At 39.6% G+C, this 503,138-nt stretch overlaps 11 protein-coding genes and 1 non-coding gene across 22 annotated transcripts; 6 read left to right on the plus strand and 6 right to left on the minus strand.

Annotated features, from left to right (window-relative positions):
- Positions 1–7,622: 7,622 nt before the first annotated feature.
- Positions 7,623–47,537, plus strand: LOC130931711 (uncharacterized). The gene is given in 78 exon segments (XM_057860690.1): positions 7,623–7,660; positions 9,370–9,595; positions 9,663–9,806; positions 9,883–10,039; positions 10,124–10,151; positions 10,223–10,328; positions 11,399–11,491; positions 11,581–11,644; positions 11,718–11,816; positions 11,898–12,001; positions 12,080–12,218; positions 12,296–12,414; positions 12,517–12,666; positions 12,744–12,914; positions 12,989–13,346; positions 13,349–13,440; positions 13,518–13,605; positions 13,692–13,809; positions 13,893–14,016; positions 14,094–14,230; positions 14,322–14,577; positions 14,696–14,938; positions 15,015–15,191; positions 15,313–15,458; positions 15,548–15,638; positions 15,723–16,112; positions 16,191–16,317; positions 16,392–16,510; positions 16,592–16,788; positions 16,887–17,070; positions 17,133–17,298; positions 17,412–17,536; positions 17,618–17,926; positions 17,986–18,189; positions 18,274–18,399; positions 18,474–18,644; positions 18,739–18,843; positions 18,913–19,008; positions 19,092–19,223; positions 21,042–21,055; positions 30,236–30,446; positions 30,520–30,663; positions 33,941–34,097; positions 34,188–34,215; positions 34,291–34,408; positions 34,486–34,578; positions 34,677–34,740; positions 34,818–34,916; positions 35,959–36,288; positions 36,377–36,495; positions 36,574–36,723; positions 36,794–36,964; positions 37,039–37,345; positions 37,420–37,490; positions 37,567–37,654; positions 37,723–37,840; positions 37,915–38,038; positions 38,118–38,254; positions 38,371–38,626; positions 38,749–38,991; positions 39,115–39,291; positions 39,381–39,526; positions 39,604–39,694; positions 39,778–40,167; positions 40,254–40,380; positions 40,452–40,570; positions 40,660–40,856; positions 40,930–41,113; positions 41,186–41,351; positions 41,432–41,556; positions 41,659–41,967; positions 42,035–42,238; positions 42,310–42,435; positions 42,517–42,687; positions 42,767–42,871; positions 42,946–43,041; positions 44,126–44,257; positions 47,437–47,537. Coding segments are annotated over 77 exon segments (11,787 nt in total). The 5' UTR covers positions 7,623–7,660; positions 9,370–9,388; the 3' UTR covers positions 47,455–47,537.
- Positions 19,682–19,872, plus strand: LOC130904982 (U2 spliceosomal RNA). The gene has a single exon (XR_009060986.1). It is a non-coding gene; the product is annotated as a U2 spliceosomal RNA (small nuclear RNA).
- Positions 47,538–75,671: 28,134 nt separating the features above from the next.
- On the plus strand, positions 75,672–115,478 carry LOC130931754 (myosin heavy chain, fast skeletal muscle). Its single transcript, XM_057860753.1, has 40 exons — positions 75,672–75,742; positions 75,814–76,039; positions 80,815–80,958; positions 81,036–81,192; positions 83,689–83,716; positions 83,823–83,937; positions 84,016–84,108; positions 84,196–84,259; positions 86,106–86,204; positions 86,282–86,385; positions 86,452–86,590; positions 86,671–86,789; positions 86,866–87,015; positions 88,584–88,754; positions 88,823–89,129; positions 89,200–89,282; positions 89,364–89,451; positions 89,769–89,886; positions 94,715–94,838; positions 94,911–95,047; positions 95,124–95,379; positions 95,481–95,723; positions 95,812–95,988; positions 102,888–103,033; positions 103,121–103,211; positions 103,292–103,681; positions 103,767–103,893; positions 103,959–104,077; positions 104,163–104,359; positions 104,452–104,635; positions 108,483–108,648; positions 108,720–108,844; positions 108,974–109,282; positions 109,344–109,547; positions 109,620–109,745; positions 109,816–109,986; positions 114,776–114,880; positions 114,948–115,043; positions 115,120–115,251; positions 115,331–115,478. The coding sequence occupies exons 2-40, from the start codon at positions 75,833–75,835 to the stop codon at positions 115,349–115,351; spliced, it is 5,832 nt and encodes a 1,943-aa protein (XP_057716736.1). The 5' UTR covers positions 75,672–75,742; positions 75,814–75,832; the 3' UTR covers positions 115,352–115,478.
- Positions 115,479–121,739: 6,261 nt separating this feature from the next.
- LOC130931755 (ADP-ribosylation factor-like protein 8B-A) lies at positions 121,740–124,401 on the plus strand. Its single transcript, XM_057860754.1, has 2 exons — positions 121,740–122,008; positions 122,424–124,401. The coding sequence occupies exons 1-2, from the start codon at positions 121,886–121,888 to the stop codon at positions 122,634–122,636; spliced, it is 336 nt and encodes a 111-aa protein (XP_057716737.1). The 5' UTR covers positions 121,740–121,885; the 3' UTR covers positions 122,637–124,401.
- A 5,995-nt stretch (positions 124,402–130,396) lies between these two features.
- LOC130904694 (uncharacterized) lies at positions 130,397–157,982 on the minus strand. Of its 3 annotated transcripts, none has more exons than XM_057817638.1 (13): positions 157,844–157,982; positions 155,374–155,437; positions 155,161–155,304; positions 154,960–155,089; positions 152,409–152,560; positions 152,193–152,331; positions 146,780–146,946; positions 138,956–139,117; positions 138,746–138,887; positions 138,546–138,676; positions 138,150–138,323; positions 136,382–136,420; positions 130,397–130,915 (listed from the first exon to the last, which is right to left on the minus strand). In XM_057817638.1, the coding sequence occupies exons 2-13, from the start codon at positions 155,392–155,394 to the stop codon at positions 130,487–130,489; spliced, it is 1,830 nt and encodes a 609-aa protein (XP_057673621.1). In that variant the 5' UTR covers positions 155,395–155,437; positions 157,844–157,982; the 3' UTR covers positions 130,397–130,486. The 3 variants fall into 3 exon arrangements, with proteins under 3 accessions (XP_057673621.1, XP_057673620.1, XP_057673619.1); XM_057817637.1 differs by having other exon boundaries at positions 155,374–155,446; XM_057817636.1 differs by lacking the exon at positions 157,844–157,982 and having other exon boundaries at positions 155,374–156,639.
- A 160-nt stretch (positions 157,983–158,142) lies between these two features.
- stxbp2 (syntaxin binding protein 2) lies at positions 158,143–198,666 on the minus strand. The gene is made up of 19 exons (XM_057817639.1): positions 198,509–198,666; positions 197,926–197,975; positions 197,735–197,816; positions 196,712–196,788; positions 191,049–191,124; positions 190,861–190,964; positions 189,930–190,081; positions 189,772–189,856; positions 182,450–182,580; positions 182,254–182,361; positions 179,964–180,021; positions 179,796–179,861; positions 179,349–179,429; positions 171,333–171,474; positions 171,131–171,237; positions 166,250–166,348; positions 162,512–162,600; positions 160,627–160,784; positions 158,143–158,544 (listed from the first exon to the last, which is right to left on the minus strand). The coding sequence occupies exons 1-19, from the start codon at positions 198,543–198,545 to the stop codon at positions 158,462–158,464; spliced, it is 1,785 nt and encodes a 594-aa protein (XP_057673622.1). The 5' UTR covers positions 198,546–198,666; the 3' UTR covers positions 158,143–158,461.
- A 167-nt stretch (positions 198,667–198,833) lies between these two features.
- On the minus strand, positions 198,834–205,626 carry LOC130904696 (protein PET100 homolog, mitochondrial). The gene is made up of 4 exons (XM_057817640.1): positions 205,515–205,626; positions 205,274–205,360; positions 205,145–205,177; positions 198,834–199,405 (listed from the first exon to the last, which is right to left on the minus strand). The coding sequence occupies exons 1-4, from the start codon at positions 205,539–205,541 to the stop codon at positions 199,316–199,318; spliced, it is 237 nt and encodes a 78-aa protein (XP_057673623.1). The 5' UTR covers positions 205,542–205,626; the 3' UTR covers positions 198,834–199,315.
- A 577-nt stretch (positions 205,627–206,203) lies between these two features.
- brd4 (bromodomain containing 4) lies at positions 206,204–294,608 on the plus strand. 4 transcript variants are annotated; one of them, XM_057817635.1, is made up of 19 exons: positions 206,204–206,283; positions 245,274–245,646; positions 248,790–248,927; positions 249,014–249,149; positions 249,226–249,557; positions 251,510–251,893; positions 251,964–252,092; positions 254,363–254,593; positions 254,685–254,911; positions 255,223–255,542; positions 255,613–255,708; positions 258,490–258,864; positions 262,922–263,644; positions 263,713–263,819; positions 271,004–271,154; positions 271,226–271,350; positions 275,687–275,892; positions 280,223–280,493; positions 290,401–294,608. In XM_057817635.1, exons 2-19 carry the CDS (start codon positions 245,398–245,400, stop codon positions 290,467–290,469), a joined length of 4,269 nt encoding a protein of 1,422 aa, XP_057673618.1. In that variant the 5' UTR covers positions 206,204–206,283; positions 245,274–245,397; the 3' UTR covers positions 290,470–294,608. The 4 variants fall into 4 exon arrangements, 3 of the variants coding, with proteins under 3 accessions (XP_057673618.1, XP_057673617.1, XP_057673616.1); XM_057817634.1 differs by lacking the exon at positions 206,204–206,283 and adding an exon at positions 215,352–216,836 and having other exon boundaries at positions 255,223–255,536; XM_057817633.1 differs by lacking the exon at positions 206,204–206,283 and adding an exon at positions 215,355–216,836.
- Positions 294,609–301,577: 6,969 nt separating this feature from the next.
- pbx4 (pre-B-cell leukemia transcription factor 4) lies at positions 301,578–395,876 on the minus strand. Of its 5 annotated transcripts, none has more exons than XM_057860848.1 (11): positions 395,700–395,876; positions 394,947–395,132; positions 375,115–375,228; positions 367,767–367,840; positions 313,181–313,425; positions 312,568–312,758; positions 310,241–310,376; positions 310,019–310,175; positions 307,544–307,614; positions 306,925–307,011; positions 301,578–302,406 (listed from the first exon to the last, which is right to left on the minus strand). In XM_057860848.1, the coding sequence occupies exons 2-11, from the start codon at positions 395,129–395,131 to the stop codon at positions 302,326–302,328; spliced, it is 1,341 nt and encodes a 446-aa protein (XP_057716831.1). In that variant the 5' UTR covers position 395,132; positions 395,700–395,876; the 3' UTR covers positions 301,578–302,325. The 5 variants fall into 5 exon arrangements, with proteins under 5 accessions (XP_057716831.1, XP_057716830.1, XP_057716832.1 ...); XM_057860847.1 differs by having other exon boundaries at positions 395,577–395,876; XM_057860849.1 differs by lacking the exon at positions 375,115–375,228 and having other exon boundaries at positions 395,577–395,873.
- A 26,677-nt stretch (positions 395,877–422,553) lies between these two features.
- LOC130931647 (uncharacterized) lies at positions 422,554–438,495 on the minus strand. The gene is made up of 11 exons (XM_057860573.1): positions 438,406–438,495; positions 438,110–438,146; positions 432,657–432,912; positions 432,509–432,582; positions 432,343–432,415; positions 430,271–430,337; positions 430,150–430,203; positions 430,010–430,081; positions 429,772–429,919; positions 427,698–427,785; positions 422,554–427,385 (listed from the first exon to the last, which is right to left on the minus strand). The coding sequence occupies exons 1-11, from the start codon at positions 438,432–438,434 to the stop codon at positions 427,300–427,302; spliced, it is 984 nt and encodes a 327-aa protein (XP_057716556.1). The 5' UTR covers positions 438,435–438,495; the 3' UTR covers positions 422,554–427,299.
- A 4,111-nt stretch (positions 438,496–442,606) lies between these two features.
- Positions 442,607–484,253, minus strand: atp13a1 (ATPase 13A1). The gene is made up of 25 exons (XM_057816963.1): positions 483,772–484,253; positions 479,805–479,894; positions 477,021–477,284; positions 476,764–476,919; positions 476,630–476,699; positions 475,541–475,647; positions 472,723–472,852; positions 472,565–472,620; positions 472,362–472,488; positions 472,153–472,290; positions 461,335–461,455; positions 461,108–461,265; positions 457,413–457,588; positions 457,228–457,338; positions 456,911–457,036; positions 456,740–456,842; positions 455,292–455,485; positions 453,297–453,393; positions 453,031–453,215; positions 449,280–449,394; positions 447,996–448,192; positions 447,774–447,916; positions 447,591–447,702; positions 444,908–445,051; positions 442,607–444,822 (listed from the first exon to the last, which is right to left on the minus strand). The coding sequence occupies exons 1-25, from the start codon at positions 484,081–484,083 to the stop codon at positions 444,712–444,714; spliced, it is 3,543 nt and encodes a 1,180-aa protein (XP_057672946.1). The 5' UTR covers positions 484,084–484,253; the 3' UTR covers positions 442,607–444,711.
- A 310-nt stretch (positions 484,254–484,563) lies between these two features.
- LOC130931657 (coiled-coil-helix-coiled-coil-helix domain-containing protein 5) lies at positions 484,564–497,108 on the plus strand. Of its 2 annotated transcripts, none has more exons than XM_057860597.1 (4): positions 484,564–484,670; positions 484,867–485,007; positions 485,091–485,242; positions 495,789–496,590. In XM_057860597.1, coding segments are annotated over exons 1-4 (324 nt in total). In that variant the 5' UTR covers positions 484,564–484,668; the 3' UTR covers positions 495,818–496,590. The 2 variants fall into 2 exon arrangements, with proteins under 2 accessions (XP_057716580.1, XP_057716581.1); XM_057860598.1 differs by having other exon boundaries at positions 484,587–484,670; positions 484,871–485,007; positions 495,789–497,108.
- The last annotated feature ends 6,030 nt before the right edge of the window (positions 497,109–503,138 follow it).

Consider the following 503,138-nt stretch of genomic DNA (forward strand, 5'->3'; position numbering starts at 1 on the left):
ATATATATTAAAAAAAGGCATGTCCGATATTTTTTTGACGATTCCGATACTTTGAAAATGATGTGATCGGACCCGATCGATCGATCGATCGGGACATCTTTACCAATAACACTTCATTTGTCAGTGGCATCATACGACCTTCATAAGACCCAATGAACCACCATGAAGCTTTTAACAAATTGGCTGCAAAGCTTCATTGCTTCAAGAAGCTTCATTTGGCCATCACTGCTCCCTTGGGTGAGACAGTCAACCTCTGCTGTCACCTGCTGTCAACACAATTGTTGTCCAACATGCCTCCTAGCATGTATTGCAGCGCTACAGATGTACTGGAAATAACAATCAAAATTCATGTTCTGTGCTAATTATTTCTTCAGTTACTGTTCCAGTTGTTTCATTAATTGCTACCTATGGTATTTGGTAACACTTTATTTGACAGTGGCGCCATAAGACTGTCATTAGACAATCATAATTATGACATGACACTGTCATGAGCATTAATGAATGCTTATGACAAATGTCATTTAGTGTTATCCGGCAAATGATCTCATTTTTGAATGGATGTAAAAGATCCAAGCTGGAAATAAATGAAATTAGTGCCATTATTTGCCGGATGACACTTAATGATATCTGTCATAAGCATTCAGTAATGCCCATGTTAGTGTCTTATGAAGCCGCTGTCAAATTAAGTAACCCAAATATATCAACAAATAAGCCGAACTGGACTATAAGCCGCAGCTGTCCTCACTGTGTTTTGGGATATTTCCACCAAAAGATATTAACCGGTAACACTTTATTCGACAGCGGCATCATATGACTGTCATAACACCAAATGAACCAGCATGACCAACATTCATTGCTTCAAGAAGCTTCATTTGGCCATCACCGCTCCCTTTGGGGAGACAGTGAACCTCTGCTGCTACCTGCTGTCAACACTGTTGTTGTCCAAAATGCCTCCTAGCATGCATTGCAGCGATACAGACGTAAACAATATTCACAATTCATGTTCTGTGCTAAATATTTCTTCACTTACAATTCCAGTTTTTTCATTAATTATTAGTTATGGTATTAGGTAACACTTTATTTGACAGTGGCGCCATAAAATTGTCATTAGAGAATCATAATTATGACATGATACTGTCATGAGCATTAATGAATGCTTATAACAGTTGTCATTTAGTGTTATCTGGTAAATGATCTAACTTTTGAATGGATGTAAAACATCCAAGTTGGACATAAATGGAGTTAGTGACATAGTTTGCCAGATGACACTTAATAACATCTGTCATACTCATTCACTAATGCCCATGATAGGGTCATGTCATAGTTATGACGGTCTTATGACAGTCTTATGGTGCCGCTGTCAAATAAAGTGTTACCTATTAACCCAAATAAATGAACAAATAAGCCGCACAGGATTATAGGCTGCAGGATTCAAAATGAAGGGAAAAAGTAGAGGCCAATAGTCTGAAAATAACGTATTTTTCAGACTATTAGCCGCTACTTTTTCTCGCCGTTTCTACCCTGCGCCTTTTATAAGGAACCGCCTTATTTATGTTTTTTTTTTTTTTTTTTTTTTAATACAAACGAGCTTCATATTTTCTTGTTAAACATTGTTATTTCCAAATTTTGCCATGACTTGAATATGGCTCCATCTGATAATATATTCTGCTACAAAAGAACAATTTTAAATGGATCGGCATCCACTATTTGCTACGACAAGAGAAAGCGATTGATTAGCCGTTTTCAGCTGGCACTTGGAGGACTTTATTGCCACAGTATGCTACAACAAAGCTGTTATATAAGCGCTAGCTGTCAACCGTTTTTAAGAAGATTTTATCCGCTTCAAGATTAGAAGGCAAGGTAAAGTGGATTATATATATTTGCAAATGTAGTGTCTTGTTTTTAAAGTTAGTTTGTGCTTAAGAATTCAGACAACACGTGTTGGTGATTATCTTGTTGATAAATATGTTTTTGATCAATTAAATATTTCAGTGTAACATCTATGTAAATATCCAATGTGATATGGACACCTTCAGCTTATAGTCAGGTGCGGCATATATGTGGATTTATTTTTAAAGTTTTGTGAAATTTGGCCGGTGCGGTTTATAATCAGGTGCGCTTCATAGTCCAGAAATTACGTTTTTTTTTCATTCGTTTACGCACAATTTTTTAAATTTGTCTAATTTTTATTTATGAAACATTTTAACACATATTTTGCTGTGGAATTATTAGTGTGATTATTTTATGTTAGGATTTTTAGTCATAGAGGTCCAATTGACCCATCTTTTTGTGAAGAAAAAATAGGTATTTTGGAGTATTATTTGGGGTGTTCTGCTTGGCTTAATGAAGGTTAATGGCACATGTGTACGATTAGATTAAATATTTTAAAAAACAGTTTCTGACACTTAATTTTTTTTGCCATTGAGGGCGATAGACATCCGATCCATTTTTGACCGGGAGTGGCTCATGAACGTACCATAATTATCGGACTCGAAGGCCCTCCTTTTTTTTTCCTTTTTTAATCCTGCGGCTAATAGTCCAGTGTGGTTTATTTGTTGATTTATTTGGATTAATAGGTAATACTTTATTAGACAGCGGCGTCATAACACTGTCATAAGACTGTCATAATTATGATATGACACTATGATGGGTATTACTGAATGCTTATGTCATTAAGTGTCATCCGGCAAATTATGTCACTAACTCAATTTATGTCCAGCTTGGATCTTTAACATCCATTCAAAAGCGAGATAATTTGCTGGATAACACTAAATGACATCTGTTATAAGCATTCATAAATGCTCATGACAATGTCATGCCATAATTATGACTGTCTAATGACAGTCTTATGGCGCTACTCTCGAATAAAGTGTTGCCAAATACAATCGCTAGCAATTAATGAAATAACTGGAACAGTAACTGAAAAAATAATTAGCACAGAACGCGAATTTTGATTGTTATTTACATCTGCAGCGTTGCAATGCATGCTAGGAGGCATGTTGGATAACAACAGTGTTGACAGCTGGTGGCAGCAGAGGTTGACCGTCTCCCCCAAAGGAGCAATGATGGGCAAATGAAGCTTCTTGAAGCAATGAAGCTTTGCAGCCAATTTGTTCAAAGCTTCATGGTGGTTCATTTAGTATTATGACAGTCGTATGATGCTGCTGCAGGGGTGAAAGTGGGCCGGAACGCACCGGCATACGGTGCTTTGATCCCGAAAATATGACGCCAACTGTCAAAACTCAATGTTTAATAAAAATTTTTAAAACCTGCCACGCTGCCACACACGCATCTCCAATAAGAACAATCTACTAATTTTAGATTTACATATACACAAGTGTTAACAATACAAGCCTAATAAAGAGCTTGCTTAGCGTCATCCGTTTCCACTGATTTTTGTTATTCATTTATTTTACGTAGTTCTCCCCAGCGTCTCTCTCTATCTGACAAGTCGCATTGCCTGTACCCCTTTTCACACATATTACCAGGGAATTTCCCGTATAAGGTAACGCAGGATTTACGCTCGTCATTGCTTTCATGCATGATAAGATTCCGAGAATGAAGCCGGTTGGACGCTTTCACAGACTTGTCCTGTGTTGCCCACTGGTACTCTCTGTGCGTGGAAGGCTGCTGGGCGATATTATAACCTGGACATCACGTCATTTTTGGTCAGAATTGTCACAATGTTGGTCAAATCCTGTCGTGTTTTGTTCCGGAGGGAGCGTTCCCGACGTGTAACTGCAACCAATTAAAGGTCATCAAGAGGTAAGATTGGGCCTAAAAAAAATCCAGCCCGACCCGCCCGAGCCTGATCAATTAACTTGATTTGCAGGCCCGAAAACCCCCCAAAATGTAATGTTTTATTTGTAGGCCCGAGCCCGGAAAAAAAAAAACACGAAATTTTATATTTTATTTTTAGGCCCAAGCCCGAGAAAACCCCCTCAAAAAAACCCTCAAAATTCTATGTATTATTTGTGAGGAGGAGAGGGAAGGGATGCTCCAGTCAGACCTGGACAGATCACTGCTTGCTGCTTGGAAAAACGGACTGGTTGCGTTTTGCGTGATCACATTTGGTGACAATGCCTGTGCATTAAAGCCTGTCTTTTGTAACAAATTCTCTGTTGGCAGAAAAAAAACGCAACTTTTCTTAATGTTTAAATAGTCTACATATTTTTATGATCATTTTAAATGCATTTACACAACAAAATAACGCTGGAAAAGTTTGTAAAATGTAAATAAACAGATGCGGTTTTGCATCGCAGAGGAGAAAGAGTAAAAAAGAGGGCGCATGGCACGCTCTGGCTCTGCAATGACCATACAGCGCCTTGTCTTTTTATCCCAATTTTTTTATTTGATAACAAGTATTCCTTTGTTTAACATCCATACATCGTTTTGGTATACGTATATAACTACATATTGATTTTAAAAACTTAGCGAGAACCCCGGCCCGACCTGAACGTAATGATTGACATTTTAATTTCGTTATGTTTTCAGTTTAATTTAGCCATTTCCGGCTTGCCCTGTTTATAGCCCTGCTTTCACATATACCAGGCGAAAACCAACGCAGGCATGGTGAGAACATGCAAACTCCACACTGGAAGGCCAGAGCCCGGGATTGAACCCTTGATATCAGAACTCTGAGGGGAACGTGCTAACCACTGTGAAACCTGTTGTGTTTAATTGTGTGTTATATTTATAACTGTGCCAAAAGTTCTTGCATGTTGGTGGTTTTAGGAGGTTTAAGCCCCCCCCCACCCCCAAAAAAAAAAAAGTTCTGGCAAGAAATTCTAGCCACTTTCACCCCTGTGCTGCTGTCAAATAAAGTGTAACCGGTTAATATCTTTCGGTGTAAATATCCCATAATACAGTGAGGACAGCTGGGGCTTATAGTCCAGTGCGGCTTATCTATGAACAAATGCATTTTTGTGCCAAATTTGGTGGGTAGCGGCTTATAGTCAGGTGCGCCTAATAGTGCGAAAATTACTGTACGTTCCCAGTCAAAAATGGATTGGACGTCAATAGCAGCCAATAGAGGTTAATTTTTTAAAGAATTTTTCAACACTTGTACATAACAAGAGGCTTAAAACACCATTTCCATTTGACCTTATTGCATGACTCAACCTTATTTGTTCCTACAAATCCAATTCAGTGTTTGAAAATCCTCTCGCCTTAAAATTTTTCAGTGTCCAATTTCCACATTGCATTGTAGACACGTTCCTACTTCATAATCTTGGTCCATCTCGATTGTCAAAGAGTGGAAATCCGAATCGTTTTGTAAGTCTCAGCCCAAATGATTCACTTACATCATTAAACAGATGAGGTGTGAATTTTGAATTTCGATCCAGGAAGTGCTTGCTCATCAGCCAGTATATTGTTGGTTTAACATTTATTTTTACATGAGTAACAGCCATTCTTATCCAAGCTCTTTAGGACAGCTGGATATTCAATTGGGAGCTGCAACGTCGTATAGTTTTACAAGGACAGTAACTCGCCATCTCAACATCATCCAGAATCAAATGCATCCCAAGGATGAAGATCTGCGACATCTGAGCGAAACTTAATATAGGTCCAGTTGGCAAATGTTCCATCATTCCTTAAATGGAATGGTAAAACAGGCATTTGAACATCTATGTGGTTTTAATAGCTAGATGCAGATAAGATGTACAAGTGTTCTGCAACTATATACCAAAACCATTCGGCTTCAAAGTTGCTGGCCACCTAGGGAAGATGCAAAGGCAGCTCAAATTGTATACATGTGTAATGAATATTTCTTGAGTTAGTGGGATTCTAAATTTGCTCCAGTATTTATTAGAGCAAAGGAAGGTTTAAAGACCGCTTGATTGATTCATAGTCGTCGTCATCTATTTGGAGACATTCTTCGGACATTGCTCTCACACCTCGCATTTTATTGGCTTAGCTCAAGCATTTCTGTCCAGGCTTTTAGTAGTATTAAATATCATGTAACTTTCAAATCAAATTATAGTGTTCAAATTTTCATTTACTGGTCATTGTCTTGTGAGGAATAATATTTAAAAGTAGGATTTCAAATTTTGGTAAACACACGTCACATTTGCATCTCAGTAAAAACAAAGATTTTCGGTGTTCAAAAAATGATGTTTTAATCAGTATTTTAATCTGGTATGCGTCGCGGGCACCATTGGTGCTCAGTTTCACCTTCAGACACAAAACGGCTACCGAAGCTCAGGTGTCAGAGGATGTCTCTGATGTTATGACATGACCAAATCGAGTTGGGATCATCTGCTGAGCTTGTCATGTCCCCCCTATATAAATGCAAGCGCTTTGCTTCCACTGTCAACCGACAAGCATCTTACCCAGGTTAGTGCTGTGCGTCTTGAAGCTGTTGATACCGCTTATTGCTTTTTAACGGATTTATCATCCAAAGATTTACAGTAATTTCATTTTTGAATGCTTATGAAAAAAAAGAGTTTTAGGTTGTTAGTTTTAACCTAGCGCAGCTCATTCTATAGTAGCTGTTTATAAAGCTAAGAAATACCAGTGCAATTCATTATCGAATTTACCATGTGAATACCGTCATTTTCGGACTATAAGCTGCTACTTTTTTCTTCACTTTGAATCCTGAGACTTACAGTATTTTTTTGATTTGTTTGACCTAATAGTAGTAATACAGTGATCCCGAGCTATATCGTGCATCAAACTTCGCCCTCTGACTATCCATTAAAAAATATATACAGTACTGAGGGATCACTGTAATAATAATGATAATAATTGGGCAAATTTTGTCGAAAACTCCATTTACTGTATGTCCAGCTCGGATCTTTTACATCCATTCAGAAGTGATCTCACTTTGCCATATGACGTTAAATGACATCTGTCATAAGCATTCATTCATTCTCATGACAGTGTCATGTCATAATTATTAGAAATAATTAGCTCAGAATATGAATTTTGATTGTTATTTATGCTAGGAGGCATGTTGGACTACAACAATGTGCACAGCAAGTGACAGCTGAGGTTGACTGTCCCCCCCCCCAAGGGTGCAGTGATGGCCAAATGAAGCTTCTTGAAGCAATGAAGCTTTGCAGCCACTTGATTTAAGGCTTAATGGTGGTTCATTTGGTCTTATGACAGTTTTAAGACAAATAATATAGTATTATATATAAATTATATATTATATATATATATATATATGTAAATAAAGTGTTACCGGTTAATATCTTTTGGTATAAATATCCCATAAGATCAGGGGTGGGCAAACCGGTCCTCGTGGGCCGCAGTGGGTCCTGGTCTTTGTTCCAACTGACCCAGCACAGATAGTATAACCAATGAGGTTTCAGCAGAAATGAGAAGCACCTGACTGCAATCAACTGATTGCACTTCTAAAACAGCTGATTGGTGAAAATGTGTCGTCTTAATGGGTTGCAACAAAAACCCGCACCCACTGCGGCCCTTTGTGGAATAGTTTGCCCACCCCTGCATAAGATAGTGAGGACTGTTGCGACTTATAGTCCGGTGCGGCTTATCTTTGAACAAATGCAGTTTTCGTGTCAAATTTGGGCGGTTTATAGTCCGAAAATTACGGTACTAATATCGAGTTGTAAATGTTTTTTGATCATTTTGTCTTTATTATTTTTCAGGCTCACCAACAACATAACGAGCCCATTCTTCTTGTTTAAGTGAGGTACGTTGACGAGATATTCAAGTTAACGTTATTATCATTTATAAGAATGTCTTGCTACATAAGAATGGACCGTTTATAGGACGTTCATCGAACTCATTGGCTGCTATTAATGGCTGCAGACGTGCAGTCCATTTTGTCAAAATAGATTGGACATCTAGCGCCGTCAAGGGCATTGAAAGTTGAACATTCATTGCCAGTTTTCCTAGTTTAAATGAACTGGACGTCTATCACTGTCAATTGCAGGCAATGAGTTATATGATATAAAAAAAAAATAATAATAGTAATAACTTTAGAGTGCTTTTGGGGGCCATAACCAGAGTACATTTCTGTTTTTATTCATTTTAAGGTTATTCATTTAGTTTTAATTACAATTTATGAATTTATAATTGTGTTTTTAGTTTTAAAACACATATATAACAAATAGGGCTGTCAAAATTATCGCGTTAACGGGCGTTAATTAATTTTTTAAATTAATCACATTAAAATATTTGACGCAATTAACGCACATGTCCCGCTCAGACAGATTTAAATGTCAGTAGAGTGAAATGCCCACTTGTTAATTGTGTTTTATGGAGTTTTGCCGCCCTCTGCTGGCGCTTGGGTGCGACTGATTGTATAGGCTTCAGCACCCATGAGCGTTGTAAGTAATTATTGACATCAACAATGGCGGGCTACTAGTTTATTTTTTGATTGAAATTTTTACAAATTTTATTAAAACGAAAACATTGAGGGGTTTTAATATAAAATTTCTATAACTTGTACTAACATTTATCTTTTAAGGACTACAAGTCTTTCTATCCATGGATCGCTTTAACAGAATGTTAATAATGTTAATGCCATCTTGTTGATTTATTGTTATAATAAATACAGTACTTATGTACCGTATGTTGAATGTGTATATCCATTTTCTGTCTTATCTTTCCATTCCAACAATTTATTTTACAGAATATATATATAATTTACAGAAAAATATGGCATATATTATAGATGGTTTGAATTGCGATTAATTACGATTAATTAATTTTTAAGCTGTAATTAACTCGATTAAAAATTTTAATCGTTTGACAGCCCTAATAACAAGTAATGATTGATACTAAAAAAAAAAAAAGAAAATAGGTAAGGGTGGTAAATCAATTTTATGAATATGAGTTTTTTATTGGAAAATATTTGAAAAATATGGAATAAAATAATAATCAAAACATACATAAAGGTAATATATAAAATATTAAACCATAATTCAAGATTTTTTTTAAGGGGGGGGGGTTCAGTTTTTTGGGCCAAAATCAAAATCTAGCAATTAGTTATTCTGAAGATTATGAAAAGGAGAAAGAGTTTGTTTCACGCTATTACTTCTTTATTGGGGCTGACTGCACAAATAAGTGGAGGGAAAAGATATTTATGATATGATTAGTCTTAAAAATATATGAAAAAGCCATGAATCACATTTTTGGTGAAAAAAATTGTGTGATTTTGATTTTAGGCCATATTGAACAACCCTAGAAAAAAATAATACAATTATAATTAAGACTTCGACATACGTGGGCATTAGATTTTGGGTTATGTAGGCCACACTAGTATACCAAATGTTAATATATACGGTATGCCAAGTCTTTATAGCAAGTTACATTGTTTTAATTTGACCCAAAATATACACTTATCCAATGAAAAGTTAAGCTATTCAAAAAAATAATGGCAAGTGTTTGTTTCAGTCGGAAAAAAAGTGCCATCATGGGAGACAAGGACATGGACAGCTTTGGGCCGGCGGCCATTTACCTCCGCAAGCCAGAAAAGGAGAGGATCGAGGCTCAGAATACACCTTTCGACGCCAAAACCGCCTACTTTGTCACGGTTCCTGATGAGATGTACCTGAAGGGTAAACTCGTCAGCAAAGAGGGTGGCAAAGCTACCGTTGAAATCCTTGGAAGTCCTGGCAAGGTAGGTGAAAAAAAGTCATAAAATACGAGACAAGTAGTACAGTATTAATTTTTACTGCATCTCACAGACCGTCACCGTCAAAGAGGATGAGATCCACGCCATGAACCCTCCCAAGTTCGACAAGATTGAGGACATGGCCATGATGACCCACTTGAACGAGCCTTGTGTGTTGTATAACCTCAAAGAGCGTTATGCGTCTTGGATGATCTACGTGAGTTTTCAATACATGGGAGTATTTCATCGTCACATGCATTTTCGCTGCTCACGTCTCATCTCTGCTTTTACAGACCTACTCTGGGTTGTTCTGCGTTGTCGTGAATCCCTACAAGTGGCTCCCAGTGTACGACGCGACATGTGTAACAGCATACAGAGGCAAGAAGAGGATTGAGGCACCTCCCCACATCTTCTCCATCTCTGATAACGCCTATCAGTTCATGCTCACTGGTAATATATCCTGAATTTAAACCAACACAATGTAAAAATACAACAATCAGTATCAAACTTATATGATTACTTCTTTTATTTTAGACCGTGAGAACCAGTCTATCCTTATTACGTAAGTATTGAAAACAACAACTTTTCTGGGAACTTTGAGCAACTGTACTGAAATGTCGTTATCCTCCTCAGTGGAGAATCCGGTGCCGGAAAGACTGTCAACACCAAGCGTGTCATCCAGTACTTTGCAACAATTGCAGTTGCTGGAGTCAAAAAGGAAACAACTGGAAAGATGCAGGTAAGACTAAAATGATAATCAGATGGGTATAGATCTACCGTATTGGCCCGAATATAAGACGGTGTTTTTTGCATTGAAATAACACTGAAAAAGAGGGGGTCGTCTTATATTCGCGTTCTAGACATTGCGCCTGACACTGCGCCTGATACGAAAACCCTGAAAACTACGCTGAACGGAAAAGAACGAATTAGAGACCATCGAGGACACGGCGGCAATTCTTGCATGTTTGAAGGGAATAGTTTCCATCGGCGACCAAATCTAGCGTCTAATGACGAGAGTGGAAGAGCAGACAGATTTAGTATAAGGTAGTTTTTTTTAAAACATGACCACTCCTTGAGACGTGCTGATTTCCGCGAATCATCAAACCCCATCGTCATCGAGTTACTACGAACCCACTGAAAGTGCCAACCTCAGAGTAGAAACTAAAATGGTTCTCGGAACTCGAGTTCCTGGTTTCTAGTTCCTACACTGCGAAAGCGGATATTATTGACACACCTGACAGGTTGCTGTGTCAACGAAGGCATCATCTAGCATAGAGTGACGTCCCGTATGTGGTCTCAATCTGTCTGGCAAAAAACTGATTTATGTGCTTTGTGATTGTTCAGACTACAAAAAAAAACCCATCCAGTTTTAATCTGGTTGAGCTAAAAATCGGATTTTTGCTGCCAGTCTGAACAAGGCCTGAGTGTCATTTAGTAAATTATGTCACTTTTGATGCAAGGATCAGATCGGAACAGCTTTGTAGTTCACAAACAATCATGGCAATAACTGCTGTTTTAGTTGGAAAAATCTAAGAATACTTGGTGTTTTGCTGCGTACGGTACTTATTTACCGAAAGAGATTCAACTCATTGGATAGCATTGACGGTGATAGATGTATAATCATTTTCAAATGGGAGGGTAGGCAACCCTCCCAGTTCAAATGGATTGCACGTCTACTATTGATAAACACATTTAAATTCAAATCTGAAAGATGAATGAAGCCACATGATTGGACGTCTATCATCGTCGATGATGGAGCTGAATTAGTCTGCTAAAATCTTTGTTGACATCATAATTATGTCTTTGCAGGGCTCCCTGGAAGATCAGATCATTGCAGCCAACCCCCTGCTGGAGGCTTACGGTAATGCCAAGACTGTGAGAAATGACAACTCCTCTCGTTTCGTAAGTCATCAACATATAGCGGTGTACTTATAAACACTGATGTTAACTCTTAAAATGGCAAACTGACATGTCACGGTTCACACTTTCAGGGTAAATTCATCCGTATCCACTTCGGTTCTTCCGGCAAGCTGGCTTCAGCTGATATTGAAACTTGTGAGTTTTCTATTAACCAAATCAGTCACACACAAAAATTTGGCTCTAAATTGAATTTCTATACGTCCAACAGATCTGCTGGAGAAGTCCCGTGTCACCTTCCAGCTGTCTGCTGAGAGGAGCTACCATATCTTCTATCAGTTGATGACCGGACACAAGCCAGAGCTGCTGGGTATGTCAAGTCAAAAACAACTAAAGCGCCAGTAAAATATGACGGAAAACCGTGTCATGTATTCCCATCATTTGATTCCAGAGGGTCTTCTGATCACCACCAACCCATACGACTACCCAATGATCAGCCAGGGTGAAATCACTGTCAAGAGCATCAATGATGTTGAGGAGTTCATCGCAACAGATGTAAGGATAGGAATCAAACAGCTTATTTGAATTTGATCGATCTCCACCAGAAATTAAACCAACTGATGCGCATTACAGACAGCTATTGACATCCTGGGATTCAGTGCAGAGGAGAAACTTGGCATCTACAAGCTGACTGGTGCTGTGATGCATCACGGCAACATGAAGTTCAAGCAGAAGCAGCGTGAGGAGCAGGCTGAACCTGATGGCACTGAGGGTATGTCTTATAAAGATATGTACATCAAGACCCTGTCCGCGTCTAAAACCAATTCTAAATAACTGTCTTTTCATCAGTGGCTGATAAAATCGCCTACCTCGCTGGTCTGAACTCAGCTGATATGCTGAAAGCTCTGTGCTACCCCAGAGTCAAAGTCGGTAACGAGATGGTGACCAAAGGTCAGACCGTCCCACAGGTCAGTTAAATGTTTAAACTCCAAAATACAAAAGACGATCAATATCAAAATTTCAAAGAACCACGAGAACTGCAAATGTTATATGAGAAATTGCATTTGTAGGTCAACAATGCTGTCTCAGCTTTGTGCAAGTCCATCTATGAGAAAATGTTCTTGTGGATGGTCATCCGCATCAATGAGATGTTGGACACAAAGCAGCCGAGGCAGTTCTTCATCGGTGTGTTGGATATCGCTGGATTTGAGATCTTCGACGTAAGTAACAGAACACTCAAAGTCAGCATGTACGCATTAACACAACAGTGGATTAATTCTATATCTGTTTTGTGTAGTTCAACAGCTTGGAGCAACTGTGCATCAACTTCACCAATGAGAAACTGCAACAGTTCTTCAACCACCACATGTTCGTCCTGGAGCAAGAGGAATACAAGAAAGAGGGCATTGAATGGGAGTTCATTGACTTCGGTATGGACTTGGCTGCCTGCATTGAGCTTATTGAGAAGGTGAGACTAGTCTTTCAAGCGAGATTCGGTTAGATTAACAATCATTCTGACAAATCATTTTCACTCTACTTCAGCCAATGGGCATCTTCTCCATCCTTGAAGAGGAGTGCATGTTCCCTAAGGCCTCTGACACAACCTTCAAGAACAAGCTGCACGATCAGCATCTTGGCAAGACCAAGGCCTTTGAGAAGCCCAAGCCCGCAAAGGGCAAGGCTGAGGCTCACTTCTCTCTGGTTCACTATGCTGGTACTGTGGACTACAACATCACTGGCTGGTTGGACAAGAACAAGGACCCACTGAACGACTCCGTCGTCCAGCTCTACCAGAAGTCTGCAAACAAACTGCTGGCTATGTTGTACGCCGCACATGCTGCCGCTGAAGGTATTAAGCTCATGCTCTTGCTAACAATCCACCATTTGATGAAGATGATTGACGAATACTATGTTTTGGAAAAACAGATAGCGGTGCGAAGAAGGGAGGAAAGAAGAAGGGTGGTTCTTTCCAGACTGTCTCTGCTCTGTTCAGGGTAATGTGGGGGGGACATTTACCGGTTCCATGATTAGAAGTTGCCGTTTGTAAAAACTGCAATATTTCACCTAACAGGAGAACTTGGGCAAACTGATGACCAACTTGAGAAGCACTCATCCTCACTTTGTGCGTTGCTTGATTCCCAACGAATCCAAGACCCCAGGTTTGATGTTTTAACTGATAAGCCATTTTTCTGAATTGCAAACATTCAAAAGACAAAGAAAACTGAACCCATTCTTCTACTCACAGGTCTTATGGAGAACTTCTTGGTCATCCATCAGCTGAGGTGTAACGGTGTGCTGGAGGGCATCAGAATCTGCAGGAAAGGTTTCCCCAGCAGAATCCTCTATGGTGATTTCAAGCAGAGGTCAATTTAATTTTGCAAACTTTTAACTGAGTGACAGTCAGGCTAACGGGAAAAGTAACCAAACGATACATTTCATTCGACAGATACAAGGTACTGAATGCCAGCGTCATCCCTGAGGGTCAGTTTATTGACAACAAGAAGGCTTCAGAGAAACTGCTGGGCTCCATTGATGTGGATCACACTCAGTACAAATTCGGCCACACAAAGGTGAGTCGCTGGGATGACGTCGTATTCAAGCCATATGCATATACTGTAATTTCGACTTTGGTTTGTTTTCCACCAAGGTGTTCTTCAAAGCTGGTCTTCTGGGTACCCTTGAGGAGATGAGAGATGAGAAACTGGCTGAGCTGGTGACCATGACTCAGGCTCTCTGCAGAGGATACGTTATGAGGAAAGAGTTTGTGAAGATGATGGAGAGGAGGTACGCCTAAACTAGTTTCTGAAAAATAAAGGCTGTAAAAAAAGGAAACATATTCCAATAAAACATCAATTGTGTGCCTTTTTTCTTTCAGAGAATCTATCTTCAGCATCCAGTACAACCTGCGTTCCTTCATGAATGTGAAGAACTGGCCATGGCTGAAACTGTACTTCAAGATCAAGCCTCTCCTGAAGAGCGCTGAGACCGAGAAAGAGCTGCAACAGATGAAGGAGAATTATGACAAGATGCAATCGGATCTGGCTACTGCTCTGGGCAAGAAGAAGGAGTTGGAAGAGAAAATGGTTTCCCTGCTGCAGGAGAAGAATGACCTGCAACTGCAAATAGCAGCGGTAAATAAAATGTATAACACTGCTCTAAATGCAATACCTAACTGTACTTTACCATATCTGAATATAAAATGTCGATTCAACAAATACATCACTCGATAAATTCTCGGTTCACATGTAGGAAGGTGAGAACCTCTCAGATGCCGAGGAGAGGTGCGAGGGGCTCATTAAGAGCAAGATCCAGCTCGAGGCCAAACTCAAAGAGGCGACTGAGAGACTGGAAGATGAAGAAGAAATCAACGCTGAGCTCACAGCAAAGAAGAGGAAGCTGGAGGATGAATGCTCAGAGCTGAAGAAGGATATTGATGATATGGAACTCACCTTGGCTAAAGTGGAGAAGGAGAAGCACGCCACTGAAAACAAGGTGAACTTTATTTCTATTTCACTCAAAAAAACAAAGTCATGAAGTCAACTGAACCAACAAAATCAAAATATTTCAGGTGAAAAACCTGACCGAGGAGTTGGCCACTCAAGATGAGTCTATTGCCAAGTTGACAAAGGAGAAGAAAGCCCTCCAAGAAGCCCACCAGCAAACACTGGACGATCTTCAGGCTGAGGAAGACAAAGTCAACACTTTGACCAAGGCCAAGACCAAGCTGGAACAGCAAGTGGATGATGTAAGAACACCACTTCGTTGACATCAAATATTTTCCTGATAACAACTTATCTAGGACAGTACTGTCAATGTTCAGTCATTTCAAGATTATAAATTATAGTAATGAAATCATCGTGTAACAGCTTGAGGGCTCACTGGAGCAAGAGAAGAAGCTCCGCATGGACCTTGAGAGAGGCAAGAGGAAGCTTGAAGGTGATCTGAAACTGGCCCAGGAATCCATCATGGATCTGGAGAATGACAAACAACAATCAGATGAGAAAATCAAGAAGTAAGAGGAAGAAACATATTGGAACCTAGAGATTCCTGCTAGCTTCAGAAACAGACCTTAATATGTATTCTCCCTTTTTTTCCTCAAAGGAAGGACTTTGAGTTAAGCCAGCTGCTCAGCAAGATTGAGGATGAGCAGTCTCTTGGTGCTCAGCTCCAGAAGAAGATCAAGGAACTCCAGGTAAATTATATTAAAACTTATACTCAAAGGTCTCATTGTGTTTCAGGTCATTCACAATTTTGTCAATACTATCATCAAACCTAGGCTCGCATTGAGGAGCTGGAAGAGGAGATCGAGGCTGAAAGGGCCGCCCGCGCCAAGGTGGAGAAGCAGAGATCTGACCTTTCTCGTGAGCTGGAGGAGATCAGCGAGAGGCTGGAGGAAGCCGGCGGAGCAACAGCCGCTCAGATCGAGATGAACAAGAAGCGCGAGGCCGAGTTCCAGAAGCTGCGTCGTGACCTTGAAGAGTCCACCCTGCAGCACGAAGCTACAGCAGCCGCTCTCCGCAAGAAGCAGGCCGACAGCGTTGCCGAGCTGGGCGAGCAGATCGACAACCTCCAGCGTGTCAAGCAGAAGCTGGAGAAGGAGAAGAGCGAGTACAAGATGGAGATTGATGACCTCTCCAGCAACATGGAATCTGTTGCTAAAGCCAAGGTGAGCATTCTTCATGAGCGAGAAAATCGGAATTATCATCTGCTAATTATCGAGAATCTAATGTTTTTTTGTTACTAGGGTAACTTGGAAAAAATGTGCAGGAGTCTGGAAGACTCTCATGCAGAGCTTAAGAGCAAATACGATGAGAACTTCCGCCAGCTTAATGACATGAACGCACAAAGAGCAAGGCTCCAAACTGAGAATGGTAAGTCTGCCAAATAGATCACGTTATAGTATAGTGTCATGGGTCTTGATTGTTGTCGACACTTTGTCTCTTAGGTGAGTTTTCACGCCAGCTTGAGGAGAAAGAAGCTTTGGTTTCCCAGCTGACTAGGGGCAAGCAAGCCTATACTCAGCAGATGGAGGAACTTAAGAGACTTGTTGAGGAAGAAGTCAAGGTATATGAACGTGCATCTTCTCAGAGTTGTGGGAATTGGCTTACTTGACTTTAATCCTCAATTCCTTACTCTGCTTACCAGGCCAAGAACGCCCTGGCCCATGCTGTTCAGTCTGCCCGTCACGACTGCGACCTGCTCAGGGAGCAGTATGAAGAAGAGCAGGAAGCTAAAGCTGAGCTGCAGCGAGGAATGTCCAAGGCCAACAGCGAGGTAGCACAGTGGAGATCCAAATATGAGACTGATGCTATCCAGCGCACTGAAGAGCTGGAGGAGGCCAAGTTAGTAATTTAGACATCACTCTTAGCTCAGTTAATTGTTCTCAGAGTAGCTCATGTTTTGCACATGACTGACGACCAAAATTTCATGCCACTAACAGGAAGAAGCTTGCCCAGCGTCTCCAGGATGCTGAGGAATCCATTGAAGCTGTGAACTCCAAGTGTGCCTCTCTGGAGAAGACCAAGCAGAGGCTGCAGGGTGAGGTGGAGGACCTCATGATCGATGTGGAAAGAGCTAATGCCCTGGCTGCTAACCTTGACAAGAAGCAGAGGAACTTTGACAAGGTAAACAAATTGATCCAAATCAAAGATATTTGTTCATTGCTAAGCCTGAAAAATTGTTGTAGGTCCTGGCAGAATGGAAGCAGAAGTTTGAGGAGGGTCAGGCCGAGTTGGAAGGAGCCCAGAAAGAGGCTCGTACTCTCAGCACTGAAATGTTCAAGATGAAGAACTCTTATGAGGAGGCTCTGGATCAGCTGGAGACCATGAAGAGGGAGAACAAGAACCTGCAGCGTGAGTAATTCCTACTTATAGTGGATGAATCTCACTGGAATTAGAATCTTTAAGGATATATTTATGGCAGTTTTGGACAATCATCATAAAAGGATATGTTTTCTAATATATAGAGGAGATCTCCGACTTGACTGAGCAGATCGGTGAGAGTGGCAAAAGCATCCATGAGCTGGAGAAGGCCAAGAAGACCGTTGAGTCTGAGAAGGCTGAAATTCAGACAGCGCTGGAAGAGGCAGAGGTAAAATTTCATAATACCATGATTTGATGTGATTACAATAACACATTGGATTACATTCAAAATATCAACGTTTTCCTTCAGGGCACACTGGAGCACGAGGAAGCCAAGATCATCCGTGTCCAGCTTGAGCTCAACCAAGTCAAGGGCGAGGTTGACAGGAAGCTGGCCGAGAAGGACGAGGAGATGGAGCAGATCAAGAGGAACAGCCAGAGAATTATTGACTCCATGCAGAGCACTCTTGATGCTGAGGTCAGGAGCAGGAATGACGCCCTGAGGGTCAAGAAGAAGATGGAGGGAGACCTGAATGAGATGGAGATTCAGCTCAGCCACTCCAACAGACAGGCTGCTGAAGCCCAGAAACAATTGAGGAATGTCCAGGGACAACTCAAGGTGAGTTCCTCATCCCTACATGCTATTAGGCAGAGGACTGATGATTTCTTTTTTGTCAGGATGCCCAACTGCACCTTGATGAGGCTGTCAGAGGACAGGAAGACATGAAGGAGCAGGTGGCCATGGTGGAGCGCAGAAACGGCCTGATGCTGGCAGAAATCGAGGAGCTGAGAGCCGGTCTTGACCAAACCGACAGAGCACGCAAAGTGGCCGAGCAGGAGCTGGTCGATGCTAGCGAGCGTGTCGGACTGCTGCACTCTCAGGTTCGTGTTCGGCAATTCAAACCAAATTGTTTCTTTAGCTAGATGCAAAACAGATCTAACATACGACTCATTTTCCCCATACAGAACACCAGCCTTCTCAACACCAAAAAGAAGCTTGAGGCTGACTTTGTCCAGGTTCAAGGTGAAGTTGAAGATTCTGTTCAGGAAGCACGTAATGCTGAGGAGAAAGCCAAAAAGGCTATCACTGATGTGAGCCCAATCACAAACCCAGAGATGCCACAGTGGTTTAAGAACAGACCGAACTAACATTTTTATTTTTTCAGGCTGCCATGATGGCCGAGGAGCTGAAGAAGGAGCAGGATACCAGTGCTCACCTGGAAAGGATGAAGAAGAACCTTGAGGTCACTGTCAAGGACCTTCAGCATCGTCTGGATGAGGCTGAAAGCCTTGCCATGAAGGGTGGCAAGAAGCAGCTCCAGAAACTGGAATCTAGGGTATGAACTTTAAACTTCATCAATCCAGATCTGGCAACTCATAATACTTTTAATTTCTTTGGAGATTAAATGCACCATATGATCTGCCCTGTAGGTGCGTGAGCTTGAGGCTGAAGTTGATGCCGAACAGAGACGTGGAGCAGATGCTATCAAGGGAGTCCGCAAATACGAGAGGAGAGTGAAGGAGCTGACTTACCAGGTACAACTGTGATTTCACGTTCTACCACATTAATGTCTCATTACTGACTATGCAATCATTTACTCGTAGACTGAGGAGGACAAGAAGAACGGAATTAGGCTTCAGGATCTGGTGGATAAACTCCAGTTGAAAGTCAAGGCTTACAAGAGACAAGCTGAGGAGGCTGTAAGTTAAACTGCATCCATCTTAACATTCCAAGTTCACATAACTTGACTTAACTGTGTGAAATTGACCAATTTACACCACAGGAAGAGCAGGCCAACACTCACTTGACCAGGTTCAGGAAGGTCCAGCATGAGATGGAGGAGGCTCAGGAGCGTGCTGACATTGCAGAGTCTCAGGTCAACAAGCTGAGGGCAAAGAGCCGTGATCTTGGAAAGGTAACTTAGTACAACTCTGCATCACATTGTGTCCTTTTTTAATATGAAAGGGAAAAAGGATAATAGATCAATTTACTTACTTCCAAACTGTAAAAATACACTCAAGGTACATTTTTTGACAATTTAATACAGAAAAATAAAATTTAATAAGCTCAATCAATAATATCCATCCATCCATCATCTACCACTTAATCCGGGGTCGGGTTGCGGGGCTAGCAGCTTTAGCAGGGAAGCCCAGACTTCCGTCTCCCCAGCCACTTCAACCAGCTCCTCCGGCGGTATCCCAAAGCGTTCCCAGGCCAGCAGAGAGAAATAATCTCTCCAACGTTTCCTGGGTCGTCCCCGGTTGTCCTCAGGGCCTCCTGCCTGTGGGACATGCCCGGAACATCTCTCCAGGGAGGCATCCAGGAGGCATCCGATCCAGTTGCCTGGGCCACTTCACGGATAACCAAGATTCTCAATCTTCTTGGCCGTTTGGCTAAGATCAAGTTTAGTATCTGTTGTTATCAGATTAATATCTGATATGTACCCTATCCAGGGACCATATAATAAATTGATTTCCGAAACAGGGAGGTAGAATAAGGGCTTGCTCCGTACACTCTACGCATCGACCTGGTATTGCAGTACCTCCAGGAATGGTGCCCGGCCTAGCACAGCCCGAAAAGTGGGTCCCCCTTCCCATGGGGTCACCACTTGTGGAAGGGGCCAAAGTGGTTGGGTGCGTAGGAAGTTGGGCGGCAGCCAGAGGTGGGGGCATTGGCGGTCCGACCCCTTAGCTACAGAAGCTAACTCAATCCATAATAATAAATTCAAATTGATTATCAATATTAACTTATGAGGACAATATGCCAAAGAATTTGACCGAAAAAACAAAACTTAATAGAACAAAAACGACAGTGTCATTGGACACAGTGACAGTTTTTATTTTTGCTGCAGGCAGTATCAGCTCCTTTGCTATGGTGTGGGGTTATTTTGCACTGAGCAACTTGGTAGGCCACCTTATCTGATGCTAACAGTGCTCGCTGGTTTACTGATGTAACACTGACAAAGCGGGACGATTGTTGGCAATATTTGGCACGTTTTCGCTGAAAAAAAAAAATCAAGCGGCTTATCAATGTAATTGGGGTCTAATGTCTTTAACTCATTCACTCCCAGCCATTTTCACCGGAGCAACCCCCTTCACTCCCGGCCGTTTTACTGGATTTTGACTGATTTTGCAAGGCCCACAGAAAATTCTGTGGCGTTGGCCAGCGCTTCAAGGATAGGTGGAAATTGGACTATTTCTTCACTAAAATATGCAACAACTGTGTCCGCCTCATTTGCAAAGAGACAGTCACTGTTTTTAAAGAGTTCATTGTGAGGCGATATTACCAAACAAGACACGCTGACATGTACGACAAGATTACGGGGAAATACGTTGCAAGAAACTGAAGCAACTTGAAGCTAGTTTAATTTCACAGTAGGATTTTGCAAGACCCCAAGAGTCGAAAGAGAACGCCACAGAGGCTAGTTGCGAGATTGTTTAAATTATTAATTTAAAAATATAATAAAGCAAATGTGACGCACAGAATCGCTTGCTAAAATTTGCTTAAATATATTGTTCTACGTAAAGGACGTCAGCCAAGGTCGGCCCCCCACATTTTTACCACACCAAATCTGGCCCCCTTTGCAAAAAGTTTGGACACCCCTGCCTTAGGCCATATGCACCACCCCCAACACCCCACTATTTGAGAAGTACTGCATTAGGGCAATTGCTTTTCAAGCATCTCTTCCCAGTTTGAATTACTTAACTTATCATTTCTCTTCTTCTCTTCCTAGGCTGATTCTGCTGAGTAAGAACACCACCAAGATGCCTTCGAACTGTGTTCATAAAATATGACAAATGTTTAAAGGCTCTTCAATAAAGAATGTATTTATATCACTATCATGAGTAATTGTTTTCCTTTCTTCAAACATTTCACTGTACTTGCAATTGATAATGAACTGATGAATAGTTTAAGGTCTCGCCAAGTGTCAGCTGGGAAAAATTCTAGCTCACTCGAGACCTTCAAGATGGTAATGAGGATACGCGGCGTAGAAAATAGACGGCTGAATGGATGACAGATGTGACAAGACGGAGGTTTCGCCCTGTTGAGCTTGTTGTCCGACAAGTATTCGGCGTCAAGCAACATGGTATAAATAACTTAAGACTTCTTTGAAAAGTATTCTCTAATTTCCTATTTCCCAAGAAAGAACCTTGTTTCAATTCATCTCTAAATGTACATTTTCAAAGTCAGCGCCAATGAAATTTAACGAAGGCAAAAATATGTTTCGTTCTCCAACTTTCTCGTTTTAAGAAAGTTTACAAAAGTCCAAAACCAACACAAACGGACCCTGCAAGGACATATTCATCATTATTCAAGCAGCATTAACAGATGTCAGCGTCTTACAGTATCAAGTGCAGAAAGCGGATTAGGTTCATTTGGCTTGCGTGGAAATTATTTTGGGCCTGATCTCAGATGTGTTGCCAAGTGTTTACTTATCCATTTAGGGACACGCATAACTGGTCACTAAGCATGTATGGGTAAAACGGCATCTTTAATTTTATGACAGAAATGTGAGATGCACATGCAACGGAAGACCAGTGAAGCTTGGGCTTGTTTCCGAAATTAAACATGATACAAAGCGCTTTTGAACATGATGGACAAAAGATGAAGAAACTTATCCACGCTTAATAATATCCTATTATAAACCTAGATTGCTAATCTTCCCAGCATTAAGAGTAATTACAAGCACAGCGTAATCCAATTAATACAAGTATTGCGGATACATTTCAGCCCGAGGTAGAAAATAGTTTTTATGAAAGATGCCAATGAAGTCTTGAGGGAATGCAAGCGCAGCTTTCTTTTCACTTCAGATATCTCAAACATGCAAGTGTCCTGCAACTGAACACCGGTGGAATTTGGATGAGTCTCCAGCTATCCTGTCCTTCAAACTATCACAGATTAATGAGGCCTGATGTTCATGACATGTTGTAATGTCCTTTTAAATCACGAACTACATTTATTGGACGCTTACACAAACAATTTTCCGCTCGGTTCTATCAACGTGTGTCCATTGGACGGCGGTAGTGATATCACTGTCATGCCTACACTTAGAGGCAGCAGTGATCTTACCACTGGATCAGTGGTTGGCAGCTCAAAATGTTGGGAAAAAAAACAATAATAAAATATGTCTGACGCCGCAAAATATCAAATGCCTTATATAGGCCTTACAATGTAGGGAACACATGCTGTGTGTACGAATCTATATTAGCTTTATTAGCCTACTATCAAAATGACTAGTGTAATTTTCGGACTATAAACAGCTACTTTTTTTCCTTCATTTTGAATCTTGCAGCTTATAGTTCAGTGCAGCTTATTTGTTGATTTATTTGGGTTAATAGCGATAGCAATTTCTTCAGTTACTGCTCCAGTTGTTTCATTAATTGCTAGTTATGGTATTTTGGAAACAAATTTGACAGTGGTGTCATAAGACTGTCATAAGACCATCATGGGGGAGACAGTCAACCTCCACTGTCAACACCTTTGTCGTCTAACATGCTTCCTAACATGCGTTGCAGATGTGAATAACAATAACAATTCATGTTCTGTGCTAATTATTTCTTCAGTTACCATTCCAGTTGTTTCATTAACTGCTAATTCTGGTATTTTGGAAAAAAAAAAACAGTGGTGCCATAAGACTGCCATAAAACCATCATAATTAAGACATGACAGTATCATAAGCATTAATGACTGCTTATGACAGGTGTCATTAAATGTCAGCCGGCAAATTATGTCACTAACTTCATTTATGTCCAACTCGGTTCTTTTATGTCCATTCAAAAGTGAGATAATTTGCCGGCTGACACAAAATGACATCCGTCATAAGCATTCATCAATGCTCATGGCAGTGTCATGTCATAATTATGATGGTCTTATGACAGTCTTATGGCACCACTGTCAAATATGTTTCCAAAATATCAGAACTAGCAATTTATGAAACAACTGGAACAGTAACTGAAGAAATAATTAGCACAGAACATGAATTTTGATTGTTATTTACATCTGTGGTGCTGCAATGCATGCTAGGAGGCATGTTAGACGACAACAGTGTTGACAGTAGAGGTTCACTGTCTCCCCCATGATGTCATGATAGTCTTATGACAATCTTATGGCACCACTGTCAAATGTGTTTCCAAAATACCACAACTATCAATTAGTAAAACAACTGGAACAGTAACTGAAGAAATAATTAGCACAGAACATGAATTTTGATTGTTATTTACATCTGCTGCACTGCAATGCATGCTAGGAGGCATGTTAGACGGCAACAGTGTTGACAGTAGAGGTTGACTGTCTCCCCCATGATGTCATGATGGTGTTATGACAGTATTATGGCACTACTGTCAAATATGTTTCCAAAATATCAGAACAAGCAATTTATGAAACAACTGGAACAGTAACTGAAGAAATAATTAGCACAGAACATGAATTTTGATCGTTATTTGCATCTGTAGCGCTGCAATGCATGCTAGGAGGCATGTTAGACGACAACAGTGATGACAGTAGAGGTTGACTGTCTCCCCACAATGATGTCATGATGGTCTTATGACAGTCTTATGGCACCACTGTCAAATATGTTTCCAAAATATCAGAACTAGCAATTAATGAAACAACTGGAACAGTAACTGAGGAAATACTGTATTGGTTGTTTAGTGTTTTTTGCATTGAAATAAGACTGAAAAAGTGGGAGTCGTCTTATATTCGGGGTCTAGACATTATACCCATTCACGACGCTAGATGGCGCCAGATATCATTGAAGTGATGTTCTGTCATGACAGGTCTCAGCTACTCTCAAGTTTAACCAGTTTGCATTATTTTATTGCAATGTTTTTCCTTATTCAGATTTGTTTCAAAACTACAGTTACAGTTAGACCTCACTTTGATGGTTAATGCAGTTATTGCAATTTTGTTGTTTTATCACAATTGATTGGTTTATTTACATTTCAAAAACCGGAAGCCATTCATTTACGAATGTGATTGCACTTTAGTTTACATATTTAAATGTTCAGATATTAAGATTTGAATGATGCAAAATAATATGCTTTTTCCCTCAAATATATTGTTATAATCATTTGTTTCAGATGTACTGTAATTATTTTCTGTATAAAAAATAATTTGGTGTTCAAAAAGTCTTTTTTCAAACTTGAATCTTGAAAAAGAAGGGGTCGTCTTATAATCAGGGCTGTTTTATATTCGAGCCAATACGGTAATTAGCGCAGAACATGAATTTTGATTGTTATTTACATCTGTAGCACTGCAATTCATGCTAGGAGGCATGTTAGATGACAACAGTGTTGACAGTAGAGGTTGACTGTGTCCCCCAAGGGAGCAGTGATGGCCAAATGAAGCTTCTCAGCCAATTGGTTCAAAGCTTCATGGTGGTTCATTTGGTCTTATGACAGTGTTATGATGCCGCTGTCAAATAAAGTATTACCAGTTAATATCTTTTGGTGTAAATACCCCATAATACAGTGAGGACAGCTTTAGCTTAAAGTCCATTGCGGCTTATCTATGAACAAATGCATCTTCGTGTGAAATTTGATGGGTACTGGCTTATAGTCAGATGCGTCTTATAGTCCGAAAATTACGGTAAATTGGCTACAAATACATAATGAGCTTTCATGATTAAATGTTTATTTTCCCTGCAGTGTATCCTATAAAAAAATGACGCACCTCGTGACTACTCTGTTGTACGATGCCGATTCAAGTTTAACTTCATTACAATAATAATGAATTAGAAGAAAATGTATGTCATGTTTGTCCTATAGAAACCATATTAAAACAAAATATATATTTCCCTCCCCCATTTTTGTCCATTTTTAACATTTTTGGAAAAAGCTCCAGAGAGCCGCTAGGGCAGCACTAAAGAGCCGCATGTGGCTCGAGAGCCACGGGTTGCTGACCGCCGCACTAGATGTATGTTTATACATTAATAAATTCGTTATCTTAATTACGCTAGTAAAGAAATGATTTTGTACTTTTCCAATAATTTAATAAAGTATAATACTTACAGTTTAAAGCTATTTATTCCTATGTGGTCATTTTACTCCTATGAGTGTGAAATTTGCTGTTAAAATCCCATCCATTGCATAACTTAAAACAGATTTAATTGCAACTACAGTATTCAAAATAAGAAGAACTAACCCTAACCGTTGCATCCCATTTTTTTAAAACAGTTATAAAAAATCAAATCCAGTCAGTAAGGTCACCTTTGAAATAAGCATTTTAAAGTTTTTATTAAGTTTGATCTGTATAATTTTTTAATTCATGATTTAAATGATTTTTTTCCCACATTTGAACTTGTATGGCTGTTAGAGTTTTGGTGTTTCAGCACTATTAAAGCAGGTGGTGTAACGTTATACTACATTTTTCAAATTCTAAGCACAAATGTCCCCGTCACCAAATAGGCAACAGGACGAAAAGGAAGCATGACCAAATTGAGGGAGAGACTCATGCTGACCGGGCGTTCTAATCCTCTATATAAGAAGGAGTCCAGCCCAACAGCAAGAGCTGATAGGCTTCCATCTCAGGTGAGTGGGTGGACGACGTGCGTGTCAGTTTGACTAGTGAGTGAAATATATAAATAATACTTCACTAACAGCAGGTCAATTTTTGTTTTATTGTACTGTAGAGTTGTCCGACAATATCGTGCAACCGATAAAATCAACACTGGTTTTTCATTAGCGGATTGGGCCCAATATGCATGTTGCCTTCACAGTGAATGTAGAAGTCTTCCGCCTTTGTTTAAGGGCTGGTCACAGCTTACTTATGCTTATTGACCATTACATCGCTCCGAACTAAGATGCTTGGGATTTGTTGTGTGAGCAGACTATTTGGATTCATGGTGCAAATATTAAACAGTACCAGTATTGCAGTGTTTTTCAACCTTTTCTGAGTTACGGCACGTTTTTACATTGGAGAAAATCTCGTGGCACACCACAAACCAAAAATGATTCAAAATTACTTTCTGTACAATATATTTAATTTAGGGCTGTCAAAATTATCGCGTTAACAGGCGGTAATTAATTTTTTTAATTAATCACGTTAAAAAATTTGACGCAATTAACGCCCATGTCCCGCTCAGACGGATTTAAATGACAGTAGAGTGAAATGCCCACTTGTTAATTGTTTTATGGAGTTTTGCCGCCCTCTGCTGGTGCTTGGGTGCAACTAATTTTATAGGCTTCAGCACCCATGAGCATTGTGTAAGTAATTACTGACATCAACAGTGGTGGGCTACTAGTTTATTTTTTGATTGAAAATTTTATTAAAATTAAAACATTAAGAGGGGTTTTAGTATAAAATTTCTATAACTTGTACTAACATATATCTTTTAAGAACTACAAGTTTTTCTATCCATGGATCACTTTAACAGAATGTTAATAATGTTAATGCTATTTTGTTGATTTATTGTTATAGTAAACAAATACAGTCCTTATGTACCGTATGTTGAATGTGTATATCCATCTTGTGTCTTATCTTTCCATTCCAACAATTTATGTCACAGAATATATATATAATTTACAAAAAAATATGGCATATTTTATAGATGGTTTGAATTGCGATTAATTGCGATTAATTACGATTAATTAATTTTTAAGCTGTAATTAACTCGATTAAAAATTTTAATTGTTTGACACCCCTAATTTAATTATAAAATAATTTCTCAATATTATTACTTACTCGGTGTGAAACTTGAATTTGAAACTTGTTTAAATGAACACAAAGCCAATATGCTGGCAGGAATCTTCAACAGCTCTCAGTCACTCTCTGTTCTTATTTGAAGCTCAGAATTATCAGACAGGGGGACTTTAGCAATGTCTTTAACCGCATCAGGGCCGACTATGTCGTTGACAATGGTTTTGCAGGCAGGTAATATTAATGTCTCTGTGCAGTGTGGGACATTTTGGATTTAGCAATAAGTTCAGCGTCAAGGGCTTTGAGGCCTTTCTCATATACTTTTGTTGTTTTTCTCAAAAAAGTAGCCTGTTTCTCTGCGTTTTCACAAAGGCGAACAAAATAGTCCACCGACTTGTTTTGAAGCGATGGGTGTTTCGTTTGGAAATGACGTTTAAGCTTTCTTGGCACCATGGCGTTGATGGTAGCTGCTCGTGTCGCGTTCGAGAACTGCTCGGATTTCTAGCCATCAGCCACCTTGCTGTCCTCGACAATGTGTTAGAATAAAACATGGGGAGGTTTGATGTTCGTTACATACAGTGGCGGACTTGGCAATTTTGGGGCCTAATGCGAACATATCCAGGGGCCCTCTTCATGGGTCAGGGGTTAAAAAGGCGAGAAGGGTGTGGAGGAAATATGTTCCGGTACACTCTGGCTGTCCTAAACGACAAATTTTCTCCTGATTAGTCAGCCGACTAGTTTTACGATTAGTCGACTCATCTAATGATTTTCTTTTTTTTACTAATTTAGCAAGGAAATTTTTGCTGACGCTTATTAATTCACAAAACCATTTTGGAACACTTAAATTCTTTATTAAAGTATAAATAATCAGGTAAATAATAATCACAAATAAACAATGAGGTAAAATGTTGATAGTATTTACTAGTGCAAAAGAATGGAAAGTAAACAGATTCAGAACACTGACTTTGCCTTTCCAACATTATTCAAAACAATTCTTTGAAAAAGATTCTAGCATTATTATTATAGTATACTACTACAGTATATATAACAGTAGTATAATAATTATAATAATTATTCATTGCCAATCATCTTTGTCATAAAGAGTGTCATTTGAAAGCTATTCTAAGTGTAGAATCTGTATTCTGTAGTATTTACTCTACATATTATAAAATTAATTCTGAAGTAATTGGGATTTAACTCCAGAAATTGTTATTTATATGACGAACATAACGTGCTTTATTTTAAAATGTTCAACCGAGGTACGTTCGCTAAACCGCTAACCGAAGGCTTTACGCTCCGTAAAAAAACATTCTTCGTCATTGCTTGTGGTGTCACTAATAGATTTAATTTTTTTTTTTTTCGTTAGCAAACGCTGTAACCAGCTGTTGAGTGTTATTGTACTGTATAACTGATTGGAACTGTACTGCATTGTTTCGCCATTGGGTGTGCTGTCGTGTATTTTATGTTCGGTGTGAAGAAGAAGAAAGTTAAAAGAGGCATTAGCGGCCTGTTCTCAACGTCTCCCTCACTGCACTTCGGCTCTCATGGAGAGCACGTTCACTCATGTGTTCGATATAAACGATAGCCGACGTGCAAAGTAGCAAGTTAGCTGTAAAAAAAGCGAGCTTAGTGGTGTGAAAAACGCGGGAGAGCTAAGTGAAGCTAATGAACAGCTAAGCGATGCTAAGTGAAGCTAAGCGACTGATACTCAGTCCGTCGTCGTGGAACAGTCAATTGTAGTGCGTGTGTGTGGGGGAGAGATAATATAAATGCAGCATTCAAATGGCTTTCTTTTTTGTTTTTTTATTTGTTTGTTTGGTATGCTGACATAGTTATACATGACGAATAGTTGGGGGTGCTGCTGGCTCCGGTGGCCCAAGCCCTTGCTCTTTGGGGCAAGGGCAACTGGTTGGGGGCCCCCTAATGGTTGGGGGCCTAAGGCGATCGCCTACTTCGCCTGAATAATAGATCTGCCTATGGTTACATATGGGTAAAATGGAAAGGACATTTCCGTGTATATCGCCACTTGACGATTCTAATCAAATAATGTACAGTAGACGTGCTGGGGTCCACCTTGTCGCTCAAGCTGCTCACTTACACACAATGAGTTGTCACAGCAACTGTCTGACAAGTTAAACGATGATTGACGCATGCGGCGCTTTAAAGTCTGGTTTCCATGCGTCTCTGGCGAGATCAAACCTTAACGTCTGTCAATCTTCGTTAACTTTAATAAGCAACTCCTGTGCAATGCTAGACCAAGAAAAGCGGCAGGAGCGAGAGTGAGAGAGTACGTGATCGGATCGGGACAGCTCTATAAAATACTGCATTTATTTATTTTAGGGGTGTCAAACGATTAAAATTTTTAATCGAGTCAATTACAGCTAAAAAATTAATTAATCGTAATTAATCGCATTTCAAACCATCCATAAAATATGCCATATTTTTCTGTAAATTATTGTTGGAATGGAAAGATAAGACACAAGATGGATATATACATTCAACATACAGTACATAAGTACTGCATTTCTTTATTATAACAATAAATCAACAAGATGGCATTACCATTATTAACATTCTGTTAAAGCAATCCATGGATAGAAAGACTTGTAGTTCTTAAAAGATAAATTTTAGTACAAGTTATAGAATTTTTTTATTAAAACCCCTCTTCATGTTGTCGTTTTAACAAAATTTGTAAAATTTTCAATCAAAATATAAACTAGTAGCCCGCCATTGTTGATGTCAATAATTACTTACACAATGCTCATGGGTGCTGAAACCTATAAAATCAGTCGCACCCAAGCGCCAGCAGAGGGCGGCAAAACTGCGAAAAACACAATAAGTACAGCTTTCACTGTGCTGTCATTTTAATCTGTTTGAGCAGGGCATTTGTGCGTTAATTGCGTCAAATATTTTAACGGGATTAATTTAAAAAATTAATTACCGCTCGTTAATGCGATAATTTTGACAGCCCTGATTTATTTATTTTTTAATTGATAAAAAAAATCCGCAACGGACTGAGGGCCCAAAGTTTGAAGCGCGAAGTAGCGAGGGATCACTGTCGTGTGATGTTACTACCGCACTCAGAATTATTTACTCAATTATTGGAACTGAAAGTGTTACGCTTAATGATAAATGTCTTTTAGAGCATCGTGGGACTCCATTGGACACAGTAACCTTCATTTATTTCTTGGAACGAGACGAGGTAAAACAGCGGACCGATGTTAAATTCAGCAACTCCGCAAATTCAGACACTCACTGATGTTGGAATGCATTTTGCAGTCTCCATTAAAGTGCCACCATGAGCACCGATGCGGAGATGGAGCAGTATGGCGCTGCCGCCATTTACCTCAGGAAGCCCGAGAAGGAGAGGATTGAGGCTCAGACGGCTCCCTTTGATGCCAAAAGTGCCTTCTTTGTGGCCGATCAAGCTGAGATGTACCTCAAGGGTAAACTCACAAAGAGGGAAGGTGGAAAAGCCACAGTTGAAATTGATGGTGGAAAGGTAAGCAACAGCTTTTTGGTAACTTTAGTAATGTATTTTGAAACATTGTTCTCAATACTGTATTATTTTTAAGACCGTCACAGTGAAAGAGGATGACATCCACCCCAGAAACCCTCCCAAGTTCGACAAAATTGAGGACATGGCCATGATGACCCACCTCAACGAGCCTTGCGTGTTGTATAACCTCAAAGAGCGTTATGCGTCTTGGATGATCTACGTGAGTTTTCCATACACAGGAGTATTTTCACTCTGATTGATCCTCTAGGTACCACACGTTACGATACGATTTTCGATACAAGGTAGGGTTGTTCCGATCATGTTTTTTTGCTCCCGATCCGATCGTTTTAGTTTGAGTATCTGCCGATCCCGATATTTCCCGATCCGATTGCTTTTTTTTTTTTTTTTGCTCCCGATTCAATTCCAATCATTCTCGATAATTTTTCCCGATCATATATATTTTGGCAATGCATTAAGAAAAAAATGAATAAAACTCGGACGAATATATACATTCAACATACAGTACATAAGTACTGTATTTGTTTATTATGACAATAAATCCTCAAGATTGCATTTACATTATTAACATTCTTTCTGTGAGAGGGATCCAAGGATAGAAAGACTTGTAATTTTTAAAGGATAAATGTGACTTTGTATATTGTGACTTAATATTGCCATCTAATGTATTTGTTGAGCTTTCAGTAAATGATACTGTAGCCATTTAACTGTACTGCCCAAATGCATGATGGGAAGTGCAACCACGACTGTGCATAGTGGCACCAATTGATACATCTTCTCTGCGTTGGGTAGTAACATAGGGTGTTAAGGAAAAGATCAACCACTACCATTCTTCCTCACATTGATTCCCACGATATTACTAATTGTTCAGAGAAGGATTTTAAGTAGGGCTGTCAAAATTATCGCGTTAACGCACGGTAATTATTTTTTTAAATTAATCACGTTAAAATATTTGACGCAATTAACGCACATGTCCCGCTCAGACAGTATTCTGCCTTTTGGTAAGTTTTACAGCAAGGCTTTTTGTGCTGTCTAACAGCGAACTCTTGTGGTCGCTTTGCGAAATGGTTTATTGTTGTCTTGCCAGTTCAATATGGCTGCAGGACGTCTCGGGCTGACGCCTACATTGTAATGTTGTGCTTATGTTATCCTTGGACAAGATTTGTCCGTAAGTATGGTTGTTGTAAATAATGTACATATTATGTTAGTAAGCGAAATGTTATATTTTTTGTATGAGATGCTTTTTGTTTATGTTTTGTGAACCTGTATAGCGTGCTAAGCTAACGTTGTGGCTAATGCAATGCTTGTGTACTATTTTTTTTTGTAGTTTTACGACGGTCTAAAGAGGACAATGGTTTGAGGCCATTTTATTAATAAATCAGATGAAAAAGAAAGAAGTCTGATTATTATGGCGTCGTTCACTAGCTGTCTAGCTTTGGAAAAAGTAGACGCTTCGGAGTGAGGACAGCATAGACAGATTTAAATGACAGTAGAGTGAAATGCCCACTACAGTCCTTGTGTACCGTATGTTGAATGTATATATCCATCGTGTGTCTTATCTTTCCATTCCAACAATTTATTTTACAGAATATATATATAATTTACAGAAAAATATGGCATATTTTATAAATGGTTTGAATTGCGATTAATTACGATTAATTAATTTTTAAGCTGTAATTAACTCGATTAAAAATTTTAATCATAGGACAGCCCTGATTTTAAGGCTTTAATCAATTAAACGAGGCTCCAAAGACTGCCAAAATTCTCTCTACTCATTTTACGCTGCCTGTTAGCTCTATATATAGGTAAAACAGCGCCATTATAGATTGAACGCAACAATGCGTGAGTGGGTCGAGCAGCGCATGCGTTAATTGCATTAAATAGTTTAACGTGATTAATTTTTTAAAAATTAATTACCGCCATGTACGCGATAAATTTGATAGCTTAAAGCCAAAACTAAAGACTCTGGATGAATGTAAGACATTTTGTCTGTAATATTAAATACAATTAAAAAACGGTTTAATTAAAAAATATATATATATTAAAAAAGGCATGTCCGATATTTTTTTGCCGATTCTGATACTTTGAAAATGACGTGATTGGACCCGATCGATCGGGATGCCGATTGATTGGGACATCTTTAGTTGTCACCAATGGACGTCCAATCTGTTTAAACTGGCAGGGTGGCAGCAAATTCATTCATATGTCTATAGCTGTCAGTGGCAGCCAATGCCAAACAGTAAGTTCATTTTGGGGAATTTCAGGTCATTTCCTGCTGATTTTCGGTCAATTCCTGTTGATTTTGGGGCATTTACAGGTCACTTCCTGTTGATTTTGGGTTACTGAACAGGAAGTTACTCGAGAATGTGCTCAAATGAATAGGAACTGACTCAAAATCAACAGGAGGTAACTAAAGATGTCCCGATCGATCGGCATCGATCACGTCATTTTCAAAGTATCGGAATCGGCAAAAAAATATCGGACATGCCTTTTTAAAATTAAAAAAACATTTTTTTTTTTTTATTAGATCGTTTTCTAATGGTATTTAATGTTACAGACAAAATATCTTACATTCATCCAGAGTCTTTAGTTTTGGCTTAAAGTAGGGCTATCAAATTTATCGCGTAAATGGCGGTTATTAATTTTTTTCAAATTAATCACATTGAAATATTTAATGCAATTAACGCATCCCCTGAACGACCCACTCACGCATTGTCGCGTTCAATCTATAATGGCGCCGTTTTACCTATACATAGAGCTAACAGGCAGCGTAAAATGAGTAGAGAGAATTTTGGCAGTCTTTGGAGCCTGTTTTTAATTGGCTAAAGCCTTTAATCCCTCTCTCAACAATTAGAAATATCGTGGGAAGCAATGTGGGGAAGAACGGTAGTGGCTGATCTTTTCCTTAACACCCTATTTTACTTCCCAACGCAGAGAAGATATATCAATTGGTGCCACTACGCACAGTCATGGTTGCACTTCCCATCATGCATTTGGGCAGAAAAGATAAATGGCTACAGTATCATTTACTGAAAGCTCAACAAATACACTAGATGGCAATATTTAGTCACAATTTACAAAGTCACATTTATCCTTTAAGAATTACAAGTCTTTCTATCCGTGGATCCCTCTCACAGAAAGAATGTTAATAATGTAAATACCATCTTGAGGATTTATTGTCATAATAAACAAATACAGTACTTATGTACTGTATGTCGAATGTATATATTCGTCCGAGTTTCATTCATTTTTTTCTTAATGCATTGCCAAAATATATATGATCGGGAAAAATTATCGGGAATAATTGCAATTGAATCGTGAGCAAAAAAAAAAAAGCAATCGGATCGGGAAATACCGGGATCGGCAGATACTCAAACTAAAACGATCGGGATCGGATCGGGAGCAGAAAAACATGATCGGAACAACCCTAATCACGATATATCACCTTTTCAATATAATGTCACACCCCTATTTTACAGACCTACTCTGGGTTGTTCTGCGTTGTCGTGAATCCCTACAAGTGGCTTCCAGTGTACGACGCTACATGTGTCGGCGCGTACAGAGGCAAGAAGAGGATTGAGGCACCACCCCACATCTTCTCCATCTCTGATAACGCCTATCAGTTCATGCTCACGGGTAAGAAGCTAAGTGATTTCAATTTTTAAGCAAGATGGGAAGAATATTAAAGGAATGGTAATCGTTTTGTCAATGATGTTTACGTTACAGATCGTGAGAACCAGTCTGTTCTGATTACGTGAGTGGTATATAAATGGTGTTTGTATAAGAAAATTCAATGGTCCAAAACTTTATTTCATCTGATCTAACACAGTGGAGAATCCGGTGCCGGAAAGACTGTCAACACCAAGCGTGTCATCCAGTACTTTGCAACAATTGCAGCTATTGGTTCAAAGAAGGCTGAACAACCACAATCAGCAGGCAAAATTCAGGTAAAAATGATCGCTATATATGAACTGGATTTTTTCATCTCCACCCAAAAAATGAATGATTCAAAATTGTTTTGCAGGGCTCCCTTGAGGACCAAATTGTTGCTGCCAACCCTCTGCTGGAAGCCTACGGTAATGCTAAAACTGTGAGGAACGACAACTCCTCTCGTTTCGTAAGTACATCTAATATGATTTTCTTTACGATATTAGCAGTTTGAAAAATATTATATATTTGGTCAATTGAAAAATTTGCTGTATATCTAATTTTTAGGGTAAATTCATTAGGATTCACTTTGCCACTACTGGAAAGCTGGCCTCAGCTGATATTGAAACATGTGAGTTTTACGTTAACTATATCAACCGTAAAGAATTTGGCTTTATATGAATTTCTATATGCCTAATAATTGGTCAGATCTGCTGGAGAAGTCCCGCGTGACCTTCCAATTGTCTGCTGAGAGGAGCTACCATATCTTCTATCAGCTGATGACTGGACACAAGCCTGAGCTGCTGGGTATGTCATGTCAAATACAACTAAAGGGACTGTGATGCTTCTGAGTTGGTGTAGCTACGCATAGAAACGTCCCTTCCGGTAGCCAAATCTGCTAGCCTGGGCTTTTGGCTTAGTGTTTAGCACACTCGCCTGACGTGCTGGACGCGTCGTGTAGCACAGTTGCAAGTCCTAAACCTGGACAAGGGAGACAGATCGAGTCGTACGGCGCAGCTTCATGCAAACCGGTTACATCGGTGCCGTGACCTGGAACAGCAGTGAAGGTTTGGGGGGGGGGGGGGGGGGGGGGGGGACTGATGCACGCAGGTCTGTTGTGTGCACAGCATAGAAACCTCCTCCTGATGCCTTCAAGAGGGCGCTGGCAGCCAAAGCTGCTAGCCTGATCTTTTGGTTTAGTGGTTAGCACGCTCGCCTGCTGTAGTGGACGCATCATGGGTGCGAGTCCTGACCTGGATGAGGGGGATGGATCGCGTCGTACAGCGCGGCTCCATGCCTACCGGTTACACTTGGCCCCTACGCTGTAGCCTGACGTGCACATCCCAAAAATCCTGTCTACACGTCGCGGTGATGCGTTGTTACGTGAACGGCAAGGACTGTGACTGGTCCACACAAAACGTAATTACTGTGAAGTGTGAAAAATTCACCCTTTCCCTGCCTCAACTGGTCCAGTAGTCAGACAGACCACCTCCGCAAATGTTTTCTGCGTCTCCAGCGTTTCAACATTTGATAAAAGCTATTCTTTTTCAATTTCAATGAACTCAAGGTCGAGAAACAGCTGCTCCAACACTGACATTAAATAAACCAAGAAATGATATGGGATGCCCCGCAAAAGCCCGCGAAACCACACAAAAATAATGATATACCACCCTAGTGACTGGGCGGCGCACTACAGCGCATTGCGTCACTTCAAATGCTCATCGACGGCATAGGGTTGATGCCGTAGCTACGCTGTCGGCCCGACGCAGAAGCATAACCCATGCATTAAGCGCCAGTAAAATATGATTAAAGAAACAAATTCATGTATTGCCTTCATTTTTTTTCCCAGAGGGTCTTCTGATCACCACCAACCCATATGACTACCCAATGATCAGCCAGGGTGAAATCACTGTCAAGAGCATCAATGATGTTGAAGAGTTCATCGCAACAGACGTAAGGGTGTCATTTAAATGCTATTCAATTATAAATTGAAAGAAAGATTCAAATCTGTTCGCGGTGGCTTGCCAACGTACATTGCAGACAGCTATTGACATCCTGGGATTCACTGCGGAAGAGAAGCTTGGCATCTACAAGCTAACTGGTGCTGTGATGCATCACGGCAACATGAAATTCAAGCAGAAGCAGCGTGAGGAGCAGGCTGAACCTGATGGCACTGAGGGTATAACATTCGAAATGTAACAAACAGTTGAATCTAATGCTTCATCCTATACATGTCTTAGCTTACTGTTAAATCATTTATTTCTTAGTGGCTGACAAGATTGCCTATCTTATGGGCCTGAACTCAGCTGATATGCTGAAATCTCTGTGCTATCCCAGAGTCAAAGTCGGAAACGAGATGGTGACCAAAGGTCAGACTGTTCCACAGGTAAGTCAAATCAAATTGAGACTCCATATGTTTATCCTTGTTGAGCTACAAATTATTCATCTGGCATCTCTATCCTAGGTCAACAATGCTGTCTCAGCTTTGTGCAAGTCTGTCTATGAGAAAATGTTCTTGTGGATGGTCATCCGCATCAATGAGATGTTGGACACAAAGCAGCCGAGGCAGTTCTTCATTGGAGTGTTGGATATCGCTGGATTTGAGATCTTCGATGTAAGTAACAGAGCAAACAAATCAGCATATACGCATAAAAACAACAATGGATTAATTCTGTTTTGTGTAGTTCAACAGCTTGGAGCAACTGTGCATCAACTTCACCAATGAGAAACTGCAACAGTTCTTCAACCAGCATATGTTCGTCCTGGAGCAAGAGGAATACAAGAAAGAGGGCATTGAATGGGAGTTCATTGACTTCGGTATGGACTTGGCTGCCTGCATTGAGCTTATTGAGAAGGTGAGATGAGTCTTTCAGGCGGGATCTGGTAAGATTAACAATCATTCTGACAAATCATTTTCACTCTACTCCAGCCAATGGGCATCTTCTCCATCCTTGAAGAGGAGTGCATGTTCCCCAAGGCCTCTGACACAACCTTCAAGAACAAGCTGCACGATCAGCATCTTGGCAAAACCAAGGCCTTTGAGAAGCCCAAGCCCGCAAAGGGCAAGGCTGAGGCTCACTTCTCTCTGGTTCACTATGCTGGTACTGTGGACTACAATATCGCTGGCTGGTTGGACAAGAACAAGGATCCACTGAACGACTCTGTCGTCCAGCTCTACCAGAAGGCAGCAAACAAACTGCTGGCTATGTTGTATGCTGCCCATGCTTCAGCTGAAGGTATTGAAAATATGAAACCACTAAGTTAGACACGATAAGATGGAACATTTCTACTCACACGTTTTATTACACAGATTCCGGTGCTAAGAAGGGTGGTGGAAAGAAGAAGGGTGGTTCCTTCCAGACTGTCTCTGCTCTTTTCAGAGTATGTTGTACATAAAAGCTCGAAAGTCAAACTGCTGGGAAAGTGGCTGACCAGTAATGTTTTTGTTGATCCACAGGAAAACTTGGCCAAGCTGATGACCAACCTGAGGAGCACCCACCCTCACTTTGTGCGCTGCCTGATTCCCAACGAATCAAAGACCCCGGGTGAATTGAACTGAAATGACATTGCAGACAGTGAACTGTATGATCAACAATATGTTGGATGATTGCAGGTCTTATGGAGAACTTCTTGGTCATTCACCAGCTGAGGTGTAACGGTGTGCTTGAGGGCATCAGAATCTGCAGGAAAGGTTTCCCCAGCAGAATCCTCTATGGTGACTTCAAGCAGAGGTAGCTGTAAATTTCTTGAAATGTCTTTACGAATAAAAACGAAAGATACTTATCCATTGGACCTTCTTATACAGATACAAAGTACTGAATGCCAGTGTGATCCCTGATGGTCAATTCATTGACAACAAGAAGGCTGCAGAGAAACTGCTGGGATCCATTGACGTGGACCACACTCAGTACAGATTTGGACACACAAAGGTGTGTTTTTAGAGATGCCTCGAATACATTCATCACTATGTACTTGCTAATGACTTCCTCTATTCAACTGCTTTCCTAGGTGTTCTTCAAAGCTGGTCTTCTGGGTACCCTTGAGGAGATGAGAGATGAGAAACTGGCTGAGCTGGTGACCATGACTCAGGCCCTCTGCAGAGGATATGTTATGAGGAAAGAGTTTGTGAAGATGATGGAAAGGAGGTATGGACTACCTATAATGTCAAATTTAGTTGTTGCCCTCATTTACACGTGGTGAAAGTGACATTAATAATCTTCTAAAAGAAAGCATATTACAAAAAAATGATCTATTTTTTCAGGGAAGCTATCTACAGCATCCAGTACAACGTCCGTTCCTTCATGAATGTGAAGAACTGGCCATGGCTGAAACTGCACTTCAAGATCAAGCCGCTCCTGAAGAGCGCTGAGACCGAGAAAGAGTTGCAGCAAATGAAGGAGAATTATGACAAGATGCAATCAGATCTAGCTACTGCTCTTGCCAAAAAGAAGGAGTTGGAAGAGAAAATGGTTTCCTTGCTGCAGGAGAAGAACGACCTGCAACTGCAAGTAGCAGCGGTAAACAGAAAATACATCACAAGCTTCACGAAGATCTACTCTAATTGTAGTCCTAAACCTTCTCTAAATTTGTTTTTTTCTTTCCTAAATAATAATTGTATAAATTTTTGGTTTACATGTAGGAAGGTGAGAACCTCTCAGATGCTGAGGAGCGGTGTGAGGGTCTCATTAAGAGCAAGATTCAACTCGAGGCCAAACTCAAAGAGGCGACCGAGAGACTGGAAGACGAAGAGGAAATCAATGCTGAGCTTACAGCGAAGAAGAGGAAGCTGGAGGATGAATGCTCAGAGCTGAAGAAAGATATTGACGACCTGGAACTCACCTTGGCTAAAGTGGAGAAGGAAAAACACGCCACTGAAAACAAGGTGAACCTTACTGGGATTCTTATTGGCTTATTACACAATGAATTGGGAAATATGTTCACGGACTTCAAATGAATTTATGAACCAAATAATGTACACTTCCACAACAAAATTACAATATTTCAGGTGAAAAACCTGACAGAGGAGATGGCCACTCAAGATGAGTCTATTGCCAAGTTGACAAAGGAGAAGAAAGCCCTCCAAGAAGCCCACCAGCAAACACTGGATGATCTCCAGGCTGAGGAAGACAAAGTCAACACTCTGACCAAGGCCAAGACAAAGCTGGAACAGCAAGTCGATGATGTAAGAACACAAGAACACCATTCTGTTGACATTATTTATAAGATGAATTTATAGAATAAACCGATTCAACAAAAAATGTCATGTAACAGCTTGAGGGCTCATTGGAGCAAGAGAAGAAGCTCCGCATGGACCTTGAGAGAGCCAAGAGAAAGCTTGAGGGTGACCTGAAACTGGCCCAGGAATCCATAATGGATCTGGAGAATGACAAGCAACAATCAGATGAAAAACTCAAGAAGTAAGAGGCAATTGAAACAAGAGATATCTTCTAACTTCAAAAACAGACCTGATCATGTATTCTTTAATTTCTCAAAGGAAAGACTTTGAGTTCAGCCAGCTGCTCAGCAAGATTGAGGATGAGCAGTCTCTTGGTGCTCAGCTTCAGAAGAAGATCAAGGAACTCCAGGTAAGTTATATTAAACCTGATACACAAAGATCTCATTGTGTTCCAGGTAATTCATTATTTTTCAATACTATCATCAAAACTAGGCTCGCATTGAGGAGCTTGAAGAGGAGATCGAGGCTGAGAGGGCCGCCCGCGCCAAGGTGGAGAAGCAGAGGTCTGACCTTTCTCGTGAGCTGGAGGAGATCAGCGAGAGACTGGAGGAAGCCGGCGGAGCAACAGCTGCACAGATTGAGATGAACAAGAAGCGCGAGGCTGAGTTCCAGAAGCTGCGTCGCGATCTTGAAGAGTCCACCCTGCAGCACGAGGCTACGGCAGCCGCTCTCCGCAAGAAGCAGGCCGACAGCGTCGCGGAGCTGGGCGAGCAGATCGACAACCTCCAGCGTGTCAAGCAGAAGCTGGAGAAGGAGAAGAGCGAGTACAAGATGGAGATTGATGACCTCTCCAGCAACATGGAGTCTGTTGCTAAAGCCAAGGCGAGACAGATTAATCAAAGGAAATGATTTTAATTTGAATGATCACATGCTAAATTTGTACAATCTATTCTGCGTTCTGATAACAGAGCAACTTGGAAAAAATGTGCAGAACACTTGAAGACCAGTTTGCAGAGCTCAAAACCAAATATGATGAGAATGGTCGTCAGCTGAACGATGTCAGCGTATTGAAAGCAAGACTCCAAACTGAAAACGGTGAGTCAGGTTTTCTGAAAAACTGAGTTTTCGGTTAATTTTTATACAATTCTCAATTCTTAAAAATGCAGGTGAGTTTGCTCGTCAGCTTGAAGAGAAGGAAGCCCTTGTTTCCCAGTTGACAAGGGGCAAGCAAGCTTTCACTCAGCAAATGGAAGAGCTTAAGAGACTGAATGAGGAGGAAGTCAAGGTATTGATTGAATCTTTTGATTAAAGACTCAAATGAACTCATTTTCTGCGTAATAAAACAATCAAATTCGATTTTTTTGTGTTCCCCAGGCCAAGAACGCCCTGGCCCATGCTGTTCAGTCTGCCCGCCACGACTGTGATCTGCTCAGAGAGCAGTATGAGGAAGAGCAAGAGGCTAAAGCTGAGCTCCAGCGAGGAATGTCCAAGGCCAACAGCGAGGTGGCACAGTGGAGAGCCAAATATGAGACTGATGCTATCCAGCGCACTGAGGAACTGGAGGAGGCCAAGTAAATAATTCAAACACATCTCTACATAAGTTCAGAGTCGTTCATTTTACGCACAAACGATTTCCCATTTCAGGAAGAAGCTTGCCCAGCGTCTTCAGGATGCTGAGGAATCCATTGAAGCTGTCAACTCCAAGTGCGCCTCTCTGGAGAAGACCAAGCAGAGGCTGCAGGGTGAGGTGGAGGACCTCATGATTGATGTGGAGAGAGCTAACGCCCTGGCTGCCAACCTTGACAAGAAACAGAGGAACTTTGACAAGGTAACCCAACAACTAAAAACCTAATTGGATCTGAGTGAAATACAGTACTTCAGTGCATCTTGATATTTCCAGATTCTGGCAGAATGGAAGCAAAAGTTTGAGGAGGGTCAGGCAGAGCTTGATGGATCTCAGAAGGAGGCTCGTTCTCTCAGCACTGAGCTTTTCAAGATGAAGAACTCCTATGAGGAGGCTCTGGATCAGCTGGAGACCATGAAAAGGGAGAACAAGAACCTGCAGCGTGAGTCAATTTGTAGTCTGAACTTTCTCATTCTGACGGCCAATTAACTGAGTTAATATCAAATGTATATTCTTTTGTAGAGGAGATCTCTGATTTGACTGAACAAATTGGTGAGAGTGGAAAGAGCATCCATGAGCTGGAAAAGGCCAAGAAGACTGTGGAGACTGAGAAGACTGAAATGCAGACAGCTCTAGAGGAGGCAGAGGTAATTCCACATTTTCAATCTATCAAATGTCTTGATCTTATAACAACTATCTTGGATTGGAATACAAGCATCTTCGGTGACACCATCAATGTTTCCCTTCAGGGCACACTGGAGCACGAGGAAGCCAAGATTCTCCGTGTTCAACTCGAGCTCAACCAGGTCAAGGGCGAGGTTGACAGGAAGCTGGCCGAGAAGGACGAAGAGATGGAGCAGATCAAGCGAAACAGCCAGAGAATTATTGACTCCATGCAGAGCACTCTTGATGCTGAGGTCAGGAGTAGGAATGATGCTCTGAGGGTCAAGAAGAAGATGGAGGGAGACCTGAATGAGATGGAGATTCAGCTCAGCCATGCTAACAAACAGGCTGCTGAAGCCCAGAAACAGTTGAGGAATGTCCAGGGACAACTCAAGGTGAGGTGATGATTATTACTCAAACTGTTGAGGGGAAAAGAAATGATTACGTTTTGCTCTTTGGTAGGATGCTCAACTGCATCTTGATGATGCTGTCAGAGGACAAGAAGACATGAAGGAACAGGCTGCCATGGTGGAGCGCAGGAACGGCCTCATGCTGGCTGAAATCGAGGAGTTGAGAGCCGCTTTGGAGCAGACCGAAAGAGGCCGCAAAGTGGCCGAACAGGAACTGGTCGATGCTAGCGAGCGTGTCGGACTGCTTCACTCTCAGGTTCATCCCAAACAAAACCATGGACAGATGCTCTCTTTACAAATCAAATCTAATACATGACTCTTATACAGAACACCAGTCTGCTGAACACCAAGAAGAAGCTGGAGTCTGACTTCGTCCAGGTTCAAGGCGAGGTTGAAGATGCTGTTCAGGAAGCACGTAACGCTGAAGAGAAGGCCAAAAAGGCTATCACTGATGTGAGTAGATACAAACACTATTCCCTGGTGGTACCACAGACAGTCCAGCCAAAATCTTGACTACAATACCCTTGATTTCAGGCTGCCATGATGGCTGAAGAACTGAAAAAGGAGCAGGACACCAGTGCCCATCTGGAGAGGATGAAGAAGAACCTTGAGGTCACCGTCAAGGATCTGCAGCACCGTCTGGATGAGGCCGAGAACCTCGCCATGAAAGGAGGCAAGAAGCAACTCCAGAAACTGGAATCCAGGGTATGTATCATATCGTGTAGAAACGGTACTCACTTCTGCGCATGTTCGTACAAACTAAAACAAATGTCTTCTCTTTCAGGTGCGTGAGCTTGAAGCTGAAGTTGATGGCGAGCAGAGACGTGGAGCTGATGCCATTAAAGGTATTCGCAAATATGAGAGGAGGGTGAAGGAGCTAACCTACCAGGTAACTTCTATTTCATACGTCCTTCTCTAATGTTTACAAATCCACATTTTAAATTTGACTTCTGCTCTATCAAGACTGAGGAGGACAAGAAAAACGCAACCAGGCTTCAGGATCTGGTGGACAAACTGCAGCTAAAAGTCAAGGCTTACAAGAGGCTGTCTGAGGAGGCTGTGAGTACAAAAATATACCTTTTCACATTGGCGATTAGGGGTGGAAACATTTAAGTACCAACTAATAAACAGAAAAAAATTATCACTAGTAGACATCCAATCCGTTTGAAGGGGGAGGGATGGCAGCGAATGACCAGGAGGTGACCTGTAAATGCCCATAAAATGCGTTGGTTTCAGTGCCACTGACGGCACAAGACGTCCAAACCAGTCCAAATAAACTGGATATCTAGATTATTTTTATATGAATGAAATGTCAGAACTGTTAAGAAAGTGTAAAACTGGCTGCATGGTTGGTGGATTGGTGGTGAATCATCTAATGTATACAGATGATTGTGTGCTCAAGTTCAGCTGGTCTGCAGCAGCTACTCAAAGTGTGTTCCAGGTATGGGGAGCTATACAACATAAAATACAATGAATCAAAGGGTGTTCTTATGATTTTAAGAACCAAGGAGGACAAACGGTTGGTTTTCCCTGACTTTAAGTTGTTTGGTCAAGTTTTAAAGTCCCATAGTCAGGTAAAATACCTTGGTCATATGCTCACGAAAACGCTGACGGACAACGAGGACATATTTCGACGGTGTCGCTCATTATACTTCAAAGCCAATGTTCTCTCCCGAAAATTTGGTTAGTGCTCTGATGAGCTCAATGTGGCCCTGTTCAAGGCCTATTGTACACCCCTCTACACTGCGCATCTGTGGTCAAATATAATAAGACAAGTTTTCAGAGATTGCAAGTGGCATACAATGACTCTCTGAGGATCTTGTTGAAAAGGCCCAGGTGGTGCAGTGCCTCTGAAATGTTTTAATAATACATTAATAATCAAATCGTAGCCTCTGAATCATAATCATAATCGAATCGTTAGGTGCCCCAAGACTCCAACCTCCAATGGTTGTGGCTTGGACCCTGAATCTGTAAATAAAATCTATCTATCGATCCAATATATCGATTCTTGGCGGGCGCATAGGAATAACCTTTTGGATGATCACGATATATCACCTTTTCGATATATTGTCACATCCCTATTGGCTATAATTACTCAACTTTTGTTTTTCAAGTAACGACGCCAACTCTATATATTCCACAGGAGGAGCAGGCTAACACTCACATGTCCAGATTCAGGAAGGCCCAGCATGAGCTGGAAGAAGCTCAGGAGCGTGCTGACATCGCGGAATCTCAGGTCAACAAGCTGAGGGCTAAGAGCCGTGATGTTGGAAAGGTAACTATGACAAACCGTGAGTAGCATATTTTTCGGACTATAAGTCGCACCAGCCAAAGAATAGGAAAGAAAAAAACACATACAGTGAGGAAAATAAGCATTTGAACACCCAGAGATTTTGCCAGTTCTCCCACTTAGAAATGATGGGCGGGTTTGAAATTTTTATGGTAGGTGCTTGTCCACTGTGAGAGACAATCTAAAACACAATTTATTTGTATTATTCTGCGGCAAATACCTAATTGAACACCTGAAAAAAATTAATGTTAATATTTGGTACAGTAGCCTTTGATTACAATTAGAGAGGTCAAACATTTCCTGGACCTTTTCACTAGGTTTGCACAGACTGCAGCAGGGATTTTGCACCACTGCTCCACATGGATCTTCTATAGATCAATCATGTTTCTGGGCTGTCACCGAGAAACATGGAGTTTGAGCTTTCTCCAACGTTTTTCTATTGGGTTTAAGTCTAGAGACTGGCTAGGCCCCCTACAGAACCTTGATATGCTTTTTATGAAGCCAATCCTTGGTAATGTTGGCTGTCTGTTTCAGGCCATTGTCATGTTGGAAGACCCAGCCACAACCCATTTTCAATGCTCTAACTGAGGGAAAGAGGTTATTCCCTAAAATCTCACAAATTCAATACATGGGCCTGGTCATCCTCTCCTTAATACAGTGCAGTCGACTAGTCCCATATGCAGAAAAACACCCCGAAAGCATTATGCTACCACCCCCAAGCTTCACAGTAGGGATGGTGTCCTTGAGATGGTACTCATCATTTTTCTTCCTCCAAACATTGAGTGGAATTAAGACCAAAGAGTTCCATCTTGATCTCATATGACCACATGATTTTCTCCCATGACTCCTCTGGATCATCCAAATGGTTCATTGTCAAACTTAAAATGAACCAGGACATGTGGTTTAAGCAGGGGAACCTTCAATGCCAGGCATGATTTTAAACCATGACGTCTTAGTGTATTACGAACAGTAACCTAGGAAGTGGTGGTCCCAGCTCCTGTCAAATCATTGACCAGCTCCTCCTGTGTAGTTCTTGGCTGATTCCTCACCTTTCTTAGGATCATTGAGACCCTGTGAGGTACATCTTACATGGTGCCCCAGTCCGAGGGAGATTGCCTGTCGCGTTTAGCTTCTTCCATTTTCTAATAATTGCTCCAACGGTGGATCTTATATCACCAAGCTGCTTGGCAATTGCGCCATAGCCCTTTTCCAGCCTTGGAAAGGTCTACAATTCTGTCTCTTGTATCTCTGGACAACTCTTTGGTCTTGACAATTTTAATAATTGGAGTCTCCCTGATTGTATGGGGTGGACAGGTGTTTATATGCAGCTAACCGCCTCAAACAGGTCAAAAAGTCAGACTAAAACGTCTACCTCCACTCCACTTAGTCGTTGGACTTTTTAAAGTGCCTAGGACAGGATAAAAAGTCTTAAATAGCATTATAATGTGAATTAGAATCATATTTAGAGACGATTCGACTATGTACAACAGTTTGGCAAAGTGCAGATGATGAGAAATGAGTCTTTTAAACTGCCATTTAGCCACGCCTACCATTATAGGGCTCTAGCGTCCCTAACAGGAGGATGACGTCGGCAGGGTCATGGTTTCATCTGATTTAGAATTCAGCCCATTGATGGGGAATTATTCAGAACGAAGAGAGCCGCAAAATGTAACTGTTTCAGCCTCGCTACGCCAATATTTTTACACGATATTCTTTTTGTCGAAGTATTTTCCCAGTTTTGTGCTAAGTGGAATATGAAATATTAAAAATGCATTTATTCATTACGACATGGCAAAATTACTCCATCATGGGCAAAACTGTCCACTTCTTGCACCCCCCCAAACTATATTTTATGCCACCAAAGTTAGTCCGCCTTTTGTCAATTCCCTGCCCCGTCTTCGGAAAGTGTAAACAAACCAGGAGGCGTGACAGCTAGCCGACATGCTAACCCGAACCGAGTGATGTTTCAAAGTCTATTCTTGGCTTTCGAAGCAAAAAAATCCCAAAAACTGCCCGGGGTCATGTCACGCGGCGGCGGGGTCGTCGATTGCCTTCGCCGATCGGCAACCTGCAAGTTATAGCTCGTTGGACTCGTTCCCCTGCTCCGGGCAGGAGAGCTACTTTGCCGGGGAAGCAGCTGGAAAATAACCGCCGGACAAACCGGCCGATGTTGGAGGAGCGCATAGCTGCCACATGATCAACACGAATATGGCGTGAATTAATGCTTAAAAACACGTCGAAGACGTAAACAGTCAGAGTTCGGCGTGAAGTTGTTGTGCAGCTAACATGGCAGGATGTGTCTGAGGAGAACTTTGTCCGTCCATGATCAAACGTACGTAAATATTCCTATATTTAAACAAAGTTTGTAGTGTTTTCTTTGTAATCACTGTATTTGCGGCCATTTTTAACACAAAGTTACAATTTCTGATGGGATGGAAAATTTGCTGACCCAGGTGACGTCAGATTCGCATTTGTCCTAAACCCGAGACTGAAACCGGAAGTCAGTCATTTTCATGGCGCGGGATTAAAAATTTGAATATATAAAATGATCGCTTTCACACACATCCAAGCGGTCCATTTCATTCAGGAGCATAAAACACCGCGTGAAATATGGCATAAACATGCTTTTTGGTGTCATACGCACTTTTGAAGGCGACTAACAGGTCTTTGAAGCTCACAATTCTAGCTAATAGACAAGTGTTCAAATACTTATTTGCAGCTGATTTTTCTTTTTAGATTATCTCTCTCACAGTGGACATGCACTGACAATGTAAATTTCAAACCCGGCCATCATTTCTAAGCGGGAAAACTGGCAAAATCGCAGGGTGTTCAAATACTTATTTTCCTCACTGAAGTCACACAGAAGTCGCATTTTTGGGGGTCAAAAACCAAGAACAAACATTATACTTTAAAGTAATAATGATAAAATGGAGAACAACATCGTAAATAGGCCTCTATTAACGCAATATATTCACAGTTTTTTGTAAAATTATAGCCTCAAAAACACAAGATAACAAGCTGAGTGTCAAACTAGTCAAACTATTTTTAAAAAAAGTGTGACTTATAGTCTGGAAAATATGATAAACTAGCGTTTTACTAATCTGTGATAAACTGGCTTTTTGAAAGAAAACTTGATATTTCTTCATGTGTGTTTTTCCCCCCAGGCCGACAGCGCTGAATAAACGCTCCCTCTAGACAACGTTCAACAGAATTCATACAATATGAAGTCGCTGTTGGAATGTGAAAAATAAAGCTCATGTATTCAGTCAAGTGTGATTTGTGAGTCTGTCTAGGGCTGCAGCTATCAAATATTTTAGTAATCGAGTATTTGACTGAAAATTCTATCGATTAATCAGATAAAACCTTTTTTTAGGTAAGGAGCAATTATAAATATACATGAGAAAACAAGACATTTCATCTAATATGGTACCATTTTCAGTCAATCAATGTCTTTATTTTCGATGTACATTGTTGAAAACAGCCAACAATTGCATCTCAGAAGTGACTAGAAAAGAAAAATAACTTTTTTATTGTTTTCACTCAAAAACTTTTAGTTCTTATAAAAAAAATTTTTTTTAAATCTTATTTCTTACCTAAAAATTTCATTACGCTTGACAACACTCTAGGGCTGCAGATATCGATTATTTTAGTAGTCGATTAATTGATGAACTACCGTATTGGCCCAAATATAAGACGGCCCTGATTATAAGACGACCCCCTCTTTTTCAAGACTCAAGTTTGAAAAAAAGACTTTTTGAACACCAAATTCATTTTTATACAGAAAATAACTACAGTACATCCGAAACAAACGATTATAACAATATATTTGAGAGAAAAAGCATGCTATTTTGCCTCATTCAAATCTTAATATCGGAACATTTATATATGTAAACTAAAGTGCAATCACATACGGAAATGAATGGCTTCTGGTTTTTGAAATGTAAATAAACCAATCTATTGTGATAAAACAACAAAATTGCAAGAACTGCATTAACCATCAAAGTGAATACTAACTGTAACTGTCGTCTTGAAACACATCTGAATAAGAAAAAACATTGCAATAAAATAATGCAAACTGGTTAAACTTGAGAGTAGCTGAGATCTGTCATGATAGAATATCGCTTCAATGATATCTGGCGCCATCTAGCGTCGTGAATGGGGAGATTAGCTGAGATCTGTCATGACAGAACATCGCTTCAATGATATCTGGCGCCATCTAGCGTCGTGAATGGGTATAATGTCTAGACCGAAAATATAAGACGACCCTCTTTTTCAGTGTTATTTCAATGCAAAAAACACCGTCTTATATTCGGGCCGATACGATAGTTAGTTCGAATAATCGGATAAACATGAAAAAAATTAAAATACCTGAGCTGGGCCTCAAACAGTATATTAAAAAAATCTAATAAAATAAGGATCTACATATGTACAACAAAAGAACAATTGGCTAACGTACATAGCAAAAGTCACTACCTTAAATGCTATTAAATACTAATGTTTTTTTGTTTTTTTTTTTAACAATGCTTTTAACAGATGGTTCTGACACATATTCCCATAAAAATTGGCTAAATATACAGTGCCCTCCATAATTATTGGCACCCCTGAAAAAGATGTGTTTTTTTAGCTTCTGATATGTTTTTTTTTTTTTTTTTTTTTTCAAATAATAAGGGACCTTAATGGAAAAAAAGAGAAAAATCCAACCTTCGATACAAGTGCATTCATTCAGTGGGGAAAAAAATCCCACATAAAGAAAAAATTGACATCTAATAATGTGTGTCACAATTATCTTCACAGTGGGTATGGGGTGCTTTTCAGCATGTGCATCTTTCGTGGCACGCCAGACCCACTTAGAGTGTTTGTTGCCACAAAGCTCAATCTTGGTCTCACACAAAAATAAAACACGGTCCCAGTGTGCTTTAGTCAGATGAGACCAAGATTGAGCTGTGAAGTATGGGGGTGGGTCAGTGATGCTGTGGGGGTGTTTCGCTTCCAAAGGCCCTGGGAACCTTGTTAGGGTGCATGGCATCATGAATGCTTTGAAATACCAGGACATTTTAAATCAAAATCTTTTGCCCTCTGCCCGAAAGCTGAAGATGGGTCGTCACTGGGTCTTTCAGCAAGACAATGATCCTAAACATATGGCCAAATCTACACAGAAATGGTTCACCAGACACAAAATCAAGCTCCTCCCATGGCCATCTCAGTCCCCAGACCTTGTTTTGTTGGCAAAAGGGGGTTGTGCAAAGTATTAACACCAGGGATGCTAAGAATTGTGACACACATTATTTGATGTCAAATATTTTTTTCTTTATGTGGGATTTTTTCCTCACTGAATGAATGCACTTGTATTGAAGGTTGGATTTTTCTTTTTTTTTCCATTAAGGTCCCATATAATTTGAATAAAAAGAAAATATTAGAAGCTAAAAAACACATCTTTTTCAGGGGTGCCAATTATTATGTAGGGCACTGTACCTCTAAACCAGGGGTGTCCAAACTTTTTGCAAAGGGGGCCAGATTTGGTGTGGTAAAAATGTGGGGGGCCGACCTTGGCTGACGTTCTTTACGTAGAACAATATATTTAATCAAATTTTAGCAAGCCATTCCTTGTGTCACATTTGCTTTATTTTATTTTTCTAAATAATACTTTCAACAATGTCGCAACTAGCCTTTGTGGCGTTCTCTTTCGACTCTCGGGCTCTTGTGAAATACTGCTGCTGTAAAATTAAACTAGCTTCAAGTTGCTTCAATTTCTCGCTACATATTTTCCCTGTAAACTTGTCGTACATGTCAGTGTGTCTTGTTTGGTAATATTGTCTCAAATTGAACTCTTTAAAAACAGTGACTGTCTCTTTGCAAATGAGGCAGATACAGTTGTTGCGTATTTTAGTCCAATTTCCACCTATGCTTGAAGTGTCGGCCGTCGCAGTCAACTTTTTTGTTGTTGATTGTCACCATTTTAGAAAATTGGGAGTAAAGAGTCACATGGGGTAATGTTGCTTAGAGTGCTGCTGCCTTTTTGTGGGTAAATGAGGAGCAGCATTTAGTGTGTAAGCTACTTCAAATGCTGGTAGCAGTACTTCTGAACAATTAAGTCTGTGTGCGGGCCAGACGTTATTGATTTTATGACAGAGGCTGGGGGCCGAATGAAATTTGGCCAAGGGCCGCATTTGGCCCCCGGGCCGGACTTTGGACATGTCTGCTCTAAACTAAATTACGAACACATTAAAAAACACCAGCTCAAACAAAAACCTAGCTTAGGTTGGTTTTAACAGGGAGCAGCTGGATTTGGCGAGACGAGGCAGACGAGAGGGCAGTGTATCCACCCAAATCAAAAAAACTAAATGCAAACACTTTCAAAAACAAACCATTACAACCCCACTTGAATTAAATGAATACTCGAAGTAGCAAAATTTAATTTGAATCTTTTTTTTCATAATCGAATATCATTGCAGCACTAATTCTGTCTAATCACAAAACAAACAAATACAGTAAGAGATTAACCCGTAAAACATGATCATCGTTACTGCTAATAAACTCAGCAGCTAACCAAGAAGCTGACTGATTCCAGTAACGCAATCTGTGGCAAATGTTAAACTCGGAACAGCTTACTCAATGACACTAAATCAGCGGAACACATTTGTTGCACCTTGTTAGTGTCGACTTTCACTTTTGCAGGCAGGCGAACACATAAATCAACTTCCACCCGCTGAGTAAAGCAGCACATGCTAAATTCAGGACATGTTGGAGTCATTTGAAACACGACACGCTGAAGAAATGGATACTTAGCCAACGTATGGCCTATGAGTTTCATGTTATACTAGATGGAACCATGCAGTGTAGACTGGTTAGAATACCTTTCTGTTTTAGAAAGCAGTGTAGTTTAAAATCACATGCACTCCAAATGAATTAAAAATACCATAGCATTTCTAACTTATGCCATGTCTTGTTACTAAACTAATAAACAGAAAAACAAGTTGTTTGCATCCTTCTGCTGTGAGTTTATCACTAGTAGACGTCCGATCCATTTGAACTGGGAGGGTGGCGGACACCGCGCCGATAAATAGGGGGCCTGCATTGTTGGCAAGGCCGTCAAAGTTGACCGAGTGGAATCACAGACAAAAAGCTTTTTTCGTTGAAAATTCTTGTGAATAAATGCTTAAATCCCCGAATTCTTTATAGTTATGGACCGTAAACAGTTTCGATTCTTGGTTAAAAGCCAAAAACCCGTGCAGTGAGCCATACAGTCCCTGGCAAAAGTCTTGTCGCTCATCCATTTTATTATTATTTATTATTCCATCTCGTGGCGACAGCGGATATGACATAACTCATAACGTAAAACAGTCTCAATTCTTGGTTAAAAGCAAAAAAAAAAAAAAACAACAACAACAAAAAACGTGCAGTTAGCATTTTTTTAACATAAATATGTCAAAGTACAATGCTAGTCTGTTAGTGAATGTAGCTAGCGGCCGACTAATGTAAACAGAGCTTTTCCGGTGAAAAGTTCTTGTGAATAAATGCTTGAATCCTTGAATTCTTTATTGATATGACCTTAAAAAACTCTTGATTCTTGGTTAAAAGCACAAAAAAACGTGCAGTTAGCATTTATTTTATGTAAATATGTCGAAGGACAATACTAGTCTGTTAGTACATGTAGCTGGCGGCCGCTTTATGTAAACAGGTGAAAATTCGGTGAAAATTCTTGTGAATAAATGCTTAAATCCTCGAATTAATTGATGAACTCGAGTAATTCGATTAGAAAAAAGATTCAAATTAAATGTTGCTGCTTCGAGTATTCGTGTAAATAAAGTGGCTTTTTAATGGTCTGTTTTGAAAGTATTTGCATTTAGTTTTATTGATTTGGGTGGATACACTGCCCTCTAGTGGCGACAGTGGATATGACTCAACTCAACGTAGAACAGTCTCAATTCATGGTTAAAAGCAAAAAAAAAAAAAAAAAAAAAAAACGAAAAAAAAACGTGCAGTTAGCATTTTTTTAACATAAATATGTCAAAGTATAATGCTAGTCTGTTAGTGAATGAAGCTAGCGGCCGACTAATGTAAACAGAGCTTTTCCGGTGAAAAATTATTGTGAATAAATGCTTAAATCCCTGAATTCTTTATTGATATGGACTTAAAAAAGTCTCAATTCTTGGTTAAAACTTAAAAGCAAAAAAAAAAATTTTTTTAAACCATGTAGTTAGCATTTATTTTATGTAAATATGTCGCAGGACAATACTAGTCTGTTAGTACACGTAGCTAGCGGCTGCTTTATGGAAACAGAGATTTTCCGGTGAAAAATTCTTGTGAATAAATGCTTAAATCCCTGAATTCTTTATCGATACTGACTTTAAAAAAGTCTCGATTCTTGGTTAAAAGCAAAAAATATATATTTTTAAACCATGTAGTTAGCATTTATTTTATGTAAATATGTCGAAGGACAATACTAGTCTGTTAGTACATGTAGCTAGCGGCTGCTTTATGTAAACAGAGATTTTCCGGTGAAAATTCTTGTGAATAAATGCTTAAATCCCCGAATTCTTAATAGATATGGACGTAAAAGAGTCTCGATTCTTGGTTAAAAAGCACAAAAAAACGTGCAGTTAGCATTTATTTTACGTAAATATGTCGAAGTACAATGCTAGTCTGTTAGTGAATGTAGCTAGCGTCCGTCTTATGTAAACAGAGCTTTTCCGGTGAAAATTCTTGTTAATAAATGCTTTAATCCCCGAATTCTTTATAGATATGGACGTAAAACAGTCTCGATTTTTGGTTAAACACAAACAAACAAACAAAAAAACGTGCAACTTGCATTTATTTTACGTAAATATGTCGAAGTACAATACTAGTCTGTTAGTAAATGTAGCTAGCGGCCGCCTTATGTAAACAGAGCTTTTCTGGGCAAAATTCTTATGACTAAATGCTTAAATCCCCAAATTCTTTATAGATATGGACGTAAAACAGTCTCAATTCTTGGTTAAAAGCAACAACAACAACAAACCGTGCAGGTTGCATTTATTTTACGTAAATATGTCGAAGGACAATACTAATCTGTTGGTAAATGTAGCTAGCGGCAGCTTTATGTAAACAGACTTTTCCGGTAAAAATTCTTGTTAATAAATGCTTAAATCCCCGAATTCTTTATAGATATGGACGTAAAACAGTCTTGATTCTTGGTTAAAAACAAAAATAAAAAAACGTGCTATTAGCATTTATTTAACGTAAATATGTCGAAGTACAATACTAGTCTGTTAGTAAATGTAGCTAGCGGCCGCCTTATGTAAACAGAGCTTTTCTGGGGAAAATTCTTATGAATAAATGCTAAAATCCCCGAATTCTTTATAGATATGGACGTAAAACAGTCTCGATTCTATCCATCTTAAAACGAGTCAACTCCTCATCTCTGTGTGCTCGTCATAATTTAATCCAATTCAAAGTGGTCCACAGAGTTCACATCTCCAAAACCAAACTGGCCACTTTTTATCCTGACATTAGCCCACTCTGTACCAAATGCAATATCTCAGACGGCTCACTCTTTCATATGTTTTGGACTTGTCCTAAACTTGGCAAATTCTGGACAGAGGTTTTTCATTCCCTCTCAAAGATTTTGACAGTGAAGGTGGAACCGAACCCCATTATTGGCTTATTCGGAGTCACAGAGGACTCTCGACTATCTTCTGAACAGCGCCACACTCTAGCATTTGCTTCCCTACTGGCTCGCAGGTCGGTCCTCCTAAGGTGGGTGGACCCTCCCCTCCCACACATACCGAATGGCTGACTGCCTTAATGACATGCTTGAAAATTGAAAAGATCAGAAACCCTCTCCATTATTCTAATGATACAGTGCCTTGCAAAAGTATTCGGCCCCCTTGAACCTTGCAACCTTTCGCCACATTTCAGGCTTCAAACATAAAGACATAAAATTTTAATTTTTTGTCAAGAATCAACGACAAGTGGGACACAATCGTGAAGTGGAACAAAATTTATTGGATAATTTAAACTTTTTTAACAAATAAAAAACTGAAAAGTAGGGCGTGCAATATTATTCGGCCCCCTTGCGTTAATACTTTGTAGCGCCACCTTTTGCTCCAATTATAGCTGCAAGTCGCTTGGGGTATGTTTCTATCAGTTTTGCACATCGAGAGACTGACATTCTTGCCCATTCTTCCTTGCAAAACAGCTCGAGCTCAGTGAGGTTGGATGGAGAGTGTTTGTGAACAGCAGTCTTCAGCTCTTTCCACAGATTCTCCATTGGATTCAGGTCTGGACTTTAACTTGGCCATTCTAACACCTGGATACGTTTATTTTTTAACCATTCCATTGTATATTTGGCTTTATGTTTTGGATCATTGTTCTGTTGGAAGATAAATCTCCGTCCCAGTCTCAGGTCTTGTGCAGATACCAACAGGTTTTCTTCCAGAATGTTCCTGTATTTGGCTGCATCCATCTTCCCGTCAATTTTAACCATCTTCCCTGCCCCTGCTGAAGAAAAGCAGGCCCAAACCATGATGCTGCCACCACCATGTTTGACAGTGGGGATGGTGTGTTCAGGGTGATGAGCAGTGTTGCTTTTACGCCAAACATATTGTTTTGCATTGTGGCCAAAAAGTTCAATTTTGGTTTCATCTGACCAGAGCACCTTCTTCCACATGTTTGGTGTGTCTCCCATGTGGCTTGTGGCAAACTTTAAACGAGACTTTTTATGGATATCTTTGAGAAATGGCTTTCTTCTTGCCACTCTTCCATAAAGGCCAGATTTGTGCAGTGTACGATTGATTGTTGTCATATGGACAGACTCTCCCACCTCAGCTGTAGATCTCTGCAGTTCATCCAGAGTGATCATGGGCCTCTTGGCTGCATCTCTGATCAGTTTTCTCCTTGTTTGAGAAGAAAGTTTGGAAGGACGGCCGGGTCTTGGTAGATTTGCAGTGGCCTGATGCTCCTTCCATTTCAATATGATGGCTTGCACAGTGCTTCTTGAGATGTTTAAAGCTTGGGAAATCTTTTTGTATCCAAATCCGGCTTTAAACTTCTCCACAACAGTATTTCGGCCCTGCCTGGTGTGTTCCTTGCTTTTCATAATGCTCTCTGCACTTCAAACAGAACCATGAGACTATCACAGAGCAGGTGCATTTATACGGAGACTTGATTACACAGAGGTAGATTCTATTTATCATCATCGGTCATTTAGGACAACATTGGATCATTCAGAGATCCTCACTGAACTTCTGGAGTGAGTTTGCTGCACTGAAAGTAAAGGGGCCGAATAATATTGCACGCCCCACTTTTCAGTTTTTTATTTGTTAAAAAAGTTTAAATTATCCAATAAATGTTGTTCCACTTCACAATTGTGTCCTGCTTGTTGTTGATTCTTGACAAAAAAATTAAATTTCATATCTTTATGTTTGAAGCCTGAAATGTGGCGAAAGGTTGCAAGATTCAAGGGGGCCGAATACTTTTGCAAGGCACTGTAGATTCCTACGTGCCTGGGGACCATTTTTAAACATGTGTCAGTCCTCTTAAGCCCTTGGCATTCCACAATTTGGCATCTCTTTTGTTTATTGTATTGACATTTATAGAGGCAGTCGGACATCCGGGCATTTAATGACGTCACCAGCCACAACTAAGCGTCGCCATATTGACAATGGGGCACAAAACGGGTCACTTGTAATACAGACGCATTGAACTTTCGTCTTATTTGCCGTCTTTTTTCCATCGGAATAGCTAAAAGTTGCTGTGTTGCGGGTTGTCACACAAGGAAGAGTTCGGAGCCGCATTTGAAGTTCTTCATTCTTCCTCGAGAGAAGAAAAGGAGAAACAAATGGCTGAAAGCAATTAATCGAGGCAGGGCCGGCCCAGCCTATACGCAGACTATGCAGCTGCTTAGGGCCTCTGACCACTAGAGGGGGTCCCAATCTGGCAACTGTTTAATTTATATTCTATTTTGTTTACTACAGTTTGCTTTATTTGAATTTTGTGAGTTTTGATACTTGATTCCAAGCTTAAAAAAATAAAATTTCTTCCTTAACCTCTTTCTTTCCTCTTTTAGAAAAAGGTTTGGCGCTATCAACTGTAAGTACTGACAATGATTTGGGGTGAGAAGTTTGAAGTATGCAGTGCAACAAAATCTGATTAATATACAAAATATGGATGTATGGGTTGGATTGCATGTACTGTATGGGTTACACAGTACACTGTGACGAAATGGTGGGCCAAAAATATGGGCCCCATTGCATTATTTTGCTTAGGGCCCCCAAATGGCCTGGGCCAGCCCTGAATCGAGGAACAGTAAAAGAAGGCGGTTCCGTGGACTATTCTCTCCTGTGGGAGCCTAAATCCAAGCACATTTACGTTTGCAGCCGACATTTTATTAATGGTGAGTAAACTTTATTCGATTATTTTTTTGCCCCAATTAGCTGCTACGATTCAATAGACTAGGCAGTGGTTATTATTACCGTAACTTAAATAGTTAAATAACACTTGGAGGTGAATTACCATGTTCTGCCAAAATGTGCTACATCAGCGAAACGTCCTACATGAGTCGAATTTGATACCCAAAGTACTACCGTGCACTCTAAACTTGTTTTGTTTAGATGCATACAGACAGAACGTACTAAAAAACACCTTAAGAAAATACTTACATGTAGTTATTTCAAATAAAGACGGTTTAAATACGCTACGTGACTAATGTGGTCAACTGCTTCAAAGCTAACCCCAAAAAAAACAATGGTTAAAAGGATTAGAGGGTAATACATGCAAAAAGTATCTTAAAAGCAATGAAAAGGTTTTTAAAAAACTAAATAAAAATAAAAATAGTGAGTACTCGTTGCCTAGAATTGATAAAGGTCAACTTACTGGGTGACTTTATGAGGTAGTTGTAGATGTTTCCGAACTCCACCGCAGGCCATTCCTTTTGATTGCTCATCCAGCTATCAGCTGCAAGTTTGTAAGGGCAAATTTCCAAGCCAATACACGGTAATTTTAAATTGTACAGCCTCCTCGCGTCTGTCGGCAGTGACTCGTGATAATAGTAAGCCATGTTTAAAACGTTTTTAGGAAAAAAGATGCAAAACACACCTGAAATATATGAATTTCAGATGTTTGTCAATGGAATGTTTAGCTGCGCGTTCCCCTTTCGCAAAATGGCGACCCGTTGCTAGGTGAGGTGACGTCATCGTGACATCACGCCGACTACCACTACTAAAACTCAATGTTCAATGGTCACGAAGTTCACTGGCAGTGACGGGGATTAATTTAATGGTTCTTTTTTTTTTCTTTTTTTTTTTTATTATTTATCATTATTCATTCATTCATTCATTTTCCATGCCGCTTATTCCTCACGAGGGTCGCGGAGGTGCTGGAGCCTATTATTATTATTATTTTATTTATTTGTGTGGGTATTGGATGTCAGTCCCACTTTTCATCTCATTTTGTCTTGTCTTTTTTGAACTGGAAATCCATGCACTACTATTGTGAAAAGTTGGAAAATAAAGAGATTTTGATTTAAAAAATAAAAAAATAAAAAAACAGTCTCGATTCTCGGTTAATAGCAACAACAACAACAAACCGTGCAGGTAGCATTTATTTTACGTGAATATGTCGAAGTACAATGCTAGTCTGTTAGTAAATTTAGCTAGCGGCCACCTTATGTAAACAGAGCTTTTCAGGTGAAAATTCTTGTGAATAAATGCTTAAATCCCCATATAATAAGGTTGCTTAAAAGTTGGTGGGGACAATTTGAGCATCCTGTAAAGTTGGTAGTGTTATGTTCCTACTGTCCATATGCAAACCAGCGCCCTTGCTTCTAATGTATAAATCATTTCACATTTAAAAACCGGGTGTTGATATCATCAAGAATTCAACCCATCAAGTCTGCTGCTCACTTAACAGTTTTTTTTTTTCAGGCTACAAAAAGCCAAATGACATTGATATTTGCACCATCTAGTGGATGAATTCCGTATATTGAATAAAATGATGTTTAATTTACCTTGGGATATTGTTGTCTGAGTTTTTTATTGAGTGTACAGCGTACCCTTAAACCATAAAATCATTTTAAGACCATTTATTCAAGACAAAAGTATAGTAATAAAAATGTATTTGTTTGTCAGCTGCTCCAACACACTACAGCTGGCTAAGTAATTGTTATTGCTAAATTGATGGTCTTTTTTTTATTTTTTTTTATTAGGGTTAGTTTTTTTGTTTTTTTTAAATTAATTACCGTTCCATTATATTCAGGGTTAAGGTTATTCAATATCAAAAGGGTTTGGTTTAAGGGTTAGGATTATGAAGTACTTTACAATCATAGGGACAATACAACTACACTAATCATCACGGAAGCTAGGTTTTCAACTGAAAAATAAAAATTAAGTCCCACTGACAAGTTTAACAGCACCCTAAATCATTTCAGAATGGTTCTGTTACTGATACTTGAGTTGGAATGACAATAGGCTTAATATAAGCCCAGAACCATTGCAGAAATGTCAAGTACTCCCCTTCTCTGGTGCCACTTGTTTGACTCACGAGCTCTAAGTGGCCAAGAGATGACAGCATAAATTAAAAGGAATCTCTTAACCAGTCAACGGGAACATTTATTGGCAATCCGAACAGGTTTAAGGCTTTTATGAGGCTTAAGGCTTACATGACTTGATGATATAAAGTACAATACCTCAAATACAGAGGTGGGTAGTAACTAGGAGTGCAACAGTTTGCGGTTCAAAGCCGAACCGTACGGTTCGCCCTGTACGGTTCAATACGCCTTTATGAACCGCGCCTTTTCGCTTTTGCAATTAATTTATTCCGAACGCTATTGGAATGAATTGGTCGAGCTCTGTGTGCGACGTGAAGCACCGCTGTGGAGAAATTCCCGCCCCGCCGCAAGTAAATGTCCGATCGCTGTCAAGCACCGGTGTAATGGAAGCCAACTAACGCTCTCTCTCGCTTACGAGCAAAATGAAAGTGAAACAAGAAAGAAAACAAAAAGCTATGGCGAGCGGAGGAGTGGAGAGACCGAATTTTGAGGAAGCACTGGCTTCTTTCAAATCTGCGGTGTGGCAACATTTCGGTTTCCCCGTGGACTACAATGCGGTGGGAGAGAAAATAGGAGGGAGAGAAAATATTGAAAAAAAAAAAACAATTTGCAAGCATTGCTCAGCGCTTGTTCCCTATGCTAATGGCAACACTTATAACATGACTCCGGCACCTCAGCCGGCATCACCCACAGATATCACTTTCTCAGAGCAGGACAACCCCGGAGATGACACCAGTGAAAATACACGGCAGGCTTCGTTAATTTATTTGCAACGCTTGACCCGCGTTACATTGTTCTCTCGCCGAGATATTTCTCCAACAACGTATTCCCCGACGTTTATGAAATGGCACGCAAAGCCATCGAAGATGACTTCGCTAATGCACAGTTTCGCCGGGACTACTGAAAGTTGGATGTCCCTTGCTACAGAGTGCTACTACCTAACTGTGACGGTCCACTATAATTGAAACCTGTCAAGTTTCACGGTCACGTACGTTTTTTTTCCCTCCGTTCATTAATAAGTTGGTTGAATGACGCGAGAAAAGTCAGCGGCACGGAGATGGAAGAGTGTTTGTTGTGACGCTGTAGCAAACGCGATGCTAGGCTAGGAGGCTCCAATATTTCCTGACCGTAGCCGACAGCCTACAACCTACGCCTAGATATCTCATGCATATAGAACTACATGCGAAATGACAGACTCGGTAGCGTTAGTAAACAGCCACCATTTTAGAGCAGTAAACATCTCAGAAAGGCTATTTTGTAGTAAACCTTCCTAGTGAACCTAAGTAACTTTTTATCTAAAATACTCCTAAATTGCCAAAATCTAGACTTGAGTCTATCTTTAAATGATGAAACAGTTTTAAAATTTTCACATGTCAAAAGACAGAAGGGAACTAATGCAAAAACGGGACCAATTTTATCAACTTTAACGGTTCATTCAGAACATTAAATGACCTCCAAACATAGCAAAGGTTACTATGTTTTTTTTGTTGTTGTTTTGAAAAAAATGAAAAAAAAAACATGAAAGGTAACACCAGTTACTTTGCCAAGTAACTTGTTTACTACTGTGTTTGTATTTCAGTAGTCAGTCACTACACTAGCCAAAGAGCTAAGAGGCATTTTAACAGTCGAACATGTTTACATTTTAAGTGTTTATTCATTTTCTTAAAAGCAAAATAAAGACAGTTTAAAAAAAGAAAATGCAAAAAGCAAACCCAAACCGAACCGTGATCCCAAAACCGAGGTTCAAACCGAACCGTGGGCTAACTGAACCGTTGCACCCCTAGTAGTAACGCGTTACATGTATTGTTACATTTACTTGAGTAACTTTTTGAGAAAAATGTACTTCTAAGATTAGTTTTACTGAGCCATACTTTTTACTTGAGTAGATTTGTGAACGCTAATCTTACTCAGCAACTTGGGCTACTATTAATTCGTTTTTCCTCTTTATTCTACATATCAGATTTTACTTTTTTTTTTTTTTTTGGTTATTTTGTGCCACAGATGACAACAGTGGGTGTACCAGTTTCCCAAATCATCATGGTTTTTAACCTCTCTCTCAGCTTTTATTTAGCACCAGGATAAAGAGATATGATCCTTTTAATTACAAATATGTTTTCTCCACTCGAGGGTATGAAGGAAAAGAGTTGATTTTTCCTTGTTACAGGTTGTTTTATTTTATAACAAACAGGAGATGATGACACAGAATTCAGGAATAAAAAAAGAACAAAAAAAAATACACTTAAAGACAGACAACAGAAAAGACGTGACATTCCGGTACCGGGACACAGAGTGCCCTCCCGGCGCCTTTTTACTTACTTCTAACTTGGCAGAAGGGTTAACTTCCTCTCTAGAACTACTTGGAATGTGCAACCCCCAGCCCTGATCAGCTTACATACACTAGTAAGAGGACAAAGAGCCTGTGTTAGGATGGAGAAAGAAATGTAACTGCTTCTACATATAATTATGTGAATAAATGGAAATATAATTCTACAGGTACTCATGCTCTTTGGACGAATGATGCTTCATTTCTGTAGATTAATGATTTGTTTTTGTATTTCTTTGGCTTAATGTGGTTATATAATAGGTTATAGTACAGTGTATTAATAAAAGTCTATATACAGTGGGGCAAATAAGTATTTAGTCGACCACTAATTGTGCAAGTTCTCCCACTTGAAAATATTAGAGAGGCCTGTAATTGTCAACATGGGTAAACCTCAACCATGAGAGAGAGAATGTGGGGGAAAAAAACAGAAAATCACATTGTTTGAATTTTAAAGAAATTATTTGCAAATCATGGTGGAAAATAAGTATTTGGTCAATACCAAAAGTGCATCTCAATACTTTGTTATGTACCCTTTGTTGGCAATAACTGAGGCCAAACGTTTTCTGTAACTCTTCACAAGCTTTTCACACACTGCTGCTGGTATTTTGGCCCATTCCTCCATGCAGATCTCCTCTAGAGCAGTGATGTTTTGGGGCTGTCTTTGGGCAACACGGACTTTCAACTCCCTTCACAGATTTTCTATTGGGTTGAGATCTGGAGACTGGCTAGGCCACTACAGGGCCTTGAAATGCTTCTTACGAACCAACTCCTTTGTTGCCCTGGCTGTGTGTTTGGGATCGTTGTCATGCTGAAAGACCCAGCCACGTTTCGTCTTCAATGCCATTGTTGATGGAAGGAGATTTTCACTCAAAATCTCTCAATACATGGCCCCATTCATTCTTTTCTTTACACAGATCAGTCATCCTGGTCCCTTTGCCAAAGCATGATGTTTCCACCCCCATGCTTCACAGTGGGTATGGTGTTTTTCGGATGCAATTCAGTATTCTTTCTCCTCCAAACACGAGAACCTGTGTTTCTACCAAAAAGTTCTATTTTGGTCTCATCTGACCATAACACATTCTCCCAGTTCTCTTCTGAATCATCCAAATGCTCTCTAGCGAACCACAGACGGGCATTGACGTGTACTTTCTTCAGCAGGGGGACAGTGCAGGATTTGAGTCCCTGGCGGCGCATTGTGTTACTAATAGTAGCCTTTGTTACTGTGGTCCCAGCTCTCTGTAGGTCATTCACTAGGCCCCCTCCCGTGTGGTTCTGGGATTTTTGCTCACCGTTCTTATCATTTTGACGCCATGGGGTGAGATCTTGCATGGAGCACCAGATCGAGGGAGATTATCAGTTGTCTTGTATGTCTTCCATTTTCTAATAATTGCTCCCACAGTTGATTTCTTTACACCAAGCGTTTTACCTATTGCAGATTCAGTCTTCCCAGCCTGGTGCAGGTCTATAATTTTGTCTCTGGTGTCCTTCGACAGCTCTTTGGTCTTGGCCATAGTTGAGTTTGGAGTGTGACTGACTGAGGTTGTGGACAGGTGTCTTTTATACCGATAATGAGTTAAAACAGGTGCCATTAATACAGGTAACGAGTGGAGCCTCGTTAGACCTCGTTAGAAGAAGTTAGGCCTCTTTGACAGCCAGAAATCTTGCTTGTTTGTAGGTCACCAAATACTTATTTTCCACTCTAATTTGGAAATAAATTCTTTAAATTCTGTCTCTCATGGTTGAAGTTTACCCATGTTGACAATTACAGGCCTCTCTAATCTTTTCAAGTAGGAGAACTTGCACAATTGGTGGTTGACTAAATACTTATTTGCCCCACTGTAGGTAACTTTGTGCTGTGAAAAAAATACCAATGTTAAAAATATATATATATATATATAAATATATCAAACATCGTAGCAGTTACTCACAATGTTACTCATTACTTGAGTATTCTTTTCACCAAATACAGTTTTTACTTGTACTTGAGTACATTTTTTGGGATGACACTTCTACTTTTACATCAGCAGTTTTATTTTAAAGTAATGCTACTTTCTCTTGAGTCAAATTTTGACTACTCTACCCACCTCTGCTCAAATAGTAAGCAGTTTCTTTCTTGATATATGACGCGGGAGTAACATTATTTTGAATATTCGTCACAAACAACAAATATGCTCTTGTCCACTTATACTCTGCCTGGAAGAGCATGCTGTTGGAACACTTGCTATTTTAAGGACATTTCTACCACACATCGGAGTTCATTTGGAGTTCAGTGTTTTATTTAAACATTAACGTTGGCTTTGTTTCTATTGAGTGTACAAAGACAAAAAAGTCAAGCCTAGATCCTGCTCATATGAACTGAATGTGACCCCACTGTCTCATGACCTTAAGTTTGTGTTGTTGTTGTCCTGTTCAGCTGCTTAGACACAGAGAATAGGAATTTGAGTGTTCCTATTGTCTGAACAGTTTCCACATGGGAGTTTGATATATTTCTATTGTGGTTGTTCATTATGTTTTATTTTTTTGGAAAAAGCATCGAATAGGAAGGGGTTATGGCGGGACAGAAAGGGAGGAAGCGGACAGAAGAGGAGAAGAACAGACAACAAGAAGAAATACATTAATACACGCCTATGCTACCTATGAACGTAGTGCTGCTATCGTTAGCTAAATATATTTACACGTGGACACCATGTGGAGGGGCCTGACAACCAAGGTAAATTCAAAGGAGACGTGACGTGACACACCGAACTATGGCTGAGCGATATGGCCTAAAGTACATATCAAGGTAAATTGAGCAGATTTACCTCGATAATGATAAATTCGCCCAAGCGGACTGTTATATAATTTGAAAATCTGAATCAACGCATGAAATACAAATGAACCGTTTCTCGTGGATTCATTTACCAGCTTTAAATTCAACAATTGTACATGCAGTCTAAACATTAAGTATATAAAAATTTATTGTAAACAATAAGAATTCAAGTATGAACATTTATAACAGCTTGTATGACTTGAAAAATGCACATTATAAAAATCAATACGACGACTGTGCAAACATGTCATACTAACACAAATGACTTACAGCTTGAACAGTAAACTTCAACGTATTGTTAATGGCTGCTGTGACATAATTACTCCTACAAGTTTTAACTTCAAGGTTTCAGGGTTTTTTTTTTTCCCCAGAGCATTTTTTTAATAAATGAAGGCACACATGCACCCCACACACAGACACAACCACATTAAAGCTATATTGCTGTTTTGCCAATGAAATATTTAATATTTTATGATGGCAGTAATGACACAGAATGAAGCAAGCACATACAGAAAAATAGCTGTGGTCATTAAATGGTTATATTATAGGCGTCACTGTTGGATTATACTTTATGCTGAATGCTTTACCATCATAAAAGCTATCAAGGAAATCACACACACACAGAGATACAAAATAACGCGACATATTGATTGCTAGATGCAGTCCGTACCCAATCCACTCATTAGGTTTAGCCATTTCGACAAGGTTAGAGCCGCTATCCGACTCCATCACGTTCATTTGTAGCGTTAGCCTGTAGCCTGGCTACCAGTAGAAAGCACTGAAAGCACCCTCTCCTGAAATTGTGAGAACCAGGGAGGACAGCAGGTAAAAGCCCATCTGGGGGCCGCCAATAGTCTACTTAATATCGGGTGAAAGTTTGGCGAAGCTCCCTTAAGCCCGACTCTATCACAATTTCGTGTAGCGTTAGCCGCTAGCGTTAGCCTACCGGGATTCCGTTTGTTTGATTTCCAGATAACCACATGACTTCATACGTAAGCACACTGACTGCTTCCTTAAAGGGGAATGAACTTAACCAAACAAAACAGAGTCAAAGTAGGATGAAAAGACTATACAGTGGTACCTCTACATACGAATTTAATTCGTTCCAGGACCTTGTTTGTAAGTCGAAATGGTCGTATGTCGAGCAGGATTTTCCCATAGGAATAAATTATAATTCCATTAATTCGTTCCAAAGCCTAAAAACATACACTAAATTCTTAATAAATACTGCTGGCACTGTTACAAATGGCAATTAAACATAGAAAAACAAATAAGTTATAAATAAATAATTCAGATTAATATAATAATAAGAATAATAATTAATAATTATTCCTGTAAATAATGTAACGAATCGGATTCTAATATGGCGGACACTTTTTACTGTCCCTGAACGCACCGCAAAGCTGACGTCTCAGTGAGATAGGTCGGTGCGGTAGAGATAATACTTTCGTTTTCTTGAGAGCAGTCAACTGCTTAAGACAATGGGCGTTTTGTGTTGGATAAGTTCTTAAATAAATGATAAAAACGTGACGAAGCTGGCGATTTCCTTGGCAATGTTACCACAATAATAATTGTCACCTTAACTTATAAATAGTGGCGAACGGTGGTCGGAAGAGGACCATGGAGCTGTATTGTTGAGCCAGTTCAGGGACGTGCACCCCAAGCTCATATTTTTCTATAACTTGCATCTTCATTTCAAAGGTAAGGATCACTTTTTTCCTTGTTTCTCCAACTGTATCAACTTTTTTTGAAAACTGTGTTGATTTCTCACACAAGAAAATCCACCGTGCGTTCGTTTGCAGTGCTGTCATGTCGTCGTATTTCGAGCATCTCGTCGCATGTAGAAACAAATGGCGAGTCAAATTTTACGTCGGATGTCGAAAAGATCGTGTGTCGAAGTGATCGTATGTCGAGGTACCACTGTATTTTCTTGTTTCATTAAATTACCGAATTTTCCGACATGGTCAAAATTACGTCGGTCATCATGAGCCATCTCGATAACGGTAAATTTTCGGTATACGCCAGGCTCTACACCGAACCCAATATGATGTAAGTGTGGAAATGTTGACATCCTATTCTATGCTAGCTGATCCCTAATCCTGGCACCGACAATCTCTCTACCTGAGTGTGTCTATTTGCACCCAGCCATGCATGACCCAACTTTGACGTATGATAGTCCTGCAAAAAAAGTCTAAATGCTGCATGGGGCCCGGCACCACCCCAGCCAATCATTGGGGCTGGAGGGTGGGTGTCGAGCACGGCACACTCATCCCCCTGCAGCTCCAGCAAAGGAGCCACTGTCATCCCCCCAGGACTCAGGGTGGTCTCCCGGACCATCCGCACCCCCATTAACCCGCCCTCAGGGAAGGGAGGGGGGACACACCAACACCCACCACACCTGCCCCTACTGCCGCCACGCCGAACCCAGTATTTAGTAAATCATCTGTAATTGTGGATATGCTGACATTCTATTCTATGCTCCCTGATCGCTAATCCTGTCACCAATAATCTGTCAATTTGAGTGTGTCTATTTGCACCCAAGCATACATGAACCCATTTGATGTGTGTCCCCCAGGGCCCCGGCACCACCCCAGCCTATCAAGGGTACGAGCAAGGCACACTCATCCCCCTGCAACTCCGGCAAAGGAGCCACTGTCATCCCCCCAGGACTCAGGGTGGTCTCTCAGACCACCCGCGCCCCCATTAACAAGCCCTCAGGAGAGGGACAAGGAGACACTCCACCACTGCCCATGTCCACAACCACCACCGCCCGCCAACCGGACCCCCAGCCACCGCCGCAACACCCCAACCGACGCGGCAAACCGACCACAGCCCACTAGGTCCGCAGCAGGAAACGATCCCCATCTAGAGGGGGCGACACCCCACCGCCCCGCTGGCACCCAGCTGGCAATCTGCACCGGGGCCCACGGACAGCCGACAGCCCGTTGCGGGGCCTTAACTGCTAACTAGGGTTGTTCCAATCATGTTTTTTTGCTCCCGATCCGATCACGATCGTTTTAGTTTGAGTGTCTGCCGATCCCGACATTTCCCGATCCGATTGCTTTTTTTTGCTCCTGATTCAATTCCAATCATTCCCGATAGTTTTTCCCGATCATATACATTTTGGCAATGCATTAAGAAAAAAATGAATAAAACTCATAAGCATACATACATAAGTACTGTATTTGTTTATTATGACAATAAATCCTCAAGCTGGCATTTACATTATTAACATTCTTTCTGTGAGAGGGATCCACGGATAGAAAGACTTGTGACTTTGTATATTGTGACTAATTATTGCCATCTAGTGTATTTGTTGAGCTTTCAGTAAATGATACTGTAGCCATGCCCAAATGCATGATGGGAAGTGGAACCATGACTGTGTGTAGTGCTACCAATATATATATATCTTCTCTGCGTTGAGAAATAACATAAGGTGTTAAGAAAAAGATCAATTGCTACCTTGCTTCCCCACATTGCTTCCCATGATATTTCTAATCGTAGGGAGAGGGATTGTAAGGCTTTAGCCAATTAAAAAAAGGCTCCAAAGGCTGCCAAAATTCACTCTACTCATTTTACGCTGCCTTTTATCTCTCTATATAGGTAAAACGGCGCCATTACAGATTGAGCGCGACAATGCGTGAGAGGGTCGTGCAGTGCATGCATTAATTGCGTTAAATATTTTAACGTGATACATTTTTTTAAAAATTAATTACCGCCGTTATCGGGATAAATTTGATAACCCTACCTTAAGCCTAAACTAAAGACTCTGGATGAGTGTAACATATTATGTCTGTAACGTTAAATACAATTAGAAAACGATTTAATTTAAAAATATATATATATTAAAAAAAGGCATGGCCAATATTTTTTTGCCGATTCCGATACTTTGAAAATGACGTGATCGGACCCGATCGATCGGCATATCTCTACTGCTAACAGTGAATTTTTTAGCAAAATCCTTCTATAATTCTGATTTGACCTTTGAAAAGTACTTTTTTAAGAACAGGTGAAATTCTAAAGTACATGATAGAGACAACTTGCCATATCAGATGTTTTATTTCGGTTTGACAAGTTAAATATATTGGCACAATGGCATCCCAAGGACAGTACAATGTTCCCATAAAACATTCCAAGGAGTATGATCCATTAACAAGGACACATAATGGCGACTTGACAGTTTCTGACAAGGCCTAGTTCAGCAAAATCTGGAATTTTATGTACTATTGTTAGTCCATGACGACTCACGCTATAAATAACTCACCGCACTGAAGGGATTCGAGTTAAATGACGTGATGCCTACGTGCCACCGGTGAAACCTGGGGTGCAACGTTGTCACATTTTATCACCGGTCTGAACAATCGGCCGTGTGTTTGCACCTCAAGTCAAGGTGACCCAGGAAGTAGTCATGCGTACCATTAGCGAAGCCACATCTAGCACCTATTTACGACATTGCCTATAAACCTTTGCTTTTTCAAAAATAGCCCCTAGTGGAAAATCAGTGAAAAAGGTAGCACTCGCACAAGATGCTAAAACGACTAGTGGCGAACTTTGATTTTACTGTGCGTCAAGGTCATCAACACTTTGGAATCAAAGCAAATAGTTTTTAAAAATCGGTATTACAAAATGTTGAATCGAAACCGGCGAAGCTACACGACTAAAGTCATTCATTAATCTTGCCTGGTATCGTGTTTATTGGCAAAGGACTAATTTTGGGCCTTATCCCAGTCTCGATGACAACTGTTCAACCATTGCATTCCAAGGAGACATGTAATCACCTCCTCAACTTTAATGGAATGGCGCTCAGCCTAACTTTTATTTCAGACATGTGAGATGTGTGGCTCTTCTGCAACTGTATACCAATGACATTTGCATGCTTTTCCAAAACCGCAAAACCACAGCCAGTGCCTGCCATGGTGCGCCATTTCATGATGATCATATGATGGCGATAATTGAGTCAGAAACAACATGTCCACGTCGCGGATTCCATGCAAACTCATACAGTTTATATACGTCTGAATTAGGGTCAGGAACCTCTGGGTACTTCACGATACGATATGATTTGCGATACAAGGCTCACGATAGGGCTGCAGCTATTGAATATTTTAGTAATCGAGTATTCTACTGAAAATTCCATCGATTAATCGAGTACTGTAATTTTTCGACTGTACGGCTCACCTGACTATAAGCCGCCACCCCCCAAATTTGACATGAAAACCTGATTTGTTCACAGATAAGCCGCACTGAAATATAAGCCGCAGCTGGGATATTTACACCAAAATATATATTTGACAGCGGCATCATACGACTGTCATAAGACCAAATGAACAACCATGAATCTTTGAACCAGTTGGCTGCAAAGCTTCATTGCTTCAATGAAGCTTCATTTGCCCATTAGTGCTCCTTTGGGCGAGACAGTCAACCTCTGCTGCCACCTGCTGTCAACACTGCTGTTGTCGAACATGCCTCCTAGCATGCATTGCAGCGCTACAGATGTAAATAACAATCAAAATTCATGTTCTGTGCTAAGTATTTCTTCAGTTACTGGTCTAGTTGTTTCAATAATTGCTAGTTATGGTATTTGGCAACACTTTATTTGACAGTAGTGCAATAAAACTGTCATAAGACAATCATAATTATGACATGGCACTGCCATGAGTATTAATGAATGCTCACAACTAGGGCTGCAGCTATGGATTATTTTAGTAGTCGATTAACCGATAAACCATTAGTTCGAATAATCGAGTCATCGGATAAGGAACATGAAAAATTGAATTACCTGAGCTGAGCCTCAAACGGTATAAAAAAAAAAAAAAAAATCAATCAATGAGGATCTATGTACAACAAAAGAACAATTGGCTAACTTACATCGCAAAAGTCCGCTAGTTTAAATGCTATAAAATGCTAACTTTTTTACAATGCTCTTAACAAATGGTTCAAACACATACTCCCACAAAAATAGGCTAAATGTACCTATAAACTAAATTACGAATGCATTAAAAAAAATCATCAGCTCAAACAAAATTTAGTTTATGTTGGTCTTAACAGGGAGCACCTGGATTCAGCCATATGAATTGAGGCAGACTAGAAGGCAGTGTATCCACCCAAATCAATAAAACTAAATGCAAACACTTTGAAAATAAAGCATTATAACGTCACTTTAATTAAACGAATACTCAAAGCAGCAAAATTTATTTCGAATATTATTTTATAATCGAATACACGAGTTAATCGATTAATTGTTGCAGCACTACTCACAACAGATGTCATGTAGCGCTATCCGGCAAATTATCTCACTTTTCAATGGATGTTAAAGATCCAAGCTGGACATAAATAAGAGTTAGTGACATAATTTGCCGGATGACACTTCATTATATCTGTGATAAGCATTCAGTAATGCCCATGATAGTGTCATGTCAGAATTACAACGGTCTTATGATAGTCTTATGACGCCACTGTCAAATTAAGTGTTACCTATTAACACAAATAAATAAAAAAATAAGCCACACCTGACTATAAACCGCAGGATTCAAAATGAAGGAATAAAGTAGCGGTTTATAGTCCAAAAATTACGGTTATCGGATTTAAAGAAAGAAAGAAAGAAATAGGAAAGAAAAATTATGAATACATGAGAAAACAAGACATGTGAATACCAAAAAAACAACAAATTCACTGCTTTCACAAGAAAAACTTTTTTTTTTTAATCTTTCCTACAGTCCCTGACAAAGGTCTTGTCGCATATCCATTTTGTAGAAACAATTGCTAATAACCTGACTTTTAATGATTCAATTGGTTTCAGAAATGGCTCATATGAAAGCTAAGACCCTCCCAAATGATGTTGAATGTCCAAAAATACAGTGCCTTGCAAAAGTATTCGGCCCCCTTGAATCTTGCAACCTTTCGCCACATTTCAGGCTTCAAACATAAAGATATTAAATTAATTTTTTTGTCAAGAATCAACAACAAGTGGGACACAATCGTGAAGTGGAACAACATTTATTGGATAATGTAAACTTTTTTAACAAATAAAAAACTGAAAAGTGGGGCGTGCAATATTATTCGGCCCCTTTACTTTCAGTGCAGCAAACTCACTCCAAAAGTTCAGTGAGGATCTCTGAATGATCCAATGTTGTCCTAAATGACCGATGATGATAAATAGAATCCACCTGTGTGTAATCAAGTCTCCGCATAAATGCACCTGCTCTGTGATAGTCTCAGGGTTCTGTTTAAAGTGCAGAGAGCATTATGAAAACCAAGGAACACACCAGGCAGGTCCGAGATACTATTGTGGAGAAGTTTAAAGCCGGATTTGGATACAAAAAGATTTCTCAAGCTTTAAACATCTCAAGGAGCACTGTACAAGCCATCATATTGAAATGGAAGGAGCATCAGACCACTGCAAATCTACCAAGACCCGGCTGTCCTTCCAAACTTTCTTCTCAAACAAGGAGAAAACTGATCAGAGATGCAGCCAAGAGGCCCATGATCACTCTGGATGAACTGCAGAGATCTACAGCTGAGGTGGGAGAGTCTGTCCATAGGACAACAATCAGTCGTACACTGCACAAATCTGGCCTTTATGGAAGAGTGGCAAGAAGAAAGCCATTTCTCAAAGATATCCATAAAAAGTCTCGTTTAAAGTTTGCCACAAGCCACCTGGGAGACACACCAAACATGTGGAAGAAGGTGCTCTGGTCAGATGAAACCGAAATTGAACTTTTTGGCCACAATGCAAAACGATATGTTTGGCGTAAAAGCAACACAGCTCATCACCCTGAACACACCATCCCCACTGTCAAACATGGTGGTGGCAGCATCATGGTTTGGGCCTGCTTTTCTTCAGCAGGGACAGGGAAGATGGTTAAAATTGACGGGAAGATGGATGCAGCCCAATACAGGAACATTCTGGAAGAAAACCTGTTGGTATCTGCACAAAACCTGAGACTGGGATGGAGATTTATCTTCCAACAGGACAATGATCCAAAACATAAAGCCAAATCTACAATGGAATGGTTCAAAAATAAACATATCCAGGTGTTAGAATGGCCAAGTCAAAGTCCAGACCTGAATCCAATCGAGAATCTGTGGAAAGAGCTGAAGACTGCTGTTCACAAACACTCTCCATCAAACCTCACTGAGCTCGAGCTGTTTTGCAAGGAAGAATGGGCAAGAATGTCAGTCTCTCGATGTGCAAAACTCATAGAAACATACCCCAAGCGACTTGCAGCTGTAATTGGAGCAAAAGGTGGCGCTACAAAGTATTAACGCAAAGGGGCCGAATAATATTGCACGCCCCACTTTTCAGTTTTTTATTTGTTAAAAAAGTTTAAATTATCCAATAAATTTTGTTCCACTTCACGATTGTGTCCCACTTGTTGTTGATTGTTGACAAAAAATTTAAATTTTATATCTTTATGTTTGAAGCCTGAAATGTGGCGAAAGGTTGCAAGGTTGAAGGGGCCGAATACTTTTGCAAGGCACTGTATATATTTGTTTCACTCTAAAAAGATTGATCATTTAATGAAGACATAACGGTCAAATTTTGGCAAGACAAAAGTTTTGTCGCCTACAGACAGTAGTGTGAAAATTGAACAAAAAATGTACTTCAAATACAAAAATATGTTACGTAACATAAGCGGATTAATTAGTGTTGCTGTTAGATCCAAATGTAATATTTTGTATGACTTCCATGGGCTTGAAGGACTGCATCCATGCGGTTCGGCAAGGATTCATTTAATCAGTATGCGATGGAGCACCATCCTGCTGCAGAATTTGTCCACCACCAAACTTCACAGTTTTGTTGCAAAAGGTGGATTTTCCAGATGAATCTTCCATTATATTACACCACAGTCGCCGCAAATATTGCAGGAGACCTACTGGAGCCCGCATGGATCCGAGATTCACTCAGAAAACAGTGGAGTTTGGTGGTGGCAAAATCATGGTGTGGGGTTACATCCAGTATGGGGGTGTGCGAGAGATCTGCAGGGTGGAAGGCAACATAAATAGTCTGAAATATCAACAAATCTTAGCTTCCTCTTACATTCCTAACCATAAAAAGGGACAAATTCTGCAGCAGGATGGTGCTCCATCGTATACTTCAGTGAAGATCCTCCAGGACTGCCCAGCCCAGTCACCAGACATGAAAATCATTGAGCATGTCTGGGGTAGGATGAAAGAGGAAGCATGTAAGACGAAACCCAAGAATGTTGATGAACTCTGGGAGGCATGCAAGACTACTTTCTTTGATGTTCCTGATAACTTCATCAATAAATTGTATGAATCCTTGCCAAACCGCATGGATGCAGTCCTTCAAGCCCATGGAAGTCATACAAAATATTAAATTTGGATCTCACAGCACCACTACTTAATTCGATTATATTACCTAACATATTTTTGTATTTGAAGTACATTTTTTGTTCAATTTTCACACTACTTTCTGTAGGCGATAAAACGTTTGTCTTGCCAAAATTTTACCTTTATGTCTTCATTAAATGATCAATCTTTATTCAGTGAAACAAAAATATTTTTGTACATTCAACATCATTTGGGAGGGTCTTAGCTTTCACATGAGCCATTTCTGAAACCAATTGAATATTTAAAAGTCAGGTTATTAGTAGGGTTGTTCCGGTCATGTTTTTTTTGCTCCAGATCCGATCCCGATCGTTTTAGTTTGAGTATCTGCCGATCCCGATATTTCCCGATCCGATTGCTTTTTTTTTGCTCCCGATTCAATTCCAATCATTCCCGATAATTTTTCCCGATCATATACATTTTGGCAATGCATTAAGAAAAAAATGAATAAAACTCGGACGAATATATACATTCAAAATACAGTACATAAGTACTGTATTTGTTTATTATGACAATAAATCCTCAAGATGGCATTTACATTATTAACATTCTTTCTGTGAGAGGGATCCACGGATAGAAAGACTTGTAATTCTTAAAGGATAAATGTGACTTTGTATATTGTGACTAAATATTGCCATCTAGTGTATTTGTTGAGCTTTCAGTAAATAATACTTTAGCCATTTAACTGTTCTGCCCAAATGCTTGATGGGAAGTGCAACCATGACTGTGTGTAGTGGCACCAATTGATATATCTTCTCTGCGTTGGGAAATAACATAGGGTGAGAAAGAAAAAGATCAACCACTACCTTTCTTCCCCACATTGCTTCCCACGATATTTCTAATTGTTGAGAGAGGGATTGTAAGGCTTTAGCCAATTAAAAAAATGCTCCAAAGACTGCAAAATTCACTCTACTCATTTTTCGCTGCCTTTTAGCTCTATATATAGGTAAAACGGTGCTATTATAGATTGAACGCGACAATGCGTGAGTGGGTCGTGCAGCGCATGCGTTAATTGCGTGAAAAATTTTAACGTGATTAAATTTTTTTTTTAATTACCGCTGTTAACGCGATAAATTTGATAGCCCTACTTTAAGCCAAAACTAAAGACTCTGGATGAGTGTAAGACATTTTGTCTGAAACGTTAAATACAATTAGAAAACGATTTAATTAAAATATATATTTAAAAAAGGCATGTCCGATATTTTTTTGCCGATTCCGATAGATTGAAAATGACGTGATCGGACCCGATCGATCGGCAGTTGAAGCCTGTTGAACCGGTTGAAGCCTGGGACCGTGTGCTTTGGTCAGATGAGACCAAGATTGAGCTTTTTGGAACCAAACACTCTAAGTGGGTCTGGCGTGCCACATAAGATGCGCATGCTGAAAGCACCTCATACCCACTGTGAAGCATGGGGGTGGGTCAGTGATGCTGTGGGGCTGTTTCGCTTCCAACGGCCCTGGGAACCTTGTTAGGGTGCATAGCATCATGAATGCTTTGAAATACCAGGACATTTTGAATCAAAATCTGTTGCCCTCTGCCCGAAAGCTGAAGATGGGTCGTCACTGGGTCTTTCAGCAAGACGATGACCCTAAACATATGGCCAAATCTACACAGAAATGGTTCAACAGACACAAAATCAAGCTCCTCCCATGGCCATCTCATTCCCCAGACCTTGTTTTGTTGGCAAAAGGGGGTTGTACAAAGTATTAACACCAGGGGTGCAAATAATTGTGACACACATTATTTGATGTCAAATATTTTTTTCTTTATATGGGATTTTTTTCCCCACTGAATGTATGCACTTTTATTGAAGGTTGGATTTTTCTCTTTTTTCCATTAAGGTCCCACATTATTTGAATTTTAAAAATATATATATATATATATATATTAGAAGCTAAAAAACACATCTTAACCAGGGGTGCCAACAATTATTGAGGGCACTGTAGATAGTTAAATCCATTCCAACTGGGAAGACTGGCATTGAGTGATCATGTTTCACTGCCATTGACAATGACAGACGTCCAATCAAATATAAGTGGGGGGTTAGCAGCGATCGAAAGATGCCAGTCTATCGCTGTTAATTGCAGCCAATGAGTTAACACTTACTAAAAACAAATACATATCCAGTTGCTAAAGCCTGTTTTAAAATGTTTTTTATTAATTTATTTGTGGGTATTATCTTTCCATTTCACATTAGCACCAGAGGGCAAACAGAAGGCAACCATAAAACATGGCACAAGGCAACACAATCACGTTAAATGTCAATGTCACAGGATTAGCGACAACACGACAAGAATACATGACCAAACTGAGCAGGGCACACCTACCTACCAAGGAGACAGTCGTCCTCTATAAAAGCCAGCGTCCAGGTCTCTAACAATAACTGATAAGCTTCCAACGAGGGTTTTTAATAGGATCATAAGAGCAGATCTGATTTTCATCTTCAGTCGGGACTTAAAGAGGTAAATTACAATTCCACTTCATTTAACACAATTGACGCAAGATTTCAAAAGTGACTTTTGCGCTTTCACAGTCTCCATTAAAGCGCCACCATGAGCACCGACGCGGAGATGGAGCAGTATGGCGAGGCGGCCGTTTACCTCAGGAAGCCAGAGAAGGAGAGGATTGAGGCTCAGGCGGCTCCCTTTGATGCCAAAACCGCCTATTTTGTCGTGGATCCTGAAGAGATGTACCTCAGGGGGAAACTCATCAAGAGGGAAGGGGGCAAAGCCACTGTTGAGACCCTCATTTCAAAAAAGGTACACGCACCGAGGCCTCAAACCTTTAATAGGGTACTCATTTAACTCACTAACTGCATCGTCAAATTAATATTGACTGGAGGGGCAACGAGATTTGACGATGAAACTGAAGCATTCACAGACACATCCAGTCCTCCCAGTTTCAATTAATTCAACGTCAATCATTGTCAATGGCAAGCACTGACTCAACATTTGGTTACGGTGTGTTTGAGTGGCAGGTGACTATGCCAATGGCATAAAAGTATGACGCAAGAATAATGGCTACCAGGTCTCCATCCAGCCATCGGATGCTGCTGTAGTCCAAGCCGAATATAGGGCACCGGTACGGGGGTGTGACATCAGCAAAAAAAAATATATTTCAAATAAAATAAAAAATATATACATATGTATATATATTTTTGCAAATGATTTTTTTCTTTGATTAAAAATAGTTTTTTGATTAAAGCAGCTTTTATTGCGATTGAATGATTTAGACACAAATGTCCTACCCCTAATATGGCTCAAACACAAAAAGGATTGCTTCAATCAAAGAAAACAGTTTCAATGAAAACTAAAGTGTTCAAATGCGAATTTCTGAGTCTCAAATATTTTTTCACATTCAAACCTTTTTTTCTACGATTGAATTTTTTTTATTTTTGATTGAAGTGATTTTTCTTTTGAAAATATATCTTTTTGTTTGAAGCAACTTATTTTTTGATTGAATAATAAAGACACAAATGTCCAGGCCAAAATGTGGGCCAAACGCAAAATTACATGACTTCAATCAAAAATGTTGTTCCAATAAAAAAAAAAAAAACTTGACTTAATTTTTTTTTTTTTATTTAAATCAAAGAAAAATAGTTTTCAAATATATTTTTTTTTAGTTTAAAATTTATTTTTGCATTCAAACACATTTTTTTGATTGAAGTGACTTTTTCTTCGATTGAAAATGTATATTTTGATTGAAGCAACTTTTTTTTAAATTGAATAATAAAGACACAAATCTACCTCTATAAAAAGAAAGTAACCTGTAAATGGCTTAAAATGAACAAGGAGTGACCTGTAAATGCCCACAAAAGAATACTCTGGTTTCAGTGCCATTGACGGCACTTCACGTTTAATCCAGTCAGAATGAATTGTATGTGTAACCTCTATGTAACCAGTGCACAAAATAATCAGAAGATTCGAATTCGACTAGGGACCTAAGTGTTGTACTGTAACCATGAATGAATAGCTCAGATAATGCAGTTTGCAATGATTTTTGACTTCGTGCAACAACAATAACAACAATGCAATACAAAACAATAGAACAGTATAAGAAAATAAAATTGGGCCCAAAAATAATCAAAACTGTCTTTCACTCAAATATCTAGTGATCACTGATTTTTCCTTAATCCTGTATAAGGTAAGTCTTTCTCCAAAGTTTGTATGGAATCCTGTGAGATGGTATTGTCCTACCACACTGAAGAGTAGTACATGAAGGATAAAGTTTCTTGGTCTTTTCACGCTGGGAAGCTCGCCATCAAATTTCCGGAATCTTCTTATCTTTAAAGAGCATACGACAGGAGAAAAAAAGTCTTAAATGGCATTTTTATGTGAATTAGAATCATATTTTGAGATGATTCGACTATATACAACAATTTAGCAAAGCGCAAATGACGAGAAATTAATCTTTTAATCTGCCGGTTAGCCACGCCTACCATTATAGGGCTTTAGCGTCCCCAACAGGTGGATGACGTCAGCGGTAGACCGGGCTCATCGGTTTTACTATTCAGCCCATTGAGGGAGAATTATTCAGAACGAGGAAAACGCGACGAAGAGAGCCGCAAAATGTCATTGTTTCAGTCTCTCTACTCCAATATTTTTACAGGATATTCTTTTTATCCAAGTATTTTTCCCCAATAGCTACATAAACGGCTTAAGAACGACCAGTCAGCTCGTCGAGGGGGAACTATTCACAACGAGGAAAACGCGACGAAGAGAGCTGCAAAATGTCATTGTTTCTGTCTCTTTACTTCAATATTTTTACAGGATATTGTTTTTGTCCAAGTATTTTCCCTAATTGCTAAATAAATGGCATGGTCATGACAAATAACAGTCTTGTGCTAAATGGAATATGAAATCATAAAAATGCACCTATTCAGGACGACATGGCAAAATTACTCCATAATGGTCAAAACTGTCGACTTCACCTTTACTGTCGCACCTCCCGAACGATATTTTATCACACCTAAATCGGACATATGTCATTTCTCTTCCCCGGCTTCGGAGAATGTAAACAAACCAAGAGGCGTGACAGCTAGCCGACATGCTAACCCGCACCGAGTGATGTTTCAAAGTCTTCGAAGCGGAAAATCACACATAACTAGCCTGGATTTATTGACATGACGACTGGGTTGTCGATTGTCTTTGCGGATCGGCAAACCGCCAGGCTGAGAGCAATTTACAATTCGTTTCCCGGAGGAGGGTGGCTGCAGTTGTTGTGCAGCTAACGTGCTGCTAATGTGCATGAGGAGAGCTTTTTACATGCCTATCAATGATCAAACGTAAGTAGTCCTTTATTTAATTAAGTTTGTAGTGTTTACTTTGTAATCGCTGTATTGGTATTTGACATAATACAAAACAAGATGTTTACATACCTTCTCGTAAGTCCAATGGTCCCACAGTAAATATCCATGGTGAACGGGAACCTTTTGAAACTCCAAAAAGGCGCATACGCCTCTCCCTCACACAGAATGATTTTTCTGCAGCCGTTTGGCTGGCGTAATGCGAAAAATAAACGTATTAATCCGCAAAATCAGCTGAATCCTACTTTCTCATACACAACAGTACGCTGTATAGTGAAGAGGACGTCTTCTACTGTACACGTCACAGCGCCCTCCTCCTCAATGCAAGACAGAAGCCGGAAGTCACTCATTTTCATGGCGCGGGATTAAAAAATCTAAATAAATTAAGCAATCGCTTCCACACACATCCAAGCGGTCCATATCATTCAGGAGCATAAAATACCGCGTGTATTATAAAATTAACATGCTTTTTCGTGTCACATGCACTTTAATCCAGTCTCACAAAATGACCTGACCTGTTGTAGTTTTTTACAAACCGGTATTTTACTCGTCTCATTTTGAGAGATAAATCATATCTAAATAAATTTACTGTACATTTACATTGTACATGAATTTGTAACAATCACACACAATATTATTTTTAACATTGTCATTTCACTTAACATTGAATCTTTCAATTTCACTTTCAGATCTTTTCAATTTTTTATCCAACAAAACAAAATTATTATTTTCAATAATAAAAATAACGTTTATCATTCTTAACTTAATGATTAGGAAAACCATCGTTAGCATTAGCTGTTAACTCGTCTGCATCGTTAGCATTAGCTGTTAGCTCGTCTGCTCCGAGTAGAACGCTTGCTTACCAAGACAGTTTAGGCTCAATAAACGCGTTTTCCACGCTCCTGATCACTTCTCAAGTGTTCTACCGATGTCCCTGTTGAGCTAGGATATGGATATTTTGGGTTTTAGTCACTTTTTTAACTATTTTATCAAATCGTTTTTCTTCCTACCTTGTCAATCTGATTAGCATGGTCTTCTCTCTCCAGCTGCTTGTGGATATTGTCGATCTCAGCCATCAAACTCAGCTGGGGAGGAGCTTACTTTTATTAAGTGCTTCTTTATTTTCAATTTAATTTGTTTTCAAGTTGCAGTTTTATTTCATGATGTTGAAAGAAAAAGTTTTAATTTAATGCCATTTTATGTGTCAAGTTCAAAAATAGACCCTTAGGTAGACATTTGTAAAATTACCCAAATATAAGGAGAGAAGACACTCAGTTTTCTTGGCCAAGGAGAGCAAAAGAGTGACTAGACAGAGGAATGCTAGATTACGCTGTATAGTCACCAAAATTGATCTAAGGAAAAACCCTCCTTGCTATTTTTATTTAGGGGTTTGTCCTAACACAGAAGGGTGCCGCCCTGAGGGAGGAGGGGAGCAAGCTGGAGACACCCATGTGATTTTGGTTGACTATGTGTGAGCATGTAGGTGGAACTAACTAAGTACACGTGTGTAAGCAAAGGCACATGTAAACAACGGTCAAAATGACCCAGACACTTCAGTTATGCAACGCTGCAGCCATGGAAGATGTCCTCGAATGGAAAATTGTCCTCGAACGTCGAGACGAAAGTCCAGACACCAGGTGCTGAAGATGTCTTGGAAGGTCTAGTTACGCAATGATGCAGCCGTGAACCAAGGCAGTTGTCATCCCGACCCTCTTTACTCATTGTAACACTTAAACATTATACTACAACTAGTATAGCAAGCAATAATCATTTACTGGTTATATCAATAAGAGAAAAATATGGCAATATGTATTATTTATGGTATATATGAGCACAAGCACATATTCAATCAATCAAGCAAATATTTAATCAATCAACCCTCGATAATTACCTCGACATTATGTATTTATTTATCTTTTTTTCTAAATTTAATTTACCCTTTATTTGTTTTTATTCAAAATTTAATTAACCCTTTATTTGTAGCTGGGTTACAAATGTCTAGTGTTGTCAATGGCAGCCAGTGAGCTAACATAGAGGCTATCCTAATGGAAGATTTTGGATGCAAAAGTGCTGGTCACTTTTTTTTTTTTTTTTTAACTTTTTAAACAGTGACACCTTTTTAAAACGATGTATCAATCCTTGGTGGGTGGGGCTACAAAGTCTCGATACATATCACCTTTACGATATATTGTCCCACCCCACTCACTATTTACCGTCTTAAATCTTCAGACTGTCACCGTCAAAGAAGATGACATCCATCCAATGAACCCTCCCAAGTTTGATAAAATCGAGGACATGGCCATGATGACCCACCTCAACGAGCCTGCTGTGTTGTATAACCTCAAAGAGCGTTTTGCATCATGGATGATCTACGTGAGCTTTTTAACTCACTTGATATGGAGGAACTTATTTAATTCGGGCTTTACTAGAACAACCTAATCTCTTTCCAGACCTACTCCGGCCTATTCTGCGTCGTGGTGAACCCCTACAAGTGGCTTCCTGTATACGACTCGAGGGTCGTTAACGCCTACAGAGGCAAGAAGAGGATTGAGGCTCCACCCCACATCTTCTCCATCTCTGATAATGCTTATCAGTTCATGCTCACGGGTAAGACCAAAAAAAAAATTGCAGAGAAAATGTATTACCGTATTGGCCCGAATAAAAGACGTTTTTTTTAGTTTGAAATAGGACTGAAAAAGAGGGGGTTGTCTTATATTCGCGGTCTAGACATTATACCCATTCACGACGCTAGATGGCGCCAGATATCATTGAAGCGATGTTCTGTCATGACAGATCTCAGATACACTCCCCATCCACGACGCTAGATGGCGCCAGATATCATTGAAGCGATGTTCTGTCATGACAGATCTCAGCTTCTCTCAAGTTTAACCAGTTTGCAATTTTTTTTTTTGCAATTTTATGGTTTTTCCTTATTCAGATTTGTTTCAAGACTACAGTTACAGTTGGACTTCACTTTGATGGTTAATGCAGTTCTTGCAATTTTGTTGTTTTATCACAATATATTGGTTTATTTACATTTCAAAAACCAGAAGCCATTCATTTACGAATGTGATTGCACTTTAGTTTACATATTTAAATGTTCAGATATTAAGATTTGAATGAGGGAAAATAATATGCTTTTTCTCTCAAATATATTGTTATAATTAGGGTTGTTCCAATCATGTTTTTTTGCTCCCGATCCGATCCCGATCATTTTAGTTTGAGTATGTGCCGATCCCGATATTTCCCAATCCCATTGCTTTTTTTTTGCTCTCGATTCAATTCCAGTCATTCCCGATCATTTTTCCCGATCATATACATTTTGGCAATGCATTAAGAAAAAAATGACTCGGACGAATATATACATTCAACATACAGTACATAACTACTGTATTTGTTTATTACGATAATAAATCCTCAAGATGGCATTTACATTATTAACATTCTTTCTGTGAGAGGGATCCACGGATAGAAAGACTTGTAATTCTTAAAGGACAAATGTGACTTTGTATATTGTGACTAAATATTGCCATCTAGTGTATTTGTTGAGCTTTCATTAAATGATACTGTAGCCATGCCCAAATGCATGATGGGAAGTGGAACCATGACTGTGCGTAGTGCTACCAATTGATATATCTTCCCTGGGTTGGGAAATAACATAGGGTGTTAAGAAAAAGATCAATTCCTACCTTGCTTCCCCACATTGCTGCCCACGATAGCTCTAATCGTAGGGAGAGGGATTGTAAGGCTTTAGCCAATTAAAAACAGGCTCCAAAATTCACTCTACTCATTTTACGCTGCCTTTTAGCTCTCTATATAGGTAAAACAGCGGCATTACAGATTGACCGCGACAATGCGTGAGTGGGTCGTGCAGCGCACGGATTAATTGCATTAAATATTTTAGCGTGATACAATTTTTTAAAAATTAATTACCGCCATTATCGGGATAAATTTGATAACCCTACCTTAAGCCAAAACTAAAGACTCTGGATGAGTGTAACATATTATGTCTGTAATGATAAATACAATTAGAAAACGATTTATTAAAAAATATATATATCAAAAAAAGGCATGTCCGATATTTTTTTGCCGATTCCGATACTTTGAAAATGACTTGATCGGACCCGATGGCTCGGGATGTCGATCGATCGGGACATCTCTAGTTATAATCATTTGTTGAATGAATGAATGAAATATTTATTGTCATCGGTATCAATCAATGACAGTTACAAAAAAATGTGGGATCGTTTGGCCAAAGAAAGAGATTTCTACAGACTCTGCTAGGGCCTGCTCAGAAAGACTTGTCAGGTCTTTCCCTGAACAAAAGATGTCGGTGTCGTCCGCAAAATAGTTTCGGTCCCAAGACAGAGCCTTGGGGCACGCCGCATGTGACTTGACGTGTAGTTGATTTGCACCCATCAAATGTTACATATTGCGATCGGTTATGTAGGTAGCTACGTACCCAATTTAGAACGACGCCTCGAATTCCAAGTCTCTCTAGTTTGTCCAGTACGATATCGTGGTTAACAGTATCAAAGGCTTTTTTTAGGTCCGGGAAAATTCCAACTGATTATTGTTTTTGGTCAATAGCATCTGTGAATCATTGACAGTCACAAAATATGGAATAATTTGCCCGAAAAGACCGATGACAGACAAAGGAAGATGGGAAAAAGCATATGCTTATCAATACCCGTCCCCCTACAGCCCCGGACACACAGTCTAGCATAGTCACATTACATGAGCTTTTATTTTCCGTTTTTGTTTTTGTTTTTTTGCTTTTGTCCGTTTTTTCACTTATATATCTTCCCAAAAGTCATTGATTGCCATGGCACTACGCAATATTGTCAATTCGAGTAGGTTCATTGGATAGGTTGATTTTTAAGTTGGTGCAGAGAGTGCGTCTGTGCACAGTGAGAGCTGAAGCGTTTCGGATGTACTGGAATTATTTTCTGTATAAAAATGAATTTGGTGTTCAAAAAGTCTTTTTTCAAACTTGAGTCTTGAAAAAGAGGGGGTCGTCTTATAATCAGGGCCGTCTTATATTCGGGCCAATACGGTATCTAATCACTCAGCATTTTTTTTTTTTTTTCCTTTCAATCATAGATCGTGAGAATCAGTCTGTCCTTATCACGTGAGTTCAACAGTCACATTTAAGGAAGGAAGGAAATGTGAATTACAATGAACAAAAGGTTAAAAGAATACATGATTTTTTTCATTTTTTTTCGTGTGCAATGCAGTGGAGAATCCGGTGCCGGAAAGACTGTCAACACCAAACGTGTCATCCAGTACTTTGCGACAATTGCAGTTGCTGGAGGCAAAAAGGCTGAAACAAGCGGTGGAGGGAAGATACAGGTAAAGCTTGAACTTGGAAAAATAGTTTCCAAAAACTACTGTTGAAGCCAAATCACTTGGTTTTCCAATCTCTTACAGGGCTCACTGGAAGATCAAATCATTGCAGCCAATCCTTTGCTGGAGGCCTACGGTAATGCCAAGACTGTGAGGAATGACAACTCCTCTCGTTTCGTAAGTCGTCAAATTATAACGTGGTACTTAAACTCTCACTTTGACTCTTAACATGCCAAACTGACATGCTGCTGTTAATACCTTCAGGGTAAATTCATCCGAATCCACTTCGGGTCTACTGGCAAGCTGGCTTCGGCTGATATTGAAACTTGTGAGTTTTCTGTTAACCATATCTGTACTAGGGGTGCAAAGGTTCAGTTAGCCCACGGTTCGGTTTGAACCTCGGTTTTGGGATCATGGTTTTGGTTCGGTTTCGTTTTACTTTTTGCATTTTATTTTTTAAACTGCCTTTATTTTCCTTTTAAGAAAATGAAATAAACACTTAAAATGTAAACATGTTCGACTGTTAAAATGCCTCTTAGCTCTTTGGCTAGTTTAGTGACTGACTACTGAAATACACACACAGTAGTAAAAAAGTTACTTGGCAAAGTAACTGGTGTTACCTTTCATGTTTTGTTTTTCTTCTTTTTTTCAAAAAAAAACAAAAAACAAAAAAACATAGTAACCTTTGCTATGTTTGGAGGTCATTTAATGTTCTGAATCAACCGTTAAAGTTGATAAAATTGCTCCCATTTTTGCATTAGTTCCGTTCTGTCTACTTTCGACATGTGAAAATTTTTAAACTGTTTCATCATTTCAAGATAGACTCAAGTCAAGATTTTGCCGATTTAGGAGTATTTTAGATAAAAAGTTACTTAGGTTCACTAGTAGGGTTGTTCCGATCATGTTTTTTTGCTCCCGATCCGATCCCGATCGCTTTAGTTTGAGTATCTGCTGATCCCGATATTTCCCGATCCAATTGCTTTTTTTTTTGCTCCCGATTCAATTCCAATCATATTTCCCGATCATATACATTTTGATTATTACATTCGATTATTCTACTCGTTGGGAGAGGGATTGTAAAGCTTTAGCCATTTAAAAAAAAAAAAAAAAAAAAAACGGCTCCAAAGGCTGCCAAAATTCACTCTACTCATTTTACGCTGCCTTTTAGCTCTATATACTGTATGGGTAAAACGGCGCCATTATAGATTGAACGCGACAATGCGTGAGTGGGTCGTGCAGCGCATACGTTAATTGCATTAAATATTGTAACGTGATAAATGTAAAAAAAAATTAATTCTCGCCATTAACGCGACAAATTTGATAACCCTACCTTAGGCTTAAACTAAAGACTCTGGAAGAGTGTAACACATTATCTCTGTAATGTTAAATACAATTAGAAAACGATTTAATAAAAAAAAAAATATATATATATATATATATATTAAAAAAAGGCATGTCCGATATTTTTTTGCCGATTCCGATACTTTGAAAATGACGTGATCGGACCCGATCGATCGGCATCGACATCTCTAGAAGGGTCTTTTCTATCCTGACAACATATGGGAAGACAATCTAAATGACCTATGTAACTGAAATCAACATATAGTGCAAATAAGGTTGCTTAAAAGTTGGAGAGGACAATTTGAGCATCCTGAAAAGTAGGTAGTGTTATGTCCCTATCGTCCCTTGTTGAGACTAATGGAGAAAACAAAGCAATTAAACTTGTACTTTGTCTACGACTGATTGGCAACCAGTTTAGGGTGTACCCTGCCTCCTGCCCATTGTTAGCTGGGATAGCCTCCAGCACCCAGACCTTTGTGGGGACAAGCAGTTCATAAAATGAATGAATGAAAAGTTTTACTCTGTACTTTAGCTTGCTCTAAAGTCTAAACCAATGGCCGTCTTCCCCAAACATAATCTGTGCTTCAACGCGTCAAGTTTCAAACATGAAACTTGCTGGTTTACAGTACTGCAAAAAATGAGTACAGAAAATATACGAGGTGCACCACATGCATAAGGATGCCAAATGCTCTTTTATCAAGCGTTAAGCTTACAGTTAGAGACTCAGAATAAGCACTTCCGTTGAACATTTCAGAGTAAAAGCGTGTCTGCAGTGACAATATCAACTGGACAAAAAAATGTTGGTTCTACATAAATTTCTATACGTCTAACAGATCTGCTGGAGAAGTCCCGTGTCACCTTCCAATTGTCTGCTGAGAGGAGCTACCATATCTTCTATCAGCTGATGACCGGGCACAAGCCTGAGCTGCTGGGTACGTCCTGTCAAATACAACTAAAGCGCCAATCAAATAAAATCACTGATTCATGTATTCCCTTCATTTTAATCTAGAGGCTCTTCTGATTACCACCAACCCATATGACTACCATATGATCAGTCAGGGTGAAATCAGTGTCAAGAGCATCAATGATGTCGAGGAGTTCATTGCAACAGATGTAAGGATAGATATCAAATTCTACATCTAATAAATCTTAATCTAAATCAACTGATGTACATTACAGACTGCTATCGACATCCTGGGCTTCACTGGCGAGGAAAAGATCAGCATCTTTAAGCTGACTGGTGCTGTGATGCATCACGGCAACATGAAATTCAAGCAGAAGCAGCGTGAGGAGCAGGCTGAACCTGATGGCACTGAGGGTAAGTACACAGATGCAGTGACGTCTTCACACGCACGATGCCAAAGATTCACACGGTACTGAATCGTTTTGGCTAAACAGAGGCTGATAAAATCGCTTACCTCATGGGTCTGAACTCGGCGGATATGCTGAAAGCTCTGTGCTACCCTCGGGTCAAAGTTGGGAATGAATTCGTGACCAAAGGTCAGACAGTCCCACAGGTAAACAACCGGCATGAAATAAGACTTGTTTTTTTCTATGAATGTGAAATTTAAAACTTCTCTGAACTTCTCGTAGGTCAACAATGCTGTCTCAGCTTTGTGCAAGTCAGTCTATGAGAAAATGTTCTTGTGGATGGTCATCCGCATCAATGAGATGTTGGACACAAAGCAGCCAAGGCAGTTCTTCATCGGCGTGTTGGATATCGCTGGATTTGAGATCTTCGATGTGGGTCACATGTCATACAGTTGTGGTCAAAAGTTTACATACCCTTGTGAAGAACATAATGTCATGGCTCTCTTGAGGTTCCAGTTATTTCTACAACTCTGATTTTTCTCTGATAGAGTGATTGGAACAGATACTTCTTTGTCACAAAAAACATTCATGAAGTTTGGTTCTTTTATGACTTTATTATGGGCGAACAGAAAAAAGTGATCAAATTTGCTGGGCCAAAAATATACATACAGCAGCGCTAATATTTGGTAACATGTCCCTTGGCCATTTTCACTTCAGTTAGGCGCTTTTGGTAGCCATCCACAAGCTTCTGGCAAGCTTCTGGTTGAATCTTTGACCACTCCTCTTGACAGAATTGGTGCAGTTCAGTTAAATTTGATGGCTTTCTGACATGGACTTGTTTCTTCAGCATTGTCCACAAGTTCTCAATGGGGTTTAAGTCAGGAAGGCCATTCGAAAACCTTAATTCTAGCCTGATTTAGCCATTCCATTACCACTTTTGATGTGTGTTTGGGGTCATTGTCCTGTTGGAACACCCAACTGCGCCCAAGACCCAATCTTCGGGCTGATGACGTTAGGTTATCTTGAAGAATTTGAAGGTAATCCTCCTTCTTTATTATCCCATTTACTCTCTGTAAAGCACCAGTTCCATTGGTAGCAAAACAGACCCACAGCATAATACTACCACCACCGTGCTTGACGGTAGGCATGGTGTACTTGGGGTTAAAGGCCTCACCTTTTCTCCTCCAAACATATTGCTGGGCATTGTGGCCAAACAGCTGGATTTTTGTTTCGTCTGACCACTGAACTTTCCTCCAGAAGGTCTTATCTTTGTCCATGTGATCAGCAGCAAACTTCAGTCGAGCCTTAAGGTGCCGCTTTTGGAGCAAGGGCTTCCTTCTTGCACGGCAGCTTCTCAGTCCATGGAGATGCAAAACACGCTTGACTGTGGACACTGACACCTGTGTTCCAGCAGCTTCTAATTCTTGGCAGATCTGCTTTTTGGTGATTCTCGGTTGAATTTTCACCCTCCTGACCAATTTTCTCTCAGCAGCAGGTGATAGCTTGCGTTTTCTTCCTGATCGTGGCAGTGACAAAACAGTGCCATGCACTTTATACTTACAAACAATTGTTTGCCATGTTGCTCTTGGGACCTGCAGCTGCTTTGAAATGGCTCCAAGTGACTTTCCTGACTTGTTCAAGTCAATGATTGTTCAAGTCAATAATCACTCACAAGAAATTGCTAATTCGTGTTGCTGTATGTATATTTTTGACACAGCAGATTTGATCACTTTTTCTGTTAACCCATAATAAAGTCATAAAAGGACCAAACTTCATGAATGTTTTTTGTGACAAAGAAGTATCTGTTCCAATCACTCTATCGGAGAAAAATCAGAGTTGTAGAAATAACTGGAAACTCAAGAGAGCCATGACATTATGTTCTTCACAAGTGTATGTAAACTTTTGACCACAACTGTAGTTTAATGAACATATTTACGGTCATTAGCGGCGAGAGACGTCAAATCTCTGGATTAATGACTGTTTATCTGTAATGACTCCAGTTCAACAGTTTGGAACAGCTGTGCATCAACTTCACCAATGAGAAACTGCAACAGTTTTTCAACCATCACATGTTTGTCCTGGAGCAAGAGGAATACAAGAAAGAGGGAATTGATTGGGATTTCATCGATTTCGGTATGGACTTGGCTGCTTGCATTGAGCTTATTGAGAAGGTGAGATATGTCCTTGCCGGTTTCTGAGAAAGTTCCTACAAAGTGACCGACACAACTCTCTTAAACAGCCAATGGGCATCTTCTCCATCCTTGAAGAAGAGTGCATGTTCCCCAAGGCTACAGACACGTCTTTCAAAAACAAGCTGTATGACCAGCATCTTGGGAAGACCAAGGCCTTTGAGAAGCCAAAGCCCGCAAAAGGCAAGGCTGAGGCCCACTTCTCGTTGGTTCACTACGCTGGTACCGTGGACTACAATATCACCGGCTGGTTGGACAAAAACAAGGACCCACTGAACGACTCCGTTGTCCAGCTTTACCAGAAGTCTTCAAACAAACTGCTGGCTATGTTGTATGCGACCCATGCATCAGCTGAAGGTATGACGGTCATAATTCTGCTTGAAATGTTGTTTTCGTTGGTAGATTATGACCGTGAATTGTAAAACAGAGGCCAGTGGTGGTGGTGGTGGCAAGAAGGGAGGTGGAAAAAAGAAGGGAGGGTCCTTCCAGACTGTCTCAGCTCTTTTCAGGGTAAATGTAAAATTAGTATACCTAATAAGATCATGTTTTGAAGTTGACGGTTGATTTAATTGACGATATTTAAACTCACAGGAGAACTTGGGCAAGCTGATGACCAACTTGAGGAGCACTCATCCTCACTTTGTACGCTGCCTGATTCCCAATGAAACGAAGACCCCAGGTTTGATGTCTTGTTTAGGCCTTTCACACCAATGCAGTGGTCTCCAAACTATTCCACATTGGGCCACGGCGGGTGCAGGATTTTGTCGCAACAAAACACGAAGACACCTTTGCACCAATTTGGTGTCTTACAAGTGTAAACAGTTGATAGCTGTCGATGCCGCTTGTTTTAGCAGAAACGTCATTGGTTAAATTATCTGTGCTCGATGGGTATGAACAAAAACCAGGACCCACAGTGCCCCTTGAGGACCGGTTTGGAGACCCCGGCTCTGATTTTTCCAACGAAATGATTGATGAAATATTCTGAAAAATCTTCAGGTCTTATGGAGAACTTCTTGGTCATCCATCAACTGCGGTGTAATGGTGTGCTTGAGGGTATCAGGATTTGCAGGAAGGGCTTTCCCAGTAGAATCCTCTACGGTGACTTCAAGCAGAGGTGAGAGCAAAACTAAACAGAAGTTGTAATGTTCTGCTATTTGCTTAGTAACATAAGCAGCAACATCTTGCAGCAAGCTTGAGTGAGCTGCTAGCTTTATTCTCATGAGACCAGTGTTGTTAATTTTACTTTCAAAAAGTAATTAATTACAGTTACAAATGACTTCTCCCAAAAAGTAATTGTGTTAGTAACTCAGTTACCTGAGTGTAAGAGTAATGAGTTGCTTGGCAAAGTGACTAGTGATAATTTTCATGCTTTTTTTTTTCTCAAAAAAATAAAATAAAATAAAATAAATAAAGGTCACACAATGTGAAGTTTAAAGGGTTTTGGGGACAATTGGCCCTAGCCCAATTCTTTACCCTCCACTTAACTAGAGGGTATTGCGATAACTAGATAGTAACCTTTGCTATGTGTGGAAGTCATTTGAAGTTGTGAATCAACTGTTAAAATTGCTCCCGTTACTGCATTAGTTCCTTTCGGTCTACTTTCAACATGTGTAAGTTTTAAAACTGTTTCATCATTTAAAGATAGATTTAAGTCAAGATTTTGCCGATTTAGGAGCATTTCAAAATAAAATTTAAAAAAAGTTACTTCGGTTCGCTAGGAAGGATCTCTACATCAGAGCCTTCCTGAGAGGTCTACTGCTTTAAGATGGCGGCTGTTTACTAATGCGTGTAGTCCTTAAAACATGTGCCAATGCAGCCGTGTCTGTCATTTGCATCTAGTTCTATAATATGGGATATCTACCGTATCATGCGGGCGTAGTTTGTAGGCTATGGCTACAGTCAGGTATTATTGGAGCCACCTAGCATTGCGTTTGCAACGGCGTCTTCCCCACTCCTGCTCTGCTCTCTCGTCTCCGTTAGTCCGTCTCGCTCAGACTTTTGTTATTCAACCAACTTAGTAACGCATAGTAACGCACGCCTTTCCCGCCTCAGTAACGGTAACGGCGTTGCCAAGATGAGAAAAGTAATTAATTTGATTACTCATTACTGAAAAAAATAACGCCGTTAGTAACACCGTTATATTCTAACGCCGTTATTAACAACACTGCATGTGACCAAGTCAACCAAGTGATCTAAGAACAAGTACCACAAGTACATCAAGCACATAAAAATGGAGGCAGCGCGCCCTATAGGACACTTGTAGTATAGCAATTATTACATCCCCCGTCCAAAGCTAGTGGTGCTGTATAACTTTTTTCTGTGTGTGAAGAGAAATTAAATGCAATGTGCTAATTCAAATTTAAAAATGGCCATAAACGTTCCGTTATTGCAATGAAAAAATAGCAAATAGGCATTTCAAACATTTTCAATTAGTCATTCTATTTTTATTTCTTCATTCGAGTAGATCTTCTCGGTGGTTCTGTCATTGGAGATGATACAGGAAGCTCAGGTGGTTGTGTGGCACTTTGTTTTTCAGCTCCAGCATCCTTAGAATGACTCTCTGTAGCCGTATGAGCCTTTAACAGACTCCTCCTATTTCTTCTCAATCTGTGTCCATCCTCTGTCTCAACAATGAAAGATCTTGTACTGATTTCACTGAGCACAGTAGCTTTTCTGTCCCAACAATCCGGTCCTTCGATCTTCACATTGTCATTCATGAAGAGATGTTCCAAGTAGGGTTTTTTTCTTCCAATCCGATCGTTTTAGTTTGAGTATCTGCCTATCCCGATATTTCCCGATCCGATTGCTTTTTTTTGCTCCCGATTCAATTCCAATCATTCCTCATATTTTTTCCCGATCATATACATTTTGGCAATGCATTAAGAAAAAAATGAATAAACCTCGGACGAATATATACAGTATATTCAACATACAGTACATAAGTATTGTATTTTTTTATTATGACAATAAATCCTCAAGATTGCATTTACATTATTAACATTCTTTCTGTGAGAGGGATCCACGGATAGAAAGACTTGTAATTCTTAAAGGATGAATGTGACTTTGTATATTGTGACTAAATATTGCCATCTAGTGTATTTGTTGAGCTTTCAGTAAATGATACTGTAGCCATGCCTAAATGCATGATGGGAAGCGGAACCATGACTGTGCGTAGTGCTACCAATTGATATACCTTCTTTGCGTTGGGAAATAAAACAAGGTGTTAAGAAAAAGATCAAATGCTACCTTGCTTCCCCAAATTGCTTCCCATGATATTTCTAGTCGTAGGGAGAGGGATTGTAAGGTTTTAACCAATTGAAAAAATGCTCCAAAGGCTGCCAAAAATTCACTCTACTCATTTTATGCTGCCTTTTATCGCTCTATATAGGTAAAACGGCGCAATTACAGATTGAGCACAACAATGCGTGAGTGGGTCGTGCAGCGCATGCAATAATTGCGTTAAATATTTTACTGTGATACATTTTTTAAAAATTAATTACCGCCGTTATCGGGATAAATTTGATAACTCTACCTTAAGCCTAGACTAAAGACTCTGGATGAGTGTAACATATTATGTTTGTAACGTTAAATACAATTAGAAAACGATTTAATTAAAAAATATATACAGTATATATTAAAAAAAGGCATGTCCGATATTTTTTTGCCAATTCCGATACTTTGAAAATGACGTGATCGGACCCGGTGGATCGGGACATCTCTAATTACGATTAATTAATTTTTAAGCTGTGATTAACTCGATTAAATATTTTAATCGTTTGACAGCCCTAGTTTTATCATATGCCATTTTCTGTCGGTGTTTGAGCCTTTTCTTCTTGTCAGTCCAGTTTCTGTTACGGTCTAAGCAAGCTATAATTATTTACTTATAGCCAGGGGTGCACATAAGTGGTCCGCATGCGCGCATGCTTACTGGACGTAGACAAATGCGCTGGCCCTCAACGACTTCCAAACGCTTTTGCCTACCGATGGCTGACCACTGTATTTGCGGCGGACACGAGAAAATAACTTCTCAAAATTTTGAAGAGGCAGGCCACACTGAGTAATTACTTTAGTGATGGGACGAAATGAGCCGAGGTTCCGAAGCTTGTGTCGAATAATAGGAGGGGGGTTTCCACGAAGCGAGGCGCGCTTCATTTCGGCAAAACCCGGAAATGATGACGTGGGAAGCCTCGCCGGTGGCCGGTGGCCGGTGGCCGGCGGCTGGCGGCCGGCTTAATCTCGTGAGTGCTTCGGAAGTGATCCAACGTTTGGCGCACATTGCAAAAACTTGACAGACTACGGTATAAATTGGTTGCAAAACGCAATGGCGATCGCCTGTTATCTCACATTTTGTGAATTTCGGGCTCCTGTACTTATTACATCTGTGCGCAACAGTGCAACCAGTGCAATCTTTTTTCGAGCCTTGTCCTTTGCTTGCGATGGAACCTGCGCGAAAAGAGCGATCCTCCCCTGTATGGGAACATTTTGATTTGATTGCTTTCAATAAGGTAAGGGAGAAAAACTACTTTAATATAAATGTGAGTGTGTGTGTGTACCTATCTGAACCAAACATCAACAGAATGAACAATCCATTAGTGTACTGGGAGGCACAAAAGAATACCTACCCAAATTTATATAAACTGGCACTCACATTTCTCTGCACCCCAGCTTCATCTGTGCCTTGTGAAAGAATATTTTCTAAACCTGGTGAAATATTTTCCCAAAAAAAAGAAACTGTTTAAAGCCAGCCACTGTGGGAAAGCTATTATTTCTAAATAAAAATGAATAACAAATTACCCTTAGCACTTGTTGTATTTTGTTCACATACTAAATTACTAACACAAGCACATTCATATCTTTGTCTTAAGCAAATAGCCATTGAATTCTTAACAATGTTGACCTCTTGGGCTTCTAGACCACTTGATGGCGCCATAGGGTAAATGAAGCACCATGAAGCTTTGCTACATGTGCAAACCAATTGGCTGCAAAGCTTCATTGCTTCATGAGGCTTCATTTGGCCATCTCTAAATTACTTCCGTGTTCCCCCACCCCCGTCAAAAGACAGACAGACGACAGAGACGTCACCGGAGCTACCGAAAAGTGAAAAGCTGAAAAGTGGCTACAGGAGGTACCATGGCTAGAAGCAAATGATGCTCGCACGGAAATGCGGTACAAAATGTGCCGTGAGAATCCCAATGTCGCCGATAAGAGCAGCGCATTTTATGGAGGGTCAAAGAATTTCAGCCATCCAAACTTTGAAAAGCACGAAAAAAACAGAGAGCATGTGGCAATTAAGCAAACTATCGATGTCAAACAGGACCCCACTCGCCCTATGGACAAGTGGCGGAATAAAGGTAATGAACAGCGACATGCACTGACAAACGTGTTTTTGCTCGCATTTTACAAAGCTAAACATGCACGTTCAATGAGGTCTTATGAGGAGGATATCCCCCTTTTAAAAAGGCTTGGAGTTAATGTGGGAGCCGCATAATGCCCTTTATTTTGAATTGGTGCTTCTTATTTCTTTACATTTCACTTCAAAGTAATGGCAATTTTGTTGTGCCAGTTGATGTTAATCAAGCATTAATTGTTAATATAATTAATTAAAGTTAATTGGCTCTAAGTAAAGCTTGTCATAAATTTATCGCATCAGGCGGGTCGGCTCTCAAGCTCAATGAGGACCAAGTCACATCTCCAGGTCCTCCTCTGAGAACCTGGGCAAAAAAATTATGTGCACCCCTGCTTATAGCCCTAGGGTATATATTTTACGATATATTTTATCTTATTTTAATTAAACACATATTTTTATAGTGGAGTGCCACGTCAAATTTCATTGTTCACAATGTTCATTCGCTGCTGACAATGACAATAAAGTTCTATTCCATTCTAAGTTGTTTTCAGCTTACCTTTAATGAGGTCATTGTATTTGACACATTATCTTCCAGATACAAAGTACTAAATGCCAGTGTCATCCCAGAGGGTCAGTTTATTGACAACAAGAAAGCTGCTGAGAAACTCTTGGGCTCCATTGATATTGATCACACCCAGTACAGATTTGGGCACACGAAGGTAGTCACGAGGGACAAAAGGTCGCATGAACTGTCTGGTGAAGAGATTAAAACACTCATTTGTACTACAAAGGTGTTCTTCAAAGCTGGTCTACTGGGTACCCTGGAGGAGATGCGAGATGAGAAACTGGCAGCATTGGTGACCCTGACTCAGGCTCTCTGCAGAGGATTCCTCATGAGGAAAGAGTTTGTCAAGATGATGGAAAGGAGGTAGAAATCAGAAGTTCTATCAAACAAAGTACATTGACACACAGATGTAACGAATATTATTTATTGTGATTCATAGAGACGCAATCTTCACCATCCAGTACAACATGCGCTCATTCATGAATGTGAAAAACTGGCCATGGATGCATCTGTACTTCAAGATCAAGCCTCTCCTGAAAAGCGCTGAGACTGAGAAAGAGCTCCAGCAAATGAAGGAGAATTACGGCAAGATGCAAAATGACCTGGCCACTGCTCTGGCCAAAAAGAAAGAACTGGAGGAAAAGATGGTTTCCCTGTTACAGGAGAAGAATGACCTGCAACTGCAAGTAGCAGCAGTGAGTGACCTCTGACACACCCATACAGATCAGTCATCCAACACTTCATCCAACAAAGATGCCTTTTATTCAAAGACAATTAATGCTATGTTTAACTTCAGGAAAGTGAGAACCTCTCAGATGCCGAGGAGCGATGTGAGGGGCTCATTAAGAGCAAGATCCAGCTCGAGGCCAAACTCAAAGAGACGACTGAGAGACTGGAAGACGAAGAGGAAATCAACGCCGAGCTTACAACCAAGAAGAGAAAGCTGGAGGACGAATGCTCAGAGCTGAAAAAAGATATTGACGACTTGGAACTCACCTTGGCGAAAGTGGAGAAAGAGAAACATGCCACTGAAAACAAGGTGAAGTGAATCCCGACTTTAAAGAATGAAAATTATGGCTTAAAGTTCACAGACATTCAAGTAATTGCAAGTAATCACAATATTTCAGGTGAAAAACCTGACAGAGGAGATGGCATCTCAAGACGAGTCAATTGCCAAGTTGACAAAGGAGAAGAAAGCCCTCCAAGAGGCCCACCAGCAAACACTGGATGATCTCCAAGCTGAGGAAGACAAAGTCAACACTCTGACCAAGGCCAAGACAAAGCTGGAACAGCAAGTGGATGATGTAAGAAGAACACGTGTTGATTTAAGATTTAAATTAAAATCTGGAATTATTAGGGGTGTAACGGTACACAGAAATCTCGGTTCGGTACTGTTAGGTTTAAACTTACTTGTATCGAGCAAAATAACAAAGACCTAGAGGAGGACGAAGGCAAGGATCAGACAGGAGACGGAATCCTGAGTTTCACCGGTGGCCACCAGGGAGAGGGCTGACAGCGCAGTACGTTCGCTCACCGTGAGCCTCTCTCAGCCCCCTCCCTGGGGTTGCGTCTTTTATTGACAAGTGGAAGAGCATTCATTGCACATGCGTGAATTTCGTTTACCGAGAAATAGCTGTTATGGTATCGTTTACTGAGAACAGAAACCGTGAATGAAACATTATGGTAACGTTTACTGAAAACAGAAACCGTACTCTTTTCATTGTGTAAGCACTAAAGCACAAGCGAATAGACTGTTACATGAGAAAACATAATCATAACACCTAGTTTTAAACACACATAATTGATTTAATTACTGTAAATACTGTTAGTGTGCAAAAGCATATCAAGCACATCTTACAGGTACATACCTCGGTTTTGAGGTCACGGTTCAGTTCATTTTCGGTACAGTAAGAAAACAAAATGCAAAATATAAATGTGCTAGTTGTTTATTACACACCTTTGTGCTTTCAACAATAGGAACATTAGCCTATAGACCCTACTCATATGACGTCACAACCACGCCCCCGCGCCATATTGTCCGTCAACTCGTCACTGTTGATGCATTACCGCTACGTAAATTCCTCCTATTGTGGCGTGTTTTTCTGCTCGTTAACATTAATAATCAAAATGGTGAAGGCGTGTGTGGCGGTCGGTTGCAATAACAGAGAAGATAGACTGAGAGACTTGAAGTTCTACCGTATTCTGAGAGACCCGGAGAGGAGAGCGAGATGGGCTGCTGCAATTCGACGAGAAAACTGGGCTCCAAACGATTACCACAGATTATGCAGTAGTCATTTTATATCTGGTAAGATGCATTTAATATATATTTAGAGGGTTTTGGGCTGACAACCACAATTAAGATCATTGCTAGGCTAATCGCCGACAACATACACTCAGACGTTGTGAATGAACTACCTGAAAATATATAATTATAAGGGGAAGTTCTCATACAATTACCCTAATTTTCGCACTATAAGGCGCACCTGACAATAAGCCGCAGCCCACCAAATTTGGCACAAAAACGGCATTTGTTCATAGATAAGCTGCACTGGACTATAAGCCGCAGCTGTCCTCACTGTATCATGGGATATTTACACCAAAAGATATTAACCGGTACAACCTTATTTGACAGCGGCTGTCATAAGACCAAATGAACCACCATTAAACTTTGAACCAATTACTGCAAAGCTGTATTGCTTCAAGAAGCTTCATTTGGCCATCACTGCTCCCTTGTGGGAGACAGTCAACCTCTGCTGCCACCTGCTGTTGACTGTTGTCATCCAGCATGCCTATTAGCATGCATTGCAGCGCTACAGATGTAAATAACAATCAAAAATCATGTTCTGTTCTAAATATTTCTCCAGTTACTGTTCCAATTGTTTCATCAATTGCTAGTTATGGTATTTACTAACACTTTATTTGACAGTGGTGCCATAGGACTGTCATTACACAATCATAATTATGACATGTCTCTGTCCTGAGCATTCATGAATGCTTATAACAGATGTCATTAAGTGTTATCCGGCAAATGATCTCACTTTTGAATGGTTGCAAAAGATCCAAGATGGACAAAAATTGAGTTAGTGACATAATTTGCCAAATGACACTTCATGACATAAGCATTCAGTAATGTCCATGATAGTGTCATTTCATAATTTTGATGATCTTATGACAGTCTTATGACACCGCTGTCAAATAAAGTGTTACCTAAGAAAATCAACAAATAAGCCGCACTGGACTATAAGCCACAGGTATCAAAATGAAGGAAAAAAGTAGCGGCTTATAGTCCGAAAATTACGGTAATTTACAATTTCACTATTGAGGTCAAAAGCCAAAAAATTCAACTAGGGACAATCTGAAGTAGTGCTATCGCACTTCATATTTATTACATATTATATATGTATGTAGTGAGAGTGCTATTGCTAAACCACATAAACATTAAAAGTAGGGCTGTCAAACGATTAAAATTTTTAATCAAGTTAATTACAGCTTAAAAATTAATTAATCGTAATTAATCGCAATTAATCGCAATTCAAACCATCTATAAAATATGCCATATTTTTCTGTAAAATATATATATATTCTGTAAAATAAATTGTTGGAATAGAAAGATAAGACACAAGATGGATATATACATTCAACATACGGTACAAAAGGACTGTAGTGGGCATTTCACTCTACTGTCATTTAAATCTGTCTATGCTGTAGAGGTGTGCATCGGCACTGCCCTCACGATTCGATTCGATTACGATTCGGAGGGCCACGATTCGATTCGATTCGATTCGATTCAGAGGGCCACGATTCGATTCGGTTCGATTCGGCCATGCATCACGATGCATTAAAGCCTGGGATGCATTAAAATGCTAAACCAAAGCATATTTTTCGTGAATCATGACGCAACACAAGCGGTCAGACATTAAACAACTTTTTATAGGCTCTTGTGTCATTCCTGGTTGTAGTCAAATGAAAATAGTAATATATATATATAAAAAAAATTTAAAAAAAAAAAAAACATCACAGCATTTAATTAGTGCTTTGAATGAGACCAGGGCTTTCTTTTTTTTTTTACACACACCGCATAAGTTTGGTCAAGTTTCCCACCAAGCTGCGTCACCAGTAGGTGGATGGCGAGATAGTGTAAAGCGCTTTGAGCGCCTTGAAAGGTGGAAAAGCGCTATATAAGTATAACACCAACACCAACCTCATAGAAGCCAAAATGTCTCCATATGCCTGCTTTCAATGTCTTTGGTGCGTCAATAATCTTTCGCACTCCCTCTTCTCTCTTGCTTCTCTCTGCTTTCTCGATTGGCACTGCGCAATTGCGCATGTCTGTGACGTTACTCCCGTGAGGAAGCAAAATTGGGTTGCTCGTCCCCCCTGCATTTCTTGTACAATAGCTCCCTCTACAGGTAAACATGAGAATAATAATACAAATGGGGAAACCAAATCCATTGCATCACTGGAAGATTTTTGAACGGACTTATATATTTTAATATGTGCTGAATCGATTCGGCTTGTTGCCCGCATCGAATCGCATCGTCCATGGCCCGCATCGGGATGCATCGCCGAATCGATTATTGTTGACACCAGTACTATGCTGTCCTCACTCCGAAGCGTCTACTTTTTCCAAAGCTAGACAGCTAGTGAACGACGCCTTAATAATCAGACTTCCTTTTTCATCTGATTTATTAATAAAATGGCCTCAAACCATTGTCCTCTTTAGACCGTAGTGAAACTACAAAAAAAAAGTACACAAGCATTGCATCAGCAACAACGTTAGCTTAGCACGCTATACAGGTTCACTAAACATAACCAGAAAGCGTCTCATACAAAAAATATAACATTTCGCTTACTAACTTAATATGTACATTCTTTACAACAACCATACTTACGGACAAATCTTGTCCAAGGATCATATAAGCACAACATTACAACGTAGACGTCAGCCCGAGATGTCGTGCAGCCATATTGAACTAGCAAGAAAAACAATAAACCATGTCGCAAAGCGACCACAAGAGTTCGCTGTTAGACAGAACAAAAAGCCTTGCTGTAAAACTTACCAAAAGGCAGAATACTGTCTGAGCGGGTCATGTGCGTTAATTGCGTCAAATATTTTAACGTGATTAATTTAAAAAATTAATTACCGCCCGTTAACGCGATAATTTTGATAGCCCTAATTAAAAGCCCTAGCTCCATTGACAAATGACATGAAATACATTAGACTTGACAGTGGATGTTAGCAAGAACAAAAGATTTTGAATTGAAAATTTCGTAACTCACCTTCCCGAACACAAGATGGATTCCTGCTGACTTTTCGTGGACGAGGACCTGTTTCACCCAACCAGCAACGAAGTATTTATAAGCCTCCAAGCTCTTAAAGTTTTTCAAACTTTCGTGAGAATAGGCTGATTTTGTGTGGACAAGATAGTTGTAAATATCAGGGTAGCAGACTTCAGGCGGAGACAGCGGGTCGAAAAACATCGATTTAGGCATCAAATATGGATCTGGCGAATGGATAAACTGAAGCTTTTCCACATAACGCCTTTTATGCAACGCATCCAATGAGTTTACGGCGTCAGATAACACCGGGGCTTCCATGAATTGCTCTATAAATTGCACGACTAATTGAAACCATTGAGAATAGGGCTAAAAAATGACGGACAATATGGCGGCCGGATACAGCGACACGTCATTTTGTGACGTAGGTGAGTAGGGTCTATACAAAGCTCGAATTCTGCTCAAAAAGTAGCGGGTATTTAAAGATAATCCAACAACAATTTACCTTTCAGACCCCGCGTATTGGTCAGCTTTCTTTCTAAAAGAAAGAAGAAAAAAGAAGTCCTGTGCTAAAGAGAAAATGACAAAGAATTTAACATATATTTTACAAATGAAATGCCTCAATGAATCTTTTTTTTTTTCTTATGAACGGTTTTCAAAAGCTTTATTGGTGGATTTTTTCAAGTTAAAGGGCCACACAGAAATTAATAAATTCAATTGTGTAAGCAGGATCAGTATATTCTTATTGTTTAATTACAGGTGTTTTAGCTCATTTCAATTTATTTTATTTAAATGGGTTATTATTTATTATATTATGTGTTTATATTTTACAATTGTGATGTAGTATTCATTTATATTGTATATTTTATGTTGTATAACTTTAGTTCCTATGTGAATATTAGTTCCTTCTTGTTTTATTGTGGTAGGAGGGTTTTGTATTGAACACGGGGCCGTGTTGGTTATTATTATAATAGCAGAGAAGACAGCAGTAAATCAACAAAGACAAGTCAACTGTGCCCTGATCTACCACTCAAGAGATCTGATGGAGTCAAAAAGTAGGTTACGATTGCATATTAGTTTGAAAATTGACCGGATCCACCGTATTTTTACACGAGTGACAACCGGTCTGCCCAATCCTAGCTACAGGTAGTAGGAGGGTCGCGTCTCGCGTCAAATAATAAACTCTGCCGTTCTTTTCGCGTGCGTCGTGTTGAGCCGCTTCTGGGACGTGTCTAGCACGCGGCTGCACTGCGACTGGTGTGCATTGGCTGATTGACTTTAACGCCCTCGGTTCACTGCGTTCTCGCGGCGGCCACGTTTCTAGGTTATACTGTCCTACCGTGTTGGTCCTCATTATAGACTCTACTCACCGACGTCACAGAATGACGTGACGCTGTATCCGGCCGCCATATTGTCCGTCTCTGTTTAGCCCTATTCTCAATGGTTTCAATTAGTCGTTCAGTTTATAGAGCAATTCATGGAAGCGGTAAACTCATTGGATGCGTTGCATAAAAGACGTTATGTGGAAAAGCTTCAGTCTATCCATTTGCCAGATCCATATTTGATGCCTAAATCGATATTTTTCGACCCGCTGTCTTCGCCCTCTCTGCCTGACATCTGCTACCCTGATATCTACAACTATCTTTTCCACAGAAACTCTGCCTATTCTCACGAAACTTTGAAAAACATTAAGAGCAGCACTCTAAGCAACATTACCCTGTGTGATTTCTAAAATGGCGACAATCAAAAAAAAAAAAGTTGACTGCGATGGCCGACGCTTCAAGGATAGGTGGATATTGGACTATTTCTTCAATAAAACACGCAACAACTGTGTCTGCCTCATTTGCAAAGAGACAGTCGCTGTTTTCAAAGAGTTCGATGTGACGCGATAATAACAAGACACGCTGACATGTACAAAATGAGGGGCGGCTAGCTTGACTTCGTTTTTACGAGTGGAGGGTGGCTTGACCGCAGTTTCGCAAGAGCCCGAGTGTCGAAAGAGAACGCCACAAAGACGAGATTGTTGAAATTATGAATTTAAAAAAATAATAAAGCAAATGTGACGCACAGAAGGGCTTGCTAAACTTTGTTTAAATATATTGTTCTATGTAAATCAGCCAAGGTAGCCCCCCGCATTTTTACCACACCAAATCTGGCCCCCTTTGCAAAAGGTTTGGACACACCTGTTTAACTGATGATCCGTAGACGAGGCCAGCTTCTTTCACTTGGTACCAGCTAAATATTATTCAAAATGTAATGATGGTGGAAGAAATAAGCATCTTGAATTTGAAACTGTATGTTGTCGGCGATTAGCCTCGCAATGATCTTAATTGTGGTTGTCAGCCCAAAACCCTCTAAATATATATTAAATGCATCTTACCAGATATAAAATGACTACTACATAATCCGTGGTAATCGTTTGGAGCCCAGTTTTCTCGTCGAATTGCTGCAGTCCATCTTGCTCTCCTCTCCGGGTCTCTCGGAATACGGTAAAACTTCAAGTCTCTCCGTCTATCTTCTTTGTTACTGCAACCAACCGCCACACACGCCTTCACCATTATGATTACTAATGTTAACGAGCAGAAAAACACGCCATAATAGGAGGAATTTACGTAGCGGTAATGCATATACACGACAAGTAGACGGACAACATGGCGCGGAGGCGTGGTTGTGCCATCATGTGAGTAGGGTCTATAGTAGAGAAGATGGAGTAAATATAATCTACACGAAGAAACTATAACCCGATTGACTCACAGCCCTGAAAAGTAAGGGTTATATTATGTCAGAAACTCGTTCGGTACGCCTCCGTTCCGAAGCGAGCACCACGTACCGAAACAGTTCAATACAAATACATGTACCGTTACACCCTTAGTAATTACATTATTTTGAGAGCATACTGCACATATTTAAAAACATCATGTAACAGCTCGAGGGCTCACTGGAGCAAGAGAAGAAGCTCCGCATGGACCTTGAGAGAGCCAAGAGGAAGCTTGAGGGTGATCTGAAACTAGCCCAGGAATCCATAATGGATCTGGAAAATGACAAACAACAATCAGAGGAAAAAATAAAAAAGTAAGACAAAATATTTCTGCATATCTCTACTATATCTTCAGCAAACAGAAACAGACTTTAGCATGTATTTGTCTTTGCCCCTCTAAGGAAAGACTTTGAGACCAGCCAGCTGCTCAGCAAGATTGAAGACGAGCAGTCTCTTGGTGCTCAGCTCCAGAAGAAGATCAAGGAACTCCAGGTAAATTCTTCAACATATTAAACCTGATATACAAAGATCTCTGTGTATTCCAGGTAATTCAATACTATCATCAAACCTAGGCTCGTATTGAGGAGCTGGAAGAGGAGATTGAGGCTGAAAGGGCTGCCCGTGCCAAAGTGGAGAAGCAGAGAGCGGATCTCTCAAGGGAACTGGAGGAGATCAGCGAGAGGCTGGAGGAAGCCGGCGGAGCAACAGCCGCTCAGATCGAGATGAACAAGAAGCGCGAGGCTGAGTTCCAGAAGTTGCGTCGTGATCTGGAAGAGTCCACCCTGCAGCACGAGGCTACGGCAGCCGCTCTCCGCAAGAAGCAGGCCGACAGTGTTGCAGAACTGGGCGAGCAGATCGACAACCTCCAGCGTGTCAAGCAGAAGCTGGAGAAGGAAAAGAGCGAGTACAAGATGGAGATTGATGATCTCTCCAGCAACATGGAGGCTGTTGCTAAAGCTAAGGTATGTTTTCAGCTTTTGTGAAAACTCCTCATATTAAAGATTTCCTTGCCATTGTAAGGAGATCCGAAATGAACTGCTCCTTTAGGGCAACCTGGAGAAAATGTGCAGAACCCTTGAAGACCAGTTAAGTGAAATTAAGACCAAGAATGACGAGAATGTGCGGCAGCTAAATGATTTGAGTGCACAGAGGGCAAGACTGCAAACGGAGAATGGTGAGTTATCAGTCTACACCAGTCGACGTTTAAAATAAACTAATCAAAATCTCATCATTGCTCAGGTGAGTTTGCTCGTCAGCTTGAGGAGAAGGAAGCCCTTATTTCCCAACTGACCAGGGGCAAGCAAGCTTACACTCAGCAGATTGAAGAGCTGAAGAGACATATTGAGGAGGAAGTGAAGGTACAAAAGTTTCACGGTCATTCCCAAGACCAGGATCCAGTTAGAATATGCTAGTTGTTTAATGCTTCTTGTTCTGCATTTGTAGGCCAAGAACGCCTTGGCTCACGCTGTTCAGTCTGCCCGTCACGACTGCGACCTGCTCAGAGAGCAGTTTGAGGAAGAGCAGGAGGCTAAAGCTGAGCTACAGCGAGGAATGTCCAAGGCCAACAGTGAGGTTGCGCAGTGGAGATCCAAATATGAGACTGACGCTATCCAGCGCACTGAGGAACTAGAGGAGGCCAAGTAAGTAACTTCTCAATTTGGTCGGACATAAGTACAGATTAATTTTGAAAACTTCCCATCGTTTTCAAACAAATTCTCCTTGCCTCTTACAGGAAGAAGCTTGCCCAGCGTCTCCAAGAGGCTGAGGAGTCCATTGAAGCTGTGAACTCCAAGTGTGCCTCCCTGGAGAAGACCAAGCAGAGGCTGCAGGGTGAAGTGGAGGACCTCATGATTGATGTGGAGAGAGCTAATGCCCTGGCTGCCAACCTTGACAAGAAGCAGAGGAACTTTGATAAGGTAAACAAATTTATTCAAGTGAACGACATTTCTTCACTAGAAACTGCCATTCCTGGAGAAATTACTCTGGGTCTTTGCTCTGTGGTGATACAGATCTTAACCCCACCCAGGTTGGCTTGGGGACATTTTGGGGACAATATCAGGTCCTGTTGATTTGGGGACTTTTTTTTTTTACCCATTTATTTTTTTTTTTTGCCATTGAAAATGAATGGGAAAAAATTTGGACGTCAATGGCAGCACCCTCCATAAGCGTCAATGAAATCGGGGACATTTGTGGGACACGTTGTATTGATAACTGGTCATTTCCTGTTGATCTGGGGAAATTGGAGTTTTTTTGCCTTTGAAAATGAATGGGAAAAATTTTGGACGTCCGTGGACGTCAGTGGTATCGACTTACATCGGCCTCAATGGAATCCAAGTACATTAGCATCAATAGAATGAAAAACATGATTAAATGCCATTGGAAATGAATAGGAAGTTTGGACGTCCATGGAAGTCAATGGCAGCACCCTCCATAAGTGTCAATAGATTCAGGGACATTTGGGGAACACTTCCTATTGATATCTGATCATTTCCTTTTGATTTGGGGACATTTTTTTCTTATCCAATAAAAATGAATGGGAAAAAATTTGGAGGCCCATGGACGTCAATGGCAGCACACTCCATAAGCGTCAATGGATTCGGGGACAATTGGGTTACACGTCCTATTAAAATCTGGTCATTTCCTATTGATTTGGCGACGTTTTTTTTTTACCCATTGAAAATGAATGGGAAAAAATTTGGACGTCCATGGATGTCAATGGCAGCACTCTCCATATGCGTCAATGAAATCGGGGACATTTGTGGGACACGTTGTATTGATAACTGGTCATTTCCTGTTGATCTGGGGAAATTGTTTTTTTTTGCCTTTGAAAATGAATGGGAAAATTTTGGGCCGTCCGTGGACGTCAGTGGTATCGACTTACATCGGCGTCAATGGAATCCAAGTACATTAGCATCAATAGAATGAAAAACATGATTAAATGCCAATGGAAATGAATAGGAAGTTTGGACGTCTATGGAAGTCAATGGCAGCACCCTCCATAAGTGTCAATGGATTCGGGGACATTTGGGGGACACGTCCTATTGATATCTGATCATTTCCTTTTGATTTGGGCACATTTTTTTCTTATCCAATAAAAATGAATGGGAAAAATTTGGAGGCCCATGGACGTCAATGGCAGCACACTCCATAAGCGTCAATGGATTCGGGGACAATTGGGTGACACGTTCTATTAAAATCTGGTCATTTCCTGTTGATTTGGCGACATTTTTTTTTTTACCCATTGAAAATGAATGGGAAAAAATTTGGACGTCCATGGTCGTCAATGGCATCGTCTCACAGATGCATCAATGGAATCCAAGTACATAAGCATCAATAGATTTGACATACATGGCCGTCAATGGCAACAATGCAATGTAGATTCTATTGGAAATCCCATTGGAAGTGAATGGGACATTTCTCATTAAAAAGAAATGGGTAAGTTTTGGGCAAATTTCAGGGGGACCGTAAATTTTTTCAAAATTCTGTAGACAACTTTTATGCCCCTCACCATCCCGGAATTTGTTTATGCCCAAATTGTGTGATTTGGTAAAAAATTGAAGGACTAGATACATTTTGAAGCTTTTCTTTGTTTTCCATTAAAAATGAATGGGCAAGTTTTTGTCAAATTCCCGGGAAACCGTACATTTAAAAAAAAAAAAAATTGTCTGTGACTTTTAAGCCCCTCGTCGTCCCGGAATTTCGGATGCCCAAATTGTATGTTTTGGTCAAAAATTGAAGGAGTTGATACATTTCGAAACTCTTCTGTTTTTCCCATTAAAAAAGATTGGGACATTTCTCATTAAAAATGAATGGGCAAGTTTTTGGCAAATTTCAGGGGGACCGTAAATTTTTTCAAAATTCTGTAGACAACTTTTATGCCCCTCACCGTCCTGGAATTTTTTATGCCCAAATTTTGTGATTTGGTAAAAAATTGAAGGACTAGATACATTTTGAAGATTTTCTTTGTTTTCCATTAAAAAAGATTGGGACATTTCTCATTAAAAATGAATGGGCAAGTTTTTGGCAAATTTCAGGGGGACCGTAAATTTTTTCAAAATTCTGTAGACAACTTTTATGCCCCTCACCGTCCTGGAATTTTTTATGCCCAAATTTTGTGATTTGGTAAAAAATTGAAGGACTAGATACATTTTGAAGATTTTCTTTGTTTTCCATTAAAAATGAATGGGCAAGTATTTGTCAAATTCCTGGGAAACCGTACATTTTTTCAAAAACTTTTTTGTCTGTGACTTTTATGCTCCTTGTCGTCCCGGAATTTGGATGCCCAAATTGTGTGTTTTGGTCAAAAATTGAAGGAGTTGATACATTTTGAAACTCCTCTTTTTTTCCAATTAAAGAAGATTGGGACATTTCTCATTAAAAATGAATGGGCAAGTTTTTGGCAAATTTCAGGGGGACCGTAAATTTTTTCAAAATTCTGTAGACAACTTTTATGCCCCTCACCGTCCTGGAATTTTTTATGCCCAAATTTTGTGATTTGGTAAAAAATTGAAGGACTAGATACATTTTGAAGATTTTCTTTGTTTTCCATTAAAAATGAATGGGCAAGTATTTGTCAAATTCCTGGGAAACCGTACATTTTTTCAAAAACTTTTTTGTCTGTGACTTTTATGCCCCTTGTCGTCCCGGAATTTGGATGCCCAAATTGTGTGTTTTGGTCAAAAATTGAAGGAGTTGATACATTTTGAAACTCTTCTTTTTTTCCCATTAAAAATGATTGGGACATTTCTCATTAAAAATGAATAGGGAAGTTTTTGGCAAATTTCAGGGGGACCGTAAATTTTTTCAAAATTCTGTAGACAGCTTTTATGCCCCTCACCGTCCTGGAATTTTTTATGCCCAAATTTTGTGATTTGGTAAAACATTGAAGGACTAGATACATTTTGAAGATTTTCTTTGTTTTCCATTAAAAATGAATGGGCAAGTTTTTGTCAAATTCCTGGGAAACCGTACATTTTTTCAAAAACTTTTTTGTCTGTGACTTTTATGCTCCTTGTCGTCCTGGAATTTGGATGCCCAAATTGTGTGTTTTGGTCAAAAATTGAAGGAGTTGATACATTTTGAAACTCTTCTTTTTTTCCCCATTAAAAATTAATGGGCAAATTTTGGGCAAATTTCCGGGGAACCGTAATTTTTTTCCAAATTCTTTGTATAACTTTTATGCCCCTCACTGTCCTGGAATTTCTGATGCACAAATTATGTGATTTGGTCAAAAATTGTAGGACTAGATATATTTGGAATGTTTTTTTTTTTTCTCATTAAAAATGAATGGGCAAGTTTTTGTCAAATTTCCGGGAAACCGAACATTTTTTCCAAATTCTGTACACAACTTTTATGCCTCTCACCGTCCTGGAATTTTTAATACCTAATTAATGTAATTTGGTCCAAAATTGCAGGACTAGATACATTTTGAAAATTTATTTTTTTTGTATTTATTTTTTTTTCCAAAAATTGCCATTTGCAGCGCAACGGAAATTTTTTTGGAGCCGTTTGAAAAAGATTTTTTTTTTTTTCGGAAAATTGCCGTTTGCGGCGCAACGGGAAAATTTTTCGGAGCCATTTGAAAAATTCCCTGCGTCGCGCAAAAATTCCAGACGTGTCAATACTTGAATGGTGTCAATCGATCAAACGGTTCGGGCTGTGTGGCGTGCCGAAGAAATGCCATTCAAAGAAAAAAACAAAATAACACTTTGAAAAAGACCCAGATAATCACCAAGTTCAAAATGGTAAATGGTCGTGTTTTAGGTCCTGGCAGAATGGAAGCAGAAGTTTGAAGAGGGTCAGGCGGAGTTGGAAGGATCCCAAAAGGAGGCTCGTTCTCTCAGCACTGAACTGTTCAAGATGAAGAACTCTTACGAGGAGGCTCTGGATCAACTAGAGACCATGAAGAGGGAGAACAAGAACCTGCAGCGTGAGTCGACAGTAGACAAACTGTCAGACTGAAACATGTTTCAAAAAATGTTTCGTGTTTTTGACCCGCAGAGGAGATCTCCGATCTAACTGAACAGATTGGGGAGACAGGAAAAAGCATCCATGAGCTAGAAAAAGCTAAGAAGGCGGTAGAAGGTGAAAAAGCTGAGATTCAGACTGCTCTAGAGGAAGCAGAGGTACTACAATATACTAGCATTAAATCAAACATCCGTGATACTCTATGTGAAGTTCTCATATGTGTTGTTTCCATGACTAATACGACCTTCTGTAGTCGGTCTTATTCAGGTACCGTTTCTTGTACACAGGGCACACTGGAGCATGAAGAGTCCAAGATTCTCCGCGTGCAGCTGGAGCTCAACCAGATCAAGGGCGAGGTTGACAGGAAGCTGGCCGAGAAGGACGAGGAAATGGAGCAGGTCAAGAGGAACAGCCAGAGAGTGATGGACTCCATGCAGAGCACTCTTGATGCTGAGGTCAGGAGCAGGAACGATGCCCTCAGAGTCAAGAAGAAGATGGAGGGAGATCTAAATGAGATGGAGGTTCAACTGAGTCACGCCAACAGGCAGGCTGCTGAGGCCCAGAAACAACTGAGGAACGTCCAGGGACAACTCAAGGTGAGCTCCTCGACCTTATGTACTAATAGGCAGAGGATTGATGATTTGATTTCAATGTCAGGATGCCCAACTGCACCTTGACGATGCTGTCAGAGGACAAGAAGACATGAAGGAGCAGGCAGCCATGGTGGAACGCAGAAACGGCCTGATGCTTGCTGAAATTGAGGAGTTGAGAGCTGCTCTGGAACAGACTGAGAGAGGCCGCAAAGTGGCCGAGCAGGAGCTGGTTGATGCTAGCGAGCGTGTCGGATTGCTTCACTCTCAGGTTTGGTTTTTGTCAGTTGACTAGCATTGTGGTTTGGGATTTTTCATCTAAAAAACTTTCCTAAATATTCAGAACACCAGTCTACTGAACACCAAGAAGAAGCTGGAGTCTGACCTTGTCCAGATCCAGAGTGAAGTGGATGATGCTGTTCAGGAATCAAGAAACGCTGAGGAGAAAGCCAAAAAGGCTATCACTGATGTGAGTCCATACCAAACCCAGAAATTCATTGTTGATAATGAACAACTAAGCTAACATTTGATCACTTCAGGCTGCCATGATGGCTGAAGAACTGAAGAAGGAGCAAGACACCAGTGCTCACTTGGAGAGGATGAAGAAGAACCTGGAAGTCACTGTCAAGGACCTGCAGCACCGTTTGGACGAGGCGGAGAACCTCGCCATGAAGGGTGGCAAGAAGCAGCTCCAGAAACTTGAATCAAGGGTAATGAACTGCATGTTCGTGGACTCTACCAGATAGAGGTGTTTTGTAGGGTTGTTCCGATCATGTTTTTTTGCTCCCGATCCGATCCCGATCGTTTTAGTTTGAGTATCTGCCGATCCCGATATTTCCCGATCCAATTGCTTTTTTTTGCTCCCGATTCAATTCCAATCATTCCCGATAATTTTTCCCGATCATATACATTTTGGCAATGCATTAAGAAAAACATGAATAAAACTCGGACGAATATATACATTCAACAGACAGTACATAAGTACTGTATTTGTTTATTATGACAATAAATCCTCAAGATGGCATTTACATTATTAACATTCTTTCTGTGAGAGGGATCCACGGATAGAAAGACTTGTGACTTTGTATATTGTGACTAAATATTGCCATCTAGTGTATTTGTTGAGCTTTCAGTAAATGATACTGTAGCCATCCCCAAATGCATGATGGGAAGTGGAACCATGACTGTGCGTAGTGCTACCAATTGATATATCTTCTCTGCGTTGGGGAATAACATAAGGTATTAAGAAAAAGATCAATTGCTACCTTGCTTCCCATGATATTTCTAATCGTAGGGAGAGGGATTGTAAGGCTTCAGCCAATTAAAAAAAGGCTCCAAAGGCTGCCAAAATTCACTCTACTCATTTTATACTGCCTTTTATCTCTCTATATAGGTAAAACGGCGCCATTACAGATTGAGTGCGACAATGCGTGAGTGGGTCGTGCAGCGCATGCATTAATTGCTATCAGGATAAATTTGATAACCCTACCTTGAGCCTAAACTAAAGACTCTGGATGAGTGTAACATATTATGTCTGTAACGTTAAATACAATTAGAAAACGATTTAATTTTAAAATATATATATATATTTTTAAAAAAGTATGGCCGATATTTTTTTGCCGATTCCGATACTTTGAAAATGACGCGATCGGACCATCGATCGGGACATCTCTAGTGTTTAGTGCCTCATACTGATCCAACTGAATCAAACTCATCAATGCTCTCCTGCGTAAACAACGAAAAATGATCCATTTGTAGCAGTGGCGCCTACAAATTGACGAAATTTCAAATGTTAAGGTAAAAAATACCTTTCCTAAGTGCTTAATATTGCCTAGCTGCAATTCCTCTCAACACAGCAAGTACTCGCGAGCACACTGGAGGGTGTTGCGTTCAGCTGCAACTCAAAAAATGAGGATAAACAAGCGTTCTACTTTAATCGGCTCACATGACCAGGAATTATGGCCAAACAACCTTACACACATAAACAACCTAATTAACGTTCGCACAGTAAAGCTAACGTTTTACAGTGGGTAAAATAAGTATTTAGTCAATCACTAATTGTGCAAGTTCTCCCACTTGAACATTTTAGAAAGGCCTGTAATTGTCAACATGGGTAAACCTCAACCATGAGAGACAATGTAAAGAATTTATTTGCAAATCATGGTGGAAAATGAGTATTTGGTCAATACCAAAAGGTTATCTCAATACTTTGTTATGTACCCTTTGTTGGCAATAACGGAGGCCAAACGTTTTCTCTTGTTATGTACCCTTTGTTGGCAATAACGGAGGCCAAACGTTTTCTGTAACTCTTCACAAGCTTTTCACACACTGTTATTGGTATTTTGGCCCATTCCTCCATGCAGATCTCCTCTAGAGCAGAGAGGTTTTGGGACTGTCGTTGGGCAACACGGACTTTCAACTCCCTCCACAGATTTTCTACGGGTTTGAAATCTGGAGACTGGCTAGGCCACTCCAGGACCTTAAAATGCTTCTTACGAAGCCACTCCTTTGTTGCCCTGGCTGTGTGTTTGGGATCATTGTCATGCTGAAAGACCCAGCTACGTCTCATCTTCAATGCCCTTGCTGATGGAAGGAGATTTTCACTCAAAATCTCTCGATACATGGCACCATTCATTTTTTCCTTTACACAGATCAGTCGTCCTGGTCCCTTTGCAGAAAAACAGCCCCAAAGCATGACGTTTCCACCCTCATGCTTCACAGTGGGTACGGTGTTCTTCGGATGCAATTCAATATTCTTTCTCCTCCAAACACGAGAACCTGTGTTTCTGCAAAAAAGTTCTATTTTGGTTTCAACTGACCATAACACATTCTCCCAGTCTTCTTCTGGATCATCCAAATGCTCTCTAGCGAACCGCAGACGGGCCTGGACGTGTACTTTCTTCAGCAGGGGGACTCGTCTGGCAGTGCAGGATTTGAGTCCCTGGCGGTGCATTGTGTTACTGATAGCAGCCTTTGTTAGGGATGTCCCGATCCAGGTTTTTGCACTTCCGATCCGATACAGATATTGTTTTGCACTTCCGATCCCATACCGATACTGGCCGATACCGATACCAACCTATCTGAGCATGTGTTAAAGTTTAAAGTTATTTAGCCTCCTTACTTAGTTGTCAGACTCATTTTGAAAAAGGTTTTAGTACTCTTGATAACAACTAGCCAGCTGAATTAGGTGAGTTTGAATAACACACAACGGTTGGTAACAAGAAACTGACCTGTTTATTCAGTGACAAACACAAAACATTATAAATAACAAACAGAAATGGCATAGTCAGTCAGTAAAACGTGCAAATAATATTGTAAACAGTCTTAAAAAAGCAAAACACACCAACAACCTCAGTGGAAAATCCCACAAATCCCCCAAGCTTTTAGATGCTTTTAATGTTTCGTGCATTAGTTACAAAAATTGTATAAAAAGCCTGTCAGGTTTAAATAAACGACTATTTCAGTATCAAATTAACATTTTAAAACAGTAAATAAAATACTCAAGTCCAACAAATTCTGTATCAGCAGCTTTAAATTACATTCAATGAATATAATGTTGTGAATCAACTGTTAAAGTTGTTAAAATTGCTCCCGTTATTCCATAATTTCCCTTCTGTCTACTTTCGACATGTGAAATTTTAAAACTGTTTTGAAGATGGATTCAAGTCAAGATTTTGCTGATTTAGGAGTATTTTAGGTAAAAAGTTAATTAGCTTCGCTTGGAAGGTTCACAACAGCCAACTAGCGAAGTCTGCTTTAAAATGGCGGCTGTTTACTAACGCATCTGGTTTTCCCTACTTCAATGTTGCTAACGCAGTCGAGTCGTTTTGCATCTAGTTCTATATACATATGATTTCTACTATCTCCAGTAAAACGATATTGACGTAGTTTGTAGCGAGTGTCAGCAGCAGTCCGGTATTCTTGTGTTTTTTATCCAGCGGCATGAGTTGAGCTAAAGCCGTGATTTGAGCATTGGCATTACCCGGGTCTATGACAAGCATTATGTTTACGCATTGCGTCCCGAAAGTACCACATTGCACCGAAAGTAAATGAGAAACTGACCGCATTGCGTCCCGAAGACCGCGCTGTGTATTAGTTCCGCTTTACTTGACATATTTCAATAATCGGAATTTGGATGTTTGCAAATCGTTCTCGAATCTTCCACGGCCGAATCGCTGAGGATGTAATGACGGCTGGGCATGTTGTACCGTGGTTCTAATTGTTGGATGGTGCGTCTTTGCTCACGTGAGATAATGGCTCGTCATCCAGAATGAATTCTTCGGCAATGACTCGTTATTCCCTGGGCTTTGGGACTGTCGAGTGCCAGTTTGTCACGCATAGCAAAAGTTTCTGCCAGTGTTAGTTGCATAGGACCTTTCTTTTTGTCTTCGGTTTTCTTAACATACTCCTCATATTGTTAGTGGTGGTATGTCGCTAACTGCTTGATTAGGTTGGTTGTATTAAAACTTCTTACAGCTTTACCACTACCCTTGACTCTATTGTGGCATGTGTTGCACTCTGCCTCTTCTTCTTTGTCGTCCTTTAAGGTGAAATGATCCCACACAGCTGGCATTTTTACCGATGAAGTCTCTCGGTAAATTGGGAGACGGTAGTGTAAATGTAGTGTGTTGAAGGTGTGCCGTAAAATGCGGACCGGATTTTAGGGAAACCGAAGCAAAAACTGGAATGGATTATGTAAATCGGTGCGTGTTCCGATCCGATACCGATGCGCATTTTTTTGCCCATATCTGCGTCCGTTCCGGACATCTCTAGCCTTTGTTACTGTGGTCCCAGCTCTCTGTAGGTCATTCACTAGGTCCCTCTATGTGGTTCTGGGATTTTTGCTCACCATTGTTATCATTTTGACGCCACGGGGTGAGATCTTGCATGGAGCCCCAGCTCGAGGGAGATTATCAGTGGTCTTGTATGTCTTCCATTTTCTAATATTCGCTCCCACAGTTGACTTCTTTACACCAAGCGTTTTACCTATTGCAGATTCAGTCTTCCCAGCCTGGTGCAGGTCTATAATTTTGTCTCTGGTGTACTTCGACAGCTCTTCGGTCTTGGCCATAGTGAAGTTTGGAGTGTGACTGACTGAGGTTGTGGACAGGTGTTTTTTTATACCGATAATGAGTTACAACAGGTGCCATTAATACAGGTAACGAGTGGAGCCTGGTTAGACCTCATTAGAAGAAGTTAGACCTCTTTGACAGCAAGAAATCTTGCTTGTTTGTAGGTGACCAAATACTCATTTTCCACTCTAATTTGGAAATAAATTCTTTAAAAATCAAACAATGTGATTATCTGTTTTTTCTTCCACATTCTGTCTCTCATGGTTGAGGTTTACCCATGTTGACCATTACAGGCCTCTAATCTTTTCAAGTCGGAGAACTTGCACAATTGGTGGTTGATTAAATACTTATTTGCCCCACTGTAGCTTGAAGTTCGCTAGCAGTCCATTTGCGCCAGGTGTTGAAGAATGTTATGTTCATTTTTCAGGTCCGTGAGCTCGAAACTGAAGTGGAAAATGAGCAGAGACGTGGAGCTGACGCTGTTAAAGGTGTTCGCAAATATGAAAGGAGAGTGAAGGAGTTGACCTACCAGGTATGTTTTCAATTTTTTTTTGGTTTTTTTGAATAAGCACAGTCAAAAAACAGCCACTTTTATACAGACTGAGGAGGACAAGAAAAATGGTACAAGGCTTCAAGATCTGGTGGACAAACTGCAGCTGAAAGTTAAAGCTTACAAGAGACAAGCTGAAGAGGCTGTAAGTCCCCTACCACATAATGCTATCACATAGAATTTAGTCACAAAATGTAAATAACGCATAATCTCTCTAACAGGAGGAGCAGGCCAACACTCACATGTCCAGGCTCAGGAAGGTCCAACATGAGCTGGAAGAGGCTCAGGAGCGTGCCGACATCGCAGAGTCTCAAGTCAACAAGCTGAGGGCCAAGAGCCGTGATACTGGAAAGGTATAGCTTCTTTCTTTTTCAATTATTAAATGTGTACAATCTCGCAATGATGACTCTAAATCATGGCTTTCTTTTACAGGGAAGTGACTCTACAGAATAAAATACAGTGCAATCAGTGCACAGATCCATAAAATATGGACTGTCCGTAAATGCAATTTAACCAATAAATGTTTAAAACGCACGCAAAAAACAGTTTTGTCATTTATTTAATTAAAAGTGATGCCATACATTCAGGAGTGCAGCTACCCATTCTTGTTAGGGTATGTGAAATGAAAAATGGTGTACCCTGCACCCCATGTCCCAACTGGCTCCTAACCCCAGCAGACACATCTTTGCAAGGGCGTAGTTTTGCATAGGGACGGTAGGGACATACCACTACGAACTTTTCAGGATGTTCAAATTGTCCCCACTAACTTTTAAGCAACCTTATTTAATGACTTCAGTTACAATGCCCTCCATAATTATTGGCACCCCTGAAAAAGATGTTTTTTAGCTTCTAATGTTTTTTTATTCAAATAATATTGGACCTTAATGGAAAAAAAGAGAAAAATCCAACCTTCAATACAAGTGCATTCATTCAGAGGGGAAAAAATCCCACATCAAGAAAAAATTATTTGAGATCAAATAATGTGTGTCACAATTATTAGCACCCCTGGTGTTAATACTTTGTACAACTCCCTTTTACCAACAGAACAAGGTCTGGAACGACCAACACATCATATTTACCTCTCGCTCTGTTGTATTTTTGTTTTAAAGCTCATCACTATTATTTTTGGTCACTATTGTCAAAACTGTAAGTGTAAATAGCTAGTTGTCAAATGTGCTGCTCTGAAATAAAAACAATACTACATTTTGATATTTGCCAGTTCAATTGCAAATCAGTATCAAGATGATCGTATTGAATTTTTGCACTGGTATTACTAATAAAATAATCCGGTCAACTCCCCTGTCGTCCCCGCATCTAAGATCGTCAAATGCTGACGAGAAATAATTGTTTGCTCTTTACGATGTCGCCTTTCTACTCTCATTAGTCTGTTGAGAAAAATGTAGACATATTGCGACATCTCCCGTGTCCGCGTGTGTTGTTTTTGGGTGCTTGAGTAGCACATGATGGACGGATTGACATAATTTGTCAAAGCAACCAAAACCCGACACACTCTGACACGGGGAAAAAAATAAAATAAAACACTCGGAAAAAATTGTCATGTATATACAGTTTCATTGCAAATCAGTATTATGGTGATCATACTAAATATTCTTTTTTTCTGTGCACATATGAGGTAAATATCGCTGCCATGAAGCCTCCATATAGTGACAGTTCTCTGCCCCCTTCACTGCCGTCACGCAACCGCAGCTCAGCTTTTGCTTGCCTCGTAGCTACCCGTGTTTTAAATTACTGTAAATTTGATAGTATGTCGTCATAGGTACTCCCGAGTCTGTTGAGAAAAGTAGTACACTAAACTACGCTCGCTAGATTTGTGTGGTGTTTTTGTCTGTTTGAGCAGCATTTGATTGGCTCCACGTTGTGCACATATAAGGTAAATATCGCTGCCATGAAGCCTCCATATAGTGACAGTTCTCTGCCCCCTTCGCTGCCGTCACGCGACCGCAGCTCAGCTTTTGCTTGCCTCGTAGCTACCCGTGTTTTAAATTACTGTAAATTTGATAGTATGTCGTCATAGGTACTCCCGAGTCTGTTGAGAAAAGTAGTACACTAAACTACGCTCGCTAGATTTGTGTGGTGTTTTTGTCTGTTTGAGCAGCATTTGATTGGCTCCACGTTGTGCACATATAAGGTAAATATCGCTGCCATGAAGCCTCCATATAGTGACAGTTCTCTGCCCCCTTCGCTGCCGTCACGCGACCGCAGCTCAGCTTTTGCTTGCCTCGTAGCTACCCGTGTTTTAAATTACTGTAAATTTGATAGTATGTCGTCATAGGTACTCCCGAGTCTGTTGAGAAAAGTAGTACACTAAACTACGCTCGCTAGATTTGTGTGGTGTTTTTGTCTGTTTGAGCAGCATTTGATAGGCTCCACGTTAACAAATATGTGACAAAGTCATTTCCTTTCATTTTTTGACTCATTCACCGCATAGTCATTGACTGGAAAGTCAAGTTAGCAGCAAGCTAGGTCAGGAACCGGTGGACCGAGTCACTGAACAGGAAGTGACATAACTCAGTCTTGACCCCTGCCTGCACGCTGGCTGCTTATTGGCCGCACGTGGAATTGAGTGACAGACGCCCTGATTCTGTTTCCGCTCCCTCCCCTGCCCGCGATGAGGCTGGCGTCTGATTGGTCGTGTGCGATGTCAGAAGACGCTGCCGATTGCTCAACGCCCTCCCACGCAGCGAACAAGCACCAACTTCATAGAACGAATCAGTGCACATGTTGATTAGTTGGGTCTCATTCACCCAAACAATTCGTTCAAAAAGAACGAATCGTTCGCAACCGATACAACGCTAATCTATGCTCCAAATAAGGGACTGCTAGCTTGACTTAGTTGTTCCTTGTGGAGGCTGGTCTGACTGCAGTATTTTTGCAGGTTAGCAAGTTTAATGTTATGCTAACTCTGATGCAGGTCGGACTTTCAGTCACAAAATTAGTGGCGTTTCTCTCACTTCCACAACATTGACGTCTTTTTACGTGACTTACTGTGGCTGCTGCTAGTCAAAGAAAACACTTCTAATATCTCTCCTCTCTGAAGGGGGTGGAGGAGGCGGCATGTTGTCGGCATGAATCTGTCAGGGCTGTGTGAGCATGTGTGTGTGTGTCTTTGTGGTGGGACGGGGGGGGGTTCAAGCCATCAGCCAACCAAACATTTGTTTGAGGCGAGGAGATGGACCGGCACATTCAGCAAGTGAAAAGGGATAAATGTATGAACATAATTAAAATAATTTACTTAATGATGGTAGGGTCTATTCTGTCATTACAAAATATGGGAAGACGGTTTAAATTACCTATGTAACTGAACTTTTTATATATTGCAAATAAGGTTGCTTAAAAGTTGGTGGGGACAATTTCAGCATCCGGTAAAGTTGGTAGTGTTATGTCCCTACTGTCCATATGCAAACCTACGCTCTTGACTGTATGTAAAATGTTTTCCAAGAGTTTAAGATGCTAATTCACCACGCTAAATGCTAATGCTAACGCAAACGCTATGCTAACGCTACAAGTTAGTTTAGTGTGTGATGATCACTCAGCACAGACCGGATTTTGGGGGGAAATTTACTTGATAAAGTCCAACACACAGATATGTCATCTTGAAAGGAAATTTAAAATAAAAATACAATAGAGAACAACATGCTGAATAAGTGTACAGTATCATATTGTTACATGATGCATGAACAACGAAATGCGACGGTGGCCGGTATGTTAACGTAACATCGCTATTAAGAGTTATTCAGACAACTATAGCATAAAGGACATGGTAACAAGTTTACCAAACCATCAATTTCACTCCTAAACACCAAAATAACGTGAAATGATATAATCATGTGTTAAAAATTTCACACATAAGTCGCACCCCCAGCCAAACTAAGAAAAAACTGCGACTTACAGTCCGAAAAATATGGTAAGTACATAAAACTTGTTAAAAGTTTTTAATAACAGTTCTGAGTATCAAACATAAAAAGAATTTCTCAGTATACAAATCAGACAACCGTCCTGTACATTCCATAAGATAGGTGCTGCTGATTGACATTTTTTTTTCTTGTGGGCAAATTGCTGATATAAACTTAGTCAATAACTCATTTTTCTTTAAACAAAATAAATAACAAAATCGAATCCGGAGGAGGCAGACTGTAATGAATCAGTTTTTAAAAAAATCAAACAGTTGTTCATAAATACAATCCAAATTTCAAAGCAGTCTCATGTGATAAGTTAGTTTGAATATAGGTTATATGTGTGATTTCTTTATCAAAAGAAATGAGACAACTTTACTATCTAACAATCTCCAAAACACAATACAAGCGGACACTTAGGAAATTAGCATAATCGCTAACTAGTTTAGCGCTCCATGCTAAGTAGTAACGTCTCATCAACAAAGAATACAAACAAAACAAATTGGCTTCATTTACTCACCTCTGACGGCGGCACACTGGATCTAACAAGACAATCTAACTCTCGACACTTCGAAATATTGATTCACCAACCCAAACTGAGCGGGGCAGTGAACCCTTTCTCTCTTGGTCTAATCACTGGCGCACGCGCAGACTTTGTTACATACAAACAAGGACCCAAACGGGACACTGCATAGCTTTAGGCAAATCAAACTGCAAACAATTGACTTTCCTGTTGAACAATTTAAAGTACCTATGACAGCAAAAAGCATGTTTTTTTTTTTCTATTTTCCATGGTATTTTATTCTCCTGAATGAAATGGACCGCTTGGATGTGTGTGGAAGCGATCACTATAGCCTACTTACCGTAATTTCCTGAATATAACGCGCACTATAAACGGGTACATGGATGGAGACAGAAATATATATATATTAGGGCTGTCAAACGATTAAAATTTTTAATCGAGTTAATTACAGCTTAAAAATTAATTAATCGTAATTAATCGCAATTAATCGCAATTCACACCATCTATAAAATATGCCATATTTTTCTGTAAATTATACATATATTCTGTAAAATAAATTGTTGGAATGGAAAGATAAGACACAAGATGGATATATACATTCAACATACGGTACATAAGGACTGTAGTGGGCATTTCACTCTACTGTCATTTAAATCAGTCTATGCTGTCCTCACTCCGAAGCGTCTACTTTTTCCAAAGCTAGACAGCTAGTGAACGACGCCTTAATAATCAGACTTCTTCCTTTTTCATCTGATTTATTAATGAAATGCCCTCAAACCATTGTCCTCTTTAGACCGTCGTAAAACTACAAAAAAAAAAAGTACACAAGCATTGCATTAGCAATAACGTTAGCTTAGCACGCTATACAGGTTCACTAAACATACACAAAAAGCGTCTCATACAAAAAATATAACATTTCGCTTACTAACATAATATGCACATTCTGTACAACAACCATACTTACGGACAAATCTTGTCCAAGGATCATATAAGCACAACATTACAACGTGGGCGTCAGCCCGAGACGTCGTGACGCCATATTGAACTGTCAGTGTCAAGAAAACACTAAACCATGTCGCAAAGCGACCACAAGAGTTCGCTGTTGGACAGCACAAAAAGCCTTGCTGTAAAACTTACCAAAAGGCAGAATCCTGTCTGAGCGGGACATGTGCGTTAATTGCGTCAAATATTTTAACGTGATTAATTTAAAAAATTAATTACCGCGCGTTAACGCGATCATTTTGACAGCCCTAATATATATATATATATATATATATATATATATATATATATATATATATATATATATATATATACTAGGGGTGTCAAACGATTAAAATTTTTAATCGAGTCAATTACAGCTTAAAAATTAATTAATCGCAATTAATCACAATTCAAACCATCTATAAAATATGCCATATTTTTCTGTAAATTATTGTTGGAATGGAAAGATAAGACACAAGATGGATATATACATTCAACATACGGTACATAAGTACTGTATTTGTTTATTATAACAATAAATCAACAAGATGGCATTACCAGTATTAACATTCTGTTCAAGCGATCCATGGATAGAAAGACTTGTAGTTCTTAAAAGATAAATGTTAGTACAAGTTATAGAAATTATATATTAAAACCCCTCTTAATGTTTTCGTTTTAATGAAATTTGTAAAATTTTCAATCAAAAAATAAACAAGTAGCCCGCCATTGTTGATGTCAATAATTACTTACACAATGCTCATGGGTGCTGAAATCTATAAAATCAGTCGCACCCAAGCGCCAGCAGAGAGCGACAAAACTCCGAAAAACACAACAAGTACACGTTTCACTGTGCTCTCATTTTAATCTGTTTGAGCGGGGCATTTGTGCGTTAATTGCGTCAAATATTTTAACGTGATTAATTTTTAAAATTAATTAACACCCGTTAACGCGATCATTTTGACAGCCCTAATATATACACATATTCCCACAAAAAAATGGCAAAAATACCTATAAACTAAATTAAGAATGCATTAACAAACAATAGCTCAAACAAAAACTTAGCTTACATTGGTCTTAACAGGGAGCAGTTGGATTCAGTCATGTGAAAAGAGGCAGACCAGAGGACACTGTATCCACCCTCATCAATAAAACTAAATGCAAACACTTTCAAAACAAACCATTACAACGCCACTTTAATTAAACGAAAACTCGAAGCAACAAAATTTAATTCGAATATTTTTTTCTAATCGAATACTCGAGTAAATCAGACCTGTTAAGTTTCACGATTTGGTCGGGAGACTCCCGATTTTGACCCCAATGCTCACGCCTCACGATTAGAAAGCCAAATCTTCCGATTTTCCAAAAATGTCAATTTATTATTTTTTTTTTACGTTTTTGTTTGTCACCGTTTTGTAACGATACCATTCGGCCCGATTCGGAGAGTGACCAACAACGAATAGCCTGGCCGTCTCCGACTTCCCTGCCCTCACTCCCCTTCAGAGCTGGAAAAGCCCAACCAATCATCTGACAGGGAGGGAAGAGGCGAAGCACCACCGACTTCCCAAGATGCTGGCACTAATAAACCGGCTTTTGGACTGGTTCAAGTCTTTATTTTGGAAGGAAGAGATGGAGCTGACCCTGGTCGGCCTCCAGTATTCGGGAAAAACGACGTTCGTCAACGTAATTGCCGTAAGTCTTACCTGCCAGCGATAGCTAACTAGCCTAATGCTAATAGCATTAGAGCTAATGATGGGAGAACGATGAGGAAGAAGTCGCTGCTTTACTCTGTGTTTTCGTGGATCAAACATCATGGAATATTAAACCACTGCGGTCCTACCCCCACAATATATGAATTTAAGTGAGAAAGCATATCGTTACTTACTTGAAGTTTAATCATTTAGATTCGCTATTATGCTAAAGCTAAAGTGTATACTATACACTTTATTACATTATATCATTATTACTGTGCTGAAACAAAAAATATAAAGTTTCAATTCTAGGTTACAATTCAATTAAAAAACTGCCATGACAAAGATACTTTTAAAAACAAATATGATTAATTTTCTAAATGATGTAATTAATGTTTTTAATCTTGCTGATTTAGTCTGACGAAACCCTAATTGGAGTGATGGTTGATGAGATGAAGAGGCTGCTGAGCAAGCTGATGTCCAAATTTGTGCAAATGGATGTGATCAGGAAAGCTGAGGATATCCTAGATGTTGATTACAGGAACAAGGAGAACTGGCATGACACAGGCAACATAGCAGTATCACATGATGCCAGACAATACATGGAGCAAGTTGAAGACTATCTCTGATGCCACCAAAAAGAGGTTCTTTGACAGTGTAGTTAATTTTTACACAAGTGTTGTGACCAAAATGAACTTGAAAAAAAATGGTTGCATTTTGTCTTAGCGATTGTCGCGCGCGCGCGTCATCGGGATTGGCAAACAGAAATCTCCCTATTTGCAATTTCTACAACTTAACAGGTATGCGAGTTAATCGATTAATCGTTACAGCACTAATATAAACCGATTTTTTTTATTGACACGGCCACGTTGCGTTTAAGAAACGTATGCGGCGAGCCGTTGCCGACCATTACGGTACGTGACATCACCATTTTGTTTCGGTAATACTTCACTCTAATCGGCTGAATGATTTCGTCTGTGTTAAATTCTACTTTTTTCACTCTTCATAAAGCACAGAATTTAGTTTCTTGAACTCATTTGAGTCAACGTTTATTGCAGCTCCGCAACTCGGACCATAACAAACATAACAACAGACTTCCTGTGTGTGTCCGTCAACTATTTCTGTCCCTCGGGAAACTCAAACCCAAATAACAATAGTTCCTATTAGGGTTGTTCCGATCATGTTTTTTTGCTCCCGATCCGATCCGGATCGTTTTAGTTTAAGTATCTGCTGATCCCGATATTTCCCGATCCAATTGCTTTTTTTTTGCTCCCGATTCAATTCCAGTCATTCCCGATAATTTTTCCCGATCATATACATTTTGGCAATGCATTAAGAAAACAATGAATAAAACTCGGACGAATACATACATTCAACATACAGTACATAAGTACTGTATTTGTTTATTATGACAATAAATCCTCAAGATGGCATTTACATTATTAACATTCTTTCTGTGAGAGGGATCCACGGATAGAAAGACTTGTGACTGTGTATATTGTGACTAAATATTGCCATCTAGTGTATTTGTTGAGCTTTCAGTAAATTATACTGTAGTCATGCCCAAATGCATGATGGGAAGTGGGACCATGACTGTGCTACCAATTGATATATCTTCTCTGCGTTGGGAAATAACATAAGGTGTTAAGAAAAAGATCAATTGCTACCTTGCTTCCCCACATTGCTTCCCATGATATTTCTAATCGTAGGGAGAGGGATTGTAAGGTTTTAGCCAATTAAAAAAAGGCTCCAAAGCCTGCCAAAATTCACTCATTTTACGCTGCCTTTTATCTCTCTATATAGGTACAACGGCGCCATTACAGATTGAGCGCGACAATGCGTGAGTGGCTCGTGCAGTGCAGCGCATGCATTAATTGCATTAAATATTTTAATGTGATACATTTTTTTTTTTTAATTAATTACCGCCATTATTAGGATAAAGTTGATAACCCTACCTTAAGCCTAAACTAAAGACTCTGGAAGAGTGAAACATATTATGTCTGTAACGTTAAATACAATTAGAAAACGATTTAATTAAAAAAAAATTTTTTTTTAAAGGCATGGCCGATATTTTTTTGCCAATTCCGATACTTTGAAAATGACGTGATCGGACCAGAGTTCCTATTGTTACTGTCGTGTCGACAGCGATGAGCGCTCTCGGATTTCTGACTTACGTTCTCACTTTCATTTTACCGTATCAATCCATGGAAGAAACATTTATTCATCATGATGAAACGAGCAATTTATACAGCAGCCTTTAAAAGAAAAGTCACATCTGTTTTGTTTTCTCCTAGATTCTGGTAAGTTGGAGAAGTTGTCAAATCATATTATTAGCGTAAATATTGTCAGTTTATGGTAATGTTTTGAACTACCAATATGCTATGCTTGTGCTGTGTTTCACCATTCAGTAAAATGACATTTCTCGATCTGTACACGAGCTCTGTTTTCTTGTATTCTTCTATTTATTGGTGCTAAAATTAGGGTGCGCATTATAAACGGGTACAATAATTTCCCCTAGATCTTACAAGTAAATTTGGGGTGCGCAGTATACACGGGTGCGCCTTATATTCGGGAAATTACGGTATTTAGTTTTTTGAATCCCGCGCCATGAAAATGAGTGACTTCGGGCTACAGTCTCGAGTTGAGAAAGAGGGCGCTGTGACGTGTCCAGTAGAAGGAGTCCTCTTCACTGTCCAGCCTTACTGTTGTATGAGAAGGACTAAGGATTCATCTGATTTTGCAGATTAATTCGTTTATTTTTCACATCATGCCAGCCAAACAGCAGCAGAAGTTTTTTTCCGGACCAGTGGAGGGAGTGAGACTTTTTGGGGTTTCAAAAGGTTCCCATTCACCAGTGGAAATTGGCCAAAACAAGCCCTACTACTGTGGGACCATTGGACTTACGAGGAAGTGAGTAAACATCGTGTTTTGTATTATGTCAAATACTGGGATCATTTTAATATGTAGGTGGCTTGCATTTTGTGGCTGACATGCTCCTTGTCCACTTGGGCGACGACACCGGCGGCTTGTCGCCAATCCCCCCGCCAGGAGAGCACTATACTCGGCTTGTTGCCCTCTTCATGTGCCCGGTGTTCGGTCATATTTTCCACCCGGTCAAAAAATTGCATCTTTGGTTTTAAAGATTGCTGCGAATACAGCGATTAAAAGGAAACATGACAAACTTTCTTTAAATAAAGGACTACTTACGTTTGATCATGGATGGGCATGTAAAAAGCTCTCCTCATACACGTCATGTTAGCTGCACAACAACTGCAGCCGCTCTCGTATGACTCTCACTGTTTACGTCTTTGCCGTGTAGTAAAGCATTATTTTGCCATATTCGTATTGACCATTTGGCAGCTACAGTGCCTTGCAAAAGTATTCGGCCCCCTTGAATCTTGCAACCTTTTGCCACATTTCAGGCTTCAAACATAAAGATATGAAATTTAATTTTTTTGTCAAGAATCAACAACAAGTGGGACACAATCGTGACGTGGAACAACATTTATTGGATAATGTAAACTTTTTTAACAAATAAAAAACTGAAAAGTGGGGCGTGCAATATTATTCGGCCCCTTTACTTTCAGTGCAGCAAACTCAATCCAGAAGTTCAGTGAGGATCTCTGAATGATCCAATGTTGTCCTAAATGACCGATGATGATAAATAGAATCCACCTGTGTGTAATCAAATCTCCGTATAAATGCACCTGCTCTGTGATAGTCTCAGGGTTCTGTTTAAAGTGCAGAGAGCATTATGAAAACCAAGGAACACACCAGGAAGGTCCGAGATACTGTTGTGGAGAAGTTTAAAGCCGGATTTGGATACAAAAAGATTTCCTAAGCTTTAAACATCTCAAGGAGCACTGTGCAAGCCACCATATTGAAATGGAAGGAGCATCAGACCACTGCAAATCTACCAAGACCCGGCCGTCCTTCCAAACTTTCTTCTCAAACAAGGAGAAAACTGATCAGAGATGCAGCCAAGAGGCCCATGATCACTCTGGATGAACTGCAGAGATCTACAGCTGAGGTGGGAGAGTCTGTCAATCAGTCGTACACTGCACAAATCTGGCCTTTATGGAAGAGTGGCAAGAAGAAAGCCATTTCTCAAAGATAATAAAAAGTCTCGTTTAAAGTTTGCCACAAGCCACCTGGGAGACACACCAAACATGTGGAAGAAGGTGCTCTGGTCAGATGAAACCAAAATGGAACTTTTTGGCCACAATGCTAAACGATATGTTTGGCGTAAAAGCAACACAGCTCATCACCCTGAACACACCATCCCCACTATCAAACATGGTGGTGGCAGCATCATGGTTTGGGCCTGCTTTTCTTCAGCAGGGACAGGGAAGATGGTTAAAATTGACGGGAAGATGGATGCAGCCAAATACAGGAACATTCTGGAAGAAAACCTGTTGGTATCTGCACAAGACCTGAGACTGGGACGGAGATTTATCTTCCAACAGGACAATGGTCCAAAACATAAAGCCAAATCTACAATGGAATGGTTCAAAAATAAACGTATCCAGGTGTTAGAATGGCCAAGTCAAAGTCCAGACCTGAATCCAATGGAGAATCTGTGGAAAGAGCTAAAGACTGCTGTTCACAAACACTCTCCATCCAACCTCACTGAGCTCGAGCTGTTTTGCAAGGAAGAATAGGCAAGAATGTCAGTCTCTCGATGTGCAAAACTGATAGAAACATACCCCAAGCGACTTGCAGCTGTAATTGGAGCAAAAGGTGGCACTACAAAGTATTAACGCAAGGGGGCCGAATAATATTGCACGCCCCACTTTTCAGTTTTTTATTTGTTAAAAAAGTTTAAATTATCTAATAAATTTTGTTCCACTTCACGATTGTGTCCCACTTGTTGTTGATTCTTGACAAAAAATTAAAATTTTATATCTTTATGTTTGAAGCCTGAAATGTGGCGAAAGGTTGCAAGGTTCAAGGGGGCTGAATACTTTTGCAAGGCACTGTACATGCTCCCCTGACGTCAGCTGGTTTGTTTGGCGGTCATTGTCCAGCTGCTTCCCCGGCGAGCTCTCCTGTCCATAGTAGCAGGGGAACGAGCTGTAACTTGCCCTCCGCCGGGCGGGATCCCGATCGGCAAAGAAAATCGACAACCCTGCGGCAGTGTGAAATGACCCTGGCTAGTTTTGTGCGATTTTTCGCTTCGAAAAGCGAAAATAAGACTTTGAGACGTCACTCGGTTCGGGTTAGCATGTCGGCTAGCTGTCACGCCTCTTGGGTTGTTTACATTCTCGAAGCCAGGGGGCAGGGAAATGTCAAAAGCCTGACTAACTACGGCGGGATAATATAGCGCTCGGGAGGTGTGACAGTAAAGGTGAAGTCGACAGTTTTGACCATTAGGGAGTGATTTTGCCATGTCGTACTAAATAAATGCATTTTTATAACTTAATATTCAATTTAGCAGAAGACTGTTATTTGTCATGACCATACCATTTTTTTAGCAATTGGGAAAAATACTTCGATAAAAAGAATATCCTAATATTAGAGTAGAGAGACTGAAACAATGACATTTTGCGGCTCTCTTGGTCGCATTTTCCTTGTTATGAATAATTCCCCCTCAATGGGCTGCATACTAAATCAGATGAAACCATTCTCCCGCTGGCGTCATCCACCTGTTGATGACGCTAGAGCCCTATAATGGTAGGCGTGGCTAGACGGCAGATTAAAACACACATTTCTTGTCATCTGCGCTTTGCCAAATTGTTGTAAATAGTCGAATCATCTCAAAATTAGGGCTGTCAAACGATTAAAATTTTTAATCGAGTTAATTACAGCTTAAAAATTAATTAATCGTACTTAATCGCAATTAATCGCAATTCAAACCATCTCTAAAATATGCCATATTTTTCTGTATATTATTGTTGGAATGGAAAGATAAGACACACGGCGGATATATACATACAACATACTGTACATAAGTACTGTATTTGTTTATTGTAACAATAAATCCACAAATGGCATTAACATTCTTTCTGTTAAAGTGATCCATGAATAGAAAGACTTGTAGTTCTTAAACGATAAATGTTATAGCTACAAGTTATAGTAATTTTATATTAAAACCCCTCTTCATGTTTTCGTTTTAATAACATTTGTAAAATTTTCAATCAAAAGTAGAGTTAATATAATAAGAAGAATAAAAATAACAATAATAAAAATAGAGTGACCAAAGTTTAAGTTTTACGTGTATTTTGCTTAGCTATTTTGATATGGAATGCCAGTTCATTTTGCATTGTTGTTAAACTGCGTGTCAGAATAGACCCTACCCACCGACGTCACAAAATCACGTGCTCGCTGTATGGTTCCGCCCCCTTGTCCGTCATTTTGTGTCTGTATTATCAATGGTCTCAATTGATCGAGCAATTTATAATGCATTTCATGGAGGACCCGGTGCTTTCGGATGCCGTAAACTCACTTGATGCGTTGCATAAAAGGCGTTGTGTGGAAAAGCTTCAGTTTATCCATTCGCCAGATCCATATTTGATGCCTAAATCGATGTTTTTCGACCCGCTGTCTCCGCCGTATTTGCCTGACATCTGCTAGCTACCCTGAACTGTACAACTATCTTGTCCACACAAAATCAGCCTATTCTCACCAAAGTTTGAAAAACTTTAAGAGCTTGGAGGCTTATAAATACTTCGTTGCTGGTTGGGTGAAACAGGTCCTCGTCCACGAAAATTCGGCAGGAATATATCTTGTGCTTGGAAAGGTGAATTACGAAATTTTCAATTCAAAATCTTTTGTTATTGCTAACATCCACTGTCAAGTCTAATGTATTTCATGTCGTTTGTCAATGGAGTTAGGGCTTTTAATGTTTATATGGTTTAGCGATAGCACTCTCACTACATACATACGTGTATGTTGTCGGCGATTAGCCTAGCAATGATCTTAATTGTGGTTGTCAGCCCAAAACCCTCTAAATATATATTAAATGCATCTTACCAGATATAAAATGACTACTACATAATCTGTGGTAATTGTTTGGAGCCCAGTTTTCTCGTCGAATTGCAGCAGCCCATCTCGCTCTCTTCTCTCCGGGTCTCTCAGAATCCGGTAGAACTTCAAGTCTCTCCGTCTTCTCAGTCTATCTTCTCTGTTATTGCAACCGACCGCCACACACGCCTTCACCATTTTGATTATTAATGTTAACGAGCAGAAAAACACGTCGTAAATAGGAGGAATGTACGTAGCCGTAACAGGGAAACATGATGTGTTGACGGACAATTGGGCGGCACCAGTCAGGAGGAAGGAGTTGTGACGTCACGTGGGTAGGGTCTATAGGGCCTCATTACTATAGACTGAAGTGCTTTTCTTTTTGTGAACATTATTTTTTTTTGGAGAGATAGGAATATTATTTTTGTTGTGCTTTCACTAAACGATACTTACAGTGAGGAGAACAAGTATTTGATACACTGCCAATGGGTTTTCCCATTGCCAGTGTATCAAATACTTGTTCTCCCCACTGTATGTTTGTTGTGAAGGAGTTGCCAATAAACGGCGCGGTCCAAATAACGCCTGTGTCCACTCGCCTTTACTGTATAACATATATCTGTACATATCTTACCCAAAATACAACAAGAGACACATAATTGCCACTAAAAGAAAGAAAACTTACCGAAATATGTGTGGAGCACAAATAGCAATCTGCATTGCATTGTGAATACAGCATAAACGTCTCACAACTACTAATTCTCCCACGTTTAGAAGAAATAACATGAGTATGGAACGGCGCTGCCCCCAAGCGGCCGGTGGCATTCTCTTCACTCTTAATGTCCATAAACGGCCTCATTTTGATCTGTTTGAGGCAATATGCGAGATGGTCATTCACCCAAGCGCCAGCAGAGGGCGGCAAAACTCCATAACAACAAGTAAGCATTTCACTGTACTGTCATTTAAATCTGTCTGAGCGGGACATCTGCGTTAATTGCGTCAAATATTTTAACGTGATTAATTTTAAAAATTATTTAACGCCCGTTAACGCGATAATTTTGACAGCCCTACTCAAAATATGATTCTAATTCACGTAATAATGCTATTTAAGTTTGTTTTTTTTCCTGTCGTAAGCACTTTAAAGGTGTAAGTTGTTAAAAAAATAAATAAATAAATAAAAAAACAGGAGTGGCAAGGGGGTGGGGGTATTCCTCGTGACAGCGCCCCCTGTCGGCTCCTTCACATACACGGCGCATTCGCTGCTCAAAGTGTAGTTGCGCAACTAGGCGGGGGATCGGGAATATTTTAACACTGAAACACTATATTACAGCCCCACGCAACATCTTACCTTTGTTTTAGAGACTCCCCTCGCCCGACCATGCCCCTTTTTACACATGTAAACTGCCCCCCCCCCCCCCAGCAGTGGTAGATGAAGTACTCACTTTTTTTACTTAAAGCAACACTAGGTAACTTTTCAGTATTGGTCTATTTTTTGGGAAAAAGTTAGGACACCCCTGATTTAGTGCTTATGAGCACCATCCTTCCTGTCTTTCTTGGCACCCCCTTTTGCATTCCCCTTCCCTCGAACTGGATCCCCTTTGTGTTTCTGTCCGCCTTGAGTCGCTCCCGTTTGCAGGTGCGCTGCATGAACCTTTTCGATTAGAGAGAAACAGTCTTCTTCTGGTGTGATGGCAGAGCCCACTCGTCCCGGAGAATTACCGGGATGCGCCTTACGGGCCGCTTTCGGCTGGGGCGACGACGGCCGCGAGCGGGGATTTCTCGGCGAAGGATAAGGGGACTTGTTGTCTTCTTTTGGGACGAGGTTGAGGTTCAAGGACACGGGTCTTCCGGGTCTCGGACTCAGAGGGATCATGAGGTTTTCTCCCGGGGCACCCAGAGTGAGGAAGACTTCCGGAAAAGTGCAAGGCTGGTTGAAGTTTTTATGTCCCTTGAAGAGGTGAGCAAAGAAAAACAGTTAAGTGGATAAAATATATACAGTGTATCACAAAAGTGAGTATACTCCTCACGTTTCTGCAGATATTTAAATATATCTTTTCATGGGAAAACACTGACAAAATGACACTTTGACACAATGAAAACTAGTCTGTGTGCAGCTTACATACAGTGCCTTGCAAAAGTATTCGGCCCCCTTGAATCTTGCAACCTTTCACCACATTTCAGGCTTCAAACAAATTGATATGAAATTTAATTTTTTTGTCAAGAATCAACAACAAGTGGGACACAATCATGAAGTGGAACAACATTTATTGGATAATTTAAACTTTTTTAACAAATAAAAAACTGAAAAGTGGGGCGTGCAATATTATTCGGTCCCTTTACTTTCAGTGCAGCAAACTCACTCCAGAAGTTCAGTGAGGATCTCTGAATGATCCAATGTTGTCCTAAATGACCGATGATGATAAATAGAATCCACCTGTGTGTAATCAAGTCTCCGTATAAATGCACCTGCTCTGTGATAGTCTCAGGGTTCTGTTTAAAGTGCAGAGAGCATTATGAAAACCAAGGAACACACCAGGCAGGTCTGAGATACTGTTGTGGAGAAGTTTAAAGCCGGATTTGGATACAAAAAGATTTCCCAAGCTTTAAACATCTCAAGGAGCACTGTGCAAGCCATCATATTGAAATGGAAGGAGCATCAGACCACTGCAAATCTACCAAGACCCGGCCGTCCTTCCAAACTTTCTTCTCAAACAAGGAGAAAACTGATCAGAGATGCAGCCAAGAGGCCCATGATCACTCTGGATGAACTGCAGAGATCTACAGCTGAGGTGGGAGAGTCTGTCAATCAGTCGTACACTGCACAAATCTGGCCTTTATGGAAGAGTGGCAAGAAGAAAGCCATTTCTCAAAGATATCCATAAAAAGTCTCGTTTAAAGTTTGCCACAAGCCACCTGGGAGACACACCAAACATGTGGAAGAAGGTGCTCTGGTCAGGTGAAACCAAAATGGAACTTTTTGGCCACAATGCAAAACGATATGTTTGGCGTAAAAGCAACACAGCTCATCACCCTGAACACACCATCCCCACTGTCAAACATGGTGGTGGCAGCATCATGGTTTGGGCCTGCTTTTCTTCAGCAGGGACAGGGAAGATGGTTAAAATTGACGGGAAGATGGATGCAGCCAAATACAGGAACATTCTGGAAGAAAACCTGTTGGTATCTGCACAAGACCTGAGACTGGGACGGAGATTTATCTTCCAACAGGACAATGATCCAAAACAAAGCCAAATCTACAATGGAATGGTTCAAAAATAAACGTATCCAGGTGTTAGAATGGCCACCTCAAAGTCCAGACCTGAATCCAATCGAGAATCTGTGGAAAGAGCTGAAGACTGCTGTTCACAAACACTCTCCATCCAACCTCACTGAGCTCGAGCTGTTTTGCAAGGAGGAATGAGCAAGAATGTCAGTCTCTCGATGTGCAAAACTGATAGAAACATACCCCAAGCGACTTGCAGCAGTAATTGGAGCAAAAGGTGGCGCTACAAAGTATTAACGCAAGGGGGCCGAATGATATTGCACGCCCCACTTTTCAGTTTTTTATTTGTTAAAAAAGTTTAAATTATCCAATAAATGTTGTTCCACTTCACGATTGTGTCCCACTTGTTGTTGATTCTTGACAAAAAATTAAAATTTTATATCTTTATGTTTGAAGCCTGAAATGTGGCGAAAGGTTGCAAGGTTCGAGGGGGCCGAATACTTTTGCAAGGCACTGTATCTTTTCATGGGACAACACTGACAAATGAAAGGTAGTCCGTGTGCAGCTTATATAATAAAGTTAACTTATTTTCCCTCAAAATAACTCAAAATATAGCCATTAATATCTAAACCCCTGGCAACAAAAGTAAGTACACCCGTTAGAGACGACATCCTTAAATGTCCAAATTGAGTACTGCTTGTCATTTTCCCTCCAAAATGTCATGTGACTCTTTAGTATTACTAGGTCCACGTGTGTGTATAGGGAGCGGGAGTGTTCAAATTTGTAGTGCAGCTCTCACACTCTCTCATTCTGGTTACTGAAAGTTCCAACATGGCACCACATGGCAAAGAACTCTCTGAGAATCTTATAAGATGTATCGTTGTGCTACATGAAGATGGCCAAGGCTACAAGATGATTGCCAACACCCTGAAACTGAGCTGCAGCACAGTGGCTAAGATCATCCAGCGTTTTAAAAGAGCTGGGTCCACTCAGAACAGGCCTCGGGTTGGTCGTCCAAAGAAGCTGAGCGCACGTGCTGAGCATCATATCCAAATGCTTTCTTTGAAAGATCGTCGCAGGAGTGCTGTCAGCATTGATGCAGAGATTGAAGAGGTGGGGGGTCAGCCTGTTAGTGCTCTGACCATACGCCGCACTCTACATCTAATTGGTGTGCACAGCTGTCACCCCAGGAGGAAGCCTCTTCTGAAGAAAGCCCGCAAACAGTTTGCTGAAGACATGTCAACAAAGCACAGGGTTTACTGGAACCATGTCCTATGGTCTGATGAGACGAAGATTAATTTGTTTGGTTCCGATGGTCTCAAGCATGTGTGACGGCGACTAGGTGAGGAGTACATAGATAAGTGTGTCATGCCTACAGTCAAGCATGGTGGTGGGAATGTCACGGTCTGGGGCTGCATGAGTGCGGCAGGTGTTGGAGAGTTACATTCCATTGAGGGAAACATGTACTGTGAAATACTGCAACAGAGCATGATCCTCTCCCTCCAGAAACTGGGTCGCAGGGCAGTGCTCCAGCATGATAATGACCCCAAACACACCTCCAAGATGACCATTGCTTTACTAAAGAGGTTGAGGGTAAAGGTGATGGACTGGCCAAGCATGTCTCCAGACTTGAACCCAATAGAACATCTTTGGGGGATCCTCAAGTGGAAGGTGGAAGTGCGCAAAGTCTCAAATATCCGGCAGCTCCGCAACGTCGTCATGAAGGAGTGGAAGAGCATTCCAGTGGCAACCTGTGAAGCTCTGGTCAACTCCATGCTCAGGAGAGTAAAGGCAGTTCTGGATAATAGCAGTGGCCACACAAAATATTGACAGTTGACATGTTGAATGTTAATATTGAAAACTTTCACTGTACTCACTTTTGTTGCCAGGGGTTTAGATGTTAATGGCTATATTTTAAGTTATTTTGAGGGGAAAATAAATGAACTCTATTATATAGTGGTGTCAACAATAATCGATGCGGCGACGCATCCCGATGCGGGGCATGGACGATTCGATTCGATGCGGGCAACAAGCCGAATCGATTCAGCGCATTTTAAAATATATAAGTACGTTCAAAAATCTTCCCTGCGTAATTCCGGTGATGCAACGGATTTGGTTTCCCCATTTGTATTATTATTCTCATGTTTCATTTTTTACACACCGTTTAACTCTGGTCAAGTTTCCCACCAACCTCGTAAAAGCCTAAATGTCTCCAGATGTCTGCTTTCAATGTCTTCGCTGCATCAATAATCTTTCTCGCTCCCTCTTTCTCCGCTTCAGCCATTGTTATGTTATGTCCTATCTCTTAGAGGTTAGATCTTGTGCCCGAACCCGATTAACATTTTGGGCAATTCGGGTCGGGTTGGGCCCAAAATGTTAAGCATTCACGTTCGGGTCGGTTCGGGTCGGGTTGCCGCGCCGGACTAATGAATTATTAAAAAAAAAAAAAAATGGGACAAAACCAAGAGCAGGCTCTCTATATTGTGCATTTGCTTGTGCACGCACATGAACGCCATGGCCCGAATGTTTTTTTTTTTAATATTAAACTTTCCCAGCGTTATTTCGTTGTGTAAATGCTTTTATAATGATCATAAAAATATGTAGACTATTTAAAACTTGTGTTTTTTCTCTGCCAACTGAGAATTCGTTACGAAAGACACTTTTATTTATGCATGCAAAGGCAACACAAATGTGATCCTTTTGAATCTTCTCCTCTGTGTGTCTGCAAAACCGCATGTTTTTTTAATTTTTTTTATTTTTTTAATATTAAACTTTCCCGGCGTTATTTGGTTGTGTAAATTCTTTTATAATGATCATAAAAATATGTAGACTATTTAAACATTAAGAAAACTTGCGTTTTTTCTGCCAACTGAGAATTCGTCAGGAAGGACACTTTTATTTATGCACACAAAGGCAACAGAAATGTGATCCTTTTGAATCTTCTCCTCTGTGTGTCTGCAAAACCCAAGTTTTTTTTTTTATATTAAATTTTCCCAGAGTCATTTCGTTGTGTAAATGCTTTTATAATGATCATAAAAATATGTAGACTATTTAAACATTAAGACAACTTGTGTTTTTTTCTGCCAACTCGAAGAAATGAAAATAAATTGCTGCTGCTGCGTTTTTTTTCCGCGTAACTCCCAAAAATAAACAAATTTTTTTGGGGTTTTTCAGGCTGGGCCTGCAAATCTAGTTAATTGATCGGGCTCGGGCCGGGTCGGGCTTCAATACCAGCGGGCCGTGTCGGGTCGGTTGGATTTTTTAGGCCCGATCTAACCTCTATTACACATATATAGTGGGCTAGGCATACATTTTACTTTTGTTCTACATTGCAATTTAGTTTATGTTTTGTTTGCCACTGAACTGATCCCTGGATTGATATTGCGATAAAGATGCTGCTGCACTACAATATTTTCTCTGTCGTTTTCTTTAATATTTACTTGAATATTTTTATTGATGGGTCATTGTGACTAAAATACAGTGACTGTTATTACTGATTTTGCACAGGAGTTCAGATGTTGCACTGTGTGAAAGGCTGCTACTGTGTGTAAAAAAAAGAGAAAGCCCTGGTCTCATTCAAAGCACTAATTAAATGCTGTGATCTGTTTTTTTTATATATATATCTGAAAGTATTTTCATTTGACTTCAACCAGGAGTGAAACAAGAGCCAATAAAAAGTTGTTTAATGTCTGACCGCTTTTGTTGCCTCATGATTCACGAAAAATATGCTTTGCTTTAGAATTTTAATGCATCCCACGCTTTAATGCATCGCGATGCATTGCCGAATCAAACCGAATCGAAGCGTGACCCTCTGAATCGAATCGAATCGAATTGTGGCCCTCTGAATCGTAATCGAATCGAATCGTGAGGGCAGTGCCGATGCACACCTCTACTAATATATAAGCTGCACACAGACTAGTTTTCATTGTGTCAAAGTGTCATTTTGTCAGTGTTGTCCCGTGAAAAGATATACTTAAATATCTGCAGGAATGCGAGGGGTGCACTCACTTTTGTGATACACTGTATTGTAGTTTTGGACTATAAGTCACCCTTTTTATGAGTTGCTGTGTATAACCATTTGGTGAACGAGATACATTTCACAAACTACATGTGAGTTTGTGCCTTGTTTGAGCCTTGTATCGCAAATTGTATCGTATCGTGAGCTACCCAGAGGTTCCCACCCCTACTTACCATCTGTGGTGTGAAACTCATTGACACTTTTACAGTCATCTGGAAAAAAATACAATGTATTATCATTGAATGCTGTAATGAGATCCCCGCCCCTCAAAAATAAAAAAAATTGTCCAAATACAGTGGGGCAAATAAGTATTTAGTCAACCACCGATTGTGCAAGTTCTCTTACTTGAAAAGATTAGAGAGTCCTGTAATTGTCAACATGGGTAAAATGAGAGACAGAATGTGGAAAGAAAAAAACAGAAAATCACATTTTTGATTTTTAAAGAATTTATTTCCAAATTAGAGTGGAAAATAAGTAGTTGGTCATCGACAAACAAGCAAAATTTCGATTTCTGGCTGTCAAAGAGGTCTAACTTCTTCTAACGAGGTATAACGAGGCTCCACTCGTTACCTGTATCAATGGCACCTGTTTTAACTCATTATCGGTATAAAAGACACCCGTGCACAACCTCATTCAGTCACACTCCAAACTCCACTATGGCCAAGATCAAAGAGCTGTCGAAGGACACGAGACAAAATTGAAAACCTGCACCAGGCTGGGGAAGACTGAATCTGCAATAGTTTTGTAAAACGCTTGGTGTAAAGAAATCAACTGTGGGAGCAATTATTAGAAAACAGAAGACATACAAGACCACTGATAATCTCAATCGATCTGGGGCTCCATGCAAGATCTCACCCCGTGACGTCAAAATGATAACAAGAACGGTGAGCAAAAATCCCAGAACCACACCGGTGGACCTAGTGAATGACCTACAGAGAGCTGGGACCACAGTAACAAAAGCTACTATCAGTATCACAATGCGCCGCCAGGGACTCAAATCCTGCACTGCCAGACGTGTCCCCCTGCTGAAGAAAGTACACGTCCAGGCCTGTCTGCGGTCCGCTAGAGAGCATTTGGATGATCCAGAAGAGGACTGGAAGAATCTGTTATGGTCAGATGAAACCAAAATAGAACTTTTTTGTAGAAACACAGGTTCTCCTGTTTGGAGGAGAAAGAATACTGAATTGCATCCGAAGAACACCATACCCACTCTGAAGCATGGGGGTGGAAACATCATGCTTTGGGGCTGTTTTTCTGCAAAGGGACCAGGACGACTGATCTGTGTAAACGAAAGAATGAATGGGGCCATGTATCGAGAGATTTTGAGTGAAAATCTCCTTCCATCAGCAAAGGCATTGAAGATTAGAAGTGGCTGGGTCTTTCAGCATGACAATGATCCCAAACACGCAGCCAGTCCAACAAAGGAGTGGCTTCGTAATAAGCATTTCAAGGTCCTGGAGTGGCCTAGCCAGTCTCCAGATCTCAACCCCATAGAAAATCTGTGGAGGGAGTTGAAAGTCCGTGTTGCCCAACGACAGCTCCAAAACATCACTGCTCTAGAGGATATCTGCATGGAGGAATGGGCCAAAATACCAGCAACAGTGTGTGAAAAGCTTGTGAAGAGATACAGAAAACGTTTGGCCTCTGTTATTGCCAACAAAGGGTACATAACAAAATATTGAGAAGAACTTTTGGTATTGACCAAATACTTATTTTCCACCATGATTTGCAAATAAATTCTTTAAAAATCAAACAATGTGATTTTCTGTCTTTTTTTTTCCCATATTCTGTCTCTCGTGGTTGAGGTTTACCCATGTTGACAATTACAGGCCTCTCTAATATTTTCAAGTGGGAGAACTTGCACAATTAGTGGTTGACTAAATATTTATTTGCCCCACTGTATGTATCGTATGTTTATCATCATGACAGTGGCTTGCTTACCTGGGCCGTGGAATCATGTGTCCTTTGGTACTCTGTCTCGCAGTTGAAGGACGCATACTTTGGGAGGTTGCTGCCCGATGGAGCAGTTGCAGTTTTGCCTTCGGGGGCACGTGCTTTGACCCCATGTCTTTTGGATGGTGTGCTTTCATTCACAGTGATTTGTGGTGCACTGACCTGCCAGGTTGGTGAACAGTGGATGATTAAGAAGGAGTTTCTATGACATTGACAATTGTGTAGCACGGATAATGAAAATAAAGCAACAAGAAAATGCAATTTTTTAGAGAGAAATTTCAAAATTCTGGATCGGAATCTCAAAATAACGAAATTCTAAGTGTATCAAGTGTGATACATAAGGGTATTAAGAGTTAAGGTGTCAACTAGTGTAACAGAACATACTGGACTCCTGTCGCGTTTTCCCTCCATAGTCCCGCTTATCCCTGGCAGGGAGGGAAGACACAACCTCTGGTTGTCCAGCCTGCGAGCCTGACTGAGGGCCACCATGCGGAACAACGCGTCCGCTTCTGGACCTGTACGAAAGATGTCAGACGTTAATAAGACGACACACACCGTGATCCCTCCGTGTTTGATTTTGTGACCTGCGGGGGCTTCTTTCGGGCCGCGTGCGGGTGAGCTGGGCGTGCTTCTGCTTTGCTGCAAAGTGCAACGCTGCTCTTCCATACGTCCGCTCTGAGCGTGACTCAGCATTTTTAGGAATTGCTGCTGTTCAGCTGTAGAGAACTTGGAAAAACGAAGAAATAAGACAACATTTCCTGATGGACTTTCCCGTCTCTACTTAGGTGCTTCACCTGTTGTTGAGGGTTACTTCTATCTCGGTTTAGTGAACCGGACCGCTTTGGAGCTTTATCAGGAAGCTCTGAAGCGGATGAGACTTTACGCTGGGGCGTCGGGGTGCCCAAATTCTGGAGTACATGAGGAGCTGAACATCTCTGGTCATCGAGCCTAGAACCCTGTTGTGAAACAGCATTGATGGAAAAGCGTGCTTTAAGACTATTGGGTTGAAGTCAGAGGTGGGTAGTAAAGTTACATTTACTCCGTTAAGGTTACTTGAATAACTTTTTGAAAAAAACAAGCGCTTCTAAGAGTAGGTTTACCACGCTATACTTTTCATAGATCCCTTATTTTCCGCTTAAACCGGGGTTGGGTAACGGGGGAAACAGCTTTAGCATGGAAGCCCAGACTTCCCTCTCCCCTGCCACTTTAACCAGCTCCTTCGGCGGAAACCCAAGTCGTCCCCGGGGCCTCCCTCCGGTGGGACATGCCCGGAACACTTTTTCAGGGAGGCGTCCAGGAGGCATCCGAACCAGATGCCCAAGCCACCTCAACTGGCTCCTATCAACGCGGAGGAGACCCTCCCAGATAACCGAGCTTCTCACTCCAAGTGAGAGCCCGGACACTCTGCGGAGCAAACTCATTTCGGCCACTTGTTCTTTCGGTCACGACTAGGCCTGAACGATATTGGAAAAAACTATTGTTGCGATTTTTTTGAGGTGTGCAATATATTGCGATATTATATTGCGATAGTAAAAAAAAAAAAAAAATATATATATATATATATATACATTTTTTTTTTTTTTTTAAAGAAATTTTCACTAGATGACTTGAATAGCTGTTTGGAAATACTTTGCATGACACACCGTGACCACAGTGTATTCATATAATACCGTTTCATTTGTGAATGATTAAGATTGCTGTATTATTATGAAGGGATCCAGGAAGCAATGTCTGCACAAAATAGATAATTTATTGAACACAATATTTGACACTTCAACAGCAGCAAATACATTAAATGACAAATAAAAGAGCAGGTGCATTCGTCCCCTAAGTTTTTGACAAAATATAACAATAAATAAAAACTTCTGTAAAATAACAACAAAGTTGTAAACATAGTTGAACAAAAATATTAAATATGACAAATAAGAGTTGTTCACAAACTATAACAATAAATAAAAACCTCAGTAAAACAATAAAGTTGTCAACATATTTGAACTTAAATATTAAATCTGTCAAATAAAGGTGCAAGTGCATTAGTCCCCTGAGTTGTTTACACAAAATATAACAATATAAAACTGCAAAACTGCAACAAAGTTGTAAAAATATTTAAAAAATATTAAGTATCAAAACTTTATGTGCAGCTGTACTATAGTTATTTGAAAAATACGATTTACAATTAATTTAAATATAAAAGAAACAGAAACTCAATTGAACTTGTAAATAATTGAACTGAATAACAGCAAATAACTGATGAATAACAGAACCATTTTAACTCCCAAATTTCCTGCCTTCCTGATAGCTGTCACATGAATAAAAAGAAAAGACATTCCTGCTGCTGTGTTATGTATTTGTCTGCATATCGTCCACCTTCCTTGCTCAGCAATTCTCAACTGGGTCTCATAGGTTTTTGGCCAAGACTACTAGTTTATCCACCATTGCAGGCTTGAGACAACAACGTTGGCACGTAACAATGTTCCCACCTGTACTAAAAAGCCTCTGATGGGAAGCTCGTAGCAGGAATGCATAGATACCTGCGTTTTAAATGGTCCCACATGTTCGACGGATTACTTCTTGTTGAGGCAACCATGGCGAGGCACTGTCAACAGGGCTGTTTTTTGTTCCTTATATTCTTGTCGATAGCCAAAATACTTCCAAAACTCCTTTTGGAGACAGTCTTCCCTATTCAACGTGTTGCTTGCTTTCACTTTGAAAACGGTCCCTCCTCCCTCCACTCCGCTGTAGCAGGGGAGGGGGAGGAGCCGATGACTGCGAGTTGGAGGGAATGAGATGAGAGGCTGTGCGCTCTCCTTCGCGCTCCTTCCTCAAAACAAACGTTTGTGGATTTAAAAAAATGAAATGAAAAAACTATCGCACGTCCTTGCGATGGGACTATTGCGCATGCGCACATCGCGATGGCGATGTTTAAACGATATATCGTTCAGGCCTAGTCACGACCCACAGCTCGTGAATATAGGTGAGGGTAGGAACGTAGATCGACTGGTAAATCGAGAGCTTCGCCTTTTGGCTCAGTTCCTTCTCCAACTCTATGGACCGGTGCAGAGTCTGTATCACTGCAGACTAGGCATGTGCCGGTATGAGATTTTGATGGTGCGATAACCGTGAGCAAAAATACCGCGGTTTTACGGTATCACGGTATTGCAATCATAGCTCCAAAATGTGTTATTTTGAGAGGTATGGGTTAAAAAACAAACAAAACAACAAAAAAAAAAACTTTTTTATGGGATTTTTTTATTTTTCAGAAAATATTTGCAAATTGGAACATGAATATTATGTAAAAATAAGTAAATAAACAGAAAAATATTTTAAATAAAATTAAAATAAATACAACTTATATACTACCCGCAGCCACAGCTCAGGTTGCTCAAGTTTGGAGCAAGAACTAAATTAATTGCTATAAAAAAGTAAAAACACTTCTAAATAAAATTGGAAAAATTTTGACTGTACTTTTTTTTTTTCTTTTTGAGGGGGCAAAAGCTCAACTGAAATTTCGCCATTTTCAGCCACTGTGTCAACTTTAGTCTACATGTCATGCCTTTGTGTTAAAAAGACGCAAAATTCATAAGTTAAAAATGGATAAGTTAGTTAAAATGTGAATGTTGTTGTGTAAAGGTTTCATCTAAAAACACTGGGAGTGAGACCTCCCCTTGTCCAGCGAGCGTACATTTGTGCTTAGGGCAAGATCATCTGTCGCAATTAGCGATCTTTGATGTTATCCCTTTTCCTTCATTCAAGCTTGTTTCTCAGTGGCCATGAGATTTATAACCTCGCCGAAGTTGCTCTCCCAGCTAAGACTAGGCTAACATTCGTCTTTGTAAGTGTTTAGTTAATTTGTATTTTGAATTTGAAAGGAAAATGTGTGTTTTGTTTTTGGCAAACTTTTTCATGGATGACTTCCTCACATTCTGTTGTGTTTGTGCGAATGAAGCTACTCACACGTGTAAAATACTATTGTACAACGTTTTAAAACTGTATATTTCAGTTTCCATGATTTGAGACCTCCATAAATTCAAGAAAAGTACCCCTTTTGTTTGGAGTGTTTCTTTTTTGGTGTTTAGCAGAATAGCGTTACTGACACACACACACATCAACAACCGGAGAGGGAGGCTGCCGCTCCAAGATACTTCTGGCTGCATTTTTGAGACTTGTAAAATAGCGAATACCGTACTACGGTATGACAGAAAATTTTTGTGGTTTTGAAACCGTAACGTTTTCATACCACGGTAAACTTTGAAACCGGTAACCGGCACATGCCTACTACAGACACTGCACCGATCCGCCTGTCGATCTCCCGCTCCCTCCTACCCTCACTCGTGAACAAGATCCCAAGATACTTAAACTCCTCCACTTGGGGCAGGATCTCATCCCTTTCCGCCTGAGGCCCGTTGTCTCAGATTTGGACGTGCAGATCTTCATCCCAACTGCTTCACACACGGCTGTGAACCGCTCCAGTGAGAGTTTGAGGTCACGGCTTGATTAAGCCAACAGCACCACTTCCTCTGCAAAAAGCAGAGATGCAATGCTGATGCCACCAAAACGGACCTCCTCAACACCTCGGCTGGGTCTAGAAATTCTGTCAATAAAATTTATGGACAGAACAAAGGGCAACCTTGATGGAATCCAACCTTCACTGGGAACGAATCTGACTTACTGCCGGGAATGTGGACCAAACTTAGAAACCAACAGGGACCAAACAAACCTTACCAGGGGGCTCGGTAATAGGTTCTCCCGAAGCACCGACCACAGGACTGCCCGAGGGACACGGTCGAACGCCTTCTTCAAATCCACAAAACACATGTAGACCGGTTGGGCGAACTCCCGTGCACCCTTGAGGACCCTGCAGAGGGTGAAGAGCTGGTCCACTGTTCCACGGTCGAGACGAAAACCACACTGTTGCTGATTCTGAGATTCGATTTCCTGATGGACCCTCCTCTTCAGCACCCCTGAATAGACTTTACCAGGGAGACTGAGGTGCGTGATCCCTCTATAATTGGAACAGACCCTCCAGTCTCCCTTCTTAAAAAGTGGGAACACCACCCCGGTCTGCCAATCCAGAGGCACTGTCTCCGATGTTCACGCGATGTTGTAGAGGCGTGTCAGCCACGACAGCCCCACAAAATCCAGACCCTTTAGGACAGACATGTCCAAAGTCCGGCCCGGGGGCCAAACGCGGCCCGTGGTCAAATTTCATCCGGCTCGCAGCCTCTGTCATAAAACCCATAAGATCTGGCCCACACATAGACTTAATAAATTGAGCAGCATATAAAGTAGCTTACACTAAATGCTGTTCCTCATTTACCTACTAGAGGGAAGCAGCACTCTGAGTGACATCAATCCGTGTGACGCTTTACCCCAAATTTTCTAAAATGGCGACAATAAACAAACAAAAAAATTGACTGTGAGGGCCGGCGCTTCAAGGGTAGGTGGAAATTGGACTACCGTATTGGCCTGAATATAAGACATTGAAATAAGACTGAAAAAGTGGGGGTCGTCTTATATTCACGGTCGAGACATTGTACCCATTCACGACATTAGATGGCGCCAGATATCATTGAAGCCATGTTCTGTCATGAGAGATCTCAACTATTCTCAAGTTTAACCAGTTTGCATTATTTTATTGCAATGTTTTTCCTTATTTTGATTTGTTTCAAGACTACAATTACAGTAAGACTTCACTTTGATGGTTAATGCAGTTATTGCAATTTTGTTGTTTTATCACAGAAGATTGGTTTATTTACATTTCAAAAACCAGAAGCCATTCGTTTACGAATGTGATAGCACTTTAGTTTACATATTTAAATGTTCAGATATTAAGATTTGAATGAGGCAAAATAACATGCTTTTTCTCTCAAATATATTGTTATAATCATGTGTTTCATATGTACTGGAATTATTTTCTGTATAAAAATGAATTTGGTGTTCAAAAAGTATTTTTTTCAAACTTGAGTCTTGAAAAAAGAGGGGGTCGTCTTATAATCAGTGCCGTCTTATATTCAGGCCAATACGGTATTTCTTGACTGAAATACGCAACAACTGTGTCTGCCTCATTTGCCAGGAGACAGTGGCCGTTTTTAAAGAGTCAATGTCAAGCGACATTACCAAACGAGACACGCTGAGATGTACGACAAGATTGCAGGGAAGGAACGCTACAAGAAATTGAAGCAACTTAAAGCTAGTTTGTTTAAGAAAAAAAAGTTAAGTGAATATTCAACTGCATGTGAAATGCATGTTTCAAATGAACCAGAACACATGCTTAAGATACTTAAAATGATAATAAAAAAGCAAATGTAAAACAGAATGGCTTGCTAAAATTTGTTGAAATACATTGTTGTTGTACGTAAAGAACCTCAGCCAAGGTCGGCCCCTGACATTTTTACCACACCAAAACTGGCCCCCTTTGCAAAAAGTTTGGACACCCCTGCTTTAGGAACTCCGGGCAGATCTCATCCACCCTTGCAGCTTTCAAACCACCTCAGTGACTTCGGCCCCAGAGATAGGAGAGCCCACCTCGGAGTCCCCAGACTCTGCTTCCTCTAAGGAAGGCATGCCGGTGGAATTGAGGAGGTCTTCTAAGTATTCTCCCCACAGACCGTACCAAATCTCCACTATAGTAATATTTAATTCAGTATTCTTTTCACCGAAATGCTTTTTTTGGTTGTTGTTGAGTACATTTTTGAATGACTACTTGAGTAAAATTATTTTGAAGCAAGGCTACTCTTACTTGAGTACAATTTTTGGTTACTCTACCCACCTCTGGGTTTAGTTGAGTCTAACGCTACGTTCATACTACAGGTCTCAATGCACGAATCCGATTTTTTCGTGTTTTTCCGACTCGAGTGAGGCATTAACTTGACGGTCTGAACGTTGGGTCTGAGCTGGACCATTTCAAATCTGATCTGGGTCACTTTCGTATGTTGTTCAAATCCGATCTGGGCCACATTTTTCCAGACTGTCACGGCGGTCTGTACTGTCCAGTCTCTCAAATCGGAATCCATGCCGCAATTACGTCATCAAAAAGCGAGACGCTACGGTAGCGGTGCAGCTGTGCCTTATTAGCGCCTAGCTTGCCTTGAACACGGCTTTTTAGGAAGGGTCGGACTTGACAACAGTCATAAAAAAAAATAAAAATGGGCCTGAGAATGATCGGTTTTCTGTCTGCTCCATACAAGCAATATTTCAACATTGCTTACGCGGCCGAGAGTCAGGGAAAACTGCTCGTATGTGTGTGTGTGACATGCACGGACAGTGCGTGCATGCTATCAATCCATATACCGTAATTTTCGGACTATAAGCCACTACTTTTTTCCTTCATTTTGAATCCTGCGGCTAATAGTCAAGTGCGGCTTATTTGTTGATTAATTTGGGTTAATAGGCAACACATGCCTCCCAGCATGCATTGCAGCAATACAGATGTAAATAACAGTCAAAATTCATGTTCTGTGCGAATTATTTATTCAGTTACTGTACCAGTTGTTTCATTAATTCCTTGTTATGGTATTTGGTAAAACTATTTGACAGCGGCGTCATAAGACTGTCATAAGACCATCATAACTGTCACATGACACTATCATGGGCATTACTGAATGCTTATGACAGATGTCATTAAGTGCCATCCAGCAAATTATGTTACTAACTCCATTCATGTCCAGCTCGAATCTTTTACATCCATCAAAAGTGAGATAATTTGCTGAATAACACTAAATGACATCTGTTATAAGCATTCATTAATGCAGATGACAGTGTCATGTCATAATTATGAATGGCTAATGACAGTCTTACGGCGCCACTGTCAAATAAAGTGTAACCAAATACCATAACTAGTCATTAAATGAAACAACTGGAAACGTAACTGAATAAATAATTATCACAGAACATGAATTTTGATATATATTTGAATTTTGATTGCTTTTTACATCTATTGTGCTGCAATGCATGCTAGGAGGCATGTTGGACAACAACAGTGTTGACAGCAGGTGGCAGAAGAGACTGACTGTCTCCCCCAAGGGAGCAGTGATGGCGAACTGACGCTGCTTGAAGCAATGAAGCTTTGCAGCCAACTGGTTCAAAGCTTCATGGTGGTTCATTTGGTCTTCTGACCGTCGTATGATGCCGCTGTTTAATGATGTGTTACCGGTTAAAATCTTTTGGTGTAAACATCCCATAATACAGTGAGGACAGCTGCGGCTTATAGTCCAGTGCGGTTTATCGATGAACAAATGCTGTTTTCGTGTCACATTTGGTGGGTTGCGGCTTATAGTCAGGTGCGCCTTATAGTGCGGAAATTACGGTACTTTGAATAAAAGCCTAAACTGGGATTATTTATGTCTGTTATTTGTGTCCTCTTTTTAAAAAGCAAAATATGATATCCCTGAAATGACGGATGACAGCCAGCATGTGTGGTCATTTGTTTTGATGCTTCTGCGCATGCGGGTCGTCTTGCTCAGCGCGTGTCGGACTGTGAATTAGTGCGCATGCGTAGTACTTGAAAGGTCTCAATGGACAAAGGCAGTCTGAACGGGCACGCCAAAAAACCACATATGGCAAAAAATCGGATTTGTGCATTAAGACCTGTAGTATGAACCTAGCCTAAATGGACAGACCTGGACTTTGGAGACCATGTAACACAAATAACTGGCATCTGGGTTGGGCGTTTTGGTCGCGCCTCCATTTTGAATCCCAGGCAAAGATGGGAGTGTCACTCGTTGGTCGTCCAGACGTTTGCCTTGCGAGTTGGCAAGCATGTTGAAGAACTTGTCAGAATCCGGGCCTGCCAGCACACAATCAGGCATATTAGTTAGGTGACAAGTAGTGATGGTTTAATACAGGAGTGGTTGTCAGAGTGTGGTACAAGTACCAAAAGCGGATCGTCTAATAGGCGTGGGAACCTCTGGGTACTTCACGATACGATACGATTTGCGATTAAAGATTCTTGATAACCAATATCCTACAATATGGTAGTATAACAATTATCGATACATGTCAGGTCAGGAAATAATCCAACAACATTTCACTATACAATAAAAGACAAAAAAACCAACAACCCTTTTGCTGTGAATTCATCTCATCACTAGTAGACATCCAATCTAACATTCGTTCAATCACGGCCATACCTCCCACTTAAAATGGATTGGATGTCTATGGCAGTCAATGGGAACCAATGTGTTAAATTTGGGGCCTGTCAGGTCATTTGCTGTTGATTTTCATCACTTCCAGTTGTTTTGGGGCATTTATGGGTCATTTCCTGTTGATATTTGATTACAGAACAACGAGAAAATATTTCGTCAATGAGCAATGTTCTCATGACAATGACAAGACGATAAACTAAAAACGTGTCTTGGAAAAGTAAAACGTAACGAGACGAATGTCAGTTTTTGTCTGACGAGACGAAAACGTGACGGAAATGCTCCAGTTCCCGTCATATGCTAGCAATGTGTGATAATAATTACTGTACGGGTGGTTAGCCTGCGTCGTAACAGTGTTTAGTTGTGTCACTCATGTGACGTACTGGGCCCAAACCGCTGCTCTCTCCATACTTTGGAAACACATGGTAAGATTTGTTTTCTTATTTTGGAAAGAGAGAATATACAATGTTAATTTAGCCTTTAAAGGTCTGTGCTGAGTGATCATCACACATTAAATGTAACACGTAGCATTTGCGTTAGCATCAGCATTTAGCGTGGTGAGCATTGTCTTAAACCTTTCTTTTTTTTATCTACATACAGTTTGAGGCATCCAGATGGGTATTATTACTGAAAATAATGTACTTTTTTCCCTGCTGAGTGCGTATTATCATCACCAAGTTGGTGTTGTCCTTGTTGACGCTACAGTATGTGCTCCTTTGTCACTGTTCTTTTGTAATGGCGTACCGCAAGCAACACGTCACTTCCGCTCATTAATATTCATGACATTAGCCACTATTGCTAAGGGGGGACATGCCACCATTTGTCCCTAATAGGAAATGAATGGAAATCGTGCACGAAGGAGATGTTTACAGGGCTAAACCTACTAATTATCTCCGAAAATGACGTCCCTGGTGCCAAATTCACTGGCAAAGATGTGGAAGAACATAAAAATGTTCAGTTAAAGAGATGGCTCGAGTGTCGAAGGCTGAAAAGGACGAAAAAAAAACGAGCCGCCCTAAGCATAGCCTTAGCTTTTTTATCTATGCGACTGACAATGACATTCTCCCGTTTCAACAAGCTACCCTTTACCACCAGCCCTGTCTTTCTTATATATTATATCCTCTGGTTGTCCTACGTCTCTGACTGTTCTTGGGGGTAATTTAGTTAGTTTTGTGTAGCGATCGCAAATGCTACTCAGTGACAGCCACTGAACACTTTTAATTTTTTCATTGTTTACAAATAGAGATGTCCCGATCGATCGATCGGGTCCGATCACGTCATTTTCAAAGTATCGGAATCGGCAAAAAAATATCGGACATGCCTTTTATAATATATACATATATATTTTTTAATTAAATCGTTTTCTAATTGTATTTAATGTTACAGACAAATTGTCTTACACTCATCCAGAGTCTTTAGTTTTGGCTTAAAGTGGGGCTGTCAAATTTATCGCGTCAGTGGCGGTAATAATTTTAAAATATTTAACGCAATTTACACATGCGTTGCACTACCCACTCATGCATTGTCGCGTTCAATCTATAATGGCACCGTATTACGTATACATAGAACTAAAAGGCAACGTAAAATGAGTAGAGAGAATTTTGGCAGCCTTTGAGCCTTTTTTTAATTGGCTAAAGCCTTACAATCCCTCTCTCAACGATCAAAAATATCGTGAGAAGCAATGTGGGGAAAAAAGGTTGTAATTGAGCTTTTTCTTAACACGCTAATTTATTTCCCAACACTGAGAAGATATATCAATTGGTACCATTACGCACAGTCATGGTTGCACTTCCCATCATGCATTTGGGCAGAAGTTAAATGGCTGAATTATCATTTACTGAAAGCTCATAAAAATCCACTATATGGCAATATTTAGTCACAATATACAAAGTCACATTTGTCCTTTAAGAAGTCTTTCTATCCGTGGATCCCTCTCACAGAAAGAATTTTAATAATGTAAATGCCATCTCGAGGATTTATTGTCATAATAAACAAATACAGTACTTATGTACTGTATGTTGAATGTACAGTGCCTTGCAAAAGTATTCGGCCCCCTTGAACCTTGCAACCTTTCGCCACATTTCAGGCTTCAAACATAAAGAGATAAAATTTTAATTTTTTGTCAAGAATCAACAAGTGGGACACAATCGTGAAGTGGAACAAAATTTATTGGATAATTTAAACTTTTTTAACAAATAAAAAACTGAAAAGTGGGGCGTGCAATATTATTCGGCCCCCTTGAGTTAATACTTTGTAGCGCCACCTTTTGCTCCAATTACAGCTGCAAGTCGCTTGGGGTATGTTTCTATCAGTTTTTCACATCGAGAGACTGACATTCTTGCCCATTCTTCCTTGCAAAACAGCTCGAGCTCAGTGAGGTTGGATGGAGAGTGTTTGTGAACAGCAGTCTTCAGCTCTTTCCACAGATTCTCGATTGGATTCAGGTCTGGACTTTGACTTGGCCATTCTAACACCTGGATACGTTTATTTTTGAACCATTCCATTGTAGATTTGGCTTTATGTTTTGGATCATTGTCCTGTTGGAAGATAAATCTCCGTCCCAGTCTCAGGTCTTGTGCAGATACCAACAGGTTTTCTTCCAGAATGTTCCTGTATTTGGCTGCATCCATCTTCCCGTCAATTTTAACCATCTTCCCTGTCCCTGCTGAAGAAAAGCAGGCCCAAACCATGATACTGCCACCACCATGTTTGACAGTGGGGATGGTGTGTTCAGGGTGATGAGCTGTGTTGCTTTTACGCCAAACATATCGTTTTGCATTGTGGCCAAAAAGTTCAATTTTGGTTTCATCTGACCAGAGCACCTTCTTCCACATGTTTGGTGTGTCTCCCAGGTGGCTTGTGGCAAACTTTAAACGAGACTTTTTATGGATATCTTTGAGAAATGGCTTTCTTCTTGCCACTTTTCCATAAAGGCCAGATTTGTGCAGTGTACGACTGATTGTTGTCCTCTGGACAGACTCTCCCACCTCAGCTGTAGATCTCTGCAGTTCATCCAGAGTGATCATGGGCCTCTTGGCTGCATCTCTGATCAGTTTTCTCCTTGGTAGATTTGCAGTGGTCCGATGCTCCTTCCATTTCAATATGATGGCTTGCACAGTGCTCCTTGAGACGTTTAAAGCTTGGGAAATCTTTTTGTATCCAAATCCGGCTTTAAACTTCTCCACAACAGTATCTCGGACCTGCCTGGTGTGTTCCTTGGTTTTCATAATGCTCTCTGCACTTTAAACAGAACCCTGAGACTATCACAGAGCAGGTGCATTTATACGGAGACTTCATTACACACAGGTGGATTCTATTTATCATCATCGGTCATTTAGGACAACATTGGATCATTCAGAGATCCTCACTGAACTTCTGGAGTGAGTTTGCTGCACTGAAAGTAAAGGGGCCGAATAATATTGCACGCCCCACTTTTCAGTTTTTTATTTGTTAAAAAAGTTTAAATAATCCAATAAATGTTGTTCCACTTCACGATTGTGTCCCACTTGTTGTTGATTCTTGACAAAAAAAATTTAATTTCATATCTTTATGTTTGAAGCCTGAAATGTGGCGAAGGGTTGCAAGATTCAAGAGAATACTTTTGCAAGGCACTGTATATATTCGTCCGAGTTTTATTCATTTTTTTCGTAATGCATTGCCAAAATGTATATGATCGGGAAAAATTATCGGGAATGATTGGAATTGAATCGGGAGCAAAAAAAAAAGCAATCGGATCGGGAAATATCGGGATCGGCAGATACTCAAACTAAAACGATCGGGATGGGATCGGGAGCAAAAAAACATGATCGGAACAACCCTATTTACAAATCTTAATTCCATAACTTATTTAGACTTCCCCCTTACTAAAGTTTATTTTTTACAACAGAAAATGTAACCATGGCAGTCAGATACCATTTTCATTCTTTTCAGGTCATTCATTTTCAGACAGAAGCAGCACGGCACGTCACGCTAAAAATTAAGTTAAAAATATCAAAAAGGCTTACGTCTTTGTCCTCTGAAAGACAATGCCAACCCAACAAAATGTTTACTGCATAAATGTTTACTACCGAGCTGGCGTTAAAAGTCCGCGCAAGTTGATTCAGTGTTCACATTTTTTTCTCCGAGTTTTTGGTTTCGGGAAACGTATGAAGAAAACATCCTACATATGTCGTAATGTCTAGAGTCATTTCTACAAGTTCCAAAAAAGTCATGTGTGATCGGCATGTTCGTTTTTGAAAGATTACCGGAGAAAAGTAGCACAATTAACAAGCTTTCTATGTGACGGCAGGTCTATAATGTCCCACTCATGCTTTACTTCAGCTTTACGAAGTGAAGTCATGGATTAAAAATAGCATGCGTGCGGTATGCCATTGTTGGCAATCTTTAATTTATTTTTGGACAACAACTGTAAAATTTTACAAATGAAGTAATCGTCTACTAAAACTAGACAAAATTTTTATCAACAAAAAATAGACGAAGACGAACACATTTTGAAATGACTAAGATATGACTAAGACTAATATGTTTTTTAGTCAGAAAGACTAAGACTCAAACTCAACAGAAAGTGACCTATAAATGCCCAACGTTCCAGAGGCACTGTGAGTTCACATAGTTGGTGAATGTTCTGTGTGTGAAAATTGACCCGGGCTTGTTCTGCTTACTGAAGAAAAGCCTTTGTTAAATTTTGAAAGCGCTATGCTGGATGGCTTTCGTGAAATCACATCTAAAAATGTGTGGCTGTTACTGGCTCTCTTGGTCAAGAAGGTACCAATATCTGCTCTAATACTTCATTTCAGATTTTGAAAAGTGTCCGTCCGTGGCTCCCAGCGTTGTCTTATCTGTGGTCGAAAAAGCTTTTTGAGTGTTAAAGGTTGCGGACCGCTGCTCTAACCTGTTGGTACTTGGCTCCTGGTGCGTTGCAAGTCCGAACCGGGACTGAAGGAGGCCGAACGGGAAATGCCAGAAGCGGAATTATCCTCAGCACGCTGAATTTGTGGTAGGGAGCATCTTTGATCTTCCATTCTGCTATTCTGAACATGTTAAAAAGATTCATTCATCTTCTGTGCCGCTTCTATAAAGAAAATTCAGCATTATATGATATAATAACCTGGACTTTGGAGACCATGTAACACAAGTAACTGGAATCCCCGTCAGAAGTCGACGCCTTGTCTATTCCGGGTAGCGACGGCATGGACACTCGCTGGTCGTCCAGCCGGCTGCTCTGAGTGTTGGCCAACAAGTTGAAGAAGGATTCAGAATCTGTCAAAAAGTGGGCAAGATTTGACACCTTTCATGCATTTATTATGTTTTTTTTTTCCTCAAATGTTTTTATTTCATATAGGACAAGGGAGAATATTTTGTAGTCGTTATTGACATCCAATTGTGCTGCCTGCAGGTATTTTGCGATGGGCAATAAATTTAAAAAACAAAACAAAATTTGAAAGAAAAAAAAATTGAAGGCTCCATTGTGAGGGGATATATTAATAAACTTGAGAGAAAAAAAAAAAAAAAAACTTTTTTTACCCCCCAGAATCCATGAATGACAGAAAATATAAATGATGCTGAATTAAACAATAATTTAAAAAATATAACTTTCAATAATAAATGAAGAAAAATTGTAATGAATTGAAAAAAAAAAAGAATAAAGACATAATTTGTGTGGCACATGTGTATTTTGCGCTGGAAATTTTATATATATATATATATACAGTTGTGGTCAAAAGTTTACATACACTTGTGAAGAACAATGTCATGGCTCTTGAGTTTCCAGTTATTTCTACAACTCTGATTTTCCTCTGATAGAGTGATTGGAACAGATACTTCTTTGTCACAAAAAACATTCATGAAGTTTGGTTCTTTTATGACTTTATTATGGGTGAACAGAAAACAGTGATCAAATCTGCTGAGTCAAAAATATACATACAGCAGCGCTAATATTTGGTAATATGTCCTTTGGCCATTTTCACTTCAATTAGGCGCTTTTGGTAGCCATGCACAAGCTTCTGGTTGAATCTTTGACCACTCCTCTTGACAGAATTGGTGCAGTTCAGTTAAATTTGATGGCTTTCTGACATGGACTTGTTTCTTCAGCATTGTCCACAAGTTCTCAATGGGGTTTAAGTCAGGCCATTCGAAAACCTTAATTCTAGCCTGATTTAGCCATTCCATTACCACTTTTGACGTGTGTTTGGGGTCATTGTCCTGTTGGAACACCCAACTGCGCCCAAGACCCAATCTTCGGGCTGATGACGTTAGGTTATCTTGAAGAATTTGAAGGTAATCCTCCTTCTTCATTATCCCATTTACTCTCTGTAAAGCACCAGTTCCATTGGCAGCAAAACAGCCCCGCAGCATAATACTACCACCACCGTGCTTGACGGTAGGCATGGTGTACTTGGGGTTAAAGACCTCACCTTTTCTCCTCCAAACATATTGCTGGGCATTGTGGCCAAACAGCTCGATTTTTGTTTCGTCTGACCACAGAACTTTCCTCCAGAAGGTCTTATCTTTGTCCATGCGATCAGCAGCAAACTTCAGTCGAGCCTTAAGGTGCTGCTTTTGGAGCAAGGGCTTCCTTCTTGCACGGCAGCCTCTCAGTCCATGGAGATGCAAAACACGCTTGACTGTGAACACTGACACCTGTGTTCCAGCAGCTTCTAATTCTTGGCAGATCTGCTTTTTGGTGATTCTCAGTTGAATCTTCACCCTCCTGACCAATTTTCTCTCAGCAGCAGGTGATAGCTTGCATTTTCTTCCTGATCGTGGCAGTGACAAAACAGTGCCATGCACTTTATACTTAAAAACAATTCTTTGCACTGTTGCTCTTAGGACCTGCAGCTGCTTTGAAATGGCTCCAAGTGACTTTCCTGACTTGTTCATGTCAATGATTCGCTTTTTCAGATCCATGTATGTATATTTTTGACCCAGCAGATTTGATCACTTTTTCTGTTAACCCATAATAAAGTCATAAAAGAACCAAACTTCATGAATGTTTTTTGTGACAAAGAAGTATCTGTTCCAATCACTCTATCGGAGAAAAATCAGAGTTGTAGAAATAACTGGAAACTCAAGAGAGCCATGACATTATGTTCTTCACAAGTGTATGTAAACTTTTGAAAACAACTGTAAATTCAAATACCAGAGCTTAGCCTCAAAGGGTATAAAAAATAAATAAAGGCGGATCTGAGTGAACAAACTTGCATATCAAAAGTCCGCTAGCTTAAATGCTATAAAATTTTAACTTTGTTTTACAATGCTATTAACAAATTGTTCAAATATTCCCACAAAAACTGTTGGATGTACTTATAAACTAAATTAAATGCATAAAAAAACATTAGCTCAAACAAAAATTTACCTTATTAGCCACAACCAAGGGACGTAATATTATGTTGGTCTTAACAGGGAGCAGCTGTATTTAGCAATGTTAAATGAGTTATGTCATATTCACTGTTGCCACTAGAAGGCAGTGAATCTACCCAAATCAATAAAACTAACTGCAAACGCTTTCAAAACTAACCATTACAACGCCACTCTAATTAAACAAATCTTTAAAGCAGCAAAATTTGATTCGAAGACTTTTTTTTACCCGAATTTGTCGAGTTAATCAATTAATCGTTGCAGCACTATTTGAGTTACATTTCGTGACTTTAGCCATTTACCTTTGTTGGAAGCATCAGAAAGGGACTTCCTCTCAGTGTGCCTGGGAGTGCATGGCGCACTCTGGCTAGGATCCGTCGAGCGCCACTGCTCCACATTCATTAACTTTTGCTGCTCATCAGACGACGGCGTCTGTCAACGCCAAAACAATGCAATCAAGACACAAAAAAACAGAAACCTGATCAATCAAACCGGGTGTTAACCTTGACAGAATTGCTGCGGGCTTGCTCAATGGGAACCTGCAACTGGTTGCTGGGCAACAACAGCAGCCTCCTGTTAAAATCCGGAGTGCTCTGGGTCACTGAAATCTGAGGTGCAGAGCCGTGATGTTGAAAAACTCTCGCCTCCTAAAAAAAAAAAAATGAAGGCGACGCTTGTGGAATGTTGACGTCACAACAAGGAGAGTTTTCAAGTACCTGATACTTTGCCGCCGCCATGAATATCCCTCTTCTTTTATGTCCAGAATCTGCTATGGTTTTCCTATGGAATCTCATATTTCAATACGTAGAGTGGAAATTTTGTTTTTATTACTATTTTACTTGAATAATTAAAAAAAAAAAAAAAAATGGTGACACTTTATTTGACAGTGGTATCATAAGACAGTCATAATTATGACATGACACTGTCATGAGCATTGAATGATTATGACAGACTTCATTAAGTGTCGTCCGGCAAATGTTGTCACTTTCGAAAGGATGGAAAAGATGCAGACTAAATGTAAATGGAGTTAGTGACAAATTTTGATTCTAAATTCTTGGTGACACTTAATGACATCTGTCATAAGCATTCATTAATTCACATGACAGTTTAATGTTATAATTATGACAGTCTTAAGACGCCACTGCCAAATAATATGTCCAGTCCACATGTTTTACAAGTAGAGGTACCACTGTGTGAATATATATATATATAAATGTATATTAAAAAAAATAACCAGATTAAAAAAATAAAATAAAAAAATAAAAAAAAACAGCAATTTGGGTAACAGTTTGAGTGGCATCATAAGACTGTCATAGGACCGTCATAATTATGACATATGACACGACACTGTCATGAGCATTAATGAATGCTTATGACAGATGTCATTAAGTTTCAATTTTGTCACAAACTCTATGTCCAGTCGGCATCTTTTACATCAATTCAAAAGTGACATCATTTGCCGCATGACACTTAATGACATTTGTTCTGTCATAAGCATTTATTATTGCTCATGACAATGTCATAATTATGACAATCTTATGATGCCACTGCCAAATAATATGACCAGTCCACATCTTTTACAACTGTAACGCTGTATATGTATATAGATAAAAAATAACATGAAAAAAAAAAGGAAAAAAAAAAAAGCAATTTGGGTAACAGTTTGAAAGTGGCGTCATGAGACTGCCATAATTCTGACATGACACTGTCATGAGCATGAATGAAAGCTTATGACAGATTTCATCAAGTTTCAATTTTGTCACTGACTTCATTTATGTCCAGTCGGCATGTTTTACATCCATTCAAAAGTGACATCACTTGCCGCATGACACTTGCTGACATCTGTTGTCATAAGCATTCATTCATGCTCATGACAGTGTAATGTAATAATTATGACGGTCTTGTGACACCACTGCCAAATAATATGTCCAGTCCACGTTTTACAAGTAGAGGTACCACTGTGTGAATATACAGTACTGTGCAAAAGTTTTAGGCAGGACACCTGCCTAAAACTTTCGCACAGTACTGTATATATATTTTTTTAATTGTTAAATTAGGATCATGGAAGCTTCCACTTGGGGAAAATATATACATACAGTATATCCTGTATATACATAATATAATAAAATTATACAGTACTGTGAATATATATATATATATACACACACACACATATCTTAAAAAAAAATAACCAGATTAAAAACAAAAACAAAAAAAAAACAGCAATTTGGGTAACAGTTTGAGAGTGGCATCATAAAACTGGCATAGGACCGTCATAATTATGACATATGACACGACACTGTCATGAGCATTAATGAATGCTTATGACAGATGTCATTAAGTTTCAATTTTGTCACAAACTATGTCCAGTCGGCATCTTTTACATCAATTCAAAAGTGACATCATTTGCCACATGACACTTAATGACATCTGTTCTGTCATAAGCATTTAATATTGCTCATGACAATGTCATGTCATAATTATGACAGTCTTATGATGCCACTGCCAAATAATATGACCAGTCCACATATTTTACAAGTACAGGAAACACTGTATATGTATATAGATAAAAAATAACATGGAAAAAAAAAAAAAGAAAAAAAAAGCAATTTGGGTAACAATTTTGAAAGTGGCGTCATAAGACTGCCATAATTCTGACATGACACTGTCATGAGCATTAATGAAAGCTTATGACAGATTTAATCAAGTTTCAATTTTGTCACTGACTTCATTTACGTCCAGTCGGCATCTTTTACATCCATTCAAAAGTGACATCACTTGCCGCATGATACTTGCTGACATCTGTTGTCATAAGCATTCATTCATGCTCATGACAGTGTCATGTCATAATTATGACGGTCTTGTGACACCACTGTCAAATACTGCCGCAATCTGTAATCAATTTAAAAAGTTAATAAATAATACATAAATAACAAACAAATGTTATCCTTGTAAATTTTGCTTATGATATTTTTTTCTTTTCAAAATTCAAAAGTTGTCAAACATAGCTCAAGTGAATGAAAGGTTTTGGTGGCGTTTTTACCAAAGTTAGCCCAAATGAATCAGCAAAATTAGTTCCTCTTTCTGGGAATCCTTGATGCAGCCCAACTCTATTTAAATTGAGCTTTAGACACTATTACAACATTAGTATTTGTAAGCATGATAAAGAATGTAAACTCTTCTCACCATCACAACATGACGTTCCTCTTCTAAAGTTCCTCAACACTGTAAAGGAATCCTAGTCACGTACAGCTTGGGCGCGGTCCGTTCGTGTACATGACACGCCTCAAACCAAAGGCTTTTAAATACAGTTAAGTGCCGAGTATTAACCCGTCGCTATTAGAAGTTCTTAATATTGCTATCTGTAATCCTAGATGAAAACATAATCCTCTGCCTGGAAAGGGACGATCTGTCTGTCGCAATCAAGAAATCAGTGCGCGGTCGTCACAGTGAGCATAGTTCTAATGAACAAAAGAGAGCAGATATAAAGTGAATATTGCCTTTTATTACTTCTTTTATACACAACAAAGAAAAAAACCATCACATTCCAGCATTAGAATAAAGTTATGTGCAAGATAATCAGAGACAGCAGTTGCCATTGGTTTTCCCTTGACAAAAGGGGGATTCATTTAAGTTACCTTCCATACAGTAATATAATTAATTGGGGCAATGAGGCTAGTATTGAGCAACAGAGTTATTGATATACACAAGTCTAAATAGGAATTTTTTCATATTTCACTTCCAATATTGGCAAGGCTTTTCCTTCATTGCGCCCGTCCGCTGTTGGGGTCCGTGTTGTCCTCGCTAATCTTCGCTAGGATTAGGAACCTGGTCCAGACTCTTGAGGTTGTCCAAAAAGCCGGTCGGAGTCAAGATGTGAGAGGAGCCTGTTGAGAAGGGGTGTGACAATTAGAGGTGTGCGAAATTTCTGATTCTTAGATTATTCGCGATTCGGCCGTGGAAGTTTCCAGAACGATTCACAAACATCCAAATTCCGATGATTGAAATATGTCGAGTAAAGCGGAAGTAAAACACACTCAGCGCGCCACGTGGTCTTCGGACGCAATGAGGAAGGGAGCGAGAGTAGCTAAACATCATGCTTGTCATTACCTGGCCCCTCGGGTAATGTCAATGCTCAACTCACGGCTCTAGCTCAACTCATGCTACGAGATAAAAAAAAAACAACAACACACCTGACTGCTGCAGATAGCTGCTACAAAGTACGTCCACATAATGTTGCGGTAGATATAATTATATAGGACTAGATGCAAAATAGACTCGGTAGCTTTAGCAGCACATGTACAGAAAGCTAGATACGGGCGTTAGTAAACGGCCGCCATCTTAAAACAGTAGACTTCCCTGCAAGGCTGTTGTAGCGAACCTTCCAAGCAAACCTAATTAACTTTTTTTTATCTAAAATACTCCTAAATCGGTAAAATATTGACTTGAATCTATCTTTAAAATAGTTTTTAAACTTTCACACGTCGAAAGTAGACAAAAGTGAAATTATGGAATAACGGGAGCAATTTCAACAACTTTAACGGTTGATTCACAACATTAAATTAATTGAATGTAGTTTAAAGCTCTGATACAGAATGGGGATTTGAGTATATTATTTATTATTTTTAAATGTTAACTTGATACAGAAATAGTCGTTTATTTAACGCTGCGAGGCTTTTTAAAAATGTATTTATTTATTTTTATTTACAGTTTTTATAACTAATGTACAAAACATTAAATGCAGCTAATAGCCGGGGGGAGGGGGGTGTCATCAATAATCGGTTATATTGAATAATAGGTGGAAATTGGACTGTATTTCTTCTCTAAAATATGCAACAACTGTGTCTGCGTCATTTGCAAAGAGACAGTCGTTGTTTTTAAAGAGTTCAATGTGAGGCGATATTACCAAACAAGACACGCTGACATGTACGACAAGATTACAGGGAAGATATGTATCGAGAAATTGAGGCAACTTGAAGCTAGTTTAATTTTACAGCAGCAGTATTTCGCAAGAGCCTGAGAGTCGAAAGAGAACGCCACACAGGTTAGTTGCAAGATTGTTGAAATAATTAATTTAGGGCTGTCAAACATTTAAAAAATTTTAATCAAGTTAATCACAGCTTAAAAATTAATTAATCGTAATTAATCGCAATTCAAACCATCTATAAAATGTGCCATATTTTTCTGTAAATTATTGTTGGAATGGAAAAATAACGCAAGACAGATATATACATTCAGTATACTGTACATAAGTACTGTATTTGTTTATTATAACATTAAATCAAGAAGATGGCATTACCATTAACATTCTGTTAAAGCGATCCATGGATAGAAAGACTTGTAGTTCTTAAAAGATAAATGTTAGTACAAGTTATAGAAATTTTATATTAAAACCCCTTAATGTTTTCGTTTTAATAAAATTTGTAAAATTTTCAATCAAAAAATAAACTAGTAGCTCGCCATTGTTAATGTCAATAATTACATAATGCTCATGGGGCTGAAACCCATAAAATCAGTCGTACCCAAGCGCCAGCAGAGGGTGACAAAACACCAAAAAACAGAAGTAACAAGTGGACATGACACTGTGCTGTCATTTTAATCTGTTTGAGCGGGGCATGTGCGTTTATATATTTATAATATTTTAACGTGATTAATTAAAAAAATTAATTACCATCCGTTAACACGGTAATTTTGACAGCCCTAAATTAATTAAAATAAAGCATAAAGCAAATTTGCTTAAATATATCGTTCTACGTAAAGGCCAAGGTCGGCCCTCCACATTTTTACCACACCAAATCTGGCCCCCTTTGCAAAAAGTTTGGACACCCCTGCTTTAAAACTTTGTCGGGAAAAAAAAAAAAGACTTCTAACACATTGAATTAAAACTCCTATTTTAAAACTTTTCCCCAACCCGTCAAGCATTTTTGTGTTTATTGATCTTGTCGGTTTGTGTGAAATACCACGCTTACCAATTAGTACTTCCCATTTCCCAGCATAGGCTCGGGTGACCTCATAGGCCGAGCGCATCTCCGAGTGGGTCAGCCCACCGATGACAAAAATAATGAGCCTCGGTCCAGTGTGATACTCTGTCGGCGGTCTGTTGTTGTGCCACTGGCCCAGACGCGCACTGCAAAGAGCGCACAGTTAACTTACATAAATCAGACACACACTTCAAAAGCGAGAGTTATTTTAATGACTACTCATATTTTCTGTACTTTGCGGACCAGCAAAGACAAGCAACATGCATTATGCAGATTATCAGAGATGGGAATCACTCGTCGGATTAGCGTATTCAAAGCAAAACTGGCTCATTTTCACCTTTTAAAACTTCTACTCACTCTTTTTTTTTTCTACCCTAAAAAGCTTTGACTGGATTTAGTTACAAGGGATAAAAGCTTTTATGTGACCAAGTTAATCCCCTGTTTAAATTTATTTAAACTACAGACGGTGGGATTTTTTTCTTGTTGATTTCTATGAATGTGCTAAAAATGGCCAAATGGAAAAAGACAAAGGTTTTCTGAGGGGAAAGGCATAAACGTAAGGTTAAACCAGTGCTTCTCAATTATTTTCTGTTACGCCCCCCCAAGGAAGACGTAAATGTTTCGCGCCCCCCCAAACTCTCTGCCACCACTGTAAATAGTATCATTTGTCTATAAAATTACTATTATAAATACGCATCTGCCTAACATTGTGTCCTTTTTTTTCCTAATAACGAAAAAAAGTAACAGATCAACTTATAATAAAGTAGAACTTTATTAACATTGTTTTGTTTGTAACAGAAGACGCATCAATTTGCCTGAATTAAAAAAAAAAAAAAGTCCCATCCAAACTAAAAAATACACTCAAGTTACATTTTTGACCATTTGATAAAGAAAAATAAAATGTAATAAAATCAGCAAATAATAACAAATTAAAATTGATTAGAAACATTCACTCATGAGGACAATATGCCAAAAAATTTGATCGGAAAAACAAAACTGAATAAAAGAAAAAGAAAAAAAAGTGTCCTTGGACAGAAGGACAGTTTTTATTTTTGTACCTCCTTTGCAATGGTGTGGAGTTATCTTGCAATGAGCATGCTAACAATGCTAATTGGTTTACTGATATTACACTGACAAAACAGGACGATTGTTGGAAATATTCGGGCGTTTTCGCTGAAAAACAATCAAGCTTATCAATGAGATTGGGGTCTAATGTCTTTAAGTGGCGTCTTAATTGTTTTGGCGTCTGGCTGTCCGCTATAATTATTTTTAGACACAGTAAACAGTGGTCTTTCCTCATTACCCACTGTATTAAAAGTCAAAGCTAAAAGTCAAACGGCACGAAAAAAGGGCATTCCCGGCGGCCGAGGTAGAACCGTAGGTGAGGGCGGTCGTCGTGACGACCCCAAGCCAAAAATGGCACTTCTCGGGCGGCGACGTGAGAACCGGCCGGACAAGACAGTGGGTCGCTGCGTGAGTCCGGTCGGAAAACGGCTTTCGAGAACGGCGGCGGCGCACTGCTCTTCATATCTGTTTTCTGTGCGTTCTGAGTGCTCTTCCTTAGTTCAAAAATACTGCGCGCACTCTGAAAATGAGAGCGCCACTGCCACCCACTGAGTGGATGTGCAAGTACACTTTATTCCAGTACCAGTAGTTAAAAAAAAAAAAAAAAAAAAAAAAAAAAGCATGTTCCCCGAGGTCACATGCGCCCCCCCTGGCATCGCTCTGCGCCCCCCCAGGGGGGCGCGCCCCACTATTTGAGAAGTACTGGGTTAAACGAAGAGTGAATAAAAGTTGATTTTCAGTATACACGTCATCTAATTAGTTGGCGACCAGTCGAAGAATTCAAATTGTGAAAAACTTTGTGACCCACCTGCTGACTGTTGTGTGAGTGGTACTAATCGGCGCAGGGTCCGATATAAAGGGCCAGTGGCGCTTGTCCAGCTTGTCCTCAATGGCGTTCTGGAAGATAAAATGTTATGTTTTAGTGTTATTGGCAGAGATAGCCATCCAATCGAATTTGACTGTTTGCATTTTTTTAACCTGTCCTGTTCAACTGCTCTGACATGGAGAATGGGAATCTGAGTGTCCTTATGGTCTGAACAGTTTTAATTAGGGCTGTCAAAATTATCGCGATAACGGGCGTTTTTAAATTAATCACGTTAAAATTTTTGACGCGATTAACGCACATGCCCCGCTCAAACAGATTATAATGGCAGTACAGTATAATGTCCGCTTGTTACTTGTTTTTTGGTGTTTGGTCGCCCTCTGCTGGTGCTTGGGTCCAACTGATTTTATGGGTTTCAGCACCATGAGTGAGCATGGTGTAATTATTGACATCAACAATGGCGAGCTACTAGTTTATTTTTTGATTGAAAATTTTACAAATTTCAATAAAACGAAAACATTGGGAGGGGTTTTAAACTAAAATTTCTATAACTTGTACTAACATTTATCTTTTAAGAACTACAAGTCTTTCTATCCATGGATCGCTTTAAGAGAATGTTAATAATGTTAATGCCCTCTTGTTGATTTATTGTTATAATAAACTAGGGCTGCAGCTATCGAATATTTTAGTAATCGAGTAATCGACTGAAAATTCTATCGATTAATCGAGTAATCGGATAAAACATTTTTTTTAGGTAAAGAGCAATTATAAATATGCATGAGAAAAAAAAAGACATTTAATCCAATATTGAATCATTTTCAGTCAATGTCTTTATTTTCGATGTATTGTTGAAAACAGCCAACAATTGCATCTAAGATGTGACTAGAAAAACAAATTCACTGCTTTCACTCCAAAAACTTCTAGAGCTTAAAAAAACAAACATATTTCTTACCTAAAAATGTAAATACGCTTGATAACACACATCACTTGAAAGCTACGTGTTTTTCCCATGTTTTTCCATTTGTGTCAAGCTATTTTAAAGTTTTAGTTAAGTTTTAAGTTAGTCTAAACTGTAAGCACTGGTAGGATTTTGAGTTTTTGCAGTGTTCAAAATAAATGTATGATACCAGCTGTATTGGAGCACATTTATTCAGCAATGACTACTGAGCTAAAACTGACAGTTAGCTTTATTATGTTTTAATTTTACACCCTCATCACTCTACAGCGCTATGTTTTTACAGATTAAATAAAGCCTGTATGTAAGACACGTTAGCCACGCATCGACAGTGGTCATAATCAATAGAAAACCTAGCCCTCTGAAGGGCTAACGTTACATGAGCAAGTGACAGTAACGTTATATTTATTAGCGATGAGAAGTGTACTGCTTAAACATGGCGGCTGTTTACTAACGCTGCCCAGACGCGGCCGAGTCTGTCATTTCGCATCTAGTCCTAAATGCATGCGATATCTATGAGACGCATCGGACACTACCTGCTACCAAACTAGCATCATGCCGGCATAGTTTTTAGCAACGTCAGCGTAGTTTGTAGTGGCTGTGTCGGCTGCGGTAAGTTGTTTTTTAAAAAAAATGTTTAATTGCTTCTTCCTCTACGCACGTGACGTCAGCGCGTTTTCCCGCGTTAAAAGTAGTCCGGGCAAAACGTGATGCTAAGAGCTGGCAAAATTAAACAATTCCTCGAGGTGAATAAAATTACTCGGATCAGTTTTTAAACTCGAGTTACTCGAGTTGCTCGAGTATTCATTTCAGCTCTGTAATAAACAAATACAGTACTTATGTACCGTATGTTGAATGTATATATCCGTCTTGTGTCTTATCTTTCCATTCCAACAATAATTTACAGAAAAATATGGCATATTTTAGAGATGGTTTAAATTGCGATTAATTACAATTAAATCATTTTTAAGCCGTAATTAACTCGATTAAATAATTTTAATCGTTTGACAGCCCTTGTTTTAATGTATCACATGGGAGCATGAAACACTCCTATTGTGGCTATTCATTGTGCTTCGTTTATTAGTAGACACCAGCGAGCAGGAAGGGACCATGAGGGGACAAAAAGGAAATAGAAGAGGAGAGAGACAGAAGAGGAGAAGCACAAACAACAAGATATACATTAAACTCCTACACTACCTATGAATATAGTACTGCTATTGTTAGCTAATTGTATTTCCCGTGGACACCATGTGGGGGGCCTGATAATCAAAGAGAAAGTGGAGGGGCGTGAGTCTGAAAGTGATGTGGTGAGGCGGGGTGGAGCGTACGCAAATCAGCAATGTGAGGTTCGGAACCCATGACATGCAAGTGTGGATATGTTGACATCCTATTCTATGCTGCCTGATCGAAAATCTTGGCACTGACAATCTTTCTACTTGAGTGTGTCTAATTGTACCCAGTCATGAGTGAATCCCATCAGACATGTGATAGTCCTGCAGTCAAGTGTGGACATGCTGGGCGGGGGGTTCTGTGGGGGGTCCCAGGGCCACGGCACCTCCCCAGCCAATCAAGGGGGGTGAGTCAGCGCGGCCCATCCCTCCTCCAGCAGCTCTGGCAAAGACGCCACCGCCATCCCCCTGGGACTCATGGTGGTTCCCAGGACCATCCCCATTAACCAGCCTTCAGGGAAGGGATGAAGGGGCGCGCAACCGCCCCCACGGCCCTCCACACACACCTAGCCCAACAGCCACCGCCGCAACCCCCCCCAACTGACACGGCACACCGTGGGACCCCCACGGATCGCTATGCCTGGGGCAGGACAGGATGCCCCCGCAGAGGGAGTGACACCCCTCCGACTCACCGGAGTTGCAGTGTTGTTTTGGCAGCCCTTTTAATTTTTGTCTTACTCTTTTGGACGAAAATGCGTACTTATTAGTCTTAGTCATATTTTAGTCGTTTCAAAATGTGTTCATCTTTGTCTAGTTTTAGTCGACAAATTCTCATACAAATTTCGTCTCGTTTTAGTCGACAAAAGTTTTCGTTTTAGTCCAAAAGTAAATCAAGGTTTCCAACAATTTGGAATGAACATTTACGAGCACTTATCGTAGCATCTACAAGGACAACGCCAAATTCGTGATGATAATACATACTCAGCAGGAAAAATTGTACTTTTTTTTTTTTCAATTAAACCAACCTGGAAGCCTTTAAGAGGATGTTCGCCATGCTAACGTTGATGCTAATGCTAACGTGAATGCTATGCTAATGAGTTACATTTAGTGTGTGATGATCACTCAGCACAGACCTTTAAAGGCTAAAGCAACATTGCCTATTTACACTTGCCAAGAAAACAAATCATACCATGTCTTTCCTAACAAGCAAGATGGAGCGCAGCCTAGCTTGAAAGACATCCTAAACTCCAGTGAGGAGCGTGAGGGAGTGGGAGGCGCAGCACATCTTAGATGAGACATAACCCGAACACTGCTACAATGCAAGTTCACGTAGTCCACGTAAAATATGAAAATGTCTTGATTGTGAACATATGACAGACACTATGTTGCATTTTCGTCTCGTTGTCGTCTCATCAGATGCAAACTGGCATTCGTCTCTTTTTATTCCAGTCTCCCAAGCCACGTTTTTAGCTCGTCGTCGTCATGAAAAAAGTGTTCATCGACAAACTATTTTCGTTATTGTCATTGTTGACGAAAACAACACTGCCTGTTTAAGGCTCCTAGTAACAAGTTAACATTGGTATTGAAATAGTCTCATACCTCCATTATGTCCTTGAGGATGGGCGTCCATCTGGAGAGTTGATATGTGCTGTCTGAGCGCTTTTTGCGATCAGGTAGCGTTGTCCCGGCGTTGGCACCCTGAGAAAATTGCAAAAATGTATAAGAACGCACAAACAAATAAAAACTATTTCCAGGAAGCGATCATTGTCACGTCACAAAATGTTTGCAATTATAAGCTCTGTGGGGGTTTTTTTTGGGGGGGGAGTTTTAACATTACGCTCTCCATTACCATAGGGTTAAGAAATTTTCCATTTGCGTAATGAAATACTTTGAGTAACTCTCATATCAAGTTCATATCTCTGGTGTGCCGTGGAAAATCATGCACTTTCACATAATTGATTTAAAAAAATTTTTTGCTTTGTTGCTGAGTGCCTGTGCTATCCAATGGTTGGTAATCATGCAATCCTCTTTTCATATCAGTAGGTGTCAATAGGTAGCGCATTACCTTATTTGGAGACGCGTAAGAGGTAATAGTGGCATTGGGGCTAGCTGCCTGCGGCTAGCTGGCGAAGCTATAATGGTGACAGCGATGGTAAAGGTTTTTATAAAGGAGTGATCAATCAGAAATGGACAAAATTTATTGAAATGTGATTAAAAGGAAGCAATGAAATGTGATTAAAAGGAAGTGAAGACCATTTGGATTTATGTTAAAATATAAAGAACTGAACATAGCGGGATTAACTTTCAATGAGGATGCACTGACACCAACTCCAATACAAAAGCCCAGGTGAATGTTTTTCTTTGTGTTTGTTTGATTCCTATTCAATACACAACTTTTTAATGTTAATGTATTCTACAGAAATTAATTACATTTTTTTGCTGGTGGTGTGCCTTGAGATTGAAATTACAGGTCAACCAATTTCACTCGAATTTTCTAGTTTTGATGGAAATAATAAAAAGTTAACCCTGTAAACTCAACATTCTACATAAACTGGACTTCAGTTAAGTCAGGACTTCTCAAATAGTGGGGCAGTAGTATATATCAAAGAGTAATGGAGATCTGGAGAGCAAAGACGAGGAAATATGACGAGCTGTATGTAGCGTTTGGCTTTGACTTTTAATACAGCGGGAGACCAGGAAAGACCAGCCTGTTTACTGTGTCTAAAAATGTTTGCAGCGGACAGCAGGAAGTCAAATCAATTAAGTCATCATTTAAAGGGAACCTCGGACTTAAAGACTTGTAGGCTTTAAGAAGCCACAATTGTTCTCTTTTACTAAAATGTTATTAGAAACACATAAAATATTGCCATAGATTTAAAAACCTATAATATATAGGACATGTTTTGACCTGTGGAGGGCGCCATGTTTTATGGATGCTCGAGGTGATGACGTAGATTGTCACTGTCACTCGACAAATACTGCAATTCCTTCTACGTGGCGAGACGTCCAACACGTGCACATTGCTTAAAAGTGGCGTGTACGTACTATTTGTATTTTTATTGCGTCTTTTATTACCTTTTGATTGCGTTTCCCTGTCATACGTCTAAGTTGAGGCGTGTTAAATTTCCGATTCTAAGATTATTCGCGATTCCGCCGTGGAAAGTTCGAGAACGATTCACAAACATCCAAATTCCGATTATTGAATTATACCAGGTAAGCGGAACTAAAACACAGCGTGGTCTTCGGGACGCAATGAGGAACGGACCGAGAGTAAATAATAAATATGTTCAACTCATGCCGCTAGATAAAAAAAACAATGATACCTGACTGCGGCCGACAGCTGCTACAGACAACGTCCAGTTGCTAGTTGCTACAAGCATAGTGCCACATACGGCTACGGTAGATATCACATATATGTAGAACTAGATGCGAAATGACAGACGACGGCAGTGTTAGAACATGTACAGAGAACTAAATGCGAAATGACAGACAGCCGCCATCTTAAAGCAGTAGACTTCACTAGAAGGCTCTGTTGTAGTGAACCTAATTAACTTTTTATCTAAAATACTCCTAAATCAGCAAAACCTTGACTTGAATCTATCTTGAAATGATGAAACAGTTTTAAAACTTTTACATGTCGAAAGTAAACAGAGGGAATTTATGGAATTACGGGAGCAATTTTATCAACTTTAAATGATTGATTCACAACATTAAATAACTGAATGTAGTTTAAAGCTGCTCATACAGAATGGGGACTTGAGTATTTTATTTACCGTTTTTAACTGTTAACTTAATACTGAAATATTAGTTTGGTTTAGCCTGAGAGGATTTTTTAACATTTTTAGAACTAATGTACAAAACATTATAAGCGCAGTGGGGTGGCAGTACATCAATAATCGATTTATAATTGAACCAAAGCCTCTGAATCGTAATTGAATCGTTAGATGCCCCGAGACTCCCACCTTCTACTTTTAAGCATTGTGTTTTTTGTGGTAGCTTTGAAGCAGATAAGCAAATTGTTGATCTGTTGACCACATTAGTCACATAGCATATTTAAACCACCCTTATTTGAGATTACTATGTTGAAGTATTTTCTTAAGGCATCTTTACTATATTCTGTCTGTATACATCTAAATAAAACAAGCTGAAAGCGCATGGTAGTACTTTGGGTGTCCAATTCACCTCTTATAGCACATTTCGCTGGTGTAGCATATTTTGGCAGAACTTTTTTTTTTTTCCTACTCTTGTCACGTCTCATCCCGTCTTTCCTGTTAATTTTGCTTTTGTTGCTCGTTTTGTGAAATATTGACAGTGCTGTCACGCTCATTAATGTTTTTCTTGGGTTTAAATTGAAGGGGTTGAACAGATGACATGTTTATGTCGCTAGAGTCATACTCTGGAAGCCCGACAGCTTAACCATGTGACGTCCCCACTAGGGATGGGAATTGATAGGATTTTTACGATTCCGATTCCATTATCGATATTGTTTAACCATTCGATTCTTTATCGATTCTCTTATCGATTCTAATTTGGGGGAAAAAGAAGAACAAACGTTTTGATTGGCATCGAGTTTGTTTAATCAGAAGTCACAACCTTACAAACTCACAACGAGATCAAAAGAGGCCCAAAGCCTCAATGTTAACTGTGGCAATAAGTGGCAAATACACATGAATGTGTAACATTTTACTGAAACATTTATCTAATAGAAATAAAAAATATTGGTATATATTGGCAGATAGGTTGTTGTTCTGCCTTTGGCAATATGTGTTAAAGCAGGCGTCCCCAAACTTTTTCCTGTGAGGGCCACATAACTTTTCCCTTCTCTGATGAGGGGCCGGGTCAGTTTGTAACAGAAAAAGTGTGACGATTGCAGAAGTGCATAAATGTAAAAAATTGTTGTTTTTCAGAAAGCCACAATCAAATAACCCTTTCTGGATTCTTCACGGAATGAAAGTAAATAAAATAAAAATAATAATATAATAATAAAAATAATAATTAATAATAAAAACACTATTAATTAAATAGATAATAACCAAATAACCCTCGCTGAATTCTTCAAGGAAAAGGCTAGGAAATAAATAACACGATTGAGAAAAAAAAAAAATTCAAAATGGCCGGACCAAATGTGGAGGCGGGCCGTATTTGGGCCGCGGGCCGCAGTTTGGGTACTGCTGGGTTAACGTGTATTATTTACATTACATTGAAATGCATGCCTTTTAGTTTTTGTGGCGCTTACACGCTCAAGTGGGGGGCGCCCTTGCGCTTCCTCACGCGAACAAGAACGCGCTCACGTGAAGAAGAGCGCGCTTACACCCGAAGAAGAAATGCCGCATCCAAGCGAGTGAGCGAGTTAGTGAGAGAGGGAAACACTTCTACGAGCCTACGTTCTTTGCTAATGTTAATATCTACAGAGGCAACGCCTGTATGTATCATCTTTTGTGTTGTTGTTGTTGTGTTTCCACTCGCGATCGGACACTTAAATCCAGTTGTGTAGTGGTTTGAACGATGTGCTAATGCTAGCGAACGAATGCTAACCATTTCTTATACTGTTATTAGCAGCTAATCATCGCTGATTTACGTTGATGCAAACCTGTTTGTTATTGGGGACGAAATTGATTTGTTTCATTTCTATTCTTAGTTTCACTCTTCAAGTGATGGTTGTATAAAGTCTGCAAATTATACCAACGTCTTCTGCATTGTCATTTGGGAGTTTAGCTAGCTGTATAGCCAGGACTGAGCCTTAGCCTCTCTGTGAGGACAGCGCATTCGTATTCCCTCCCGATGCAGTTATCTCCACCTTGCAATGACTGCAAGTCGCTTTGTTGTAATTTTTCCTCGTGAAGTGAAGACACACTTTCGAGCATTTGAATCTACGTGCTGTCATTGTTACGTTTATGGCTGCAATGCTCGTGCTTACCCGTCGTAACCTTTCATTTTCACACTCTTTCCTGGTGAAGTGTAGTCAAACTTTGGAGCGAGTGGTTCTTGGCGCCATGCTAGTTTGATGCGTCTGGACAACAAGACACGTCACGGCGCAATACGCGTCTTTAGGAATCGTTAAAGGGATCGTTAAGGCTTTTTCATTGTGATGTCGAGGCCTCGAAACACTCGGAACCGGTTCCGAATTGGAATCGGATTTCGATTCCCATCCCTAGTCCCCGCCTTGCGATGTCAACAACAATGGCGACCTACAAGTTAAATTTTACAAACTGTATTAAAACGAAAACTTCAATAGGGGTTTCAATATCAAATTATTTTAACTCATAATAACGTTTATCTTTTAAGAACTACTAGTCTTTCTATCGGTAGATCCCTTTAAGGACATTAAACCCCAATCACGTAATAGTAGAATGATTTCCTGACTCATGTATCGATAATTGTTTAAATCACCATATTGTACGATTGTTATCGCAAATTGTATCGAATCATGAGTTACCTAGACGTTGCCACCCCTAGCAGTGAATTATTTAAAAGAAATACCCCTGTGATGATGTTACAGCCCAGGTGCTGGATGTTGGTGATGATGTTACTGTCGGTCATCACGTTGGCATGCTGGATGAGTTTGTCTAGGATCTCCTCCCCGATGCCTGCGAACAACCACAAACTCAGATGGAAAAAAAAAACAAACAACAACAATCACACGACTGTATTACAATTATCGGGAAGAGGAGGAAAACTGCACCTTTTTTCTTGTGAAAGATGAAGAGCAGGATGATGCGGATCTTGTTGTAAGTAGAAATTTCGCTGTCAAGCAGGATGGGAACGATGCTCTTCATGGGGTCTTTTAAAGGTTCCCCCTCAGCGTTTGTTCCCATCACCAGGTCCTGTCAAGAGAAAGAAACACCTCAAAAATCGAAATATTTGATAACAGGCTTAATTTTGAAAAACACATTAGTTTTATTGTAAGAGAAACTTTTTTCCAACTCCGAGTCTTGGCCAAAGTAAAGCCTTTTTTTTCAGCCGCCATAACCTTGAAAAAGCAGCTAAAGCCTTTATTGGCTCAAGGCTGGGCTACGCTCGTTAACTCATTCACTCCCAGCCATTTTCACCGGAGCAAGGCCCTTGGTACCCAGCCGTTTTACTGGATTTTTTACTAATTTTGCAAGGCCCACAGAAAATTCTGTTCTATTGCTATATAAACATGGAACCCACCAAAAGAAAGACTAGACTCTCTCCTTTCAGCAGAAGAAAAAAGTTAGTTCATATCATTTTCCATTTTTTAGAAATCAGCATTAGAAAATGGCTTAGTTTGAGCGATTTTCCAATTTCTGATGAAAAAACAGAGAAATTGAGCTTTTTGTGAAAGCATACATTTCAAACATAACTTTGACTTTAACACAGCTATTTTTCGCTAATGTGACATCCCAAACATCTGAATGTTTTCGTTCTACAAAATAACAACAAGACAAATAGAGCTTTTGATCGCAAAGTAACAATTTATTGACACATAACTAAACTATTGAACTGTTGAACTATTTGCGCACATAACAACGGGGAAGGCTCTCGGCTGCTCCCAGTTGAATGAGGTGGCTCCGAGTAATCTGATTAGGCATGTGCCGGTATGATATTTTGACGGTACGATAACCGTGAGCAAAAATACCGCGGTTTCACGGTATCACGGTATTGCAATTTTAGCTTCAAAAAATTTTGAGATGTATGGGTTAAAAAAAAAAACTTTTTTACATTAAACAGGATTTTTTTTTCAGACCATAGTTGCAAATTGGAACATGAATATATTGTTAAAATAAATAAATTATCAATAAAAAAATATTTTAAATAAAATTAAACTAAATATAACTTATAGACTATACTCACAACCACGCCTCAAGTTGCTCAAGATTAGAGCAAGAACAAAATAATTTCTATAAAAAAGTAAAAACACTTCTGAATAATTTTTTTTTTTAATTTATACTGCATGCCTTTTTTTTGAGGATGGAAAAGCTCAAGTGAAGTTCCGCCATTTTCAGCCACTGTGTCAACTCTAGTCTACCTGATGTCATGCCTTTGTGTTAAAAAGAACAAAGAATTCATAAGTTAGTTAAAATGTATATATTGTTGTGGAAAGGTTTCATCTAAAAAAAAATGTTTTTTTAAAACATTGGGAGTGAGACCTCGCCTTGATCCAGCGAACGTGGATTTGTGCTTAGGGCAAGATCATCTTTTGCAATTAGCGATCTTTGAGGCTATCACTTTTTCTCCTTCATTCAAGCGAATCAAGCTTGTTTTCTCACTCTGCGGCTGTCACACTCAACGAAGTTGCTCTCCCAGCTAAGCCTCAGCTAACATTCATCTTTGTAAGCTTTTAGTTAGTTTGTATATTGAATTTGAAAGGAAAATGTGTGTTTTGTTTTTGGCGAACTTTTTCCATGGTGCTAATCTGTTGAAGCTACTCACATGGAAAAATCTAATTGTACAACATTTTAAATGTATTAATTTTGTATATTACACTTACCACGATTTGAGAGCTCAATAAATTGAAGAACAGTACGCCTTATGTTTGGAGTATTTTTGTTTGGGTTAGCTGGCTGGCTAGCCGATAGCGTCACTTTCACACACAGCAACAAACGGGAGGGGGTGAGCGCTGCTGCGCCAAGCCGCTTCTGGCTGCATTTTTGACACAAGAAAAATAGCGAATACCGTACTAAGGTCTGACGGAAAATTTTAGTGGTTTTGAAACCGCGACGTTTTCACACCACGGTAAACCGTGAAACCGGTAACCGGCACATGGCTAAATCTGATGAGTCCGGATCAAGATCGTACTCACTTTTTTCATCATCTTCATCATTGGTTTTAACCTCGGGCTAAGGAGTAACGCAACGTGAGCTCCGCAGAACCCGTGTGGAAACTGACGCCGTTGTGGACGTCACCGTCCGTCTCATCAAGATAGATTTTTTTGAATCCTTCTTTTAAGATGGTTTCGTTTTCTTTTCAAAACACTCCTCCAGTTTCGTTAGCCTTTTTTCCCCCGATCATTCTCCACATTTTCTCAAATTCTCATGCGTCTTCACAAGATCCCTCCAACTTCCATTTCCTGACTATTTTTCTTCACTTCCTTTCTTGGCCCGAGATGAGGTCTTACCAAATGTGCTACTGACCTCCAGTGGCCAGTTTTATTGCTTTAAAATGGGTTTTGAGCTTTGTGCATTGTATTTTAGATAGATCGGAACCTATAGAGGCCTCTTGTCAAAAAAAAAAAAAAAAAAAAAACGCAAAAGGCGTATAAAATCGTTTTTGTGACACTGAAGCAATTAAAAATACGTACGCTAATTTTCGGACTATAAGCCGCTACTTTTTTCCCTCATTTTGAATCCTGTGGCTTATAGTCCAGTGCGGCTTATTCGTTGATTTATTTGGGTTAATAGGTAACACTTTATTTGACAGCGGCATCATAAGACTGTCATAAGGACATCATAATTATGACATGACACTATCATGGGCAGTACTGAACGCTTATGACAGATGTCAATATGTGTCATGTGGCATATTATATAACTAACTCCATTTATGTCCAGCTCAGATCGTTTACATCCATTCAAAAGAGAGATAATTTGCTGGATGACACTAACCGACATCTATTATAAGCATTCATTAGTGCTTATGAAAGTGTCATGTAATAATTATGACTATCTTATGACATTATTATGGTACCACTATCCAAGAAAATGTTAGCAAATACCATAACTAGCAATTAATGAAACAATTGGAAAAGTAACTGAAGAAATAATTAGCACAGAACATGATTGTTATTTACATCTGTAGCACCGCAATACATGCTAGGAGGAATGTTGGATGACAACAGTGTTGACAGCAGGTGGTAGCAGAGGTTGACTGTCTCCCCCAAGGGAGCAGTGATGGCCAAATGTAGCTTTTAGAAACAATAAGGCTTTGCAGCCAATTGGCTCAAAGCTTAATGGTGGTTCATTTGGTCTCATGACAGTCTTATGATACCATTGTCAAATGAAATGTTACCAGTTAATATCTTTTGGTGTAAATATCCCATAATACAATGCGGACAACTGCGGTTTATAGTCCAGTGCGTCTTATCTATGAACAAATGCCGTTTTCATGTCAAGTTTGGTGGGTGGTAGCTTATAGTCAGTTGCGCCTTATAGTCCAGAAATTACGGTATTAATACGTTTTTGGGAGCAAATGAGTTAAGCACAGATTGATAGTGTATGTGCAGTGATCATTCCGTGCTTAAATCACTGCCTCTATTTGTCCTTTAGGATTAATAAAATTGTAGTTTCCTGCGTAACTTTCGTTATCTGTAATTTGGGGAAATCTGTTTAAAAAAACGGAAAACCTTTTCGCTCAATAGTGATGCTCACAAAAGCACACTCAAATACAACTTAATGGTTCAAAAACTTAAAAGTAAAACTTTCTGAGGTGTGTGTTTATGCATTTAAAAAAAGGGGCCTATTTCAGCCATGCCCCCAGAACTATTTCCCCGCCCAGTTTTTTATGGAAATTGGTAAATTCCGTTTCACATACAACAAGTAGTCCACACTTGGCAGATGAAGTAGCTGTACTTGCTACGCCACACAATGTAAAACACTTTTACAGACGACAGGTGCCCTGAGCGGTTGCCATTTAGCTCTCGTTGTCCTTATTAAGATCTAAACAAGTGCAATTTACGAGGTGATGGCATTCAAACACGCTCCAAAATCCAATGATGCATCACTCATAAAACTTGAACGTCGAAAGGATCACTCAGTATCTTCTATTTGTACACAAGAGTGAGTCCGGTTATCTCATCCCCGATAAATCCTTGCCACGGATGTGCTTGGAAGGATTTTGACATTACCAAGTCATTAAATGTTATTAAGTGTCCCAACACTCCGTTCCCGTACAGATGCGGGTGTTTATGTCTCGCCACAAGCTCCTTATACAATATTATGACCGCTATTTTCCATTAAATGCCACAAACTGTGCCAGGAATGCGAACACTAACGGCGCTATAAATAAACGTAGGTCACTCAGTGTACCGAGCTGGATGCAGAATCCCCCAGCCGGAAGTTGCACTTAACAGACCTGGCAACCTCTCTACTCACATAAATACAGACATTTTGTTTTCAAAACACACCAACGGGCAGACGAGCACCGAGAATTTAAATGGGGATAGAAGGCTTCTTTTCCTGTGTCGGGGGATCAAGTGTCCATTATCCTACGACTATTTATAATGTCAACTACAGATGTTCTCAGCAACCAGATGTAGCAAAGTATGACCTCAACAAATGTGAGTGTAGATCAAAACCCGATCCAGACTGCCATATCATTTTCTAACATGCACACAGACTTCATGTTAGAATAGCATTAGTAATAGTATAGCAAGACAATATTATACAGGATTCAACTATCTTTTTCATGTCTAAATTCAAGCACTTTTTAAGGATTTTCTGGACAAATTTTGTAGTACATTTTTTAAACGTATTGCCAATGTTTTTTTTTTTTTTTTTTTTAAACGATAAGGCAGAAATAAAATATGGTGCCTTCTCACAAGAACACCCACGTCTTCCACCATGTTCTAAGACCCCGGGGGCTCGAGGAATTTTGTTTGAAAGGTGCCGAATCTGAACCTCCTTTGGAGGGTGAGTTCCCAGTGGCAGTGACCGTTTTGTGGCAAAATCTGAGCACGTCCAATAGCAGGGTGCTGTCAAAGTGATAGCATGCTGTTTGGTGGACGGAGACACACAGGTCATGGCTGAGGAAACTTTGAAAAAGGCGCTTTCTTGAAGGTTGGCACACTCGAAAAATGGCTATGATGCCTCCAATTACTAAGCTAAATAATATCTCAATGATGGTGTGTGTGGAACTGTAGTTCATAACTAAATAAACAAAAAACTATTCCTTTCTTGCTAAAACTAGTAAAGCTCTTTACAAGCCTATTAAACTCTCCTACTCCTTAAAATAGGTTAAGTGGCCCTTTTCTCGTCGATTGAGAACCAGGCGAGTAGGACGAGTCCTAGCTGTGACAAAGCAGAGCGAAGTAGGGGTGTGACAATATATAAAAAAGTTAATATATTGTGACACTTACTGTATTTTTCGAACTATAAGTCGCAGTTTTTTTCCATAGTTTGGCTGGGGGTGCGACTTATACTCAGGAGCGACTTATGTGTGAAATTATTAACACATTATGATATCATTTCACATGTTATTTTGGTGTTTTGGAGTGATACTGATAGTTTGGTAAACTTGTTAGCATGTTCTTTATGCTATAGTTATCTGACTAACTCTTAATAGCTATGGCCACATTCGCGTTCTGCCTTTGGCAATGTGTGTTCGATTGTATTATTGACTTTTTTTATATTGAAATGCATGCTTTTAGTTTGTGGCGCTTTCACCCCCAAGTGGGGGCGCACTCGCACTTTTTAATGCGAAGAGGAGCGCTCACATGCCAGAAGAAGACGGACAGCTACGCAGCGTCTCTGAGCGAGTGGGCGAGAGAGAGAGAGAGAAACTCGGCTGCGAACCTACGTTCATTGTTTATGCTTGTAAAATATCTCTTCAGAGGCAATGCCTGTGTGTATCATCTTTTCTGTTGTTGTTGTGTTTTCCACCCGCGATCGGACACTCAAGAGCCAGTTGCGTGGTTGTTTGAACGATGTGCTAATGCTAGCGAACGCATGCTAACCGTTTGTGTCATTGCTGTAATAGCACCTAATTACCATTTATTTACGTTGATGCGAACCTGTTTGGCATCGAGGACAAAGTTGATTCAGCAAATTATACAGACATCCAGCATCGTCATTTGGGAGTTTAGCTCGCTGTATAGCCAGGATCAAGCCGTAGCGTCCTGTTGAGGACAGTACATTCGCATTTTGTTGTTCATGCATCATGTAACATCATACTGTACACTTATTCAGCATGTTGTTCTCTATTGTATTTTTGTATTAAATTGCCTTTCAAGATGTCATATCTGTTTTATGTGTTGGATTTTACCAAGTAAATTTCCCCCCAAAATGCGACTTATACTCGACTTTTCATTTTTTTCCCCCCTCTTCATTGCACTTTTTTGTGCTGGTGCGACTTGTACTCCCGTGTGACTTCTAGTCCGAAAAGTACGGTAGTAGCCCAAAAGGTTATCGATATGCTCCAGCCAAGAGTTGATATATCGCTTTAAAAAGGCATCACTTTTTGAAAATTATAACAAATAAATAATATAATAAAAGGAACCAACAGGTTGCTACCAAAGTTTTGCAGAAGAATAGTGTCTATGTTAAATCACTGGCTGCCATTGACGCTGCTAGATGTAGCATTCACAGCCAGTCTTTTGTGGGCATATACAGGTCACTTCCTGTTCATTGGGTGCGTCCCTCCCCATTTAAATGGATTGGATGTGATAAACCCATTCCAATTCAAAGTCGAAGGACGAAAATAGCTTGTTTTTCTGTTTCTTGTTTTGCAGAATATCATTGAATGATTTCCTGACCCAAGTACCAATAATAAATGTATCGCCATATCGTGAGATCATTATCGAGAGCCTTGTATCGCAAATCATATTGTATTATGAGGTACCCAGAGGTTCCCACTAGAGCTGTCCCGACTAGTCGATGTCATCGATGACGTAATTGTGTCGACGAGCACAACATCCCATCGATTGTTAATGAAGGCTTAAAAAATATATGTGTGGACAGTTGAGAATGGCGGACGCTCGTTATGCAAGCGGGGAAAACGGAGCAAAACCAAAAAATCGCACCATAGTGGCCAAAACATTGACTTATTTTAACAAAGTTTGACTGTTTTGTCCCGTCTTTTCAATGCCAAGCTTGCATACTAGGCTGCACGTCGGCTGTCACCCAGTTGTAATTTTGGAAGACGACAGGAGACAACAAGCTGGCAGATCGTAAGTCCATCTCACTAACTAACCACGTTTTTAATGAAGTTGCTAAGCCTGTTGCAATATGCAATAAGTTGATTTATCGCACGGTACATAAAAATGAGGGCGGTAGTTTTCTCGGCTGTGTTTTATCACCGTGGGCGTGCGTGCATACATTTGTACATTGTACACGTGCGTGTTGATGGCATATGAGACTCCAGTTCCTATCACAGATGTTTATTGGTCATCTACACGCCGTAGAATTAAAGTTTAGACATACAAAATAAGAAAACACATTTATATTAAATACTGTAAACGTTAGCATTGCTACATTGAGGCTAATGGGGAAGACAGCCTACTACTAACCACGTTAGCCTGCTAAATGAATGAATAAAACATTGGCAGTCTTCTCCAAAATGCAAACTTGTGGTGAAAAGGTGACACTTTAAACATGAAAAAATGCTTATTAACAGCATTTGCAAACAAAGAAATGAAGAAAAAAAAAATCTAAATGACGAAAAGGGCACTTTTTTTGCGGAGTGTAACGCTTACGGTTAGTGGTTTAGCAAACGTACTTCCGATGAACATTTCAAAACAAAAGCATGTCATGTTCAACATATAAATAACGATTTCTGGAGTTAATCACACATACTTCAGAATTCAGATTCTACACTAAGACTAGCTTTAAAATGACACTCTTTATGAAAAATCTGATTGGCAATGAATAATTATTATAATTATTATAATAGTATTATATATGATACACTGTCAATGGGAAAACCCATTGGCAGTGTATCAAATACTTGTTCTCCCCACTGCATGTATATATGTATATATGCTTGCATCTATAAGGTGCCAATACATGGCGATGCTTTCACTGACCTGTTCCACTTCGCAGAGCTTATCAAGAGAGTTCTTGAACGTCTTCATACAAGCTTCAGCCAAGTGCAAGTGGGTGGAGTACTGTGGAAAAACAAGAGCTTTATAGTTTTATAGATATAGTGAAGGTTACTCTTTATCTCACTATTCATTTAATCATTCGCTGCCAGCCTCTCCCAGTCAAAATAGATTGGATGTCTATTGCTATTCATTTGTGTTTTGATTATAAATTTTATTTTACCAACTACCAAAATACATACTATACCTGAGTTGGCAGTGAATGGGCTCAGTGCATTTAATAATAAATACAGGGTTTCTCCCCGTACTTTAAAAGCATGACGGGCCGCCAGTGGGTTTCTCTACCACCAGGCTTTGCAAGTTTTCTTTTCTTAGGAAAACTCTGAAATATCATCGATTCTTTTTCTGTACCGCTGATCCAATCATGCTTACCATGCTCAACTCCTTCTGATATTGTGGCATCTTTTTTAACATCTGGGACAGATCTTTGATGTTAGCCTGATGTGCAAAAGACAAGATTTATTCCAATAGCACTACAAAAAAATTACAAAGTGATTTCAATCCACAACAGAACAAAAGGAAGAAGACGATCAAATTTACATTATCGGTGCACATCCTCTTGCTCTCGCAAAAGGTGGTAAGCAGCTCTGTCACTTTCCTACAACAACAAAAACAAAATTGTTAAAGGCATTGGTTATTGAAAGCACTTGGAATTTACAATAGTAACGATAAAAAATTGAAAATTAAACCTCAAAATCAGCCATTAGTTTTGAATTGCTGTTCAGCGCAGCAAAATTATTTAAGATTAAAATGTAATCAAACCGTAAAGGAGCCATTTCGCAAGTGCAGGGTAGCTATATGTTTAACTCATTCACTGCCATTCAGAGCAATAGACGTCAAATCCATTTGAAGCGGGATGGCAGGCAATCAATACTCATGTTTCAGAGGAAAATGGATTAGACGTCTACCGCCGTCAAAGAGTTCATTGCCGTTACAACAGCAGGCAGGTTGTTGTTGTTTTGGCTTGAGTTTCAGTATTGTTTTGCTTATTACTGTGTAGTGAAGGAAAATAGTATTTTTGCTAATATGCTAATCAATAATCGTCGACAGGCCTGCTTCTATTATTTTAGTACAAAATGAAAGATATTAAAACCATAGTGTAACCAACAGTAAAATACATCTAAAATATGAGTGCTTGAGAAAGAATGTTTGTGTGGGCCCTTTATGCAGGAAATGAATGACTAAGTGAAATGACCAGAAAATAGTTGACGATCTATGTCACACCCTCACCATATGATAACGGACGGAAAAATAGTTCTAAGTGGGCATTGCAGGAATCAGATCCTCTAGCCAGACTGCCGGAATCGCACCAGCCGAATCGTTGGAGCTGCGCCAGGCCGGGCCGGCAAGACACTGACAATTCGGCCAGAAGGCCAAACTCCGCATGTGTCTTAACCATTTGTACTGACTCCATTTTGAAAGGTTTAAAGAAGGGTCACCAAAAACAAGTTGGGAATTTATTCAGGTCGACAGCGGTCAAAATGGCAAGGCGAAACAGAAACAATCAGGTGGGGAGGTAAGGTCACCCTAACAGAAGTCAACAAAAGGTTCCCGAGAAAAATGACAACGATTAATTAAACATTCAGTCTTTTGAAGGCTCTGGCGGGTCGGGCCGTGGGCAGGAAGAAGGGTGTGTTTGGGATTATTGTCCGTTTGTGATTTGGACAGGAGGATTTGGGAATTACTGTTGTCTGAGCAATAAGGGTTGTGGATTTTGCCACCTCAGCATCAAAGGGGCTCTTGGAGTCTTGTTATCAGTTGGATATCGGACATTCTCTGGTGTTCCTTTTGTTGGGACAGCGCGTCCCGCCATTTGTTCTGGACTGTCCGGGAGAACTGATTGCGAGTCAGTTGCATGACGCACACGTTGGGCTTCCGTGATAAAAAGGCGTCATGTATCTTTTATGCCCTATATTCTGCTTGTTTTTCTTAAACTATGGTATAAGTGCTATTTATTTTATATTGGGTGTGTTAGAGTAATACAAACAGTAAATACGAGAAACGATACTATTCCCTGATTGATTATATTAAGTGTATTAGAATAATGCAAACAGTTAGACGGTGCCTACGAGAAAAGGTACCATCTCCTTCAGCGTCGTGCGCAGTCTGCCCCTCAAGGCTGACGCCGACAGAAGATAATCAGCGTCACCCCGACAACAGTGGTCATGAACTAAAAAATTGCTTATCGATGAAATATTTTCGTTACCGTCATTGTTGACGAAAACAACACTGATTATCATTTTTTGGTTATGATGACCGAAAGTTTACCACCAAATAGTGTGAAGACGCTCTGTCCTTTTGTGATGATGACAACAAAACACGGCGAGAAGCAACACGCTAGCTCGCTAACACAGACTGGTTCTTCACACAATTCAGTGGTGAACTTTCGGTTACATTTTTAGCTATTTTCAGCCGATTGTTGTCGGCGCCGAATATTCGGTCACAACTCTACCGACAAAACATCTACAGCTATTTATGGCTGATAGCTGTCGGCGCCGAATTTTCCGTCAGATCTCTACTTCTCAGGATGCCGAAAGGCGTGCTGCGAGAATGGGACCCTGGGACCAGTTTTTTCCCTTTGTTAGCCTGACAGTTTTCAGTGTTGTTCTGTTCTGGACTCGTATTGAATGGTCTACTTTGTGGAAAGTCGTACTTCGAGCATCTAAGTTGGTGGTCTTGGAGTTAGATAATGGTTGAAAAACATGAACGTGCAACGTTGGACAACGACGTCTCATTCCAACAGTCAATGTAAAAACAGTTTTTGAGCAACTGTAGTCATCAATCACTGTCAATTGAACCCAATGAGTTCATGAATCCCGCAATAACTCACGTTGAGACATCAGCGATGTGCAGATGTCGAAGTTGAACCCAGAGCTCATCGTCCTCATCGAGCAACACTTCTCTCTCTTTTGAATTCCCGATGCCGGTTGTCTGATAACTACACACACACACACATCATCTTGACACACACTATACCCAGGAAAATAAAAAAAAAACAAGCATTTCCAAAATGGATGTATACTCACGAGTATATATCCTTTTGGATATCGAGCAAATCATAGGCCATTGCTTGGAAGGTCAACTCGTGAAGCAGTGGCGAAATGGGATCGAACCCACGATCCACGATAAGGAGTTGGGAGCGCCCCTTGTTCACCCCCTGGAACACATTGAGAAACATTCTACATTATTATCTGAACAGTAATTGGAATATTTCTTTTCATTCAGCCATGCAATCCACATCCACTGTTCTTCTCATTTCAAAATTGTCACACTGATGCAATATATTTTAATTACAGGGAGTCCTCGATTTATGACTATACATTTTTTTTCCAAGTTAACCAGCATTAATAAATATGAAGAGGTGGTCTATGGCAGGGGTGTCAAAACTACGGCCCGCTTCCCAGTTTACTTTTTTTTTTTTTTTTAACATAAATAAACATAGACCGTATTTTTCGGACCAGTGTTGTTTTTTGTCATTTCAAAATTTGTTTGAGGTAGGGCTGCAGCTATCGATTATTTTAATAGCGGATTAATCGATTAACTAGTTAGTTCAAATAATTGAATAATCGGATAACGAACATAAAAAAATTAAATACCTGGGCCGTGCCTCAAACGGTATAAATAAATAAGCAACAAGTATGTACAACAAAAGAACAATTGGCCAACTACATAGCAAAAGTTCGCTAGCTTAAATGCTATAAAATGCTTTTTTTTTTTTTAACAAAGCTCTAAAGAAATGGTTCAGAGTCACATATTCCCACCAAAAAAACAGCTGAATAGACCTATAAACTAAATTATGAATCCATTAAAAAAACATTAGCTCAAACAAAAACTTAGCTTGTCTTAGTTGGTCTTAACAGGGAGCAGCTGGATTTACCCACATGAAATGAGGCAGACTATAGGGCAGTGTATCAACCCAAATCAATAAAACTAAATGCAAACACTTTTAAAACAAACCTTTACAACACTTCTTTAATTAAACGAATACTCGAAGCAGCAAAATATAATTCGAATCTTTTTTTCTAAGCGAATACGCGGGTTAATCGATTAATCGTTGCAGCACTAGTTTTGACGAAAAATCAATTTTCATCTACTTTTATAGGACCTTTACTCAAAATGTGTTCGCCTGTAAAATTCAAACGTTTAACACTGAACATAACCAAATAAATAAATGTTTCCAACTACAGTGATACCTCAGCTCACGAACGCTTAAGCTCACGGACTTTTCGCCTCAAGAACATTAAATTCGCGAGCATATAGTCTCTGCTGACGAACTAGTTTTCGGCGGACGAACCAAACCACGCGGTCGAACAGCGCCACGAGAAGCTGACACACGCTCACGGCGTCCCAGTTCGTCCCCTCCCTTTCGTTGAGTGCGGATGTGGTTTGTGTTTGATAGACATTTTGGACCATATTGAGTGTACTTTTGCTATTATGGGACCGAAAAAGACCCCACCACAGGCTAGTGTTAAGCCTAAGAAGACATTAAAGAAAATTACGATCGAGCAGAAGAAGGAGATCATTGGAAAACATGAACGAGGTGTGCGTTTGTGTGACTTAGCGTCCCAGTACCAGTACGCTAAGTCTACCATTGCTACCATCCTTAAGGACAAGGAAGCTATTAAGGGTGCGTGTGTGGCACACCGGAGGTTGAGTTACCTACAGTCCTTATGGAAGGTGATTCTCCTTCCAAACAGTAACTCCCTCCCTCCCTCCTCCTCCCACTCCATTCCATCAAGCCATCAACTACCATCACAAAGGTAAATAAAATGACTTCATTATACAGTATATTTCTTTAATTACAATACAATAGCACATTTATTATACATAAAATAAGGTATATTTTTGTGTAGTTTTAAGGCTTATTTAGTAGAAAATTATGTTTTATGGGGACCTGGGAACGGATTATTCTCATTTTAATGGTTTCTTATGGGAAATAAATGTTCGGAAGAACTTTTCGCCTTACACACACTTTCTGGGAACCAATTATGTTCGTGAGCTGAAGTATCCCTGTACTCTGAATTAACATTGACAGGCGAGCACGTATTATAGTGTCTACAAGGATAACGCAAACCTAATGATGTTAATGTGCTGTTTTCCTGCAGAGTGTGTATTATTTTCAATTAATAATACGTACAGTGGGGCAAATAAGTATTAAGTCAGCCACCAATTGTGCAAGTTCTCCTACTTGAAAAGATTCGAGAGGCCTGTAATTGTCAACATGGGTAAACCTCAACCATGAGAGACAGAATGTGGAGAAAAAAAAACTCAAAATCACATTGTTTGATTTTTAAAGAATTTATTTCCAAATTAGAGTGGAAAAAAGGAGAACTTGCACAATTAGTGGTTGACTAAATACTTATTTGCCCCACTGTACCTGGACGCCACAAACGGTACGTAAAAAAAGAGCTGTCCGAGACTTTCAGAGGACGCTCTCCGTTAGAATTAGTCTAATGCTAACACGAATGTAAATGCTAAGCTAACGCAACAAGTTACATTTAGTGTGTGATGATCACTCAGCGCAGACTTCTAAAGGCCGAAGCAACATTGCATATTCTCTCTTGCCAAGATAAGATAACAAATCTTACTATATGTTTCAGAACAAGCAAGCCTGGAGACTGGAGAGGACACTGGTGAGTTGGGGGTGTGCAGCACGTCACATGAGTGACTCAACTACACACTGCTACGATGCAGGGTAACTACGATGCAAACTAACTAAACATGAAATCCCACACATTGTGAACAGGTGATGGTAACTATTAGAGGCGTGCGAAATTTCCGATTCTTAGATTATTCGCGATTTGGCCATAGAAGATTCGAGAACGATTCACAAACTTTCAAATTCCGATTATTGAATTACACCAGGTAAAGCGGAAAACAGTCAGCGCGGTCTTTGGGACGGACCGAGAGTAAATATCATGTTCAAGACCGAGAGTAAATATCATGTTCAACTCATGCAGCTAGATAAAAAAAAAAAACAATCATACCTGACTGCGGCCGACAGCCGCTACAAACAACGCCCGGTTGCTAGTTGCTACAAACAAACGGCTACAGTAGATATCATATATATGTAGAACTAGATGCAAAATGACAGACGACGGCAGTGTTAGAACAAGTATTATTGAACAGAGATGCGAAATGACGGACTTGCCGGCGGTAGTAAACAGCCACCATCTTAAAGCAGTAGACTTCTCTAGAAGGCTCTGTTGTAGCGAATCTAATTAACTTTTATATAAAATACTCCTAAATCGGCAAAATCTTGTCTTGAATCTATCTTTAAATGATGAAACAGTTTTAAAACTTTGACATGTCAAAAGTAGACAGAAGGAAAGTTATGGAATAACAGGAGCAATTTTAACAACTGAAACGGTTGATTCACAACGATAAATTAATTGAATGTAGTTTAAAGCTGCTGATACAGAATGGGGAGTGGAGTATTTTATTTACTGTTATTTTTGTATATTTGTTTACTCTTATAAGATAACTTGATACTGAAATAGTAGTTTGGTTTAGCCTGAGAGGATTTTTGGACAATTTTGGAACTAATGTACAAAACATTTAAAAGAGGTGGGTGCATCAATAATCGTTTTATAATCGAATCGGAGCCTCTGAATCGTAATCGTAATCGAAACGTTAGGTGCCCAAAGATTCCCAGCTCTAGTAACTATGGCCCATTCTCGTCTCGTCAGACGAAAACTGGCATTCGTCTCGTTATGTTTTAGTCTCACAATACACGTTTTTAGCTCATTATCACCTCATTATCATCATGAAAAATTTGTTCGTCAACGAAATATATTCGTTTTAGTCATCGTTGATGAAAATAACAGTTTCTGACTATTGGTTGCAGTTTTTTTTTTTTTCTTCATAGTTTGGCGGGGTTGCGTGTTATGTGTGAAATTATTAACACTTTTTTTTTTTTTTTTTAAGTCTTATTTTCAAACTAAACCGCAACAGAGCGCTCAAGGTCTGCGTTTCAAAATTGGCATTAACTTATAAAAAAAATAAAAACAACATAGTAAACAAGGCTAAACAAAATGTCACCGAAAAGAAAACGATATCCTGCAGATTACAAACTGCAAGTAGTGACATATATCTATTTATATAATGATGTTCTCTATTCTTATTTTAAATTGCCTTTCAAGATGACATGTCTGTTCTTGGTGTTGGATTTTATCAAATAAATTTCCCCCAAAAATGCGACTTGTACTCCGTTGTGATTTATGTTTTTTTCCGTCTTTATTGCGCATTTATTTTGCCGGTGTGACTTATACTTGATTTATAGTCTGAAAATACAGTAAAAACTAAAAGGATAAATTGAGAATCTTTTTTTCCTGTCGCTGGACATTCTTCCTTCTTCTGCAAAGTTTGTTTCAGTAGTGTAAATATGAATATTCATATTGCAATATCCATATTATTGGATTATTTACTGGATTATCTTGTTGCCCTTAACTCATTCACTGCAACTGACAGTTCTGCCAAATCCATTCCAACTGGGAAGGCTTGCATCGAGTGATTATGTTTCACTGCTATTGACCTTCCCAGTCAAAATGGACTGGACGTCTATCCCCGTCAAATTTAGCCGAAGAGGTAATAACTCTTTTACCCGATTGCACCTAATGGTTTCAATGAGCGCCCTACAAATAAGCCTGTCGCAATATGCAATAATTCCATTTATCGCACGATAAATAAAAATGAAGGCGGTAATTTTTCCGCTGCGATTAACCGCCTCTTGCGCGCGTGCGGCAGACGTGCTGTTAAAAGTTCGGATTCCTTGTTACCAACTGCGCAAAATGCATCTTTGTTCCAGGTCCGGCAAAAAATAGCGCCGGAGCCAATCGTTCCCATTGTATCCTATTGTTCAACGTATACCGGCCGCGCCAGTTCTCTGGATTGACTGCGGACCATCTCCGGCGTGCCGGTGTTGTTGACATGTGGGCGCTCCCGTGGGCGGCTATTTTTTTGCCCAACACCGGATATTTGAGTGGCAAATTAAGAGCGCTGCGCTTCAAACGCGTCGTGTTTATGAAAGTCGATTGTCATATGCTGGTGTTGTGCAGTAATGAGCAGATGTGACTTCTGTGGCGTCTGCTAACTTTTTTAATGCGCGCACAAACTAGATATCATCAAATACCAAACTAGATGTGCTACGTCCCATAGAGCTGGGAATATTTGGGCACCTAACGATTCGATTACGATTATGATTCAGAGGCTCCGATTCGATTATAAAACGATTATTGATGCACCCCCCTCCTTTTTTTTAAAAAAATGTTTTGTACATTAGTTCCAAAATTGTTCAAAACTACTCTCAGGCTAAACCAAACTACTATTTCAGTATCAAGTTAACATATAACAGTAAACAATAATACAAAAATAACAGTAAATAAAAAACTCCAGTCCCCATTCTGTATCAGCAGCTTTAAACTACATTCAATTAATTTAATGCTGTGAATAAACCATTAAAGTTGTTAAAATTGCTCCCGTTATTCTATAATTTCCCTTTTGTCTACTTTTGACATGTGAAAGTTTTAAAACTATTTTAAAGATAGATTCAAGTCAAACTTTTACCGATTTAGGAGTATTTTAGATAAAAAGTTAATTAGGTTCGCTTGGAAGGTTCGCTACAACAGCCTTGCAGGGAAGTGTACTGCTTTAAGATGGCGGCCGTTTACTAACGCCCGCATCTAGCTTTCTGTAGATGTGCTGCTAACGCTACCGAATCTATATTGCATCTAGTCCTATATAAATGATATCTACCGTAACATTATGTGGATGTACTTTGTAGCAGCTGTCGGCAGAAGTCAGGTATGTTGTTGTGTTTTTTTTATCTCGTGGCATGAGTTGAGCTAGAGCCGTGAGTTGAGCATTGGCATTACCCGAGGGGCCGGGTAATGAGAAGCATGATGTTTAGCTACTCTCGCTCCGTTCCTCATTGCGTCCCGAAGACTGCGCAACGCGCCGAGTGTGTTTTACTTCCGCTTTACTTGGCATATTTCAATAATCGGAATTTGGATGTTTGTGACTCGTTCTCGAATCTTCCACGGCCGAATCGCGAATAATCTAAGAATCGGAAATTTTGCACACCTCTAACGTCCCATGCCATTGGCTACGTGAGCCCAGAGTGATTATGGGACACGTAGTCTATATACGACATCGATGAATTATAAACCGCCATGACTGAATGGAAGTTAAGAAGGCCAAATCAATCCATACCAGTGACTATAGATAATGCTGCAAATATCGTTAATTCAGTACATGACACAGATGAATTCGGACCATAAATAGGATGTCTTGCTCATGTAGTAAACCTAGCTGCTAAGAGAGCTGTAGCAATCAACAGTGTGCCCCGCCTCACTTTACAAACAGTAAAGATTGTTCTCAGCACTTTTATACTAAATTTCGTAAGCACATAGATATTATGCACTAAAATGCATGTTTATATTATGGCAATTTAATTTTTGCTCGTTTGCAAGAAAAAGTCCCCCCCCCCAGAGCATTAAATGTATTGAATCAGATCGAAAATCGTGTCCACTGTATTGAAAATCGTACCGAACAGTGACTTAACTGTGTCGTTGCATCCCTATGGAACACCATTGCAGAAGCTATGAGGGGAAAAGTTTTCATTTGCCTAAATGCTTAAGTTATTAACTGCAATTGTATTTTTTTTTTCTTGAAAACCACATTTTATTTATTCTGTGTTTCTGTGAGGTATTAATTTTGTTCTTTTACTTAAGAGGCATGGTCTATTGTTTTTCGTTGTGATTTCTTATCGCGTTGAAATGGGTGTACTTGATCTATTAATATATACTGTATTCTCACTGTGTTATTGTAAATTGGTTTTAAAAAAATGGGGGGGCGCAATAATATCGCAATAATTTATGAGATAAATTATCACACACAAAATTTTGTTATCGCGACAGGCCTACCTACGAAGGGTTAAAAAAAAACTTGTATTTCAAGGCACCAATTTTTTGACTTTACTGACGATACAAAATTTGTAATGTCGTCATTTTAGGAGGACCCCCTGTGTTGTCATTCTTGTCATGCAACATATCAAACATACTCAAGGCAAAAGCAAACAAATGAGCACAGAAAAGTCATACATGCCTGATAAGACTCATCCCGGAGCAAGGATAGGGGAGCTAAGAGAAAGAATAAAGAAGAAAAAAGAAGAAAGCGGCTGTGAAGGAAAAAAAAAAGAAGAAGACACCCTCAACCTGTAAAGGTGAAAAGCTGCACCACCCCAATAGATGTATACTCTTGTATGAAAAAACTGCTAAAGGAGATAATAATAATTCACTTCTAAACAATATATTAAACAGAAGTAGTAGTATGAGTATTGTACTAGAACCTCTCCCATGCTCGGGTTGTCCGCTTTGTGCGCGTTTAGGCGCTGGTAAACCTCTTCGGCCAGCTTGGCATTCCTATCCGGGCCGCTACGGACACAAGAGCAGAATTCCGTTAACGGAATTCGTTCAGTTCGCGTGGAAGTTGCAAAGCAAAGCATACTTGCGGTATCGGATGGCCGGGTACTCTTTGAGCGTGTCGCATAAGGTGGCGATCTGCTCAGCCAGATTCTCTATCATTTTGTCCCGCGTGTCTTTATTACACTTGGGGCTGTAGAAGGAGTGGAAGGAGGTTTCGTGGTCCAAGGAGAACACCTGCAGGGACAACAAAGAAGAAGAAATGAATTTGTGAAAAATGTCATTAAAATTCTTGGGTATGAAACATGTAGTGCTGCAACGATTAATCGATTAACTCGAGTATTCGATTAGAAAAAAATATTTGAATTCAATTTTGTTGCTTCGAGTATTCGTTTAATTGAAGTGGCATTGTAATGGTTTATTTTGAAAGTGTTTGGTCTGCCTCATTTCACATGGCTAAATCCAGCTGCTCCCTGTTAACTCATTCATTCCCCGCCATTTTCACCGGTGCAACCCCCTTCGCTCCCGGCCGTTTTACTGGATTTTGATTGATTTTGCAAGGCCCACAGAAAATTCTGTTCTATTGCTATATAAACATGGAACCCAACAAAAGAAAGATTAGACTCTCTTCTTTCAGCAGGAAAAAAAGTTGGTTCATATCTTTTTCCATTCTTTAGAAATCAGCATTAGAAAATAGCTTAGTTTGAGCATTTTCCAATTTCTGATGAAAAAACTGAGAAATTGAGCTTTTTGTGAAAGCATACATTTCAAAACATAGCTTTGACTTTAACACAGCTATTTTTTGCTTTAGTTACATCCCAAACATCTGAATAATGTTTCCCTTTTACAAAATAACAAAAAACAAGACAAGTAGAGCTTTTGATGGCAAAGTAACAATTTATTTACACGTAACTGAGAGATGACGCTGTTGTGGCCGCGACAGCCGGGTAAACTTTTCCCTCATCGCCGCCTGTCTCGGAAAGATGAGACGGTATATATTTTTTTTAAAATCCTACCTGTGACTCGTACGGCAAGAAAGCGACGTTAATCTCTTTCAACGTCTTGGCAGTCTTGGAGATGCGCGACCTCGCAATTTGATTGAAAAGATTGTCAGGGCAAGCTGGTGGATTAAAATACATTGTAAAAAAAAAAAAATAATCGGTGTGAACATTTTGATCGTTTTGCAACATAACACAACACTTACTGCCGGTGAAGAAGATGTGGGCTGCCTTGTAAGTAAAATCCGTGTCCTTAAAGTCGTTAATGAGCGCTCGAACTGACTGCAAGTCAAAGGAGACATCTGTTACCAATTTTAGGATAAAATCGAAATAATGTATCCTACAGTACACTACCGGTCAAAAGTTTGGAGTCACTTAGACATTTCCTCCTTTTTGAAAGAGAAGCACAGTTTTTTTCAATGGAAATAACATTAATCAGAAAAAACACTTTATACTAGGGTTGTTCCGATCATGTTTTTTTGCTCCTGATCCGATCCCGATCGTTTTAGTTTGAGTATCTGCCGATCCCGATATTTCCCGATCCGATTGCTTTTTTTTGCTCCTGATTCAATTCCAATCATTCCCGATAATTTTTCCATTTTGGCAATGCATTAAGAAAAAAATGACTAAAACTCGGACGAATATATACATTCAACATACAGTACATAAGTACTGTATTTGTTTATTATGACAAATCCTCAAGATGGCATTTACATTATTAAAATTCTTTCTGTGAGAGGGATCCACGGATAGAAAGACTTGTGACTTTGTATATTGTGACTAAATATTGCCATCTAGTGCATTTGTTGAGCTTTCAGTAAATGATTCTGTAGCCATGCCCAAATGCATGATGGGAAGTGGAACCATGATGGGGAAGTACAACCATGACTGTGCGTAGTGCTACCAATTGATATATCTTCTCTGCCTTGGGAAATAAGATAAGGTGTTAAGAAAAAGACCAATTGCTACCTTGCTTCCCCACATTGCTTCCCATGATATTTCTAATTGTAGGGAGAGGGATTGTAAGGATTTAGCCAATTAAAGAAAGGCTCCAAAGGCTGCCAAAATTCACTCTACTCATATTACAGTGCCTTTTATCTCTCTATCAGGGGTCGCGTTAACCGAATATTTTCCGTCGTTGACCGATTTTTTTAAAACGGTGACGGAAAAAACTGAAGTCCATCCGTCATTTTGACCGGTTGCAATTCAAACCCCAGACCACAGGGTGGCGAGTGAGCATATTAGTTAGCTATTGTCTCTCTTGATGCATGACGTCGTTGGCGTTACTCTGAAAAATGTCAAGGCAACTGAGTGTCCGAAGTTTCTTCAAAAAGCCCCAAAACGACGATGGTATTGATAAAAGAGGTGAAAAAACAGGGACTGCACAAGCGGGCACGCAATTCAAGTCCATGCGCACCAGGAGGAAGGTGTGAGACTACGTTCAGGCCACAGCAGGTGAACTGTTAATTTCATTGTTCTATATGCTACATATGGTAGGCTACCTACCAACTGGGGCCACAGTCAGCTGTTTTTGTCACTGCGGAGAAAAAGTTACATATTCATCTGCTTGATGTGTGATGGCACGGTGTGGATTCTCTGTTAAGCTTGTTCGGACAGAATATTAATTTAAAATGAATGAAAACTAAATACTATTGAATATGTTGAAGCGGTAAGAGTCTTGTTAGCTGTAGGCGCACTATCCTATTCCCCTCACTATCCACTCGCGGGGGCCTGCGCTTGTCAGTGACGTTTCTTATTCTCGCTATATGATTATACAACTTTAACATTTGTTAATAATACGCTCTGTGTGTAGTATCATCCATCGCTTTTCCTTTTTAAATGGGCACTTATAAGCGAACGCAAGAAGTAACAACGGAAACATTTTTAAACAGGCATTTCACGGGAGAGCATTTCGACTCTTCGGCCAATCATATAGCGAGAGCGAGTGGATAGTGAGGGGACCGCGCGCGGCTCTTAAGTGTCTCTGTCACGTGACTGTGTCGTAGCCGGTAACGCGCTCGGCCAAATGGACACACAAGTACGGAAGGTGAATTATGCCAAACAAAGGGTCACCACAATGTCATTATCATCATTTTAAAAATTTAAGTGACGGGTAAAAATAGATTATGACCGGATTTTTATGACCCTGTCAGTCAAAATGACAGACAACCTCTGCTCTCTATATAGGTAAAACGGCGCCATTACAGATTGAGTGTGATAATGCGTGAGTGGGTCGTGCAGCGCATGCATTAATTGCGTTAAATATTTTAATGTGATACATTTAAAAAAAAAATTAATTACCGCCATTATCGGGATAAATTTGATAACCCTACCTTAAGCCTAAACTAAAGACTCTGGATGAGTGTAATATGTTATGTTTGTAACGTTAAATACAATTAGAAAACTATTTAATTGAAAAATATATCTATATTAAAAAAAGGCATGGCCGATATTTTTTTGCCCATTCCGATACTTTGAAAATGACGTGATCGGACCCGATCGATCATCTCTACTTTATACATTATTAATGTGGTAAATGACTATTCTAGCTGAAAACCTCCGGGTTTAATGCAATATCTACGTAGTTTTGTAAAGAGGCCCATTTACAGCAAACATCACTCTACTGTTCTAATGGGACACTGTGCTTGCCAGTTGCCTTAGAAGGATAACAGATGATTAGAAACCCTTGTGCAATTATGTTGGCACAGCTCAAAATAGTTTAGGTGGTTACAGAAGCTAGAAAAACTGATCTTCCTTTGAGCTAGTTGGGTTTCACCTTTGTGGGTTTGAAAAAATGGCCAGAAAAAGACAACTTTCGCGCGAAACTTGACAATCTGTTCTTAGAAATGAAATTCCATAAGAGAAATTGCCAAGAAATTGAAGATTTCCTAAAATGCTGTGTACCACTCCCTTCAGAGAGCAGCACAAACAAGATCTAACCAGAGTAGAAAGAGAAGCGGGAGGCCCCGCTGCACAGCCAAGCGAGAAGACAAGTACATAAGAGACTCTAGTTTGAGAAATAGATGTCTCGCAGGTCCTCATCAGCAGCTTCATTAAATAGTACCCGTTAACAACGGCGACAGTGAAGAGACGATTCCGGGATGCTGGCTTTCAGGGCAGCGTGGCAAAAAATAAGGCCATATCTGAGACAGGCTTATAAAAGGAAACTATTAATATTGGCACAAAACACAGACATTGGACAGAGGAAGATTGGAAAAAAAGGGTTATGGACAGACGAATCATAGTTTGAGGTGTTTGAACTTTGGATCAAAGAGAAGAACATTTGTGAGATGCAGAACAACTGAAAATATGCTGGAAGAGTGCCTGATGTTATCTGTCAACCATGATCAAGGTAATGTGATGGTCTGGGGTTGCTTTGGTGCTGGTAAAGTGGGAGATTTGTACAAGGTCAACGGGATTTTAAATAAGAAAGGCACACTCCATTTTGCAACGCCATGCCGTACCCTGTGGACAACACTTGATTGGAGTCAATTTCATCCTACAACATCCCAATGACCCAAAGCACACCTTCAAATTATGCAAGAACTATTTAGGAAAGAAGTAGGCAGCTAGTATTCTATCTGTAATGGAGTAGCCAGCACAGTCAACAGATCTCAGCTCCATTGAGATGTTGTTGGAGCAGCTTGACCGTATGGTATGCAAGATTGTTGCTAAGCGAGCATTCTTTGATTAAAGCAAAGTTTGACGGAGAAAATGATTACTTAAAATAAAAATCCTCATTTCTAAACGTATTTGTATTTATTTTGATCTCCATTAGTTTTAACAAGTACATCTACTCTTCCTGGAGTCAGTTCAGCCTGCTCCGTGCAAAACATTTACACCAGTGCTCATCACTAACAAAAATGCATACAGAAAAAAATAAATAAAACCCACCCCCACCCCCTCACTATCTACACACTCGCACACACATCTACATATAAATGCAAATATAGTACATAGACATACAAATTACATATATCTATATAAATACTTATGTACTACACGCATGTACAGTGGGGAGAACAAGTATTTGATACACTGCCGATTTTGCTGGTTTTCCACTTGCAAAGCATGTAGAGGTCTGTAATTTGTATCAAGTTCTCTTCAACTGTGAGGGACGGAATCTAATACAAAAAAACAGAAAATCACGTTGTATGATATTAAATAATAAATTAGCATTTAATTGCATGAAATAAGTATTTGATACATCACAAAAATCGAACTTAATATTTGGTACAGAAACCTTTGTTTGTTATTACAGATACCAAACGATTCCTGTAGTACTTGACAAGGTTTGCACACACTGCAGCAGGGATTTTGGCCCACTCCTCCGTGCAGATCTTCTCTAGAGCCTTCAGGTTTCGGGGCTGCTGCCGGGCAACACGGACTTTCAGCTCCCGCCATAGATTTTCTATCGGGTTCAGATCTGGTGACTGGCTAGGCCACTCCAGGACCTTAAGATGCTTCTTACGGAGCCACTCTTTAGTTGCCTGGGCTGTGTGCTTTGGGTCGTTGTCATGCTGGAAGACCCAACCACGACCCATATTCAGGGCTCTCACTGAAGGAAGGAGGTTGTCAGCCAAGATCTGGCGATACATAGCCCCATCCATCCTCCCCTCAATACGGTGCAGTCGTCCTGTACCCTTGGCAGAGAAGCAGCCCCAAAAAATGATGTTTCCTCCTCCATGTTTCACAGTTGGGATGGTGTTCTTGGGGTTGTACTCATCCTTCTTTTTCCTTCAAACACGATGAGCCGAGTTTAGACCATAAAGTTCAATTTTGGTCTCATCCGACCACATGACCTTCTCCCATTGCTCTTCTGGATCATCCAGATGGTCAGTGGCAAACTTCAGACGTGTCTGGACATGCACTGGCTTCAGCAGCGGGACCTTGCGTGCGCTGTAGGATTTTAATCCAAGACGGCGTAATGTGTTTCCGATGGTTTTCATCGAGACTGTAGTTCCAGCTCTCTTCAGGTCATTGACCAGGTTCTGCCGTGTAGTTCTGGGCTGATCCCTCACCTTTCTCATGATCAGTGATGCCCCACGAGGTGAGATCTTGCATGGAGCCCCAGAACGAGGCAGATGGACCGTCAACTTGAACTTCTTCCATTTTCTAATAATCGCTCCAACAGTTGTTACCTTCTCGCCAAGCTGCTTGCTTATTTTCCTGTAGCCCATCCCAGCCTTGTGCAGGTCTATTATTTTATCCCTGATGTCCTTACACAGCTCTTTGGTCATGGCCATTGTGGAGAGGTTGGAGTTTGTTTGTTTGAGCATGTGAACAGGTGTCTTTTATACAGGTAACAAGTTCAAACAGGTGCAGTTACTTCCATTAATGAGTGGAGACCAGGAGTTCTTAAAAAAGAACTAAGAGCCGAAATATTTACTAGTTGTTAATGTATCAAAGACTTATTTCATGCAGTTAAATACAAATTTATTATTTAAAAATTATACAATGTGATTTTCTGGATTTTTGTATTAGATTCCGTCCCTCACAGTTGAAGAGAATTTATGACACAAATTACGGACCTCTACATGGCTTGCAAGTGGGAAAACCAGCAAAATCGGCAGTGTATCAAATACTTGTTCTCCCCACTACCCAGTCTTTGTTTTCCTGACGTTCCTTGAAATTCTCTGGCTCATGGTGGTTAGTTATTTCAAATTAAAAATTTATTACTAATAATAAAATGCCTCTTTAGAAGGAACTTAAACTGTTTTTAAACTGTTTGTTTCAATGTCTTGACTATATTTTTTTATTCATTTCGCAACTCATTTGAAAAATAAGAGTGACTTTTGAAGGAAAACATAAAATTGTGTGGGTGACCCCAAACTTTTGAACGGTAGTGTATATGTGAGGGACAGATCACCTTTTCTGTTGGTGAGATCAAATATATGGCTTCCAGACAAGAAATTGGTTCTCTGCTTTTATTGAGGTCCTCCACAACTGAAAGCAGAATTAATTTCTCATAAAAAGAGTAACAAACTATTGCGTGTAAAATCAATATAGAAACATACAATTCATCATCTGTGGACAGGAATGATGTCAAACACCACCATATACTGGACTGTCTCAGAAAATTAGAATACACAATATTCTAATTTTCTGAGACAGTCCTGTATATTGTTCTATGTAAAGGACGTCAGCCAAGGTCGGCCCCCCACATTTTTACCACGCCAAATCTGGTCCCCTTTGCAAAAAGTTTGGACACCCCTGCTTTAAATGGTGGATTAATGTACAGGACTGTCTCAGAAAATTAGAATATTGTGTATTCTAATTTTCTGAGACAGTCCAGTAAATACTTTAAATTAGGGCCGTCAAACGATTACAATTTTTAATCGAGTTAATCACAGCTTAAAAATTAATTAATCGCAATTCAAACCATCTATAAAATATGCCATATTTTTCTGTAAATTATTGTTGGAATGGAAAGACAATACGGATATATAAATTCAACATACTGTACATAAGTACTGTGTTTGTTTATTATAACAATAAATCAACAAGAAGGCATTAACATTCTGTTAAAGCGATCCATGGATAGAAAGACTTGTAGTTCTTAAAAGATAAATGTTAGTACAAGTTATAGAAATTTTATATTAAGACCCCTCTCAATGTTTACGTTTTAATAAAATTTGTAAAATTTTCAACCAAAAAATAAACTACAATAATTACACTATTCTCATGGTCATAAAATCAGTCGCACCCAAGCGCCAGCAGAGGGCGACAAAACTCCAAAAAACGCAAGTATCAAGTGCGCTGTCATTTTAATCTGTTTGAGCGGAGCATGTGTGTTAATTGCGTCAAATATTTTAACGTGATTTAAAAAATCCGCCCGTTAACGCGATAATTTTGACAGCCCTACTTTAAATACGACACACTGCATACTTACTAGTGACCCCCTCTGCCAAGATGTCTGACATTTTGCAACAAGATGACAGAATGCGCATGCTCATGTGGTCCACAATTAGAACCTGATGATGGATGGATGGACATGTATTTACAAAGTAACCAACTTTACAAAGTAAAACAACTGTTCAACATGAAAACATAGCAAAACTTTTGGTTTAATTAGACGTTTACCTTCCACTCTCCATCTTTCTTTACGCTCTTGATGACACCATTGAGAATTTCTGTAGAGGCAAATACGGAAGTTTCAAAACCTGATTTACGTCAAATACGTTGCTAAAAAAATATAGTAATGAGGGCGAAGTTGTTTTTTTATTAGGGTTCAGAAAATTTGAAATTTAAGAATTAAAATGGTTTTAAACGCAACTTATTTAATTTTTAAAAATATATTATGTTACATAGGATAGAAAACTCGCCGAACTTCCCCATTACGTAAGCTAGCTGCCATTAGCCTTCAACTTCCCCCTCGCTTTGGCATGTTTTTCCAAACGTAACGACTCAAAATAAAGTTTAAATGAATAATTAACGCAAAATCATGATTTCCCGCTCGCTGTTAATTACGTCGCTGCGGTGACATTATTTAAATTCAGTGTTTGATCCGGTTTCGAGCCCGGAAACGGCTTCGAGGAACCAACTTCTCAGGACGTCACGTTCACTTTACAAACTCATCACATCTCCCGACCTTGGAAATAGAGTAAAAGTCTTCCTGCTAAGGGAAACGCATTTAAAATTGTTCAACATTATACATGTCACTTACTTTCTCCAACTATGGTTTTTAGCCCAATTGGTGCCATCTTAACTGCAGTCGGGTGACTTGTCAGTCACTTCCTTGTTGTTAAATATTGCTTGACTGGTCGTCACAAACATTTCATGGGAAACAGCGACCCCCACAGCCTGCGAGCTACGTAACATGTTCGCAAACGACTTTTTCCACTGTTTAAATGTTCGCAAAAAATTTCAATGCAAAAATGTAATTGTTTGGTTGCTCTTACCTTTTTTCAAGAAACAAAGACTTGTGAAGATACTTTTTTCAAAATATATTTCTTTATAATTACAAACACATAAGGCAAACAAGTTTCACTGCCATATGAAATAAATCATGCTGTCAATTAAATGACCACCATATTCAAAACAATAATCTTGATCTGAAAAATTATTTCATGAATACAATTCACCCTCGGCAGAATGTACTTCTGTTAATGTCATATTTAAAAAAAATTATACTGATGCCCCAGTGAGCATAAGAAATATCTTTTATCAAGATCACACAATAGTAATGATATTTGATAAATTCATCATTGATGGTTTTAAGAATATGTGTTACAATGTAATGTAAGGATACAATAAATACACCAAACCTACAAAAAAGTACAGTGTGTATATTGTATAATAAATAAAAATGGTGAATCATCAAATAAACCTGGATTACATAGCATGCACAGTATGTGCAATCAAAATTCACTGGGAAGTCTCATGAAAATTCAACTTTCTCCCCTCCATGCGTGCTCATCTGGTACATAACCACTCATTTAAGTATAATGTAACTATATTTCCAAAGGCATCCTTAATTTTCGGACTCCATGGATATTTTTTTCAGTCGTTGCTGCTCCCTCCGTGCTCGCATTCGCTCCTTGAAGTCCTCCAGTTCTTTCCTCTGCATATGAAAAAATTAAAAATGGCACATTTCAACATTTCATTCATACTTTTAGCAGAAAAAAAGTCACACATTGAGGGAAGGGTTAGAAGTTTTAAACTAGTGCTGCCACAATTAATCGATTAACTCGAGTAATTTGATGAGACAAAAGCTTCAAATCAAATTTTAATGCCTCGAAGATTTGTTTAGTTAGAGTGGCGTTCTAATGGTTTGTTTTAAAAGTGTTTGCATTTACTTTAATGATTTGTGTGAATACACTGCCTTCTAGAGGCAACAGTTAATATGCCATAACTCGTCCAACATGGCTGAATCCAGCTGCTCCCAGTTAGGCCAACATAATGTATGTTTTTGTTTGAGCTAATATATTTGTTTATGCATTCATTATTAAGTTTAGAAGCATTTTTAGCAGTTTTTGGGGGAATATGTGTTTGAGCGATTTGCTTAGAGTGGGGCTGTAACGATTCATCGATTAACTCGAGTAATCCGATGAGAAAAAAGCTTCGAACCAAATTTTGCTGCTTCGAGTATTCGTTGAATTAAAGTGGCGTTGTAATGGTTTGTTTTCAAAGTGTTTGTATTTAGTTTGATTAATTTGGGTGGATACACTGCCCTCTAGTGGCTACAGTTAATAAGACATAACTCATTTAACATGACTGAATCCAGTTGCTCCCTGTTAAGACCAACATGTGGTAAGTTTTGCGCTGTTTCTTTTAATGCATTTATAATTTAGTTTATAGTTCTATTCAGCCTTTTTTTGTGGGAATATTTATTTCATCTAGGGTTGTTCCGATCATGTTTTTTTGCTCCCGATCGGATCCCAATCGTTTTAGTTTGAGTATCTGCCGATCCCGATATTTCCCGATCCGATTGCTTTTTTTTTTGCTCCCGATTCAATTCCAATCATTCCCCATAATTTTTCCCGATCATATACATTTTGGCAATGCATTCAGAAAAAAATGAATAAAACTCAGACGAATATATACATTCAACATACAGTACATAAGTACTGTATTTGTTTATTATGACAATAAATCCTCAAAATGGCATTTACATTATTAACATTCTTTCTGTGAGAGGGATCCACGGATAGAAAGACTTGTGACTTTGTATGTTGTGACTAAATATTACCATCTAGTGTATTTGTTGAGCTTTCAGTAAATGATACTGTAGCCATGGCCAAATGCATGATGGGAAGTGGAACCATGACTGTGCATAGTGCTACCAATTGATATATCTTCTCTGCGTTGGGAAATAACATATGGTGTTAAGAAAGAGTTCAATTGCTACCTTGCTTCCCCACATTGCTTCCCATGATATTTCTAATCGAAGGGAGAGGGGTTGTAAGGCTTTAGCCAATTAAATTAAGGCTCCGAAGACTGCCAAAATTCACTCTACTCATTTTACGCTGCCTTTTATCACTCTATATAGGTAAAACGGCGCCATTACAGATTGACCGCGACAATGCGTGAGTGGGTCATGCAGCGCATGCATTAATTGCATTAAATATTTTAACATGATACATTTTTTTAAAAAATTACTTACCGCTGTTATCGGGATAAATTTGATAACCCTACCTTAAGCCTAAACTAAAGACTCTGGATGAGTGTAACATATTATGTCTGTAACGTTAAATACAATTAGAAAACGATTTAATTAAAAAAAAAAATTAAAAAAGGTATGGCCGATATTTTTTGCCGATTCCAATACTTTGAAAATGACGTGATCGGACCCGATCAATCGGGATGCCGATCGATCGGGACATCTCTAATTTCAACGATTTCTTTAGAGCATTGTAAAAAAAAGTTCGCATTTTACCGTAATTTCCCGAATATAAGGCACACCCTTGTATAATGCGCACCCCAAATTTACTTGTAAAATCTAGGGGAAATTATTGTACCCGTTTATAACGCGCACCCTAATTTTAGAAGAAAACAGAGCTTGTGTACAGATACAGAGATGTCATTTTACTGACTGGTGAAACACAGCACAAGCATAGCACATTGGTAGTTCAAAACATTACCGTAATCTGACAATATTTACGGTAATAATATGATTTGACAACTTCTCCAACTTACCAGAATCTAGGAGAAAACAAAACAGATGTGACTTTTCTTTTAAAGGCTGCTGTATAACTTGCTCGTTTCCTCATGATGAATAAAGGTTTCTTCCATGGATTGATACGGTAAAATGAAAGTGAGAACGTAAGTCGGAAATCCACGAGAGCTCATAGCTGTCAACACGACAGTAACAAAAGGAACTATTGTTATTTGGGTTTGAGTACCAAATACCGATATAGTTGACGGACACAGGAAGTGTTGTCCTTACATTTGTTATGGTCCGAATTGCGGAGCTGCAATAAACGTCGACTCAAATGAGTTCAAGAAACTAAATTCTGTGCTTTATGAAGAGTGAAAAAAAGCAGAATTTAACACAGACGAAATCATTCAGCCGATTAGAGTGAAGTATTACCGAAACAAAACGGTGACGTCACGTACCGTAATGGTCAGCAACGGGTCGCCGCATACGTTTCTTCAACACAACGTGGCCGTGTCAATGAAAAAAAATCGGTTTATATATATATGTAATACATATATATTTCTGTCTCCATCCATGTACCCGTTTATAATGCGCACCATGAGTTTACAAGTTGATTTTGGGGAAAAAAAGTGTGCGTTATATTCGGGAAATTACGGTATAGTATTTAAGCTAGTGGACTTTTGCTATGCAAGTTAGCCAATTATACTTTTGTTGTACTTAGATCCTCATTTATTTATTTTTTTATACCATTTGAGGCTAAACTCAGGTATTTTAATTTATTTTTATATGAAAGTGCAATTCTTCATAGTTTGAACAAACACTCTGGAATTTTATTTTGAATTCACATTTAATGCTCTTTGGAATTTATTCTGCAACGCACTGTTCGTAATCCGATGACTCGATTATTCGACCTAACTAATCGATAGATTAATCAATTACTTAAAGCAACACTTGGTAACATTTCAAATTTAGTTGATTTTAACGACGGCGTTGGACAGAAGCGGTAGTGTTTTGCCTTAAAGAAGACTGTGTTTCCCATGAGGACTAGCGCTGCGTTTCCCATTCAGACCAGCGCACACGCATATGGTGTCGTAAAATTATGACGGTCGCCTGCAGTTGGATTACACAATATTTCTGATTCTATCAGCTGTTTAAAGGATGAAAAGTAATAAGGTAATGAAGTCAGTTGTGGCTAAACAATAACGTAGGATGGTTAGCAACCATGTGGCTTATTGTGGCTAACCCTCCCACCCCACTTGAAGCCAGGCCAATGTTTTTTCTCTATATCCTGATAGCCCCCCTTTCTTTTTCTTTCTCGGACAAAACTTTTTGTCTCTATTGCTCTGCCATTTTTGCAGAATTTGCGTGAAAGCGTTAGGATCGACTTCCATCTTTATAATGAACGGGGAGAGGGGGAAGTGACGTATGCTGTAAAGCAGTCAGCACATTGTAGTTTTTATTGTGTGTGGTAGGGGTGTGCCATCTTAGGCACCCCACGATTCGATTCGATGACGATTCAGGGGGCTACGATTCGATTCTTGAACGATGATCACGGTTATCAAGATTATCGATGCATCGTACATTACTAATTAAAATAGCAGACAAACACATTTTTGTCCATTATTTATTTAAAATATCCTAATGATTCAACAGGAACTATGGAAACATACCCATAAAACAAAAACCTGCCCTTAAGCTGCTTTTTAAAATCTATTTATTTTTACAAGAAAGTGCAAAAACATTAACCATTTTAAAGGGCGTACTTATTTCACTCAACAATACAATAAAATTTACACAGGTGGAATGAATTCCAAATTTTCTGGAAACAAAGTGTCTTTAGAAATAAGCCTTCTTTAAATCAATATACTTTGTTTTCACAGATTTCTGTACTATTTCGCATGTTTGTAGTGTTACCGCTGTACTTAATCATGGTTTTACACGTTCTGCATATGAAATACATGTTAGCTAATTAGCTTAGCGCTCGGCGCTAACTAGGGTTGTTCTGATCATGTTTTTTTGCTCCCGATCCGATCCCGATCGTTTTAGTTTGAGTATCTGCCGATCCCGATATTTCCCAATCCGACTGCTTTTTTTTGCTCCCGATTCAATTCCAATCATTCCCGATAATTTTTCCCGATCATATACATTTTGGCAATGCATTCAGAAAAAAATGAATAAAACTCAGACGAATATATACATTCAACATACAGTACATAAGTACTGTATTTGTTTATTATGACAATAAATCCTCAAGATGGCATTTACATTATTAACATTCTTTCTGTGAGAGGGATCCACGGAGAGAAAGACTTGTAATTCTTAAAGGATAAATGTGACTTTGTATATTGTGACTAAATATTGCCATCTAGTGTATTTGTTGAGCTTTCAGTAAATGATACTGTAGCCATGCCCAAATGCATGATGGGAAGTGCAACCATGACTGTGCTTAGTGCTACCAATTTATATATCTTCTCTGCGTTGGGAAATAATATAGGGTGTTAAGAAAAAGATGAATTACTACCTTGTTTCCCCACATTGCTTCCCACGATATTTCTAATCGTAGGGAGAGGGATTGTAAGGCTTTAGCCATTTAAAACAAGGCTCCAAAGGCTGCCAATATTCACTCTACTCATTTTACGCTGCCTTTTAGCTCTCTATATAGGTAAAACGGCGCCATCCCAGATTGAGCGTGACAATGCGTGAGTGGGTCGTGCAGCGCATTCATTAATTGCGTTAAATCTTTTAACATGATACATTTTTTTAAAGAATTAATTACCGCCGTTATCGGGATAAATTTGATAACAATAACAATTAATAATAAAGTGTAACATATTATGTCTGTAACGTTAAATACAATTACAAAACAATTTAATTAAAATATGTATATATATATATATATAGATATAGATATATTAAAAAAAGGCATGTCCGATATTTTTTTGCCGATTCCGATACTCTGAAATCGACGTGATCGGACCCGATCGATCGGGACATCTCTAGCGCTAACTATTAACACCTCAAAAATGACAACAATAAAGGCTAAACAGTACAAGAGAAACTACATGAAACTACAGCTGGACATCTGAAAGACGAGGAGCAATGAACTATCTCTCTTCCCCTCTCGCTCTAAAAAATGCCGTGAAGCGCGTCGGGTCGCGCGTCTGTGCCAGCCTGTCTCATACACAAATTTATTTTCCTGTCTTTTGAAAAAGAGTCAATCTCTCAGTCAGTTACAGGCAGCATCCATTATAACGTGCGTGAGTCCATTGAAGGTGTCTGGGAAGCAGACGTGTCTTGAATTTCGTTCCGCTACGAGCGGCTGTCATAAAGTTATGAGGGGGAAAAAAATCATAATTTTTGAGTCATATTGTAATTGGATCGTCACGTGTCGAATCGCGATGCATGTAATAATCGATTTTTTGGAACTCCTCTAGTGTGTGGCAGGGTTCCTGCCACCCTCCACAAAGTTAATTAGTGCCGGTGAAAGCGATACAGACCCACTCAAGATATAAAAGGTGTCATTTAACTAGTTGTCAGTCGACATATCACAAATGTTATAAAAATATTTCATAAAGGTTGAAAAGTTACCTAGCTCTAATCGATAGCTGCAGCCCTAGTTTAGACTGCAGATATTTAGAAGTATTTTGAAAGTGCTGCTAAATAATACTAAAAGCACAGAAGAGCGGTAATAGAGTCACTTACTTGCAATTCTCCGTTAGCGGGGAATATCTCCCTCTGTGTATCACAAAATATTCCATCACAGAAAAGAAAAACATAGTTTTAAAACACTGAGAATGACATTTTCGAAAGAGTAAGTTATTGTAAACAAACCTTCCTCTTGATGACGTATTCTTCAAAATATTCTGCTTGATTCGAGAGCCAGAACATGGTAACAGGAAAGGACAAATACAACACCATCTGTTCCAAGACAACAACAACATGACATTAGCCTATTACAAAAGAAACACAACTAGCATGGCGCTAACAGTTTCAACCAAAATAAAAACTAAAACTGTCTTTAGTTTTAAACTATTTAACCAGTAAGTGTTTTTCAAACGACAGTTTAACTTACTCTGAACATCTCTATTTTTACGCCCATTTTGAGATGAATTTTGGGACAGAATTGCAGGGTTATCTAAACTTCAGCTACATCCAAAGACCTTCAAACTACTTCCGGGGTATTCAGGAGAACCAATCATAAGAGAGACGATGCGTGACGAAAACGTACAAACTAAAAAATAAATAACCCTCACGATTTTCACTATACATTTAGACATTCCTGTTAACGGCTGATATTGTATTATTTTCATTTTAAGAAATGTATTTCTAAATCGTAAACAAAAAGTCTATAACATTACAGCTGTATGTACGTTTTTGGCCACAGGGGGTCGCTGCAAACCAGAGGATTTACGATAAAATGCTTCTTTAACATCGTAACTGATTTATGTGTGAGAATTCTGATGTAATTTTTATTATTTATCTTCTATTTTAGTTGATAATTATTACAATAACGCTAAAATTTGTTTTTCTATAGATTTTTAAATTTAAAAAAATCCGGCGTGAAGGTTTGGACGAATTCCATGGAAAATACTTGTTTCAAATCAAAACGTTAACCTCAAGTAACCTCCCAAAAATATACATATATATATTTATTTTTTGTTTTACTTTCACGTCAAGCGTAAAATCCACTCATATGGCAATCGACGGACACGCTGATGCTCATTACGTCCCCGACGGGGAAAAAAAAAAAAAAGACTCCACGTGACGTCATCGACAAGGAGAGGTGTTCATGATCCTCGGAGAGAAAGAGCCCGCGCGCCCTGGCAACCTGATAAACCCAGGTAAACGCCATTGTTTCCACCTCTTATTCCCTCGGTTGTGTCGTGTCCGTCAACTGTTTGAGTGAGAAGTGTGGAACAACACGGCGACGGCGGCGCAAAAACCTCGAAGTGGGGGGGACGTTGATAGCCGGCGAGTGTTGACTTGCACTGCAGGCCTGCTCCGGCTGCTGGCTAGGCTAGCTCGTTAGCCAAACGTTCGCTGGCACTTGTCTACAAAAAGACACAATAACCGCACTTGACTTGTGACTCTGTCTGACATCCCGTACACTTATTAAACACCGCTAACCCCCATTGTGCCACCCGCAGCCAAGTAAACGCCGTCCGGAACACCGTGTTCGGCGGCTATGGCTACTTGGTTCGTCGACTGTCTTGTGTTGTGGGAGACGGTGACGCCGTCACGGTGATGATGGCGCACACTCACGCTGAGGCTATTTGCTCAGAAAGGAGCAAACGAAGGAAAATCACGGTTCTTTATATCATTTGAAAGACTCGAGATTGTGGTGCCCCTTTATTCGCATTAGCAATCCTGCTTTCACTTTGTGTTCGGACGTCCGTTCCCGAACTGCTTCTAATTCGAGCTCTATGGCCTAATGTCGGTGACCATACGAAACCAACAACTCTGTCGTTACCGATTGATTTAATTACAACTGCGATGCTTGACGGAACGTAATAAACGAAGCCAATTGCTTGTGTGCAAACAGCAATATGGGCCTGTACATGGCAGACTGGCCATACTCTATTCTTAGAAACAGCAAATCTGATTTATGCACACATCCTGGACTTTGTCATGGTCGCCCGTCTCTGTAATAACGCCACACGCCAAGTGCAATGTAATTGTATGCAGAGTCTGGGTTGAAGGGATTAGTTGGATCATTGACTACTCCGATATGAGGTTTAAATCTTGAAGACAAGTTTTAATCTGTTTTTGTGGGATGTCTACTTCCAGTTTTGCCTAGAGAGGATTATTTTTAACGTATTCTGTCTCTGCCGGACTCTTTGACTCTTTGTGAAGTGATTCAAGTGTTGTATGACTCATATTAGGGGTGGGAACCTGTGTGTAATAGACCTGCACGATATTGGGGGGAAAAAAATGACATTGCGACCGATCGATCGGGTCCGATCACGTCATTTTCAAAGTATCGGCAAAAAATTTTTGGCCATGCCTTTTTTAATATATATATTTAAACTAAATGGTTTTCTAATTGTATTCAACATTACAGACATAATATGTTGCACTCATCCAGAGTCTTTAGTTTAGGCTTAAGGTAGGGTTATCAAATTTATCCTGATAACGGCGATAATTAATATTTTATTAAAATGTATCACGTGATAATATTTAACGCAATTAATGCATGCACTGCACGACCCACTCACGCATTGTCGCGCTCAATCTGTAATGGCGCCGTTTTACCTATATAGAGAGATTAAAGGCAGTGTAACATGAGTAGAGTAAATTTTGGCAGATTTTGGAGCCTTTTTTTAATTGGCTAAAGCCTTACAATCCCTTTCCCTATGATTAGAAATATCATGGGAAGCATTGTGGGGAAGCAAGGTAGCAAATGATCTTTTTCTTAACACCTTATGTTATTTCCCAACGCAGAGAAGATATATCAATTGGTAGCACTACTCACAGTCATGGTTCCACTTCCCATCATGCATTTGGGCATGGCTACAGTATCATTTACTGAAAGCTCAACAAATACACTAGATGGCAATATTTAGTCACAATATACAAAGTCTTTCTATCCGTGGATCCCTCTCACAGAAAGAATGTTAATAATGTAAATGCCATCTTGAGGATTTATTGTCATAATAAACAAATACACTACTTATGTACTGTATGTTGAATGTATATATTCGTCCGAATTTTATTCATTTTTTTCTTAATGCATTGCCAAAATGTATATGATCGGGAAAAATGATCGGGAATGATTGGAAATTGAATCGGGAGCAAAAAAAAGCAATCGGATCGGTTAATATCGGGATCGGCAGATACTCAAACTAAAACGATCGGGATCGGATCGGGAGCAAAAAAACATGATCGGAACAACCCTAATTGCGACTAGAAGTGGGAATCTTTAGGCACCTAACGATTCGATTACGATTCAGAGGCTACGATTCAATTATAAATCGATTATTAATGACACCCCCCACCCCCCCGCTATTAGCTTCTTTTAATGTTTTGTACATTAGTTGCAAAAACTGTTTAAACAAAAAAAAAGCCTCGCAGGCTTAAATAAACATTCAATTAATTTAATGTTGTGAATCAACCGTTAAAGTTAAAATTGCTCCCGTTATTCCATAATTTCCCTTTTGTCTACTTTCGACATGTGAAAGTTTTAAAACTATTTTAAAGATAGATTCAAGTCAATATTTTACCTATTTAGGAGTATTTTAGATAAAAAGTTAATTGGGTTCGCTTTAGGGAAGTCTACTGCTTTAAGATGGCAGCAGTTTACTAACGCCCGCATCTGGCTTTTTGTACATGTGCTGCTAACGCCACCGAGTCTATTTTGCATCTAGTCTTATCCAAATATGATATCTACAGTACCATTATGTGGACGTACTTTGTAGCAGCTGTCTGCAGCAGTCAGGTATGTTGTTGTTTTTTTATCTCGCGGCATGAGTTGAGCTAGAGCCGTGAGTTGAGCATTGGCATTACCCGAGGGGCCGGGTAATAACAAGCATGATGTTTAGCTACTCTCGCTCCGTTCCTCATTGTTTTTCGAAGACCGCGCGGCGCGCTGAGTTGTTTTACTTCCGCTTTACTTGACACATTTCAATAATCGGAATTTGGATGTTTGTGAATCGTTCTCGAATCTTCCACAGCCGAATCGCGAATAATCTAAGAATCGGAAATTTCGCACACCTCTAATTGCGACTAGGGCTGTCGGACGATTAAAATTTTTAACAGAGTTAATTACAGCTTAAAAATTAATCAATCGTAATTAATAGCAATTCAAACCATCAAAAAATATGCCATATTTGTCTGTAAATTAGGATTAGTGGCTCGGAAAATGAATGAGTTATATATTATTATTTCAAGAATTTAGACAAGTTTAAGGTGAAGAAGGTCCTAAACGATTAATCTATTATCAAAATAGTTGTCGAGTAATTTGCTAATCGATTAGTTGTGAATGAATCAATTAATTGTTGTTGTTATTGTCATTGTTGACAAAAACAACACTGGTGACCAGTCTAGGCTGACCTCGGAGTTGCGTCCAAAATCAGGTGGGGAAAAAAAACTCCAGTTCTCCCATGACTCAAATGAATACAAGTGCCACTAAAAAAATAGATGTTGGTTGGACATTGTCAATTTTTTTTAAGTATAGAACAGGAAATCTTTGCTTGGTTTGCCCTTGAACATTTTGTGCTGTTAAGAGCACGCTTTTCTTAGTCTCATGTTTTCTCACACCTTTTTGTTATGATGCTGTTTTTGGTTCTGCTCTCCAGTTGCTATGGAAACTCAATTTTTGTCCTAGTTATCAGTGACCTCTTGATGAAACGGACTGCTTGTTCAGGGAATGAGCAGGCCAACACAATCAGTCACAGCCTTTTTCTTAAAAATGTTCTTACTTCCTCTAAAATCAATAATAAACCATTTGTTGTTGTTAAATTTTAAAGCTTCCAACCTTCACAGTTCGAATGGATTGGACAGGTCTTTGAGACGGACATTCACGTCAGTAGCTAGGAAAATTGTACATTACAAATGACTGTGACATGACGTGTAAAACCGTGGTCAATTTATCTCTTGAAAATTGGACTGCGATGATTAATGGACTTTCACTTCCTTGGTCATTCTGAGCTTCATCACTGTTTCAACTATTTTTGGACCCAACCCCCCAGTCCATGTGAAACTGCTTCTGTATTTTTTGTAGCAAATACCGTTCCACCCCACCCTACTTGACCATTACGGTTTCGGACTTCTGCACATAGTTATAGGTTGTAGCTTCGTGTCTTCCGGCAGCTGGTGTATTGTCGGTTGGAGTAACACATATGGAATGCGGACCCTCAAATGAACATAGATTTTAAGCTTCTTCAGGGTTTATGCGGGTCATTAAAAAGCATTGAAAGTCATTAAATGGATTTTGTCCAAATTCAGGCCTTAAGAAGCATTAAATTAAATGTTTGATTAAGAGTAAATTTCTCAATATTATGAGTGGGCTTTACTGTTTTCTTCATTCCCTCAACAAGCGGACTTAATTTGTAAAACGACACATCTATGTTACGAAATAATGAATGTTACACAAATGTAAACTACAATAGAATGTTAAGTGTTTGCTGTTCAACAGGGTGTGGCGCAAAAGTAGACAAACTTGTCATCAAGTCTTTGTTCTAATTGTTTATGAAACAACATGGCAAATGCAACTCAATCAAATGCAAGATTCACAACATGGAAAAATGTATTCCAAAAAACATACATTTAGTGGTTCTTCGAGATTAGGGTACCTCCCGATACGATATCAGATACAAGGCTCACGATTAGTGGTGTGACAAAATTTCGAAATGGTGATATATATTGTTAGAATTGGGCATCGAGTATCCATGGGAACCGGTTCTAAAACTCCGATGCTCCCGAAATTGTTTAAATTTTAAAATTTCGATTCCTTGTTTCGATGCCCTGACCGCCGAGTGGAAAAAATTGCTCGAGTTTAAAGACTGATATTTATATACAAGTTCTAATCAGCCCTGTGAGAAGTTCATTTAATTTAAAAAATTGTCGGGAAGTTAAGACTTTAATGTAAACTATGCAATTTTTTCCGACGTTGCATTTTTTTTTTTTTTTTTTTTTGACCCTGCATCTTAAAAGAATCTGAATCGGGAATAATTCAGAACCGGAATCGAAACATGGAATCTGAATCGGAACTGGAATCGGTCAATTTCAAACGATGCCCAACCCTATATATCGTGATACTTTGTATCCCAAAAGGTTATCGATATGCTCCTGCCAAGAATCGAGATATCGTTTTCAAACGGTGTCAATGTCTAAAAAAAATTTTTTTTAAATAAAAAGGAACCAACAAGTTGCTACCAAAATCTTACGCCATATTAGTTTCTCAGTTAACTCTAAAGCTGCATTGACGGTGCACGACGCCCAATCCATTTTGACTTGGAACATTCGTTCATCCGAAACCAGAGCATTCACAGTATTCTGTCCGATTTTCAGGGCATTTAAAGGTCACTTGCATTTCATTTTAGGGCATTTACAGTCTGGCACATCGATCAGGGCTAATCTTGGCCCATTCTTCTCTACAAAACTGCTGGAGTCCAAACAGATTCCTGGGATGTCTGGCATGAATCACTGTCTTTAGGTCATGCCGCAGCATTTCATTGGGGTTCAAGTCTGGACTTTGACTTGGCCACTCCAGAATGTGTATTTTGTTCTTCTGAAACCATTCTGAAGTTGATTTACGTCTGTTTTGGATCATTGTCTTGTTGCAGCATCCATTCTCCTTTTAGCTTCAAATGTCTGACAGTGGGCCTCAGGTTTTCCTGCAAAACATCCTGATAAACTTTTGAATTCATTCTTCCATTAGTGATTGCAAGTTGTACAGGCCCTGATGTAGCAAAACGGCCTCAAATTATGATGCTTCACGTTGGGGATGAGGTGTTGATGTTGGTGAGCTGTTCCATTTTTCCTCCACACATGACGTTTTGTGTTACTCCCAAACAATTCAACTTTGGTTTCATCAGTCCACACAATATTTTGCCAAAACCTCCGTGGCGTGTCTAAGTGCCTTTTTGCGAACATTAAACGAGCAACAATGTTTTTGTTTTTTTTTGACAGCAGTGTGGCTTCCTCTGTGGATTCCTCCCATGAACATCATTCTTGGCCATAGTTTTCATATAGTTGATGTCTGCACAGAGATATTCGACTGTGCCAGTGATTTCTGTAAGTCTTTAGTCGACACTGTAGGGTTCTTTTTTACCTCTTTGAGTATTGTGCGTTGAACTCTTGGCATCATCTTTGGTTGACGGCCACTCCTTGGAAGAGAAGCAACAGTGCCAAACCCTTTCCATTTGTAGACAACTTCTCTGAATGCCCATTGATGAACATTCAGACTATTAGAGATGGTTTTGTATTCTTTCCCAGCTTTATACAAATCAGCAATCCTTTATCGCAGGTCTTCAGACAGCTCTTTTGACCGAGCGATGAGGCACATCAGACAATGCTTCTCATCAAGACAATTCTTACCAGGTGTGTGTTTTATAGTGGACAGGGCTACTTTAAAGCGGAAATGTGAAGTAAGGTTGGCCAACCATGTTTTTGAATAATATCAAAGGCTAAACAATTATAAGCATTTTTTTTTTTTTTTTTTTTTTTTTTTTAACACAACCCTTCCAGATTCTTTGTTTAACCCATAGCAACGCCCTGGACAATAAAAACGCTTTTCTTCGGCAATCTTCGAAAATTTTCGGAAATGACGTCACACCTAGAATTGCGAGGGAAGTCCGCCGTAGAACAGTATTGTTTGTTGCGTAGCTTCTCGGTAAGATGCCATGGCGGTGTGTGGCGATGTTTTGTTCTCACTCAAACGAAAAGTTGTATGAGTGGCCAAAGGATAGCAGGGCACGTAAATGGACATCTTTCGTTCGCACAAAGCGAATGAATTTCACGCCATCATCGAGTAATGTTCTCTGCTACAAACACTTCGAAGATGCCTGCTTCCTTAACCGGTCTGCTTATGATCAAGGATTTGCCAAAAAATAAGTGTGGTTTTTGGATAGATGACTGATGACTTTGTCAAAGCAGAGCTGCCAACTGTTGTGGAATGAACCGTAGAAGCTAGCGATGTTAGCCAAAAGCTAACTTGTGGCAATCCCCGATCATAGTTGTTGTTGCGTTCGCTAGGTTAAGCGTGTTTAAATTGTGCGTCATCTATGATCTTGTCCGAAAGGGTTAATCCACTGTCAATCGGGAAAGGGGTGTGGATGTGCATATAAGTGGGTCGGCGTTGCGGTAAATCACGGTCACGTTGCCGTAAGAGGCACACACCGCCGGTGAGTTTGTGCACATTTATTTGTATTTGTATTATGTATTTCCACCTTCATGCTTCAAGCATTGCGTTGCATTTGTACGGTTCGGCTGTTCTTTCACGGTGATCGCTTGATAGCCTTCTAGTTTGTGTTTTACGAGAGCCGCTGACAGGTGACAGCTGACGAACAAGCATGTTGGTTTTAATGTCTCGCAGCAAATCAGCGAGCGCGCAGGTCACACAGTGAATCATGGGAAATGTAGTCTCGGGACAACACTGAAGTGGTGCTTTGTAATCTGTTCGCTTGTGCTAAAAAACTACATTTCCTCACGCCATTAGACGCCACTTCCTGCCTAGAGCCCAAGCTGTGTTTTGTACTGTTAGCTCCATGTGTTAATAAAGAAACAAAGTTGTCAGCATGTCGTGTGTTCGATTCCTTTGTCAACAAAAAGCTCATAACAAGAAACTATGCACGATCCGTTTAAGAGACACTGGGACTGGAGAGCTGTGAGTAGTAGGAGGCGAGGGGAAGATCAGCGAGAAGCAAAACTTCGCGGTCGAATGTGGCGGCAGTCCGCGATTATTTTGTGTTCTTATTGTTGCCCCAATAAAGTGGAGAAAGCCATCAACGACACATCTCCTTCTTTCCCCCCAACGTTTTTATATTATTATTTTATATGCACGAGAGCTGCTGGATCTGCCAAAATGATGTGAAATCTGATTATTATTTTTTTACACAATGTCATCAGATAGACAAAAACATAAAATTATGCGCAAATGCCTGCATCTTCAAATCATGAAAATAATAACAGCCTATATTTTACCAATCTTGTAATCTCGATGGGTCTTGTCTCCATTCCATGTCAGGTAGTCTAGGCACATTGTTTGCATCCTGATTAGCGCCTGGCTAATACATGTTAGGTCCAACATGAAATTCCAACCTCCTCTTCTTCCATCAACTCTTCAAAAACTTGGATCTCCTCCCTTGCGCTCGATCTATCGCTGTTTGAATCATCGTTTGAAGGGCTTTGTATGGCGGCCGTATGGAGCGCTGCCATCGCTGTTCTCGGTGTGACGTATCACTTCCGAGTTCGTCCCCTTTCAGCCTCGAACTTCGGAAACGCACTTATTTTGTCAAATATACAACATATAAATTATTTTTTCATGCTTTATTTGTTGGACGGTGTTTAATTACTTTAATTGTGACCCGATTTGGCATGTTATGAAATTACTTCACATTTCTGCTTTAAACCACTCATTAGCGATTGGGCACACACCTGACTTAGTTTGTTTGGTAAAAAATGGTTTCAATTGCTCTTTAAGTCTCCTTAGGCAGAGGGTTGATTTACTTATTTTCTCCCTTCTGTGATAGTTTGCATGCTATCCTCATTAAAATATGAAAACCTATGTGTTTGAGCGGTTTTAGTTAAAGCAGACGCTGTTTTTACATCTGTGTGATTTTGACAAAGATCACATTTGATGGTGATTTTATGCAGAAATGTGAGAAATTCCAAAAGGTTCAGATACTTTTTCATACCACGGTACTTCTGCTCCTCACTGTATTGTCACAACTAGGCATGTGCCGGTATGAGATTTTGACGGTACGATAACCGTGAGCAAAAATACCGCGGTTTCACGGTATCACGGTATTGCAATTATAGCTCCAAAATTTTGAGATGTATGGTTTTTTTTTTTTTTTTTTTTTTTTTTTAAAGAAAAAAAAAAAATTCCCATTGAACAGGATTTTTTTTCAAAACATATTTGCAAATTAGAACATGAATGTAATGTGAAAATAAATAAATTAACAAAAAATAACAAATATTTTATATAAAATTAGAATAAATAGAACCTAGACTATACCCACAACCACAGCTCAAGTTGCTCAATATTAGAGTAAGAACAAAATAATTGCTATAAAAAAGTAAAAACACTTCTAAATAAAATTAAAAATATATACTGTATGACTTTTTTTGAGGGGGGGAAGCTCATGTGAAGTTTTGCCATTTTCAGCCACTGTGTCTAGTCTACATGATGCCATGCCTTTGTGTTATAAAGAACAAAGAATTCATAAGTTAATAAGTTAGTTAAAAATGTATAAGTTTTATGAATTAGTTAAAATGTATATATTGTTGAGGAAAGGTTTCATCTATTAAAAAAAAAAAAAAGTGAGGAGTGAGACCTCCTTTCTCAATTAGCGATCTTTGACGCGATCCTTCTTCTTCCCCCCTTCTTCCACTCAAGCTTGTTTCTCACTCAGCGGCTGTGAGACATAAAATCTCGACGAAGCTGCTATCCCAGTTTAGCCTAGGCTAACATTCGTCTTTGTAAGTTTTAGTTAGTTTGTATATTGAATTTGAAAGGAAAATGTGTGTTTTGTTTTTGGCGAACTTTTTAATGGTGCTACTGCTATCCTGTTGAACCTAATCACACGTGGGAAAATACAATTGTACAACGTTTTAAATGTATTCATTTGTATATTTAAGCACGATTTGAGAGCTCAATAAATTGAAGAAAAGTACGCCTTGTGTTTGGAGGGTGTTTTTGGGGTTTGCTGGCTGTTTAGCAGAATACTGTCACTGACACTCACGGCAACAAACAGGGGAAGGGTGAGCACTGCCGCACCAAGCCACTTCGGCTGCATTTTGGCACATGAAAAATAGCGAATACCGTACTAAGGTATGACGGAAAATGTTAGTGGTTTTGAAACCGCGACGTTTTCACACCACGGTAAACCGTGAAACCGGTAACCGGCACATGTCTAGTCACAACCATAGTAATAACCTTGCCGGGAAGTCAAGAATCACCATTGGAAGAGGCGAGTAAGAACCTCAAGCTATTGATGGGGAAACAGAGAAGGGGTGGAGTTAACAAGCAGCCGGAGGAAGGGATGGCAAGGGAGGGGTTTGTGTGCGTGTGTGGGCTGAGGCTCCAGTGAATGAGGAAGCAGCAGAGCCATTTTTCCTGTTGAGAAACTGCACGTTGGTCTGCCTGCGCTACAGAGAGAGAGGGAATAAAAGTCGTCCTCCCCGGAGTCTCTCCGGGGTTTCGGCCAGCCTGGCGTCCCTCCCTGCTCGCCGCCGCTTTTCATTGAAGTTGGGGAGCCCCAGAAGAAGACACAATGGAGCGGAGAGCCTTTGGCAACTGGGCCGTTGTACTACTGAGAGGGGGATGGGGTAGAGAGAAGACCGGTTCACACAGCTAACACAGCCTGCCGGCTGGAGGCTTCCGTGGCCTCTCCTCCGCAGCTCTTCCCGTCTCCCGGACTACTTCTTCCCGGAATAGCCCACCCCCTCCAACCCAAAAGCTCCACTCGTAGGATTTACTCCTCATGTTCCGTGGGATTTTCGGATACGCGCTGAAGCCACAGGCTTAAATCTGTGTTCTGGATGACAGAAAAGGAAAGACAAACTTTCCTAATCGTTTTTCTAACCCCACTTCGGGGATTGCCTGGTGTTTCCGTGGTGTGGAATTTATTTAAATGGATTACAAGATGCACGCCAAATCCAACGATTTGCTGGATTTCCAAAAACTGGATGCCCTTCTGGAAAAGATTGCTCATTCAGTCTCTGTGAAAAGGTAATTGTCCATAGGGTGTGTAACTTCTAAGAACTTTTCAAGCTAACCGCGAAGCTACTGTTATTTTTTTTTTTAACAAGTAAAACTTGGATAACAATCATCAGTTTTGCTAAATGCGTGTTGGTAAACTGAGTAGGAGGCAACGCTCAGAAACGCCTGGAGTTATCACTCTTGAGACTGTCATGTGGCGATTAGCGCTATCTCTTGTATCGACATGGCCCAGGACTTTTTCCTCTTTAGTTGTTTGTAACAGTCTCGTGTTGAGGACAGGATTGTTACCCACATTTTTGCCAGAAGCCATGAACCTACCACCTGGTGAGAGAGGGGGAAGGGGGACAACAGAGGAAGAAGGGGGTTGTGTGTGAATCACCGAGTTTGGCTTGCGTATCGCAGCCAGCTGCAAGTTGAGCATGAAAGAGCCTTCATTTTCTTGTGGCGTCTATCGCCAGTCATGGTTAACCTATTTAAGTTACATCATGTCCTGACGCATGCAGTAGACACTTACAATAACCGTGAGAGGAACTCTTTACTTTAGGGCGGCTTCGGATAATTGGACTTGAGCCACTTCTGGAAGTGTTTGGAGCTTATGGAAACGGTTCTTGATCTTTGTTTGACGCTAGCTGATTGTTAGGGAAACTCCTTTTGTGTTGCAAAGAGCTGGCCGTCATTAGCATGCAAAAACAAAATGAAACTGTCAAGCGGAGAAGGAGCTGTGATTATTTGGAGGGGGAAATGTTTGGATCTGTCAGTAGAATTTGTCAAATTTGTTTATATTTAGGGGCCGTTTACATGGTGACTCTCCGAGAAGACGAACAATTTCATGTTTGCGTTTGTATGGGCCCGTCTCCATTCGAACAATGTTGCAATTCCGCATGAAAATGATGTAGTATTCATGCCAGGCCCTAGGGGGCAGTGCAGATTTACAAGGCGACAGCGAATGATGCACTTTGACCCCACCAAAGTTCCTCAGCCCGGAAAAAAATATGCCCGCCCACACGAAGCGATGGCATTTTTCTTTTGTTCAAAAAGGCACAAAAATGGAAACATTCAACATATTTCATTTAAAAATATTATTAAAACAGTAAATTAAAGCCGACATTCCGCCATATTTGCTGTTTTTAATGTTTAGTAGCAACGCTGCTAACGCCCAATGTGACGTGTACGAGTGCTGAATTTATCGGCGCGAAGTGGAGTTTAGCTCGCTGTATAGCCAGGACCGAACCGTAGCGTCCTGGTGAGGACAGTGTATTCACATTTTGTTGTTCATACACTGTACACTTATTCAGCATGTTGTTCTCTATTGTATTTTTATATTAAATTGCCTTTCAAGATGACATATCTATGTGTTGGATTTTATCAAGTAAATTTCCCCCAAAAATGCGACTTATACTCCAGTGCGACTTATATATGTTTTTTTTTCTCTTCGTTGGGCATTTTATGGCTGGTGTGACTTATACTCAGGTGGGACTTGTAGTCCGAAAAATACGGTACATGGACATCCCATTTTGGGTCAGATAGGCCGCTATATTAACATTTTAGTCCCCCCAGGAATCCGTAATTGAGCGATTCTGGAAATTTACCGCGGAATTCTGGGCGAGGTGCAGATTATTTCATTTTCTTTGTATTTTCCTTATTTTTCTGTATTTTAAAATATCGCCTGCCATTGGCCAGTCTGTTGTCAAATGAGACCGTCACCAGTACAAATGTTGAATGCGTCATCGCACCCACTTCATCAACGTCCCAATGATTAATCACTCATCGCTAATCCAATCCTCATAATGACCTCACCTGTATTCCCCTCATTGACCTAGTTAAGCAATGATTGACGGCCTCCATTTGTTTACATGCACGCATCAGCCCCTTTCTTTACAAAATAGCGGTTACAAAAGATCCGATCTTTCCAGTGTTGTCTTTTAGACGTAACTCGGCAAAATTAGGATATTGCTAATATTGCACTTGAATAAAATTCCACATCAATTTTATTCTCTTTCTGTCACGCTGCGCAATTAATATTAATCGTGATCATAATTATGGCACACTTGATTCAATTAACATCATTGTTGCTGCTATTTAAATTTTAATGTGGGCACCGGTGCATATCTAATCTAGTGCTTTGTCCGCCGATCACCACAATTTATTCGGTATATGCTATATGTTTATCACTAGTAGATGTCCAATCTGTTTGAAGTGGGAGGGTGGCAGCGAATTATTCGCTGCCACCCTCCCACTTCAAACAGATTGGACGTCTATGACCGTCAGTGGCAGCCAATGCCGGGCATTGAGTTCATTTCGGGCCATTGCACGTCATTTCCTGTTGATAGTCGGTCAATTGCTTTTTCTTTTGGTCATTTCTGTCGATTCGGGTTTAAAGTACGTATCACGGTAAATTGAGCAGACGTACCTCGCTAACGATAAATGGCGATAAATTCGCCCAAGCGGACTGTTATATAATTTGAAAATCTGAATCAATGCGTGAAATAAAAATGAACTGTTTCTCGTTGATTTATTTAACAGATTTCAATTTAACATATTTAAACAATTGTACATGCAGTCCAAACATTAAGTATATAAAAATGTCTTATAAACTATAAGAATTCAAGTATGAACATTTATAACCGCTTGTATGACTTGAACAACGTACAACATTATAAAAATCAATGCGGCGACTGTACAAACCTGTCATTGTAAGACAAATGACTTTCAGTTTGAACAAAACACTTCAGACAACTTATTCTTAATGGCTGCTGTGACATAATTACTTACCACAAGTGTTTACTTCAAGGTTTTTTTTTTTTTTTTCCCCAGAGCATTGTTTAATACATGCACGCACACATGCGCCCCCCCCACCCCCCACACAGACACACACACACACACACACACTAAAGCTATATTGCTCTTTTGCCAATGAAACATTTACGATTTTATCATGGCAGTAATGACACAGAATGAAGCAAGCGCATACAGAAAAATAGCTGTGGCCTTGAAACTGTCATATTATAGGCTTCACTTTTCCATTGTAATTTATGCCCGGCTCTACTCGAGAATGTCCCATAAGCAATAAGAAGTGACTCAAAATCAACAGGAAGTGACCCGATTTGGGGACATTCTTGTATAGGGCTGCAGCTATCGATTTTTTTGTTTTGTTTGTTTTTTCGATTAATCCATCAACTAGCTAGTTCGAGTAATCGGATTAGGAACATCTAATGCGTTACAGAACAAATTTAAGATATGTAAAATAAAGGCTTGCTAAGATTGCACTTTCAAAACAACATTAAATGCAAATACAACAAAAAAATCCCGTTTTTTCAAACTACCATAATTTTCGCACTATACAGGCATGAAAATCTCTCACCTTTCGGCGAAATTCGCCGTTTTGAAGTCAAAAAGGGCGACCTACGTGAATTGCGTAGATCCGAGGAGAAATTCTTTTTGGGAGGAGGGGGGGGGTCGGGAGGTTTTATTTAATTATTATTATTATTATTATCATCATGTGATTAACTTAGTACGTAAACTGAGCACTTAAGAACACAGTCAGCAAATCCTTCTAGATGCTTCGCTGACGAGAACCAATCATCGGTCCAAGCTGCGTTCCATTATTCCAAACGCGCGCACTCCTTACTGTACATGGAGTGCTCGGAGAGCCTTTGGTTGCATTGCAAAGCTGCGGAAAAAAAAGAGGCCTTATCCACACCGGGGCAGACCAGAGCGCAGCATACACACTTGCCTGTATTTGCCAGCAGATTGAATTTGGTGAGTAATGGTTTCAATCGTTTTTAACATTTTGCGATATAAAAAAAGTTACTGCCATTCGTTGCAGCTTGCGTTGAACACTGCCAGAGGTAGCCAAATCTCCCATGAAAAAAAAATAGCTCCCGTTAAATTGGCGTCAAGCTTGTGTATTTAGCGGGAATATAAACAAAGAAACACACTGTTGAGTCAAATTAAGCGGCATGCTCTCGGATGGAGGGGGCGCCTCACATCGCTCCCGTCGTCCGCCGGAGACGCGTTATTTTCGGCTTGGATTTGAGCTGTCGACCGGTGTCGGCACAACACCGGCCCGACGAGTTGTGGGAATGAGTCCTGCTTCTTAAAGTTTTTCAGAAATACAGGGATCCCTCGTTTTTCGCGGTTAATGGGGACCAGAACCCGCCGCAATAAATGAAAACCGCGAAGTAGCCCCCCCCCCATTTTTTTGTGCGTGTTCAATGCATTTATTCAGATTTGACATTGGAAAAAAGATACATGATAAGATAAGACAGGTTTTTTCACTTTTTTTTACCAAAGTATCATTTATAAATGGTTTTCAAGCACTTCAAAATGTAAGAATTATGGTAAGTTTTAAACATGTTACTGCCCCACCGAATTATTTTAAAACAAGAATAAAGTAGTAAGAAAATGCTTGGCTTTATTAAATGCTTCATAGTGATTCTACTCAAACCCTCTCAGGCTTTGGTAAACGGTGATTGACACATGTGCGAAGTTTTTCTTTTTATATATATTTTTATGTTTGAAGCAACTTATTTGATTGAATAATAAAGACACAAATGTCCTAGCCAAAATGTGGCCCAAACGCAAAACATTACTTCAATGGAAAAATTTGTTTCAATCAAGAAAAATAGTTTTTAAATGCTTTTTTTGTCTCAAATTTATTTTTGCAATCAAAAACAATTTTTTTTTATTGAAGTGACTTTTTGGGGATTAAGAGTATATACTGTATTTTGATTGAAGCAACTTTGTTTTTGATAGAAGTTACTTTGTTTTTTGATTGAATAATAAAAACACAAATCTACCTCCATCGTTATTGAGAGAGAAATAAATTAAGAAAGCTTTAAAACTAAAAGCCACCGGGGAGTCTGTTTCTTTGTTTTTTTTTAATATTTATATTTCATTACATAGACATGCGTCGTAGGGAAGGGAGATTGAGGGATAAAAAAAGGAGTTAGATGAGGCTGCTAAAGGCAGTGGATACCTCATCAGCTGGGTGAGTAGCAGACCTGGTAAGAACAAGTTTGCAAGGATAGTCGGGTATTAAATACAATTATAAACACAATTACAATGTTATTTTTCTATAAGATTTTTATGTCATTGCTTTATTAATCATTAGGTGCTAGAGTTGTTAAGTATGGATAATAATGAAATAATAGTTTTAAGAAAACTGTGCTGTTGGTGGCTCAGTGACCATCTGATGTGGTTTGTTCTCAGATGAACAAGTTGAGGAAGGAAGTTTTGATGCAGAGGTTGAAGGAAGAAAAGAGGCAGACTGACTGAGTCACAGCCAGAAAGTGTTGATGACAGTTTTGATTTCTATTCACTGTTGCCCCCTCCCAATTAAAGTATGTCACAGTCGCAGCCAATTATTATCTAAAGCTGGTTAACATTGAAGTTATGTTGTTTTAAGGTGTATTAAATACTTGTTCATGTGCCCCTTTTGATCTACAAGCACCCGCCCCTCCACCGGTCTCTGCACGGCCCTGCTGAAACACAGTGTGGGTCGACAGCTCAATATTTTGTTGGGGTGTACAGTGTACTGGAACATATTTCCTCCACACCCTTCTCACCTTTTTAACCCCTGACCCATTTTCATGCCTGACTATAAGACGCACCTGACTATAAGCCGCCACCCACCAAATTTGGCACAAAAACGTGTTTTTTTTCTTTCTTTTTTCGTATATTAGCCGCACTGGACCATATAAGCTGCAGCTGTCCTCACTGTATTAGAAAGAAGATATTAACCGGTAACACTTTATTTGATAGCTGCACCAAACAAGAGTCATAAGACCAAATGAACCATTGCTTCAAGAAGCTTCATTTGGTTATCACTGACAGTGACAGACAGTCGACCTCTGCTGCCACATGCTGTCAACACTGTTGTTGTCCAACATGCCTCCGACTATGCACTGCTGCGCTACAGATGTAAATAACAATCAAAATTCATGTTCTGTGCTTATTATATCTTCAGTTACTGTTCCAGTTGTTTCATTAATTGCTGGTTTTGGTATCTGGTAACACTTTATTTGACAGTGGCGCCATAAGACTGTCATTAGACAATCATAATTATGGCATGACACTGTCATGAGCATTAATAAATGCTATGAAAGATGTCATTCAATGTCATCCGGCAAAAAACAGCTAAATATACCTATAAACTAAATTACGAATGCATAAAAAAACATTTTAGCTCAAACAAAAACTTATGTTGGTCTTAACAGGGAGCAGCTGAGCTCAACCATGTTCAATGAGTTATGTCATATTCACTGTTGCCACCAGAGGGCAGTGTATCCACCCAAATGAGTAAAACTAAATGCAAACACTTTCAAAACAAACCATTACAGTGCCACTATAATTAAACGACTACTCGAAGCAGCAAAATTGGATTCGAAGCTTTTCTCTAATCGAATTACTTGAGTTAATCGATTAATCATTACAGCAGTATTTTGGAGACATTTTCTTTTTCAGTCACCCAAAATCTTAAAGAAGTAAACTGTAAGATGCCCTAAAATGAACATGAAGTGACCTGTAAATGCCCACAACACTGGCTGTTAAAGGGGAACTTTGAAGTAAGGTTGGCCGACCATGTTTTTGAATAATATCAATGGCTAAACAATTATAAGCGAAAATGCTTTTCTTCGGCAGTCTTCGGAAATTACGTCACACCTAGACGTGCGAGGGAAGTCCACCCTAGCTTTCGTTCGCACGAAGCGAATGAATTTCACGCCATCATCGAGTAGTGTTCTCTGCTGCAAACACTTCGAAGATGCCTGCTTCCTTATCCGGTCTGCTTATGATCAAGGATTTGCCAAAAAGTAAGTGTGATTTTTGGATAGATGACTGATGACTTTGTCAAAGCATAGCTGCCAACTGTTGTGGAATGTACAGTAGAAGCTAGCGACGTTAGCCGAAAGTTAACTCGTGGCAATCCCCGATCATAGTTGTTGTTGCGTTCGCTAGGTTAAGCGTGTTTAAATTGTGCGTCATCTACGATCGTGTCCGAAAGGGTTAATCCACTGTCAATCAGGAAACGGGTGTGGATGTGCATATAAACGGGTCGGCGTCGCGGTAATTCACGGTCACGTTGCAGTAAGAGACACACACCGCCGGTGAGTTTGTGCACATTTATTTGTATGTGTATTATGTATTTCCACCTTCATGCTTCAAGCATTGCATTGCTTTTGGACGGTTCAGCGTTCACGGTGATCGCATGATAGGCTTCTAGTTTGTGTTTTATGAGAGCCGCTGACAGGTGACAGCTGACAAATAGCGTGTTGGTTTAGCGTAGCCATTGAGTCAATCTCGCAGCGAATCAGCGAGCGCGCAGGTCACGCAGTGAATCATGGGAAATGTAGTCTCGGGACAACACTGAAGTGGTGCTTTGTAATCTGTTCACTTCCTCACGCCATTAGACGCCAATTCCTGCCGAGAGCTGTGCCGAGCTGTGTTCTAACTTTTCCATAAGAACTGCTCCATGTGTTAATAAAGAGACAAGGTTGTCAGCACGTCGTGTGTTCCATACATTTGTAAACAAAAAGCTCATAACAAGACACTATGCACAATCCGTTTAAGAGACGCTGGAGTGGGAGGTGAGGAGATCGGCGAGAAGCAAAACTTTGCGGTCGAATGTGGCGGCAGTCCGCTATTATTTTGTTTTCTTATTGTTGCCACAATAAAGTGGAGAAAGCCATCGACAACTCATCTCCTTCTTTCCCTCCAACGCTTTTATATTATTATTTTATATGCATGAGCGCTGCCGGATCTGCCAAAATGAACATGCAGTCTGATTATTATTTTTTTTAAACAATGTCATCAGATAGACAAAAACATAAAATTATGTGCAAATGCCTGCATCTTCAAATCATGAAAATAATAACAGCCTATATTTTACCAATCTTGTAATCTCGATGGGTCTTGTCTCCATTCGATGTCAGGTAGTCTGGGCACATTGTTTGCATCCTGATTAGCGTCTGGCTAATACATGTTAGGTCCAACATGAAATTCCAACCTCCTCTTCTTCCTCCAACTCTTCAAAAACTTAGATCAAGTGCAAGTGAGGAGACCCATCACTTATATCGCTGTTTGAAGCATTGTTTGAAGGGCTTTGTAGGGCGGCCGTATGGAGCGCTGCCATCGCTGTTCTCGGTGTGACGTATCACTTCCGGGTTCGTCCCCTTTCAGGCTCGAACTTCAGAAACGCGATTATTTTGTCAAATATACAACATATAAATTATTTTTTCATGCTTTATTTGTTGGACAATGTTTAATTACTTTAATTGTGACCCTATTTGGCATGTTATGAAATTACTTCACAGTACAGCTTTAATGCTCTGGTTTTAGTGCCATTGACGGCGCTAGACGTCCAATTCAGTCAGAATGAATTGGATGTCTCGCGCTGTCACAGCTAGTGAGGGGTAACGTAGACACTATGCTAATGCCAATCAGTTTCTTTAGCATTTTTTTTAAACAATGACACGTTTTTAAAACGATATATCGTTTCTTGTTTGGAGCATAGCGATAAACTTTTGGGCTACAAAGTAGGGCTGCAGCTATCGATTATTTTAGTAGTTGATTAATCTATGAACTAGTTAGTTCGAATAATGGACTAATCTATTATTCGAACATACAAGTTAAAATACCTGAGTTTAGCCTCAAATGGTATTAAAAAATTTATGAATGAGGATATAAGTACAACAAAAGAACAAACCGGAAGAGCAAAAGTCCGCTTGCTTAAATACGATAAAATGCTAACTTTTTTTTTTTTTTTTACAATGGTCTTAATCTTTCAAACACATATTCCCAAAAAAACAGCTTAATATACCTATAAACTAAATTACAAATGCATTAAAATCCATGTAAATCAATAAAAATAAATGCAAACACTTTCAACGGCACTTTATACTCGAAGCAGCAAAATTTTATTCAAAGCTTTTTCGAACCGAATGACTCGAGTTAATCGATTAATCGTTGCAGCACTACTACAAAGTATCGTGAAAAAAATAACCTTTCCGAGATATTGTCACATCCTTACTGCTAATAAAAAATTGGACGCATATTGGCTTTAAAGCATCTCCTGTGCTTGTTTCAAGTCAGCAGGTAAGAGAAAATGATTTTTGTGAATAAGCAGTCCCTTAGCCCAGGATGCCATTATTTATTTAACCATTTACTTTTAAGCGAAGCACCGTTCTGATACTTCACCTGTCCATGACCCGACACTGCGCATGAATGATTCAGAGACATTAGCCGGCGACATTTTGCTCTTATGCTCCTTCCTTTGCAGTCCCTGTGCGGCACATTTCCTCGTGTGCGAGATGTCCGCACTAGCCGCCCCTGCACCCCAGTAACTAAAGCCTCTTCCGCTCTTTTCAACATTCCACAGCCGTCTGCGGTGATGTATGTCCAGGTCAAAGGTCAACTGGTCTTCGAGAGCTTAGGGCAATGTAGGACATGCTAGCAGCAGGAAGTCGCCCTCACTTTAGTACTTGTGCACACTTGATTAGTCTCACATGCCGACACTGTTTTTGCATCGGCCCTGCAGGTCACTTAGATGAGTTGAATCTCAGTCATTGTATTCATTACAGACGTCCACATTTATGTTATTATCAGGACAACGCTTTTATATTAAGTTATAATAAATAATATTGGTAAATGGTAGCGGTGTGCCAATACATCGATTATTAGATTAAACGAGATTCGATATGTGACTATTTGATTACTATTCATAAATGTTCAGAAACAAAGATTTTCCCTAATAGCTTAATGACAGCAGTTGCTAGCGGAACGAAATTCAAGACGCGTCTGCCACCCGAACACCTTAAGGCAGTGGTCCCCAACCTTTTTTGCACCACGGACCAGTGTAATGTGGGCCTTTTTTTCCCGGACCGGCAATGTGTTGCAGAAAATTACAGTAAATATAAAATAACACAGCGGGGCAAAAAAACTAACTCACCAAACGCTGAGGGGCCGTTTACATGCGGACTCTCTGAGAATAGGAAAAATTTCAAATGTGCATTTATATGGTTTTGTCTCCATTCGAACAATGTCGCAATTCCACATAAAAACGCTGTAGTATTCATGCCAGGCCCTAGGGGGCACTGCAGATTTACAAGGCGACAGCTGATGATGCACTTTGACCCCACCAAGCTCCTCAGCCCGGAAGAAAACATGCCCGCCCACTCCAAGCAATGGCATTTTTCTCTTGTTCCAAACGGCACAAAAAATGAAAACATTCCATTTATTTAAATTTAAAAATATTAAAACAGTAAATTAGAGCCGATGTTCCGCCATTTGCTGTTTTTAATGTTTAATAGCACCGCTGCGCACGCCAGTGTGAAGTGCGCGAGTGCTTACGTCATCGAAGCGAAGAGGGTTTCCATTCATATGAATGCGCTGCGACCCCCCGAATCGAATCGTTCCACTTTGGAGGCAGCATTTGGAAATTTGCGTCTTCGCCGACACCATATGCATGCGAGGCCATTCCGCATCTCAGTCATTTTGTCTTCGTGTCGCAGAGTCGCCATGTAAACTGCCGCTGAATCCACCTTTTTTAACAGCCCCCTCCTAAAACGTGACAGCAAATATCCTTGGTCGCAGACATAATGAGTTCGTCTCCAATCATGAAAGGTTTTTTGGGCTTTAGCAATACGGTTTACTATGAAGTATCATGCTCACAGGGCATTCGCTTTTGTTGCCTCGTTTGCTAACTTTTAGCCACATATTATGCAGAATGGACACGGTTGAAGGCTCCTCTTCTGGCTCAGCAGGTGGCCTTTTCCCCTAAAGAAAAGCTGTCCAAAGACATCACAGCCCGCGGCACAACCAACGGTAACTAACGTTACTGTTTACATTGACTCATGCTGGGCTGTGCAAACGCCCCAGGAATTGCGGCCAACCACTTGATAGCGACATACGCAAATCTCTACTCGGATTACCCAATAGAGTAGATAGGCATATTAATGTGTGTCCCCGCGCCTGGTGGTTAGGGATCACTGCCTTAAGGGACGCACAAGGTGAGGATGGCGGCAGCGGAAGTTACTGAGTGAGAGATTTACTCCTGTAAAAGACCCGAAAATAAATTTGTGGATGAGACAGGCAAGCTGCGGGTGGTCGCGCTTTGGGTTCTCATCTGTGCGCAAGTTATTTTTTAGAGCAAGAAGGGAAGAGAGATAGTTCACTGCTCCTTGCCTTTCAGTTGTCCAGCAGTAGTTTCAAGTCATGTTAATTGAAAAATATCCTGAGTGTGTTGCTAAGTCTTGTGTGCGTCTATAGGAGGTGAGTACACGAACCCTCTTGAAATGTTTAGCCTTTATTGTTGTTGTTTTGAGATGTTGACAGTTAACGTCGAGCGCTAAGCTAATTAGCGTTTTTGCTAACATGTATTTCCATGTCCGTTTGTGCGTTGTTTGTCGGTGTACTAAAGTTACTCCTTGTGCAGAACGTATAAAACCAGGATTAAGTACAGTGATAACACTACTAACATGTGAAACAGTACAGAAATCTGTGAAAACAAAGTATATTGGTTAAAAGAAGTCTTATTTCTAAAGACAGTTTTTTTTTGTCGACACCAGAAAATGGAATTCATTCCACCAGTGTAAATTTTATTGTAATGTTGAGAGAAATAAGTACTGCCTTTGAAACAGCGAATGTTTTTGCACCGTCTTGTGAAAAAGAGCAGCTTAAGGTCAGCTTTGTGTTGTATAGGCAAGTTTCCATTGTTCCTTCTGGATCATTAGGTGATTGGAAATAAAAAGCAACGGACATAAACTTGTTTGGCTGCTTTAATTAATGAATAGTGGCAAATATACATTGCTTAAAAGTATGAAGTAGCCACAAAGTAAGAAAAGAGAAATCCTGAAATGTAGGGGGGAAAGATGCAGAAAATCGTGATCATCGTTAATACCGTGAGGATAATCGTTCAATAATCTAATTGAATCGTGGGGTGCCTGAAATGCCACACCCCTACTAAATATACCTGTAAACTAAATTAGAAACGCATAAAAAAACATATCAGCAAAAACTTACTTAACGTATGTTGGTCTTAACAGGGAACAGCTGGATTCAGCCTTGTGAAATGAGTTATGTCTTACTCACTGTTTCCACTAGAGGGCAGTGTATCCACCCAAATCAATAAAACTTAAACACAAACACTTTCGAAACAAATTATTAAAAGTAAGGGTGTAACGGTAAATGTATTTGTATTGAACCGTTTCGGTACGTGGTGCTCGGTTTGGAACGGAGGCGTACCGAACGAGTTTCTGACGTAATTTAACTTTTCCATTCCATAAATGTTAAAATCTTGGTCATTGGGATTCCTTTTCTCTTTAGCACAGGACTTCTTTTTTCTTCTTTCTTTCAGAAAGAAAGCTGACCAATACCCGGGGTCTGAAAGGCAAATTGTTGTTGGATTATCTTTAAATACCCACTACTTTTTGAGCAGAATTCTAGATTTGTATAGGCTAATGTTCCTCTTGTTGAAAGCACAAAGGTGTGTGATAAACAACAAGCACATTTATATTTTGCTTTTTGTTTTCTTAATGTACCGAAAATGAACCGAATCGTGACCTCAAAACTGAGGTACATACCGAACCGAGATTTTTGTGTACCGTTACACCCCTAATTAAAAGCCACTCTAACTAAACGAATACTGGAAGCAGCAAAATTTGATTCGAAGCTATTTTCTAATCGAAATACTCAATCGATTGTTCGTTGCAGCACTATAATCATTTACTTGTTCATCTGAAGTGGCACTGTAGTGGTTTTCAAAGGCATTCTAAATAGGCACTTGTAGTTTCTCAAGCGTTGCCTTTCTAAACCATTCAATTGTGCCGTGCCCCCCCCCCCCCTAAAAAAAAAAAAACATTTTATCAATGGAAATGTCTGTGTTTTCTTTGAAGTATGGAACACATTCAAGCAATGTTTTCAGACAGGAATATGTCTGTCAACACTTTCCGCTCGCGTCTTTGTATTCAGAGGTGAAATAGGGTTTTGACCCAAGCTTTTGCTCATTCTCCACCCCGATAGCGCTTGACGTGTTTGTCTTGTGTCGAAAGTTAGCTCGTGTTTTTTTCTTCTGAAAAAAATACTTTCCAGTTAGATATTACAAATATCTTAAATATTTGACTTCAAACTGTGAATATGACGACTCGGCCAAGAACGCCTGGTGCGTGGGCCAAAATTTGAGCTTTCTTGACATCATGTGTAAGCAAGGCAAAGCCTCAGTGCATCCATGTGGAAAGAAACCCAACTTTACTGCCTTTGGTAGTAGTTTGTCTTCGTAATCACTGTTTACAATCCATTTTGTTTAAGCTGTGAGATGTTAAGTGCCAATAGAAAGCCAACATTTCCTGTTTGGATTCCCTCATTATACATGGGGTTTCATAGCAAACTCGCAGAGGCTTTAGAGCAAATTAAACTGCTGTTATAACCATGTGTCTGCCAACAGCCTCAGTTTGCTACTTGTAAATAAAATATGTAGGCAACACCCACTCCATTTGTCAATGTGCTCACAGTCTCACAAATACAAACATGAATGAACACCTCCGCAATTTCCAGCTAAAACAATCATGAGTAGTGGTGGGAACTAGGCGTGAACGATAATGGAAAAAACTATATTTACGATTTTTTGGGGGGTTTTGCGATACATTGCCATATTATATTGCGATATAAAATATATATATATATATATATATGTTTATTTTTTAAAGAAATTTTCACTAGATGACTTCAATAGCTGTTTGGAAAGACTTTGGATGACTCACCATCACCACAGTGTACAGTGATCCCTCATTTTTCGCGGTTAATTGGGACCAGAACCCGCCGCGATAAGTGAAAAACAGCTAAGTAGCGCACCCCCCACCCCCCAATTTATTTATTTTTTTTGTGCTCAATGTATTTATTCAGATTTAGCATTGGAAAGAGATATATATATAAGACATGTTTTTTATTCACTTTTTTCCCCCAAAGTGATTTAAAAAATGTATATAAAGAAATGGTTTTTAAGCACTTCAAATGTCATAATTTATTATGACCAGTTTTAAACATAACTGTCCAACCAAATCATTTTTGAACAAGAATAAAGTACTGTAGTAGAAAAATGCTTGGCTTTATTAAATGCTTCCGTTTATCTACCTCAGCTGTGACTCTTGGAGTGACATGTAGAAAATTCAAACTCCTCATGATCACTTCTGGCATTTATTTTATGTCTCCAACGTCTCCACACACTCATTCATTCCAGCGCGGCTTCTTTGCAGAAACTGTTTAACAAGTTAAACTATGATTGACACATTGCTCCGCTTTGAAGTCCGGTTCTTTGGCAAGATCAAAGACAACGGGCATCGTTAACTTTAATAAGCAAGTGCTGCAGTGACTGTAAGGAACAAAGGGCTGGGAGAGGGAGGGTATGAGGCTGTGCGCAGAGCAGAAAGCAAGGCGTATGTGGATAAAAAAAAAAAAAAACTCGCACGTGCTTGCGATGAGACTATCGCGCACATCGCGATGGCGATGTTTAAACGGTATATCGTTCAGGCTTAGTGGGAACCTCTTGGTACCTCACGATATGATTTGCGATGCAAGGCTCATGATCACAATGATCTCACAATTTGTCGATACAATAATTATTGATCTCAAAACGAAGCTTTATAGAGTTTATCACTACAGTAGTAGACGTCCAATCAGTTTGAACTGGGAGGGTGGCAGCGAATGAACATTCCCGGCTCATTTAAAACGGATTGGACGTCTGTGGCCGTCAGTGGTTGCCAATGAGTTTTTTTTAGGGAATTTTCTTCCTTTTCCTTTTGGATAGGCATGTGCTAGTATGAGATGCTGACGGTATGATAACCTTAAGCAAAAATATCAGTTTCATGGTATCACAGTATTGAAATTACAGCTTGCAAATGTGTTACTTTGAGATATCTGGGTAAAAAAAAAAAAAAAAAAAAAACTTTTTTCCATTCAACAGGATTTTTATTTTTCAAAACATATTAGCAAATTGGAACATACTGTTCAGTTAAATAGAGGGATAACAAAACTGAAATTTTGTAAATGCAATTAAAATAAATGCAGTCCTTTAGGTGCCTAAACCGACAGCCACAGCTCAACAAATAATTGAATTATTTTCCATAAAAAGCATGTGCTTATGACTCGTATAATATTACATTATACAGTACACACACATTCTCAACACAGTTGCCAGAGAGAGAAAAAACTTCACGTTTTACCACCGCTAGACACACTAAACACACTAGAGTTAAACTAAACACACACAACTCTTGTAGCTAGTGGGAAACGTTCATGATGACAGTGTTTACTAGTGTTGCAACGATTAATCGATTAACTCCAGTAATTCGATTAGATGAAAGATTTAAATTTTGCTGCTTTGAGTATTCGTTTAATTAAAGTGGCGTTGTAATGGTTTTTCGAAAGTGTTTGCATTTAGTTTTATTGATTTGACTGGATACACTGCCCTCTAGTGGCAACAGTGAATAAGACATAACTCATTTTACATGGTGGAATCCAGCTGCTCCCTGTTAAGACCAACATAAGCTAAGTTTTTGTTTGAGCTAATGTTTTTTCTTTTTTAATGCATTCGTAATTTAGTTTCTAGGTATATTCAGCCTTTTTTGTGGGAATATATATTTGAACCATTTGTTAAGAGCATTGTTAAAAAAAAAAAAAGTTAGCATTTTATAGCATTTAAGCTAGCGGAATTTTGCTATGTAAGTGAGCCAATTGTTCTTTTGTACTTAAATACTGATTTATTTATTTTTTTGTACCGTTTGAGGCTAAGCTCCGATTTAAATACAATTTTCAATGCATTTATTGCTCTTGTGAAATGAAAATGCAATTCTGCATAGGTTGAAGAAACACACAAGATTTTTTGAAGTCTTAGAAAGCAAAAATGAATATTATTGCAAGCATAAACAGTTTTCTCCTAAAATTAATTCCTCAAGGTATTAAATGGTTGTCTTTCGATTACTCAATTATTTGAAGTAACTTATCAATAAGTTAATCAATTACAGAAATAATCAATAGCTGCAGCCCTAGTGATCACAGTCTAACACATAGAAACACGAATAAACACCTCCCCAATTTTTTAGCTAATACAATCATGAATACACAAGCAAATTAGAACAAGAACATTTTGTAAGCGTGAATCATTCTTACAATAGCACACAGATGCCACGGGTATTGGCACTGCTGGCAGTAACTGACTTTTTCAGCTCAGCTGTTGGCTGAGCTGAGACCACCCAAACAAGTTACAAGAAAATGTGTCACAGACTTAATGACTGGAACCTGAGCTTTGTATGAACGCCATCAGTAGTATTTAATACATTGACAAAAATAGATCCCGTGAAGCGTGCCACTGTGGAAACTATTGCGAGTCATTTTCCATGATGAACCCTTCTGCAACTTTGGGTGCACCAATGTCATTTTTCTGAATAGTCCAACCTACCGATCCCGGTTCTTTTTAACCAGAAGTGAAAATGCAGAAGTGTTTTGCTTTGCAAATAGAAAATCAAAATGTTGAAGGATAATGATACATTTCCTGGAGAAACGAATTACTAAATTATATCAGGTCTCATAGACTTTCATTTTTGCATTTTTATACTCTCTGATGCTGGAACAGTTTTGAATATGTGCCAAATGTGAGCATTCACTAAATGGGTATCTGGCAACGAATGATGGAATGATCTACAGCTGAAACGAATACTCGAGCAACTCTAGTAACTCGAGTTTAAAAACTGATCCGAGTAATTTTATTCACCTCGAGTAATTGTTGAATTTTGACAGCTCTAAGCATCACGTTTTGCCCGGTCTACTTTTAATGCGGGACAACGCGCTGATGTCACGTGCGTAGAGGAAGAAGCAATTAAAAAAAAAAAAATTCTGCAGCCGACAGCCGCTACAAATGACGCCGACGTTGCTAAAAACTAGCCCTCATGATCCTACGGTGGTAGCGTGTGATGCGTCTCATAGAGATCACATGTATGTTGAACTAGATGCGAAATGTCAGCGGCGTTAGTAAACAGCCGCCATCTTAAAGCAGTAGACTTCTAAGCGCTAATAAATAAGTTTAACGTTACTGTCACTCGCTCACGTAACAGCCTTGCGGAGGGCTAGGTTTCTATAATTATGACCACTGTTTATGCCAGCCTAACGTGTCTTACATACAGGCTTTATTTAATCTATAAAAACATAGAGCTGTAGCGTGATGAGGGTGTAAAATAAAAACTTAGGGAAAAAAATTGACAGTTAGCATTATTATTTTTAAAAGTTTTTTGAGTGAAAGCAGTGAATTAGTCTTCTTTTTTAATTCTAGTTACATCTAAGATGCAATTGTTGGCTGTTTTCAACGATGTACATCGGAAATAAAGACATTGATTGACTGAAAATGGTTAAATATTAGATTAAATGTCTTGTTTTCTCATGTATATTTATAATTGCTATCGATTAATCGATAGAATTTTCAGTCGATTACTCGATTACTAAAATATTCGATAGCTGCAGCCCTAAAATGATCACTGTTATCCTCTCCCAATCAAAACTTATTAGACGCCTAGCACCGTCAATGGCAGCGAGTGAATTAAAAGTTTTGCCACCTTATATTCCTTAACATTCATGTTTACTGCATTTAAGGTGCCGCTGTAACAGTTTTTCCACTGTTATGAGTAGGGGTTTGACGAGATATTGAAAAGGTGATATATTGCGATACTTTGTAGGCCAAAAGGTTATTGATATGCTCCCGCCAAGACTCGATATATCGTTTTTAAAAGGTGTCAAGGTTTCTCCCAAAAATTTTCATTAGATAAGTGTCTACGTTCGCTCACTAGCTGCCATTGACAGTGTTAAACATCCAATTCTTGAATTGATTGGATTGGACGTATAGCGCCGTCAATGCCACTGAAAACAGATCATTCACAGCCTTTTATGGGCATTTACAGGTCACTTCTTGTTCATTTTAGGGCATTTACAGGTTACCTCCTGTTGATTTTGAGTCACTGCCGATCCATTTGACATTTTAAAACACATAGCACATTTTAAAGTGCCTGTTCAGTCACCCCAAATCAACAAGAAGTGACCGGTAAATGCCTCAAAAGGAAAAGGAAGTGGCTGAAAAGCAACAGGAATGACGTGAAATGCCCCCAAATGAACTCCTTGCCTGGCATTGGCTGCCACTGATGGCCATAGATGTCAAATCTATTTGAAGTGGGAGTGATGGCAGCAAATGAACAAATGTCTAAATGATCGTGAGGTATCCAGAGGTTCCCACCCCTAGTTTGAGTACCCTCCTCTCCCAAATGAACCTTCAAATCAAGGGCTTAGGTTTGGTCTCAACATTGGTAGTGACGATATAACAGCATAACCTGCATGTCATTTTTTTTACTGGGGACGGGACATTAAATGAGACCAAAGAGATTATTGAACGGGCTACATTTCTCACGGATATGAACCCAATTAATTGATAGGCTAAATGATCAATGCAGAATACATCTGTATTGACTTATACTAACTTTCATGTGTACTGGTTCAGGTGATACAAGGTTTGATGAAAAAAATCATTGTTTTCAAAAACTAAAGAAAATTTCTGAAGTGCAAGTCCCATATTAAAAAAATGGGGAGCTATACTAGAATTGGTCCACCTCTGGGGGACACTGGAGCACCCCTAGACTCAAACTTCAGTGTACAAGTGAGTACACCCCTCGCATTTCTGCGGATATTTAAGTATACCTTTTCATTGGACAACACTGACAAAATGACACTTTAACACAATGAAAAGTAGTCTGTGCACAGCCTGTATAATAGAGTTAGTTTATTTTCACCTCAAAATAACTCAAAATATAGCCATTATCATCTAAACCCCTGGCAACAAAAGTGAGTTTCTTGTGTACCGGTTTAAGAAGAGGCTTCCTCCTGGGGTGACAGCCATGCACACCAATTTGATGTAGAGTGCGGCGTATGGTCTGAGCACTAACAGGCTGACCCCCCACTTCTTCAATCTCTGCAGCAATGCTGACAGCACCCCTGTACCGAGTAACATGAAATTTTGAAGGGGAAATGACAAGCAGTACTCAATTTGGACATTTAGGGATGTACGTTTTTTCAAAGGGGTGTACTCACTTTCGTTGCCAGGGGTTTAGATTAGGGTTGGGAATCTCTGGCATGAAGCCGATTCAATATGTATCTAGATACACGTTACGATTCGATTAAAAAAGATACATTTTTAAGGCCGAGCGATTCGATACAGTGTAAGAACAATATGGTTCGATAGAGTGAAAACGATACGAGAGTAAATATTTGTTGTGTGTGTTTGTACAGTATTGTAAACATATAAAAAGACCACATTTCTAATATAGCAAAGTTAGACAACAAAATTTCATACCAATGTTATGTTTTGGCTTACTATATGACTGTCATTGGATGGGATTGATAATAAAATAAAACTCCAGTGACAGACAACAATAAAGTGCAGTAATTCAATTACTGCATTTCCTGGTGTTTTTAACACAAGAGGTAAGTAATTTAAGTGCAAACTTTCAACGTAAACATCTTACAAACAAAAAATGTTAATTATATGCAGCACCTCTAGGAAAAAAAAAAAAGAATTAAACCTGCTAGTGTTATCATAAATAAATAATAAATTATGCTTTACGACTGGTATAATTGGGGGAATAAAAACATGGCATTTTAGACAGACAGGTCAATAATCATTACTTTATCCTAATACACAGCAAAGTCATTCACTCATGCCTGTGTTTCCTCATTTTTTATTCCTCATCACTGTCCATATCTTTTTTGAAGGGCAGATTTTTCTTGAGGAAGATCAACTAATCCAACATGTTCATGTTTAAGTAGACTGCGTTTCGCGGAAACAATATGCCGCCTTTTCCACCATTGTAGTGGGTTATTTTTCAGGGTTAAAAACTCACGATCTCTGTACCGCTCCACACTTCACACAAGCTCTGTCCCATGCGAACAGATCTGGCTCCCTTCATCACTTCAAAGTCCGACTTTTGTTTTCCTGGGTGCATTGAAAATCAATCGCTGCACGTCGCTGGCGTCGGTGATCACACTGTCCATTGTTTTAGCATGTTGCTTCGTTGCCACTACTAGTTTCGTTTTGGGCTGTGAAGAAAATGCTACGGAGCATGCGTTACAGTGGTTTTGTTAGCTCTCGCATTATTATGACACGCCCGTGACGATCGGGTAATGACGCCGACTAGTAGCGGTTCTGCCGAAATGCATTGGAAGTTGAGGCAACCACGACTCTGAGTAGTGCTTGTCCATATTATATCATGCGTGCCGTCTCGATCTAAAGCGCTGTGTGGTGAATGACACAAGCACAGCATGTGAAGTAAAAACTAAGTTATTATCATATTAAGCAATGCATTGAACTAGGCATTGGAGCCGATTCTTGTGCTCGCGATAGCCGAATTCTATCTCTACCATCGGTTCATTGAATATTTAATGGTTAATTACTGTCGAATGTTAAGTTTACTATCGATACAGCTATATCTCTCACCTGTAAAACCGGATATCCGGTCGTATCGTTTTATCGTTCTCAAGCTTAGTTTAGATATTACTGGCTATATTTTGAGTTATTTTGAGGGGAAAATAAATTAACAGACTGCTTTTCATCGTGTCAAAGTGTCATTTTGTCATTGTGGTCCCATGAAAAGATACATTCAAATATCTTCAGAAATGAGAGGGGTATACTCACTTTTGTGATACACTGTAAGTGTTGTAATATACAATTGGTTTGGGAAAGAAAAATCTGGAGGCTGGCCTGACCACAGTAGTTTTGCAGGTTAGCAAGTTTAATATGCTAACTATGATGCAGGTCAAACTTTCAGTAGCAAAATTAGTGGTGTTTCCCCCCACCTTTACAACATTGACGTCTTTTTACATTACTTAGAGTGGCGAATGCTGGCTGAAATAAACTTAATCATCCTCTTCGAAGGGGGCGGATGAAACGGCATGTTGTTGACATGAATCTGTCGGGGCTGTCTGAGTGTTTGTGTGTGGCAGGGGGAAGGTCTTCAGCCAGTCAAATGTGTGTTTGAGGGGAAATATGGACTGGCACATTCAGCAAGTGGAAAGGGATAAATAAGTCCGAACATAATGAAAACAATTCCCTTAATAATTGTAGGGTCTATTCTATCCTTACAACTTATGGGGAGACTATCTAAATTACCTATATAACTGAACTCAACATATAATGCAAAAAAGGTTGCTTTAAAGCTTTGAGCTTCCGGAAAAGTCTGTTGTGTTATGTCCCTACCATCCCTATGCAAACCTACGCCCTTGCTTCAAATACATTTGAAAGTACTAGACAAAGCCGCTGAGGAACACCTGGATTTGTAATATGGCATGGTGCATAGCAGCACTCACCTTGCCCTTCGCCCTCTGGCCTACACAGTTGTTTACACACTTGCACTGCATTTGTCCAGTCATCCAATCCCACCAGGATACGTCCGATTTAGAAGTTTGTTCATTGCTTGCTGGAGGTACAAGAGCTGTGTTTGTAATATTTTCAGAGGAATCACACTGTGATGATTAGTAGTTTCGTATACAGACTATCGCTGGAGTATTATTATGATAACTCACTTGTATGTAAAAATGGTGGCTATTAGCATTAGTCGATGCACAAGGGTCAAAACTGTGACCAGTAATGTAAATCGATTATGTACCTTGACTTCATGTTGTTGTTTGTGCCAAACTGAAAATTTAAATAAAATTTCTGTAGTCCTGAAGGAAAGATTGAGGACTTTTTTCCTTTGTGTTTTTAATTGAAAAATAAAAATAAAAAGCACATATTGATTTATTGAAAAGCAGAAAAACAAATATTGTAGGCTTATATTTTTTAATTAAAAAAAGTACGATGTGGCCTGCAACAAACACAAAGTCAAAAGTTTGACACCCGATATAATGTATACTTTGACCTGGTGTGACTTTTCCCTCCACGTGTTTAAAATAAATTCTTGCGAGCTCCGCATTACTACATTTGTTTCTATGTGATTTATCTCTTTTCATATTAATGGGCTTTGCGCCTTTGGGAGTTTTGATTTACCGCTGTTATGTTGTCTAGGTAGTTGTGTATCTGTGCATGAAAATGTAATGTCATCTTTCTGCTTATACTTACATCTGCTTCATTTTACTTGAACCATGTAGTGTCATTTCAGGCCAAACATGTCTGGTGAGCCACATTTTTGTCATCCACAAATATGCAATTGGCATTATGAAAGAGTTTAGACACTAGGGGTGCGATACGGCTACGATTTTGGATAAAAGGCTCACGATAACGATACAACCATTATCAATACGTGGGTCAGGAAATCATTTTATGATGTTTTACAAGTAATAAACAGAGAGACAAACAATTTTAATCCTTCTGCTGTGAATAGGAATGAGTTTATCACTGGTAAACGTCCAATCCATTTGACGTCAAATGGATTGGACATCTATTGTCGTCAGTGGCAGCCAATGCCAGGCAGCGAGTTCATTTAGGGGCATTTCATATCATTTTCTGTTGATTTATGTCATTTCCCATTGATTTGGGAGCATTTACAGGTTACTTCCTGTTCATTTTGGGTTACTGAAAAGATGACTCAAGAATGTCCTCAAATGTATAGGAAGTGACTCACTTCCAGATAATTTTAGGTTACTGAAAAGAAAGTGACTCAAGAATGTCCGGCAATGTGTCGGAAGTGACTCAAAATCAACAGGAGGTAACCTGTAAATGCCAAAAAATCAACAGGAAGTAACCTGGAAATGACCACAAGAATGTCTAGCGCTGTCAATGGCAGCAAGTGATCTAACATGATAATTAACATGGAACATTTAAGGTCTGGGCCTTTTTTTTTCCGATTTTGCATGCCTTTGATGTTGCCCTTATAGTCAAAGAAAAAAGTGGCCTGGTTGGGTCCCATTATTCAGGACACCATAACCTTCATGTCCAAACTGTTGTTTTCTTCACTGACCAATTATAATCAGCATTTTGGAGCCAAATAGAGTTGAAAGCCCCCCCCCCCCCCCCCCCCCCCCCCCAAAAAAAAAAAAAAAGTGAAACATGGATGTCCTATTGACAACCAAACATGCTCGACGAACCGTTTTGAAGCTGGATAATGTTTATTACTCTTGTTAGGATAAACATTCAACAGAAAAAATAAGAATGAATGGTTTTATTTTTGATAATTCAACACAAACAGCAGGTATGGTCTTAAGCGTTTTTGGCCATTACACATACTATGGTCAAAACATGTTATATACAGTAGACCAACAGCATGGTTTCCCCTAGACATAAAAGATTTTGGCGCACCGCCACACCAGAATTAAAGCCGCCACACGCCTTTCAAATGAGCCGTTTTTTTTTTTTTTTTTTTTTTTTTTTTTTTTTTTTTTTTTGAAGGCCGTTTTAAACTAGCGGCAGCCTAGTATGAAGGGTGCAGCGGCAACCTATTCCTTGTGTATTGTGATGTCTGTAACTATTTGCGGCCCCCTTAAGAGACGATCGGACTGGGGAGCTGTGACGTACCCACAATAAAGTGGTTAAGCCAATACCGACTTCTCGCCGTCTTCCTCCCCATCCATGGGAGGCATTTAGGCATGTGCCGGTTACCGGTTTCACGGTTTACCGAGGTGTGAAAACGTCGCGGTTTCAAAACCACTAAAATTTTCCGTCAGACCGTAGTACGGGATTCGCTATTTTTCATGTGTCAAAAATGCAGCTAGAAGTGGCATGGCGCGGCAGCGCTCACCCCCTCCCGTTTGTTGTTGTGTGTGAAAGTGACGCTATCAGCTCTCAAATCGTGGTAAGTGTAATATACAAAATGAAAACATTTAAAACGTTGTACAATTGTATTTTTTCATGTGTGAGTAGCTTCAACAGATTAGCATCATGGAAAAGTTCACCAAAAACAAAACACACATTTTCCTTTCAAATTCGATATACACACTAACTAAAAGCTTACAAAGATGAATGTTAGCCTAGACTTAGCTGGGAGAGCAACTTCGTCGAGTGTTACAGCTGCAAAGTGAGAAAACAAGCTTGATTCGCTTCAATGAAGGGGGGGGGGGGAAGGATAGCATCAAAGATCGTTAATTGCGAAAGATGATCTTGCCCTAAGCACAAATCCACGTTCGTTAGCTCGAGAGGTCTCACTCCGAATGTTTTTTTTTTTTTTTTTTTTAGATGAAACCTTTCCACAGCAATATTTACATTTGAACCAACTTTTACATTTTTAACTAACTTGTACATTTTTAACTAACTTATTAACTTATGAACTCTTTGTTCTTTTTAACACAAAGGCATGACATCATGTAGACTAGATTTGACACAGTGGCTGAAATTGGCAAAACTTCACTTGAGCTTTTCCACCCTCAAAAAAAAAAAAGTGATGCAGTATAAATTTTTAAAAATTTTATTCAGAAGTGTTTTTACTTTTTTATAGAAATAATTTTGTTCTTGCTCTAATCTTGAGCAACTTGAGGTGTGGCTGTGGGTATAGTCTATAAGTTATATTTTAATTTTATTTAAAATATTTGTTATTGATTATTCATTTTAACAATATATTCATGTTCCAATTTGCAACTATGTTCTGAAAAAAAGAAAAAAAAAATCCTGTTCAATGGAAAAAAGTTTTTTTTTTTTAACCCATACATCTCAAAATAACACATTTTGTAGCTATAATTGCAATACCGTGATACCGTGAAACCGCGGTAGTTTTGCTCACGGTTATCGTACCGTCAAAATCTCATACCGGCACATGCCTAGAGGCATTACAGTATCTTGGATCGGACTTTTCGGCTAAAGTGAGCGGTGGACAGCCGGCTTAGACAGCAAGTTTTAATGAATTTGCGCCGATGGGCGAGGCCGAAATAGAGTCTTGCTTTATTATCAGAGCGCCGCCGCGCTAACATCAACAACGCATCCAATAGTAGAGGGTTAGGCGCATTTATATCTGTGCTATCAGGCTGTTTCGGTGAACAGGTAGACACAATCACGGCTGACGAAACCTTGATAAATGTGCTTTTTTTCAAGTTTCGCAAGCTCTGGGACACTCGAAAAATGACTCATACCTCTCGTTGCTAAGCTAAATGGTACCTCAATGTGTGTTCCTGTGTGGAAATGTAGTTCACGAACAACAAAAAACACTATTCACCTTTTCACCGAAACTAGTAAAACTCTTTACACGACTATTACAATTTACCACTACTCAGTGAAATCGGTCCGTTAACAGAAGGACTATTATTGTTGTGGTAATGTAGTACGTATTAGGGCCAAATAAAAGGAAAAAAGACTACGAGATGCAAGTCGTACTATTGCTACGAGAAAAAAAGTTGTTGGGCCGAAGAAAACAACACAAATCTGGTCCATCCCCTTCTCGAGTTGACGAAATAATGCATTAGCTTGCTCTAAATTTAGTTTTCGATTCATTCGGCACATTTCAAAGTTGATCACTCAATCCAACCAGCTGTCGCTCGCTACCTCACTTCCCTCTCTTTAGGTGGCACCTCGCTTGACAATTTATTAAAAATGATCACATTACGTCCGTCCTTCGTGACCTCACAATGGCTCCTTGGAAGCATAGTTTTTCGTGGTGCTTTCGGTTTTGAAAAAGGACAAGAAATAATGGAAATGTGGCAATAAACACGTGGTCCGTGCAGTGTTTTAATGTTTATTAATGAGGGCAAAAAATATATAAAACTCAAATGACATTATTTCCCGTTTTGCTTGGTCGATTAACTTCAAGTAAAAACGACAGTGGACCTCAGCTTCCACACTTTCAAATGAGCCAAACCACCGGCATGTGGGTGACGTAGTTGCAACGTGGCGAAGCTTCAAAGATGACGTGCGCGTCCCACAACTTTTAAGGGTTAACATAGGTAATTTCCTCTTGATTTTCGGACACTTCCTGTTGTTTTTGGGTTACTGAACAGGAAGTGACCCGAGAATGTCCTCAAATGAATAGAAAATGATTCACAATCAACAGGAAGTAACCTGGAAATGCCCTATTTCAGTGCCATTGACAGCCGTAGACATCCAATTCAGTCGAAATGAATTGGATGTCTAGCACCCTCAATGGCAGCCAGTGAGATAACGTAGACACTATTCTAATGGAAGATTTTGGTCGCAAACTCTTGGTTCCTTTTTTATTTTAAGCAGTGACACCTTTTAGAAACTGTATATCGATTCTTGGCATTCGCATATCAATAACCTTTTGGGCTACAAAGTATCGCTATGTATCACCTTTTGGATATATTGTCACACCCCTATTAGGCATAATACAGTGACACTGCTTCTCCAAGAGCATTTAATGCAATGATGGGATTATCCTGACATCATTAAAAACTTGTACCTGTTGAGACACGCAGGCGTTATTACGTATTGCTAGCGCGTGTGACCTCAAGTTAGTCAGATTTTTCTCTGGTTTTAAATGCCCCGAGGATACTGAAGGCGGTGATCATGTGTTTACACAAACTGCTTCCCTGTTCCCATTAAGTGACTCATCAAGAACGGGATTACTCACGAGACAATGCAGTCAGTGTTTGAGCTTCAAGCTTTCTTGCAGTGATGGTTATGCTATATCTTTGCTGCGATATTTTCGTATGCGTCACTCCACGTTTCACAAATGTTATTTAAGTTGTTTTAACCTTCAAGACAGTAAAGCTAATTGTTGTGAAATTGTTTTTATCAAGTAGTGGAAAACTTGAGTGGCTACGTTTACATGCAGTTAATAATAGGGATGTCCCGATCGCATATTTTTGCACCCGAGTCCGAGTCACCTAATTTCTGCCGATACAGAGTCCCAATCCGATACTGAAAATACAGTATGTTTGGGGGGGTTTTTTGGGACCAAAAGTTCCAAACGTTACTGTCCCACCGTGCAGCCTTTATAATGTGAATTATTTTTAAACAAGAATAACGTAGAAAAATGCTTGTCTTTATTAAATGGTTCAATGAGTCAGTCCACTCAAATCCACTCACGTTTTGATGCTCACGCTGCTGAAAACAGCATCTCACTTGCACGATGAGTTGCCACAGCACACTTATGCATGTTTAACGATGATCGATTCGACACATACAGTGCCCTCCATAATTATTGGCACCCCTGAAAAAGATATTTTTTTTAGCTTCTAATAATTTTTCTTTTTATTCAAATAATATGGGACCTTAATGGGAAAAAAAGAGAAAAATCCAACCTTCAATACAAGTGCATTCATTCAGTGGGGAAAAAATCCCACATAAAGAAAAAATTATTTGACATCAAATAATATGTGTCACAATTATTAGCACCCCTGGTGTTAATACTTTGTACAACCCCCTTTTGCCAACAAAACAAGGTTTGGGGACTGAGATGGCCATGAGAGGAGCTTGATTTTGTGTCTGGTGAACCATTTCTGTGTAGATTTGGCCATATGTTTAGGGTCATTGTCTTGCTGAAATACCCAGTGACGACCCCATCTTCAGCTCTCGGGCAGAGGGCAACAGATTTTGATTTAAAATGTCCTGGTATTTCAAAGCATTCATGATGCCATGCACCCTAACAAGGTTCCCAGGGCCTTTGGAAGCGAAACAGTCCCACCACATCACTGACCCACCCCCATACTTCACAGTGGGTATGAGGTGCTTTTCAGCATGCACATCTTTCGTGGCATGCCAGACCCACTTAGTGTTTGTTGCCAGAAAGCTCAATCTTGGTCTCATCTGACCAAAGCACACGGTCCCAGTTGAAGCCTGGGACCGTGTGTATTTTTGTGTGAGAAGTATGGGGGGGTGGGTCAGTGATGCGGTGGGGCTTTCTTGCGGGCATTTACTGGTCACGCCCTGTTCATTTTAGGGCATTTACAGGTTACTTCTTGATGATTTTGAGTCACTTCCTATTCATTTGGGGACTTATTGGAGTCACTGCCTTTTCAGTAACCCAAAATCAACAGGAAGTGACCTGTAAATGCCCCCAAATGAACAGAAGTCTCCTGTAATTTCCCCAAATGGAAACGCAAGTGACCGAAAATCAACAGGAAATGACGTGACATGCCCCAAAATGAACTCAATGCCCGGCAATGGCTGCCGCTGACCGCTATAGACGTCCAATCCATTTGAAGTGAGACATTCGTTCATTCGCTGTCATCCCTCCCACTTCAAATGGATTGGACATCTACTCGTGACAAACTCATTCCAATTCACATCAGAATGATGAAAACGGCTTGTTTTTCTGTTTATCTGTTGTTTTGTAGAATATCCTAGAATGATTTCCTGACCCATATATCAATAATTGTTGTATCGTCAGAGCATCGTTATCGTGAGTCTTGTATCGCAAATCGTATCGTATTTGAGTTCATGCCTCATATGTTTGTTTGCTGATAAACCGTTTAGCTTTTTGGCAAGATGTGGTATACTGAAAAAATATCAAATATTGAAATTGACGGTCTGGCCTCTTTTCTCCTCCCCAGAGAGTCCAGCGACGAGTGCAATGGGATCAGTGGTGCTCTGTCAGTGGAGTCTGTGCCGGGGCCAAGATTGAACTGGTGCACTGCCAACAGCGCTCCCCCTGCCCCCGCACTGGGGCCAGAGCCCATGCCCAACCCTGTCAGAATGGGGGACGGCTTGGACGCAGCGCAGATGTCGGGCAGCAGCGGCGGCGGCCAGGGGCAGCCCCAGATCGTCGGTAACCCCCCGCCCCCGGAATACATCAACCTTGACAGGCCCAAGCGCCAGACCAATCAGCTGCAGTACCTACTCAAGGTGGTGGTCAAGTCCCTGTGGAAGCACCAGTTTGCCTGGCCCTTCCATTCACCAGTGGATTCCGTCAAACTCAATCTTCCTGTAAGTTTTTTTTTTTTTTTTTTTTTAAATAATAGAATTAAGATCGCACGGTAAATAAAAATGAGGGCGGGAATTTTCCCGGCTGTGATTTATCGGCGCGTGCGTGGATGTGTTGCGTGCACTTGGCACATGTACGTGTTAATTGCATATGAGACTTCAGTTCCTTTCACAGTTTATTGCCCATCAACATTCTGTACAATTAAAATTCAGAGTTCAGACATACAAAATAAGGAAACGCATCAACGTATATTAAACACTGTAAAACGTCAATGACAATGTACTAACCATTTTAGTCTGCTTTAAAACATTGGCAGTCTTCACCACAATGCAAAATTGCGGTTAAAAAGTGACACTTCAAACGTGAAAAGTCGCTGCATTGCAGCATTTGCAAACGATGCAAACAAAAGACAAAAATCTATGACTGTTTTTATTAGAGGCGTGCGAAATGTCCGATTCTTAGATTATTCGCGATTCGGCCGTGGAAGATTCGAGAACGATTCACAAATATCCAAATTCCGATTATTGAATTATACCAGGTAAAGCGGAAGTAAAACACAGTCAGCGCGGTCTTTGGGACGTAATGAGGAACGGACCGAGAGTAAATATCATGTTCAACTCATGCTGCTAGATAAAAAAAAAAACAATCATACCTGACTGCGGCCGACAGCCGCTACAAACAACACCCAGTAACTAGTTGCTACAAACATACGGCTACAGTAGATATCATATATATGTAGAACTAGATGCAAAATGACAGACTACGTCGGTGTTAGAAGATGTATTATTGAACAGAGATGTGAAATGACACTTTCAGGCATAAATAAACAGCCACCATCTTAAAGCAGTAGACCTCTCTAGGAGGCTCTGTTGTAGCGAACTTAATTAACTCTTTATCTAAAATACTCCTAAATCGGCAGAATCAATGAAATAGTTTTAAAACTTTGACAAAAGTAGACAGAAGGGAAATTATGGAATAACGGGAGCAATTTTAACAACTGTAACAGTTGATTCACAACATTAAATTAATTGAATGTAGTTTAAAGCTGCTGATTCAAAATGGGGACTGGAGTTTTTTATGTACTTTTATTTTTGTACATTTGTTTACTGTTATATGTTAACTTGACACTGAAATAGTAGTTTGGTTTAGCCTTTGAGGATTTTTGAACAATTTTGGAACTAATGTACAAAACATTAAAAAAAAAAAAAAAAAAAAAAAAAAAAAGGAGGGGGGTGCATCAATAATCGTTTTATAATCGAATCGGAGCCTCTGAATCGTAATCGAATCGTTAGGTGCCCAAAGATTCCCAGCTCTAGTTTTTATTACTACTTTTTTTTACTGAGTGTAAAGCTTACGGTTAGCATCTTAGCTAACATACTTCCGGTGAACATTTCAAAATAAAAGCACTTTATGTTCAGATTGGAGGTAATCTTACATACTTCAGATTCTAGACTGAGAATAGATTTAAAGTGACACCCATTAGGAAAAGTCTGATTGTCAATGTTAATATGATCAAATAAATAATAATAAATTTGGCTTCAAATTTGCACACTTTCCAGGACAAATTGACAGTCGTTTTGGATGAACACTTTTAATGGGCTCTAATTGACAACAAAAATGCCATTAGGTTTCCCCACCTAATTTGTATTCTTTACCATAGACTTTGTAATATATTAACTGGGCGCGGGGCCAATTAATAGGGGGCCTATCTCCGTCAAAGCTGACCAAGTGGAAACCCAAACAAAGAGCTTTTTATGTTGAAAATTATTGTGAATAAATGCTTAAATCCCTGAATTCTTTATGGATATGGACGTAAAACAGTCTAGATTCTTGGTTAAAAAAAAACTAAAAAACTGGCAGTTAGCATTTATTTTACGTATATTGACGAAGTACATGTCGAATGTGCTGCTAGTCTTTAAGTCACTGTGGCACCGCCTTACCACAACAAAGAGCTTTTTACGTTGAAATTCTTGTGAATAAATGCTTAAATCCAAGAATTCTTCATAGATATGGACGTAAAACAGTCTTGATTCTTGGTTAAAAGCAAGGAAACCGTGCAGTTAGCGTTTATTTTACGTATATTGACGAAATACAATGCTACTATGTTAGCGAATTAGGCTAGCGGCCGCCTGGTGTAAAAGGAGCTTTTTGGCGAAAAGTCTTGTTAATAAATGCTTTGAATAAAAAAAAATTCTCCCATCATTTGATGTTAAAGTTTGTATACCATTACACTCCTATATAGGTGAAATTTTAAAAAATATAAAAAGTGTGACCTATGTTTTTTTGGGGAATGAATATTAAAATATTAATGAGTCAATTAATATAAACATATTTGATGTGAAAGACGTTATAGAATGGCATGTAATAATGTGTAGAACATGAAAGGTAACATCAGTTACATAGCCGAGTAACTAATTACTCATACATTGAGGTAACTGAGTTACTAACTCAATTACTTTTTGGGAGAAGCAATTTGTAACTTTAACCAATTACTTTTTTAAAGTAAGCTTAACAACACTGATTGTGTGTGTGCTTATTTTTTTATATTGTATAGTTTTTAATACAGTTTGTGTTTTATTTAAGAATAAAAATGTATTGCATTTCAATAGGTGATTTATTAGGATGTTTTGTCACTGCAGTCATGGTTGAATTGGTTAAAAAACTGACAATAATATTGCATATCGGCAATAATTTATGAGTCAATATATTGCCTACTAAAATTTGTTATCGCGACAGCCCTAAATAGAATTTTTCGAGCTCTTCACTCCTAAAACTCACCTATTTGAGTTTGTCTACTTTGAGATGATGTCAAAGCTCTCAAATATTTTGGAATGATTTTTGTTGTTGTTTTTTTTTCCCCATTTATGAAATAGTTACAGAAAAAGGCAAGGATGTTAAAAGTAGCCAAATTGGTCATTTCTCTTAAGCTTACGAAAACCCTTTTGATGAGTTTTCTGCAGTGATGTCATAAGGCCTCTTACACGATTAGTCACAGATGTGTCATTTGCTTCTGCTTGTCTTGGTGACATAACCGAAAGACAATCGTCCACGGAAAAATTGCTAAGCTAGCGTTCTCAACTTCTCATCAACATGTGTCTATATATAATGTATATGTGTAATGTATGTATAATGATTCCTTTTGCAGGACTACTACACGATAATAAAAACTCCTATGGACATGGGAACAATCAAGAAAAGGCTTGAAAACAGCTACTACTGGAATGCCCAAGAATGTATCCAAGACTTCAACAAGATGTTTACCAACTGCTACATGTACAATAAGGTATTACAGTTCTGCTAATCAAGTGGAGAGTGGTATGCGAACAGAAACCGATTGGTCTTCATGTTGCTGTTTGTCTGTCATTGCAGCCTTCAGATGACATAGTCTTAATGGCTAAAGCGCTAGAGAAGGCTTTCCTCCAAAAGGTCGGCGACATGCCTCAGGAAGAAATTGAGATTGCCGTCATGACAGGGAAGGGCCGGGGCCGAGGTCGGCGAGACGCTGGTATGCGTTTATAAATCCGCGTCTTAATACTGTGTTGTCATGTCACTTTCCTGTCTGACACGAGTTCTATATCCAGGCCTCAACTTGAAACCGGGGGCTATAATCGACCCTTCGTCCACGACTCCTCAAACGCGGGGCTTGTCGAACCTCTCGGCGACGCCTCAGACCAGAGGACTGGCGCAGGGCCCGCCTTCACTACCTCCTCAGCCTTTAATGCAGGCCCTCCCGTCCCACGTTCCCCCGACGATACCGGGCCACCTCGGAGCGCCCTACTCGTTGGGCCAATTGGATTGCACTCTTCAAGTTCCCATGATGACCTCCGTGCCTCCCCCTGCTCAGACCTCCCTTCCCCCAACGTCGATTCAGAGCACTGCCCCCATGCTGCAAAACCCTATCACCATGACCAAAGTGAGTGGAGTGATTGACATAGAGGAATCATTAACTTGATTTAATGTCTTTCGACAGAGAGGTTAAAATGCGCAGAATAAATAAGAACAGAGGTTAGACACACTAGACCTTGATTATTAGACAATTCTGTGACGCACAGAAAATTTGGTGGCCGAAATGTGACTTAAAAATGTGGTTTCGGTCCTTTTCACTGAAACAACTTTATCGAACCAGAGGGGGTTCAGAATCGGCACCTTTCAAACTAAATTTCAGGAGCCTTTCGGAAGATGTTTGCCTACTTGTGAGAATCAGTGTTGTTTTCGTGAACGATGACCAAACTGAAAACATTTCGTCGACGAACAATTTTTTCATGACAATGACGAGACTATAACAAGCTAAAAACGTGTCTTGGGAGACTAAAACATAAAAAAACGAATGCCAGTTTTTGTCTGCCGAGAACAAGACGAAAATGCGCTGTGGTTTCCGTCACATGTGCACGATGTGTGACATTTTTATGCAGTGTCTGGTTGTGTGATATGTGACGTGCTGCACTCCCCCACCCACAACTCACTGGTGTCCTCTTTTCTCCAGGCTTGCCTGTTTTGCAACACAGAGTAAAATTTGTTTTCGTAACTTTGCAATGTTGCTTTAGGCTTTAAAGATCTGTGCCGAGTGATCTTCACACACTAAATGTAACTCGTAGCATTAGCATTTGGCTAGTGATAACGGTGAGCATCTTCCTAAACTCCGACTTTTTTTTACAGTTTAATTATTGTTTAATTTTCATCAACCAAAACTAGACGAAGACAAACACATTTAGAAATGATTCAGCCACTAATTGTGCTAGTTCTCCCACTTAAAAATATTAGAGAGGCCTGTAACACGGGTAAACCTCAACCATGAGAGACAGAATGTGGGAAAAAAACAGAGAATCACATTGTTTGATTTTTAAAGAATTTATTTGAAAATCATGGTGGAAAATAAGTATTTGGCCAAAAGTTCACCTCAATACTTTGTTATGTACCCGTTGTTGGCAACATGAGCGGTCAAACATTTTCTGTAACTCTCCACAAGCTTTTCACACACTGTTGCTGGTATTTTGGCCCATTCCTCCATGCAGATCTCCTCTAGTGCAGTAATGTGTTGGGGCTGTCGTTGGGCAACATGGACTTTCAACTCCCTTCACCAATTTTCTATGGGGTTGAGATCTGGACACTGGCTAGGCCACTCCAGGACCTTGAAATGCTTCTTACGAAGCCACTCCTTTGTTGCCCTGGCTGTGTGTTTGGGATCATTGTCATGCTGAAAGACCCAGCCACGTCTCATCTTCAATGCCCTTGCTGATGGAAGGAAATTTTCACTCAAAATCTCTCGATACATGGCCCCATTCATTCTTTCCTTTACACAGATCATCCTGGTCCCTTTGCCGAAAAACCGCCCAAAGCATGATGTTTCCACCCCCATGCTTCACAGTGGGTATGGTGTTCTTCGGATGCAATTCAGTATTCTTTCTCCTCCAAACACGAGAACCTGTGCTTCTACCAAAAAGTTCTATTTTGGTTTCATCTGACCATAACACATTCTCCCAGTCCTCTTCTGGATCATCCAAATGCACTCTAGCGAACCGCAGACGGGGCTGGACGTGTACTGGCTTCAGCAGGGGGACACGTCTGGCAGTGCAGGATTTGAGTCCCTGGCGAGGCATTGTGTTACTAATAGTAGCCTTTGTTACTGTGGTCCCAGCTCTCTGTAGGTCATTTACTTGTATTGTGCTGGAAAATTGTAAATTTTGTCTTGAAAGTCCTTAAAAAGTGCTTCAATTTGGCCGTCAAAAAGAATAACCTTTGTTCAGATTGAGTATTTGATAACTCATTACAAGGTGTTAGGTTTTAATCAAATTTTTGACAAAATCCCCACCATCTGAGCGCTTGTACAGAAAGACAAATTTTGTTGTTGTTGTTGTTACCCTCTAGCAAAGAAAGAGCCAGAAAAGGAAAGCAGACACTACAACCCCTACGGCGAACGACCAGCTCAGCGAGTCTTCCCCTGCCGAGTCCAAGTCGGGGAAGACGCTGCCCAGGCGGGAGAGCACCCGCCCCACCAAAGTGATCAAAAAAGAAGCGCCGGACTCGCAGCATCAAGTAGCCATGGGCTTGGGACTGAGCGGGCCAAGTAGCGGCCACAGCCCCATCCCGCAAGATCAACTAGGATACTGTTCCAGTCTGGTTCGGGAGATGTTATCCAAGAAACACACCACGTACGCCTGGCCCTTCTACAAGCCCGTAGACGTGGCTGCGCTAGGCCTGCACGATTATCACGACATCATCAAGCATCCTATGGACCTAAGCACCATTAAGGTGTGTTGCGGGGCAGCCTCAAGAGTTTCCGAGTCGTTCATGTCCTCAGCTCTTTTCTGGTTTTTCACAGGCAAAACTGGAGAACAGGCAATACAGAGATCCCCAGGAATTTGCCGCCGATGTGCGGTTAATGTTTTCCAACTGCTATAAGTATAACCCACCTGACCACGAGGTGGTGGGTATGGCACGCAAGCTGCAGGTAAACCTTCCATTTGGCATGACAACACAGATCTGTGACCTGGCTATAAATTCCTTAAATCTGCGGAGTACCTTGACATAAAGAATAACAGTGGAGTTTTCGTTACAATTGTTAGGGTCCGATAATCAACTGGCGCGAGAGCCCTATTGTAATGCAAAGGATTTTTTTTTTTTTTTTCTTTGTTCAGGGCAAATGAAAATGTCCAATTTGGAGTCTTTAACAAACTCGCAAAATGTGTACATATATGCAGCTAGGTACAAATTTCGATAATTTTGCGACCTTGTGAAAAAAAACGTAACAAAATTGGTCAGTGGCGCCCCCTTGAAATTTTCAAAAAGGCCTCTCCTATTAGGCTTTTTCAACGTAGAGCGACGAAATTTCAGGGAGTCGATACCTTGTGCAAAACTGCTCCAAAAAGTGTCTTGCACCCATATTCCGAACCCAACAGGAAATCGGTTATTTTAGATTGAGTGTGAAATGTATATCGAGGTGCAGGGTGAATATTGAGACATTAGAATTAGTTGGATACTCCTCAAAATTGGTGAGACTGTTCATGAGACGTATGAGATCTTAAGTTAATCAAGATGGCGAGTTTTCATTCACGGGCCTGACCTGGGCACGGTGTAAAGGCGGCCATTTTTTTGGCAACATGCCAAATTCAGTAAAGGATTAATAACTCCCTGGTACAAGGTTGTGTTTTTCATATCTGACATGTATGAAAGGTATCCCAGCCTGAACACTACTGCATTGAAATATTACCAATTAGGCCTGAAGTCCCCTGCTGGGACCAGGAAATGCCCTTTTTTACTAAACAGGCTCCTCCTCCAAGGCAAAAAAAACAATTGACCTCAAACCAGCATCAGGAGAGCCTTAAGACATGTGTTCAGGTGCGTGATGGAAAATATTTTCTTGTTGAAGCAGAGGGGTCCAAACAAGAAAGTGAAAATGACCATCGCCATTTTGTCTCGCCACAAATTTTGAGCAGTCATAACTTGGCAGACATAGAACATATATGCGCCAAACTTCCATTGCTTGGTGAGAGTCGTACCCTGAAGGGTCCTGTAGGGGTCATTCGCATCAGCTCTGCAGCGCCAACTAGTGGGAACAGAAAGTCACTCATTTTACTTATACATCTATGTATCTAGTTCTTTTCAGGTTGGTCATTGTAGTTACAAGACCTTTTGTAATACTACATTTTAAGGCCCATGTCAACATTTCTCTGTTGCCGTGATGACCCTTTCTTAGCCATCAAAAGGAAGTAGATTTTTTTCAGGGACTAAGGCAGTTAGTTTATAGAGCCACGGAATTTGGCACACTTGGTCGAATATCAAAGATTTACTTTGGTTTTGAATCTGCACAGCCCAGAGTCAGTCGCGCCTCCTTTTTTATAGGACCATCTTCAATAGTTTTTTTTTCTCTCGGTGTTTGAATGTATTTATAATCCCAAAAAACAAGGCGATTTTCGAGCAGCTTAGTTTCTCATGAGATGATGAGAGGGGGACGATCCGCCACCACCCTGACGTGCGTGACGTCCAAGTTGCGCCTAAACTGCGAGGGCCCTTTCAGTCCTGCTACAAGGCCTAGTTAACGTTGTTCTTTCTTAAATGCACAGCTTGGATTAAGTCTACTACAAACTAGGGTTGTCAAAAATATTAAAGTATCGATACTGAAATGTTGTATCCCTATACAATATTTGATTGCAAAAGAATCAATATACATTTATTTGTTTTTGCATGACCACAGGTCAACAGAAATTTGTTGTCAAATTAGATTTTGTGCTACTTTTTAGGGCTGCAGCTATCCATTATTTGGGTAATTGAGTAATCTATTGAGTCGTGCCATTGACGGCACTAGACGTCAAACCCTTTTTGACCCCTCACTGTCAAATTGGATCGGATGTCTAGTGGCTACGTCCATGGCAGAGTTCAATGGCAGTCCTATAAAGTATGGGTGGGAACCTCTGACTACCTCAAGATACGATACAATTTGCGATACAAGGATTACAATAACGATAGTGTCACGATATGGCGATATAACAATTATCGACACATTAGTCAGGAAATCCATCTAGAACATACAATATATTGATTTTGGGTCATTTTCTGTTGATTTTGGGGCAACCTGTAAACATTTATATTGAATAGAGCTCTCGTTGTTACTCAAACTCATTCAGTGATAGAGGTCCAATCCATTGACATCAACGACAGTTAAACTTGACCATTCACTGCCGCACTTGCTGACTGATACCTTGTTTTCTTGTCATTTTCCAGGACGTATTTGAGATGCGCTTCGCCAAGATGCCCGACGAGCCCGAGACTAAGGTGGTGGCCTCTGTCCAGGCTCCTCCGCTTCACCATCCCGCCCCTGTTAAACCCCAGCCTCCCGTGGCTCACGTGGCCTCCTCTTCTGACAGCTCCAGCGACTCCTCCTCCGAGTCCGAGTCGTCCACAGACGACTCCGAGGAGGAGCGAGCTCAGCGCTTGGCGGAGCTCCAGGAACAGGTCAGTGCCAAATAGTCCAATTCTGGCTTTCGGTGAAATGACGTCACGGTCCTCGCTCGTGATAAGAAGGCGGTCCCTTGTCTCGGTGTAGCTGAAAGCTGTCCACGAGCAGCTGGCGGCCCTTTCCCAGCCTCAAGCCAGCAAACCAAAGAAAAAAGAGAAGGAAAAGAAGGAGAAGAAGAAAGACAAACACAAGAGGAAAATCGGCATGCCCAGCCTCGTCGAGGAGATACACGACGCGGCGCCCGTTTCCCAGCTTTCGAAAAGGACCAAGACCAGTACGAATAACAACAAAGAGCTTCCCAAGAAGAAATCCAGGTGAGTTCATTTGGATTTCTGTTCACAGAAAGCCCATTCAACGAGTTCATGGATTTTTTTTTTCGAAAATCGATTCTCTGGAACTCCTCTAAGAAGGATGAAAACAGCTTATTTTTCTGTTTATCAATTGTTTTATAGAATATCCTAGAATGATTTCCAGATGGTATGACAGCATTTCATGGCACGACTTTGCGAATGTTGGACTCAAGTTTGAGTTCAGGAAGTAAAATTACAATTCGAATTTTTTTTCTGAAATCGTTAAGCTAGTTGACCTTTGAGTTTGTGTAAAACGCATCTGGTTTTTTTTCCAGTAAAAAAGAGGCAACGAAAAGCAGCCAACCACCCAGCCTTCCGCCTGTTCTCACCCTGGAAGACGACATTACGGCTTCATCGGCGGAAAAGTGCAAGCCCATGACGTACGAAGAGAAAAGGCAACTAAGTCTGGACATCAACAAGCTTCCCGGTGACAAACTGGGCCGAGTAGTCCACATCATTCAGTCCAGAGAGCCCTCGCTGAAAAACTCCAACCCGGACGAAATCGAGATCGACTTTGAAACGCTTAAACCTTCCACGCTGCGAGAGCTGGAGCGATACGTATCCACGTGCCTTCGCAAGAAAAAGAAAGGTGGAGGTCAGCTTTGCACGCGCGTCATCAACGACCGCTCTTCTCACGTTGATGTTGACGCGCAATTGTTTTGTAGCTGAGAAGACGACAGAGTCCACGGTTTCCAGCAAGAAGTTGGAAACCACTTCAGACAGCAGCGGCTCCACTTCAGATAGTGAAAGTGAGGCTCCAGGTGAGTCAAGTTTGCTCCATCCAATTCCTTTTGTTCAAGAAATTTTAGCTCATTCACTGTCACTGACAGTAGGGGTCATTTTGGGCCATTTCAGGTCATTACCTGTTGATTTTCAGTCACCATTAAGTTCATTATTAAAGTGCATGTGACACCATAAAACAAATCTTAAATAGCAGTCTTATGTGAATTAAAATTATATTTTGAAACGATTCGACTACAGTGGGGCAAGTAAGTATTTAGTCAACCACTAATTGTGCAAGTTCTCCCACTTGAAAATATTAGAGAGGCCTGTAATTGTCAACATGGGTAAACCTCAACCATGACAGAAAATCACATTGTTTGATTTTTAAAGAAATTATTTGCAAATCATTGTTGAAAATAAGTGTTTGGTCAATACAGAAAGTTCATCTCAATACTTTGTTATGTACCCTTTGTTGGCAAACGTTTTTTGTAACTCTTCACAAGCTTTTCACACTCTGTTGCTGGTATTTTGGCCCATTCATCAATGCAGACCTCCTCTAGAGCAGTGATGTTTTGGGGCTGTCGTTGGGCAACACGGACTTTCAACTCCCTCCACAGATTTTCTATGGGGTTGAGATCTGGAGACTGTCTATGACACTCCAGGACCTTGAAATACTTCTTACGAAGCCACTCCTTTGTTGCCCTGGCTGTGTGTTTGGGATCATTGTCATGCTAAAACACCCAGCCAAGGAAGGAGATTTTTCACTCAAAATTTCTCGATACATGGCCCTATTAATTCTTTCCTTTACACAGATCAGTCATCCTGGTCCATTTGCAGAAAAACAGCCCCAAAGCATGATGTTTCCACCCCCATGCTTCACAGTGGGTATGGTGTTCTTCGGATGAAATTCAGTATTCTTTCTCCTCCAAACACGAGAACCTGTGTATCTACCAAAAAGTTCTATTTTGGTTTCATCTGACCATAACACATTCTCCCAGTCCTCTTTTCGATCATCCAAATGCTCTCTAGCAAACCGCAGACGGGCCTGGACATGTACTGGCTTCAGCAGGGGGACACGTCTGGCAGTGCAGGATTTGAGTCCCTGGTGGCACATTGTGTTATTGATAGTAGCCTTTGTTACTGTGGTCCCAGCTCTCTGTAGGTCATTCACTAGGTCACCCCGTGTGGTTCTGGGATTTTTGCTCACCATTCTTGTTATCATTTTGATGCCACGGGGTGAGATCTTGCATGGAGCCCCAGATCAAGGGAAATTATCAGTGGTCTGGTATGTCTTCCATTTTCTAATAATTGCTCCCACAGTTGATTTTTTTCCACCAAGCATTTTACCTATTGCAGATTCAGTCTTCCCAGCCTGGTGCAGGTCTATAATTTTGTCTCTGGTGTCCTTCGACTGCTCTTTGGTCTTGGCCGTAGTGGAGTTGTGAGTGTGACTGACTGAGGTTGTGGACAGGTGTCTTTTATACCGATAATGAGTTAAAACAGGTGCCATTAATACAGTTAACGAGTGGAGCCTCGTTAGACTTCGATAGAATATGTTAGACCTCTTTGACAGCCAGAAATCTTGCTTGTTTGTAGGTGACCAAATACTTATTTTCCCGGCTTCGGAGACTGAGGAAAAGAGCGTAAACAAAACAGGAGGCGTGAAAGCTAGGCGACATGCTAACCCGAACCGAGCGGCTCTTCCAAGTCTCTTCCTCGCCTGTCAAAAACGAAAAATCACACAAAACTACCCCGACTCATGTGACACACACGGCGGCGGGGGTGATTGTCTTCACTGATCGGCCAGCCCCCGGCGGAGAGCTAGTTTCGGCTTGTCGTTCTGCTGCGGCCCTGGCAGGCAGGCAGTGCTCATCGCTGGGGACGCATAGGGGAATGAACGCAGAAAAAGGCGCATTCTCGGTGGACAAACCGGCTGACGTCGGCGCGCGTGGCTGCCCGAGCCCTAGCTGAGTATAACGCTCTCTAGGCAAGCACGTAAAGAGGACCGAGGGGGCTGGAAATCTCGACACAATGGAGAACCGGAGACTAGAGCGTGGGCTCCCTGGGCCCAAGCCGAGGATGGCCCGCTATAAGCGGGCACGCCTTTATCGGCAGGTGACCATAGTGTGCGACAAGTTGCTGGTCGTCGGCCGAGTGGCTTTCTTGATGGACAGGGAGCATTGTCACCCACAAAATGCAAGCCACATCCTTATTAAAACATTAGCCATGATCCCAGTATTTGACATAACATAAAACAATTAGCTAACTCACTCATCCAATGGTCTCTAGATTGTCGGACTTGTTTTGCCCATTCTTCGCGGTGAACAGGATCTTTTGGAAATCCAAAAAGCCTCACACCACTCTTGCTGGTGTAGCAACAAAAGCCTGCAGCACATTAGGCTAGGGTGCCGCAAAAAATAAACAAATAATCCGCAAAATCATCTTAATTCGCGGTCCTTCTGTATATGATAGTAATGGCTGTAATGTGAAAATAATCTCTACCGCTGACGTCACTTTCGCCCTCAACCCAGACTCTGGCCGGAGGTCACTCATTTTCATGGCGCGGGATATAAAATATCTGAATAAATATATCGATCTCTTCCACACACATCCAAGCGGTCCATTTCATTCTGGAGCATAAAATAGCGCGTGTAATATGAAATAAACATGCTTTTTTTGTGTCATAGGCACTTCAAAGCAACTCTGGTACTTAAGTACGAATATGTCAAAAGTTACTGTGTGATCAATGTAAAATCAGTTCATTTTTAAAACAACTCAGACTCGTCATTGAGTTTAACATCATTCCATCCTTCTTTCAGGGACGATCAAACCACAAAAGAAGAAGGTCCAATCCGTGAAGGAGGGGAAAAAGACGCATCCTCACGTCCAGGGTGCCCCCGCTCAACCGACGCATCACCCCCAGGCGGCATCTTTTCAGCCTCAAATGAAGCAGCACCAGGCCCCCCCTGTGGACTATATGGCTCCTCCCGTCGCCGCCCTGGAGTCTTCCCACATGCTGGAGAACAGCTTCGAGTCCTTGCCGTCGTTCGGCCAGCCCCTCTTGCATCTTCCCCACCACCACGCGGGGAATTCCTCGTCCCCTGCGCCGCCTCAGCTTAGCGCCAACCCCGCCGGGCCGGTGTCCCCCGAGACGCACCCTTTCCTCAATCAACATCCTATTCTCCCCTCTCCAGGTGGGATTTTGTAACCCTTTGTGACAATACAGTGGTACCTCGACATACGATCGCTTCGACACACAATCTTTTCGACATCCGACGTAAAATTTGATTCGTCATTTGTTTCTGTATCCGACGACATGCTCGAAATACGACGACAAGACAGCACCGGAGACGAACGCAAGTCGAATTTTCTTGTGTGAGAAATCAACACAGGTTTCAAAAGGTTGGTACAGGTTGTTAAACTAGGAAAAAGGTGACACTTATATTCTAATTGAAGATGCAAATTATAGAAAAATATGAGCGTGGGGTGCGCATATGTGAACTGGCTCAACAATACATCTCCACGGTCCTCCTCCGACCGCTGTTCGCCAGTCTTTAATAAGCTGACAATTATAATTGTGGTAACATCGCCAAAGAAATCGCCAGCTTCGTCACGTTTTTAATCATTTATTTCACAACGTATTCAACATAAAACGCTGCCTGACCGCCAAAGTTGACGGTGTTCTCAAGAAAACATGAAAGTGAAACTCTCAAGCTCACCGCTCTCGGGTGCGGTGCGTTCAGGTACAGCAAAAAAAGTCTGCCACATTAGAAGCCTGTTAGTTACATTATTACAGGAATTATTATTATTATATTATTACGATTTTGATTTATAATTTATATGTTTTTCTATGTGTAATTGCCATTTGTAATAGTACCAACAGTATTTATTAAGGATTTAGTGTAGGTTTTTGGGCTGTGGAACGAATTAATGGAATTATATTGTATTCCTATGGGAAAATCCTGCTCAACATACGACCATTTCGACTTACAAACAAACTCCTGGAACGAATTAACTTGGTATGTAGAGGTACCACTGTATATCAAAATGGTGATGTATTGCAATACTTTGTATCCCAGAAGGTTATCAATATGCTTCTGCCAAGAATCGATATATTATTTTAAAAAGGTGGCAATGCTTGGGAAAAAAGAGGAACCAACAGGGTTGCTATGAAAATCTTCCACTAGAATAGTGTCTGTGTTACCTCATTGGCTGCGATTGACGGTGCTAGACTTCCAATCCATTTTGACTGGGAGGGTCAAATCTAGATTAGACGTCTAATGCCGTCAATGGCACTTAAACAAGGCATTCACAGCCAGTCTTCCCGTTTTTTGAGGCATTTATAGGTCACAAGTGATCAAAGAACCCAGAGGTTCGCAGAGGTCATTGAACTCAGTGGCTGCCATTGAGAGCGCTAGACGTCCAATCGTTCATTCGCCCCTCCCAGTCAAAATGGATTGGACATCTAGCACCGTCAATGGCACCTGAAAAGTTAACATTCATTGCCTGGCTTCCAAGTTTAAATGAATAGAATGTTTATCGTTGTCAATGGAAGGCAATGAGTTAAAAACTATGAAATAGTTTTTAAAAATCAATTTTTAACTGTTATTGGGTGTATTTCTGGTTTCACTCATAAAAATTTGATTCAAATGTTATCTTTATTGCCATTTTATTAATTTGACTTTATGAAGCTGGAGTCTCGTCCGCCATTTTGAAGTTGTTCAGCATTAAAGACATCAAACAAGGCAATTGTGCTTTTTGAAGCTTTTGACTTCCTTTACTTTTGACAATTTGTAAAGCTGTAACACACATTTAGGTTCATAATGACACTCATATCAATATGTAAATTAAGTAGATTAAATGGCATACCGCAAGCAACAGGTCACTTCCGCTCATTAATATTCATGACATTAGCTACTGTTGCTAAGTAGGGACAAGCCATCGTTTGTCCCTAATAGGAAATGAATGGAAATCGTGTACGAAGGAGATGTTTACAGAGCTAAACCTACCAATTCTCTCCAAAAATGATGTGCCCGGTGCCAGGTTCACTGGCAAAGATGTGGAAGAACATAAAAATGTTCAGTTAAAGAGATGGCTTGAGTGTCGAAGGCTGAAAAAGACGAAAAAACGAGCCGACCTAAGCATAGCTTTAGCTTTTTTATCGACGCGACTGACAATGCCATTCCCCTGTTTCAACAAGCTATCCTTTACCATTAGCCCTGTCTTTCTTATACTGTATATCCTCTGGTTGTCTTACGCCTCTTACCATTCTTGGGGGTAAATTAGTTAGCTTTGTGTAGCGATCGCAAATGCTACTCAGTGACAGCCAACGAACACAAAATTTTAATTTTTTCATTGATAACACATCTTAATTCTATAATTTATTTACACTTCCCCCTTCAGAAACTGTAACAGTGGCAGTCAGATACCATTGTAATTCTTTTCAGGTCATTCATTGTCAGACAGAAGCAGTACAACGTTACGCAAAAAAAATAAGTTAAAAATATAAAACTGGTTTACCTCTTTGTCCTCTGAAAGACCATGCAAACCCAACATAATGTTTACTGCATATGAAATGTGGATGGATTCACCAAGCTGGTGTTAAAGTCCGCGCAAGTTAATCCGGTACATTTTTTCCTCTCGAGTTTTTGGTTTCCGGAAACGTATGAAGAAAACATCTTTCATGTGTCGTAATCTCTCGAGTCGTTTCTACAAGTTCCAAAAAAGCAATGCGTGATCGGCATGTTCGTTTTTGAAAGATTACCGGAGAATAGTAGCACAAATTACGTTTTGTCTATGCGAGGGCGGGTCTATAATGTCCCACTTCGGCTTTACTTCCGCTTTACGATGCGATGTCACGGTCTAAAAATAGCCTGCGTGCGGTACGCCATTGGCCTAATTTGCCTAAGAAATGGCCGCTAGCTTAAATGCTACAAATACTAGCGTAATGACAATTCTCATAGCGAATCGCTCACACGTAATACTACAAACTGTAGCTGAAAACTTGATTACAAATGCGTACACAAGCATACATGAGCTGAAAAAACTTACAGCCTTATATGGGCCAAACCAGAGCGCAGCTATCCTTTATCCAGTCAGACGTCTGAGTCTGCTTCTATCATACAAGGCGACAGTCCAGCCAGACGCATCACTGCCACCAGAGGGCAGTGTGTCCTCCATCATTAAACAATAGTACTTACATTATAATACTTTTTGGCTCGTTATTAATTTCGATTTACGCAATTATGTCGCCATCGGAACTCGTTCGTAACCAGGGGACTACCTGTATGCCAAATTTCCAAATATCGGTGCCAATAATCGGCCCGGCCTATAATCTATCAGTCTCTACTGTAAATGCCCTAAAAGGAAAAAGAAGTGACCAAAAATCAACAGGAAATGATGTGAAATGCGTCCAATCCGTTTGAAGTGAGGGAATTGGCACAGAATGAACGACTCGGGTGTGTAGACTTCAGGATTGCTATTGGCACAATAAATCTTGACATCAAAGACTTTTAAACGCCACAAAACAATTGGAATTCAAACGTCCATCAAGTATGATCAATATCTAAATTTAGTAGATTAAATTTGCCTAACAAAAGACGGCTATCTTAAATGCTACGAATGCTAACGTATGTACAATTCTCATAGCAAATCGCTCACACGTAACTCCACTAACTGTAGCTGTAAACTTAATTACAAATGCATACGCAAGCATATATTAGCTGAAACAACTTACAGCCTTATATGAGCCAAACCAGAGCGCAGCTATCCTTTTTCCATGTCAGACGTCCGAGTCTGCTTCTCAGTCATACAAGGTGACAGTCCAGCCAGACCCAACGGTGCCACCAGTGTATCCTCCATCATTAAACAAAATACAATACTTTTGGACTTTTTGGATAGTTATTTTGCGGTACTTAAAGGGTTAATTCCAATTTATGTGGCAATTTGGGTTATTTCGCCAGCGTAGGAACGGAATTTGTTCGTAACCCGGTGACTACCTGTATTTTTTTGGGAAATTTTAAGTTTTTTTTAAATTAAAACTGTCACTTGCCTTTTAAAGAGTTGGTGTTTTTTCTTCATAAATTAAGTTTTGGGTGACTTATTGGACCCATTTGGACTTGCAGCGATTGTTCCAGTCAAACTGCATTGCACGTCAATCGCCGTCAATGACAGTTAATAGGTTCATGCAAAGGACACACTAAATGAATTGGTTTAAAATGCTTGTCTATGTTTTTGTCTTTGCTCATTTAGCCTTACACAGTTCCATGCCTCAGCAGCCGTCTCGACCCAGTCACAAGGCAGCGCCTCTTCATCCCAAACTCTCCCAGCAGCAGCAGCAGCAGCATCCGGTGCCTCCCCAGCAGCCGCAAGTGCTGCAGCAGCAACACCCAGCGCAGCATCCGCCCCAGTCGGCGCCACCTCCGCATCAGCTTCCCCCGCAGATCCTTCACCCGCCCCAGCCCATGCACCAGAGGCCCCTTTCCCCGCCGACGCTGACTCCCCAGGGCCTGCTGTCTTCCCAGCCTCCCCAGGTGCTACTGGAAGACGACGAGGAGGCGGCCTCGGCGCCGCCCCTCAACCAAGTGCAATTGTACCTGCAGCAGTTCCAACAACAAGCCCGACAGCCCCAACAGTCCATGCAGTCGCTCCAAGCGCAAGCCCGTCAGCAGCAGCAGCAGCAAGCGGGCCAGTCATCTCTGCTGCAGTCGGTCCAGGGCCAAGCTCCACTCTCCTCCCAGCCCCCTCAGCTTCCGCTTCAGTCTCAGGCTCCGGTAGCCCCTCCCCAGCCGATGAGCCGCCACCTGCAGCCGCCGCCTCCGCAGCCGCTCAGCTACCAGCAGGTTTCCACGCTGATCGCTCAGCCTCAGGGGCCCCCGCACAAGGTGGCCGTGCCCAGCAGTAAAGCACAGCAGACCATCCAGGCCCCGGAACAGCTATCCCCTCGGCCGCCCAAGCCGGACCTTTTCATGGCGGGTGAGTGGGAGCGGAGACTGTCCCAAAAACCACGGCTAGAGATATTCACGCTTTGTGTGTGTGGGCAGGTCACATGAGGGATAACCCATCTCCTCTTATGATGCATTCCCCACAACTTCCTCAGTACCCGCCTGTGTCCCACCAGTCTCCGCCTCATAATATGCAGCCCAAAAAGGTGAGCGGCCATCAGGATCATTTATTTTTATGACAGTGGTCAATGGTCATCCCACCATTTTTCTAATTCATTTCTTTGCATACATGTTCTCCCAGTTTCCCACATTCCAATACAAAGTTCACATTTGTCATTTCTTAAGGCACAAGTATTTTTTCCAAAATGTCGCCATTTTTTCTTTTAACCCAAAAGTTCCTCTTAAATCGCATTGCCACATTCATATTAGAGGTGGGAACCTCTGAGATTATTATCTCACAATATGGTGATACAACACTTATCTATATGTAAGTCAAAAAATCAATATATTATATTAGCCATGAAAATCACTCACCTTTCGGCAAAATTCGTCGTTTTTAAGTCAAAAGGGGTGACCTACGTGAATTGTGTAGATCCGAGGAGAGGTTTAAATTGTACCTGGAACATCAGACCTTCTCGGTAATGATTGGGGAATTTTTCCTTCTCACAAACTTCTCCGTCTTGCAGGGTGCCACAAGGTTCTAAGTTTTAGAGCCTGTTCTATTTGCACTTTATCTCCTACCTTTAGGATCAATTATTATTATTATTAATCAATTATTAAAAAACAACACTTGGGGTGAAAGTGGTTAGAATTTCTTGCCGGAACTCCCTGACAAAAAGCTTGCCACAGAGCCACATGTCATAAATAAACTACCGTAATTTCCCGTATATAACGCGCACTTTTTTCCCCCAAAATCAACTTGTAAAATCATGGTGCGCATTATAAACGGGTACATGGATGGAGACAGAAATATATATATATATATATAATATATATATATATAGGGATGGGAATCGAAATCCGATTCCAATTCAGAACCGGTTCCGAGTGTTTCGAGGCCTCGACATCACAATGAAAAAGCCTTAACGATCCCTTTAACGATCCCTAAAGACGCATATTGCGTCGTGACGTGTCTTGTTGTCCAGACGCATCAAACTAGCATGGCGCCAAGAACCACTCGCTCCAAAGTTTGGCTACACTTCACCAGGAAAAAGGGTGAAAATGAAAGGTTACGATAGTTTCGCACGAGCGTTGCCGCCGTAAACATAACAATGACGTAGGTTCGAACGCTCGAAAGTGTGTCTTCACTTCACGAGGAAAAATTACAACAAAGCTACTTGCAGTCATTGCGAGATGGAAATAACTGCATCGGGAGGGAATAGACTGCACTGTCCTCACCGAGACGCTAAGGCTCAGTCCTAGCTGTATAAACTCCCAAATGACGATGCAGAAGACGTTGGTATAATTTGCTGACTTTATTCAACCATCACTTGAAACTAAAAATAGAAATGAAACAAATCAATTTCGTCCCCAATAACAAACAGGTTCGCATCAACGTAAATCAGCGATGATTAGCTGCTAACACAGTCATAACAAACAGTTAGCATGCGTTCGCTAGCATTAGCACATCGTTTAAACCACTACACAACTGGATTTAAGTGTCCGATCGCGAGTGGAAACACACAACAACAACACAGAAGATGATACATACAGGCGTTGGCTCTGTGGATATTTTACAAACATTGACAAAGAACGTAGGCTCGTGGCAGTGTTTCCCTTTCTCACTAACTCGTTCACTGGCTTGGATGCGGCATTTCTTCGTCTTCGCGTGAGGAAGCGCAAGGGCGCCACCACTTGAGCGTGAAAGCGCCATAAAAACTAAAAGGCATGCATTTCAATATACTGGTAAATAAAAACAGGGGTCCCCAAACTACGGCCCGCGGCTCCATATTTGGTCCGCCCCCCTGAACAATTCCAGAGAGCATTTTGAATTTTTTTTGGTTTTTTTCTCCCTCAGTAGTGTTATTTATTTCCTGGCCTTTTTCAGTGAATAACTCAGAGAGGGTTATTTGGTTATTATCTATTTGATTACCTTGGTCTTTCTGAAGGAAAGAACAAGGTTATGTTGTTGTGCAACTTTATTACCTTGGTCTTTCTGAAAGAAAGAACAAGGTTATGTTATTCTACAACTTTATTATTATTATTATGCAATGGTTTCTCCGCGTTTTTTCGGCGCGCCGCGCAGCCCGAACCGTACCACCGATCGGCACCGTTCAAGTATCGACACGACCGGAATTTTCGCGCGACGATGGGAATTTTTCAAACGACCCCGAAAAATTTTTCATTCGCCCGTAAACGGCGATTTTCCGATTTTTTACAACTTTTTCAAAACGCTACTTGTCCTACAATTTTTGACCAAATCACATAATTTGGACATCAAAAATTCCGGGACGGTGGGGGGCATAAAGATTGTATACAGAATTTGGAAAAAAATTACGGTTCTCCGGATATTTGCCAAAAACTATCCCATTCATTTCCAATGGGAAAAGTTCCCATTCACTTTCAATAGTATTTCCAATGGACTTTACATTGCATTGATGCCATTGACGGCCATGCATGTCGAATCTATTGATGCCAATGTACTTGGATTCATTTGACTATATGGATGTCGATGCCATTGACGGCCATGGACGTCCAAAATTTTTCCCATTCATTTTCAATGGGGAAAAAACTAAATTTCCCCAAATCAACAGAAAATGACCAGATATTAATAGGACGTATACCCCAAACGTCCCCAACTCCATTGACGCTTATGGGTTGTGCTGCCATTGACGTCCATGGACGTCCAAAATTTTTCCCATTCATTTTCAATGGGGAAAAAACTAAATTTCCCCAAATCATCAGAAAATGACCAGTTATCAATAGTACGTCTCCCCCAAACGTTCCGAACTCCATTGACGCTTATAGGGGGTGCTGCCATTGACGTCCATGGACGTCCAAAAATGTTCCCATTCATTTTCTATGGGGAAAAAACTAAATTTCCCCAAATCAACAGAAAATGACCAGATATTAATAGGAAGTATACCCCAAACGTCCCCAATTCCATTTACGCTTATGGAGGGTGATGCCATTGACGTTCATGGACGTCCAAACTTCCCATTCATTTCCAATGGCATTTCTTCATGTTTGTTCATTCTATTGATGCCAATGTACTTGGATTCCATTGACGCCTATGTAAGTTGATACCATTGACGTCCATGGACGTCCAAAATTTTTCCCATTCATTTTCAATGGGAATTTTTTTTTTTTTTCTCCAAATCAACAAAAAATGACTAGATATCATTAGGACGTGTCCCCCAAATGTCCCCGATTGCATTGCCGCTTATGGAGGGTGATGCCATTGACGTCCATGGACGTCCAAAATTTCCATTCATTTCCAATGGCATTTCTTCATGTTTGTTAATTCTATTGATGCCAATGTACTTGGATTCCATTGACGCTTATGTAAGTTGATACCGTTGACGTCCATGGACGTCCAAATTTTTTCCCATTCATTTTCAATGGGAATTTTTTTTTTTCCCCAAATCAACAGAAAATGACTAGATATCATTAGGACGTGTCCCCCAAATGTCCCCGATTGCATTGCCGCTTATGCAGGGTGATGCCATTGACGTCCATGGACGTCCAAACTTCCCATTCATTTCCAATGTCATTTCTTCATGTTTGTTCATTCTATTGATGCCAATGTACATGGATTCCATTGACACTTATGTAAGTTGATACCATTGACGTCCATGGACGTGCAAAAATTTTCCCATTCATTTTCAATGTGATTTTTTTTTTCCCCCCAAATCAACAGAAAATGACTAGATATCAATAGGACGTTTCCCCCAAACGTCCCCAATTCCATTTAGGCTTATGGAGGGTGATGCCATTGACGTCCATGGACGTCCAATTCTCCCATTGATTTCTAATGGCTTTTACTTTGTTTAGTGCCATTGACTGGCATTATGGTCCATTCTATTGATAGACCTGAGTGGGGCTAAGATTTGTATCTCCACAGAGGAAAGACCAAGGTGTAATTTCTCCCGAAATTGCAGTTTCTAGTTATTATTATTATTCAATAATTCTCCGCGTTTTTTTGAGCCAACGCACAGCCCAAACCGTAGCACCGATCGGCACAGTTCAAGTATCGGCACGACCGGAATTTTCGCGTGACGATGGGAATTTTTCAAACCGCCACGAAAAATTTTCCGTTCGCCCGTAAACGGCAATTTTCCGAAAAACAAAAAAAGTTTCAAAATGTATCTAGTCCTACAATTTTTGACCAAATCACATAATTTGGGCATGAAAAATTCCGGGACGGTGAGGGGCATAAAAGTTGTATACAGAATTTGGCAAAAATTTACGGTTCCCCGGAAATTTGCCAAAAACTTTCCTATTCATTTTGAATGGAAAAAAAACGCGCGCTTCACAGCCCGAACCGTTAGACCGATCGGCACCGTTCAAGTATCGGCACGACCGGAATTTTAGCGTGACACAGGAAACTTTACAAATGGCCCCGAAAATTTTTCCGTTCGTCCGTAAACGGCAATTTTCCGTGAAAAAAAAAAACTTTCAAAATGTATCTAGTCCTACAATTTTTGACCAAATCACATAATTTGGGCATCAAAAATTCCGGGACGGTGAGGGGCATAAAAGTTGTATACAGAATTTGGAAAAAAATTACGCTTCCTCGGAAATTGGCCAAAAACTATCCCATTCATTTCGAATGGGAAAAGTTCCCATTCACTTCCAATGGAATTTCCAATGGAATTTACATTGCATTGATGCCATTGACGGCCATGCATGTCGAATCTACTGATGCCAATGTACTTGGATTCAATTGACTATATGAATGTCGATGCCATTGACGGCCATGGACGTCCAAAATTTTTCCCATTCATTTTCAATGGGGAAAAAACAAAATTTCCCCAAATCAACAGAAAATGACCAGATATCAATAGGACGTGTCCCCCAAACTTCCCCAATTCCATTGACGCTTATGAAGGGTGCCGCCATTGACTTCCATGGACGTCCAAAATTTTTCCCATTCATTTTCAATGGGGAAAAAACTAAATTTCTCCAAATCAACAGAAAATGACCAGATATCAATAGGACGTATATCCCAAACGTCCCCAATTCCATTGACGCTTATGGGGGGTGCTGCCATTGACGTCCATGGACGTCCAAAATTTTACCCATTCATTTTCAATGGGAAATTTTTTTTTTCCCCAAATCAACAGAAAATGACTAGATATCAATAGGACCTGTCCCCCAAATGTCCCCGATTGCATTGCTGCTTATGGAGGGTGATGCCATTGAAGTCCACGGACGTCCAAACTTCCCATTAATTTCCAATGGCATTTCTTCATGTTTGTTCATTCTATTGATGCCAATGTACTTGGATTCCATTGACGCTTATGTAAGTTGATACCATTGATGTCCATGGACGTCCAAAATTTTTCCCATTCATTTTCAATGGGAATTTTTTTTTTTTTTCCCCAAATCAACAGAAAATGACTAGATATCATTAGGACGTGTCCCCCAAATGTCCCCGATTGCATTGCCGCTTATGGGGGGTGATGCCATTGACGTCCATGGACGTCCAAACTTCCCATTCATTTCCAAAGGCATTTCTTCATGTTTGTTCATTCTATTGATGCCAATGTACTTGGATTCCATTGACGCTTATGTAAGTTGATACCATTGACGTCCATGGACGTCCAAAAATTTTCCCATTCATTTTCAATGGGAATTTTTTTTTTTTCCCCCAAATCAACAGAAAATGACTAGATATCAATAGGACGTGTCCCCCAAATGTCCCCGATTGCATTGCCTCTTATGGAGGGTGATGCCATTGACGTCCACGGACGTCCAAACTTCCCATTCATTTCCAATGGCATTTCTTCATGTTTGTTCATTCTATTGATGCCAATGTACTTGGTATCCATTGACGCTTATGTAAGTTGATACCATTGACGTCCATGGACGTCCAAAATTTTTCCCATTCATTTTCAATGGGAATTTTTTTTTTCCCCCAAATCAACAAAAAATGACCAGATATCAATAGGACGTGTCCCCCAAACTTCTCCAATTCCATTGACGCTTATGAAGGGTGCCGCCATTGACGTCCATGGACGTCCAATTCTCCCATTCATTTCTAACGGCTTTTACTTTGTTTTTTGCCAATGACTGGCATTATGATCCATTCTATTGATAGACCTGAGTGGGGCTAAGATCTGTATCTCCACAGAGGAAAGACCAAGGTGTGTAATTTCTCCCGAAATTGCAGTTTCTAGTTAATAGTGCTATTATTATTTATTATTATTATATTATATTATTATTTTTATTTTATTTACTTTTGTTCCGTGAAGAATCCACAGAGGGTTATTTGATTGTGGCTTTCTGAAAAACAATATTTTTTTTACATTTCGCACTCCTGCAATCGTCACACTTTTTCTTTTACAAACTTACCCCGGCCTCTCATCAGAGAAGGGAAAAGTTATTTGGCCCTCACGGGAAAAAGTTTGGGGACATTGCCAAAGGCAGAACAACGACCTATATGCCAAAATATACCAATATTTTTTATTTTCATTAGAAAAATGTTTCAATAAAATGTTACACATTCTTGTGCATTTGCCACTTATTGCCACAGTTAACATTGAGGCTTTGGGCCTCTTTTGACCTCGTTGTGAGTTTGTAAGGTTGTGACTTCTGATTAAACAAACTTGATGCCAATCAAAATGTTTGTTATTCTTTTTCCCGAAATTAGAATCGATAAGAGAATCGATAAAGAATCGAATCGTTAAGCAATATCGATAATGGAATCGGAATCGTAAAAATCCTATCAATTCCCATCCCTAGAGGGCAGTGTATCCACCCAAATCAATAATACTAAATGCAAACACTTTCACAACAAACCATTACAACGCTACTTCAATTAAACGAATGTTTGAAGCAGCAAAATTTAATTTGAATCTTTTTTCTGATCGAATTACTCGAGTTAATCGATTAATCGTTGCAGCACTAATTATATTGTATTCTTTTGGGAAAATCCCGCTCGACTTACGACCACTTCAACTTACAAACCAGGTCTTGAAACGAATTAAATTGGGATGTAGCGGTACCACTGTATTATAAAAACAATAATTTGTATTTTTTTATTTTTTATTTTATATGCAGCAAAAACCTACAAAAATATTCCCTCTCCCACTGGGGAAAAAAACTATATTCACCGAACAACTAAAGAATTGCCCTGAAATGACTTTTTATTTGACTTTCAACTACTATGCCCGCCTCCTTTTAAACATGAAAGCAACAAGATGACACTTTGTATCTTTGAACACAGCAAAGGGCCCCAGGCAATCAAGGAGTGCTCAAAGAGGAGAAACTTCCTCCTTCGCCGGTGATGAGAGGAGAGCCATTCAACCCCGCCGTAAGGCCCGAACACCACAAGCATCCCGACAGCAAACCCACTCAACCGACCCTCAGCCAACAGAGTAAGACTTTTTTTTTCTCTACTCTCTTACTTCCAAATGACGGCCATTTAATTACCGCCTATCTTTGTTAGATGTGAAGTCCATGGACAGCTCTCGGCCTGTCATCCGCTCCTCAGAGCCCAGCGGACCGCCGCCCCCCCTGCAGGACAAGGAAAAGTTCAAGCAGGAGTCCAAGGCACCCACTGCACCCAAAAAGGTAGCTTCAATCATTACACACCTCATGACAAAAGATTGACCATATATTTGGACTTTTTTCAAAATCGTCCATTGGCCGATAAATACCGGTAGGCAAAATGCCGAGGATTAACTTCTGGGTGATTCAAAGATCTTTGTTGTGATTTTGCACCACCTGGTGGTCAAAAGGAAGTAGTTGTAGAAGAAGAAAAAGGACAGGAAGTGGATAAGCTTTCGAGAAACGTTTTTCTTGTTATGGTCTTTGCTTAACCCTTAGATGCACAAGTTACTGGACCCTACACTCTTCCATAAGTGGGTCAAAAATGACCCATATTAGAACCAATGTGTTTTTATGCCATTTTGGTGAAGAATAAACACTTGTATATTAATTAGAATCATACAGGCATGAAAATCTCTCACCTTGCGGCGAAATTCGCCGTTTTTAAGTCAAAAAGGGTGACCTACGTTAATCGTGTAGATCCGAGGAGAAAACTTTGAAGGGGGGCCTAGCTAGAACGTGGATTTTGGGGAAGGAGCGGGCTTGACAACAGTCATAAAAAAATAAAATGGGTTGGGTAAGTCTGAGAATGCTCGGTTTTCTCTCTGCTCTAATGCTCCTGCGCATGCGGGCCAGTTTGCTCAGCGCATCTTGGTCTATGAATTAGAGCGCATGTGTGATACTTGAACAGGCTCAATGGACAAAGGCAGTCTGAACGGGCACGCCAAAAAAACAGATGTGACAAAAAAATCAGAATTGTGCATTAGGACCTGCGATATGATCCTAGCTTTACTTAGCTCGCTAGTTATGAAGTAGGTTAATTTGTTGATAAATAATAATAAAAAGTCATTAAAGACAAACACACAAAATACTATATGGACATAATACTTACAGTACACATATAAGCTCTTGCTGTGTAAAATAATCTTCTTAAGGGATGTCACTTTTTACATACCTAGTCCGTGTGGACCAAGGTAAATTTATTCCTGATGGCCAAAGTTAATAAGAATGAAAGATTCCCATTGGAATCCGTAGAAAATGCATGTTGGTCATTTTTGACCCACTTGTGGAAGCTTAGGGTAGTAATACAAAAATGACAATTTCTTCAAATGTTCAAAAAGTTGATCAAAAATTTGAATGGCATTATATCAAAAACATGTTTTTTGAGGAATACCTGGAATATGAATTGATAACAATTTTTCAATCCGAAGATATTTCAAGAAAACAACCTCACCGGGTCATTTTTGACCCATTTATGCATCTAAGGGTTAAAACCAAATGTTTTTGTCATCTATACATTAGCTAATGTAGTTGGTGTTGACTGCTGAACCTGAATGATTATGCGATGTAGATGCTAACACCCAGCGTTAAGCTAATTTGGACGCTATTTTCCTTGTTGTATCCCTTATTTAAGTGGAGCACAGGTGATCCAGGGCTACGCTGGCGACGTAAACCGAATTTCCGCGGAAGTCGGAATTAACCCTTTAAGTACCCCAAAATAATTATCCACAAAATCCAAAAGTATTGTATTTTGTTTAACTCATTGACTCCCAGCCATTTTCACCGTAGCAAGGCCCTTCGCTCCCGGCCGTTTTACTGGATTTTGACTGATTTTGCAAGGCCCACAGAAGATGCTGTTCTATTGCTATATAAACATGGAACCCACCAAAAGAAAGATTATACTCTCTTCTTTCAGCAGAAAAAAGTAAGTTCATATCTCAGCATTAGAAAATCGCTTAGTTTGAGCAATTTTCCAATTTCTGATGAAAGAACAGAAAATGAGCTTTTTGTAAACGCATACATTTCAAACATAACTTTGACTTTAACACAGCTATAGCTTTTGCTGTAGTTACATCCAAAATAACATGAACAACCTTGCCTGGCATGGTCAGACTGTTCTCCCTGTATTTTTCAAACACTGAGAGAAAAGTCTGGGACCCAGCCCATTAACGGCCTCTCGAGCAGGTACAAAATCAATCGACAAATCAGATTCGTTTATTTGCGTGACGTGTGCTTAACGAGCAACGTCACTCTTGCGCGTCGAAAGTCGTCGCCACAACAACACAGATGGTGAACAGGAGAGCCGAGAATATGTTCCAATCCACGGTAAAATCAGTTTTAAATTGCCAAAAACACATCGACACGAGTCATTGACAACAGTCTGTCTCGCGCTAGCCATGTTGAAAAAACTCCACTCTCCTCGTATGTTTACTTCCGCGCGCAAGTCCCTCGTCCTGCCCTCGTCGTTTTACTAACATCACAAGCCTGTGGAGCGGGCTCTGCTAGGCGAGCAGCACGGTCACAACTACGCTGTACTGGTTGAATCGGGTTGGGGGGGTCTTACCAAATGCGCTAATGCCCTCCTGTGGCCAGTTTTATTGCTTTAAAATGGGTTTTGAGCGTTGTGCATTCTATCTAAGATACATGGGAACCTGTACATGCCGATTGTAAAAAGAAACGTAAAAGACGTATAAATATGTTTTTGGGACACTGAAGCAATTAAAAATATTATACGTTTTTGGGAGCAAATGAGTTAATGTTGGAGGATACATTGCCCTCTGGTGGCAGTATGACTGAAGAGCAGACTCAGACGTCTGACATGAATAAAAGATAGCTGCGCTCTGGTTCGGCCCATGTAAGGCTGTAAGTTGTTTCAGCTAATATGTGTTAGTGTATGCATTTGTAATTCAATTTACTGCTACAGTTTGTGGACTTATGTGTGATCGATTTGCTATTAGAATTGTAAATACGTTAGCATTCTTACCATTTAAGCTAGCGGACTTTTGTAAGGCAAGTTAGGCTAATTTAATCGACTAAATTTACATATTGATCAGACTACATGGACGTTTGAACACCAATTGTTTTGTGTCAAGTGTTTTATTGTTGAAATGCGTGTCGTTTTGAACATAAGTGTACATATGTGTGATAGCTTTTTAATTGTCAAAAGTAAAGGAAGTAAAAAGCTTCTAAAAGCATAATTGTTTGATGTCTGTCAAGCTGAACAACTTCAAGTTTAGTGAGGAGAGAACACGTCATATAAATAAAGTAATTAGATACTGTCAGGTCCAATAAGGGACGGACAAGACTCCGCCATCGTGAAGTCAAAATCACTTAAGTTGAGTACGTCGTAACCCGGGGACTACCTGTATTAGGACGCTCGAAAGTGCAAATGTCATCTGTAAATGAGCTAATGTAGTTGGTGTTGTCTGTTGATTATGTTGTGTAGATGCTAAGGGATAGCGCTAAGCTAGTGTGGATGCTATTTACCTGTAAATGCTTATTGCTAACCTGTAACGCTAATCGCCGTGCGCAACAGTTAGCATTGGGTACTTATTGGATTTTGTGATGACTAATGTAATTCGTATGTTTTTTAATATTGCAGTTTCACAAGATATACATGGACTGTTTAGACATAAAAGATGAACACATCAAACATGTGAGGTCATTTTGTGAACTTGAGAAAGAAGCTTGAAGTACCTCACAGCACTTGCACTGAAACCATTTGTCACTCAGGTTACTGTTTTGACTCATACTCCAGAAAATACGGTATGCAGTATAGTGACTTTTTCAATTTGCTTTCATAATAGGTGAGCTATAAAAAATATATCTACCTATGTGTATATTTTAGGGCTGGCAAAATTATCGCGTTAACGGGCGGTAATTATTTTTTTAATTCATCACGTTAAAATATTTGACGCAATTAACGCACATGCCCCGCTCAAACAGTTTGAAATGATAGCAGTGTAATGTCCGCTTGTTACTTGTTTTTTGTTATTTGGCACCCTCTGCTGGTGCTTGGGTCCAAATGAGTTTATGGGTGTCAGCACAATGAGTGAGCATGGTGTTATTATTGACATCAACAATGGCGAGCAACTAGTTCATTTTTTTGATTGAAAATTTTACACATTTTCATAAAACGAAAACATTAAGAGGGGTTTTAATATAAAATTTCTATAACTTGTACTAACATTTATCTTTTAAGAACTACAAGTCTTTCTATCCGTGGATAGAGAATGTTAATAATGTTAATGCCATTTTGTTTATTTGCTGTTATAATAAACAAATACAGTCCTTATGTACCGAATGTTGAATGTATATATCCATCTTGTGTCTTATCTTTCCATTCCAACAAAAATTTACAGAAAAATATGGCATATTTTATAGATGGTTTGAATTGCGATTAATTACGATTAATTAATTTTTAAGCTGTAATTAACTCGATTAAAAATTTTAATCGTTTGACAGCCCTAATATATTTAAATCTATACATATACCTACCTATTACTGTTAATACCAGTGATTGAGTTCATTTTGAAATCTCTCTGTGAAGGAGTGACAAATGTTTTCTTGTTGTTTCCAGGATGTGAAACTGAAGAATATGGGCTCGTGGGCCAGCCTGGCCCAGAAGTCCACGTCGACGCCGATGTCGGCCGTCAAGTCGTCGAGCGACAGCTTCGAGCAGTTCCGCCGGGCCGCCCGCGAAAAAGAGGAGCGGGAGAAGGCGCTCAAGGCACAGGCCGAGCAGGCCGAGAAAGATCGCGTGCGGAGGGAGCAGGACAAACATCGGTAAGTCCATTCAACACCTTCGTGAAGTTGGCCCGCCATCAGACGCAAATTTAAAGGGATCCAAGGATAGAAAGACATGTAGTACTTAGAACATAAATGCTAGTACGAGTTACACTAATTTGATATTAAAACCCCTCTTAATGTTTTCGTTTTAATAAAATTTGTACAATTATTTTAACTAGTAGGTCGCCATTATTGTTGTTGACGTCGCAGCGCGGTGACGTCACATGGGCTCGCTGCCGGACTTCCACAGTGTCACTTGTGAACTACGTAAACATGTCGTCCGTTCTGCCCTTCCAATTTGAACCCGAACGTAATACTAATAAGAAGGATAGCTCTGTCGATATTTCACCAGATCGTCGATGATCAGCTTGCCCGTGTCTCAGTTTATAAAATGTTGCTACCGAGAGTTCGGAAGCTTGCTTAAAAACGAAGGAATACATGTTTTAAACTTACTTTGATTGCTGGCTATTCACATCATTTTCTGCCCAACAGATTGCCCCAGCAGGTTATAATGATGCGTTATTTTGCACATTGAGATCTAAAAGGACTGTCCTGTACTTAAAGCACGTGAGACACATTGTAAGCAAACGTGATTCTCTTTTCCACTCCGTACTGGCGCTGCATTAAGGGAGCGTTCAAAACAACACACATTTGGCAACAATCAGGAAACGCCACAATTACAATGTTATTTTTTCTTCATCGATAGTTTGTGTATTGTTTATCGATCAATAAGCTGCAAAAGTAACTAAAGTCATCAGATGAAAAGCAACAAATGGTTCGCGAAAAGTGAAGCGAGGCTTGACCACAGATTAGACAACAAATGCAGAGGGGTTGCGTACAACGGTTTATTGAGCACACACAAAAAACATGCGATCGCGAAATGGTAGACAATAGGAAAAAAAAAAAACGGAAAACCGTGGTGAGAAGCCGTAAAAGTGAGGCGAAAAAAAAAATAGTTAATGAATGAATTTATTGTCATTGTCATCATCATCAGTATCATTGACAGTTACAGAGTGTGGGATAGTTTGGCCAGAAAGGAGAAACATTGACACAGAATATGGAATAATTTGCCCGAAGAAAGACGATGACAGGCAAAGGAAGACGGGGAAAAAAGCAAATGCTTATCGATACCCGTCCCGCAACAGCCCGCGCCGCACATTCAAGCATGTTAGTGTTGCATAGTCCATTTTTTTTACTCATATATCTTTCAAAAAGTCATTGATTGCCATGGCATTTCACAATATTGTCCGTTGGTTTGGTGTAGGTCTCATTGTAGAAAATATTTTGTCCAATGAGGTACAGTGCCTTGCAAAAGTATTCGGCCCCCTTGAATCTTGCAACCTTTCGCCACATTTCAGGCTTCAAACATAAAGATATGAAATTTAATTTTTTTGTCAAGAATCAACAACAAGTGGGACACAATCGTGAAGTGGAACAACATTTATTGGATAATTTAAACTTTTTTAACAAATAAAAAACTGAAAAGTGGGGCGTGCAATATTATTCGGCCCCTTTACTTTCAGTGCAGCAAACTCACTCCAGAAGTTCAGTGAGGATCTCTGAATGATCCAATGTTGTCCTAAATGACCGATGATGATAAATAGAATCCAAATGTGTGTAATCAAGTCTCCGTATAAATGCACCTGCTCTGTGATAGTCTCAGGGTTCTGTTTAAAGTGCAGAGAGCATTATGAAAACCAAGGAACACACCAGGCAGGTCCGAGATACTGTTGTGGAGAAGTTTAAAGCCGGATTTGGATACAAAAAGATTTCCCAAGCTTTAAACATCTCAAGGAGCACTGTGCAAGCCATCATATCGAAATGGAAGGAGCATCAGACCACTGCAAATCTACAAAGACCCGGCCGTCCTTCCAAACTTTCTTCTCAAACAAGGAGAAAACTGATCAGAGATGCAGCCAAGAGTCCCATGATCACTCTGGATGAACTGCAGAGATCTACAGCTGAGGTGGGAGAGTCTGTCCATAGGACAACAATCAGTCGTACACTGCACAAACCTGGCCTTTATGGAAGAGTGGCAAGAAGAAAGCCATTTCTCAAAGATATCCATAAAAAGTCTCGTTTAAAGTTTGCCACAAGCCACCTGGGAGACACACCAAACATGTGGAAGAAGGTGCTCTGGTCAGATGAAACCAAAATTGAACTTTTTGGCCACAATGCAAAATGATATGTTTGGCGTAAAAGCAACACAGCTCATCACCCTGAACACACCATCCTGTCACGGCCCTGCCCTGCCTGGTATGGGTGGCTCCCTAATCAGGCAGAGGCCAGGTGATTTGATTGAAGGCACCTGGGCTTAAAAGGCCTGGGTGCCAGGCTAATCTTTCTCTCTGCTCTCCCCTCCAGGTTGGTCGTTGGTTTTCCTTGGTTGTTTTGGGACTTTAGTTAGAGATTCCCACATACATATCCATTTGCATCCATACCTAGCAGACACCGCTGACTTTACACCCATACACACACCTTCATTGTTTATTATGTTGTTTAAATCTTATGTTGAATAAATCATTCAATTGGCCCATACTTTTGTCTCGGCTCCCCTCATTTTGTTATGTGCTTGGCATGTGACAATCCCCACTGTCAAACATGGTGGTGGCAGCATCATGGTTTGGGCCTGCTTTTGTTCAGCAGGGACAGGGAAGATGGTTAAAATTGACGGGAAGATGGATGCAGCCAAATACAGGAACATTCTGGAAGAAAACCTGTTGGTATCTGCACAAGACCTGAGACTGGGACGGAGATTTATCTTCCAACAGGACAATGGTCCAAAACATAAAGCCAAATCTACAATGGAATGGTTAAAAAATAAACGTATCCAGGTGTTAGAATGGCCAAGTCAAAGTCCAGACCTGAATCCAATCGAGAATCTGTGGAAAGAGCTGAAGACTGCTGTTCACAAACACTCTCCATCCAACCTCACTGAGCTCGAGCTCTTTTGCAAGGAAGAATGGGCAAGAATCTCAGTCTCTCGATGTGCAAAACTGATAGAAACATACTCCAAGCGACTTGCAGCTGTAATTGGAGCAAAAGGTGGCGCTACAAAGTATTAACGCAAGGGGGCCGAATAATATTGCACGCCCCACTTTTCAGTTTTTTATTTGTTAAAAAAGTTTAAATTATCCAATAAATTTTGTTCCACTTCACGATTGTGTCCCACTTGTTGTTGATTCTTGCCAAAAAATTAAAATTTTATATCTTTATGTTTGAAGCCTGAAATGTGGCGAAAGTTTGCAAGGTTCAAGGGGGCCGAATACTTTTGCAAGGCACTGTAAGTGTTCAGTCTCCATCTCACAGCAGGTTAAACACAGCGTTCACTTTGCAATGGCCGCTCAGAATTTTACTGGAGGGCATATCTTCAGAGCAAGCAATGTTATGTCTTAGTCTCTGTCCCTGACATTTAATCATCCTTTGTTTGCCTTTTTGTTATTGGCACCCCTGGTTAAGATTTGTTTTTTTAGCAAAGCACACGGTCCCAGTTGAAGCCTGGGACCGTGAGCTTTGGTCAGATGAGACCAAGATTGGGCTTTTTGGCAACAAACACTCTAAGTGGGTCGAGCGTGCCACGAAAGATGCACATGCTGAAAAGCACCTCATACCCACTGTGAAGTATGGGGGTGGGTGAGTGATGCTGTAGGGCTGTTTCGCTTCCAAATGCCCTGGGAATCTTGTTAGGGTGCATGGCATCATGAATGCTTTGAAATACAAGGACATTTTAAATCAAAATCTGTTGCCCTCTGCACGAAAGCTGAAGATGGGTCGTCACTGGGTCTTTCAGCAAGACAATGACCCTAAACATCTACACAGAAATGGTTCACCAGACAGAAAATCAAGCTCCTCCCATGGCCATCTCAGTCCCCAAACCTTGTTTTGTTGGCAAAAGGGGGTTGTATAAAGTATTAACACCAGGGGTGCTAATAATTGTGACACACATTAATTGATGTCAAATAATTATTTCTATATGTGGGATTTTTCCCCACTGAATAAATGCACTTGTATTGAAGGTTGGATTTTTCTCTTTTTCCCATTAAGGTCCCATATTATTTGAAATTTAAAAAATATATATATTAGAACATCTTAATCAGGGGTGCCAATAATAATGGAGGGCACTGTATGTGTTTTCTAATACCATATTTTTGTAAAAGAGAACACTTGTGGCTTATTAGAGCCTACAAATCTTTAAGTCCGAGGTTTCCTTTCAAAATGATATCAGCACAAACGTAGCACAAACAATCATTTTTATATAAATTTGTGTCTGATGGGGGGCAACTTCACAGAGGTCTTTTAAACAATGATTCCCCCGCAAATATTCCAGAAGTCGGGACGACGACGATATCCTTGAGACGAGCAGGAGGGCGCACGAGGAGCCGCGCCGACGTCTGGAAGCGCCGCCGACGCAGCAGCACATGCAAGCGCCCCCTCCGCAGCCCGAGCCTCAGCCGGCCCCCATCCAGACGCCCCCTCCGCAGCCTCAGCCGCCCCCGCAGCCTCCCACGCCGCCTCAGCCCGCCGCCGTGCAGAGTCCGCTGGACCAGCAGAGGGATATGGCGCGACGGCGGGAGCAAGAGCGCAGACGGCGAGAAGCGGTAAGTAAGGGGGACAAACGCAACTTGTATTGTCCACTATTGACGCCGCTAGACGTCTAATCTATTTGGACTGGGAGGGGTGAATGAATGAATGTACTAATATTAATACTTGACAATCTTTACAACTAGGGTTGTTCCGATCATGTTTTTTGCTCTCGATCCCATCCCGATCGTTTTAGTTTGAGTATCTGCCGATCCCGATATTTCCCGATCCGATTGCTTTTTTTTGCTCCCGATTCAATTCCAATCATTCCCGATAATTTTTCCCGATCATATACATTTTGGCAATGCATTAAGAAGAAAATGAATAAAACTCCGACAAATATATACAGTCAACATACAGTACATAAGTACTGTATTTGTTTATTATGACAATAAATCCTCAAGATGGCATTTACATTATTACCATTCTTTCTGTGAGAAGGATCCATGGATAGAAAGACTTGTAATTCTTAAAGGACAAATGTGACTTTGTAAATTGTGACTAAATATTGCCATCTAGTGTATTTGTTGAGCTTTCAGTAAATGATACTGTAGCCATGCCGACATGCATGATGGGAAGTGGAACCATGACTGTGCGTAGTGCTACCAATTGATATATCTTCTCTGCGTTGGGAAATAAAATAGGGTTAAAGAAAAAGATCAATTAATTCCTTGCTTCCCCACATTGCTTCCCAGAATATTACTGATCATAGGGAGAGGGATTGTAAGGCTCCAGCCAATTAAAAAAAGGCTCCAAAGGCTGCCAAAATTCACTCTACTCATTTTACGCTGCCTTTTATCTCTCTATATTAGTGAAACGGCGCCATTACAGATTGAGCTCGACAATGCATGAGTGGCTCGTGCAACGTATGCATTAATTGCGTTAAATATTTTAACGTGATACATTTTTTAAAAATATTAATTCTCGCCGTTAACACAATAAATTTGATAACCCTACCTTAAGCCTAAACTAAAGACTCTGGATGAGTGTAACATATTATGTCTGTAACGTTAAATACAATTAGAAAACGATTTAATTAAAAAATATGTATATATTAAAAAAAGGCATGGCCGATATTTTTGCCGATCCCGATACTTTGAAAATGACGTGATCGGACCCAATCGATCGGGACATCTCTATTTACAACCCTTGCAAACTGTTGTTTTTGGCACCCCTTTTAATTTTTGTCTTAGTCTTTTGAACAAAAGCACTTATTAGTCTGTCATATTTTAGTCATTTCAAAATGTTTTAATATTTGTCTAGTTTTAGTCGACGAAATCTAATGCAAATTTAATTTAGTTTGTTTTCGGCTGTAAAATTCTTAGGTTTTTCTCCAACAATAAATCTAGGTTTCCAACAATTTCCAATGAACATACTGATGAGAACATATTGTAGCGTCTACAACAGACATGTCCAAAGTCCAGCCCGGGGGCCAAATGCGGCCCTTGGTCAAATTTCATCTGGCCCCCAGCATCTGTCCTAAAATCAATAACGTCTGGCCCGCACACAGACTTAATAAATTGGTCAGCAGTACTGCTACCAGCATATGAAGTAGCTTACACACTAAATGCTGCTCCTCATTTACTCACTAAAAGGGAGCAGCACTCTCAGCAACATTACCCCATGTGACCCTTTACTCCCAATTTTCTAAAATGACGACATTCCACAAAAAAAAAAGTTGACTGTGACGGCCGACGCTTCAAGGATAAGTGGAAATTGGACTATTTCTTCACTAAAATACGCAACAACTGTGTCCGCCTCATTTGCAAAGAGACAGTCACTGTTTTTAAAGAGTTCAATGTGAGGCGATATTACCAAACAAGACTCGCTGACATGTACGACAAGATTACAGGGAAGATACGTTGTGAGAAATTGAAGCAACTTGAAGCTAGTTTATTTCACAGTAGTATTTCGCAAGATCCCGAGAGTCGAAAGATAACGCCACAATGGCTAGTTGTGAGATTGTTGAAATTATTAAAAAGAAATTGTGACGCACAGAATGGCTTGCTAAAATTTGCTTAAATATATTGTTCTTTGCTAAAATTTGCTTAAATATATTGTTCTTAGGGCTGTCAAACGATTAAAATTTTTTATCGAGTTAGTGACAGCTTAAAAATGAATTAATCGTAATTAATCGCAATTCAAACCATCTGTAAAATATGCCATATTTTTCTCTAAATTATTGTTGGAATGGAAAGATAAGACACCAGACTGATATTTAGTTACAGAAAAATATGGCATATTTTAGAGATGGTTTGAATTGCGATTAATTACGATTAATTAATTTTTAAGCTGTGATTAACTCAATTAAACATTTTAATCGTTTGATAGCTCTCATAACCCTTACTTTTCGGGGCTGTGGTCATAAAGTTCATATGAGAAACTTGAAACTGTTCAGTGTTGTAACTTCAATTTTGCACATCAGATATTTTTTTAAAGAAAAAGTCTTAGCCAAAGTTATTTATTTTTATTTTGTTTTTCAAAATATTTACATTTCAGAATATTGTATTTTCTATTTTTGAGCAGAATTCTAGCTTTGTATAGGCTAATGTTCCTATTGTTGAAAACACAAAAGTGTGTAATAAACAACTAGCACATTTATATTTTGCATTTTGTTTTCCTACTTTACCGAAAATGAACCGAACCGTGACCTCAAAACCGAGGTACGTACCGAACCGAGGTTTTTGTGTACCGTTACACCCCTAGTAGTGAGTAATCTAATTAATTACTTTTCTCATCTTGGCAACGCCGTTACCGTTAGAGGCGGGAAAGGTGTGCGTTACTATGCATTACTATGTTGGTTGACTGACGCAAGAAAAGTTTGAGAAAGACTGAGACGAGAGAGCAGAGCAGGAGTGGGTAGGAAGCAACGGAGTGTGACGCCATTGCAAACGCGATGCTACTATGCTAGGTGGCTCCAATAATATCTGACTGTAGCCGATAGCCTACAACCTACGCCCACATGATGCTTCGGTAGATATCACATATATACAGAACTAAATGCAAATGACAGGCGGCATTAGCAACATGTATGATAAAGAACTAGATGCGTTAGTAAACAGCTGCCATCTTAAAGAGCATACGACAGGAGAAAAAAAAGTCTTAAATGGCATTATTATGTGAATTAGAATCATATTTTGAGACGATTCGACTATATACAACAATTTAGCAAAGCGCAGATGATGAGAAATTAGTCTTTTAATCTGCCGGTTAGCCACGCCTACTATTATAGGGCTTTAGCGCCCCGAACAGGTGGATGACGTCAGCGGTAGACTGGGCTCATCGGTTTTACTATTCAGTCCATTGAGGGGGAATTATTCAGAACGAGGAAAACGCGACGAAGAGAGCCGCAAAATGTCATTGTTTCAATCTCTCTTCTCCAATATTTTTACAGGACATTCTTTTTATCCAAGTATTTTTCCCCCAATAGCTATATAAATGGCTTGAGAAGGACCAGTCAGCCCGTCGAGGGGGAACTATTCACAACGAGGAAAACGCGACGAAGAGAGCTGCAAAATGTCATTGTTTCTGTCTCTTTACTTCAATATTTTTACAGGATATTCTTTTATCCAAGTATTTTACCCAATTGCTAAATACATGGCATGGTCATGACAAATAACAGTCTTGTGCTAAATGGAATATGAAAGAATAAAAATGCATTTATTCAGGACGACATGGCAAAATGACTCCATAATGGTCAAAACTGTTGACTTCACCTTTACTGTCGCACCTCCCGAACGATATTTTATGACACCTAAATCGGACATATGTCATTTCCCTTCCCCGGCTTGGGAGAATGTGAACAAACCAAAAGGCGTGACAGCTAGCCGACATGCTAACCCGAACCGAGTGATGTTTCAAAGTCTTCGAAGCGGAAAATCACACATAACTAGCCTGGATTTATTGACATGATGACTGGGTTGTCGATTGTCTTCGCGGATAGGCAAAACGCCCGGCGGGGAGCAATTCACAGTTCGTTCCCCGGAGGAGGGCGGCTGCAGTTGTTGTGCAGCTAACGTGCTGCTAATGTGCATGAGGACAGCTTTTTACATGCCTATCAATGATCAAACGTAAGTAGTCCTTTATTTAAAGAAAGTTTGTAGTGTTTACTTTGTAATCGCTGTATTCATATTTGACATAATACAAAACCAGATGTTTACTCACTTCCTCGTAAGTCCAATGGTCCCACAGTAAATATCCACGGTGAATGGGAACCTTTTCAAACTCTAAAAAGGCGCATACGCCTCTCCCTCATGAAGAATGATTTTTCTGCAGCCGTTTGGCTGGCGTGATGCAAAAAATAAACGTATTAATCCGCAAAATCAGCTGAATCCTTAGTCCTCATACACAACAGTACGACTGGATAGTGAGAGGACTCCTTCTACCGTAGACGTCACAGAGCGCTCTTTCTCAACTCAAGACTGGAGCCGGAAGTCACTCATTTTAATGGCGCAGGATTCAAAAAACTAAATAAATATAGCGATCGCTTCCACACACATCCAAGCGGTCCATATCATTCAGGAGCATAAAATACCGCGTGTATTATGAAATAAACGTGCTTTTTCGTGTCACATGCACTTTAAAGCAGTAGACTTCTCAGGAAGGCTCTGTTGTCGAGAACCTTCCTAGCAAACCTAAGTAACTTTTTATCTAAAATGCTCCTAAATCGGCAAAACTTAACTTAAATCTATCGTTAAATGATGAAACAGTTTTAAAACGTACACGTCGAAAGTAGACAGAAGGGAGCTAATGCAATCACGGGAGCAATTTTAACAACTTTAACAGTTGAGTCACAACATTAAATGACTTCCACACATAGCAAAGGTTCCTATCTAGTTATCGCAATATCCGCAATACCCCTGTGTCTCGTTAAGTTTCGGGTAAAGAATTGGGCTAGGGCCAATTGTCCCAAAAACCCTTAAAACTTCTCATTGTGTGACCTTTGTTGTTGTTGTTTTTTTAAGAAGAAAAAACATGAAAATTATCACCAGTTACTTTGCCAAATAACTAATTACTGTAATTTGTAACTGTAATTAATTACTTTTTTAAAGTAAGATTAAAAACATTGATTAATACTCGCCAATTTTACAACCTTTGTAACTTTATTCACAAATTTTTGACTTTTCTTATCAGTGCGACTGTCTTACAGTTGTGGTCAAAAGTTTACATACACTTGTGAAGAACATAATGTCATGGCTCTCTTGAGTTTCCAGTTATTTCTACAACTCTGATAGAGTGATTGGAACAGATACTTCTTTGTCACAAAAAACATTCATGAAGTTTGCTTCTTTTATGACTTTATTATGTGTGAACAGAAAAAAGTGATCAAATCTGCTGGGTCAAAAATGTACATACAGCAGCGCTAATATTTGGTAACATGTCCCTTGGCCATTTTCACTTCAATCCACAAGCTTCTGGCAAGCTTCTGGTTGAATCTTTGACCACTCATCTTGACAGAATTGGTGCAGTTCAGTTAAATTTGAATGCTTTCTGACATGGACTTGTTTCTTAAGCATTGTCCACAAGTTCTCAATGGGGTTTAAGTCAGGACTTTGGGAAGGCCATTCGAAAACCTTAATTCTAGCCTGATTTAGCCATTCCATTACCACTTTTGATGTGTGTTTGGGGTCATTGTCCTGTTGCAGACCCGGGCATTTTACGGCCCGCGGGCCAAATACGGCCCGCGGACCCACTCTGACTGGCCCGCGAAAGGTTGCTTGGACTTAAGAAAATAAAACCTACTTTCAAAATTGTGCGTAATGCGTGGACTAAAACAGCAGGGCTTTTACTTTGAAACCTGTTTACGGCATGCGTACGTCATTTACGTCCAGGTACTGAAACAAGTCTGAGTGCATGTGACTAGCAGCAACTCAATGGTAACCCTAAAATGTCTGCATACGCCAAAAAAAGAAACGTGGACGCTAAAGTTCGTGGTTTTAAAAAAAATATGGACAACTAAATATTTATTTACAGACGTCGGTGGTAAACCCGTGTGTTTACTTTGTGGTGAGCAGGTCGCCGTGTTTAAGGAATACAACGTGAGTAGGCATTACGAGACGAAGCATGCAGAAAAATACGGACATCTGACTGAGGCTGGAAGAGCGCGGTTATCTGAAGATTTGCTAGCGAAGCTAGAAAAACAACAAGGCTATTTTACCAAGCTATATGCAGCCCGGGATGCGGCAACAGAGACCAGCTTTGTGATATCTCATAAAATCGCTAAAAACTGTAAGCCGTTTTCGGAGGGAGAGTTTGTGAAAGAGTGCTTGGTGGACTCTGCAGCACTAATATATCCGGAGAAAAAAGAAGCATTTGAGAAAGTCCCGCTGTCCAGGCGAACGGTGACCAGAAGGGTGGACGACATCGCGGAGAATCTCCGACATCAGCTAAAAAGTGGAGTAGCAAGTTTTGACTTTTTCTCCTTGGCTTTGGACGAGAGCTGTGACGTCCGCGACACGGCGCGTTTACTCGTGTTTCTCCGAGGAATAACACAGGATTTCACGATTACGGAGGAGCTGGCAGCAGTGAGATCAATGAAAGGAACAACCACGGGGAGTGATTTGTTCAAGGTAAACGCATGCATGGACAAGCTTGAACTGAAATGGGACAAACTGGTAGGAGTCACTACTGATGGTTGTCCCAATCTGACCGGGAAATAGTAGGACTTTTGAAACGGATGCAAGATAAAGTGACTGAACTTGACGCTGAGCATAAATTGGTGTTTATTTGGTGTTTTTCTACCTACACATGTGAGCAAACATTCTCAGTAATGAAGTTTACCAAATCCAGGTACAGGTCCTCTCTGACTGAAGACCATCTGTCAGATGTGCTTCACATCTCCACCTCAAACATTCAACCTGACCTTGATGCTCTTGTTAAAGCTCAACAGAGGCTAGATTTCTCTCGCTGAAGAAAAAAAAATACTGAAACATGTTTGTTCTGCACTGTTTGGCAGTTTGATAAAAATGTTGAGTTATGTTACATTATTGTGGTATCGTTATAGAAAGTTAAAAATAAAGCATTGTGGTAATGTGACTGAAAAGCAGTCAAAAATGTAGCAAACTTACCTCTGTTTTCACTGAATAAATTCAGGTTTTTTGTAAAACAACCTCACTCTCTCATTATCTAACAATAACACATACTCTTACCAGCTTCTGTAAACAATACAATTTACTTATTTCAATGTTGAAATAAAATTAATAACGAGTAGATTTCAAATTTTGGTCCGGCCCTCCACAATATTTTCTGCTTCTCATTTGGCCCCTGGGGAAAAATAATTGCCCACCCCTGTCCTGTTGGAACACCCAACTGCGTCCAAGACCCAATCTTCGGGCTGATGACTTAATGGTTATCTTGAAGAATTTGAAGGTAATCCTCCTTCTTCATTATCCCATTTACTCTCTGTAAAGCACCAGTTCCATTGGCAGCAAAACAGCCCCACAGCATAATACTACCACCACCGTGCTTGACGGTAGGCATGGTGTACTTGGGGTTAAAGGCCTCACCTTTTCTCCTCCAAACATATTGCTGGGCATTGTGGCCAAACAGCTTGATTTTTATTTCGTCTGACCACAGAACTTTCCTCCAGAAGGTCTTATCTATGTCCATGTGATCAGCAGCAAACTTCAGTCGAGCCTTAAGGTGCCGCTTTTGGAGCAAGGGCTTCCTTCTTGCACGGCAGCCTCTCAGTCCATGGAGATGCAAAACACGCTTGACTGTGGACACTGACACCTGTGTTCCAGCAGCTTCTAATTCTTGGCAGATCTGCTTTTTGGTGATTCTCAGTTGAATCTTCACTAAGCCTGTCGCAATATGCAATAATTCAATTTATCGCGCGATATATAAAAATGAAGGCGGTAATTTTTCCGCTGCGATTTATCGCCTCGCGTGCATGTGCGTGCGCGCGTGCGGCAGACGTGCTGTTAAAAGTTCGGATTCCTCGTTACCAACTGCGCAAATTGCATCTTCGTTCCAAGTCCGGCAAAAACTAGCGCCGGAGCCAATCGTTCCCATTATATCCTGTTGTTCAATGTATACCGGCCGCATCAGTGCTCCGGAGTGACTGTGGACCATCTACAGCGCGCTGGTGTCGTTGACATGTGGGCGCTCCCGTCAGGGTGGCTGTTTTTCGGCACAACGCCGGATATTTACAACGAAGTCCACCAAAACATTGTTACCGACTAGGCTGCTACGAACAACCTCGCTTTGACAATAAACAGCTGATTGAAATTAAGAGCGCTGTGTCATATGCTGGTGTTGAGTAGTAATGAGCAGACGTGACTTCAGCGGCGCTTGTTAACTTTTTTAATGCGCGCACACACTAGATATCATAAAATAGCACACTAGATGTGCTACGTCCCATGCCATTGGCTACGTGAGCACAGAGTGATTATGGGTTACGTAGTCCATATACTACATCAATGAATTCTAAACTGTCATGACTGAATGGAAGTTAAGAAGGCCAAATCATTCCATACTAGTGACTACAGATAATGTTGCAAATATTGTTAATTCAGTACGTGACACAGATGGATTCGGACCACAAATAGGATGTCTTGCTCATGTAGTAAACCTAGCTGCTAAGAAAGCTGTAACAATCAACAGTGTGCCTTGCCTCACTTTACAAACAGTAAAGATTGTTCTCAGCACTTTTGTACAAACATTTTTCAGATCAGTAAGAAGTAAGCACATACAGTAAATATTATGCACTAAAATGCATGTTTATATGATGGTAATTTAATTTTTGCTCGCTAGCAAAAAAAAAAAAAGAAACAAAAAATATAATTGTTATATTTTTTTACAGAGCATTAAATGTATTGGATCGAAAATCGTGACCCCGTATCAAAAATCGTACCGAACCGTGACTTAACTGTATTGTTGCATCCCTATGGAACACCATTGCAGAAGCTATGACGGGGAAAAGTTTTCATTTGCCTAAATGCTTAAGTTATTAAGTGCAATTTTTTTTCTCTTTTTAAAAATTTTTTTAACACATTTTATTTATTCTGTGGTGCTGTGTGGTATCAATATTGTTGTTTTTTAATGTTGTTATTGTAAATTGGTTAAAAAAATTGGGGGGGCGCAATAATATCGCATATCGCAATAATTTATGAGAATAATTATCGCACACTAATATTTGTTATCGCGACAGGCCTAATCTTCACCCTCCTGACCAATTTTCTCTCAGCAGCAGGTGATAGCTTGCGTTTTCTTCCTGATCGTGGCAGTGACAAAACAGTGCCATGCACTTTATACTTACAATTTTTTGCACTGTTGCTCGTGGGACCTGCAGCTGCTTTGAAATGGCTCCAAGTGACTTTCCTGACTTGTTCAAGTCAATGATTCGCTTTTTCAGATCCATGCTGAGCTCCTTTGACTTTCCCATTGTAGCGTTTGTGGGCGTTTGCATCCAATGAGCCCTATTTAAATGGCCTCAGAGAAGTCACCAGCGCACTACTCATAATCACTCACAAGAAGTTAACAGGCCATGCTATGAAGCTCATTTTACTGACACAACTTTCTAAGTCACCAAAATTGCTAATTCGTGTTTGTGTATGTATATTTTTGACCCAGGAGATTTGATCACTTTTTCTGTTAACCTATAATAAAGTCATAAAAGAACCAAACTTCATGAATGTTTTTTGTGACAAAGAAGTATCTGTTCCAATCACTATCGGAGAAAAATCAGAGTTGTAGAAATAACTGGAAACTCAAGAGAGCCATGACATTATGTTCTTCACAAGTGTATGTAAACTTTTGACCACAACTGTATATTGCTGCACAGACATCCATATACGTCCAATCCATTTGAATCTGTCGATCCGTCGAAACATATCGGACGTTTATGGACGTCAACGCTAGTTAATAAGCCAACCAAAGAAACCAAACAAACAAAAAACCTGCATTCTTTTCTGTGTCCCGCAGATGGCAGCGACGATCGACATGAATTTCCAAAGCGAATTAATGGCGATCTTTGAGGAAAACATCTTTTGAGGAGGCGACAAAAACCACCACTTGGACGAAACGTGGAAACTTAACTGCAAAAAAAACAACTTTTTTTGTCACGTCGGCACTCTTTGCCTTTTTTTTTTTTTTTTTTGTCCCCTTCATCCTGCAGGGGGCGGAAAAACGACGACAATAATTTGTAGTCCAAGCTCTGAATACTTACTGACGAGACTGGAGAGTAAGACTGGGGCCCCATTTTTTTTTTTTTTTGAATGTTTGTTTGTCGTATGTGAACACACACAAAAAAAAAAACGGCCTGTCGGGGTTTATTCCACACTGTAAATCTATTTCTCAATAGAGAAGGTACACTTGGCCTTTACATATCTCTCTTTAAAACAAACAAACACGTAAAAGCAGTCATCCTATCTACTGTAAAGAAGTATTTTCTTATACTAGCGTAACACGCATTTATTTCTACTTTTCTTTTAAGGACGCACTCCACGTAAACGTACCCCCACACGTCTATGCCAAACAAGTTTTTACGCTCTGTCCTACATCATGTCATAGGTAGCTAAGATTTAAAAACAAAAACAAAAAAAAACATGAAATATATGCATTATGATAGCTCCAGCAAGTATTTAAAATGATGGTATGTTTTAAATCCCTGACAGAATGCAGTAATCAGTAATTGCAATAGGGGTGGGACAATATATGGAAAAGGTGATATATCGCTATATTTTGGAGGTCAAAAGGTTATCGATATGTTCCCCCAAAGAATCGATATACCGTTTTAGAAAGGTGTCATTGTTTTTTTATAGGTTGCTAGCAAAATCTTCCATTTGAATAGTGTCTAAATTGCTGCCATTGACATCAACTTCATTTGAAATGAATTGGACGTCTAGTGGCGTCAATGGCATTGAAACCAGAGCATGTCTAGTGGGCATCTACAGGTCAATTCCTGTTCATTTTAGGGCATTTACAGGTCACTTCCTGTTGATTTTGAGACACGTCTTGACTCACCTCCTTTTCAGTAACCCAAAATTAACAGGAAGTGACCTGTAAATGCCCTAAAGTGAATACAAAGTGACCTGTAAATGCCTCAAAAATCAACAGTGACTCAAACCCAACACTTTCTGGGTCACTTCCTGTTGGGTTTAGGGCATTTCTGAATCACTTCCGGTTCTGTGACCCAAAAACAAACAGGAAATGGGCCAGAAATGCCCCAAAATCAACTGGAGGTGACTCAAATTCAACCGGAAGTCACCTGTAGATGCCCTAAAGTGAACAGAAAGTGGCCTGTAAATGCCTCAAAAATCAACAGTGACTCAAACCCAACACTTTCTGGGTCACCTCCTGTTGGGTTTAGGGCATTTCTGAATCACTTCCTGTTCTGTGACCCAAAAACAAACAGGAAATGGTCCAGAAATTCCCCAAATTCAACAGGAAGTGACTCAAACTCTACAGAAAGTGACCTTTAAATGCCCAGAAAATCAATAGGAGATGACTAAACTCAGGTTTCTGGGTCACCATGCGTTGATTATGGGTGCATGTATTGGTCACTTCCTGTTGGTTTTGGGTTACATAACTAGTTTTGGGTAACAGAACAGGAAGTGACCCAGAAATGCCCCGAAATCGACAAGAAGTCACCTGTAGATGCCCTTTAATGAACAGAAAGTGGCCTGTAAATGCTCTGAAAATCAACAGGAAATGACTCAACAGTTTCTGGGTTACTTCCTGTTGATCGGGGGCATTTACGGGTCGCTTCCTGTTTGGGTTACAGAACAGGAAGTGACCCCAAAATGCCCCAGAATCAACAGGAAGTGACTCACATTCAACAGGGGGTCACCTGTAAATGCCATGAAAATCAACAGGAATTGACTCAAACTGTTGATTTTGAGCCCCATATTCAACAGGAAGTGACCTGTTAGTGCCCCAAAATCGACAGGAAGTGGCACAAAATCAACAGGAAGTCACCTGTAAATGCCTCAAAATCAACAGTGACTCAAACCCAACACTTTCCGGGTCACTTCCTGTTGGATTTAGGGCATTTCTGAATCACTTCCTGTTCTGTGACCCAAAAACAAACAGGATATTGTCCAGAAATGCCCCCAAATCAACAGGAAGTGACTCAAATTCAACTGGAAGTCACCTGTAGATGCCCGAAAATGAACAGAAAGTGGCCTGTAAATGCCCCGAAAATCGACAGGAAATGGCTCAACAGTTTCTGGGTTACTTCCTGTTGATCGGGAGCATTTATGGGTCACTTCCTGTTGAGTTTGGGTTACAAAACTGAGTTTATGTCACTTCATGTTGATTTTGAGCCCCAAATTCAACAGGAAGTGACCTGTTAATGCCCCAAAAATCAACAGGAAGTGACTCAAACTCAAGTTTCTGGATCACTATGTGTTGATTTTGGGGCATTTATAGGTCATTTCCTGTTTATTTTGGGTTGGTGACCCAGAAATGCCTCAAAATTAAGAAGAAGTGACACACATTCAACCGGAAGTCACCTGTAAATGCCGCTGAAATCAACAGGAAGGGACTAAACTCATGTTTCTGGGTCACTATCTGTTGATTTTTGGGGCATATATGGATTACTTCCTGTTGATTGGCGGCATTTCTGGGTCACTTCCTGTTTTGAACCCAAAATCAAAAGGAATGCCATAAAATCAACAAGAAGTGACAAAACTGTTGTTTGAATCACTTCCTGTTGATTTTTGGGGCATTACGGGTCATTTCCTTTTAATTTTGGGTTACAGAAAAGGAAGTGACCAAGAAATGCCCCTAAATCAACAGGAAGTGACTGGAAAACGCCCTAAAATGAACAGAGAGTGGCCTGTAAATGCCCCGAAAATCAACAAGAGATGACTCAAACTCAGTGTCTGGGTTACTTCCTGTTTATTGGGTGCATTTACGGGTCACTTCCAATTCTGTAATGCAAACTGAACAGGAAGTGACCTGTAATGCTCCAAAAATCAACAGGAAGTGACTCAAAGTCATCTGTAAATGCTCTAAAATGAACAGAAAGTGACCTGTAAATGCCCCGAAAAGAATAATAATAATAAAGAAATATCAGAAAGCCGTTAAATGACCCCAATACCAAATGACTACTTTGCTTTGTTAAACAATAGACCACTCAAACAAGCAATCAAGCAGCCTAGGTGTGAAGGGGGGTTTCACTCTGGATAGCGGCAATTAGCATCGTGAATATTTGCAAATCCGGATTTGTTAACTCCAGAGGGCCAGTTGGCATGAAACTAAGACTAGCATCTAGGGCTGCAGCTATCGAATATTTTAGTAGTCGATTAATCGATGGACTAGTTAGTTCGAATAATCGAGTAATCGGATAAGAAACATGAAAAATTCAAATACATGAGCTGAGCCTCAAATGGTATATATATTTTTTTAAATGATCTATGGACAAGAAAAAAACAATTGGCTAACTTACATAGAAAAAGTTCGCTAGCTTAAATGCTATAAAATGCTAGTTTTTTTTTTTACAATGCTATTAACAAATTTTTCAGACACATTCCCACAAAAAAAACGGTTCAATATACCTATAAACTAAATAACGAATGCAAAAAAAAAAAAAAAACATTAGCTCAAACAAAAACTTACTTTGGTCTTAACAGGGAGCAGTTGGCTCATTTGTTCAGCCATGTTAAAAGACGCAGATCAGAGGGCAGTCTATCCACCCTAATTAATAAAACTGAATGCAAACACTTTCAAAATAAACCATTACAACGCCACTTTAATTAAACGAATACTCGAAGCAACAAAATTTAATTCGAATATTTTTTTTCTAATCGAATACTCGAGTTAAATCAATTAATCGTTGCAGCACTACTAGCATCTAGAACTGTAGCTAAACCATTTTTGAAAATTGAGTGTTAGAACATCTGGGACAAATCCCATCAAGCGCCCTTGTCTTGACAAGTCCAACATTGAGTTGTCAAGGTTCACAGAATGACCAAAGAACTTTCCACAGCAGCTCAAACAGCTGTTTTGTCACACCAAACTTAAGTATACAGTACATACAGTAAAAAGGTTGTCCACCCGATTGCCTGCCTGAGCGGTCCACTGTCCGACAAAGCCAAGGCAGCCCTGCCCTGCAAACACTCAAGATGCTAATTGGAGCAATCCAGTCGTGTAGTTTTTTGCTAAACTGACACCTTTTTAAAACGATACATATCGATTCAATTTCATATATCACCGTTTTTATCATTTGTCACAGCCCTAGAATGGATTGGTTCACTTTTCGGAGCTTTGGACTTATTTTATTCTTCACTACAGAACAAAAAAAAAATCCGCTTGGATATGATTTGGGCAGTCACACTACTGACTGTCGCTGCGACGTTTTTAGAAGTCACATTTTTAGTCGTCTCATCTGGTGTTTGTTTTTCTCCAGTGCCTGTATTATTATTAATATTATTATTATTATTGTATGGCAATTCTCCTTTGGGCTTATGTTACACCGTCGTGTAATATTTGACCAGGTGGGGCGAATGTTGTTTTTGAATGCGTTTGTGTATAAAAGAAACAAAAACAAAAAAACTGAAAAAAGCGTTTTATATTGAACCCTTTTTAAATGTGCTTTTAGCTGAACTTCCGAACAAGCGTTTTGTTTTTTTGGGGGGAGGTTTTTAGTCTCAGCGTCGACACATTTTAGCTTTGGTTTCTGCTCGCGTGTGATTGTGGACGTTCGAATGGCTGTGTGCGTTTTTTTTTTTTTTTTTTTTAAAGATATTTGCGTTCTATTGAAGAGAATAAACAGTACTTCAGAAGAACTTTTTGTTTGTGCTCAAGTCACCTTTTTACTAATTCCAATGAAGGCAACCTTATCAACTTTTCCCCCCCCCCGCTCTCGTGCCATTTGTGTTTTAAGGAGAATGTGCTGACTCGGCCATAGAGTTTGCTTTATTCAGGTATTTTATTTTGTTACGTGCGTTTCGGTGAGGGGAGACTGACTGTCCTCGATTTATTGTTTGATATGATGTGAGATCTCTTGATTCAGTCTGTACTGATCACTGAATAAACTCATCGCTTTTATAGAAAACAACAAAATAAAAATAAAATAAAAAACTAGAAACTGCAATTTCTGGATCAATTACTCTGGGTCTTTCCTGTGTGGAGATACAGATCTTAGACCCGCCCAGGTATGTTTGGGGACATGTCCTGTTGATTTGGGGAATTTGGAGGGCGTGTCCCGGTCATATCAGGTCATTTGGGGGGCGTGTCCTAGTCATATCAGGTCATTTGGGGACATTAAAGGGGCATTTCCTGTAAATATCCAGTCATTAAGGGACATTTGGGGCGTGTCCTAGTCATATCAGGTCATTTGGAGACATTCAAGGGGCGTGTCCTGGTAATCTCAGGTCATTGGGGGCGTGTCCTGGTCATATCAGGTCATTTGGGGACATTCAAGGGGCGTGTCCTGGTAATCTCAGGTAATTAAGGGACATTTGGGGGTGTGTCCTAGTCATACCAGGTCATTTGGGGACATTTTCAGGGCGTGTCCTGGTCATGTCAGGTCATTAAGGGACATTTGGGGGCGTGTCCTAGTCCTATCAGGTCATTTGGGGACATGGGGGGGGGCATCTCCTGGTTATATCAGGTCATTTGGGGACATTTGGCGGGCATGTCCTAGTCAGGTCATTTTGGGACATTGGGGGGGCGTGTCCTAGTCATAGGTAATTTGGAGACGTTTAAGGGGCGTGTCCTGGTAATCTCAGGTCATTTAGGAACATTTGGGGGCGTGTCCTAGTCATACCAGGTCATTTGGGGGGCGTGTCCTGGTCATATCAGGTCATTTGGGGACATTTAAGGGGCGAGTCCTGGTAATCTCAGGTCATTGAGGGACATTTGGGGGCGTGTCCTAGTCATACCAGGTCAGTTGGGGACATTTTGGGGGCGTGTCCTGGTCATATCAGGTCATTTGGAGACATTTGGGGGCGTGTCCTAGTTATATCTGGTCATTTCCTGTTGATTTGGGGACATTTGTTTTTTTGCCTTTGAAAATGAATGGGTAATTTGGACGTCCATGGCAGTCAATGGCATCGACTTAAAAATGCGTCAATGGAATCCAAGTACACTGGCATCAATAGAGTCGACAAACATGGCTGTCAATGGCATTAAACAAAGTAAATGCCATTGAAAATGAACGGGAAATTTGGACGTCCATGGCCATCAATGGCATCGACATTGATATGCGTCAATGGAATCGAAGTACTTTGGCATCAATAGAATTGACATATATGGCCGTCAATGGCATCTGTCTAAATTGGCCCAATGCAATGTTAATCCCATTGGAAATAAATCAGTCCAATCGTGACAGTGTACAGATCTGCATAGTTTTAAACGCACTCATGACAGAATTGGGCTTAAATAATCGCTTTGTTTCCTCAAGAGAGAGTACGACTAGTATGGAGGTAGATTTGTGTCTTTATTATTCAATCCCCCCCAAAAAAGTTGCTTCAATCAAAAAAAAAACAGATCTGAAACTCAAAAAAATGCATTTCAAAACTATTTTTTTCTTTGATTTTTTTCTTCGCTGTTTTGTGGCAAAAGGTGGATTTTTCCGATGAATCTTCCATTGAATTACACCACAGTCGCTGTAAATATTGCAGGAGACCTACTGGAGTCCGCATGGATCCGAGATTCACTCAGAAAACAGTGAAGTTTGATGGTGGCAAATCATGGTCTGGGGTTACATCCAGTATGGCAGTGTGCGAGAGATCTGCAGGGTGAAAGGCAACATAAATAGTCTGAAATATCAACAAATCTTAGCTGCCTCTTACGTTCCTAACCATAAAAAGGGACAATTTTTCTCCATCGCATACTTCTTTCTCTACCTCAAAGTTCCTCAAGGCAAAGAAGACCAAAATCCTCGAGGACTGGCCAGCCCAGTCACCAGACATGAACAGAATGTAAGCGGAAGCATGGAAGACGAAACCCAAGAATGTTGATGAACTCTGGGAGGCATGCAAGACTGCTTTCTTTGATCTTCCTGATGACTTCATCAATAAATTGTATGAATCCTTGCCAAACTGCATGGATGCCCGCATGGGTCCGAGATTCACTGAGAAAACACTGAAGTTTGGTGGTGGCAAAATCATGGTCTGGGGTTACATCCAGTATGGGGGGGAAGGCAACATAAATAGTCTGAAATATCAACAAATCTTAGCTGCCTCTTACTGCCCTAACCATAAAAAGGGACAAATTCTGCAGCAGGACGGTGCTCCATCGCATACTTCAATCTCTACCTCACAGTACCTCAGGGCAAAGAAGATGAAATAGGAAGCCAAAAAATCCAGCTGTGGCCATTCACAGCTGTGTCTTGACTCTCGTCATACATGCTACATGGAGTTTTTGGATCGAAACGAGGTAAGTACGCGATATCTCGTTAAAATCATGGCGTCTAATTATGCCTCCAGTTAGGGTTTTGCTGTTTATTTATTTATTTTTTTTTTAATGCCCTTCTGTTAAAATTTTCAGAAAATAGAGCTTTTAAGCTTTACAATGATGTATCACACATGCATACAGGACAATTTTAAAATTTGGTCAAATTGGGGGTCTCAGAGCGGAACTTCAAGTCACCTGAGTGTTTTCCGCCATATTTTTAGGGGAGGGCAATGTTATTTTTGCAAATGATTTTTTTTCTTTGTTTGAAAATAGTTTTTTTTTTTTCGATTGAAGCGACTTTTTCTGGGATTGAATGATTTAGACACTAATGTCCTACCCATAATATGGCCCAAACGCAAAAAGGATTGCTTCAATCAAAGAAAACCGTTTCAATGAAAAATTTGTGTTCAAATGCAAATTTCTGAGTCTCAAATATTTTTTCATATTTAAAAAAATTCTCTATGATTGAAAATGTTTTTGATTGAAGTGATTTTTCTTTGGAATATTTTTGTTTTGTATGAAGCAACGAACTTTTTGATGAATAATAAAGACACAAATGCCCTAGCCAAAATGTAGCCCAAACGCAAAATTACATTAGTTCAATCAAAAAAAAAGTTGTTTCAATTAAAAAAAAAAAAAAAAAAAAGTTTCAAATTTAGTTTTACTTAAATTTTTTTTTTTTAATTGAAGTGATTTTTTTTTTTTTTTTTTTTAAATTGAAAATATTTTTGGTAACAAAGACACAAATCTACCTCCATACAGATGTGCCTCGTCTGAAACGCTCATATAAAAGAATTGGGCTTACCTTGCATAATCACTTTGTTTCCACAAGAGGGAGCCAGAGTACGCCAAGTGGTAATACATTCAAAAGTCAGGCCGAATATTATTGAAACGTAAGTACTAATACAGTGGTTCTTAACCTTGCTAAAAGTACACTATAAAAAAGGATTTTTGTGGGTAGTAATTATGATCCGTATAAATTATACTTAAAGTATTTAGGTAAGCAAGTGAACTGTATTAAATTGGTTAAAATTAACTCTCATTACCCAGTTTTAATCATTATAGACATCAACTTGAACAAACAAGTTATCTACCCAAAAATATTCGGTGTGTGCGCAAGGTTGCGTATGCATGAGCAAAATTGCGTGAGAGGCTTGCTGTGACCATTAGGCTAATGCTAATGTGAATGGTATGCTAATGCTACGAGTTACATTTAGTGTGTGATGATCACTCGGCAGCACCAAACTTTAAGGGATAAAGCAACATTGCATATTCTCTTGCCGATATCAGAAAACAAATATTACCATGTGTGCAAGCCTGGAGAGTGGGTGGGGCTCAGCATGTCACAAGAGTGACACAACCAGACACTGCTAAATATGTACACATAAAATGTCACATTGTGAATATGCGACGGAAACTATGGCGCATTTTCGTCTCATGTTTTAGTCCCCCGAAACGCGTTTTTAGCTCGTTATTGTCGCGTCATCGTTATGAAAAAAATTGCTCGTTGACAAAATATTTTCATTATAGTCATCATTGACGAAAACACTGCTCTATAATATACCATTTTTAGAAATGTATGTCTTTTGAGTTTCCCAATGTTTAATTTGGCAGTTTTATCAAAGGTTTTTCTGTATATTTAATTTTTTTCTCTTGTATTTCTGGTACGTTTGCTGTTCTTTCCAAGTTTCAATGTATAACATTAACCGGGAATTGTCTTTAAAAAAAAAAAAAGGTACGTAATCGAATAAATTATATATTGTAAATGGAGGCGCCTGTTTTAAAAAAATATATGCAAACAAAAAAGACGTTTTAAACTTTTCGAACTTCAAAGCACTGCCAAATACGACCGTTACAAAACTTAAGTATTCATACAGTACTTTTGACCAAGGTTAATACATTATCCTGCCACTGGAGGGCAGTAAGTACAAGGCAATAGTTGATATTCTTGGGAAAGTTCATACGTGGGGTACAATATTGCGCTTCGTGTTCGTATACTTTAAAACACATTTAGGAGGTATTAATTCTAAGATACGAAGTTAACAATAAATTTAGCCCGGTTATGATATATTTTTTTGTCTCTAAATAGAAGAAAATATCACATTTACAACAATTTTGCTTACTACTAGCGCGAACGTCCGCCATTTTGAAAGTCGAGTTCAAAGGTTGTGAGGCGTTTAGTTGTCGTTGTAAAACTGGGAACATTTAGAAATCAACGAGCGCTTGTGTATAGAAATTACACGTAACAATTATATACATCTAAATGTTTGGTATTTTCGGAAGTGCGTCTTGAATCTCGTCAGTAAATTAAAATGTGAACTTTATACTTTTGTAAGCGTTGTGTTAGAAGGAAAAAAAAAAACGTCGTTTGCTACTTTTCGGTCTGTTTTAAACACAACATGCCAAGTGACCGTGTCTTACGAGTATTCACGAATTTAACATTAGCTATTTTAATGAAAACATGGAAATATATACATATAAAGCCTTTATAACAGCGACACTTACCTTCATTTTGTAGAAGGTTGATTTCGAAATCATATTAAACACAATTTACAACTTATATTGTAAATTAGATTCAATTACTATAATTGGCAACCAGTTCAGCGTTAATCATATCAAATGCTTAGTTATAAAAATATCCATACATTTACAATATTTAGAAGTTTCTTTTATTAAAAAAAAAAAAAAAAAACCTACAAGTTGAAGACTTGCCGTAAGACTGACATGATTCAGATTTTTTTTTTCTTTTTTTATTACATTTGACTATCACAAGAGCATTTTGTGACAACTTATAAAACGAAACACTCCTAAAATCTGAAAATCAAATACTGGAAGAAGAAAAGAAAATGGGAAGAGAAAAAAAATAATCACACTAATTTTTTTTTTATTATTAATTTCTAATAAGAACACTACAATTTGTCATTCTTCCTTTGTTTTTAACTCTTTCTTTCTAGAACAATTCTAAAGTTGAGGTATAAAAGGACTTCAGACTGACGCGTGGGTCTGAAAACAGCGGTGGGGTTTTCAAGGGATTCAGGGTTATATATATACAACAGAGATGGAAAGACAGAGGTAGAGAGAGGGGTAAATACAAGGGAAAGAGCGGATACAAATATACTAAGAGAACAAAAAATAATAATCAAAAGGGTTTTTTGGGGGGTGTGGGGACATTTGCTACTGTAGACGTCGTTCGTTTTTTCCCCCCGTCTGGAAGCTCGACGTGAAACGTCATTTTCCACAGCAGCAAACATCCTAAAACAGTTACAACCCCCACATTTCCACCCGGTTATGTAACAAAAAGCCTAAATAATAGCAATAATAATAAAAAGTTGATACAGAGTTATATAGAGTCCTGTGTGTGTGGTTACGGGGGAACAAATTGGCAAAAAAAAAAAAGGGGAAAAAATTGGAACCGAGCGTCAAAAAGTTTATAAAAGAAACGGTGAAACATTACACAAACTGTACAGTGACATCCATTACACAGGTAGAAAAAAAATGGGAGGGGCAGGCAGGAAAGAGGGAGGAGCTTCATGACATTTTGGTGTTTTACCAAGAACAAAAGTAATTACACGTCGGGATATCGCATCGTACTTCGAAGCAGTGTCTTTTCTCTTTAAAAAGCGAGAAAATGGTCTTTTTGTAGCTTCAGGTGATGGTGAATGAGTTTTAAGGACATTTCCGTCTCGGTAAATCAGGCGAGAAAGTCACTCCATCTTCCAAATTGTGTTAAAATTAGCTCAAAAAGTTGTTCGGAGTTGTTTTTTTTTTTTTTTGGTAATAAAAGGCGAGAGTGTGTAAGCCCTCGTGCGTTTTTTGTCTATATCGAAAATTAAAATGTGTTTTCACCCCTTTCCCACCCCCCAAAATAAAATACAAGACACACAAAAATAGTGGTGATGATGATTAGTGACTGTTATTTTTGGTTTTGGTTCAACAGAAGTCGTCGTGCTCGCCGCTCTTTTTTTTTGTTTTCTTTTTTTTTGGTCTGACTGTGTAATAGTTATACCTTCTTTTTTTTTTTTTTTCTTTTTTTTTTTCTACATTTTCCGGAGTTGAAAAGGGCTGAATGAAGATGAAAACACGAGTCCGAACATGCATGGAAGACGACGAGTTTTGCTAGATCGCCACTACACCCCCCCGGATGCTCTATTGGCAGCGTTTGTGGATTTTTGGTGGCGGCTGGTGCATTCTCACACATTTTTTTTTTTTTTTTAAACTGACAAAATGGGCTACAATAAAGAGAAACTAGGGGACTGAAAGCAAAAGCGACCCCACTCCAAAAGAAAGAAAAAAAAAGAAAACACATTAGTTCCATCCACTCTTGCTAACACAGCGCGACAGGTAAGGAAGATGACTTTTTTTGGGGGGGCGAGGGCACGCGTGACCGATCGGTAGCGGGATGGAGTCCGAGGTTGCGTTGCTGTCCTGTGTTCCAGCACAGTGTGTTGTGTATATGATGTGACGGCGTCCGGTCCGGGACGTAGAAATGGCGTGGCGGCGGAATCAGTTAGAGGTGTCGGAGTGGACGCTGCCGGGAGGAGGGGTGGCGGAGGGGGGGTCGCTCGGGTCCTGCCAGCTGTTAGCCTGCAGCAACAACAACAAAAGAACATATTAGAAATTTTTTCAAGGCCCCCCAAAAACTCAAATTTTTGAAACTTGTTTCTTAAAAATACATAGTATAGTCAAGTTTAGTATCGTATGGTATTAGTATTAGTGTAAGTATTACTGTTAGCATGAGTATAGTAGAAGTACATTATAGAATAATTGAGTATAAGTATAGTCAAGTAGAGGTATAGTTTAGTATTGGTGTAAGTATAGTCGATTATTAGCATAAATATAGCATTAGTGTCATTTTTTCATATTAGTGTAAGTATAGTATTGCCGAGTACACAGTAGTATTAGTATACAGTGGGGCAAATAAGTATTTAGTCAACCACTAATTGTGCAAGTTCCCCACCTGAAAATATTAGAGAGGCCTGTAATTGTCAACATGGTTAAACCTCAACCATGAGAGACCAGAATGTGGAAAAAAACCCAGAAAATCACATTGTTTGATTTTTGAATAATTTATTTGCAAATCATGGTGGAAAATAAGTATTTGTTCAATACCAAAAGTTCATCTCAATACTTTGTTATGTACCCTTTGTTGGCCAAACGTTTTCTGTAACTCTTCACAAGCTTTTCACACACTCTTGCTGGTATTTTGGCCCATTCCTCCATGCAGATCTCCTCTAGAGCAGTGATGTTTTGGGGCTGTCGTTGGGCAAACGTTTGGCCTCCGTTATTGCCAACAAAGGGTACATCACAAAGTATTGAGATGAACTTTTGGTATTGACCAAATACTTATTTTCCACCATGATTTGCACATAAATTATTCAAAAATCAAACAATGTGATTTTCTGGAGTTCTTTTTTCCACACTCTCATGGTTGAGGTTTACCCATGTTGACAATTACAGGCCTCTCTAATATTTTCAAGTGGGAGAACTTGCACAATTCGTGGTTGACTAAATACTTATTTGCCCCACTGTAAGTATAGTATAGCCTCATTATAGTATATTATAGTTTAGTATTAGTGTATGTCTAAGTACAGTGATACCTCGGCTCACGAACGCTTAAGCTCACGAACTTTTCGCCTCAAGAACATTAAATTCGCGAGCATATAGTCTCTGCTGGCGAACTAGTTTTCGGCGGACGAACCAAGCCACGCGGTCGGACAGCGCCACGAGAAGCTGACGCACGCTCACGGCGTCCCAGTTCGTCCCCTCCCTTTCGTTGAGTGCGGACGTGGTTTGTGTTTGATAGACATTTTGGACCATATTGAGTGTACTTTTGCTATTATGGGACCGAAAAAGAGTTACATACAGTCCTTATGGAAGGTGACTCGTGTTACCAATTCGCCCTCGACTGGTAATTGGCGGTGCTTTCAGCTTCCCACCGTCGTGAGAAGTGGACCGGCGAGTCACGTTGGCTCGTTGTCGTCGGTTGTCTTCGGTGCGCCCGATGGCGGCTTGCATACAAACACCCAGAGGTGTCGGATGGCTTTTTGTGGGCACTTTTATTAACAACCAAAAGCATGCGGGGGGCACAGCAGTGGAGTCTACGCTAACTGCGCACTTTGCCGGTAACACTCTCCTTCCAAACAGTAACTCCCTCCCTCCTCCTCCCACTCCTCCCACTCCCATACCATCGCAAAGGTAAATAAAACAACTTTATTATACAGTACAGTTTATTTCTTTAATTATAATACAATAGCACACTTATTATACATAAAATAAGGTATATTTTTGTGTAGTTTTAAGGCTTATTTAGTAGAAAATTATGTTTTATGGGGACCTGGGAACGGATTATTCTCATTTTAATGGTTTCTTATGGGAAATAAATGTTCGGAAGACGAACTTTTCGCCTCACGCACACTTTCTGGGAACCAATTATGTTCGTGAGCTGAGGTATCACTGTATATATATCTTATATTTTTTTCTTATTAGTGCAAGTATGGTATGGTCGAGTATACAGTTAGTATTAGTATAGTATTTGTGAAAGTATTAGTAATAGTGTAAGCAAAGTACTGTATAGTCGAGTTTAAGTATAGTCGGGTTTAAGTATTAGTATAAGTAAAGTCGAGTTTTAGTGTATAGTTTACTATTAGTGAAAGTATTAGTGCAAGTATAATATAGTTGAGTATAGTATAGCATAAGTGTTGTATGTGGTAGTTTAGTATAAGTGAAAGTATTAGTATAAGTTTGACGTATTAGTCAAGTTTAAATATAGTACATTATTAGTATAATTATAGTTGTATGTATTATATGTATATATTATATGTATTATAGTTGTAACTTAGTATCATATAGTCGAGTTTAAGCATAGTGTGGTATGTTATAGTTTAGTATTAGTGAAAGTATCAGTATTAGCGTAGGTATAGTAGAGTATACAAATAGTATAAGTATAGCACTGTATAGCAAAAATATAGTATAGTATACTATTTGTGAAAGTATTAGTATAATTAATTTTAGAAGAGTTTAAGTATAGTATTAGTATAAGTATTGTCGAGTTTAAGCATAGTACAGTATTAGTATAAGTATTGTCGAGTTTAGGTATAGTGTAGTATATTATTGTTTAGTATTAGAATTACTGTAAGAATAGTAAATTATACAATAAGTATAGAATAGTATAGCATAAGTATAGTACTGTATATTGGAGTGTAGTATTAGTGAAAGTATTTGTATTAGTGTTAAGTTTTAGTCAAGTTCAAGTATAGTATTAGTATGATAGTTGCGTATAAGTATCGTATAGTATATTATAGTTTATTATTAGTGAAAGTATTAGTATTTGTGTAAGTATAAGTACAGTTGAGTTTAAATATAGTGTAGTATATTATGTTTAGTATTAGTGTAAGTATAGCATAGTTGAGTATACAGTTAGCATAGTATTATTATACAATATTGTAGTTTAGTATTAGCGAAAGTATTAGTATTAGTGTTAAATATTAGTCAAGTGAAAGCATTAGTATTAGTGTTAAGTATCAGTCAAGTTTAGTACAGTATTAGTATAATTAGAGTATAGTATATTATAGTTTAGTATTAGTGAAACTATTAATACCAGCATAAGTATAGTTGAGTTTAAATATAGTGTGGTATATTATAGTTTAGTATTAGTGAAAGTATTAGTGTAAGTATAGTATAGTTGAGTATACAGTAAGTATAGTAAAAGTATAGTATAGCATAAGTATAGTATATTGTAATCTAGTGTTAGTGTAAGTATAAGTATAGTCAAGTATAAGTGTAGTATAGTTTAGTATTAGTGAAAGTATTAGTGTAAGTATAGTATACAGTAAGTATAGTAAAGTATTAGTATAAGTATAGTATAGCATAAGTATTGTATATTGTAGTTTAGTATTTGTGTAAGTATAAGTATAGTCAAGTATGAGTAGTATAGTACAGTATTTGTGAAAGTATTAGTCAAGTTTAAGTATTGTCTAGTATTAGTATAATTATAGTTGAGTATTAGTATCCTATAGTATATTATAGTTTAGTATTAGTGTAAGTATAAGTATAGTCAAGTTTAAGTACAGTATATTATAAGTACCGTATAGTAGAATATACAGTTAGTATTAGTATAAGTATAGTCGAGTATAAGTATTAGTATATTATAGTTTAGTATTAGTACAGACAGGTATAAGTATAGTTGAGTATAAGTACTGTATTAGTGTAATTATTATTTGAGTATAGAGTATGTACTTAGATCCTCATTTTTTATTTTTATTTTTTCTATATCATTTGAGGCTCAGCTCAGGTATTTTATTTTTTTACGTTCCTTATTCGATTACTCGATTATTTGAACTAGTTCATCGATTAATCGACTACTAACATAATCGATAGCTGCAGCCCTAATTTACACTGAAACATATTAATCGGTAACACTTTGACAGCAGCATTATAAGACTGTCAAAAGACCAAATGAACCACCATGAGTCTTTGAACCAATTGGCTGCAAAGCTCTATTGCTTCAAGAAGCTTCATTTGGCCATCACTGGAGGAGACCGTCAACCTCTGCTGTCAACACTGTTATCATCCAACATGCCTCCTAGCATGCATTGAAGCATTACAGATGTAAATAACCATCAAAATTCATGTTCTGTGCAAATGTTTTCTTCAGTTGCTGTCCTAGTTGTTTCATTAATTACTAGTTATGGTATTTGGTAACATTAAAATCATGACATGACACTGCCAGGAGCATTAATGAATGCTGATGACAGATGTCATTTTGTGTCATCTGGCAAATTATCACTTTTGAATGGATGTAAAAGATCCAAGCTGGACATAAATGGAGTTAGTGACATAACTTGCCGGATGACACTTCATGACACCTATCATAAGCATCCGTTAATACCCATGATAGTGTCGTGTCATAATTATGACGGTCTTATGGCAGTCCTATGAAGCCGCTGTCAAATAAAGTGTTGCCTATGAACCCAAATAAATCAACAAATCAACCACAGGATTCAAAATGAGGGGAAAAAGTAGCGTCTTATAGTCCAAAAATTACTGTACTCACTGTGTGGTGAAATGAATCAACTAAAATTTAATGGTTGCGGAGTTACTTACATCCAGGCGATGAGGGGTGTAGAGGCCGCTACCTGAAAGCTCCTCATAGCCGCCCGTCAGGTGTGTAGCACGGTGCAGGGTATCCACCTGTTGACACGCAACGCCGCAATCACTCACACACGCAGAACATAGCAGAACGAGACGCGAGGACGCCATTTTCATCTGTTTGGCTCGTAACGTAACCGCGTTGGATTGGCCGAGATGTTCATTTTATTATAAAAGTCACATAGTATGCATTGCGGTCGAAAATTGAATTGAAAACAACAAATGGTGGTGGTGTTTCGAGCCAAACAGATGAACGTTGTGTCGCTGCGCCAATATTGGTGTAAACACACAAGGATATTTAAAGGAGCGTGGAGGGATCAATGAAGGCAGGAAGTGTGTATCGTCTTATCGGCACCTAAAGGGGGGAAGCTGACGATAATTCAGCACTTAGGAGAGGGACACGTTCACACAACTAATGGTTTGGATACTGGAATTATTCTAGTCGGTGCTCCTTTTACGGACTTCCTTGGAAAGGGGCAGAGAGGTCAGGGGTCAAAAGGAGCTACGCTAAAGGGAATGCTATCCCAGGAGCCTGGCAATGAGGTCAGCGGGCACAGCCGTCCTCAGTGCGTACCTGCGGCTGTAGAGAGGGTGCGATGCTGATGCCCTCCCCGTTGAGCAATCGCAGCCCAAGGTAGCTGTCGCCTGCGTGAGACAAACCGCATCACCCCGGTGACCCCAATGAAGAGCCCGTGCTTGTTGTTTACAATATATCTCCAACATTTTTCGATGAGAATTGCTAACATTCTATGTGAAAACAAAGACTCGTGCTGACAGTGTGAGTGTGGAACGCAAAGAATAAGGGTGAGTGAGCTCCCTCTAGTGGCAGGGGCGGATCTAGAAAGTTATTTATGGGGCGGCAAGAACTTTTTGAGAGTGGCAACTATTTCATGATGGTATAATACATCGTCGATTCTTTTAACAACCATACGATATTCTGCGACAACTTGATTCAAAGGCTTTCGATAGATTCAATACAAAATTACGGAGACATTTAATACAATCAGTTCCAATTTACCTAAAGCAATTAAAAAAAAAGTTTAATGTGCAAGACAATTCATGTATTTTTTTTTTTTGTTTTTACAAATCGGCATATCAAAATTTTAATCATTTGAAATTTTTTATATCAAATCACATTCAATCGTGTTTACATGTGTATACATAGACACAGTCCCTGACAAAAGTCTTGTCGCTTATCCATTTTGTAGAAACAATTGCTAATAACCTGACTTTTAATTATTCAATTGGTTTCAGAAATGGCTCATATTAAAGCTAAGACCCTCCCAAATGATGTTGAATGTACAAAAATATATTTTTTTCACTGAAAAAAAGATTTATCATTTCATGAAGACATATAGGTCAAATTTTGGCAAGACAAATTTTGTCGCCTACAGAAAGTAGTGTGAAAATTGAACAAAAAATGTACTTCAAATACAACAATATGTTACATAACATAAGTGAATTAAGTAGTGGTGCTTTGAGATCCAAATTTAATATTTTGTATGACTTCCATGGGCTTGAAGGACTGCATCCATGTAGTTCGGCAAGGATTCATACAATTTATTGATGAAGTCATCAGGAACATCAAAGAAAGCAGTCTTGCATGCCTCCCAGAGTTCATCAACTTGGGTTTCGTCTTCCATGCTTCCTCTTTCATTCTGTTCATGTCTGGTGACTGGGCTGGCCAGTTCTCGAGGATTTTGGTCTTCTTTGAGGTAGAGAAAAAAGTATGCGATGGTGGAGCACCATCCTGCTGCAGAGTTTGTTCCTTTTTATGGTTAGGAATGTAAGAGGCAGCTAAAATTTGTTGATATTTCAGACTATTAATGTTGCCTTCCACCTTGCAGATCTCTCGCACACCCCGATACTGGATGTAACCACAGACCATGATTTTGCCACCACTAAACTTCACTGTTTTCTGAGTGAATCTCGGATCCATGCGGGCTCCAGTAGGTCTCCTGCAATATTTGTGGCGACTGTGGTGTAATTCAATGGAAGATTCATCTGAAAAATCCACCTTTTGCCACAAAACAGTGAAATTTGATGGGTTAGGGTTAGGATGGTGCTCCATCGCATACTTCTATCTCTACCGCAAAGTTCCTCAAGATCCTCCAGGACTGGCCAGCGCAGTCACCAGACATGAATAGAATGAAAGCGGAAGCATGGAAGACGAAACCCAAGAATGTTGATGAACTCTGGGAGGCATGCAAGACTGCTTTGATGTTCCTGATGATTTCATCATCAAATTGTATGAATCCTTGCCGAACCGCATGGATGCAGTCCTTCAAGCCCGTGGAAGTCATATAAAATAATACATTTGGATCTCACAGCACCACTACTTAATCCGCTTATGTTATGTAACATATTTTTGTATTTGAAGTACATTTTTTGTTCAATTTTCACACTACTTTCTGTAGGCGACTAAACTTTTGTGTTGCCAAAATTTGACCTTCATGCCTTCATTCAATGATAAATGGTTTTTCAGTGAAACAAATGTATTTTTGTACATTCATTTGGGAGGGTCTTAGCTTCCATATGAGCCATTTCAGAAAACAATTGAATAATTAAAAGTCAGGTTATTAGCAGTTTTTTCTACAAAATGGATAAGTGACAAAACTTTTGTCAGGGACTGTATAAAGTTAATTAAGTATTGAATCGACCTTAGATTGGCATCGTATCGGTAAAAGATATCTTGAAAAAAAATCCGTTCGGAAAATCTGCATCAGGACACCCCTCATCCTTACAACCCCCTGCGCCATCTTGCATGTGATGTTTTTTTTTCTTTTATTCTTTCTTTCTTAGTCATTTGGCTTTAATTGTTCTTTTTTTTTTTTTTTTACCAAATATTTTGCACTGCTCTTACTATGCTTTTTATCATGTGAATACTATTAATGAAACTGTTTTCCAGGATGCCTATGTACATCTGGCCATGGACAACTGATAAAAAATAGCCTTCTGGCTTATTCTGGCATATATAACAATAATTGTAACATTGATATGCACTGTCCTTGTAAATAAATAAAGCTAAAGCCCTAGACTGACAAGCTACCTGAGTTGGGCGTCGCCGGTGAGTTGGCCTGGCTAGCTTGCGCCGACACATTGGCGGCGTCCACTGCTGTCTTCACTGCGTAGAGGTTGGCTTCCTCCTGGAATTTGCCGATGTTCTTCTTGTAACGTATTCTCTTGTTTCCGAACCAATTAGAGACCTGGGGACGAGCGGACAACTGAGTATTCGTCCCACGGTTTGAGCGAATCTGGCCGTTTTACCCACCTGAGACACCGTGATCCCGCACTTTTTGGCAAGCTCCTCCTTTGCTTCCTCACTAGGGTAAGGGTTAGACAGGTGGGAGTAGAAATACTCGTTGAGCACCTCTGTCGCTTGCTTGTTGAAGTTGCGCCTCTTGCGTCTGGCGCGGAGAGAGAAAACAATTAGCGATATGCTCGGAATGCGAGTCAGCGAGTCAAAATCACGAGTTCAGTTCGTGTGACTGCAACATGATGAAACAATGGCCAATTTTCATCCGAAAAGAAAATCCAATGTAGTTTCTGTCATACATTAACAAGAAGTCCTTATAATAGGCCCAAAAAGTGTGAGAGACTCTTTAACTGCCCAGATAGTCACTCTGGACAATGTAAGTGTAGCCTCCAGCGCCACTGTTAAAAACCTAGGAGTTCTATTTGACCCAGACTTGTCATTTAAAGCTCATATTAAACAAACCTGCAGAACGGCCTTTTTTCACCTGCGCAACATAGCCAAAATTAGAAATATTTGATCTAAAAACAATGCAGAAAAATTCATTCACGCGTTTATTACATCTAGATTGGATTACTGTAGCTCCCTACTTGCAGCTTGTCCTAAAAGTTCTCTAAAAGGTCTTCAGCTAGTCCAGAACACAGCAGCAAGACTTTTAACAGGAATTAATAGAAGAGAGCACATCACCCCTGTGCTCCAGGCCCTTCACTGGCTTCCTGTCGAGTTTAGAATTAAATTTAAAATCCTCCTTCTTCCATTTAAGACCATTAATGGGTTGGGGCCATCTTATCTCACCAATGTTCTGGTTCCATACCGCCCCAACAGAACACTCCGTTCTCAGAATGCAGGTCTACTGGTAGTTCCCAGGGTTTCTAAAAGTACAGTCGGAGCTAGAGCCTTTAGCCACCAAGCTCGTGTTTTATGGAATCAGCTTCCATCTAGTATTAAAGAAGCAGAGACAGTCTCTACATTTAAGATTAGACTAAAAACGTTCCTCTTCGACAAAGCCTATGGTCAGGCTAGTTGAAATCGGACTAGACTCACAGTTCAGTCTAAGCTGCACTAGAAGCTATAATGCTGGGGGAAGTACAGCCACTGAGTCCTATCTCCTTTTTCTTACTCTACCTACCTCTGGTCTTACTTTATTTCTATTTTCTAATTTTAATATGTAGTTGACTCGTCTCTTCATCACAAGTCACCCGGTGTCCCCTTTCCCCTTCCCTCTGGGGAGGGGCTATTTTTCAGCTGCAGCCTCCTGACTATCCGGACCACTGGCTGGATGGACGTCACACTAAATGTAACTCGTAGAGTTAGCATAGCATTAGCTTCAGCATGGCGAGCGTCGTCTAAAAGTGTATATTATCATTACTATTACCATCTATAAACGATGTTGTTCGTTTAAAATTGGGAAACTTTTATTTTGGAAGACTAAAACCTTTGAATTTATGCTAACGGAAACAGCTTGAGTATTTGTCGACTAAAGGCCATATCACGCTAGCGGCAGCCCGGTGTGAACGGGTGCGCGGCAACCCATTCATTGTGTATGTGGCGAAGTCTTGACGAAACTGAGCGGTGGCGGCTGTTTCGGACAGAGCGGCAACTCTTGAGTGAATTTCTGCCAAGGGGCAGGGCCCAAATATAAATTCGTTCTATTTTCACAGTGTAGCTTCGCTGACGTCAACAACGCATTCAATAGCGAATGGGCAGGCGTATTGACGTCTGTTCTATCAGGCTGTTACGGCAGACAGATACACACAAATCACAGCTGACGAAACCTTGATAAATGTGGGTGTTTTTTTTCTTCTTCCAAAAAATGGCTCTCACAACTCTCCTTGCTTGGCTAAATGTTTGTATGGAACTCTGGTTAACAAATAACAAAAAAAGATACACCTTCTCGCAGAAACTTACAAAACTCTTTATACGACTATTATAATCTTCCCTACTCATTTAAAAAGGATATACTGTATTTCCCGCACTATAAGGTCAACCTAAAGCCTTCAATTTTCTGAAAACCATAGGGCACTCCCATCAGCATTACATGTACTGTCTGGTTAATACCTACTATAATGATTTTACAGTAGATTTAACAATTTTACACCTTCATGACAGATTTTAATTCAATGCTTTTTAAGGGTTTTTAAGGACTGGCACGAACACTGGGCTCCTCCCACTTAGAGCTTGCCGCGGGCCGCTTTTCACACTGATGTGAAACAACCTTAAAACTAGACTGAAACCGCGTGAGTATTTGTCGACAAAGACTAACCCATTTTAAAATGGCAAAAATATCTCTAAGACTAAAGAATTATTCAAATTAAAAAGGCAAAAACAACACTTGACGCGCAGACCTGGCGTCGAGGAAGCGCGAGCGCAGGATCATGACGGCCTCGCAGGTGCTCTGCTTGAGTTGCATCTGGATGGAACTGAACTTGCGGTGGATGATGGCCACCATGCGCTCGATCTCCTTGGGCGAGATGGGCCGTGTTCGAGACTGCTCTCTCAGCAGGTTCATTACATGGTTGGTGAACTCGCTGCACGCCTGCGGAGTGAGAGAAGACAAGTCTTGAAAGCTACTGCTGAGATAAAGAAAGACAAAGTGGAGAAGCTGTCAGGTGCCGCAAAAGACTTTGGCGGATATGAAGAGAACGTCTCGGCTCTCTGACTCTTTCTGACTGGATAATCTGCTTGTCGTGGCTCGCTAGGAAGTTTGTTTCCAACTACATGCGACTGGGAAAGTGGTCATTTTGGATTGAGTGTAATGTTTTTTAACTATGTCAAACTATTTAAGTATAGGTGATGTAATTAAGGCCATCACGCCTACATGCTCTAGTGTGGAAACACAAGCCAATCAGGATTTATTGTTCCAAATCACACTCTTGCAAATGACCCACTTGGTGGAAACAGGGTTTAAACCTAATTAAAAGATCTATGAAAGATTTAAAAGCAGTTGAAAGACCACACCTGTTCATACTTCTCCAGCTCGGAGTGATATATCTGACGAATTTGAGCCAGCTTGGCTCTGTAGTCGGAGTGTTCGATGCTGCTGTCGGTGGGCGAACCGCCTGCCGCCGCTGCAGCCGCGGCCGCCGCAGCCGACCCGCCGCCCTTCTCCGGGCCGGACACGCCTTCTGCTAGCAGCATGTTGTCCAAACGCATGATTTGCGGATCTGGGGGGTCTTCTTCTTGCACGCCTCGTATACTCAGCACTGGATACAAATAAGAAAAGGGAAAATGTTTGTTAGTCTGGGTCAAGCGCAACATTTCTTTTAATGACTTAACATCTCTCTGACACGAACTAAAAGAGTAAATCACTATTTAGCATCACTAGCATTGAAAAGATAATTTATATTAAAAAATAATCCATAATTTAAAATATTTGAACTTTTAGAACTCTGTGTAGGCAATTACTAATCTAGACCAGTTAGGCCTTATTCAGACTGGCAGCCAAAATCGGATTTGTAGCCCATTCAGATTGAAAGTGGATGGCTCTTTTTTGGTCTGAACAGTCAATTGGCTGCGTTCAGACTACAGGCATATCTGATTCCAGCTCTGATTTACACACTTGCTAAAATAGTGTGAACAGTCAAACCCAAAAATCAGATTTGAGGAGGAATCCGACTGGAATCAGATATGCCTGCAGTCTGAATGCAGCTAAGTCTTGCAAAAAAATCAGATTTCTGTGTTTAACGACTGTTCAGACTACATAAGAGCCATTGAGTTTCAATCTGGATGGGCTAAAAATCTGATTTTGGCTGCCAGTCTGAACAAGAGCTGGTCCGGATACCATCTAAAGTAGTGTAAACACTCAGCCCTAAAAATCAGATTTAAGGAGGAATCCGACTGGAATCAGATATGCCCTCCAGTCTGACCACAGCCAATTAAGTTCCACAAAATTTTTGGATGGGCTAAAAATTAGATTTTGGCTGCCAGTCTAAACAAGACCTGATTCGGACATTTGGTAAAATAGTGTGAAATGTCAGCCCTCAAAGTCAGGTCTGAGGAGGAATCCGATTGGAATCAGGTATGCCTGATTACATCTTGCAAAAATCTGATTTCTGTGCTTAGTGACTGTTCAGACTACAAAAGAGCCATCCAGTTTCAATCTGGATGGGCTAAAAATCAGTTTTGGCTGCCAATCTGAACAAGCTCTGATTCGGATACTTGCTAAAATAGCTTGAAATGTCAGCCCTAAAAATCAGGTCTGAGGAATCCGATTGGAATCAGGTATGCCTGATTACATCTTGCAAAAATCAGATTTCTGCGCTTAGTGACTGTTCAGACTACAAAAGAGCCATCCGGTTTCAATTTGGATGGGCTACAAATCAGTTTTGGCTGCCAATCTAAACTACATCTGATTCGGACACTACATAAAATAGTGTGAACATTCAGCCCTATAAATCAGAGTTGGGGAGGAATCCAATTGGAATCAGATGCCTGCAGTCTGAATGCAGTCAATTAAGTCTTGCAAAAATCAGATCCGAGTGCTTAGTGACTGTTCAGACTACAAAAGAGCCATTCGGTTTCAATCCGGATGGGTTAAAAATCAGATTTTGAACAAGATGTAATTCAGACACTTGCTAAAATACTTTGAACAATCAGCCCTAAAAATCACATTTGACAAGGAATCCGATTAGAATCAGATGCTTGCAGTCTGAACGCAGCCTTAGTGATTAACCAACTTTTTGTTGTCAGCGCTTAAATGATTAACCCTTTATAGGACACTCATTCAACTCATTGCCTGCCATCGACGGCATCCAATCCATTTTGAGTGTGAAGACCACTCTCTTTGCACGTCCGACCCTTCCTCTCCTCTGAAATTCAAAGTGGCGCAGCTCAGTCAACCCCGGTCAGGTTTGCCGCCCACCCCCCTCGCCGACTGAATTGCCAATGAAGCCCAGGTTGCGCTCAAAATGCACAGCAGAGGGCAGTGTGTTCCCTCGGTGGCAGGCTGCCAGAGATAAGGGCATGAGGCATGGGACCAGTAATGGGAGTGCATGTGCTGTCACTATGAGCCCCAGTGGCCATAAGTATAGTTATCAGTCGCTGCTCTCCACCACTGTATTATACCAGGACCTCTGTCAGCCCGCAGCCCTGCTCTCATCTCTCTCTTTCACACATACACAAACCTCCAGATAACACTCTGTTAGTGGAAACTTTCTGGTGCAGACAACTATCTTTTACTTCAACATTTTAAATCTTCCACACTGCAGGGAAGGTAAAAGACAACAAATTTGTTTCTTATTGTCCTGAAACATTGTCAACTTGTTTACAGAGTCATATTAGAGGACTAATAATGTGTCAACGCTAAATTGACCAGTTCGTACAATATAGTCGAGCCATATTGCAATTAGATTAAACTTGAGTTAAATTTGTATTACATATTTTTTTAAGCATTAAAATCAATAACTGCCTTTGACGGTGATAGGCGAACTACAGTTCCTCTGAAAAACAAACAAACTGCTTTGCCTCCAGTAACTTAATAATAATAAGTAGGGGAGGGCATTATACGACTGTCAAAAGACCAAATGAACCACAATGAAGCTTCGAACCAATTGCCTGCATAGCTTCATTGCTTCATTTGGCCATCATTGCGCCCTTCAGGAAAACCGTCAACCTCTGCTGCCACCTGCTGTCAACACTGTTGCTGTCCAACATGCCTCCTAGCATGGATTGCAGAGCTACAGATGTAAATATCAATTAAAATTCATGTTCTGTGCTTATTATTTCTCCAGTTACTGGTCCAGTTGTTTAATTGCTAGTTATGGGATTTGGTAACACTTTATTTGACAGCGGCATTATACGACTGTCAAAAGACCAAATGAACCACAACAAAGCTTTGAACCAATTGGCTGCAAAGTTTCATTGCTTCAAAAAGCTTCATTTTGACCATCACCCTTGGGGGAGACAGTCAACCTCTGCTGCCACCTGCTGTCAACACTGCTGTTGTCCAACATGCCTTCTAGCATGCATTGCAGTGCTATAGATGTAAATAACAATCTAAATCCATGTTCTGTGCTAATTATTTCTTCAGTTACTTTTCCGGTTGTTTCATTAATGCTAGTCATGGGATATGGTAACATTTTAATTGACAGCGGTATTATATGACTGTCTTGAGACCAAATGAACCACCATGAAGCTTCGAACCAATTTGCTGTTCATTGCTTCAAAAAGATTCATTTGACCATCACTGCTCCCTTGACGGAGACAGTCAACCTCTGCCGCCACCTGCTGTCAACACTGTTGTTGTCCAACATGCATCCTAGCATACATTGCAGCGCTACAGATGTAAATAACAATCAAAATCCATGTTATGTGGTGATTATTTCTTCAGTTACTGTTCCGGTTGTTTCATTAATAGCTAGTTATGGTATTTGGTAACACTTTATTTGACAGCAGTGTCATAAGACTGCCGTAAGACCGTCATAATTATGACATGACACTATCATGGGCATTCCTCAATCCTTATGACAGATGGCATTAGGCAAATCATGTCACTAACTCCATTTATGTCCAGCTCGAATCTTTTACATCCATTCAAAAGTGAGATAATTTGCCGGATGACACAAAATGACATCTGTCATAAGCATTCATTAATACTCATGGCAGTGATCATAAGTATAATGGTGTTACCAAATATCATAACAAGCAAATAATGAAACAACTGGAACAGTATCTGAAAAAAAATTGCACAAAACATGAATTTTGATTGCTTTTTACATGTATAACGCCACAATGCATGCTAGGAGGCTATTGGACGACAACAGTGTTGACAGCAGAGGTTGAATGTCTACCCAAAGGGAGCAGTGATGGCCAAATGAAGCTTCTTGAAGCAATGAAGCTTTGCAGCCAGTTGGTTCATTGGTCATAAATGACATCTTTTATAAGCATTCATTCAATAAATTATGTATTTACCACAAAACATAATTTTTGATTGCTATTTACATCTGTAGCTCTGCAATGAATGCTATGAGGCATGTGTTACCTATTAACCCAAATGAATCAACAAATAAGCCGCACATGACTATAAGCCACAGGATTCAAAATGAAAGAAAAAGCGGCTTATAGTCCAAATGTTACGGTAGTTGTCAGTCAACATATCATCACCAATGCTATGTAAATATTTATTATGGTTGAAAAGTTACCATGTGTTGCTTTAACTAGTCTTTAACACTCAAGACAAATGCAGAAAATTATTTGACAATATTTAACAAAAATAATCTGATTAAAACATTATAAATTTGCAGTGTACAAGTACTTAACTAATTTAGATTCACAGCAGAAGAACAAAAAAGAGCCACATCAGGCGTCTATCATCGTCAATAGTACCGAAAACGAGGAAACTAGCAGGCGCGGATTACGCTAGTTAGCCCAAGCTTGCTGTCAAAGGTTAGGGGAGTTCGAAACTCGGTCATTCGAATCGTTTCTGCGTGGTGCGATTTTTTACACGACGGTGTTGTGAGTCATTGTGTGTATGTTTCACCATGGAGCCCCGAACAGAAAAACAGGTTAGCAGCTAGGGTGTTGTTGCGCTAACGAATGTAGATCAGAAAAAAAAAAAAAGTTTCAAGCATTCCAGATGCCACAGAGCGAGCAGATGAGTTGAATTTTTTTCCCTCCAACCTTCGTTTGATAAATGAGTGTTCCACCATTTGTAGCAAAAGCGTCTAACTCACTCTCCCTCCCTTTTTTTTTTTCTTTTCTTGTTCCTTCTTGCCTGTTTCTTTCCCTCTGCTTAGGTCTCTTCTCTTTCCAAAGCGCATTCCTGCTCTGCTGCTCCCCCATCTTAGGGCTGAGGAATGCAGCAGACCCTGCCGCCTGAACTAATGACCCTGATTCGCCCATCATTTTCCCTCCACTTTTTCTTCCCTTGCAGGTTCGCCGTTACTTAGCCAGATAAATGGAAGCTAATTCAACACGAAATGCACTTTTTCGACTTATCGTACGGCTGAAACTGACGTCTTTAGTTAAAGGTTTTCTAGATGCGCCTGTTGAGTAGGTGTGGGTAATGATTAACGATATCGGGCTTTCTTTGATTAATAAACAGAAAAACAAGCTCTTTTCATCCTTCTGAATTGAATTGGAAGGAGTTTATCACTAGTAGACGTCCAATCCATTTTAAGTGGGAGGGTGGCAGCGAATGAACATTTTTTCATTCGCTGCCATCCCTCCCACTTCAAGAGTCAAGAATCTGCATTGGACAAGGTGTCAAGAGTCAAGAATCTGCATTGGACATCTGCTGGAACTTTTGTGTGGTGCTGTTCCAGTGAGATTTACAAAGATGACTCCCAGCAGAAGACATCAAAATTTCCTCGTCCTTGATGATATGGGGCTGCATGTCAGGCAAAGGGAATGGGGAGATGGCTGTGGTTAAATCTTCAATAATTGCACAAGTTTACATTGAAAATTTTGACAGCTTTCTTATCCCTTCAATTGAAAATGTTTGTCATTTTCCAAGATGACAATGCATCATGCCACAGAGCTAAAACTGTTCAACCATTCCTTGGAGAAAGACTCATCCAGTCAATGTCATGGCCTGCAAATAGCCCAGATCTCAACCCTATTGATAACCTGTGGTGGAAATTGAAAAAAATGGTCCACAGCAAGGACCGTATTGTCCCGAATATAAGACTGTGTTTTTTGCATTGAAATAAGACTGAAAAAGAGGGGGTCGTCTTATATTCGCGGTGTAAACATTATACCCATTCAGGATATCATAGAAGCGATGTTCTGTCAAGACAGATCTCAGCTACTCTCCCCATTCACGACGCTAGATGGGACCAGATATCATTGAAGTGATGTTCTGCCATGACAGATCTCAGCTACTCTCAAGTTTAACCAGTTTGCATTATTTTATTGAATTTTTTTCCTTATTCAGATTTGTTTCAAGACTACAGTTAGTTAGACTTCACTTTGATGATTAATGCAGTTATTGCAATTTTGTTGTTTAATCACAAAAGATTGGTTTATTTACATTTCAAAAACCAGAAGCCATTCATTTACGAATGTGACTGCACTTTAGTTTACATATTTAGATGTTCAGATATTAAGATTTGAATGAGGCAAAATAACATGCTTTTTCCCTCAAATATATTGTTATAATCATTTGTTTAGGATGTACTGTAATTATTTTCTGAATAAAAATTAATTTCGTGTTCAAAATGTCTTTTTTTCAAACTTGAGTCTTGAAAAAGAGGGGGTCGTCTTATAATCAGGGCCGTCTTATATTCGGACCAATACGGTACTAGAGATGTGTTTTGATTGTTATTTATTTGCTTTTTTCTCATGATTCCACATTTTTTCCTCAGAATGGAGTGATTCCATATATATTTCCTTGCACTTGCTCTATAAAGTTAACATTTACTGACCACCACAATGTTTTTTAGTGTTTCTGAACGCTAAAGAGTTGCACTTTGAACTACTTATTTTTTCAAGCTTTTTATCGGAGTTTGTTCTACATGATAAAATGTCTGAGTGAGTGCTCGTCCAAGACTGGTGGTTCCATACTTTTTGCCAGGGGTTGTAACTTTATGACAGCCGCTCGTAGCGGAACGAAATTCAAGACACGTCTGCCGCCCGGACACATTTAACAGGCGCATGCACAACGTTATTATGGATGCTGCCTGTTACTGAGCGAGAGATTTACTCCTTTTCAAAAGACTGGAAAGTAAATTTTTGCATGAGACAGACAGTGACCAGGCGGTCGCGCTTCTGTGCAATTTTTTAGAGCGAGAGGGGAAGAGAGATAGTTTGTGCGCCTTGTCTTTCAGTTGTCCAGCAGTTGGTTCAAGTCATGTTAATTGGAAAAAGACCCAAGAGTTTTCCTAAGTCCCGTGTCCGTCTATCAGAGGTGAGTACTGTTGTACTGTTTAGCCTTTATTGTTGTTGTTTTTGAGATGTTACTAGTTAGCGCCGTGCGCTATGCTAATTAGCGAATTCGCTAACGTGTCGATTTGTGCGTTGTTTAGTGGTGTACAAAAGTTACTTCAGATGCAGAATGTCTAAAACCAGGATTAAGTACAGCGGTAACACAACCAAACATGCTAAATAATACAGAAATATGTGAAAACAAAGTATATTGGTTAAAAGAAGTCTTATTTCTAAAGACGTTTTGTTTCCAGAAAATGTGGAATTCATTCCACCAGTGTAAATTTTATTGTATTGTTGAGAGAAATAAGCACTGCCTTTGAAATAGCTAATGTTTTTGCACCGTCTTGTGAAAAACAGTATCTCAAGGTCAGCTGTGTGTTGTATGGGCAATGGGCATGTTGAGAAATAAGCACTGCCTCTAAAATGGTTAATGTTTTTGCACTTTTTTGTTAAAAAAAAAAAAGGCAGCTCAAGGGCAGCTTTTTGTTGTATGGGCATGTTTCCATCGTTCCTGTTGAATCATTAGGATATTTTAAATAAATAATGGACATAAATCTGTTTGGCTACTTTATTAATTAGCAATGTATGATGCACCGATAATCGTGATAATTGTGATCATCATCAATACAGTGATCATCGTTTACTAATCAAATCGTAGCACCCTGAATCGTTATCGAACCGAATCGTGGGGTGCTTAAGATGGCACACCCCTAGTTGCTGCCATCTTTGTTCAGTGTTTGTCTCGGTCATCAAGGCAATATGCAGATTACCTGATTTGAATTTTGGGCCATTTCAGGTCATTACCTGTTGATTTTCAGTCACTTCATGTTGATTTTGGGTTCCTGAAAAGAAAGAGACTCAAAAATGTTCCCAAATAAACAGGAAGGAACCTGTTGATGCCCTAAAATGAACAGGAAGTGACCTGGAAATGGCAACAAGACTTGAGGTGAATGCTCTGGTTTCAGTGCCATTGACGACGCTAGACATTAGAGGCGTGCGAAATTTCCGATTCTTAGATTATTCGCGATTCGGCCGTGGAAGATTTGAGAATGATTCACAAACATCCAAATTCCGATTATTTAAATATACCAGGTAAAGCGGAAATAAAACACAGTCAGCGTGGTCTTCAGGACGCAATAAGGAACGGACCGAGAGTAAATATCATGTTCAACTCCTGCCGCTAGATAAAAAAAAAAAAAATAATAATAATACCTGACTGCGGCCGTCAGCCGCTACAAACAGCGCCCAGTTGCTAGTTGCTACAAACATAAGGCAACATACGGCTATGGTAGATATCACATATATCTAGAACTAGATGTGAAATGAAGGACGACGGCCGCGTTAGATCATATACCAAGAAATAGATGTGAAATGACAGACTTTCCCACGCTAGTAAACAGACACCATCTTAAAGCAGTAGACTTATCTAGAAGGCTCCGTTGTGGCGAACCTAATTACTTTTATCCTAAAAAAAACAAAAACCCTAAATCGGCAAAATCTTGACTTGAATCTATCTTTAAAAGAGGAAACAGTTTTAAAATTTTCACATGTCGAAAGTAAACAGAAGGGAAATGATGGAATAACCTGAGCAATTTGAACAACTTTAATGGTTGATTCATAACATTAATTTAAAGCTGCCGATACAGAACGGGGACTTGAGTATTTTATTTACTGTTTTTAACGGTTAACTTGATACTGAAATAGTAGTTTGATTTAGCCTGAGAGGATTTTTGAACAATTTTGGAACTAGTGTACAAAAAATTAAAAACGGGGCTGGGAGGTTTGTGGTGCATCAATAATCGATTTATAATCAAATCGGAGCCTCTGAATCGTAATGGAATCGTTATGTGCCCAAAGATTCCCACCTCTACTAGACATCCAATCCAGTCAAAATGAATTGGATGCCTAGCGCCATCAGTGGCAGACATTGAGCTAACATAGACATTATTCTAGTAGAATAATCTGGTAGCAACCCGTTTTTTTTTTTTTTTTTTTAAACAGTGACACTTTTTAAAAATAGTATATCTATTCTTGGAAGGAGTATATCGCTAAGCTTTTGGGATACAAGGTATCAATATATCACCGTTTTGATATATTGGCACACCCCTACAGTTGAGTGCACAGACATAAGAATTAAGCCGTACTGCCGCAGGCCACGTTGAATGTCCATGGCGGAGGTCAGGGGTGATTTTTTTACAGTCCACTCAGGGAGAAATAGAGCTGATGTACAGTAGAGAGGGCAACTGTAGAACTGGGGAAAGATTCCCATCACTACGCCCCCTCCTCATTATGGCCCCCAGCTGTAGCCTAATGCCCCTACATTCCCCTAATTACTCCAATTAAGCCGTGATTACCCACAATCGCACTCAAGCACAGTCTAGTGGTCTAGTGGTATTATAGCAGATGCTGGGAAGAGTTAGCTTTGCGCATATATTGCTATAAAGCCATTTTTGTTAGCACTGAATGATAACATTTCAGTGATCAGATGTATAATCTGTTTGGAATTGAGTGGAATTCGAAGAAAATGATCCATGACATGGAAAAAGCTGTATGAATGGCAGCTAATGAATTAACCCTTTCAGTAACAAAGGTCACTACAGTGGACAGTTGTTCAAAAATCGACGCGCAACACCTTTAACCTTTTAAAGCGCAAGTGACTATTTTTGGTGGTTTAAAAATGTTTATTCTGTATTTTTTGGACTATAAATCGCACCCGAGTTTAGGTCGCACCAGCCAAAAAATGCGCATTGAAGAGGAAAAAAACATAAGTCACACCGGAGTATAAATCGCATTTTGGAAGTAAATGTCTTGGATAAAATCCAACATCAAGTCCAGACATGTCATCTAGAAAGGCATGTTGAAATGAAAATATACTCAAGAACTACACGCTGAATAAGTGTACGGTATGCTAACTAGTGTGCAACGATTAATCGATGAACTTGAGTAATTTGATTAGAAAAAAAAGATTCGAATTTTGCCGCTTAGAGTATTCGTTTAATTAAAGTGGTGTTGTAATGGTTTCTTTTGAAAGTGTTTGCATTTAGTCTTGTTGAATTGGGTGGATCCACTGCCCTCTGGTGGCAACAGTGAATATGACCTAACTCATTTTACATGGCTGAATCCAGCTGCTTCCTGTTAAGGCCAAGGTAAGTTTTTTTTTTATTTTTTTTTTTTAATGCATTCGTCATTTAATGTATAGGTATATTTAGCCGCTTTTTGTGGGAATATGTGTTGGAAGAATTTAAGAGCATTGTTTAAAAAAAAAAAAAAAAAAAAAAAAGCATTTTATAGTATTTAAGCTAGCGGACATTTGCTATGTAAGTTAGCCAATTGTTCTTTTGTTGTAGTTGGATTCTCATTTATTTATTTATTTTTATACCGTTTGAGGCTCAGCTAAGGTATTTCAGTTTTTTATGTTCCTTATCCAATTACTCGATTATTTAAACTAACTAGTTCATCGATTAATCGACTACTAAAATAATCAATAGCTGCAGCCCTAGTGCTAACGTTACATGTAGCATAAACAACAAAACTAAGAACGTGCCCAATACGTTAATGTAACATAGCTATTAAGAGTTAGTCAGATAACAATAGCATAAAGAACATGCTAACAAGTCCCTTACAAGCTTCTTGCTAACTCCAAACTTTTTTCAGCTGCATATTTCACTACTTGCAGCCTGTAATCCTGCAGAACATGATTTTCTTTTCGGTGCCATTTTGTTCAGCCCTGCTCAGTTGTTTATATAAATTACCGCAAATGTTGAAACACAGGCCTTGAGCGTAAAAGCACCCTGGCAAAGAAATAATTAATTTGTAATGTATTGACAGCATTCACAAAGGTAATTTCATCGCTCCATCCATTTTAATGTCAGTTAGCGACTAAATATATACAAGTGTAAAGACCAACTTTGCCCCGGCCGATGGACCCACATGCTAAATAACGTAGCACAACCACGCCAAATGAATGCATATCCTTGTTTTGCTTCTCTTGTTGCCTTGAATCCTTTGAGATTCGGAACGACGTTTTTTGCTTGAGTGGTAGACATAATGTAGACAGATTGTCAAAGTGTGCGCAGCCTTAGTTTACTTAGTGTACAGAGCTGTGCCAACCCGGACGAAGACTTGAAACTCGTCTCGTGATTGGCTGATGATGAACACGGAAACAAAACAAACAAATTTGTGACTCGTAAATAGTCTTTAAAAATGGGGAAAAATTCCGGTTAACCCAGTGTTTCTCGATTATTTTATGTTACCCCCCCTTCCCCTGAAGACGTAAACGTTTCCCCCCCCCCAACTCTCTGCCGCCTCTGTAAATAGTATCACTATACTTCTGTGTGACATTAGTCATATTTTACTTATAAAGCAATCGCAGACCACATGCGTTGTTTGTCTGTGCGCTAAAACCAGAAAAGTAAATGCAACTGAAAAGAAAGTGCGACTGGCTTGACCATGGAATTACAAAACGCACTTCAAAAAAACTTCAGACAGCAAGAAACCATAGATAACATCGGGTTTGCTTAAAAGGGTTCATTGAACACACAAAAAAACAAGCGATCGCAAAAAGGGAGACACAGAAGGGGTCCGTGACAGTAGGTCGGGACCAATAAATTTTTTGGGGTGGTAAACCTGAAGGAAAACTGTGGTGAGTGGCAGACAAACGAAAAGAAACAAGGCAACGATGCAACTACCGACAAAGGGACATATAAACTGTTTAAGTTAATACCTCAGCAAGCCGCCTAGGATCGGTTTAAAGACACTACTGACGAGCTGGAATTGGATGCAGCTACGATGTTGGAAACTCATCTCATAGCTCTAACAAAACAATCTGACCAGCAGCAGAATGTGACAAAATCATGCCAGTCGTCATACTAGCTTCACTTGCTAGCTAGCACAGCTATTCTCCCAGTCCAGCCCAACCGCGTCCTCACCCCCAGCGTGCATTGCGCGCGTGAAACATGGCGCCCTCTGTAGGTCAAAACATGTACTATTTTTTAAATCAATGGCAATAATATATGTGTTTCTAATAACATATTTTAGTAAATGAGAGCAATTGTAGCTTATGCCTATGTCTTTAAGTCTGAGGTTTCCTTTAATGCACTTTGAAACATTATGGCAATTTAATGAATAATTGAAGTGCAAAGCCTATATTGTCCACCTATAAATACACCCGTATTGCACATGAAGGTCATTTATAGTAGTTGTCCATTACATCAAAAGATTGACTCAGTCTGTCGCATACTACTTGTTTTCCTGCTTCATTTTCAGTACTTGTTGCAAGTACTCTTTCTCAAATCCAGCGCAAACGCTGTGAAAAATGACATCAAAAGAGGAAAAAGCCGTTTTGATCAAGCGCCCGCCCGACGCTCGAGTTAATGAGAAGCGGCGCTACTTAAATTCGCCTTATTCCGATAAGACGAGCGAAGGCCTGACGGTGCTCTGCGCATGTTCCCGCCCTGGCGGTGGCGCCGAGAGATGGAGCGAGCAACATATACTATGAAATATTCAGGGTATCCAGCTGGGCTTTTGCTGCATACATAATCATTCTCATTTCTGCGCCGCTGCCGGTGTGGAAGCCGTTGAGCTGTGCAGACACAACAGCGCGGCTGTAAGTAAGGTTGAAGAGCCTAAGCAATACTGTGGCGTGATGTACATTAACCGTAATGCCGTCCACGCCGAGGCGCAGATAAGACTTAAACGCAGTCAGTATATCATTGCTCAGCTCACAGCACAAGCTTTATCCTTGTCTGTCTTTCCCCTCGCTAGCATCCCCTTTTTCACTCCGTCTCCCCCCCAACACGGATCCCCTCCCCCTCTCCCTTTCAGCGCACCCCCACCCCCTCTGTTCTCCATTTCAGTCGAGTTCTCCATGTGAGCCGCAATCCCTCATGCTGTCAGCCCCCCCTCTCCCTCTCTCTGTAGACAGACAGGATTAGCATTTTAATTGCATCAGCTCCCTTGGGTATTCTCAGCCTTTCACTGGGAGAGAGCGAGGGAGCGAGAGAGAAGGATAGGGGAAGGGGTGGAAGAGGGGGAGAGAAAAAAAAAGGTGAGGAGAGAAAGGAGAACCAAGGAGAATTGCAAAAAGGAGTCACAGGAGAAGAAGTGCCTGCGTGTGTGTTTGTGCGAAGCGAGCGCTTTACAGAAATATAAAGAATCCGCCGCCGAGCTGTGCCAGAAAGGGAGAAAAGATGGGAGTGTGAATACATCAGTTATCCTTTCATTACGCAGATAAAGAGAACTGGGACACGGAAATCTTGCCACAATAATAAAAAATGATGTACAGTAAAAGAATGCGCGCCGTAGAAGATTGGAGGTTACAAGTGCTACTTGTATAGGGGATGTTCATCGTTAATTGGCATGCTAATATATAGGAAGTCATTGGCTGCCATTGATGAATCAGAGTGAACTGTTTTTACATTGACTGGCCAGGAACTTTAGCATATTAACACTAGAGGGGGGCTAAGGGATAACTGACGACACGATTTGTAATACAAGGCAACAATGATCTCATGCTATGGCGATACAACAATGATCAGGAAATCATTCTAGGATATTCTACAAAACAAAGAATGAACAGAAAAACAAGCTACAGGTAGTCCTCGCTTTGCAAACGAGTTCCCTTCCTGCGCTGGCGATGCAACCCGAATTTCCGCTCAAGTCGGAAGTAACCCTTTAAATACCTCGAAACACCCTCTAAATAAAAAAAAAAAAAAAAAAAAATCCAAAAAATAGAGATGCCCCGATCGATCGCTGATCACTGATCGATCGGGTCCGATCACGTCATTTTCAAATTATCGGAATCGGCAAAAAAATATCGGACATGCCTTTGTTAAAAAAAAATATATATATATATACTGTGTATATATAAATATATATATATATATATATATATTTTTAAATTAAATAAAATCGTTTTCTAATTGTATTTAATGCCGCGCTTCTCTTTTCTGTTACGCCCCCCCAAGGAAGACGTAAATGTTTCGTGCCCCCCAAACTCTGCCGCCACTGTAAATAGTATCACTTGTCTATAATATTACTATTATAAGTACGCCTCTGCCTCACATTGTATCCTTTTTTTTCCTATTAGAGAAAATAACAGATCAACTTATAAAGTATAACTTTATTAACATTGTTTTGTTTGTAACAGAAAAAACAACGCGCATCAATTTGCCTGAATTAAAAAAAAAAAAAAAAAAAAGTCACATCCAAACTGTAAAAATACACTCAAGGTACATTTTTGACCATTTGATACTGAAAAAAAAAAATCAGTAAATAATAACAAATTCAAATTGATTAGAAACATTAACTCATGAGGACAATATGCCAAAAAAATTTGACCGAAAAAACAAAACTGAATGGGGGGGGTCTTTGGACAGAAGGACAGTTTTTATTTTCGCTGCTCACAGTATCACATCCAGTTTGCAATGGAGTGGGGTTATTTTGCACTGAGCATGCTAACAGTGCTCACTGGTTTACTGATATTACACTGACAAAGCGGGACGATTGTTGGCAATATTCGGCACGTTTTCGCTGAAAAACAACCCAGCGGCTTATCAATGAGATTGGGGTCTAATGTCTTTAAGTGGCGTCTTAATTGATTTGGCTTCCGGCTGTCCGCTATAATCATTTTTAGACACAGTAAACAGTGGTCTTTCCTCATCTACCACTGTATTAAATGTCAAAGCCAAAAGGCAAACGGCCCGAAAACAGCGCATTCTTGGCGGCCGAGGGAGAACCGTAGGTGAGGGCGGTCGTCGTGACGATCTCAAGCCAAAAATGGCACTTCTCGGGCGGACAAGTAAGAACCGGAGAAGACAGTGGGTCGCTGCGTGAGTCCGGCCGGAAAACGGCTTTCGAAAACTGCGCACGCCGTACAGCTCTCCAGCTCTTCATGAGTCTCTTCCGTGTGCTCTTGCTTACTTCAAAAATACTGCGCGCATTTTGAAAATGGGAGCGCCACTGCCACCCACTGAGTGGATGTGCAAGTACACTTTATTCTAGTACGGCATAAAAAAAAATAAATAAATAAAATAAATAAATAAATTTAAAAAAAACATGTTCCCCGAGGCCACACGCGCCACCCCTGGCATCGCTCTGCGGCCCCCAGGGGGGCGCGCCCCACTATTTGAGAAGTACTGATTTAACATATTGGGATAAATTTGATAACCCTACCTTAAGCCTAAACTAAAGACTCTGGATGAGTGTAACATATTATGTCTATAACGTTAAATACAATTAGAAAACGATTTAATTAAAAAATATATATATAATCAAAAAAAGGCATGGCCGATATTTTTTTGCCAGTTCCGATACTTTGAAAATGACGTGATCGGACCCGATCGATCGGCATCTCTAGTTATCGCTATTGGCCTGTTTCAGACCAATGAGAGCGGGCTGCTCTTAACCAATCACGGGTCCGCTTTTTCATATGTAGTAAAAGTAAAATGTTGGCGGTCTGGACATATTTCAGTTTATAATCTCCGTCGAGTACAATAACTGGCCAGTTTCAATACCTTGAACCTGATAAAACATTTGAAGACGAAACATCTAAACGAACACAAAGAGTTTGAGGCTGCAACAGCTCTACTGTTATTCATAAGGAAGGGGGCTGGACCGGAGCAACAATCCCTGGTCAGTTCATTTTATCTACTTTACTTTTATTGTTTTTTACTTCCTGAAATGCTGAAGAAATTTGAGACCTGTTTCCAAAGTAGGGTTGCCACCTTTCAGAAATAGAAATAAGGGACTCACTCCCTCTTCCCGCCCAAAGCCGTACAGGCGATGAGAAGAGGGACATCTCGAAACTCCTAAAATGTATAGAAATGTATCTATTCCGTATTGATTCAATACGGAATGCAACTTTTAATTCCCAAGCCCTTATTTCAAAGGAAGGATAGCAAGCCTATTCAAAAGTGCTGTGGAAGTAAGCTAAGGTAAGTGGCTAAGTGTATGTTGCTTCTGTTGGACAGAGAGGGAGGCTAATAGAGAGACAGGATGCTGTGGTCAATTATTATTCAGATTCAGAATATTTATTGTCATTGTTACAAAAAGCACAACAGAACTTTGTTTGGCCTGTGAGAGCCACAACACGGTTTAAAAAAGTTATTCAATTCATTCATTGCATTTTTACTTTCTCACTGTTGGTCTGTTACTATACGTTTTAATTTCACAAATTTAGCACTATTTTGGCCTTTGTGAGCCAAGGGTTTATTTAACTATTGTCACCAATACCAGGTATCCAATAAAAAGTTCTACTGGATTCACTTTATGTATGGTGGAAAACACTCCGGCGACAAAGTTCCGCTCTGAGACCCCCAATTTGGCCAAATTTCAAAATTGTCCTGCTTTTTCAGTCTTGTCTGTTTTCCGCCATTCAAACGAAGTTGTATCGGTATGGTATCGGGCCGATACTGCACAGCCAGGTATCGGGGCCAAAAAAATGGTACGGTGCAACACAAGTAAAAACAAAAAGCTTCCTTAACCGTCAAGTTTAGGGCTGCAGCTATCGATTTTTTTAGTAGTCCAGTAGTAGTTAATCGATGAACTTGTTAGCTTGAATAACCGATTAATCGGATAAGGAACATAAAAATTTAAAATACTCAAGCTGAGCCTCAAACTGTATAAAGAAAAGAAAAGCGGATCTTAGTACAACAAAAGAACAATTGGCCAACTTACTTAGCAAAAGTTTGCTACCTTAAATGTTATAAAATGCTTAAGTTTTTTTGTTTTGTTTTACTGTGCACATATAAAAAAACGACTAAATATGCATGTAAACTAAATTACGAATGCATTTAAAAAAACATTAGCTCAAACAAAAACTTATGTTGGTCTTAACAGAGAGCTGCTGGATTCAGCCATGTGAAATGAGTTATGTCATATTCACTGTTGCCACTAGAGGGCAGTGTACCCGACCAAATCAATAAAACTAAATGCAAACACCTTCAAAACGAACCATGACAACGCCACTTCAATTAAACGTATACTCGAACCAGCAAAATTTAATTGAATTTATTTTTCCTAATCAAATTACTCAAGTTAATCGAGTCATCGTTGCAGCACTAGTCAAGTTTAAATCATTTTAAATGCCTCGAATAGTTGGTTTAATGCTTTTAAGGCCTGGAATTGGACAAAAATCCATTTAATGACCTTTAGTGTTTTTTAATGACCCGCATATACCGTGTAACCATTCCGACTCACGCAGAAATTCAGGTTACGATGCCAGCGTAGGAATGGAACTCATCGTAACGCAGGGACTACCTGTATTTTGTCACAACCCTAACTGAATCATGATCATTTAAAACCAGCCACCCCAGTTAAGATGGACTTAAGTGCATGTGACACGAAAAAGCATGTTTATTTCATAATACACGCGGTATTTTATGCTCCTGAATGATATGGACCGCTTGGATGTGTGTGGAAGCGATCGCTATATTTATTTAGCTTTTTTAATCCCGCGCCATGAAAATGAGTGGCTTCCGGCTTCGGTCTTGCATTGAGGAGGAGGGCGCTGTGACGTGTACGGGTGAAGGCGTCCTCTTCACTAAACAGCCGTACTGTTGTGTATGAGGACTAAGGATTCAGATGATTTACCGGATTAATACGTTTATTTTTCGCATCACGCCAGCCAAACGGCTGCAGAAAAATCTTGCTTTATGAGGGAGAGGCGTGTGCGCCTTTTTGGAGTTTCAAAACGTTCCCATTCACCGTGGATATTGGCCAAGCCCTACTACTGTGGGACTATTGGACTTACGAGGGAGTAAACATCTTGTTTTGTATTATGTCAAGTATTAATACAGCGATTACAAAGTAAACACTACAACATTTCTTTAAATAAAGGACTACTTACGTTTGATAATTGATAGGCATGTAAAAAGCTCTCCTCATGCACATTAGCTGCACGTTAGCTGCACAACAACTGCAGCCGCCTTCCTCCGGGGAACGAACTGTAAATTGCTCTCCGCCGGGCGGTTTGCCGATCCGCGAAGACAATCGACAACCCAGTCGTCATGTCAAATAATCCGGGCTAGTTATGTGTGATTTTCCGCTTCAAAGACTTTGAAACATCACTCAGTTCGGGTTAGAATGTCGGCTAGCTGTCACGCCTTTTGGTTTGTTTACATTCTCCGAAGCCGGGGAAGGGAAATGACATATGTCCGATTTAGGTGTCATAAAATATCGTTCGGGAGGTGCGACAGTAAAGGTGAAGTTGACAGTTTTGACCATTATGGAGTAATTTTACCATGTCGTCCTGAATAAGTGCATTTTTATTATTTAATATTCAATTTAGCACAAGACTTATTTGTCATGACCATGCCATTTATGTAGCAATTGGGGAAAATACTTAGATAAAAAGAATATCCTGTAAAAATATTGAAGAGACAGAAACATTTGACATTGACAATGACATTTTGCAGCTCTCTTCGTCGCGTTTTCCTCGTTGTGAATAGTTCCCCCTCGACGGGCTGACTGGTCCTTCTTAAGCCATTTATTTAGCTATTGGGGAAAATACTTGGATAAAAAGAACATCCTGTAAAAATATTGCAGTAGAGAGACTGAAACAATGACATTTTGCAACTCTCTTCGTCGCGTTTTCCTCGTTCTGAATAATTCCCCCTCAGTGGACTGAATAGTAAAACCGATGAGCCCAGTCTCCCCCTGACGTCATCCACCTGTTGGGGACGCTAGAGCCCTATAATGGTAGGCGTGGCTAACCGACAGATTAAAAGACTAATTTCTCGTCATCTGCGCTTTGCTAAATTGTTGTATATAGTCGAATCGTCTCAAAATATGATTCTAATTCACATAATAATGCTATTTAAGACTTTTTTTCTCATGTCGTATGCTCTTTAATGTGTATCCCTGTCAATGGCAGTGAACGAGTTAAAAGATTGACAAGGACACTGTCTGACATCAACGCTAAAGCGCCTGCATTACAAATGAGATGTTTCCTTAATGGGCTTTAAGGAAATGAAATTGTTGTAATGTCAACATTAAAGCAAAGTTACATGCAACTCCCCCTTTTTTTGTTTTAAATTAAAGAGGAGTTTTTTGGGGGCCTGGGGGTGGAGTACAGTCAACTTAATGAGCACAATCCATATGTTCATTGCTACTTTAAGCAGCTCACACTAATCAGCATCTGTTTGGGGAGCTCACCAGAGTCCTGTTGCACGCAGCCCTCCTTTCCGCCGCCAACACGCACGTATATAGAGTATAGTAAACACGATTACGGTGCGGAATGAGACAACTCGCACCTTTGGCTACACTTCAGCCCCGGCACATCATTAATCAGCACTTAATCAACTAAAAGCCGGAGAATTGGACGCCAGAGAGATGACGACGCGTTAGCCCCTCCTTGAACAGTCATACACAAACACACACACGCTAATGAGGGATAGATCAATTAGTCTTGTCAGGTAATGGAGGCCTTGCTATGTCTTAATCATTAATATGCATATTATCAGAGATTACAAAAAGTGGGAGACTTGCATGCATTTTGAATATGCAGGATTGGAATAAAATCAAAATACTTACAGTAATATTAGGAGTGGGAACCTCTTGGTACCTCACGATACGATACGCGATACGAAGCTCACGATAACGATGCTCTGACGATATGGCGATACAACGATTATCGATACATTGGTCAGGAAATCATTCTAGGATATTCTACAAACAACTAATTAACAGAAAAACAAGCTTCTAGTGTGAATTGGAATCAGTTTATCACTAGTAGACGTTCAATCCATTTGAAGTGGGAGGGATGGCAGCGAATTATTCACTGCCATCCCTCCCACTTCAAATGGATTGAACGTCTGACTGTCAGTGGCAGTTAATGCCAGGCAATTAGGTAATTTTGGGCCATTTAAGGTCTCACTGGAACAGCACCAAACAAAAGTTCCAGCATCATCACCTTGTCCAATGCAGATTCTTGACTCTTGACAAGGTGATGATGCTGGAACTTTTGTTTGGTGCCGTTCCAGTGAGATTTACAAAGATGATTGCTTGAAGAAGACATCAAAATTTCCTCAGTCCCTGATGATATGGGGTGCATGTCAGGCAAAGGCACTGGGGAGATGGCTGTGGTTAAATCTTTAATAAATGCACAAGTTTACATTGAAATTTTAGACAGCTTTCTTATCCCTTCAATTGAAAATATGTTTGTCATTTTCCAAGATGACAATTCATCATGCCAGAGCTAAAACTGTTCAAGCATTCCTTGGGAAAGACTCATCCAGGCAATGTCATGGCCTGCAAATAGCCCAGATCTCAACCCTACTGAAAACCTGTAGTGGAAATTTAAAAACTTGTTCAGAGGAAGGCTCCGACCTGCATGGATGATCTGGCAACTGCAATTAAAAAGAGTTGGCACCAAATTGATGAAGAATAATCATCAAGTCCATGCCTAAGAGACTGCAAGCTGTCATAAAAGCCAGAGGTGGTGCTAATCAATACTAGGGATGTGTTTTGATGGTTATTTCTTTGTTTGTTTCACATGATTCCATATTTTTTTCCTCAGAATGGAGTAATTCCATAAATATTTCCCTGCACTTGCTCTATAAAATTAACATTTACTGACCACCACAATGTTTTTTAATTCATTTCTTTTAGTGTTTCTGAATGGTTAAGAGTTGCACTTTTGAATTAATTCATTATTTTTTCAAGCTTTTTATCTGAGATTGCGTTCCATGATCAAATGTCTGAGTGAGTGCTCGTCCGAGACTGGTGATTGCATACTTTTTGCTAGGGGTTGGATTATGGTGGAAGATTTTGATAACAACTTGTTGGTTCCCTTTTTTGTTTTTATTTTTAACATTGACACCTTTTTAAAACGATATTTCGATTCTTGGCAGAAGCATATCGATAACCTTTTGGGATACAAAGTATCACAATATATCACCATTTCGATATTTTGTCACACCCCTATACAGTATAGCAACTAACCGAAAACCCATTAAATGGTTATTACATACAACTACTTTAAATTTAATCGCAAGTATTTCTCCATAAAAGCCTAATCCTGTTTGTTTAGGCCATTAAATAAAAGAAGCGAGATGACAGAAGACATTAAAGTTTTGGCGTGGTTAAGTAGTTCTTTTTATTGTCATTAGAATAGTGTAACTAAGATATTAAGATCTCATTAAGCATATTGTCTGCTTTATGAAGCGGCCGCATTAAAAAATACATATTTTTACCCCAATAGATTGGCATTTAGCATTATGTGTTTAACAACATTTCCATAATTAATGAAGGGGAAAATTAACAACCAATTATATATGACGTTTGATTATTTCTGAATGTTTTCTTTCATCATAGAAGAGATAAAAAGTTTGCACACCCTTGTTTAACACTTTATAAGACACATTTAAATACTGTGGAGAAAGAAAATTCAACTTTAGAGTGCTATTGGGGCAATAATCAGAGTGTATTTCTGGTTGCATTTATTTTAATTACTTGTTCATTAAAAATAAATGAAAATAATATATAAAATACTGATTATAATAAAAAAATATTACACATACATTAATGTTTTGGGTCATGTAGTCCATCATTATTTAAATATTATGAAGAAAAAAAAAACTTTTAGAGTGCTATTATGGCCAAAATCAGAGTGTATTTATGGTTTTATTTGTTTTAATTGTATTATTTTTGCTTTTATTAACATTTTATTAATTTCTAAGTGTACTTGTTCATTTAAAATACATTAAAATGGTATATAAAATACATACATTGACTTTTTGGGTCATGTAGGCCACATATGACCCAAAATGTGATGTCCACGTATGTGGATGCCACCCCTTGGGTTATGTTTTTTTTTTTTTTTTTTTTTTTTTTAAACTTAATTTTTCAAATGACCAATATTAGTTAGTTGCCCTATAAAGAGTTAAATTGATTATCACTTTATAGAACATTCATTTAAACTACTTAAAAAAACATTTAAAAAAAAAAAAAATCACCTTTAGAGTGCTATGGGAGCCATGATCAGAGAGTATTTCTGGTTGTATTTATTGCAATGGTACTATTTTCCCTTTCTAAGCCTACTTGTTCATTAAAATAATATAGAAAATACTGATTTATAATAAAATAACACACATACTTTGACTTTTTGGGTCATGTAGGCCACATTTGACTCAAAATGTTTTTTCTTTTTTTTTTCTTTTAAATGACCAATATTTGTTACTTGCCCTATAACGGGTAAAATTGTTGAACATATAATAGGACACTCATTTAAATACTATGAGGGGGAAAAACAATCAACTTTAGACTGCTATGGGGGCCAGAATCGAAGTGTATTACTGGTTTATTTAAAATAGTATCATTTACATTTTTATTAACATTTGATTAATTTCTAAGTGTACTTGTTCATTAAAATTATTGTAAAATAATATAGAAAACACTAGAGTTGTCCGATATTATCTGGTAGCCGATAATATCAGCCGATAAAAACGTTTTAACATGATTTTGGATAATACCGACATTGGTTTTTCATGCACTTCGTCTTTTGCCTTTGTACAATCAGAGTGTATTTCTGGTTGCATTTATTTTAATTACTTGTTCATTAAAATTAAATAAAAATAATGTATGAAATACTGATTATAATAAAAAATAATACACATACATTGATGTTTTGGGTCATGTAGGCCATCATGATTTAAATACTATGAAGAAAAAAAAACTTTTTGAGTGCTATTATGGCCAAAATCCGAGTGTATTTATGGTTTTATTTGTTTTAATTGTATTATTTTTGCTTTTATTAACATTTTATTAATTTCTAAGTGTACTTGTTTATTTAAAATACATTAAAATGGTATATAAAATACATACATTGACTTTTTGGGTCATGAAGGCCATATTTGACCCAAAATGTGATGTTCACGTATGTGGATGCCACCCCTTGGGTTATGTTTTTTTTTTTTTTTTTTTTTTTTTTTTTAAATGTAATTTTTCAAATGACCAATATTAGTTACTTGCCCTATAAAGAGTTAAAATGATTACCACTTAATAGAACATTCATTTAAAACTTGTTTCATTTAAAAAAAAAAAAAAAAAAAATCACCTTTAGAGTGCTATGGGGGCCATGATCAGAGAGTATTTCTAGTTCTATTTATTTCAATGGTATTATTTTTCCTTTTATTAACATTTTATCTCTTTCTAAGCCTACTTGGTCATTAAAACGTATTAAAATAATATAGAAAATACTGATTTATAATAAAATAACACACATACTTTTGACTTTTTGGGTCATGTAGGCCACATTTGACCATAAATTTATTTTTTTTTTCTTTTAAATGACCAATATTTGTTACTTGCCCTATAACGGGTAAAATTGTTGAACATATAATAGGACACTCATTTAAATACTATGAGGGGGAAAAACAACTTTAGAGTGCTACGGGGGCCAGAATCGAAGTGGATTAGTGGTTTATTTAAAATTGCATCATTTACATTTTTATTAACATTTAATTTCTAAATGTACTTGTTCATTAAAAAGATATTAAAATAATATAGAAAACACTAGAGTTGTCCGATATTATCTGGTAGCCGATAATATCGGCCGATAAAAACGTTTTAACACGATTTTGGATAATACCGACATTGGTTTTTCATGCACTTCGTCTTTTGCCTTTGTACAAGGGCTAGTCACGGCTCCACACAGCAGTTATGCTTATTGACCATGAAATGTCTCCAAAGTTGAATGCTTGGGATTTGTTATGTGATTCATGGTGTAAAAATTAAAAGAACAATAAATGATTGAAAAATAATGAATATGTTAAGTCCACGACTACATATAACGGTATTGGTTTGATAACAGTATCGGATTTTTTGAGTTGGACAATATCAGGATATCGGTTAAAAAGTCATTATCAGACAACTATACTGAGGGTGGTGTGGCTCAGTGGTAGAGTAGTTGTCCCCCAACCCAGGGGTTGTTGGTTCAATTCTCCGCCCTGATGAACTCGCCTAAGTGTCCTTGAGCAAGACACTGAATCCCACGTTGCTCCTGGTGCTGCGTCACCAGTAGGTGGATGGTGAGATAGTGTAAAGCACTTTGAGCACCTTGAAAGGTGGAAAAGCGCTATATAAGTACAACACCATTTACCATTATTGATAAAATAATACACATACATTGACTCCACATTTTGGGTCAAGTAGGCTACACTTGACCCAAAAATTGATACTGAGAAAATATTCTACCATGTACCAATTGGACTTATAAACAACCCATTAGTGGTGCACGATAATTATCGGTCCGATAATAGGAATGATGACGTCATCCCAATAAATCCGATAACAATATGTTATCGGGTAGAGCTGGGAATCTTTGGGCACCTAACGATTCTGCACCCCCTCTCCTTTTTTTTTTTAATTAATTTTTTTGAAAAAAATTATTTTTAAATGTTTTGTACATTAGTTCCAAAATTGTTCAAAAATCCTCTCAGGCTAAACCAAACTACTATTTCAGTATCAAGTTAACATATAACAGTAAACAAATATACAAAAATAACAGTAAATAAAAAAAACTCCAGTCCTCATTCTGTATCAGCAACTTTAAACTACATTCAATTAATTTAATGTTGTGAATCAACTGTTACAGTTGTTAAAATTGCTCCTGTTATTCCACAATTTCCCTTCTGTCTACTTTTGTCAAACTTTTTCATCATTTAAAGATAGATTCAATACAAGATTCTGCCGATTTAGGAGTATTTTAGATAAAAAGTTAATTAGGTTCGCCACAACAGAGCCTTCTAGAGAGGTCTACTGCTTTAAGATGGCGGCTGTTTACTTAAGCCGGAAAGTCTGTCATTTCGCACCTCTGTTCAATAATACAAGTTTTAACACCGACGTCGTCTGTCATTTTGCATCTAATTCTACATATATATGATATCTACTGTAGCCGTTTGTTTGTAGCAACTAGCAACTGGGCGTTGTTTCTAGCGGCTGTCAGCCGCAATCAGGTATGATTGTTTATTTATCTAGGGGCATGAGTTGAACATGATATTTACTCTCGGTCCGTTCCTCATTGCATCCCAAAGACCGCGCTGACTGTGTTTTACTTCCACTTTACCAGGTATAATTCAATAATCGGAATTTGGATATTTATGAATCATTCTCGAATCTTCCACGGCCGAATCGCGAATAATCTAAGAATCGGAAATTTCGCACGCCTCTAATATCGGGCCTATTAATAACATTTTTGGCACGGTGTCAGATTGGAATGTGTGCATTTGTTTCTACTCCTGTTTTGCCAGTATGCAAAGTTTTGTTACTGTTCTAGAGGCCGTATTTTTCCTTCACTGAGTTATAAACCTTACTATGGCAATTAGCAAATGTTTGCATTTTACAGTGTTATGTTTACAAGTTCTTGAGAGGCCTTTTGGTTATTGGTAGGCTTGCTGTTCTATAATTGCCAAGTTAAGAAAGTTGTTTCATGGACCAAGACGACAAAAGTCTACTCTCCTGTTGCACCCAATTTTTTTATCTGCTGACAAAGCATAATACCTGTTGGGTTTATGTTTTAGATCAGTGCTCATTGTTCAGGGGAACACATCGTCAATGATATAGACTGACGAATTGACTGTGATTGACTCAAATTATATTCATTTGAAAAAATAATATGGACACTTTATTTGAAGTCAAAACTGTTCTTGTCTTTGTTTTGTTCATTATAATAATGTTCGTGTCATCATGAAAATTCTGGTCCGGTCAAAGGCAAATCTATGCTGAATCAAGCACTAGTATTTTTGACCTACGGGTGTTCAAAAACTCAGGTGAATATAAATTGAAAAATTATATATTATCGGTTATCGTATCGGTATCGGCATTGAGGAGCAGGAAGTTATAGACATCGGTATCGGTTTCAAAAAAGGGATATCGTGCACCCCTACAACCCATACAACTACATTGTGTCTGTTTAAGACAAAGATTAATTCATTCGTTTTTCGAGCCGCTTATCCTCATGAGGGTCGCGGGGTGCTGGAGCCTTTCCCAGCTAACTATGGGAAGGAGGTTGCGTACACCCTGAATCTGTTGCCAGTCAATCGCAGGGCACAAGGAGATCAACACCCATTCACAGACACACTCATACCTAAGGACAATTTAGAGCGTTCAATCAGCCTACCAGGCATGTTTCTGGTATGTGGGAGGAAACAAGACGACCCGAAGAAAACCAACACAGGCACGGGGAGAACATGCAATTCCACACAGGAAGCCCAGAGACAAATGAACTCATCATGAAATTGCATAAGTGTGCACACCCTCTTTTATGCCAAAATGACTTTGTGGTCCATCAAAAAACGGGTCATAAAGTACGTCTTGTTCATCTTCAACCATCGACGAGCTTAACTCGAGTATTTAGACTTTTTATACCCACGTTACATCCAGTGTTGCATTGCAAAGATGTGCTTGGATCAATTCCCCATTCTTCCGTATACCACACACTGGTCGAGACCAAAACAAACAGTGCATCTTCCGGCAACGGCCGAGTAGCGCGCTCCATTTTCCCTCCATTGCTTCAAAACGTGATTAATCAACAATAAAGGAATGAGGATCACAAGAGTGGGTCCCCGGCGTAATATAAAGTCCGGAGCCGTTCTGCGCGAGGAAAGATGAAAAGCGCGTCTTTGTGAAATGTCACAAGAGGAAGAAGAGGATGAAGAAGAAAAGGTAAAAAGCAAAGCGGCAACGGCGCGGCTGGGCTCTCCCCCCCTAGTCGACTCTCATCAGGCCAGCTGCCTCCTGTGCTCATTAGCGCCGACTCTTGAGGAGCTCCTAAAGACTTTGTGAAAAATGAACGCTCATTTGAGAGGTCGTTAATTTGCACTGTTATGCAAATGATGCCGCAATTAAGCGATAGATCAGACGAGCGGTCCTCATTTATAACACGTGAACAAGCATTATGACACAGTCAGATGGTGTCACGGAGCTGAGGCGACATGTTTAGCCTACACCGGTTGATATACCTCTGAGGAATAAAGCCACCGGGCTAATTATGTTTATGGCTGGTCAAAATACCGTTGCGCTCACAGTTTCGTGTGAGGCTGGTGAACTACAAGCGCATCTGCCGAAAAACAAAAACACAAATCAACAAAACCAGATTTAGAATTTAATGCCTTGTTCAGACTGGCAGCCAAAATCAGATTTTTAGCCCATCCAGACTAACTGGATGGCTCTTTTCTCGTCTGAACAGTCCCAAAGAACAGAAATCTGATTTATGCAAGACTGATTGAAACTACATACGGGAGGTAGTTTCATACCAGATATAGACACGATGTTTCTCAGGCCTTGCTCGGACTGGCAGCCAAAATCGGATTTTTAGCCCATCCAGATTGAAACTGGATGGCTCTTTTGTAGTCTGAACATTCACTAAGCACAGAAATCAGATTTCTGCAAGACTGATTGGTTGCATTCAGACCGATTCCAATTTCAATCGGATTCCTCCTCAAATCTGATCTTTAGGGCCGCCTGTTCACACTATTTTTAGTAAGTGTCCAAATCCGATCTGGGCCTTTTCAGACTGGGCCTTAGTCAAATCCCATTTGAGCTGTTCAGACTGAGAAACATCTTGCATAAATCTGATATAAAACTACTTCCCGTATGTCAGACATGTCCAAAGTCCAGCCCGGGGGCCAAATGCGGCCCGTGGTCAAATTTCATCCAGCCCCCAGCCTCTGTCATACAATCAATAATGTCTGGCCTGCACACAGACTTAATAAATTGGTCAGCAGTACTGCAACCAGCATATGAAGTAGCTTACACACGAAATGCTGCCCCTCACTTACCCACTAAAAGGCAGCAGCACTGCCTGTCAGGTGTATCACGTTTGATACACCTAATTTTTTTTAATTTTGAGACTAATTTAGAATTTTGACATTTCTTTTTGGAAAAAAAAAGATGGATGCAAGTCAACACATGCATCTTCAGGTTCCATGAGAAAAAAAAACATGATTATAGATATTAGAGCGCTTATTACACATATTCATTTTGACTTTTCTTTTTACAAATTTGAAAAAAAGGTTTCATTAGGACCTTATTTTTCAAATTTTGGGATTCTCTGATAATTGCTTGATGTTGCAGGTATTTAAGGGCTAAACAACATTACCCCGTGTGACCCATTACTTCCATTTTCTAAAATAGCTAAAATCCACAAAAAAAAAAAAAGAAAGTTGACTGTGAGGGCCGACGCTTCAAAGACAGGTGGAAATTGGACTATTTCTTCACTAAAATACGCAACAACTGTGTCTGCCTCATTTGCAAAAAGACAGTCGCTGTTTTTAAAGATTTCAATGTTAGGCGATATTACCAAAGCAGACTATCTGACATGTACGACAAGATTACAGGGAAGATACGCATCGAGAAATTGAAGCAACTTGAGGCTAGTTTGATTTTACAGCAGCAGTATTTCGCAAATGCCCGAGAGTCGAAAGAACGCCACAAAGGCTAGTTGCAAGATTGTTGAAATTATTCATTAAAAAAAATAATGAAGCAAATGTGCCACACTGAATGGCTTGGTAAAATTTGCTTAAATATATTTTTCTACATAAAGGACGTCAGCCAAGGTCGGCCCCCCACATTTTTACCACACCAAATCTGGCCCCCTTTCCAAAAAGTTTGGACACCCCTGCCGTATGTGGTTTCAATCCGTTTCAGACGACAAAAAAAGCCAGCCAGTTTCAATCTGGATAGGCTAAAAAAACAGATTTTGTCTGCCAATCTGAACAAGACCGTTGAAACCACATACGTAGGTAAGTTCGTAACAGATATGGACAAGATATCTATAAGAAAATCCATAATTTAAATATTTTAGATAGTCAAAGATATTAAAAATGATCTATGACTAACTTTTAGAACTCTGTGCAAGCATTCACTCATGTAGACAAGTTTGGCCTTGTTCAGACCGGCAGGCAAAATCTAATCCAGATTGAAATTGGACAGCTCTTTTGTAGTCTGAACAGTCTCAAAGTACAGAAATCTGATTGTTGCTAGACTGATTGAAACCACATACGTCATATATCAGATATCATATCAGATTTGAACAAGATGCTTCCCAGTCTAAACAACTCAAATAGGTTTTGACTGTCACCGTCTATTAATGCTGAATGGCGCCTTAGTTGCCACAGCAACCTGTCATGTGTGTCAATAATGTGGCCCAGTCTGAACAGGGTCAGATCTGATTTGGACACTTGCTAAAAATAGTGTAAACAGTCAGCCTTTAAAATCAGATTTGAGGAGGAAGCCCATTTGAATCAGATAGTGCTGCAATGATTAATGGATTAACTCGAGTAATTTGATTGAAAAAAGCTTTGAACAAAATGTTGCTTTGGGTATTCGCTTTGTTTTGAAAGTGTTTGCAATTCATTTTATTGATTTGGGTGGATACACTAGTGGTAACAGTGAACATGACATAATTCATTTAACATGGCTAAATCCAGCTGCTCCCTGTTAAAACCAACATAAGGTACGTTTTTGTTTGAGCCAATATGTTTTTTTTAATGCATTCGTAATTTAGTTTATAGGCATATTTATCAGGTTTTTTTTTTTTTTTTTTTTTTTTTTTTTTGTGGGACTAGGTGTTTGAACGATTTGTTAAGAGCATTGTAAAACAACGTTAGCATTTTATAGCATTTAAGCTAGCAGACTTTAGCTATGCAAGTAGCCAATTGTTCTTTTGTTGTACTTAGAACCTCCTTTATTTTTTATGCCGTTTGAAGTTAAGCTCAGGTATTTTACTTTATTATTAAATGGACATGCAACTCTGCACAGTTAGGAGAAACACTCGGGGAATTTTATTTTGTAATCACATTTCATGCTCTTTTGAAAGTTCAATTTTAGCAAGCTTTTGTTTTACATCTCCTAAAATTAACTCTGCAACTAACTAATTCTGCAACTGCAATTCTGATTACTTGATTATTTGTACTAACGAGTTGACAGATCAATCAACTACTAAAATAATCGATAGCTGCAGCCCTAGAATCAGATATGCCTGCAGTCTGATCTAGGGGTGTGGGACTATATTGAAAGGGTGATATATCGCGATACTTTGTACCCCAAAAGGTTATCAATATGCTCCCATCAAAAATCGAGTTTTAAAAAGGTGTCACTTTTTAGAAAGAAAAAAAAAAAAAAACAGTATAGGAACATACAGGTTGCTACCAAAATCTTCCATTTGAATAGTGTTTACGTTAGCTCAGATTTTGACTGGAATGGACGTCTAGCACCGTCAATGCACGGAAACCAGATAATTCCTAACACAGTATTTTGTGGGCATTTTCAGATCACATCCTGTTCATATTAGGGCATTTACAGGTTACTTCCTGTTGATTTTAAGTAGAGGCGTGCAAAATTTCCGATTCTTAGATTATTCGCGATTCGGCCGTGGAAGATTAGAGAACAATTCACAAACATCCAAATTCCGATTATTGAATCATACCAGGTAAAGCGGAAATAAAACGCAGTCAGCGCTATCTTCGGGACGCAATGAGGAACGGACCAAGAGTAAATATCATGTGCAGCTAATGCCGCTAGGTTAAAAAAAAAACAAAAAAAAAAACTAATACCCGACTGCGGCCGTCAGCCCCTACAAACAGCGGCCAGTTGGTAGTTGCTACAGACATACCGCAACATACGGCTATGGTAGATATCACATATATCTAGACTAGATGTGAAATGACAGATTTTCCCGCGCTAGTAAACAGGCACCATCTTAAAGCAGTAGACTTCTCTAGAAGGCTCTGTTATAGAGAACCTAATTACTTTTTATCTGAAATACCTCTAAATCGGCAAAATCTTGACTTGAATCCATCTTTAAATAATGAAAAAGTTTAAAAACTTTCACATGTCGAAAGTAGACATGAGGGAAATAATGTAATAACGGGCGCAATTTTAACAACTTTAACGGTTGATTCAAAACATTAAATTAATTGAATAAAGTTTAAAGCTGCTGATACAGAATGGGGACTTCAGCATTTTATTTACTGTTTTTAACCAGTAACTTGATGCTAAAACAGTACTAAAATAGTAGTTTGGTTTATTTAGCCTGAGAGGATTTTTGAACAATTTTGGAACAAATATACAAACCATAAATAAATAAATAAATAAAAAGGGGGGGGGGGGCATCAATAATCGATTTCTAATCGAATCGGAGTCTCTGAATCGCAATCATAATTGAATCGTTCGGTGCCCAAAGATTCCCACCTCTAATTTTAAGTCACTTCCTATTCATTTGGAGACATTCTTGAGTCACTTATTCAGTAACCAAAAATCAACAGGACCCGTAAACACCCCAAAAGGAAAAGTGACCAAAAACCAACAAGAAATGATGTAAAATGTCCCCAAAAGAACTCATTGCCTGGCATTTGTTACTACTGACAGCCCTAGATGTCCAATCCATTTGAAGTGAGAGGGCTGGCAACGAATGAACTAAAGTTCAGTTCAAATAGATTAGACGTCTTCTAGTGATAAACACATTCCAATTCACAGCCGAACTAGCTCTATTTACAAACGGAAGTTCCAGTTCTGCTCTAAACCTGCGCGAAGGTGTTAAATGGATTAACATTAACGCAAAATTAACACATTACCGCCAATTTACACCTGCTATATTTGGTTAAGGGTTAGCAAGCCGAGCGCTGCTGTGATTGCTGTGTTTTTTTTTAAACAAAGGACTTAAATAAACTCTGTGTAAAAGTGGGTTTATAGCCCCTACTATAACCCTACTATATCTCCGCCAATCCCCGCATTTATGACGCGGTGTAAAACGTACAAACAGTCTGGGATAGCGGCGTGAACAATTGCAGAGGGGTGGAAGGCTCCCATCAATTATAATTAATCCCTAATTAGTCAGGATTAAGAGCTGGGATCCGACACTCTCCCACCCCTCTGCCACCAAGATAGCGCAATCTAGTTGAGACCATATTTACATGGCTTTGATTAAAGAGACCTCGCTTTAAAGGAGCAAGCCTGTAAAAGCAGTGTTCACGCTGAGAGCCAGACCAGATGAGATGAAGGGGTCGGAGTTCACAGCGTGGGCGATGTCGGCCCAGTACTGACAGGTCACATAATATTTCCTGGTCTTGAGACTTGCTCAGAAGTAATATAACCAGACACAAATGTATTTCAGCAGTCAATCACACGTCCAAGAAGGTGACAGGTTACGTACAGGCAAATTAATTGCTTCTAATCTTAAACTGTTGTACCCCAAGATTGGTTAAATCGTTTGCACCTCCGCTGATTGGCTAGGCAAAACCAAGATAAACTGTTGCGCAGTGGATCTATCTAGCTTTAGTAACCAGTGTCCGAGCCTTGACGAGTAGTTTAACGGCGATCGGTGAACAGCGCCCAAACCCGTGTACGAAACAGCCAATCAACAATTCTGTTGCCAAAAAAAAAAATGTTTCTGGGTAAAAGTGAGACTCAGCCAGGTAATTCTTAGCTGTTTCAAGTTTATATATTGCATTTTTCTTACTTATTACAAGAGTTGCCTGATAATTACTTTTTAATCAATATCCCAATATTGCCAAAATTCACAAAAATTCGACACTGATATAGTATACGGTAGTAAACTTAACATATCATGGCTAATTGTATTGTGACGGGATGCTTGAATAATGATATTGCTCACATAACAACTGCCAAGTATCTCAGGCTAGGTTTAGACCGCAGGTCTTAATGCAAAAATCCGATTTTTTCGTGTTTTTCCACCTCGAGTGAGGCAATAACGTGTTGGTCTGAATGGGACGAGTCGCATAGAAGTGGACCATTTCAAATCCGATGTGGGTCACTTTCGTACGTGGTTTAACTCCGATCTGGGCCACATTTTTCCAGAATGTGGCAGTGGTCTGAACTGTCAAGTCTCCCGAATCGGAATTCATGCAGCAATTACGTCAGAATAGAACGAGAGCGGCAGGCAGGATGGCAGCGATGTAGCTGTGCATTAGCGTTAGCACCTAGCTTGAACTCTGCTTTTACGCAGTAGGCGGGCTTGACCGCAGTCATAAAAAAAATTAAATGAAGAAAAAGATAAGCCTGACAATGCGCAGTTTTCTCCCTGTGCGCCAAATGAGCAATACCTTATTGGTCCGATAATAAGACGGCCCTGATTATAAGACGACCCCCTCTTTTTCAAGACTCAAGTTTGGAAAAAAGACTTTTTGAACACCAAATTAATTTTTATACAGAAAATAATTACAGTACATCTGAAACAAATTATTATAAAAGCATGTTATTATGCCTCATTCAAATCTTAATATCTGAACATTTAAATATGTAAACTAAAGTGCAATCACATTCGTAAATGGCTTCTGGTTTTTGAAATGTAAATAAACCAATCTATTGTGATAAAACAACAAAATTGCAATAACTGCATTACCCATCAAAGTGAAGACTAACTAACTGTAGTCTTGAAACAAATCTGAATAAGGAAAAACATTGCAATAAAAAATTGCAAACTGGTTAAACTTGAGAGTTGCTGAGATCTGTCATGACAGAATATCGCTTCAATGATATCTGGCGCCATCTAGCATTGTGAATAAGTATAATGTCTAGGCCGCGAATATAAGATGACCCCCTCTTTTTCAGTCTTCTTTCAATGCAAAAAACACCGTCTTATATTCGGGCCAATACGGTAAGTTAGCCAATTGTTCTTTTGTTGCTCTTAGAACCTGATTTATTTTTTTATACTGTTTGAGACTCAGCTCAGGTATTTTAATTTTTTATCTTCCTTATCCGATTACTCGATTATTCGAACTAACTAGTTCATCAATTAATCGACTCCTAAAATAATCAATAGCTGCAGCCCTACAGCAGACGGATAATTGGACACAAGAAGATTGGACGGCAGTCTTTGTCAATGGCAAAAGTTCATATAAAAAAATCAAATTTAATTTTGGTATATTTATTTATATAGTATCGAAAATTGTATCTAGTCTCAAGCATTTTTTTGAATATCAATATCGAGTTGAAAAGTTTAGCATTGTCACAGCAGTACTTCTAACTGTATTTTTCATCCAATTGTCCAAATACCGTATTGGCTCGAATATAAGACGGTGTTTTTTGCATTGAAATAAGACTGAAAAAGTGAGGGTCGTCTTATATTGGCGGTCTAGACATTATAACCATTCACGACGCTAGATGGCGCCAGATATCATTGAAGCGATGCTGTCATGACAGAGCTCAGCTACTCTCAAGTTTAACCAGTTTGCATTATTTGATTGCCATGTTTTTCCTTATTCAGATTTGTTTCAAGACTACAGTTACAGTTAGACTTCACTTTGATGGTTAATGGAGTTAGTGCAATTTTGTTGTTTTATCACAATCGATTGGTTTATTTACATTTCAAAAACCAGAAGCCATTCATTTACGAATATGATTGCACTTTAGTTCACATATTTAAAGGTTCAGATATTAAGATTTGAATGAGGCAAAATAACATGCTTTTTCTCTTAAATATGTTGTTATAATTTGTTTCAGATGTACTGTAATTATTTTCCATTTAAAAATTAATTTGTTGTTCAAAAAGTCTTTTTTCAAACTTGAGTCTTGAAAAAGAGGGGGTCGTCTTATAATCAGGGCCGTCTTATATTCGGGCCAATACTGTAAGTCACTTTCAGAAGCGTTCGCGAGTCCCGAAAATAAGTCATTATCAATATGATATACGTCAAAATGATACAGAGATCCCTTTGTTTTGACTACTAACGTGCAGTTTTAATTGAATGAATTGCTCTACGATTCGTAATAAGTACGGCCTGTCGTTTTAAAAACAGGGTGACATAAGAAAAACATGAGAAAAATCCCATTATAGTGTCTTCACCCACCAAGTCCAGACAGCCTTGTCAGTAAACAGGCGTCCTGTTCCTGTAGGAATAATGCCACATGGGAAAGTCAGCTGGCCCACACACCATTAGGCCCAGGCTGAAGGTTGAGGTGCCTTGCTTACCCAGTTCAAGTTGGGGGTGGCGCTTGAGCTTTCGGCTGGGTGTGGGGGGGATTTGCTGATGCGTCTGTCAGGGCCAGGGGTCTGTGTGATATTAGCCGTCTGCCAATCCGGCTTGGGAAATGGACATCGAGTAATTACTCCCGCTCTTACTGCCTCATCAATCTCCTTGTATCACTCCTGCACAACCCTTCCCCCGCCTTGCCCCGCCCCTCCACCACCAACACACCATCTTTTTTCCATTCTCTTCTGAAAGCGAGGGGGGGGGGGGGTATAGCTGAGTGACAGGACACATCTCAAGTGAGATTCCTCCAAAAGAAATGAGATAATCCCGCTCCGCTGCATTGCATTAATATAAATGGAGAGTTTTCAGGAAAATAATTAAGACGCCAAGAATTTGTCCATGTGACGAGCCGCGGCTACTGCTGCTATAAAAGCTTCATAAAAAATAAAGCCATAATGACAGCCCATTGGTTCCTAACAACAATAAAATTTTATAGCTTTTCTAAATTGGTCTCTTTAAAACTTGTAATAATTAACATGGTTTGATGAGGCCCTTGATTCACCGGGCTTCATGTGCGCCGTTTTATTAAATTAATAGCATGAACAACAATGTCAGGTGAGCTAAAAAAACAACAAAACAAATCAATTACACCGTCACTTAAAAGCTTTATGATTGTTAGGACAAGATAAGGTTTTTTTAACCTACTCAACTCCTTGCACTAGTCAAGACAAGCCACTAATGACGAAAACTATCATGAATAAACAACTAGCTTAATTAAGCTGGTTTTGTGTTTTACCCCCATTAACATTTCATTGAGGCCATTTGGTGACTAAAATAGTATTCTATTGTGATGCATGCGACAAGGGCGACTGTGAATATACTGTGATTGCTAATGCTAACTGATAAAGGGTCATTAAAGGCGTGTGGCAGTGTTAGCTAGATAAGAAAACAGTCCATCCTTCCTTTTCAATAATGCTTATTCTGTTCATACAAAGAAACAAAAATTGACAAGTTGTATGTGCTGTTTCCCAGTTTCAAGGTATTCAAAACCACAAAAGTTTTCCGTCGTACCTTCCCTACGATATTAGCTATTTTTTATATTCCAAAAATGAAGGGAGAAATCCATCGCTTGCAGCTGCAAAGCTCAACCCTCCACCACCGGTTGTTGCTTAGTGTCCGTAATCAGCTGTGCTACACAGCTGGAGGAGGCGAAACTCCTGAACTTTTCCCCCCATCGAAGTAAACAAAATCGCTAGTATGGGAATACTTCGGCTACAGAAAGGTTACAGACAGCCGCGGCTTAGAAGAGGAGGGCCATCCCACATGAAAAACATGTTTGCGGAAGGTGGCGGCCGAGGAGGCAACATCTCCAATATGATTTCGCATTTATGTAAAATTATAGGTTAGTAAACACGGTCATGAAAGTTTCCTACCAGCTACGAGAGTTAACTCCAGTGTGTTTAGTGTGTCTAGCGATGGTAAAACGTGTTGTTTTTATCTCTCTGTTGAGAAAGAGAGCGTGTGTATAATGTAAACATGATATGACATATGAGTCACAAGGTTTTTAAGGAAAATAATTCCATTTAATATTGAGCTGTGGCTGTGGGTTTAGGCTCACCTCAAGGAATGCATTTATTGTAATTTTATTTAGAATATTTCACTTTTTAAAAAAAATTAATTTAACATTATACTTATGTTCCATTTTGCTAATATGTTTTCAAAAATAAAAATTCCTGTTCAATGGATTTTTTTTAACCCAGATATCTCAAAGTAACGCATTTTGGAGCTGTAATTGCAAGACCGTGATACCTTTAAATCGTGATATTTTGGCTTAAGGTTATCATACAGTCAGAATCTCATGTGAAGAAGGTATGCTAATTAACACCGTACATTTTTTTATGGATTTTTAATTTAGTTTATAGGTATATTTAGCAGTTTTTTGAGGGAATATGTTTGGAATTTGAATGATTTGTTCAGAGCATTGTAAAAGTTTAGCAATTCATTGCATTTAAGCTAGTGGACTATTGTTATGCAAGTTAGCCAATTGTTCTTTTGTTGCAATGAACAAGTTCAAACGGATTGGATGTCAATGGCAACCAATGAGTTTAATTTTGGGGCATATCAGGTCATTTGCTGTTTTTTTTTTGTTTTTTTTTGGGGGGGGTTCTGGGTTACTTCCAGTTGGTTTTGGGGCTTTAATGGGTCGTTGGATGTTAATGGCCGTCAGTGGTAACCAATGCCAGGCAGTGAGTTAATTTTAGAACATTTCAGGTCATTTATAGTTGATTTTCGATCACTTTCTGTTCATTTTGGGAAATTACAAGTCACTTCCTGTTTATTTTGGGTTACTATAAAGAAAGTGACTCGGGAATGTCCCCAAATTCAGATCAACAGGAGGTAACCTGTAAATGTCCAAAAATTAACAGTAAGTGACCTGTTAATGCCCACAAGACATGTTCTGGCTTAGAGCTGCACCTATCTATTATTTTAGTAGTCTATTAATCTATCAACTAGTTAGTTCGAATAATCGAGTAATCGGATCAGGAACATTTAATGCATTGCGGAATATTAGGGGATGCAAAAAAAAAAAGGCTTGCTAAGATTGCCCTTTACAAAAGACCATTAAATGTGAATACAAAATAAAATTCCCATGTGTTTGTTTAAACTATGCAGAATTGCACTTTCATTTAAAAATAAATTAAAATACCTGAGCAAAATCTGATTCGAGGCTTTTTTCTAAACGAATTACTCGAGTTAATCGATTAATTGTTGCAGCACTACTCTGGTTTCAGTGCCATTGAGCCATTGACGGCGCTAGACGTCCAATCCAGTCCAAATGATTTGGATGTCTACCCCCGTCAATGGAAGGCAAGTGAGCTAACAGACACGATTCTAGATTCTAATGGGAGATTTTGGTAGCAACCTGTTGTTTCCTTTTCTTTTAAAGAGTGACACCTTTTTAACTCATTTGCTCCCAAAAACGTATAAATACGTTCTATTTTTAATTGTTTCAGTGACCCAAAGACGTATTTATACGTGCTTTACATTTTTTTAAAAAAGTTTTTTGTTTTTTTTTACAAGAGACATCCCTGGGTTCCGATTCAATTTAGCTCCAAAGCACAAAGCTGAAAATCAATTTTAAAGCAATAAAACTGGCCACTGGAGGGCAGTAGCGCATCCGGGAGACGACCGAATGGAGAACAACCTAGAAAACGCCCGGGATGCCAGGCGCTGGACGACCGAGCAGAACGACCGGGATCATCAGTGCAGCGGACGATGCCGTTGAGTCAGTGCTGCTCGCCAAGCAGACCCCACAGAGACTCCAAAAAATCCATCTTTATGAGACAGGCGGCGATGAGGGAAAAGTTTACCCGGCTGTCGTGGCCACAACAGCGTCATCTCTCAGTATTTATGTGTAAATAAATTGTTACTTTGCTATCAAAAGCTCTATTTGTCTTGTCGTTTATGTTATTTTGTAAAAGGAAAACATTCAGATGTTTGGGATGTAACTAAAGCAAAAAAATAGCTGTGTTGAAGCTGTAATGTGAAGTAATTTCATAACATGCCAAATAGTGTCACAATTAAAGTAATTAAACATTGTCCAACAAATAAAGCATGAAAAAATAATTTATATGTTGTATATTTGACAAAATAATCACGTTTCCGAAGTTCGAGCCTGAAAGGGGACGAACCCAGAAGTGACACGTCACACCGAGAACAGCGATGGCAGCGCTCCATACGGCCGCCATACAAAGCCCTTCAAACAATGATTCAAACAGCGATATAAGCAATAGATCGAGCGCAAGGGAGGAGATCCAAGTTTTTGAAGAGTTGGAGGAAGAAGAGGAGCTTGGAATTTTATGTTGGACCTAACATGGATTAGCCAGACGCGAATCAGGATGCAAACAATGTGCCTAGACTACCTGACATGGAATGGAGACAAGACCCATCGAGATTACAAGATTGGTAAGATATAGGCTGTTATTATTTTCATGATTTGAAGATGCAGGCATTTGCACATAATTTTATGTTTTTGTCTATCTGATGACATTGTTTAAAAAAATAATAATCAGACTGCATGTTCATTTTGGCAGATCCTTCAGCTCTCGTGCATATAAAATAATAATATAAAAACTTTGGGGGGAAAGAAGGAGATGAGTCGTTGATGCCTTTCTCCACTTTATTGTGGCAACAATAAGAAAACAAAATAATAGCGGACTGCCGCATCATTCGACCGCGAAGTTTTGCTTCTCGCTCATCTCTGCCTCGCCTCGTACTACCAGCTACTGCTACTTCCTGGGGCTATCGGCAGGAAGTGGCGTCTAATGGCGTGAGGAAATGTAGTTTTTTCACACAAGCGAACAGATTACAAAGCACCACTTCAGTGTTGTCCCGAGACTACATTTCCCATGATTCACTGTGGGACTTGAGCTGTCAACGTTCACATTTGACAGCATTCTGCCGCGGTCCTCCTCGCCAGCAGTTTGCTCGCCATTCACGCTCATTTGCATTTGATCGCTAGTCTGATAGACTACCGCTTTTTCGGTGAGGTCTTTTGTGTTTATTCGTTATTGGATCGTTTTTGTTCACCACTGTAAATAAGAGCACTGAAGCAAGAAGGGGTAAGTCGCCATTTCTGTTCAACCTGTTTTTTCCTGTTGTTTTTAGCGTAAGAAGCTGTCTTTTCTTGGTTCTTTTTCATGATCAGGGTTTAGTTAGTGGTTGGGGTTCAAGTGTAGATTCCTTTTGTTTGTTGTTTTGGCCTGGGCTTACCCTGAAGCCGCGCTTCATCTACATTTTGTACATACTCATTGAGAGTTTGATTGTGATTTTGTGCCACTTGTGAAATTGTGTGGCTCGTTTTATGTTACGCTCTTCGCGAGCCGTCCTTGGGACGTAACACTGGCGAACACAACAACAACTATGCCACGACTATTGCCACGAGTTGGCTTTCGGCTAACGTCGCTAGCTTCTACTGTACATTCCACAACAGTTGGCAGCTCTGCTTTGACAAAGTCATCAGTCATCTATCCAAAAATCACACTTACTTTTTGGCAAATCCTTGATCATAAGCAGACGGGTTAAGGAAGCAGGCATCTTCGAAGTGTTTGCAGCAGAGAAGACTACTCGACGATGGCGTGAAATTCATTCGCTTCGTGCGAACGAAAGATGTCCATTTACGTGCCCTGCTATCCTTTGGCCACTCATACAACTTTTTGTTTGCGTGAGAACAAAACATTGCCACACACCGCCGTGGCATCTTACTGAGAAGCAATGCAACAAACAACAATGTTCTATGGCGGACTTCCCTCGCACTTCCCGGTATGACGTAATTTCCGAAGATTTTCGAAGATTGCCGAAGAAAAGCATTTTCGTTGTCAAGGGCGTTGCTATGAGTTAAACAAAGAATCTGGAAGGGATGCGTTAAAAAAAATAACGAAAATATGCTTATAAATGTTTAGCCATTGATATTATTCAAAAACATGGTTGGCCAACCTTACTTCACATTACTGCTTTAAAGTAAATGTTTGAAATGTATGCTTTCACAAAAAGCTAAATTTCTGTTTTTTCATCAGGAATTGAAAAATTGCTCAAACTAAGCTATTTTCTAATGCTGATTTCTAAAGAATGGAAAAAGATATGAACTTACTTTTTTTCCTGCTGAAAGAAGAGAGTAATCTTTCTTTTGGTGGTTTCCATGTTTATATAGCAATAGAACAGAATTTTCTGTGGGCCTTGCAAAGTCAGTCAAAATCCAGTAAAACGGCCGGGAGCGAAGGGGGTTGCACCGGTGAAAATGGCTGGGAGTGAACGAGTTAAAACGATATATCGATTCTCGGTGGGAGCACATCGATAACCTTTTGGGCTACAAAGTATCGCAATATTTCACCTTTTCGATATACCGTCACATAAATAAAATAAATAGTTTGGTTTAGAAGGGAGTACATCTTATAGAACTCACTAGCATATACTATATGTAAAACGTGTGCCCATCTGGGGAGACAGAAAGAAGATACTTAATATACTTTGTTGTCTCCGAGGTACAACGCTGCACACTGTCAAATCAATTCCTCATGAAAACAATTCCGGTCCTATTCAAAACACATCCGAAAATAAATTGGCAATCTTTGCACGTGCAATAAAAGGAACTCGAGGGTGGTGACGGAACTGAGTGAATGACAGGCGATGCATTGTTTTTTCTGTACAGCAAAAAAGGAGCACATGAAAGGTAACGCCTAAGAAGATGCCCAAACTAAATGTAAAAACTTCTGAGGGTAAAACCGCGGTGGCTTGTGGGAGATTTTGTTGCACTCAACTACACATGAGCTATTTTTACAGTAAATACCCATGAGAGGCAGGGAGGGAGACGCCAACAAGAGTTGAAGCAAAGCCCCTAACGCTTCGCTCTGATCATTTACTTTCTTCTCCTAAGTGTGTTTTTTAATGAACTATTAAAGAGTATCACATTTCATGCAGATGTTTGATACGACCGCTCGGGTGAGAGGGGGGGATGGCGGCGACGTAGCGAGAAAGGGGGCGCTGGCATTTGCGCAGAACATTTCCTTTACAATGAAAACAATCTAACCAACTGCAGCACTCAGAGGAATTCACCCGGTCCCCTTCCCCCCTCGCAAACCCTCCCTCCCCTCCTCCAACAGCACCATTACATTACCATATCAAAGCCCCGAGTTCAAAGCGAGTCTTCTCTTTCAAGAAAAGGGAGTGAGGCTGAAGCGGAGAGGAGGAGAGGACAACACAGAATCAGTAGGAGTAGACCCAAAGACCCAGTTTGCTTTTATCCTCCTTCAATGCGCTTGTACTGTATGTGCACAAGAGAGTGAATGTGTATGTGGATGCGCTGACAAGTGCATGTCAGTGCGAGGGAGAAAAAGACTGCATAAAATCTGCGGAGATACAAGAGGTTTACTGATTGCGTCTTCCAAAAGCAGTGCTGAAGAGAAGTCAATTCCCATTCCGCTAGCGCATAATGGAGCCTGCAGGGGGTCTTACGAGGAGTAGAGAAATGCCAAAGCAGGTAACAGTGTGCTGCGTGGCAGATGGCCAGCAGCTAACCGGCAAGGCCAAATATTTCTGCGTCTTTGCATATTCACATCTAGTATAAATCTTTCATTTCAAAGTAATTCAGTGGATTTTTTTTGGGGGGGGGGGGGCTCTCTCTCGTACCATAAGAGCGTCTCTCTAGTAGGGTTGGGAAAATATATCGAGAACATTATGTGATAGGACATACCTGTCAAGTTCAGTGTTGGTAATCTTACTTTAAAAAAGTAATTAATTACAGTTACAAAATACTTCTCCCAAAAAGTAATTGCGTTAGTAATAAAGATGTCCCGATCGATCGGGTCCGATCACGTCATTTTCAAAGTATCGGAATCGGCAAAAAATATCGGACATGCCTTTTTTTTTAATATATATATATTTTTTAATTAAATCGTTTTCTAATTGTATTTAACGTTACAGACAAAATGTCTTACACTCATCCAGAGTCTTTAGTTTTTGCTTAAAGTAGGGCTATCAAATTTATCGCCTTAACGGCGGTAATAACGTTAAAATATTTAACGCAATTAACGCATGCGCTGCACGGCCCACTCACGCATTGTCGTGTTCAATCTATAATGGCGCCGTTTTACCTATATATAGAGCTAAAAGGCAGCGTAAAATGAGTAGAGAGAATTTTGGCAGCCTTTGGAGCCTTTTTTAATTGGCTAAAGCCTTACAATCTCTCATCAATTAGAAATACCGTGGGAAGCAATGTGGGGAAGAAAGGTAGTAGTTGATCTTTTTCTTAACACCCTATGTTATTTCCCAATGCAGAGAAGATATATAAATTGGTGCCACAGATGGTTGCACTTCCCATCATGCATTTGGGCAGAACAATTAAATGGCTTTACTGAAAGCTCAACAAATACACTAGATGGTAATATTTAGTCACAATATACAAAGTCACATTCATCCTTTAAGAATTACAAGTCTTTCTATCCGTGGATCCCTCTCACAGAAAGAATGTTAATAATGGAAATGCCATCTTGAGGATTTATTGTCATAATAAACAAATACATTACTTACGTACTGTATGTTGAATGTATATATTCGTCCGAGTTTGATTCATTTTTTTTCTTAATGCATTGCCAAAATGTATATGATCGAGAAAAATTATCGGGAATGATTGGAATTGAATCGGGAGCAAAAAAAAAAAAAGCAATCGGATCAGGAAATAAAATATAAAATAGGAATATAAAAACCCTAGTTAGTAACTCAATTACCCGAATGTAAAAGTAATTAGTTATTTGGCAAAGTAACGGGGGATAATTTTCTTTTTTTATCTTCTTTTTTTTCTTTCTTTTTTTTTTAAAAAAAACAAAAAACAAAAACAGGTCACACAATGCGAAGTTTAAAGGGTTTTTGGGACAATTGGCCCTTGCCCAATTCTTTACCCTAAACTTAACTAGACATTGCGATAACTAGATAGTAACCTTTGCTATGTGTGGAAGTCATTTAATGTTCTGAATCAACCGTTAAAGTTGATAAAATTGCTCCCGTTATTGCATTAGTTCCCTTCTGTCTACTTTCGACATGTGTAAGTTTTAAAACGGTTTCATTATTTAAAGATAGATTTAAGTCAAGATTTTGCCGATTTAGGAGCATTTCAGATAAAAGGTTATTTAGGTTCGCTAGGAAGGTTCTCTACAACAGAGCTTTCCTAAGAGGTCTACTGCTTTAAGATGGCAGCTGTTTACTGACGCATCTAGTTCTTTAGATATGTTGCTAATGCCACTGTGTCTGTCATTTGCATCTAGTTCTACAATACATGATTTCTACCGTTGCATTATGCGGGCGTAGTTTGTCGGCTATTGGCTACAGTCAGGTAATATTGGAGCCACCTAGCATCGCGTTTGCAACGCGTCCCCACTCTTGCTCTGCTCTCTCGTCTCCGTGCGTCCGTCTCTCTCACTTTTCTCGCGTCAACCAACATAGTAACGCAGAGTAACGCATGCCTTTCCCGCCTCAGTAACCGTAACGGTGTTGCCAAGATGAGAAAATAATTAGATTACCCACTACTGAAAAAAATAACGCCGTTAGTAACGCCGTTATATTCTAATGCCGTTATTAACAACACTGGTCAAGTTGTACGGTTTCGGTGTAATTTGTTCAAGTGAGCACTGATTTTTATATGTGTACGCCGTACGTTCAAAATCTGTACGTTTTTCGTGCATTACGTTTTTTTTTCTCCGCTCGGATTTTGTCACCGTTTTGGCAACGAGACAATGTGCGTTACTACGTTGGTTGAATGACACGAGAAAAGTCAGAGACACTGAGAGCGAAGTGTTCGTAGTGACGCTGTTGCAAACGCGATACTAGGCTAGGTGGCTCCAATATTTCCTGACTGTAGCCGACAGCCTACAATCTACGCCTAGATATCTCATGCTTATAGAACTACATACAAAATGACAGACGGCGGCATTAATAAACAGCCGCCATTTTGAAGCAGTAGACTTCTCAGAAAGGCTCTGTTGTAGTGAACCTTCCTAGCGAGCCTAAGTAACTTTTTATCTAAAATACTCCTAAATCGGCAAAATCTTGACTTGAATCTATCTTTAAATGATGAAACAGTTTTAAAGCTTTCACATGTCGAAAGGAAATAATAAATTAATGACTTCCAAACATAGCAAAGGTTACTATGTTTTGTTTTTTTGTTTTTTTTTTTAAATGAAAAAAAAAAACATGAAAGGTAACACCATTTACTTTGCCAAGTAACTAATTACTCTTACATTCAGGTAATTGAGTTGCTAACTCAATTACTTTTCGGGAGAAGTAATTTGTAACTAATTAATTACTTTTTAAAAGTAAGATGAACAACACTGGTCATAAAGATGAAGTCTGCAGAATGAAAAGTGATGAAAGCGGAGATTTTATTCTGCCAATTTAGTCCTGAACTATTGCTGATCACTTCTCAGAATTAGCAAAAGAAATGTTCTCTGACTCAAAGATTGCATCGGTGAGTTAATTTTATCAATTGACCTTTTTCAATTTATAATTGCACACACTAATGAACTACCTTCAAGTCAAACTGAATTGCGAGCTGAACTGCCATGAAGTGCAGCCATCAAGAAATGATAGAAATTGCCATAAGTGCTGAATTATAACAAAAGTCCCTTTTAATTTTAGCAATCATGATGTAGCTCTAGATATTGTTCTTTGATTGCTCCAGGTTAGATTTTACAATATTACCAATAAATTCATATTTTAAAAAACTGAGTTTTATTTTTGTTTCATATTGCACGCTATATACAACGATGTAAGATTAGTCACCAATTTGTAGGGGCATACGTCACTATTTGTAAGATTGCCAACGGCCTCGCGTTGACAGGTATGTGATAGGGGTGTGACAAAATATCGAAATGGTGATATATCGTGATACTTTGTATCACAAAAGGTCATCGATATGGTCCTGCCAAGAATCGGGATATCGTTTTAAAAAGGTGTCAATGTCTAAAAAAAATAAAATAAAAAGGAACCAACAAGTTGCTGCCAAAATCTTCCACCATAATAGTGTCTCAGTTAACACTAAGGTTGCATTGACGGTGCACGACGCCGAATCCATTTAGACTGGCAACGTTCGTTCATTCGAAACCAGCGCATTCACAGTCATTCTGTCCGATTTTCAGGGCATTTACAGGTGATTTCCTGTTGAGTTTGAGTCACTGCCTATTCATTTGGGTGATTCCCAGGTCACTTCCTATTCTGTAACTCAAAATAAACAGGTAGTGACCCGTAAAATACCCCAAAATCAACAAAAAACAAAAATGCAGGCTAAAAAAAAAAAAAAAGCATAGTTTATATTAAAGTCTTAACTTCTCGATTTTTTAGATTAAATGAACTTCTCACTAATTTTAATTTGTATATAAATATCAGTCTCTGAATTGGAGCATTTTTTTCCCACTTGCCGGTCAGAACATCGAAACGAGGAATAGAAATCTAAAATTTCGAACGATTCCAGGCGCATCGGACTGTTAGAACCGGTTCCCATCGATGCTCGATGCCCAACCCTACTCATTGCCTTGCACGGGCTGCCACTGACGGCCATAAACGTCCAATCTGTTTGAAGTGAATTTGCTGCTACCCTCCCAGTTCAAGTGAATTGGACACCTACTAGCGATAAACTCAAATTAATTAACAGCAGAAGGATGAAAAGAGCTTGTTTTTCTGTTTATTACTTGTATCGTAAAATATAGTAGAATTATTTCCTGACCACGGGGTGGCGTGGCTCAGTGGTAGAGTAGTTGTCCCCCAACCCAGAGGTTGTGGGCTCGATTCTCTGCCCTGATGAACCCGCCTAAGTATCCTTGAGCAAGATACTGAACCCCACATTGCTCCTGGTGCTGCGCCACCAGTAGGTAGATGGCAATGTAGTATAAAGTGCTTTGAGCACCTTGAAAAGTGGAAAAGCGCTATACAAATATAACACCAATTACCAATGTAACGATTAGTGCTGCAACGATTAATCGATTAACTCGAGTATTTGATTAGAAAAAAATATTCAAATTCAATTTTTTTGCTTCGAGTATTCGTTTAAAGTGGCGTTGCAACGGTTTATTTTGAAAGAGTTTGCAGTTTTATTGATTAGGATGGTTACACTGCTCTCTGGTCTGCCTCTTTTCACATGGCTGAATCCAAATGCTCCCTGTTAAGACCAACATAAGCTAAGTTTTTGTTTGAGCTAATGTTTTTTAATGCATTCATAGATTAGTTTATAGGTATATTTACCCGTTTTATTGTGGGAATATGTGTCTGAACCATTTGTTAAGAGCAGTGTAAAAAAAACTTAAGCATTTTATAGCATTTAATCTAGCGGACTTTTTCTTTGTAAGTTAGCCAATTGTTCTTTTGCTGTACATAGATCCTCATAAAAAAAATATATATATATACATACATATATACACACCGTTTGAGGCTCAGCTCAGGTATTTTAAGTTTTCATGTTCCTTATCCGATTACTCGATTATTCGAACTAAATTGTCCATCGATTAATCGACTACTAAAATATTCGCTAGCTGCAGCCCTAGTAACCATAATTGTTATACAGCCATATTGTGAGATCGTTATCCTTAGCCTTGTATCGCAAATTGTATCGTATAGTATGCAGCTTATACTCTTTGCATATTCGCACGCAGTATAAATCATTTCAAAGTACCTCCGTGGATTTTTTTTTTGGCTTACAGTACCGGTACTAAAAGAGCTCGTCTCTAGTTGGCTGGGAGACTAAATGTGAAAATCAAAGTGAATGGCATTAGGGTAAATAAGAGCAGTGGTTGCCTTGGAAACGGTGTACCCTGCCCCACTCACTCAAGCCTAGCCTGTACTTTTCTCCAATCACCGGAGAGCAATAATACATTATTGACAGAGGGCCACGGCAGGCAGCAGTGCAGCATTTTCAAATTGTATTTGAACAAGAGGATTTTTCGGCGAGAAGATACACCAGCGAGAGGCGAGAGAAGCCGAGGGAAGGGGGTGGGGGCGTGAGAGGGGAAGAGGATTCAAAATCCCACCCATTCACAGTACCATAACCATCAATCTGCCAAGCGTCCTAAGCCTCCGTCCTTTGAACCGCACTCGAATCTGTCAGATAGCTGACTGGAATAGCTAACGAGACGGGGATAACCAGCCGGTTTTGCTTAAAATCATTCCGCCGGCGCGATCAAAATTCGAAATAATCACACGTTGTTCCAAGACGGCCTTCGCTCGGATCTTGTTTATAGGAGATCCAACAAGGTTATTAGAAAGTAACATCCGTTTGCTGTGAATTGGAATGACTTTATCACTAGTAGACGTCCAATCGGTTTGAAGTGGGAGGAATGGCAGCGAATGACATTCGCTGCCATCCCTCCCACTTCAAACCGATTGGACGTCTGTGGCAGCCAATGAGTTAATTTTCAGTCACTTCCTTTTCCTTATGGGGTGTTACAGGTCACTTCCTGTTGATTTTGGGTTACTGATAAGGAATGAATGTCCCGGAATTAATAGGAAATTACTCAAAATCAACAGTAAGTGAAGAAGAAAAAAGTCGATTTTCTCTTTTTACAGGTTCTTTTTTTCTCTTAACGAACAGGAGATGACAACACACAATTCAGGAACAATCAGAAAGCAATAATCACCTACACTGCTAAGTATTGGCACCCCTGCAATTCTGTCACACAATTCTCAATTTCTCCCAGAAAATGATTGGAACTACAAATGCTTTGGTATTAATAGCTTCAGTCAAGTTTAATCCATTTTAACTGGCTGCACTTGTGATTTAGTTACTGCCACCACCTGTTATGTGCCACAGGTAAGTAACAGGCGCTGTTAATTACACAAATTTAGTGCTGCAACAATTAATCGATTAACTCGAGTATTCGATTAGAAAAAAAGATTCGAATTAAACGAATACTCGAAGCAACATAATTTAATTAAAGTGGCGTTGCAGTGGTTTATTTTGAAAGTGTTTGCATTTAGTTTTATTGATTTTGCTGGATACACTGCCCTCTAGTCTACCTCTTTTCACATGGCTGAATCCAGCTGCTCCATGTTAAGACCAATATAAGCTAAGTTTTTTTTTGATGTAATGTTTTTTTAATGCATTCGTAATTTAGTTCGTGGGAATACGTGTCTGAACCATTTGTTGAGAGCATTGTAGAATAATTCTAAAAAAGCGTTAGTGTTTTATAGCATTTAAGCTAGCGGACTTTTGCCACATATGTTAGCCAATTTTTAGTTTGTTGTACATAGATTCTTCTTCTTTTTTTTTTTTTTCTTTTTTTTTTTTTTTTTTTTTAACCGTTTGAGGCTCAGCTCAGGTATTTTAATGTTTCATGTTCCTTATCCGATTACTCGATGATTGGGACTAAGTAGTACATTGATTAATCGACTACTAAAATAATCGATAGCTGCAGCCCTACACAAATTAGAGAAGCATCACAAGATTTTTCAAAGGGTGCCAATACTTTTGTCCGCCCCATTTTTGGAGTTTTGTGTAAAATGATAATGACTTAATTTTTTTTTTTTTTCATTCTCTTTTGTGTTTTTTCATTGCAAGCAAAATAAATGAAGATTTGCAATTGCGGTCGTTTTCTGGGAGAAATTGAGCATTATCTGACAGAATTGCAGGGGTGCCAATATTTTTGGCCAGCAGTGTAAGAAATATACACTTATTAAGAAAAGAGTAATTAAAAGCTGGCCTGCCAGGACAAATGTCCCCGAAAGCACCACGAGACGCTCCCGAGTCGATCTGCCCCGAACCTTCAAGATGTTTCTCTTTGTCATTCTACAAACAGTGGAAGAACACTGATGTTGACTTCTCAGTAACTTTGGACATGACAGTCCTTGTAATCAAAACAATATTCGTCTCAATATTCGTAGACAGAACACAGGGCTATAAGACAATAAATGGTTATGTATAATGATGTGAAATGAACAGATATATGTTTACGTGAATAAAAGGAGGTATATCTACAGACGTCATCTGTAAATGCTCTAAAATGAACAGGAAGGGACCTGTAAATGCCCACAAAAGACTGACAGCGAATGCTATGGTTTCAGTGCCATTGATGGCAACAGATGTCCAAGCCAATCAAAATGAATTGGATATTTAGCGCTGTCAGTGTCAGGAAAACGCGGGCAGGCAGGTTGTGTGGACCCAAATTCAGGGAAACAAAAGCAGCCAGTCAGGTGGCGGTGATCTCAAAAACGTTTTAATAATAACTAACAAAAACAAACTACAACCAAAAGTACTGGGAATCAAAAGGCAAGGTTCAAACAAAACTTACTTTATCGGAGGGACTAATACACAAGGGCTTGGACAGGACTTCGACATCAACATTGACAATGACGCAACAAGGAGTGAAAAGGAAATGGGAGCTTATATACACACACGCAGACCAGGGGTAACGAGACAACGAGGAACAGCTGGGTAACACAGGAGGATACAGATTGGAGGATACACTAGGAGCAGGTACAACAGGTGAAATCAATGGGCAATCATAGGGACAAGTCACACTAGGAGAAAACCAACACAAAACCTAACAGTCAGTGGCAGACAATGAGTTCATTTCACATCATTCATTAGCTGTTGATTTTCAGTCACTTCATTTTCCTTTTGGGACATTTACGGGTCACGACTAGCCATGTGCAGTTATGAGATTTTGACAGTAGGATATAACCTTAAGCCAAAATATCATGGATTCACAATATTGCAATTGCAGCTCTAAAATGTGTTACTTTGAGATGTGTTTTTTGTCTTTTAAAAAAAAATTTTTTTTTTTAATCCATTGAACAGGATTTTTATTTTTCAGAACATATTGGCAAATTGGAGCAAAAGTACAATGTTAAATTAAAATAAATAAAAAACTATAACAAATATTATAAAATTAAAATAAAATAAATGCAGTCCTTTAGGTAGGCGTAAACCCACAGCTACAGCTCAACATTATTACCATCAGAAGAAAAATAATTGAATTATTTTCCATAAAAAGCACGTGTGTATGACTCGTATAATGTTTACATTTTACACACGCTCCATTTCTCAACACAGACACTTGCCAGAGAGAGGGGAAAAAAAAAAAAAAAAAAAAACACATTTTACCACCGCTAGACACACTAACCATGCTGGAGTTAACCCTCGTAGCTGGTAGGAAACGTTCATGACAGTGTTTAATTTTGTATGAATGCGAAATCATATTGGAGGTATTACCTCCTCGGCAGCCACCCTACTTAAACATGTTTTACATGTCGGTTTGCCCTCTTCCTCTTAGCTGCGGCCGTTTGTAACTTATCTGTAGCCGAAGTATTTCCATAATAGCGATTTCGTTTTCTTTGATGGGAGAAATAGTCCAGGAGTTTCACCACCTCCTGCCATCGTGTAGCACAGCTGACTCACTGACACTGAGCAACAACCGGTGGGGAAGGGTTTAGCTTTGCAGTTGCAAGCGAGGTATTTTTCCCAGCATTTTTGGGACACAAAAAATAGCTAATACCGTACAGACGGTATGGCAGAAAATGTTTGCGGTTTTGAAACCACGGTATACCTTGAAACCAGTCATCGGCACATGCTTCATCACTACCTATTGATTTGGTGTGACTGAAAAGGAAGTAAAAGAACTAACTAACTAGTAATTATTAAGTAAAGGATGTTAATGCCCTAAAATGAACAGCAAGTGAGCTGTAAATGTGTGAATGCTCTAGTTTCAGTGCCATTGACAGTGCTAGACGTCCAGTCCAATCCAAATGAATTGGATGTCTAGCGTCGTTAATGGAGGTCATTGAGCTAATGTAGACTGTATTCTAATGGAAGATTTTGGAAGCAACCTGTTGGTTCCCCCTTTTTTTTTTTTTTTTTTAAACACGACACCTTTTTAAACGATACGTATATCGTTTCTCGGCGGGAGCATATCAATAACTATTTGGGCTACTAAGTATCACGATATATCACCTTTTTAAGATATTGTCACACACCTATTAGGAAGGGCTCCATTCTTCTGACTTTATCCAGTTGCGCCGCATGCTATGTTTGGCAGAGAGTACTGCATTGATATGCATAGCAATTTATTACCAATGCATAATTGCATTATACTGCAGCGAGTGTAGACGTTCTAAGAGGGAGTCGGAAAATAGCATGTCGAGATGGTATAATGCACTGACTGAGAAGCAATAACCCCTGTAGATTTTTTTCGTATCAGCCTGCTGTCAACGACGGTGTGAATTTTCTGCCAAGATTATGCAAGAGTCGTTTTTCCATCCCATTAATTCTAATAAGATATAGTCCATGTTGTGATTGCTGCAGATAATCAGTATTTGGTTAATTTTACCTGCCAACAATTCAGCTATCTGGGCACTACCATAAGGGCACACGCTAACTCATTTGCTGCCATCGACAGCGCTAAACATCCAATCCCTTTAAGTTGGGGACCCCCTCTTTTAGCGTTATTTTCTTTGTGTAATGCAAACTTATTGCAAAGCGATATTTAGAACCATGTGGGTATATATCTGGCACTTTAAAAAGAAAACAGCCCAAAAGTGACAATATGGAACAAAAAAAAAAATACGTGGTATGCCATGTTTTAGACAACTTCAGGAGACTAACAATAGGGAGAATGTGACATTTGCTGTACTGCACTGCTGCCAAAGCGCTCCAATATGTGAAAATCAGTCAACTATGACAAGGTAATGTTGACAAGGATTCAGGAAAATGTATACACCTATTCCAAGGACTGAAAAGTTAAACTGTATTGGGTGGAAAATATAGGAAGAATCTGTATAATATGTTCCTAATAATGTCAGTTGCATGAAAACTCAAGCATACAGAATAAAACTAAAGCTACCAACCAAAATTATTAACACGATGAATAATCTTTTTTTTTTTTGTATATCCTTTTATAAATAAATGAAATGTTCACGAAAATCCAAACCAATAAATACAATACTGGTTATGACCCTGTATTAGACTTTAAAGCAATTTTCCCCCATAGCATTTAAATAAGTGCCCTATTACGGAAGCGTATTGCTGCCACCAAGAAAGAAAAAGAAAAAAAGTCCAGTATCACATTTTTAGTAAAAACGTAAAAAATAGAAATACTAGATAGTATCATGAAAAACATGAACATTATCATGTAAAGACGTGATAATTTGCATTCAAAAAGGTGATAACTATCATGTAAAAACGTGATACCGTGTAAAAACATGAAAGCCATTATGTAAAAATATGATAAATATCAAGTAAAAATGTGATACTCTCCAAAAATGAGATTATTATCATGTAAAATCTTGATAATTATGTAAAAACATGCTAACTATCATGTAAAAATGTGCCATGTATACCGGTAAACGTAGTATGTAGAAACGTGAAAGCTATCATGTAAAAATGTGATACTACCATGTAAAAACATACATGTGTCAAAACGTGACACTATCATGAAAAAACGTGATACTATCATGTAAAAACGTAATAACTATCACGTCAAAACATGACAATTATGTCAAAATGTGACACTACCATGTAAGAACGTGACATTATCATGTAGAAACTCGATAAATGTCAAAACGTGACACTATCATTTGAAAACGTCATAACTTTGATGTCAAAACGTGCCACTATCATGTGAAAACGTGACACTATCATGTGAAGACATGACACTATCATGTAAAAATGTAATAACTGGCCTGTTATAATCACGTCAAAAAGTGACACTACCATGTAGAAAGGTGACATTTTCATGTAAAAACGTGGTATCATGTTTTTACATGACATGATGTCAAAACGTGACACTATCATGTGAAAACGTCATAACTATGATGTAAAAACGTGACACTATCATGTGAAAACATGACACTATCATGTAAAAATGTAATAACTAGCCTGTCAAAATGTTATAATCACATCAAAAGTTACACTACCACGTAGAAAGGTGACATTTTCATGTAAAAACGTGATATGTCAAAACATGACACTGTCATGAAAAACATGATAACTATGATGTAAAAACATAACTATGATGTCAAAACGTGACACTATCATGTGAAAACGTGACACTACGATGTAAAAACTTGATTTTCATGTAAAAACGTGATATGTCAAAACGTGACTCATGTAAAAACATGATAACTACGACGCAAAAACAACTATGATGTCAAAACGTGACACTATCATGTGAAGACATAATAACTATCACGTCAAAACATGATAATTTTGTCATAACGTGATGTTATCATGTAAAAACGTGACACTATCACGTAAAAACGTAATAACTATCACGTCAAAACATGATAGCTATGTCAAAACGCCACATTATCATGTAGAAATGTTATAAATCTAATGACAAAACGTGACACTATCATGTAAAAACGTCATAACTATGATGTAAAAACGTGAGGACGATGTCAAAATGTGACACTATCATGTAAAAAAGTAATTAGCACATCAAAATGTGTTAACCATGCCAAAATGAGACATTTTCATGTAAAAACGTGATAAATATGTCAAAATGTAACACTGTCATGTAAAAACATGACTAACTTTAAAACAATGATAACTATGATGTCAAAACGTGACACTATGGTGTCAAAATGTGACACTCTCATGTAAAAACCTAATAACTATCATGTCAAAACATTATATAATGTCAAACCGTGGCACTATCATGTCAAAGCATGACACGATCATGAAAAACTATGATAATTATGCTGGAAAAATGTGATACTATCATGTAAAACGTGATAATTATGGAAAAACGTGATAACTATCATGACCTACTATCAAGTAAAAACGTGATATCATGTAAGAAACATGTAAAAATGTGTAATTCAACTTTTTTTTATGTTTTTTTGGGTTGCAGCAATACGCTTCCTTACCTTAAATGTCTTAACATCTTTTGTAGTTTAATTTGAATACAACTGCACTTGATTAATGCATTCTGGTAGACTAAACAAATTTTGTTCATATTTCCACACCACTGTAGGGAGCCATCTCACAACTTTTAATACTCGTACCCCGCTTTGAGAACCAACCAAACTTTGGAATTCTGACAATCTTCATAGCCGAGACCCAAAAAAATACAATCAACACTCGATCATTTGCCAGTTCACAGAGACCAGGAAGGAAGCGGCTCGGATGCGAGGAAGCCATTATTGTAGGGAAGGCGCCACAACTGGGTTTCAACTCGTGCGAAGTGCAGAATAAAAAGGAAATGAGCGAAGTCGAAACTCACCTGTCTTCTCTTTGATCTCGCAGAGAACGCTGAACAGGGCTGGCTTCATTCTGTGACAGTTAAGGGCATGCTTCCTGCACAAGAGAGAGGAAGGAATCAAAAAAAAAAAAAAAAAAAACAACAAAATAATATGAAGACACCCCCCCCTCCGCCATATCGAGTTGTTCCGCGTCTTCCTTTGCTTAAAACGTACTCTAGTCTAGTATTTCAAAAGCACTGAGCGGTAGGCTTCGTGACATTCTCAATGGGATATGCCTTTGTCTGTCATAACAGCAATATATCTGACACATCATTGTGCGGGGAAAAAAATGATGTCATTTCAGTGATTAGCACTGTGGGGCAAGTCAAGGAGCCTGATAGCTAATGAGTTACAGAGTTATAATCGCTGGCTAACAGATTCCATCTGCCTGCATGTTCTGCATTTGGAGTAAAGCAGTGTTGGTGTGAGTCATAATTTGGGTACATCACGATTTGAGACACACGATGATCTCACAATATGGCGATACGACAATTATCAGAAAATCATTCTAGGGTTTAGAACTCTAAACTAACAAACACGAAAAAAAAGAAGCTACTTTAATTCTGGCTGCAGCTATCGATTATTTTAGTAGTCGATTAATCGATGAACTAATTAGTTCGAATAATCGAGTAATCGGATAAGGAACATAAACATTTAAAATACCTGAGCTGAGCTTTAAACCGTATAAAAAAATGAATAAATGAGGATCTATGTACAACAAAAGAACAATTGGCTAACTTACATAGCAACAGTCCGCTAGTTTAAATGCTGTAAAATGCTAACTTTTTTTTTTTACAATGCTCTTAACAAATGGCTCACACACATATTCCCACAAGAAACGGCTAAATATACCTATAAACTAAATTACGAATGCATAAAAAAAACTTCAGCTTGAACAAAAACTTAGCTTATGTTTGTCTTAACAGGGAGCAGCTGGATTAAGCCATGTGAAATGAGGCAGACTAGAGAGCCGTGTATCCACCCAAATCAATAAAGCTAAATGCAAACACTTTCAAAACAAACCATTAAAACCCCACTTTAATTAAAAGAATACTCGAAGCAGCAAAATTTAATTTGAATCTTTTTTTCTAATCGAATACTCAAGTTAATCGATTAATCATTGCAGCACTCATTTTAATCCTTTTACTGTCAGTTTACAGTGACACATTTTTAAAACGATATATCAATTCTTGGCGGGAGCATATCGCTAACCTTTTGGGCTACAAAGTATCGTGATATATCACCTTTTCGATATATTGTCACAACACTAACCATATGCTCGTGTTTTTCCTCCCAAAAATTCTCCAAAATGCTTCTCCAACCTATTTTCAGTTCAAAAAAAAGGCTGAAAATGAAAAGGTGTTAAAGCTAAAGTTCAGAATTTTTTGACATTACGCTTAATCTTCAAGTTAGCTGGGGTTTTATTTTATTAGTTGTTATTTGTTAGTTTCAGGGCTCCCCAGTGGCTAAGCTAGCGCGAGTCAATGGGGCCAACTTAGCATGCCAATAAAAAAAAAAAAACATATAGATCTACAAACAGATCCAACATGGTCAAATAAAATCAAAATGCAGATCATGGTGCCAAAACACCCATGCGGCCAAAACAATGTCACAAAAAATTGCCATAATTAATTTCTGCAGGACTATTTTTCTGGATGCGTAATATGACCACAATAGAGAGGGGTCCTTCAGCCACTCGTGCTCACACTGCATTCGAGGAAGGTGGGAAGTCGGACATCTTCCGCTTGGAGGGTACAAGTTGCAACCTCAAAGCGTTCCAAGCGAATGCAAACAGCAAAGATGGCTGATCGTGACAAGTTTTTTTAATATGGCCATCAAAAGACATTTTGACCTCCAGCAAACATGTCGTCTCGTAAGCGATCAAATAGTGGAGGCGTTCCAAAGATGTTTTTCCAGATCGGAGGTTGGAAACTCTGACTTCCCACCTTCGCCGAATGCAGCATCAGTCTGCTGAGTTAACTGACAGCCGACAACATGGTGATATGTGCATTTAGAGGCTGTGGAAACAGACAGAAGAAATGGGCAAAGGAAAGTTTCCACAAATTCCCTATGAAGAACTCGGAACAATGTAAACTGGTTACTTGCTGATGGTGACAACATAAAAAATCAGCGGTGGAAAAAAACGATGTGATATCACTCCACCCTGCTCCTCTGCAGAGCTTCTGGATTACAAATGCTGCTGTTCACAGTAACTTCATACTGCAATTATTGACATGCAACGGTAAGTTTTAATAACTTTATCCTGAAAACATAGCCAACACTATTGATTGCATGGGTCATCGATGATTTTCATGTGTGCATATGTTGTTTTTTAATTGGCATGCTAAGTCGGTCCAATTGATTCGCGCTAGCTTAGCCATTCCAAAGCCCTGAAACGAACAAATAACCAACAAACTACCGAAAGTTTTGCACTATAAGGCACCACCCACCAAATTTGACATGAAAACAGCATTTATTCATAAGCATCAATGGACTACAAGCCGCAGCTGTCCTTATTGTATTATGGAATATTTACACCAAAAGATGTTAACCGGTAACACTTTATTTGAAAGCGGCATCATAAGACTGTCATAAGACCAAATGAACCACCATAAAGCTTTAAACCAATTGGCTGCAAAGCTTCATTGGTTCAAGAGGCTTCATTTGGCCATCACAGTTCTCTTGGGAGAGACAGTTAACCTCTGCTGCCACCTGCTGTCAACACTGCAGTCGTCCAACATGCCTCCTAGCATGCATTGCAGCGCTGCAAATGTACATAACAATCAAAATTCATGTTCTTTACTATTTATTTCTTCAGTTACTGTTGTAGTTGTTTCATCAATTGCAAGTTATGTAATTTGTTGACACTTAATTTGACAGTGGCACCATAAGATTGTCATAAGACCGTCATAATTTTGACATGACACCACCATTAGCATTAATGAATGCTTATGACAGATGTCATTTTGTGTTTTTCGGCAAATGATCTCACTTTTGAATGGATGTAAAAGATCCGAGCTGGACATAAATGGAGTTAGTGACATAATTTGCCGGATGACACTTAATGACATCTGTCATAAGCATTCATCGATGCCCATGATCTTATTGCAGTCTTATGACGCCGCTGTCAAATAAAGTGTTACCCATTAATCCAAATAAATCAACAAATAAGCCGTACTGGACTATAAGCCTCAGCTGTCCTTACTGTATTATGGGATATTTAGAGCAAAAGATATTAACCGGTAACACTTTATTTGCTCGTCTAACATCGCTGAATCCAACATAAGTTATGTTTTTGTTTGCGCTAATATGTTTCGTTATGTATTTATCATTTAGTTTAGAAGTATATTTAGATTTTTTTTGTTGGAATGTGTTTGAATGATGGATGCAGGATTCAAAATAAGTGAATAAAATAGCGGCTTATAGTCCGAAAATTACGGTACATGGAATTTGTTGAAATCAACTCCACCGACTAATTAAACCCTCGCTAACGCGAAGACTAAGCCTGATATCAAAAATCCTGAACTTACCCTTTAAGTACTATAAAGTACTAGTGATGGATATACTGTGTTGCTGTAATTGTCAATTTGTTCTAAAGTGTGAAACAAAAAACATCGCTGTAGCGCAACAGTTAGCGACAACTTTCTATGAGGCCCAAAACTAATTAATTTCACGTTATTAAGACTTCCAACTGGGCGTCACATTCATTAAAGCTACCCCTGTGTATCTCATTAAATCCAATCACCGCTGAAGTCGTGAGAGATGTGTCATTTACATTAATGGCGACTGTCTGGTCGTGATAGAATAAACACAAGCTTATTATGACATCACAACGGGTGGATTATGAACACGTTGGTGTGGCAGTAACTTTCGACGAAAGAAAACAAAGCCGGCGGATGACTTTTGGATGTGATGAGTGAGGACTGAAGAGGATGACACCATCTTTTCCATGATGACAGCACATTCAAGACAACCACAAATGAATGATTTGGCTACACCTGACCACAACACCAATTCCAGTTGTGAAAGCATAAGATAGGACAATGTAGACAAGCGTAATAAATATTCCTCAATGTGTATCAAATTGAGCGGAGGTGATAGGGCTGCAGCTACTGAGTATTTTGTTAATTATGCTATAGAATTCTATAGAATAATCAAAGTGTTGTTTTTTTTATTACTAGCCTAGATTAAACTTTTTATAACAATCCTTCAGGTTCTACAGTTGTTTTTGACTATGAGCATGTATGGCTTTAATATGGGGGAGGGCCCTGGTCTGATGAGTTATGTGGTTGTCAACAAGTGAAAGTGCAGAATTGTACGGCGCCCTAGACATGACATGAACGGACGAAGTAACATACCGTAATTTTTGGACTACAGGCCGCTACTTTTTTCCTTCATTTTGAATCGTGCAGCTTATGGTACAGTGTGGCTTATTTGTTGATTTATTTGGGTTAATAGGTAACACTTTATTTGACAGCGGCGTCATAAGACCGTCATAATTATGACATGACACTATCATAGGTAGAGGTGGGAATCTTTGGGCACCTAACGATTCGATTACGATTCAGAGGCTACGATTCGATTATAAATAAATTATTGATGACCCCCCCCCCCCCCCCCCCCCGCTATTAGCTGCTTTTAATGTTTTGTACATTAGTTACAAAAACTTTATTTAAAAAAAAAAAAAAAAGCCTCGCAGGCTTAAATAAACGATTATTTCAGTATCAAGTTAACAGTTAAAAACAATAAATAATATATTCAAATCCCCATTCTGTATCAGCAGCTTTAAACTACATTCAATTAATTTTATGTAGTGAATCAACCGTTAAAGTTGTTAAAATTGCTCCCGTTATTCCATAATTTCCCTTTTGTCTACTTTCGACAAGTTTTAAAACTATTTTAAAGATAGATTCAAGTCAATATTTTACCGATTTAGGAGTATTTTAGATATAAAGTTAATTACGTTCGCTTGGAATGTTCGCTACAAAAACCTTGCAGGGAAGTCTACTGCTTTAAGATGGCGGCCGTTTACTAACGCCCGCATCTAGCTTTCTGTGCATGTGCTGCTAACTCCACCGAGTCTATTTCTGCATCTAGTCCTATATAAATATTATATCTACCGTAACATGATATGGACGTAGTTTGTAGCGGCTGTCGGCAGCAGTCAGGTATTATTGTATTTTTAACTTGCGGCATGAGTTGAGCTAGAGCCGTGAGTTGAGCATTGGCATTACCCGAGTGGCCGGGTAATGACAAGTTTGATGTTTAGCTACTCTCGCTCAGTTCCTCATTGCGTCCCGAAGACCGTGCGGCGCGCTGAGTGTGTTTTACTTCCGCTTTACTTGACATATTTCAATAATCGGAATTTGGATGTTTGTGAATCGTTCTCGAATCTTCCACGGCTGAATCGCGAATAATCGAAGAATCGGAAATTTCGCACACTTCTAATCATGGGCATTACTGAATGTTCATGACAGATGTCATTAGGTGTCTCTAACTTCATTGATGTCCAGCTCGGATCTTTTACATCCATTCAAATGTGAGATAATTTGCCAGATAACACTAAGTGACATCTGTTATAAGCATTTATTATTGGTCATGAAAGTGTCATGTCATAATTATGATTGTCTAATGAAAGTCTTATGGCGCCACAGTCAAAAAAAAAAGTGTTACCAAATACCATAACTAGCAATTCATGAAACAACTGGAACAGTAACTGAATAAATAATTAGCACAGAAGATGATTTTTGATTGTTATTTAAACATCTGTAGCACTGCAATGCATGCTAGGAGGCATGTTGGACAACAACCATGTTAACAGTAAGTGGCAGCAGAGGTGGAAGGTCTCCCCCAAGGGGGCAGTGATGGCCAAATGGCGCTTCTTGAAGCAATGAAGCTTTGCAGCCAATTGGTTCAACGCTTAATGGTGGTTCATTTGGTCTAATGACAGTCGTATGATGCTGTACGTGGTGAAACGTCCTACACAATGCTCAGCGCGCTTGCGCAAGCATCCGCACGCATGCGCACATCGGTTAAAAGTAGCGAGTATTCACTATTTTTGTATTTATTGAGTTTTTTAATTACCTTTTTGTTGCCTTAAAAATACTTTTTGCATGTATTTCCCTCTCATACTTTTAATCATTGTGTTTTTTTGTGGCAGCTTTAAAGCAGTTGACCACATTAGTCATGTAGCGTATTTAAACCGTCCTTATTTGACAAAACTCCATTTGAGTATTTTCTAAAGACATTTTTTTTAGTACGTTCTGCCTGTATGCAACCAAACAAAACAACTTCAGAGTGCACGGTAGTACTTTGGGTGTCAAATTCGCCTCATGTAAGACGTTTTGCCAATGTAGGACATTTTGCCAGAACATCGGTTAATATGTTTTGGTGTAACTATCCCATAATACAGTGAGGACAACTGCGGCTTATAGTCCAGTGCAGTTCATCTATGAACAAATGTCATTTTAGTGCTGCAACGATTAATCGATAAACTCGAGTATTCGATTAGAAAAAAATTCGAATTAAATTTTATTGCTTCGAGTATTCGTTTGATTAAAGTGGCGTTGTAATGGTTTATTTTGAAAGTGTTTGCGTTTAGTTTTATTGATTAGGGTGGATACACTGCCCTCTGGTCTGCCTCATTTCACATGGCTGAATCCAACTGCTCCCTGTTAAGATGGACATAAGCAAAGTTTTTGTTTGAGCTAATGTTTTTTAAGGCATTTATAATTTAGTTTATAGGCATATTTAGCCGTTTTTTGTAGGAATATGTGTCAGAACCATTTGTTAAAAGCATTGTTTAAAAAAAAGTTAGCATTTTATAGCATTTAAGCTAGCTGACTTTTGCCAACTGTTCTTTTGTTATACATAGATTTTTTTTTTTTTTAATACCGTTTGAGGCTTAGCTTAGGTATTTTAATTTTTAATGTTCCTTTTCGATTACTCGATTATTCGAACTAACTAGTTCATCGATTAATCGACTACTTAAATAATTGATAGCTGCAGCCCTAGTCATTTTCGCGTCAAATTTGGTGGATGGCGGCTTATAGTCAGGTGCGCCTTATAGTGCGAAAATTACGGTAAGTCTAAGTGGAAAAATGATTCCTTGGTGCGGATGTTTTGCTTCGACCATATTCTAATCGAATTATTTGAGTTGTTTTTATTTTTTGCAGTAATCAACGCAGCCCTACAGGACGACGTGCAAGTTTTTCCACGTCGCGTTAAATACATCACGGCTGGATTTGAGTTGGGGGGCAGGGCTGCCATCAGAATGGAGGGTATGAGCAGGAGGGGGAGAGGGAGGTGCTCATGCGGTCCTGTACTGACCTGTACTGGAAGTTGACTGGCAGGCCACCCCCTGCCGTGCCCCCCCCTGCTCTCCCTCCCTCTGTGGGGTCGTCTGATCCACCCCAATGCGCCGGCGAATCTTCTGGCCAGCATCTAAACATATGGTGACAGGAGGGGTGGGGTGGGGGCAGAGGATGAGGGCGCAGGGCAAGCAGGGTGTGCAGGAAGGGCACTAAAGTTCTTGCACTGCCCTTAGCGCTCTCCATCCCGACACACCCTCCGCAACAGGAGTGTCATCGTCACGTGTCGGCCTCAGTGGATGTCGGACGGACAAACTTGATCAGAGGAAGAATCACGACGACCGCGTGGCATTTTGAAAAGACCACAACCGAGGAACAAGTAGCTTCGGACTAGGCTGGAAAATCCTCATTTGGATTAGCACCAAAATGTGCACTTTGTGTAGATACTAGCCTACTGATTGGGTCTTCATTGTATTTTGAAAATGCTAATGGTTGTTAAAAAAAAATTGTTTCATTTGTTGTAATGACTTTTATCGCATTGTATTGTTTTTTTTCCCCCCTCAATTTTATTATATAGTACTTTCCTGCCTTTTATTTACCATGCACTATTATTTTATGTTGCTGCAAAGCACTTTGAAGACCACTTCAGGTTTATGTAAACAGATATTTAAATTTGATTTCAAAACAGTTAAAAAAAATTTTTTTAAAAGACCAACAAAAACTAAAGTCCCTGACAAAAGTATTGAAGCTTATTCATTTTGTAGAAAAAATTGCTAATAACCTGACTTTTAATTATTCAATTGGTTTCAGAAATGGCTCATATGAAAGCTAAGACTCTCCCAAATGATGTTGAATGTAAAAATGTGTTCCACTGAAAAAAGATTTATCATTTAATGAAGACATAAAGGTCAAATTTTGGCAAGACAAAAGTTTTGTCGCCTACAGAAAGTAGTGTGAAAATTGAACAAAAAACGTACTTCAAAGTAAAAAATATGTTACATCACACAAGTGTATTAAGTAGTGGTGCTGTGAGATCCAAATTTAATATTCTGTATGACTTCCATGCGGTTCGGCAAGGATTCATACAATTTATTGATGAAGTCATCAGCAACATCAAAGAAAGCAGTCTTGCATGCCTCCCAGAGTTCATCAACATTCTTGGGTTTCGTCTTCCATGCTTGCTCTTTCATCCTACTCCATCCTGCTGCAGAATTTGTCACTTTTTATGGTTAGGAATGTAAGAGGCAGCTAAGATTTGTTGATATTTCAGACTATTTATGTTGCCTTCCACCTTGCAGCTCTCTCGCACACCCCCATACTGGATGTAACCCCAGACCATGATTTTGCCACTACCAAACTTCACTGTTTTGTGGCAAAAGGTGAATTTTTCAGATGAATCTTCCATTGAATTACACCACAGTGGCCGCAAATATTGCAGGAGACCTACTGGAGCCCGCTTGGATCCGAGATTCACTCAAAAAACTCTAATTTGAAGTACATTTTTTGTTCAATTTTCACACTACTTTCTGTAGGCGACAAAACTTTTGTCTTGCCAAAATTTGACCTTTATGTCTTCATTAAATGATAAATCTTTTTTCAGTGAAACAAATATATTTTTCTACATTCAACATTATTCGGGAGGGTCTTAGCTTTCATATGAGCCATTTCTGAAACCAATTGAATAAATAAAAGTCAGGTAATTAGCAATTGTTTCTACAAAACGGATAAGTGACAAGACTTTTGTCAGGGACTGTATGTTAAAAATTATTGGTGGCACTTCTAGCACATCAACAGGGGTTTTAAAACTTTTTGTTCATGTTTTCAAGTTTCATGTACGGATGACAATCTTATTGTGGCCGCCATCTTTGAGTATTTAAAAAGAAAACATGGAAGAAGCCATTCAAACGCCTCTAGAATCCACCCTAACGAATAGGGCTGAACGATATGAGAAGAAGCTGACATTGCGATTTTTTGGGGGTTTTCGATATATTGCGATATATTTTGCGATATTAAAACTAAAAGAATTAGGTTAGATACTATGGTTGACTCACCATGACCGCATTGCATTCATATAATGCCGTTTATTCCAGGCTAAGTGGGTTGATTTGTGAATGATGAAGATTGACATATATAAAAGGCAGAGGTAGGTAGTAACGCGTTACATTTATTCCGTTACATTCACTTGGGTAATATTTTTGAGAAAAATGTACTCTTTACATTGACTTGAGTAGATTCGTAAAGAAGAAACGCTACTTTGGGCTACACTAGTCATTAAATTTTTCGTCTTTATTCTACATATTGACTTTATTTTTGTCAGAGATGCCAACAGTTTTAACAATGAGATGTCGTAACAATAATCACATGACTCCAATATACCAATCAGATTCAAGCTTGCCGTTCTTCTATTACGCCTGCTTGTTCAATCACCGTAAAAAAAATTAAGTATTTGCTGGATGTGCTGAGAAAAAAAATACCATATTTAAGAATAACAATAATAATAAAAATCAAACATTGTAAGCAGTTACTCATAATTTCACTCATTACTTGAGTATTCTTTTCACCAAATACGTTTTTACTAATGATTACTTTAACTTGAGTAATATTATTTTGAAGTAACGCTACCCTACTTGAGTACAATTTTTGGCTACCCTACCCAGCTCTGATAAAAGGGATCCAGGAGGCCATGTCTCTGCACACTTGGTGCTTTTATGAAGCAAAACAACAATCAAAAACAAAAAAACGATATATTGTGCAGGCCTACTAATGAACTAACAAAAAAAAAAAAAATAATACAATTGCTGACTACTGTATATGACCTACTATTGTTATGGCCAAACTGCTCTTTGACAAATTATCGTCTTTTAATAATAGATTTGAGGGGCAAGTGATACAATTTAAAGCAATTCCAAAAACTAGAGTTGTCCGATAATGACTTTTTAACCGATAATCAGATATTGGCCAATCCACTTCGCCGATATATGTGGTCGTAGACTTAACATATTATGGCTAATTGTAATCTGATGCCCCACTGGATGCTTTAAAGCAACACTTTGTAACTTTTCAGTTATGGTCGATTTTAGCGACGTCGGTGGACAAAAGCGGTAGTGTTTATCCTTAAGGAAGAATGCGTATCCCATGACGACCAGCACACTCCCGCAGTTTCGTAAATTCATCAATTAATCAAAAATCAATCTCCCGGTCGCCAACATTTCTGTTTCCAGCAGCTGTATGAAGAATGAACAGTCATAAGGTAATGAATCCAGTTGTGGCTAAACAATAGCATATGACAGTTAGCTACCGTTGGCTCACCCCAACACCAGACCCGGTGGGGGGGGGGTTAGGGCGTCGCGTCCGGGGGTGAAAGCCGGCCCAATGTTTATTCTGTATTTCCAGGTAGCCTCCCTTTTTTTCCCCTCCGTGGACAAAACTTCTTGTCTCTTTTGTTGCTCTGCCATTTTGTAGGATTCGCGCGAAAGAGTTCGCATCGACTTCGGTCTTTTTAATGAATGGGGAAAGGGGAAAGTGACCTATGCTGTAAAGCAGTCAGCACATTTGCAGTCTTTTTTTTTTTTGGTCAGGTTTCCTGCCACCCTCCGCAAATTTAATTAGTGCCGGTGAAAGTGGTACTGGCCCCCTCAAGATATAAAAGAGGTTTCACTAGTTGTCAGTTGACATTTTATCACAAACGTTATGAAAATATTTTATAAAGGTTGAAAAGTTACCTAGTGTTGCTTAAATAACGATAATGCTCACATGACAAAACCCAAGCATCTTAGTTTGGTGACATCTGATTGGTCAACAAGCATAATTGCTGTGCTAAGCTGTGACCAGCCCTTGTACAAAGGCGGAAGGCATTCACATTAAAGGCAGCATGCAAAAACCAAAGTGGATATTATTCGATATCATTTTAACCCCTTCAGACCTGTATTTTTTTCTGCTGGGCAAAAAAAAAAATTTGTGCTGATTTTTACTCTACTGACAAACTAGAACAGAGTGCATTTTTTTGGTCAGGGATATTTCATTGCGTTATTGGTTATTTTTAATAATAATGAGCACTTTATCCTTTTTGAAGTTGCGTTTGGTCAGCCATTTTCAAAGAGCCAAAAATAGCAAAGGGGGCGTGCCAAAACTCATGATTTGATTTCGATGGGTAAAGTTTCAGCCAATCATCTCCCAGAAGTGGCAATAACAACTAAATTCAGTTTATTTATTGGTTTGCAGACGCAAACGCGTCATGTCCTTCAGCAGCATGCTTCGGTCTGAAGGGGTTAAAATGCAGGTGTCGGCCGATCGGACAACTCTGCCAAAAACGTCCTCCAATCATCCAATTTTCAAAATTCTCAGTGCTCAGTAGTCAGGTTAGAATGGTCGTTCCACCTAGACTCAGCATTTTTGAGACTTTGATTTACTTGTCATGTTGCTAATTAAAATCTTTAACAATGTTTGAAAACTGCAGTTTGCATCAGTAGTTGTAGACTCAAACCCTAAAACAAGACATTAACAGTGGCATATACTATACGTGAGTGGCCATTAAACTTTTTACAGTAAGTACCATCCTAAAAATTATTTAGTTCTTTAAGGGGCAGTTTACATGGCGACTCTGCAACACGAAGATGCAATGACTGTGTTGCGGAGTGGCAAAGACGCAAACCTTGGAATCCTGCCTCCAAAGTGGAAGAATTCAATTGCGGGGGCTTGAGGGGGGCTTGCTCTGCATGCATATCAAAAGCTCCCGCGGCGCGGGACCGCGTCGTTAACGTCAGCACTCGTACATGTCACATTGGGCATTTGCAGCGGTGCTACTAAACGTTAAAAACAGCAAATATGGCAGAACGTCGGCTTTAATTTACTGTTTTTATAATATTTTTAATTTAAATGTGTTGAATTTTTCCATTTTTGTGCCTTTTTGAACAAAAGAAAATGCCATTGCTTGGAGCGGGCGGGCATGTTGTCTTCTGAGCTGAGGAGGTCAAAGTGCATCATTCGCTGTCGCCTTGTAAATCTGCACTGCCCCCTAGGGCCTGGCATGAATACTACATCGTTTTCATGCGGAATTGCGACATTGTTCGAATGGAGACGGAACCATATAAATGCAAACATGAAATTTTTCGTCTTCTCGGAGAGTCACCATGTAAACATCCCCTAAGTACAAGCATAACGATCTTAAAATACAGTACCGTAGTCGGTCTTGTGTTAATAATAAAAACCTATCATTGAATTTAAAAGTTAAATATAACTAAGCTGTACTAATGGTAATCATACCATACTTTAAGAACCACTGCTTTACTTTATATGTGAATGAAGGCCTTAGTAACTTCAGAATTACGAACGAGGTTGTACCACTTATTGTAACTCTGCTTTTAATACTTAGTTTTCATTGCTCTCATAGAAATAATACCAATAGCGTGCTTAAAAACGCCCATGACAAAGCTTTAAAATCTTTGAATTTGCAGTGCCACAAATGCTTTTATTCAAACCAAAATCCTGGAAAAACTATCTGTCCTTCCACAGGCAATTTGGAGGCAGGAGCGTGTGCATAAACCTGTAGTTATGGAAGCCCAGTCCCGCCACAAAAAAACCCCTACAAAAACTAAGCTATTTGTATTTGTGAAGGTGTCCTATACTTGTGCAGTGCTTGTGCAGTGTGCAAATAAAACCACAATTCACATTGTTGTACTGCCTTTTGTCAATAAAAAGAATACCTTCACAAACACCTCCATGAAATTGGCACCCCCAATCAGACGCAGACCGATATAAAAATGATGTCAATCGTGCTACGTTTGTTCCGTAAAAACTTTCGTTTGTGCTATCATTTTTGAGATATTTACAATTCTCTTATAGGTCAATCTGAGGTCAACAAGCCCAATTTGATTCAAAATAGCTAAAATTGTTTCAATCAGACATGTGCTAATTATCAACTTCAAGGTATACCGTGGTATGAAAACGGTATGAAACTGCAAAAATTTTACGTCATACCGTCTCTACGGTATTGGCTATTTTTTATGTCCAAAAAATTTAGGGAGCGATCCTTCGCTTGCAGCTGCGAGGCTCAACCCTCCCCCACCGGTTGTTGCTCAGTGTCAGTGAGTCAGCTGTGCTGATGGCTGAAGGAGGTGAAACCCCTGCACTTTTTCCCTCAATCGAAGAAAATGAAATCGCTGGTATGGGAATACTTCGGCTACAGAAAAGTTACAGACGGTCGCGGCTTAGAGAAGGAGGGCCAACAGACATGTAAAACATGTTTGCAGAGGGTGGCTGCCGAGCAGGCAATACCTCCAATATGATTTCGCATTTATCCAAAATTAAAGGTTAGTGAACACTAGGGCTCCAGCTATCGAATATTTTAGTAATCGAGTATGCGACCGAAAATTCTATCGATTAATCGAGTAATCGGATAAAACATTTAATTAGGTAAGGAGCAATTATAAATATACACGGGCTGGGCCTCAAACGGTATAAAAAAAAAAAATAAGGATCTACATATGTACAAAAAAAGAACAATTGGCTAACTTACATAGCAAAAGTCCACTAGCTAAAATGCTATAAAATACTAACTTTTGTTTTACAATGCTCTTAACAAATGGATCAGACACATATTCCCACAAAAACTGGCTAAATATACCTTTAAACTTAGCTCAATTAGCTCACACAAAAACCTAGCTTATGTTGGTCTTAACAGGGAGCAGCTGGATTTGGCCATGTAAGATGAGGCAGAGTAGAGCGCAGTGTATTCACCCAAATCAATAAAACTAAATGCAAACACTTTCAAAAACAAACCATTACAACGCCACTTTAATTAAACGAATACTCGAAGCAGCAAAATTTAATTCGAATCTTTTTTCTCGAATCGAATACTCGAGTTAATCGATTAATCGTTGCAGGATTAGTAAACACTGTCATGAACGTTTACCACCAGCTATGAGAGCTAACTCCAGCGTGTTTAGTGTCTAGCATTGGTAAAACGTGGTGTGTTTTTTCTCCCTGGCAACTGTGTTGAGAAAGAGAGGATGTGTATCATGTAAACATGATACCGAGTCATACACACATGCTTTTTATGGAAAATAATTCAATTATCTTTCTTCTGATGGTAATTTTGAGCTGTAAAGGACTGCATTTATTGTATTTAGAATATTGCAGTTATTATTTATTTTTTACATTTACTTAAACTTAAAATTTGTTTTATTTTATTAATTAAACAACTTTTTTTTTTTTTTTTTTTTTTTTTTTTAAATAACCCAGATTTCTCAAAGTAACACATTTTAGAGCTGTAATTGCAATACCGTGATATTTTTGCTTAAGGTTATCATACCTTCAGAATCTCACAGCGGCACATGCCTAGTGTCAATCATTTGTGCTTTGTTTGTGCTATTTGTGTTTGTGCTGCAAGAGTTTTGTAGATATTTCGTCTTTTAATTTGTAGTGATGACATCACGCAGCCCGACCCCATTGACTGCAAAATGGACCCAAAGTGGTGCCACTTGTTTGTGCTACGTTTGTGCTAGTTTGTGCTGTAAAAAGTTCCATTTGTGCTGCCAAGGTTTTGCAGTTATTGCAAATTTTAAAGAGTTCAACTGACAGCCCCCTTCATTCGACCCGGAAATGTTAGCTTTCACTTGTCCTGTTAAAAAAAAAAAAAAAGAAAAAAAAAAAAAAAAAAAAAAAAGAAAAAACATTCCACTGGGCTTCTTGTTTTATTGATTTAAAAAAAAAAAAAAGTTTTAAAAATGTTTTCATACTTTTTTGTGGCGGGAATGAGCTTCCATATGTGGTAAATAGTTTGCATGTTTTTTTGGTTTTTTTTTTGGTAGCTGAACCAAAAGAAGCAAATTATCAAGCAGATGAAAGGTCTTCTACCTTAAGCAAGTAAGGCTGTCAACTAAAAACAAACACCTATTGGTTCAATGAATAAATATTTTATCAAATGGACCAGAATTGTCTTTATTGACGAAATACTTTGTACATTACAGCCTGCAAGAGTGAGGATAATGTGGCGTTTTTTTTTTTTCTTTTTGCAAAGTGGACATTTGAGTAATACTTACATGGGCGTTAATATAAGAAAAAGCAGACACGCCTTTAGTTACACACTGTATATTTGCAACCTGTTTAGCCTGTTACATACACTCTAATTGTGCCTATTTAAAAGTGAAGCACTATTATTGTGTCTAGGATAATTCACACTGGAGTGAAGTGTGAACATATTTACGAAGGGTAAAGCTCGGAAATACAGTTCAGGCCTAGACGAGGGGTGGGAACCTCTGAGTCCCTGACGATACGATACGGCCCATGATAACAATTGTCTCCCAATATGGCGATATAACAGTTATCAATATTTGGGTCAGGAACTCATCGTACAATATTTTACTATACAAGTAAATAGAAACATAAGTTCTTTGCATCCTTCTGCTGTGAATTGAACTGAGTTTAGCACTAGTAAACGCCCAATCCCCCCCCCCCATTTCAAACGAATTAAACGTCTATGGTGATCAATGGCCATCAATGAGTTTAATTTTGGGGCATTTGCTGTTGGTTTTCAGTCACTCACGAATTCATGGGTCACTTCCAGTTGACTTCAGGTTACAGAAAAGGAAAAACGATTAGATTAACGATTACTTATTGAAAACGATTATTCCTACAACGATTGATCAATTAAATCGAGTAACTCGATTAGGGAAAAAAAAAGCTTTGAATAAAATTTTGCTGCTTCAGGGATTCGTTTAATTAGAGTGACCCTGTAATGGTTTGTTTTGGTTTGTGTTGCGAGTTTTATTGATTTGGATGGATACATTGCATTGTGGCAACAGTGGCTGAATCCAGCTGCTCCCTGTTAAGACCAACATAAAGTAAGTTTTTGTTTGCGTTTATTTGTTTATGTATTTGCAAGTTAGTTCATTTAGCAGCTTTTTATAGGAATATTTGTTTGAACAATTTGTTAAGAGCTTTAAAAATAAAGTTTTATTAAAAAAAATTATAGCATTTAAGCTAGCGGACTTTTGCTGTGCAAGTTAGCCAATTGTTCCTTTTTGTACATAGATCCTCATTTTTTTATTTTTTTTTTTATTTTTTTTTACCGTTCGAGGCGAAGCTCAGTTATTTTAATTTATTTAAATACATTTATTGCCCTTTGTGAAATGAAAGTGTAATTCTGCATCGTTTGAAGCAACCCTCAGGAATTTTATTTTGTATTTGCATTTAATGGTCTTTTGAAATTGCAATCTAGCAAACATCAACACTTTTTCCTCTGTCTTCCGTGTCCTAAAATGTATTCTGCAAAGCATTAAATCTTCGTAATCCGATTACTCGATTATTTGAACTAACTTATCAATAGATCAATCGATTACTTAAATAATCAATAGCAGCAGCCCTAAAAATGATATACAGGTAGTCCCTGGGTCACCACGTACTTGACTTACGTGATTCTGACTTTACAACGCCGGAGTCTCGTCCGCTATTTTGTCTCCAGTCGTATTTGTTTTTTTAGTCGCATAAACAATACCTTATTGTACCTCACTGTATCTTATTTTTTACTTTTATTTTATTAATATGAGGTGTTCTGGCCTCACTTAACGTGAAGTTGTTCCGAGGGCAGTGTATCTTTCATCATTAAACAAAATACAATACTTTTTAACTTTTTGGATAGTTATTTTGGGGTACTTAAAGGCCGATGCCGGAGTCTCGTCCGCCATTTTGCCTCCAGTCGTTTTTAATTTTTAATCATGTAACAGTACATTATTGTACCTCACAGTATCTTATTTTTTTACTATATTAATATTACACGTTCTGTCCTCATTTAACGTGAAGTTATTGCGCTTGACAGACATCAAACAAGGTAATTGTGCTTTTAGAAGCTTTTTACTTTCTTCACTTTTGACAATTTGTAAAGCTAAAACACACATATGTACACTGATGTTCAAAACGACATGCATTTTAACAATAAAACACTTGACAAAACAAGTAGTGTTCAAACATCTATCTAGTCTGATCAATATGTAAATTTAGTACATTAAATTAGCCTAATTTTCCTAACAAAAGTCTGCTAGCTTAAATGCTACAAAGCTAAAGTATTTAGAATTCTCATTGTAAATCACTCATGCCTAAATCCACAAACTGTAGCTGTAAACTTTATTACAAATGCATACACACACATAAAATTAGCTGAAACAACTTACAGCCATATGTGGGCCAAACCAGAGCGCAGCTATCCTTTATCCACGTCAGACGTCTAAGTCTGCTCATGAGTCATACAAGACGAGAGTCCGGCCAGACCCAACGCTGCCCCCAGAGGGCAGTGTATCCTCCATCATTAAATAAATTAAATACTTTTGGACTTTTTGGATAGTTATTTTGTAGGGGCACTTCCAGGGTTTATTTACGCGGAAATCCAGTTTACGTCGGCAGCGTAGGAACGGAAATCGTTCGTATCCCGGGGGCTACCTGTATAATGGTTCTTCGCGGGAGCATATCAATAACCTTTTAGGATACAAATTATCACAATATATTATCATTTCGATGTTTTGTCCCACCCCCTAGCCTAGACTGTATTCTCAAACATGCCCTTATACTACCTTTTATATGACCTGCGTACACAATTATCCATGTCAGACGTCTGAGTCTGCTCTCAAGTCATACAAGCTGACAGTCCAGCCAGACCCAACGCTGCCACTGGAGGACAGTGTATCATCCATCATTAAACAAAATTAGGGCAGTCAAACAATTAAAATTTTTAATCGAGTTAATCACAGCTTAAAAATGAATTAATCGTAATGAATCGCAATTCAAACCATCTCTAAAATATGCCATATTTTTCTGTAAATTATTGTTGGAATGAAAAGATAAAGTAGTGATTGAAAATACACCACAAGGTGTCAATGGCGAGTTTTAAATTAGAGCTCTAGTCAAAGATAGTAAGTAGTAGTCAAAGTCTGAGTAAGTTTGATGTGTATTTTGCATAGCTATTTTGATAAGGAATGCCAGTTCTCTTTGCATTGAGCGCTTTTCTTTTTGTGAACATTATTTTTTAAGAGATAGGAATATTATTTTTGTTGTGCTTTCACTAAATGATACTGTAGCGACTTAACTTTTCCGCCCAAATGTATGATGGGAAGTTGGGCAAACATGACTGTCAGTGGGGGCTGCAAATGGTATACAGTATGTTCTGCGTTATGTTCAATTAAACGTTTTAGGAAAAAGATCGACTCACGCTCCACCCAAATGCAAGCTGGGAAGTTGTGCAACCATGACTGTCAGTAGTGGCTGCAAATGGTATACAGTATGGTCTGCGTAGTGTTCAATTAAGCATGTTAACAAAAAGATCGTCTCCCGCTCCGCCCAAAAGCATGATGGGAAGTTGGGCAACCATGACTGTCAGTGGTGGCTGCAAATGGTATACAAGATTGTCTACGTTGTGTTCAATTAAGCGTGTTAACATATAGATCGTCTCCCGCTCTGCCCAAATGCATGCTGGGAAGTTGTGCAACCATGACTGTCAGTGGTGACTGCAAATGGTATACAATATTGTCTACGTTGTGTTCAATTAAGCGTGTTAATAAAAAGATCGTCTCCCGCTCTGCCCAAAGGCATGATGGGAAGTTGGGCAACCATGACCGTCAGTAGCGGCTGCAAATGGTATACAATATGTTCGTTGTATTCAATTAAGCATGTTAAGATAAAGATGGTCTGATCGTCAATGATCGCCTGTCCTCTTGCATTTCTCTGCCTTTTCGCTCCCAATGTCCTAAAACGGCGTCATTGTAAACTGTTTGATGCAACGCGTGAACGGGTAATTCCGTGCATGCGTTAATTGCGTCAAATATTTTTAACGTGGTTAATTAAAAAAAATAATTACCGCCCGTTAAAGCGATAAATTTGACACTCCTAAAAAAAAAAAAAAAAAAAAAACAATAATTTTGGACTTTTTAGATAGTTATCATATTGGCCCGAATATACTGTAAGACGGCCCTGATTATAAGACGACCCCTTCTTTTTCGAGACTCAAGTTTGAAAAAAAGACTTTTTGAACACCAATTTAATTTCTATACAGAAAATAATTACATTACATCCAAAACAAATGATTATAACAATGTATTTGAGAGAAAAAGCATGTTATTTTGCCTCATTCAAATCTTAATATCTGAACATTTAAATATGTAAAGTTAAGTGCAATCACATTCGTAAATGAATGGCTTCTGGTTTTTGAAATGTAAATAAATCAATCTATTGTGATGTTCTGTCATGACAAGGAGTGGGGAAACTCTTGGTACCTCACGATACGACACGCGATGCAAAGCTCACGATAATGATCTGACAATATGGCGATACAACGACTATGGATATATTGGTCAGGAAATCATTCTAGGCTATTCTACAGACAACTAATAAACAGGAAAACAAGCTCTTGCTGTGAATTGGAACGAGTTTATCACTAGTAGACGTCCAATCCATTTGAACTGGGAGGGTGGCAGCGAATGAACATTCGTTCGCAGCCTCCCACTTACGGTTACGATTGCATATTAGTTTGAAAATCGACCGGATCCACCGTATTTTCAGACTTCCGGTCTGCCCAATCCTAGCTAGTAGTATTGACGCAGGACGGCTGCGTCTCGCGTCAAATAATAAACTCTGCCGTTCTTTTCGTGTGCGTCGCGTTGAACCACTTCTGGGACGAGTCTAACACGCGGCCGCACTGCGACTGGTGTGCATTGGCTGATTGACTTTAACGCCCGCGTTTCACTGCGTTCTCGCGGCGGCCACGTTGTCGCGCCGTTGACCTTTCTGGGTTATATACTGTCCTACCGTGTTGGTTAGAGGTGGGAATCTTTGGGCACCTAACGATTCGATTACGATTCAGAGGCTACGATTCGATTATAAATCGATTATTGATGACCCCCCCCCCGCTATTAGCTGATTTTAATGTTTTGTACATTAGTTACAAAAACTGGATAAAAAAAATATATATTAAAAAAAAAAAAAGCCTCGCAGGCTTAAACGACTATTTCAGTAACAAGTTAACAGTTAAAAACATTAAATAATATACTCAAATCCCCATTCTGTATCAGCAGCTTTAACCTACATTCAATGAATTTAATGTTGTGAATCAACCGTTAAAGTTGTTAAAATTGCTCCCGTTATTCCATAATTTCCCATTTGTCTACTTTCGACATGTGAAAGTTTTAAAACTATTTTAAAGATAGATTCAAGTCAATATTTTACCGATTTAGGAGTATTTTAGATAAAAAGTTAATTAGGTTCGCTCGGAAGGTTCGCTACAACAGCCTTGCAGGGAAGTCTACTGCTTTAAGATGGCGGCCGTTTACTAACGCCCGTATCTAGCTTTATGTACATGTGCTGCTAACGCCACCGAGTCTGTAATGCATCTAGTCCTACATAAATATGATATCGACCGTACCATTATGTGGACATACTTTGTAGCAGCTGTCAGCAACAGTCAGGTAATGTTGTTGTTGGGTTTTTTTTATCTCGCAGCATGAGTTGAGCTAGAGCCATGAGTTGAGCATTGGCATTATCGAAGGGGCCGGTTAATGACAAGCATGATGTTTAGCTACTCTCGCTCCGTTCCTCATTGCGTCCCGAAGACCGCGCGGCACGCTAAGTGTGTTTTACTTCCGCTTTACTTGACATATTTCAATAATTGGAATTTGGATGTTTGTGAATCGTTGTCGAATCTTCCACGGCCGAATCGCGAATAATCTAAGAATCGGAAATTTCGCACACCTCTAGTGTTGCAGACAGAGTAAATATAATTTACACCTCATTAACACAGCCTCGAAAAGTAAGGGTTACGTCAGAAACTCGTTCGGTACGCCTCCGTTCCGAACTGAGCACCCCGTACCGAAACGGTTCAATACAAGTACATGTACCGTTACACCTAAGAGTGTGACAATATCTCGATACAGCGATATATCGTGATATTTTGCAACCCGATCGGTTATCGATATGCTCCTTCCAAGTATCGATACTTTTATTTGACATATTGGCCATTGGATGCTGTAAACTGTTCAATGTTTGTTGAGCAATTCCTTGGCGGTCCACTAGGGGCGCTAAAGAGTGGCGGTGAAGGTAAAGTGTGCACAAGTTGTCTAGAGAAGAAGAGAGGAAGCTCCAAGTGGGTTGAAAAAAAAATAAAGCTTTGTGGGAGCGGTGGAGGAAAAAGTGACAAAAATATTACTACAAATCACACATGTGGACACATTTTAGATTTTACACCAACAAGAAAGAAAGAAAGGAAGTAAGGTGAACAAGGACTTTGCTGTATGCAAGAATTATCTAACAAAAATAAGGTTCACTGGCAGCTGGTGACGAAGTGGACACTGATTTCTACACTGCTTTGCTGTCATCACTTGAGGTAAGAACGTTTTGCAATGTAATTGATTTTTTAATTTACATGAATTATTTTGATGACATTTGGTGTTGAGTGATATAAAATAAACCAGGACCCTACACTGGATGAAAATGAATATTGAACAAGCCTACATGAATTTACTGATTTATTTGATATTATTTGAGAACCACTTTCCATCTAGTTTACTACACAAACTGTTATTATTGCCATTTTGATCCAATAAGCTATAAAAATGGTTTGAATAACTTCCAAGATATATAAGGTGATGTGCATGATAATTAATGTAGCCTACATATTAAGAATAGGTAAATATTGCATTTTTGATTTCTATTAGTGATGCACGATAATACATATTTCAACCGATATCGATGACAGATAATTTCCTGCCCCTTCCACCCGATAACCGATAATGTCACGCCGATAATTCTATTCAAATATGTACGTAAAATTTTAAAGTATACAAAGATCAAATGTTACTGTGCAAAAATGTAATTTAGTGCTATTTTTTCCACATCAAATGTGAACAAGTAGTAAATTCCAACATCTAAACAATGGCAATTACATTGTGTAATGGTAAGCTTTTGGCAACAATTACTTAGAGAGTAAACAACCAAGTTGCACAAAAATGCCTTTAAAAGTAAGCCATTCCTAACACATATCACATTACTACACTGCAAAAACACCTCCTTAAAACTAGCAGAATTGGACAAAACTGTTGATTGCGCACATTTGGAGGCTAAATGAAGTATATAATTATCGGATTGCATTATCGGTTGAATTTTGTTTTATCTGCATTATCTGTGTGACGTCATAATTGCCATTATCGGCCAATAATTATCGGTGACCGATATTATTGTGCATCTCTAATTTCTATACATTCAATTCATATTTTTTTAATTCACTCAATACTTGCAACAAAAAAATCAGGATTTCGACTCAAAAGCTATTAAGTAACTAACATTTTTTGTTTTATTTTGTTGTTTTTAAGTTGAGGAAAATTGTGACTGAGTCTGACATCTCAAATGCTAAAGCAGATGGTGGAAGTGCTCAAACCAATGCTTTTGGCAACAAAGGTCATATACGAAGAAAAGACCCACCAATTTTATCATTGCCCCACTCCAAGCTCAACTGACACCTACAGCACTGTTATTTATTTATTTATTTTTTTTAAAGATTTAAAACTTTAAAGAAATTAAGGATGCCATTCATCATGATCTCTCCAAGAGATATCAGTGGTTGTGGTTTGTTTCCTCTATATGTGCAGGTACCCAATTTGCAGTAGATTCATATTTTACAGCAATGTTGCACAGAAAAGGTGTCACTGTTTATTAAAGGACTTAAACAGTACTTTTTCTATTTTGAAATACCGTAATTTCTGGACTATAAGGCGCACCGGACTATAAGCCGCCACCCACCAAATTTGACATGAAAAAGGCATTTGTTCATAGATAAGCCACACTGGACTATAAGCCCCAGTTGTACTCAATGTAGAATGGGATCTTTACACCAAAAGATATTAACGGCTAACACTTTATTTGACAGCGGCATCATACGTCTGTCATAAAACCAAATGAACCACTGGCTCCAAAGCTTCATTAATTCAAGAAGCATCATTTTGCCATCACTGGCCACTTGGGGGAGATAGTCAACCTCTCCCGACACCTGCTGTCAACACTGTTGTCGTCCAACATGCCTCCGACCATGCATTGCAGCTCTGCATATGTAAATATCAAAATTCATGTTCTGTGCTAATTATTTCTTCAGTTGCTTTTCCAGTTGTTTCATTAATTGCTAGTTAGCTACTTTATTTGACAGTGTCAGAATAAGACTTTCATAAAACGATCATTATTATGACATGACACTGCCATGAGCATTAATGAATGGTTATGACAGATGTCAAATTACCTCACTTTGAATGGATGTAAAAGATCCAGGATTGACATACTGTAAATGGAGTTGGTGATATAATTTGCCAGATGACACTTAATGACATCTGTCATAAGCATTCATTAATGCTCATGTTAGTGTCATGTCCTAATTTTGGCGATCTTATGTGTTGAGTTAATTATCGAGGGTTGATTGAATATTTGCTTGATTGATTGAATATTTGCTTGTGTTCATATATACCTAATACATACATAATACATATTGCCATATTTTTCTTATTTGATATAACCAGTAAATGATTATTGCTTGCTATACTAGGTATAATGTTTAAGTGTTACAAAGTGTTAAAAAGGGTCGGGGTGACAACTGCCTTGCTTCATGGCCGCAACATTGCGTAACTAGACCTTCTAGGACATCATCAGCATCTTACGTCTGGACTTTCGTCTAGACTTTCGAGGACAATCTTCCATTCGAGGACATCTTCCATGGCCGCAGCGTTGCATAACTGAAGTGTCTGGGTCATTCTGACCACTTTACCTAAGTGCCCTTGCTTACACACGTGTATTTAGTTAGTTCCACCTACATGCTCAAACATATCCAACCAAAATCACATGGGTGTCTCCAGCTTCCTTTCCCCCTCCCTTTAGGGCGGCACCCTTCTGTGTTAGGTCAAACCCCTAATAAAAGAAAGAGCAAGGGTTTTTTTTAGATCAATTTTGGTGACTGTACAGCGTAATCTAGCATTTCTCTGTCTAGTCCCTCCTTGCTCTCCTTGGCCAAGAAAACTGAGTGTCTTCTCTCCTTATTTTTGGGTAATTTTACAAATGTCTACCTAAGGGTCTATTTTTGAACTTGACATTATGGCAGTCTTATGCCGCCGCTGTCAAATAAAGTCCTATCTATTAACCCAAATCAATCAACGAATAAGCCGCACTGAACCATGAACCGCAGGATTCAAAGTGAGAGAAAAAAGTAGCGGCTTACAGTCTGAAAATTAGGGTATATTGTTTTTCCCCTTTCAACAGTTATATCGTAGAATATCATGTATCAAATTTCTGACCAATATATCGATAACCCCTGTATCATGATACCGTGAGATAATCGTTATCGTGAGCCTTGTATCGCGAATCGTATCGTATCATGAGGTGCCCTGAGGTTCCCACTCCTAGTTACACCCTTACTGTATGTATAATGATTCTATCGTATAACCTTTTGAGATACAAATGATCACGATATAGCAGTGTTGTCAGTAAAGCGTTAGTTAGTAACGCGTTACTGTAATCTGATTTTTTTTTTCAGTAACTAGTAATCTAACGCGTTCATTTTTCTACACCAGTAATCTGATTAAAGTTAGTTTCCTTGGTGTCTCTGCGTTACTATTTTTTTCATCGCCTCATAACGTATGTAAAATGAAGATTATTGTAGTCATGTACGAAGAGCATTTTGAATAGAAAATGCTCAAATAAAAGGTTCCCGGTACGTGTTTCCATGACAACCTCTTAGCTATTTCCTGTTTTGGTCTCGTGTCACATGTGTTGTGGGACTGAGGCGGGTGGGCATTTGCGCCGAGTGTTGAGGGACGCAAGACGCTGTGAGGGAATGTTGATCTGTGGATATCCATGAATGAAGGTGAGTATTTTTCCTTCATTCTGGAGGGTATCAGCAAAAGGTTGGACTTCCTACATGCGCGGCCGCTTCGTAGCTTTGCTGTAGCAACGACGGGCAGTCATCGCTCCAGGTTGGCAAGCTTTGTTTACATCATATGCTTGCTGCACATTTATGCCGTGAGGTGATGTGTTCGTTTAGCATCTGTGCGATGTGTTGTAAGTCCGATTGAGTGTAAAGTGCTTAGTTGCCGCCACGTTTTGTGGCCAAATTGACCGCGTGTGTGTTGAGAGGACTACTTCCGGGTTGTGGACGCGCATCCGCGCCCACCACCTTTGCAATTTTGTGCAGTCAGTTTGCATTGTTTTACATTGGCACTGATATGCTGTTAACCATGAGCCGAAATTCAGAAGTTTTGACATTAGGCTTAATCTTAAGAGTTAGCGGGGTTTAATTGGTCGGTGGAGTTGATTTCAACAAATTCCAAGCAGTTTGTCAGATATTTCTTAGTTTCAGGGCTCCGGAGTGGCTAAGCTAGCACGAAATTCTGATATTCCCTTTTAAATTCAATCATCGGAAAGTCAATTACATGTGATGACATTTTTCTGTTGTCATTCTTATGTTGAGGCGGCAAACTGACAGATTACTTTTAAAGTAACTTAGTTACTTTGATAATGACGTAATCAGTAAAGTAACTAAATTACTTTTTTGAGGTGTAATCAGTAATTAAATTACTTTTTCAAGTAATCTGTGACAACACTGCGATATAGTCACCATTTCGATGTTTTGTCCCACCCCTAGCCTAACTGTATTCTCAAACGTGCCCTTCTAGGTAACAAAAACAAACAATCCCGCCTCGCGCTCGGGCATATAGCGTCATTCCTCCCCCTCAACGCCACCTCATTAATAGAAACTCGATTTGCGGACAGCTGCACTCGCGTACACATTATAGGAGAATTGATTGCACCCAGCACACAATGAAAAGGATGAACACTAGGGAGGGAGGGAGTGAAAGGGGAGTGAATTAATTAAGAGAACCAGGTGGTCAAATGTTGGGTGGAAAATCACTAGCTAATGACACATCACACTGTGGCCACGGTCTTGCGAGTGGACGCCTTCCTATTGTTGAGATAGTGAGGCTTTATCTGAAAGCTGACCTTATGCTCCCTAGGCCACATGGCGCATGAGTACTTCGCCGCTTGCATAGATTTGGACCAGGAATAATAGAAACACCTCTTGTCATATGAGCATTAAACCAGGAGTCGTATGAATGAATGGCTGCTGTCATCACAGGGAGCTTCTACGCCAGCCAATTGAGTAATCCCCGCATTCATTTGCATTTCATCGGATAATGACATCGACTATCAATTGATGCAGAACGCTATTCAGACACATTGGGGTGCAATTAGACAAATCTCATTAGGCGTAAACAGCAATGCGGTGCTGCTTTCAACCCTTTTTTTTTTGTATTATTTTGGAATGAAAAACAAGATTTACAGCAACAACAACTGTATTGACTTGTCAGTTCTCTTCAAGTGCGAGATATGTTTTTACAGTTTTATACAGGGGTTAATAAAAGGCTTTAAAATGTTACTACTACTGCTGCTGTAATGTAATGAAGCAGTTATATGAGCCATGCAAGTGCAGTTTAAGTGGCAGCCAAGTGGTTGGGGAAGATCATTAGCAGTTCAACAACCATTGTCTCGCAGCGAAAGCGAAAACTTTCCCAAGTAAAAACACAAATATCCCAGAGATTTTAGAGGGGGTTTTTTTACGATTTTTGGTAAAAGTGTTTGCAAAAAGACAGCCGAGCGGAATTCAAGTAACAAAGAACAGCCTGTTTTGTTTTTTTGTTTTTGTTTGTTTGTTAGAACACTAAAATGCGAGGGTTGATGGGTTATTTTGCGGAAAGTTGATTATTGGAAATTATTTTTGAAAGATTCGTTTGTTCCAGACCCGCGCAGAAACGTGATGGTAAAATGGCTCTTCGCCGCTCTTCTTACCTGGCCTGTGCTTCGTCCAGGCTCTCGTCGGTGATGGCCATTATTTGCTGTAGGATATCCCCGATGTCTTGTTGGGGCTGGCCGAGGGACTGCTGTTTCCGAACCGAGTCCGGGTCTCCAACATCGCCCGGCTGTAGTCCGCCAAGTCCGGTGAGACCCGTCAGCATCCTGGTCTGGTCATCCATACTTTGTTTAAAAAAAAAAAAAACAAGAAAACTCGGCGTTTTCCCTTCCTTACGCGAATACACACACACACTCGCACAAATAGCTAGCTTGTTAGCTAGCCCGTCAACTAGTTTCCGCGACAAACATACACTTCTTTTCCGAACAGCAGGTAGTTGAGAACTGTCGTTGTCGTAAAACACTCGGCGTAAATAGCCTACGACGTCCGCGTGCTGTTTGCAAAAAGAAAAACGACGGTATACACCGAGTGAAAAGCAGCTAGGTTAGTAGCTGCAACCCAGCGGCCAAGAAGCAGCAGCGGGGACACATACGCACGGTCCCTCGAACATTGTGCGGCGAAGAAAACTAGGCAAAAATACCAACGCGGATTCGGTTTTTTCCAGGGAAAAATCGAGTAAAAGCAGGGGAGGGAAAGACTTCGACGTGAGGGAGAGACAGCGCTCCTACCGCCACAGACTACGCTTGGCCATTGTTGTTGCTGACTGTCGCGCGACTACGTGGGATGTGCAGAACTCGGTGGTGGTGGTGGTGTGGTGGTGGGGACGGACGAGCTCGGCTTCTTCCACTCACTTGCTATTAAAAAAAATAAAAAAAAACACGACACGGCTTGCTCGCTGGTGGCGAAAAGTCCACTTCCCGACTAGGACTTTCACTGAGGTGTATTATGTTCGTGTAACATTTAGGACGCGACCCCGTGGCGGTCTGGAAATATTCGACCAGGTGAAAAAATCATGACGCCCTCGTGGCACATGGTTAGCCACTGACGTCATCAATATGTTAGTCATTAAATAGGAAATTCATGCGATTAACCCTTTATAGGGGAAGTCATAGCCTGCCATTGACGGCGTTAGACGTCCAATCTAGGGGTGTGACAAAATATCGAAATGGTGACATATCGTGATACGTTGTATCCCAAAAGGTTATCAATATGCTCCTGCCAAGAATCAAGATATCGTTTTAAAAAGGTGTCAATGTTTAAAAAAAAAAATGAACCAACAAGTTGCTATCAAAATCTTCCACCATAATACAACCCCTAGCAAAAAAGGGAATTTCGATGTCTTCTTCAGGCAATCATTTTTGTAAATCTCACTGGAACGGCACCAAACAAAAGTTCCAGCATCATCGCCGTTTCCAATGCAGATTCTTGACTCTTGACAAGGTAATGATGCTGGAACTTTTGTTTGGTGCCGTTCCAGTAAGATTTACAAAAATGATTGCCTGAAGAAGACATCGAAATTCCCTTTTTTGCTAGGGGTTGTATTATGGTGGAAGATTTTGATAGCAACTTGTTGGTTCATTTTTTTTTTTAAACATTGACACCTTTTTAAAACGATATCTCGATTCTTGGCAGGAGCATATCGATAACTTGGAACTTTTGTTTGGTGCCGTTCCAGTGAGATTTACAAGGATGATTGCCTGAAGAAGATATCAAAATTCCCTTTTTTGCTAGGGGTTGTATTATGGTGGAAGATTTTGATAGCAACTTGTTGGTTCTTTTTTTTTTTTTTTTTTTTTAAACATTGAAACCTTTTTACTGGAATAGCACCAAACAAAGTCACAGCATCATCACCTTCTCAAGAGTCAAGAATCTGCATTGGACAAGGTGATGATGCTGAAACTTTTGTTTGGTGCAGTTCCAGTGAGATTTACATAGATGATTGCCTCAAGAAGACATCGAAATTCCCTTTTTTGCTAGAGGATGTATTATGGTGGATGATTTTGATAGCAACTTGTTGGTTCCTTTTTTTTTTTTTTTTTTTTTTTTTTTTAAACATTGACACCTTTTTACTGGAACAGCACCAAACAAAAGTCACAGCATCATCACCTTCTCAAGAGTCAAGAATCTGCATTGGACAAGGGGATGATAAATCTGTGATGACACAGATTCTTGTCAAGAGTCAAGAATCTGCACTGGACAAGGGAATGATGCTGGAACTTTTGTTTGGTGCTGTTCCAGTGAGACCTTTAATGGCCCAAAATTACCTAATTGCCTGGCATTGACTGCCACTGACAGCCATAGACGTTCAATCCATTTGATGTGGGAGGGTGGCAGCGAATGAACGAATCCCTCCCACTTAAAAAAAAAAAAAAAAAGGAACCAACAAGTTGCTGTTGAAATCTTCCACCATAATACAACCCCTAGCAAAACAGGGAATTTTGATGTCTTCTTCAGGCAATCATCTTTGCAAATCTCACTGGAACAGCACCAAACAAACGTTCCAGCATCATCCCCTTGTCCAATGCAGATTCTTGACTCTTGACAGGGGGATGACGCTGTAACTTTTGTTTGGTGCTGTTCCAGTGAGACCTTAAATGGCCCAAAATTACCTAAGTGCCTGGCATTGACTGCCACTGACAGCCATAGACGTTCAATCCGTTTGAAGTTGGAGGGATGGCAACCCTCCCAGTTCAAATGGATTGGACGTCTACTAGTGACAACCTAATTCCAATTCACACTAGAAGCTTGTTTTTCTGTTTTTCTAAAAAGGAACCAACAAGTTGCTATCAAAATCTTCCACCATAATACACCTCCTAGCAAAAAGTATGCAATCACCAGTCTCGGACGAGCACTCACTCAGACGTTTTATCATGTAGAACCAGTGGCGCCACCAATGGGTGGCCAGGGATGGCCACGGCCCCCCCCTATAAATTTGTTGGCCACCCTACTAATATTACACATTACACCAAAGTATATCAGTAGCCGTGTCCTTAAGTCTTTCTGATAGTTTTCCCTGACCTTTTTACTGCAATAATATAATGAAAACCTGAAATTATGGCTTTTAGTTTTGGTGTGCCACCCCAAGATTTTAAGTAGCCCCATCTGGCCACCCCTATGAAATATTTCTGGAGGTGCCACTGTGTAGAACAAACTTGGATAAAAAGCTTGAAAACAATAATGAATCAGTTCAAAAGTGCCACTCTTTACCATTCAGAAACACTAAAAGAACTGAATAAAAAACATTGTGGTGGTCAGTGAATGTTAATTTTATAGAGCAAGTGCAGGGAAATATTTATGGAATCACATCACATTTATGGAATCACATCTATTCTAAACAAGGTGTCATTGGTAGCCCCTTTAAGCAGTCAATAATAATATAATAATAATCTAAAAAAATATAGTTTTTTTGATCAGTGGTGATCCCTCATTTTTCGAGAAATTGAAAATCCGCGAAATAGAGGCGGAGCTTATTTACCGTAATTTGCGCACTATTAGGCGCACCTGACTATAGGCCGCAACCCACCAAATGTGACACGAAAACGACATTTGTCCATGGATAAGCCGCAGCTATCCGCACTGTATTATCAGATATTTACACGAAACGATATTAACTGGTAACACTTTATTAGACATTGGTATCATACGACTGTCGGAAGACCAAATGAACCATCATGGAGCTTTGCAGCCAAAAAGAAGCTTCATTTGGCCATTAATGCTTCTTTGGGGGATACAGTCAACCTCTGCTGCCACCTGATGTCAACACTGTTGTTCTCCAACATGCCTCCTAGCATGCATTGCAGCGCTACAGATGTAAACAACAATCAAAAATGCATGTTCTGTGCTAATTATTTATTCAGCGACTGTTCCAGTTGTCTCATTAATTGCTAGTTATGGTATTTGGTAACACTATTTGACAGTGGCGCTATAAGACTGTCATTTGACAATCATGATTATGACATGACACTGTCATGAGATGAATGCTTATAATAGATGTCTGTTACTGTTATCCAGCAAATTATCTCACTTTTGAATGGATGTAAAAGATCCAAGCTGGACACAAATGGAGTTATTAACATTCCGTATTGGCCCGAGTATAAGACGGCCCTGATTATAAGACGACGCCCTCTTTTTCAAGACTCAAGTTTGAAAAAAGACTTTTTGAACACAAAATTATTTTTTATACAGAAAATAACTACAGTACATCTGAAACAAATGATTATAACAATATATTTGAGAGAAAAAGCATGTTATTTTGCCTCATTCAAATCTTAATATCTGAACATTTAAATATGTAAACTAAAGTGAAATCACATTCGTAAATGAATGGCTTCTGGTTTTTGAAATGTAAATAAACCAATCTATTGTGATAAAACAACAAAATTGCAATTCTTATATAATGGCAACTGTTGACTTCTGTCGGAGCTTTGTACTGGCGTGATCTGTAAAATCCCGTTTGATGTCCAATTGTTGCGCTAAAATTGTAAACACAGATAGCAAAGTTTGATTTTGCCTCGTCTCCCGGTACTCGCTAATAGGGTAGCTATCAGTGAGCTAAGCCGCGCTAGGCATTATGGGAAATGTAGTTTTGAACTGCTGCGTTTGGAAACACGCTGGTTGAATAGTTTGTCGGTTTATTTTGGTTATTTTTTGCGTGTAATCTAGAACATTGAATGAGAATAAAAATAGAGTGGGAATAACAATTTCTCAACAACAATTGTCGTGATAGTAATTTATTTAAAAAATGTATGTGGCACAAGCCTACTGTGTGTCTGTATTGACTGCACTATATTTCCACGGGTCTGCATGATTTTTTTTATTTTATTTTTTTGTCATTAATTTTTTTTTTTTTTTAATTTCCATATAGTATATAATATATACTATATGGCTTTTTTTTTTTTTTTTTTTTTTTTTTTTAAATTAAACTGAATTTTTCTGTCTGGACTGAGGAGGCACACTTTAAATATATTAAAGTGATATAGGTATGTTTGAGTGAACTTCGAGTAAAATTGAAGTATCTCGAGGCCGGGCCGAGTGTCCTCTTTTTTGGAAATCAAAATATGGTCACCCTATCCTAAACTGTGATATGAATTGGTTTTTGTGTGTTTTTCTTATAAAAAGAAATGAGACAACTTTACTATCTAACAATAATTCAAGTGCTAATATGCTTCTCCAAAACACAATACAAACGGACACTTAAGACATTGATTAGCATAATCGCTAACTAGCTAAGTAGTAACGTCTCATCAACAAAGAATACAAACATTACAATTGGCACTACTGTGTTTTGTCATTTTGCACAGGTTTTATGGCAAGGAGAACCCTGAACAACAAATGGCGCTTATTGCAACATGGGAAACTGTCCGTCTGCTTAGAACAACGACAATTAATTAATTATCAATTACACATGCAAATTAGCTTCACAAAGAAGATGCGAACATAAATAACGTAGGTGAAAGCGTAACGGCCAGTGACTGGCATGACAATGAGAGCTTGCCAACTGTCCATTACTCTCCCTGAGGCAGTGTCAAAGAGTGGGAAGTTTTACTTTTGCTTTTAGCATTCAGCGATTATCACATCTTTATACGGTCTCTTTAGTGCCAGTTAGGCATGTTGGCTAAATTTGGTGCCCTATGCGCTATTCTAAATTGGGCTTCACTCCATTGGAGATTTATATACACTTAGAAAAGAAATAGAATAGCGTTGTTTTTACCAACAACACCTAAAAAAACCATGTTCCAGTTCCCATTTGTTGCCTTACGTAAACGGGTTTATTCATGTATTTTTGACCCGTGCCCGCAGCTAATAATTTTTTTCCAAACCGTATTTTCCGCACTACAGTGGTATGAAAAAGTATCTGAACCTATTGGAATTTCTCCCATTTCTGCATAAAATTACCATCAAATGTGAGCTAATCTTTGTCAAAATCACACAGATGAAAAAACAGTGTTTGCCTTAACTAAAACCACCCAAACATTTATGGGTGTTCATATTTCAACCCTTTCTTGCCAAATGTATCACATTTGATACATTTAGAATTTAATGATTTTGAGACATTCAGAATTTTGAAATATCTTTCCTCAAAAAAAAAAAAAATGGATGCAAGTCAAGCATCTGCAGGTTCTATGAGAAAAAGAAAACAGGATTTAACAAGGGTTATAGATATTAGAGCGCTTATTACACATATTTTTTTTCTTTTTAACAAATTTGGGGAAAAAAAGGCTTCATTAATACCTTAATTTCAAATTTTGTGATTCTCTGACAATTACTTCATATTGTAGGCAATAAAGGGTTAATGAGAATAGCATGCAAACAATGACAGAAGGGGGACAAATAAGTAAGTGAACCCTCTGCCCAAGGAGCCCTAAAGAGCAATTGAAACCAATATTTACCTAACAATTTAAGCCAGGTGTGTGCCCAATCACTGTTGAGTGGTTTATAGCTGCCCTGCCCACTATAAAACACACACCTGGTAAAAATTGTCTTGATGCGAAGCATTGTCTGATGTGCATCATGGCTCGGTCAAAAGAGCTGTCTGAAGGCCTGCGATCAAGGATTGTTGATTTGTATAAAGCTGGAAAAGGATACAAAACCATCTCTAAAAGTCTGGATGTTCATCCATCAACAGTCAGAGAAGTTATCTACAAATGGAGAGAGTTTGGCACTGTTGCTTCGCTCCCAAGGAGTGGCCGTCCACAAAAGATAACGCCAACAGTTCAGCGCAGAATACTCAGAGAGGTAAAAAAGAACCCTAGAGTGTCTGTTAAACACTTACAGAAATCACTGGCACAGTCCAATATCTCTGTGCACACATAAACTCTATGTAAAACTTTGGCTAAGAATGGTATATATATATATATATATATATATATATATATATATATATATATATATATTGTTGCTGGTTTAATGTTTGCAAAAAGGCACTTGGACACTCTACAGCCGTTTTGGCAAAATATTTTGTGGACTGATGAAACCAAAGTTGAATTGATTGGGAGTAACACACAGCGTCATGTTTGGAGGAAAAATGGAACAGCTCACCAACATCAACACCTCATCCCCACCGTGAAGCAAGGTGGAGGGAGCATCATGATTTGGGGCTGTTTTGCTAACTCAGGGCCTGGACAACTTGAAATCATTGATGGAAGAATGAATTCAAAAGTTTTATCAGGATGTTTTGCAGGAAGACCCGAGGCCGTCTGTCAGACAGTTGAAGCTAAAAAAAAGAGGATGGATGCTGCAAAATGACAATGATCCAAAACACAGAAGTAAATCAACTTCAGAATGGTTTCAGAAGAACAAAATACACGTCCTGGAGTGGCCAAGTCAAAAGTCCAGACTTGAACCCCATTGAGATGCTGTGGCATGACCTAAAGACGGCGATTCATGGCAGACATCCCAGGAATCCGACTGAACTACAGCAGTTATGTAGAGAAGAATGTGCCAAGATTAGTCCTGATCGATGTGACAGACTGATCTGCAGCTACAGGAAGCATCCGGTTGAAGTTATTGCTGCCAAAGGGGGGGGGGGGCACAAAACATTAAATGTGATGGTTCATTTATTTCCCCCTTCTGTCATTGTTTGCTGCTATCCACATTAAAATATGAAAAGCCATAAATGTTTGGGTGGTTTTCGTTAAAGCAGTTTTTTCATCTGTGTGATTTTGACAAAGATCAGATCACATTTGATGGTGATTTTACGCAGAAATGTGAGAAATTCCAAAAGGTACAGATACTTCTTCATACCACTGTATGCATAGCAGAGTTGTACTGTATTGCCTAATGGCAAGCCCTCGCACCTAAAGCATCACTTAAATGTCACCTCTACAGTGAATAAATGTTTTATGATGTCGCCAGTTGGAGCCTCCAACCAATTAATTGACTCAATAGCATAAAAAACGACGTGAAGTGTGCTTGACTTAGGAGATTCCCCCTCACACTGATCTAATCCTGACCAGGAGTTATGATCATGTCTAAAGTGGGGGTGTGACAAAATATTAAAATGGTGATACACTGGGGCAAATAAGTATTTAGTCAACCACCAATTGTGCAAGTTCTCGTACTTGAAAAGATTAGAGAGGCCTGTAATTGTCAACATGGGTAAACCTCAACCATGAGAGACAGAATGTGGAAAACCCCCCAGAAAATCACATTGTTTGATTTTTAAAGAATTTATTTCAAAATTAGAGTGGAAAATAAGTATTTGGTCACCTACAAACGAGCAAGATTTCTGGCTGTCAAAGAAGTCTAACTTCTTCTAACGAGGCTCCACTCGTTACCTGTATTAATGGCACCTCTTTTAACTCATTATTGGTATAAAAGACACCTGTCCACAATCTCAGTCAGTCACACTCCAAACTCCACTATGGCCGAGACCAAAGAGCTGTCGAAGGACACCAGAGACAAAATTGTAGACCTGCACCAGGCTGGGAAGACTGAATCGGCAATAGGTAAAACGCTTGGTGTAAAGAAATCAACTGTGGGAGCAACTATTAGAAAATGGAAGACATACAAGACCTCTGATAATCTCCCTCGATCTGGGGCTCCATGCAAGATCTCATCCTGTGGCGTCAAAATGATAACAAGAACGGTGAGCAAAAATCCCAGAACCACACGGGGGGACCTAGTGAATGACCTAAAGAGAGCTGGGACCACAATAACAAAGGCTACTATCAGTAACACAATGCGCCGCCAGGGACTCAAATCCTGCACTGCCCGACGTGTCCCCCTGATGAAGCCAGTACACGTCCAGGCCCGTCTGCGGTTCGCTAGAGAGCATTTGGATGATCCAGAAGAGGACTGGGAGAATGTGTTATGGTCAGATGAAACCAAAATAGAACTTTTTTGGTAGAAACACAGGTTCTAGTATTTGGAGGAGAAAAAATACTGAATTGCATCGGAAGAACACCATACCGACTGTGAAGCATGGGGGTGGAAACATCATGATTTGGGGCCGTTTTTCTGCAAAGGGACCAGGACGACTGATCTGCGTAAAGGAAAGAATGAACGGGGCCATGTATCGAGAGATTTTGAGTGAAAATCTCCTTCCATCAGCAAGGGCATTGAAGATGAGACGTGGCTGGGTCTTTCAGCATGAAAATGATCCCAAACACAGCCAGGGCAACAAAGGAGTGGCTTCGTAAGAAGCATTTCAAGGTCCTGGAGTGGCCTAGCCAGTCTCCAAATCTCAACCCCATAGAAAATCTGTGGCGGGAGTTGAAAGTCCGTGTTGCCCAACAACAGCCCCAAAACATCACTGCTCTAGAGGAGATCTGCATGGAGGAATGGGCCAAAATACCAGCAACAGAGTGTGAAAAGCTTGTGAAGAGTTACGGAAAACGTTTGGCTTCCATTATTGCCAACAAAGGGTACATAACAAAGTACTGAGATGAACTTTTGGTATTGACCAAATACTTATTTTCCACCGTGATTTGCAAATAAATTCTTTAAAAATCAAACAATGTGATTTTCTGGGTTTTTTTCCACATTCTGTCTCTCATGGTTGAGGTTTACCCATGTTGACAATTACAGGCCTCTCTAATATTTTCAAGTGGGAGAACTTGCACAATTAGTGGTTGACTAAATACTTATTTGCCCCACTGTATATCGTGACACTTTGACCCTCAAAAGGTTATCAATATGCTCAGGCCAAGAATCAATATAACGGTTTAAAAAGGTGCCACAAAAAAAACACAAAAAAAAACAAAAGGAACCAACAAGTTGCTCATAAAATCTTCCACAAGATCCTGTTCTGATACCCAAAAATCAACAGGAAGTGACTCATAAATGCCCCAAAATCAACAGGAAGTGACGGAAAACCAACAGCAAATGACCTGTTGGCTCGTTCATTCGCTGCCAGCCCTCCCACTTCAAATGAATTGGACGTCTACTAGTGTTAGGGCGTTTAAAGGTCACTTCCTGTTGAGTTTGAGTCACTGCCGATTCATTCGGGTCACTTCCTGTTCTGTAACCCAAAGTCAACATGGATTGGACTATGGCAGTCAATGGCAACCACAGAGTTCAATTTTTGGGCACTTATGGTCATTTGCGATTAGTTTTCAGTCACCCCCTGTTGAGTTTGGGGCATTTCTGGGTCACTTCCTGTTGATTTGTCTGCATTTCCGGGTCACTTCCTGTTGATTTGGCGGCATTTCTGGGTCACTTCCTGTTGATTTTGGGTTACAGAACAGGAAGTGACTCATTTCTGGGTCACTTATGTTGGTTTGATGGCATTTCTCGCCACTTCCTGTTGATTTGGTGGCATTTCTGGGTCACTCCCTATTGATTTTGGGTTACAGAACAGGAAGTGACTCATTTTTGGGTCACTTCCTGTTGATTTGATGGAATTTCTGGGTCACGTCATGTTGATTTGGCGGCATTTCCGGGTCACTTCCTGTTGATTTGGCGGCATTTCTGGGTCACTTCCTGTTGATTTGGCGGCATTTCTGGGTCACTTCCTGTTGATTCATTTCTGGGTCACTTCCTGTTAATTTTAGTGGCATTTCTGGGTCACTTACTGTTGATTTGGTCTCATTTCTGGGTCACTTCCTATTGATTTGGTGGCATTTCTGGGTCACTTCCTGTTGATTTGGTGGCATTTCTGGGTCACTTCCTGTTGATTTTGGCTTACAGAACAGGAAGTGACTCATTTCTGGGACACTTCCTGTTGATTTGGTTGCATTTCAGAGGTCACTTGTTGATTTCCGGGTCACTTCCTGTTGATTTGGCGGCAAATCTGAGTCACTTCCTGTTGATTTGATGGCCTTTCTGGGTCAATTCCTGTTGATTTGGTAGAATTTCTGGGTCACTTATGTTGATTTGGTAGAATTTCTAGGTCACTTCTTGATTTTGGGTTACAGAACAGGAAGTTACTCATTTCTGGGACACTCCCTCTGGATTTGGCGGCATTTCTGGGTTATGTCCTGTTGATTTTGGGTTACAGAACAGAAGGTGACTCATTATTGGGTCACTCCCTGTTGATTTGGTGGCATTTCTGGGGTCACTTGTTGATTTCCGGGTCACTTCCTGTTGATTTGGCGGCAAATCTGGGTCACTTCCTGTTGATTTTGGGTTACAGAACAGGAAGTGACTCATTTCTGGGACACTTCCTGTTTATTTGGTGGCATTTCTGGGGTCACTTATTGATTTCCGGGTCACTTCCTGTTGATCTGGCGCAAATCTGGGTCACTTCCTGTTGATTTGTGGTTACAGAACAGGAAGTGACTCATTTCTGGGTCACTTATGTTAATTTGGTGGCATTTCTAGGTCACTTCTTGATTTAGGGTTACAGAGCAGGAAGTGACTCATTTCTGGGACACTTCCTGTTGATTTGGTGGCATTTCTGGGTCACTTCCTGTTTATTTTGGGCTACAGAACAGGAAGTGACTCATTTCTGGGTCACTCCCTATTGATTTGGTGGCATTTCCGGGTCACTTCCTTTTGATTTTGGGTTACAGAACAGGAAGTGACTCTTTTCTGGATCACTTCCTGTTGATTTGGTGGCATTTCTGGGGTCATTTGTTGATTTCCGGGTCGCTTCCTGTTGATTTGGTGGCATTTCTGGGTCACTTCCTGTTGATTTGGTGGCATTTCCGGGTCACTTCCTATGAATTTGGCGGCATCTCTGGGTTACGTCCTGTTGATTTTGGGTTACAGAACAGGAAGTGACTCATTTCTGGGTCACTCCCTGTTGATTTGGTGGCATTTCTGGGGTCACTTGTTGATTTCCGTGTCACTTCCTGTTGATTAAGCGGCAAATCTGGGTCACTTCCTGTTGATTTGGCGGCCTTTCTGGGTCACTTCCTGTTGATATGGTAGCATTTCTGGGTCACTTCCTCTGGATTTGGTGGCATTTCTGTGGTCACTTGTTGATTTCCGGGTCACTTCCTGTTGATTTGGCGGCAAATCTGGGTCACTTCCTGTTGATTTTGGGATACAGAACAGGAAGTGACTAATTTCTGGGACACTTCCTGTTGATTTGGTGGGATTTCTGGGGTCACTTGTTGATTTCCAGGTCACTTCCTGTTGATTTGGCGGCATTTCTGGGTCACTTCCTGTTGATTTGGTGGCATTTCCGGGTCACTTCCTGTTGATTTGTTGGCATTTCCGGGTCACTTCCTATGGATTTGGCGGCATCTCTGGGTTACATCCTGTTGATTTTGGGTTACAGAACAGGAAGTGACTCATTTCTGGGTCACTCCCTGTTGATTTGGTGGCATTTCTGGGTCACTTCCTGTTGATTTGGTGGCATTTCTGGGTCACTTCCTGTTGATTTGGAGTCATAGAACAGGAAGTGACTTATAATTGCCCCCCAAAATCAACAAAAAGTGACAGAAAATGTACAGCAAATGACCTGAAATGCCACTAAAATTAAACTCATTGGTTGCCATTGACCGCCATAGACGTCCAATCCATTTGAACTGGGACCAGTTTTCATGGACTGGACATCTACTAGTGATCAACTCAATTCAATATCAAAAAAATGATTTCCTGACCGATTTCCTATCGATAATTGTCGTGAGATCGTCTTCATGAGCCTTGTATCACAAATCTTGAGCTACCCTACCCCTACTACTAAAGACTACCGGCCAAATGAGGCCTATCACGCCTTTAAAAATGCCAACTACCAGTGAAAATGGAGTGTAACGCATGCAAAAAAATGCGTCGGCGACAATCGAGAAGGCTACTAATTAGCCGCATCGATATAAACCTCTGTAATCCGTTTCTGCTCAGTGAGCTGCACGGCGGGAAAACAGCCATCTGATAATGCCAAAGCGGTCAAATTTACATTACTCAAAAGCCAAAAAAAAAAAAATCAAAACAAAAGAGAATTGTCGCCTCGCGAGCGAATGAAACATCGCATCGGTTTCCAGTTTGAAAATGATGACAGCACAGATTGAAAAACTAGTGTCCTTGTGTCTTCTTTTTTTTGCTAACTGGGCAATTCTGCTGCAGTTTATCACTCACATCAGAGAGACAGCCTTCCAAGACGAATGGCTGCTTGGACGCGCGCGTAGGAAAGGCCGACGCGGCGGGCCCAGATGTACGATGAGGAGATGATGGGTGTGCATAAGGTAGTAGCGACCAAACTGGCGCCGCTTTATGCTGACTCTCCAGCACATCGGTCCACGCCAATCTGGGGCTAATCAATCTCAAGTTGGAGACAAGCGAGTATAAGGAATAGGGTAAATGCTAATAGGAGTAATAGTACTACTATTAACTCGTTGTTGATGCTCGTCATCAATCCGACTTTCTCTGAACGCCGTTGCCAGATTAGTTTTGGCATTTGACTTCTATCACAGTCAATGGAAGCCAATGATTCTGCCTTTAGCGTCTATTAAGTCTACACACTCCTGATCAGGTTTGTATGAAAGTTTATTACTAGTAGACGTCCAATCCGTTGGAAGTGGGAGGGTGGCAGCGAATGAGTTCATTCGCTGCCACCCTCCCACTTCCAACGGATTGGACGTCTATGGCCGTCAGTGGCAGCCGATGCCAGGCAATGAGTTCATTTTGGGGTGGTTAACGTTGAAGGAATCTGACTTTCTACCAGCCAGACCGCAGGACCCGGCGGAACCCCGGCAATCCGGCCAGAAGGCCAAACTCCACACGTTCACCATAAAACCTGAGTTGCACTCCCACGTTGCGGTGACAGCGCAGCGACTACGGCGTCATTTGACATTCAACGGTTCTCCGTCCAGGTGACGCGTTGCTCTGTAATTCACAGCCAAGCCACTTGAGGGGTGTTGCGTTATGTTTGTACTACGGGTGCATGATATCCATTTTTGAAACCGATACCGATAACTTCCTGCTCCTCAAAGCCGATACCGATAACCAATAATGAATATTAGGGTTGTTCCTATCATGTTTTTTTGCTCCAGATCCGATCCCGATCATTTTAGTTTGAGTATCTGCCGATCCCGATATTTACCGATCCGATTGCTTTTTTTTTTGCTCCCGATTCAATTCCAATCATAATTTTTCCCGATCATATACATTTTGGCAATGCATTAAGAAAAAAATGAATAAAACTCGGACGAATATTTACATTCAACATACAGTACATAAGTACTGTATTTGTTTATTATGACAATAAATCCTCAAGATTATTAACATTCTTTCTGTGAGAGGGATCCACGGATAGAAAGACTTGTGACTTTGTATATTGTGACTAAATATTGCCATCTAGTGTATTTGTTGAGCTTTCAGTAAATGATACTGTACCCATTTAACTGTTCTGCCCAAATGCATGATGGGAAGTGCATCCATGACTGTGCGTAGTGCTACCAATTGATATATCTTCTCTGCGTTGGGAAAGAACATGGGGTGTTAAGAAAAAGATCAATTACTACCTTTCTTCCCCACATTGCTTCCCACGATATTTCTAATCATAGGGAGAGGGATGGTTTATAGATGGTTTGAATTGCGATTGATTAATTTTTAAGCTGTGATTAACTCCATTAAAAATTTTAATCGTTTGACAGCCCTACAAGAGACATTTCTAGGTTCTGATGCAACTTAGCTCCAAAACACAATGCTGAAATTCCATTTTAAAGCAATAAAGCTGGCCACTGGAGGGCAGTAGCGCATTCGGTAAGACCCGCAACCCGATTCAACGGAACGAACGGCCGGGGCGCCGGCGGAAGACAACCGAAATGACGACCAGGACGCCAGGCGCGGGAAGTCTGAGCAGAACGACCTGGACCACCAGTGTAGCGGACAATGCTGTTGAGTCCGTGCTCCGCCACTCGCGTCCCCTGCTACCCTCGAGTGTCCCGCGACTCAGCCGGAAATGCGCACGGCCAAACCAGTTCCCCCCTCAGAAACACAACATGCTCCACACAAGTTCACCAGGCGAACTCTGCCACGAGGCAGTGGTCACCACAAAAGAAAGACTCAAAAAAATCCGTCTTGATGAGACAGGCGGTGATGAGGGAAAAGTTTACCCCGGCTGTCGCAGCTACAACAGCGTCATCTCGAAGTTCAATAGTTTAGTTATGTGTAAATAAATTGTTACAATGCTATCAAAAGCTCTATTTGTCTTGTTTATGTTATTTTGTAGAAGGAAAACATTATTTAGATGTTTGGGATGTCACAAAAGCAAAGAATAGCTGTGTTAAAGTCAAAGTTATGTTTGAAATGTATGCTTTTACAAAGAGCTCAATTTCTCAGTTTTTTCATCAGAAATTGGAAAATTGCTCAAACTAAGCTATTTTCTAATAATGATTTCTAAAGGATGTAAAAAGATATGAACTAACTTTTTTTTCCTGCTGAAAGAAGACAGTAATCTTTCTTTTGGTGGGTTCCATGTTTATATAAAGCTGGAATCATCTCAGACTGGTTTCTTGAACATGACAATGAGTTCACTGTACTCAAATGGCCTCCACAGTCACCAGATCTCAATCCAATAGAGCATCTTTGGGATGTGGTGGAACGGGCCACTCCAGGACCTTGAAATGCTTCTTACGAAGCTACTCCTTTGTTGCTCTGGCTGTGTGTTTGGGATCATTGCCATGCTGAAAGACCCAGCCACGTCTCATCTTCAATGCCCTTGCTGATGGAAGGAGATTTTCACTCAAAATCTCTCGATACGTGGCCCCATTCATTCTTTCCTTTACACAGATCAGTCGTCCTGGTCCATTTGCAGAAAAACAGCCCCAAATAATGATGTTTTCACCCCCATGCTTCACAGTGGGTATGGTGTTCTTCGGATGCAATTCAGTATTCTTTCTCCTCCAAACACGAGAACCTGTGTTTCTACCACAAAGTTCTATTTTGGTTTCATCTGACCATAACACATTCTCCCAGTCCTCTTCTGGATCATCCAAATGCTCTCTAGCGGACCACAGACGGGCCTGGACGTGTACTTTCTTCAGCAGCGGGACACGTCTGGCAGTGCAGGATTTGAGTCCCTGGCGGCACATTGTGTTACTGATAGTAGCCTTTGTTACTGTGGTCCCAGCTCTCTGTAGGTCATTCACTACAGTTGGTCCCCCCGTGCGGTTCTGGGATTTTTGCTCACCGTTCTTGTTATCATTTTGACGCCACGAGGTGAGATCTTGCATGGAGCCCCAGATCGAGGGAGATTATCAGTGGTCTTGTATGTCTTCCATTTTCTAATAATTGCTCACACAGTTGATTTCTTTACACCAAGCATTTTACCTATTGCAGATTCAGTCTTCCCAGCCTGGTGCAGATCTACAATTTTGTCTCTGGTGTCCTTCGACAGCTCTTTGGTCTTGGCCATTGTGGAGTTTGGAGTGTGACTGACTGAGATTGTGGACAGGTGTCTTTTATACCGATAATGCGTTAAAACAGGTGCCATTAATACAGGTAACGAGTGGAGCCTCGTTAGAAGACGTTAGACCTCTTTGACAGCCAGAAATCTTGCTTGTTTGTAGGTGACCAAATACTTATTTTCCACTCTAATTTGGAAATAAATTCTTTAAAAATCAAACAATGTGATTTTCTGTTTTTTTTTTTCCACATTCTGTCTCTCATGGTTGAAGTTTACCCATGTTGACAATTACAGGCCTCTCTAATCTTTTCAAGTCGGAGAACTTGCACAATTGGTGGTTGACTAAATTCTTATTTGCCCCACTGTATATATATATATATATATATATATATATATATATATATATACATATACACACACACACACATATTAGGGCTGTCAAACGATTAAAATTTTTAATCGAGTTAATTACAGCTTAAAAATTAATTAATGGTAATTAATCGCAATTAAAACCATCTATAAAATATGCCATATTTTTCTGTAAATTATTGTTGGAATGGAAAGATAAGACACAAGATGGATATATACATTCAACATACAGTACATAAGGACTGTATTTGTTTATTATAACAATAAATCAATTAGATGGCATGGTTTAACAGTCTGTTAAAGCGATCCATGGATAGAAAGACTTGTAGTTCTTAAAAGAAAAATGTTAGTACAAGTTATAGAAATTTTACATTAACACGCCTCTTAATGTTTTCGTTTTAATAAAATTTGTAAAATTTTCAATCAAAAAATAAACTAGTAGCCATTGTTAATGTCAATAATTACTTACACAATGCTCATGGGTGCTGAAGCCTATAAAATCAATCGCACCCAAGCGCCAGCAGAGGGCGGCAAAACTCCATAAAACACAACAAGTGAACGTTTCACTGTACCGTCATTTAAATCTGTCTGAGCGGGGCATCTGCCTTAATTGCGTCAAATATTTTAACGTGATTAATTAAAAAAATTAAATAACGACCGTTAACGCGATAATTTTGACAGACCTAATATATATATGTATATGTGTTGACTAGTATGTTGATGTCTTGTCTGTTTTATGTTTCGTGTGAACCTCAAGAAGAGTAGCCGACGTGTTCATCAGCTAATTGGGATCCTAATAAAATACAATAAAAATTTTGAAGCCTTTTTCCAGTTTTTAAAATGGAGTCAGTACAAGGGGTGAAGTCTTAAGGCAAACACACGGAGTTTGGCCTTTTGGCCGGGTTGTCGGGATTCCGTCGGCCTGGGTCGTTGGAATTGCACTTAGTGCGGTTCCGGCGTTCTGGCTAAAAGGTCAGATTCTTTCAAAAGTAAAAAAAAATAGATACTGTGAGGTAAAAAAAACAACAAAAACTGGAGACAAAATGATGGATGAGACTCCGGCGTCGTAAAATCGAAATCACATAAGTTGAATTGAATCACTTTAACTCGGGGACTACCTGTATAGTATGGAAGTTTTTGGTTAACCCGCGCAAAAAAGTGACACCTTTTAAAAACGCTATATCGATGATTCTTGGCAGGATAACCTTTTGACATACAAAGTGATACACCACCATTTCGATATCTTGTCACCAAACCAACCAATGAAATTCAAACTCAAAGTGAGTTAGCACACACCTACCAATTCAATAAGGGTGTGTAGACTTTAACATACACTGTTTAATCCAAGGTTGCAGCACAACAAACTTTACATTATCAAGATTCCTTTCATTTGTAAAAGTCCACAAAGGTGAGCTCTGACTCTCTTCATTCTAGAGCGGAAACGAATACTCGAGCAACTTGAGTAACTCGAGTTTAAAAACTGACCCGAGTAATTTTATTCACCTCGAGGAATCGTTTAATTTTTCCAGCTCTAAGCATCACGTTTTGCCCGACTACTTTTAATGCGAAACAACGCGCTGACGTCATGTGAGTAGAGGACGAAGCAATAAACACCTGACTGCAGCCGACAGCCGCTAAAAACTACGCCCGCATGACGGTGGTAGCAGGTAGCGTCTGATGCTACGGTGGTAGCAGATAGCGGCTGATGCGTCTCATAGATATCATTTATATATCGCAAGATGCGAAATGACAGAGTGGGCGGCGTTAGTAAACAGTCGCCATCTTAAAGCAGTATTATTTTAATCTGTGAAAACATAGCGCTGTAGAGTGATGAGGGTGTAAAATAAAAACTTAATGCTAACTGTCAATTTTAGCACTGGTCCCTAATGTGATCCAATACAGCAGGTATCATATATTTATATTGAAAACAGAAAAAACTCAAAATCCTATCAGGACTGACAGTTTAGACGAACTTAAAATTTAACTAGAACCTAAAAATAGCTTGACACAAATGGAAATTCAATTGAACCAAGTGGGAAAAACACCTAACTTTTAAGTGATGTGTGTTATCAAGCGTCATGACATTTTTACGTAAGAAATATACATTTTTTTTTTTTTTTTAATAAGAACTAGATGTTTTTTGAATGAAAGCAGTGAATTAGTCTTTTTTTTTTTTAATTCTAGTCACATCTGAGATGCAATTGTTGGCTGTATTCAACAATGTACATTGAAAATAAAGACATTGATAGACTGAAAATGGTTCAATATTAGATGAAATGTCTTGTTTTCTCATGTATATTTATAATTGCTCTTTTCCTAAGAAAAAATGTTTTATCCGATTACTCGATAGAATTTTAAGTCGATTACTAAAATATTCGATAGATGCAGCCCTACTTCATTCCAATGTTTAAAAAAAAACAAACACTGACCTCGTAAACCAGGGGTGTCCAAACTTTTTGCAAAGGGGGCCAGATTTGGTGTGGTAAAAATGTGGGGGGCCGACCTTGGCTGACGTCCTTTACGTAAAAAAAATTATTTAAGCAAATTTTAGCAAGCCATTCTGTGTGTCACATTTTTTATTAATCATTTCAACAATTTCGCAACTAGCCTTTGTGGCGTTCTCATTCGACTCTCGGGCGAAATACTGCTGCTGTGAGATTAAACTAGCTTCAAGTTGCTTCAATTTCTCGCTACGTATCTTCCCTGTAATCTTGTCGTACATGTCAGCGTGTCTTGTTTGGTAATATCGCCTCATATTGAACTCTTTCAAAACAGTGACTGTCTCTTTGCAAATGAGGCAGACACAGTTCTTGCTTATTTTAGTGAAGAAATAGTCCAATTTCCACCTATCCTTGAAGCGACAGCCGTTGCAGTCAACTTTTTTTGTTGTTGATTGTCGTCATTTTACAAAATTGGGAGTAAAGGGTCACATGTGGTAGTGTTGCTTAGAGTGCTGCTGACTTTTAGTGGGTAAATGAGGAGCAGCATTTAGTATGTAAGCTACTTCATATGCTGGTTGCAGTACTGCTGACCAATTTATTAAGTCTGTGTGCGGGCCGACGTTATTGATTTTATGACAGAGGCTGGGGGCCGGATGAAATTTGACCACGGGCCGCATTTGGCCCCCGGGCCGGACTTTAGACATGTCTGTCCTAAACGGTTCATTGAGGTTGATCTCAAATGTTTTGTTCCTCACACTTTTGAGTGAAAAGCTGCAAGGATTACCATCTAATGCCCAAGTAATTGCGTTTGACTGTCCAAAGAAAAGCTTCCTCGCGAGCAAAACGAAGAAAGTCTTTGTATACCTTGCAGTTTTTATTGTCGTCGATTCATTTAGGGATCATTTCTGTGAGACTTCCTATTCATTTGGATGCTTAAGGTGCCCTCCTTTCACCCCACGAGCATCAAGCCTCATTTTCATCTAAATAAGAATCGATCTGTCCTGCTGTGCGCCGTCCTCCCTCGCTCGCAACTCTCACGGTCACAAACCCTGCTCGTCTTCTCCTGTCAGCCCCTTGAACGCCACCCCACTGAAAATGTCACCCTTGCTCTATTCAAGATCATAACCACGGTGCACGCGCACACGCTCGACAGAGACATTACCTCTTTTTTTTGGGAGGGGGTGGGTGGGGGGCTGCACCCTTCAAATTACACTGGGACATTAATTAGCCAATGGTTCCAGGAGATAGGAGTGATAGCAAACAAAGCTTTTGACTGACTGGTACAATGTCAAAGCTTCGTTCTGCATCAGTGACCCAGCCGAATGCAAGGGATGGGGGGGTGAGTCACCGCGGGGGGAGGGGCTTTCTCTTGAATGGTCAGGGGACACTGATGAAGTGAAATAGATGCAGCATCGAAAGAAAGAGAGTCAACGGGCCTGAGGAGGAGCACGAGCAAGGAATAGACAAACTGAGGAAGCCCTGCTCTCTATTAGGGGTGTAACCAAATACCGAAATGGTGATATATCGTGATACTTTGTATCCTGAGAGGTAAATGATATCCTCCTGTCGAGAATTGATATGTCCTTTTCAATAGGTGTCATGGTTTGGAAAAAAAAAATTTCAATAGACCCTACTCACCAACGTCACAGAATGACGTGTCGCTGTATCCGGCCGCCATATTGTCCGTCTCTGTTCAGCCCTATTCTCAATGGTTTCAATTAGTCGTTCAGTTTATAGAGCAATTCATGAAAGCCCCAGTGCTTTCAGACGCTGTAAAGTCATTGGATGTAGAGCTGTCCCGACGTCATCGACGAGCACAACATCCCGTCGACGGTTAATGAAGGGTTTAAAAAAAATATATGCGTGGAAAGTTCAGAATGTCGGATGCTCTGTATGCAAGCGGGGAAAGCGGCACAAAGCCAAAAAAAGCGCACCAGAGTGTCCAAAACATTGACTTATTTCAAAGAAACAACGGAGGGTACACTCTTCTGTCCTGTCTCTTCAATGCCAAGCTTGGCTGCACGTCGGACGCGAATAAACACCTCAAGCGCCGTCACCGAGTTTTTTTTTTTTTCTTCTTCATTTTTTGTACACCAGAGGGTGCTGTCGCCTTACTGAATAATAATGTTTCATTGACAGTGGGCCTATAAGTGCTATTAGTATTGTCCTTAATGCTAACTGAAAGATTTATTTCATGTTATGGTTTATTTTATGGTATAGAAAATTATATAAGGTTAAAATGGTCATAAATATATACAGTATATACAGTGATTGCACTCAAGGGAGAGATTGTCAATGATAAGGTAATAAATTAAGGTAAAGGCAATTCATTGATATATAAATAAGGTTTAAAAGGAAAAAGGTGAAAAGTTTTTGTTAATTTTTTCTAATTGTGTTGTTTTATTTGTGTGCACCGTAGCTCTTACGGTGTGATCACATCAAGGATGGAATAAAAGTTGTAAACCATCAGTTTAAGAGACCACCTTTTCAATCGGGATGCTACACGAGTTAATTCTATCACCATTTGAACCCATTGTTACCTGGTCTTTCCTCTGGAAAGATCAGGTAGTGAGATTGTACGGCCTCCCCCCTATATGTTATTGTGTTTTTTTTTTTGAATGGGAATCCTTCGGCGCGCTGCGCAGCCCGAACCGCTTGACCGATCGGCACCATTCAAGTACCGACACGTCCGGAATTTTTGCGCGACGATGGGAATTTTTCAGACGACCCCGAAAAATTTTCCGTTTGCCCGTAAACGGCAAATTTCCGAAAAAAAAAAAAAACAATTTTCAAAATGTATCTAGTCCTACAATTTCTTACCAAATTACATAATTTAGGTATCAAAAATTCCGGGACGGTGAGGGGCATAAAAGTTGTATACAGAATTTGGAAAAAAATTACGGTTCCCCAGAAATTTGACAAAAACTTGCCCATTCATTTTTAATGAGAAAAAAAAAACTTTCAAAATGTATCTAGTCCTACAATTTTTCACCAAATCACACAATTTGGGCATCAAAAATTCCAGGACGGGGAGGGGAATAAAGGTTATTAACACAATTTGGAAAAAATATACGGTTCCCCGGAAATTTGCCAAAAACCTGCCCATTCATTTTTAATGGGAAAAAAAGACAACTTTCAAACTGTTACTAGTCCGTCAATTTTTGACGAAAACACACAAGATGGGCGTCAAAAATTCCGGGATGGCGAGGGGCATAAAAATGACAGCGGTAAATTTTTTGATAAAATGTACGGTTTCCCGGCAAATTGCCAAAAACTGGCCCATTCATTTTTAATGGGAAACGAAGAAAAGTTTCAAAATGTATCTCGTTTATTTGTGATTTATTATTGTTATTTACGTGTTTATTTGTACTTTAAAAAATAATTTAAGTGTTCCAATATGTTTTTTGTGAATTGATAAGCGTCAACAAAAATTTAATTGCTAAATTAGTAAACAAAAACAACAACAAATTTTTTTTTTTTTTTAATTATTAGATTAGTCGACTAATCGTAAAAATAGTCGGCTGACTAATCGGGAGAAAATTAGTCGTTTGGGACAGCCCTAATTGGATGCGTTGCATAAAAGGCGTTATGTGGAAAAGCTTCCATTCGCCAGATCCATATTTGATGCCTAAATCGATATTTTTCGACCCGCTGTCTTCGCCCTCTCTCCCTGACATTTGCTACCCTGATATCTACAACTAACTTGTCCACACAAAATCAGCCTATTCTCACGAAAGTTTGAAAAACTTTAAGAGCAGCACTCTAAGCAACATTACCCCGTGTGACCCAATTTTCTAAAATGGCGACAATCAATTAAAAAAAAGTTGACTGCGATGGCCGACGCTTCAAGGATAGGTGGATATTGGACTATTTCTTCAATAAAACACGCAACAACTGTGTCTGCCTCATTTGCAAAGAGACAGTCGCTGTTTTTAAAGAGTTCGATGTGACGCGATAATATTACCGAACAAGACACGCTAACATGTACGACAACACTACAGGGAAGATACGCAGCGAGAAATTATAGCAACGCGGTTTCTCCGCCCGTCTGCGTGGCTGTCGCGCGCCCGGCGGGGCTTGCGTGCTGCTGGATGTGGTAGGGCATGCTCGGGTTGGGGGTTCCGGTGCCGGGATTGGCGATGCGGCGGCGTAGGGTTGGTCGCCAACGGGCTTACACTCATAAGAGATTCACACGATTACTGGGTTTTAGATCACAGAACTGATTTGTGTACACTCTACTCCTTTCAATCACTTAGCTTATAGTCTTATAGACACCCCCACCCCCATTCTCCTCTTTCACTGGCCAATAGGCCCCCACATGGTGTAAACCGGAAATACATCTCGCTGACGATAGCACCAGCATATTAGTAACTAGTTTAGATGTTCAATGTATTTCTTGTTGTTGTTTGTGTATGTGTTTCTTTTCTTTCTTCTCTTGTATTTCTTTTCTTCTGTCCCCCCATAATCCCTTCCTGTTCGCTGCTTTGTCATAATAAAAAGGTATTTTGAATGATCACAATGGGAGTATGTCAGAAAAATATTAAAACTGTTCAGAATCCGGGCACTTAGACTTCCATTCTCTGTGTCAAACAGCTGAACAGGACAGGTTTAAAAAAAAAATATATAGCAACTTGGAGCTAATTTAATTTCACAGCAACAGTATTTCGCAAGAGCCCGAGGGTCGAAAGAGAACGCCACAAAGGCGAGATTGTTGAAATTATGATAAAAAAAATAATAAAGCAAATGTGACACACAGAAGGGCTTGCTAAAATTTCTTTAAATGTGTTCTACATAAATCAGCCCAGGTAGCCCCCCACATTTTTACCACACCAAATCTGGCCCCCTTTGCAAAAAGTTTGGACACCTTCGTTGAACCGATTACCAGCTAAATATTATTTAAAAAATAAAGACGGTGGAAGAAAAAAGCATCTTGAATTTGAAACTGTATGTTGTCGGCGATTAGCCTCGCAATGATCTGAATTGTGGTTGTCAGCCCAAAACCCTTTAAATATATATTAAATGCATCTTACCAGATATAAAATGACTACTACATAATCTGTGGTAATCGTTTGGAGCCCAGTTTTGTCGTCGAATTGCAGCAGTCCATCTCGCTCTCCTCTCCGGGTCTCTCGGAATACGGTAGAACCTCAAGTCTCTCCGTCTATCTTCTCTGTTATTGCAACCGACCACCACACACGCCTTCACCATTTTGATTATTAATGTTAAGGAGCAGAAAACACGCCATAATAGGAGGAATTTACGTAGCGGTAATGCATCAACAACGACGAGTTGACGGACAATATGGCGCGGGGGCGTGGTTGTGACCTCATGTGAGATGGGTCTATAGAATCATGTCTAAGTTAGCTCACTGGCAGCCATTGACGATGCTGGACATCCAGTTCATTTTGACTGGATTGGATGTCCAGCTCCATCAATGGCACTGAAACCAGTGCATTCAATTAGGGCTGTCCCAAACGACTAATTTCCTCCTATTTTTACGATTAGTCGACTAATCTAATTTTTTTTATTTTTTACTACTTTAATAATGAAATTTTTGTTGAAGCTTATTAATTCACAAAAAACATTCTGGAACACCTAAATTCTTTATTAACGTATAAATAAATAACATAAATATAATTACTGAAAGCTCAACAAATACACTAGATGGCAATATTTAGTCACAATATACAAAGTCACAAGTCTTTCTATCCGTGGATCCCTCTCACAGAAAGAATGTTAATAATGTAAATGCCATCTGAGGCTTTATTGTCATAATAAACAAATACGGTACTTATGTACTGTACGTTGAATGTATATATTCGTCAGAGTTTTATTCATTTTTTTCTTAATGCATTGCCAAAATGTATACGATCGGGAAAAATTATCGGGAATGATTGGAATGGAATCGGGAGCAAAAAAAAGCAATCAGATCGGGAAATATCGGGATTGGCAGATATTCAAACTAAAACGATCGGGAGTGGAAAAACATGATCGGAAAAATCAACATGAAATGCCCCAAAATTAAGTCATTGCCTGGCATTGGCTACCACTGAGGCCCCTGTTCTTGCGTCATTTCCTTTTTAGTAATCCCAAAATCAAGCTGCACATACCACAAAATCAACGGAAAGTGACCTGTAAATGCCCCACAAAGAAAAAGAAGTGACTGAAAATCAACAGGATATGACAGGAAATGCCACAAAAACAAAAGAAGTGACCGAAAATTGAGTCACTGGCTGCAACTGACGTTAATAGATGTTCTTGAGTCCTTTTCGGTAACCCAAAATCAACAGGAAGTGACCTGTAAATGCTCTGAAAGGAAAAGGAAGTGACCAAAAAGCAATAGGAAATATTAATTAATCCATAAACTACTTACCGGTAGTTCGACTAATCGAGTAATCAATTTAGGAACATTTAATGCAGTGCAGAATCATTTTTAGGAAATGTAAAACAATAGCTTGCGACTTTCAAAAAAAGCATTAAATACGAAATAAAATGCCCTAGTGTTTCTTCAAACTATGCAGAATTGGCCTTAAACCAGGGCCGGCCCAGGCCATTTGGGGGCCCTAAGCAAAATAATGCCAAGGGGCCCATATTTTTCGTCACAGTGTACTGTCAAACCCATACATGCAATCCAACCCATACGTCCATATTTTGAATATTAATCAGATTTTTCATTTCTCTGCTCCAGAAGGATAAATTCTCTTCGACATATTGGTGCATCTATTTTCCAAGCAAGTTTGAGCACCAATCATTGCAAAGCAGGTTCAACGTCACTCCCCAGGTTGCCAGATTGTAATGACAAGAAAATGGATGTTTACACCGCTAAACGACAATGCGCGACACATTATTCACGATGCTCTATTAACAACGTATAAAAAGAGGTTGCCAGATTGGGGGTTCTTAGTGGTCAGGGGCTTTAAGCAGCTCCATAGTTTGTGTATAGGCTGGGCCGGCCTTGCCTTAATGAATAAATTAAAATACCTGGGCTTTGTAGAAAAAAACAAATGAGGATCTAAGAACAACAAAGGAGCAATTGGCTAACTTACATAGCAAAAGTCAGCTAGCTTAAATGCTATAAAATGCGAATTTTTTTTTTTTTTTTTTTTTTTTACAACGCTCTAAACAAATCCTTCAAACACATATTCCCGCAGAAAACTGCTAAATATACCTATAAACTCATTTACAAATGCATTAAAAAAACATTTAAGAAAAACTTACCTTATGTCGGTCTTAACAAGGAGCATTTGGATTCAGCCATGTTAAATAAGTTATGTTATATTCACTGCTGCTACAGGGCTGCCAAAATCAATAAAACTAAATGCAAATACTTTCAAAACAAACCAATACAACGCCACTCTAATTAAACGAATACTCAAAGCAGCAAAATTTGAACCCAAACTTTTTTCTCAACGAATTACTCGAGTTAATAGATTCATCGTTGCAGCACTAGAATGAATCGCTGCCACCCTCCAACTTCAAATAAATTGGACGCCTACAAGTGATAAACTCAATTCGATTCAAAGCAGAAAGATGGAGAGGCGAGTCACCGCCTATTCATTTAGGGCGATTCCCTGGTCACTTCCTGTTCTGTAGGCCAAAATCAAATGACCTACAAATGTCCCAAAATCGACAGGAAGTGACCCAGAAATGCCCCAAATTCAACAGGACGTGACTGAAAATCAACAGAAAATGACCTGAAATGATCCAAAATTAAACTCTTTGGTTGCCCTTGACAGCAATAGACGTCCAATCCATTTGAAATGGGAAGGATTGAACAAATGTTCATTCACTGCCACCCTTACGGTTCAAATTAATTGGACGTCTACTAGTGAAAGACCTCAATTCACAGCAAAAGGATGAAAATAGCTTGTATTCGCCATTAATTGTTATCGTGAGCAAATTATATCGTGAGGTTCCCACCCCTAGCTTTGAGCGTTCCATTCATTTATGCATTTAAGATTAGGGCTTTAATACCAGTAGTACATTGAACTCGTTTAAATACCGGTAATTTTACCGAAATTTAATCCTGACGATAAGCCGCCATCCACCAAATTTAACATGAAAACAGCATTTGTTCATAGACAAATTGCACTGGACTATAAGCCGCAGCTGTCCTCACTATAATATGAGATATTTACACCATAAGATATCAACCGGTAACACTTTATTTGATAGCGGCATCATAAGACTGTCATAAAACCAAATGAACCACCATGAAGCGTTGAACCAATCGACTCCAAAGCGTCATTGCTTCAAGAAGCTTCATTTTGGCCATCACTGTTCTCTTGGTTGTCGTCCAACATGCCTCCTAGCATGCATTGCAGCACAACAGATGTAAATAACAAATCAAAATTCATGCTCTGTGCTAATTTTTTTCCTTCAGTTACAGTTCTAGTTGTTTTATCAATTGCTAGTTATGGAATTTGGTAACACTTTATTTGGCAGTTGCGCCATAAGACTGTCATAAGACTAGAGCTGAAACGAATACTCGAGCAACTTGAGTTTAAAAACTGATCCGAGTAATTTTATTCACCTCGAGTAATCGTTTATTTTGACAGCTCTAAGCATCACGTTTTGCTCGGACTACTTTTAATGCGAGACAACGCGCTGATGTTACGTACGTAGAGGAAGAAGCAAAAAACCCCCCACCCCCCCCAAAAAAACACTTACTGCAGCCGACAGCCGCTACAAACGACGCCGATGTTGCTAAATACTAGCCCGCACGATGCTACGTTGGTAGCAGGTAGCATCTCATAGAGATCACATGTATGTTGAACTAGATGCGAAATGACAGACTCTGCCGCGTAGTAAACAGCCGCCATCTTAAAGCAGTAGAGCGCTAAGTGCTAATAAAGAGTGCTAAGCGCTAATAAATAAGATTAACGTTACTGTCACTAGCTCGCGTAACGTTAGCCCTGCGGAGGGCAAGGTTTCTATTAATTATGACCACTGTCGATGCGTGGCTAACCTGTCTTACATACAGGCTTTAACATAACATAGCATTGTGGAGTGATGAGGGTGTAAAATAAAAACTTAATAATGCTAACCATCAATTTTAGCTCAGTAGTCATTGCTGGATAAAACACCAAGTAGCACTGGTCCCTAATGTGCTCCAATACAGCCTGTATCATTCATTTATTTTGAACACTGCAAAAAGTCAAAATCCTATCAGGACTTAGAGTTTAGACTAACTTAAAACTTAACTAGAACTTAAAAATGGCTTCAAACAAATAGAAATACAATTTAAACACGTGGGAAAAAATCCTAACTTTTCAGTGATGTAAGCGATCAAGTGTAACGGCATTTTTAGGTAATATATATATATACATATATTTTTTTAAAATAAAATCTAAAAGTTTTTTGAGTGAAAGCAGTGAATGTCTTTTTTTTTTTTTTTTAAATTCTAGTTACATCTAAGATGCAATTGTTGGCTGTTTTCAACAATATACTGTCACGTTCTGCTGCTGGTTGGATTGTGTTTTTGTTGCAGACCTGGTCGTGGTGGGCGTGTCCGACGTCTCACCTGAATCCAATGCCGGCTCATCAACACGGCATTTAAGCGCTGGTGATCTCTGAGAAGGCTGCCGAGATATTACTCTTGCTGGTCGCCATTTAGACTTCCTTGCATTTCGAGTAACTTGCTATTTTGGTCATTTCGCCCCCCTCCGTGGGTTTTGGTCGCCTGTGACTTTAGTTTTGTATGCCTCTACCTTGTGCAGGTATGTGAGTGTATTTTGGTTGTTTTATTGGCTCTGCCTAGCACCTTGGTTTACCTTCGTGTTTGTATATTGATCCCTGTTGACCTCCTGTCACGGACCCGTTTTGTTATTTCCCCTTTTTGCCGCGATCGCGTGTTTTTTGTGTTGTATTTAATAAACCCTTGTACGCTTCCTTCAGTCGTCTGTTGTGAGGTCCAACCTTGTTTCCGCCTTCGCGGACCCTAACATATACATCGAAAATAAAGACATTGATTGACTGAAAATGGTTCAAAATTAGATGAAATGTTTTGTTTTCTCATGTATACCGTAATTTTCGGACTATAAGCCACTACTTTTATCCTTCATTTTGATACCTGTGGCTTATAGTCCAGTGCGGCTTATATGTTGATTTATTTGAGTTAATAGGTAACACTTTATGTGACAGCGGCATCATAAGACTGTCATAAGACAGTCATAATTATGACACGAAACTATCATGAGCATTACTGAATGCTTATGTCATTAAGTGTCATCCGGGAAATTATGTCACTAGCTTCATTTATTTCCAGCTTGAATTTTTACATCCATTCAAAAGTGAAATCTTTTGCCGGATACCACTAAATGACATCTGTTATAAGCATTTATGAATGCATTTATTAATGCTCAGGACAGTGTCAATAATTATTATGTCGCCACTGTCAAATAAAGTGTTAGCAAATACCATAACTAACAATTGATGAAACAACTGGAGCAGTAACTGAAGAAATAATTAGCACAGAACATGAATTTTGATTAAAATTAGGGCTGTCAAACGATTAAAATTTTTAATCGAGTTAATTACAGCTTAAAAATTAATTAACCCTAATTAATCGCAATTCAAACCATCTATAAAATATGCCATTTTTTTCTGTAAATTATTGTTGGAATGGAAAGATAAGACACAAGATGGATACAGTATATACATTCAACATATGGTACATAAGGACTACTTATTATAACAATAAATCAACAAGATGGCATTAACATTATTAACATTCTGTTAAAGCGATCCATGGATAGAAAGACTTGTAGTTCTTAATAGAAAAATTTTAGTAAAAGTTAGAGAAATTTTGTATTAAAACCCCTCTTAATGTTTTCGTTTTAATAAAATTTGTAAAATTTTCAATCAAAAAATAAACTAGTAGCCCGCCATTGTTGATGTCAATAATTACTTACTCAATGCTCATGGATGCCTATACAATTAGTCGCACCCAAGCGCCAGCAGAGGGCGGCAAAACTCCATAAAACACAACAAGTGAGCGTTTCAATGTGTACTGTCATTTAAAACTCTCTGAGCGGGGCATCTGCGTTAATTGCGTCAAATATTTTAACGTGATTATTTTAAAAAATTAATTAACGCCCGTTAACGCGATAATTTTGACAGCCCTAATTAAAATATATATCTGTACAATACAATGCATGCTAGGAGGCATGTTGGATGACAACAGTGTTTACAGCAGGTGGCAGCAGAGGTTGCCTGTCTCCACCAAGGGAGCAGTGATGGCCCAATGAAGCTTCTTGAAGGAATGAAGCTTTGCAGCCAATTGGTTCAAAGATTCCTGGTGGTTCATTTGGTCTTATGACAGTCGTATGATGCCGCTGTCAAAAAAAGTGTGACCGGTTACTATCTTTTGGTGTAAATATCCCATAAAACAGTGAGGATAGCTACGGCTTATAGTCCAGTGCGGCTTATCTATGAACAAATGCAGTTTTCGGGCCAAATTTGGTGGGCTGTGGCTTATAGCCAGGTGCGCCTTATAGTGCGAAAATTAGGGTACAGTGGTACCTCTACATACGAATTTAATTCGTTCCAGGACCTTGTTTGTAAGTCGAAATGGTCGTATGTCGAGCAGGATTTTCCCATAGGAATACATTATAATTCCATTAATTCGTTCCAAAGCCTAAAAACATACACTAAATTCTTAATAAATACTGCTGGCACTGTTACAAATGGCAATTAAACATAGAAAAACAAATAAGTTATAAATAAATAATTCAGAATAATATAATAATAAGAAGAATAATTAATAATTATTCCTGTAAATAATGTAATGAATCGGATTCTAATATGGCGGACACTTTTTACTGTCCCTGAACGCACCACGAAGGTGACGTCTCAGTGAGATAGGTGGGTGCGGTAGAGATAATACTTTCGTTTTCTTGAGAGCGGTCAACTGCTTAAGACAATGGGCGTTTTGTGTTGGATAAGTTCTTAAATAAATGATAAAAACGTGACGAAGCTGGCGATTTCCTTGGCAATGTTACCACAATAATAATTGTCACCTTAACTTATAAATAGTGGCGAACGGTGGTCGGAAGAGGACCACGGAGCTGTATTGTTGAGCCAGTTCAGGGACGCGCACCCCAAGCTCATATTTTTCTATAACTTGCATCTTCATTTCAAAGGTAAGCATCACTTTTTTCCTTGTTTCTCCAACTGTATCAACTTTTTTTGAAAACTGTGTTGATTTCTCACACAAGAAAATCCACCGTGCGTTCGTTTGCAGTGCTGTCATGTCGTCGTATTTCGAGCAACTCGTCGGATGTAGAAACAAATGGCGGCTCAAATTTTACGTCGGATGTCGAAAAGATCGTGTGTCGAAGTGATCCTATGTAGAGGTACCACTGTATTTATAATTGCTCTTCACCTAAAATATATGTTTTATCCGATTACTCGATAGTATTTTCAGTCGATTACTCGATTACTAAAATATTCGATAGCTGCAGCCCTACATAAGACCATCATAATTATGACATGACACTGCCATGAGCATTAATGAATCCTTAAGACAGTTATTTTGTGTCATCCGTCAAATTATCTCCCTTTTGAATGGATGTAAAAGGTCAGAGCTGGACATCAATGGAGTTAGTGACATAATTTACACTTTATCACATCTGTCATAAGCATTCATTAATGCCCAAGATAATGTCATAATTATAATTGTCTTATGGCCGTCTTATGACGCCGCTGTCAAATAAAGTTAGCTATCAACAAATAAGCCGCACTGGACTGTAAGCCACAGGATTCAAAATGAGAGGAAAAAAGTAGCTGCTATTAGTCGGAAAATTACGGTACGAAGATTTAAAAAAAAATTTTTTTGAACTACTTTATAGTTTTATCGGGGGCTATAAACATAGTTATAAATGAAACCTGGCATCCAAATTTGTATACCAAACGTTAATATTGTGGTCTACATGACCATTTACACATTTTTGAGCATAATGAATAAATTGCCAATTTTATTATGAATATTATTGTTATGACTTGTTTTTGTTAAATGTCTCATTGGTTTTGTCTGATTTTTGAATTGCTTTTTGTTTTATCTGTAGTTTTTAACAGCATGCGTTTAGTGATGACATCAAGCTTTGAGTTTTTTTTCCCAATTATTATTTATTAATGAGATCTAGAGTGCATTTCTTAAATACACACCAGACCTCTTGCTTTGAACAACGGTTTACAAGACAGCCACTGCCACCAGCTGGACACACGTATGAATTACATCAAAAGTACTAGTTACGGCTCTAGCATGACAACGTAAAAAAACACGCCTACTTACACAATAAACCATAGACTTCCCAATCTGATGGTGAAGTCTATGAATACACATACTGTGGGTTTATATAGTTATATACAAAAAGAGTCCATTTGTTGGCTTGCCTCCAACTCGTGTTACTTTGTACTTGTGGATGAACAAAGTGTCATCATTAGGTCCAGAATAAGATCGGGAGAATGACCCTGAAATCCCGCGTGCGCCGCTAAAAAATAAGAAAAGGAAAGATGAACGGGATAAATCACTATAAGCATCAAAGATGAATAATATTAACAAATACTAGGACTGTAATGTATACTAAAATGTGATTTCTGTTCGGTTCAATTCATTTTGGTACAAAGTAAGAAGAAAAAAAAAAATCAAATGGTACCGAAAATGCTTGTACCTTTTTTTTTTTTTAGACATGTAAAAAAGTGTTGAGTGCTTAGTAATACAATTTATGTGGGACAAAATACACAAACATATCCATGTGAACTACTACACCAAGAAAAAAAAAAAATACTATATACATAATTACCCAATCTGCCACTAATCTCTTTCAGCATCAACTGAGACGTCTCCTTGACGGACTGAAGCGCTCGATTGATTTTATGCTGAGTGCCCATCTGTGGATTAATTTAAAAAAAAAAAAAAAAAAAGGATAATACGTGAATGTATTGATGACATTTATAGACAAACACAATTAGGGGTAGAGGTGGGACTCTTTGGGCACCTAACGATTCGATTACGATTCAGAGACTCAGATTCGATTATAAATCGATTATTGATGCCCCCCTACCACCCATTTTTTTTTTTTTTTTTTTTTAAATGTTTTGTATATTTGTTCCAAAATTGTTCAAAAATCCTCTCAGGCTAAACAAACCAAACTACTATTTTAGTATCAAGTTACCGGTTAAAAACAGTAAATACAATACTCAAGTCCCCATTCTGTATCAGCAGCTTTAAACTACATTCAATTAATTTAATATTGTGAATCAACCGTTAAAGTTGTTAAAATTACGCCCGTTATTCCATAATTTTCCTCATGTCTGCTTTCGACATGTGAAAGTTTTAAAACTGTTTCATCATTTAAAGATGGATTCAAGTCAAGATTTTGCCGATTTAGGGGTATTTTAGATGAAAAGTAATTAGGTTCTCTACAACGGAGCCTTCTAGAGAAGTCTACTGCTTTAAGATGGCGCCTGTTTACTAGCGCGGGAAAGTCTGTCAGTTCCCATCTAGTCTAGATATATGTGATATCTACCATAGCCGTATGTTGCCGTATGTTTGTAGCAACTAGCAACTGAGCGCTGTTTGTAGTGGCTGACGGCCGCAGTCAAGTATTATTATTATTATTTTTTTTTTACCTAGCGGCATTAGCTGCACATGATATTTACTCTCGGTCTGTTCCTCATTGCGCCCCGAAGACCGCGCTGACTGCGTTTTATTTCCGCTTTACCTGGTATAATTCAATAATCGGAATTTGGATGTTTGTGAATTGTTCTCGAATCTTCCACGGCCGAATCGCGAATAATCTAAGAATCGGAAATTTTGCACGCCTCTAATTAGGGGTGTAGCAATTACAGTTGAAACGATTACTCGAATAATTCAAGTAACTCAATTTTGAATCGTTTAATTTTGCCGCCTCTAAGCGTGACGTTTTGCCCGGTCTACTTTTATTGCGACGCAACGCGCTGACGTCACGTGTCTACAGGAAGGAGGGAGAGGCAGCAGATATATTTGATTTAAACCACGCACGAATATAGAGGTAACGACGAAAAATCCGACGAAAGGCACCAAGAAAAAGCAGAAAATGTCAAAAGTGTGGGAGCAATTCAAGCTGGAGACCAAGGCAAACACTGTCATGTATTCACTGTAAAACAGCGCTTGCATAACACTACAGCAATGCTGTAGCTCCACCGAAGGCACAGTTTACTCCGAGAGCGAAGGAGCGATACTCAGGACAAGGTAAAATTAAGTTAACGTAGCGCTAATAAATACGATTAACGTTACTGTACATTGCTAACGTGACGTAAGCCACAGGCGTCAAACAGATTCCAGAAAGGGCCAAGTGGGTGCAGGTTTGCTTTCCAACCAATGAAGAGGACACCTTTTCACCAATTAGATCTTTTACATGTGTAATCACATCAGTTAAACTTTGTCAGTTCTGCTTGTTTCAGCAGGAAGTTCATTGGTTAAACTCTCTGCGCGTTATCGGTTGGAACAAAATCCAGCACCCACTTGGCCCTTTCTGGAATCTGTTTGACACCTGTGACATAAGCCCTGCGGACGGCTATGTTTCTATTAATTATGACTACTGTCGATGCGTGAATGACGTGTCTTTCATACAGGCTTTATTTAATCTGTAAAAACACAGCGCTGTAGAGTGATGAGGGTGTAAAATAAAAAAGTAATAAAGGTAACTGTCAATTTTAGCTCGGTAGTCATTGATGGATAAAACACATAGTTTCAAAAATTTAGACAAGTTTAAGGTGAAGAAGATCCTAAAAGATTAATCGGTTATCAAGATAGTTGTCCATTAATCGATTAATTGTTTCACCTCTAGTTCCCACCCCTAAACAGGCTGGAAATGTCCAAAATGTCATACGTACAACAGATGTGACAGTGTTTAGTATGGACCGTCGTTTACTCAAGAGGCCATTGTAGTCAGGTTTACTCCGAATTAACTCGTACTGTTTGGACTTGATCGTACACGCGTCGTCCAACGAGATGACTTCCTTTTGGTTCTGAGCTACTTTCCTTTGACAAACATAAAGATGAACAATCAGCAAAAGATTGAAAAAGGATGATTCTGTACATTTATTGGTGGGAAATATTTCAAACATTCACCTTTCCAATTCTTCTGCCTGACTCTTGTGTTTTTGAGAGAGAGTTTCCCAAGAATTAATTTCAGCTTGAATCCTAAAATAAAAACAACATGTCAACAAAAAGTGTTTTGCATTGAAACGTCTTATTTAAGACACACAAACCTGTTAATGGTATTTTGGAATAATCGTATCGCCCGCACTTTAGAGTCTTCCGTCCTGAAAGCAAATTTTACGACAATAAAAATCGATTTGGTTAAGACGTGCGAGGAATAAACGAATGTACCTTTGACTTTGTTGTTGGTTGCTAATGGCTTCGGTTACAGAACTGGACTTTTTCTTCAATTTCTCGACTACAGGAAGAACAACAACAAAAAACAGGGTAACACTTTACATTAAGGGTCCCTTAATTACCATTGGTTAATGCATTTTAAGTAGGGCTGTCAAAATTATCGCGTTAACGAGCGGTAATTAATTTTTTAAATTAATCACGTTAAAATATTTGACGCAATTAACGCACTTGCCCAGCTCAGACAGATTTAAATGACAGAAGAGTGAAAGGCCCACTTATTTATTGTGTTTTGCGGAGTTTTCTTGCCCTCTGCTGGCGCTTGGGTGCGACTGATTTTAAAGGCTTCAGCACCCAGGAGCATTGTGTAAGTAATTATTGACATCAACAATGGCAGGCTACTAGTTTTTTTTTTTAATTGAAAATTTTACTAATTTTATTAAAACGAAAACATTAAGCGGGGTTTTAATATAAAATTTCTATAACTTGTACTATCATTTTTCTTTTAAGAACTACAAGTCTTTCTATCCATGGATCGCGTTAACAGAATGTTAATAATGTTAATGCCATCTTGTTGATTTATTGTTATAATAAACAAATACAGTCCTTATGCACCGCATGTTGAATATATATATCCATCTTGTGTCTTATCTTTCCATTCCAACAATAATTTACAGAAAAATATGGCATATTATATAGATGGTTTGAATTGCGATGAATTAATTTTTAAGCTGTAATTAACTCGATTAAAAATTTTAATCGTTTGACAGCCCTAATTTTAAGACAATAACTAATGTTTAAGTAACATTACAATAATTCATATAATCCCTTATTTAACATTTAGTAATATATTAATTAACATTAGTTAATGCATAACCAGACAGTAACTAATAGTTTGGTAAAATTAAAAAATACAGTATATATACCGGTAGGCCTATATAGGGTTAGGGTTTGTTAACTTAAGCATTTTTAATTTCTTAGTTAAGGGACACATGTGCTGCACTTTACAATAAGGGTCCAAAAAACATTCAGTAATAGTTAATTAAGGTTAAGTAATACTTATGAGGTACATTCACATAAAATAATACCATACTTAAGATTAGGTTATAATATATATATATATATATATATATATATATATTATACATTACTTAACATTAATTCACATATACATTAGTGCATTAATAAATAGTTATTAATGTACAGTGCTGTGCAAAAGTTTTAGGCAGGACACCTGCCTAAAACTTTTGCACAGTACTGTATATTTTTATTACATTTTGTATATACAGGATATCCTGTTTGTATATATTTTCCCCAAGTGGAAGTTTCCATGATCCTAATAAATTTAATGATTAAAAAATATATCCTGTTTGTATATATTTTCCCCAAGTGGAAGTTTCCATGATCCTAATAAATTTAATGATTAAAAAATATATATACAGTACTTTGCAAAAGTTTTAGGCAGGTGTCCTGCCTAAAACTTTTGCACAGTACTGTATACTGGCACTAGTAAGTGATTGTTATTTTAAAATGAGAAACACTGCTCTGAGTCCTTGGGTGCTGCTAACCTAACCTTAAGTATGGTATTATTTCACGTGAACGTACCTCATAAGTATTACTTAACCTTAATTAACTATTACTGAATGTTTTTTGGACCCTTATTGTAAAGTGCAGCACATGTGTCCCTTAACTAAGAAATTATAAATGCTTAAGTTCCACCCCCTTTAACCTTTATTAACCATTATTGAAGGCTTTTTGGACTCTTATTGTAAAGTGTAGCACATGTGTCCCTAACCCTAAACCCTAACCCTATATAGGCCTATATGTATTTTTAAATTTATCAAACCATTAGTTACTGTCTGGTTATGCATTGACTAATACTTTAACTCATGTTCATTAATATATTAATAAACGTTAGATAAGCAATTACAGTAATTATTGTAATGTTACTTAAACATTAGTTATTGTTTAAAAATGCATTAACTAATGTTAATTAAAGGACCCTTATTGTAAAGTATTACCAAAAAGAGTTTTAAAATTGACAGATTCAGCGAAGAATTGTGCGGCACCTTTTTTCCGAAATAATTCTGGCGACGAATTCGGCACAGACAGGAGCGAATTCTGAAGTTTATCCAAGGACAACTGTGGGAAAAATTTAATCACATTTCAAATCATTTGTCCCATTTGGGCCGCCAAACATTTTTGTGTTTCTGGTTATTTTCAGCTTGACCTTACATTCATTGCAGACTCCATTAACATACCCAACCTCTCCTGTTGTGGTATAGATGTGCTGATACCCATTGATAAAGCTAGATTTAAAAAAACAGATTTTTGTTAAAGCGTACTCATACGATCAAGATGTTGAGCGATACGATCAACTCACTTTGCTCTGGGTTACAAAGTGCCGTCAGGGAACGCCTGGATAAAGTGGCTCTCCTCCATGATTTCCTTCGTGCTGCAGTGTTTACGGGCAGACAAGTCTCAGGTTTCGTTGCACTTTCTAAAGCCATTTCCAGCACGTCTTTGTCCGGATGCGCTTCTTCGGTCTGTTTGCCAGGTAACGGCATTTCAACACGGGGTGACTTTTGCGGAGGGATGCCATCTGGGGCACTGGGTGATGGACACCGTTTGGGTGACGGCTTGAACAGAATGCCACAGGGGGGGGGGGAGAAATCATTTATTTCTCTGTACTCAAAACCAAAAAGAAGAGCTCAGTGCCAAGATGAGTGATATTTCGTGCTAGGCATGTGCTGGTATGAGATTCTGACGGTATGATAACCTTATGCAAAAATACCACGGTTTCAATGTATTATTTACGTATTTACATTATTTATGTATTTCAATGTAACAGCATTGCAATTACAGCTCTAAAAAAATTTTTTTTTTTGTGGATATTTCTGGGTTACACATTTTTTTCCCTCCATTGAAAAGGCTTTTAATTTTTCAAAACAACATATTAAAATAAAGGAAATACTCCAAATAAATTTAAATTGGCACGCTAATTAGTAGAGGCATGCAAAATTTCCGATTCTTAGATTATTCGCGATTCGGCCATGGAAGATTGGAGAACGATTCACAAACATCCAAATTCCGATTATTGAATTATACCAGGTAAAGCGGAAATAAAACACAGTCAGCGTGGTCTTCGGGACGCAATGAGGAACGGACCGAGAGTAAATATCATGTTCAACTAATGCCGCTAGATTACCAAAAAAAAAAAAAAAAAAAAAAAAAAACAATAATACCTGACTGTGGCCGTCAACCGCTACAAACAGCGCCCAGTTGCTAGTTGCTGCAAACATACAGCAACATACGGCTATGGTACATATTACATATACAGTGGGGCAAATTAGTATTTAGTCAACCACTAATTGTGCAAGTTCTCCCACTTGAAAATATTAGAGAGGCCTGTAATTGCCAACATGGGTAAACCTCAACCATGAGAGACAGAATGTGGGGGGGGGAAAAAAACAGAAATTCACACTGTTTGATTTTTAAAGAATTTATTTGCAAATCATGGTGGAAAATAAGTATTTGCTCAATACCAGAAGTTCATCTCAATACTTTGTTATGTACGCTTTGTTGGCAATAACGAAGGCCAAACGTTTTCTGTAACTCTTCACAAGCTTTTCACACACCGTTGCTGGTATTTTGGCCCATTTCTTCATGCAGATCTCCTCTAGAGCAGTGATGTTTTGGGGCTGTCGTTGGGCAACACGGACTTTCAACTCCCTCCACAGATTTCCTATGGGGTTGAGATCTGGAGACTGGCTAGGCCTCTCCAGGACCTTGAAATGCTTCTTACGAAGCTACTCCTTTGTTGCCCTGGCTGTGTATTTGGGATCATTGTCATGCTGAAAGACCCAGCCACGTCTCATCTTCAATGCCCTTGCTGATGGAAAGATATTTTCACACAAAATCTCTCGATACATGGCCCCATTCATTCTTTCCTTTACACAGATCAGTCGTCCTGGTCCCTTTGCAGAAAAAACAATCCCAAAGCATGATGTTTCCACCCCCATGCTTCGAAGTGGGTATGGTGCAATTCAGTATTCTTTTTCCTCCAAACAAGAGAACCTTTATTTCTACCAAAAAGTCCTATTTTGGTTTCGTCTGACCATAACATTCTCCCAGTCATCTTCTGGATCATCCAAATGCTCTCTAGCGAACCGCAGACGGGCCTGGACGTGTACTGACTTCGACAGGGGGACACGTCTGGCAGTGCAGGATTTGAGTCCCTGGGGGCGCATTGTTTTACTGATAGTAGCCTTTGTTACTGTGGTCCCAGCTCTCTGTAAGTCATTCACTAGGTCCCCCCGTGTGGTTCTGGGATTTTTGCTCACCGTTCTTGTTATCATTTTGACGCCACGGGGTGAGATCTTGCATGGAGCCCCAGATCGAGGGAGACTATCAGTGGTCTTGTATAGGGCTGGGCGATATGGCCTTAAGTACGTATCACGATAAATTGAGCAGATTTACCTCGATAACGATAAATGACGATAAATTCGCCCAAGCAAACTGTTATATAATTTGAAATTTTGAATCAATGCATGGAATACAAATTAAGAGTTTCTCGTTAAATTTATTTACCAGCTTTCAATTTAACAATTGCACATGTAGTCTAAACATTAAGTATTAAAAAAATCTTGTAAACAATAAGAATTCTTGTGTGAACATTTATAACAGCTTGTATGACTTGAAAAATATCATCACTTGAATTTCATTAAATTCATTCCGCATTGTTATACACTAGATAGTGGCATACGTTTAGATATTTAGAATAGATACAAATACGACACATCCACCCGCCCCCCAGAAATTATACTTAATTTAAAAATAAAATGTTTCACAAACCTTTCCTTTCTTTTGTTCGGCTCAATTATTTACATCTTATGATTTTGGAAATCCTTACAGTATGCAATAAATAATATTCCTGTTCCCAAGCACTGTGCTTACTGTACTGTAATTTTTACAAAAAATAAACAATACATAGTTACTCCCCGTCATCTAGGACGAGCCACTTACAAGACTAGCACTGTCGTGTATTACAAATACTGCTTTGAACACATCTTCACAGACAAAAGCAATGACACAGGCTTAAAGAGGTCAACTTTAATTGTGTAAATCACACTTAATGACGACACGATCTCCTGGTTGAAATAGACGACATCCACTTAATTCTATTGAAGATAGTTAATGCTGAGGCAATTTGTCAACTTTTCTTTTAAAAAGAAACGTGCACTGTTTATCCAGTAGATGGGGCTCTTGCAGTGTGTCAAACAGTGATTCAATTTAGGGCAAATGTCTTAAAAGTGGTTCATTGTTTCAGAAAGCCTCGGTTTTTCCAACCCTATCTGGAACCCGTCAAGAGTTTACTTAATGTCGGGTGAAAGTTTGGTGAAGCTAACTTAAGCCCGACTTCATCCCGTTTACCTGTAGCGTTAGCCGCTAGCGTTAGCTGCTAGCGTTAGCCTACCGGGCTTCTGTTTGATTGGCTTCCTGAAAACCATGCGACTCCAAACGTAAGCACACTGTCTGCTTTCTTAAAGGGGAATGAACATAGCCGAACAACACAGAGTCAAAGCGGGATGAAAAGACTATATTTTCTTCTTTTATTAAATTACCGGATTTACCGACATGGTCAAAATTACGTCGGTCATCATGAAGAATTTCGGTAACGGTAAATTTTCGGTTTACCGCCCTGCTCTAGTCTTGTATGTATTCCATTTTCTAATAATTGCTCCCACAGTTGATTTCTTTACACGAAGTGTTTTACCTATTGCAGATTCACTCTTCCCAGCCTGGTGCAGGTCTACAATTTTGTCTCTGGTGTCCTTCGACAGCTCTTTGGTCTTGGCCATAGTGGAGTTTGGAGTGTGACTGACTGAAGTTGTGGACAGGTGTCTTTTATACCGATAATGAGTTAAAACAGGTGCCATTAACCCTTTAACACCTAAGCCTATTTTGGCCGAATTTGCATGCATTTGATGTTGCCTTTATATTTCAAAGAAAAAATTGTTTACAATGGCCAAGTTGGGTCCCTTTTTTCAGGACACCTTGAACTTCATGTCCAAACTGTTGTTTTCTTCACTGACCAATTTTAATCCACATTTTGGACCCAAAAAGACAAAAAAAATCCCAAAATCTTTTTTCAAAATTTGTAATGTTGACGTCCCACTGACAACCAAACATGCTCGACCAACCGTTTTGAAGCTTGATCATATTTATTCAACTTGTTAGGATAAACATTTAATAGAAAAAAATAAGATTGAATAGTTTTATGTTTGACAATTCAACACAAACAGCAGGTATGGTCATAAGCGTTTTTGGCTTTTACACATACTATGGTCAAAACAGGTTATATACAGTGCAAAATATATATATATTATATATATATATATATTTTTTTTTTTTCCCTCACTAACACAAAAAGGGTTTGGAGGATATCTCTTTGTGAAGTTAGGTTTTGTACCCATCACCTTATCAAAAAGTATATACACATCTACATAAAAATTAATATTAAAAATTATATATAACATTGAAAAAAAGTATTTTAAAAAATATTGACAAGTAGTTCAGTTCAATTCAAAATTTTCTTGGAGAGGAATTTTCAAGCATGCGACCCAATAAAGTTTTTTTTTTTTTTTTTTGCGCACTCAATAAAGCTTGAACAGGTCACGGAGCTGCGTAACACACAACGTCACACAGCCTACTCTTTCGCCGTTTGCGCGCTGCCGTCACTTCTATTCGCCGAGACGCCGACTCATGCAATGAAAAACACAACAAATACGGCTCATCTTCCTTGAGTTAATGAAATAATGCATTAGCTTGCGCTAAATGTAGTTTTATATTCATTCTGCTCGTTTCAAAGTCGCTCGCTCAAACCAACCGCCCATTGCTTGTGTAGCATGCCTCCCTTTCATTAGTTGGCACCTCGTTTGGAAATTTATTAAAAATGATCACATTCGGTTCGTCCTTCTTGACATCAGAACGGCTCTTGGGATGTGTAGTCTTTTGTGCTGCTTTCGGTTTTGAAAAAGGACACGAAATGATGGAAATATGGAGATAGGTACATGGTCCATGCAGCGTTTTAATGCATATTTATGAGTGGAATAAAACTATAAAACTCAAATGACAGTATCTCCCGTTTTTTTTGGTCGATTGACTTCAAATAAAAACTGGTGTGGACATCAACTTCCGCACTTTCAAATGAGACCAACCAGCGGCACGTGGGTGACGTAATTACGGCGTGACGAAGCTTCAAAGACGATATGCGTAAACGCGTCGCTGCCGACACGTTCGGTGTTAAAGGATTAATACAGGTAACGAGTGGAGCCCCGTTAGACCTTGTTAGAAGAAGTTAGACCTTTTTGACAGCCAGAAATCTTGCTTGTTTGTCCAAATAGTTATTTTCCACTCTAATTTGGAAATAAATTCTTTAAAAATCAAACAATGTGATTTTATGGTTTTTCTTCCCACATTCTGTCTCTCATGGTTGAGGTTTACCCATGTTGGTGTGAATGCTCTGGTTTCAGTGCTATTGACGGCATGAGACGTCCTTTCAAGTCGAAATGAATTGGATGTCTATGGTCTAGCGCAGTCAACGGCAGCCAGTGAGCTAACGAAGACACTATTCTAATGACAGATTTTATTAGCAACCCAGTGACACCTTTTTAAAACGCTGTATAGAGATTCTTGGTGGGAGCATATCAATAACATTTTGGGCTACAAAGTACCGCGATATTTTGTCACACCCCTACGAGTGTCTGAGCAATGCACTTTTCTTGTTGTTCTCAGTTAACAGTGACAACATTCAACTTACAGTAGGTTACGTACCTCATTTGTCGTTTCCATAGCGGCGACAGACCCGCGACTGCAAAACAATTCAAATTGTATACTCTTAATATTTGTAATGTAAAGTCTGGAGCTTCTAGTGAATGTTATTAGGTTAACTAAACCTGGCCGACATTTTAACACGGAGTAGTCGACACCACACCCGACTCAAACAACGAGCTGACACAAACTGCTCGGCGTTGACGTAAAGTCGAAATTTAAAGTCTATTATGAACTAAAATATATTATTTATTAATAAAAACACGAAGGGAGGGCGAATTTAAAGGAAACAAACCTACTTGTTTGTTGACGAGGAGTCTTCCGCCATGTTTACGTTCAAAAATGTTGTGACATCGCGCGCCTAATTCGCTCCGCCCTCTGAACTACAGTGTTGCACTATGGGAGATGAAGTCTTAATTCGTGATCTAACCCTAGCATTGTGTTGTTTGCGGACAAAACAAGTCAGGGTGGCCCCCATATGGCGGAAAACACTCAGGTGACTTGAAGTTACGCTCTGCGACCCCCAATTTGGCCAACTTTCAAAATTGTCCAATATGCATGTGTGATACATCATTGGAAAGTTTAAAATCTTAATTTTCTGGGAGGGGGGGGGAATTTGAACAGGAGGGCATTAAAAAAAAAAAAAAACATTAAACAGCTAAACCCTATCTGGAGGTGAAAGCTTGAACGAGCAGAATTAAAGACACCATGACTTTAACAAGACATTATCGCGTACTTACCTTGTTTCGATCCAAAAACTCCATGTAGCATGTATCACAGTGTCAAGACAAAGCTGTGAATGGCCAAAGCTGGACCTTTTGGGGATTTTATGGGTGAAACATGGTAATATAACTAGGGTCGTAATGCAGAAATCGCAGACATCAAGGAGTGGTAGAGATTTTCTTTTTCATATATTTACGCTTTTAAATGTTTCTTTTTTTTTTTTCAAATTTTCTTTGTTTGGATCGATTATTTATCATCTAACATATCAGAAAATACGACCGTAACAAAAAAAAATACAATTAAGCGATAGTTATGGAGTAGACATCCGTGACTTTTTTACGGACGCCATTTTTTTCCCATTGTGACGTAATTTGATTAAAAGTTTAAAATATGCAAGTGAATACCGGTAATTTTTTAAAGTCGTTTTTTTTTCTTTTAACAAAATATCAGACAAATTAATGATTCTAAGCTAAAAATGACAGACATTTTGAATAATAAATATAATGAATTACCTTAGTTTTATGGCTGGGTTCAAAACAAAAGCGGTTGCGCGACATCTGTAAACGTGGGTTTCGGGGTAAAACGGACAAATTAAAAATAGTTCAGGGGCTTAATGCGCCATGAATCTGATATGGCAGCATATAGATACATTGTTCCATCAAACACAACAGTTGTTTTGGCTTAAAATACAGCAGTTTCTTTTAAAGAGGAGTGCAAGAGCAGAAACTGCTTCTTCAGTCTTGTCTGTGTTTTCCGGCATATATATTTTATCTACACACACAGACACACACGTTTGTACGGCAGCGTATCAGGGCCAAATAAAAAGCAGGGCCGAGAACGAATAGTGGCATTTGGTATGTGGCAAAATGGCTTTTGGCATGTGGCATTTTCTGGGGTATGTGGCAAAATGGCTTTTGGCATGTGGCATTTTTATTTGGTATGTGGCGTTTTTTTGGTATGTGGCAAAATGGCTTTTCGCATGTGGCATTTTTATTTGGTATGTGGTATTTTTGGGGGATGTGGCAAAATTGATTTTGGTATGTGGCATTTTTATTCGGTATGTGGCTTTTTTGGGGGGGTATGTGGCAAGATAGATTTTGGTACGTGGCATTTTTTGGTATGTGGCATTTTTATTTGGTATGTGGCATTTTTGTGCATGTGGCGAAATGGATTAGTCTGTGACTTTTTTTAGTATGTAGCAAAATGGCTTTTGGCATGTGGCATTTTCTGGGGTATGTGGCAAAATGGCTTTTGGCATGTGGCATTTTTATTTGGTATGTGGTATTTTTGGGGGATGTGGCAAAATTGATTTTGGTATGTGGCATTTTAATTCGGTATGTGGCTTTTTTTGGGGGGGGGGGTATGTGGCAAGATGGATTTCGATACGTGGCATTTTTTGGTATGTGGCATTTTTATTTGGTATGTGTCATTTTTTGTGTATGTGGCCAAATGGATTAGTCTGTGACTTTTTTGGGTATGTAGCAAAATGGCCTTTGGCATGTGGCATTTTCTGGGGTATGTGGCAAAACGGCTTTTCACATGTGGCATTTTTATTTGGTATGTGGTATTTTTGGGGGATGTGGCAAAATTGATTTTGGTATGTGGCATTTTTATTTGGTATGTGGCTTTTTTTGGGGGGGGGGGTATGTGGAAAGATGGATTTCGGTACGTGGCATTTTTTGGTATGCGGTATTTTTATTTGGTATGTGTAATTTTTTTGTGTATGTGGCCAAATGGATTAGTCTGTGACTTTTTTTGGTATGTAGCAAAATGGCTTTTGGCATGTGGCATTTTCTGGGGTATGTGGCAAAATGGCTTTTGGCATGTGGCATTTTTATTTGGTATGTGGCATTTTTTTGGTATGTGGCAAAATGGGTTTTCGCATGTGGCATTTTTATTTGGTATGTGGTATTTTTGGGGGATGTGGCAAAATTGATTTTGGTATGTGGCATTTTTATTCAGTATGGGGCTTTTTTTTTGGGTATGTGGCAAGATGGATTTTGGTACGTGGCATTTTTTGGTATGTGGCAAAGTGGATTTTGGTATGTGGCATATTTATATGGTATGTGCCTTTTTTGTGTATGTGGCAAAATGGATTAGTCTGACTTTTTTTGGTATGTAGCAAAATCGATTATGTAGCATTTTTTTGGTATTTGGCAAAATGTATTGTGGTAGGTGGCATTTTTTTGGGGGGGGGGTATATGGACGGCTATGCTCGTCCACATTTTCCATTCATTTTGAATTGCAGAAAACGTGTGGCTGTGATTGCTGACCATACACTTACCGTTACAGCGCATTGACATTCATTTGGAACCCAAGTCAAGCTATGCCATTGACGGCTATGCACGTCCAAATTTCCCCCCCAAAAATGCCACATGCCAAAAGCCATTTCACCACATACCAAATACCACTTTTCGTTTTCGCTCTCTTTCCAAATAAAGGGGAGGGGGTGGACTATGAGATTTTTTGGGGATGGGGGCAAAAGATAAAGGATTTCTTCATTTATGAAGCAGATTGTAAAATGTGGAATCAGGAGATGCACAATATTATTCCAATTCGCTATGACGTCACTTACGTCGTAAAGCTACTAAGTACCTGGGAGCTACAATGACGTGTTGGTAGCCTATGGATCATTCTATTGATAACGACTTGATGTAGATGAGCCAAAACATTAAAGATTTCCTGTTCCTTATTTGTTGAACCGATTCTAAAACACAAGATGCTTTCTATATTGTGGATTTACCTGAGGCGAAGCGCGATGTGAAGAACAAGCAAAACAGTATTTAGTCAGCCACCAATTGTGCCAGTTCTCCCACTTAAAAAGATGAGAGAAGCCTGTAATTATCATCAAATATAAGAGACAGAATGAGAAAAAAATATCCATAAAATCACTTCATGTTATTTTTAAATAATTTATTTGCAAATTATGGTGGAAAATAAGTATTTGCTCAAGAACAAAAGTTCATCTCAATACTTTGTTATATCCCTTTAATGGCAATGACAGAGGTCAAAATGTTTTCTGTAGGTCTTCAAAGGTTTTCGCACACTGTTGCAGGTAATTTGGCCCATTTCTCCATGCAGATCTCCTCTAGAGCAGTGATATATTGGGGCTGTCGTTAGGCGACACGGAGTTTCAAGTTGCTCCATGGATTTTGTCTGGGATTGAGATCTGGAGACCAGCTAGGCCACTCCAGGACCTTGAAATGCTTCTTACGAAGCCACTCCTTTGTTTCCCGGGGAGTGTGTTTGGGATTATTGTCATGCTGAAAGACCCAGCCACGTCTCATTTTCAATGCCCTTGCTGATGGAAGGAGATTTTCACTCAAAATACATGGCCCCATTCATTCTTTCCTTTACACAGATCAGTCGTCCTGGTCCCTTTCCAGAAAAAATGCCGTGAAGCATGATGTTTCTACCCTCTTGCTTCACAGTAGGTATGGTGTTCTTGGGATACAATTCAGCATTCTTTGCAAATATATATATTTTTTTAATCAGACAAAGTGATTTTCAGATTTTTTTTCTCATTATCTTATAGTTGAGGTATACCTTTGATGAAAATTACAGGCCTCTTTCATCTTTTTAAGTGGGAGACCTTGCACAATTGGTGGCTGACTACTTGTTTGCCCCACAGTAATTAGCCGTTTATTCAGCTACAGTGGGGCAAATAAGTGTTTAGTCAACCACTAATTGTGCAAGTTCTCCCACTTGAAAATATTAGAAAGGCCTGTAATTGTCAACATGGGTAAACCTCAACCATGAGAGACAGAATGTGGGGGGGAAAAAAACAGAAATTCACACTGTTTGATTTTAAAGAATTTATTTGCAAATCATGGTGGAAAATAAGTATTTGGTCAATACCAAAAGTTCATCTCAATACTTTGTTATGTACCCTTTGTTGGCAATAACGAAGGCCAAAAGTTGTCTGTAACCCTTCACAAGCTTTTCACACACTGTTGCTGGTATTTTGGCCCATTCCTCCATGCAGATCTCCTCTAGAGCAGTGATGTTTTGGGGCTGTCGTTGGGCAACACGGACTTTCAACTCCCTCCACAGATTTTCTATGGCATTGAGATCTAGAGACTGGCTAGGCCACTCCAGGACCTTGAGATGCTTCTTACGAAGCCACTCCTTTGTTGGCCTGGCTGTGTGTTTGGGATCATTGTCATGCTGAAAGACCCAGCCACGTCTCATCTTCAATGCCCTTGCTGATGGAAGGAGATTTTCACTCAAAAGCTCTCGATACATGGCGCCATTCATTCTTTCCTTTACACAGATCAGTCGTCCTGGTGCCTTTGCAGAAAAACAGCCCCAAAGCATGATGTTTCCACCCCCATGCTTCACAGTGGGTAAGGTGTTCTTCGGATGCAATTCAGTATTCTTTCTCCTCCAATCACGAGAACCTGCGTTTCTACCAAAAAGTTCTATTTTGATTTCATCTGACCCTTACACATTCTCCCGGTCCTCTTCTGGATCATCCAAATGCTCTCTAGCGAACCGCAGACGGGCCTGGACGTGTATTGGCTTCAGCAGGCGGACACGTCTGGCAGTGCAGAATTTGAGTCCATGGTGGCGTATTGTGTTACTGATAGTAGCCTTTGTTACTGTGGTCCCAGCTCTCTGTAGGTCATTCACTAGGTCCCCCCGTGTGGTTCTGGGATTTTTGCCCACCGCTCTTATCATTTTGATGCCACGATGTGAGATCTTGCATGGAGCCCCAGATCGAGGGAGATTATCAGTGGTCTTGTATGTCTTCCATTTTCTAATAATTGCTCCCACAGTTGATTTCTTTACACCAAGCGTTTTACCTATTGCAGATTCAGTATTCCCAGCCTGGTGCAGGTCTTACAATTTTGTCTTTTGTGTCCTTCGACAGCTCTTTTGTCTAGGCAGTAGTGGAGTTTGGAGTGTGACTGACCGAGTTGTGGACAGGTGTCTTTTATACCGATAATGAGTTAAAACAGGTCCTATTAATACAGGTAACGAGTGGAGCCTCGTTAGACCTCGTTAGAAGAAGTTAGACCTCTTTGACAGCCAGAAATCTTGCTTGTTCGTAGGAGACCGAATACTTATTTTCCACTCTAATTCGGAAATGAATTCTTTAAAAATCAAACAATGTGATTTTCTGTTTTTTTCCAACATTTTATCTCTCATGGTTGAGGTTTACCCATGTTGACAATTACAGGCCTCTCTAATCTTTTCAAGTAGAACTTGTGCACAATTGGTGGTTGACTAAATACTTATTTGCCCCACTGTATATTTGCACAACGAAATAATGACTTTTATTCTCGTAGTAATAGTACAAGAAAAAAAGTCGTAGTTCCAAGTAAGTACATGCGTGTAATTGCATGTCGTCATTCGTGTTTTTGCCTTTTCAGTTCAGCCACTTCTCCATTTTTCAAGTAAAAGAACTGATCAATCAAATTTGATTATTTCGCTCTCCGGCGATGTGCCGACCCAACAGATCTACGATTGAGGAAAACAAACGCTTGACAGACCTTGTCATTTTTAAGTCTTTATAAGTCCGTTAGAGATGTCTTTTCACTTTTTACAAAATCGAGAAGAAGAATCACCAAAAAAACCTTTGTTAATTCTCCTGGAGAATGCCCCTCGTGTGTCTGAATGTGTCTCTCCGCTGGCACTGTATCGCACTCCTCTCAATACTGCTCTTCATGGCCTTGCGAGATCATGGGCAGGGATGGACGAGGTCACGAGTAAAAGAGGGGAAAAAAACAATCTGTAGCTGAGGAAAATACAATAATGGAACTTGAAGTAGGGGAGTATACAGTACTGCGTGCCATGACACACTGAAATCTCTCCTCCCCACCCCTCTCTCCCTTTATAGTACATAAGGACCATGGGTGCTGTTGGCCGCCAGCAAGTGTTCAAGAAGGCAGCCTCAGTGTTCCTCTGCCCAGCAAGAACTGAAGTACACGGTCCACTGATAGGGCGGCGACAAAGTCCACCACCAGAACTTGGGCGATGATCATTTTAAACTGTAGGGAATTACAGGAGACCTTTATTAAAAAAAAAAAAAAAACAGATACACTAAATGAAAAAAGCCCCTTATCGACGACTCACCTCAGTCGGAATTTCGACGAGGGCAAACTGTTCGTTGAATTCCGGTGAAGAACCAGAGAGCAGTCCAACAATTGCTAAACCGGACAGTGTGATGCTCCATAAAAGTGGTCTATTCTCACTGAGAGACTCCATGAACGGATGACCCTATGCAAGGGAATGAACATACAGTATTATAATTGAACTAGGGCTGTCAAATGATTAAAATGTTTAATCGAGTTAATCACAGCTTAAAAATTAATTGTAATTAATTGCAATTCAAACCATCTCTAAAATATGCCATATTTTTCTGTAAATTATTGTTGGAATGGAAAGATAAGACACAAGACTGATATATACATTCGACATACTGTACATAAGTACTGTATTTGTTTATTATAACAATAAATCCACAAGATGGCATTAACATTCTTTCTGTTAAAGGGATCCACGGATAGAAAGACTTGTAGTTCTTAAAAGATAAATGTTAGTACAAGTTACAGTAATTTTATATTAAAACTAGGGCTGTCAAACGATTAAAATTTTTAATCGAGTTAATTTCAGCTTAAAAATTAATTAATCGTAATTAATCGCAATTCAAACCATCTATAAAATATGCCATATTTTTCTGTAATTTATTGTTGGATTGGAAAGATAAGACACAAGATGGATATATATATTCAACATGCGGTACATAAGGACTGTATTTGTTTATTATAACAATAAATCAACAAGATGGCATAAACATTATTAATATTCTGTTAAAGCGATCCATGGATAGAAAGACTTGTAGTTCTTAAAAGATAAATGTTGTACAAGTTATAGAAATTTTATATTAAAACTCCTCTTAATGTTGTCGTTTTAATAAAATTTGTAAATGTTTCAATAAAAAAAATAAACTAGTAGCCCGCCATTGTTGATGTCAATAATTACTTACACAATGCTCATGGGTGCTGAAGCCTATAAAATCAGTCGCACCCAAGCACCAGCAGAGGGCAGCAAAACTCCACAAAACACAATTAACAAGTGGGCATTTCACTATACTGTCATTTAAATCTGTCTGAGCGGGGCATATGCGTTAATTGCGTCAAATATTTTAACGTGATTAATTAAAAAAATTAATTACTGCCTGTTAACGCGATAATTTTGACAGCCCTTAAAACCCCTCTTATTGTTTTCGTTTTAATAAAATGTTAAATTTTCAAATCAAAAAATAAACTAGTAGCTCGCCATTGTTGACGTCCCCGAGCGGTGACGTCACAGCCGTTCTTCCACAGGGTCTTTAATTACGTAAGATAGCGATTGAAATACACCACAAAGTGTCAATGGCGAGTTTTAAATTACATAGAAATCAAGCCAATGAGTGTGTTTTCTTGTTTTCTTTGTTTTCTTATCTTGACAAGGAAGAATATGTACCGTATTTTTCGGACTATAAGTCGCAGTTTTTTTTCATAGTTTGGCTTGGGGTGCAACATATACTCTGAAGCGACTTATGTGTGAAATTCTTAACACATTATATCATTTCACATGTTATTTTGGTGTTTTGGAGTGACACTTATGGTTTGGTAAACTTGTGAGCATGTTCTTTATGCTATAGTTATGTGAATAACTCTTAATACTTACGTTAACAAACTGGCCACGTTCGCATTTCGTTGTTGATGCATCATGTAACATTATCATACTGTACACTTATTCAGCATGTTGTTCTCTGTTGTATTTTTAATTTTAAATTGGCTTTCAAGATGACATATCTGTTCTATGGGTTGGATTTTATCAAGTAAATTTCCCCCCAAAATGCGACTTATACTCAGGTGCGACTTATAGTCCGAAAAATACGGTAATGTTGCTTTAGCCTTTAAAGGTCAGTGCTGACCAGGGGTCGCGTTACCCGAATATTTTCCGTCGTTGACCGGTTTTTTAAAACGGTGACGGAAAAAACTGAAGTCCATCCGTCATTTTGACAGGTTGCAATTCACACCCCAGACCACAGGGTGGCGAGTGAGCATATTAATTAGCTATTGTCTCTCTTGATCCTCATGCATCGTTGGCCTTACTCGGAAAAATGTCAAGGCAACTGAGTGTTTGCCTGGCACGGCCAGACTGTTCTCCCTGTATTTTTCAAACACTGAGAGAAAAGTCTGGGACACAGCCTCTCGAGTAGGTACAAAATCAATCGACAAATCAGATTTGTTTATTTGCGTGACGTGTTCTTCACGAGCAACGTCACTCTTGCGTGCCAAAAGTCGTCTCTACAACAACACGGATGGCGAACGGGAGAGCCGAGAATATGTTGCAATCCGCGGTAAATTCAGTTTTAAATGAGCTAAAACACATCGACACGAGACATTGACAACAGTCTGTCTCGCGCTAGCCATGTTGAATAAACTCCGTTCTCCTCGTATGTTTACTTCTGCGCGCAAGTCCCTCGTCCTGCCCTCGTCGCTTTGCTAACGGCACGTCTCCCCGTCGCTGATTGGTGCACTCCGCTGTCTGTTTGCCTCTTGTTAAGCTTGTTCGGACGGAATATTAATTAAAAATGAATGAAAACTAAATACTACTGAATATGTCATTATTATCATTTTAAAAATGTAAGTGACGGGTAAAAATAGATTATGACCGGATTTTTATGACATTGTCAGTCAAAATGACAGACAACGAAAAAGTCTAGCGCAACCTCTGTTCCCGATAAGACTATTTAGCTTTATACCTTGTAGTTAATGGCGAATGTGGCCATCTGCATAGCCATGGACATAATATAAACAGTGCTGTTGATCAGACTGGGTTCAAACTCTTTATACAGATCCACAAACTGATCCTCTCTGTAAAAGACAAAAGGACAAACGTGATATTTTACCCGTTAGAGCACAAGCTGCGCAAGTTAGCTTCTTACCTCGGTGGACTTCTGCTCTGCGCTTCTTTGTAAAGAAAGACCAGACTACAAAAGTGGACCGCGAACTGCAGCAGCACCGTCAACACAGTGTAAAGATTGAAGATGTTCGGTAAGGGCCGCTCCCGCGACAATGTTTTCAGTGGCTGAGTTGAAGTTGAAGCGGAGATAAAAAGTCACACACATTGAATGGGTAACTCGTTTCTCAATAAAAGGAATGCTCACCTTAGACCTGGAGATGAAGAGGAAGCATCCGGCCAATAGCAGACCCTGCAGGGTTGCCTGGAAATCACTGAACTTGACCCCCTCTAGGTAAAGCACAGACTGGCTGTAGGCGAGCACAAGCGCGTTGAGAGCGAGGATTTTAAACATCTGCAGTGTCGTTACCAGAGTGCAACGACCCTGCTTTATGACATGACATACTGAACAGACAGCAAGAAAAGAAGACATTTTAGGTGCTGAAACAGAACCACCATGTTATAATTAGAGATGTCCCGATCGATCGGGATGCCGATCGATGGGGTCCGATCACGTCATTTTCAAAGTATCGGAATTGGCAAAAAAATATCGGGCATGCCTTTTTTTAATATATATATATATTTTAATTAAATCGTTTTCTAATTGTATTTAACGTTACACTCTTAAGTTTAAGCTAAGGGTTATCAAATTTATCGCGTTAACGGCGAGAATGAATATTTTTTACATTTATCATGTTACAATATTTAACGCAATTAACGCATGCGCTGCACGACCCACTCACGCATTGTCGCGTTCCATCTATAATGGCGCCGTTTCACCCATATGGTATATAGAGCTAAAAGGCAGCGTAAAATGTGTACAGTGAATTTTGGCAGCCTTTGGAGCCTTTTTTTTAAATGGCTAAAGCCTTACAATCCCTCTCCCAACAATTAGAATAATCGTTGGAAGCAATGTGGGGAAGAAAGGTAGTAGTTGATCTTTTTCTTAACACCGTGTTATTTCCCAACGCAGAGAAAATACATCAATTGGTACCACGACGCACAGTCATGGTTGCACTTCCCATCATGCATTTGGGCAGAAGTTAAATGGCTACAGTATCATTTACTGAAAGCTCAACAAATACACTAGGTGGCAATATTTAGTCACAATATACAAAGTCACATTTATCCTTTAAGAATTACAAGCCTTTCTATCTGTGGATCCCTCTCACAGAAAGAATGTTAATAATGTAAATGCCATCTTGAGGATTTCTTGTCATAATAAACAAATACAGTACTTATGTACTGTATGTTGAATGTATATATTCGTCCGAGTTTTATTCATTTTTTTCTCAATGCATTGCCAAAATGTATATGATCGGGAAAAATTATCGTGAATGATTGGAATTGAATCGGGAGCAAAAAAAAAAAAGCAATCGGATCGGGAAATATCGGGATCGGCAGATACTCAAACTAAAACGATCGGGATCCGATCGGGAGAAAAAAAACATGATCGGAACTTTCCTAGTTATAATTCTTGTTTGTTACTCACTGCACTGAATGGAGGAGAGTTTGGAGGTGAAGGGCGCGGCGATGGATGCGTCACCCAGTTTGACGATTTGTACCTGATCGTCTTCGAGTTCCCGCAAGACTTGACTTATTCTTTCCTATAAGGAAACATGCTTGGACTTTATCACACAATCTAATAAAGTAAGGCGTCTAAATTGTAACTGAGGGGAAAAAACATGTACTACTATTGACAATGGACCTGAGAAAAAAGAAAAAAAAAAGACACAGGCAAGCATTAGGAACGGCGTCACCACCCTGTTCCCCCCTCCTGCTCTGCACTTTCCAGGGCAGGCAGATGTGTGACAAAATCAGACAACTTGCACTTCATTTAACCAAATTGTAGTAACACACTACCACGCCCCCTTACATCCTCAGTAACAGAAGTTGCTAAGCCTGTCGCGATATGTAATAAGTCCATTTATCGCAGGGTAAATAAAAATGTGGGCGGCAATTTGCGTTTTATCGCCGCGTGTGTGCGTGCATACATTTGTGCGTGCGTGTACACATGTGTGTTGATGGTATACGAGACTCCAGTTCCTTTCACAGATGTTTTTTGGTCATCAACACGCCGTAGAATTAAAGTTCAGTCATAAAAAAATAAGGGAACACTGCTAAACATTGGTAAATGGACAGTACTTATATAGCCATTTATCTGCATGGTTACCATGCCCAAAGGTAGCACACATTCATCCGTTCACACACCAATGGGGCTGCTGCCATGCAAGGCTCTGTCAACCCATTGGAGGCAAATCAGGATTCAGTGCCTTGCCCAAGGGCACTTCGACAGTGGGCAGTCATAGCCGGGAATCGAACCACTGACCATTCGAACCAAGGACAACTCCAGCTACCAACTGCGCCACGGCCGCCCATTGCTACATTGCTACAACAGGCTAACAGGGAAAAAACACAACGTACTAACCACTTAGCCTGCTATAAAACATTGGCAGTCTTCTCTAAAACGCAAACTTGCGGTTAAAAGGTGAAACTTCAAACCTGAAAAATCGCTGTTTCACAGCATTTGCAAACCAAAAAATGAAGAAAATCTATTACTGACACCACATGCAATGACGAAAAGAGAAGTGCACTTTTTTTGCGGAGTGTAAAGATTACGGTTAGCGGTTTAGCGAACGTACGTCCGGTGAACATTTCAAAATAAAAGCACGTCATGTTCAACATGTACATAACGATTTATGGAGTTAAACTCACTTACTTCAGAATTCAGATTCTGCACTAAGAAATGAAAAAACTGATTGGCTATGAATAATCAAGTAACTGTAATTATTATAATACTATTATATATACAGCAGTAGTATACTGTAATATTAAGGCTAGATAATTTTATTTATTTATTTATTTTTTTAATGAATTGTTTTGAATCATGTTGGAATGGCCAAGTCAGTGTTCTGAATCCGTTTACATTCCATTCTTTTGCACTAGGAAATGCTAAAAGCATTTGACGTCATTGTTTGTGATTTATTATTGTTATTTACGTGTTTATTTGTACTTTAATAAAGAATCTAAGTGTTCCAAAATGTTTTTGTGAATTAATAAGTGTTAACAAAAAATTAATTGCTAGATTAGTTAAAAAAAAAAAAAATATATATATATATATATATATATATACAGTGGAGAGAACAAGTTATTTGATAAACTGCCGATTTTGCCGGTTTTCCCACTTGCAAGCCATGTAGAGGTCTGTAATTTGTATCATAAGTTCTCTTCAACTGTGAGGGACGGAATATAATAGAAAAACCCAGAAAATCACATTGTATAATTTTTAAATAATAAATTTGTATTTAACTGCATGAAATAAGTAATTCATACATACCAACTAGTAAATATTTCGGCTCTTAGTTCTTTTTTAAGAACCCCTCCTGTTCTCCACTCATTACCGGAAGTAACTGCACCTGTTTGAACTTGTTACCTGTATAAAAGACACCTGTTCACAAGCCAAAACAAACAAACTCCAACCTCTCCACAATGGCCAAGACCAAAGAGCTGTGTAATGACATCAGGGATAAAATAATAGACCTGCACAAGGCTGGGATGGGCTACAGGAAAATAAGCAAGCAGCTTGGTAAGAAGGTAACAACTGTTGGAGCGATTATTAGAAAATGGAAGAAGTTCAAGTTGACGGTCAATTTGCCTCGTTCTGGGGCTCCATGCAAGATCTCACCTCGTGGGGCATCACTGATCATGAGGAAGGTGAGGTTTCCAGCCCAGAACTACACGACAGGACCTAGTCAATGACCTGAAGAGAGCTGGAACCACAGTCTCGAAGAAAACCTTCGGAAACACATTACGCCGTCATGGATTAAAATCCTACAGCGCACGCAAGGTTCCGCTGCTGACGTCAGTGCATGTCCAGACACGTCTGAAGTTTGCCACTGACCATCTGGATGATCCAGAGGAGCAATGGGAGAAGGTCATGTGGTCGGATGAGACCAAAATTGAACTTTTTGGTCTAAACTCGGCTCGTCGTGTTTGGAGGAAAAAGAAGGATGAGTACAACCCCAAGAACACCATCCCAACCGTGAAACATGGAGGAGGAAACATCATTTTTTGGGGCTGCTTCTCTGCCAAGGGCACAGGACGACTGCACCGTATTGAGGGGAGGATGGATGGGGCTATGTATCGCCAGATCTTGGCTGACAACCTCCTTCCTTCAGTGAGAGCCCTGAAGATGGGTCGTGGCTGGGTCTTCCAGCATGACAACGACCCAAAGCACACAGCCAAGGCAACTAAAGAGTGGCTCCGTAAGAAGCATCTTAAGGTCCTGGAGTGGCCTAGCCAGTCACCAGATCTGAACCCGATAGAAAATCTATGGAGGGAGCTGAAAGTCCGTGTTGCCCGGCAGCAGCCCCGAAACCTGAAGGCTCTGGAGAAGATCTGCGTGGAGGAGTGGGCCAACATCCCTGCTGCAGTGTGTGCAAACCTTGTCAAGGACTACAGGAAACGTTAGGTATCTGTAATAGCAAACAAAGGTTTCTGTACCAAATATTAAGTTTGATTTTTGTGATGTATCAAATACTTATTTCATGCAATTAAATGCAAATGTATTATTTAAAAATCATACGTGATTTTCTGTTTTTTTGTATTAGATTCCGCCCGTCACAGTTGAAGAGAATTTATGATACAAATTACAGACCTCTACATGCTTTGCAAGTGGGAAAACCAGCAAAATCAGCAGTGTATCAAATTTTTGTTCTCCCCACTGTGTATATATATATATATATATATATATATATATAATAAAATAAAATATTGGATTAGTCGACTAAGCATTAAAAACTCTGCTGACTAATCGGGAGAAAAACAGTCATTTGGGACAGCCCTAAATTAGATCACTCACTACCGAAAAAATTAATGCCGTAAGACATGCCGTTATACTCTAACCCTGTTGTACTCAAACGGTGTTATTAACAACATTGGTTACGTTCCGTAAACTCTGGGAGCTGAGAGTACCAGCAATACTGTATTTTTGCCTTTCGTATCCTGAAATTTCTTTCGTAACAAGAGGCAATATTTATCCGTTTAGGTGTGTCTTAACCTGAAACGTCTCTATGTAGAGACGTTTGTAAGTAGAGGTACCACTGTATTGTCACACCCCTTATTTGAATGTATAAAAAGATTTTTTTTAAAAATCATAATTTGCGCGTGAAAAGGTTAAAGCAAATCTCGTTCGTCTATCACCGTGAACGGCCACCAATGACTTGAAGGGAGTTCGAGCGCACCTTTTGTGCTGCCAGCTGTTCCTCTCTTTGAGCCATCATCCTCTGTCTGGCCCCTCTGGAGCTCGGCTTGCCTCCGGAATTGACCGGCGGCAGAGGCCTGGATTCGACAGCAGGCGCCTCCTTCTCTCGGCTTCGTTTCTTTTTTTCAGGCATGCGCTCAGGGGCGTTGGCTAATAGGGCAACACCTATGTGAGAAGATAGAATGTATTAAATTGCCAATAATGCAAAGAGTGACGAAAACGCTCACGTGTCATGGACAAGCTTACCTACGTGGGCGTGTTTGAGCGCTCCGACATCATTGGTACCGTCGCCACACATCAATGTTACGTAGCCCAGCCCCTTGAAACTAGTGATAACAAATTCCTGCAACATAAATTCTCTACTTAAAAGACAGACAACACCTTGTGTAAAGACAGAATGAAAGGAAAGCATTGCTTCAAGTATTTAACCCTTTATACCGGACTCGTTTAACTTATTTTCTGCCATTGACGGCCCGGGACAACCAATCCATTTTGCCTGGGAGAGGTTGGCACCGAATAATCGTGCAAACTAATGATTAATCACAAATTCATTACATTTTTGATCATTGAGAACTGGTGTCCACATATGTGGACGTCACATTTTGGGACACGTAGGCCACACTTTGAAACCAAATGTTAATATTCATGGCCTACAAGACCCAAAATAAGGATGCCAAGTTTTTTAAAAAAAATTACCAACAAGAAGAAAAAAATCCAATTTTGTGCATTAAATGCCCGTCTACTGAACTTACTTACATGAACCTTCTTTACAAGAGCTGTCACCATACTCAAGTTTACCCTGAATTGTCACGACATTGTCATACGCATCTCACTCAATCTTGTTTAATAATGTCAAAACACAGAATTTCCTAATAGTAGTCAATATTTCCTGGATGTAGATACATTAGCTCTTTGCAGACATTTTTAAAAGCCAAACTATTTTAGCCAATCAAATGAGAGTATCTCATATTGTCGCGCATTGGCTACCCACTTTATTATGTGTGGCTATTGGAGAAACAAGCTTTAATGTCTCCAACACTGAGAATGGAGAAAGACGAGACATATTACACAGGTACAGAAACTATAATGAGTTTGTGCCTGTGGTACCACAATACTAAACTCAAGTTTGCAATGGAACGTCATTGTCATTACACTGCTAATGCCACAACATTGACACATACAGTACATGTGACTAAGTAATATGTTCTCAGACATCTGTCTCAATCTGGGTACTGCATAATATAGTTACAGTGTATGCAATATTTGCACGGCTAAAATATAGCATTTTTGCAATGTTACATCAATATCTATGCACAAACTGTCACATCAGGTTAGACATCTACCTCCTTGTATGAGTATTGTAAAATTTCATACACACACTGTTGCGCTCTATTAAAGTGGGGAGAACAAATATTTGATACACTGCCAATAACGGAATGTCGGTTATCGGTTAAAAAGTCATTATTGGACAACTTTACTCATAATAATAGTAACTAACGTCCCAAAAGTGCGAATAGTCATTTGCTGCCAGCAGTGTTGTTTTCGTCAACGACGACGAAAACGAAAACATTTCGTCGATTTTTCTCTCAATTTTTTCATGAGGATGACGAGCTAAAAACATGGCATGGGAGACTAGAACATAACGAGACAAATGCCAGTTTTCGTCCGACGAGACGATGACAAGATGAAAACGCAGTATCTTTTCTGTCATATGTTCACAATGCGTGACATTTTCATATTGTATGTGGAGTAAGTCAGTTTGCATCGTAGCAGTGTTTGGGTTGTGTCACTTGTGAGGTGTGCTGCGCCTCTCTCTCACTCTCCTCACCGGAGTATAGGATGTATCTCAAGCTAGGCTGCGCTGCATCTTGCTTGTTTGAAAATATGGTGAGATTTTTCATATCTTGACTAGAGAATATGCAATGTTGCTTTAGCCTTTATAGGTCTGTGCTGAGTGATCAGCAGACGCTAAATGTAACTCTTAGCGTTAGCATAGTATTCGAGTTAGCATTAGCTGCAGAATGACGAGCGTCCTCTTATACACTTGCCAGTCACAATACAATTAGCCATAACATGTTAAGTCTTCGATTGCATATATTGGTATCAGATTTTGGGAGTTGGATAATAACGTGATAACGGTTATCGACTAAAAAGGCCTTATCGGACAACTTTACTATTCTAATATTCATATCTTACAAACGCCTGCTCAATTCTGACCCTATTTTGGCGATGCAATCTTACCTTCTGTTTTGGGCTGACCCGTGCAAACACTCGGATGTGAGGCAAGAGGGCGTGCAGTAGCCGAGGGTCACAGCAGAGTCTCGCCAACCCCTCCCCGGTGACACACAGATCATACCGGCGCACAAATGAAGAGACCGAGGCAGGAGGAAGGGGTTCTTGCACGGTACCGTTGATGGACTCCCACTGCCATCCGCCTGGGTGACACAAAACACCCGTTTTTTGCAGGTGTTCCAAAAGTGTTGGCTGTTAAGCGTACGAGTGTCACGGTATATTTATTCGTCCCATACCATCACATCGTCCGGCAAATCATGTCACTTTGGATGTAAAAGACATAAATGGAGTTAGTGACATAATTTACCAGATGACACTTAATGACATGTCATTAGCAGTGTTGTTAATAACGGCGTTACAATATAACGGCGTTACTAACGGCGTTATTTTTTTCAGTAGTGGGTAATCTAATTAATTACTTTTCTCATCTTGGCAACGCCATTACCGTTACTGAGGACGGAAAGGCATGCGTTACTATGCGTTACTATATTGGTCGAAAAGTCTGGGGGAGACGGACTCACCGAGACAACAGAGCAGAGCAGGAGTGGGAAGGAGGCAAGAAAGCTGTGACGCCGAGCAAACGCGATGCTAGGTAGCTCCAATAATACATGTTGTAGCCGATAGCCTACAAACTACGCCCGCATGTTATGGTAGATATGGTAGACATGGTAGATATCACATGTACTGTATATAGATATAACTAGATGCAAAATGACAGACATGGCACTAAATGCGTTAGTAGACAGCCGCCATTTTAAAGCAGTAGACTTTTTAGGACGGCTCCGTTGTAGAGAACCTTCCTAGCGAACCTAAGTAACTTTTTACCTAAAATACTTCTAAATCGGCAAAATCTTGACTTGAATCTATCTTTAAATGATGAAACAGTTTTAAAACTTTCATATGTCGAAAGTAGAGAGAAGGGAACTAATGCAATAATGGGAGCAATTTTAACAACTTTTAACAGTTGATTCAGGGTAAAGGGTAAATTAGGGTAAAGAATTGGGCTCGGGCCAATTGTACCAAAAACCTTCACAAAAAAACTTCACATAGTGTGGCCAATGTTTTTTTTTTTTTGAGGAAAAAAAAAAAGTAATTGTCACCAATTACTTTGCCAAGTAACTAATTACTCTTACATTCAGGTAATTGAGTTACTAACGCAATTACTTTTTCGGAGAAGTAATTTGTAACTATAATTAATTACTTTTTTTCAGTAAGATTTACAACACTGGTCATTAGCATTCATTAATGCTCATTATGGTCCTATGATAGTCTTATGAACCCACTGTCAAATACAGTGGTCCCAAAAGTACTTTTGTTTTTTATAACTTGTTGTATCGAACCGTGACTTGTGTGTACCGTTACATCCCTACCTAAGAGTATTCAATATGTTTTCCTACCCTGAACTGATTGCAGTATAAGCGTTTGCTCCTTTTGGAGGAAGTGTAGTTCCCTGGCCACATGGCACGCCGTTAAAGGGTTGTCCCCTGTGATCATCACCACCTGTGAGCAAAGGAATCATCAGGATTTGATGAAAAGCAACAAGGACTTGCGTCCACGCTGGATTTTACATGATGAGACGCTTCCTGGATCTCCCGGATAACCGCCTTACTGTCACTTTTAAGGGGGCACGTCACCACCATGAAGCCGGCAAAGTTCAAGTTACATTCTAGGGAACTGCGGCTCATCTCGCGAACCTATAAAACAAATTAAGACGTCGTTTTAGTGATAAATCAGCATATATTTGTATTTCTTTTTCATTCAATCGATATGATTTACTTTCACGGGCCACAGAAAATGATGCGGTGGGCCGGATCTGACCCACGCGTTGTGTATTAGACATGAGTGCTATAATTGCTGAACACTTTGGAGCACAGACAGAACAAACCTGCTGATGGCTGAGATGCCCCATCTCTTTGTAACCCAAAGCGAGCACTCTCGCTCCTTCCCGGGAGATTTCCTTGTGCACTTTATCGTAACTCTGAGGATGTTCTGAAAACTACAACAACAGATACATTATAACAACATTATTACAACATTTTGTCTTAGAGTTCAAGATAAGTGTTCATGTACCATCGCTTTGAGCGTCTCTGGAGCGCCTTTTACAGTGGAGATGTAGGAAAGCTCCGTGGATCCCTGCTTTTCATAGGAGGCCAGAACTGACATCCGCTTGAGAGCGCTGGCAAAGTGGAAGCGATGATGAATCTTGAGGCCTTGGGTCTTGATGCTACGTGGGAAAACTTTTTCATCTAGTCAAAGAGACAAGAAGGTCATGCCACTGGGGAGCAAATTTTCAATGAAACCAGTGGCGGATGCTGGTCTTTCAATGAAGGTGTTGAAATTCGCCTCCCCAGTCAAGCCGCACGGAAACAGCCACAGCCAAACCAAGTGCCGCTCTGCCAATGTTGCCTCGCGCGCACCAACCGGGAAGGCAGAATTTCGCGCGTTCATCTCTGATGTTAACCCTTTGTACTGACTCCATGTTCCAAAAGTTTGAAAAAGACTCGCCGAAAGCAGGTTGACAATTTATCCGTCGACAATGGTCAAAAACAGACGACGGAGGGAAAATTCTGGATCCAAAACAAGGCTACATGTTTCCGAGCAGCAAAAATCTGTGTTATCTCAGTGTCCAGTGTTTTTAAGTCCGTGAAGTAGTGGGCCGGCTGAAGGTGTGTCCGGGCGTTGCTTTGGGATCATCCCTCTCTGGTCGGTTTCGGGCTGTTTAGGTTCGTGCGTGGATGGGATGTGGTTGCCACAGCGACCGACGCTGGTCTTGACGTCCCAAGCGCCTGCTATCAACTTTGTTATCCGGGCTGGCTCTACTTGTTGTCGGACAAAGAGCGCTTTGTCCTTGCAGAACTGATTTGCAAGTTTTGGTGCGTCAATCTGGCTCGTGGCGCACACATTGGGCTTGTATGATAAAATGGCGTTGTGTATTTATTCTGCTTCTTTTCATTAAACTATGGTGTGCTATCTATTCTACACTAGGTGTGTCAGAGCAGTACAGTCCCATGGTAAATATGAGAAATGATACTATTCCCTGATTAATTGTATTCCGTGTGTTCGAGTAATGCAAACAGACGGTGCCTACGAGAAACGGTATCATTTTTCCATTTCCCCCTCAGGAGCCCCGATAAGGTGATTAAATTTACTGTGTCAAGGCCACTGAGTGAAGTCTGCCTAAACGTTAGACTAATGCAAACAATTGGTGTGTGAGAGAACGGTATCTTTTCCCTTCAAAGGGAAGCTCAAAGTTTGTCCGCCTGTGAGTGCTTTGTGATCGTGGTGGAGCTAAGTGGCATCCTCCGTTCGGTCGGGAAAGAAACTAGAGTAGGGCTGCAGCCAGTGTTGTTTTCGTCAACGATGAAGAGAACCAAATTATTCCGTCAACTAAAATTTTTTTTATTACGATGACGTGACAATGACGAGCTAAAAACGTGTCTTGGGAGTCAAAAACATAACGAGATGGATGCCAGTTTTTTAATTGAAGTTAGCACACATCGTAGCAGTGTTTGGTCCTGTCACTCATATGACGTGCTGTGCCGCTCCCCCGTCCCATACACACGCTTACTCACCGTCCGGTGAGTAAGTGTGTGACCACTCCAGGCTCCTTTTGTGAAACACATGTGTCAGGTGCTGTTGGTAAGTGTTGTTTTCTTATCTTGGCTAGATATGCCATGTTGCTTTAGCCTTTAAAAGTCTGCGTTGAGTGATCACCACACACTAAATGTAACGTAGCGTTAGCGTTCGCATTAGCGTTTAGCGTGGTGAGTGTCATCTTTAACTCTTGGAAAACTTATTACATACAGTTCGTGGCATCTAAGTGAGTTTAATTACCGTATTTTCAGCACTATTGGGGGCAGTTTACGTGGCGACTCTGTGACACGAAGATGCAATGACTGTGTTGCGGAGTTGCCTCGCGTGCATATGGTGTCGGCGAAGACGGAAGGCAAAGACGAAAAATTCTGAATCCTGCCTCGAAAGTGGAAGAATTCAATTGAGGGGGATTTGGGGGGGCTATCTCCGCATGCATATCAAAGGCTCCCGCGGCGCGACACCGCGCCGATAACGTCAGCACTCATACACGTCACATTGGGCGTGCGCAGCGGTGCTACTAAACATTAAAAACAGCAAATATGGTGGAATGTCGGCTTTAATTTACTGTTTTAACAATATTTTTAAATTAAATATGTTGAATGTTTCCATTTTTGTGCCTTTTTGAGCAAAAGAAAAATGCCATCGCTTCGAATGGGCGGGCATATTTTTTTCCGGGCTGAGGAACTTTGGTTGGGTCATCATTTGGTGCATCATTCGCTGTCGCCTTATAAATCTGCACTGCCCCCTAGGGCCTGGCATGACTACTACATCGTTTTCATGCGGAATTGCAACATTGTTCAAATGGAGACGGGCCCATATATATGCAAACATGAAATTTTTCGTCTTCTCGGAGAGTCACCATGTAAACGGTCCCTAAATGTAACTTTTAGCGTTAGTGTTCGCATTAGCGTTTAGCGTAGTGAGTGTCATCTTTAACTCTTATTACATACAGTTCGTGGCATCCAAGTGAGTTTAATTACCGTATTTTCAGCACTATTGGATGCATCGGAATATAAGGCGCATATGAATTATGCATCCACTAGATGAAGCAGTGTTAAAGGGACTGTCATGCCATGGTTAACTAATATTGATCCATATATAAGGCGCATCGGATTATTAGGCGAACTATCGGCTTTTGAGAAAATTGAAGGCCTCTAGGTGCGCCTTATGGTATGGAAAATACGCTAATTGAAAATAATGTACTGCTTTACGACTGAGTGTGAATTATCATAACAAAGATGTTGAGGTCCTTGTTCACTCTACAATTATGTGCTCATCCGTCAATGTTCATCCGAAATTGTTGGACCCCTTATATGTATTTTTTTTTTTTTTTTCTCGTAGACTAAAACTTTTGAAGTTTACAGACGAACACATTTTGACTACCGGGTAATTGTCAACTAAAACAAACACATTTTGAAATGACTCAAATATGACAAAGACGAATAAGTTATTTTGTCCAAAAGACTAAGATGAAAATGAAAAGGGCTGCCAAAAACAACACTGGCTGCAGCTATCGATTATTTAGGTAATCGATTAATCCATCAATTAGTTACATTTTCATTCACACGAGCAATAAATTAATTTAGAACTAAATTAAAAAACCTGAGCTTAGCCTCAAACATTATGAATATTTAAATAAATGAGGATCTAAGTACAACAAAAGAACAATTGGCTAATTTGCACAGCAAAAGTCCGCTAGCTTTAATGCTATAAAATGCTAACATTTTTTTCCCCTTCAAAATCTAAAATCATTCAAACACATATTTCCACAAAAAAACGGCTAAATATACTTCTAAACTAAATACTGAATGCTTAAACATATTAGCTAAAACAAAAACATACCTTATGTTGGTCTTAACACGTAGCAGCTGGATTCAGCCATGTTAGATGAGTTATGGTATATTCCCTGCTGCCACTAGAGGGCAGTGTATCCACCCGAATCAATAAAACAATGCTACACTTTCAAAACAAACCATTACAACGTCAATCTAATTAAACGAATCCTCAAAGCAGCAAAATTTGAGTCGAAGCTTTTTTTCCTAATCGAGTTACTTGAGTTAATCAATTAATCGTTGCAGCACTACATTGGACTACTTATTTATTGACATTTTGGGGGAAGCTGAGCTTACTTTGCAGTCTTAGAGCACTCGCCTCTGAATAAAACACTATACCTTTAGTGAGTGTCCAATCAGCAGCGGTTAGCATAGCCTTCTCCAGTGGATCTCCAACCAGCTGTCCATCATCCAGAGTGACCAACGAGTGGCAAGTCGCCACAACCCGATGCGTCTCGACCGGTATATCCGATACGGGCATAACCTCTTTTCCGTCCCTAGTCACAAAGATACAATGATATTGATTGACACGATTATACACGTATAATAAATACGGATCCGTATACCTTAGGCCCGCGACACCTCGCACCACCAGACTGTCGCTCGTCAATGTTCCCGTTTTGTCAAAACAGCAGACCTCCACTTTCCCGGCGAATGGAATCCTGAAGGGCTCGGTGCAGAACACATCTAAGCGACAGGGAAACAGTGAATGTACCACTGATTTTGCAAGCATGATTAATTCATTGACAGCGATAGACTAAGACTAGGTTCATACTGCAAGTTGTAATGCACAATTCCGATTTTTTGTCATATGTTTTTTTTTTTTTGGCATGCCCGTTCAGACTGCCTTTGTCCATTGAGCCCGTTCAAGTATTATGCATGCGTACTAATTTGCAGTCCGACATGCGCTGAGCAACCTGACCTGCATGCGCAGAAGCATCAAAACAAATAACTACACATGCCGGCTGTATGTCATTCCAGGGTGATCATATTCTGATTTCCAAAAACAGGACACAAATAACAGACATTAATAATCCCCATTTAGTCTTATAATCAAAGTTTATATGGAAAAATAAAACCCATACGCATGACGCACGTATAGAAGCCTTAAGTGTGAGCGTCAGTTTGCCCCGTCTCAGCCATTTAAGCAATAATGAAATTTTGTTAATTTGGTCCACAGAAAGAAAATCGAGCATTATCAGGCTCATCCTTTCCATCATTTAATTTTTTATGACTGTGGTCAAGCCCCCCTTCTGCAAAAAAAAGCAGAGTTCAAGCTCGGTGCTAACGCTAATGCACAGCTACCTCGCTGCCTTCCTGCCTGCCGCTCTCGCTCTTTGATGACATAATTGCTGCGTGAGTTCCGATTTGGGAGACTTGACAGTTCAGACCGTCGCCACATTCTGTAAAAATGTGGCCCAGATCGGATTTAAACCACATACGAAAGTGACCCTGACCGAATTTGAAATGGTCCACTTCTATGCAACTTGTCACGTTCAGACCGTCAAGTAAATGCCTCACTTGAGTCGGAAAAATACAAAAAAAGACCTGCGGTATGAACCTAGCCTAATTAGTGTTGCTCTGAAAACAAATAGTTTTTACATTGACCACACAGCAACTTTGACAGATTATCACTTACTAGGCTCAAACTAAGCACTTATCTGTGAAAGAATATTTTATTCATGCTTATAAAACACATAACTGCTGTGATACTACAGTGCCTTGAAAAAGTATTCAGCCTCCTTGAATCTTGCAACCGTTCGCCACATTTCAGGCTTCAAACATAAAGATATGAAATTTAATTTTTTTGTCAAGAATCAACAACAAGTGGGACACAATCGTGAAGTGGAACAACATTTACTGGATAATTTAAACTTTTTTAACAAATAAAAAACTGAAAAGTGGGGCGTGCAATATTATTCGGCCCCTTTACTTTCAGTGCAGCAAACTCACTCCAGAAGTTCAGTGAGGATCTCTGAATGATCCAATGTTGTCCTAAATGACCGATGATGATAAATAGAATCCACCAGTGTGTAATCAAGTCTCCGTATAAATGCACCTGCTCTGTGATAGTCTCAGGGTTCTGTTTAAAGTGCAGAGAGCATTATGAAAACCAAGGAACACACCAGGCAGGTCCGAGATACTGTTGTGGAGAAGTTTAAAGCCGGATTTGGATACAAAAAGATTTCCCAAGCTTTAAACATCTCAAGGAGCACTGTGCAAGCCATCATACTGAAATGGAAGGAGCATCAGACCACTGCAAATCTACCAAGACCCGGCCGTCCTTCCAAACTTTCTTCTCAAACAAGGAGAAAACTGATCAGAGATGCAGCCAAGAGGCCCATGATCACTCTGGATGAACTGCAGAGATCTACAGCTGAGGTGGGAGAGTCTGTCCATAGGACAACAATCAGTCGTACACTGCACAAATCTGGCCTTTATGGAAGAGTGGCAAGAAGAAAGCCATTTCTCAAAGATATCCATAAAAAGTCTCGTTTAAAGTTTGCCACAAGAAACCTGGGAGACACACCAAACATGTGGAAGAGGTGCTCTGGTCAGATGACACCAAAATTGAACTTTTTGGCCACAATGCAAAACGATATGTTTAGCGTAAAAGCAACACAGCTCATCACCCTGAACACACCATCCCCACTGTCAAACATGGTGGTGGCAGCATCATGGTTTGGGCCTGCTTTTCTTCAGCAGGGACAGGGAAGAAGGTTAAAATTGACGGGAAGATGGATGCAGCCAAATACAGGAACATTCTGGAAGAAAACCTGTTGGTATCTGCACAAGACCTGAGACTGGGACGGAGATTTATCTTCCAACAGGACAATGATCCAAAACATAAAGCCAAATCTACAATGGAATGGTTCAAAAATAAACGTATCCAGGTGTTAGAATGGCCAAGTCAAAGTCCAGACCTGAATCCAATCGAGAATCTGTGGAAAGAGCTGAAGACTGCTGTTCACAAACACTCTCCATCCAACCTCACTGAGCTCGAGCTGTTTTGCAAGGAAGAATGGGCAAGAATGTCAGTCTCTCGATGTGCAAAACTGATAGAAACATACCCCAAGCGACTTGCAGCTGTAATTGGAGCAAAAGGTGGCGCTACAAAGTATTAACGCAAGGGGGCCGAATAATATTGCACGCCCCACTTTTCAGTTTTTTATTTGTTAAAAAAGTTTAAATTATCCAATAAATTTTGTTCCACTTCACGATTGTGTCCCACTTGTTGTTGATTCTTGACAAAAAATTAAAATTTTATATCTTTATGTTTGAAGCCTGAAATGTGGCGAAAGGTTGCAAAGTTCAAGGGGGCCGAATACTTTTGCAAGACACTGTATGTTCATTTGTGCTGTGACTGTATCCATGTTCGTGTGCTCTACCTATTTCTTTGAACATAATACAAAGAGTTTCTGTGGATTCTCTTATCTGATTTTACTCCCTTCGTGCCAGCTACGGCTAAGCTCCCAAGGTCGTAACTCACAATGTTTTTCAGCTGAAAATCACCAGAGCTGGGCTGTTTTTCATGAAGTCTTCGAAGCAGGCAATCCTTGGCTGGGTCTGATTAATTTCTCTCATATTTGAGAAAACAACAGTTTGTCTTGGGGTTCAAACTTGAACTTCCCAGACAATATAAACAACCTTCCTACTGTTATAGCAGCTTTAATGTTAGTTCATAAATGATCAAATTGGCTATTGATGGCAAGAGATCTTCAGTCTATTTGAAATGGGAGGGGCTAGCAGCGATTAAACAATCATTTCCTCTAAAAGACATGCTCTTGCAAGAATCCATATAAAGTGGGGAGAACAAGTATTTGATACACTGCCAATGGAAAAACCCATTGTCACTGTATCAAATACTTGTTCTCCCTACACTGTAAATGCTAACATTCAAATTAATTAAATGTGATAAGTGAACTAAACTCAATTTTCATCAACCTGTTGTGAACACTACTTTTAAATAAGTAAGTAGTAATTTGGGGTTGGAGAACTTGCTTAACTTGATATATCCCAGTTAAGTCAAATTAGAAAAAATAATTTCTTGTACCCAGTGTCCTTTGGGCGTTCTATCAGACATGCGCAGATCTGCCCTGCCCACTTTCGCGCTCTTTCCAACACCTTTCTCAGTTATTTTCGCCATTGTGGGTTTACTTGTCCTCAGCACACTGATTTGGTAAGTACATATTTTACTCTTTTGTAAACCGTCGATTTGTCTTGTTGTAGTGTAGTAGCCTGTGTGCTGCCAGGGAGGAGAAGTGTCAATTACATCAAATATCACCGCTAGCAAGCATGCTATATGACCGTGACAGGAACCTCATCATTTTCAGAAACAAATGTAGACTACAGTTTATGGTAGACTCCCATTTTATGCCGGCCGGCGTTTTGAATTCTTGACAGACGGGGCTCGTAACGTTTTTAGGCGATGGGAGAGGTTTTTAAAACCGATTTAAAACAGTTACCGAGCGGTTTTAAGTTAGGTAGAGTAGACCGAGGGGAGGTTCGCTTCCTGTTTTAAAAATAAAAACACTAATTCTATCGTTAGCGGGTGTTTTATTTTGTGAAACTAACAGGAAGTGCCTTAATCACTACGGCTAGCTTGAGTAGCGCCGAATTTGCACGTTGTGGATCTAAACGGCTACTTTCTCACGTAAAAATGTTAGAAATGTCGATAAAGTGATTTATTTACAGAGTTAGTGCTAGAATTAAGTCAGCTTCAGCCTGTCTATTTCGGCTCAGGTAAGAGCTAAATGCACAGTCAGACCTTATGTGCGCCAACGTAATCGGTTCTTGCGTTGGAGCAGGGGTCCCGAAACTACGGCCCGCGGGCCGGCCGGATACGGCCCGCCTCCACAATTGGTCCGGCCCCCTGAACCCCCCCCCCCCCCCCCCCAATAGTGTTATTATTTCCTGGCTTTTTTCTGTGAAGAACCCAGACAGGGTTATTTGGTTATTATCTATTTAATTAATTGTGTTATTATTATTCATTATTATATGATATTATATTATGTTATAATTATTTTTATTTTATTTTGTTCCAAGAAGAATTCAGAAAGGGTTATTTAATTATGGCTTTCTGAAAAACAATAATTTTTTTACATTTAGGCACTGCTGCAATCGTCACACTTTTTCTGTTACAAACTGACCCGGCCCCTCATCAGAGAAGGGAAAAGTCATGTGGCCTTCACAGGAAAAGGTTTGGGGACCCCTGCTTTAGAGTGTTTGTCATCTGCCCTTCCATTTGCTTTTCTTCATGTGCAGTGCTCCCCCTCCATGTTTGATCAAACTGCACTGATAATTTGAAATTGTTTTAAAATGCATTAATCGCAAAAATCGGAGGACTAGATCACATTTCCCCCAGTTATTTCACCACTTTAACTTTGGTCTAACCTAATATAGGAATACAGATAGAAAGAGTGCAGAGATCACACTCGACGCCATAACAACCTGGTGTGTTTAAGGTTGGTCATTTATGTGCCTATATTTTGAAATTGTTGCCTTAATTTTGTGTTCTTTTTCACCATCCCCCAATCAGGCTGAAGCAAATGGTCAAAAGTCCACACATACCTCAGTCTCAGCAATTACAGGTATGTTTCATACACTGATCAATGAATCATTTAATATTTGTATTTGTTTCATGGGTTGGGATAACAAACATGCATGAATGTTTTTACAGATGGATTAAGAAATTAATTGTACATCTCAATTTGAATGTTCAAAAATAATCAATTACGTTAATTTAAAAATAACTCATTGTTAAACATTTTAGTTTGTGAATATTAAAATAATTTATTGCAGATTTTAATTTGTGATTAAAAATAATTGGACATTTTAATTTGTGACTGTTAAGAAAAAATGTAACTTTTTTTTTTTCTAACAAGTTCTCAATGCTGAAATTATCATGTCTTTTCAGGTCAACCAAAGCAGTATTCTCTAATGCAGTGGACTTGCAAGTACTGCACATTTTCTGCTGAAAAGAGCCTACTTGCTTAAGCATTACCGCTTAAAACATGGATACCACACTCGGACATCCCTACTCCCATGTCTTCATAAGGACTGCCTCTGCACATTTAAATCTTTTAATGCACTCAAAGTACACCTATCGACATGGCACTCTCAAAAAGATGCAGGCAAAAGTGGAGAAACTGCATTTGACCGTCAGTTGTGCAACTTTGTGGAGCCCTGCTCAGAAGCAGACTTCTTTACCCATTTGCGAGGACATCTTAAGCTGAGGCAAATGGTTACTTGCCCATATCAAGACTAACTTTCAGAGCAGTATTTATTCGACCTTCACTGCACACAAAAGCAAAGAAATGTGAAATGTGTTTGAGCCATAGTGTGGGTAGGACATTTGTGTCTAAATCATTCAATCCCAATAAAAGTTGCTTTAATAAAAAAAAAACTTATTTTTAATCAAAGAAAAAGAACCTTTTGCAAAAATATATTTTTTTGAAAATATATATATTTTTAAATATATATTTTTTTTATTGACGTGTCACTTTTTTTTAAAGGAAAAAGTTTAAAACTTTTTTTTTAAAGTGGAAAAAGTTTTGAACGCATTTCTTTTTTTCTTTTTGAAGTGGAAAAGGTTTTAAAGGCACTTTTTTTTCGATTGAATCATTTTGACACAAAGATACGACTTCAACGCTACTTCCGACATGTTTGAGTGGCAGGTGACTACACCAATGGCATAAAAGAATGACTAATGGCCACCAGGGCTCCATCGAGCCATCGGACTCTGCTCGAGTCCAAGCCGAAAATAGGGCACTGGTACGGGGGGGTGACATCGGCATCTCACCGGAGTGCCCGCGCTGGTATGGTGCGCTGCTGCTTAATGTGATTCAAGAGGGGAACTTCACCCACTGCCCTGACGTGACGGTTGGCAATCGGGGTCCAACCGCAGTGTCGCGACGCGCCGGTATGGGAGTGGCCGACGAGTGGCCCGACACTAGCCTGCCCAGTAGCCCGCGCCGGGAGCCCCGTCGCTTCAGCTTTGAATGAGTGTCGTGTCAGTCGCGGGCCGTCTACTCAACAGCCGGCCTCCGCGCCGGGGTAGTGATATCGGGGTCCGCCAGTGTGCCGCAACAGGGCACCGTACCATCGCCGGCACACCGGTGAGATGCCGATGTCACACCCCCGTACCGGTGCCCTATTTTCGGCTTGGACTCGAGCAGAGTCCGATGGCTGGATGGAGCCCTGGTGGCCATTATTTTTGCTTCCTGCTTTTATGCCATTGGCGTAATCACCTGCCACTCAAACATGTCAGAAGTAGCGTTGAAGTTGGATCTTCGTGTCTAAATGATTCAACCGAAAAAAAGTGCCTTCAAAACTTTTTCCACTTCAAAAAAAAAAAGTGCCTTCAAAACTTTTTCCACCTTTAAAAAAAAAAAAAAAAAAAAAAAGTTTAAAACTTTTTGCTTTTCAAAAAAAAGTGACACGTCAATTAAAAAATAAAAATTAAAAAAAAAAATTTTTTTTCAAAAAAATATTTTTGCAAAAGTTTTTTTTTTCTTTGGTTAAAAACAGTTTTTTGATTGAAGCAACTTTTATTGGGATTGAATAATTTGGGCACAAATGTCCTACCCATAATATGGCTCAAAAACAAAAAGGATTGCTTCGATCAAAGAAAACAGTTTCAATGAAAAATAAAGCGTAAATTTCTGAGTCTCAAATATTTTTTCACATTCAAACCTTTTTTTCTACAATTGTTTTTTTTTTTTTTTTTTTTTTTTTTAATTGAAGTGATTTTATTTTGAAAATATACATTTTTTGTTTGAAGCAACTTATTTTTGGATTGAATAATAAAGACACAAATGTCCTAGCCAAAATGTGGTCCAAACGCAGAATTACATCAATCAAAAAAGTTGTTTCAATAAAAAAAAAAAGAATTAAATTTAAAAAAAAAAAATTCAAAGAAAAATAGTTTTCAAACATATTTTTTGACTTACAAATTTATTTTTGCATTCAAACAATTTTTTTTGATTGACATGACTTTTTCTTTGATTAAAAAAATAATAATATATATATACTAATGAAATATTTTTGAATAGAAATTACTTTTTTTTTTTTTTTTTTTTTTTGAGGAAAAAGCTTAATATGAAATTAGAATTTGAATAAAAATAAGACACATATTCTTGGTAAGATTTTAGGTTTCTCAGGTGTATAACTCCAGTACACGTTTTGCATTTACTCTTTTAGTGATGTGAAAAAAAACAAGTATCTTGTTTACTGTATCAGGTGTTAAAGTGAAATTTGAATTTGAACTGAGTTGTGTGTTTTAAAAAGAGTTCTGTATTTTTATGTTTTTTTATCACTGCTGCACAGTTTAAACCATGGCACAATGTTGATTGTAGTTCCAGTTTTGATCACTAATATTGTTGGAGAAATCAGAACTGTTAGCTTTACCAGAGCTCAAGCTCATGTTGTAATGGGAAACTAGTTTGACGCCATGTCTTCAATGCTGAGTTAATGTCCTGAAATTATGATAATAGGATCTCGCCTGTTAGTCTTTGGAAATTACAGGATAGGAGTGGACATTGATGCAGTTCAGGTATTATTCAGTAATTTCTGTAGCAAAAGGTTATTTTAGGTACTTTGTATGAGGTGCAAAATGTTTGCAAAAGTAGGTTTATAATTAATCCACTGATTGTTCATTGATACTGAGCATTAACCAAACACCGTTCAGCCTGCCAGGAGCCAGTGTCTCTCATTAAATGCACTTTTGAGCATTTTAAAGTAAATTTTAATTCCATTGAATTAATCCAATGAGTGTTCTCCATTTATTGTGTTTTGGGGGTCATTACTGTTAGATAATGTGTTTTTAATGAAATTAGTATGTGCAGATGTAATTTCTATTGTGGAATTCTTTTAGGTCAAGAAAATTAAGTTGACCTGAATATGATGGGAGTACTGTGCACTCAAAATAAACAAGTTACTGTAAACCAGTTATTTTAGTTAGTTTGAGTACTGCCAACTCAATAAAAACAAGTGACTATAATCCAAATTTTTTAAGTTAATTTGAGTACTGCCAACTCACAATAATTAAGTTAATCAAATCTAATTCATCTAAGTCAACATAAATTATTTTTTTTAAGGCAGCAAGTTTGCATATATTTTTTTAGTAAAGTCAACTTTTAATATTTTACAGTGTACTGTATAAGACCTCCACTACCTCCGGGGGAATTTTAACAGTTTTTAGTAGAGATAGACCGATTATCGGCGCTGATATTTAGAAATTTGACGAATATCGGTATCGGCCACTGACGCTGAGTTGTTATAGGTGTTTAACCCTTTAACACCGAACGTGTCGGATGCGACACGTTTACGCATATCATCTTTGAAGCCTCGTAACGCTGAAATTACGTCACCCACGTGCCCCTGGTTGCTCTCGTTTGAAAGTACGCAAGTTGATGTCCACAACAGTTATTATTTGAAGTCAATCGACAAAGTAAAACGGGAGATAATGTCATGTGAGTTTTATAGTTTTATTGCACTCATAAATATGCATTAAAACGCTGCATGGACCATGTGTCTCCATATTTCCATCATTTCTTGTCCTTTTTTCAAAACCGAAAGTAGCACAAAAGACTACAAGAGCCGTTGTGATGTCAAGAAGGACGAACCCAATGTGAACTCTTTTAATAAATTGACGAGCAAGGCGCTAACTAAGGGAAAGGAGACACGCGTAGCAAACAACGGCCGGTTGGATTGAGGGAGCGACTTTGAAACGTGCAGAATGAATCGAAAACTAAATTTAGCGCAAGCTAATGCATTATTTCATTAACTCAAGGAATAGGATGAGCTGTATTTGTCATTGTTTTCCTCGGATCTGTCGGCGTCTCGGCGAGTAGAAGTGACAGCAGCGCGCAAACGGCGGATGAGTAGGCTGTGTGACGCAGTTTAGTGACATGTTCAAAAACAAACTTTATTGAGTGCGCCAAAAAAAAAAAAAAACAACAAAAAAAAACTATTGGGTCGCATGCCTAAAAAATTTGAATTGAACTGAAACTGAACTTGAAAATACTTTTTTTTTCAATGTTTATCTTTTTTTTTTTCCTTCACTATGAATCTTATCAATTTTTATATAGATGTGTGTTCGAGAAGCTTGATTGCATGTACATATATACCTTTGATAAGGTGATGGGTACAATACCTAACTTCACAAAGAGATATCCTCCAAACCATTTTTGTGTCGGATAATATATATAATTTCTTTCTCACTATTTTTCACTGTATATAACATGTTTTGACGATAGTATGTGTGAAGGCCAAAAACGCCTATGACCATAGCCGCTGTTTGTGTTGAATTGTCAAACATAAAACTATTCAATCTTATTTTTTTTCTATTGAATGCTTATCCTAGCAAGTTAAATAAATATTGTCAAGCTTCAAAACGGTTGGTCGAGCATATTTGGTTGTCAGTGGGACTTCAACATTACAAATTTTGAAAAAAGATTTTGGGATTTTTTTGTCTTTTTGGGTCCAAAATGTGGATTAAAGTTGGTCAGTGAAGAAAACAACAGTTTGGACATGAAGTTCATGGTATCCTGAAAAAAGGGACCCAACTTGGCCATTGTGAACAGTTTTTTCTTTGAAATATAAAGGCCAAAATAGGCTTAGGTGTTAAAGGGTTAAACACCCCAGTAATGGTGGTCAACGACTAGAAGGCGACGTACACAAATCTTTACTCTGATTAGTCATATGTCAAGAGGCAAAGCCCTGATTGAGGTCCTTAGCAAATTATTTATTATTGCTCTGCGGCCTGGTAGCAAATGCGCCACAGACCAGTACTGGTACCCGGCCTGGTGGTTGGGGATCCCTGCCCTACACAACATCCAGGAGGTGTGCCAAAGTCCCCCAACAAATCACGAAGGTACTGTTATTAAATCCTACTTTGCAGTTTTTCCACTTTTCGTGAGGGGTTATGGTCCCCATTAACCGCGAAAAGAGGTATCACTGCGATCCTTATCGCGGTTCCTGACGCGCGAGCCTTCTTGTCTTCAGTCTCTCAAAACACGTCCTTGACCTCACGCGTGACAATCGTCATTTCCACTGTGACCTCGGAATAGAATCAAGGGATATGTAGTTCTTTAAGGTGCTTTGGTGATTGGAAAAAGGACAGGAAGCGATAAAAACATGGACATAAACAAATGGTCCATGCAGCATTTTAATTATTTATATGGGCAATAAAACTATAAAACTCAAAGGGCATTATTTCCCGTTTTACTTGGTCTATTGGCGTCAAGTAAAAACGAGGGTGAAGCCTCACTTCCGCAAGCGCGTGGGTGACGTAATCACCAAGATGTGAGGCTTGTAAGATGGCATAGGACGTCCCGGTGCGTCCACCACCCCAAGAGGGTTAAGGACCATACTTTACTTACATAGTTTTGCCAGAGCAATCAGGGATGTGTTGACAGCCAAAGATAGTTCAATGGGGAGTTCCGGCGGAACCACCGATGTGAGAATTAAGGTGCACTCGAGGAAGAGCTTGTAGCGGTTCCTGCTCAGGTCCTTCGTCCCTAGACAAGGACAGATAACCAATAAATACTATAAATATGCCGCTTGCCAAAACATATTCCTCAAACCTCACCTTCCACCCACACGTAGGCAGCGGCTGCAATGGCGAACACCAGGAGGAAGAGGATGAAGATGAACGTCTCCAGGTTGTTCGCCGTGACTCTCTTCACGCCAAAGAGGATGGTGCGCAAAAGTTTACCCTGCACGCAAGAGCGTTTCCGGGTTAAATTCACCTCTCTTGACTGTAAATGATGGTAATACCGAGAACAACTGAACCTGAGAGGTGTAGAACCCTGTTCTCAGTACGTAGGCCACACAGCCATTGTCTACAGCTACAAAAGAGGGGAAAAGGAAACAGGAAAGTGTCTTAATTTACACACAAATGGCATGATCACATTTCTTACCCTCTTTTTACAAGCAGTGCATTTACTTACGCTTGAGTCCAGGACTGGCTTTCATCGGCGGGCTATGCTGAACCACTTTGGTACCACCGGAAATGATGTGGAGCCGGGAGTCGGTTTGAAGGTCAAGGATTTGTTCGGGGTCCAAGTCCTCCACTGGCTCCTGAACAACACCCAAAAATGTGAGCAGTTATTGGACTGTCAAGCATATACAGTGAGGAGCACAAGTATTTACACCCCTTGTGATTTTGCAAGTTCACCCACTTAGAAAATAGGTAGAGGTCTAAAATTTCAATCATTGATGCATCTCCACGGATAGAGACATAATCCAAAAAAAATCCGGAAATCACATTGTATGATTTTTCAATAATTTGTAATTTACTCGGGTTCAAAAGTATTTGTACCCCTGAGAAAATCAGTGCTAAAATTTAGTGCAGAAGCAATTACAAAGGTCGGGCGCTTTCTGGAGTTCACCAGGTTTTCACATACGTAAACAGAGATTTTGGCCCATTCCTCCACACAAATCTTCTCCAGATCTGTCAGGCTTCGGGGCTGTCATTGAGAAACCCCAAGTTTCAGCTCCATCCAAGGATTTTCTATTGCATTAGGGTCTGGAGACTGGCTTGGCCACTCCAGAACCTTGATTGCTTTTTACGCAGCTACCCCTTGGTCAGCTTGGCTGTGTGCTTCGGATCATTGTCATGTTGGAAGATCCAGCCACGACTCTCTGACTGAGACGAGAAGGTTGTGGCTCAAAATCCGACGAAACATTTCACATTCATCCTCTGCTTTATACAGTACAGTCGTCCTGTCCCTTTTGCCGAAAAGCAGCCCCAAAGCATGGGGTTTCCACCCGTGTACTTCACAGTAGGGATGGTGTTCTTGGGATTGTACTCATCCTTCTTTTCCTCCACACACGAGTAAAGTTTGCAACAAAAAGTTATATTTTGGTCTCATCTGACCACATGACGTTCTCCCATAAACCCTCTGCATCATTCAGATGGTCCCTGGCAAACTTCAGAAGGGCCTTCACATGTACTGGCTTCAAAAGGGGAACCTTCTGAGCAACGCATTATTTTAAACCATTGCACCGTAGTGTTCTACTGACAGTAGCCTTTGAAACTGTGCATCCAGCTCTTCAGGTCATTGACCAGCTCCTGCCCTGTAATTCTACGCAGAGCCCTCACTTTTCTCATCATGAGTGATGCCCCACAAGGAGAGATTTTACATGGAGCCCCAGTCCGAGGTAGATTCTAAGTCATGTTTAGCTCTTTCCATTTTCTAACAATGGCGTACCGCAAGCAACATGTCACTTTTGCTCATTAATATTCATTACGTTAGCAATTGTTGCTAGGCGGGTCAACCTTCCGTTTGTCCCAAATACTAAATGAATGGAAATAGCGTACGAACGAGATGTTTACTGAGCCAAACCTACCAATTCTGTCTGATAATGATGTAGCTGGTGCCAAATTCACTGGCAGATTTGGAAGAACATACAAATGTTCAGTTGAAGAGATGGGTTGAGTTTCGAGGGCTGAAAAAGAGCTGACCTGATCCAGAGTTAGCTTTTTTATCGACACCTTCTTCTTGTGTGCATTGCCTTACGCCACTGACAATGATATTCTCCTGTTTCAAAAAGTTATCCTTTACCACCATATGCCCGCCTTTCTTATATATTACCTCCTCTGGTTGTCCTACATCTCTGACCGTTCTTGGGGGCAATTTACATTGCTATTTTTGTGTAGCGATCGCAAATGCTAGTCAGTGACAGCCAACAAACACTTTTAATTTTTTCATTAATAACAAATCTTAATTCTATAATTTATTTACACTCCCCCCTTACTAAAGTTGTTGTTTTACAACAGAAAATGTAACAGTGGCAGTCAGATACCGTTTTATTTTTTTCAGATCATTCATTGTCAGACAGAAGCAGCACGGCAAAACGAAAAAGAAGTAAAAATATCAAAATGGCTTACCTCTTCGTGCTCTGCAGGACCATGGTGCCCAACAAAATGTTTACTGCATATGAAATGCGAATGGCTTCACCTTGCCGGCGTAAAACTGGTCTTTTGGACGCACGCGCAAGTTGATCCATTCTTCACATTTTGTCCTCCGAGTTTTCGGTTTGGGGAAACGTATGAAGAAAACACCCTTCGTATGTCGTAATGTCTAGAGTCGTTTCTGCAAGCTCCATAGCAGCAGTGTTTGATCGGCATATTCTTTTTTGAAAGATGCCCGGGTAAAACAAGCAGAAACAACATGGGTTGTATGCCAGGGCGTGTCTATAATGTCACACCTCCGCGTTACGATGGCGACGTCACGGTCTAAAAATAGCATTCGTGCAGTATGCTATTGCTGCAACTGTTGATTTATTATCACCAAGCTTTGTGGAGCTCAACAATTTTTTCTCTGGTGTCTTTCGAAAGCTCTCTGGTCTTTCCCATGGTAGCAGTTGGATTATGACTGACTGTGGGGTGCACAGGTGACATTTATGAACTCAACCGGGTGGTGGGGGGTTACTCATGGGGTAAAGGTGGACTTCTTTTTAAGGTAGACAGATAACTTTTTGAGTATCATAACTATTGCTGATTCTCAGAGGTACAAATACTTATGAACTCCAGTAAATTTTTAAAAAATTATTTTAAAAATCATACAATGTGAGTTACGGAAGATGACCAAAGAGTGGCTGCGCAAAAAGCATATCAAGGTTCTGGAGTGGCCCAGCCAGTCTCCAGACTTCAATCCAATAGAAAATCTTTGGATTTAGCTGAAATTTGTTGTGGATTGGAAAGGAAATCTGTAATTTTTGTACGACTTGTTTTTTTCACTTCTACAAAATCCCCTCTCTCACCTTCATCTGAGGCACAGACTCTCCAGTCAGCATAGCCTCATCCACGATGCACCGACCGCGCAGTAGAAGTACATCGCACGGCACCAGGTTGTCCTGTGGGGAGCGCCCTGGAGACCAGACCAACAAAAACTTGTCTATTTACGTTGAGAGTAGGCCTGTTGTGATACCAAATTTTAGTAGGCCATATATAGTCTCGTAAATTATTACCCGTATGTGATATTGTCCTTTTTTTTTTTAACCAATTCAACCACTAATGTAGTGACAATACATCCCAATAAATCACCCGTTCAAATGCGATACTGTAAATTGTTATTCTTAAATAAAACACAAACTATATTAAAAATTAAGTGCAGAATGTGAAATAGATGCCAATTTTGTTCTTTGATCCAAAATGACGTTACTCCAATGCACGTTAGCAAATTTAAAGCCGAATTATTCATTGCCAATCAGATTTTTCATTAAGCGTGTCATTTTAAAGCTATTCTTAGTGTAGAATTTGAAGTATGTGAGATTAACTCCAAAAATCGCTAATTATATGTTGAAAATGTCGTGCTTTTATTTTGAAATGTTCACCGGAAGTACGTTCGCTAAGCTGCTAACCGTACGCTTTACACTCTGGAAAAAAAGTGCACTTCTCTTTCGTCATGTATGTGGTGTCATCAATAGATTTTTTTTTTTTTTTCATTTTTTCGTTTTCAAATGCTGTTAATCAGAGCTTTTTTATGTTTGAAGTGTCACCTTTAAACCGCAAGTTTGCGTTTTGGAGAAGCCAACATTTTATAGCAGGCTAACGTTGTCTTTTTTCCCCCCATTAGCCTCAAAGTAGCGTTTTACAGTGTTTAATGTAGATGTGTCTCCTTATTTTGTATGTCGGAACTTTAATTCCACGCCATGTTGATGACAAAAAAAAAACATGTGAAAGGAACTGGAGTCTCATTTACCATCAAGATTTAACACACACGTGTACACACACGTGGCGATAAGACGCAGCGGTGAAAATTACCTCCTCATTTTTATTTACCGTGCGATAAATGAACTTATTGCGTATCGCGACAGGCGAAGTGAAATTAAAGCACGGCAGATCCTTACCAATGGAGACAAGGTCTCCTGGGATGAGTTCATCGCTGGAGATGGGTCTCCACTTACGGTTTCTGTAAACCTGCGAGAAGTACACGGCATTAAAAACACTAACACTATGAAGAGAGCTTCGACGGTCAATCAACCTGGATCATGTAGGGCTTGTTCCCCATGCGGCGGATCTCGGACATGTTCCTCATTTGTTGTTGGACCAAGGAAGCTTCGAAAGCCACCAGCATGAAAAGCGTGAAAACGCTGTAGTACCAGTACTCGTCCAAACACCATAAACCCACACAGAATACCTGAGGGATTGAAAAGTGCTTTAAAGTAAATGAAGGAATAATCCTATAGACTATTGGCGTCGCTAGACGTCCGTCAATGGCGCTAAAAAAGTCCCACAAACCTGAAAGACAAAAAACGGTGCAGTAGCCCTTTCTCTAAAAAGTTCCAAGAAATCAGGAACCACCATCTCCGCATGATTAGTGCCGTAACGCTTCTCAGCGGCTCGGAGGTCGGCTTCCTCCTGGTAGCCGCGCCATGACTGGAAGTATCCCATCGCGTGGTTGACGGGGAACACGTTGGGGTAAAAGCATTTCTTTTCTTTGTGATCGAAATTGTAGCGGATTTTCTGAAACTCAAATGACAGAATAGTGTCTCCGAGTTCGTCCTGCGGTTGAGAGAACATTTGTTTTAGTATTATGATTAAAAGTGTGACAATATATCAAAAAGGTAACATATCGCGATACTTTGTGGACAAAAAGGTGATGGATATGCTCCCGGCAAGAATTGATAAACAGTGGGGAGAACAAGTATTTGATACACTGCAGATTTTGCTGGTTTTCCCGCTTGCAAAGCATGTAGAGGTCTGTAATTTGTATCATAAATTCTCTTCAACTGTGAGGGACGGAATCTAATACATAAAAAACAGAAAATCACGTTGTATGATTTTTAAATAATAAATTTGCATTTAATTGCATGAAATAAGTATTTGATACATCACAAAAATCGAACTTAATACTCGGTACAGAAACCTTTGTTTGCTATTACAGATACCAAACGTTTCCTGTAGTCCTTGACAAGGTTTTCACACACTGCAGAAGGGATTTTGGCCCACTCCTCCGTGCAGATCTTCTCCAGAGACTTCAGGTTTCGGGGCTGCTGCCGGGCAACACGGGCTTTCAGCTCCCTCCATAGATTTTCTATCGGGTTCAGATCTGGTGACTGGCTAGGCCACTCCAGGACCTTAAGATGCTTCTTACGGAGCCACTCTTTAGTTGCCTTGGCTGTGTGCTTTGGGTCGTTGTCATGCTGGAAGACCCAGCCACGACCCATCTTCAGGGCTCTCACTGAAGGAAGGAGGTTGTCAGCCAAGGGCTGGCGATACATAGCCCCATCCATCCTGCCCTCAATACGGTGCAGTCGCCCTGTACCCTTGGCAGAGAAGCAGCCCCAAAAAATGATGTTTCCTCCTCCATGTTTCACGGTTGGGATGGTGTTCTTGGGGTTGTACTCATCCTTCTTTTTCCTCCAAACACGACGAGCCGAGTTTAGACCAAAAAGTTCAATTCTGGTCTCATCCGACCACATGACCTTCTCCCATTGCTCCTCTGGATCATCCAGATGGTCGGTGGCAAACTTCAGACTTCAGGCTTCAGCAGCGGACCTTGCGTGCGCTGTAAGATTTTAATCCATGACGGCGTAATGTGTTTCCGATGGTTTTCTTCGAGATTGTGGTTCCAGCTCTCTTCAGGTCATTGACCAGGTCCTGCCGTGTAGTTCTGGGCTGATCCCTCACCTTCCTCATGATCAGTGATGCCCCACGAGGTGAGATTTTGCATGGAGCCCCAGAACGAGGCAGATTGACCGTCAACTTCAACTTCTTCCATTTTCTAATAATCGCTCCAACAGTTGTTACCTTCTCACCAAGCTGCTTGCTTATTTTCCTGTAGCCCATCCCAGCCTTGTGCAGGTCTATTATTTTATCCCTGATGTCCTTACACAGCTCTTTGGTCTTGGCCATTGTGGAGAGGTTGGAGTTTGTTTGTCTGAGCATGTGAACAGGTGTCTTTTATACAGGTGCAGTTACTTCCGGTAATGAGTGGAGAACAGGAGGGGTTCTTAAAAAAGAACTAAGAGCCGAAATATTTACTAGTTGGTAATGTATCAAATACTTATTTCATGCAGTTAAATACAAATTTATTATTTAAAAAGTATACAATGTGATTTTCTGGATTTTTGTATTCGATTCCGTCCCTCACAGTTGAAGAGAACTTATGATACAAATTGCAGACCTCTACATGGCTTGCAAGTGGGAAAACCAGAAAAATCGGCAGTGTATCAAATACTTGTTCTCCCCACTGTATCGTTTTTAAAATGTGTTTCTTTAAAAGAAAAAAAAAAAAAAAACATTACTACCAAAATCTTCTATTAGACATGTGTCTACGTTAGCTCACTAGCTGCCATTGACGGCGCTAAGCATCCAATTCATTTTGACGTGATTGGACGTCTAGCGCCGTCAATGGCACTGTCTGAAACCAGTGCATTCAGAGCCAGTCTTTTGTGGGCATTTACAGGCCACTTCCTGTTCATTTTAGGGCATTTACAGGTTACTTCCTGTTGATTTTGAGACACTTCCTATTAACTTTTGGGACATTACTGAGTCATTTCCTTTTCAGTAACCCCAAATCAACACTGAAGTGACCCGTAAATGCCACAAAATCAACAGGAAGTGACTGTAAATGCCCCGAATGGAAAAGGAAGTGACAGCAAATCGACAGAATATGACGTGAAATGCTCCAAAATGAAATCATTGCCTGGTATTGGCTACCATTGTCGGCCATGGACATCAACAGGAAGTTACTGATAGGCAGAAACTGACCTGGAAATGCCCCAAAATCAAAAGGAAATGACCCAAAGTAAATAGAATCAATTGGAAGTGACTCGTAAATACCGTGAAATCAATGGGAAGTGACCGATGAACAGAAATAGACCCGTAAATGCCCCAAAAGGAAAATAAAGTGATGGAAAATCAACAGCAAATGATGTGAAATGCGCTAAAATAAACTCATTGCCTGGTATTGGCTGCCACCGAGAGCCGTAAACGTAGACATTTGTTCATTCGCTGCCATCCCTCCCACTTCAAACAGATTGAACATCTACTAGTGATAAGCTCATTCACTGAACTCACCTGGTCCCTTTGTAGCGTCACAAGCTCAGCTGAACCGTTATTCGGGGTGGGTACAACCTTCGCCAGAGTAGCCTTGTTTGGGTCCCCTTCCTATTGGTGAACAGGTGACAAATTCTCACTGGTGTGACACATGGTGTATTTCAATCCAACATTTGTCCACCTGCATTTTAAATCAACTTCATGCTCTTTTCATTTTGTTATCAATTACTAGATATGTAATCCAAAGTAATCATAACTGCCACAGACATCATGTTTAACTGAATAAAGTCATGGTGACGAGAACAGTGCTGGCCAAAAGTATTGGCACCCATGCAATTCTGTCAAATAATGCTCAATTTCTCCCAGAAAATGATTGCAATTACAAATGCTTTGGTAGTAATGTCTTCATTTATTTTGCTTGCAATGAAAAAAAAAAACACAAAAGAAAATGAGGAAAAAAAGAATAAATCATTATCATTTTACACAAAACTCCAAAAATGGACCGTACAAAAGTATTGGCACCCTTTGAAAAATCATGTGATGCTTCTCTAATTTGTGTAATTAACAGCACCTGTTACTTTCCTGTGGAAAATAACAGGTGGTGGCAATAACTAAATCACACGTGCAGCCAGTTAAAATGGATTAAAGTTGACTCAACCTCTGTCCTGTGATCTTGTGTGTACCAAATTGAGCATGGAGAAAAGAAAGACTAAAGAACTGTCTGAGGACTTGAAAAGTAAAATTGTGAGGAGGCATGGGCAAACACAAGGCTACAACTCCATCTCCAAAGACCTTAATGTTCCTTTGTCTACCGTGCGCAGTGTCATCAATAAGTATAAAGTAGGGCTGTCAAAATTATCCTGTTAACGGGCGTTAATTTTTTAAATTAATCACGTTAAAATATTTGACGCATTTAACGCACATGCCCCGCTCAAACAGATTAAAATGACAGCAAAGTGTCATTTCCACTTGTTACTTGTGTTTTTATGTGTTTTGCTGCCCTCTGCTGGCGCTTGGGTGCGACCGATTTTATGGGTTTCAGCACCATAATTATTATTATTGACATCAACGATGGCGAACTAGTTTATTTTTTGATTGACAATTTTACAAACTTTATTAAAATGAAAACATTAAGAGGGGTTTTAATATAAAATTTCTATACCTTGTACTAACATTTATCTTTTAAGAACTACAAGTCCTTCTATCCATGGATCGCTTTAACAGAATGTTAATAGTGTTAATGCCATCTTGTTGATTTGTTGTTATAATAAACAAATATAGTACTTATGTACAGTATGTTGAATGTATATATCCATCTTGTGTCTTATCTTTCCATTCCAACAATAATTTACAGAAAAATATGGCATATTTTATAGATGGTTTGAATTGCGATTAATTATGATTAATTAATTTTTAAGCTGTGATTAACTCGATTAAAATTTTTAATCATTTGACAGCCCTAGGGTAAAGCCCATGGCACTGTGACTAACCTGCCTTGTTGTGGACGGAAAAGAAAAATTGAGAGATTTCAACGAAAGATTGTGCGGATGGTGGATAAAGAACCTCGACTAACATCCAAAAAAGTTCAAGCTGTCCTGCAGTTCGAGGGGACAACAGTGTCAACCCGTACTATCCGTCGGCATCTGAATGGAAACAGACTCTATGGTAAGATACCCAGGATGACCCCACTTCTGACCCAGAGACATAAAAAAGCCAGGCTGGAGTTTGCTAAAACTTACTTGAGAAAGCCAAAAACGTTTTGGAAGAATGTTCTCTGGTCAGATGACGCAAAGTAGAGCTTTTTGGCAAAAGGCATCAACAGAGTTTAACCATTTGTTTGACAGTTTGACAATTACAGGCCTCTCTAATATTTTCAAGTGGGAGAACTTGCACAATTAGTGCTTGACTAAATATTTATTTGCCCCACTGCATGTGTTACAGTTTTAAGAATTGTCAAAAATTGAGGAAGTAAAAAGTTTCAAAAAGCAGAGTTGCCTTGTTTAATGAGAAAAGAACATGTCATATTAATAAAGAAAATTAAAAAATAAGATACTGTGAGGTACAATAAGGTACTGTTTATGGGACTTAAAAAAAAAAAAAAAAAAAAAAAAAAAAAAAGACTAGAGACTAGGGCTGGGCAATATGGCCTTGAGTACGTATCTCGATAAATTGAGCAGATTTACCTCGATAACGATAAATGACGATAAATTCGCCCAAGCGGACTGTTATATAATTTGAAAATTTGAATCGATGCATGGAATACAAATTAACCGTTTCTCGTTAAATTTATTTACCAGCTTTCAATTTAACAATTGCACATGCAGTCTAAACATTAAGTATTAAAAAAATCTTGTAAACAATAAGAATTCTAGTGTGAACATTTATAAGAGCTTGTATGACTTGAAAAATGTACAACATTATAAAAATCAATATGACGACTGTGCAAACATGTCATTCTAACACAATTGACTTGCAGCTTTAACAGTACACTTCAGACAACTTATTGGTAATGGCTGCTGTGACATAATTATTCAACCCAAGTGTTTACATCAAGGTACGTCAGACACAACCAGATTGAAGCTGTATTGCTCTGATGCCAATGAAACATTTAAGATTTTATGATGGCAGAATAAAGCAAACACATACAGAAAAATAGCTGTGGCCATTAAACTGTCTTATTATATATAGGCTTCACTGTTAGATTATACTTTATGCTGAGTGCTTTACCATCATGAAAGCTTTCAGAGAAATCACATAGAGATACCAAATAGCGCGACATAACGATTGCTACATGAAGTCCGTGCCCAGTCCACTCATTAATTTCAGCCGTTTTGACAAGGTTAGAGCCGCTATCCGACTCAATCATGTTCATTTGTACCATTAGCCGCTAGCGTTAGCCTGTGGCTTGGCTACCAGAAGAAAGCACTGAAAGCATCCTCTCCTGAAATCTTGAGAACCAGGGAGGACAGCGGGTGAAAGCCCTTCTGGAACCCGCCAAGAGTTTACTTAATGTCAGGTGAAAATTTGGCGAAGCTAACTTTAGCCCGACTCCATCCCGTTTACTTGTAGCGTTAGCCGCTAGCGTTAGCCTACCGGGCTTCTGTTTGTTTGGCTTCCTGAAAACCACTTGACTCCATACGTAAGCACACTATCTGCTTTCTTAAAGGGGAATGAACATAGCCGAACAACACAGAGTCAAAGCGGGATGAAAAGACTTATATTTTCTTGTTTTATTAAATTACCGAATTTACCGACATGGACAAAATTACGCCGGTCATCGTAAAGAATTTCGGTAATGGTAAATTTTAGGTTTATCGCCCTGCTCTACTAGAGACAAAATGGTGGACGAGACTCCAGAGTCGTATGGTTGAAATCTCGTAAATCGAGTACGTCGTAACCCGGGACGAACTGTATATTTTTTTAAATTACATACTCGATCCATTTTCACCTGATTCCGATCCTCTGAAAAATGGCGTAAACGGCCTTATTTCCGATCATGTGATCGGATCGGGGACATCCCTAATTTATATAATGCCATTTAATCCAGGCTTGCTGTATATAAAAGGGGTCCAGAATCTACACATTTGCTGCTTTTATGAAGTGTAACAAAAGTTAGCATGTATGGAAAAACAATTGCACATTCTGCGATGTGACTATTGCGCATGCGCCCACTGCGATGGCGATGTTTAAACGATATATTGTGCAGGCCTACTTCCACTTCATATTTGGATAGTGTCCTAATTTTTTCAAATCCGGTTTGCAGAACAAATATTCAAGACAAAAACCAGTAAAGGCTCAAGTGCAACCTCACCTAAACGTAATTTCCATGCCATTACTTTCCGATATCGTTTTTTTAACTGACAATGAATGATAACAATCAGCCCTGCGATCGCCTGCCATTGACGGCGATAGTCGTCTAATCCATTTAAACTCGGAAGGTTGACAGCGATTCGCTAATTATGTCAGTCCATGATATTTTCATGTTTACCTTAGAACAAGTGAGCCAACAGTGAGCGTGCACGGACCAATACCCGGACAGCGCCGTGAGGACGTGCGCGATTCCGATGGCAGCGAGAGCAAGGAGGCCTGCCTCCGGATACTCCGAGGCACCGTACATCCCCAGCCACACGTACAGCCAGCCCGGGTAGAGAACAGCCAGGAACGGGAGGACGGTGCCGTGAAAGAGCCGCGGCCTTCTCCTATACAGCGTCACTGAGCTCACCAGCTCGTCGCCGGTACCATTGTCACGCTGATTGTGGCCGTCCGCTGTCATTCCGTCCCCTTTTTTAGCGTCGTTCATTGTACTATGCTCACCCACTGGGCCCCGCTATTATCCACCGCCGCCCCGTCGTGTTTATACCGGTAAAACCCAATTCTGCAGGCAGAACGTTGTTCGGCTCAACCAACAAGACCCGAGTCCCTCTTTACCAACCGTCGCTTCCGCATACGTCAGCACGTAAGATGCGTAAACGTCTTCCTTGATAGAGTGACTAGAATTATAGAAAGTAAACATTTCTAGCCTTGTTGTGAAGGCGAATTTTCATAGTGCTATCTTGGCACAAATAATAATAATTATCATGACCAAAAAAAAAATCGTTTCGTTTCTAAACAACTTTACATTTGGGGCACTGTGTCTTTAATTCCTCTCTCGTCATCGCCAAACCTGGGAAGTAGTTTCACGAATTACACGAATATCAACCAATAGGATTTGAGATGGTGTTCCCTTGCTGTGATTTCATCCAATCACACGGATTACTGCCCGAATTCTATCCAATCAGGTTTTCAGGAAGGCGTGCCCGCAAACGATACAAATGGCACCACATGGGGAATTGTCGTAACCTTGAATGATAAACTTAATCGTTTTAAAACAACACAAAATATCAAAATGTAAGAGTTTTTATTGAAAATATTTATTTCTAAATGTCTTGCAGTGGTATAAGTGACTGTTTATAGCTAGAAAACTATTATTGTCGAACGTCGCGTTGTATTATACATTATTATTATGTTCTAATTCTAAACCATTTATAATCACCCAGGTAATTTTTCCTATTACGTGACAGCACCTTTATATGTTTAATTTCAGGCAGGCTGCAATGGATATCACAGCTAAGTACTGCCATAAGGAGATGGAAGCCTATGGCTCCTGTGTCGCCTCCAACCCATCCATATGGCAGGAGAAGTGTCATGAACTGAAGATGAAGGTTGCACATTGCACATCCTCACAGTAAGGCTTGTTCATTCAATCTACGTCACCGCCAAATGACACGTTTGTTTGGGCTTCATTAACTCCCGCATTTGTGGTTCCAGCCCGGTGATCCAGAAGATCAGACATGATTGCTCCAAGCAGTTTGTGGAGTTCGAGAAGTGCCTCAGGGAAAACCAGGGTACTCCGGCCTCCTGTTCTGCCCACGTGGCCCGCTTTCTAGGCTGTGCAGAGACGGTAGATCTCAGTGGAGTAGGTAAGTTCCCCAAGTAGAAGAATACACGAGGAGAATATACACTAAACTACAACGAAACCAACAGAAATAAAGATGATTTCATCCACATTTACATAAAATAACAATTTAAAGTTGGCATCGGTAGATGAACATAGAAAAATTGATGCCTAAGCACCCTGATTGGAAATCACTGCCAGTGCACTACTTGGTTGTAACAAGCAGTGGTGCTGTTGATTCACTTATATTCTCAGTTGCATTTTCAAAAAAAGAACATCATCTTTGGAAAGTACATTAACACAATCACCTTAAATTAAAATATATATATATATATATATATATATATATATATGAAATGTACTTAAATTGTCAATCCAATTTACGCCTTTATGGCACATTTCCTTAGCCTTTGTGGAAAGCATCAAGCAAAGTAGAAAAGAATCACGAGTTGGAAATCTTCCTTTCTACCCTAGACAGTGGTAAATCCACCAGGGTGGCAACTGCTACCCTAAAAGACAGGTAGGCTTGCTACCCAGTCGACACCGATGATTTTTTTTTTTTAAATTAAATTAAATTTGACATTTACTGACATCAGTTAAGTACTGTTGTCAGTGAGGATCCTTATAATAGTAATAGGAAACATATAAAATAAAAAAGATTTCATGAAGCTAAGTTTATCAGTTTGTATATGGCGGAAAACACAGACAAGACTGAAAAAGCAGTTTCTGCTCTTGCACTCCTCTTTAAGATAAACTGCTGTATTTTAAGCCAAAACAACTGTTGTGTTTAATAGAACAATATGTCTATATGCTGCCATAGCAGAGTCATGGCGCGTGAAGCCCTCGAACTATTTTTAATTTGTCCGTTTTACCCTGGAAACCCCCGTTTACAGATGTCGCGCAACCGCTTTTGTTTCAACCCAGCCATAAAACGAAGGTAATTAATTATATTTATTATTCAAAATTTCTTCCATTATTAGCTTAGAATCATTAATTGCTGTCTAATATTTCATTTTAAAAAAGGACTTTAAAAAAATATTCACTCGCATATTTTAAACTTTCAAAAAAATTACATCACAATGAAAAAAATGGTGTCTGTAAAAAAGTCACGGATATCTACTTCATAACTATCGCTTAATTGTAAATTTTTTTTTTGTTACTGTCGCATTTTCTCCGATATGTTAGATGATAAATAATCGATCCAAACGAAGAAAATTTGAAAAAAAAACATGAAAAAGAATATCTCGACCACTCCTTGATGTCTGCAATTTCTGCATCGCGACCCTTGTTATATTACCGTGTTTCACCCATAAAATCCCCTAAAAATCCAGCTGTGGCCATTCACAGCTGTGTCTTGACACTCAATGATACATGCAACATGGAGTTTTTTGATCGAAACAAGGTAAGTATGCAATAATATCTCGTTAAAGTCATGGCGTCTTTAATTCTGCTCTTGCATGCTCTCACCTCCAGATAGGGTTTCGCTGTTTAATTTTTAATTTTTAATTTTTTCCCTGCCCTTCAGAAAATTGAGATTTTAAGCTTTCCAATGATGTATCACACATGCAAATCGGACAATTTTGAAAGTTGACCAAATTGGGGGTCTCAGACCGGAACTTCAAGTCACCTGAGTGTTTTCCGCCATATATTGCTTGGGCCTTTCTGTACTGCCTTGGTAAAATTACTTTAAAAAAGCATTACATTACATTACATTTGTGTACACATCTGCGGGGGTTTAATACGTCGTGGGAGTCGATTTCAACAAATTCCGTGCAGTTTGTGAGTTATTTGTTAGTTTCAGGGCTCCGGAGTGGCTAAGCTAGTGCGAGTCAATGGTTCAATCTTAACATGCCAATAAAAAAAACAATATTAAAATATCTAAGATTGTCAAATAAATTGAAAATGCAGATCATTGTTCCAAATATCCATGCAGCCAAAACAATGTCACACCAAACTACTGTAATTCATTTTATTCGCCAGACTATATTTTTAGATGCGTAATGCAACTAGGGGTGCACGATATCCATTTTTTGAAACCGATATCGATAACTTCCTGCTGCTCAAAGCCGATACCAATATCGATAACCGATAATAAATATATAATTTTTTAAATGTATAACTGTATAAATGGTTTTGAACACCTGGAGGTTTAAAAAAAAAAAAAACTAGTGGTGGATTCAACATAGATTTGCCTTTGATCTCATCAGATTTTTCATAATGACATGAACAAAACAGTGCGGTTCACTTCTGCACTGCCCGACAGCCAGCTAAGGATGAATGCACTTCCATAAACCACAAGGCTTGGTCTTTCCTTGCTTTTATGGGAAGACACTCATCTTAATATTGTGAAAGTACAACCGAAAAATACACATATTCAATACTCAATACACAACAAACTGCAGAATAAACTTATATACACAACTGTTGTATGTATAGACCCTACCCACCGACGTCACAAAACCACGTGCTCGCTGTATGGTTCCGCCCACTTGTCCGTCATTTTGTCTCTGTATTAGCATTGGTTTCAATTGATCGAGGAATTTAAAATGCATTACATGGAAGACCCGGTGCTTTTTGATGCCGTAAACTCACTGGATGTTTTGCATAAAAGGCGTTATGTGGAAAAGCTTCGTTCTATACAGTCGCCAGATCCATATTTGATGCCCAAATCGATGTTTTTCGACCCACTGTCTTCGCCCTGTCTGCCTGACATCTGCTACGCTGATATTATCTTGTCCACACAAAATCAGCCTATTCTCACGAAAATTTGAAAAACTTCAAGAGCTTGGAGGCTTATAAATACTTTGTTGCTGGTTGGGTGAAACAGATCATCGTCCACGAAAATTCAGCAGGAATCTATCTTGTGCTTGGAAAGGTGAGTTACGAAATTTTCAATTCAAAATCTTTTGTTATTGCTAACATCCACTGTCAAGTCTAATGTATTTCATGTCATTTGTCAATGGAGTTAAGGCTTTTAATCTTTATATGGTTTAGCGATAGCACTCTCACTACATACATACGTGTATGTTGTCGGCGATTAGCCTAGCAATAATCTTAATTGTGGTTATTTGTCAGCCCAAAACCCTCTAAGTATATCTTAAATGCATCTTACCGGATATAAAATGACTACTACATAGTCTGTGGTGATTTTTTGGTGCCCAGTTTTCACGTCGAATTGCAGCCGTCCATTTCGCTCTCCTCTTTGGATCCCTCGGAATACGGTAAAACTTCAAGTCTCTCCTTCCATCTTCTCTGTTAGTGCAACCAACAGCCACACACGCCTTCAACATTTTGATTATTAATGTTAACGAGCAGAAAAACACGCCGTAAATAGGAGGAATGTACGTAGCTGTAACAGGTTAACACTATGTTTTAACGGACAATTGGGCGGTACCAGGAGAGCGGAGTTGTGACGTCACGTGGGTAGGGTCTATAGCACAGGTGTCAAACCGATTCCAGAAAGGGCCAAGTGGGTGCAGGTTTGCTTTCCAACCAATGAAGAGGACACCTTTTCACCAATCAGATCTTTTACATGTGTAATCAGTTAAACTTTGTCAGGTGCTGCTTGTTTCAGTAGGAAGTTCATTGGTTAAACTCTCTACACGGTATCGGTTGGAACAAAATCCAGCACCCACCCGGCCCTTTCTGGAATCGGTTTGACACCTGTGGTATAGCATAGCACACTAGCTTGAGTTACTAAAGCACTGGCTGGCTTTTATAACACAATTTATGAAGTTCTGTACATATGACCCTTCACCACAGAAGTAAACATATATTGCACATCCATATGTTATTGTAAACATAAAATACTTACATATATTTCCGAGATGGAAACGTAACAGAAAGCATTCACGACTGTCAATGCTCCCGATAGACACCGCAATATGTAAGTGATTGAACCAAAGTACTGTAACAAAAAAATAGATGCAGAGAATTATTCTGACCAGCAGGTGGGAGCAATGGCCCGCAAATGGTCAACTGAATTCCTATACTAGAAACTGTAAAGCCAGAACAGTACATATTATCGGTCCTGTTATATATGTTATTGGATTTATCGGGATGACGTCATAATTCCTATTATCGGACCGATAATTATCGTGCACCAGTAAATGCCACCACAATATAGAGGTGTGCTTCGGCCACTCATGCTCATGCTGCATTCAAGGAAGGTGGGAAGTCGGACTCATCCCACTCGGATGGTACCTCAAAGCGTTCCAAGCGAATGTAAACAGCAAGATGGCTGATCGCGACAAGATGTTTTTTATTTTGGCCATCAAAAGACAGTTTGACCTCCAGCAAACCTGCCTTCTCGTAAGATATCAAATAGTGAAGGAAAAACGACAGCTAAGGTAAATAGCACACACTGTAAACCGCCTTCTTTAGTTTTACTATTGACTGTCTGCTTTCCGACAGGCAGCGCTATTTTGTCGAGTGACGTCAGATTGAATCAACCCGTGAAGTCTGGGTAGGTTTTTTTCCCCGGACTTCGCGACTAGGGTCTCTCAGTTCGAGTGGCGTTCTAGTTAAATTTTTCCTGGTCGGAGGTTTGAAAACTCCAACTTCCCACCTTCCTCGAATGCAGCATCGGTCTACTGAGTCTTAACTAAAGAACGGCAACATGGTGAAATGTGCATTTACAGGCTGTGGAAACAGACAAGAAATGGGCAAATGAAAGTTCCCACCAATTATGAAAAACGAGGAACAATATAAACTGTGGTTACTTCCTGCTGGCTATGACATAAACACATCTATGGAAAAAAATATCACTCTGCTCTGCAGCCTGTTCCTTGCAGAGCTGCTGGATTACAAATGTTGCTGTTCATACTACAATTATTGACATGAATTGGTTAGTTTTAATTACTTTATCTGGAAAACATAGCCAACACTATTGATTACATGGGTCATTGGTGATTCTCATGCGTGCATATGTTGTCTTTTAATGGCATGCTAAAATGGGACCATTGACTTGCGCTAGCTTAGCCACTCCGAAGCCCTGAAACTAACAAATAACTGACAAACTGAAAGGAATTTGTTGAAATCAACTCCGCCAACTAATTAAAGTGCCTATGACAGGATTAAAAAAAAGTCTTAAATAGCATTTTTATGTGAATTAGAATCATATTTTGAGACGTTACGACTATATTCAACAATTTGGCAAAGTGCAGATGACAAGAAATTTCATTTAATCTGCCGTTTAGCCTCTGCCTGTCATTATAGCGCTTTAGCGTCCCCAACAGGAGGATGACGTCGGCAGGGTCATGGTTTCATCTGATTTAGAATTCAGGCCATTGAGGTGGGATTATTTAGAACGAGGAAAATGCGACGAAGAGAGCCGCAAAAGGTCATTGTTTCAGTCTCTCTGCTCCAATATTTTTACAGGATATTCTTTTTACCACAGTATTTTCTTCAATTTGCTAAATAAATGGTATATTCATGAAAAATAACAGTGTTGAGCTAAATGGAATATGAAATATTAAGAATTCATTTATTCAGTACGACATGGCAAAATTACTCCAAAACTGTCTACTTCTTGCGCTTTCCCGAACGATATTTTATGCCACCGGACTTAGTCTGGCTTTTGTCATTTCCCTGCCCTGGCTTTGGGGAGCGTAAACAACCCAGGAGGCGTGAAAGCTTGCTGACATGCTAACCCGAACCAAGTGATGTGTTGTGAAGTCTTCGAATCGAAAAATTACACAAAACTACCCTGGATCATATCACACGGCGGCAGGGTTGTCTTTGCCGATCGGCAACCCGCCTGGCGGCGAGCAAGTCATAGCTCATCGATCCCCTGCTGCGGGCAGGACAGCTCGTTTACTGGGGAAGCAGCTGGAGAATGACCGCCGGACAAACCGGCCGACGTCGGAGGAGCGGGTAGCTGCCACATGGTCAACACGAATATGGCGTAAATTAATGCTTAACTAAACGTCGAAGGCGTAAACAGTGAGAGAGAGGCGTGCAGTTGTTTTGCAGCTAACATGGCAGGATGTGTCTGAGGAGAACTTTTCTACATGTCCGTCCATGATCAAACGTAAGTAAATAGTCCTTTATTTTAAGAACCTTTGTAGTGTTTACTTTGTAATCGCTGTATTCGCGGCCATTTTAACACAAATTTGCAATTTCTGATGAGGTGGAAAACACTGGGAACACGAAGAGGGCAATTAGCCGAGTATAGCGCTCTCCCGGAAGGACCAAGGGGGGTGGGGTGCGACAAGCCGCCGGTCGTTGGCGGAGTGGCATTCTCGGTGGTCAAGGAGCATTGTCAGCCACAAAATGCAAGCCACCTCCATATTAAAACGTGTGCCATGATCCCAGTATTTGACATTATACAAAATACGATGTTTACTCACTTCCTCGTAAGTCCAATGGTCCCACCGTACACAGGACTTGTTTTGGCCATTCTCCGAGAGTTAACAGGAACTTTTGGAAACCCAAAAAGACTCATGCCTCTCTCTGGTGTAGCAACAAATCCCTGCAGCACATTTGGCTCGCGTGATGCGAAAAATAAACGAATTAATCCGCAAAATCCGCTAAATCCGCAGTCCATCTGCATGCTATAAAGCAATGCTGTATTGTGAGATGCTGACCTGGGTGACGTTACATTTGCATTCCTCCTCAAAACAGGAAGTTATTCATTTTCATTGCGCGGGATTAAAAAAATTGAATAAGTAAAACGATCGCTTCCACACACATGCAAGCGGTCCACTACATTCAGGAGCATAAAATACCGCGTGAAATATGAAATAAACTTGCTTTTTTATGTCAGAGGCACTTTAGGCCCCTGCTAACTTAAAGAATAAAGTGCCTGTGACACGAACAAGCATGTTTATTTCATAATACACGTGGTATTTTATGCTCCTGAATGAAATGGACTACTTGGATGTGTGAAAAAGTGATCGATATATTTATTCAATTTTTTAAATCCCGCGCTTAGGAAATGACAGACTTCCGGCTTCGGTCTTGCATTGAGGAAGAGGGCGCTGTGATGTGTAAGGGAGAAGGACTCCTCTTCACTATACAGCCATACCGTTGGATGAGAAGGACTAAGGATTCAGCTGATTTTGCGGATTAATTTGTTTATTTTTCACATCACGCCAGTCAAACGGCTGCAGAAAAATCTTGCTGTACGAGGGAGAGGCGTGTGAGGCTTTTTGGGGTTTCAAAAGGTTCCCATTCACTGGTGGATATTGGCTTAAACAAGCCCTACTACTTTGGGACCATAGGACTTACGAGGAAGTGAGTAAACATCGTGTTTTGTATTATGTCAAATACTGGGATCATTTTAATACAGTATGTAGGTGGCTGGCATTTTGTGACAAAGTAAACACTACAAACTGTCTTTAAATAAAGGACTACTTACGTTTGATCAAGGGTGGGCATGTAAAAAGCTCTCCTCATACACATTGTCATGTTAGCTGCACAACAACTGCAGCCGCTCTGGTATGACTCTCGCTTTTTACATCTTCGCCGTGTAGTAAAGCATTATTTTGCCATATTCGTGTTAACCATTTGGCAGCTACACGCTCCTCCGACGTCGGTCGGTTTGTCCGGCGGTCATTGTCCAGCTGCTTGCCCACAAACGAGCCCTCTGCCCTCAGCAGGGGAACGACGAGCTCTAACTTGTTCGCTGCCGGGCGGGTTGCCGATCGGCGAAGACAATCGACAACCCAGTCATCATGTGAAATTATCTGGGTTAGTTATGTGTGATTTTCCGCTTCGAAGACTTTGAAATATCACTTGGTTCGGGTAAGCATGTCGGCTAGCTATCACGCCTCTTGGTTTGTTTACATTCTCCGAAGCCGGGGAAGGGAAATGACATAAGCCCGATTTAGGTGGCATAAAATATCGTTCGGGAGGTGCGACAGAAAAGGTGAAGTCAACAGTTTTGACCATAATGGTGTAATTTTGCCATATCGTCCTGAATAAATGCATTTTTATTATTTCATACTCCATTTAGCACAAGACCGTTATTTGTCATGACCATGCCATTTATTTAGCTATTGGGGAAAAATTCATGGATAAAAAGAATACCCTGTAAAAATATTAGAGACTGAAACAATGACACTTTGCGGCTCTTGTCACGTTTTCCTCGTTCTGAATAATTCCCCCTCAATGGGCTGCAATCAGATGAAATCCTTACTCCACTGACGTCATCCGCCTGTTGGGGACGCTAGAGCCCTATAATGGCTAACCGGCAGATTAAAACACTAATTTCTCCTTATCTGCGCTTTGCTAAATTGTTGTATATCGTCGAATCGTCTCAAAATATGATTCTAATTCACATTATAATGCTATTTAAGACTTTTTTTCTCCTGTCGTACGTACTTTTAGGTTATCATACTGTCAGAATGTCATACCGGCACATGCCTACAGTCTGCAGCCTTTTCCCTGCAGAGCAGCTGGGTTACAAATGTTGCTGTTCATACTACTATTATTAACATGCAATGGGAAATTTATCCTTAAAACATAGCCAACACTATTGATTGCATGGGTCATCGGTAGAGGTGGGAATCTTTTGGCACCTAACGAGTCGATTACGATTACAATTCAGAGGCTCCGATTCGATTATAAATTGATTATTGATGCCCCCCCCCCCTCCGATTTAGGAGTATTTTTGATAAAAAGTTAATTAGGTTCGCTACAACAGAGCCTTCCAGAGAAGTGTACTGCTTTAAGATGGCGGCTGTTAACAACGCGGCAACTACTAAAGGGCAAGTCTGTCTTTTTGCATCTAGTTCTTTTTTCATGTTCTACCGGCGCCGTCGTCTGTCATTTTGCATCTAGATCTACATATATGCGATATCTACTATAGCTGTATGTGGCCGTACGTTTGTAGCAACTAGCAACTGGGCGTTGTTTGAAGCAGCTGTCAGCCGCAGTCAGGTACCGGTATTATTGTTTTTTTATATCTACCGGCATGAGTTGAACATGATATTTACTCTCGGTCCGTTCCTCATTGCGTCCCAAAGACTGCGCTGACTGTGTTTTAGGTCTGGTTTACCTGGTATAATTCAATAATCGGAATTTGAATTTTTGTGAATCGTTCTCGAATCTTCCACGGCTGAATCGCGAATAATCTCTGAATCGGAAATTTCGCACGCCTCTAGTCATCGGTGATTGTCATGTTTGCATATGTTGTTTTTAGAGATGTCCCGATCGATCGGGTCTGATATCGTCATTTTCAAAGTATCGGAATCGGCAAAAAAATATCGGCCATGCCTTTTTAAAATATATATATATATATATATATATATATATTTTAATTATATCGTTTTCTAATTGTATTTAACGTTACAGACATAATATGTTGCACTCATCCAGAGTCTTTAGTTTAGGCTTAAGGTAGGGTTATCAAATTTATCCCGATAGCAGTGAAAATTATTTTTTTTTTAAATGTATCACATTAAAATATTTAACGCAATTAATGCATGCGCTGCACGACCCACTCACGCATTGTCACGCTCAATCTGTAATGGCGCCGTTTTGCCTATATAGAGGGATAAAAGGCAGCGTAAAATGAGTAGAGTGAATTTTGGCAGCCTTTGGAGCCTTTTTTTAATAGGCTAAAGCCTTACAATCCCTCTCCCTACGATTAGAAATATCATGGGAAGGAATGTGGGAAGCAGTTGATCTTTTTCTTAACACCTTATGTTATTTCCCAACGCAGAGAAGATATATCAATTGGTAGCACTACGCACAGTCATGGTTCCACTTCCCATCATGCATTTGGGCATGGCTCCAGTATCATTTACTAAAAGCTCAACAAATACACTAGATGGCAATATTTAGTCACAATATACAAAGTCACAAGTCTTTCTATCCGTGGATCCCTCTCACAGAAAGAATGTTAATAATGTAAATGCCATCTTGAGGATTTATTGTCATAATAAACAAATACAGTACTTATGTACTGTATGTTGAATGTATATAATAGTCCGAGTCCGAGAGTTTTATTCATTTTTTTCTTAATGCACTGCCAAAATGTATATGATCGGGAAAAATTATCGGAAATGATTGGAATTGAATCGGGAGCAAAAAAAAGCAATCGGATCGGGAAATATCGGGATCGGCAGATACTCAAACTAAAATGATCGGGATCGGATCGGGAGCAAAAAAACATGATCGGAACAACCCTAGTTGTATTTTATTGGCATGCTAAAATGGGACCATTGACTTGCGCTAGCTTAACCACTCCGGAGCCCTGAAACTAACAAATAACTGACAAATGGCACGGAATTTGTTGAAATCAACTCCACCGACTAACTAAACCTCCGCTAACTCAAAGATTAAGCCTAATGTCAAAAATTCTCAAATTCCCCTTTAACCATTAAGAAACGTACGAAAAGTATTTCCCCCCAAAAAACATGTTTCTTTAATGTCTTTTTGAAATATCATAGTCATTTCATGAATAACTGAAGTGAGAATCTTACATTATGCACTTTTAAAACAAATGAAAAACTGTAAGTTGTCCTTTGCTATTTCTGAAACTGCACGTAACTTCAAAACAACTGTGCTACTAATCAACTGAGCATTACTTCATGAATATATCTGTGTATTCCCTTTCTTTTCAGAGACAAACCCAGTACCCGTGCCTTCGTAGACTCCAACCATCTTTTTGAACACTTACCAAAAATTCCAATAACGGTATGTTGTCCTAAACTTTACAGACTGTGACAATTTTAAAATAAACTATGACTTAGCATATTGCAATTTTGTGTAGACATAACAAATTGTGACACATTCCTACAGTGCTTTTCATTAAAACTGAGGTATGTTTTACTCAACCAGTTGGGGGTTTTCCTCTTTTGTTTTCTGCTCCATATGTTTGCGTCCCCCCCTCATCTACGTTGCTGAGTCAGAGTCAAATATTAAACCGGAACGTTCCACTCCCACACAAAAATCTCCTGACTACTCGCTCGCTAAGAAACGGGGAGTTTAGGAAGAAAAGAGCAGGAGGAGGCCGTGTCTCCGACTAAGGGGAGGATGTTGAGTTATGAGCTCTGTGACCACCAAAGAGAACAAACCTTTTCTTCTTGAATTATTACAAGCATAATCAAAAAATAGTACAAAAACGAGGCAAGCACACATTCGGATGAAATTGCAGACTGTATTGTATATACAGCAACATTATACATTCAAAGCACGTCACCTTGGTAACCACCGAACAGAAAATTGCGACTTAGCTAACACAGCACAAATAAGTTACCCTCACAAAATATCACTGTAGAAATGCGCATGTGTCAAACATGTTGTGAAAGAGTCTTTTTAGTAGCAGCTAAAAGCATCGCTAGTCTTGTTTTTATTTATTTTTATGTTTTAATTGCACTGCTTTGTCTTGAGGCCATGTATTATAACCACCCACACTGTGACAAAAAAAAAAACATGCAGTGGTTTAAATAGGTGTTGTATATCACAGAAGAAAGTACAAAATATCTACCTAACGCCATGGAATTTGCGCAGAGAGAAATAAATATGTATGGAAAGAAACTACTACAATTATGTAGTACTCGCACATTTACATCTGGAGTTTGTAGTTACTTCTTGATGGTTAAATTAGAAAATCTTGTACAACCCTGTCTCCGAAAAAGACAAAAAAATGACCCTGCAATGTCACGATGAAAACGAAATTAAGAGTTTTGGCTTGTGACAAGTCTACAAATCTGTACATGGAACCTTTAAAGTGGGAGGTTCTGAAATAATTTGGGAGGCTATGTCATGAATCGCAGCAAGTCAGCTGACAAATCCCATTAAACCTCAGTGAAGTTGGGCCCCCATCAGACACAAATTTATATAAAAATGATGTCAATGGTTTTTGCTTCACAAAGGTGGGTAGTAACTAGAGGTGGGAATCTTTGGGTACCTGACGATTCGATTACGATTACGATTCAGAGACTCCGATTCGATTATAAATCGATTATTGATGTCACCCAACCCCTTTTAATGTTTTGTACATTAGTTCCAAAATAGTTTAAAAATCCTATTAGGCAAAACCAAACTAACATTTAAGTATCAAGTTAACAGTTAAAAACATTAAATAAAATACTCAAGTCCCCATTCTGTGTCAGCAGCTTTAAACTACATTCAATTAATTTAAAGATGTGAATCAACCGTTAAAGTTGATAAAATTGCTCCCGTTATTCCATAATTTCCCTTCTGTCTACTTCCAACATGTCAAAGTTTTAAAACTGTTTTATTATTTAAAGATAGATTCAAGTCAAGATTTTGCTGATTTAGGTGTATTTCAGATAAAAAGTTAATTAGGTTCGCTACAGCAGAGCCTTCTAGAGAAGTCTACTGCTTTAAGATAGCAGGCTGTTTACAACGCGGCAACTACTAAACGGCAAGCCTACATCTACCGTAATTTTCGGACTATAGGCCGCTACTTTTTTCCCTCATTTTGAATCCTGTGGCTTATAGTCCAGTGCGGCTTATATGTTGATTTATTTGGGTTAATAGCTAACACTTTATTTGACAGTGGCGTCATGAGACTGCCAGAAGACAGCCATAATTATGACATGACACTATTATGAGCATCAATTAATGCTTATGACAGATGTCACTAAATGTCATCCGGCAAATTATATCAACAACTCTATGTCCAGCTCGGATCTTTTACAAGAAGTGAGATAAAGTGAGATAATTTGACATCTCTGATAAGCATTCATTAATGCTCATGGCAGTGTCATGTCATAATTATGATGGTCTTATGACAGTCTTATAGCGCCACAGTCAAATAAAGTAGCTAACTAGCAATTAATGAAACAACTGGAACAGTAACTGAAGAAATTATTAGCACAGAAAATGAATTTTGAATGTTATTTACATCTGTAAAGCTGCAATGCATGCTAGGAGGCATGTTGGATGACAACAGTGTTGACAGCAGGTGGCAGCAGAGGTTCACTGTCTCCCCCATGCGGGAAGTAATGGCAAAATGACGCTTCTTGAATTAATGAAGCTTTGCAGCCAATTGGTTCAAGCTTTGCAGCCAATTGGTTCAAAGCTTCATAATGATTCAATTGGTTTTATGACAGTCTTATGATGCCACTGTCAAAAAAATGTGTTTCCGGTTAATATCTTTTGATGTAAATATCCCATAATACAGTGAGCACAGCTGCGGCTTATAGTCCAGTGCAGCTTATCTATGAACAAATGCCTTTTTTGTGTCAAATTTGGTGGGTGGCGGCTTATAGTCAGGTGCGCCTTATAGTTCAGAAAGTAGGGTAGTTCTTTTTATATGTTTTAACACCGCAGTCGTCTGTCATTTAGCATCTAGTTCTGCATATATGTGATATCTACTATAGCCGTATGTGGCCGTATGTTTGTAGCAACTAGCAACTGGGCGTTGTTTGAACCAGATGTCGGCCGCAGTCAGGTATTTTTGTTTTTTTATCTAGCGGCATGAGTTCAACATGATATTTGCTCTCGGTCTGTTCCTCATAGCGTCCTGAAGACCACGCTATGTTTTAGTTCTGCTTTACCTGGTATAATTCAATAATCGGAATTTGGATGTTTGTGAATCGTTCTCGAATCTTCCACGGCCGAATCGCGAATAATCTAAGAATCGGAAATTTCGCACGCCTCTAGTAGTAACACGTTACATGTATTCCGTTAAATTTACTTGACTAATTTTTTGTGAAAAATGTACTTGTAAGAGTAGTTTTACAAAGCTGTCCTTTTTACTTGAGTAGATTTGTGAAGAAAAAAGGCTACTCTTACTCCGCTACTTTTTGCTACACAAGAGTCGTTACATTTTTCCTCTTATTCTAAATATTACATTTTTTTTTTTTGTTTTTTTGCCAGCGATACCAAGAGTAGAGACATGCCTGCTGTATTACCGGGGTAGCTCTACCGATTTCACCAATGAGATGTCGCAAAAATAATCACATGACTCTATTATACCAAGCTTGCCGTTCAATCGTGTCTTTAAAACACTGTAAAAAATGAAGTATTTGATATAGAGCTCTGCCCTCAACATGACTCGAAAGTGCGGATTTTAACCTCTTTCCAAATTTTTATTTGGCACCGATTGACGACGGAAAACCGGAGATATGATCCTTTTAATTTCATAATAGTAACTATTCAAACTAGGAATTCTTTTCTCCAACAGAGGGCAGTAATGCTCTTTGGACGAATAATGCTGAATTTCTTTTTTTTTTTCTTTTTTTTCCCCGTTGGAATTCAGTGATTTTTTTTAATGGTATTTCTTTGGCTTAATTTGGTTATGTAATGGGTTATTGTTCAGTATCATTATAATAACAGTCCATATAGATAACTTTGTACTAGAGAAAAATAAAATTGTTTTAAAAAAAATAAAATCCAGCAAAAATATAAGCAGTTACTCACAATGTTACTCATTACTTGAGTATTCTTTTCACTGGATATTTTTTTACTTTAGTAAATTTTTTGGACGACTACTTTTGCTTTACCTTGAGTAACATGATTTTGAAGTACTGTAACGCTATTTGAATAAAAAATATTTGGCTACCCACCTCCAGTGCTACGTTTGTGGTAGGGGTGTGACAATATATCCAAAAGGTGATATATCACAATAATTTGTAGCCCAGAAGGTTATCGATATGCTCCCACTAAGAATTGATATTATGTTTTTAAAAAGTGTCACTGTTTTTATTTAAAAAAAAAAAAAAAAAAGGAACCGACAGGTTGCTAGCAAAGTGTTCTACGTTAGCTCACTGGCTGCCATTGACAGCGCAAGAGATCCAACGGATGTCTATGGTCGTCAGCGGCTGCCAATGCTAGGCAATGAGTTAATTTTGGGGCATTTCACGTCATTTACTGTTGATTTTGAGGCATTTACAGCTCACTTCCTGTTGATTTTGGGTTACTGAAAAGAAAGCGATTCAAGAATGGCCCCTAAATGAATAGGAAGTGACCTAAAATCAATGGGAAATGACCTACAGTGCCCTCCATAATTATTGGCACCCCTGAAAAAGATGTTTTTTTTAGCTTCTAATATTTTTTTTAATTCAAAAAATATGGGACCTTAATGGAAAAAAAGAGATAAATCCAACCTTCAATACAAGTGCATTCATTCAGTGGGGAAAAAATCCCACATAAAGAAAAAATTATTTGACATCAAATAATGCTCAATCTTGGTCTCATCTGACCAAAGCACACGGTCCCAGTTGAAGCCTGGGACAGTGTGTATTTTTGTGTGAGACCAAGATTGGGCTTTTTGGCAACAAACACTCTAAGTGGGTCTGGCGTGCCACGAAAGATGCGCATGCTGAAAAGCACTTCATACCCACTGTGACGTATGGGGGTGGGTCAGTGATGCTGTGGGACTGTTTTCCTTCCAAAGGCCCTGGGAACCTTGTTAGGGTGCATGACATCATGAATGCTTTGAAATACCAGGACATTTTGAATCAAAATCTGTTGCCCTCTGCCCGGAAGCTGAAGATGGGTCGTCACTGGGTCTGTCAGCAAGACAATGACCCTAAACATATGGCCAAATCTACACAGAAATGGTTCACCAGACACAAAATCAAGCTCCTCCCATGGCCATCTCAGTCCCCAGACCTTGTTTTGTTGGCAAAAGGGGGTTGTACAAAGCATTAACACCAGGGCTGCTAATAATTGTGACACACATTATTTGATGTCAAATATTTTTTTCTTTATGTGGGATTTTTTCCCCACTAAATGAATGCACTTCTATTGAAGGTTGGATTTTTTTTTTTTTTTCCATTAAGGTCCTATATTATTTGAATTAAAAAATATATATTAGAAGCTAAAAAACACATCTTTTTCAGGGGTGCCAATAATTATGGCGGGCACTGTATATATATGCTCTAAAATGAATATAAAGTTACCTGTAAATGCCCACACAAGATGGTCTGGTTTCAGCGCCATTGACGGCCCTCCACATCCAATTCATTTTGACTGGATTGGACGTCAGCCAACGAGTTCATTTTGAGGCATTTCACGTCATTTCCTGTTGATTTTCGGCCACTTCCTTTTCATTTGGGGGCATTTACAATACCACTATCACTGTTGATATTGGGTTCCTGAAACGAAAGTTACCCCAGAATGTCGTCAAATAAATAGGAAGTGACTTAAAATCAACAGGAGGCAATGGCGCTGGAAGTGGGGTGCTGAGGGTTCTGCAGCACTCCCTGTTGTTAAGGAGAAAAAAGTTTTGGTAGATATTTTTTTTTCAAAATAAATAAATAAAACACATTGAAATAATAGCATATTTAACTTTTGGGATTAAATATACAGTGGGGAGAACAAGTATTTGATACACTGCCGATTTTGCTGGTTTTCCCATTTGCAAAGCATGTAGAGGTCTGTAATTTGTATCATAAGTTCTCTTCAACTGTGAGGGACGGAATCTAATACAAAAAACAAAAAAATCACGGTGTATGATTTTTAAATAAAAAATTTGCATTTAATTGCATGAAATAAGTATTTGATAAAGCACAAAAATCGAACTTGATATTTGGTACAGAAACCTTTGTTTGCTATTACAGATACCAAACGTTTCCTGTTGTCCTTGACAGGGTTTGCACACACTGCAGCAGGCATTTTGGCCCACTCCTCCATGCAGATCTTCTCCAGAGCCTTCAGGTTTCGGGGCTGCTGCCGAGCAACACGGACTTTCAGCTCCCTCCATAGATTTTCTATCAGGTTCAGATCTGGCGACTGGCTAGACCACTCCAGAACCTTAAGATGCTTCTTACGGAGCCACTCTTTAGTTGCCTTGGCTGTGTGCTTTGGGTCGTTGTCATGCTGGAAGACCCAGCCACGACCCATCTTCAGGGCTCTCACTGAAGGAAGGAGGTTGTCAGCCAAGATCTGGCGATACATAGCCCCATCCATCCTCCCCTCAATACGGTACTGTCGTCCTGTACCCTTGGCAGAGAAGCAGCCCCAAAAAATGATGTTTCCTCCTCCATGTTTCACGGTTGGGATGCTGTTTTTGGGGTTGTACTCATCCTTCTTTTTCCTCCAAACACGACGAGCCGAGTTTAGACCAAAAAGTTCAATTTTGGTCTCTTCCGACCACATGACCTTCTCCCATTGCTCCTCTGGATCATCCAGATGGTCAGTGGCAAACTTCAGACGTGTCTGGACATGCACTGGCTTCAGCAGCGGGACCTTGCATGCGCTGTAGGATTTTAATCCATGACGGCGTAATGTGTTTCCGATGGTTTTCTTCGAGACTGTGGTTCCAGCTCTCTTCAGGTCATTGACCAGGTCCTGCCGTGTAGTTCTGGGCTGATCCCTCACCTTCCTCATAATCAGTGATGCCCCACGAGGCGAGATCTTGCATGGAGCCACAGAACGAGGCAGATTGACTGTCAACTTGAACTTCTTCCATTTTCTAATAATCGCTCCAACAGTTGTTACCTTCTCACCAAGCTGCTTGCTTATTTTCCTGTAGGCCATCCCAGCCTTGTGCAGGTCTATTATTTTATCCCTGATGTCCTTACACAGCTCTTTGGTCTTGGCCATTGTGGAGAGGTTGGAGTTTGTTTGAGCATGTGAACAAGTGTCTTTTATACAGGTAACAAGTTCAAACAGGTATGTTCCAGTAATGAGTGGAGAACAGGAGGGGTTCTTAAAAAAGAACTAAGAGCCGAAATATTTACTACTTGGTAATGTATCAAATACTTATTTCATGCAGTTAAATACAAATGTATTATTTAAAAATGATACAATGTGATTTTCTGGATTTTTGTATTAGATTCCGTCCCTCACAATTGAAGAGAACTTATGATACAAATTACAGACCTCTACATGGCTTGCAAGTGGGAAAACCAGCAAAATCGGCAGTGTATCAAATACTTGTTCTCTCCACTGTATACGTTGAAAAAGCTTTTGTTTTGTTAATAACATGGTTACCACCTGACACCTCGCTAGCTACCGGGTCACCTTGAATAAGGCGCTATTAGAATGGAAAA

This window comes from Corythoichthys intestinalis, chromosome 16 (assembly GCF_030265065.1).
Source record: "Corythoichthys intestinalis isolate RoL2023-P3 chromosome 16, ASM3026506v1, whole genome shotgun sequence".
Classification (NCBI taxonomy): Eukaryota; Metazoa; Chordata; class Actinopteri; order Syngnathiformes; family Syngnathidae; genus Corythoichthys; species Corythoichthys intestinalis.

Excerpts from the sequence above, each read along its gene's own strand:
- stxbp2 (XM_057817639.1), bottom strand. The coding sequence starts at position 198,545 with ATGGCACCAATTGGGCTAAAAACCATAGTTGGAGAAA. Across the intron at positions 182,581-189,771 it reads ACAACCCGAGCATGGGAGAG|GGGGTGAACAAGGGGCGCTC; the intron begins GTTCTAGTACAA and ends AATGTGTTCCAG. Across the intron at positions 171,475-179,348 it reads AGCTCTGCGAAGTGGAACAG|GACCTGGTGATGGGAACAAA; the intron begins GTCAGTGAAAGC and ends TTCTCTTGACAG.
- pbx4 (XM_057860847.1), bottom strand. The coding sequence starts at position 395,599 with ATGGCCAAGCGTAGTCTGTGGCG. Across the intron at positions 313,426-367,766 it reads CGAGATCAAAGAGAAGACAG|TGCTGAGTATACGAGGCGTG; the intron begins GTGAGTTTCGAC and ends ATTTGTATCCAG. Across the intron at positions 307,615-310,018 it reads ACCGGCGACGCCCAACTCAG|GCGACAGCTACCTTGGGCTG; the intron begins GTAGCTTGTCAG and ends TGTCTCACGCAG.
- brd4 (XM_057817633.1), top strand. The coding sequence starts at position 216,739 with ATGGATTACAAGATGCACGCCAAATCCAACGATTTGCTGGATTTCCAA. Across the intron at positions 254,912-255,222 it reads CTTCCCAAGAAGAAATCCAG|TAAAAAAGAGGCAACGAAAA; the intron begins GTGAGTTCATTT and ends TTTTTTTTCCAG. Across the intron at positions 275,893-280,222 it reads AGGGAGCAGGACAAACATCG|AAGTCGGGACGACGACGATA; the intron begins GTAAGTCCATTC and ends CAAATATTCCAG.
- LOC130931755 (XM_057860754.1), top strand. The coding sequence starts at position 121,886 with ATGCTGGCACTAATAAACCGGCTTTTGGACTGGTTCAAGTCTTTATTT. Across the intron at positions 122,009-122,423 it reads CGTTCGTCAACGTAATTGCC|TCTGACGAAACCCTAATTGG; the intron begins GTAAGTCTTACC and ends TTGCTGATTTAG.
- LOC130904694 (XM_057817636.1), bottom strand. The coding sequence starts at position 155,451 with ATGAGATTCCATAGGAAAACCATAGCAGATTCTGGACATAAAAGAAGA. Across the intron at positions 139,118-146,779 it reads ACATGGTCTCCAAAGTCCAG|GGTTCTAGGCTCGATGACCA; the intron begins GTCTGTCCATTT and ends GTTTCACAACAG. Across the intron at positions 138,677-138,745 it reads CCCGAAAGAAGCCCCCGCAG|GTCCAGAAGCGGACGCGTTG; the intron begins GTCACAAAATCA and ends TCTTTCGTACAG.
- LOC130931754 (XM_057860753.1), top strand. The coding sequence starts at position 75,833 with ATGAGCACCGACGCGGAGATGGAGCAGTATGGCGAGGCGGCCGTTTAC. Across the intron at positions 80,959-81,035 it reads TTGCATCATGGATGATCTAC|ACCTACTCCGGCCTATTCTG; the intron begins GTGAGCTTTTTA and ends ATCTCTTTCCAG. Across the intron at positions 86,386-86,451 it reads AGGAGTTCATTGCAACAGAT|ACTGCTATCGACATCCTGGG; the intron begins GTAAGGATAGAT and ends TGTACATTACAG.
- atp13a1 (XM_057816963.1), bottom strand. The coding sequence starts at position 484,083 with ATGAACGACGCTAAAAAAGGGGACGGAATGACAGCGGACGGCCACAAT. Across the intron at positions 457,339-457,412 it reads CAGAGACGCTCAAAGCGATG|TTTTCAGAACATCCTCAGAG; the intron begins GTACATGAACAC and ends CTGTTGTTGTAG. Across the intron at positions 445,052-447,590 it reads CATTCGCCATTAACTACAAG|GGTCATCCGTTCATGGAGTC; the intron begins GTATAAAGCTAA and ends TCCCTTGCATAG.
- LOC130931647 (XM_057860573.1), bottom strand. The coding sequence starts at position 438,434 with ATGGCGGAAGACTCCTCGTCAACAAACAA. Across the intron at positions 432,583-432,656 it reads ACTTTGTAACCCAGAGCAAA|CTTTATCAATGGGTATCAGC; the intron begins GTGAGTTGATCG and ends TTTTAAATCTAG. Across the intron at positions 429,920-430,009 it reads CAGGCAGAAGAATTGGAAAG|GAAAGTAGCTCAGAACCAAA; the intron begins GTGAATGTTTGA and ends TGTTTGTCAAAG.
- LOC130931657 (XM_057860597.1), top strand. Across the intron at positions 485,008-485,090 it reads GCACATTGCACATCCTCACA|CCCGGTGATCCAGAAGATCA; the intron begins GTAAGGCTTGTT and ends TTGTGGTTCCAG. Across the intron at positions 485,243-495,788 it reads GGTAGATCTCAGTGGAGTAG|AGACAAACCCAGTACCCGTG; the intron begins GTAAGTTCCCCA and ends CTTTCTTTTCAG.
- LOC130904696 (XM_057817640.1), bottom strand. The coding sequence starts at position 205,541 with ATGGGCGTAAAAATAGAGATGTTCAGA. Across the intron at positions 205,178-205,273 it reads AATACGTCATCAAGAGGAAG|AGGGAGATATTCCCCGCTAA; the intron begins GTTTGTTTACAA and ends TGTGATACACAG. Across the intron at positions 199,406-205,144 it reads CCGCTAACGGAGAATTGCAA|AGGAAAGAACTGGAGGACTT; the intron begins GTAAGTGACTCT and ends TTTCATATGCAG.